This window comes from Ambystoma mexicanum, chromosome 3p (genome assembly GCF_040938575.1).
Source record: "Ambystoma mexicanum isolate Mex_15411 chromosome 3p, UKY_AmexF1_1, whole genome shotgun sequence".
In the NCBI taxonomy this organism is placed as follows: Eukaryota; Metazoa; Chordata; class Amphibia; order Caudata; family Ambystomatidae; genus Ambystoma; species Ambystoma mexicanum.
This window is the reverse complement of record NC_090925.1, coordinates 771,931,229-772,494,013: the sequence shown is the minus strand read 5'-3', so window position 1 is coordinate 772,494,013 and position 562,785 is coordinate 771,931,229. Positions and strand designations below refer to the sequence as shown.

The following is a 562,785-nucleotide window of genomic DNA, read 5'->3' as shown; positions in this document are numbered from 1 at the left end:
GTTAAGTGCAGAAAGATACCACTCTCATGGATCCTAACCAAAGTGCAGTAGTGCTGCAGCAAGTGCAAGGCCCGGAGGCAAGTGCAGGAAGTGCAGGAGACTGGCATGAAAAGCTTGGGACCTGTGAGGCTCTGAAGGTACACCACGCAACCAGTCAGCAAAACTGAGCAGAATTAGAGGAGAGAGAGCGAGAGAGCAGAAAGAGGTGGCTAGCAGGGGAGAGGGAGAGAGAAGGAGGAGGCAAAAAGGAATGTCTTGAGGAGTTTCCGGAACTTAAGGAGATCCAGCTCAAGATGGAGAGGCAGTGAGGCTGTTCCAGAGGGAGGCACCTGCAGTGGATAAAGATCTCCCCAGAAGTCTCTGCTTGGAGAAGCGGCTCACCCACAGAGAGTTGGAGGAAGACGAGTGGAGGGCTCGGGAAGGAGATTATTTAGGAAGAGAGCTTTGCAGATAGAGTGGGCCCAGGCCCCAGAAAGCCTTGTGGACAATGTAAAGGGTCTTGAACGTAATCCTTGCAGCCAAAGAGAGCCAGTGAAGTGATTTCAGCACCTGAGAGATGCGGTCCCTGGGCTTGAGGCCAAGGATAAGTCTTGCGGTTCTGTTCTGGATGAGTTAAAGAGGATGGAGGGTTGAAGAGGGAAGGTTGAGAAAGAGGCTTTTGCAGTAGTCCGGCCTAGAGAAGACCAGGGCTCGGAGACGGTGAGCCTCTGAGGGAAAGTGATAAAAGGTAGAATACATCTGAGAAGGTGCAGTTGGTAGTGGGACTTTTTAGAGATGTGAGCGATGCGAGATGAGAAGGAGAGAGTGGAGTTGAAGATGACCCCCAGATTTTTTGCCTCGTTTGTAGGTGGATGCGCAGGGCCAAGGGAGGCCGGCCAGAGAGAAAGATTGAAAGCGGCAGCAGGGGTCCCGGTGAGGGCAATCTCTGTCTTACTGGCATTGAGGCAGAGGTTGTTTGCAGCACACAACGACTGAATTGCGGACAGACAATCAGGTATGAGTGAGGAAAAGGAAGAGGCTGAGGTTAGCTGAAGGAGAGCTGCGTGTCATCCACATAACACTGAATGTTGGAGATGAAGGTGGCTATCCTAACTGAAAAGCGGCCATCCTTTCGGTCAACCTACAACAATTGGTTGGACAACAAAATTGCCTTTTGAGAGAGGCTGTAACAAACATTCAATTGCGACGGTTGGGCTGAGATATGAAAGCCCAAATATACTACACTTGGAGTACACAGCACTCTGGTCCTTTCAAAAGATCACCCCAGGGACACACCTTTCCTGCACCTTCGACAGCACAAGAATTCTAGTTTTCGTAAGATTTATCAGGAGCCCATTATCTCTAACATACTCCGAAAAGGTAGAGATGAGCCTCTGCAACCCTGTTTGCGCATTGTCGAAGATCACAAAGTCATCAGCGTAGCCATGTAGGGTATTTATATGGAACCCAGTCTACGGTAGATTAACGCACAGGGTGTTAAGTATTCCCTTATATCCGAAACGTAAAGATCAGAGATGTAGGGGGCCAAGGCGCACCCCTATCTCAAACCAGATCAAACCTATCTCAATTCTACGGGATAGGCTGCCATCTTTGTTTAATTGCACCCTAACACCAGAGTCCTCATGGAGACCCACTAGCAGACTTAGCAAACCTCTCAGCAATCCCCAGGAATCAGGTTTCGACCATAGTCTGCCCTGGTCGACTCTATCAAAGCTGCCGGGAGATCTATCAAAGTGGCGTATGTACATCTGGATTTATCTGCCCCTGGACACTCCTGGATTGCCCCCAAGACGAGGCTGTTGATGTTCATACAGTGGCCCTGTCGGAATCCAGTCCGGAACCTATTCAGCCTCCCCATTGAAATGTGATGACTCATAGTTTCATAGTTACTGAGACGGGGGGGGGTGAGCACCTGCCCCCTTAGTTCTTCAGCATTGGGGGTAGAAACCGCACTTTGCCCACATACAAATGTTTACAGTTTTCAGTTTCTGGGTGTACATCCTAAATGGACTGTGTGCAGTGTCAGTGTGGCTGAAGATCAACACTATTGGCTTTAAATGCAAGAACTGCAGTGCGTTTGCGCACAATCAGGGGTCCATATGTGATTTTGAATTCTTTGAAGGTAGAGTGGCACACTCTAAAGTAGGGAGCTACCCAGGTTGCTGAGCAAGGTTGAGTGATTTTGAGCTTTTGAGATGTTATATGTGTAAAGCAGGCAGTACATTGAATGGCTCTTGGTAATTCCTAATAATAAAATAGGTGCTGTAAAATGCACCGTTGGGCCAAAGGATAGGATGGGCTCGACGTTTGCACATACTTAGGGTGGGAGTGGGTGAATTTTTGCCCACATGGTGAAAATTAAACGTTGGCACTCATGACACACGTTGCTGTTTGATTGAGCAGCTTGACAAGCAAATAACATCCTTATGAGTATATCCTTTGATAAAACTCAAAGAAGGAACACAAAACACCAAGGATGTTTGCGGGTAGACCAACAAACAAGAAATAAACACAGTTTAACGAAAAAGTACAATATAAAGAAAACTGGTGGATTTAATTTTAAGGAGGAGCATCTCTTTTGTTGTTTATTTCTATGAAATTGTAAGTTGCAGATTTAGAAAACAATGGTGTGCCCATCACGTGAGAAGGTTATTTTTAACAAGAAGGCTTACACCCCGATGATATTTTTGGCCTACGCCCCATACATGCCGACCCTCTCGATTGAGCGGGAGACTCGATACTCTCGATGTTTTCTTCCGAAATGGTGCTATGTTTTTACCACCAATTCAATCCAATGAGAAAATTACATTCTCCAGATTTCCGTTACAAAATCTCCCTCCAACCTGCGGCAACATGTTGGCATGTGTGCACCCATTCCTGTGTTGTCTTTGCTTCAGGGCAGATAAAAGATCAGCCTTAGCAAACAAATTAGGTGCAAACGCGAGAATAACTGTTGCTCTAAGAGCGCATAAAAATTCTGAAAGTGTTCCTATTGCCACTCTTTGCTGCCCTCTAGATTGCATATGCCACGCATCCCGTACAGAGTGAGAACAGCATACTGCTGGCAAATATTTGCACTGACACTCCTCCGCAGTGGTTTTTCCAACGCGCGTGCCCTGGAGATTAGTGTCTCCCGCTAAGCGTGTAGTGATTAGTGTCCCTCGTTTCCGGCTCATTTACGTGCCCCGCGATCGGAACACTTTATGAAAAGTTAGTGTCGCAAGTTCTGAGCATCTGCAGTGGAGTGAACCATGTATTGCCGTGATTTCTTCTTAACGAGAAGCAGAGCGGTGCTTGTACCCGGGGCCTGATGCACCTAACTCACTGTTGAGTTACACCTCAGATTTGGCAGTTAACATTTCTTTTGGGAAAAAAACCTTCAAAAGAAGAGGGAAAATGTCCTGCCAAGAACAAGATAAAATGAGTAATGCGCTGATTACTTACCGGTAATCTTCATCACTCCTAGTCCTCCTCCTCCTTCGTACTTTTTATTAAAAACAATTCTCCCGACTTTTTTCCTCTTTCACAAAAGGAATGGTCAGCAAATCATAAAAACATCAGCCTCATTTATGGAGCTGAGAAAAGAAGACGACATTGCCATGGAATAGATTAGAGTAAGAAAATTAATTGCGAGGCAACATTCTCGTTTAGTCGTAAGGAATCTGGAAGAGACCACAATAACATTCATTTTGAGGCAACATTCTCATTTAGTTGTAAAGAATCCAAGAAGTCCACTATTGCACAAGTTAATTTAACATTGTGCCCCACAACGGCGTTTAACCACCAGCTCTGATAGTCAGATTCCACGAGTCGGAAACCTCCTAGGTGGCGCATTTTCCGTGAGGTTATCGCAGGACATCCAGTTACTAAATGTTCTAAGGTTTCAGTTTCGACGTTGCAGAAGTGACAAAGATCGTCGTTTACTTCCTTGAAATGCCAGAGAAATTGCATCTCCCTGGTCTTCAGAGCGTTTAGACGTAGCCTCAAAAATTGGTCATGATGATGTCGTGATGTACAGTTTGTTAAATAGCGCCACTGGACATTGAGCTTGTGTTCACTGTGCCAGATTTCAATGTAGTTGGCATCGTCTGTCGCAAATCACAGTTCTGGATCCAGCTCCAGGACTCAAACTTCTTTTTGACATATTGGGGTTGTGAAATCAGATCGGCTAGATTTAAGTCAGCATTAGCTAGAACAGCCTCCAACGATGATCGCCATTCGTCTAGGAGACTTGATCTCCCACGACCTGGAATTTGTTAAAAAATTTGATACGGCGGGGTCAAGGGGTTCAGCTTCATCTTTCGCAGCACCATCAATGATTTCCACATAACACAGTTATGCATGGAATTTAATGAGAGTTCATATCGAAGTGAGGTCATTGAGATGTAAAGTGGCAGCATCAGTACCCGGCGCCAGAATATACCTTCTAGCTTCTGCCAAAACTGGGGTTCAATGTTCCAACCCGATTCAGACCCAAAGGTGATTGCCGGGAGAACCTTTTGGGCATAAAAGATTAAAACTGGATACTGAATTGCGTCATTCGATTGATGAGGTCAAGCTTCCAGTGGTGTTCTCTGAGAGATGTATTGAACTTGATGCGAGATATCTGATGGAATTAACCAAACTTAGAGGAGTACCAGTGATTTTCCACTGGGAGATGTTTAACTTTTTGGTTCCTGCTGCCCCAATGGTCATGATCTTAGTCTTTTCTGTATTTAGTTCAAGATCATTCATGTTAAGGTATTCCTTTAGTTTGGTTAAGAGCCATTGGAGGCCAATCTGCGTAAGGTCCATTAAAACAAGATCATCGGCATAGGTTATGCAATGAATTTCCGTGTTGTTAATTTTTGGCGGAAAGCAACAAACAGATTTTAGCTGTATCTGGAAATCAGAGATGAACCATTTGAAAAGTTCAGCAGCCAATGGGCAACCCTGCTTCACTCCTTTTTCCGTTGGTATTTTCTCTGATAGGTCTCCCTGACTATTTAGGCGTATCCGTATTGGAGTGTAATTTTATTGGTTGCAGCAAGTTTTGAGGGCAATTCCAGTTTGACATTTTCTGCCAAAGCTTACCCCGGTTGACGCTGTCAAAGGCCCCCCGTAAGTCGATGAATGCCAAATATAGTTTTCTTTTTGCCTTCAAGGTTTCAAGTTTCAATGAGTTCAGTGTCAGTAAGTTGACTTCTACTACGACTCCCTTGGTAAATCCAGTTTGGCGGACATCATAGATCAGTTCTTGCCTAGACCATCAGACCAGTTTTTGGCGTAAGAAAGGAACAAAGATCTTCCCGATAGTGTCCAGCAAGGCAATTGGGCGATAGTTGTTGGGATCAGCCCGATTGCCTTTCTTGTACATAGGAACGATGATTGCTTCACGCCAGGACTCAGGAACCAACATTGAAGAGGACAATAAAGAGAACAATGCTTCGATGAAAACTGACCATTGACCAACGTTTTGTTTTAGCATCATATATGATATCATATCAGGGCCAACAGCGTGGAAGCTTTTCAGTGCTCGTATTTCAATCTTGATGTCATCCACAGAGATTTGCAAATCCCACGATGTAAGATTGCTTTGTGGATCAGATATTGGTTCATTCCGGGGAGCACTAAAGATGTTCCTAAAATGAACCTCCAATTTGACTGCTTCAATTTCGTTTGACAAAGACGCAGAGTGTCGTGAATTTCCTGCATTCAGGAATGCCCATATTTCATGTGGTTTCTTTCAAATCAGTTGTTTCATTATTGATTTGGCTTTGTCCTGTTCAATTATCATTTTTTGGGATTTGAACCAATTCCTATAAGTTTGTCGTCGCAGTCGAATTGCAGCATTGAGATCAGAGCCACACATCTTTGTGGAAGAAGACTTTTTCAAGGCTCTTATGTCCCGTCACATTAATCTCTTTTCAGTTGTTATCAACGTAGATGATAGATGTCTGTGAGAGATGCCCATCACCCTGTCGGACACTTTGATGGTGATGAAGTCGACAAGAAGTGGAGCGTAATCAACAGACGAAACTGCATTTTGGTTGAATAATTGTTGGCTCATAGTGTGAATTTGAGAGCCATTAATCCGCAGTCGATTGCCCCCTGCGTTGACCAGTAACGGGGTTGCATAAGTCTTTGTACAACGTGTCCATTCAAGCATGCAGGAGAAACGCAAGAGGTCGTGGTCACTATTTGTCATCTCACATACTACCAAATTCAGATCCTGTCAAAAAAGATTTTCAGATACCCAAAAATAGTCAGTTATCGACAGTGATTTTGAATTTGACCAGGTTGCACGGGGTGGTTGGTCTCCATTCACGTTACCGTTGACCATTTTGCAGTTTCGATTTTGCAATGCAAGACTCCACCTCTGACCTCTTGCATTTACCTCTTCGCTTCATAGTGGAATAAAGCACTCTGTTGAGAGATCAATTTTGAACCATGTGCAGTTCAGATCACCACAGCAAATTACAGAGATGTTTGTGTAAGTCGTCAAAGCCTCATCAATTAACTATGTGTTGGAATTTAGAAAAGCCTTTGTACTAATTTTATCAGGATTCCAATATCCGTTTAGAATTAGTAGATGATTCCTTGAAGCTGTATTTTCGTCTCTGGTCCGCAGCAAGACACCTTGAACAAAAGGGTTAGGACAGCAAGTTTTCACAATTGACCACCAGGGATTAATTTTTATTAGTGTCAGGAGACCCGAAGAAGGTCTCCCTTTTGAACTTTTAATGGCTGGGCTTAATAGGGTGACGTAGCCATCCCTTGATCGAGCTTCACTTAGCCAGGTTTCCTGGAGACAAATTACAAAGACTCTTTCCAAAGAAACATCAAAGCTATTAAATAAATGAGAAAAACCTCTGGGATTCTAGGATAAGAATTCACACAATTGGTCGCTTGCAACCGGTCGTGGCTAATTATGATTCGCTGGATTCGTCGGGTTGTCGTAGGCGTGAGTGAATCGGCTTTGAGAATTTATGTCGCCTTGGCATGGATTAGCAGACATTTTCACAGCTTTACGTATCTCAGCACATCTATCATTATGATGCTCATGGTCCTCAGATCTCGATCTCGTCTTTTCCATGCTTGAGTGAGTGGAGGATGGTTCAAGAGTTATATCAATGCTGAATACAAGCAGTTCCTCGGAAGCCTTCAGAATTATGTTACGAACCGAGGCAGAAACAATGTGAAGAAGAACCTGGTCACAGCATTTCTCAGTCACATACTCGACTATTTTTATATCATCGGACGTGATGGTACGAAGTAGAGGAATGCAATTGAAAAGTTTCATCACGTTGTGACGGTTCAGATTTAGTTCGCCGTCATCTGAGTGGAGGTTTTGTAATCGCAGTTTGCAGTTCACTGAGCTTGAACTTTCAGCCCGATGGACACGGGATGTATAGTGAATTTGTTTGTTTTTTTGAACAGTGGTTTGTTTTGGGTACATTTTTGAGATCACTGTCGATTTACGTACAGGTGGACCTTTGGTTCCTTCCACTTCCTTGTCGCTCATCACGTCCCATTTTGTGGACTTAGCTTGCTTTTGGTTTCCTCTTACAACATCATTAGTCGCCTGTTCGTGGAACGCTGGTTGCTCAGGAAGGTCATTAGAGTAAGTAGATAGGTCACATAGGTCAGTGACAGACCCAGGAGACCCAATCACTGACTCTTCTGTTTCCAATTCAACTCTATCGCATTTACTTGGAGGAGCCCGTGAACAGCGTTGTGTTTGAGACGAGAGATCGTCAATTTCATTACCTGCGGGAATCTGGGAATTGGAATTCTCCTTTCTGCTAAACAACCCAGGTTTTGTCAAAGGCGCCATATTTCTGATGTATTTCCTTTGTTTCATGAGACCTTGGGCTCCTATGGAGCTTTGACTTCTTTTTGTTGATGTTGACTCCTGTGAGTTTTTTTTCGTTGCGGTCATTTTAAGATCAGACTTCAGATTTGGAGCTATTGATTTCGCAGTTCCCTCAAAAATCCCAAACAAGACCAAGGGAATAGCTACGGTAATGCTTGGGTTTTGACAAGACCTTTGTTTGGTTGCCTGGGTGCCTTGATCAGGAAGCTCAATTGTAGTATCATTCACAATTTGTGGAGCATTTTTAAGGTTGTTTTGCGAAGTTTCAGAGTTTAGTACATTTTCATTTGAATGTGGGACTTCTTGTGGAACAGATCCGCCAACAGCTTCGTCCAGAATAAAACTTTGCGTGTCATTATTGGCCTTGGCTTTTTTCTTCACATGCGTCATATTGGGTTGAGGAGCGTGTTGTTGTGAGTAAGTTGGCATGTTAGTTGTGAGATCATCTGATGTTTGATCGTGGGCCAGTGAAGATGCCGCTTGCTGCATCGAGGTGACAGTTGAATGTCGCATCCATTGGACAGCTTTGAGCAGACCTTCAGACAAGGTGTCATTCTGACAATGATGTCGAGCGGCTAAGTCACTCAACCTTTCTTGCCAGTGTGTTGTTTGATCTGCTTCACATAGTAGTTGATTCTGAAGAAACAAGGTCACGGCTTCGAAGTTATCCATTTTTTCTTTTAGAGATGATATAAGTGAAGACTGGTCTTTGAAGGCTTCAAGAAGGGATTCATACATCTTTAAAAAAAACAACGCAGTTGATGAGGCTGCGAGAACGTTGTTATAAATCTGCATAGCTGCTGCCGACGAGAGACTGGGTTTGGAACTCGAACCAGTGTTCTCGTCTGTGTTTGAATGCGTCCTGTTTACCGTATCGGAGTGAGAGTCACTTGTTGAAGATGTATTCACGACTGGAATCCCATGTGAGTCTCTCAATGGATAAATTGAGGTTGGACGTGTGCATACAGTTCGCGGAGTACTTGAGGAGGCCTTTCTATTTCGTGATCCGTGTAAATTTGTATGCACAGCTTGCTGAGAGGCGTCATCAATAGCACATTTTCTGGCAGCCTCAATGTTTGATGTTCTCATCTGAGGCCCATGTACTACAGATGTATTCTGATTTCCTTTCGGTCGTGTTTCATTACCCTGAACGCCGAGGTGCATGCTGAAGTTCAGAGATGGCTCCGAAAAGCAAGATTTATGAATGGTCGATGGCACCTCCAAACAGTCAAGCCAAAAAGGAAGTTACTTTTCCATCGTCACAGTATTAGCCATTTGTTGATTTGCATTTGAGGCAGACTTTTTTAGCAAGGTTGTATCAGGTCTTTGGAGTAGATTGTACTTATTAGGAACCACCTGACTCATGGCCTGATACTTAACCCAAGGCTCATTTTCAGTGGCACAGCCTGCAAAAGAAGAGCTCTCCGGCAGCGTTGAGGCGATCGCATGTGTTGTAGTGGGACAAGCTGCAGGAGAAGAGCTCTCCGACGATGTTACAATGTTCGCATGCATTGCAGAAGCTGTTGGCCCAGGCTGAAGCCCAGGCTGAAGCGAAATAACATCTTCGTCTTGTGAAGCCTCCATTAATTCGGCATCAATACAATCTAAGGGTGAGAAGAAAACATCAGCAGTTTCAGGGGTAAACGAAGACATCTCTTTGTTTGCCATTGCTGGCAGAGGGGATTTGTGTGGAGCAAGCGGTAAGTCTTTCAGAGTAAGAAGCTTGTCATACTGCTTGCTGCTTGGCATGTTGCAGTTCTCAACGTTCTGAACTGCCTCAGCCGAAGTGTTTCCCAAGACGGGCACCTCACTGGGTGCCGTGATCAAACCAGCATCGAGTAGTTCAGTTTCAGTTTCAGACAGGCAAACAGACGGACAGGCGCTCGGATTACATTTCTCCTCCCCCCCATGAGAATCCGACTCTTCCGACTCTTCATCAAACGCGTTAGCCATTGCAGACACCACCGCCATTGCAGAAGTGTTAATGTTAGTCGGAGTGGGAAAGTCGAATAAGGGCTCTGGAGGGTCAGGGGGGTCAGAGGTTGTTGATGGTAAGACGCTTACCTTCAAAGTTTTTATGGTTGCGTTAGCTTTCAACGCAGTCCATGGGTTTTGCATACAGCATTGCTGCAAAGTTTTTCGCCTCAGAGCAGGACCCTCGTGGCCCGTGATCGCTGTCATTAGTGTTGCAGTCCCATAGCAGCCCGGAGCGGACTGGGGCAGACTGGGAACTCAAGCCGGAACTCCGCGCCGCACTCCGCGCCCGCAGTGCGTTTATATATGTCAAACACAAACGCAGGACTCTCCCTCGTAGTGCAGCTCCTCAAGCAAAATGAACGTAGTGACTGGGGCAGACTGGGAACTCAAGCCGGAACTCTGCGCCGCGCTCCGCGCCCACAGTGCGTTTATATATGTCAAACACAAACGCAGGACTCTCCCTCGTAGTGCAGCTCCTCAAGCAAAATAAACGTAGTGACTGGGGCGGACTGGAAACTCAAGTACTTACCTCATGAAGCCCCTGCCTCTGACACAGGACCTTCTTTTATTTCTTTTTATCCCTATAACTCCTCCCCCATAGCCATGTCACTCAGTTTCATATTACCAAGCCGGAGCATGGGACCTTCCTCGCAGGGAGGGTGAGGAGGGTCATCAGTACTGTGACGAGGAAGAGTAGGACTAGGAGTAATGAATATTACTGGTAAGTAATCAGAGTATTCCCTCCACGTCCACTCTTCCTCATCCCAGTACTTACCTCATGAGGTATACCAAAGCAGCAGCGGGGGAAAAAGGTCCCAATGAGACACAGAGCCAAAAACAGTGCAGAACAACACACACCTTTAAGAACTCTAATTTCACATCCCCAAAGACAAAACTCCAACCCCGAAGGAACCATCCCCTGAGTGGGAGACATTCAACCTATAGTGGTTGATGAAAATGTTTTGATCAGCCCAGGTGGCAGCCCTATAAATCTCCTGCAGAGAAACCTGCCCGTGTATCGGCCCAGGAGGCCGCCAAACCCCTGGTGGACCGCCCCTGAATGTGCGCAGGCACAGGCAGACCAGAAGCCACATAGGCCATGGAGACCACAACACAGATCCATCGGCTAACGGACACCACCGTTGCCTCATGCCCAGCATCAGCCAGGCCAAAAGTAATCAGAAGACCATCAGAGTGGCGGAAAGGGGCAGTCTTAGCCAAATACTCCAACACCGCCCGCCGAACATCAATGTTATGCCAAGCCACCTCCTCTGGCATTTGCGAATCCTGAAAAAAGGCAGGAAGAACCAGATCCTGAGAGGTGTGAAACCGAGAAACAACCATAGGGAGAAACTTCGGATCACACCTCAGCACCACCGAGTCCGGCAGCACCCTCAGGAAAGGGGGACTGGGAGGGGGCCCTAACAGAGCCCCAATCTCCCCAAGTCTACGGGCAGAAGTGATGGCAATAAGAAAGGCAGTCTTTAGTGTCCGATGTTTTATATCAATCTCGGAATTGGGCTCAAAGGGAGGCCCATGAAGGAACCGTAAAACAAGAGGGAGAACCCAAGGTGGAAGCCCTTTATAAGTACAAGGACGGGAAGAAGAAAAAACCCCGGAGCAACTTCCCCACCAACACCTCCCCATCCAAGTGACCATCAGAGTCCCTCAAAAGGAATTTAATGGGGGCCCACTGAGAGCGAAGCGTGGAAACCGCCAGGCCCTTGTCAGACCCCTCCTAGAAGAATTGAAGGATAGCGGGAGGGCCAGAACGTAGGGGAAGGATCCCAGACTGCCCATACCAGTCCCGGCAAAGGCTCCAATGCCTGCCGTACGCCTACAGAGTGGAGGGACTAAGAGCATACATTATGGACTCAACTACAGGACCAGAGAACGCCTGAGATATCAGCCTAGCCCTTGCAATAGCCATACTGCCCATTGTATCCAGCGTATCCCCAACCGCAGATCCCCTGAAGGGGACAAGGCCACTTCGGGACCAGCCAAGGCTCCTGGGACCGAAGCACCAACAGAGAGGGGAATCAACTCCGGGGTCGGGGGAGCCAGAACAGAGCCAACAACAATATAGTCACCCTGGACACTCTGATGCGCTGAACCACCCAGGGCAGAAGGGGAATAGGTGGAAAAGCAAAAAGGAGACCCCAAGGCCACTGCAAGAAGATCTTGCTGAACATTGACCACCCCCTGATATGTGAGGCCACCAGGAACACCAAATGCGATTCTCCCCAGGCGCCTATCTGAGCAGCCAAGGCCTTCAAGGAGCGGCCGGAACCCCCTTGGCGGTTGACATATGCCAAGGCTGTCGTATCGTCCGTCTGGAGAAAAAACGACCAGCCTACCAGCAACCTCTTGAAGTACACCAAAACTCGGAGAATGGCACACAACTCACGGCAATGGGATGATTGACGGCTCTCCTCCGGATCCTACAACCCCTGAGCAGAGAGGACCCCTAAAGTAGCACCCCCAACCCCTTCCACAGGAGTTGGTAGTAAGAATGGTCACAGGAGGAAGGACCAGGGACACCCCAGCCCGAAGATTCAGAACCCCAAACCACTACAGCCGCAGCCCCGCAGATCTGGTGACACCGGAATCAAAGCCTCGAAAGCTTGAGAGGTCGAGAGTCAGTGGGAGAGAAGATAAGACACCAGGGGACGTAGATGAAGATGGGCCCAGGGAACTCGAAAAACACACAAGAAGCCGTGTGCCCCTGCAATTTCAGCAATAGGCGAGCTGTGACATACTGCCTCCTGAGAACCCTGCCCAGAACAGCAAGCAAGCGACAGACCCTCTCTAGGGACAGGAACACCCTCCCCATCCTGGTGCCAACCTATGCCCCAATGAGAAGTAGATCCTGAGAAGGCTCCAGGTGAGACTTCTGCCAGTATACCAGGAAACCCCAGTCCTTCAACACCTGGCATACCAATCGGAGCTGAGCCATGACAGCCTGCCAGCAGGACGCTTCCAATCATCCAGGCAGGGAAAAAATCTGAATGCCCTGCAGATGTAAATGCGCCACTAATGGGGCCAGCAGCTTGGTGAATACCCTGGGCGCTGATCACAGTCCGAACGGGAGCACTCTGAACGGAAAAAGTTGGGATCCCACCGCAAAGCAGAAGAACTTCATGTGCCAGGGACGGAGAGCCATGTGGTAATAAGCATCCTGGAGACCCAGAGACGCCATTCAAACCCCCTTGAATAACATCGGAAGAATGTTCTGTAAAGGTTCCATTTTTAAGTGTTCCTTCTGGAACGAAGCAGTTCAGGGCTTTCAGGTCCAAAATTAGGCGATACTTCCCCAAAGGTTTGGGGACCAGGAACACCCGAGAGTAGACAGACACAATGTACCCCATCATAAGCCAGAATGGACAAAAATTCAACCTGTCTCTGCATGTCCGATAGCAAAGGGGCACAATCAGAACCTTCATTGACAGCCCTCTTCAATTTCCTGAAAACTAATTAGCATCGTTTCAGCCGTGTAGGAACCGTAGACATTCGCCCTAAGGGCCAGATGAACTTTCTTAAGGCTGGAATTAACCCGGCGGTCCACTGGATCCCAGACGGCCGCCTCCTCGGCCGACATAGAGGAGCGACCCACCAGGCTGGTGAGGATATTGTCGACTTCAACAGGATCAGACAGCAAAGTCTCGCCCTTCAATGGGTAAAGTATGAAGCGGGGCATTGCAATTTTCTCAAGGTCACGCCATTCCTGAAGGATTTTATCCCGGACATCAGAAACCAATGGCAACCCCAACCTAGGGGTAAGTCTATACTGGCAAATAAAAGGGTTGGCCCTCTCCATCGGTACCAAGGGCTCCGAAAACCCCATGCAATACCCAACATGAGCCATCACCTCCTCCACTCCCTCTCTGTCCATGTACTTCCCTTCTGCATCAGCCGAAGAGGAACAAGAAGAGGAACAAGATTCAGTGCCAGAAGATGAAGAGGAAGACAGGCGCCAGGGCTTGTGTCCATGTGCATGTGCATACCTCATCCCATGATGTATAAGCAGCCTCTTCAACTCCTACCTGGATAGGGAAAAACAAGTAGCCTTCGTCTTTCTCCATCTGCAGACCACAGGAGAAGAGGGAGATGATGAGGAAGAAGACAGGACCAGATGCCTGCTCTTTATAGGAATGGTTACCCATCGTGTATTCACAGAAACAGGTGACCAACGGATGCCCAGGCCTCTCAAATAATGATGCAAAACTAAACTCCAACCAGCCGTTAGAGATGCCTGCTGCCTAAATAAAGGGCAGTCAACCAATAGGAACACACATCACTCCCAATGGCAAACCCACTCACAGCACCAGAGGCGGAGCCCACCCGCCTCCAGAGCAACGTGGAGAGAGAGACCAACACGAGCTGTAAAGCCGCTCGCAGCGTTTAGGAGGAAAACATCACAAACAGAGAGAGGAGCCGGCCGACTCCCACTTCAGCTGCCAGTGTCCCCTCCCCAAAACTCCTTACCTGCACCCAGGCCCGCTTCTCCAGGACCCGGGCCGGAAAACCCTGCGCTGACCATAGCCCCGCTGAAGCCAGGCGAGGCATCCAACTCCACCGGGTCCCAAGCCCCGCAGGGAACCCAGGAGTATCGCTGAACCTGAGGAAGCCGAAGGCCCCGCCACACAGCCCCACCAGGGGGCCAGCAATCGTCGCTCTCCAGCGCCCCGCGCCGGGAAAAAAAAGCCCAACTTGCCATTGGCAGGAAAAATTAAACTGAGTGACATGGCTATGTGGGAGGAGTTATAGGGATAAAAAAAAATAAAAGAAGGTCCTCTGTCGGAGGCAGGGGCCTCATGAGGTAAGTACTGGGATGAGGAAGAGTGGACGTGGAGGTAATGGCCCGTAAAAGGGTTGTGTTTACATAGTAGTATCGCTTAATGCTGGAAATACCGCACACCTGAAAAGAAAACACTATCAGTATTGCACCAATTCAAATCTTACGTCAGAGAGTACAGCAATATCGGGTAAAAGCGCAGGCCTGCTCTGACGTATCACGAATGCGCGAGATGAGAAGTTATTTGCTCGTCCTGATTTTCAGGGTTTACAAATACCAACTGTTGTGTCCTGGCCTGGGTGCCCCCAGGGATGGTGGCACCCAGCCGACATGCTGGGGGCACCCAGCGACACACAGGCTGCTGTCACGCAGCGGTACCATGGACAGGGATCACCCAGTTTATGTCGGGATCACCCGACATGAGATCTCGGCTGTGGGCACCCAGCAGACTGCTCCAGACCAGGGGCACCCAGGCCAGCACTGGACACAGCCGGAATTGCCAAGACAGGGGCACTGGCCTTTCCGAGTAGAGTTGCCCAGCAGGGGCTCTGTCATGACAGCTTAATATGGGAAACAGCATTGCCCAGCAGGGGCACCGTCTCGTGTGGCCATCTGTGGTAGGCCATCTGCCTGCTACGCAGCGTGCCGCGCTGCAAGGACGACACAGCAGGCAGGAGTCTGTTACTTATCAAGACTGAAGAGCGGGAAGCCACTCATTACTTTTTATTAAGACTAGTCACGTGGCTCCTGCCACAAGCTCCTGGGAGATACCATGCTCCCAGGAGGTGTGACCCATTACACCAACTGTAAACTATGTGGAATTTACTATAAACTATGATAATCTAAATGCTATTGCTGTTTTAAAAACCGTTTAGACAATCATATTTAAATACTGCCTCGCTGCCGTGTCATGATAGCAGTCAAAAGTAGAGACAGCCACATAGAAAATCATTCACTTGTGGTCGTACACTGCTGTTACAGCTCTGAAAAGCCAGGTTTAGGTTACGTGTTGTGTCTAAAGGCTTCATAAGGAATCTATACACATAATGCACATTAATACACTTTCTAGTACTCAAGAAAAAAACAGTAACGACCCAGAAGTAATTGGCATCCAGTCAGAAGGTGTTATATTATCTATCTTCTCTCCTTTAAGAAGAGTGTCTAATTACCCAGGCACATACAGACTCAAATATGTTGAGACGCCATTAAATTGTGGTGAGTGAGATATTATCGTCAGTTCAAAGGGAACCTGTTTATTCTTCGTTTCCTCATGTTTAAAGTATTTGGGTAAACCGTGTGCAATCTCATTTAGGGTTAGTAGGTCTCAGACCAGCTCTGACTTGTAATAGAGTATGTTTTATGTGTATGTGTAACTATGTAAGGATGTCATGACCTTCAACAGACAAATCCTAAAAAGGGGTGTGTTGTATACATGAGTTGAAAATGTTGATTAAGATAACTGCAACCAATGGGAATGGGGGAATTGGAGAAAGATTGGATTTCTTTGTATAGGCTTTAACCAATCACATGTGGGGGATGGTTTGTAATAATATATATGGGATTATTTTAACTGTTGCAAAAATGTATATAGTGTGTCAACTTGTGTGGTTCGGAGAGACGACTGTACAATAAACTTGCTTTACATACAAACATGCACTCTCTTCTCAAGGGATGGGCCTGCTTGCTTTAAGGTGATTAAAAGCCCATCCTCCCATTTGGTGACCAGCAAAGGGACCCACAGCTTTCTGAGACATTGGGGGTCTCCTGTGTGCACAACTCATCTGCGGCGCCTCTCTGCGGGGACCAGACTTCCGTGCACAGTGAAAAACATAGGTTCACGGACGCCATATTGGTTAAAGGACTGTCTGTTCCCCGTAGGTGCATTACTGTGGTCCAACTGTGCAGTGTGAATTGAAGGAGCACCACTTCTGAGTGTTTCAGTTTCATGTGAGTGCTCTTTTGGTGGGTAAATCAAGAGGGGAAATAAGGGGTTTGGTAAGGGCAGAATCGAAGTGTGTGCGTGTAGTTAGCCGAGGCTACAGAGATTGAAAGGGGAAATGCCTTGAAGGAGTGAGTGAACTGTTTTACGTTGTAAGTCCTTTTGTATATATTTGTACTAACTTTGTTGTTTTAGAGGTGTGAGGTGGTATCCTGCACCAGCACATCCATTGCAAGGTTTGCCCTGATGCCCTTCAGTTTGATTGTCTGGCTGACTGAAGCCCTCACCGTAGGGGTGAGGTGGCATCTTTATAATAAGTCCACCTGTAGATACCTTCCTGGAGTATACCCTTGGCACCCTTCATTTTATATTGACTGTGCAGTTTGAGCCTTCACCTGGCATTTCTTCGTTAATCGAAGTAGTGAAGAGTATCTTCCTGTAGTCAGTAAAAGATGCTGTTGTAGTATAAAATACCATACTAGTGATGAAGAAAGCAGTGGTGTTGTAGTCGAAAACATTGTGCTCCTTCTATGCACGATTGAAGTAGATATCTCAGCATGTGTTTTTTGGATAAAGGTGCAGTCTTTTGTGTAAGAGTGAGAAGTATAATTAAAGTAAATAGCTAAGCAAGGTGACTGGGGCAAAAGTGAGTAAGGTAAATGATTTTGGGGAAAGGCTAGGAAACTAGGAAGAAGAAAGAAGGGTTTTTTTAGATGGAAATGTTGCGCCGTAGGTTCAGCTTTGGTGTTATTTTTGGTGAAATCATTTGGATAAATTGGCTTGGAATATGGAGACTCCGCTGAATAATTTGTGTTGGGTACTTCCTAGCTATAAAGTGAAGCCTTTAAAGTACCATCGGGAATCGCTGCGGGAAACTTATGGTAAAGTGCTCAATTCTTGGCCTATGATAAGGGGACATTGGAAAATGTGCATACTTTTTAAACTACAAGGCAGAAGGGTTCAAAATTAGAGAAGTGGTTAAACGTCCTAGAGCTATGTACGAGAGGGGTGGGAAGGCCCATAATGTTAAAGGGGTAGTTTGGTCAGAAATGGTATTGGCCCAATCAATCGGGTATGTATTTTAGAGCAAACATCGATTGTTTAAAAAAAATTCAAATGCAACTTACCCACGTTTTTCTCACTTCCACACAAGCGAAACGATGGGTCGGGTACCGCCATCTTGTGCTAATCTTATCCATTGATCCATCGCCCTAATTTGAAGTGCCCTCGTGGTACTAATTCAGATCACCCGCTCCTAACGCTGACATCAGTAGACGCACACGATAAGCTCGACCTATTTTAATGATGCTATTGGGCACCATAGCCAAATGTACCATGTCATCACCAACATCATAACGTTCTCTAATGCAGAACCAGGAACATAAACACACACATCCACAACAGATGCAAAACTTTTGTTTCTTTTCACACAAATGATAAAATCAGTTTATTTTGAAGAAAACAGCAATAGTCGGGAGTATAGCAAGTACTTTTTATTTTGACATAACGTAATTAAGTGTGCAAAAACATGGGTAACTTTTTCCACTAGCTAGTGAACATCGCATGGTTCTCATTTTTTGTTTAACTGTGAACAGTGATCTTATAATGCTGATTCCGTTCATCGATCGATTAATCCCAGTCTTCGAATTCTTCACATAAAGTTATTATCTCCCATCACTGATTTCTGAGTGACACACGTGGCGTTGCATTACAGAGAAGAAATTAGTGGTTTAAATTTCAAATACAACACTTTCACATCTGCACATTTTTTTCTGAACCGTTAGGCTGCCATGTTGCTCCTTATTACTGCAACCGCAAAAGGACAGATTGGTGTCTGGCGATCATCCCAGATAATGGTTCTCACAGATGTGTTGTTGATGATAATTGTGGTTGAAGGAGCCGTCGACCGGTAAACTGTACCAGTGGCAGGCGCACATCGGTATAATATAACTATGTAAAACTGAGAATGCAAAAATATATTTCAGTACCCAATTTATAATTGTATATACACATTACATATTTACGTTAACTATCAAATGAAGTTACAGTTAACACGTACAGTGGGCCTCACGGCAGGCACGACTACCGCCATGCTCGCTACCGGCACAGTCTCCCACGATTGGGCAATAACCGGCCTATTACGAGATGAAGGGGCTGGTAATTGCCCATTCGCGGGAGGCGGTAATGCCAAGCTCCCGATCCCCATTCTGCCCCATAGGACACAATGGGGGTGGGGAGCATGGTTGCACCGGCACTGTTAATAACGGTGCCGGTGCAATCACGAGTTCTGCTTGCGTGTGCCGCTCTACACGCCTGGTCTTACCAGGCGTGCAGAGCGGCACCTGCGAGCAGAACTCGTAATGTGGCGGCCCAGTATGAATAGTGCTGGTGCCTTACCGGCACCGTTCATACCGTGGCTGCCACTATTGTAATGAGGCCCAGTGTCTATTATTTGCGTCAAATTCTACATTCATCCATCACAACTTTAATCATGTAGCATACAGCACAATTGCTATTCCCACTTGCATAAATATAATTAAAAACTTTGCTTACATTTTGTCTTGTGTTTCCATTCTCCCTATGTGATGGATGACCAACCGCTTCAAAAGACAGATCTCAGTAATAGAAATGTAACTTTCCTACGTAAGCTTTCAATAAGGTGAATCTTATCAATTCTTTTTGGATATTTGACACATTTTGTCCTTCAAATTGTTAGTGCAGTGGATTCAAGGACAAATAACATTGCGACCCTTCATTCGGCGTTCACAGCGTGTCTGAAAGAGTTTTGTTTTTGGGGACACATGCCACAAAACAGAACACTATTAATGGCAAGCTGTGCAGTGCAAAACAATTAAATATTTCAAGTATCCGACATATGAAAATATTTGCTTCCACTTGAATGGTATCAATGTGCCTGGTCCCACAACATTTAAGTATTCTTTCAAAGATGACCCTAGGTGAGGCGAGGTGCTGATAGGCTCAGATTCCCCTATACTTCAACAGGGAAATGCCCAAAAAAAGCCAAATGAATAGTGTGGGACAGTTTTTTGGGCAAAAGTGAGCCACCTCTTTTCTGAAATAAACAGAATTCGAATACACATCAGGAAAACAGGCTTTTGCATCTTGAGCCCAATACGACGACTTCGGCAATTCTCTCAATTGGTTAAATAATTTCACTGTTGGGACTATGCAACCTATTTCAACATTACTCTACGCACCTAGTACCCAACACCTGATATGTATTGTTAATAGCTAAATAGCTATTTGCTACCCACCATCAGTGGGGATTAGCAACGTACAAACTCATTTCAGTAATCATACTTGACATATATAGATGGTTACAGCATGAAATACAGATTCATGGATATAGATAAATGAAAAGTGGTGGGTTAATGTATAAAGACAGCACAGATGGACTGCGAAGGGAGGGGCGATTTCACACAAGGCTGGGTGGACTGTTGCACCCAGGGCAACAAGTGCAATGAACAACAATAAAAAGAAAAAAAGTTGACATCAATAAAATTCCAGCATGCCTCGAATGAGTGCAGTTTTGAAAGGCTTACTGGCTTCTGTGTATATCTATTCCAGCAATCCTATTGATTTCTGCATTAATGCAGGCGTGCCTGGTTGTCCTCCACATAAAGGCCTCCACAGTAACATGTAAATATGCAAAGGCCAGAGACTCATGTTCATAGTGCACTTTGGCAAGACATATTCCTTTGCTCGTTACTTCAGTGTTGGCTAACACTGTGGCACATAAACCTTTGGTCTATGGCAATCTGCATCCACTTATCATGATTCCTACTTTCCAGCAAGTTGGACTTCATTAATTTTATTTATTTGTTATTTATAAAGCACCTACACAAAAAATGGGTTTTCAAGGCGCCACAAGACAAAAGAGAGGGGGCCAGTGAAGTAAGAAACAATAACAGTCCTTCTAGGCCTTGTGTCATTTTGATGGTGCAAGAGCAGTAACAAGAAGTGTAGGGAGGAGGGAGTGGGTAGGGGGAGGTGTAGGTCAGGCAGAAGGGAAAATGCCTGGGTGGGAGGGAGGGTTGGGGCCTATGCAAGTGCTAAGGGAAGGCCATGTGAGCAAGTGCCAGGGGAAGTATGGAGTGAGGACCACATACGAAGCGCAAGAATGGGGTGGTGCAGGCTCAGTAGGGATGCACACCCTGCCAGGTTTGTCAGGGGTGAGCGGCCTGGAAGGGCAAGTGCATGTTGGGGGGTCAGGAAGACAGGGTTTTGGGTTATATTGGGCGTGGAGAGCCTGGTGCCCTGTGGAGCTCAGAAGGGACAAGGCAGTCAATCAATGCGACAGAGAGGTGCATTAACAGTTGGGGGAATGAAGAAGAGAAAATGGGTCTTGAGAATCTTCCAGAACTTAAGGAGATCAGGCAGAAGCCTGAGAGGGTTAGGGAGGCCATTACAAAGGGATGCTCCAGCCGAGGAAAGAGATCTACTCCACACTCTGTGCTTGGCATGCCGTCTGATCTCCAGAGAATTGCAGCTAGATGACCGAAGGTCTCTAAGGGGGAGGTATTTAGGGAAAGAGTTGGATATAGTTGAGTCCCTGGCCCCAGAAAGCCTTGTGGATTATGTAGATGGTCTTGAACTTGATCCTCGCAGCCAAAGGGTGCCAGTGTGGTGATATTTTGGGGATTGAGAGATGCGGTCCCTGGGCTTGAGGCCAGGGATAACTTTTGCAGTCCTATTCTGGATTAGTTGAAGGGGGTGAAGGGAGGATTTAGGCAGATTGAGGAAGAGGCTGTTGCAGTAGTCCCACCTGAAGAGCACCAGAGCTAATGAAGAAATTGGGGTTTCTGTATGTCTGCTGCTCCAATTTTCTGCTTAGATTCTTCAACTATTGTGAGTTCATTAAAAACAGGGCTCAAAATTAGGATTGGATAAACAGGAATTACAAGCAGTGCCCTGGTATCCAGCAGTAACCAGTCACCAGCAGCCACGACTAGGGAACAACGAGCTAGTTTATAGTATTACATTAGTTGGCCTAGGGAGCCAAAAGTAGCTCCTGGTATCTGTTGCTTTTAAGCTCACCAGTCTCTTCTACATTTGAGTTGAGTCACATACTTGAAATAATCAGATTGGCATTTATTGTTGTAATCTCAATCAATTATATTGATGATAATAAAAACTCAAATCAAAGAATAATAGAAATTCTAGTGGCATTTCTTCACCAACAGTAATTAATTAAAAATACATTATTTAACAAGTATATCTCAAGTGACATACTAAACAGTTTCCAAACACTGAAAAAGCTTGAAACTGGCTTTGGTAAACATTGTGAAGAGAACCACACACCATTTGAATCTTGAAGTCAACCTTTCAACAAGTTCAAGTTTGGGAGGGCAAACCTCTTTTGCAATGTTCCTTGGCACAGACTGGGCCCTGGAAACAAAATCTGGATCAATTACATGCATTTTCATGGCCAGCACATTCAATCTCAGATCTTTCACAAATTCAAAATCCATCTGCTGGAGGATTGGCTTTGCCACCCACTGTTTGCTTCTTTTGGTAAACTCCTTGTTGTAACGAGGCATCCCATAAAATTCCAGCAGTTTTTGCTTGTCTTTTCCAACATTCTCGTTGTGTGCAAGTACAGCCAGTCTTGTTCTGGCCTCAATACCGTCTATGTCAAAATGCAACCTTTTAGGCCTGTACTTTAGGCACATATTATGGAAAACCTCAAAATCTCCAGTTTGGCAGAACTCTCTTGAAAGCGTTTTTTTGAACATAATCTTATCAAGTGCTATGTGAGGAGGGGAGCCTAGAACCAGCCACCTTTTCTTATGCTCCTGCTCCTTGCTCAATGGTCCATGTGCACATGCATGGAAAGGTTCATTTTCGTCCCAAGAGTCTATGTTAGAACAATGGTGCATTAATGAATGGCATTTTTCAAGCAGAATATCTACATATCAATCACATGTTTTTGTGCTCCACCAAAGATGGTTGCTGATAGACTGTGACCAATTTCAAAATGTTTTCTGTAGTCTTTTTATTCCAGCAGCTGTAATTTATTTCAAAATTGATTTTGTGATGTGCCATACATCATATTGATGCTTTATGTCTGGGAACTTGTCTTGCATAGCCCTGGCTACTGAAACGTACCTGTCAGTGACTATTGGGTCTATTTGCATTCCTCTCTATTGCAGAAGTTGAATGGATTTAATTAAACCATATTTCTCCATGGCACCAGAAGATGTACATTCAGATACTTGCACAACGACTGAACTCACAATTTTTTTTATTTCCATGGGCCTCATTATGAGTTTTCCGGTCTGGTAACCATGATACTGGTAAGCTACCGGCACCGTTGTTAACGGACTGGCAAACTTTGAGTTCTGTGAGCAGGTGCCGGGTGGAACGGCACCCGCTCGCAGACCTTGACGGTAGCACCAGTACCATTATGAATGGTGCCGGTGCTACCGTCCTCCCCATTCCAATTGGAGTCCAATGGAACTCAAATGGGGAGTTTCTTTTTTCGGCACCTGGCCGTAGCGACCGCCGGGGCTATAATGCCCCGGTAATTCCCCATTGCCAGGCGACGGAAAAAAAAGGTCTCCGGGGGCAACCATGCTGTTTTTTCCAGCACGGCTACCGCCGGACTCATAATGGGGCCCCATGTCTTGGAAGTGATAAGTGCAGTATTTAGCAGAAAAATCTGGACTGTTATACTGTCCATCACCAGCAAGCCAGAACCTTTTGTCTGTGAGAGCATTGTCCATTGACATCTGTTCAAGTGTCCATGCCTGGCTGATAGCGGGGAACAAGAAATCCTTGTGATATTTGTAGTACTCGGTTTTTTAAAGGAACTCGAGTCCCACAAACATAGACTTGAAATTGTACTGTGCGTTGGTCCACTAAACAACAAAGCAGATGAACAAAGTACATTTCCAGCAAGCACTTTTCCAAGTATTGGTTGCGCAGACCATGAAAATGAGTTATGGTGATGTACACAACTACTCCTGATCTTCACGTTGGTGCCTTTGACTACATACGTAAACTTCACCAATGTCTCCCCACAAATCCTCCTATGTAATTTATGATCACATTTAATCATTTTCATAATCTCGATCAGGTAGCGGTCAAATACAGTGCATTTTGGTTCCTTTAATAGCCAATCGTCCAGAAGTAATAGTGGTTTGCGATTCCATGGTGGTGGGTAAGTCCTTAACACTAGGAAGCGTGAAGTCCACATCACAAGCACAATCGTGAATCAGTAGCAAAGATTCTCCGTTTATTTCTATGTGTGATATTTCCGATTTGTCCACATGTATTGGGGAAACAAGGAAGATTGTCTGTTTCTTAGATAGCATTTTTTAGAAGGTGTTGATTGTGTGAGCGCTTCTGCGAACAATTCTGAAACATCTTCTGTGTTGTCTGTTTCTTCTGTGTGATTTTGTGTGCTGTAACAATGATCCTGGGTTACTTTTCATGGGTCACTGCTGACATTCAATTCAAATTCCTGCCACTGGACATCTGCATCCTGGCACTGAATCTTGCAAGGACCATGCTGAGCCTCAAAATGAAGCTGCTCCCAAGTGATCATGGTTTGGCAAGCAACATCATTAGTTTGTGTAGTTGTCTGAGTCTTTATGCTCCTCTTCTTCCTAGGCCTCTAATTGAAGAGAAAAAAAACATGCTTAATTTATAGCACACATGCAGAATATATGAATTACAACATGAAAATATAATATCAATGAAATAACTGATAAACAACTTCTTTTTAAAAAAAAAACATTTCTGTTATGTACTCTTGTTTTCAGAATTTTCCTTAAAACAGTGAAATTGGATTTCCCGACCACCAGACCAAGCTGAAAAACAGCATTTTGAAATTGTATCAACCTTGAAATGTGCTCCTCCACTTAAAGAATCATATATACATATATAACAAAATGTCCTTTTGGAAACCATTAGAACATATTAAATATTACATCACAGTTAAAATGGATGATAACTGATATTTTACAATATCTTATGTATACCTCTTGTCCATGAGTCCCTTCAATTTTGACCGCTTCAGAGGAACATTCCTTGTACATAACAAATTCAAAGAACATTGATTAAATTGTTAAAGAATTTAATATTAAAATCTTTGATCTCAAAAAGTACATCTTGCGAAAGTTGATTTAATGAAAGGAGCCGACGTGTGTGATTGCTAAGTTCTTTATGTGACTAATGGGATCAAACCCATGACGAACAACCTTAAGATTTTGTATTGACATCTGAGCAAATATGATTCAGCCCTGATTTAAAAAAGGCTTCTTTGAGCCGAAACACGTGTCATCAGCAGGGGCATTACGTGATATGACAACAATAATAAATTGTGTAACCTAAAAAGTACTGGCGCAGAACTCCGGGAGTTTTCTTTTTGTTCTATTGGATGGGTGGTCTGTGGCATTTCTCCGCCATACTCCAGTGAGGTGCGACACACTGCTCATTCAGAATCTATGATCCACCTATACACATTACTTATTGAATAGGTATTTAAAGAGTCACCAATCAGACCAGCCTCAAGAAAAGCCACACTTTTGGGATTTACTATTGATTCAATGATTGTCGACCTTACAATATCAGTTAAACTATGTAAAAAGATATGGTTAATTGTCTGATTAACATTTTAAAATTAGTATTGACATAATGTCTAACACTGTACTTGTAACATTTTAAAAATACATATTTGAAAACTGTACCTGATAACCTTCAGAAATGTTGCAGGGAGTTGGTGAAAGATGATCTTGCAAAACATATTGATTACATTTTGGCCCTTCAATGTGTTGTAATGTTATTTTGTTTCACTGATTCAATTCAATTTTTCACAAAGCAGCTAACGTTTATGAACTATAACATACACCATTAATATAGTGAAAGGGTCTATGTTATTCAGTGACAAAGTACATTTTTCTACAGGTTTACTTTCACTGTTGCATGTGTTTCTGGGATAAATACATCAAGGTTGTTGATCTAATGCTTTGCGATATGCTGACAGTATTGCAAATTATCAAAAAAATACGTTTTCTTAAATGTAAAAAAGATATTGTTAATCGATAACTATTAGTATAAATCAGTACATTATCACTTCTCATACCCCATCCTCCAGACCGGTTGCAGTAGAAGAATAATACGTTGTCGAAGTTCCAGACTCCGCCTATACAACAGTAATTGTAATAATTAAGATCTAACATCAAAAATAAAATTACATGTAAAAGATGTTAGATAGTGTCAAAGAAGCCTACAAACCAGTTTGTATCAAAAGCTAATATACATAACAATAATCGATATGTTTTAAGTTGAACTTGAACAAATACATATTTTGTATAGTCGCATCTGAATGAATATTCTAAAAAATTACTTGTAAGGTGAGTGAGGTTGCTGTTGACTCCGGAATAATGGTCAATGTAGCATCACAGTCCTTTAATCGATGTATATATTCATACCTTGTTCCATAGAAAATGGACATTAGTATTATAATTTAGACCACATCAAAAATGATTTTAAAAGGTTTGTGTGCAAGTTGCTTAGCCTTACCATTAGGATGTTGGACGTGCCTGTGGTTTCTTCCATTGTAACGGTCTGTAATTCCATCAGTGCGGTCTACGTAAAGGCAGACATGGTAATTCAAGAAAGTGACCTATTTTTAAAGATGGTGATGTGTGTGTGTGTTTGGAAAGGCTCCCATTGCACTGTATTGTTAGAGTATCTCTAAAGTAGGGGCACACAAAGTAATCTAAAGTTCAAAATATACAAACCACAGTACAGCGTGTCACGAAGTGAACTTGTGTAATAAAATATCATTGGAAATATTCCCCAAAAACTGAAAAATGTTCATTATGTTACCTGTTAACAAACTATTTCAATATATTGAGTGGTCATTTATAAGACATTTTAAACAGGCAAATTTAGAAAATGGTAAAATAAATTTAAAAATGTAGCGTCCCCTGCTCACCTGGGTCAGAGTGTGCAGAAATTCAGTTGGAACTGCATTGAGAATTAATGGGACAAAGAGTCTCGGGCAACGCTTTTTAGTGTACTGTGATTATTTGTACATATCTTCTGTGAAGTGCATGCTCCAGACGCGGAATCGTTTGCCCCTCACGTCATCCAAGACATTCTTAGCTCTGCTTTCAATTTCGGACACTGGAAATCCAATGCTCAAGAGCCATTTTCTTATTAAATTTAAATCCTTTGGCAATACATGCAGGTCTGTACTCTGACTTTTAGCATGGCTGTTATTAGTGAAACCCAAAACGATACAAGAAGGCATTGTTGGATTGTCCCTATGATATGTTAAAGAAATATAAATACATTTTACTATTAAAAAAGAATCAAGGTGAGTAAATCAAACATTATATTCCTTTGACAATAATGAAAAGATTTAATTTATAAAAAATGGCACCTAAAGCAAACATGCATTGAAAACATGCACTACGAAAGATTACATTTGGAAACAATACTCTATAATGTTATGTGCTAAATACAGAGATAAAAAAATGCATAGGACGGTTGATAATGGTGTATACTTTTCGAATAAAATAAAATGAGAATAGGGTGTACATTGAGTATAAAGCAACAGAAAGTTGGCTAGCAGAGAATATTGACACTACAGAGAACAATAGTAAATGTTGACTAACAGTTACTTAGAAGAGCAGATGAGCCGACTCAGCAAGCAAGTTAAAAAGTGGAGAGCTGGCGATATCCGTTGTCGATCTTACAGATGTTTTTTTGTTAATTTACACAGTGTTTACAAAGTATTACAGAAGTGGGTGTTTATGTGAATGTCTGACGTGTTCGTTCACACCCACAAGGCAGCTATGACAATGTTTGACCTCCTCAATCCCGCCAGTGCAGCCCTCTTGCGATCGCATGCCCACAGGTTCAAACTGTCATTGATAGCGGAGAGGGATGGATGTGGATGAGGTGAGCGCAATAGGTCCAGAACACAGTCAAAGGACACAGACAGAGACTTATGTTGATTACAGGGAATGGGTTCTTCAAAGCGGAGTCTGGAGACACTGAGTCCAGGGTGGCCATGTAGATAAGGTTCCCATGCCATGCGAAAGAACCCTCGGTGGTGTAAATGGTATTCAACACCTTGAGCATTCCTATCCTCCCAGCCCCCTTGCAACTGCACGTCCACAGGTGCGAACTGTCATTGATAGCGGAGGGGGATGGATGTGGATGAGGCAAGCGCAATAGGCCCAGAACACAGCCAAAAGACACAGACTTATGTTGATTACAGGGACAGGGTCTTCAAAGGGGAGTCTGGAGATACTGGGTCTGGGATGGCCATGCAGATAAGGGTCCGCATGCGAAAGAACCCTTGGTGGTGTAAACGGTATTCAGCACCTTGAGCGTTCCCATCCTCCCAGCCACCTTGCGAGCGCACACCCACAGGTGTGAACTGTCATTGATAGCGGAGGTAGACAATGTGGATGAGGTTAGCACAATAGGCCCGGAACACAGTCAAATGACACAGACAAATGTTGATTGCAGGGACGGGTCTTCAAAGGGGAGTCTGGTGGCACCGGATCTCGGGTGGCCATGTGGATTAGGGTCCCCATGCGAAAGAACCCTTTGTGGTGTACGTGGTATTCGTCACCTTGAGCGTTTCCAGCCCCCTTACAAGCACACGTCCACGCATGCGATCTGTCATTTATAGCGGATGCCGATGTATGTGGATGATGCGAGGGCAATCGGCCCATAACAGAGTCAAAGGACACAGACTTATGTTTATTACAGGGATGGGGTCTTCAAAGGGGAGTCTGGAGACACTGGGTCTGGGGTGGCCATGTGGATGATGTCCCCATGCGAAAAAACACTGACGTGAAACTGAAGGAAATCCAACCTCCGGGCCGTGAGGAGGAAGCTCCTCCTCAAATAGCCAGGGGGTTGGATTTCAAATTTGCAGCGATCGCACAAAGACACGTGTCAAAAAAGACAAGGGGCCTCATTCCAAGTGCAGCGGTAAGGGGTTAACGGCGCCGATAAGGATGCCGGTGCCGTTAACCCCTTACTGCTGCATTCTGAGGTCCTTTAGCGGCTCCCACTAAAGGTGGCTGGTAAAACCAGCCGCCCTTAGCGGGATCCACTAAAGGACCAGGGAGCTAATAATGGGCCCATTGTTAACGGGCCCGTTATTAGCTCATTAACGGGCCCATTATTAACGGGCCCGTTATTAGCTCCCTCCCCATTCCCAGGGGCTCGAATGGGAATGGGGATGGCTTCCTTGAATGGAGAAATACTGGGTCTTCCAAGGTTGGAATAACCCAGTAAGTCCCCATTCAGGGAACCTGGACCTGGTATGCGGTAAGGGGGTAGCCATGGTGCAAATAGCACCATGGCTACCTCCAAACTCAGAATGAGGCCCTTGGTATCTCGTCCTTGGCACTGCAAATGTAGTGCTGAGGACGAGATACCTCATCCATGGCATTTAAGGGGTTAAAGCTATGTGCATCACTCACCGTGCCATCCACAACGCTGGGCCGGAATTCCTCCTAGACATTTGCTACCACCCCTCAAGGACACTCAGATCTGGCACAGCATCTCTCCTAGTTGTCCCACATTACAACTGCACCAGACTGTGCAGATCTTCCTTATCCGTCCAAGTGCTGATCATCTGGTACTCTCTGCCCCTACACATCTGCAACATTGACAATCACTTGGCATTCAGAAAGGCCCTCAAATCCTGGTGCTTTCCTTCCTCCTCTTGAAGGTCTCTCCCACTGTATACGGTTGATATGCACACAGAAACACTGGCCCAACCCAACATCACACCTATCCACCCAAACCTCTGTGGATGCCGGCAGCGTTCGCAGCGGCACACTGTGACAAATTCCCTGCCCCCCCATCCCCTCAACCACAGGCAATCGTACCTCACTTTCCATCCTTCTGGGCCCCTCTCTCATTGTTCAGACTTGACTTTCAATCTAGGAAGACCACAACTTGCGAGACGAGCCAACCGTGTTGGACCATGAAAAGCGACATTGAAGATGAACTCCATCAGAGTTTAAGGTATGTATACCTTACACTACGTCTTTGGACACAGGCAGCAGGCACGCCCGCCCATCCATGCACTCTAGAATGCAGCTATGGCTATGAAATACTGCTCTAGCAGCTTGCATGCCATCCACACTAAAACCCCTGACATACCTCAAATCCTCTACTATCGGTATACAGTGGCAACCTACGGAAAATGTCGGTCTAGCTGGCCGAAGATCGAATCTACGGCACTAGCACTCTATCCTAAACCACAAACAGCACTCAACCATGTGCCTGCTCTCTGGGCTGCTTACTTGAGCTTAGCCAGCCCACCTAAGTCCTAACCTGGCAAATTACGGATTCCAACTTTTTTCATTAGACATTGTCAAGATTACCTGTGCAGTTTGGAAAAAGATTGCAGGGAAAATGGAGGTTTCTATTCTGTACTCGCCTCTCCTCCCGGTACGACATGTGCCCGGGTTGGCCATAACGAGTGAGCGTGTCTATTTGCAGTGGGAGGACAAGCTTGGTATTGTCACCTTTGGGGATCTCTTTGTCGGCAGTGAGTTTCTCTCTGTTCAGCATGCAAGGGAGCGAGGGGGCAACTCAGCGCTGGATGCTTTTCTCTATTTCTGTGTACGGCACACGCTCAAGGCATTATTTTCCTCATTCCCCACGCAACCCTCTGCGTGGCCACTATTACAGGGGGTGATCCAATCCCAAGGGGAGGGCTGCTTGGTCTCACGGATATATAGTAGCATTATGTCAGATATACCTTGCGAGGGGGGAGGCGCCACAGAGAGGGTGGGAGAGAGCACTGGGCAAGACCACAGAAGACAAGGATTGGGCATATGTATTGAGACAAACTCAGAAAGTATCACTAAATTCCAAATTCAAGCTAATACACTTCAATTTCCTACATCAAGTCTATCACACCCCGGCCAAGCTCCACAGACATTCCCTACCCACCAGCTGCCTGTGTCAGATGTGGCTTTGGACTGGCAGGATTTCTCCATCTGGCCTGGGAGTGTTTGCAGGTCTCTGACTTTTGGTCAGGGGTACTGAAGGAAATCCTCTTGATCACTAGAGTGGAATCAGACTCCTTGTATGTTTGTGTTTGGTTGAAAAAAACAAAAATAAAGTATTTAAAAAAAGGTATCACAATCCCTGCATGCACAGGGTTGACAATAATACTGAGATTATAACAAATTTACAAAATGTATATTTAACTCGGATTTCACACACTGAAAACCATCACTAGCCCTCTTTTCACTGCAGGTCTCAGAGGTCTGTCTGCAACCCAAAATCGCAGAGCTACCACATATAAGCTTGGGCCCACCCCACAAGCCTGAGTCATGCTGAGCTGCCCACAAAGAAGATAACCAATCTCAGTCCTCACTAAGTCAACCATCACATGTGCAGACTCACAAAGTAAGACCCACTCTAGTGGAGAGGGAAACCACAGAATAAATGCAGCTAGCTACAGTTGCATGGTGTGAGGGGTTGGAGGAATAAGCTCATGTTTGGCAGAGGCTGGATATGGTAGAGCAGTGGAAGAAGAGGTGACTGGGGAGTGTGACAGATCTGAGGATGTCGTCCCTTCTCCTCTAGGGGGAGACTTTTCCCATGGGGACAGGGTGGTGCGTCCACAGTACGATAGTTCCCCTGGGGGTGGTGTACTGAGGGAGGAGGATCACATGGGGAGGGAAGCACCCTATGGGACTAAGAGGTGACTATTCTCAGGGAACACGGTATAGTATACCTCCCCCTTTATACATCCAATCCCTTCTCCATTACCAAATCCTCCACCCCACTTACAAGTATGGCACATATACCCTGTTGCAATGTTAGTCATCTCAATATTGACTAAGTTAAATCACAAGAGAATACTAAGTATCTTACATCTGAGTGGAAAAGAAGTACTGGGCAGAGTCCAAAGATCACTCGGAAGAAAGAGAGGGAGCGGTCTAGATTTTCCCAAGATGTCATTCACTCAAACTAATGCAGCTGGCCAACGCAGGTGTACAAAAGGAACTCTGTAGGGAAACAAAAGGTGATGCAGGACTCTTATACTGTGCAGACCGAGAGAAACCAAAGGGAAAGAAACCGCAAATTGAGGAGAAGGAGAACCCAAACGCAGTTCAGACTGGAGGGAATGTTTGGGTTGCTGCCGATACATACCCCAGGGCACCACAGGCTCCGGTGAGCCACTTGCAAGGCAGGACATGCAACCGGGTAGAGAGAGATGCCTGCGGAACCGCTGCAGACCACGCCATTCACCAGCGAGCTGCCGGAGTCTCAAAGAGCAATTCAGGAGATGGGGAAATGCTGGTACCTGTCAAGAGAGACAAAACAGGAACACAGGTTTGCCAGGAGGCTTTGGAGGTCTGGGGAAGCTAGACAGTGATTATGAACATTGGGGAAAGAGGGACTGGGACCCTGAAGGGACATTTCGAGCCTGGGACCCAGACCCACAAGAATCATACATTGTAAAAGGGTTGGGGGATGCTGGGAAGCCCCAAAAGCGGAGCATCGTATCTTTGGCAGGAATGTGAACAGAGCGGACATAATACTAAATTACGAGTCTGGGACCCGCACCCGTATAAGAGACCCTAGAGCAACCAAGACAAGAGGATCATGTGTTTGGCAGGATAGTGAACCAAACACCTATTATCTCACAAAAATATGCATAGCAGAGGAATCCTATGTTTGGCAGGAGTGAACCAAACACCTATCATAACAAACAGAGCCTGGGATTTGCACCCATGTGAGAGGCAAAAAGGTTCAAAGACCCCGGATTCGGGAAAAGGGATTCCTATATCCTAGAAAGGTTTAACAGCCCAAAAGGAGGGGAGCTGAGAAGAACTTTTGGCAGAAAGTAGCAGAACCCTAGCCTGGGAATCTTATACTTTTGAACATTGTTTATTTCATCACTTTTTACTACCAGGAAGATTGGAAACTTTTCTGTTGATTGAAACCACAAAGAACACTTGTTACTTTACAAGACTATCCTTGCACAATTCTTGTAGTTTATGAATGTTGGGGTCAGAAGCAGGTATTTGAATGACAATGAGAACTCTTTTGTTTTCTGGCTTTCTGACAAATTCACCACTTTTCTTTGGAGGTAGGGCAACCCCTCTTAGCTTTTGGGATAGAGAGGTATTTCTTCCACCCTTTTCTTATTTAATAAAAGTTCATATCCAGAAACATATCACCCCTGTGTCTGACCCTTACTTTTGCACCCTTACATGTGGGGTCAGCAGTGGGATCTGACCTAGTTGATACAAAGTGGGGGACCCCTACTTTTACCGAATTTAGTGAGCAAGCTAGTAGTCCCACAGTCGCCACTAAGGAATGAATAGAATTTGATCCCTCCAGTAGTAGAGAAGTTGTCTTAAGTCCTGGCAAAAGACAATTGGTACCAACGTATCTAGTCTTGACCCCCTCCGCCTGGAACTTACATCAGGTTGTCCTCAAAATCAGGTCTAGCATGGAAATTCGGCATGATGTAATGGCCGGGCTAATAGATCCAGATTTCAGAGGGGATGTGAACATTTTATTAAAAAATAATGGCAAACAAATCTATCATATTAGAACTGGAGACAAAGTGGAACAAGGTATTTTGGAGAAAAAAAACATATTTCCCAAAATGGTAAAAACACTTACTGAGAGAGGAACTAAAGGTTTCAGGGATGCAGACTTAAAACCTGTAGTTAACCCTGAGCTGAAAAGAACTTCCTCCACTAAAGAGGACACCAAAATCATCCCTGATCTAGCCTTCGCACAGCATAATGATCCAATGTTTGCAGAGGCCCTCCTTACGATTATTCCTAAGAACTAAAGAAGGCACATTTTTCTTCCTCAAACATGGTTTATTATATAGGGGTGATGGGGGCCCAGATGCAACTCCCCATTCCCCAATTGTAGTGCCACGTAGCCATAGAAAATGGTCCTTGAAATTGCACGTGCTCACCTGCCCGCTGGACATTCAGGTGCTGCTAAGACCCAGGAACAGATATTGAATCAATTTGACTAGCCTGGGGATTATGCATAGGTTACAAACTTCGTTCTGACTTGTCCACTGTGTCAGAAAACCAGTACTCATACTCCCCCACCAGTTCCCTTACAACCACTTCAATCAACGTCCCATTTTTAAGAATAGGAATGGATATTTTTGGCCCTCTGGAACCCTCCAAATTAGGAAACGGTTACATCTGAGTAATAGAAGACTATGCTACCCAGTATCCAGAGGCTTTCCCTATGAGGTCTAACACTACCCAAAAGATTCTCAAGCACCTACTTCCTTTCTTTTCCCGAGTAGGTTTTCCTAAAGAAATCCTAACTGACGAGGGGACTACCTTTATGAGCAAGCTTATGGCCGAAGTGAAAGAAGTTCTACAGATCAAAACCCTCGGAACTCCAGTATATGGTATAACGATTTAGTAAAACCGTGAAATTTGTTTTAAAAAAGTTGGTCGAAGCCGATGGGAGAAACCGGAAAACACTATGATAATGTGGGCTCTTTTTGCTGTTAGAAAAACCCTACGTTTCTCACCATTTGAACTTCTATACGGACGAGATGCCAGAGATGTCCTTGATGTGCTTAGAGAGACATTGTAGGAACAAGAAGAGGCCATGTTACCCTTATCGCAGACTGCGCAATGCCTAAAAGAACATATGGTTATGGTTAAATCATTTGTGCACTCACACCTTAGCAGGTCTCAAGAACATCAAAAGGCAAATTATGACCGGCACACTGTCTCTGGTTCCTTTTCTATTGGCCAATATGTGCTGGTACTCCTTCCCACCTCAGAACATAAGATGCTTTCCCGTTGGTATGATCCCTATGCGATTCTGGAACAAACAGGACCCTGCAATTATGAAGTATCACAGCCTGATTGAAGGACAAAAACTAAGATTTATCATGTCAATCTGTTAAAGGAATGGGGGGAGGTCCCAATTGGAACAACTTCTTTAGTAATGACCAGTCTCCTGGCCGAAGTCGTGGACAGGATCAATTTGGTTCTGGACAGTTTGTCGCCTGATGAGAAGCAAGACATACAAAACCTTTTTGCCCAGTTCCCTGATATCTTTGACAATGAGCCTGGAAGAGTGAAAGGTCTCTTTCATTACATACGTACCCCTCCTGACAAAGTTGCCAATTTAAGACCTTATTGAATTCCTGAGGCCTATAGAGATGTAGTCCAACAAGAAGTGGAAAAAATGTTGGCTTCTGATATAATAGAACCATCACAAAGCCCCTGGTCCGCTCCAATAGTCTTAGTAGCGAAACTAGATCCGTTGTGGACATTTTGTATTGACTTTAGAAAATGAAATGCATTATTCAAGTTCGACAACTATCCTATGCCTAGGATAGATGACCTTATTGATCGACTGGGATCTGCACATTTTCTGTCCACGATTGATCTTACTAAAGGCTATTGGCAGGTTCCAGTAAATCCTTCAGACAGACAAAACAGCTTTCTCCGCTCCTATGTGACTATTTCAATCCAAAGTCCTACCCTTTTGTCTCCACGGAGCACCCGCAAACTTCCAAAGGTTAATGAAGCAATTTATCAGACGCTTCTCTGGGTTTTGTGGGGCCTACTTGGATGATATAGTCATTCATAGTAAAACCTGTCAAGAACACTTGACTCAACTCTACAAGGTTACTAGAGCGCTACGGAAAGCTAGCCTTATGGCCAGCCCCAGCAAAATGCCCTTTGGCACAGTCTGCTGTTAGATACCTGTTTTCTTTGTTGGCTATGGGCTTTTACAACCCCAAACCAAAAAGGTTAAAGCCATACAAGAGACACCTATCCCCAAAACAAAACGGGATCTAAGGGCCTAATTTGACTTGGTAGGGTATTACAGGAGACTTATACCAAACTACTCTTCCATCACCTCCTGTCTTACCAATAAGCTAAGAAAAGTAGAACCACTGAAACTCATATGGGATCAAACCAATGAGGCCTGTTTTACCACTTTAACATCAAACGTAAAGAAATGGCAGTAAAAGTCAAAATTATCCACAGCGCTTGTACAGTAGCTTGCAAATAGCAAAGAGGCTGCGGGTGCCAAGGAGGTGTGGGTTTACTACCAGTACACTACCACGTTAAAGAGGAATAGACAGAAGGGTCCCAAAACACACTGCGCCAAAAGTGCAAGAATTTAAATACAATAATGTATTTAGTTGAGTAGATCGGTCAGCCTGACACGTGTTTCGAGCCAAAACCAGCTCTTCATCTGAGGCTGATGGTTCAGAAAACATAAAATTTGTACAATATTATCACATATTGAACCCAAATCAAATGAGAGGGATTGCATTTGTGAAAACCATGACAACATATTCGGAGGCACAGGGGACAGTAAGTCAATCAAAAGGCAATTCAAAAGTAAAATTGAACAGATCACAATAATGAAGTGGCACAAAGCGGTATTCAACATATTAATGCATATGAAATGAAATTAATGGGTGATCACTGAAAAATGTACAAAAGAAAGGACATGGAGGGGGAATAAACAGGGCAAAAACAAGGGAGAGACAAAAACAGACCATTAATAATAAGAATAAGAGTGCAACGCGATCAGTTACATTAAATGCCAAGTAGCAATACATTTTGAAAACCAGTTAGGAAAAAAATGTGTACCTTGATGTAGAGGTTTGAATTGCAAAACGTAGGGGCGTAAATTGCCAATGCAAAACGTAGGGGCATAAATTGCCAATGCAAACTTCACAAAGAACACAAAGGATAGCCAGCTGATTAGTTAAATTAAAGAAAAAAAAGGGGGTGGGGGCAGAAGAATTAGAATAAATGTAACCGAAAGTAGAATAGAAGAACATACCTCTTATGCTTCGCAGATGCAACAGAGGCTGAATATAGGAGAAAAATAGAAGAGCGCTATCAGCAAAATTAATGAACCTCAGGATGCAAAAGCACAATTCCGGGATTCAATGAAGAGTGCAGAGGTTGCGAAGTTAATTCAAATATAACAGTGGGCTGATGAGATTGAGTGTAAATAATCAAAATTGTTCAAGAAAGGAACTATGAAAACCTAAAAAAACAAACAGGGCGCAGAATTAAAGTGACCAAAGTTCTGTATTCTGCAGCCACAGCATGCCAAAATTTAAAGCGGCAGCTGTCAGCCGCGGCGTGTGTGTGAAATCAGGGATCGTGGCCAAATCACCTTACCTGGGCGCTGGATAGAAAACAACAAGATTTGACTCAGGCGCGTTACGCGAGCAAGGGAGTCATTAAAGAACGAGGCCCCAGGTAAAGGAAGGACTAGGTATTTCACTGCTCAAAATTAGAAGCAAAGATGGCTAAAAGGCAGGCACCATCTTGGAGGAGTAAAGCAATACTAATGAGATGGAGTATAAAAAATGAAAGGTCTGCAGCGATAAACCTTGAGTTACAAAATAAAAGGGGCTAATGCTTATTAAAGAAAAAAGCAAAATGCAAGGAAATATAGATGCCAAATTTTGAAATGACAATTATTTAGAATGATCAAAAATAAAGATGATGTATGATAAGAAGTGGGAATGGGTGCTAATAGATCCTGAATGAATGTGTATTAGAGAATTTAAGCCAAGGAATACTGGAACCTCAAATTGACTTTACGTCAAAAATGGCCTGAACTTGGCAGATAAATGTACATAGATCGCGCTGTCCTGTACAATTAAATGCTGCGATTGCACAATTAAGCAACAATAATTACATGCAGTATCAAAAAACAACAACGTAAAGTTTGAACTGCAAATTACTCAGAAGCAAGAAATAATGGTGCATATTTAACGCAGAACTTTCGAAAGACAGTGGGCAATTGCTACCAAGCTGCACACAGACAAGCAGATATTGGTTACAACATAGTACATGTCTACAGAAAGACTGAAAATTCATGGTCAGAATAAAGGCTGTTATATACAGTGCAGTATTTGCAGATAAGTCGAGCCTCTAATTGGCGAAGTTTGAGTTGTAAATTACCTCCACGTTGAGGCAAGGAAACCTTTGCCAACCCCACATAGCGAATGTGATCCTTGCTGTCAAGTTGGTGCTGGGCTTGCCAATGGACAGCCAGAGGGTATTTTGCTTCTTGGCTGCCAATGGTTGGCAGGTGTTCTCTGATACGAATCTTAAGTGGACGTATTGTGATGCCTATGTATTTAAGGCCACACGTGTAAATTATGCAATAGACCAAAGATTTCATGTTGCAATTTATGTAGGAATTCACGGTATGCTCGCCTAATGATCCAAAGGACACAGCTTTAGTTTCAAGTGCACATTTGCACATGTTGCAACAGCCACATTTGCGAAAGCCGTTGGTACGGGCTGATTGTAGCCAAGTAGAAGGCGGACTGAGTGGTCCCATGAACGAAGGGCATAATTTGTTTTTAAGAGTTTTGCCTTTACTAAATGTGATTATAGGTTTAGGATCTAGCCATTTTGCAATATCTGGGTCTAAGTGCAGTAGGTGCCAATGTTTGTTCAATACATTATATACTCTGGAACTATCTGAATTGAATCTAGTAATAAGCCGGATTTTCTGGGCAGCTAATGAAGTGGTCCGTACTTTCGGAATTAGCAGTTCATCTCTCTCAAGCTGGGGTACTGTCTCAGCAGTTTTGTTGAGGCAATTAATGTCATACCCTCTAGCTAGAAATCGGGATTTGATCAAGGTACTTTCGGGGGTAAAGTCAGATAAATGTGAGCAGTTTCTCCTTGCACGAATAAATTCACCTTTCGGGATATTCTTAATAACATGTTTTTTATGACAGCTTTCAGCATGTAAGGTAGCATTAACAGGTGTACTTTTACGAAATGTAGTAGTTGACAAGCCAATGTCAGTCAAATGAATGATGAGATCAAGAAAGTCAATCTTTGTTTGGCTATAAGTAGATTTAAACTGAATCCCCCAATCATTATTGTTCAGAAAAGCAACAAATTGTTGAAGAATGTCAAATGGTCCAATCCAAATCAAAATAACATGATCGATGTAACGTTTCCAGAAACGTATGTAAGGAAAATACATTAGATTAATGAAAATGACAGTTTGCTCGAACTGATGCATGAATGCATTCGCAAGCACCAGAGCAAAGCTAGCACCCATAGCAATGCCAATCACTTGCTTGAAATACACGTTGTTAAAAAGGAACACATTATTTTGCAAGGTAAATAAATGAAATTCTTTGACCATTTCAACATGTTCAAAATAAGATGCTGAGGATTCTCGGAACAGATAGTTAACACATTCTATTGCTTTTAGATGGTCAATTGAAGTATATAGAGCTTTCACATCAAGTGTCACAAGCCAACAGTTATGGTCAAGATCCAATTTATCAAAAATTTCAAGAACATGCATTGTGTCTCTAATGAATGTGGGAGTCAGAAGTACAGCTTGTAGTAGAAACTTGTTAATGTAAATAGAAATCGGTTCAAGGATGCCACCTCCTCCACTTACAATTGGTCTCCTTTCCGGAATATCCACAAAGCTTTTATGAATTTTAGGAAGAAAATAAGCAGTGGGCATCATGGGACCATCCACTGTAAGGAATTGTCTTTCCGCATCAATGAGCATGCTTAGTTTATGCCATTTAAGTATTTGTTGATTGGTCATAATTTGAATTTCATGTAAAGGATTATGATGGAGTACTAGGTAAGAATTACCTCACTCAAGATGATGCATTCCCATGGTGATGTAGTCCGAACTGTCCATCACAACTACATTGCCGCCCTTATCAGCTTCTTTTATAATGAGTGCTGTGTTGGTAGCCAATTGTTGCAATGCCTGGAATTCCGATTTGGATAAGTTGTAAGTGGATGAATTGGAACCGTGAGATCGAATATCGGCTAATTAATGCACATCTTTGACTACTGCCTGGTGAAAAGTATCGATAATATTACCCGAGGGAAAAACAGGTGTAAACTTGGATTTCTTGGTGAGTTCTTTAATGTTAACATTTTGTTGAACAATGTCCAAATCTGACAAAATATCTGTAATACAAGGTCCAGATTGCAGATCAGTGTCTTCCAAAGTCATAAGGACATGTGTACTTAGCAGCATTTGTATAGAGACCTGGGAGGGTGTAGGTGTTGGAGGTGACAGTTTGAAATATTTTACCTGTGTGGCAAAGAATTTTTTGAGCTTGAATTTGCGAACAAATTTAAATAGGTCGGTTTGAATGTCCACATAATCGTTCAAGGCAGAGGGTACAAATGAAAGTCTTTTGTTTAGGACAGCTGTTTCAGCTTGTGAGAGTGTGTAAGTGCTAAGGTTCGTAATAAGGTTCAGCAATTTTGGTTCATTAGCTGTTGCTGGTAAATTGCTCGAGTGAGCCTTCGAGGAGGGGGTGCGATTCCGCTGCCTGGGCCTACCACCGCTTGTGCCCCTGACTGTGTGCCTGGGGTTACGATATTTGTGACTATTGGAGTCTGAAAGCAAACTTTTTCACTTTATACAGAATACGGAACTTTGATCACTTTCATTCTGCGCCGTTTGTTTTTTATGTTTTCATAGTTCCTTCCTTGAACAATTTTGATTATTTACACTCAATCTCATCAGCCCACTGTTATATTTGAATTAACTTCGCAACCTCTGTACTCTTCATTGAATCCCGGAATTGTGCTTTCATTAATTTTGCTGATAGCGCTCTTCTAATTTTCTCCTATATTCAGCCTCTGCCGCATCTGCGAAGTATAAGAGGTATGTTCTTCTATTCTACTTTCGGTTACATGTATTCTAATTCTTCTGCTCCCCCCCCCACTTTTTTTTCCTTTAATTTAACTAATCATCTGGCTATCCTTTGTGTTCTTTTTGAAGTTTGCATTGGCAATTTATGCCCCTACGTTTTGCTTTGGCAATTTACGTCCCTACGTTTTGCAATTCAAACCTCTACATCAAGGTACACAATTCTTTCTTAATTGGTTTTCAAAATGTATTGCTACTTGCCATTTAATGTAACTGATCGCGTTGCACTCTTATTCTTATTATTAATGGTCTGTTTTTGTCTCTCCCTTGTTTTTGCCCTGTTTATTTTCCCTCCCTGTCCTTTCTTTTTGTATATTTTTCATGGATCACCCATTAATTTCATTTCATATGCATTAATATGTTGAATACCGCTTTGTGCCACTTAATTATTGTGATCTTTTCAATTTTACTTTTGAATTGCCTTTTGATTGACTTACTGCCCCCTGTGCCCGAATATGTTGTCATGGTTTTCACAAATGCAATCCCTCTCCTTTGATTTGGGTTCAATATGTGATAATATTGTACAAATGTTATGTTTTCTGAACCATCAGCCTCAGATGAAGAGCCGGTTTTGGCTCGAAACACGTGTCAGGCTGACCGATCTACTCAAATAAATACATTACTGTATTTAAATTCATGCACTTTTGGCGCGGTGTGTTTGGGACACTTTAACATCAATCCTTTGTAGTGCTCCTGTATTGAAAGTCCTTAATTTCACCTAAGAGTTTGTTCTTTAAACAGACGCTTCAGGGGGAGGCCACCAGGGGGCACATAGGCATTGACAGCCTAATCCGCACTGCTCCCGGGGCTGAGGACACAAAGGGGTATTGAGCCCCTCTCTTAACCTCCCCAAACGAATTGAGCCTTGCACCCCCGTGCCCACCCATCAGGACCACTTGGTCCAAATTTGGAGCAGTAAGGTGGGGTACTGGTAGAGTTAGTTGTTGACATAGCCGGGGCGGGAGAGCAAGGAGAAGGGCCTGTGTCCCGAGAACCAGTGCGCTCCTGGGCTGCGCTGCGACTTGTGGGCCGTGCAGCATTGGGGGTCTGCTCCTCCTACCCCTCCCTTCTGTGATCTTGGGACAGGGGGTGTGAAAGGCAGTGCAGGGCTCTGCATTGCCCCCAGTGTGACTGGCTGTGGGGGCTCGGCCGCCCAACCGGCACCCAGAAGAGCTGACCATCGGCGGTGAACGAGGAGGCGTGAGGCAGTGAGTGCCTTCCTTGGAGCATGCCTCCAAGGAGTGAACAGCGGCCTAGAGGAGAGGGGGTTGAGGCAGGACCCTTTTCCTCACAGTTAACCAGCCCTTTGGGATCCTGAGGCGGACACTTTTTGAGATACATTCAGGGCACTGGTGTGGAGACTGGGGGCATGGCGGGACATTCTTGAATCACTAGCAAGGGATCATTGAGGGAGCAGCTGGTGCCCGCCAGACTGGGGTGTGCTGGCTCTGTGGCCCCCTTTGATTGGATGGTCCGCCTGTGCCCAGGAAGAGCAGTGCGGGGGGCACAGAGTGGAGCTTCATGATAGGATAGGATATGATATGGCATTTATAACGCGCCTATACACAAATGTTTCACGAGGTAAGGGAGGTGGAACAGAGGGAAGACAGGCAGCGATCCTACTAGGCCAGGTGTCATTTAGATCGCTCAAGTGCATGCGAAGGGGATCAGGGGTAAAGTGTGGGGTGCAAGGGGGGAGGGGAACAGTGCAGTACATGGGATAATAGAATAAATAACAATAAGTAAAGTACGGCCAGCAGGTGGCAAGTGCAGACATCAGGTGTCTGCTGGTAGTGGCACTGTAGGGATACAGAAAACAGTCCCCAAGTGCAGGGGTTGCCAGGAAGGCAGTGCAGGTGTGTGACTGGCGGGGGAGGGAACCTGGGCCCGAGATCAGAGGGTGGCCAGGTAACCAGTGCAGTTTCAGTTTCAGCCAGGAAGTCATCAGGTGTCACGCTTTCCTCTGGTGCTCTGCAGGAGTGCCTGGTCCGGTCTGTAGTACAAAGTAGCCCCCTTACTGGTGACCTACGCCCAGGCGTTTATCCCAGCTACACCTTCCCCCACAAGCCGACTGTAGGTTAACCTCCAAGGGACCGTGAGGTTGGGAGGGGCCTGGGTGATTTCAGGACTTCTGGGTTGTGGTGCTCTGGGGGTATTAGATAAACTTGGAGATGAATACAGGGTACGTCTACTGTATATTAGCGGAATCTCCCCCCTTCGCTCCCCTCCCCAGGACGTGGCTGACTAGATCGCATGGGCGCAGCTCACCTTATTTGTAGCAATGATGGTCTAGGCGTCTAGGATGTATCGATCTCCAGTTACTTCATTGAAGACGCATGGTCAGATGACTGCAGCGCACAGGATACGGTGGCGAACATGTATGTCTATTTGTAACACAATGAGCTGGAACAGGAGTTTGTTTTCCCACGATTGTTGGCTTGCCTTTAACTGCCTTTTGTCCTTTGCCCCAACCAGGATCAGAGCAGCTAACGGAAGAGCCGAAGTGAAGAAGGAGAACTTGTTTCAAGAACCAGGTGAGTTCTGAAGGAGGCGGGTAGGGCAAGGGTAGAAGCAGGATGCAGAGTCTCACCCAGTTGCTTGCTTTTCCAGGTTCCCGGACACTGCGGGCGAGACAGGCTTCGAAGGCGAGAGGAAGAACCAAAGTCCAAAGCAGAGATGCAGCGAAGAACCAAAAGTCCACAGATGAACTGCTGTAACCGGGTTGCTGAAGGCTGCAGAAGAGCACTGAAGTCCAGAACGGCAACCGAAGGGATACTGAAGGATGCTGCAGGCCAAAATGGTAAGCATAGAGATGCTGAAGGATATTGACTACAGGAGCGGTAAGCAGAACAGTACTCTTGCTAGGAGCACACGAAATGCTAAGCACAGGGTGCAGTCCGGGGCGTGGTTTTATAGCCCTGAGCCACACCGTGTTAGGGCTAGATGCGCAAGGGCATTGGTTTCTCGCACCTGCTAGGTGCTTCTTTGCACGTGCAGGGCTCGCACATGCTCAAAACTCCTTGGCTTGTTCCGGGCGTTGCCTCCTCTGTGGTAGGCCCTTCCTTACAGGCTGCAGCTGTGTTGCGCCCCCCCACATGCTCACTCCAGCCAGCCATCATACCTGCCCACCGTCTCCCTACTTTATTAGAAGAGGGGCCTCCCCTCCTCCTGACCTGCCACCCCAGTGCCCGCAATGGGATCATGACAGCACTCTCCTCCAAGACCCCCAAAGGAGAGCCCTTCCCAGTCCTGGTTTGTGGGGATAGTTATGGTGGAATTGAGCAACCAACTGGGGGGCATGAATTTTTTCCACAGGTTCCCATTTTCTATCCTGAGTACTGTACCCTTTCCAATCTACCAGATAATATAAACGCTGCCTACTGATTTTAGATTCAAGAATTTATTTGACCTCATACTCTTTTTCCCCCTTTTGGACCTCTATTGGTGTAGGATTACTTAAGGAATTCTGTGTCCCGGGGTATACTGGTTTGAGCAGGGATACATGAAAAACTGGGTGAATTTTTAGAGTTGGTGGGAGATCAAGTTTTAGTGCCACGTGGTTAATAATGGCGAGCATAGAGTAGGGGCCGATATATTTAGGGTGGAACCTTTTTGGGCCTTTTAGTCGACTATACTTGGTGGAAAGCCAAACCTTATTGCCAACTTGATACTCAGGGGCTTCCTTTCTTTTTTTTATCAGCGAATAACTTTTGAGTGTTCTTAGTTTCTTGAAGCGTTTCACAGGCCTTTTGTAATATTTCCCTAATATTGGTATGCAATGATGTGACTGTGGGCATTTCCAGTTCTGTGGGTGGATCGAAAGTGGTGGTTTTTGGTTTTGTCAGTAGAGGAAGTAGAAAGGTGAGAATCCAGTGACACTATGGATGCTATTATTGTAAGCGTATTCTGCCACCCAGAGAAGGTCGACCCAACTCTCTTCGGCCTGGGGAAACATACATCACAAGTACTGCTCCAGAGTCTGGTTAGTTCTTTCAGTTTGTCCGTCCGTTTGCGGGTGGTGACTAGTAGACAGCCGGAAAACAATTTGGGCCTTATTGCAGCAGTGCCTCCAGAACTTAGATATAAATTGGCTTCCTCTATCGGAGATGATGACTGATGGAAAACCATGTGTCCGCACAATGTTGTTCAAGAAGGTGTGTGCAAGGTTCCCTGCGTTTGATACGCCCTCTTAGAGCAATGAAGTGTGCCATCTTCGTTAGCAGATCCACCACCATCATGATGGTGTTTTATCTATTACATGGGGGAAACTCTGTAATAAAGTCCAGGGAAATAGTATGCCACGGGACAGGTGGTATCGGTAAAGGGTGGAGTAATCCAGAGGGTCTAGTCTTGGCCGTCTTACTACGAGCGCAGACATCGCAGGTCTTGATATATTGAGTTATGTCCTTTTGCCAGGTGGGCCACCAATAGTGCTGTTGGATCTTTCCTAGGGTTTTGGTAATTCCAGGGTGGCCCGCGAGCAATGTGTTGTGGAAGTTGCATAATATTTAATTTTGCATATGGGGTTCTGACACATAGAGTCGTCCCCGGTAGAACGGAAGTCCATTTTCGATGGAACGTTGCAGATCTTGAGTCACCCATTCTTGCCATTGTTCCGGGGCTAGGGCTTGCTGGATGTCATGATGGAGTTGATCTAGAGGTGGTAGTGGTGGGCTTATCAGCCACAGTAACTTGCTTCCTAGAATGATGGACACCGGTTCGGGGACTGCATAGGCATCTTTCCCTTCGAGACTCCATCCTATGCGCGACAAGGCGTCAACTTTTCCATTCTTAACTCCAGGGCGAAACGTAATGACAAAGTCATATTCGGAGAAGAACTGAGCCCATCTGAGTTGGCAGGGTGACTGGGCATGCGTGGTTCGTAAATACTGTAGGTTTTGATGAGCGGTATAGACCATGTTAGTATGCCGTGGGCCTAGCAGGTGGTGGTGCCATTCCTTAAATGCTGCTTTGATGGCCAGGAGCTTCTTGTCGGTTATAGAGTAATTCATTTCCGCAGGTGAAAACTTTTTGGAGCAAAATGCCACAAGGTGTAGATGAGTGGTTATTGGATCTCTCTGGAACAGCACCGCCCCCATCGCAACACTGGAGGCATCCGTTTCCACCACGAAAGGCAGTTCAGGATTTGGGTGCTTCAAGATGGGGGCTGTGGTGAACTGTGTCTTGAGTTGTCTAAAGGCTCTTTCAGCTTCAGGTGGCCATTTGAAGAGTTTGCGCTTTCGCAGTAGTGAGGTGATGGGGTGAGCTATTGCTGAGAACCCAGCTATAAATCGTCGGTAGAAATTTGCAAAACCTAGGAAACTCTGCACTGTCTTAATTGAAGTGGGCGTGGGCCAGTTAAGAATTGCCTCCACCTTCCTATTAACCATTTGGATACCATGAGGGGTTAATATAAAGCTGAGAAACTCCACTGTTGTCACGTGGAAAAAACACTTCTCTAATTTTGCATACAAATGGTGCTGGCGTTTTTTCAGGACTGCTGTCACATGTTGTACGTGTTCCTCTTCAGCTGCGGAATAGATGAGTATATCGTCAATATACACCATGGCGCAAACATCCAGTAGTTCTCGTAGCACATCCATCATGAAGAACTGGAAGGCCGTCGGGGCGTTGCACAGGCCGATGGGCATTACCGTGTATTAGAACAACCCATATTTGGTACGGAAGGCCGTTTTCCATTCGTCCTCCTCTTTTATGTGGACCAAGTGGTTTGTCCGTCGTAAGTCTAATTTGGTGTATATTTTTGCGTCTTTAACCTGATCCAATAGCGTTGGAATCAGGGGCAGGGGGTATCTGTTTTTCACTGTAATCTTGTTGAGCCCTCCGTAGTCAGTACAGGTCCGGAGGTCCCCTTCCTTCTTCAGTATGAAAAACAGCGCCGAGGATGCACGGGGATGTCCGGATAAACCCATTAGCGAGGTATTGATCTAGATATTCCCGCAGGTGCTGATTTCATTTTTCGGTGAGCGCATAGATACGGCTGCATGGGGGCTGTGTACTAGGTATCAGGTCAATCTGGCAATCGTATGGCCTGTGTAGTGGAAGGGTATCGGCAGATTCTTTTTGGAATACATCTTCAAATTCTTGGTATCTGGGGGGTAGCTGCCCTGAGGTGCTTGGTGACGCCGCCGCCCCCAACTTAAGCGCTCTATGGACTGGAGGCAGGTACGGACAACATGTGTGCAAGCATTCTGATGGGAAGACCACGGTATGGGTCTTCCAATTAATGACAGGGTTATGACGTTCTAACCAGGGCATGCCAAGTATAAGCTGGAATTGCGGAGCAGTGATTAGATCGAAAGTCATACTCTCTGTGTGGCCGTCTTTACACAGCATCTCCACATCTTTGGTGCACAATGATATGGGTCCTGATATCAGTGGCGAGCCATCCAACGAAACAATGTTGTCTATTCTTCCTCTAGGTTGCCCTGTAAGCCAATTCTACGAGCCACGCCCATACCAATATAATTGCTGATGGCTCCACAATCAATGTACGCTTCCAGCTCATGCATTCAGTGAGGTTATCCTGGTTTGATCAGGATGACTGGTACAGTAAGGTGTGAGACAGTAGTTGGTTTACCTTCTCTCGACAAGCCGATCCCTACTCTTGTCGAGTCCAGCAGTTTTCTGACAGCTGTACAGAATTCTTGGCATCGGTCGCTGCCTCCCCAGTGACTCCCATGGCCCGTTTCTTCGGTTTACTAGTACAGTCTTTCAAGAAGTGGCCTGCCTTGCCACAATACAAGCACAACTGTTGTTGCCGTCGTCTTTCTCTTTCCTCCTTTGAGGGGGCCCTCGCGCACTACCCAACTTCATGGGCTGCAGGGACATTCTCTGAGGGGCGCCCTTGTACTTCACATGAGCGCACATAAACTGGCCTTTGCCTTGGTTCGGTCTGCCTTTCGTTCTTGCAGGCAGTGATTCAACTGGATCACTAAATCGATGTAGTCTGTGCAGCGCTCAGGTGGTTTGACCACCTGCACCAGGACATCTTTCAGTTCTCCTCTGAGGCCACGGTAGAACATGATGGTCCTTTTTTCCTCTGGCCAATTTGTTACGGCCACGAGTCGATTAAAGGTCATGACATACACCAACAGGTCTTGTGACCCCTGCCGTAGAGCTAGTAGTTCGCCATCCAAAGCAGCCCCATGATTCTTACGAGCAAACAGTTTGTCCAGTTCTTGCTGGAAGGTGCCAATATTATGCAGGATGTGGTCATCTCTATTCACTAAGGGCACCGACCAATTCGCCGCATGACCCCCCACAATAGGACAAAATAAAGGCCACCTTGGTTTGGTCTGAGGGGAAGGCCCCAGGTCAGCACTAGAAGTGTAGCCTACACTGATTCATAAACATTGCGTACCGCTGGGGGTCCCCTAAGAATCGCTCTGGTGAGGCCAAAGGAACAGAATGTGGTGTGGTAACCCGGATATGGGGCACCCTCTCCGCATCCCTATCAGTGGGACCTGGGAGAGGAACCTGGCCAGCTTGAGAGACTAACAACCGCTTAGCCAAGTCTTCTGTTTTCTCCCTATTAACTACCACCTTTCTTTTAATTGCGTTTGTCTCAGAGCGGGCTGCGTGCACCTCAGTCCGCAATTCCCCCAAAAGGGTGGACAACTGATCCACCCCAGGATCCATGCTACTTTAGCAGGGCTTATGACGTGGGCTTAGCGTTTTGTCACGCTTACCTCTGGTGCTCTGCAGGAGTGCATGGTCCGGTCTGTAGTACAGAGTAGCCCCTTACTGGTGACCTTCACCCAGACAGCTATCCCAGCCACACCTTCCCCCACCGGCCGACTGGGGATTAACCTCCAAGAGACCATGAGGTTGGGAGGGGCCTGGGTGATTTCGGGACTTCTGGGTTGTGGTGTTCTCGGGGTATTAGATGAACCTGGATATGAACACAGGGTAAGTCTACTGTATATTAGTGGAATCTCCCCCCTCCGCTCCCCTCCCCAGTACATGGTAGACCGGAGCGTGTGGGCGCGGCTCACCTTATTTGCAGCGATGATGGTTCCAGGCATCTAGGACGTATCGATCTCCAGTTACTTCACTGAAGACGTGTGGTCAAATGACTGCAGCGCACAGGATACAGTGGCAAACAGGTAAGTCTATTTGTAACACGATGAGCTGGGACAGGAATTTGTTTTCCCATGATTGTTGGCTTGCCTTTAACTGTCTTTTGTCCTTTGCCCCAACCAGGAGCAGAGCAGCTAACGGAGGAGCTGAATTGAAGAGCCGGAGAAGGAGAACTTGTTTCAAGGCACAGGTGAGTTCTCGAGGAGGCGGGTAGGGCGAGGGTAGGAGCAGGATGCAGAGTCTCACCCAGATGCTTGCTTTTCCAGGTTCTCGGACACTGCGGGCGAGACAGGCTTCGAAGGTGAGAGGAAGAACCAAAGTCAAAAGCAGAGATGAGATGAAGAACCAAAAGTCCACAGATGAACTGCTGTAACCGGGTTGCTGAAGGCTGTGGAAGAGCACTGAAGACCAGAACGGCAACCAAAGGGATACTGAAGGATGCTGCAGGCCAAAACGGTAAGCGTAGAGATGCTGAAGGATACTGACAACAGGAGCAGTAAGCGGAACACTACTCTTGCTAGGAGCAGACGAAACGCTAAGCACAGGGCGTGGTCCGGGGTGAGGTTTTACAGCCCTGAGCCATGCCCTGTCAGGGCTAGATGTGCAAGGGTGTTGGTTTCTCGCACATGCTAGGTGTTTCTTTGCACGTGCCGGGCTCGCACGTGCTCAAAACTCCTTGGCATGTGCCGGGCGTTGCCTCCTCTGTGGTAGGCCCTTCCTTACAGGCTGCAGCGGTGTTGCGCCTCCGACACGCTCGAACCAACCAGCCATCATACCTGCCCACCGTCTCCCTCCCTTATTATAAGAAGGGCCTCCCCTCCTCCTGACCTGCCACCCCCGGGCCAGCAATGGGATCATGATAGCAGGGAAGAGGAGGAGAAAAAGCAGAAGCAAAGAGAAAGGTTTTGAGGTGCTTCCGGAACCGGAGATGCATCTCCTCAAGTTTCAGGGAGGCTGTTGAAGAGGGAGGCCCCAGCCGAAGAAAGAGATCTATCACCAACTTGTTGTTTGGAGAAGCGACTGACCCTGAGCGAGTTGGAGGTGGATGAGTGAAGAGCTCAAGAAGGAAGATATTTAGGAAGAGAGAGTTGAAGGTATTGAGACCACAAGCCCAAGAAGGCCTTGTGGACAATGCAGAGGGTTTTGAACAGGGATGTCATTTCACCAAAATGCTAGGGGTAGCAGAAGTGACATCACACGACCCTTGACCCCCCGATGACATCACAGGAAGTGATGTCATTTGACCCCACCCCAAAGTGATATCGCGGGAAGAAATGGGACACAACATTTCACCCGTTGACAAAACAGGAAGTGGCATCACATAGCAGTGTACACTATGAAAAATATGGTTACGATATCACTATAATGTGATGTACATTTCATACAAGAATGGATCAACATATGTATCGTTGGGGGGCGCTGTTGAGGAGCCGACAAAATGGCTGCCTAGCTTTCCAGCTCCGTGTGCTGCCGCTTTATATCTGCTTCCATCTGCGGTTTAACATCTTGCCCCATCTTCAAACCCGGCTCCTGCCTTCCAGACACTTGGAGCTACCTACCTGTGAAATTTCGGCCCGAACCGGTCCTTCTGAGCCTGGGTTGGTCCGTCGGCGCTGCTCTCCGTAGTTGGCCGACTGGGCCGGGCTCGCCGCTGCCTGCGGCCCTGCGGCTCACGTGATCCTACTACCCGCCTCCCTCGCTTGGACGCTGGCCTACCGTCACCTGGGGGCTGAGGCTGATCTGGAGCGCGAGGGCCGCCTTCAACGCCCTGCTACGCGTGGGTGGATCCCACGTCGAACTTCACCAACTGGGATCTCCCGTGGCCGGCTGCCGCTCTGTGCTCTCGTGGCGCCGCTGCCTGGCTCCCTCCCTCCCGCGGCTGTTTCTCTGCGGGACCTCCGAGGACATCTCCCCCGCTGGGCCTGCGGCCGGGGAACTCTGCGGTGCACTGCTGTGCCGCCAGACGCGTGTGACACCCGCGGGCGGCGAGTGGAATTGCTGGGGACCCTGTCATCCAGATTGATCGCTGGCTTGAGGTGAGGAGCCGGGGTGGCTGCCGTGCGCAGGCGTCCCTGTGATCCCTCCGCTCCGCTTGTGGCCCTCGAGCCCTCACCCGTGTTATACACCCCTGGGGCCTCGCGACGCCAGCCCGCTCTCCTTTGACCTATTGAGGCATCTCCCCTGACACGGCCTTCCCTGATAGCTCCGGATGACTCTGTGAGTTACTGCGACACCATTTAGAAGAGAGTGGGTTCCTCCATTTGGCCTTCACTCTACATAGCCCCAGGTCATAAATCACATAATGTCCAACAGATCCAGGAATACCAGCAATACTGGGACTATGGATAAATTTGCAAAAGCCACCTCGAGATCTGAATCAACCCATTCTTCATGCGATCAGACCGACACACCGCTCCCTGCGGAGGGGCCTCAGGCGGACCTGACGGTCATGATGGAAACTATGGCCAGAAACTTCGCTGCATTTCATGAAAAGCTCGACGACATCAATGCGAATGTGGCATCTCTTAGGGCCAAGTTGGATCAACAGGGGACGCGACTCACTGAGGCTGAAAATAGAATTGGTGCCAGCGAAGACACTGTAGCCACACTGCAGAGTACAGTGGCCACCCTTGTCACGGACATGAAGTCAGTGAAGGGTAAGTGTGATGACCTCGAATCCAGATCGAGGAGGAATAATATACGCATTATTGGGGTCCCGGAAAACGCGCTGAAGGGCTGACTCGAACTGGCTGTCGAGAACCTCTTGAAGGATCTATTGGGCAACCCGGTTTTGTCCCCTTTCTTCACGATCGAGAGGGCCCACAGGGCACTGGCCCCACGTCCCAGGCCTGGGGACTTTCCAAGACCCATCATTGCGAAGATCCTGAGTTTTAAAGATCGCGACCAGATCCTCCGCCTCGCACGTAAGAAGGGTGAGCTTAGAATGGACTCGCAGGTGATCCGAATTTTCCCGGACTTCTCGACTGGAGTCCAGCAGGAACGTCGCCAATTCCTTGGAATTTAGAAACTGCTCAGGGAAAGGAACATTCCTTATGCTATACTATTCCCTGCACGTTTGAAATTCACATTCAACAACAAACTTTACTTCTTTACAGTGCCTTCGGAGGCGGTGAAATTCATAGAGGCACACATTCCCCCTCATCCACCCACTGAGGATATGATGCAGAATGACTGAACTCCATCTGAGGCTTGCTCCCTCTGATCGCCCTATGGCCGGGCGTCCTTATGGCTATACAAGTATCTGGTTGTTCTATTTACATTTCCTAAGTAGCCCTGGCTGTACTCACTGCACCTAATCTCTTGAAAACGCAGATAACCATAATACTGAACCTCTCATCTTGTCCATGTTGACTTCCTACTGTTGTTTAGTGTAACGTTCCTCTGTTCTACACGCAGGCCCGGCATAGATGCAGCGACATGCATTTTTATACCGCAAACACTGCTTGTTTTCTCAAGGATCCCACCGGGCTCCAAGCGTGCTAGCGCACGGCAATAGCGCAGCCCACTGTGATTGCACTGTTTGTTATACTGTTGTTATGGGTTAGCCCCTGTTGGGCTCAAGCACCAGCTGGCTCAGGTTGGGGTCGATCCGGCGGTGCACAGGGAGGGTGGGTTGGCGCTTACACTACTAAATTTGGGTTAGTGGTGAGGGAGGTGGGTGGGAATGGGGTGTTATCTAAAAAAGGCACACGAGGTTGCATGGTGCGAGCATTAAAGGCCCATGAATGCATGTTCGACTTCAAACGTTGGGGCACACACCACTGCCGGGTCTGGGATGTCCACTAAAAATGTGTGCAGTATGTTAGGATATTTACTACTGCAATGTCTACCGTCATAATGTCCTGGAATGTCCGTGGGCTAAGCAACCACACCAAGGCCCGTAAAATCATAGCGTATGCTAACAGACACAACTGCAAGTTACTGCTCCTACAGGAGACGCACTCCAATGGCCTCATACCAAGAACCATGGCCCCTGCATGGGGACCGGCGAGAATCTTCACCTCCTATTCCACTCAATCCAGGGGTGTTCTAACGATGATCCACAAATCCATTAAGTTTACACTGCACAAAAACTACACCGACCCCGAAGGTCGTTATGTAATACTGCACTGCACTCTGGCTAACAAAGAATATTTACTTGTTAATACCTACTGCCCTAATGTGGATTCCCCCGAATTTTTCAACAATATCACCACCATACTGCTGGTATTTGTGGGCATACCGATCCTGTGGGGTGGGAACTTCAATCTTATCCTCGACACGGTCCTGGACAGAACTGGAATTGCTCCTCGTTCCTTGTCCGGTGCTGCACGCAGACTGCAAGCCCACATTATGACACTTGACATCTGTGACGCTTGGAGAAAGCTACACCCCCAACGGAGAGACTACACCTACTACTCATCAGTGCACGATAGCTCCTCTAGAATAGACCTATTTCTTGTATCAAAAGGAGTCATGGGTGGGGTGGTGGAAGCCGAGATTTTACCTCGCACACTGTCTGATCATGCCCCAATTACACTCTCGGCGAGGCTGGGGATACCTGTCCCGACGTTCACCACCTGGCGTTTCAAATCCGAGGCCCTTAGCGATGTTGTATTTAGGGCTGAAATACTTGCTGACATTCTGTCTTTCTTTGAACACAACTCTCTTTCGGACACCTCGGCTGCAGTCAGGTGGGACGCCTTCAAAGTGTATATTAGGGGTATGTCCATATCCCGGGAGGCTGGGGTGTTGAAATCGATCAGAGCCGCACTGGATCGATCTGAAACCAAACTGAAGATTTTGGAACTACAATGTGCCACTAGGGCTGACCCTGCCATACTTGCTCAGGTCGCCGATGAACTCCAGGCATACAACAAGCTCGCCGTCAGTGAAACACAATACTTTACCCGCCCGCAGGCAGCCAGGAAATAGGGAGAGGGAGACAGGCCTGGGAGAACATTAGCGACGCTATTAAAATGGGAATCTGGCCGGACGCAGATCACCTCTATTAAAGATAAACATGGCAACGCACAATGGGCCGACCAACAAATCCTAGATACGTTCGCTGAGTTCTACAGGTCCCTCTACTCTCAACCCGCTGAACACACAGAACAACATATGCGTGAACTCCTCGACCAGATCCCCACCACAGAGATCTCCTCCGCTACTCATGACGAATTGGACTCCCCAATCACACTAGATGAAATTGTAACAGCCATTTCTGACCTGCCCAAAGGCAAGGCCCTGGGACCTGACGGCCTAACCGCCGATTTCTACCAAGAGCACGTTGCCATAATCGCCCCCAGGCTGCTTGAGGTCTGGGACGAATCGCTCCGTGCCTCTATCCTGCCACTCTCCATGCGCGAAGCGGCCATTACAGTGCTGCTCAAGCCTGGCAAACCTGACAATGAATGTGGGTCCTATAGACCCCTCTCCCTTATGAATCTCGACACAAAGATTTTTGCAAAAATCATAGCCAACCGATTCCTGCCCATTATGACGTATTTAGTCCATGAAGACCAGGCCGGCTTTGTACCCGGTAGGTCTACCTCCCACAATATCAGGAGACTGTTTAACGTAATGTCCCGCATTGATCAAGATGTACAGGCTGTGGCGGTTACGCTTGATGCCCAGAAGGCCTTTGATATGGTCTCCTGGAAATACACATGGCTTGTGCTGGAGACCATGGGCATAGGCCCAAACATGATTAGGTTCATCAAATTACTGTACACTTCTCCTGTGGCGCGGTTTAGGGCCAATACACTGACATCTGACCTTTTCACACTCTTCAGGGGCACCCGACAGGGATGCCCCTTCTCTCCTATTCTGTTTGCCCTAGCAATAGGACCGATGGCAGACTTTGTCCGTGCTCATCACGCCCGCAAGGGAATAAGACTGAAAGACAGTCCTGAAATTATATCTTTATATGCGGATGATGTTTTACTATACATGAGAGACCCCGCAACACACCTTGACCCCATACTAAGGGATATCACCCGCATTGGCACCCACTCCGGTTTCACTATTAACTACTCCAAATCAGAGATCTTCCCACTCACTAAGTCCACCCGACAACCCACCACTGAATACCCCCTCCGCTGGTCACCGAATGGTATAAGATATCTGGGTGTGCAAATATCGCTACACAAATCCACCCTCATCGCCGACAACTATTCCGCGATATCACAAATAGCTGAGACTAAACTCCTACGGTGGCGTGCCCTCCCACTATCCATTGCTGGACGGGTCTCCCTCATAAAAATGATCCTACTCCCCAAACTGTTATATACGTTTAGCAACGTACCCGTATGGCCCGGGAGGCGATATTTTACTAGACTACACACACTATGTGCACAGTTTCTCTGGCACTCTGGCGCAGTACGCAAAGTGGACGGACATGGCACTCCCATATAAACAAGGGGGATTCACGGCTCCAGATCTGTCACTTTATTGGTCCGCGGCCCAGGCCCAACATGCCACCCACTGGTACCCTGGCACCCCGGTGCGTCCCCATATCAAACTGGAACGAATGGCAGCTGCTGGTATCAATCTAATGTCCCTCATACTACATCGGCACTACACACCAGACTCTCCCATTGACCCAATTAGCACGACCCTTCAAGCCTGGGCTCGCTTGCTATTTCAGACACCTGAAGCCTCTCCATACTACAAGTGGCTTCCTGTATCGGTCTTTCCCGGCTTGGAACCCACTCATGATGCGGCACTGGCCCGACACTGGGGGATGCTGGGATACCAAGCACTGACGATCTTCTACCCCGAGGGCAGGTTCATCGACCCCCAAACTTGGAAACCGGGGCACACCGGGTCCGCCTTGGAGACCCTCCAATACTACAGACTGCGAGCTGCGTTTCGCACCAAATGGCCCACATTCCCCGATGAGCCCCCAGACAACTCAGCCATTGCATATATTGCCAATTCTGGAGGTGCCCATGGAGTAGTCTCATCACTTTACAAGATCCTACAGGAGGCTACCCCTACTCCCACTCTCAAGGCATGTGATGAATGGGCTGGCGAACTAGATCTAGAAATATCAGATAGGGTTTGGGGGGATATGTGCCTACACACTCGGAAAGTCTCCCTCAATTTCCGTTTTCGCGCCATGCAGTACAAACTTCTGAATAGACTTTACTACACTCCACACAGGACTTCGAGGTTCGCCCGTGATACGGCGCATCCCTGCCCCCGCTGCGGAGCGACGGCAGCTGACCACTTACACATGTTCTGGGCTTGTGATAAATTGCTGAGGTTCTGGGAAAGCATCCTAGAAACGCTCACGGCTATCACTGACACAGTGATTGACCCTGATCCTTTAGCCGTCCTCTTTGGAGCCTGAAAACGGAGGACACCAGACGTTTGGCCAAGTTTCTTAATATTTGGTGCATGATAGCCAAAAAATGCATACTTCAGCACTGGAAAAGTCCCATCCCCCCGGTCCACCAGAAATGGCTCCATATGCTTACTTGGGCACGGAACTGTGAGGAGGAATTTATATCCATGCTCCCCGTCACTTCTCGACCCAAGAATATCTGGGTGGAATTCAATTCGTACCTTAACAGTCGTAGTGAAGACACACCCGGCTCTGGATCGTCCCCCACCCCTTCAGTGTCCACTGCCACAACATAAACTCGTACTCATATGTATCTTGTATGATTATTGTCTGACATTATTGTGATTTTGTACAACTGCTCATGCACTGCTCCACCTAATGTTTCTTACTTGTGATTGTTGCCTTGATGTATGTACCACGTAACCTTTGCCGCCAAAAATAAAAGTTTAAAAAAAAAAAAACATATGTATCGTTAAGATCGGTGTGTATAGGCCCATATTACCAAATTACTGTGAATGCAAGCAGACGTCCATGGCCAAATGATAATGATATGTTATTATATAGCACTTACGCTTAAGTGCTTTATATAGAGAAAATATATACCCAATATCACCCAACCTCTGTTGGTACTCATTTATCGAACTCAGAAGGATGAAAGGCTGAGTTGAGGCATTTAAAAACAGACTAAATCAGTGACTCACCCCCTGAAGTGTGCCTGAAATAAACCTTTAATGAGTCTAGCAATTATTGTATAGAATTCCAGAAAGACACATTATTTGGTATTCCTATTGTTTCTTATTAAGGGTCAGTGCTGAAAGTGTTAGAGTTGTGGCACGCCTGTTCTTATTTTTCTTCTTTTTTTTAAGGGGCCTGAACAAGAAAGCCAGCCACTCCAGAAGTAAAGAGCCACATGGTGCTGGCCACAGCCCAGGAGCTTGCATTACAAAAAGAAACAAAAATAAAGTGTTTGATTTTTTCATTTCTTTTTTAGAGGTCGCACGGGAGACCTCAGAGGTCGCAGTTGCGACCTCTGGCAACCCCTAAATGACGTCCCTGGTTTTGAACTTAATCCTTGCAGCCACTGGAAGCCAGTGCAGAGATTTCAGTCCTGGAGAAATATGATCCCTGGGCTTGAGGACAAGGACAAGTCTCGCAGTCCTGTTCTGGATGAGTTGCAGAGGGCGGAGAGTAGAAGTAGGCAGATTTAGAAAGAGGCTGTTGCAATAGTCCAGCCTAGAGAGAACCAGCGCTCTGGACACAGTTAGCTTCTGGGGGAAGGAGAGGAAGGGAAGAATACCTCTGAGGAGGTGCAGCTGGTAATGTGACTTCTTAGAGACGTCGGAGATGTGAGGAGAGAAGGAGAGTGTGAAGTCGAAGATGATCCCAAAGTTTTTAGCCTCACAGGTGGGGGCAGGAAGAGGGCCAAGAGAGGCGTCAGAGTGTGACAGGAAAGGAGGGAGCGGGTGTGCCGATGAGGAGAATCTTGGTCTTACTGGCATTAAGACAGAGATCATTGGTGGCACACCACTCCTGGATGGTGGACAGACAGAGAGAGAGGGAGTAGAGGTGGCTGAGGGTAGCCTGAAAATGAGCTGAGTGTCATCCGCATAGGACTGGAAGTTGGGGCAGAGCGTGGCAATGCGGTGGGCAGGAAGTGCCATGTATTGGTTGAACAGCCAGGGAGAGAGGTTAGACCCCTGGGGAACACCACAGGTAGAGATAGAGATGGATGAGAGGAAGGACCCAAATTGAACCTGGGAGGGTCGATTAGAGAGGAAAGAGGTCAGTCACGACATGGCCTGACCGGTGATCCTCAGGTTATCACAGAGACGGTTGAGCAGGATGGCATGAGGAGAGATCAAGTAAGATGAGGACACAGTCGGTGTTGGAGTCAAGATTGGAGAGCAGGTCTTGACGGATGTTCAGGAGAGCAGTTTCCGTGCTTCTGGAAGCTCTGAAGCTAGACTGATGATCATGGAGACAACCAAAAGATTCAGTATGAAGACTGAGCTGAAAGATGGCCAGCTTTTCCTGGAGTTTGCCCAGGAAAGGAGTGATGGAGATTCGGTGATAGTTAGCTGGGTAGGACGGGTCAGCAGAGGGTTTCTTAAGAAGAGGGTGCACAAGGGAGTGCTTCAGGGGGAGGGGAAGACTCCAGTGGCGAATGAATGGTTGCAGAAGTCGGCCAGGGCAGGAGCCAGGGAGTCCTTGTGGTCGTTGATGGTTTTGGAGGAACAGGGATGAACCTGTTTTGATGAGACTTTCATAGATCAGACTTGTCTAGAAACCTTGTCTGGGGAGAACAGGGGAAAGGTAGAGAAGGAGGGAGGAGAGTTCAGCCGAGTTGCTAGATGCTGCAGAGACGCAGGCTTGGATGTGAGCTCTCTTTTTTAAAAAAAAGATTTTATTGAATTTTACAAACAACCAAACAATACAAACCAAACAAACAGTGCATGTTCCAACAGTTTCATTACACTTTCTTAACTTCTAACCACTACTTGCTCTAACCCACCCCCCTTTATGAGTCTATTGCATTAAACCTTCAGTTTCCGCATGCTGTGGTTCGGTCCCCTCCTCTACAGGCTCCGCCGGGTCAGCTAATGACCCAAACAGTTCAGCTATTAGTGATTTCCAGGCCATCAGGGACTCATTCTCCTCCTCCTCCCCTGTGCTACTCGCTTCTTGCCATGCCATGGTTTCAGCTTCCGCCAATTTTTGCAAATCTTTCCACCACACCTCTATCTTTGGCACATGGCATGACTTCCATCCCATGGCAATCCTTCTTTTTGCAAGCACATAAGCTAGATCCCTCAGCTTACTTACATGCCTGAGCTTCTGTGGTCTGGGGAACCCCCCCAGCAGACAGGCCCACACTGTATCCACTACTATCTTGACCCCTTTTTCTTCCAGTTTCTCTTTCACTCCCCTCCAGAATCGCTCTATGTTCGGGCATGACCAGAACATATGCACCATGCCCGCGTTCTCCTCATCACACTTGGGGCATGCTTGCCGCCCTGCATTTTCAAACCTCGATATCCTCCAAGGCGTCATATAGGCCATGTGTGTTATGTACAGCTGAATCTGTTTCAGCCTTGTGTTTCTAGACACCTTCTTATGATACCCCTGCGCCCGTTCCCACATCCCGTCTCCCATTGGGGCGCCAACCTCCATTTCCCAGTCGAGTCTCAACTGCGTGACCTCCTTCCCCACTTTAGACATCAGCATTTCATACAGTCTGGAAATCTCGTGACCCCCCTCAGCTATGTCATATATCACGTCTATGGTGGCATCTAATTCTTCCTCCAATACAGTTTCAGGCCATGTTCTCTTAATCCTCTGTACCACTCTATGATACGTAATGTACTGGCCCTTGTGCAACCCAGTTTCCCCGCAGCCCCTCAAAAGTAATACTAGAGCCCTTCTGCCAAATATCACCCATTGTTGCCACCCCAGCCGGTTCCCAGTGGTTCCTGAGTATCATTCGTAGCTGAGCGTCTGCCCCGTCAATACAACCAATGGCATCTGCGGTGAGCATGGGGACGGGTCCTCCATCATTTGACATGCCCTGCACCACACCTTCCACCCCAGTAGCATCATTTTAGGGCGCCCCACCATTTCCGCCCTGGGTACCCACATCATCTCTTTCAAATAAAAAGGTGCACAATCACGCCCAAACAACCTAAGTTCAGAGGTCTCTTCATCAGAGATCCATTTGGCAACATACTGCAACTGGCTTACCACATAGTACGCCTCATAGTTGGGCAGCTTTATTCCTCCTTTGTCATGGAAGTTCTGAAGCTTCCATAACGCCACTCTGTTTCGCGTGCCATGCCACAAAAAGCCCCTACACATGCTATTCAATTTGGTGAAGAACTTCTTAGGAATCAGGTACGTTATGTTCCCGAAGTAGTGTAGGAGCCTTGGCAGGACCACCATCTTTAGCATTGCTCCCCGCCCCATCATCGCCAAGGGCAGCTTTGCTCAAAACTGCATGCATTTCTCGATTTTTTTGATGGCTACTTCTGTATTGCACCTATGCTCTTCCTCCACGGTGTGATATATGTCTATCCCCAGGTACCGAAATGTGCTAACCGCCCACGGCACCTGCAATACAGGTAACCGCTCCACTGGAATCCCCATGTACCCCCCTAATGGGAACAAGATAGACTTCTGGGGTTCACCGCTATGCCGGACAGCACAGCGTATCTCCCGAGCACTTCTACAATGTTCTGGAGGTTTTCTTCTGGGAATCGCACGTACAGCAGCATGTCATCTGCATATAGGGAGATCAAATGCCGCTCCCCTTTCACCTCGATGCCTATGGTGTCATATTGCTGTCTCAGATATATTGCTAGAGGTTCCAGGGCCAGTATGTAGAGCACTGGAGACCACAGGCATCCCTGTCTAGTACCCCTGCTGAGCTGCCACCTTTCCGATATCACAGATCCTGTCTTAACTCTAGCCAGCGGTTCGCTATATAACATTTTCGCCCACCTTACATATCCAGGCCCTAACCCGTAGTGCTTCAGGGCCTCCAGCAGCCATGGCCATTTAACGGAGTCGAAGGCCTTGATCGCATCCAAGGACACAATTGCCATTTCCTCATCACTTTCTCTGCCAAACTCAATGATTCTCTGGTGTCGCCTATGATTATTGGTAATTTTTCTATGGGGGACGTAGCCCGTTTAATCCGGATGTATTAATTTGCTAATAACCCTCTTCAGTCTATTTACTAAGACAGCAGTTAATATCTTGCCGTCTTGATTCAGCATTGACAAGGGTCTATAGGAACCACAGCTGTGCCCAGGTTTATTAGGTTTGGTGAGAGGTATTATGACAGCCTCTCTCAGTGACTCCGGTAAGCGTCCCGTCTCGAACGCTTCGTTTATCATCTCTAGCAGTGGGGGGAGGACCTCTTCTATGTATACTTTGTAAAATTCACTTGGGAGCCCATCTGTCCCTGGGGTTTTACTAGTAGGCAGCTGCCTCACCACCTCCCCCAATTCTTCCAAGGTGATCGTGGTGTCTAGTTCCTCTCTCTCCTCCTCGCTTATCTTGGGCAACCCCATATCCTCAAGCGTTTCTTCCATCGTAGCGCGGCTTCTTTCCCCATCATCTCCGTATGATACTTTATAATAATCCACAAACGCTTGATTAACTCCCTCCGTCTTCCCTCTCTATAATTCTGATTGTGACTCTGGGGGTCTCACTCTTATATAACCACACCAAAAGTCTCCCCTGTTTATCACCTCCCGCATGCTGTCTCTCTATGTATTTTTTATAATTAAGGTTACACAATCTCTCCCAATATTCCGCACATTTTTGCTGTAGCCTAAGTATCAATTCTAGCTTCTCCGCTGTATCGTCTCCGCCCTTTAAGGCCTCTTCTAATTTGTCTTCCGTCTCCTGCAGTTCAGCCAAAACCCCACCTTGTAGGCCCTTGGATTTCGCTATGGCCACTCCCCTCATGACAACTTTGAAGGCCTCCCATAGTGTTCCCGCAGAGTCCACGCTCCCAGTATATGTTTCGAAATAATTTACGATCTCTTCCCTCACGTCCTCTCTAAAAAAGGGGTCTTGCAACGCCTCCACTCGTAGGCGCCATGTCGGGATCCTTGCTCTCAGGGGGGCATTATTGCCATGTGAGAATCAGGGGCGAGTGGTCCGAGAGGACCCTGGCCTTATACTCTATATGTGCAATCTCCGCTATCATTTCAGGTGATGCGAAGACATAATCCAGCCTCGTTGATAACTGCTGTGGGGCAGAATAATGTGAATATTGCCTTTCCTGGGGGTGCCACACTCTCCATGCATCTTCCAACCCAAAGTCATCCAGCAATGTCTGTAACGCCCTAGCTGCAGGGGCCGGTCTATCCATCTTCCCATCCGATCTGTCCACCCTCGGTTTCAATACGCAGTTGAAGTCCCCTCCCCAGATCACCGCGCTTCCTATGCATACGCTCAGGTTTGCACTCAATGTCCTAATGTACGCCGCTGTGTTCTGGTTCGGGGCATACGTGTTAACAATGCTTATCTCCCTGTTCTCCACCAGTCCCCTCAGCATAACCGTCCTCCCGTCTGTCTCAACCACCACTTGCAATTGCTGAAAAGGGACATGTGGCGCCACCCATATAAGCACTCCTCTTGCATAGGAAGAGTACGATGCGCCCACCAGCACCCCTTTCCACTTCCCTGCAATCGTGTCCATCCTCTCTCGTGTAAGGTGGGTTTCCTGCAGCAATGCAATATCTATTTTCTGCCTTCGCAGGTACAACATAACTTTGTTCCTTTTTAAGTAGCTATTGAGACCCCGCCCGTTCCATGTAAGTATCTTACGGTCCCCCATGGCCTGTTACAGTTCTGTTCCCTCCCCACAGGTGCAGTTTGACTTTGAATTCCAATCCAATCTGTATAGGCTCGCATCCCATTCTAAATTCCCTTTAACCGAAAACACACCAAACTTCCCGTTCCCCCTCCCTCCCGCCTCCCATCCCTTCCCCATCATCACACCCCCCAACAGCTCCATCCCCTGCATCTGGCTCTCGCCTGTACTTGAAGCTCTGCAGGGTGAGGCCGCCCTAGTGGCCAACCTACTACTACTACAACTATAATTCGGGGGGTAGGGTGCTTTCTCCCTGCCGCTCCTATGGCACATCGGATTGACTACACATTGCTATAGAATTTGAATATATGTACACGCCACTATATTCCAGTCCTTCAAGTCCATTACAATCAGCGGTATTTTATCAAAATATCAGCCTCCTACAGCCGCGCCCATTGTTCTTAGTCTTCGTCTAGGCACCCCTGGGATGCTCACTCGACGCCTTAACAGTATGCCTACCGTATCCCAGTCACTTATCGCGTCCATCTTGGCTCTCTTCCGTGTCTTGTTCCAGGCAGCCCTGCAGATCCAGCCACGTCGTTGCTTCTTCCGGAGTGACAAAAAAATACATTTTGCTCTTGTGCACCACCTTCAATTTCGCAGGGTACAGAAGCATATATTTTATCCCAGCCGCACGCAGCCTCCTTTTGATGGTCACATAGATGTACCGTTGCCTCTGGACCAACATAGTATAGTCCGGATATGCCGTGATGGTGCTCAAGGCCCTTTCGATTGTTCCACCTTTTTCGGAAGTACTCCAGTATTTTCTCGCGGTCTTTGTAGTTCAATATTTTGGTGATTATCGCCCGTGGAGGGGCCCGTGGTCTCGGCTTACTCATAAGGGCTTTATGTGCACACTCCACTTCAAATCCCTGCGAGAGTTTGCCAGCCCCAATTCCTTGTACGAGTAGGTTCTCGATGTAGTCTGTCGGGTCCTGGCCCTCCTCACCCTCCGGCAAGCCCACCACGCGAATATTGTTTCTCCTCGCTCTCCCTTCTGCTTCTTCTGCTCGAGACTCCAAGTTAGCCACCTGTTGTTTAAGGACATGGATCTCCTTTGCATTGTTAGTGCTGGTGTCCGTGTTAGTTTTCAACGCACCTTCCAGGCTGCTTGTTCGTTCCGCCAGCCCCCTGACATCTTGCCTCAGCAGGGAGACTTCAATGCCCACTGCTTCAATTTTAGCCTCCAGGGAAGTACGCAGGTCCAACATCGCAACCCCCCAAGAGTCTTTTAGGTCCGTGATGGCCTCTAGAATCTGATGATTATCAGCTGCTGTGGTGCCCTCCGCTGGCACCATCGGGCCTTTGGGTGCGATAGCCGCAGGTGAATGTTGTGTTTTGGCAAAAAATATCCATTATGGGTTGTTTATTCTTATTCTTGCCCACGGCCCCTCGCGCCGACATTTTGCGGCCTTCGTTGGGCCTCTCTATCGCGATTCAGCATCCGCGTGCCTCCCCGACCGTCTTTACCACCCTTATCGGCTCTTTTAGTGATCTTCAAGCAGTCGCACCATCCGCCGCCTCTCGCCGCAGCTTGCTGCTCATCAATGCCGAGCAAGCGCTTCCCTTGCCTATCGTGATGCGGCCTATCTGTTCGCACCCCTGCTCCTGCCTTCCGGGTCAGCACAGAAGCCATCGCGACACAAGGCTCACCGCCACAGGGGGTTTGCTCCGTCTCCACTTCGCCATCATCATTCTTTCCCCGCGGCTGCCGTCTCTATTCTGCCGCTTCGGGTGCTCCAGTTTCATTTCCTTTGTCGGCCATCTTGTGTGACAATGGACCGACCAGCTGCCGTCGTTCGCCGAGCAATTCCTCCAGAATCCCACTTATGATTCTCTCGGTCTTTATACAGTGAGCAGAACACACGTTCCCATGCATGTGTGGTGAATCCTGGAACCAGTGGCGCGTTTTTAAAGGTAGTTTTCATGGATCATATGTCGGATCCTCCGGAGCTGCTCAGGAAGCACGTCCTACTCCATGGCTGCCCAAGCCACGCCCCTCAGCTCTCTTCTTGGTGAGGAGAGAGATCTGGTAATGCCTTTGGAGCAGGCGGCAGGCCAGTTTGTCAGAAGATGTGCATGACGCAAGCCATTTCCTCTCAGCCACCCTGCATGTGCATTTAAGGGTGACAAGGTCTGAGTCGTACCAGTAGTTGCACTTGGCTTTGGGCTTCAGGCGGATCCTCATGACAGGGGCAAGAACATCAAGAGTATCAGATACAGCAGAGTGGAGCATGGAAAGGGCTGTGTCAGGGTGTGAGTCAGCCAAATGGGGAGGGGGGTGAGAAAGTGGCAGCGAAAGCCTCAAATGACACGCGCTTCATGGGTCGGATGACCGAGAAGGTGGGTGGCCTTGGTGAACTTGGTGTTCTCCTCCGTACGGTTGCTTAAGCTCCCCTGCAACCGGCGAACAGTATAGGAGTCGGGCCCAGACTCGCCCTTTCGTTCATCTTCCCGCATGATCGTGCCCTTAGCAGGGGGTCAGAGTGGTGCATGGTTTTGTTTCAAATATCGGCCAGGAAAAGAATGGGCTCAGGAGTGTTGGGCCAGTGAAGGATCCTATGGATCCCTCACTGAAACCCTGCCTAAAGTATCCTACCGGTTGGCCAAGGGAAGGCAGACGCTTCCTGATCCCAGCCCTGGGGGTGGTGTACTGGTGGAGGATCACTTGGGAGGAGACCGGGCCCAGAGTGGTGAGGAGAGTTTGTGCGATGAGTCACAGTATTTGTCCTCTAACAGGAAGAATAATCCCAATGTACCTAAAAAGGTAATGGCTTATTGTCCGTTTAAGGTCCCTAAACCTCATATTAGATCTAGGGTTGTGAACCCAGAGGTTATACAATCCGAGCAAACTTTACCAAACTAAACACCTTCCTCAATCCCAATGGTACAATGTAAAGGAGTATGGAAATGGTGTCTTCAATAAATTGGCTTCCTCTATAGAGGCTAATCCGCATAGCACCTCTCTTAATAACTTTAAGGGAATTAAACCTACCCTTAACAGTAATTTAAATATGTTAAAACCTAACTTTGTTGAAAGAAACTACAAGTCCCAGAATCCTAGAGGGACTGAGAAGAGGAAGAGGGCTGAGGAAGGCATGCAGTTGTCAAAGTCAGTCAATTAGGCCTAGTAGCCATTGCAGTAGTCAAGCTATTGAGGCTAATAGCACACACCTGAAAATCATCACTGAACCTGGGTAGGTAGCATACAAGGCCCCATCAGGTGCAGGCAAGAGGAAGGAGTGAAAGGAGCTGAAACGTGAGCTGGAGTGCAGACTGTAGCAGTAGAAGCAGAAAGAAAGCAGAAGGCTGGTGAACCACACAGAAGTGGGAGAACAAGAGGGATGCCGGAATATGGAAACAGCAGATTTCGCTTGCAAGTTCTGAGAGAGTCCGGTTCCCCCAAATTCTCAAGTGCAGAGGCTGCACAGCAGAAGACGTGCAGGAGAAACAGTTTTCACCATGTGAGCCTGGTGACCGTGGACACGGAGCTGAGAGTCTCAAGGAGCAAAAGAAACTCCCAAACTGTGTTTCCGGACCAGAGACACTTTTTCAGGAGAAGGGTGTGGGGTCTCAGCGAGCCAGAAGCAGTAGAAGTTGTAGTGAAAGTCGGGAAAGCAGTGCAACCCACAAAGCAAGCGTCTAAGAAGCCGGTGAGGTAACAGTAACCAGCTCCTTAGTGACTCGTGTATGGCTTTATGCGAGTAGAAGTTGTTTGTTACATTCAAAGTATTGTTAACAATGGAGATGTAGCACTCGCGTATAGCGTAAAAGACCAATTACTTGCATGAGAACCTAACGTTACTGAAGTCCATTGTTCCAATATTAAAAGACTGTTTTTGTCTATCAGAGTGGTTGTGTGTCCCTAATTAATAAGCGGGAACGCTGTTAAAACCATTACCGAATACCTAACATTGACAATACATGAGTTACAATCTGTAAAGACTGAATACTACATCAAAGAGAGACAGCGTGTGCCTAATTGTGCTCTCAACTGAAACACTGAATCTTATACTGTATCCAGAAGTGACATACCTTTAATTCCTACTTAATTCCTACGAAGAGAGTATAAACTGTTGAAGAGAAGAGCAAGCATTACCCAAGCCAAGGGGCACCCCCTGTTAATAATGAAACCAGCCTTTCTAAGTTGCACAGTTAAGTTGTTAACAATGAAATGGGCCAAGATACACATGTGCAAGCATTACCTGATGCTAAGAATGTGGCACCAAGGCTTCTGGGCAATTACTTGGGATGATAACTGGCAGAAAGATGCATGTAAAGCTGGGGAAGGGGATCTGGTTGCTTGTAAAGAAAGTAGACAAAACCTGTGGTTCCAAAGACTGTGGAAGCCAGAGAAAAGTGAGCCTTAAAGGGGAATCCATGTTGTCATTGTGGCAGAAGACAAGAAAGGCACAGAGGCTGCCCCTTTTTGAAGAAAGTCATTCAAAAGGAAGAGTGCCTTGCCTGCCTGAAGAGGTTGCAGTTCTTAGAATGTATCTTGTCAAAGCCTGTCTAACAATTACAAAGTACTGAAGCTGTGGTAATAGTCTAAAGTACTGAAGCTGTGGTGGTATATCTGGTTGTCAATGGATCCAACGCTACAGTAGTCTAAACTAAGTAAAGTACTGAGGGACAAAAGAGACCATTCTCATAGTAAAAGCCAATAGAAGTGGGGTTGTTGAAGTGGAAGCAGCAACACTAAGAAGTAATCCTGACAAATATAGCAATATAAATACTAAGGGCCTCATCACGAGTTGGGCTGTAGCCCTTAAATGTGGTGGTAACGGTATTGCTGCCGCATTTAAGGGCTGACCCTATCATGATTTTGGGGCTAAATGGGCTGTTTTACCTCCAGCTTTTTTCTGGAGGTGAAAATCCCATTTAGCGCCCTGTTTTCAGCCGTATTACCGCTGGCTGTATTAGCCTGCAGTATTAGCGCCGAAAATGCCCCATTGGATCCAATGGACCCAATGGGGAATGGGGATTTATCGTTAACGCCCAACCCATGATCCGGCGGTAATCCTGCAGGACCGGTGGATGCTAAGGCTATTACAGTCAGGCAGTATTACAGTCGGCATACAGCCCAACTCGTGATGAGGCCCAAGGCTGTAACTGAAGAAGACCTAACTGTTGATAACGGTGTGCTATTCACAATGGGTATATTTTCTTTTGCACTTTGGACAACTCTGGAAAAAGAGACAAATTATTCTGACCAAGATTACCATTGGTGCTATTTTCTTTTTTGGAAGTTGGAAGGGGATCTTTCATCCAGGAACAATCCAGTGGATTTTGATGAACTTTTTGCTTTGGAATCTAAACTAGCAGGAGTTGGTTCAAAACCTTTCTTTTCGTTGCTGAACATTTAAGATTGACTTTGAATCCTGGGAAAGGGATAATACCAAGGACAGGAGAAGGTCATTCTGACATTGTATTAATATTGTTTGTTATATTTTGTTGCCTTATATTTTTTTTGTGTTTTGTTGTTTAGTGCGAGGGCCAGTTATCCCATGTTAGAGAATGTTCTTTTAACTTTGGTCAGGCAGAGTATGGATAGTGAGACATTTTTAAATATATTTTCTTTAATATAATGGCATATTTTGACAAATCAAGAAGCAGTTGTCTGCCTCGCATTGCTGACCCCTTACAGGCCCCTGAAGAGTAAGCCAGGTCTGGAGTTTTTGGGAGTCTTGATTACAGTGCGATACTCCACTTCAGAGGTGAGAATGAGTTGGGGCACATACGACAAGTGGAAATGGGAAGTTGCTTCTTTTAATATCCACTAATGACCTAGAGGGCTTTGTTGCAAAAGTACCACTATCGACCCAGCAATTTACAGGCACACCCACCCATGGCAAGGGCCGTGCCATGAAAAGGCACATGCACGTTAGACACTTTGGATTTGGGGGTGTGTCGGGAGGGGGAGGTGGTTGTGTGGGGGGCTGAGCGTGTTCTCTGTAGATGGGAGTTTATTTCAATACATTGCATTCAACACTTGCAGCAATAAGTGGACAGTCCTTATTAATGTGTTAGTATTTATTGAGTGAGCCACTCAAATTCAGTAATGTAGCATGGGTAGTGCACAGTGTGGGGACCTCATAAGAAGTTGTCTATGAGTTCTTGTCAGGCTATGCGCCCATCCCTGGCTTGCATGTGCCTGTGACTTGCATGTGCTGCCTCGCATTCATCATCATCTGCGATCCTCTGGTGGTGGTATGCCCAGGTCTGGGGGCAGGGGTATGTTTCGTCTGATGCAGATGGTATGCAACATTGCACAGTCCAGGACTATCTGCCCCACCTTCTCTGGGCTGTACATAGGTGCACCCCCTGACTGGTGAAGCCATCTGAAACGTGCCTTCAATAGTCCAAAGCTCTGCTCAATGGTTGCCCTGGTTTGCACATGGGCACGATTGTATGCAATCTCCTCATACATCTGCGGATCTCTCGGGGGGGTCATCAGCCAGGGCAGTAGCGGATATCTGGAATCTCCTGCAAGGGGTGGAGAGGTACACCAGGTGAGCCATGGCATGCATGTTGCAGGACTGTCGTTCTCATAGCACATCTGTGTATTTTTTGCTTCATCATGCATTTTGGACTGTGGTATGTACGTGCGTCATGCACTGTGCTGCATCCTATGATGGGCTATGTGCATCATCCATACTGTACTGTATTTCCTGGGATGGATTGCTGGGGGTGTGACTACACTGGCCACCGTCAGGCCTTGCATGATTATCACCATGGTCTGCTGTGGCAATCGCCATGCCACTGCCACAACAGTGTCGGCACACACTGCATGTCATCCACACTGTAGTCTGGCCATTCACTGACATGCATCAACACAGCATGACGGCTTACATGCACTGTAGGCCCGGATAACCTTTGACAAGTTTAGCATCACTGAAGCTGGCAATGGCACTACATGGACGTTTTGGCCATCTCCCTTTCAATCACTGACTTATAACCCCTGTGCTTGTCACATTGCAGTCACACTTGAACACTGAACGTTCACACAAGTGGCAATAGTGCACTACATGAAGCCTTTTGACGTTCACATTGACTATGGACATGCATGGAAGATGGTGCACGGCAGTGCTGTTGCATGTGACTGAGGGTTCTACACAGTCGGTGTATGCATGCATGCACCTTGCAAGGACATACCCTCATGGGCCTGGGTAGGACAGTGTACTGCAGAACTTGATTTGTTGGAGTGGCACTTTTGCATTCTGGTATCTGTAGTGTATTACCTTTTTTGTCCTCATTTTTTAGGTATGAATTTGTCATTGACTGACACTACTCCAGTCCAGTCTGGTGATACTCCAGTGTATTGTGGCCTGACCATTGGGCATGCGCTGGTTGGTCCCGCTAATGCATGGTGGTTGTGGGACATGCATTTGTGCCATGCCCTCCTTTAGCCTGTGACCCATGTAGCAATGTGTGTGTACTTGTCCATGTACTCACCCAACATCCAGGTCCTTTGTCCTCTGTGCCACGCCATGAATGGCGGCAGGCTGCTGTTCCGCAGGACCATGGCGTTGTGGGTTGAACCTTGGAACTGGTCACAGCAGTGCGTGATCGTCAAGTCGGCATCTCAGGTCACCTGGACATTGAGGGAATGATACTGCTTCCGGTTCCTGTATACCTCATCAAGCATATTTGGCATGTCCGCAAGCATGTAGAAGCAGCCCTTGGTGGCATTTACCTACGCCTGGGTGGTTGGGAGGGCGATGTGCTGGCCCACATGGCGTAGGAGGGCCTCCAGTACCTGCACCAGCACTCTGGAGAAGGAAGACTGCAATTTGCTATGCATTTGGCTCACAGAGAGCTGGAACATGCCTGTGTCGAGGAGGTGCAGGAGCGACACCAGCTTCAACAGCTGCAGTATGGCTGTCCGGATACCGATCCTGCACCGAATGTCACCCTGGATTAGGTTCAGTAGTTAATGTATTGTCTCCCTGTATGTATCTGGTATGTATCTGGTCATCTGTCAGGGCCCAGGGTGTGGCCCTTGTACGGTGTATGACAGCAAGCCTTCGCCTCACCAGATGCATGCCAGTCACCATCCTCATCCTCCTCCTCCTCTCCCTGGCCTCCTGTCGCCACTGGTGCTGCTCCAGCTCATTCAGCTGCACTGCAGTGTGCAGTGCCTCCATGTCCATTGCAACTACTGAGTGGCAGCATGGTTGTTTTGGGGGAGTGTTCTGGGAGTGGGTGTGGGCCTTTTCTACTGTTCTCGGATGTATTCGGTGCACATGATATGATATGATGTGGCATTTATAACGCACCTATACACAAGTGTTTCAAGGCCTTATTTGCCCCACCTACACCCGCTTACTTTCTGATCCACGGTGCCTGTGTGTCTGGCATGAATTTTCCAGTACTACTGGCATTTCATGCTCGTAAAGTGTCTGTGTTCCCGTAATGCCGGTGTTATGGTACATGCCTAGGGGGTTGCTGCTACTACTGTTGTTTGTGTTACCTGCACCGGTAGCACAGTGTGTGTTGTTAATGGTGCCAGTGTTTCTGGCAACATGACTCTGTATTGGCTGATTTGGTAATTGTGCTGGTGCACGGTGCTACTGGCACTTTATTACGGACCGCCTAACTTGTAATGAGGGTCAGAGTCTCTAACAATATCCCAGCAGGGGGTCTGCTTGGCACAATGATGGAGGCCATCATAGTGATCATCCACAAGGAAGGGAAAGACCCATCGCTCTGTTCGTCCTACCGGCCGATTTCTTTGTTGAATAATGATGTTAAGATTTTGGTGAAATTATTGGGTTACAGGCTAGTTTTGTTGTTCCCGTCTCTTGTCCTAGGTGATCTGGGTTTTATTAAGGGAAGGCAGGGTCCCGATATTAGGAAGAACATCACCTTGATGCACCATGACAAGGTTGCTGATCCGGATGCCTGCCTGATCTCGATAGATTCAGAAAAAGCATTTGATAGTGTGGAGTGGCGCTATATGATGTCAGTCCGGGGCCGTATGGGTTTTGTGGCCTATTTCTTAAAATGGGTCTTGGTACTGTATAGAGCCCCTAGGGTGAGGGTGCAAGTGAATGGCAGATTGATGGGAACTGTTTTGGCTGTCGAGTAGGACAAGGCAGGTTTTGCCCCCGGCATCGCTGTTGTAGTCGTTTAGTTTATTTGTATAGCGCTACAAGACCAAGGTACAAAATCACTATGGAGCCCCTTACTATAGCTATTCGGACAAATCTTACTGTGACAGGGACCAATTGTGGAGGGGTTGACTTTAAGCTATCCCTCTTTGACAATGACATCTTGGCCTATATGAGTAACGTCTGATCATTTCTGCCAGCCTTGCTGTCCCTCATTTCGAGCTTTGGCTGTTTCTCAGGCCTGTAATAAACATTGATAAATCATGCATTATGCTGATAAGGGATGGCCCTTCTGACCTGGATCCCCTGGTTGGGATCCAGGGAATGTGGGTGGAGAAAAAAAATCATTAAATGCCTGGAGGGAGGGGTGCAAGGGGTCTACCTTACAAGGGACCTGGCTTCCCATGTGCAGGCTAACTTTTTCTCTTGGTAGGGCCGTATGATCTCAGTTTAGATCAACAACCTGCCCCATCTACTGTACCTCTTTACCGCTCTTCAGACTATTCTTCAGGATAGTTTTTTCCTGTGAGCTTAATGGTGCGGTGAGTAGATTTATATGGCCGAATAAAAAAAAAATCAAGGTTCAAAAGAACGACTCTCACTTTACTGAGGGACCAGGGAGGATTTGGTCACCCAGTTTTTTATTTGTATTATCAAGCTGCCCAGTTCCATGTTATACTCGAACACATGAGGGAAGACTTGAGAACATATTGGGCCCAATTAAAGGACCTTTCTGCTCACCCCAGGAAGGTGAGGGACTTTCCATGGGCCCCGTATAATGAGATCCCCAAGCGCTTAGGGAACAGACACATTGGGAGTCCTCTGGAAAAGTGTGGAAAAAAACAGCGCAAAGGGTTCTCTCTCATTCTGGCCTTCCCCGCTGTCCTCAGTCTGGGGGTCCACACTTTACCTTGGCTGCCAGGGATTTCAGCACTCCCAACTGTGGTCGGACGCAGGTCCGGAGAGGGTGGGTCAATTGTTTAAGGATGGTGTATTCCTAGATTTTGAGACATTGAAGGAGATCCTGGGCAAGGAGTTGCTTTCCATTTTCGACTACCTCCGCCTCAATGGTTCATTTATGGATGCAAAATGGTATGAAAATCTGCCTAGAGGCCTAACCCCATTTGAAAGCACCCTAGACTTTTTACCATCCAGAAAGGGTATCCTCTACATACTCTATGAAGTATTGATCATAGCCAACATTTTAGGTAGACAAACATTTAAGAGATACTGAGTGGAGCTTGCGGGGGGGGGGGATTTTCGGAGGAGGATTGGGCAAAGATCTTCAAGGTAACCTTTCATAGGAATCTGTACACCTCCACTTTGGAGGATATTTTCAAGATTTTGCAGGGTTGGCACCGGGATCCCCTGAGGATATCTCATATGTTTCTAGGGTCCTCCCCATTATACCCTAGAGAAGGTGGACAGGTGGGCTCGCTTTCCCATATGTGGTGGCAGTGTCCGAACATTCGTACATTTTGGGTTGAACATTTGAGCAGGCTCAACAAAACAATGGGAGAGCAATTACAGTTAGGCCCTCTTCAGATGCTATCCCTTCAATAGACATGGAGGACTATTGGTTCCCCATAATGTGTGAAGTGATGTTTCAGGCGGGGAGTCTGGGGATTGCCCAGAACTGGAAAAGTGGCAGGGTGCCCACGAGTGGGAGAAGAAGTTGAAGGATATTATGGTCATGGAAAAGCTGACTGCAGTGGTGAATGATCACATTAGTTCCTTCCAGGAAGAATGGGGTCCCTTGATGGCAAGGTGGGAGGATGGAGTGAGTGCGCCATTGGCGGTGACACGTAGGGAGCTTGGTTGTGTGGTATGACATGACGATCATTATGGAAATAATACCTTACTCCTCGTTGGGGCAGTTTCCCCAGGAGGCGTAGTGCTATCATTGATTGAAACACGTTAGGGCAGGAATGAAGATTCACTATCTTAATTCACTGGGCCCCATGCACTATTGGCGATGAGAGAGCTCATTCAAATACTTATTAAGGTTCTACCCCATGACAACCCTAGCGCCCTTGTACCTTCTGATTAAGTTACAAAATGTTTAATACCAGATACCGCCTAATACACTTTAAAACATTGAACAGAGTTCATTTCACCGCGGCCCAACTCAAAAACATGTATGCAACGGCCACAGGGAAATGCCCAAGATGTGGGAGTGATGAGGCGGGTATTCTCCACATGTTGTGGTCCTGTGCAAGGCTGACTGAATACTGGACAGACGTGTGTAAGGAACTGGATGAGATGTCTGAAACCCCCCTAAACTGGGATCCAGGGAAGTGTGTATTGGGAGTGGTCTCTAAAATGAAGCCAACATTGGGTACATTCGTAAACTTGGGTCTGTTGTTAGCCAAGCGAGTGAAATTGATGCGATGGAAGAACAGGGACCCTCTGGTACTGGGAGACTGGATGAAAGATATGTTGTGGGCTAATGATAATGAAGAAATATATTCCAGCCTATTCCCGGGTGACATGCCGCCCTATAGATATGTGGGAGAGGTTCAGACAGTATTTTATGGACAAAAATGGAAATGAGAATGATCAAGGGAACTCTAACAACTGAATATGTTATGCTCCGTCAATGTTTTACAGTGCCAACAATGTAACGTTTATGATGCAATGTAATATTGTAATGTGACAAACTGTGCAAGTTAAATCAAGTTTTTTTTTTAAAAGTTACTAAATGTTAACGGAATCTTTGGTATTGTGTGGGGAGGGGGAGGAGACAAGTGAATATTGATCATTGGGAGTGTTGTAAAAGTGATTGTATAAGTGAATAAATGCAAATAAAAATGTAAAGTTTTTTTAAAGACACAGACGCTCCAAAGGTTGGCCTAGGAGCCATATCGGAGGAGTATGAGGGAACAGAGCACCCAGTATTATATATCAGCTGAAAGCTATTCCCAGTGAAAATAAATATGCAACAATTGAACTAGAGGCTCCAGCCATAAAGTGGGGTGTCAGGTACCTGATATATTATTTAACAGGTAGAAAGATTTGGCTACTTACCGACCACTCACCCCTTACGTGGATGAGCCTCCATAAATACATAACCCCCAGGATTATGCACTGGTTTCTTGATCTCCAACCATACTGCTTTTTTTGTGGAACACTGGAAAGGTAAAGAGCAGGGCAATGTGGACCTTTTGTCACGTTTTCCACTTGGAGGTGAGGAAACCATTGGCCTAAGGGAAAAGGTATGTGATGAATCTGAGGATGTCGCCCCTTCTCCCCTACGGGGAGACCTTTCACATGGGGCCAGGGCAGTGCACCCACAGTACAATAGTGCCCCTGGCGGTGGTGTACTGAGGGAGGATCACATGGCGAGGGAAGCCCCCAATGGGACTAGGGACGACTAGTCTCAGGGAACACAGTACCCCCCCTTTATAAACCCATTCCCTTCTCTATTACCAAATCCTCCCTCCCCCTTTATAAGTAGGGCAAATGTACTCTGTTACAAGGTTAGTCATCTCAATATTGAAAAAGTTAAATTACAAGAGAATACCAAGTATCTGGGAAAAGGCCCACTGCACCCACATCCGCAGCTGGAGGCACAGACAGAGAGGCCACACTTGCTGGCAGGGCGACTGAGGAGTCTCAGGGGCCACCAACCCGGTGTCACCGCATAGCCAAAGGACAACAGACCCCGGAGGGCCCTCCACGCGTAAGCGTCCACACTCCCCGGATAGCTCTTCACGCCACCAGGGGCCACACTCGCTGGATAGCCCCCCACGCCGCCAGCGTCCACAGCCCCAAGGCATCCCTGGCTGCTGCCGGCGTGCACAGTCACCTGAGCCGGATGTTGACACTCCCTCATATGGCTCCCCTGAATACAGCCATGGCCCAGTGCACACATGCTGTTGTGGAGGCTTGAGGAAATGGGGCGCAGACAGCGGAATATGGAGGCAATTTGTCACACGCACTCCGAACACCTTCAGGTCATTAGGGAGAGCACCCTGACACTGTACGCCCAGAAGGTCAGGCACTGGCAGAGGCCATCCGGCAGAGCACGAAGGTGCAATGCCAGCAAAACCTGGGGTCATGCTCTGTCCCTTCCACTTCTACCACACCCACAGAGTGGTCACAGCAGGGCATACTGAGGCATCAGTCACAGCACCTTCTGTGCCCAAAATCACCAGAGGCTGGCGGGGGAGGAAAGAGGCCAAGGGTGTGAAGTACTTTGAGACACTGATTGCCATGTGTGGCCATTCTGGGGAGTTGGTGGTGGGAGGAGGATAGTGTGATGGGGATTTGGAGGAGGGAGGATGGATAGTGTGACAGGAAGTTGGTGGTTGGAGGGGGGATAGTTTGGGCACTTAATTCCATTAAAACCACTGCATTACTCTCATAATGCCCCTCTACTCAAAAGCCAGCACCATGCACAGCCCAGAAGCCAGCAGTCTGGATTTTAACCCACTCCACCCTTCGTCATGCCTGAAGAAAGGAAAATAACTATTTACATAAACAGAAGTATATGCATAAATAATGCAAGCATGCACCCCCAAAAGTCATTACCCTAATCCCCTGCTACTAGAACCTATTGCCCCCATAACTCCAACCATTAAACCTGGCACTTGCATTTCCTCAGTTCACAACTGCACTCACACAAATGTGCATTGTGCAATATACACCTAACAATGTAAAATATCTGCCCTTATCATAGTAAAATCTGCTCCTGCTTTAGAAAAACGGTCATAGCAGGACTTGTTTACTTGTTCGTCAAGCAGGTGAGACCGTACTCCATTCAGTTTATCTGCCACAGACAAAGTCTAAAACGAAATCATTCCTCCATCCTCTCAACCCATCAATATAAAGCAGAGTGCGACATCAATACGTCCATTGCTTGGACCAGATTGCATCTATATCCACAAATGAGGATGAAAGTGCTTCTCATTTCCCCCTGCATTTTGTCCACATTACTGTTCAGAATGAATTACGAACGGTACAATATACACAAGGCGTGTGGTATCATGTCTTCCTCCCTTGCCCATGTGTAGCTTCATTTACACTTCAGGAATCAGCATATATTCCCAAAACCATTCAAGTCACCACACCCAGAATACATTTCAGTATGAGAAACCAGAGGGGACTGATGTAGTTATGTTATCCACTTCCTGCATGCTGAACGAGTACAGATAACATAATGAGATTAAAAGAAGAGGAAGAATTGAGCTGGTAAGGGAAGGAGACAGGAAATGTGACGTAGGATGTAGTTTGGAGAACCGATTGGGACTGTTTTGGGTTGTAGTGATTCATTCAATTTATAGCAGTGAGGGTAGTCTTATAGTTGAATATACTCTGGGTTAAAGCTAGGGGTTGTTTAGTTATGGAACTTGGTGTGGACTAGGAGATGGTCATGAAAACTATTACATTGTGGGAAAGAGGAAGATTTGCAATAATAGGTAGTTGGGTAGAGGCTTCTGGGAGTATGGCTAGGAATGGTTTAAGTTGTGTATATAATAATATTTTGGTGAAATCCATGCTATATTGGATTTCAATCAATGTTATTGTTCTGTGTTTGTGTGTTGTCTTTTGTTATCTTTGTGGAGGGGGAAACGACACGTAATGTGCTACCCCATGGTATGGAAACAGGGTTTCTTTCTGGTCGCGGAGTTCAAAGATTATAGAGACTGGAATTGTGGTACGGACGAATGAATGTCAAGTGGATGATTGGAGGTGACCCAAGTGCATGCATGCTGGTAAAGTTTATTTTTTAATTGTGATGGGCCCGTTTTCAGTGTGCACCTGGAATGTGAAAGGGTTAAATTGTCCGTGAAAGAGAAAGAAGGTGTTGTCTAAACTTTGGCCAGAGAAAATTGATGTGGCCTTCCTGCAGGAAACGCCCTTGGTGGATGGTACTGGGGACCTTCTGACTAATGCAAGATATACGAAAGTATTATTGAATTGTTATTCTTCTAATTCTAGGGGGGTGGGGATTCTGTTGAGAAAAGGTTTTGGCGCAAGTATTGATAAAGTGAGTATGGATAATGAGGGGCGTATCATAGTGGGTGACCTTAAGTACGAGGGTAATTTATTAACAATCGGGTCTACATACGGCCCATGTGTGGGAGGAGGGAACTTCTTTGATTCCCTGAAGGAGATATTACGTGATATGGGAGGTGGAATGGTCATTCTAGAGGGTGATTTCAATTGTGTGATAGATCCTAAAATAGATAGATTCTCGACATGTAATTTTACGGGGCAGAAATCAAGAATTCCAGGAGTTATGATATGATATGATATGATATGGTATTTGTAACGCGCCTATACACAAGTGTTTCAAGGCGCGACGAGGCAGGGAGGGAGGGAAACAAGGGGAAGACAGACAAACGATCCTACTAGGCCAGGTGTCATTCAGATCGCGCAAGTGCAGAGGTAGGGGGAAAAAGGGGAAAGTGCAGGGGGAGGAGGTGGGGGGGAAAGTGCAGTACAAGGTAAGTAGCGTAATAAAATAATAAATAATAAATAATAAATAAAAAGGGCCAGCTGGTGGCAAGTGCGAGGTAAGTGCAGAGCAAGTGCTAGGAAGGGGGCTGTAGGGATACAGTGACAGTCCCACAGTGTAGGGGGAGCCAGGGAGGCAGTGCAAGTGGAGAGTGGCTGGGCCCTGGACAGAGGTCGCTGAGAGTGGCCCAGATGCAGGTTTAGTGCAGAATTCAGAGGGGAGTTAAGCAGGTTTAGCAGGGGAGAGGGAGAGAGAAGGCAGAAGCGAAGAGGAAGGTTTTGAGGTGCTTCCGGAACCGGAGATGGTTCTCCTCAAGTTTCAGGGAGGCAGGAAGGCTGTTCCAGAGGGAGGCCCCTGCTGCGGAGAGAGATCTACCCCCAGCTCGTTGCTTCGAGAAGCGGCTGACCATGAGGGAGTTGGAGACGGATGAGCGAAGGGCTCGTGAAGGAAGATATTTAGGAAGAGAGAGTTGAAGGTATTTAGGCCCCAGGCCCCAGAAGGCCTTGTGGACAATGCAGAGGGTTTTGAACTTAATCCTCGCAGCCACTGGGAGCCAGTGAAGAGATTTCAATCCTGGAGAGATACGGTCCCTGGGCTTGAGGCCAAGGATAAGTCTCGCAGTTCTGTTCTGGATAAGTTGCAGAGGGCGGAGAGTGGAGGCAGGGAGATTAAGATAGAGGCTGTTACAGTAGTCCAGCCTTGAGAGAGTTTATGGAGGTATATGATATGGTTGATGTTTGGAGAAATTTGCATTGGAGGGACAGGGAATTTTCATTTTATTCACCAGTGCATAATTCATATTCTAAGCGCCACTATATATTAATGTTGGATAAATTGGTTGGTACTGGGGCGAGCATAGGGGAACGACATCTTTCAGATCATTCAATGGTACTGACTAGGTTGACCCTAACCCCAGAGAGACGAGGAATTTATAGACTGATGCTGAAATCCTTGTGCTTTAAAGCTTCTGTTAGAGGGGAACTGATGAACTGGACTGCTAGGGTGCGATGAGTAGGAGAAACTAGACTAGAGGAACTTGAAAAAGAACTAAGGGATCTACAACGGAAATATGCATTGACTAAAGATGAGAATGTAAGAGTTAAGATGGTTGGTGTTAAAGAAATCTTGAAGTGTGAATTGGATCCGCAGATTGAGAGGGGAATGTATTACGTGAAACAAAAATATTGGAAAGGAGGAGACTGTGGGGCTAAACTGTTGGCAAATAGACTGAGAAGCTATTCAGAAAGGTTGTATGTTCATAAAATTGTTAATGAGTTGGGAAATATGGTAGTTAAGAAGGACGAAATTGGTGAATGCTTCTGTTCATTCTATGCTGATTTGTATACTGAAGATCTTGCTCCACGGACAGATGAATTGGATAGTTTCTTCGAGAAAATTGATATCCCCTTCATCTCTGAGGAAGGCAGACATTTTATGGAAGCCCCAGTTTCCATCCTGGAGGTTATATCAGCAATTGAGAAACTGACAAATGGGAAATCTCTGGGATTGGATGGTTTAACAGTAGAGTTTTATCAAGAGTATGATGAGGTATTAGCACCGGAACTGTGTAGTTTGTCTAATCGTATTTTAAGGGAAGGGTCTTTGTGCACTTCAGTGAAGGAAGCTATCATCACAGTAATTCCCAAACCATGTAAACATGCAACTAGATGCTGTAATTACTGACCTATTTCCCTGCTCAATGTTGACATAAAAATCTTTACTAAGATCCTAACTATAAGATTGGAAATATATATGGGAGGGTTGATAGAGCGATCTCAGACAGGATTTATGAAACAACAATATGGATACGACAATATTAGAACGCTGTTAGATATACTGAGTTTACCGGATTCAGAGATCAAGGATGTTTTGCTGATTTTTTTAGATGCTGAAAAGGCCTTTGAAAGGGTGAACTGGAGATTTCTGAACTACACACTGTTAAAAACGGGATTTGGGCCTTTGTTTATTAAGGCTATCAAGGCGTTGGCCTATGCAGATGATGTAGTTATTTTGAATAACCCTCAAAAGGGAGGTCATCTTTTGAAAAGTATTTTTGAAGAAGTAGGAATGTTATCAGGTTACCGGATTAATTGGGGAAAAACAGTAGTATTTCCAGTAAGAATTTTCCCGCGATGTGAGCAATTGCTAGGTTGGAACTGTAAATGGGAGAATGTGTGCGTAAAGTACTTAGGTATTCACATTGTTTGGGATGCCAAAAAGGTAGTCGATTATAATGTAGATAGAATCATTGAAGTCCTTCAGAAGGATATTAGGAAATTGGGGCGTATCAATTTAACAATTTGGGCTAAAGTTAATGCATTTAAAATGCTTCTATTACCAAAGTTCTTGTATATTATTCAATCGTTGCCCCTACTCTTCACAAAGAGAGCTCTTGAACTTATAGATAGGCTGTTTCAAGATTTTCTTTGGGGAGTGGGGAAGAGGACCAGAATTCCTCAACACATTATGGTCCGGAGCTTTAAAGATGGAGGTTTTGGGTACCCGATACTAAGGAATTATAGCAACGGCTTTCTGTTGAAAAAGGTGAGCAGTTACTCTAGCGGGGATCGGAACCAGATGCCGTGGTGGGTGCAAATTGAGACGCAGAAGTTTTCACCATATGATATTAAGTGTCTGTATTCTTTTGGGATGCTACCCAGGAAGGTGCTGAGTTTAAAAACAGTTGTTGCCACAAAGGATGCATTGACCTCCTTGATGGTGAGACGCAGGTAAGGATTATTTATATTTAAAGAGGCATCACTTTGGCATAATCCTGGACTGCAGATCAATAATAGAATATTGGATTGGAGGAGTTGGATTAGAATGGGCATCTTAATGATTGGTGACGTTTGGAGTGATGGAGGAGTGGTACCCTTTGAGAATATGGTGGAGAAATTTGGACTACATAACAGGGAGTTAAGGAGATATGGTGAATTGGTAGATTTAATTTCGGAGGAGGCAGATGTTGGATGCACCACTCTTGCAGAAACCGGAGGTCGTTAAATTATTAACTAGTGTGTCACAGAAAGTGTTGTTTTTTTAAACTTATGCAACCAGATGTGAAATGGTTGAATTCATGGGAGAAATTACGGTTGTCATGGTCGGAGGAGTTAGGTAGAAAACTAACGGACAAGGAGTGGGAAAAGGTCTGGAAAGTCCCGGTTAATGCTAAAATAGATTTGCAACTACGCTATATTCATCAGAGAATATTGGGTAGAATCTATTGGACCCCGGTGCAAATGTGTGCTTTGGGGATGATTGATGGTGACTGTTGTTGGGGTTGTGGGAAGGTGAGGGGTAGCTTGCTTCATATGTTGTGGAGCTTTGAAAGGGTGGTGAATTTTTGGAGAGATGTTGTAGATAGGATTGACCAAATCTGGAACATTAGATATCCACGCAATCCCTTATCAGTGATTCTGCAGCTACCGAGAAGTGGTCACAATAATAGCTGGGTAGCATCGTGTTGGATTAACAATGTTTTGCTGGTGGCGACTAAACATATATTAAAAGTTTGGAAGACAAGTAAGAAGCCGACAGTTGAGGAGTAGATTTTAGATGTGCAAGTTCTATCAAGATACGCGAAGACTATGGGCTTCATTACACGGATGGCGGTAAGGGTTTACCGGTACCAGTATTTTACCGGTACCGGTAAATCCTTACCGCCTTACTACGAGGTCCCTTTGCGGGTTGGGGAATTTAACGCCTGCTTTTTGCAGGCGTTAAAAACCAACCCGCAAAGGGACCAGGGAGCTAATTACGGTACCGCAGTTTGCGGCACCGTAATTAGCGCCTTCCCCATTCCCATAGAGCCCTATGGGGCAAAAATGGGAATGGGGAAGGGCAATGGGGGAAGGGGGAATTACCGCCCCACCAACCTTGGAATAAAGTGGTAATTCCCCTTTCCACCAAGGCGGTGCCGGTATTTTACCGGCATGGACCAAGGTGCTAATAGCACCTTGGTCCACCACCATTATAGGCAACACAAGGAAGCATTTTATGATGAACTGTGGGGAACTTTCAATGAGCTTTATGGGTGATCATAGAAAGAAACTGAGAAATGGAGTAGGTTTGCTTTCAAGTCTAATGGGAGTGTTGGGATGGGAGGGGGATTGTATCTGTTATGTACTTTGTTCTGTGGTGTCTTAACTGTTTGTGTGTGTCAGGTCATTGCTCATATTTATGTCTTAGGTTAGGTCTGGGTCATTACGTAGACTGTATGGCTACTGTTCAATGTTTGCTTTGACTCTGTTTTAAACTTCGGTGTTGTTTATATTCCAATGGCCTAAACTGTAATTACTGTTGCATTTGATGTTTTTGTTGAAAATAAGAAATAAAGAGTAAAAAAAAAAAATTAATAGAAAGGGTCTTGCATGGTTGTATCAGCCGTATATCAGACCTCACTAAGGGCAAAGATAGTGGTGACGTGTTAATGAGTGTGCCCTTTTCAGGACCAGTAAGAAAAAAAATGATATGTACAAATGTGATTCTCAAGTACAGTAGGTTATATCTTTCATGAAAGAAAAACGTTGTAAGATTTTTAAATGGTGAATACTACACTAGCAGTGACTCAAAGAGGACAGGGAGGTGTTTTGATGTAGCAATCAGCAGCTTTAGATGTAGCCTCTACTTCTAGATGGTGAACTAACACTGGTGCTTCTGAGGAAAATGTGTATACAGTTATTTTTCCAGTAACAGTATACAAGATGCCACCTTGTTGGAGCAAAAATAACATTGAACTCCATTTTATCAGGAATTTAAAAATCTATTGGCTCTAAACGCTGTATAGATTTAGAGAGATTTGGAGTAATGCAACACCACTCCATAGCTTATAGAAGCAGTAATACTTTTCACACCTTCAATTACGTCTGTTCCTCTTAATGCCAAAAACTATTTGAAAAAACTTTGAGCAAAATATGAGTCACCACCGTCCAAACAGTAATAACAAAATCACACAAAGATCAGTCAGGACTTTCTCCAGGCAAAGACGTGGTGGTGACTGGTACCAGTAAGGAGGTTGTGAAATTGCATCTCTGAATGCTAAAAGGTGTATGGTACTCTACAGAGTTGCTTGTTCTTGAATTGTCAACTCAATGATGAAATACCTTGATGCTAAACCAATGAGGAGAATCCGAGCATGCCATTTGATCTCAGGTGGGTAGCTCATGGAACAATATGTCAGGTTAGTTTGTTGGCTCACTCACTCATTCACTCTAGTATTGTTACTCAGCCTCACAGACCATTAGTCTTTCTACTTGGATGTAGTTTACTGACATGGTATTCTGCTGTCAGGAAGACTTCCAGTGGTGTCTCTATATGGCAGTTGATCTAACAAAATGTATGCATCAATGAAATAGAAATGTTTTGGTACTTTCTCCATTGCCCATTTGTGTAGGTGAATAAACACATCCTGTTGCAGCTGAAAAAAAAAACATTGCATTACATCAATGCAAGGACATTCCTGCCTGACATTGTTTTGTTTATTGATTGAGGTGGTGTCGCACAATTGTGCATGGCGTGTGCCATGTGAAGGTGTCAGAAGAAATTGTCTATAAGTCCCTGGCGGGCCAATCTCCCATCCCTCACGTCATCTCTGGCAATGTGTGCATGTGCCTCTGCCACAGAAACTTCATCCTCATCCAGTGCAAAGGTGGAACTGGGGTGCAGAGTGGCGGAGGAGGGGCAAGGGAGCATGCCTACATGGAGTCCCCGCATGCAGGCAGAGGAGACATGCATGACGGAAGCATTGCATTACTTACACATCAGAACCATGTACACGTCACATGTAGCGGCAATCATGCACAACACATCCCACAAGTGAAACACACAGGTCCTCAACAAACACGCATCAACACTCACTGGACTGGGCATCAAAGTCCAGCATCTCTCCCACTCCTTCGACCAATTCAGGTGGTATGAACTCCGCAACGAGTGCCTCATGCGGAGTGAGCTCTTCCTCCTCTGGTGCAGGCCCACCGCCAGTCACCAGAGTCAAGTTGTAATTAGAGGCACGCTTAGCCTTAGTGCTGCGTTTGATGTCATTCCAACGCTTTTTGCACTCTTGCGCCGTGCGCACCTCATGGCCGAATGAACTGACATGTTCCGCAACATGCTTCCAGTGGGTGTCACGTTGGGCAGCCGTAGTCTGACTATTGGCACCCACTACCATGTCACGGCTGTGGCCCCGCACGTAGTCCACGAGGAAGTCCAGTTCCTGCTTACAGAAAGGCTTCTTCCTCGACGTGCAGGAGGTCGTGGCTGTGTGTGGGGTCCCAGCCTGTGCTGCAGGTGCAACCTTCCTCCTCTTGGCCTGTGGCGCAGACCCTGGCTGGCTAATGCCGCCCTGACCAGTATGGCCAGTGGGTTCGGTGGATTGAGCCAAGGGAGGGGCAGGTGGAGGGATGACCAAAGGCCTGACTTGTGTCAGTGGCAGCTGGGTGCCCACTAATGGACCCTGCGCAGCAACATCAGCTGTGGCAGGGTCATTGACCGCAACGGTCCTGGTTGGCAGACTCACAACCGGGGTGCTGTTGGGTGCATCTGCCCCTGCACTTGCCAACACCCGGCTGTTCGGGGCAGCAGATGACATAACTGTAACGCTCACCTGATTCTCGCAGAGGCGCCGGTCTTGACTGGGCGACTACCGTATCTTCAAAGGTGATGTGTAGCACCCGGTTGGCTCTTTGGGCTGGACCTCTGTGCACTGTATGCCTGACTTCAAGAGTAAGATGTCTGCAGACAGAAAATATGGGATTAATGAACTGGGGTTATTGGGGTGTCCCTATCTCTTTCCTTTTTTGCTCTCCTGTAGACCCCCAAAGGTTAACGCTCTCACCTTAGGTAAGTGAATGCCGAGCTCTCCATCTGCCTCGGGGCAGGGTGCTGTAACCAGTTTCTTCACTGGATCGGTAGCGCAGGCCTCTTGACTTCAGAGGACTGCTGTCCGTCGTTTACTGCACGAACGGTAAGTTTCGAGTAATTCTATTGTCTTTAAAGTCTTTAGTAATGATGTCTCTTGTTTTACAGGTTCCGGCGATGGCGGATGACGGGCTGAAGTGAGTTGAAGATGGAGTCCGTGTGATGAATAGAAGCGCCTGGAAGCACGTAAGTAAGCGCTTGTTGCCTGCTTCACGATGCGCTCTAACTGTCTTTTATTTTGCAGGTACGAGTTCGGAGCGGCTGCAGGGTGCCGGAATACCCACTGGGGTTGATGTGGAAAGGAGTAATGGCATGTGAGTATTAAAGTTCCCCAATGTCTTTAAACATACCTTGTTTTGTCTTTCAGATGCAGGATGCAGCGCCGAAGGCCTCCGGAGCGTGCGAAGAGTTGGTAAGCTTTTGTCTTTCAGATGCCGGGATGCAGTGTGAAGACCTCCGGAGCGCACGAAGAGTAGGTAAGCCTTTGTCTTTCAGATGCCGGAATGCTAACCTGTTCTTTCTTGTCTTTATAGGTGTTGCTGAAGACTGGATTCAGGATGGTAAGCCTTTTTCCTTAGGCCCAGGATCCGATGCAGAAGACACGATGAGCGTTCTGCTGCAGAGGATGCAGAATAACGCAAAGCAAGATTCATCCACCGGGTGTGGTTTAAATAGCCTCCTGTAGTGCTTAGGTGTCTCCTTCCAAAGCCACGCCTAGGTAAGAAAAGAGTTCCTGCTTTCCAGAAGAGTTCCAGTGTTCTGAATCTAGGGAGTGGCTCCTGCCCCACCCAACAGGAAAAGTAGTTCCAAACAGAAGAGGATCAGAGGCTCAGCTGGCAGGCAAGTAAGCAGCATGGTCTGCTGCAGGTAAGTCCACCCAAGCATTATGAGCCCGGCGCTTCCAGCGCTGGGACTGGGCATATTTATGAGCCTGGTGCCACTGGCGCCAGGACTGGGTCCAAAAGGTCCCAATTGGGACTGGTTGGCCCTCGGAACCTGGGTTATGGATCTGCTTCCAAGGGAGTTGGGAGAACCCTGACCTTTTGGAAGCAGAGATCATGACAGTACCCCCCCTCAAGGCCCCTCCCAAACCGGGCTTCTCCGGGGGTTTTGGCTTGTCAGGAAATGTTCGGTGAAATCTTTTGATTAGGCGAGGAGCGTGGACATATTCAGCAGGTTCCCAGGATCTCTCTTGGGGGCCGTAGCCTTTCCAGTCAATTAGGTAAAATAGTTTAGATTTGGAGATCTTGGAGTCCAGAATGCTTTTGACTTCAAACTCGAGTTCTCCATCAACTAGGATGGGTTTTGGAGATTTAGTTAGTCGGGTTTGAGGTTGCACAGGTTTTAATAGAGAGACGTGGAAGACCGGATGTATCTTCATGTGAGGGGGCAAGTCCAACTTGACCGCTACTGGGTTTACTATGGTAGTGATGGAATAGGGACCAAGGTATCTTGGGTTGAATGTGCGTGGCCCTTTTAGAGGTAGATATTTGGTGGATAACCAGACTTGGTCCCCTACTTGATATTGAGGGGCTTCCTTCCGATGTTGATCTGCTCCTTTCTTGTATTGTTCTTTAGCCCTTTGAAGGTGAGAAACAGCTTCCTTAAAGGCTTGGGTGATTGTAGAATGCAGGTAGTCTACTGCTGGTGTTTCAAGATCTTGGAGGGGATCCAACTCCGAGGTTCGAGGGTGACTGCCGTACAAAAGAAAAAACGGTGTTTTCCCAGTTCCCGAATGGACAGAGTTATTGTAGGCATATTCGGCTATCCAAAGGATGTCTTTCCAAGTTTTTTCAGTTTGTTGCAGCATGCAGCGTAAATACTGTTCCAGAGTTTGATTGGTCCTCTCGGTTTGTCCGTCGGTCTGAGGGTGGTGACTGGTCGATAGTCTCACATCAATTTGAGCCGACCGACAGCAACTTCGCCAAAAATGAGAAATAAATTGACTACCTCGATCCGAAATTAGAACCGAAGGAAAACCGTGCAGTCGGACGATGTTTTCGAGAAATTCTCGGGCCAGAGTTGCTGCTGTTGGCAAGCCTTTGAGCGGAATGAAATGCGCCATCTTGGAGAATAAGTCCACGATTACTAGAATCGTATTGTATCCGGAGCATGGAGGTAGATCGGTGATGAAGTCCATAGAAAGCGTATGCCAAGGGCGAGGTGGGATGTCAATAGGGCGTAAGAGGCCTGCTGGTCTTTCCTTTTGACTCTTGTTTTGGGCGCATACTCCACAGGACATTATAAAGTCTCTGATATCTTTTTTCCAAGACGGCCACCAGAAGTAGCGCTTGATCTTTTCTGAGGTCTTGGCCATACCGGGATGACCTTCCAATAAAGAATCGTGATAACAGGAGATTACTTTTTTCTGTAAATCTGTGCTGGGTAGGTATAATCGTTCTTGGAAATACAATAAGTTGTCCTTTACTGCAAAGTCCTTTCCCTGCAGATGCCAATTCTGTATGTCTGCTGGAGTTACAAGTTGCCTGGCTTTATCCTTAACTCCCTCTATGAATTCTGTGGCGATTACACCCAGAATTCTTTGTTCGGGAATGATTGGTACAGGTTTAGGGTTGATCAAGTGTTCTTCCACTCCCATCCGAGAAAGGGCATCAGCTTTACCGTTCTTTGTACCAGGTCGATAGGTAATTATGAAGTCAAACTCGGCAAAGAATAATGCCCAACGGAGTTGTCTAGAGGATTGGGCTTTTGCGGTTTTCAAATATTGCAGGTTTCGGTGATCCGTAATCACAGTAACGGTGTGTCGGGCCCCCAGCAGATAATGCCGCCAAGCCTTAAAGGCAGACTTGATAGCCAGAAGTTCCTTGTCAGTAATCGTGTAATTGATTTCAGGAGGCGAGAATTTGCGGGACCAAAATGCCACGGGATGCAACTGATTGGTTACCGGGTCCTTTTGTGATAGAACTGCCCCCATGGCAAGGCTTGAAGCATCAGTTTCCACGATGTAGGGGAGTTCGGGGCGAGGGTGTTTTAAGATTGGTGCAGAGATAAATTTAGTCTTCAAATCCTGGAAAGCTTGTTCCGCCTCGGTAGACCATTCAAAACGTTTTTTTTTCTTTAACAAGGCAGTGATGGGCTGGACTATTCGAGAGAATTCGGGATAAACCTGCGGTAAAAGTTAGCGAAGCCTAACATGCTTTGCACACCTTTTACGGAGGATGGTGATGGCCATTTGAGAACTGCATCGACCTTCTTTGAATCCATACGTACTCCGCCAGGTGATAATATGAATCCCAAGAATTCAACTTCAGTCACGTTGAAAACACATTTTTCCAACTTAGCGAAAAGTTTGTGTTGACGCAATCTTTCGAGGACCATTTTCACGTGTTTCCGATGTTCAGATTCCGATGAAGAATAAACGAGGATGTCGTCAATGTAAACAACAACACACACATCTATGAGCTCTCTGAGGACATCGTTCATAAAATATTGAAAGGCGGCCGGGGCATTGCAAAGTCTGAAGGGCATGACCTGATATTCAAATAGCCCATACTTGGTGCGGAAGGCAGTCTTCCATTCATCGCCCTCTTTTACTCGTACCAAGTGGTAAGCTCCTCTAAGATCCAGCTTTGTATATATGCATGCTTTTCTGACTTGGTCCAGGAGTTCAGGGATCAAAGGTAACGGATATCTATTCTTAACGGTGATCTGGTTCAGGGAGCGATAATCGATACAAGTTCTAAGGTCTCCTTCCTTTTTTGGAACGAAGAACAAAGCTGAAGAAGCAGGGGACTTGGAAGGACGAATAAACCCATTCGCCAGATATTGATCCAGGTATTGTCGAAGGTGAAGGTTCTCAGGCTCGGTGAGGGCATAAATTCTACTACAAGGAGGAGTAGATCCAGGTATCAGGTCTATCTGGCAGTCATAAGACCTATGAGGAGGTAGAGTGTTAGCCTGATCCTTCCGGAAAACATCTTGGTATTCAAGGTATTCGGGAGGTAACTGGGGAGTCTCTGAAGAAATTGCTGCCAGTGCAACACCAGGTGGAGGGTGACAAGTAGAGACACATTCTGGAAACTGGACCGTTCTTGCTCGCCAATCGATAAGAGGATTGTGTTTCTCTAACCAAGGTATTCCTAGAATAATCTGAAACTGAGGGGCCTTGATCACATCGAACACGATCTTCTCATGGTGTCCATCTTGACTTACTAGCGTCACCTCTTGAGTGGTATGCGTTACTGGCCCGGAGGCTATCTCCGTACCATCCACTGTAGTAATGACGTCCTTTACAGCCTTGGGACAAAGAGTTAGATTCATCCTCAAAACCATTTCATGATCCACATAATTGCCGATGGCACCGCTGTCGACGTAAGCTTCAATTGCATGTAATCGATCCGGATTATCAGGGCTAATGAGGACCATAGGTATCACGAAATGCGAGGTCACGGAACTGGTTTTCACGCTCGGCAAGAGGACCTCTATTCTTGTCGGGCGAGGTCGTTTCCCTGCTCAGAGTTTGTAACTTTGGGAACTGCAGCTCCTACTGCCTTCTTGGCAGGTTTCACCGGACAGTCTCGAAGAAAGTGCCCGGAGTTTCCGCAATATAGGCATAATTGCAACTGTTTTCTCCTTTCCCGCTCCTTTTGTGTTAGAGGACCTTTCAGACCCCCTATTTGCATGGGTTCCCCGGAGTCTACTCCTTTGGAAGGAGTTGGCGGTTTGGAAAATACTCGAGCATCAAACTTGGAACGGTCGGCCTTCCTGTTCTGCAGTCTATGATCTATTTGAACGACCAAGTCTATATAATCCGAACAGTCTTGTGGGGGATTCACTACTTGGGCTAAAACGTCTTTGAGCTCTCCACGTAGACCTCTGTAAAACAGCGTAATTCTTTTGTCCTCAGGCCATTGAGTTTCCACTATTAGTCTATTGAAAGATGCAATATAAGCCAAAAGGTCTTGATTACCCTGTCGCAACGAAAGAAGCTCATTGTCCAAGGCCTGCCCCTGTGAATGTCTTGCGAACAGTTTTTCCATACTAAGCTGAAAGGCTTGAAAATCATGGAGAACCGGATCATCTTGATTAACTAGAGGGATCGACCAGTCTGCCGCATTGCCACTAAGGTACGAAAGTACAAAAGCTACTTTAGCTTGATCAGTTGGAAAGGCTGCTGGCCGGCATAAGAAGTGCAACCGGCACTGATTGATAAATACTGCAAACCTCTTTGGGTCACCAGAAAATCGTTCGGGCGGAGCCAGAGGTACATTCCCAGGTAGGTTGATCTGCACTGGATTCATAGAGGGTGTTGAAGGAAGATTTGCCCCTGATGCGGGTAACGGGGTTTGTCCGGCTTGTGACTGTAGCAATTGTCTAGCAAGACCGTCTGTTCTCTCCTTGGAAATAATTAGTTCCCTTCTTAGAGCATTCGTTTCCTGACGAGCTGCATGCACTTCTGCCCTTAGTTCCCCAAGTAACCGGGCTAGGTGGTCAGTTTCTGAGGTTTCCATAGCGCCTGGGCGAGAGTTTTGCGGTAGGCTTTGCGTTCTGTAACGCTCACCTGATTCTCGCAGAGGCGCCGGTCTTGACTGGGCGACTACCGTATCTTCAAAGGTGATGTGTAGCACCCGGTTGGCTCTTTGGGCTGGACCTCTGTGCACTGTATGCCTGACTTCAAGAGTAAGATGTCTGCAGACAGAAAATATGGGATTAATGAACTGGGGTTATTGGGGTGTCCCTATCTCTTTCCTTTTTTGCTCTCTTGTAGACCCCCAAAGGTTAACGCTCTCACCTTAGGTAAGTGAATGCCGAGCTCTCCATCTGCCTCGGGGCAGGGTGCTGTAACCAGTTTCTTCACTGGATCGGTAGCGCAGGCCTCTTGACTTCAGAGGACTGCTGTCCGTCGTTTACTGCACGAACGGTAAGTTTCGAGTAATTCTATTGTCTTTAAAGTCTTTAGTAATGATGTCTCTTGTTTTGCAGGTTCCGGCGATGGCGGATGACGGGCTGAAGTGAGTTGAAGATGGAGTCCGTGTGATGAATAGAAGCGCCTGGAAGCACGTAAGTAAGCGCTTGTTGCCTGCTTCACGATGCGCTCTAACTGTCTTTTATTTTGCAGGTACGAGTTCGGAGCGGCTGCAGGGTGCCGGAATACCCACTGGGGTTGATGTGGAAAGGAGTAATGGCATGTGAGTATTAAAGTTCCCCAATGTCTTTAAACACACCTTGTTTTGTCTTTCAGATGCAGGATGCAGCGCCGAAGGCCTCCGGAGCGTGCAAAGAGTTGGTAAGCTTTTGTCTTTCAGATGCCGGGATGCAGTGTGAAGACCTCCGGAGCGCACGAAGAGTAGGTAAGCCTTTGTCTTTCAGATGCCGGAATGCTAACCTGTTCTTTCTTGTCTTTATAGGTGTTGCTGAAGACTGGATTCAGGATGGTAAGCCTTTTTCCTTAGGCCCAGGATCCGATGCAGAAGACACGATGAGTGTTCTGCTGCAGAGGATGCAGAATAACGCAAAGCAAGATTCATCCACCGGGTGTGGTTTAAATAGCCTCCTGTAGTGCTTAGTGTCTCCTTCCACAGCCACGCCTAGGTAAGAAAAGAGTTCCTGCTTTCCAGAAGAGTTCCAGTGTTCTGAATCTAGGGAGTGGCTCCTGCCCCACCCAACAGGAAAAGTAGTTCCAAACAGAAGAGGATCAGAGGCTCAGCTGGCAGGCAAGTAAGCAGCATGGTCTGCTGCAGGTAAGTCCACCCAAGCATTATGAGCCCGGCGCTTCCAGCGCTGGGACTGGGCATATTTATGAGCCTGGTGCCACTGGCGCCAGGACTGGGTCCAAAAGGTCCCAATTGGGACTGGTTGGCCCTCGGAACCTGGGTTATGGATCTGCTTCCAAGGGAGTTGGGAAAACCCTGACCTTTTGGAAGCAGAGATCATGACAGTAACTGCCCCAGGGACACGTGTCTTGGTCTGAGCAGCCCGGCATGCCCCTATGGTTTCCCTCCTGGCCTGTTGGAGATCTACCAAGGGCTCTTCAAGTGCCAACGCAGCCTGCGCTGGCAGACCCCGAGCCTGGGTGGCGGTGTCCACAGCTGCACCTGCAGCTACCACTACCCTTGGGCCCGTGGCAGTCAATGGAACGGACTGCCGGGTCACACGGGCGCCAGTGCCAGATGCAGAAGCTGCATCCCCCGGAACCACAGGGGGTGGTGGCATGACTGCACCGACACATGGCACAACATTGTGCTCAAGTGGCGCACCTCTGCCTCTTCCCCCTCTGTGGCCGCCCTGGACACCCTGGAGTCCCCCTACTCCCTGGTCACCACGGCCACGTCCCCGACCACGCCCGCCACGAGGAGTACGCCCAGCTGAGGCGCCCCTCACCTTTGGTGTCCTCCCAACCATGGCACAGATGTAGTAGTGCCGGCACAGATGGAGTGGTGCCAATGGGAGGTGTACACCACAATTCACCTGGGCAATTGGGATGAAGGGGGTGGGAAGCAAGATGTTAACAGCCCCCCTGCACCTGCAAGGCTGTATGTGACCCCGGTGATGAAGTGACGGGTCACGCAACGCTCAGGCACCCCAAAACTGCAGTAAAACCGTGCACGCAACCCTGCAGCCTACGTGCGTGGATTCAACCTCCCGCAGTACGCGGTGGCACCCAGTAACACGAATAAAGCGTACGCGTGGGACACGCAGGCTACTATGACATCGAAAATGGGTGCGATACACAGGGGCACCCGCAGTGGGAAAAAGAGCGTGTGTGACTCACCGTCTGACTAGCGCGATGCAGAAAAACACGCGTAGCCAATACCCCCGCCAAAAGAAGAGATACGTCCTTGATAGCTGTGAAGTTGTGATGGCGCGCGAAACAACAGGAAGCAGCAACACACGTCGGTCTCCACGAAAGGCACGTACAGCAAACTGCTGGGCCCGCTCACCTTTAACCCGTGCTGAGGGAAACGCACGCACGCGTCACGTCACTTACACGCATGGGCCCTTTCCTCGTATTACACGCGGACGTGCAGTTTTTCACGCGCGCTGAAATGCCCATGCACGCCTGTGCGCGTCACGTCACAGGGGCGCTTGAGGGGCCTTCTGTCCAATGAAATTGCGTATGCGTGCAGACGCGCTTACGCGCTAAGGGCCTTTCCTCGAATTACACGCTGACGTGCCGAATTTTCACGTGCCAAATCACTCCGTATCAAGCTGGCCACGCGTAAGCACATGGAAGACCATGCTCCTGCCCAGAAGGCCGAACTACTGCCCCCCAGAGCCCCGAGCACGCTCCCACCTGCCATCTGCTGCTGCCTGACTGCCTGCTGCCCACGTGCCCTGCCATTTGCTGCCTGCACATCAGCCAGGGGTGCTGTTGCTGTGACCACCCCTACTGGAACCGAAGACTCCCGACTGGGATTCCATCGCTCCACAGCCCAGCCCCAGGACCCAGTTGCCCACCCACTCCTGCCTCTGGGGTTGTCATGTCGGGTACTGCAACATCTGGCACCACTGACAACCCCCGGCCAGAGAGGCAGAGGGGCACCAGCTTCAGTGCCACCGAAGTTGGTGTCCTGGTGGAGCAAGTCCTGGGGCAGTATGAGGCCCTCTTTGGAAGTTCCCGCGCAAACAAGGAAGGACGGACTCGGATCTGGACTGACATCGTGACTGCCATCAATACGGAGGGGGTGGCAGTCTGCGACTTCCAACATGTCAAGAAGCGCTGGGAGGACTTCAGGTCCAGGACCCTGAACAAGGCCCGGCGCCTCTTGAAGGCAGCAGATGCCAAGGGGCGCCGGGGCCACTAGTCGGAAGATCAGATGAGGGTCCTGGAACGCATATCCCCAGCGCTCCACATCCAGGTCCTTGAGAGGCAGACCCGTCTGGAGTCGAGCGGTAAGTGTACATGCATCCTGATTGTGAGCTGTGCGTGTGGTGATGTTTCAGTAGTGTGCAGGTTGCACATCTTTTTGTATGGGGTCGAGTATGGGTGGGGGTGTACAGGGCCGTGGGGCTAACACATGCGAGGGCTGTAATGTGTGAGACATGGATGGTACTTGTGTGTGTAGGCTTGCATGTCAAATGCAGTTGTGTGGGCACACATGTTTGGATGAATGTGTATGTAATTAGACATGTCCGTGATGTCACGCATGTATGTTGTTTTCAGCTGCATGTATCAGCACTGTGTACATGTGCATTTGTGTGTATTTGACAAGGGTGCAACAGTGATGCAACATGGATGCATGTGACAGCGGTATGTGGAAGCCTGATTGGCAGATGTGACATGGATGCCCATCTGAACACTGCGACACTTGGCAGAGGTGTACACATGCATGCAAGTGTGGTGGTGTGTGTACATGTGTGGTGCACTTCCTGTGTTGCATGTGATGTCTGGCTCAGCTTTGCCTGCTCATGCTGTTGTATGGGTATGGATGGTGCTGGCAGTTGCGATATGGCTGTGGTATGGCTCATGTGTGCGAGTTGAAATGACATGTGTGTTGGGGATTGTGATGGCATGTCTGAGGTTTGCCAATGCCACTCATGTACAACTGTCATGTGTGTATGTGTCCATTGTACAGTGCCCTGATGCCTGTGTTTTATTTCTCCCTGTCTGCAGCGTCAACTGATGAAGAGGGTGGAGAAGGTGCCGCACAGCGGCGGGGATCCCACCGCCAGCCGGAGACGCAAGGCCCGGCTCCCCTCCCATGTTGTCATCTCGTCGGGGAGTGAGGAGTCCGGTGCCGCGTCCCAGGCTGCAGCTGCCGGGGGGAGGTCCAAGAGGCGGAGGTTGGAGTTGGACTCCTCGGCAGCAGAAGGGGCAGCTGGGTCCCCACAGGGCCCAACGGGGGAAGATGGCACAGAGTCATCCAGGTTGGTGGGGGGTTTGGTGGAGGAGGAGGCCGTGCAAGCAACAGAGACGGGGTCTGGAGGTGGGGATCCCACTGGTGCTAGTGATGCAGTGCAGGACCAGGGACAGGAGGCAGCACAGGCCGCCGCGGAGGTGCCTGTGTGCAATCCTGTCCCTGATCCTGTCCCTGCATCATCTTGCACAAGCAGGGATGCCTACGTCCAGACCCGTTTTCAGGCAGGGGATGAGCAAACGACAACTGGCCTTCCTCTGCCTGCGGACGTGGCTATCCGGGTCTGGGTTGAGCCTGTCCTGACTGGTGTGGCGTTGCGTCAACGGGCCATGCGAGGTGACCTGCAGTCTTTTCATGAGGAGACTGCACGTCATCTCGAATGGCTCGTTGACCACGTCAGCCTGCTGGGACAGGTCACCCAGGCCGGATTCCTCCGTTTGATGGGGCTTGCTACAACCCCCTCCTCAACTGAACCCCCTACGCGCCAGTCGTCCTCCGTGCCATCTTCCCACACATCAGTCACCCGGGTGCCCTTTGGAGCTGCTTCTGACGGTGCGGCCAGGCTGGTGGAGGAGGCATCCCTGCCACAGTCGTGAGTCGGACGTCCAGCAGGGGTGGCCACATCAACGACTGCACCCCAGCCGGCGGAGGATGTGCAGGCAGCAGGAGGCAGTGCACGGGCAGAGGCACAGCAGCAGCAGCAACGTGGTGGGAGCCATGAAGGCTCGGGGCCTTCAACATCGGAGGGGCAGGCATCGGCCGGAGGGCAGGAGGACCCAGGACAGAGAGTGTCTTCCGTGTGGCAGCGGTTGGGCCACGCCATAGATGCGGAGCGGCAGCGGGCAGAAGAGGCACGGCTCACAATGGTCAGGGCGGAGAACTCCATGCGGAGGGCCCTGAGGCGGGCCGAGTGCCTCGAGGCAATCCGCAGGGGGTTGGAGGTGGACACGTCGACGGCCCTGCGGACCCTCGGGGCCATGGAGGAGGACCGCCTCCGGGACATTGAGCAGGAGTTCGATGATGCCCTGGCCCGGGACATCCAAAAGTGAGCCGTCAGACTAGCCCGCTGCCCTTGTACATAGTTATGTAGGTAGTGTTAGGTTTCCTTTGTTTTTTGATTTATTTTGGACCTTTTGGACATTGGCCACATTTTTGTATATAGTTTATTTTATTAGTTAGTGTTGTTAGATAGGTTTCATTTCTTTTGTTGGGATAATGGACCCTGGCTTGTTCGTCTGTACATAGTTCACTGTTGGATTTTATTTTTCTTTCACAATTTACCCATGGAGCAATGGCTTTCAATTATTATTTCCCATTGGATTTTCTTTTGTGGACAGTGACTTTGGACACCATTACTTTGGATTATGATTTTTGGTTTTGCTTTTTTTCACGGACATGCTTCTTTTAATTTTTGTACATTCCCATTTCTGTTTCTTTATTTTTGAATCTATTTATGTTTCCTTTAATACATATTTTTTTATCGAACTTCAATGTGTAGTATCATCTCATTGGTTTCATGCATATCATGATATGGGTTTTGAGATTCACTGACACCCATTGGGTGTATGTGAGGGACATGTGTTTGTTTCGAAACTTGCAATTGGTGTTCTGTCATGTAATTGCCAATTATGAGTGGGTGGATGCAATACTCGGGTGGGTGTTTTGCATTTGGAGGCTGACCATAGGGACCAGGGATCTAGATTGTGATGACATGTTGGCTGGGGAACATGAGTTGGGGCCTGCTGGCAGGTGCCCCACAGTGCTGGGGGGTGGGGGTGGTGGGAAACATGGGTGGGGGCCTGCTGGCAGGTGCCCCACAGTGCTGGGGGATGGGGGTGGTGGGGAACATGAGTTGGACATGGGTGGGGGCCTGCTGGCAGGTGCCCCACAGTGCTGGGGGGTGGGGGTGGTGGGGACATGAGTTGGACATGGGTGGGGGCCTGCTGGCAGGTGCCCCACAGTGCTGGGGGATGGGGGTGGTGGGAGACATGGGTGGGGGCCTGGTGGAGGGTGCCCCTGCACTGCTGGGGGGTGGTGGGGAACATGAGTTGGACATGGGTGGGGGCCTGCTGGCAGGTGCCCCACAGTGCTGGGGGACGGGGGTGGTGGGAGACATGGGTGGGGGCCTGGTGGAGGGTGCCCCTGCACTGCTGGGGGGTGGGGGTGGTGGGAGACATGGGTGGGGGCCTGGTGGAGGATGCCCCTGCACTGCTGGGGGGTGGGGGTGGTGGGAGACATGGGTGGGGGCCTGCTGGCAGGTGCCCCACAGTGCTGGGGGTTGGGGGTGGTGGGAGACATGGGTGGGGGCCTGGTGGAGGGTGCCCCTGCACTGCTGGGGGGGTGGGGGTGGTGGGAGACATGGGTGGGGGCCTGGTGGAGGGTGCCCCTGCACTGCTGGGGGTGGGGGTGGTGGGAGACATGGGTGGGGGCCTGGTGGAGGGTGCCCCTGCAAGGCTGGGGGGTGGGGGTGGTGGGGAACATGAGTTGGACATGGGTGGGGGCCTGGTGGAGGGTGCCCCTGCACTGCTGGGGGGGGTGGGGGTGGTGGGAGACATGGGTGGGGGCCTGGTGGAGGGTGCCCCTGCACTGCTGGGGGTGGGGGTGGTGGGAGACATGGGTGGGGGCCTGGTGGAGGGTGCCCCTGCACTGCTGGGGGGTGGGGGTGGTGGGAGACATGGGTGGGGGCCTGGTGGAGGGTGCCCCTGCACTGCTGGGGGGTGGGGGTGGTGGGAGAGATGGGTGGGGGCCTGGTGGAGGGTGCCCCTGAACTGCTGGGGGGTGGGGGTGGTGGGAGACATGGGTGGGGGCCTGGTGGAGGGTGCCCCTGCACTGCTGGGTGGTGGGGGTGGTGGGAGACATGGGTGGGGGCCTGGTGGAGGGTGCCCCTGCACTGCTGGGGGGTGGGGGTGGTTGGAGACATGGGTGGGGGCCTGGTGGAGGGTGCCCCTGCACTGCTGGGCGGTGGGGGTGGTGGGGAGCATGAGTTGGACATGGGTGGGGGCCTGCTGGCAGGTGCCCCACAGTGCTGGGGGATGGGGGTGGTGGGAGACATGGGTGGGGGCCTGGTGGAGGGTGCCCCTGCACTGCTGGGGGGTGGGGGTGGTGGGAGACATGGGTGGGGGCCTGGTGGAGGGTGCCCCTGCACTGCTGGGGGGTGGGGGTGGTGGGGACATGGGTGGGGGCCTGCTGGCAGGTGCCCCACAGTGCTGTGGGGTGGGGATGGTGAGAGACATGGGTGGGGGCCTGGTGGAGGGTGCCCCTGCACTGCTGGGGGGTGGGGGTGGTGGGAGACATGGGTGGGGGCCTGGTGGAGGGTGCCCCTGCACTGCTGGGGGGTGGGGGTGGTGGGAGACATGGGTGGGGGCCTGGTGGAGGGTGCCCCTGCACTGCTGGGGGGTGGGGGTGGTGGGAGACATGGGTGGGGGCCTGGTGGAGGGTGACCCTGCACTGCTGGGGGGTGGGGGTGGTGGGAGACATGGGTGGGGGCCTGGTGGAGGGTGCTCCTGCACTGCTGGGGGTGGGGGTGGTGGGGAACATGAGTTGGACATGGGCGGGGGCCTGCTGGCAGGTGCCCCACAGTGCTGGGGGATGGGGGTGGTGGGAGACATGGGTGGGGGCCTGGTGGAGGGTGCCCCTGCACTGCTGGGGGGTGGGGGTGGTGGGAGACATGGGTGGGGGCCTGGTGGAGGGTGCCCCTGCACTGCTGGGGGGTGGGGGTGGTGGGGACATGGGTGGGGGCCTGCTGGCAGGTGCCCCACAGTGCTGGGGGGTGGGGGAGGTGGGAGACATGGGTGGGGGCCTGGTGGAGGGTGCCCCTGGTGGCTGGGGGTGCAGGGGGACATGCCTTGGTGGGCGGTAGTGCAAGTTGACATGTGGGTTGGCTGGGGGGCATGGCCATGGTGGATGGGGTGCCTGCAGGACATGTGCAGGGTAGGCCCCTGTGGTGTGAGCCACCTGCAGGGGCCGTGGAGGGTGTAGAGGGAACACCTGGGAGGACCCACACGTGCAATTCACGTGTGGTGCTCCCCGCGCACCCCTGTAATACACGTACCCTGATGGAATCGCGTGTGGAACTTGAAGCGCACCCCTGTGATACACGTACCCTGCTGAAATCGCGTGTGGAACTTCCCGCGCACCCCTGTGATACACATACCCTGCTGAAATCGCGTGTGAAACTTCCCGCGCACCCCGAAACACATCTAGCCAGGACATTCGCGTGTGGAACTTCCCGCGCACCCCTGATATGCACGTACCCTGCTGATATCGCGTGTGAAACTTCCCGCACACCCCTGATGTACACGTACCCTGATGGAATCACGTGTGGAACTTCAAGCGCACCCCTGTAATACACGTACCCTGCTGAAATCGCGTGTGGAGCTTCCTGCGCACCCCTGATATACACGTACCCTGCTGAATTCACGTGTGAAAATTCCCGCGCACCCCTGATGTACACGTACCCTGATGGAATCACGTGTGGAACTTCAAGCGCACCCCTGTAATACACGTACCCTGCTGAAATCGCGTGTGGAGCTTCCCGCGCACCCCTGGAATACACGTACCCTGCTGACTTTGCGTGTGTGACTTCCCACGCACCCCTGAAATACACTTACCCTGCTGATATCACGTGTGAAACTTCCCGCGCACCCCGAAATACACGTAGCCAGGACATTCGCGTGTGGAACTTCCCGCGCACCCCTGAAATGCACGTACCCAGCTGAAATGACGTGAGGTACTTCCCGCGCACCCCAGTGATACACGTAGCCCGCTTGCCGTGCTGGTACAGGGTTAGCGCAGCCCTCCTTTGCGCTGGATTGGGGATTTTGATGGCTTTTCCCTGCGCGAGAGGCGTTCTTGGGGGCGTAACTGGCGCTGCTGCAGGGTCGCTGCGCCACTGTGCGCCACGGCTGGTTTTGGTAGCTGGTATCCATCATCCACGCTGTGCGCGGAAATGGGTTTTGGCGCACGCGGCTGGCGCAGGGATTCGCACGCGCACACTGTGCGCTGAATTCTATGAATTACCCCCTAGATGTTTGGAAAGCAGTGATGTATAACCTTGAAAAGACTAAGCTGCTGAGAAAGACTAATCAATTCTTTGTCTCTGTGGCAGCTGGCAGGGAAGGGGACACTGGGCCTCATTATAAGTTTGCCGGTCTGGAAACAAAGGTGCCGGTAAGCTCACCAGCACCCTTGTTTCCGGACCAGCAAACTACAAGTCTGCCTGTCGGTCTGCCATGCCGACAGGTCTGACCCTGTTGGGCGCAGCTGTCATGGTAGGCAGACTTTTCACTGGAACACTGGCACCGTTAGGAACGGTGCCAGTGTTCCCGTGTCCCCACTCCCATAGAGTGCAATAGGACTCTGTGGGAATGGGGATTTACAAATATACCGGCGCCTGACTTTCCGGCTGAGGGTTGCCCCGGGAGGTCAGGCGCGGGTAAATTATTCAGAGTCTGTCGAAAAAAACTGCAGGTATCACCGGCAGGGTTACAGCCGAAACTCGCAATGAGGCCCACTGTCTCTAAATCAGCTATTTCCAAATAGATTGTAAAATGCATCACACTGTGTTACTATCTTGCCAAGAGAGACCTACCCTTTATGCCTAGAGCTCACTCTACTCGGGGCACAGGTACTACCATAGTATTCATTGTAAATGTTCTTTTAGATTCCATTTGCAAAGAAGCAACCTGGAGTTCTGTTCCTGCTTTCATGCAACACTGCTGCTTAGACACACACTATAAGTCTGATTCTCAGGTGGGACAAGCAGTGCCAAGACATCTCTTTGCTACTGTTCCTTCACACATCTCACCACCATCTCCTGCTACTGCTCGCTAGTCTATGCACAGCTTGTGATTCTAAGCAGATTCAAAAGCATCATAAGACATACATTACTCACCGTAATCATATTTCTGGTGATTGTATCTGCTTAGATTCACATGCGCCCCCACTTCCTGCCCTCTTGGAGTAGAAGGAAGATAGACATCTTACACCTTCTTTTCTTCTGTTCTCACTCACAAACTCTGTAAGGCTCCCACATAGAGGAACAAAAACAACCAGTGGGAGCGCATGAAGGATTTTGGGTACACTACACTACATGTCACGTTATGGATGGTGTTACAGTCACGCCCATGCCGGTGTCCCTTTTCGTTCTTCTAAAAAAGGATACAATATTCTGCAATTACCGCTAGATGTCAGACGATATGCACGAAATACGATCACAGTGAGTAATGTATGTTTTTCTCAGTTTTCCCCCTACCTCATGTGAAGAATCCAGTGATAAAATCTCTGGGGAAATTCTCTTCCCATATGGCCAGAGAAGGGCAGTCACTACCTGATCCTGAACCTGGGAGTGGCTGCCCCAGGGAGTATCATATTGGTGGGGGAGGACCCTTATGAGAGGGAGAGTGATTGGTGGCAAGAAACACGACCCCCACCTTTCCATTCTGGGTATAACCCCAAAACCCCAGACTAGTATGGCCTATTGTGATATTAAACCCATCCAACCATCTTATACTGACATTAGGGTTCCTTCTGACAAATTATACTAAAGTACTGAGACGAGAAGGGAAACCGCAGTGATGGCGATTACTAGAACCAAGAAGCCTATGCTGCATTCTAGTGGATGGCGGGAGCTACGTAGTAGCGGGATGTTTACATACCCTTCAGCTGAAAGAATCAAGGCGAGAATCATGGGGAGAAAGATGCCACAGACTGAACCTTGCTGCATGTGAAGCCGGTCATAACCTGGAAAGCAAGCAGAGGGCTGTCTGACGCTGGAAGTCTGCTGGAAATGCTGTCTGGACGAGGCCAGGAAGCCAGAGGTCTGCTGTAGAGACGCCGAGTGAAGTACGAGGCTGTCGGGAGACGCAGGAGACAAGACGCGAAGCGCAGAAGGGGCGGAACTCTGCACCTGAAACGCCAGCAAACTAAAGCTACCGCAGGACACCACGAAGAATGTCAGAGCAGCCAAAACAAACCGGTGAGCGCATAGGGGAAGAGCGGGACACTAGGACATTTCAGGGTGAATGCTGCACACCGTGGGGAAGGTTAAAGGCTCTGTGAAGTGGATAAAAAGCCTTGTGATAAGTAATGAAAATATCGAACAAGAAGGTGGAGGCTCATTAATCAAACTGATAAGAAAAGCCTGGAAAAGACTATTGCCTTGTGAAGTGTACAAGTCTGAAACCTACCTACATTGTAAAGAACAGTTTGAAAAGTCCTGGCAGGTGAATAAACCAGGCACTGTGCGAGTAGTGAACCCGCACCCATACATAAGGGTGGAACGTTGTGAAGCCGAGTGTGAGAACTCGAACCTTTGGTACCCCTTTTTTCCAACTCCTCCTCACCTGAATCTCTGGTGGAGTCCTTCCGTCTAGGCTTCCTAGGTTCCTTGCTCTTCTTTTGATGCAAATACGGACGTGACTCCCCGGAGGCCACCGTGACCGGATGGGAACCAAGCCCCAGGAGCCTCCCGGGAGTCAGCCCCCAATTTCAGGGAAAAGGCCGTGAGGCTAGAAAAAACCCTGTTCAGACGGAGTCCTTCCTTCAGAATCTGGCAGTGAGTTCGTAGGTAAGATAGTTCAATGAAGCTGACACTCTGTTCCGAAATTCCCGGGAAGGGAGTCCATTTAGAAGTTCAGCTCCGTACGCGGGAGGCGGCGGCAATGAAAAGAACAGAGAAGATACAAAACTGCAATCCAAAAGTAACGGTAGACTTTACAGAGGAGCCCGAAGGCGTCCGGTTGGCTTGACAGAGGAGCCTGAAGGTAGGTAGACGGGTATCCTGAGAATTGAGAATAACAAGGGAGTACAGGGAAAAGAAGGGGAGTCGAGAGAGTACTGAGGGGGAAACAGGAATAGAGGACAGAGAAGGGAAGTACAGAGACAGAAAAGGGAATGGAAAGGGAGAAACTGCCAAGGAGGGACAGATACAGAGGAGTTTAAGGCTTACCTCTCGGTGAACTTAACAGGGAAAAAATACCACAAGAAATAAATCCACAAAGACTCGAACCGCGGTGAGTAAAGGGAGTAACTGCAAGGGAATGCAGGAAACGGAAAGATAATTAGAATAGCACGAGAGCTAGGAGACAAGCGTTGGGGACTTTACAAAGTAAACAGATACAACGCACCGAAGCCTCGGTGCGTCAAACGTAAATACGTGCCGGCGGCCATCTTGGAGGAGGTATAGACCGCTGAAGACGTTCCTAGCCGCCATATTAAGTATGTCTCCAGCGACTCCAGATCTTCCACGGGCGATGCATTACAGTATGCCCCCTTCTATGTCCGGACCCACCTGGCTTACTTGGGTTCAATCTGTGGAATCTCTGAACCAGCCTTGGTGCACTGATATGAGCCTTGGGCTCCCAGGTCCTCTCGGAGCTGGGATATCCTTTCCAATGCACCAGGTACTGTAAGGTTCCTCGTTGATAACGAGAATCAACCAGTCTAGCGACCTCGTATTCCTGGGATTCCTCTGGTACAGTTACCTGTGTCTTCCTGATACGCCTCCGGTAAGGATCTTCCACATGGCCCTTTAGAAGGGAAGAATGAAAGACTGGATGTACCCTCTTGAATTGAGAAGGCAACTTCAATTTGTAGGCAACGGGATTGATCCTTGCCTCAACTCTGTATGGTCCTATGTATCTAGGTGAGAACTTGCCCATTCGTGCCCAGCGAGGTAAATACCGGGTGGATAGCCAGACCATTGAACCAGGACCCCATTGAGGATTAGGTCTTCTTTTAGCATCAGCGTACTTCTTGTATGTCTTACGACTTTCCTCCAAAGTCTGCAGTGCTAATTTATGAATACGTTGGATCCTGGAGACAACCTCGTCCACTGCAGGTGCCTTGTTACCGCAAGAGGGCATTGCCGGTAGAGAGTGAGGGTGATAACCATAGGTGCATTGAAACGGACTCATTCCAATAGCAGTGTGAACGGTGTTGTTGTACGTGAATTCCGCCATAGATAACAGAGATGCCCAATTGTCCTGCTACTTATTGCAGAAGCACCGTAGATATTCTTCCAGGGTGGCATTGAGTCTTTCAGTTTGTCCATTAGACTGAGGGTGATATCCCGATGATAATGCCCTGTGAATTCCCAGCTCCTTGCACAAAATGGACCAAAATCTTGAGGTGAATTGTACTCCTCGGTCGGAAACGATGACGCAAGGTAGTCCATGCAGCTTCACGATGTCCCTGAGAAACACAGAAGCAGTCTCAGTAGCAGAGGGTACCCCAACAAGGGGGGAAAAATGGGCCAGTTTGGAAAAGGAGTCAACTGTGACCATTTTAGCGGTCTTTCCCTGGGAAGGAGGTAATTCCACTATAAAGTCCATAGACAGATTCTCCCAAGGGCGAGAAGGCAAGTCTGCCTGTTGTAACAAGCCAAGTGGCATCTGCCTAGAGACCTTGGAACTGACACATACTGAACATGTCCTGACGTATGTGTTCACATCTGTTCGTACAGAAAGCCACCAGAAGCTTCTGGTGAGCAGATCAAAGGTGGCCTTTTGCCCTTTATGACCGGCTAGGGGGAGGTCATGGCAGAGACAAAGGGCGTGTTCTTGGAGGTTCTTAGTGGGAAGAAAGAGGGCTGAAACCATAATCCTTCTCTTTCTTGGAGGCCGATAGACAATAGCCTTTGTCTTGACCAAGTTCTATACTCACACTGCACGCTCTGAAGAAAGCTGTTGATGGCTGTTATGATCTTAGGGTTAGGTAGTATTCTATCCCTTACTGTCGGTGTAGCTCCAGTCTCTTGTTCTGTATCGGTGCCAGCTTCCGGAAAGAGCATCTGCTACCCCGTTCTGTGTACCTGGGATATAGGAGATCAGGAAATCAAAGTTGGAAAAATAATAAGCCCATCTGGCATGACGTGCATTTCGGCATTCCATCTGCTGGAGGACCCGCAGATTCCTGTGGTCTGTGCGTACAAGGAATGGATTAGTGGCTCCCTGTAGCAAGTGTCTCCACTCCTCGCATGCTCGTCGCATAGCTAACAGTTCACGCTCGAGTACGGAATAGTTTCTTTCACTGGCCGTCAGACTACGTGAGTAATAGGCTGTAGGACGTTCTGAGCCTTCGTTATTTTCTTGTAGTAGGACTGCTCCTATGGCTCCGCCTGATGCATCTGTCTCCACTATGAACGGTTTAGACTGGTCCAGTTGTATAAGCACTGGAGCTGTGGTGAACAGTCTTTTTAGTTAGGAAAAGGCGGATTGAGCCGCAGGGTTCCAGTCAAAGGTGCTGTCTTTCTTTAGGAGTGAAGTCAGAGGAAGTACCATCTCAGAAAAGTGTGGAATGAAGCGGCGATAGAAATTTGCCAGACCGAGAAATCGTTGGATCTCTTTTACGGAAGTAGGTTCTGGCCATCTGAGAATGGCCTTTATCTTGTCGGGATCCATCCGGATTCCTTTGGAGGACAGGATAAAACCAAGGTATGGTACCTCGGTGGCCTCAAAGGTACATTTCTCGGCCTTGGCGTACAAATGGTTTTCCTGAAGCCTTTGTAATACCTCCTTCACTTGGTTCCGATGATCCTGAAGAGTAGTTGAATAGATCAAAATGTCATCTAGATATACCACAACTGAAGTACCTAGCATGTCAGAAAATATGTGATCCATGAACCTTTGGAACACCGCTGGGGCGTTGACGAGTCCGAACGGCATCACGCAATATTCGAACAACCCCAACGGTGTTCGAAAAGCAGTGTTCCACTCGTCCCCTGGGTGGATTCGGAGAAGATGATAGGCCCCACGTAGATCGGTCTTAGTGAAGATCTGAGAGTCCTTTACTGCTTCGATGATGTCTCTTATGAGAGGCATGGGATAACGGTCACGTACCGTAATCCTGTTTAATTGCCTGTAGTCAATGCAGGGGCGCAACTCCTTGGTCCCCTTCTTGGCAACTGTCATAATGCCTGCCCCCGGAAGACCAGACCAGGCCCAGCAGCCCCAGAAGCAGGCATCATGCCACTTGGAGCATGCCCAAAAGCCCCAGTTAGGGGCTGTTTGGGTACAGTACTGGCGCCTACGGCGCTAGGCTCATAAAGATAAAGTCAGTCCTGGCGCCATGGGCGCCAGGCTCATTATTGATAACTTACCTGAAACAGACCATGCTGCATACTCACCTGAGGCAGACCATGCTGCATGAAGACTCAAGCCAAATGAGGCTTAGGAGGGACTATTTTACTGAAGGGACTATTTTGTTACTTGGGTGGGGCTGTGGAAGAATAATTACCTGGATCTTCTTCCAAGGCTATTTAAACCACGCCCGGACAGCCACACGTGCTTCGTGTTATTCTGCTTGCTGCAGCGTAACGCTCACCGTGTTTTCAGCAGCTCTAGTCTTCAGCCACGCCCGCTTCAGTCCTGGGACTCCTGAAACAAGAAGACAAAAAGGATAAAGGTTAGAACAGGAGTTTTAACTTTAATCCTTACCTGAATCCTGATCCATTTCGCCACAGAACTGAAAGACAGAAGTCTTTGAAGCATCGCTTTGCATTCCTACGGCGCCGCGCTGAACTCACCTGCTTGGCGGTACTTCAGCATTCCATCACGCTCTCTCCATCTCGCGGCCGCCCTCCAACACCTAAGGAGACAAAGACAGCAAGGTGAGCAAGGGGACTCTCTAAGGCCATACAAGCTACCCCCAAGGACTTACCTGATTTACCACGGGAGGTACTCACCTCATTTCGGGTCGGCGCAGTCAACTCTGCTTCATCGCCGTACCCCGGCCCCTAAGGGGAGAAAGCAAGGACAATACCAGTTATCCCCCACAAAACTTACCTGATTTACCACGGGGGTCTCACCTCATCTCGGGTCGGCACAGTCAACTCTGCTTCATCGCCGTACCCCGGCCCTTAAGGGGAAAACCACAATAGACTTACCTGAATCTTACCGAGTGCCATTTGGAAATCTTCGAGTGGATTAATCGGCAACCTGCAAGGAATTGGACAGAGTGAAGAGCAGACATTTGAACTCTTATGAACAATTGGATTTTAGAGCCAATACTGGAACTCACCAATTCCTCTACGCCAGTGAAGTAACTGGTCATCAACGCGCCCCTGCGGTCGACGCAGGATGGAGAGCTCATCCTTCCAAACCATCAGGTGAGACTAAGGAGGGGACATCAAGAGTGATCAGTGGGAAGACAACGGGAGTGGGGAAGGTGGGTTGACACTCAATTCCACGGGTGGTTAATTCCTCTTCTCCTTTGCAGAAGAATATTCTTGCGAGCCAGACAAACTAGGCTGAGCGGGCCAGTCCAGTCAGTCATCTCGGCGCTACACGTCACGCTGGTGGAAATAACAGTGGCCCAGTTCCGGTCGACGCCCCCGTGGGAACCAGGTGAGCGTAACAGAACGTGAAGCCTACCCACAAATACCCACCTGGGCGTCATGGAGACCTCGGAAACTGATCAGTTGGCCCAATTATTAGGGGAATTAAGGGCCGAAGTGCATTCCGCCTGCCAAGAAACCAATGCCCTCAGGAGGGAACTGATAGTGTCAAAAGAACGAACTGATGAGTTGGCCAGACAACTATTACAGAGCCAGGCTGGACAAACACCTCTACCAGGACTTGGGGCAAGTCCAGCTCCTGTACCATCGAGTAACCCGGTGCAGATAAATGTACCTGGAGCCGTTCCTTTGGCTCCGCCTGAACGCTTTGCCGGAGACCCAAAAGGGTTTGCAACATTCATGAATCAATGCCGCTTGCACTTTTTATGTAGACCTGGAGCTTTCCCAAACGATCAGGCCAAGGTAGCCTTTGTACTGTCATATCTCAGCGGCAGTGCGGCGGATTGGTCCATTCCACTAGTTAACCAGGATGACCCGATTCTTCGAGATTTCCAGGGTTTTCGAACAAGCATGGAAAGACTATTCGCCCGACACTCCCGAGGACAGGCTTTGGACAACAAACTTTTATTCCTACGTCAAGGTAACCAGGATCTTTTATCTTACATTGCAACTTTCAATAGATTAGTAGTGGAAACCGAATGGCCTGAAGCCAAGCGAATCACATTATTCCTTCGAGGACTTCGAGGAGAACTCAAAGATGTTTTGGCCCAAATCGTGAACCCGCCTCAAGACTGTGCTGAATATATAGATCTAGTGATCCAGCTCGATCACAGACTTCAAACCAGGAAGGCTGACCGAACCAAGTTTGAGAACAGGGTGTTGGTTAAAACCCATGTAAGCTCCAAGGGAGTAGATGGGCCTCATTACGACCCAGGCGGTAATCGTCCGTCATTACCGCCATGGCGTAATGAGCGTTTACGCCGTGGGCCGATGGCGTAAAGAGCGCCACATTACGACCCATCGCGCACGAGCATTACGCCATGGCGGTAATGCAATTAACGCCATGGCGGAAAAGGCCCCTACCAGCATCGTAAAGCGAGCAAGGTGCACTTCCGCCACCGTAAGTAGCGGCCACCGTAAGTAGCGGCCACCGTAAGTAGCGGCCACCGTAAGTAGCGGCCACCGTAATTTGCGGCGGCCGTAAAAAGCAGAACCGGAAATAGCGTCATCGCGCCGGAACGGGAAACAGCACGTCGGCCATCTTTAAAAACACAATCCATTGCCATCCTACCGAACAACACCAGACCCAACCCTGACACCTGTCCCAACCAATCACCCACCCATCCAAGTACCCGAAAATGCCTAAAGCTGTGAAAAAGGCATGTGACCGCCAGCGCCAGGAGAGATTCAGCCGGGAGGAACTCTGCATGCTTGCAGAGACCCTGCAAGACAACGCAGGTGTCGTTTTCTCCCCGGAAATGACCAGGACAGCGATAGGGAAAAAGAAGGCCATCTGGGCCCTGGTGGCTGAGCGCGTCAGCGCGGTGGGGACCGTACCCCGCACCCCACAGCAGTGCAGGAAGCGCTGGGATGACCTACGCATACGGGTCAGAGCCGTCATCTCTGCAAACCGCAACCTTGCCCTGGGTACCGGTGGAGGGTCGGAATCCCCCCTAAAACTCCAACCGTGGGAGGAGATCTGTGCAACCACGATTGGCATGGAATCCATTGAAGGTGTCGGAGGGATGGAAAGGGGAGCTCCGACATCAGGCGATGAAGGTAGGTGCCTCAAACAAGACATGCCATAGTCACTGCAGTCCAATCATGTGTAGCACAAGGTTGCCCTAGAGTGTAAATGCAACACATATCAACACTGTCCATAGCCACATGCGAGCACCACCTGTATACACTGCTGGCACCCGCATACCTGCATCCACATTCCACACTAAAAGGAGACAACCTGCATGGCACTGCCTGAAATCTGCCTCATCTACTGACCAGAATAATGTCAATCATTGTCATTCCAAAGTCCGCAGACCCATCAATAACGCCCTCCCTCCTTTGCTCCACCACAGGCACAGATTCACACCCAGAGGACCAGGACACCCCTGCGCCGAAGAGAGCCAAGAAGGCCATCAATAACGTCCCTGCACCCTCAACCTCAGCTGCAGTGAGGCAGACCCCACAACAAGCAGGTCCCACTGCAAGCATACCGGACGTCCCACCGGCAAGCACCCCTGTAGGCAGCAGGCCAGCAGCAGCTGCTCCACCTCCACCGACATTGCCTGCCACAGAGGGCACGGGGTCAGCGGCCAGCAGCAACATCGGTGAGACAGCTGCAACAGCTGCATGTTCAGACTCAGACATGGAGCACGAGGTCAGAAGCCCCACTGACCTACTACATTCCCCCTGTTTCTCAGACGCCAGCCCCCATGAGGATCACACACAGGGGCACACAGAGGTAGAGGAGTGGCCTTCCACCCCATGCCCTGTCCACACTCCACAGGAGGGGAGCAGCCCCTCCATCACTCCACCAGCACTGGCCATGGGCCAGCAGGGCCAGCAGTCCCTCGAGGACATCACAGAACGGCAGCATCAACTGTCCACGATGCTGAATGAGCATGCCGCGGAATGTGTGGGGGCTAGGTCTACCATTGAACAGGCCACGGAGACCCTAAAGGCCGAAGTAGCGCAGAGCACTGCCACCCTGAGGGATGCCATGCAGGCCATGTCCAGGGACATCTGTGCTGAACTTGCCGGCTTGCGTCGTGCGCTCACTGAGCACACCCACACCCTACAGGACGTGCATGCACAGGGGCAGCCAGGGACATCCTCCACTGCCAGTTCTGCACAGAGCAGCCCCGTGCGACGTTCCGGACGTAACCTGCGCTCCACAGCCAGGGGTGCCCCGGGGGCCGGGAGAGGGGGCTTGTAACAGCCTGTGGCCACTGTCACAGGCATCTGTTGACACCTACATGGGGTGTGTTGGGGTGTGCAGGGGGGAGGTGGGAGGGGGTGTGTTGGGGTGTGCAGGGGGGAGGTGGGAGGGGGTGTGACATGACATTTCATAGTTTCAATACACTGTTTTCTTTCAAAAAAAGTAATGTGTGGACATTTTCATTGCGTATGTGTGCTTTATTGGTGTACAGTCCACAGTGTGCATGTCCCAGAGACACACAGTGCCCCAAGTGCAGTCTCCATGTGATAAACACCAGCCGTGTGTGCTAGAAGCAGTGGTCGATGATACTTTGGCGCATTGCACGCCCCTCCTGTGCATCGCCTCCTCCATGGGGTGCCGCCCCATCTGCACCCTCCTCATCCTCATCGTCAGGTGGTTGCAGTTCTGCGTCAGGGGGCAGGGGCACATTCCGTCTGACGCACATATTGTGTAGCATGACACATGCCATGACGATCTTTGCCACCTTCTCATGGCCATACAGGAGTGCCCCACCAGACCTGCTGAGGCTTCGGAACCGTGCCTTCAATAGGCCGAATGTCTGCTCTATGACCACACGAGTACGTGTATGTGCACGGTTGAAGTCCTCCTCGTGCTGGTTCTGCGGGTTCCGGACTGGTGTAAGGAGCCACCTCTTCAGGGGATAGCCTGCATCACCTGTATGTAGGCGAGAATGTATGTGTCAGTCATGTTGTCTGATCAGGAACATGATGTTCCACCATGGCTCGCATCCAACTGTTACTTTGGCTCTCTTCTACATGCACTAATTGATTCATACAATGCAACCAGTATATGCTCATGGCTCCCATGGCCTGTTTTGCATGCCATCACCCAATGTATGCAAAGGGGATGTGTGCATTGTGAGTGCCCATCCTCTGTCTCCGTTCTCTGTGTTACTCACAGCCAGGTGGCGTATGCATCATCCCCCCCCCCTTTCAGCCAGGTGGAGTATGCATCATCCCCCCCCCCTTTCAGCCAGGTGGAGTATGCATCACCCCCCCCCTTTCAGCCAGGTGGAGTATGCATCATCCCCCCCCCTTTCAGCCAGGTGGAGTATGCATCACCCCCCCCCCTTTCTGCCAGGTGGAGTATGCATCGGTACGTCATTCACCTGCCCACTTCCATGACATTGGACTCACCGAGTAGCCAGGATCTTGGGCCTGCATGTCGCTCCATGTAGCGTGGTATTGTGGAGTTCCTCAGGACCATAGAATCATGGGTTGATCCGGGGAATCGGGCACAACAATGTGTGATGATCTTGTTGGAGTCACAGACCATTTGCACGTTGATTGAGTGGAACTGTTTCCGGTTGCGGTACGGTACCTCCATGGCACGTGGAACCACCAATTCCACATGGGTGCAGTCGATGGCACCAATGCAACCGGGTATGCCGGCTAGTGCATGGAAACCCACTTTGGTGTTTGCAATCTCCTGGGCAGTCCGTGGTAATGAGATTTGGTCGTCTGTGTGCTTGAGGAGGGCATCGAGCACTTGGATGAGTGTTCGTGAGAATAATGGTTGTGAAATGCCATGCAGGTGCCCCACTGTGTGCTGGTAGGTGCCTGTGGCCAGGAAGTGGAGTACAGACACTACCTTCAGTAGGGGGGGATGGCGGTTGGACTTTCTATCATGCTGACGATGTCGTTGTGTGTCATGTCTACGATGGCGGTGATGGTGTCCCGGTCCAAACGGTACAGGGTGTGGATCTGCTCAGCAGTGAGGTTGAATGGATTGGCTCTGATGCGTGGGATTGTGGGCTGCCTGCGTGGTGGCACTGGCTGTGCTGGTGGGGCTTGCTGGGCCTGCCTTGCCCTCCTTCTCCTCCTGCGTCTCCTCTGTGCTGCCTGTTGTTGTTGTTGCTGTTGTAGCACATGCATTGCTATCAGGTCCTCCAGCCCCAACATTGCTAGTCGTATTGGTATCATTGTGGAGTGTGACTGGGTGTGGGAAGGGGTGGGGTGTGCTCTTTTTGTACTTCCCTGAGTCTGTATTGCCTTCACCTGTGCTGTTTCTGTGCACCTGTGGCAGCTGCATTCACTTAACATGGCCCTTTACGGTTGGTTCGTGATGGCGTTATTTGCACCATGGCGGTAAGGTACTTAACGGGCTGGGTGATGGCGTTAGGTGCATGTCCGCTTGGGTCGGCATTTGCGTACCTTTCCGCCATGGCGCTAAGTACGGTGTGGGCGGTCGCGTGCGCGCACCCTTAGCGTAGTTAACGGTCACGGGTCATGATCGGACCTGGCGGAAAACGATGGCGGTAACCATTTACCGCCATCGTTTTTCACTTAGCGCCAGGGTCGTAATGAGGCCCGATGTCTCAGAACCAATGCAAATCGGGGGGGGTTAAAGGACCCTTAACCCAAAAGGAGAGAGATAGAAGACGGCAACTGTAATTATGTTTATATTGCGGAACTACTGGTCATTTTCTTCAGAACTGCCCTGTAAAACCACCCAAGAAAATTATAGGAGCAGCAGACGAAAACTATGTGAAATCTGACTCAGGAAACGACCACGCCCGGCAAGCGTAGAGGTCCGCTTGCCGAGCTTAAAGAAGGACACTCTGACCTCGCATTTCACCATACCCATGGTCCTTGTAGATCCAGAGCAGCCATCACGCATGCACGCGGTAAAGGCGTACGTAGACAGTGGAGCCATAGGAAATTACTTGGACTGGGAATTGGCTACCAGGATGAATCTATCTCTCACCCGCAAGAACACGGCCGATGTTGTCACCACTGTAGATGGAACGGAAATTGCCTCTGGACCCGTAACTCATTCCACTGCAGAGATGACATTGCTGAGTCAAGATGGGCATCGAGAGGCTATGATGTTTGACTTAATCAAGGCCCCACAGTTTCAGCTGATACTGGGGATACCTTGGTTGGAAAAACATAATCCCTGTATTGATTGGCGAGAGAAGAGACTAACCTTCCCAGAATGTGCTCACACCTGCTACCCAAGGAAAACTCAAAACTCAGTCCTGGCCCCAGTAATTCCAGTAGCCATGCAATTACCTGTTGAATACCAAGACTTTCAGGATGTCTTCCAAAAGGAACAGGCAAACACCTTACCACCTCACAGATCGTATGATTGTCAAATAGATCTTGTACCTGGAGCACAACCACCTTGCAGCAGAATCTATGCCCTTACGGAACCCGAAAATCTTCATTTGCGCCAGTACCTAGACCAGTACCTTGCTAATGGCTTCATTCGCCCGTCCAAATCCCCTGCATCTTCAGCTTTGTTCTTCGTACCGAAAAAGGAAGGCGACCTTAGAACATGTATAGACTACCGCGCACTGAATCAGATAACCATCAAGAATCGATACCCACTGCCTTTGATCCCAGAACTACTAGACCAGGTGAAGGACGCTTGTATATACACGAAACTAGACCTTCGGGGGGCATATCATCTGGTACGTGTCAAAGAGGGTGACGAATGGAAGACTGCTTTTCGCACCAAGTACGGACTATTTGAGTACCAGGTGATGCCCTTCGGACTATGCAATGCACCAGCAGCCTTCCAGTTCTTCATGAACGATGTCCTCCGAGAGCTTATCGACGTTTGTGTGGTCGTTTACATCGACGACATCTTAGTATACTCTTTATCAGAATCTGAGCATGTAAAACACGTCCGAGCAGTCCTAGAGAAGTTACGCCAGCATAAATTATATGCTAAACTGGAAAAATGCATCTTCCACACTACGGAAGTGGAATTCCTTGGATTTATTCTGACCCCGAGAGGAATCCGGATGGATACACGAAAAGTGGATGCCATTCTTAATTGGCCTTCGCCAAGTTCAATCAAAGGAGTTCAAAGCATGCTTGGCTTTGCCAGTTTCTACCGCAGGTTTATCCCGGACTTCTCGCACATTGTACATCCCATCACAACGCTATTGCGAAAAAACAAACGCTTTGTGTGGACAGAGGAAGCCGAGAACGCCTTCCAAGAGTTAAAAGCTAAATTCACATCTGCTCCCATATTAAGACACCCGCGCCCCGAGCTTCCCTACATAGTGGAAACAGATGCATCCAGTTCAGCCATGGGAGCAGTCCTTTCCCAAAAGGATCCCGAAACTAACCAGCTTCACCCAGTGGCGTTTTGGTCAAGAAAATTTTCAGCCCCCGAATTAAACTATGCCATAACCGACAAGGAGCTGCTGGCCATCAAGTCCGCCTTCAAGGCTTGGCGGCACTATCTACTGGGTGCCAGACATACCATCACGGTCATCACCGATCACCGCAACTTACAATACCTAAAGACAGCCAAATCCCAATCTTCGCGCCAACTCCGTTGGGCATTGTTCTTCGCCGAGTTTGATTTTGTAATAACCTATCGACCAGGTTGTAAGAATGGTAAAGCAGACGCCTTGTCCCGGATTGGAATGGGAGAAGCAGAAATAACTTTAGAACCCGTACCCATAATTCCGGAACAGAGAATCCTTGGCCTGACATCCATACAGACACTGGAGAACATTCAAAACAAGATCCACCAACTCTTTGATTCCGTTGCCCTACAGGACTGGGCAAAGAAAGGTCCAGAGTACTCTGTCATCGATGATTTACCTTATTACCAAGGCTGTCTATTTTTACCGCAAAAGGAACTACAGGAACTTGTCATTTCCCATTACCATGACACCTTAATAGAAGGGCATCCGGGTATTGCAAAAACCAAAGCTAAAATTAGGAAGCAATTTTGGTGGCCCACCTGGCGAAAGGATGTCAAGTCATTTGTCATGTCTTGTGGCATTTGCGCACAAAATAAAGGGCAAAAGAAAAAACCTGCTGGATTATTGCAACCATTAGACATGCCACCTACCCCTTGGCATACCTTGTCATTAGACTTCATCACGGATTTACCCTCGTACCAAGGTTACAATACCATTCTAGTTATTGTAGATCTTTTTTCTAAAATGGCCCACTTTATTCCTTTAAAAGGGATACCTTCAGCTTCAATCCTGGCCAAGGAATTCCTTGAAAATGTTGTCCGCCTGCATGGCTTTCCTTCAGTGTTAATTTCAATTCATTTCACATTTTTGGAGGAAATGCTGCCAACTGGCACAAATTGATGTTAGGCTTTCGACCAGTCACCACCCTCAGACCGACGGTCAAACGGAGAGGACCAACCAGACTCTTGAACAGTACCTCCGTTGTATGCTACATCAGTCTGAGGGGAATTGGAAAGACATTCTGTGGATCGCAGAGTATGCGTACAATAATTCCGTACACTCAGGAACTGGACAAAGTCCTTTTTTTACCAATTATGGGCACCATCCTCGAACCTCGGATTTGGACTCAGCCCAGCATTTAGAGATGCCCGCAGTGGACCATCTCCACACTGTTATTACACAAGCCTTTAAAGAAGCAACCATCCATTTGCAAAAGGCTAAGGAAAAATACAAAAAGGATGCGGATCAGCACAGAAGTGAAGCTCCTCAATACCAAATAGGGGACCAAGTATGGTTAGCCACTAAGCACTTACCACTCAAGGGGACTCGGACCTTTAACCCCAGGTATTTGGGACCTTTTTCTGTCAAGGCAATTATTAACCCAGTGGCCGTCAAGTTGGACCTACCTGCTCATATGCGAATCCATCCCGTTTTCCATGTGTCTCTTTTGAAGCCAGTGCAACCAGGAACAAGGCTAACCACTTCACCTGAACCTATCCTCATAGAGGGGGAGCCCGAGTTCGAAGTCAAGAATATTTTGGACTCAAAAAGAGTGAGATCAAAACTCTTTTACCTAATTGACTGGAAAGGTTATGGTCCACAGGAAAGGTCTTGGGAACCTAGTGACCACGTGCATGCACCTCGTTTAGTGAAGAGGTTCCATCGGGAATTTCCAGACAAACCACGGCCACGGGGGAGAACGACTTTAGGAGGGGCCTTGAGGGGGAGTGCTGTCATGATGCCTGCCCCCGGAAGACCAGACCAGGCCCAGCAGCCCCGGAAGCAGGCATCATGCCACTTGGAGCATGCCCAAAAGCCCCAGTTAGGGGCTGTTTGGATACAGTCCTGGCGCCTATGGCGCCAGGCTCATAAAGATAAAGTCAGGCGCCAGGCTCATTATTGATAACTTACCTGAAGCAGACCATGCTGCATACTCACCTGAGGCAGACCATGCTGCATGAAGACTCAAGCCAAATGAGGCTTAGGAGGGACTATTTTACTGAAGGGACTATTTTGTTACTTGGGTGGGGCTGTGGAAGAATACTTACCTGGATCTTCTTCCAAGGCTATTTAAACCACGCCCAGACAGCCACACGTGCTTCGCGTTATTCTGCTTGCTGCAGCGTAACGCTCACCGTGTTTTCAGCAGCTCCAGTCTTCAGCCACGCCCGCTTCAGTCCTGGGACTCCTGAAACAAGAAGACAAAAAGGATAAAGGTTAGAACAGGAGTTTTAACTTTAATCCTTACCTGAATCCTGATCCATTTCACCACGGAACTGAAAGACAGAAGTCTTCGAAGCATCGCTTCGCATTCCTACGGTGCCGCGCTGAACTCACCTGCTTGGCGGTACTTCAGCATTCCAACACGCTCTCTCCATCTCGCGGCTGCCCTCCGACACCTAAGGAGACAAAGACAGCAAGGTGAGCAAGGGGACTCTCTAAGGCCATACAAGCTACCCCCAAGGACTTACCTGATTTACCACGGGAGGTACTCACCTCATTTCGGGTCGGCGCAGTCAACTCTGCTTCATCGCCGTACCCCGGCCCCTAAGGGGAGAAAGCAAGGACAATACCAGTTATCCCCCACAAAACTTACCTGATTCACCACGGGGGTCTCACCTCATCTCGGGTCGGCACAGTCAACTCTGCTTCATCGCCGTACCCCGGCCCCTAAGGGGAAAACCACAATAGACTTACCTGAATCTTACCGAGTGCCATTTGGAAATCTTCGAGTGGATTAATCGGCAACCTGCAAGGAATCGGACAGAGTGAAGAGCAGACATTTGAACTCTTATGAACAATTGGACTTTAGAGTCAATACTGGAACTCACCAATTCCTCTACGCCAGTGAAGTAACTGGTCATCAACGCGCCCCTGCGGTCGATGCAGGATGGAGAGCTCATCCTTCCAAACCATCAGGTGAGACTAAGGAGGGGACATTAAGAGTGATCAGTGGGAAGACAACGGGAGTGGGGAAGGTGGGTTGACACTCAATTCCACGGGGTGGTTAATTCCTCTTCTCCTTTGCAGAAGAATATTCTTGCGAGCCAGACAAACTAGGCTGAGCGGGCCAGTCCAGTCAGTCATCTCGGCGCTACACGTCACGCTGGTGGAAATAACAGCGGCCCAGTTCCGGTCAACGCCCCCGTGGCAACCAGGTGAGTGTAACAGCAACGAAAAACAAAGATGCCCCTCCGGAAGATCGTGACTTCCTTTTCAAACCGTTCTCGAGATTGGAATCCAAGTATTCCTTCAAGACTGACCGCTCCTGTTGGGATAACGGATACATTCTTCCAAATGGTAAGGGCACTTCCTCTTTGAGATCTATTCTGCAATCTTCGGGACAGTGAAGCGTGACGAGTTTGGGTACCACATCTTTGAAGACTTCTTTGTATTCTTTGTACTGGTTAGGTATAGCAGATATGGAAATGGCCGACTGGGTTGCAGGGAAGCCAGTTACCACTACCTGCTGTTCCTTAATGCAGGTCTTACCACAATATTCCAAATTAAAGCTCAAGCGATTTGCACTCCAGTCAATATCAGGGTTGTGCTGTCTCAACCAGGAGATTCCCAGTATGACAGGGAAGTGTGCCGCCTTAATGACATCAAAGATGATCACTTCTGTGTGGTCTTCCATAGTGACCTGTAGAGGCAAAGTTTCCGTAGTAACTGGTCCTGAAGACAAAGGACATCCGTCTACCCCTTCCACTGGAACCCTTCTCCTCTTGGACTTGAGCGGAATGCCCTTGTTCTGTGCCCATGAAGCGTCAATGAAGTTGCCCGCAGCCCCACAGTCCAGCATGGCCAATACTGGAATAGAGATTCCAGCAGAAGGGCTTAGGGATACCTGGAGTATCCTCAATCGGTTGTCCTCTCCTGTTTTAGTGGTGTTGCAAGGGTTTGTGCCAACTTCCCCGTGGTCTCCCTTGCATAGACTCGGGGCAGTGCGTTTCCCGAACGCCGAGATGGGATCTCTGTGCAGTCCTTCAACTGGTGTTCTGATGAGCCACAATACATACACAGACTAAGTTCCCTTCTGCGTCTTCTTTCGTTTACAGACAAGGGGCCTCTTGTGGCACCTATTTGCATTGGTTCCTCAGGTGAGGTACGATCCTTGGCCTGTGGAGCCGTTTGGTAGTTCCATTGAAGTCCTCGGCCCTTCTTTCTCTCGTTTCGTCTCTCATTCAATCGGAATTCTATCCGGAGGACCAAGGTTGCTAATTCAGAAAAGGTCTCTGGTCTTGCCACTCGTGCCAATTCGTCCTTTATGTCGTCGTGCAACCCTCGACGGAAGATAGTCTGCTGAGCGGTATCAGGCCAACCTGCCAAGGCAGCCAACCCCTGAAAGTGTGAAATATACGACTGGACATCTTGGTTGCCTTGCTTGACGTCCAATAGGGCTTTATATGTTGAGTACTGGACTTCAGGTCTTTCGAACCTAGCCTTGAAGTCACGAACGAATAGATCATAGTCGTTCACGGAAGGGTCATCCGCTGTAACAAGGGGAGTGGCCCATTTCAAGGCACTACCCGTCAGATTAGAAATTAGAAAACCAACCCGAGACCTTCCGGACTCGAAGTTCCTCCTTCTGAATGAGAAGTAGACAGTACAGGCATCAAGGAAATCCTTCATTCCCTTGGGGTTGCCGTCATACTTGTTCATGGAAAAAAGCATCGGGGGTAGTTCACCTCTCCCTTCGTCTCTGGTAGCCACCTGTTGCCGAAGGGTCTGATTCTCTGCCTGTAGATTCTGCATGTCGACCCGCAGAGCTTGGATCGCATTACACATCTCCTGGACCTGTCTTTCTTTTTGGGCGTTGTATACTGTGAGAACTCAAACCTTTGGTACCCCTTTTTTCCAACTCCTCCTCACCTGAATCTCCGGTGGAGTCCTTCCGTCTAGGCTTCCTAGGTTCCTTGCTCTTCTTTTGATGCAAATACGGACGTGACTCCCCGGAGGCCACCGTGACCGGATGGGAACCAAGCCCCAGGAGCCTCCCGGGAGTCAGCCCCCAATTTCAGGGAAAAAGCCGTGAGGCTAGAAAAAACCCTGTTCAGACGGAGTCCTTCCTTCAGAATCTGGCAGTGAGTTCGTAGGTAAGATAGTTCAATGAAGCTGACACTCTGTTCCGAAATTCCCGGGAAGGGAGTCCATTTAGAAGTTCAGCTCCGTACGCCGGAGGCAGCGGCAATGAAAGGAACAGAGAAGATACGAAACTGCAATCCAAAAGTAACGGTAGACTTTACAGAGGAGCCCGAAGGCGTCCGGTTGGCTTGACAGAGGAGCCCGAAGGTAGGTAGATGGGTATCCTGAGAATTGAGAATAACGAGGGAGTACAGGGAAAAGAAGGTGAGTCGAGAGAGTACTGAGGGGGGAAACAGGAATAGAGGACAGAGAAGGGAAGTACAGAGACAGAAAAGGGAACGGAAAGGGAGAAACTGCCAAGGAGGGACAGATACAGAGGAGTTTAAGGCTTACCTCTCGGTGAACTTAACAGGGAAAAAATACCACAAGAAATAAACCCACAAAGACTCGAACCGCGGTGAGAAAAGGGAGTAACTGCAAGGGAATACAGGAAACAGAAAGATAATTAGAATAGCATGAGAGCTAGGAGACAAGCGTTGGGGACTTTACAAAGTAAACAGATACAACGCACCGAAGCCTCGGTGCGTCACACGTTAATACGTGCCGGCGGCCATCTTGGAGGAGGCATAGACCGCTGAAGACGTTCCTAGCCGCCATACTAAGTATGTCTCCAGCGACTCCAGATCTTCCACGGGCGATGCATTACACCAAGACTGGAGACCAGCACATGAACTTTAAGCCCTGACAGGAGAGTAAACCAGGCCAAACTGAATGTGAAGCTGAATGTTGGAAAGTGCTGGAAAGAGAGTAGACCAGGCCACCCTGAATGCATAAATATCATAAAGTCCTGGCAGGAGAGCAAGCCAGGCCAATGTGAATGCAAGTCTGGAGACCTGCATTTTTAAGAGCGTGAAAACTAAGGAAAGGGAACCATACCCCCTGTGGGTCGAAGAACTGTGAAACACTGTGAATTATAAAAGAACTCTGAACCAAGGAATAACTCAAGGGGTGAGGGAGAACCCTTGAGTATGTGATGCTAGGGCAAGGAAAACACCTCCTTCATTGAAAAGTTGCCTTTTGCCAAGGAAAATAACTGTGGTAGAGAGCTGAAGAGAAACTGTAAACTCAAGGGAGGGGAAGACCTTCCCCCACCGTTCTGAGAGCTATGAAACCTTGGGGCACTTTATTCATTTGTTTATTTATGCACCTTTTGGAACTTTATGCTGGTACATTAAAGAAGACTACAGGTGACCAGTTTTAAGACTTTTTCCCTTTGCACTTTTTCTTATGTTTAGCTTGTAAGGGTCAGGCTAGGATTTTGGACCCAGGAGGGAGAACTCTTTATATATTTTTGAACAGTCTTAAACTCACATCGTTTAGTTTTGTTGGGGCAGGGAAACCCCCCATAGTGTTAGGGCGTGATAGGTCTTTCTCAAACCCTACTTTTGCTTTAATAAAAATTTATAACAACCACCACAATGTCTCTGTGTCTGAGTCTTACTACTGATTCATTACACACATTATTCACAGGTCCTTCAGTGGGTGGTTTCCAACGGATCACTCAGTGCTTTGAAGATAATGGCCATGGAGAGCCACTTCAATCTGGCTTTTTGTAGTAAACACTCTGACGTGACAGTACTCCTGCACATCTCCAACTTTCTCGTTAATGTCCACTGCTCTAAACTCACCTTTCTACTCCTACTTTTGTACATCTTTGCTGCTTTTGACACTGTCAACCACTCCTCTCTACTCCTCACTCTCAGGACCTTGGGTTTTGCAAATCTGCTCTAGCCTCTATGCCTTCTTACCTGAAAGATTCAACCTTTAAAATGTCCTGGAACACACAAATCTATGACCCCACCACTCCCCTTGTCATTGCCCTGCAAGGATCAGTCGTAGGACCTGTGCTCTTCACCCTTTATACCACTAACCTAGAAAGCCCTATCTCATCCTTTTGACTTTCCCATCACTCCTTTGCTTATGATACTCAAATCCTATTTTCTCATTCCCCTCCTTGATCCAAGCCATCTCGGAACAGATTACCAACTATTTCACTGCAATCCGTCACTGGCTGGGTCTCCGTTGCCTCATTCTGAACTCCTCAAAAATGGAAGTCATCTTTCTGTGAGCTTTTAATGACATCCCTACCTTATAAGACTCACAATCATGAGGTTTGCTTTTATAGTGACATCCAACTGCAACAATTCATCACTAGCACCTCCACTGCTACTTTTATTACCTTTTTAGCATTCAGAATATCTGTCAATTTCTTACTCGCCACACTACCAAGCCTTTATTATCAACCCTTGTGCTCAGCAAACTGGAATACTGCTTGTGCCTACTCCTTCGCCTTCCCCTGTACCTGTAGACAAAGTTCTCAACTTTGCTGTGCACACAACCTAAGTGTACGTAAGTGTACAACCGCCCCTTTCCAATTGTATTCTCTGTGGGCCTCATTACGACCCTTGAGGTCCCGTAATGAAGGGTGCCTGTACGGGACCGGCACCCTTCATTACGGGAGCGCGCATTATGAGGTTCCCTTTGCGGGACTCGGAACAGACGTCTGGTAAAACCATATGTCCTTTCCGGGTCCCGCGAGGGGAAGAGGGAGGTAATAACGGGCCATTTATAATGTGCCCATTATTACCTCCCTCCCCATTCCAATTGAGCCCTATGGGGGCTCAAATGGGAATGGGGAATGGTTCCTTCAAGGAGGAATTACCGGGTCCTCCAATGTTGGAATGACCCGGTTATTCCTCATTGAAGGACCCGGTAATGGAGCCCGGTTTGGAGGCAGCCATGGTGCTAATAGCACCATGGGTACCTCCAAACTCGTAATGAGGCCCTTAGTCTATAAAGCTATCAATGGTCTTGGGTCCTCAGTACTTGGCTGACTCTACCTCTATCTAATCACCATCTCGTTCTGTCCATTCCTCCTCTGCACTCAACTTCACTGTCCCATGCCCCGCTTGTGCATGCTCTCGCTTCCACTCTTTCTCCCTACCTGCCCTGCTACATTGGAATCTGCTGCCCATTTCAATCAAAACCAGCCCGACTGTGGGTCTCTTTAAAGCTCAGCTGAAACTTCACCTTCTTGCCAAGCTCTCCCACCCTCTCCCCCATATTCCCTACATGAACCCATAACTTACCCCATTGCAATGCAATATAGCTCAATTGTGTTTATCTATACCCAACTCCTCTTTAGTTTGAAGAATTTGCCACCCTAGCTTAATACAACCTTTATAAGTCACCTGCTGTTTTGCTTTTCTCTGCTCTTTGTTCAAATCTATTGACACTCATAAACTGGCTCACCGTTCTCAGGTTTGTGCTAATGTTCAAGCAGCCTTTAGGGCAATGCTTCCACCATCTGTTAATATGTTATTGTAAGCCATTTCAGATCGAAATTAATATCCCTGCTCTCCAAATGAATACAAATAATGGAAAGGGGAAGATATTCCCTCCTGAACTGGCCCTTTTGGACCTGTGTTTTGCAAGCTGCCATCTGTACGGAACTCATGGTGGCAACAGTAAAGAAAGACACAAGTGATCACAGTTAAAGGGTGTTTATTAAACTGTGAAATGCAGGGTGGAAAAACGCTAACCTAAACCTAAATCTAAGATGGGATCAAGCTTCCACCATAAGATGAAAATAAGGCAGTCCTTGTGGCGTCATGTCAAAATAAAAGGGCCTATACTAAGAAAACCTATTGCCAATCCTTACTCTAAATACAAAAAGAAGTGTGGGATAATGTTCTCAATAAAGAAGTGTTCACAAAATAATAAGTCAGCATGTGATTGCCAGGGGTCTCCCTTCCCACGTTTTGAGCACGGGACAAGGTGGATCTCCTGAGCAGAGCACACACTCGACCCTTCCCAGCACGAGTCGACAGTTCCGTACCAGCTATCAGGTTCTTCGATGGTTAAGTCTCTTTCCAATAAAAAGTCTCTTGCCTTCAAGGGCCTGATGCATTCATCAAACAAACACAAAGTTCTGTTCCACATGTACTTTGGATGACGGCTTCACCCCTGGGTCCCCTCTTCCGGGCGCAGACCCCTCACAAGTTGTATTCAACAAATCAATTGAACAGTTACTTTCTCAATGAACTTTGAGTGGTGACTTTCCACCCCTGGATTTCCCTCTTCCGAGTTCGGACTCCTTTTCAAACGCTAGCCTCCCTCCTTCGGGTTCACAATGGCTTTTCTTGCATTCACGAGTCTTGATGTCTTTTCAAACAATTCACTGTGGACATCCCTCCGTCGGGTTCATTCCTGTCAACCCACTGTTCATGTACTAATTTTCACCATGTGGGATTAATTTCCCTTCGCTTTCTCAATCATCTGTCGGCCAAAGACTTTTGACGGTACAGACGATTTTACAAGACCCCTGTAGACCACTTTGACCTCTCTTTGCCTCTTTCCAAGGCCTTCTGGTTACGGTAGTCCCTACCGTTGGGTAATCACCCAGAGATTCCTGCGTGAGCACCCACACGTTGCCGGACGCCTCTGTTGCTGTGGGATTCCCCCTCTTTCATCACGTGTTTATATCTTTCAATGTTCAAATTAGCCGTTTGCTACTTTTCGTTCAACACAGTTCGTTTTTTTATCGACTCTCCCCTCGATCAACCGGCTGTGATGAACCGCTTGGCTTTCTTCTCCTTCGAGTTAAGGTCAGTACCACCGAGACAAGCGTCTCTCCCCGGCTTGGTAATCAGCGGAGGAGGGTCTTGCATACCATTGACATCTGCCAAAGCACACGCTGGCCTTTGTTTGCAGTCTTATGTTTCCGTCTGTGGAGGTTTCACGGGCCTTGATCGGAAAGGGCAAGGTCACTTCTCTCCTTGTCACCCTCTCGGTATTCACCCGTCTTTCACCTCCTCTTGAACTGCTGTGCTGAGTTAGCACTCACATTGTGCGGTCTGCCTTGCTCGTCCTGTGCTCTTGTGCTCCACCTTCTATCACTCTGGGGAAGGGAAAGGGCCGTCAGGTGTGTGTGATTCTGGTCAATTGCCTCATTTCGCCAGACCCTTGTATTGGGACATGTCAGGTAAATGGCTCTGGTGTTAGTCCGTTGTTTTTCGTGTTGTGTGAAAGTGTTTGTGTCTGAAAAGGGCTGGGGGCAGTGTTTTGGAATATCCTACTTGTTAGGATAGGGAAAAGATGTTGATAGATGTGGGATACCGCGTCTCACCCGTTGGTGTCGCACTGCCCAAGGACCACCCCATCCTGGTGATCCTCCCTCACTGGTCCACCCCCAGGAACAGCGATGGCTGTATCCTGGCCACCTGGATGACAGATCTCTGGGGACTAGCTTGAGAGATACCTTCAGGTTTCTCACTCATCTCCTAAACAATCTAGCTCTCAGCCCAGACGATAACGTTTGTTAAACTAGAAGGGCACATTACCATTAACACCTTTCAGAATCAGATACTAAGGCACCAAATGTTTGAAAGGTGCATGGGGTGTGTAGGGAATGTGACTGGAGGGCTGGAGCCACCCTCAGGCCTATGAAGGTGTATAGCTTTGGAGACCATGGGACATTCATTAGATTACTATCTGGAACTGCATCCGCATGGCTGGAAATAGATGATGATGCTAAGGATCCTTGCTGAAAGCTCTGGTGCTGACTCTTGATGCTCCTGAAGGCAAAGTTCTCCTTTCCAATGAGAGGATTACTCTCTTTCGGGTACTCTATTTCATCCTCCTATGCATCCTTTGTGCTCTCCCCTGAAGTTCCTGAACCATGCACATCACAGACACATACATGGGAGCTTGTGCTGTACGGTTGCAGACTGGACAACATTATTGCTGCTGTCCTCCCATACTGGTCCATACCAAGTCTTGTCAGGCAAGATTTCTGCAGCTGTCATCTCCTAGGGAACTTCCTTTGCCCGGCACTACAGTGCTGAGTCCTGTCCGGAGCATCCAATGGCCTATGTGTATTGGTGTAACTAGTTGCTGCTGCCGGTTCACCAAATGTGAACATCGCCTCCTGTGGGCCTCTAACCATCCCTGCATTGTTTGTCTTTTTTTCTGGTCTTTGCCAGGAGCTTCATGTGCAGACCTTGCTGCCTGGAACCAGAACCACAACAGTGGAAAACCTGTCACCAGGACTCGTCATTCGTTGGACATTTCTTCATATTTCAGCAGCCTTCTCCCCACCACTGTGGTCTTCTGACTCCTACTCCATCGCTGGTTCCCTTCCCCATACCATAGGGGTTCTCCTGCCGAACCTTCTGAGTACCGCAACTGCGACTCTTGTCTGTATCACCAGTTGGTAACTTTTGAAAGTTGTATCTGTAGCCTGTTACGATTGCTCTGTATGTTTTAGAGGTCACTTGACTGTTTTAATGCCTTCTATGTTTTAATAATAACTTGTTAGTGTAAATATTTCAAATATAAAGAATATATTTTTCAGTAGTATAATGTGTGTTTTGATGAAGTCCACTGCACAGGGATGTTAAATGGGGGGGTCACAGGGGTCAGATGCCACCACCCACATGTAATGCTGGACCTGGAGGAAGAATCACCTGTACCACCCCACCATGCCCTGCTCTGTGGTAGAGGACTGTCACATGAAGCGTGCCCATGCTAAGCTGGTTTCTACCGGGAGTGCCCCATTGTGTACTTTGCAGCGCTGTTCTGTTGCCTGGTATTTTCACATTACAGTGCAAAGCAATAGCATAAGACTCACATGTGCTAAGGGATTGCTATTTTCTGATTCAGCCTCTTACAAGGCACTGTGGATGCCAGAGCAGCTTCAGTGCTGTACAAGGGCCGACTGACCAGCAGTATGCCAACCGCACATGCCCAAATCAAGGGAGCAGACATGCCGTATGAGAGCTCAGTCTGTGTTCCACCAAGGCTTTGAGGGAATTATCACCAGGTGTGAGTAACCAAGGAAATGTAGTGAACCATTCATGACCTCAAGTTCCATATTATCAGCAGGTGCGCTCTCCTACAATGAGAACAGTGCAGAGAGAGGGGTCAACAGTCAAACCTGTGAACCCCTTAGTTACAGTGTAGACATTAGGAGTTGACGAGAGGGGAGTGGAGGAAGAGAAGAGGTTGTAGTGGAACTGAGAGAGTAGGTGGAAGGACCATGGGAGCGAAATGCTGGCTGAAGCAACGGAACGGAAAGAAGAGAAACTATACAAAGGATGGTTGGAGATGATTATCATTCTTTCTTATTGTTATCTCCAACCCCCTATATGGTTCTCTATCCCTTCTTTTCTTTTAGCACTCTTCCACCAGCCACCTCGCTCTCTTTAATGTTCCTCCCATTCTCTTCACCACTCCTCGCTGCCCTCTTACTCTTTGCTTCCTTCTTACTTTTCACCACCTCCTTGACTTTCAATTCTCTGATCTCTACGTTGTCCTTGAATTTCACAGCACATTTACTCTCCTTTTCTCTCCTCCTTCTTATTCCTTACCACTTACAACCTCCTCTCCTACCCTCTGGCCTACTTTCTCCTTTTCCAGTTCAGCCTCCTTCTCCTACTTTCCTTCCAGCGCTTTCCAAAACCACTATGCCACTATCTCCAAATTCACCCACTTTGCTGGGAGTCACTGCCCCATTGAAAGTACTTAAAGTCCTCCTCTTTGCATGTCTCCCACGTAATTGAAGATGGCTTTGGGACATTATTAGGGCTGTGTGTGGGTTGGTATAGGCAGGCCAGGCGTAATGATTAATCTGTTTCAGTTAATTGGCAGTGTGTTGCATGGCAAGCCGAGCCAATATGTGACTCGGCTTCTGTCTTGGATCTTGGAACTCAGTTCGTTGTGGAGTAGGCCACTCTCACACGGGCTTCCTTCTTCGTGTACTTAGTGCTTGCTTTCTCTCAGCTGTGGTCAGCGCAGCCCCGCCTGATCTCCAGGAAAGGAATCACAGGAAGTGTAACTGAAGGACCCTGATCTTGCTCCTGCATGTTGAAATTCACGTTGCTGAAAGGGCTTTGAAACTAGCAACTGGAGCCTGGTTAATCTCATGCCCTTTGCAGATGACTGTGAAATGTTCTGTACTTAGGGGTGGCCACATTTGATTGCTCTGCTTTCAGTTCATTTAACTGCTTTAGGAGTTCCCCTTGCGTGTCTTTCAGAGTTCTGGTCTTAAACTTGGAATGCCTTTTAGTGGCTTCTGCATACCAGTCAAAGAATGAATCCCAATGATTTGCGAACCTTTGATCCCACCTCTCTAGAGTTTCTGTTAAATATACTACTTTATCAAGATCAAATGTATCTTTCCCTGGAAATTTTGTGACATCACTATGTACAAACTAATGGCATTGGTCCATAAATATCCACGTTTTTTACGAATAGTCTGTGTACGTGAAATGAACTGGACTTCTCTTGGAGGGAAGGTTCACTTACCTTGAGCTAACTGATTCTATTTTCGCAAAGATTTGACAAAGGTTAACATTTAAGTGAATCTCTGCAGCTCTTTTGCTGTGCTGTTCTTTTGCAGTGCAGCGCTATATAGTGCCAAGACATTTCTAGACTCGAAAGGACTCATTGATTGACTGCTAAGGAACCTTCACTCGACACACTAGTGTCGAGGCGCTGTTCAGCCCCATTAACATCAGCTTTGTCAATAACCAGTAACCATGCCCCATGTAGTAGTGTTGAAAAACTGTTTATGCCCCCAGTACATCAACACTGGTAGAAGTCCAGAGATGGGATAGGGAAATGACACGTTTATGCACACAGGGGTAGAAATAAAAACCTGACGGGGCTTCGCTGTTAGGAAAGGAGGAGCAGAAACGAACGTCTTCTCCAAAGTCACACTCGCCGAAGCAACTGCTGCACAGATGTATTGTGGTTGGAACGGGTGGGCAGACAACAAACTCTTACACACTGTCATTTTACGGCACACCACTCATTAGCGCCTCACTACTATCATTAGCGCCTCACTGCTAAAAATGTTCAACGTTATTGTTAAGGTTTTTTATACAACCCTCCAGTGAGGGCTGAACAAGAAAGAACTTTAAAGTCGGGCAGTGCACTGTGCAACCAAAAAGGGAATCCAAATCTCTCTCATGGAATATATTTTTTTTGTTGTTGTATTTATTTGGCATTTATTGAGCGCTTTGCTCCAAAGCGCTGAACATGAAATGGTTACAGTACAATAATAAGAAAATTGGTAGATTACAAAATGTTTCCAGGTAAAGATGTAGGTACAATCAAGTAAGAATTAGTTAGATTAAAGCAACTAGAGGTAGGAAGTTAAGAATTTGTCATGAACCTAAGCAGAGCACCTGGCAAACCTCCATCCGGCCACCAGAGAACTTCAGCTAATGTAGGCAGGCAATGGACACTGAGAGTGGCAGGATGGCGAAGGCACCAGTATGTAGACTGTGCTTGCCCCTGCCAACATGGCTGCCGTGTTGGGGCACATGCTGGAACTCAAGATGGCCCCTAGGTTATCCATACTGCAAAAGTATCCCTGGTGGTCTAGTGGAAAAGTGCAGCACAGGGCTATATAAACCCTACCCAATGCTTAGCATTCTTTTTCCTTCTGAGCAAGCAAGTGGGGTAACGCTTGCCTGTGACTCTTGTCCTCCATGTGCCTGCAAGTTTCCAGATCTCCTGCAGTAGGCCGTGTAGCCTGATCCAAGCTCCACAGCGCTTCGTTGCTTTCCGGCTCCTGTCATCCCGCTTACCTGGGTCGCAGCTGTCACAGCAGGAGCTTCAATCCGCTCAGAGTCCGTCACATCTGTCACCGCCTGAAAGAGAGAATCCCAACAGTAAGTCAGCTGCTGATACTTACACTAGCCCCCCCAGAGCCCTCAGAAACGTACCTTCTATGCTGCTTATGGTCCGCAGCACAAGCAACGTTCTTTTTTCTTCATCGCCGCCGCTGACGGCCCGCTGTAACGCCTTCATCCGCTGCTTCATTGTCCGGCCCGCAGCACAAGCAGCGTTCCTTTTCTTCTTGCTGCCTTCACAGCGGACGGCCCACTGCAACGCCCGCATCAGCTGTCTAAAGACAAGACATTAAAACAAGTCACACATAACACGCGCACCTTGTGTAACATTCAAAGGATACAACAGACACTTCAGAACATTGCTAGAACATTAAAGGACACTCTGCCCTTGTCGGAGCACCTCAAAGAGAGACACATAACTTATCTTCAGGAACTTACCTTGATGACATCTAGTGCGCCGCAGCAGGCCTGGGCCACTAACCTCCAGTGAAGTAACTGGAACCAATGTTACTCTAGCACTACAATACAAAGGTGAGCTCTGATTTCCCCAGCCACTCAGCTCAAGCGTACAGGGTGGGTAGGAGGGCTGGAGAGGAGAGGATACCAGGCGTTAATTCCTTGCACTTGTTTACCCCTAGGCCTCAAAAGAAGCCTCATCAAGCTTCTGCACCAGAGTGGGGTCTCACCAATTTAACTAACCAAATCACTCCCAAACTGCACTGCTCGTTGGGTAATTGCCTTACCAGTGTACCAGTGGGGGAAGGAGTGATTTGGATCTACATTGAGAACCAGCGTTCCTCATCTCACCTAGTGAAGGTCTGGACCAGGCACTCCTGCAGTGCACCAGAGGTAAGCGTTACACAACGCTTAGCCCATGCATACCAACCCTGCCTGAGTGCCATGGCCTTGGAGTTAGACCAGTTGGCAGCCTTACTAGGTGAACTGCGGGCAGAGGAGCACACTGCATGTTCAGAGACTAATGCCATGAGAAAGGAGTTGGTAGTGAATCGGTAGAGGACAGAGGAGTTAGCAAAACACCTAACTAGGACCCAAGCGAGTCAGGTCCCTTTAGCAGGACCGTCAGACGGTGCTGCAGCAGCGCCAGCCCATATCCAAGTCACCACTCCAGTCGCTGCTGTTCCATTAGCACCACCTGATCAGTTTTTGGGGGATCCTCAGAGGTATGCCATCTTTATGAAACGATGTAGGCTCCATTTTCAGTGTCAGCCAGGAGCATTCCCGACAGATCAGACCAAGGTCACTTTCGTTTTGTCATAATTGAGTGGACATGCAGCGAGTTGGTCAGTGCCATTAGTCAATAGGGACGACCCCATTCAGTACAACTTTGCAGGGTTAAAACAAGAGCTTGACAAACTCTTTGCTCGTCAAACACAAGGGCAGGCCTTGGATGGAGAACTACTGACTCTTCGGCAGGGTAATCAAGACCTTTTGGTGTATATCACTACCTTCAACTGCTTAGTGGCTGAAACAAATTGGCCAGAAGAGAAGCGGACCACCCTGTTTTACCGAGGTCTCCGCAGTGAACTTAAGGATGTGTTGGCCCAAGTTGTTAATCCACCAGAGCGCTGTGCTGAGTATATAGACTTGGTGGTGCAGTTGGACCATTGCTTGCAGGAAAGAAAGTCAGATCGGTCTCGGTCCAAAGGGCATCCTTTGTACTTATGCCCACGGGAGACCACCTCACGTCCTACAAAAGTGCCTCCAGAGCTGATGCAACTGGGTAGTGTTAGAGGCCCGCTGACTAAGGAAGAAAGGGAGAGGCGCAGACAACAAAAACTCTGTTTGTACTGTGGCAAAGCTGGACAATTTCTAAAAGACTGCCCGAGCAAGTTACCCAGGAAACCTTTGGGAGCGATCGACTCTGGGTTGGTGGAAACAGGGAAGCCTACGGAAAACTGCATGGCTCGACAAGAGTAGGGATCGGCTTGTCGAGACAGGGAAAGACGTCAGCGATCTCACACCTCAAGACACCAGTTATCCTCATTTGTGCAGATACCCTGCAACGAATGCATGCCCTTGAGGCCTACATACACTGCGGAGCAGTTGGTAATTACATGGACATGGCTGTGGCCCAGCGAGTAGGTGTGCCAATGCAACTAAGAAAAAATATTGATAACCCAGTCTCTGTAGATGGCGCACAATTAACATCTGGACCAGTGACCAAGTGTACAGGTGAAATGGAACTATTGTGCCATGATGGCCATCGAGAGCGCATAGTGTTTGACTTGATAAAGGCACCTCAGTTCCAGCTCATACTGTGTATGCCCTGGTTGGAGAGTCATAATCCAGCGATCGACTGGCGAAGGCACACGTTGACCTTCTCTGCAGAGTATTTGCTGACTTGTTATTCATCTCCACGAAGAACCGACCCATCTACAGATGACCTACACGATAACCGCAAGGCAGTAATTGGTATCATCGGACAGCTGCCTTCAGAATACGAGCAATACCAAGATGTATTTCAGAAGGAACAGGCCAATACCCTAACGCCACATCGGCCCTATGACTGCCAAATCGTTCTGATCCCGGGTTCCCAGGCACCATGCAGTTGCATATATGTGCTTACTTAAAAGGAAAATCAACATCTTTGTAGTCATCTAGAACAGTATTTGGCTAATGGATTCATTCGACCTTCTAACTCTCCGGCCTCTGCTCTGTTTTTCGTCCCAAAGAAGGAGAGTGACCTAAGAAGATGCATAGACTATAGAGGGCTTAACACAATTACGATTAAGAATGGGTACCCCCTATCTCTGATTCCGGTACTGCTGGAGCAAGGAAAAGGACCCAAAATTTACAATACGCTTCACCTCAGGGGAACATACCACTTGGTTTGTGTTAAAGCAGGCGATGAGTGGAAGATGGCCTTCTGTACCAAGTTCAGTTTTTTTTAGTATACTCTCATGCCTTTTGGCTTATGCGACGCGCCAGCAGCCTTCCAATACTTCATGACTGATGTCCTTTGGGAGCTGCTGGACGTTTGTGCAATGATTTATATTGATGACATTTTAATCTATTCGTCAACATGGGAGGAACACATGCGACACGTCAAGTCAGTATTGGAGAAGCTACAACAACACCAGTTGTATGCCAAATTGAAAAAATGTGCTTTCCACGTCACTGAGGTGGAGTTTCTGGGATTTATCCTGACCCCGCAAGGCATTGAAATTGACAAACGGAAAGTTGAAGCAATACTGTTGTGGCTGTCATCAACCTCCATAAAAGCAGTACAGAGTTTCTTGGGATTCGCCAATTTTTTCTGCGTTTAATTTCGGACTTTTCAAACATAGACCATCCCATCATTTTGCTGCTCTGGAAGAACAAAACCTTTACCTGGACCATTGAGGTCGAACAAGCCTTCACTCAACTCAAGCACCAGTTCACCACAGCCCCGATACTTCGACATCCGGATCCTGATGTACCATATCTGGTGGAGACTGACGCATCTAGCGTTGCCATGGGCGCTGTCCTGTCTCATCAGAACCCAGAGACGAACCAATTGCACCGTGTGACATTTTGGTGCAAGAAGTTTACTCCAGCAGAATTGAATTATACAATAACTGATAAGGGGCTACTCGCCATCAAAGCCGCCTTTAAGGAATGGAGGCACCATGGAGCGCACCATACTATCACAGTACTTACAGACCATCGTAATTTACAGTACCTGAAAACAGCCAAGACGATATCCCCTTGTCAGTTAAGATGGGCCCAGTTCTTCACAGAATTTGACTTCACAGTAACCTATCGCCCTGGTGTACGGAATGGAAAGGCAGATGCTCTGTCCCGCATGGGCTGGGACACGGAAGGAGAAGATGTATATGCAAGTCCCACACCGGTTGCTATCATCCCTGAGGACAAGGTGTTGGGAGTTGTTAAGGATTTCAATCAGGCGATACACCCTGGTTTTAGCCTAGTATGCAGCGCACAACTGAAATGCTTATTTTGTTATATATAGGTTCGATATTTGAGAGATACACCACTTATATCACACTTATATCACACCCCCTTTTCAAATACCCTGGACCAGGAACCAGGCTGATAGGTAAAGGTAATATTTATTTATTTATTTATTTATTTGGAAATTTCAAGAAAATCACACACTTTTTAATATATGGGCAGCAATCACCAATGGGGTGATAGGAACAATATGAATGTTAGCAATGCACTTAGTTTAACCTTCTATTGACACCACTACAAAACACCAGGGAATAGGAGCACTTTTGATTTTAGGTAAGATAGCACTGGAGTTAGAATTTCCCCCCGCAACATTCCCTCAACCCACAAATAATCAATTTTAAGTGGATAAACAGAATCAGCAGGTAATCAGGAATGACACATAAGAAACAGAATAGAAAGCCGACTTTCTCACCCCAAACAAGAGAGAAAAACAGATTTAAACCCTGGCAATGCTAAAATGACACTCAGAAATGGATGGATAAACAATGAATGTGTCTAAAACTCTTGAAACAAAAACAATTATTTACTGGAGCAACACTGGAAAGATACTAGCAATCACAAGCAATGGATTGAGCAAAAGTATACAATTCAAAATTGAATGGAAGATTGAAAACGGTTTATAACCAAAATGACACGTTGTAAAATTACACACTTTTGCAAATCCCGTCTGAATTTACCAAAACGGTTTCTAATACAAACGGGTGAAATATTGTAAATATCTGGGTTGGGGTGTAGCTATGGATCCTAGGTACAATATGAAAGTGAAATGAGGTCTCTAGCTGTTAAATTGAGTGAGTTATGCCAGATAGAATGAGGTGCGTTTTTGGAAAAATAAAGGCACGAAAAAGGAACTGAAATCAATTTTGACAAGGACAGTTTACTTTACGCTAGGGCATTCAGGCTAGGCTACCAGCTTGAGACACAGTAAACTCCGGAGTTGATCCGCGGAATCAACCCTAGCACCTCCGCGCCCGCCCTGGCGGACCCAGTCCGATCACCCGAGGGAGGACTAAGGGCTTAGGATTTTACAAAACAGAATTATTTAAGATATTGGCGCCAGCACAAGGAATCAAAGCAGGGTAGCAAGAATGATTAAGGATAAGATGACTTGGAGATTGGGATGGAACAACACAAGGCAAGGTTTACTATGTTTCTATGGTTCCTATTGATACTCACAGTTCACTTTTAGTTTCGGTTTTGGACAGTCAGCGCTCTGGATCACCACACGGATCTGGTCTAACACGGGCGGCCGGACAAACTCAGCGGGGCAGAGTCAGCTGGACAGGGACTGGATACCAAAGGATAGTTCTTCAGGACTGGCAATTCTGGTGACTGGATACTATAGGGCATCAGGATAGCAGCAGCATGCAGTGGGTGGCAGCAAACCAGGTATTTTCAGGATGCTTCCCCAAAACACTACAGTGCTTCCCTTGGTTATGGGGATTATTTTAGAATTGAGGCATAGCTGAAGCAGGATCAGCAATTGCTTGGCCTTGTAGTTGGGATCTGGAGTTTAGATGGATAGATGCAAGATGAACAGGAGAGAACAGCTCAGTGGCACATCCACTGAGCTTTGAAGATGCCTATTTTTGTAGTAAATGCTACTTCAAATGTACTTCTATTTAGAGTTCAGATTTTATAATACTTCCTGTGTAGTCAACCATCCATAGATCAACTCCTATTATTTACTTAGATTTCAATCACTCTTACACTCTTGTTTTTCAAGTTTTTCTTTATTGTGATTCTTATGGCAGAAGTCCTTGCCGATGCATTTCGGACTATGTCCTTCCTCAGGGCGAGTTTCTAAAAAACATGAACAGCTTGGGGTTAACTTCACCCCAAATGTAATCAACTCAAGATAAACAATACAATTTGCAATTATTATCATTCATAATCATTCTTTTAAAGTTGTTTATGCCACTAGAATAACACATACCTGCCAGCTTTTAGTATGCTTTCCTTATTGCTCAATCCCTTCCATTCATAGTTATGCGTGACACACTGTTTGGCTGCAAACCGCTATTATTTTAGCCTCCTATGCCACATCCCATGAGAGTATACAAGGGTTTAATAAGCTTTAAAGATGCCTGCGTTGATACTCATGGTTACTTGTACATGCATGGATGTCCTGTAAAGAAATCAACATTACCCTTCTTAGCATCCATTTTGAGGTATATGTCCTAATTCTCGTGCTTGTCATCTTACTGATTGACACGTGTTATAAAAAAATTAATGAAAAGGCAATTCCATTGCTGGCTTACCTCATCAGACTGCCGATGAAGTGCACTTCCAAACTGATTCCATTTTAGAAACTCAGGGTTGTATATTGCATTTAACCAGTCCTTTCTAAACAAGGACATGAGTATGTTAGAAACCTTGCATGTATTTACCAACTATATATATATATACAGAAACGGGCGTTTTGTAACAATGCTTACTTGTTCGCGCTTCCGTCAAGGGGTGTGTCGAGGGTCCGCAGCGTTGTGGTGTCCGGGGCAACGGAGGTCCCCCCTGGCAACAGAACGCTGTGTGCCGCCCGCCCTCCTTACAAATTATACGTTATCGCGTACGCACACGCGATGACGCAATGTGGTACTCCCTTGATGTTAGGGAATTATAGTTCAATACCAGACGGTATCTAGGTGCTAATCAATTATAACCATGCTCGAGATCAAAATACGAGGACCCATCGGGTACTTTGAATCTGCATCTTACTTTCTGAATTGTGTTTAGACAAAATAGGATCTATCTAATGACTTGTAGTATAACGTGCAATATTTTTTCTCTCTCCAATGTTGTCAGAGGGAGGCAGCACTTTCAATGCACCTTGCATATGGAAATTGCTAGTGAGTGCTTGGCTGAGCCATGACACTCAGCGGATGTTTCCCATCCTATTGGTGATATAAGTGCAATCAATATATCGAGTGTCTATTATTAATGTCTTTAAATAAACAACCACATTAATATGTCATACCTGATTTGCTGTTAGATATAAATGGCTCTATACATGTTATACATATGATTTATATGGCATAGAATGGTTATTCATTAACAATTGTTGTTTCTATATCGCATCATTGCTCATACACGTTCCCGTTCATTATTAGAGATACAAGTAGGCAACATGTTTTTGGTGATTACTTTTGTGGGTAACCTATTTGCATCATACGAAGTTCATAGAAAACAAAATAAGTCCAGTTCTTCATTCAAGCCTGCAGGAGCAACTGTTCCAAGCCTGTCAATCCAAAATGCTTCACGTTGTTCGAGTTTTTTTGTTGTGCTCATACGTAAATCTTTGTTTCTGATTACTTCCAGAATTTGAAACGTCATTTGTGATAGCTGGTGTTTACAATCTTGAAAGTGTCTTGATATGGGTGAATGATGGTTGTTTGTTCTTACATTAGATTTATGTTCATTTCAGCGTATGCGTGCTTTGCGACTGGTTTATCCAACATATGTGAGACCACATGGGCATTTGATTGCATACACTACATTCTGTGTTTCGCATGTAGTGTAATCTTTCAATGGAATTTTTTCACCGGTTCATGAGTGAGTTATAATGATGCCCTTCGTCACATTGTTACAGTTGTTGCATGAAAGACATGGATAAGTTCCTGTATATTTACTGCGTTGTTTTTTAATTCGATTTGGGTTAGAATCCACTAAGAAGTATTTTAAATTGTGGCTTCTTTGGAAAGCAAAGATGGGTTTGTTATTGAAATTGCCTTGTAATCTTGTGTAAAATTCTAGTAATGGCCAATGTTTCAGTATTGTTTTCTGGATCCTATTAGATTGGATGCTGTACTTACTTACACACACAAGTTGTGGGTCTGTTTTGTTGTCTTGATTTTTTGGTACTAACAAATGGGCTTGTTCTTTTTGATCCACTTTTTGTTTAGCCTCCTGGAGTTTTGGTTCTTTGTACCCTCTTGCTCTGAATTTGTTGAGCATTTTGGTTGATTCACATTCCCAGTTTGTGTCGGTATTGACAATTCTTTTAACTGTTAGTAATTGGCTGTATGATGCAAGATGAAGACAGGAACAGGACGCCGGCGTAAGAATCAGGAATTAGTGTGTTTCTTGAGTGCTAGTCAGGGGCCCTTATTTATAATGCCAGATGACATCATTACAGTACATGACAGGGGCAGAATTCACTACACACGCCCCTAACAATAGGATTGGGGAAGGGCATAGTCTCTGCCTTGCTCACAATTGGTTGGATATCAGAAAAGTGATGTGATGTTTATGAAGTGATTTCTACTGTATCTAGAAACTCCCACATTTCCTTTAGTGAAAATCCGATTTTGCCAAAAACATATATTTATGCAGTTGCCACCTCTTAGTAAATCAGATACATAGGTTACATATTTTGTGCAGCACAGATTAGTCCAAACCGCCAGTCTGTGTGACCTTATTTCACCTTTCTGACGTATTCTGGTCATTTTTCACATTAAAGATTTGGCCCACAATTCCCCAATTTTATACAGAGATGTGAATTGTCCCCAGGGATGCATGTACAGAATTTGACATTTGTAACATGGATGCTTTTCTGGTAATACAACATATATCACAATTTATGTACAGAGTGTGTCACAACATTCTACCAAGTTTTCAAACACAGCCCACAATTCCACTTTTTTTTATGCTGTAAAAATTCCACATTTTTACCAATTTTGACAGCTGAGATATAAGTCTTTTTAAAGTTCTCCATAAAATAGTCTTAAGACAAATGGGGGTCATTGTCTGTCATTTAATTTCATCCCAGATAACACCAGCTGGCAGTTTCTTCCAAGCAGGATAGGGGGCCTCTCTCTTAATTGAAGGTTTTAATGCCCTTCACACTTGACAGGTGAGTGTCCCAGGACTGCTATTGTCCCAGCCTGGAGCAAAGACGAATGTCTGATGAGCATGTGAACTGTCATTGTGCTATCCCATTCAATGTTTTTCAAGCTGGTATTTCGCACCTAAGTGTCCTAGATTTAGGGTGTATCTCCCTTCCTAGGAGGAGTTTCATAGCTGGCAACTGGAATTACAGGTTTCTGAGAGCTTGCAACTCCAGCCTATGTGTTTTAAACTGTTTAATTTCTTACTTTAATTAATTCGGTTTGCAGCTCCTCAGATTGCCACTGTCTTGGCAGCTGTAGTCATTTTCCTTGCCGCAGGACTCTTCTCTAAAGAATAGATACAATTCTCCTTGACCTGGCTCAGAGGGTAAAAAGTCTCTTTGAACTGCTGCGCCTGGATACATTTTGTCAAGAAATAACTGTGTGAGTGAAAATGAAGTTGCTTTTGATTTCTCTGAGAGCTGGTTTTAACTGGACCTTTTTACTCACAGTGGTTTCAGAATGACAGATGAAATTGGCATCAAAGCAGCATTTTGAAAGGGTGAAAACGTTTTCCTTTTGAAGGGGATTATGGCTTTTGCAGCAATGGCAGGCTTTCCTTTTCACTTGATTCCATATTTGTTTCAGAACACACTGGCATATTTTTCAGTGTGTCCCCCTGTTCCATTTTGCGCGAAGTGTGTGAGGCAAAATGGTGCAGCCATTTTTCTGTTGTTGGTGCCAAAAGCAGTTTTGAGGTCCTGGTGCACACAGGAGCCAGTGCAGCCAGGTTACTGTTTCTTGTGCACAGGCAGTTCAGTGATGTAAGGCAATGCCGTTGAGTGGGTCAATATATCCCATACATCCCCCTCCCCAACTTCTCCTGGGCTTTCCAAGTCGAGGGGGAGTCGGGCAAGTGGAATTTCTCCATGGGTCACAGCAGGGTCCGGCAGGGCTGAGTCCCTCATCCATCAGCGAACTGTGCATCCTGCTCCTCCTGTTGTCTCTGGATGGAACGTGGAATGACCCCCCTGCTTTCCCTGGGATATTTCTTTCATAATGTAGAGCGACACTCCAGATTTCCTTGGGTTTCTCCTTCCGGGTCCCCGAGGAGGTCCTCCTTGGTAAGGACGGTGCAACCAGTACGAATCTGTAAAACAGAACACAAACCGGTTACAACAATTTCCCACTAACTGTCCTCCAATCAGGATAACATCAGTGGGATACGCATGCATTCAGTGACAATTGAAATATTCCTATGCTTCAGATGTATCCCCCACTGGGTTTTCTATGGACTCCTCTATTTGTTGCAAAGTGTGCCTGGGGTGGCAACTCTTTAGCTGATTGATGTAGACCCACTTCTCTTCTGTCAAGTCACCTTTGGGGATGTGGATTCTGTAGGCGACAGGTGAGATTTTGTCTACAATTTCAAAAGGTCCCCGCCAACATTTGCGCTCTTTGGTCTGGTTCCTTTGGAAATTGTACAAGTAGACCCTGTCTCCTACTTGGTATTCCTTTTTGGTGGTTTTTAGATCATTTAGAGTCTTCATGCCCTCTGCAGATCTTTCTAGATTCCGCTGACCATACGCAAAAGCATGTTGAGGGTGTTTTCTTAGGTTCCAAACATACTCATGAGTTGTGGAGGTGTTAATCAGTGTCTGCTCCTGTGTTGTATAGAGCAGATGCTGAGGTAGCACCATCCTTCGTCCAGTCATCAGCTTAAATGGAGACATTTAGTTGCAGAAGAAGGTGTAGATCTGATGGCCATCAGGACAAGCAGTAATCAGATGTCCCAACTTGGCCCAGAATCTGCCACAAACGTTTTTTAAATGCTCACAATGGTTTTATTGTACCTCTTAACCCCACCACTAGAGTACAGCCGTATGCAATGTGAAGTTTTCTTTTTACCCCAAGTATCTCCCACATCTTCGTCATCACCTCGCTGGTGAAGTGACTACCTCGGTCTGACTCCTTTGGGGTAGGCCAAAACGCGAGAAGATGGGATTGATCATCAGGGCAGCTGCTGTTTCTGCCCTGCAATTTGGGGCCGGGAGACATTCCACCCATTTGGTAAACAAGCATGTTACGGTTAACATGTACTTATTTCCCCTAGAGGAGCGAATCGTGGGCCTGATTAAATCTACTTGTAAATCTGACCAAGGCAGTGTTATCCCCCTCTTCTGGAGGGGAGCTCATTGTGAGGGTGAAGTTGGCTGAAATTGTGCACACACAAGACACCCCTTCAAGTATTGGTCGAGGTCCTGCCCCATGTGTGGCCAGTAAGCAACCTCTCGCAGGATTTCTAAAGTAGTGTGAAACCCCTGATGACTGGCTGTGGCTGCATCATGGGCGTGACTTAGCATCAGGCTTCGGAATGAGGTAGGGGCCACCCACTGGTCACAACCAGATATATGGATCTCCTTACCAACAAACCGTTTAAGATTCTGAATATTTTTGGACATTTCATCAATACCCTGAGGTCCTCTTTCCCAACGTAATCGGTATCCGTCAGGGTAAAGTTCTCAGGGTCCTCAATGATTTGATAAAGCGTACCAATAATCGGATCCCCTTTTTGTGCTGTGATTAAATCAGCATCTGGGGTCTCCTTACTCCATTGGGCAGTTGAGAGTTCATTGTGAGCATTTGTCTGGGACCTATTGATAACAGTGACCTGGATTTCCCCCAACAGAGACTCGATCTCGAGGAGATCCCACTGGATGGCTACGGTTTTAGCCAGCTGATCGGCTAGGTCATTTCCAGTTTTGTCTGGCCCCTCTATTCTGGAATGACCCTTGATCTTCTTCCAATAGATGCTCATCCCACTAGAGGTGACCAGATCATCAATATTTTGGATGAGTTTGCCATGTTTGAGCAGTTTGTTGTTAGCACATAGCATGCCTCTGGTTTTCCAATTTACCAGGTGCTCCACGAGCCCATTCCGGACATAATCTGAATCGGTGAAAATGACCGGTTTGTGGAGTTGGTGTTGGACAGCAGTGAGGATGGCTTTATGAACTACCATCAGCTCTGCCACCTGACTACTACGGGGACCGATGTTGTACCCAGCAGAGGGTTCGGGGCATCATTTACCCAGGCATTCCCAACGCCGGCCACCAGTTCCTTTTCCCCGTTGTTGTCAACATGGTAGGAGCACCCGTCCACATAAACGGTGGGCATTCCCTCGCACGTGTCTTCTTCATAGACTTTGTGCGGGGAATTCTGGTACGCCTCCATGTTGCCCTGGGTTTTAAGACTTTCGTCATCAAGACAGTTTTCTCTGGCACAATCATGCAAGTCAGCCAGACCTTGCGCGAGGGGACTCTTCTTGTTTTGGCCATATCTGACCTCCACAGGAAAGCCTTGCATTGACAAAATCCAGGAAGTAATTCTGGAATTACTCACATTTCCAACCCAGATTCTGTCACTTTGGAGATATTGCAAAGGCTGGTGTGGAGTCTCCACTATGATGTGTTCCCCTGGATGAACGGGTGGTAATTTTTCAATGACCACACTGTTGCCAGGAGTGCCTTCTCACAATCGTTGAATTTTTCCTCCACAGAGGATAAAGTCTTGCTTGCATAGGAGATGACTTTATTGACCTTGTTGTGCTTTTGATATAATACTGCAGTCAAGCATGTATTCGAGAACCCTGTCTCCAAGAAGAACTCCTTGTTTTTGACAGGGTAAGCTAGACAAGGCGCTTGTGAGAGGCTTCTTTTGAGTTGCTTTACTGCCTCGGCTTGTTCTGGACCGCACTCCCACTTGACCCCTGCTTTCAACAGATGGATCAGGGGTCTTGTGATCTCTGCGTAATCCTCAATGAACTTCCTACTGTAGTTAGTTAGTCCAAGGAGGCTCCTTAGCTCACGCAGAGTTGTGGGGTCTTTAAGTTTTAGGAGTGCTTCCACTTTCTTTTCCTGGGGACAGAGACCCTCAGGGGTTATCTCATGCCCCAGGAAGTTGACACGGGTTCTGCACCATTGTGCCTTTTGAAAGGAGAGTTTTGCTCCGGCAACACTCAACTGTGTCAGAACATAACAGATTTCTGCTATATGTTCCTCCACAGTTGAGCTTTTGATCAGGACATCATCTACATAGGACAGGTTACCCCTTTCACCCAGGTCAGGCATGGCCTTATGCAAGAAGATGTTAAATTAGTTGCCGGAGTTTATGTATCCGAAGGGAGTCCGGGTCCATGTTTATTGTGCCCCCTCGAAGGTAAAGGCCAGCTTGTATTGGTCCTCCCTACTAACAGGTACAGTCCAGTACCCATTGGTCAGGTCAATGGCAGTATATACCCTTGACCCCTGGATATGGGCCAGCCCCTGGTCAATGTAGTGGAGAGGCCATCGGGACATGTGGACCCATTTGTTCAGCTCCCTCAGGTCAGCATAGAGTCTCCACTGGCCGTTGCGTTTGGAGTCATACCAGGGTCTGTGGGAATTGGGAGTTGAATGGATTTCGGTGCGACCACAGTCATATGAGTCCACCGCAAAGAGATCTTGAAAATCTAAGAACACCTGCTTCAACTTTTGCTCCAGAGTCTCACAGGCATCAGCTAGGTTGACTCTCTCTTCAACCATCTGCCTGAAACCTGGAAAGACTTCTGGTTTTGCTATTTCAGCAGCCTCCTCCAGCTGGGTGGAGAGGTCCCTGGTTAAAGTATTGACCTGGACAGAGGCTTTCAGGCAAGGGAGGCAGTCCTTGTGGACCTGGAAGATCACCTCATCCCGCCCGATGTCACAGGTCACCTCTTCCTCACCGTAAGGGCAGGAAGAGTACACCAGGAAATTCCCCCCTTGCCGGGTGAAGATCCTGTCTGGTGTTATGTCATTGTCACTATCACTGTCAAAACAGTCATTGGGGATTGGTCCTATCAGTTCATTACCTAAATCCATGGAAAAATGTCAGTCATCAACCGCTATTCCAATAATGATGCCTGCGCCCAGAGTGATACTCCTAAGGTCGCTGTTATCGATCAATATTGGAATGGTGTTGTGTTCTACATTGACTAATAGTGTTGGGTTTAACCCCAACCCTTGCTGTTGAAGATGGGCATTGAGGTGTACATATGCTTCAGGATTTTGCAGTTTCTGTCCTCTTTTAATTTTTAATTCAAGTGGGAATAGTCATGTCCGTCCTGGGATGGTGACCTCCTCTCCAATTTGAACTTCAACTGCATACAGCAGCAATTGGGCTGACCGAAATGCTTTCTCTGCATTATCAAAGTCCATGGGATTGCCCCTTAGTCGGGATCAGGATTTGTAATTGATCAGGTCCAAATTAATGGCAAACCGATTGAGAATGTCACTGCCTAAATAGAATGCGGCAGGGACATCTCGCACGACTCAATAATTATGCACTATGCTTTTGTTTCCGATAGAGATTTTGAGCATACACCGGCTAGGCAGGAGATGTTTGGAGTTGGGAGTTTCGAGGCCCATTTCCCACTTATTTATCAATTTAAATGTGGGAATGGCTGGAACTTTTGGGAGCTGTCGGAACATGGCTTCGCTGATTAAGCTCTTCCCGTCGTTCACGCACACTCGGGTGAGACCAGATTCCTTTCCCTCATTTAACTAAATAGGGATGAATAACTGTTGTCTTATTTTCTGAATGTCAGCTAAACTTTGAGCTGGTTTCTCATCACTCTTGGCTATGGAATTGGGATATTCAGATTGTGAATTGGTATAGAATTTCAAGTATTTCCTTCCAGCGTGGAATGCCACTTGAAACTGGAAGGAAGGTTGATTGTCAGAAATGGAGAGGAGTTCCCATCACCAGTTTGTTGTCCTACAGCAATTACTGTCACGTCAGGTACTTGGTTGTTCTGAAAATGGAACTCAATATGATCTGGTTTTTGTTCAACCATGTGGCATGTGCCATTTAAACTAACATGGTTGACGCTATGTTTTAATTCTATGGTCTGTTAGTCTGGGTCCAGAGGACCTTGTTCACACAGTCTATTAGGGGGGACAACCTATGCAGGATGTCATTCCCCAGTAGACAGGGTGTGCCCTCTGGAGTCACGACTATGACCGGGTGTTTCACCTTGTGTCGCCCAATTTTTATTTCCAAATCCACAGTCCCCTCAACAGAAATTTAATTCCCATCAAAGTTCTGAAGTTGTCCTGGAAGAGGGGTGAGAGGGATCTAGTATCTCTCCCCCTTCCTGTTTTCAACTGATCAAAGGCTTGGGATCCGATGTCCACCAGTGCCGAAAATGTACATTGCCCTTGGACTTGGACTGGGGCATAAAATCTACCCTCCTTCTCCAATGTGCAAAGGTAATGGGCATTCTGGGTAGGTTTGCAGGTCAATTTCCTTATTTTTGACTCTGATACAGGGGTGGTTTGGTCATGATTCAGTGTTGGAGTTTAGGGATCTGAAAAGAGAATTTGACATTGGGATATGTGGGGAGTTTTAGGCTCCCCTTCTTCTGATTCTGGGCCGCCCCCCTTTTTGGTGGCAATCAGCAGACTTGTTTTGGACAGTGTGGTTTCCTTGATGCTCATTCTGGGATTCAATGATGGACGATTCTGACTCAGTCCCCACATTCACCCAGTCTTCGATTGGATCTCTTGGGACCCATTTTTCTTCGGCAGGAGTTCCCCCGTCCCTGAAGGAGAACATTTTTACTCAGAATCCTCTGAGGATTCCTCTCCTTCAAATTAGAGGACACTAACCTCCTCCATAAAATGGGCCTTTATAGATTCTTTATTTCTCCTACTCACCCTCTGTTCCCTGGGTTGCAGACTTTCGGGGGCAGGAGATTGTTGTTCCGGTTCCTGGGTGTCCAGGGGTTTTCCACAGGTGAGGAAGGAAGCTTCCTCTAGGGCTTTGCACCTCCCTCCCCCGTGCCTCCTCCTCTGGAACCGGTGAGTTGTCAGGTTGCTCTCCCCGTCATTGTTCTGGAGTACCAGACCCTTGATTTGTGGGGTTCTGAGGCGCCATGTTCATTTGAGGGTTCTGTTGAGCCCTCAACATGCGACCCAGATCCTGGGACAGGTTCTGGACCTGGTGCTCCAGTTGGGACACCTGTTACGGCTGGTACGGGGGTCTCTGGTCAACCCTAGGTGAGTCACGGGAAGGGTAACTATCCCTTCTCCCATAGTACCCTGGGTATTGAGAATTTTGGTAACCCTCCACCCTTGGTCTCCCCACTTCCGGATTGGGCTCTTGAAAGCGGGGAAAGAAAGGAGGGTTGTCCTGCAGGTTGGGATTTTGTGGGTACCGGGGAAAGAAACTCAACCCAGCATTTGGAGGATTACTGCCCTCCTGGGGAAAGTTAGGAGGGAAGTTTCCCTGGGCAGCACTTACCTGGTTGGACCCCCCCTTGGGCTGGGGGAGTCCATACATACCCCAGGATTGGTCTGTTACCCTTGTATCGAGGGCTGATGTAATCAGGGGAGTTAGGGGTCCCATTTGTGGGATTACCTCCCTGGCTACCAGCTGCTTGGGATTGGCTGAAAGGGCCTTCTGGGTCTCTGATTGGGTTGATTTGGTACAGGTATATTTTTAGGCCCCCCCATCTCCAGATCTAAAATGGGGGCAACCTTCACCTCCACCGCCTTAGCAGCAGCAGGGGTGTTGGCTGGTTTGGCATTTTTGTTTGGATTTTTGTTATCTGCAAGTTTTTGGACCTCATAAATGCGGGTCGCCTGCTCTATGGCCCAGTCCAGCAATCTTTCCTCATGAAAATCCCTCACCAGCTGGGTCATTATGTATTTTGGGAGTGCATGAAAGAAGGTGATGATAAACTCCCGACTATCTGTGCGCACCCTCCTTGTGGTCTGTGCAAATGCGCGTTTGACCTCCTGCACAAATTCTTGTGGGGCCTGATCTTCTCTGCACTGGAGATTATAGGCCGCCTTGCCGGCCTCTTGGGGGTTTCTGTGTGCAGAGAAATGTTTCAAGATGGCCGCCCTGTAGGTGGACCATCTTGAGTGGTTCTGGTCATCCAGTCCCACAAAGAAACTGGAGTATTCAGGGGAGAATGTCCATTTCACATACTCTGCGATTTTGGCTGTCCTTCATATGAAAAGTATCCATCATTTGCTCATATAATTCTAGGTGTTCCCAGACAGAATACTTTGCATTTTATGATATGGAGTTATCACACTTCTAATGGCCTTGATCTGCCTAATGGGATCTTTGTTCATGGCTCTCTTAAGTTTGTTTGCCTTCTTTGTTTTAGTCACCCGAGTCCACTCGTCCTCAGACTCAGAGGCGCTGCTAATGGGGGTGGCTTCTTGATCCTCTAGGCACTCTGTGATTCTGCGAGTTTGAGAAGGGCTCGCAGAATGTTGGGACCTAGTTCCTCTCCTCTTGGGGTGCTCAGAAGAGTCTTCTCCCCGGATTGGCGGAGTATCCCCCCCACTGCCCTAACTGGGTAGAGGTCTTCAGGATACTCTTTTTGGGCTTTATTTCCTTGAGGTCCCCACCAAATTTCAGAAACTGGTCCCTTGGAAGTCAGTATTTTATTGGATGTAATTCCCTGACCCTCCCCTCATAGGAGTCTTCCTTGTCAGAGATATCAGCCCTAACATTTTGGTATCTGTACAGGGACGCCTGCCCATCAATTTCTGGGGGGCGCTGATCCGTCAGTCCCATCTTGCCAAATCTATTGAATTCTGCCAGCCCCATGGCTCCCGGCTCATGTGAGCCAGTAGACATGAAGTCGGCAGTGTTCATGGCATTGAAGGGGTTGGAGTCCCTGAGTACAGGGGTACTTATGCTGTGATCAAGGGTTACCCTGTCCCTCTCTACCTGTTCAGGGTCTCTCCAGTTAGGATTTAGTCTAGCACCTTCTTTCTCCAACCTTGCTGTCTTTTCTTTTTCAGCCCCTATTTCTTGGTAATAAGCAAAAATCTGGGCCTTTTGTTCATCTATCAAGGCCTTACTGGTCTCAATTATTTGCTCTTGCACTGCTACTTGTTGGTGGAGTCCATCAATCTTTTCACAGAGGGCCTCATTGTCCTTCTGCGCTCCCTGCATGTTTTGAGAGTACTGGGAAATTCTCTGTTGCAAATGATTAATCTCCTTTGGGTGTTCTCCTTCAGAGCACCATCTACCCGTCTGGTGTGCTCTAGCAGCTTCCCATGCTCAGTTCTTTGTTCTTTTAACTCCTGGAGGGCCAACTTACTTTCCTGTAACTCGGTTTGTAACTCGCTTATTTCCTGGACTAGGGCGTCTTTCTCTTGATTTAGGGTGCCTGTCTGCTCCACCAGGTCATCCCTTTGTTTTTTGATAATATTGGATTTCTGGCGCTCCTGATCAATTTCCTCTTGAGAGTGGAGGTATTTCACAATTAATGTATTATTTTCCTCTCTCAATTTGTCTATCTGGTCTTGTAGAGTAACCATCTGCTTTGCGCAGGCTCTATTAAAATATATTTGCTGATTTAACTTTTGTTGACTCTCTTGCGGAGAGTCAACCTTTTCCTTACACTCCTCTTTCAATGCTTGTAATTCGGTCTCTTGATCTGCCTTTTCGTGCTGTAGGAGAGCCAAATCCTTTTACTTTTGTGACATAATCCCAAGATTCTACCTCCAATTCTTGGCTCATCTGTAGCCTTTGTTCTGCTGAGTCTAGATCATTCTGGATTTTCTCTAATAATTCAATTTGTTTCTGTGCCAGAACTCTGTTTTCAGCAAGCTTTTCCTGTATCACTCCTATGTGGAGGTATAGGTAGACCGCAATTCTGGCAATTTTGCTTTGCTCCTCTTTGAGTTTTGGAGCCATGTATAATTCACTAAGAGCTTGGTGTAATAGGCCACTGTCCTGCCATGTATCCATGTTCATGGCAGTGACCTGTTGTGTGATTTCCTGTAGCCAGACATGTTCATCCTGTGTTGGCCACTCACCTCTGACAAAAAGCTTGTGCAGGCTGTGCTCCCTAGCCATACTGATTTCTACTGGAACAGCCATTTTGGAGATGATCTTTCTTTATTAATTATTTCGGGGTTGATTTAATTTTACTTTTACAGACAGGCCTGGTTTTGGAGTATTTGTTTTGGGAGGCGCTTGTACAGTTTAACACAGTATTCCAACCGCACAAAGTATTGCTACTTTGCAGGTTAGTCTGCTGTGTTAGACTGTCACGGGTGGTAATCAAACTCAATCCCCGGACTCGAGCCCCCAAATCTGTTAAGGATTTCAATCAGGCGATACACCCTGGACTCAGCCTAATTTGCAGCGCACAACTGAAATGCTTATTTTGTTATATATGGGTTAGATATTTAGGAGATACACCACTCATATCACACCCCCTTTTCAAATACCCCGGGTCACAATGGACCAGGAACCAGGCTGGTAGGTAAAGGTAATATTTATTTATTTAGAAATTTCAAGAAAATAAAACTTTTTAATATATGGGGCAGCAATCACCAATGGGGTGATAAGAACAATATGAATGTAAGCAATGCACTTAGTTTAACCTTCTATTGACACCACTACAAAACACCAGGGAATAGGAGCACTTTTGATTTTAGGTAGGATAGCACTGGAATTAGAATTCCCCCCTGCAACGTTCCCTCAACCCACAAATAATAAATTGTAAGTGGATAAACAGAATCAGCAGGTAATCAGGAATGACAAATAAGAAAAAGAATAGAAATCCGACTTTCCCTCCCCAAACAAGAGAGAAAAACGGATTTAAACCCTGGCAATGCTAAAATGACACTCGGAAATGGATGGATAAACAATGAATGTGTCTAAAACTCTTAACAAAAACAATTCTTTACTGGAGCAACACTGGAAGGATACTAGAAATCAAAAGCAATGGATTGAGCAAAAGCATACAATTCAAAATTGAATGGAAGATTGAAAACGGTTTATAACCAAAATGACATGTTGTAAAATTACACACTTTTGCAAATCCCGTCTGAATTTACCAAAACGGTTTCTAATACAAACGGGTGAAATGTGGATCCTAGGTACAATATGAAAGTGAAATGAGGTCTCTAGCTGTTAAATGGAGTGAGTTATGCCAGATAGAATGAGGTGCATTTTTGGAAAAATAAAGGTGCGAAAAAGGAACAGAAATCAATTTTGACAAGGACAGTTTACTTTACGCTAGGGCATTCAGGCTAGGCTTCCAGCTTGAGACACAGTAAGCTCCGGAGTTGATCTGTGGAATCAACCCTAGTATGTCCGTGCCCGCCCTGGCGGACCCAGTCTGATTACCCGAGGGAGGACTAAGGGCTTAGGATTTCACAAGACAAAATTATTAAAAGATATTGGCGCTAGCACAAGGAATCAAAGCAGGGTAGCAAGAATGATTATGACAATATTAAAAATATCAGGATAAGGATAGGATGACTTAGAGATTGGGATGGGACAATGCAAGGAAAGGTTTACTATGTTTCTATGGTTCCTATTGATACTCACAGTCCACTTTTAGTTTGGGTTTTGGACAGTCAGTGCTCTGGATTTTACTTTTACAGACAGGCCTGGTTTTGGAGTATTTGTTTTGGGAGGCGCTTGTACAGTTTAACACAGTATTCCAACCGCACAAAGTATTGCTACTTTGCAGGTTAGTCTGCTGTGTTAGACTGTCACGGGTGGTAATCAAACTCAATCCCCGGACTCGAGCCCCCAAATCTGTTAAGGATTTCAATCAGGCGATACACCCTGGACTCAGCCTAATTTGCAGCGCACAACTGAAATGCTTATTTTGTTATATATGGGTTAGATATTTAGGAGATACACCACTCATATCACACCCCCTTTTCAAATACCCCGGGTCACAATGGACCAGGAACCAGGCTGGTAGGTAAAGGTAATATTTATTTATTTAGAAATTTCAAGAAAATAAAACTTTTTAATATATGGGGCAGCAATCACCAATGGGGTGATAAGAACAATATGAATGTAAGCAATGCACTTAGTTTAACCTTCTATTGACACCACTACAAAACACCAGGGAATAGGAGCACTTTTGATTTTAGGTAGGATAGCACTGGAATTAGAATTCCCCCCTGCAACGTTCCCTCAACCCACAAATAATAAATTGTAAGTGGATAAACAGAATCAGCAGGTAATCAGGAATGACAAATAAGAAAAAGAATAGAAATCCGACTTTCCCTCCCCAAACAAGAGAGAAAAACGGATTTAAACCCTGGCAATGCTAAAATGACACTCGGAAATGGATGGATAAACAATGAATGTGTCTAAAACTCTTAACAAAAACAATTCTTTACTGGAGCAACACTGGAAGGATACTAGAAATCAAAAGCAATGGATTGAGCAAAAGCATACAATTCAAAATTGAATGGAAGATTGAAAACGGTTTATAACCAAAATGACATGTTGTAAAATTACACACTTTTGCAAATCCCGTCTGAATTTACCAAAACGGTTTCTAATACAAACGGGTGAAATGTGGATCCTAGGTACAATATGAAAGTGAAATGAGGTCTCTAGCTGTTAAATGGAGTGAGTTATGCCAGATAGAATGAGGTGCATTTTTGGAAAAATAAAGGTGCGAAAAAGGAACAGAAATCAATTTTGACAAGGACAGTTTACTTTACGCTAGGGCATTCAGGCTAGGCTTCCAGCTTGAGACACAGTAAGCTCCGGAGTTGATCTGTGGAATCAACCCTAGTATGTCCGTGCCCGCCCTGGCGGACCCAGTCTGATTACCCGAGGGAGGACTAAGGGCTTAGGATTTCACAAGACAAAATTATTAAAAGATATTGGCGCTAGCACAAGGAATCAAAGCAGGGTAGCAAGAATGATTATGACAATATTAAAAATATCAGGATAAGGATAGGATGACTTAGAGATTGGGATGGGACAATGCAAGGAAAGGTTTACTATGTTTCTATGGTTCCTATTGATACTCACAGTCCACTTTTAGTTTGGGTTTTGGACAGTCAGTGCTCTGGATCACCACATAGATCTGGTCTAACACAGGCGGCCGGAGACACTCAGCGGGACAGAGTCAGCTGGGCAGGGACTGGATACCAAAGGATAGTTCTTCTGGACTGGCAAGTCTGGTGACTGGATACTATAGGGCATCAGGATAGCAGCAGCATGCAGTGAGTGGCAGCAGGCAAGGTAAATTTAGGATGCTTCCCCAAAACACCACAGCGCTTCCCTTGGTTATGAGGATTATTTTAGAGTTGAGGCCTAGCTGAAGCAGGATCAGCAATTGCTTGGCCTTGTGGTTGGTATCTGGAGTTTAGATGGATAGATGCAAGATGAAGACAGGAACAGACATGAACAGGACGTCGGCTTAGGAATCAGGAATCAGTGTGTGTCTAGAGTGTCTCCACCTTGCTCACAATTGGTTGGATATCAGAAAAGTGATGTCATGTTTATGAAGTGATTTTTACTGTATCTAGAATCTCCCACATTTCTTTTACTGAAAATCCGATATTGCCAAAAACAGATATTTATGCAGTTGCCACCTCTTAGTAAATCAGATACACAGGTTACATATTTTGTGCAGCACAGATTAGTCGAAAACCTCCAGTCTGTGCGACCTTGTTTCGCCTTTCTGACACATTCTTGTAATTTTACACATTAAAGATTTGGCCCACAATTCCCCAATTTTATACACAGATCCGAATTGTCCCCAGGGATGTATGTACAAAATCTGACATTTGCAACATGGATGCTTTTCTGGTGATACAACATATATCACCATTTCTGTCCAGAGTGTGTCACGACATTCTACCAAGTTTTCAAGCAGAGCCCACAATTCCACTTTTACGCTGTGAATATTCCACATTTTTATCAATTTTGACGGCTGAGATATAAGTCTTTTTAAAGTTCTTTATAAAATAGTCTTAAGACAAATGGGGGTCATTGTCTGTCATTTATTTTCTTCCCAGTTAACACCAACTGGCAGTTTCTTCCAAGCAGGATGGGGGGCCGCTCTCTTAATTGAAGGTTGTATTGCCCTTCACACTTGACAGGTGAGTGTCTCAGGACTGCTATTGTCCCAGCCTGGAGCAAAGACGAATGTCTGATGAGCATGTGAACTGTCATTGTCCTATCCCATTCAAAGTTTGTCAAGCTGGTACTTTGCACCTAAGTGTCCTGGATTTAGGGTGTATCTCTCTTCCTAGGAGGAGTTTCATAGCTGGCAACTGGAATTACAGGGTTCTGAGAGCTTGCAACTCCAGCCTATGTGTTTTAAACTGTTTAATTTCTTACTTTAATTCGGTTTGCAGCTCCTCAAATTGCCACTGTCTTGGCAGCTGTAGTCATTTTCCTTGCAGGAGGACTCTTATCTAAATTATAGATACAATTCTCCTTGACCTGGCTCAAAGGGTAAAAAGTCTCTTTGAACTGCTGCGCCTGGATACATTTTGTCAAGAAATAAACGTGTTTCCCGTACGAGTGAAAATGAAGTTGCTTTTGATTTCTCTGAGAGTTGGTTTAAACTCGGCCTTTTTACTCACAGTGGTTTCAGAATGACAGATGAAATTGGCATCAAAGCAGCATTTTGAAAGGGTGAAAATGGTTTCCTTTTAAAGGGGATTTTGGCTTTTGCAGCAATGGCAGGCTTTCCTTTTCACTTGATTCCATATATGTTTCAGAACACACTGGCATATATTTCAGTGTGTCCCCTTGTTCCATTTTGCCCGAAGTGTGTGAGGCAAAATGGTGCAGCCATTTTTCTGTTGTTGCTGGCAAAAGCAGTTTTGAGGTCCTGGTGCGCACAGGAGCCAGCGCAGCCAAGTTACTGTTTCTTGCGCACAGGCAGCTCAGTGATGTAAGGCAACACCGTTGAGTGGGTCAATATACCCCACAGAGTACTGAGTGCTAGTTTACCCGACGATTCTTTGCAGCAGGAAATCCGACACGTCATGTGTCCAGAGCAAGTGAATTTACAGGTCTCTCAAGATCCGATGCGGACTGAAGACACTGGACTTCCATATCACCAGAACCATTTATATTTGCCAACTTCATCTATACAAGAAACGGTTATTCATGCCTACCATGATACGCTTACAGCAGGACACCCTGGGATCACGAAAATCCTGGCCAAGATTCAACAACACTTCTGGTGACCCACTTGGTGAAAGGACACCATACAGTACATCAAGACCTGTGACACATGTGCGAGAAACAAGACATTGAAGAAGAAGCCACAAGTGTTGCTATGCTCGTTATCAATCCCACGAGCTCCATGGCATACCATATCACTAGACTTCATTACTGATTTCCCTTCATGCAAGGGGTACAATAGCATACTTGTGGTAGTTGATCTGCTAACCAAGATGGCACACTTCATTGCATTGTAACAATTACCGAACACAGGGACATTAGCGCAAATATTTCTGGCCAACATTGTTAAGCTACACGGATTGCCATCAGTGGTGATATCTGACTGTGGAAGCCAGTTTGTCTCCAACTTCTGGAAAAGTTGTTGTGCCAATGCACAAATCGAAATCCGGTTATAAACAAGTCATCACCCACAGACCGATGGCCAAACCGAGAGAACCAATCAGACGCTCTGGAAATATTTGCGCTGTATGTTCATCCAAGCAGACAAGGATTGGGTTGATCTCTTATGGGCAGCAGAGTATGCTTACAACAACTCTATTCATAGTTCCACTGGTTTCTCGCCTCTCTTTTTTCTGCATGAAAGTTACCCTCATACTACAGCTTTTGATCCTCCTGCACCTCTGGAAATGCCAGCCATAACGTCTTTGCACACAAGTATTAAAGAAACCATGACAAAAGCAGTCAAAACCCTCCGTGATTCAAAGCTTTTTCACAAACATTTTGCAGACATAAAAAAAGAGTAGAGGCACCTGCCTATCACATAGGGGATAGGGTTTGGCTTACTACTAAACATATTCGGTTGAAGGGTCCCAAAAGATTTCATCCCAAGTATATTGACCCCTATTCCATTCTATTCATTATTGATCCAGTTGCAGTCAGACTGGAATTACCGCCCTCCTTACGCATCCATCTGGTTTTTCACGTATCCTTATTGAAAAAAGTACATTCTGGTACTAGGGAATCAACAACCAGACCACCACCTGTAGAAGCAAAAGGAGAAGAAATTGAGTATGAAGTCAGAGACATTCTAGACTCAAAGATGATACGAAGAAAGCTTTACTATCTAGTCGACTGGAAAGGGTATGGCATGTTGGATAGATCTTGGGAACCAGCTAGTAATATACATACATCCCGCCTGTTGGCTCGTTACCATCGTAACTACCCGAACAGACATGGACCGGGGATAGCTATCCTTGGGGGGGCTTTGAGGTGGAGTGCTGTCATGAACCTAGGCAGAGCACTTGACAAACCTCCATCCTTCCACCAGAGCACTTCAGCCAATGTAGGCAGGCAATGGACACTGAGAGGTGCAAGATGGCGAAGGCACCAGTATGTAGACTGTGTTTGCCCTTGACAGCATGGCTGCAGTGTTGAGGCACATCCTGGAGCTCAAGATGGCTCCCAGGTTATCCATACTGCAAAAGTATCCCTGGTGGTCTAGTGGAAAAGTGCAGCCCAGGGCTATATAAACCCTGCCCTGGGCTGCATCCAATGCTTAGCATTCTTTTTCCTTCTGAGCAAGCAATTGGGGTAACGCTTGCCTGTGACTCTGGTCCTCCGCGTGCCTGCAAGTTTCCAGATCTCCTGCAGTACACCGTGTAGCCTGATCCAAGGTCCACGACGCTTCGTTGCTTGCCGGCTCCTGCCATCCCGCTTACCTGGGTCGCAGCTGTCACAGCAGGAGCTTCAATCCGCTCAGAGTCCGTCACATCTGTCACTGCCTGAAAGAGAGAAACACAACACTAGGTCAGCTGCTGATACTTACTCTAGCCCACTGGAGCCCTCAGAAACTTACTTTCTACGCTCCTTATGGTCTGCAGCACAAGCAACAACCTTTTTTTTTCATCACCGCCGTCACAGCTGATGGCCCGCTGTAACGCCTTCATCAGCTGCTTTATTGCCCGGCCTGCAGCACAAGCAATGTTCCTTTTCTTCTCGCTGCCTTCACAGTAGACGGCCCGCTGCAATGCCAGCATCAGCTGTTGAAAGACAAAAGACATTAAAACAAGTCGCACATTACACACGCACCGCGTGTAACATTCAAAGAATACAACAGACACTTCAGAACATTTCTACAACATTAAGGAAACTCTGCCGTGCCGAAGCACCTCAAAGAGAGACAAATAACTTATCTTCTGGAATTTACCTTCATGACATCTAGTGCGCCGCAGCAGGCCTGGGCCGCTAACCTACAGTGAAGTAACTGGAACCGATGTTACTCTAGCACTACAATACAAAGGTACAAGACATTAATTTGTTGCAATTGTTTACCACTAGGCCTCAATGGAAGCCTCATCAAGCTTCTTGCACCAGAGTGGGGTCTCACCAATATAACGAACCACATCCCTCCCAAACTGCACTGCTCGTTGGGCAATTGCCTTACCAGCGTACCAGTGGGGGAAGGAGTGGTTTGGATCTACATTGAGAACCAGCGTCCCTCATCTCAACTAGCGAAGGTCCGGACCAGGCACTCCTGCAGGGCACCAGAGGTAAGCGTTACAAGATTGAAGAAGATAGGTCTTTAGAGAAGTACATAATGCAGGGTTATAGGTAGTAGAACGGAGGGGGAAGCAGAGAGAATTCCAATGGTAGGGAGAAAGAAGAGAGAATGAGCAGAAGTGGGATTGGGCACAAGTGGGACGAGGGACTGATAGCAAGAACTGGAAGTGAGAATCAAGGGAACGAGTGGGAACATAGAAGGAGACCAACGATGAGGGATGAGAGAGAGCGAGACCGTGGAGGGATTTGAACACCAGAAACAGAAAATGTTATTTGAGCCAGGAGAAAAAAAGTCAGCCAACCAAGCGAAGATAGAGATTGTGAAATGGAGCCACAAGGTGATAACTGGTAGAGAAGATGTATTGAAGTGTGAATAATTGATTTAAGAGGGGCCAAATGGGAAAGAGGAAGACAGAAGAGATTAGAAGAACAGTAAAAAAGGTGAGAGAAAATTAGAGATGAGAGCAGGAGTTTGGTGGCACCAAAAGTCAGCAAAAAAGCGGGGTTTACGAATATTAAAGAGATGGAAACAACAAGACCGAGAGATAGTACAAATGTGGAGAGAAAAGGATATGTCTGTATCAAAGTAAAGACCGAGATTGAGAGCAGTACTGGAGAGAGGTAAAGAAGAAGGGGGAAAGGAGACAGAGGAGACAGGGCAAGGAGGGGGAATAGTGGTGGCAGGGAAGAAAAGAACTTCTGTTTTTGCGGAGTTTAGAGCAAGAAAATGGTCTGACAGCCATGATTTGATAGCAAGTAGGCAGGAAGATAAGTTACTGTGGATAGCGTGAGTAAAGGTAGGGACGGAGAGAAAAATGTGCATGTCATCAGCTTATAAGTGGTGGGAAATCCCAAAGGACGAGATAATGGCAGCAAGAGAAGAAGTATAGGGGGAAAAAGAAAGGGGCCAAGAACCGAGCCTTGAGGGACACCATGAAGGAGGAGAAATGTATGAGAAGAAGAACCAGCCCAGGAGACAGAATAGGTACGGGTGGAAAGATAGGAGCTAACCAAGCAAGAACAGAGGAAACCCAAAAGAAGCTTGAGAAGCCAAGAGGAGAGTGTGCTCAATAATGTCATAAGCTGCAGGGAGATGTAGAAGTAGAAGCTGAGAGGCATGCTTAGTCTAAGGTGCAGAGAGCAGAGAATTACAAACAGAGAGCAGGGCAGTCTCAGTGAGTGAGAGGGACAGAAGCCAGATTGGAGTGAAGGACGGATAGGGTTGCCATTGACAAAGGTAGAAACCTGAGTATAGACGAGCCTCTCAGTCAGATAGCGAGAACATCATTAGGGTTAGAAGGGTTGAGAGAAGGCTTCTTAATAATAGGGAGAATAGAAGCATGCTTGAAGCAAGAGGGAAAGATCAATGTGACATGATAGGTGTTGAGGAGAGTGGTGACATAGGAGACAAGAGAAGGATAGACTTTGAGAATTAGGGAAGATGGAATGGGATCCAAATGTGAACCAGTGGGATGGGAACAAGTCAGGAGTGAAGAGGTATCTAAGTTGGTTATGGGGATAAAGAGGAGATTGGGGAGGTAGGGGAAGAAGGAGGTGAAGAGGAGGTAGTGGGAATGATGGCAGCACAAAGAGAAGCAACTTTGGTAGAAGAAAATGTTGCCAAGTCGGCAACAGTGAGAGTAGAGTGGAGGGAATGATCAGGAGTAGGCGGTGTAGGGAGGTTAGAACGAGATTGGCAAAGATGCCAGGGGTGAGCAAATAGGGCATGCAGAAGGTCAGAGTAAGAATTGTGCTTAGCTGTAAGAAGGGCCTCATCATAAAGTGGCGGGATGAAAAAGAAGAAGAGTCAGACTCGGAACCAGACTAGCACCAGCGAAGTTCGAGATGGCGCAGAACTCGTCACATTGAGCAGAGATATGAAGAGAGCCAACGTTGAGGGGTTTGCATGAGGGAGAGAAAGAAGAAGCAGGATACAATATTTTTATTTTTTTATTGTGCATTTACTTTAGTTACAAAACTTTAAGCACATTACTGTATAACAAAAACAAAGACAGTTTATTTATTTATTTTTTTAACCTTTATTTGACTTGACAACACACAGGTAAACAGAGATGGTCACAAAGCGACATCAAAATGCACTACACAGAATGCAAACTTCACAGTACAATGTTAAGATTCTGTATAAATCACAATGGTTGAATTTGAGACTCAGTAATGGAATCAGGACTAATAGAGACACAATTCACGGGACAGAACAATTAAGGGGGCCGGGATGAGGAAGAGGAATCAGAATCTGAGTTTGAGGTCAAAACAGACATGCGTGGATGTTGTATTACACTCCAGGCCTCCTCGGTATCATGCGCCCAGGTGACCGTCCTTAGCCATTGTGCATATGTGGGCGCTCTAGGTCGAAGCCAGCACATCAATATCCAGCGTACAGCCAGAACCATGCAAAGTCACGGTAGCCTCTTCGAGTCAAGTCCCAACTGGGGAAAGTCGTGGAAAAGTCAGCGCATTGGACAGGGGTCTATAGTGTGATCCAGTATGGAAGACAGTGTGGAGCATATTTCGGTCCAATATTGAGTAAGATGCAGGCAATACCAGATCATATGAATGTAGGGTGCTTGGTCGGTGCCACATCTGGGGCAGCTGGGAGGAATTATGTGAAACATATGATGTAGTCTGGTTGGCGTGTGATGATATCTGTGCAACACCTTAAATTGTTTTAGTTTGAACCTAGAGTTATAGGACCAGCATTCATCTGTAATCTCAATTCCGAGATCCTCTTCCCACCTGAGTCTCAGTTTGGTGAAGGAGGGGGCAGCTTTAGCCTGTAGTAGGGTGTAGAGCTTTGACACCTTTCCTCTGAAGGAGTCGAGGGAGCAGAGCTCTGCAATTATGGGTTCGCCAGGTGGCAGCGTGGGGAAGTTGGAGTATCTGGCCTTGAGATTCTTCCGAAGGGAAGAGTATTGTAGCCACGCTGAAGGCTTCCGTTTGAGGGAGAGGGGGAGGTCTGTCCATTCAAGGAAGTTGCCCTGTTCATAGGCTTCGCGGAGTGTCAGGAAGCCTGCATCAGCCCAGTGAGATACAATGGATTGTGGGATGTATGGGACATCAGGGAAGAAATTCCAGAGTGGGAGGTCACCATGGAATGGGTGAGGTGTAGCGACCGTTGCCCAGATCTTGGTAAGTGCTAAGGATGTGCTAAAAATGGGGTCTTCCGAATCGGGATCAGGTGGGACAGACTTGAGGATGAGGGAGCCAATTGCTCGGTCGCTGACCTTTAGTTTCTCTAGCCGGACATGAGGGGGGGGATCTATGGTGTTAAACCAATGGGAATCAAATTGGGATTGAGCTACCACTCAGTACCTAATGAAGCCAGGGGCACCAAACCCCCCCAATTCCTTAGGGGTGGTGAAAGTTGTGAGTTTGAGGCAGACTGTGCCGGAGTGCCAAAGAAAGGTGTTGATTATGTGGCGTAGTGACCTGAAGAACCCATCGCCTGGCCATAAAGGAAGATTGGTGAATCGGTAAAGGAGTTGAGGTAGCACTACCATTTTAAGTATTCCGATTCTACCCGCTAGGGAGATGGGGAGTTTAGTCCAGCTAGCAGTTTTTGTGGCCAGGTTTGTGAGGTAATTCTGGTAGTTGTCGTTGCGCAACATCGTTGTATGTCGGGAAACTACCACCCCAAGGTAAGTGATGTTGGATTGAGACCAAGTGAATCCCCTTAGATCAGATGGTGGTTGTGTGGAGTCTGTAAGCGGAAATAGGACAGATTTAGAACAGTTTACTTTCAAACCGGATATGTGTCCAAATCGGGCCACATCACTCAGAAACAGGGCAAGATTGGTTTCTGGGGAGCGGATGTAAAGGAGGCCATCATCGGCGTATAAGGAGACAATATCGGCCTGGCCCGCTGTGCGTAAGCCTCTGTGAGAGTGTGTTTGGCGCATCATGTCAGCAAATGGTTCCATAGCTATGGCGAATATTAGAGGGGAAAAAGGGCATCCCTGTCGTGTCCCTCTGGCTATTTGGAAAGGGGTGCAACACCTGTCCTCCGTGCGGACCCTGGCTGATGGTCCGGTATAGAGCAGCCTAACCCAGGTTCGAAAGTTGAGGCCAAACTTGCATTTTTCAAGGACTCGCCACAAATATTCCCATGACACTCGAGTCGAACGCCTTCTGCATATCTAAGGTGGCTATCACCGCCTGGCCTTTGGATTGATCCTACTGATCACATTGAAGAGTCTTCTCAGGTTCAGGGATGTGGACCTTCCTGGGACAAATCCCGCCTCATCAGGGTGTATGATGTGGGGCATAACTGGAGCCAGCCGATTGGCAAGTAGTTTGGTGTATATTTTGACGTTGCAGTTAATTAGAGAGAGGGGCCGGTATGAGCCGCTTTGGGTGGGGGGTTTGCCAGGTTTGAGAAGGACTGTTATCATTGCCTCTCGGAGAGAGGTGTGGGGGAGTATGCCTTTTTCACACACCTCCTCCCACAGGGCCAGTAAATGTGGAACTAGGTGAGATTTATAATGCCCGGACCAGGGGCTTTACCTGCCGCCAACGACTCAATGGCTTCCGGGAGTTCTTCAGGAGTAAAGGGTCTCTCCAGGGAAATGCTGGCGTCGGTGGACAGGACCGAGAGAGGGAGGTTTTCCAGATACGAGTCAATTTCTGATATATGGGGGCCCTCAATTTTCGAGTACAGGGAGCTATAAAATGATAAAAACTCTGAGTTGATGTCTTGCGGTGATGTGGCTAGTGTTCCATCGGGCATTTCTATCGCCGGTATGTTGGGGGCTCCAAATTCCCGGCGTATCAATCTGGCTAGCATGCGGCCTGGCCGTTCTCCCTCTCCATACTTCCTTTTTGATTGAGGGTTATCCAGGAATTTAACTTCTCGTTCTGCAAGGCCGCGGAACCTGTCTAACTCCAACCCTATTGATGCTAGTGTGTCTGGGGAGTGATCCTGGCCATATTGAGTTTCTAGGTTAGTTAGGGACGATTGGCTGTCAGCGATATCAGCTCGGATACCTTTCAGGATGCCGCACCCTTTGGATATGGTGATAACTCTAGCACATGCTTTAAGGGATTCCCAGAGGGTGGCTTGTGATGACACAGAGTTCGTTTTAATCTCGAAGAATTCTTCGATGGAAGATTCGAGGTCGGAGGCAAAGGTTTGATCAAGGAGGGCATGGGGCCTCATTCTCCACTGTCTTGTTTTATCATAGTCTTGGCCCCAGTTCAATGAGATGATTACTGGTGAATGGTCTGATAGTGTTCTGGGAGGATCGCCAGATGAGACAGGCACCTGATCTATTTGTCTGATATGAGCCATCTGTCTATTCTAGAATGTAAGTCGTGAACTGAGGAATAGTAGGAGTATGTGCGGGAGTCAGGGTACATAAGTCGCCAAGCGTCCACTACTGAAAGTCGAGGTAGAATTGTAAGAATCGTGTGGGCTGCCCTAGATAGCTGGCGAGGTCTAGAGCCCGATCTGTCCAGGTTGACGTCTAGTATCGTATTAAAATCGCCACCCCATATGATCGGGACCAGTGGGTAACTGTCCAGGACAGAGGCAAGGTGCAGGTAAAAGTCGGGGTCATCAATATTCGGGACATATATGTTCATTATGGCTACCTCCTGGTTTTGTAATTTGCCTATAATGAGTACATATCTCCCAAGCAGGTCTATATGTGAATGGTGGCATGAGAACTTAAGATTCCTGTGTATTAGAGTAAGGGCGCCTCGACTTTGGGTGGAGTAATTAGTGTAATACCTCTGGGGTCCCCACTGTTTGGCAAATTTTTCGCATTGTTCAGAGCAGGCATGGGTCTCTTGTAAACATAGGATTTTAACGCCGTGGCGTTCAGCATAGAGTTGTATCTGCCGCATCTTTTTGTAGTTACCTAGGCCCCTTACATTCCAGCTCATGAAGGTTAAGCTACTATCCATTATTTGTGCAGGGGTGTTGACTGGGTTCTTGTCTATGAGTTAATAGTAGCCAATGCCAAATCAGCTTGTGGAAATGTGTCACCCTATCTGAGCGCCTGTAAGTATAGGTGTGGTATGTGTGGCATCTCTGGTGGTTCTCAAGACTTTTTTAACGTAACATCCCCCCCTCCACCCACATCCCTCCCCCAAACAGAGGAATGGTACCCCAACAAAACCATAACAACAAACTTCTCGGCATCAGCGCCTGGCGGCCTGTTAGCTGGCCTGGCGATGGTGCAACGGACTGGGGAGAGTGCAAGGATATTTCCAGTACAGTGGGATTAGTCGGTGTGTTTAGTATAGAGTGTGTGTGCAGAGGGTCAATCGTTAGAGACAAGGGAGTAACAGCAAACTGTTAATGCGTTTCCGTGAGGGATGATGATAACCTGGAATATCTCTAATCATAATCAGGTCCCCGGCATCCACATCCGGGGTTCTGCGAATCGGCCTGACATTACTGTTTAGGCCTGGGGAGATGTTAGGAAATTATTTGTTACTAAACACGAGGAGTCTGTGTGGCAGAAGAGGACCACATGATATAGGATCAATATAACAAGAAGGAACAAAAACTGATAGCTAATGTGCACTTGCGGGGGTATGGTCGCTACCATGAGCAGAGCCGCATGCGGGTCTACTGTTGGTATAGGCATAATCGGCAACAACAAATCAACGTTAAAGTCACTGCAGAGATGGAGGGGTCAGCCGTGGAAATGTTCGTCAATGAATTTTGATGCCTCCTCCGGGATCGTGAAGAAGAACGTTTGATTAGAATGTTCGATCCTTAATTTTGAATGGAATAGCATTGAGTATTTAACCCGTAAGTCTCAGAGTCTCTTTTTTACAGCTAGAAAGGTTTTGCGTTCATGCTGTACAGCAGCGGAGAAGTCCGGGTAAAAATGGATCCTCGCAGACCCAAGGAGCAACTCCCCCTTAATCCTGGCTGTCCGTAGGAGGGCATCGCGGTCACGGAAGTTTAAAATTCTAGCTATGATGGGCCGTGGAGGTGCGCCCGGTCTGGGTTTTGCGGTTAGGGAACGGTGGGCCCTTTCAACTGCGAACTGCGGGGAGAGTTTCGGTGTATCCAGGAGTGTTAGAAGAATGCGTTCCACATAGTCTTCCATGGGTTCCATGATATTGTCCTCGGGTATTCCGACTACGCGCAGGTTATTTAATCTTAAACGGTGTTTAAGTAAACATGTTTAGCAAACTTTGTTTTTTCCCTGCACCTGCGCCTTTCATCATGATGATAAGGGAAGGGGTTCCAGGAGCAAGGGTGAGTGTAAATGATCAGAGGTATTGGAGTTCTTAGATGACAATTGTTGGAATAGGGGTATCTGGGCAGGTGGTTGTGCAGATCTTCTGTTCGCTAGGTCTATATAGAGGCCCCTGGTTTCACTGTTCTCAGGCTTCCTTTTTTATGTAGGTTTGAGCCGCAGCAGTAGCTTCTAATTTCTGCCCCTCTGTCGATTCAGCACAGGCGGCGACGTCACCCGTGCAGCCAAACCATGCCCGCACCAGCAGCAACGGGGGACACCCTAGGAGAAGTCTGGTGGGCTTGCTGATGGTGTATGTCTTTGGAGCCCGCCGTGTGCCGGATAGGTTCTGGTGCCAAGCTGGGCCGTGTCAGCGGTTGGGCCACTTGGAATGTCCAGGGAAACCTGGCGTTGTTTGGAGCTTATAATGCTGATTTAGCAAAAATGTATCCTCCAGCCCAGTCCAATCACAGGAATGACATTGGCTCCTTTGTTCCACCTATATCAATTATTTCTGGTTGTTAGCCTCGGAGGTGGGGCCCCCAGGGGGAACCCAGTTCCAGCTGATCTTGTAGTGGCGGCGCTCAGGGGGGCCCGCGACTTGCTGCCTGGTGCTGGAGGTACGCTGGGGAAGTGCACACGGGCCAGTTTCTCAGCCCAAGGTCCAGGCAATCTCCACAAGGCCCTGGGTCCCTGGAGAGGAATGGGTTGTGCTTAGTGGGGGGCCCCACGCGACGCTGCCCGAGGAGGGCCGCCGTACGCGTTGATTATTGAATTAGGGAGGGGGGAGACTCCCCAGAGTTCAGATAGATGCTATGTTAGGGACACGGGGGACGCCCCCCTCAGGGCGCCCGGGTCCACGGCAACTCGAAGCGGTATGGGCACACACCCCTGCGACCGCCACCGGTCGCCTCCTATGACCGGGGGAGGGGAGTCAGGCAGAGTCAATGGCCGCCGGAGCCGGCACCGCAGCACCGCAGGAGCGGCATGCCTTCACCCCCCGAGCCTCCTACCTTTAAGTGCGATGATCCAAGTCGTATCAGGAGGAGGGTAGCAGGAGGGGGGCCAGCGAGCAGCACACTGGTTCGGGACCGGTGGCCCTGGCGCGGTCCACTCACGCCGTCCGGGTCCAAAAAGCGGGGGACAACGGGTGCGCAGGATCCAGCTCCTAGTCGGCAGGGGCGGAATGCAGCAGTCTTCGGGTAGAGGTGCACCGGGGACCTGGATATGTTGATGGGGCAACGCACAGCGCGGTCACAGGCTTGGCGTGTTCTTTGGGCCGGACACCCCTCCCCCACTCAGGCCTGCGACGCCGGGGCGCCTGGCAATTAGGCGAGCCGCAGCCTCCAGAGCCGCAGCACGGGTCCGGCTAGGTGTCTGCAGCCCAGGCCCCTGCGGCGGTCGCAGCAGCCCTCCCAGAGGAACCTCGTGATTTGGCGGAGATGTGGAGTGTAGCTTCCCACATATGCCATGTCAAGGAGAAATGGTATTGCTGTACCAGAGGGGTGAGATTGGAGAATATGCACTCTCCTAGTCCGGAGCTCGGCACTCAGGCTGCCATCTTGCTTCGGCGCAACAGCGCCCCTAGACAGTTTTAAGAATTTATACAGTATTAACATAAAAATAATTTTAAAAAGGGTTGATTTTACAATAATTAGTTCTGCACAATAGCCATTTGGCAGCTATAAAATTAGCATTATATTAACGACTCAATTTTCTTTCAAACTTGGTTCCATTTTGTGAATGCAGTGGCAGTAATCACTACAGATAGAGCCCAAACAATGTTGACCAGAATTGGTCACCAAGTATACTATCAATGCAGCTGACATACCCTCCATATCCCCTCAGGTAGCATTCATTCGTTGCTGGACAGGCGGTAAGAACATAACGACTTGTTTCAATGTCTGTTTGACAGAGTCTACAAAGTAGGTCTTGTTTTGTAGAAGAGTGCCATGAGTTAACATATTCTTTAGTCGGGAGAATATTAACTCAGAGATACATACTGAAGAACTTCAATTCAACGTTGCACATTTTAGTTAGGTAGCTGCTTGGTTTATTGGCTGCAAAGCCCTTGTGAGAATATTGCCTATACCTTTTATAGTTATGTAATTTCTTAATATTCAAGGCGATATCCCATTGTTGAGTTTTAGATTTAATTATCCTTTCATAGTTAGGACTCACATCAAAGATGTCAGGTTCGATTCCCAGATTTACAAGGTGGTCTATAGTAAATGTTTTTAAGTCCTCTATGAATAAATTGTTTCGTTCATTGTCCAATCTTTCTCCCAAGAGCTGTATCAAGAGATTTGAGCTACGGTCGTGCTTTTGCAATTTAGTATAAAGCAAAACTCTTCGGGTACTAAACGAGTTAAGTGGTGGTAAGCCATATTCAAGCATTAATGCCTCGACTGGAACAGCCTTAGGGAGATTTATTATAGAGAACAACAATTTTGCCTCGAGCTTCCTTAGCCAACCCACTTGCACTACGATCGGAACAATTCATTTTGTATATCTCAACGAACCCCTCAATATTATTGCCCCCTCGATGCTCTGTGTAGTTATTTATAGCGAGCCATTTCTTCCAGATTTTCTCCTTCACGAGAGTCTCGTAATAAGAGGAGGAAGAGGGACAGGTTTTTACCAGAAAGCCCCAATACATAAATTCCTGTGTGTTTTCCAGTACGGTTTTAACAATACTCCATTTAAAGGTGTCTCTAGCTTTTGAGGTCCCACCAAAGCACAATGTCTTCATCTTTAGTTTATTAATCATCATATTGTTTTCCTTAGCATATGTCGCTAGCACTGAGATTGAGCGTTGCAAACAAATCGATGTTTGATCAAAGAGTATTATAGGGGGGTCCCCATATATATTATATGCATACGACAAGCTAACAATCTTTGTGCCGTTAATGTTTGGTGGAAAATTATGGACTAAATGCAAGTTATGCTCTAGATCAGCAGTGTAGGCTTTATACAATATAGGGCCCAACACGCATCCCTGCTTCAGGCCCCGGTTTGTTTAATAATATTCAGAATGGTAACCTTCGGTGCTGAGCTGTATGGAAAGAGGTATTAGAATATAACTGCTGGATGTAATATAGCAGTGTAGGCTCTATTCCCCATTGCTTCAGTTTTGCCCAAAGTTTCGATCTAGAGATGAAGTCGAAGTCCTTAGTAAAGTCTACAAAGCAGCAGAAAAGGTTAGAGCCCTTCTTAAGTTCGTATTCTGTGATGAGGAATTGGAGTGTACTGACATTAGTAATCGTACTAAAGGATTTCCTGAAACCAGTTTGGAAGACACTGAGGAGTCTGCTGTCGTCAAGCCAGGTGGTAAATGTTTCTAGGATAATATTGAAAAATATCTTTTGACTCGAGTCCATCATTGCCAGTAAACGATAATCTGATGGCTCTAGTTTATTGACTTTTTTAAATATTGGGATCAATACTGATTTTCTCGAGTTTTCCGGAATAGTGCCAGTCTGCTCTATATGTATAAAAATAACTTTCAGTATTTTTGCCTGTAGTTCCAGCTGTACCTTCAAGACTATATTGGGCACACCGTCCGGGCAGATGCCCATAAAGCTTTAGTTTTGCATATTGGTCTAACAAGATGTTCCTCTTGAAAATCTAAATTGGAGAAGTACTGTGTCAAATTTACTTTTGCAATACTTCACCATTCTCGGCATTCAAGGCATAAAGTTTTGATTTGTCTGGGGTATAATATAACTCCTGTATATGTTTGGACCATATCTCCTGAGAGATAGGGTTAAGTTCGATAGGCGATAACACTTTGCGGTAATCATTGCATTGCGACCAAAATGTACTTGCATTATGCATTTTTAGCCATTGAAACAGTTTTAGCCAATTTGAACTGCGGATAGACAACTTATGTTGATTGAGGCAATTTATATATTTTGTATTTATTAAGACTTTTTTATTTTTTACCTGGTAATTTAACCCGGGATTGGCTCTAATAGCAGCTCTATCCTTTCAAAGTAAAATCTTCTTTAAATCTATGATAGAATCGAAGGGAGCGCTGTTTTTAAAAATATTATTAGTAATGCTTTTCCGGTTCTTTTTATTGGCAAAAACTGTGTTTTGGTGATGACCATTTTACCAAGCTCGCAGTCTACCAAGCTCAAAGGTTCTACCAAGTTTGGTAGATCATGAGATAAAATCTTGTTTGTAAATTGAATGTTCTTGGCTGACCAATGAAGATGATTGCCTTAAAAGTTGGAGGAAAGGTCCAACTTTCTGAAAATGTGCTGGGACTGGCTTATAGCATCCACTGACCAGCCAAGAACTGCATGGTAACTCAGCCTATTATGTCTTAGCTTGATAGAACTACATCTGGTCTTCAGATTCGAGGTCATTAAGACATAATCAATATGTGATCTGACAATACCATTAGACCAAGTATAATTATTCACTTGTAGGTCAATGGCAGAAAAGTCAAGGAATGTCAAGTCAAAATGGTGCATTAATTTGTGCCACGGGTTTGGAGCAAATGATTCTGTCAAAGTGACTAAATGCAGATCTCTTTTATTAAAGTCCCCAACAATCACCACTCATCCAGCAAGGGACATTTCAAACCATTTGCAGTCAGAACTTTCTAAAGTTTCTTGAATAATTTTTGTCAAAAGGCCCTTGGGGGGGTCATAGAGATTAATGATTAAAGTTCTTTCAGATTCAGTAGTAAATGAGTGCAAAATGCCCATGAGTGAGTTCGAAAAGTATGAAAGGGGGGCACATTTAAATTTGATTTGGCCCCAATTGCCAAACCTCCACTAGCTTACCTTTTTTTTTAGAGGGAATTGCTGTTCGTGAAAGAATATGGAAGCCACCAATAGCAGTAGGTTTGGTGAACCAGGTTTCTTGCAGAACAAAGACGTCCGTCACCTCTAGTAGATATTTGCCCTCTGGATATGCCAGGAAAGAATGGAAACCCTGAGTGTTCCATGAAATCCAATGATGTTGTTTTATGGTTGGAATTGGTCAATTTGCCCCCATTTAAAGGGCGTCCGGCATCCAGTATTCCAAGTCAGGCACCCTCTCACTGAAGGGCTCTAAGTGCCTCTCTCTCTGTAGTTTGGGAGTCCAGGTGGCTGTTAGAATATGTCTCATCCTCCCAATTCTCTTTGATACTAGACTTCTTTATCTTTCTGCATACTATCAGAGAGAGACCCAAATGGATGAATGAGTCTGCGTGGGTTTTCAGAAGGGCAACCGTCAGAGGTGATGCAAATTCAACAAATGCCCAATTTGTGGAGCTATTCCACTCCGGTAATTCGATTTTTAATACGTCAGATGATTGTATTAACTTAAAATATGGCAACTGCTGAAAAACAGCCAGCAGCCAGTAGGCTAGTAGCAGTGGGTTTAGTCTCCTCAAGGATAATCCACTTTCCCAGTTCTTTGAGAGCACATGGAGCAATGATTCGTAGTTCAATGGCTGTGGGGCCCATCAATTTCATTGTTTACGATTTTCCTTGAAATTGTTGTGCATTTGTGGTGTGCTTAGTGTGTATTAAGGCCGTTTTCGAATAGAGCTGGTTTTGCGTCTCTGTAGAAGATTGCTTATCGTCTACTTTCTTGATTTGTGGCCCGGCACTGTGTGACAGACCCTCAGACAGTCTTTTACCACCGATCTTGGTTGGGCCAAGTAGAAATGCCTGCCGAGTTGTACCATCAGGCATATTGTTTTCCACCAAGGTGTATTTAGGAGAGCACTGCGTAGTAGGGAGGTGAAAGCCTGGTTGTTTCGATCTCACGGCTCTCATCTTCTTTTTGGCTCAAGCAATGTGATTGTGGAGCCCGTGGTTGCTCTTTATGTTTGAAAATCAGGGCATTTATTTGTTCAGTGGGGGGGTGGAATATGGATTTCCTCCAAATCCCAAGCCATAGATGTGGCTTTTGTGGATTTGCCCAGAGGGTGCGAAGTAGGTTTGGTCATGTGGCCATCAGCTCCATTTCTGGAAGTGTTTTCATGCTCGCTATGTGTTTTTACCAACTTCTTTCTTAGTTTATGCAATACAGGTAGTGTTGTCTCTTTTGAAGCCAAGACAGAAACAATTTCCAGTACTTGAGCCATGATCGTTTTGGCTTCGCCTTGCTCCTTCACTATAGATGCTAAAAAAGCAGTGTTTGCTTCAATTTTGTAGGCAATTGCGTTGATGCTATTTTTATATTGAGTTGCATTCAAACTATCTGCTTCATTGAAAATGGACGTATCACTTATGCAGCTGGAGTTGTAGCTGTACGATGTCCCAGAGAAGGAGGCAAAAGCTGCCAAGTCAGGCGAGTTAGACAAATCGATGTCAATTACATCATCCTTGCAATTATGTTCAGATAGCACTTGTTTTCCGCCTAAGGAGGCCCGTTTGAATTTTACAACCAACTCCAGCACATAATTATTATTGTCACTTGCATTCAACAGGGACTGATCAAGGGAGTCATTTATTAATGCTGATGAATGACGAGATTTAGGACTGGATTTAGGTGCAAAAAGCGTCTACTCTCGGGCTGTGAGAGGTGTGTACTTTGCTACCTCAGGCTTGCTTGGCTTTTTCCCAACACAAGCCCTAACAATTTTCCTCTTTGAAGTCTGTGGGTTTTTGATAGCAGCGCTACGGAGCGTGGCTTTGTGAGTCATGATGAAACAGTAATAAAATGCAAATACAGGGCAGGCAAATGCTTACCTGGGTTGATAAATAAAGTAGATCCCAGCAGCTCGTAGCCCACACCACAAGACACAGGACACTCTGTTGCACACTCCAACACGTGCGCTGACCTACCCTTTGTGAGATTTTGTAGGCGCAGATTGCCGCTAAGGTGCGAAACTGAGCACAGAGCAGTAGAGTGCCTCCAGGCCAGAGAGGTAGAAAGGCAAAACAAAAGAGGTTATGGTTGGAAGGCTTATAATACATCTTAACCTCTGCCATTGCTCTGGGCAACCCTCCAGACCATTGTACTTCACCTGCCAAGCCATTACAAAAGGGGAAAGACCATATGCAAATCAGTCTTGGTCCCACCCCCAAAGGGGTAGTCCAGCCTGAACTGCGAGGTCACATCCCTTCTGCACGAGACCACACGCATCCCCAGACAAGTTTCACCCTTGTTGGGGGGTCATCAGTGAGGAGTAGCTTGGTTCTCTCGTGCCAGCAGACACGAGAACCACATCTGGGCATACAAGTCCCACTCGGGGTGACAATAGCAAAACAAAAGAGGTGATGGTTGGAAGGTTTAGAATAAATCTTAACCTCTGGCATTGCTCTGGGCAGCCCTCCAGACCATAGTTCTTTGCCTGCCAAGCCATTACAAAAGGGGAAAGACCATATGAAAATCGGGCTTGGTCGCACCCCCAAAGGGGTAGTCCAGCCTGAACTTCTAGGTCACATCCCTTCTGACAAGACCTCAAGCATCCCCAGACATGTTTCAGCATTGTTGGGCGTCATCAGTGAGGAGTAGCTTGGGTCTCTAGGCCCAGCAGACACAGGATCCACGTCTCGGCATACCCGTCCCACTCGGGGTGACAATAGCCAAACAAAAGAGGTGATGGTTGGAAGGTTTAGAATCAATTTTAACCTCTGACATTGCTCTGGGCAACCCTCCAGACCATCGTTATTCGACTGCCGAGCCATTAGATGAGCACAGAGCAGCAAAGTGCCTCCAGGCCAAAGAGGTAGAAAGCCAAATCCACTCAGTCACGTATTTTCTAGCTAGTAAGAATAGCCACGGTACCAGGTACAATGAAGTAAAAACCAGTCACATGACACCACACAGGAACCTGCTGCACACTCCGATGCGCGTGCTGATGCGGACGTTGTGAAATTTTATATAGGCAGAGATTGCCGCTAAGGTGCGAAACTGAGCACAGAGCCGAAGAGGGCCTCCGGGTCAGAGAGATAGAAAGCCAAATCCACTGAGTCACGTATTTGCCAGTTAATAAGAATAGCCACAGTAGCAGGTACCATGGAGTAAAAACCAATCACAGGACGCCACATAGGAAACTCTGTCACACACTACAACGCGCGCGCTGGCGCGCTCATTGTGAGATTTTGTAGGCAGATATTGCCGCTAAGGTGCGAAACTGAGCACAGAGCAGCAGAGTGCCTCCAGGCCAGAGAGGTAAAAAGCCAAATCCACTGAGTCACATGTTTGCCAGTTAGTAAGAATAGCCACGGTAGCAGGTACAATGAAGCAAAATACAGTCACAGGACACCACACAGGAAACTCTGTCGCACACTCTGATGCGCCAGACAAATGGTATCAAGCAACGAGGAAAGGGAGGTAGAAAGATAGGTTTCAGCATCGTCAGCCGAGAGGGCAGAGAATGTGGAGTGAGAGGGAAGAGCAGAAACACAAGCTGAGATAGAAGGGTATTAAAAGCATGGAGATCACAACGGAGACAGGTGGATGTCTCCGAACCAGCTAAGGGAGGTGAAGTAGGCAAAGGAACAATAGAGAAAGAGAGAAAAAGTTGATCAGAAGAGTAGATGGGTCGGTCAGAGACAGGAGAGCACAATACTGAAGAGACAAATATAAGGTCTAGACTGGAGCCCGATAAATAGGCAGGGGGACTGGGAGGAGAGGAGAGATGATAAGAATGAAGGATAGCAAGAAGTGGAAGTGAGGAATGGGTAGAGGAGGGATGAAGATTGAAATTGCCCAGCAGTATGAGCAGGGTTGAAGAAGGTAGAACAGCAGAGAGTAAGTGTTACGCTCACCTGGCTCCCACAGGGGCGTCGATTGGAACTGGACAGCAGCGGTCTCTACCCACGTGACGCGTAGTGCAGAGATGACAGACTGGACTGGCCCACCTAATCTCGTCTGCTTGACCCGAAGAAGTATTCTCTTGAAAGTGGAGAAAGGGAATTAGCCACCCGTGGATTTGAGTGATAATCCCCCCCCTCCACTGTTCTACCCTCTAATCACCTCCGATGTCTCTTTTTATATTCTCACCTTAGGTTTTTAAAGGATGAGCTCTCCATCCTGCGTAGAATGCAGGGGCGCGTGGATAACCAGCTACTTCACTGGTCCGAAGGAATTGGAGAGTTCCAGAACAATATTGACTCTTAGGTTCCTGGCAAGGAGCCGTAAGTATATTGTTCGTAAGAGTTCAAAATGTCTGACTTTCACTCTGTCCGATTCCTTGCAGCTTGCAGCTTGACCCTAGAGGAGATTGCCTCGTGCGGCTGGTAAAGTTCAGGTAAGAGTCTGTAGTATCCAACACTGTCCTGTCATGATGCCCGCTCCCGGGGAGCCGGTTCAAGCCCTGCGTCCCCGAAAGCGGACATCCAGTCCCCAAGGAAGGACCCAGCACCCCCATATAGGGGCCCTTTGGACAGTGTCCTGCCGCCTATGGCGCCAGGCTCATAAAAGACATCAGTCCTGGCGCCATAGGCGCCAGGCTCATTATGGAAGTGCTTGGGTGCACTTACCTGATGCAGACCATGCTGCAGGATCCCGGCCTCCTTGAGGCCTGAAAGGAACTACTTTACCTGTGGGACTAATTTACCATCCGGGCGTGGTCGGGGAAGGATACATACCTGATTGGAGGAAGGATACATACCTGGAACTTCTTCCAAGGCTATTTAAACCCCACCCGAACAGCCACACGTGCTTCGCGTTGTTCTGCATCTAGCAGCTGGACGCTCACCGTGTCTGCTCCTGCATCCTGACTTCTGCCACGCCTGCCAGCATCCTGGATCACCTGCAAAGGAAGAGAAGAAGAGAACAGAAGAAGGAAAAGTCCTTATCTGCTAAATCCGCATCCCGGAGACATCTCGCCGACAATCCTGAAAAGGAAGACTTTTATTTAAAAGCTCATCGCGTCGATCGCTGCAGCGCCGCATTCCACTCACCTTAACAGGGCGCCTCCATGTTCAGCAGCGATCATCCGGATTCGCAGTCACGCCCCAGCGCTTAGGGAGAAAAAGACCAGAACAAAAGGTGAGAGCGAGTAGGGAATAAGGAAAGCTAAATCTCCATGTTAAGACTTACCTGATGATTCATTCCCTCTTCATTTCGGGTCCGTGCCGCATCCTGGCATTTCCGGACCCCGGCCCCTAAGGGGAAAAAGAGACATCAGCGTTAATGAGCGAATGAAAAGACATTACCAAAAAAACGCTCATTAAAGACTTACCTGATTTCTACAAGGATTTCACCTCTCATCTCGGGTCGGTGCCTGTTCCCCGGCATTCCGTACCCCGGCCCCTATGGGGAAAAAGACACTAGCATTAGTACATTAATGCATGGACACAAGGGGAACCTCTTATCAAAAAACTTACCTGGAAGCCAAGCAAGTTTGGTTCTCACCAATCCGAAAATCCAGTGAAGTAACTGGATACCAACGCGCCCCTGCATCAGAAGCAGGATGGAGAGCTCATCCTTCCAGACCCTAAGGTGAGACGCTACGAGGAATCACAGAAGGGTTTCGAGGAGGGTGAGAGGGGAAAGTGGGAGGCTGATTGCATTACCCCGCAGACAGTTAATCCCCTATTTTCCCCTACAGAAGGATACTTCTGCGAGCCAGAAAAGCCAGATTTGGGGGCCCGGTCCAGTCTGTCTTCCGAATCCTGCGCATCACCTTAGAAGAGGTCACAGCAGCACGAACCTGGCCAGCGCCTCCGTGGGAGTCAGGTGAGCGTTACAGAACGCGAAGCCTTCCTACAAATTCCCACCCAGGCGCTATGGAAAGTTCTGAGACTGATCAGTTGGCCCAATTACTGGGGGAATTACGGGCCGAAGTGCATGCCGCTCGTCAAGAGACTAATGCCCTCAGGAGGGAATTAATAATATCAAAGGAAAGAACTGATGACCTGGCCAGACAGCTTTTGCAAGGTCCAATTGGATCACAGACTTCAAAACAGAAAAGCAGATCGGTCCAGGTTTGAGACCCGGGTGTTGGTCAAGACCCATGCTAATCCCAAGGGAGTTGATGTCTCTGAGCCTATGCAAATTGGAGGGGTTAAAGGACCCTTAACTCAAAAGGAACGTGAAAGGAGGCGGCAGTTAAAATTATGTCTTTATTGTGGGAATTCTGGACACTTTCTACGAGATTGCCCGGCAAAACCGCCCCGAAAGGTGGTAGGAGCCGCTGATAAAAACCATGAAGACTCTGTTTCGGGAAACGACTCCGCCCGACAAGTGTAGGGGTCCGCTTACCGAGCTTGAAAACTAACTCTCAGACCTCACATTTCATTGTGCCAATGGTTCTCGTACATCCAGAACAGCCTAAGCGGTTGCATGCAATAAAGGCATACATCGATAGTGGGGCTATTGGAAACTATGTGGATCGTGAATTGGTCTCTAGGATTAACCTCCCTCTCTGTCCTAAAACCAGCAAAGATGTCATCACCACAGTCGATGGAACTGAAATTGCCTCTGGACCGGTAACACATTCCACTACTGAGGTGACTCTTATTGGTCCCGACGGCCATCGGGAGTGTGTTGTGTTTGATGTAATCAAGGCTCCACAGTTTCAGGTTACTCTTGGAATCCCTTGATTAGAGACACATAATCCTCGAATTGATTGGCGAGATAAGAGAATAACTTTCCCGGATTGTACACAAACCTGCTACCCAGAAAACCTGAAGATTAATCTAGCATCTGTAACCTCTGCCTCCATGCAACTACCTCCGGAATACCAAGACTTTCAGGACGTCTTCCAAAAGGAACAGGCCAACACGTTACCTCCTCACAGATCGTACGATTGCCAAATCGATCTGGTGCCCGGTGCACAACCCCCTTGTAGCAGGATTTATGCCCTTACCGAACCTGAGAATCTGCATTTGAGACAATATTTGGATCAATACCTAGCTAATGGTTTTATTCGCCCGTCAAAGTCCCCGGCATCCTCGGCTTTGTTCTTCGTGCCCAAAAAAGAAGGCGACCTTAGAACTTGTATCGATTACCGCGCATTGAATCAGATAACGGTTAAAAACCGTTATCCTCTGCCTCTGATCCCTGAACTCCTTGACCAGGTGAAGGACGCTTGCATATACACCAAGTTAGATCTCCGGGGGGCTTATCATCTGGTACGACTTAAAGAAGACGACGAATGGAAAACTGCCTTCCGTACTAAATACGGATTATTCGAGTACCAGGTGATGCCTTTCGGATTGTGTAACGCGCCGGCTGCCTTCCAATACTTCATGAATGATGTCCTTCGGGAACTCATCGATGTTTGTGTTGTCGTATATATCGATGACATTCTGGTGTACTCCTCTTCGGAATCTGATCACAGAAAACACGTCAGGGCAGTACTTGAAAAACTGCGCCAACACAAACTATTTGCTAAATTGGAGAAATGTGTTTTCCATACCACAGAAGTCGAGTTTCTAGGTTTCATCCTGACACCCAAAGGAGTCCGAATGGACTCAAGAAAAGTGGATGGCATCCTCAAATGGCCATCACCTAGCTCTGTAAAAGGGGTTCAAAGCATGCTCAGCTTTGCCAATTTCTATTGCAGGTTTATCCCGGAATTTTCACGCGTGGTACAACCCATTACTGCACTCTTGAGGAAAAATAAACGTTTTGAATGGTCTGAAGAAGCCGAGCAGGCCTTTCAGGATTTAAAAGCTAAGTTTACCTCCGCACCTATATTGAAACACCTGCGTCCAGATCTCCCTTATGTCGTCGAGACTGACGCATCCAGCCTAGCCATGGGAGCTGTCCTGTCCCAAAGAGATCCCGAAACCAACCAACTGCATCCCGTAGCATTTTGGTCCAGCAAATTCTCGGCACCCGAGGTTAATTATGCAATCACAGACAAAGAACTGTTAGCCATTAAGTCCGCTTTTAAAGACTGGCGGCATTATCTGCTTGGCGCTCGACATACCATCACAGTGATCACTGATCACCGGAATTTACAGTATTTGAAAACCGCCAAGGCTCAGTCATCACGGCAGCTCCGATGGGCTTTGTTTTTCGCTGAATTTGATTTTGTGATTACCTATCGACCTGGCTGCAAGAATGGCAAAGCAGACGCCTTATCCCGAATTGGAATGGGAGAATCTGATACAAACTCAGAACCAGTACCAATAATTCCCGAACAGAGGATTCTAGGCATGACTTCGTTACAGACGCTTGAAGACATTCAAGCCAGAGTGAAACAACTCCTGGACCCTACAACCTTACAGGATTGGATACAAAAGGGATCAGACTTTACCATAGATAATGGTTTACCTTATTTCCAAGGACGCTTATTCCTGCCACATAAGGAATTACACAAACTAGTTATTTCCGGTTATCATGATGCATTAATAGAGGGACACCCCGCTATTGCCAAGACAGAGGAAAAGGTGAAACGACAATTTTGGTGGCCCTCTTGGCGAAAAGATGTTAAATCTTTTGTGATGTCCTGTGGTGTTTGCGCCCAAAAGAAAAGTCAAAAGAAAAGACCAGCCGGTCTCCTTCAACCTCTAGACATACCGCCAGCACCCTGGCACACCCTATCAATGGATTTTATTACGGACCTGCCTCCTTGTTCGGGGTACAATACTATTCTGGTAATTGTGGATTTGTTTTCCAAAATGGCCCACTTTCTTCCTTTGAAAGGTTTACCTTCAGCTTCTGTCCTAGCCAAAGAATTCCTCGAAAATATTGTTCGGCTACATGGATTCCCATCTATACTAATCTCTGACCGGGGAAGCCAATTCATTTCCCACTTCTGGCGCAAATGTTGTCAAATGGCGCAGATCGACGTAAGATTATCGACCAGTCACCACCCTCAGACCGATGATCAGACCGAGAGGACAAATCAGACCCTTGAGCAATACTTACGGTGTATGTTACAGCAATCTGAAAGCAACTGGAAAGACATTCTTTGGATAGCCGAATACGCATATAATAATTTGGTACACTCTGGAACTGGCCACAGTCCTTTTTATACTTTGTTTGGGCATCACCCTCGAACCTCAAACCTTGACTCACCTCAGAACCTCGGAATGCCTGCAGTAGAACATCTGCATTCTACAATTACCCAAGCCTTCAAAGAGGCAACTACGCATTTACAACAAGCCAAGAGAAAATACAAGGAGAATGCTGATCTACATCGGAGTGAAGCACCTCCGTATCAGATTGGGGATCAAGTGTGGTTAGCTACCAGACATTTACCACTCAAAGGGCCTTGAACTTTTAACCCAAAATATCTGGGACCTTATTCTATTACGGCAAAAATTAACCCAGTGGCTATTAAACTTGATTTACCAGCTAGTATGCGAATTCACCCTGTTTTTCATGTGTCACTTCTGAAACCAGTGGTACCCGGAACCCGACTACTCAAACCTCCAGAACCTATTGTAATAGATGGGGAGCCCGAATTCGAAGTGAAGAACATTTTAGACTCAAAAATGTTTAGGTCAAAACTGTTCTACCTAATTGATTGGAAGGGATACGGACCTCAGGAGAGGTCGCGGGAACCCAGCGACCATGTGCATGCACCTCGATTAGTCAGGAAATTCCACCGACTCTTCCCAGACAAACCAAAACCCCCAGAGGGAACAACCTTGGGACGGGCCTTGGGGGGGGAGTGCTGTCATGATGCCCGCTCCCGGGGAGCCGGTTCAAGCCCTGCGTCCCCGAAAGCGGACATCCAGTCCCCAAGGAAGGACCCAGCAACCCCATATAGGGGCCCTTTGGACAGTGTCCTGGTGCCTATGGCGCCAGGCTCATAAAAGACATCAGTCCTGGCGCCATAGGCGCCAGGCTCATTATGGAAGTGCTTGGGTGCACTTACCTGATGCAGACCATGCTGCAGGTTCCCGGCCTCCTTGAGGCCTGAAAGGAACTACTTTACCTGTGGGACTAATTTACCATCCGGGCGTGGTCGGGGAAGGATACATACCTGATTGGAGGAAGGATACATACCTGGAACTTCTTCCAAGGCTATTTAAACCCCACCCGAACAGCCACACGTGCTTCGCGTTGTTCTGCATCTAGCAGCTGGACGCTCACCGTGTCTGCTCCTGCATCCTGACTTCTGCCACGTCTGCCAGCATCCTGGATCACCTGCAAAGGAAGAGAAGAAGAGAACAGAAGAAGGAAAAGTCTGTACCTGCTAAATCCGCATCCTGGAGACATCTCGCCGACAATCCTGAAAAGGAAGACTTTTATTTAAAAGCTCATCGCGTCGATAGCTGCAGCGCCGCATTCCACTCACCTTAACAGGGCGTCTCCATGTTCAGCAGCGATCTTCCGGATTCGCAGTCACGCCCCAGCGCTTAGGTAGAAAAAGACCAGAACAAAAGGTGAGAGAGAGAAGGGAATAAGGAAAGCTAAATCTCCATGTTAAGACTTACCTGATGATTCATTCCCTCTTCATTTCGGGTCCGCGCCGCATCCTGGCATTTCCGGACCCCGGCCCCTAAGGGGAAAAAGAGACATCAGCGTTACAAGCTTGTCCTTCCAGATCCTAAGGTGAGACGCTACGAGGAATCACAGAAGGTTTTCGAGGAGGGTGAGAGGGGAAAGTGGGAGGCTGATTGCATTACCCCGCAGACAGTTAATCCCCTATTTTCGCCTACAGAAGGATACTTCTGCGAGCCAGACAATCCAGATTTGGGGGCCCGGTCCAGTCCGTCTTCCGAACCCTGCGCATCACCTTAGAAGAGGTCACAGCAGCGCGAACCTGGCCAGCGCCTCCGTGGGAGTCAGGTGAGCGTTACAGTCCGGTAAATGACACCTGTATGTAATCTGTTGCTTTCTCCCTTATTAGAGGTGCTGAGTGAGAATTATGGTGTTTTGAGGAATAATACCGCCGGCGGTAAAATCAGGTAAGTCTATTATGGTGAAGGAGATTCCCTTGGTTTGTTCTGTCGGCTCACCTGGCTGTCCTTTTGTTCCCCTTAGATGCCGGAGTTCGGCGAAGATGAAAGGAGACTGTGCCAGCCCGTGGAGATGAAGAATGCCTCCGGCGGTAAAATCAGGTAAGTCTATTGTGGTGCCTAATATTGCCTTATTATTCCCTCGGCTCACCTTGCTGTTCTTTATTCCTCTTAGGTGCCGGAGTTTGGCGAAGAAATGAAGAAGACAGAGGTGGATCGTGGAGGTGCTGCGAAGGCTGGTGAGTATAGCGCGGCGCTGCAGCAGGTGATGCGACGCGCATCAAATAATGTCTTTCTTCCTATTCGAAGGCGCGATGGATCCAGAATCAGGTGAGGAAAAAGTATTGTTCTTGTTCTAACCTTTTTCCTTCTTTCTCCCTTTTCTCTAGGAGCTCCAGACTCGAGGCGGGCGTGGCAGAAGACTGGATGCTGGCTTGCAGGCACGGTGAGCGTTACGCTGCAGGATGCAGAAGAACGCGAAGCGCGAGCTGCTCTTCGGGCGTGGTTTAAATAGCCTTCAAAGTAGTCCCAGGTAAGAAGTTCCCAAGACCACACCCGAGTAAGAAAATAGTCCCTGACATAAAGTAGTCCCCCTTCAGACTTCACATTGGCTTGAATGCTAAGCAGCATGTTCTGCATGAGGTAAGTGAAAGCGCCAGGACTGACCCCTTCTATGAGCCTGGCGCCTACGCCGCCAGGACTGTACCCAGATAGCCCCTAGCCGGGGCTGCTGGGTTTTTCCCAAGTATCTGGATGCCTGCTCCCGGGACAGATGGACCTGGTCCGGATGCCCGGGGGTAGGAATCATGACAGTAAGGCATCAATATCCTCACAGAATGTCAAGGTCACTGAAGAACTAACACAACTTCATGCTGACTCCGGAAGCCAAATGGAAGTCGACCCTCCACCCTAGGTTGGCACGAGTTCCTGGTTATAGTTAACAGGTCATCACGTGGCAGCCAGCGGGGGGAAGAGGGTTAGGGAGAAATTGTGGGATAGGTAGGGGAAGTTAGGAACACCGGGAAGAGGGTTAGGAAACGTAAATGGATGGGAAGGGGGAGTAAGGGAAACCCTTAGCATTTGTAATCAAGTAACATGTATCACACCTAAGCACCTTCAGTAGTAGATGACCAGATATCTCTTGTCCCTTCTGCCGGATGTGAGAACAGAATGCCCTTCCTTGCTCAAGAGCTCCTATTCTGAAAACCTACAGTCTCCTGTCCTCCCGTCTAACATACTTGTACATTCCCTGCATGGCTAGAAGCATGGTTTCCAGGCAATAGAACAAACATATACATAAGCACATATAATGGGCCTATTGAAACCCCAAAGCAAGCAAGACAAGTACATATGGCACTGAAAACAACATGGAAGCGTGAAATGAGTTTTGCGGTAACCAGAACCTGCCCAATCAACCGTCCACTGGACCCTCTCCCTCCCACACTTGTCTCTTAAGCATTCTGTGCTTGGCGTGTGCCTTATTCCAATGTGACATCGCTGTCTGGCCCATGCACCTCCCAAACAGCAACAGATGTCACAAATTTATATTCTACTTCAGAGTGCCAACAGTTACTTATCTTTGGCCAGAGGGACTGTCCACGGTACCTTCAGGGAAGCTTTGTCGAGCGTTGAAACTGGCCACCAGCCTGTGAAACCCCCATGGTCGCGATGGGGGAGCGGAACGCAACAACACAGCAATATGTACGGGGTGTGAATCGCACCAACACCAGTCATGTAGTGGAGCGGGAGCAAAGAAAAGGGCAAGCCCTTCTCAGCACGCACCCGCTTAGCCCCCTCTCCTCTTCCTCTTTGTGCACCACGCTTCCCCAAACCTGCATCCTCAGCTGCTCCAGCCCTCAGCCCGTGCCTGCATACATCCGCAATCACCAGCAAGCAGCACGGGCCGAGGCGAAGCTTAAGAAGCCGACCAGGCAGCCTCTCTCTCATGTGTCCTGTCACGTGGCCACTGCCAGCCTTGATGGGAAGTGTAGTTTCCCTGGCAGAAGCCCGCTCCTACTACGTGACAACGCCAAAGCTTGGCAGCCTGGATATTATGGCTCCTGCCACAGCACACCAAACCAACAACCCCATTCCCAGTCCTTACACAGGAAGTAGAAGCCGAGCCAGCGGGCGATAAACCAGTAAGAAAGTAAGGGAATATGGTTTGATAAAGGAGGTTAAAACATTTTCAAATGAGGGAAAGGTGGGGAGAGCAGGTGAGGAAGAAGTAACAAAAGATGAAGAAAAAAGAATGCCTGTGCCACCTCCACGCGCCGCAGGACGAGGAGTGTGCACGAAGGCATTAGCAGATGTAGAAGCGAAAGCAGGAATTGAGGTAGTGGAAGGGGAGAGACAAGTTTCGGTAATACACATAAAATGAAGATTTAGACAAAGAAAAATATCAAGTGAACGAGCGTACCAAGGAGATTAATGGGCATGGAGTAGGGGAAGGAAGCTAGATAGGTAAGGTTATTTAGATTTTGGGTAGATGAACAAAAAGTAGAAGAGTGAGATGTGCAGCGAGAAGGAATGGGAAAAGCAGCATTAGACATGATAAGAAGAAAAGGAAAAACTGTTTCATTTTCAGGAGTAAAAATGTAGCCAGCGCAAACATGGAATAAGCTCCAAAACCAGTCACTGGACGGGCTGGGTGTGTGGCATTCAGGGAAGTCCGAGAGTCAAAGTGTCCACACATATGAAAAGCATTTGGCTGTCCACACAGATTAAAAGGATTTGGCTGCCACACAGAACGGAGCTCTGCTTTCACAGATTTGATGGAATTTTTGGGGAGGCATTCTATAAAATTAATGTGGGATTCGTTAGGAGGTGAGTTTCGGGAGAATATTTTCAAATCTTTACGACGTTCTACTTTTTTATGTAAAGCCCTTAGCTGTTTGGAGGCTTCAGCATGAGCCTGGGCGGTCTCAATGGCAATGCTCATAGTGGGTTTACTTAGTTGTAACACTGTCCTTTGTAAGGAGGATGGCAACCTATTAATCAGTTGCTTGAGGGCTAACGCCTCCATAACCTCCTGCAAAACCATTGAGACAGTGTTATGTATCCAAGCGCCTAATTCTAAAGGTGTTTCATTAGGATTCAGCTTAATCTCTCAGAGTTTATGCCAGTGAAAGCTTTGTGTCTGTCCCACTTGATGTAGCAACCCCTGTTTAATTTCTGTAAAGGGAGTGGTCCCAAGGCGATTTAGACTTTGATATGAGGTCTGAAGCTGACCTTGCAACAAAGGAGCGAGATAGCAAGTTTTAATTTCTTCACTCCAATTAAATTGCTGGGTGAGCCTCATGAAATGTAGGAAAAATGGTGCAGATGGAGTAGTCTGACACACAGGTGGCATGCCTGTTGGCATAAACCTTTATTGTCTTAAAAATCAAGAAGAAAAAACCTATCTTGCCCTAACTCTGAGGGATTTCCCTGCCTCAACTTAATTTTAAGGATTCCGTCAGGATGTCTGCGTAACTCAAAGTCCTCCATCATGTGCCAAAACCATGCACCTGTCCCTTACACTTATAACTAAACCAAAAAGGTAGTGGATCCTCTTGGTCCAGAAAAATGACTCCCTTCTTCTGCACAATGGATCACAGTTTGAACTGTGGGCAAAACCTTGGCCAAAGGGGTTTGGCTTCTTTCCCCAGGTTTCAATCCCTTCCCAAGGTATAAAGTACAATTGCAGTTTAACAGTTAATAAGTAGCAACATTCTCATTTCAAATTAAAAGGCTAAAGTTCCAGCTCCAACTCAAACATCATTCTTTATTGTCCATGGTTTTCTTCACTATTGGGTTCCTGGAGAATGCCTCCCTTCTCAAGGTATCTTGATCTCAGTACTTCACAGTACCAATGAATGGCTCCCTTCCCCTGGACTCTCCTTTCACGTGGCTTCATGTTTTCACAAGACCAGGCAAATGACTCCCTTCCCCTAGCCTTTCTCAGGATTCTTGTTCCAGTTCACAACTCACAGGGCCAGATGGAATCTCTCCCTCTGGCATTTCTCGTCATCTCTCAGGACAGTGGAGTATTTTCCTTCTCCCCAAACGTTAAAGGCATGGTCTAGTAATAATTTTTATTGTCCCTACGGGTCAGCCATGTTTTTTTAAGCCTAAGTGGCTCGATTTTAGAAAACTTTCCTATGGACCTTACCCGAGTTTTCGTCCATTAAACGCACGCGAAAACAAGCACCAGGGAGCCGTCATTTTCTGATAATCCTATCATTTCCCCCATCGCCCTGGCTGACCTGCTTTTGCGGCACTAAATCAAATCCCCCGCCCCTGAGCCTGTCATCAGCAGACTCGTACCGCCCATTTCCCAACGCCAAAGCACGTCTTGTGTCAACATTCGCTGCGCTTCAGCTAATGACGTGTCGCCATGGAAATGGCAGGACGCCTCTTTCCTCAATAATTATAAACAGACCGTTTCACAACACACAGCAGCAGATTTTCGATTCCATTCCTCTCTCTGTGTTACTTTGAGTATTCTGTGACTCGTTTCAGTGCTCTGGTCAGCTACCTTCGCCGCTTGTAGCCCGTGTGAACAGATACCAGTACCACCGCTATAAATTATTTTAGTTTGTTTAACACACAATGGCTACAATAATGCCCTACATGTACGAGCCCAAGTATACCGAGGAGGAACTACTGGAAAGGGAAGCACGCGAAAACGATGGGGATTCGGACAGCAGTTGGCAGGACGAATCAACAGATGAAGAGCCTGGGCCTAGTCGCATGGACGGCGTCTCCACCTGGTGCACATGCAATCGGTGCGAGCTAATGCCAACTGAGGACGAGAACTGCTGCTGCCGAGAAAACTCGGGATGCCTGGCCTACATTTTGGAAGGCGAGCCACGGCCGCAATGCATCACCGAGCTGCCAGACTTCAGGGCAGCCTGCCTCACACGGGCCGTGTTGAGAATAATGATGGTGCTTATGCACGAACTTCGCGCAACTGTTCGTCCTCGTAATCCGAGTAACGAGTAAGTATACTCTGCTTGTCATGCCACTCCTATTTCATGTTCTTCTACTATATCCAAAATTACATCTACATATCATTGTAACACATGTAAGTCGTTCAATAGTGTGCATTGTCTAGATAGCATTTGTCCGTGCAGAATGCCATTAGTTACAAGAATTGTCATTGACAACAAACGTTTATTAAACTTATCTTGGTCATTTAAAAACAGTTTGTTTCATTCCTTATCACAGGTGGTACAGACTAGTGGCCTATCGTTCCTTTACATGGTGGCTCTACGGGAGGCTTGGACACCGCGTTCGAAGAGTGATACCCGCCTGTGCCGTTCGTGCCATTAGAGAAACGTTCCCGAGTGACAGCTGTCAGTACAGGGGATTTTCTCTCGCTGTGCTGCAACCTGACCTGTATAATCTTTAAAGTCTTGTATTTTTGTGTCATGAAAATAAGATACAAAATAAAACACCACATATATTTTAACAACGGTTGTTTCGATTTTTTAAATGAATCAAGTGTGTCTCCATTTAAGGATGGACGTCAGACATCTGTGCTCCGAATGGGTGAAGGTCTGGTCGCTGTGAAGCAGGGTGGTCACTATCTATCTAAGCTAACATAACATATTCTCGATAATGCATGCACTAAATAACACTTGTTCAAAGTCTTTCAGTAGGTTATGTCTCTATAAAAGTCACACATATATCTATACTAACAATTCCCATTGGATTATACAGGCCTTAGGGTCTTGACCACTATAATACACCGGTTGAAGTGTGGGTCTGTGCTCACAAGAATCTCCGGTATGTGGCATTTGTTATTGATAAGCAACGATATACTATCATTGATATAAAGGCGATATACTATATATTGATATAAAGGCGGTTCGCGCCAGTGGATGAGCGCTGGCATGGGGGGCTGTCAGGGGCGCAAAAGGCCAAGGTGCCAAACTACATGTACACTTCGAAAGGTATCCCACGCCAAGGGGCCATCGGTCACATGGCCTCCTCAGACCCCGTGTCTCCAGCCAGGCCTCCCCTTAAAGCAGGCCGCCCCCTGCAATCCACATAAGTGTGTCTCCATTCAGCAGTCTTCCTGTGCCTTATCTGCACGCCCCAGGCCCATCCATCCCACCCCCCTGTATCAAAGGCGGTTCGCGCCGGTGGATGCGCGCTGGCATGGGGGGCTGTCAGGGGCGCGAAAGGCCAAGGTGCCAAACTACATGTACACTTCGAAAGGTATCCCACGCCAAGGGGCCATCGGTCACATGGCCTCCTCAGACCCCGTGTCTCCAGCCAGGCCTCCCCTTGAAGCAGGCCGCCCCCCTGCAATCCACATAAGTGTGTCTCCATTCAGCAGTCTTCCTGTGCCTTATCTGCACGCCCCAGGCCCATCCATCCCACCCCCCTGTATCAAAGGCGTTTCGCGCCGGTGGATGCGCGCTGGCATGGGGGGCTGTCAGGGGCGTGAAAGGCCAAGGTGCCAAACTACATGTACACTTCAAAAGGTATCCCACGCCAAGGGGCCATCGGTCACATGGCCTCCTCAGACCCCGTGTCTCCAGCCAGGCCTCCCCTTGAAGCAGGCCGCCCCCCTAAAACCACGACATCGGTCATTCATTCACAAACACACCCCTGTTTCTAATACTTTATAAACCACTTGATATGTCTCATGAGAACATCTTTGTGCTTTGCAAGTCTACTCCTGAACGTGTTACCTGGCAACCACTGAGATCCACGCTAATCTGCTCCTCGTCGTGCTATCCGTTAACTTCTGTGACCGCTTAGAGCAAACCCAACAGTGTGCTACCTGTGGCCACCCACCTATTCTCCTGCAACATACTGCTCTGCTTGCTGAATCCAACTGTTTGTTGGTCAAGGTAAGGCCATGTATCCTAGTCATATTTCGCAGATTTTTAAATTTCTATCTATTTGCGAGTTGAGTACACAATAGTGCTAGGTTCATTGGTCTCATTGCTATTGACTTGAGTTTCCATTGCTATGCTATCAATAGATCTATTTATTTTCATCTGTGTCTATTGTCATCGAATTGCACCCTTCGGGGGTCCAGTCTATAATGTAAGCATGTTTCCTTCACGTGCAATACAGAACATCCAAGGGATGAGTCACATGTTCAGTTTTTAGTCACATCATTTATACATTTCTGCAACTTATGCAAATACTAAGCCGCACATAATGAACTGGTATAGTTCCTGCGACCAAAACAAACCTTGCATTGATCATTGTATGATTCATTTACTTTTGTATCAAATCTTTATTCTTGAAGATTGTATAATAATGTCGATATTTACTTTTCAGATTTATCAACAATGCCTGCCTGTTCGATTAGCGGTTGCCCTTCGAAGACCCATGCGAAATCTGAAGGAACTACAATGCATGTATTCCCGAAAACTGTTGATCGAATAAGAGAATGGGTCAGACATTGCGGATATCCACTGGATGAGCTGGAAAGTAGAGTCCAACAAGTCTTACAGGACAAGAGGGGTGATCGATACCGCATCTGCAGCCGGCACTTTTCCTTGGACATGTACACAACATCTTGGGTAACAAAGAAGAATAAACGGCGAACGACGCGGAAATTGCTCGAAAACGCTATTCCCACTCTATTCGTCCACATTCCGCCACCGGTGAGTCAAGTGTCCGGATTTAGCTTTAGGCCTTGCGGTAGTGTGTAGGTATCCGAATGGATTAATTGATATTTTAGGTGTTCTATCCCTTGTAATAATTTCGATATTGATATGAGTGTATAGTTTTTTGAATAATGACATTTACCAATATATTCTTTTTCGATTTCATAACCCACAAACGCAATGTATATATATGGGAACACGGAACTGTGCTGTATTGAGCATTTTACAAGTATTCTGTCGCCTTACATGGCTATTTTTAATATTGGCATTTCATTATCAATCATTAATTTACCTTTACAACTTCTTGACTATCCCTTGAATCTGAAGCAAGAACATTCTACATCCTTGACGTGGTCGCAGTTATCAACCACTTCTAGTGCGTATCAGGTAATCTTACTAGGCTAATCCGCTACAGACTTGTTTTATGCATGTCAAGTAATATTTTTATTTTAACGTGTAATCATTTTACCGAATGTTTGGTTAGTGCTTTCCAATTGGTATACACCTTAGTTATCGTCCACTGGTGTTTGTTTTCAGTTATAATTAGTGTTATCCATACTAATGCAAGTACTGTCTTTCAGGGAGATGCTGAAGCGTCCGCCACATCTACAACATTTCTAGATGTTCTTCAACAGCAGGAGGTATGGATATTGACAGCTCCATCGAGCGTCATCATCAGAGCTGGAATTCTTGTCGTTTGATTGTTCTACACAATGTTTCATTCGTGGTTAGCTGTTGATATGTACCTGTGCTGTCGACCCCAGGTGTGTGTTATGTTTTCACTATTGTAATCCTCATTAATGCAAGTACTATGTTTCAGGCAGTTGATGGAGCGTCAACCCCTGCACTTGATGAAGAGCCTGACATTCAAGTAATTCCAGGGGAAGTGGAAGCGGGACCATGCGTATACGAATCGGCGCAACAGCTTTCGGAAGTGCGCACTACATTTGCAACATCCATAGATATTCTTCAGCAGCACGAGGTATGGATAATGACAGCTCCATCATGCGTGATCATATAACGTGATTCCATTTGCTATACTTTCTTCCCTATTAACGTAAGTGCTGTTTCAGGGAGACGACGAAGCTTCCACTACAATCACAACATCCAATTTAGATGATGCAGATGTAAATAAATCGGAGAAATAAGTCGATGAAATGTGATCATATTTAGATTTTCCTTGATTCTTTTGGACAATGCATCATTTGCGGTTATCTCTTTATATGTACCTGTGCGTTCGACCCCAAGAGTGTGTTATGTTTCCAATATTGAAAACCATACTAATCCAAGTACTGTGTTTCAGGGAGACGACAGAGCTTCCACCACAATCACAACATCTCATTTAGATGATGCAGATGTAAAGGAATCGTTGAAATAAGTCGATGAAATGTGATCATATTTGGATTTTCCTTGATTCTTTTGGACAATGCATCATTTGTGGTTATCTCTTTATATGTACCTGTGCCGTCGACCCCAAGTGTGTGTTGTGTTTTCAATATTGAAAAGCATACTAATGCAAGTACTGTGTTTCAGGGAGATGCGGATGCCTCCTCTCCAATACAACCATTCATGGCAGTCCATGCAGAGCCAGAGGTATGGATACTGACAGTTCCATCGAAATAGATCATCACTGGTCGAATACTTGTCGTTTGATTGTTGCACACAATGTTTAAATCGTGTTTGTCTATTGAGATGTACCTGTGTGTTCGTCCTCACGTGTGTTTTATGCTAACAATATTTTGATACATAGTAATGAAAGTACTATGTTTCAGTGAGACGATGGAGCCTCATTCCGTGCTGTCTATGCGGATACAGAAAATATAGTCGTTGCAGCGTAAGAGGAAGGGAGGACATGCGGAAACGAATCGGAGCTACAGCGTGCAGATGTTGAAGGTCGAGTCAAAAAAGTTGCAAAGAAAAAAAAACAAAAAAAAGGTTAGTTACAAACAGTTCATAACTTTAAAAAAATGTTTGTGCTGGGGACTATTTTATGTTTTTTTTCCAGTCAATTCTACTACACTCCATCTTGTGTTTAAACTGAACATCCCTTTTCCAATCTCTCCTCCAGTTACCCGTGGGTGTCAGAACTATACACACACACAGACAGTGAAGAGAATGAGAGATGTGGCTTGCCAGACCGTGTACACTATGGAGGAACTATTAATTGAGGCGAGGTGTGTTCAGGCTCGAGATGCTCATGTCCAATGGCCAGAACATGAATTAACTATGTTTGGAGACTACAGCAAAGTTGCATTGGACCATAGCTACAGTGCGACCGCACCACCATAAGAAGATGTTATTGAATGTATTGAAGATAGCTCTGAAGTAGTTGCAGATCAATTTACACAATCTACACCCGCCAAAAATGTGCCACCAAAAAACCTGTCGACATTGTTGTGTTCTCCCATCAATGTTGAAGTAATAGATGTCTAAATGACAGAGAATGAACCAGCCGCAGCATCCATAGACGCATCAGAACTTGATATCAGCGATATTACTTTCCAATGTGTTGAAATCTCCACAACGTCACAGGCCGAAACAACGTTGACGCAGGATGACAGTCTAATGAAAGAGAGCAAATACATTGTATTCGACAGTTGTTTGATGGAAATTATAAGTATGCTGAAATGTGTGCATTCCATTAGAGGGAAAGTATGTGGGAAGCCATTGATTAATGTGACTCGTCAAATAAAAGGCAGTAACGTCAAAATAAATGCTGCCTGTAGATTAAATCATAGGTTCTCATGGTCTGCACAACCGATGCTGGGGAAACTGCCAGCAGGCAATCTACTGTGTGCAGCTGCATCACTTTTTAGTGGCTCCAGTTTTAGAAAGTTAGAGGCTTTCTTTCAGTTTGTGGGACTCCATTTCATTTCTAAAGCGCTGTACTACATATACCAACGTGATTATCTGTTTCCGGCCATTAGTGATGCTTGGAAAATTGAACAATTGTCTCTAGCAAGTACATTCGAAGGCAAACGATTCAGGCTAGTCGGCGATGGACAGTGCGACAGCCCTGGATTTTATGCCAAGTTCTGCACCTACCACTTTCAGGACATGGATAGTAAGAAAATTGTGAGTTCGGTGGTCGTGCAGGTAACACAATGTACATCGTCAGTGGCCATGGAGAAACTAGGATTTATAAAATCAGTGGAATATCTACAATCAAGGGGAATGCACATCGACCTCATAGCCACGGATAGACACGTTTCAATTGCCAAGACAATGAGAGAGCAGTTCCCACATATTAAATATCAATTTGACGTATGGCATCTTGCTAAATCAATCAATAAGAAAATCTCGGCTGCAGGGAAAAAAAAAGGTTTTGAAAGTATTTTGCAGTGGTCACATTCTATCACCAACCATCTTTGGTGGAGCTCAAAAACTTGTGAGGGGTCAGTGGAAATACTACTTGAAAAATGGCAGTCACTGATGCACCACTGTACCAACGTTCACCGCTGGACAGCAAATCAACATTTCCACCAATGTGAACATGGCCCTTTGTCCCCAGAGGAGGCACGGAAGAAGAAGTGGTTGATTCCATCTTCACCGACACACAAAGCCATTGAGAAGATTGTTTTCGACAAAACTCTATCAAGAGATTAGAGAGGACTGACAGAATTCTGTCACACAGGAGATTTGGAGGTGTTCCACAATATGTGCCTAAAGTACAGGCCAAAGCGCTTGCATTTTAGCTTTCGGGACATGAAACATCGCACTCTACTAGCGGTCTTGGCCCATAACAGCAATGTCGGACGTGAACAATCTAGGACTAGGGGTAAAGTAAGGATGCCTCGCTACACTAAGGTGTTTTCAAAACGAAGTAAGCAATGGGTGATCAAACCAGTCTATGATGAAATGCAGTTCGACTTTGTGAAAGGCCTTATTGTTGCTGTGTTAGAGAAGCACAGATATGGAATTTTGGACGTTTCTGTGCAGAGCAGTGATCCATTGCCACCGAACATTGCGACTGTGCCATGCCCACCCCAAGCACAGCTGATTGTGAAGTACAAATCCCGGTTTAAATAATTGCAATACGATTGTCTTTTTGTAAATAAATGTTATTGTACAGTGTACCTGTAAACCTAACCCCTACCTTCACCATCATGGGTGGCGAACAAGCTGGGTGTCATCTTTGAATTCTCTCTATTCACCTCACATATGTGTATGTATATATTTTTCTCATGTCTCATCTCATGTAAATGTAAATGCTGCGCACTGTTAACGGAGGGGAGGCTTGCGTATTGCAAATAATAAAACAAACAAACAAACAATAAATCTCACTTTTAACTCAACTCCTGTGGTACTTTATACTTTCCCTGACCTTCCGCCAAAAATTAAATGTCTCAATTTGGGCTGCAAAGCTCGCAGACAACGGGGACAAAATTGGGCACTTAGAACGCGCCAGCAAAGCGGGCCGTGGCATTTGGGAGAGAAGCCAGTTCGCATTTGCACATTGAGGCGCACTACATAGACGGATTCTAAACTTCAAGTTCTCACAGATGCCTATACTACGTGATGTTGCAAATAAAGAATGCGAAGGACAGCGCCCAGATGAGGCCCACAAGTCGCACTGGAAGTATAAGGGTCTATTGTTTTTTTACCTTGAGACAGGGACCATGCCGAAAGAACTACATTTGAAGGGGGTGCGCAATAACGTAAGAGACGATAAGGCAGAAAATTCAGAAACTAGACCGAGTTTCATTTTAGTTCAGTATACGGAAAATCGTTGTCAAGAGCACGGTCCGTTTTACAGACTGCATTACGAAGAGACACAATGGAAATTTCAAATATAATGTAAGTAAATCTTTACACGCTTTTATACCGGAATGAAGATTTAATGGATGGATGCATGAATAAATGAATGAATGAAGAGCTAGGAAAAGCAAGTAAAACGTGTTCGTAGTGGGCACATGAGCATGCAGGTCCACTGGTCTCACCGATCTCGGTCCTTGGCCCAGCCACTTTTCCCTGCACTGCCTACCTGCACTAAGGGACTGTCTCTGTATCCTTCAGCCCTTTCTCCCGGCATTTACCTTGCACTTGCCACCAGCTGGTCCTATTATTTAATTTGTATTCAACTAACCATGTACAGCACTTTTACCCCCCTTCCCGCCCTCCCCATGCGCGATCAGAAAGACACTTGGCCTAGTAGGATCGTTGTCTGTCTGCCCTTGTTCCCCACCTGCTTCGTCGCGCCTAGAAACACTTGAGTATAGGAGCGTTACAAATGCCATATCATATATCATATCATTCCTCACGCATGTAGACTAACTGTCGTTTATCATTGTGTGTTGGCCTCGATTTATTTCGTTACTTTTCGCATTGATTTTAGAGCCGAACATACTCCATTGAACTATCCTTGCAAGCAAATAGTTTCTGATCGGCTGTAATAAATAAAATAAGTAATATTAATGAAGATCGGCTGGCGAGACTAATTATATTTTTTTGTTTTCATAACAGGTATTTGCTCCCCTTCTGCTATTGCCATCGGTTTGAGACACCAGCAGATGGCTTTTACAGTAGACACCTGCAGCTTCATGTGAACAACTGGAGGACACTAACAATTTTATGGGACGATCGCCAAGGGCCCACATGCCCTTACGCTGTACTAGTGGCTAGAAGCAGCATATCAACCTTTACGATGGACTAGTGCCTAGTTGATGGAACAGCCTTGCAGTTCACCGTGCTTCCAAAGTGCTTCTTTTAACGAAAAGCAACACCCTGTGTACCATGGCGGATACAGATAAAAGAAAATAAATGGCTTTCGGAGTTCATATGGTAATTGCTGAATATTCTCTAAACATTTAATGTAAAATAAATGTACTTTACCAAATGTACCGTGTTGCTGTTTGATTTTAAAGTACAGTTTCATATTCCGAATTGTGGCGCGCTGCGTTGTGAGATGGTCTGTGTTGGTTTCTGGGTTCTGTGTGGAGTCGCGTAGAAGACGACTGGGCGCGTTTGCCTCCGCAGCACAGTAACGTCACGGAGAGAGGCGGGGAATATGAATGTTTTGATAATGTCAGGCTCAGGGGCGGGGGAATTGATTTAGTGCCGCAAAAGCAGGTCAGCCAGGGCGATCGGGGAAAAGATAGGATTATCAGAAAATGGCGGCTCCCTGGTGCTCGTTTTCGCGTGCGTTTAATGGATGAAAACTCGGGTAAGGTCCATAGGAACGTTTTCTAAAATCGAGCCACTTAGGCTTAAAAAAACATGGCCGACCCGTAGGGACAATAAACATTTTTACTAGACCATGCCTTTAACTTGGTTTACTTGCCTGCGAAGTATAGTTAGTCCTGAATGAATATTTTTCTCCCCGTTATCAGGGCTATCTTCATATGCCACAGTTTGCATAATCCAATTGAATCGTTACTTCCTTCTAACTTCCCTTTTCCCCTCACAATGTTGGAGCATTTCTCCTTCTCCAAATTCCAACTTGGTTTACACTCCTGCCAAGTATGGTTGGTTAGTTTCAGTAGCTTTTTACTGGGATGACCTTTCACCCAGTATCTTTCGTTCTTCAGGATTTGGTTTGTCCCACTGGGAAGAGGAAGATCTCTCCACTCTTCCTCCCTCGGTAGACAATAGCCCTCAGGGTTCCCCAGCGCCTTCCTGTGCACCCTCTGTGTACCTTGTTGCTTGGTCTGCAGGGTTTCCGGTCTTCTATGGCATCTCTGGTTTGCCTCGGCTTCTCTTTGGCTCTTGCGGTCAGTTCTCATGCTGCGGCGGCATTGCCATGTTGGTCTCTCCTCGGACGGCGGGTCTCCCGCAGCCCACTCGGTTCCCAGCTCCTCTGGAACAGGACGTCAGGTTCTCCAACCCTCAGGTAAGTCTTTCTTTCTTCCTTTGTCTTTGGATACCGAGTGCCTGCCATATGCATCCTGGTCTACTATGTCTCCTGTCAGCACTGCTATGCTCCCCTGCTCAAAGCTCCTCCAGGGCCAGACCGACACTAGGGGTTGTGCATTCTTGCTTTTTCCCTTCTGATTTGCGTGTGTTTTCTCTGAGCGACTAGACCACTCGCTGTAGTTGCTTCCCACTTTGAACTTCAGAGCGCTGTGCTTCTCCCTCATCTCAGTATTACCATTGTTCTCCACTGGGTCACATGGATTCTTCTTTGTCCCTGTCCTTGAGTCAATGTCTAATGGTTAGTCCCTATTCTTCCTCATATCAGTATTTCTCAGGAAGGAGGTTGAATTTCCTATCTTACACACATACATGGAAGTGTGGAGTGCTGAAGTTAACTGTGCATGATAGGAGGTCGAGGGAGGATGTGATAGAGTATGGGAATACCGTATCTCCCTTGGATGATCGTCCCTGTGCCCAGAGGGGGAGTCTCTCCCCCATGAGATTCTCCCACTGAGTACCACCCCCAGGGGGATTGTCAGGTGGCAGCCTCACCTCCCTGATCTCATGGAAAGGGGCTCCTCCTCGAGAAGTGATGAAATCCAAGTATTCGTCACAGAATCCAAGGTCCAAGAGGTATGATATGATATGGAATTTATAACGCGCCTGTACACAAGTGTTTCTAGGAGCGATATGGGTACCTGTTGTGAAACTCGAGAGAGCCCCAGTTGCAGGAGGAAGCTGTTTTGAACGCTCGAGAGAAAACACAATCCAGGAAAGATTTCTTGCAAATTGTGAGGGTGCAGAAGTAAGGCTAGGACACAAAGGTGGCATTGTTTGGGCAGAAACCTTTATTATATGAAAAAGGGATGGGAAAATGCCTCTCTGTCCCTAAAACTAAGAGGGGTTTCCCTGTCTCTAAGAAAACTAATGTACCTCTCAGAAGGCCCAAATTATAAAGTCTGTCCATATTGTGTCCTCAAAGGCCTACTTCTGTCACAAACACCAATAACATACATTCACTGTGCAAGGACGATCTCTTCCCTAAGTAAAAATGTTCTTTGTGAATCCAACAAACATAAAAGTTCCAAGACTCTTGGGTAAAAAGTGGCAGAAATATAGAAATGTTCAACACTGAGGGCTGCCAAGGTTAGGGTTGTAAATCTTTCCCCTATATTCCTTATTGACGCGTTCTTCTCCGTTTGGGGCCTCTCAGACCTGTAGTTGCTTAACCAAATGTCAATAGGTATTTCACAATAATAGATCCTTATGCTTTGCTTATTTAGCCTAACAACTTAGCATACTCCTTTTGCCAAGTTTAGGATTTGTTGTACTGTATTTTCTTCTGGGTGAAAATTCCTGACTCGCAATATAACTGCTTGGTTTACTCTCCTGCCAAGCAGTTATGCTTTAATGGAACTTCTCATTTTGCTGAGGGTCCAAGACTCGCTACATTCAATTTGCCTCGGTATACTCTCCTGCCAAGCCAAACTTCTCCTTTGGGTGCAGGTCCCCGACTCGCAACATTCAAATTGGCTTGACATACTCTCCTGCCAAGCCTTTGTCCTCTCGAGGACTGCCTCTTGATAACTGTGAGTCCCAGACTTGCCCTCTTGAAGAAAGACACCCCCTTTATCTGGTCTACACCACAAGATAAGGCATTCCAACGTTTAAAGACAGAGTTCACGCAAGCCCCCATCTTGGCCCAACCCGACATAAATCGGCCATTCCTAGTGGAAACGGATGCCTCTAACTACGCCATAGGAGCGGTCTTGAAGCAGGAACTTGAGGATAAACTGGAACACCCCATTGCTTACCTCTCACGAACCCTGACTCCCAGTGAGACACATTACTCCGTCCTGGAAAAGGAACTGTTAGCCATCCGCCATGCCTTCACTGAATGGCGACATCTACTTCTGGGTGCTAGATATCCAGTTCAGGTCCGCATGGACCATCGGAATCTTCAAATTCTACAGTCGTTGGAGTGCAGGAACAGTCGTCAGGTGCGTTGGGCCTACTTCTTTGCCCAGTACCAATTCCAAATCACTCATGTTCCCGGATCACAAAACATGATTGCTGACGCCTTATCTCGACGTCCTGACTATGTAACTACTGAAGACAGGGCCTATCCTAAGATGTTTCCCCACACAATCTTTGTAGCTCAAGCAGTCAACCTCCTGGAAGAAATTCGAGTGCAAACCCAATCCTCTGACCTCTGGAAGGATATTTCAAGGAAGAATCCATGGAACCTAAGAGTTAAAGAAGGATATTTGTTCAAGGACAATGCACTGGTCATTCCTACACAGAAATTACAACAAAGAATAATAAACCTCTGTCATGATACCCTTCACTCCGGACATCGTGGCATAACCAACACCATCCGTCTCATACAAAGACAGTTTTGGTGGCCTGGAATGAAGACCAACGTACAGCAGTACATCAAAGCTTGTACTATCTGCAGTCAAAATAAACATGATAACAAGAGACCGGCGGGTCTTCTACTGCAACCTACACTTCCAACAAGGCCATGGGAATTCATTGCTACAGACTTAATTGTGGAATTACCACCTTCCCGAGGATACACGACCATCATGGTTACCATAGACTTGTTCACTCATATGGCTCATTTTACACCCCTGTGTAAGCTACCATCCTCGTCCGATCTTGCTGATATCTTCCTGGAACACATATTCCGTTTACATGGACTTCCTTCCAAGATCATATCTGATCGAGGACCTCAATACGTCTCTCAATTCTGGAAACATCTGTGTCGCATTTTGGGTATCCAACGCGCCCTCTCATCTGGTTATCATCCCCAAACCAACGGGGCCACAGAACATGCAAGTCAGACCCTGGAGCAGTATCTTCGATGTTTTGCCACCAAGGTTCAGGATGACTGGTGGCTCCTGATACCCGTGGCTGAATTCGCCTACAACAATTCCGATCATTCAGCACTTAAGACCAGTCCCTTTTATTGAAGCCAAGGTTTCCATCCATTGTTCTACCCTCTGTTCTCCCTCATCCTACACCAGTACCTACTGTCGACTCCTGGATAGAAACCCTCATCAACGTACACCAGGAGGCCAAAGAAACTTAGAGAGGGCCAGAACACAGACTAAGAGGTATGCGGCTTCCAAAAGAAGACCAGGTCCTTCTTATGCAATTGGTGATCAAGTCTGGCTGTCCTCGAAATTACTACCCCGACATCTACGGCCAAACAAGTTGGCCCCTCGGTACTATGGTCCATTTCCCATCAAGGAAATTATCAATCCAGTTTCATACCGGACCAGACTAGCAGACTCCTGGAAGAAAATTCACCCAGTGTTTCACACATCCTTATTAAAACCCTACACCCAATCCTCCCGGAAATCCTGCCGACCTCCTCCTCTGCTGGTCGACAACCAATTGGAATATGAAGTATCCCGAATATGTGACTGCAGGTATAAACGGGGTCAGCTTCAATACCTGGTTGAATGGAAAGGATATCCTCCTAGTGAAAGAACCAGGGAACCACTTTCTAATCTCAAGGCCCCTCGACTGCTCAGAAGATTTCACCTTATACACCCGGGCAAACCCGGAGGAATGGGTCTTCGGAGGAGGCATGCTGTCATGAACTACAGAACACGCCCCTTTTGGACTTCCTGGTCCTTGTCTCAACGGGGCTTACACTCCCTTGTACTTCCAACATGGCCGTCCACTGTGAAACACCTTCCTCGCTCTACACCTTGGACGTAGCGTGATCTATTAATAGACCACGCCTCCCGCGGCTCTGCGCATCTCAATGCTATTGCAAAGTAGCGACCAGACGACTGCTCCGCAGCTCGCGGTATTGTTTTCCTTGCTTCTTCCAGCCAACCCCATTCCTAGTCCCTTTCCTTCCTTTCTTGATTCCTGGACTCGTGTGCTAGTAGCGCACTCTGTAAATTTCCCGGATTCCTGGATCCTTGCATCCCGGAACTTTGAACGCATGCTGGAGTCGGAAGAGACTCGTGCAGCCTTATTCAAGACTTTTTTCCGTCCGCAAGAAGGCATCGATCAAGAAATCCAGCAAAGATCGAACTCAGGTGAGAAGGGGGGAACTCCTTGACATCCTTGACGTCTGCCTCCTTCTCCCAGTGCATCTTCTCTGCTGAGTGCTTCGCCGGTCCTCAGGGGTCGCAGGGGGTCCACACAGCAACAACGTGAGCGGTCCTGGCTATAGGGACCTTGCTTGCATTCTCCTCTGATTTCGGCTTCCCTCGAGCTGGTTATCAGCCTACTCGCGGCTTCCTGCTTTGCCGGTTTCCTCCTCGGAAGATCGATCGCGCTTTCCAACTCCAATATCTGATGTTTAAACTCCCGCGTTGGGAAAGGTAGTTGCTTTGGACAAATCATGTTTGCTGGAAAACTAGAGTGGTCATTCTGTTTCATGATAGTGATCTTTGGACTCCTGATCATCTTCCACTTTTCAGTCCTTAAGAAGCTTGAATGTTCGTTTTGTTTCTCCATTATTTTGGACTCCTGATCATCTTCTTCTTCCCAATATATGTCAGATGTGAGATATTCTGTATTTTCTAAAGTTTGAACCCTGTCTAGTATATTAGATTGACTAGCTTGACAAGAGATCATACCAAAATAAAGGATGTAAACATGTCAAAGCCCAAAATACCGAATTATAATATATATATATATATATATATATATATATATATATATATATATATATATATATATATATATATATATATATATATATGTGCTGGGGGGTAGGTTAAGTTACTAAAAAATGTGGAGGGGCCTGCGAGGAGGCCACGGCGGTTCACTGGGATAAACAGGCGGGGATATTTGTCCAAGGGGAGAAATGCGGTAGACTGCTTGCATGGCTAGAAAAAAGGGATGATGGGTCCAGTTGCATGAGGGAAATTACATGGGCTGAGGGGGACATGAGGTATAAAAGTGATTAAATTGCGAAGGCATTCAGGGAGTATTACAGAGAGCTCCTCTGGGATTGACCACAGGGAACAACGCCACGGTAACTAGTTATTTTGGAGACACAGAGCTACTTGTTGCGCTCACCTGGTCTCTGCGGGGACGTTGGGGCACGGTTGCAGCCCTCCTAGGAAGTAGGACCCCCCGATCTGCTTCCTCCCGCTGCTGCTGCAATGAATTGGAACCCTGCTCCTGCATAAATATGAGGGGACGTAAGTTTACTGGCCTACGAGTGAATTCCCTCTCAAAACCTTCCTCCCATAGTGTGGTGAGCATGCATCGTCCCATTAAGGCTCACCTGTAGATTATTAAGGGCAAACTCTCTGTCCTGCTACTTCTGGCAGGGGCGCATGTAGAATGAGGACCGAGTTCCTTCACTGGTCCTTTATACGTGGTGTCCAGTCCAGCTGCGACGATCCCACGTCTTTCTGGTAAGTGTCTTTCTGTTTGTCGTACAGTATTGGTATTGTCTTGTTCTCAGCCGTTGACAGCTCTGTAACAATGTCCATTTTCTTCCCCACATAGGTGTGATTGGTCCAGTAGAGCAACTGAGCCCGAAGTGGCTCCTGAGGAGGAGCATAGGATTCTGCGGCGGTCCGGCAGCAGGTAAGTGTGCTTTTAAGGACAAGCGCGAAGAATTTTGCAAGCGTGATCTTAAACTGCACTTTCGTATGTCTAACTTTGTCTTTTCTCCTTTTACAGGGTCCGCCTTCGTGGAAGAAGGAGATGTCTTGCTGCGGATTCCAGAGCTGGAGTTCTGCTTGAAGGAGATGAAGAAGATGTCGTGCTGTGGTGCCGGGAGCTGGAGTTCTGCGTGCCGAAGGCGAAGAAGATGTCGTGCCCAGAGCTGAAGTCCTGCGATCCATAAGATGAAGAATGGATGCCAGCCTCAGCAGTGATGGATGCAGGTGTAAACTGACTCTAAGAGATAAGTGTGGGGACAGGAGACTGGATTCCCAAGGTAAGTGCTAGTTAACCCAGGCGGCTGTGAGCGTTACGCTGCATGTGAATGCAGATTAACGCGAAGCGTGTGCCTTGGGGTTGGGCTGGCTTTTATAGCTGGGCTCTTAAGGCCACGCCCACTAGCTCAGTCCTGCTTGCCACACCCTGCCACTCCTTTATGTTGCACGTGCAGCTGAAGATAGATAGAAGGCCACACCCGGACTGGTTACACACAAGTGGAACGTTCTTAAAAGCACTTCTGCCCATAATAAAAGAGTCTTGCTTCTGTTTCAAGCACTCCTGCCATAATAAAGAGAGTCTTGCTTATGCTTTTCCATGAGCCTAGCGCCAAATGCGCCAGGACTGAGTCCAACCCGGCCCCCAATGTATAAATGTCCCAAAACGACGTGTGTGAACCATGGTGTCTCTTGCTCCCTCCACCTGATGGTGCCGCTCCTGTGATCTTGGCCAAGTGGCCATGACACTACTGCAAGTGGGTCAGGCGCAGTGGGACAGGCTGGAATTAGGCCCGACTTTGGAGGAAATTCAGCTAGCCATAACCGAACTCCAGTCTGTAAAATCTCCAGGGCCCAATGGGTTGCCAGCTAAAGTTTGGAAATTGGTGGGTCAGGGGCGGCGAAGGAGATGAGGGCAATGTTTTGGAATGCATTTTGTCGGAAGATCTTATACAATCAACGGCAGTGGTGATACATAAAAAAGGGAAGCCCCAGATCGCATACCGTCCAATCTCTTTAATCAACAGGGAGGCCAATATATTAGCAAAGGTTTTGTTAAAAAAACTTTTACCATTGATTCGCCATTAAATCTATCCCGGTCAGTGCGCATTCGTGCCAGGTAGAGCACCAGAATTAACATCAGACTTCATAACGCTCTGAGCGCAGTTTCCTCCCTAGAGGGCCCACAAGCGGTAATGGCAAAAGACTAAGAGAAAGCTTTAGACTCTGTGGGGTGGGACTACCTCTGGACTGTTATGGCAAGGTTTGGCTTTGGGCCTTGATTCCTGAGCTGGGTGAAGCTATTATACACCAATCTGGTGGCAAGAGTACATGTTAATGGGTGTACCTCGGGTGCCTTCCCAATTCAGAGGAGTACCAGGCAGTGTTGCCCCCTCTCCCCACTCCTGCTTTTGTTAGCGATGAAGCCCCTGGGTGTACGGGTGTAAAGACCGGAGGGGGGGGTCTGCACTTCCGCTCTCTATATGGTAGAGGGGAGGCACAGGGACCCCTGCCAAGATTCTCTATTATGGTAACGTAGTCGAGCAATCAAGGCCTAGCTTCTCGGGAGGTGATGCAGCTGGTTAAGTACAGTGTAGTCCCCAAGCACCCACGAAGGAATGTCCACACACTGCATCGGTTAAAATATAGTCTTTATATAATTAATATTTGAAGTCATATACACGATCACGATAACTCACTTTGTGCTCCGAAAATCAACAATGGTAAATATGTACAGTTCTAAAGTGGTACCACTAACGTTATTCGATCTTATTAAAGTGCATACGGTCAGAATGACACACAGATCAAAATAAAGAGGAAACCAGCAGTAGAGAGAGGAAGGAAAGCAGGATGGTTGAGCAATAGGCAGAGTACTGGTAACTACCGTTAAACACAGCTCTATGTGGAGATCCCCCCACCTGGGCAACCTGTAGAAGAAAGATACAAGCCCAGTCCATATATTGTTCACCCTTAGACTTCCCAATAGTTCTGCAACCCCAAAGTACCTTGGTGTTGTAGCGTTCCGCGTCGGGGAAATCGAAAACCCTTCTTGAGTGTCCGCCCTTTCAGGCAGGAGTCACGGGTCGTCGAAACGTCCGACAGAGAACAGGTCGAGGTACGACGGTGAAGTGGCCGCGTCGTTCCTAGCGGTCCTTGTTGACGGGGAAGCGTAAACGTCCTGCAAGGAAGAGGCGTGCGGGGCACCTCGGTGTCGATAGTTCTGGATCGCAAAGAGTTGAAGAACTGTGGCCCAGCAAGGGCGTTGAGTCGTCGGCGTCTCTGCGGCCTTTGGGTGGCGGGAAACCCACCGGTGGATGCTCCTCGGCGCGTCGATGGTCAGGCCTTCTCCAGCAGATACAGAGGCGATGATGCGGACGAGAGCGTCCTTGGATCAATGAAGTTCTTAGGCAACGGGAGCACAGCGACTCCGGTTGGCGACAGTGGCGGACAACAGTCCGGGTGCTTCTCCTTGGAGTTCCGCAGCAGTCCCCGTATCGGGTCGGCAGCCTGTCGAAGGTCTGTCTGCCAGGGAGCTTAGGCAAAGATCAGCTGTGCACGATGGTCCCTCGTAGCTCGGGAAGAGGGCTCCTTACCAGGTCCTCTCTGGGTCAGTTCTTGAAGCACAGCAGCTTTCAGATTGCGAAGGAGAGCAACAGCAATTCTTCTTGTCCAGCAGGGCTCAAGGTTAAGCTTCACTCCAGTTACTCGTCGTAGTGGACTTCAGCTTCTGAACACGAGTCCTAGCAGTGAGAGGTCCCCAGATATACTGTTGATCTCCCATTCATTCCGCTGGGTCGCACTCAAGCATCCAATCACGACTACGGGCATTCATGCCGGCAGGCAACCAATCAGGTACACGAGGTATTCAGACCATTCACTTCTCTCCAGACACTCACAACAAGTTATGTGTACTGGGACAAGTACTGAGCCATTCAACACTCCAAACTGCATTCATACCGGTTTCCGGCAGGGCTGTTTCAACCATTGTGTCAAACACCAGATACTAGACAGTCACAACATCGAATGTATATTCGTCACACACTCCATTCACCCAGGTCCCACCCACAGGCGTACCCACAAAATACGGTCGTTGAGAAGGCTCCAGCCAGTCTGGTCTGCACTTCCCCACACTACCATATACGGAACTTCCACCCAACAGCCAGTCAGGGGGAAGGGACACAGGCAGGGCTTCCCGGGACTTCGGAAAGATCAGGGTAACAGGTGATGGAAGGCTAGAGGCCCTGGGGGGCATTTTGTCTCTATTAGGAATCTACCGATTCCAATGACAGGGCCTGGGCATCCCAAAATGGAGGACGCCCAGGGCACCAGTCATTTCAGCACAGAGCTGCCACCAGCCCGTACCCTGCTCTGTGGGTCACACACAGGTGCCCAAAAACATACACTAGGGGCACAGGGTTGTACCCCTACCCATGGGTGTCATAAGGGTATCCCACGGGTCCATTCACCAAAGCAAAAGGAGAGAGAGCTGCACTGCCAGGAGTCCCACATGAACTCCTACGTGGAAAACACAACAGAACACACGATAAGAGCAGTAAAGGACAAGGATACGGAGGCCCTGACCCTCCGATGCATTTCCAGCATCACAACGGGTGCAATCATATCCCCAGCTGAAGGGCTTCTTGTGGCCGGAGAGGGGAAGGGAGATTGCATATCGCTGTATGCCGACGACGTCCTTATTTATTCATGGCACCCCAAGCACACCGGCCTGAGGGTCATGGTATTCAAGTTTGGGGAGGTTAGCAGTCTCAGTATAAACAGGGATAAATCTGAGTTTATGCGGATAAAAGAAAGGAAGGAGGTGATAGCTGAGGGTTGTCCTCTCACGGTAGAGAGGGACTCTGTTAAATAACTGGGCATCAGAGTGGGCATGGAGGAATCAATGTTTCCTCAGAATAATTTGGATCTGGTTCTGGATAGGCTAAAGGGACGCCAAACACTGGGTAACTCTTACCATATCCTTGGTGGGGAGGGCAAACCTATTTAAAATGTTGTCACTGCCACGTCTCCTCTACGTACTCCAGATCACCCCAGTCAAGATTCCACAGAGGGTATTTCGGTCTATTGAGAAATTGCAGAGGGAAATTTAAGGGGGGGGGGGATAAAGTTCAAAGGATAGCGCTAAAGATGTTGGTCAGATCTGTCTGGGATGGTGGGTTGGGTGTCCTGAATGTGCAGCACTACTATTGCGCCTACCAGTTGATGGCAGTGAACGAATGGCTGTTTTATGGGAAGGAGTATGCCACACATCGTGCTGGAAGTGAGTAAGATGGGCACTCGGCCACCCCTGCGGGTACTATACAGGAGTGTGCCGACACACGTACTAACCCAACCCCCCCCCAGGTGATCCTCCCTCTGTGCACCACCCCCAGGGGGACTATTGTACTGTGGACGCACTGCCCTGGCCCCATGGCGGAGAAGGGATGATAGCCTCAGATTCATCACATAGTCCTGAGAGAATCCAAGGTTCAGGAGTGACCTGCTCTGAATCCTCAGAGAATTCAAGATCTGGCAGTACTCTGTTGGGAATCCTGAGAGAACCCCAGTTCAGGAGGGACCTGTTGTGAATCCTGAGAGAACACAAGACCCAGGAAGGAACTGTTGTGAATCCTCAGAGAAATCAAAGTCCAGGAGGGACCGGTTGTGAATCCTGAGAGAACCCAAGGTCCAGGAGAGACCTGTTGTGAATCCTGAGTGAACCCAATGTCCAGGAGTAGGGGGGCCTGTTGTGAATCCTGAGTGAACCCAAGGTCCAGAATGGACCAGTTGTGAATCTTGAGTGAAATCAAGGTCCAGGAGGGATCTATTGTGAATGATGAGGGCTCAAGCTCTGTTAGGGAGAATTCTCATTTATGGCTAATCTCCCTTACCTAGTGAGTCCCTCAGCAGCTTTGCTGGATTGCTGGGGTTTATTTTTTTCCACCTGGTAAGAGTGTGAACCTTTTTCTCACTCTTACATGTGTTTTGTCATGTGTATTTCTACTGTTTGTGTGATCCTGGGCTCTTGAGCCACACCACTCCATGAGCCCAACTTTTTGTGTGTGTTACACAGCACCTTCAGTGCAGTGACACAGGGTTGTCTCTACGACTTCCCACGACTCCATTTTTCTGGGGCTGACTACTGTCCCCCAGAAACAGGTAAAGTTGCCATTTACTTTATGTAGTCATTTAAACTGCAGACCTAGTACACCCCATTTTACATGGAGTATTGGAAAAGGTTAATTCCTACTCCTTTTTGTCTGCGCCTCTTGGAGCTTTGTTTCGCTCCCTTAAAGGAATGGTCGGTCAGAAAATATTATTGTCCCTATGGGTCGGCCATGTGGTTTTAACCATAATTCGATCGATCGTACAAACATTTCCTATGCACCTTGTCCGAGTTTTCGTCTCTTGAACACAAGCAAAATCAGACAGCAGGGCGCGGCCATCTTGTGATAATATTATCACTTTCTGCATCGCCCTGGGTGACCTGCGTTTGCAGCACTAAATCATATCCCCCGCCCCTGAGCCTGACATCACTAGATGCGTACCGCCCATTTCACAATGCCAAAACACGTCTCCTGTCAACATTCTCTGTGCCTCAGCTAATGACGTGTTGCCATGGAAATGGCAGGAAGCCTCTTTCCTCGACAAGTATAAACAGAGCGTTTCACAACACACAACAGCAGATTTTCTTTTCCATTCCTCTCGCTGTATTTCTTTGAGTATTCTGTGACTCGTTTCTGTGCTCTGGTCAGCTACCTTCATTGCTTGTAGCCCGTGTGAACAGATACCAGTACGACCGCTATACATTTTTTTCATTTCTTTACCACACAATGGCAACAATAATGCCCTACCTGTATGAGCCCGAGTATTCCGAGAAGGAATTACAGGATAGAGCAAGCTCTATAGACGATGGGGATTTGGACAACAGTTGGGCGGACGTTTCAACAGATGAAGAGCCTGGGCCTAGTCGCATGGATGGTGTTTCCACCTGGTGTACCTGCAATCGGTGCGCGCTAATGCCAACTGTGGTGGAGAACTGCTGCTGCCGAGAAAACTCTGGATGCTTGTCCTACATATCGCAAGACGATCCACAGCCGCAATGCATTACCGAGCTGCCAGACTTCAAGGCAGTCTGTCTCACACGGTCCGTGTTGAGGATTTTGATGGTGCTAATGCATGAACTTCGCGCAACAGTTTGCCCTCGTAATGCAAGTAACGAGTAAGTGTAGTCTGGTTGTGATGTCAGTTAGTCCACTACTATTTCTTGTTTGTCCCCTATATTCTCGTAACTTCAAGATATCATTGTCATATCCGTTCAGTCTTGCAATTCTCTAGTAATAGTCGCATAAAAGTCGTTCAATATTGTGCAGTGTCTAGTTAGCATTTGTCCTGGCAAAAATGCCATTGCATACAAGAATTATCATTGACAACTAAGGTTTAATACACTTATCTTGGTCATTTAAAAACAGATTGTATCTTTCTCTTTCATAGGTGTACCGGCTGGTGGCCTATCGTTCGTACACATGGTGGCTTCATGGGAGGCTTGGACACCGCGTTCGACGAGTAATACCCGCCTGTGTCGTTGGCGCCATTAGATAAACTTTCCCCAGTGACAGTGGTCAGTACAGGGGATTTTCCCTCGCCAAGGTGCAACCAGACCTTTACAATGTGTAGTATTTTTCTGCCATCAAAATAAGAAACCAAATAAAACACAACATATTTTTTATCAATGGTTGTTTCAGTTTTTAGACCTTTATTTTGCAGAATTTACAACAATGCCTGCATGTTCTATTTTCAGTTGCCCTTCGAAGACCCATGACAAATCCGAAGGCATTACAATGCATGTATTCCCTAAGACTGTAGATCGAATAAGAGAATGGGTCAGACGTTGCGGATATCCACCGGAAGACCTTGAAAGTAGAGTCAACCAAGTCTTGGAGGACAAGAGGGGTCATTGATACCGCATCTGCAGCCTGCACTTCTCACCGGATATGTACGACACATCCTTGTACACAAAGAGGAATCAACCGAGAACAACTCGGAAATTGCTCCCAAACGCTATTCCGACTTTACTTGTGAAAATGCCGCCACAGGTGAGTCACGCTTCCGGATTTATCTTTACGCCTGTATTTTCGGTGTAAATGCCACTTATAGTACTTTCCATATTTATGTGATTGAATAGCTGTTGAAATAATGACTTTTTTGCTAAACATCAGTCCTTGTTTTGTAGAACCCACATAGAAAAATTATTTATGGGGACGGATAACTATGCTATATTATGCGTTTCAATAAGTGTCATTTTCTCGTATTCAGTCTCCTTACATGCCATTTTGTAATGTTGGAATTTCTAAATCGAATAATACTTTCCCTTTACCACTCCATGACTATCCACCGAATATGAAGGAACAAGATTCAACATCCATGTCTTGCCTGGAGTCATCAATCACTTCGAGCGCGTATCAGGTAATGTTACCTAGCTATTCTGTTCCAGACTGGTTTTATGTACGGAATTCTAGATAATGTGATCATATTTTTGCAACGTATCATTGCATTACACAATGTTTCTTTACCACTTTACTGTTGATAAGTACCTTTGTCGTCTTTCCAAATTGTGTGTCCCGTTTCCAATCTTTTCGACCTTACTAAAGCAAGTACTGTGTTTCAGGGAGATGCTGAAGCGTCCACTACAATCCGAACACCCCTCGTAGTAGATCCGGTGTCAGGGGTATGGGTCTTCATAGCTCAATAGGACGAGATAATGTGATCATGTTTCACAACGTATCATTGCATTGCACAATGTTTCTTTACCACTTTACTATTGATATGTACCTTTGTCGTCTTTCCAAATTGTGTGTCCCGTTTCCAATCTTTTCGACCTTACTAATGCAAGTACTGTGTTTCAGGGAGATGCTGCAGCGTCCTCTACACTTACATTATCCGTTGTGGTTGTTCAGGAACCAGACCTTACAGTTGATCCGGAGCCAGAGGTATGCGCAGTGACTGTACCATCGAATAAAAGAAAGTCGGTCTAATTAGATGTGTAATGCCAATTACTTATTTTAAATGGATACTATTTTTTGTAGGGATGTATACAAGATCCGTATATTGAACCGGAGGAACGTGTATCTGAGTCGGTCCACCAGTATGCTGATGTTAGAGTAAAGAAGGTTTCAAAGAAAAGAAATAAAAATAAGGTTAGTTATAAACACTTTCTATTGTTGGCAAAAGTTGTGTGCTAAGGCCTTCATTATAAGCTTTTTTTTAATGTCAATTGTCCAACACTGTATGTTGGATTTACACTGAACATCCCTTTTCCTATCTGTCCTGTAGTTGCCCGATGGAGTACGGACTATGCAGACACAGACAGTGATACAAATGACAGATGCTGCTTGCCAAACTGTTTTCACCATGGAGGAACCATTGAGGCGCGTCGTGTTCACACTCGAGATGCCTATGTCCAATGGCCAGAAAATGAATTTAATAAGACCGGCGATTCCAGCAAAGTGTTCTTGGACCATTGCTACAATGCGCCCGCTCCGCCAGAGGAAGGAGAATTGCATTTATAGATGATAGTTTAACATTACTAGATGAGCACTTGACACAATCGACACCCGCCAAAAAAATGCCCCCCATAAAACAGTCCACATTGATGTTTTCTCCTATCCATCGTCAAGTAACAGATGTTGAAATGACAGAAAATAAAGCATCAACACTATTGACCGACGAAACAGACAAAGATATCGCCTATAGTATGTCCGGTTTTGCTGATATGTCCACCACGGGTCAGTCTGAAACAACAATGTTGCCAGATGACAGTATTATAAAAGAGGCCAAATACATAGTATTCGACAGCAGCTTGATGGAGATTATAAAGATGCTGAAATGTGTGCATTCAGTGGGAGGCGAAGTATGTGGAAAGCCATTGGTGAGCGTGACTCGTCTAACACAAGGCAGTAACCTGAGAATACATGCCACCTGTGAAAAGTCACATAAAGCATTTTCATGGTCCGCTCAACCGATGCTGGGGAAACTGCCAGCTGGCAATCTACTGTGTGCAGCAGCTTTACTTTTCAGTGGCTCGAGTTTCACGAAGTTATCCAGTTTCTTTCAGTTTGTGGGACTCCATTTCATTTCTAAAACGCAATACTACAAATACCAACGTGATTATCTATTCCCTGCCATTAGTGACGCTTGGAAAATTGAACAATTGGCTATTGAAAGTACATTCCCCGACAAACGGTTCAGGCTAGCCGGCGATGGACAGTGTGACAGCCCCAGATTTTCTGCTAAGTACTGCACCTACCATCTCCAGGACATGGAAAGTAAGAAAATTGTGAGTTTGGTGGTCGTGCAGGTGTCCCAATGTAAATCCTCGGTGGCCATGGAGAAACTTGGTTTTATAAAATCACTGGAAGATCTACAATCGAGGGGAATGCAAATCGAACTCATAGCCATGGACAGACACATTTCAATAGCCAAGACAATGAGAGAGCAGTATCCAAATATTAAACATCAATTTGATGTATGGCATGTTGCCAAATCAATTAATAAAAAAATCTCGACTGCAGGGAAAAAAAAAGGTTTTGAAAGTATTTCGCAATGGTCCCAGTCTTTCAGCAACCATCTTTGGTGGAGCTCCAAAACATGTGATGGGTCTGTGGAAATTCTACTGGAAAAATGGCGCTCACTGATGGACAGAAAACCAACATTTCCACCAATGTGAACATGGCCCTTTGTCCCCAGAGCAGGCACGGAAGAAGAAGTGGTTGATACCATATTCACCTCCACACAAAGCCTTTGAGAAGATTGTGTTTGATAAAACTCTATCAAGAGATCTTAAGGGACTCACAGAATTCTGTCACACAGGAGATTTGGAGGTGTTCCACAATATGTGCCTAAAGTACAGGCCAAAGAGATTGCATTTTGGCATCCAGGGGATGAAATGTAGGACTTTACTTGCGGTATTAGCGCATAACGAGAATGTGGGCCAGGAACAATCTAGGACTGCAGGAAACTTAGGGATGCTTCGTTACACTATGGCCTTTACGAAAAGAAGCAAAAAATGGGTCGTGAAACCAGTATATGAGAAAATGGAATTCGATTTTGTGAAAGATATCATTGTTAATGTCGTCGAGATGCATACTCATGGAATTGCGCACAAATCTGTTCAGAGCACACATGCATTGCCAGCGTGCCATGTCCACCCAAAGCAGAGCTTGTTAAATCGTTCGAATCCCGGTTGAAATGATTACCAGCTGTTTTTATTTTTGCTATTTTTTTTTCTATAATCTGTATAAATAAAGTATGCATTGTGTCTTTTGAAATCTATCCTCTCAGTCCTTTTCTTAAAAATATATTACAATTATTATGATTGCTTTCACATTCAACAGTTTAGTTGAGATACTGTGGGACCTTCATTTTTCGTGTTAATGACCAATGGGTAATAATAGTGTGTAAGAATATTTGGGTTTTGGCAGTTGACTTGCAATAAAGTTCCGCAAAAAGCTGAATAACTGCTGGACCTACAAAAGGGATTAGACCTAGGCCACAAAACATTCTAGGCACGCAAGAAGTACTGACTGTGAAAACATGCCATGGGGTAGGAGGCCATGGGATAAGCAGAGGTGGCCCTATTGGCAAATTTCACCTACAGCTGAGCAGCACCACGAACAACGAGCGGCACCCGATTTCCTGTGCCCGTCCTTCAAAATTAATGTTCTCATGGATGCGTTGACACAGGATGTTTTAAAGTAAGAATCTACGTTCATTTTGAGTGAAGGTCACCAGCTTTGAATTTTAGCTTGGGAGCTGTGAGGCCCCACGCATCCCTCGCACAGTATAAGGTTCTATTGTTTTTTGACCTTGAGAGGCAGGGACCATTCCGAAAGGGATTGAATTGAAGGGGGGTGTAATAACGTATGATATGATATGGTTGCCCATTCCGAAACTGCATCTACTTACATATAAGTTCAGTTTATGAGAAAACATTGACACGAACGGAGGAGTCTGCATCACGGTCTGCATTCCGCCTAGAGAATGGCAATTGCGAATATAATGTAAGTTTCTCTTTAGACGATTTCATACCAGAACTAATCGAAATATGAATAACTGACCGTTACTGATGGGTGACATTGTATTTGTTCTTTCTGTTTGGCATATTGCAATGAAGTGCTAGTACTTCTATCTACCGGGCAACAGGGGCAGGCCAGCATCGAGACGCATGTAGACCACCACTCGTTTCTCCCTGGCTCTAAGCTAATAAATCATTCCATTGTTTTTGCACCTCAAATTCTTGCCCCAGTTTATGCATTATGTTTAGAGCTCACCATTCTCATTCGCACTATCCTCGTAAGCAAATAGCAGAGTACTTTGATATTCCATGTTGTATTCTCTCAGTTCACATTGTGTCACCTCTGCGCTAATAAAGGAAATGAATAATTGTAATAAAGATCGGCTACTGAGACACTTTTATCTTTTGCAAACATGTACATCTTGCCGTTCTGCGATTGTCATCTATTCCAGACCCTGACCGATGGCTTCTTCAACCGCCAGCTGCAGCTACATGTCAATCGCTGGATCTACTTGACCGTACTTTGGGACGACAGACAAGGTCCAATCTGTCCGTACGCGGTACCGGCGATTAGGAGCAACATAACAACCTTTACGGTGGTCTAGTGCCAAGTTGAAGCACCAGCCTTGCAATTCACTGTGCGACTGAAGTGCTTCGTTTACCCAAAATGAACACCCTGTGTACCCAGGAGGAACAGCGCGTGACTCACGATAAACATTTGCGGATTTATGAAACGAGAGCAAAGAAAAAAAGTTCTATTTTAATTGATTAGGTCACACGCCGATTGTTATCGAAACATTTAATGTGAAATAAATGTACTTTACCAATTGTACAGTCTTGTTGTTTCCTTTTAAAGTACAGTTTCATATTCCTAATTGTGACGTGCCACGCTGTGAGACGATGTGTGTTGTTTTCCAGGTTCCACGTCTAGTCGCTTAGGTGACGAATGGGCGCGTTTGGCCACGCTGCCCAGCAACATCACGGAGAGAGGCAGAGAATATAAATGATTTGGTGATGTCAGGCTCAGGGGTGGGGGATATGATTTAGTGCCGCAAACGCAGGTCACCCAGGGCGATGCGGCAAGTGATAAGATTATCACACGATGGCCGCGCCCTGCTGCCTGATTTTGCTTGTGTTCAAGAGACGAAAACTCGGGTAAGGTGCATAGGAAATGTTTGTACAATCGATCGAATTATGGTTAAAAGCAAATGGCCGAACCATAGGGACAATAATATTTCAGACCGAACCATTCCTTTAACAGTAAGACTTGGCTGGTGGCAGTGGTACCTACCCTATCTTTTCTACCGCGATTATAGTATATAAACGTGGTACTGTTTTAGACTATTGTATTAGCCTCGAACTTAAACCCGCTTGACCAATACTTTTTATTTTGGCTCCGATTGGGTTTTATTGCCATTTCTTTTTGTTAAAGTCCTTCTTGTGTTTTACTTTTCGTGCCAAACCAGGTTTGCCTTCTTTGTTCGCCGACCTTTGGCGGGCTTCTGTCCAGAAGCCCTCTTTTGGCGTCCGGGTGTCTAGGTGTGGTGAATGTGAGGGAGGGGTTTAGTCACCCCCTGCACAGGGTCTCCTTGGAGACCCAAGTCGCACTTTGTGTCCATTGGCTGAGGTGGTTGTCCGGGCTGGACAACCCCCCTGCTGTGTGATTGACAGAGAGGCTGTGTGAATGGGGGATTTTGGCATAAAAGGCAGGACTCTTGGGCTAGAAGTCAGAGTCGCCACTGGAACTGCAAGAACCGAAGAGAAGCGGAGAAGAAGACGGCCGCTGCAACTCCCGAGTCCCGGTGAAGCCCTGCTGCAGTCCTGAGCTATCTACCCTTCAACGACAGAGAAGATCCAGTACGGAGTCTTTTTCCCTTGAGCCTGGTGGGATCAACCAGCTCACCTTCCACAGCCAGAGGATCCTCTTCTTGGTTGAAATCGCTGCACACAGCTGTAGTGGTCCGGATAGCCATCTGAAATGCAACTCCTGTTTTAAAGTAGCTAAAGTAGCGCACCTTTTATTCACCGTTGCTTCGCTGCTGCTGGCCTCATCCCCGGGTAGTGCAGATCGCTCCAGACGTCCTCCTTCTTGTCCCCACCACTGAAGCTCCAGGAACCGTGAGTCTGTAGGAACTACCAGGAAAAACTGCCGTAGCACCAGCTTTTCTTCAAACGAATAAGGTACTATGTCCAACTTTGAGGAATTGGGGTGAACCCTTCTTCCTCACCAAAGGCTCATCCTTGTCTTCCTTCCCTCTTATAACTTTTGCTTCCCCTTTTGACAATATCCAAGTACTCCTGGCAATCTCGAATCGTGAACTGTTCTAACCTTATGATCCTTGACAACAGGACCCCTGTTCCATTTGACACTGGTGCAGGCCTATTGACTTTTATCTACGTTTTAGAAAGTATCCTCTGATTCTATTTGCCTTGACAAAAGTATTGCCTATGATTTTTATCCCCAATTCTCTTGTGTTAATTCATGTGCTAAGTGTTTTTGTCTTTGGTAACATTTCTTCTCGTGGGTACGCCTTTCTTTCGTAAGACCGAACTGTCATTACTGTCAAAAAGGGATTGCGTATAAACCCAAGGTAACATTGTTGTTTCACAACACGGGTCTGTCAAATCCCAATGTACTTACCTTGAATTGATCTGCACCATTGGTTGTGTGTAGTATATTTGGAGTGTGGTTTTAATTTAATAGAAGTGAAGTGTTTTGTGAACAGATGGTTTAAAAATAAATGTACTTATACTTTTTAACCAGAAACCTTGAGTCAGTGTTTGCTTGAGTCACAGTAATTGTAGTCCTTTGTGTAATCTCTACTACTGCTCATTTGCTCTTGAGATAAGTCTGGCTGCTCAGCCATTGCTACCACTTTTTCTGTGTAGTACAGGCTTGTACCAAAAGGTGAAATTGTACTACCACTTGTAGTCTTAATTGTGTGTAGTGGTCCCTAAGGGCACTGCACAGGATTCTGCCTAACAAGCTCGAGGAGGGATCTGTTGTGAACCCAGGATCCAGCAGAGGACTTCTGTGACTCCTGAGAGAATCTATCTTCCACGAAGGACCTGTTGGGGAACTGTGATGAAAATTGGGCAACCTAGGGTTCGTAGTCAGACCTTCTAAAGAGTCTTAAAACCTAGGGTCAGAAGATTACTGCTGAAGAGTATGAAGCCTGATGAGACATGAAAGAGAAAGCTGTGGAAGACCTTGGAGAGGTCATGGAAGGAACAAGTTACTTACCTGTAACTGTTGTTCTCCAGCATGGGTCTGGCATGGTGTGCGTCAACCTCCACGTAGCAGCCCTGCAGATGTTCTGCAGGGGCATGCCAGACAGGAACGCAGTAGCAGCAGCAATCGCTCTGGTTGAATGGGTACTCGGACGGCCGGGCAACGGTCAGTTAGCCAACCGGTGACAGTGCATGATGCAGCCAGAGACCCATCTAGAAATGGAAGCCTTCGAGAGGGCCTTCCCTTGGTTCACAGGTCCAAAGTTCAAAAACAGTTGTGGTGGCTTCGGAAAACTCTTAGTGCGGCCCATGTAGAACTTCAGCGCTCTAGCCACATCCAGCGAGTGCAAAGTCCTCTCAGCCGGCGACGAAGGCGATGGGAAGAAAACAGGTAACACCAAGGGCTCGTTGAGACGGACGTCCAACGGCACCTTGGGCATGAAGGAGAGGTGTGTCCTCAGCACCACCCTCGTCTCGTGTAATGTCAGATATGGAGGCTTACAGGAGAGGGCCTGGATCCCTCCCACTCGTCGTGCGGAGGTGATGGCCACAAGAAACGCTGTCTTCCACGACAGGAACTTCAGCGGTGCCGAATGCAAGGGCTCGAATGGCGGACCCATGAGCCTGGTCAGCACCACATTGAGCTCCCACTTCACCAGTGGGAACGAGCGGAACAGTCCTTTCATGAACTCCTTCACCAGGCAATGAGAACACAGCGATGATCGCTCCGGAGTTCTGGTGTAGCGGGAGATAGCCGCCAGATGGATTTTGATGGAGGCATGTCCCAGCCCCGCCTTGGCCAGCGACAGCAAGTACGGTAGCACTTGAGGGTCAGTAATCCATAGAGGGTTGATCTTCTGTACGCAGCACCAGTCTGAGAACCTCTTCCACTTATGTCCATAGCACTTAAAGAGTCGAGGACGCCCTGGCCTTTGCAAGTACCTTCTTGCAGTCTGCCGGGATATCGTAGCCCCGAACTCTGGTCCTGCAGGAGCCAAGCCTGCAGGTTCAGAGATCCCGGGTCGTGATGTAGGATGGCGCCTCCTTCCCTGGCGAGAAGATCCGTGTCCGTCAGCAGTTTGACTGGGGGAGACGCTGACATGTCCAGAAGGTCCGGGAACCATATCTGCCTCGGCCACACCGGTGCGACGACGATCATCCTGCACCGGGACCATCTGAGTTGACTGATGAGTCGCAAAAGCAACGGCAATGGTGGGAATGCATACAGGAACAGGCCGTCCCAGGGGAAAGAGAATGTATCACCCATGCTCCCCGGTTGGGGAAACCTGCTGGTGAACCTCCAGCACTTGGTGTTCATCGCTGTTGCGAACAGATCGATCTGGGGATTGCCCCACCATCGGAATAGGAATTCCACTTGATCCTGCCGCAGCTCTCAATCGTGGCAAGAGCGCAGCTCCCTGCTAAGTGAGTCGGTGACAGTGTTCTTTACTCCTGCCTGATGAAAAGGTACCAGGAACATCCCCTGGCCGACGGTCCAGTGCCACAGGTCCTGCGCTTCCTTGCATAGGGCTGGGGATCTGGTGCCCCCTGTTTCCGGATGTAGAACATCGTGGTGGTGTTGTCAGTGAAGACCCGTACCACTTTTCCCTTGAGGGATGGAAGGAAAGACCTGAGGGCCCAGAACACGGCCCGGAGCTCCAGGACATTGATGTGCAGGGACCTCTCTTCCGGGAGCCAAAGGCCTCTTGCGTGGAGATCTCCGGTGTGCGCTCACCATCCCTCCAGTGAGGCGTCCGTCGTCACCGTTTCCTGGTGCGCTGGGGTCTGGAAGTCCATGCCCGCCGGGAGATGTGCACGGGTGCCCCACCACCGGATCACTTGACGGAAAGTCTCGTTGAGGGAGATCTTGTCTTCGAAGCTTACCACCACTTACATCCAACGGGCGTCGAGGAACTCCTGCAGGGGCCGCATCCGCAACCTGCACAGACGCACGAGGTAGATACACGATGACATCATGCCGAGCAGAGGCTGGATGGACCTCACCCTGGCCACTTCCATGGTCAACAGCTATTGTACCTTGCCCAGGATGACCTTTGTCCTTTCCTCCGACGGGGAGGCCAACCACGCTACTGCGTCGAGTCTGGCCCCCAGGAACAGGGCGTCCTGCAACAGTACCAAGTGGGACTTCGCAAAGTTGATCGAGAATCCCAGTTCTGTGTGCAGGCAGACGGTCTTCGCTGTGTGGTCGACGGCGAGTTCTCTTGACTTTGCTCGGATGAGCCAATAGTCCAGGTAGGATCCCCTGCAGGCGCAGCCGCGCCGCCACCGGTGCCAGGCACTTGGTGAAGACCTTTGGCGCTGACTTCAACCCGAAGGGCAGGGCCTTGAACTGGTAGTGCCGCCCTTGGACCACGAAACGTAGGAACGTTCGATGTCCTTTGTGTATGGGGATGTGGAAGTAGGCATCCTCCAAGTCCGGCGATGATAGGAAGTCACCTTCCTCCAGCTGTCCCAGCACGTGCTGAAGGGTAACAATCCGGAACTACTGGGATGTGATGTATTTGTTGAGGCGGCGAAGGTCTAGGATGGGCCGCCAACCTTCTTTCAGACGAGGAAGTACTGCGAGTATACTCCGGAGCCTCTTTGGGACGAGTTATATTGCGCCCTTTCTCAGCATGGCTCGTACCTCCAGAAGCAGCTGTGGAACATGGTTTTCTTTCCTGGCCACAGGTGGGAAATGGGGGCACTTCCTTTGAAACTCCAGAGTGTGCCCATGGGCCAGGGCATCCAGAACCCAACAGTCGGTGGAGATGGACTCCCACATGCTGACGAAGTTCGCCAGCTGGCCTCCCACCGGGGTGCTCAGGTGGGGGCCCGATGTCACGACCGGTTCAGTCCTGTTTCGCAGAGGCCTTGCCACCCTGGGCTCCTTGGCAACAACGACGGTATCCACCGGTCTTGCTGCAGCCTCTGTAAGCTTCCTGCGACGAGGAACGGGCCGCTTGGCGGTACGACGAGGAACTGCCACCAAATCCTTTGGAGGCACCTTCAGATTTGCCTACGGAGGTCTGAAAGGACGGCCGTCGCTGATGGAGAGTGCGCAAAGCCGGGCCGTCTCGGTGTCCGCCTTGATGGCCTACAGTGACTCGTCCACTGTTTTGCCGAACAGGTTATTTCCGTCAAAGGGCATGTCCATTACCCTGGTCTGCACGTCCTGACAGAAGTCGGTATGCCTGAGCCAACCGCGCAGGCGCAGGCAAACGCGTTGCCCATCTGACGAAATCCGGTATGGGCGATTTCCGTAGCTACCGTGATGGCGTGATCTGAAGCCACCTCGCCCTCTTGCAGGATTTCCAGGGCTTCTGCCCTCTTGTCGTCCGGGAGGAAGTCCAGGATAGGAGCAATCTTGAACCACAGCTCCCTATCATAGCGGGTCACGATCGCGAGGGCGTTGGCCGCCTTGATGGTCGTCACTACCGACGAGATGACCCAACGTCCCATGGTATCTAGCTTCTTCCCCTAGCCATCCGTCGGGGAAGTGGAAGATGACATCGTCGCCCCGCTGCTTTCTTCTTGGCTGCCGCGGAGAGCACTGAATCCGGGGTCGGTTGCGCCCTAAGGCACATAGGAGTGGAGTCCAGGACCCGGTACTTCTTCTCGTACCGATCTCTCTTCACAGGGGCCATGGACGGGTTCTTCAAAAGGGACAGCCCTTCATCCCACAGCGGGACTGAGAGTACGGTTTTCCTCTTGGATTCCCGTTGTTGGTAAAGAAATCCCTCTTTCTTCTGTTCCTCGGGGCACAGCTGAAAAGCTCTGAGGCCCTGGCGATCATGGCGTGGAAGGAGCCAATTTTGTCGGGAGGGAACGCCCGGGCGGGAGGTGGCGGGAGATCCATTCCGTCGTCGCCACCGTCGTCAGTCCCCGTCATCGCCGTCTCGTCCCTCGGCGGAGGCGAAGGATGGAAGGGAGGTGGAGGATGGACTCGCCTGCGCTTGTTCGGCGGGCTCCCCGACGGTCCAGGCGCCCCTGGATCGTCCGCTGGAGGTAAGAGCAACCTTGTCCTTATCTCTGTACACAGGGTCTGCAAAGCCATCAAGATTGCTCCTGAGTTGTCCTGTGGTGTGGGCATCGGTTGCGACGGGAGTGTCGACTGGGGAGTGGTGACCTCCATTTCCTCCACGGCCCGCCGCTCCTCGTCGGCTCCACCATCGCTCTCTACGTCCGCCTCATCGGGATCCTTCCCGTAGGTCCTGACCTCCTCGAACTTCTTGTCCAGGATAGCTTTAACGCCAGACAGCTCATCCTCGGAGGAGGTATCTTAGTCCGTTAGGGCTACCGTGCCCCCCACTACTCCTTTTCATCCCAGGGTTTCACGGGGTCTTTTCGATAGGCTGGAAAGACTATTCCCTCTGGGGTGGCAGGGAAACTCTAGGCCCGGAAGTCGTCTCCACTGGGGTCGCCCCTGCAGGTTTTGCCAGGGCCGCCAAGACTCCCTCAATCGAGGCCTTAGCCGGGTGAATCAGGGCCTTCACGACCTTGGACGCGTCTGAGGCCTTCACCGTGGGGGGAGGGTCACCGCCTCGCCCCCCTTGGCTTTCTCCGTCAGGATCGACCGGGGCTTCTTTCGAAGCTTACCCGGGTTCTCCAACTTCCTTTTCACCGAGCCGGAGCGTTGGGTCGTGGTTGACTGCGTCGGTGACATCGCGTCCTGCCTGGCAGCCCAGGAGCCCGAACCAACGGTGCTCCTGGTGCCCGTAGACTTGCAGTGCTTTGCCTTTTGTTGGGCCCCCGTCGACGGAGCGCCCTCAAACGTCTTAGAAGACCGCTCTGACTTCTTCTTCTCACCTGCTGCTGGGATCTTCGCCTCCAGCCAGTCAGCGAGTCGTTTACGACGGCCCTTCATGGTCCAGACGGACATGTTCTTGCAGAACGCACAGTCCGCCTTCACGTGTGACTTATCGGCGTGCAGTAAAGGCACCTGGAGTGTTCCTCCTCCTTAAAGACGTTCTGCAGTCCACATCCTGGGCAGTTCCTAAACAGCTTGGATCCAGTGGGCGTCGAATCTCCTTTGTCCTGGGCCATGACCAACGCGGGGTAGGCCTCAAAGATCTTCCAGAATCCTCCAAGAAGTGGAATTCGACGAAAATTCACCCTTGAGGGGCGTAGAAATTTCCGAAACGGGTCCCCGTTAATCAGAAGAATTGGTGTAGCTTGAGGCTCGAACTCACCGAAAAAATAAGGGTAAAATCTTTGAAAAAACGCAATACGCAGTAAAAGCTCGAGAGCGAAGCACGAGGACTCCCAACACTTGAACATGCGGTAAAAATCTGAAGATGGCTGCCAGATGAGGGGCTTAGGTAGAGGGAAGTCATTGGCTGGGGGCAGTATGACCCAGAGACAAGTGATTGGTTACTAGTAGAAAGACAGTTCAGAAACGAAACTGAAACTGATTTTTTATTTACTGAGGATTCCCAGCCTGACGACCTGGAATATTCAGGAGCATGTGAATCCATGCCAGACCCCATGCTGGAGAATATGTGGTGAAAGCAGAGAGGCAAAGCCAAGGCCGGACTGAGAGTAACTCCTGAAGGAGCCTGCCCAGGAACTGTTGTTTGTTTTGGTTGTGATTACCATAGGGATGAACACTTATGACTAGGTTTTGGGGGGCATGGCCTGGCAGACAAACAAGATGGGCACACTTTTTCTGGAGCACTGCACAGGAGTGGGCTAAGAAACACTATTAGACCCCCTTATATGGGGCCATAATCGACCCAGCGAAAGAGCCATAGTACAGCAACTGACCTAACACTGTTAGGGAGAACGGGGTAGGCCTGAGCCACAGAGTGGAACACAGTTTCTGGAGGAGCAACACCCCTCAGAGCATGGACTGCGGCACGGATGGAGGCGCTGGCTGGGATTCCTACCGGAACTCTCCCAAGGAACGTAGGTTCAAAGCGCTCAAGATCTGGGCTGTACGGATGGTGTGGAAGAAATGGTGATTGCAGGAAACTGTGCAGCCACAGAGGAACAGGGGATGCTGGTGAGTACTCCGGCTTGGGCGGTGGGAGGCTGTAATCCTTTTGCAGCAGTGTGCTTTCGGGTTTTCTGATGTGACTGCCTTGGTACAGTCCTCCCTACACAGCAGTGTTAAGAAGTCCATGCCAGTGGCGAGAACGGTTGAGGGTTGAATGAAGTATGCACGGGTGGCCATTTATCTGTGGGAAAAGACACTTAACATCACAATACCATACTCTATAAGCGAATGTCGGATCCCCACTAAATACGGATGGCTGAGGATTCCCCATGAAGGCCACAACATGCACTTAGACTAATTGCCCAACAGAGAAGATAATGTAGGGATAGTGATACTTTTTAGCATCATTGTTTTCGATCTACAATTATGGACCTTCGTCGGTGCACGAAAGCCTTCAAAATATTCCAAGCTCCTCTGCTGGTGGAGTACCAACATTCTGTTTCCCATTTAACCCCTGGCAACCAATCCACTGCTGATCCCCACACTTAGTAAAGAGGTCTTAAATTATTGCACAAAAATGGTGTCTGGGAAGATAAAAAATGAAAAGGTGGTGGAATCGGATTTCTTTGCTCCCCACTGATGTCTGCATTGGGATGGATTGAAAAATCAATGACATGCCTAGAGGGCAAATTTGATAAACTGACTGTGAAAGTTGCCCAGCTGGAGTCCAGAACCGTCACTTTGGAACAAAGAACCACTGAGCTGGATCATCAGTGCACCCAGACAGCCCCTATGGTGAAGGGGTGAGGGAAGGAAATGGAAGCAGTTATTGGGGGGTCAGAGGGTCATGGAGAGCAGGCTTCAATACATGGAAAATGTGGTACAGTCTAAACAAATTAGAGTTATAGGCCTTCCCTATATTGAAAAATGTTACAGGATCAAGGTTTGTTCTCCAGAGAAGGTATGAGACACAAGGTTGGGACCAACTCTTATCATCAAAGTTTCGGATGCACGAGACAGAGATCGAATTTTAAAAGCTGTTTGGGCAAATGGGACTTTGGCGTACCAACTGCAAAGGATCCTGCTCTTCCTGGATCTGGCACCGGTGTCCGAGAAAAGAAGAAGAAAACTGGACTCTATTGACAAATCCTTTCTTGTATGAGGTGTTAAAGCAGGGCTGTTACGCCCGGCTAAACTATGAGTTATTCGGAAGGGGAAGGAGTACATCTACTGTGATGCTGAGAGGGCAGAGGAATTGCTAAGGTCTGTTCCTGAAAAGGCTAATGCTGAAGCAGACAAAGGTAGATGGGAATCTGCACTGGTCTGATGGATTGTTACAGTGGTTTTTAGCGACATGTTCCATCACACATATTAAGCCATCTAAACATGTAATTTTTAATACAAGGTGCAGGAATAGTTGAGAGATGATCACTGGAAAAGTATCTTACCCTATAAAACTACCCATGTTCATAGTGAAGAGTTTATTGGTATCTTTTTAAAGATATAAAGCACCCCGATAATAGGAGTGGAACATCTCCTGTTCTTTGAGTACACCTCTTTATCTAGCGGGGCGATGTGAAGCTTCATGCATCATGGTTCATTTGAATTGTTACTTATGAGGACTGACTTGTCATAACCTTTCTTTTTGGGCACTCAGGCTATGTGATTTAGGAATAGCCTTTACTCCCTGAGTTTTCGGTTCTGCTACGCCCATTAGGATTAGGAAGATTACCAGTTAGGCCCCAATATTGGTTTCGTATCATCATTGCATAATTCTGTATTCATGTTGTAAAGGGGTTTCTCAAGTTAAGGGTTCTGCTGTTATGGATTATAAGGAAAATTTAAACAAAACAAATAAATATGGAAAATAGGCTTGGAGAACTCTTTGGTTGGCCACACTTTGGAAAATGTTACTGTTAGTAGAGTAGAAGAGTAGAGTAGCCTTATCTGTAGGCCACGTCCTTTTGAAATATTATTTGGAGATGCAGGGCAGAGACTCAAAAGAAAAGGTTTGCACGTTATGATTAAATAATGTAGCAAATTAAGGTTATAAACACCAAGAGAAACCCCACTATTCGTTTAGCTATAATTGACAATGTTTTGTTTTTGAGAAGTCCTATTTGTTCTAGAGGAAACCCATAGTCACTCCAGGCATTTGATCCTACCTTCCCCCAACGCAACTGAGAATAAAGGCCATTGGGTTCAAACGCTGTAAGCCTTGTGTCAAGTGTGCCATCACTTGTCCTACCACAGGAGATGCTAGATGGCTCATGGATGCCTACTGATACTTGCATTATTTTGTGTTTTGAGAGATTAATTACAGGTTTCGATGGTGGTCCTGACTGCGTGCCAGCTTGTTTTCTGCACTAGGCCACTGTCAGAGCCCCCACTAGTATATCTATGCACATTTCCCAACACTGTAGACGCAATTTGAGGCTTGGTCTGGCAAGGATACTGCCTTTGGTAGCTCTGAGGGCTTTCCAGTTTTTGAGCTTTGTTAGTGTTCTATTTCTGCAGTGAGTTTCTTTCTCTTTGTCTTCTGTTTCCATTCAGTTGGTTAATGTTTTAGTTCCTGTTCAGGTGGGAGATTGGCATGGCGGTAGCGCTAAAAACTGATGGGAGGTCTTTTTATCAACCTGGTGTAGAAGGAGGTACTATGCAAGGTGGTCCAGGCGTTTATTGCACCTTTAGTTGCTGTAATCTATTGTCAACAATAGTTGCTACCAGGTGTATGCGACCGCTACAATGGACAGGTGTAATTGAATATTATTTCCTGATTGTTACAGATGGGTAAATGACTTAATAGAGTCTTCTGTAAAGGTAAGGGTTTCATTTCAATAACTACATGAAACAATATAATGTGGGGGCTTATCTGAAAATGACACAAGATCCATGTTGTATCCCCACAGGAAACACACCCGACATCAATGAAGCATGACAACAACCCAGCCAAATGGAGTGGTAAGATGTTTGGTTTGCACTACTTCATGTATTGCAGGTTGGTCTGGACCTGGATGGTGGTACAAAGAATAATGAAGTAGTAACGATAGGTAGTAAAGATGGTACGTAGAATGAGTGCAGACCTATAGAAAAGGAAATCAGAGGGAGAAGCAGACAAATGGATCAGAAAGGAATGAGGAGGCCAGTCCTGCCCTGGCAGGTAGAAGAGGTGGGTGGAGGAACGAGTTCTAGGCAAGATGGCCAAACGAGGTATAGTCAGGAAGATAGAAGTACAAAGGACAGCAAGGGAATAGAAGAGTATACGTTAGATCCCAGGTGGAGAATGAGACAACAGTAGTAAAGGGGACTCCTGCCTCCAACTTAACCCAGCGGAGAAGCTACAGTTGCACCTGATACTGGTGGAGATGAGGAGGACCACTGAGAGACTATCATTGAGCAACGAACACAGACAGGGTTTGGGGATCCGTCAGAAAATTTAAACAGACTGGACTAGAGTATCAGGGTCCACGGACCCTACAGACATCTTGTGGGACAATTGGGTGACGTCTAGGGCACAGGAACCCCTGGAAAAACTGCAAAGCTCATGGGAGATGTGACATTGGGCCTCATGACACGGTAGGCGGTAAGGGATTACAGGCACCGGTAAGGGCACCGGTGCCGGTAATCCCTTACCGCCCTACTACGAGGTCTCTTAGCGGGTCCCTCCCCTAACGCCTGGTTTTACCAGGCGTTATTGAAGGGACCCGCTAAGGGACTTCAGAGCTAATAACGGTACCGCAAATTGCGGTACCGTTATTAGCTGCTTCCCCATTCCCATTGAGCCCTATGTGGGCTCAAATGGGAATGGGGAATGGTTCCCGGAATGGGGCCTTACCGGGTCGTCCAGGGTCGGAATGACCCTGTAACTCCCTATTCGGGGAACACGGACCCGGAATGCGGTAAGGGGGTAGCCATGGCGCTAATAGCGCCATGGCTACTGCTTACTGTGTAATGAGGCCCATTATCTTTCCCGCTGTGAGAGACTACTTTTGGTAGGCTTTGTGAATTGACCATTTGTTTGTTTTGATAATTGTTGATGTGAATAAAAGAATACTTTATCCACACTTCATGTGTTTACCGGTTTGAGCATTCCAGAAGGCCTATATGACAGTGTATATTGCTAGTGGATTATTGTTCTTGTGAAAGAGGCCCAAAAGGATGGTATTTTGATCACATATGATACCCAGGGCTCAAGATGTTTTTGGACAGTACATGTTGTACCTGTACATTTGAGGGGATGAGTTTGATGTTTTAATTGTATGCCAAGTTGGATAATTCCAACATAATGGAGGCAAGACTCAGGTGACTGGCAAGTTCCTGAGACTCAGTGACTGGCAAGTTCCTGATTATGGGCATGGATGACCTAGATTTGGATGAGGCACATGGCAGGTGAAAAATTGAAACAGGAATGGCTACTCTAGGGCACATGATCTACACACTAGAATTGATGTTGTCTTGACTGGTGCATAGAATCTCCAATGCTTCAATTGTAGAGCATATCTACGGAAGATGTTCTCGGATCATGCCCCCATATCCAGTGAAAATGCTGCCAACTAAATTGTAGTCTGTGAAATACTTTAACTGAAAATACCTTTGCAGTGAAGAATTCGCCTAGCAAAAAGTAAATAAAAATATAGCTGAAAAGTAGCCAAAATGAAGGGTATGCATAAGGGTTAAGGAAGGTGTGGAGGATTTGTGATGACCTGGTTTAGGCTTAGGAGAGAGATTAGGGTAATTCTAGGGGTTTGGGTTAGAGTAAAGATTTTAGTAAGAATTAGGTAAGGGTTGTTGTGGAAGGCTGGTGATGTTGGGGTTTGGTTGGGGTAGAGAAAGTGTTCGGGTAGGTGTTATGGTAAGGTTCAGGTTAACAGAGTAGGGATTTGGGTTACAGTTAATGAAAGGAATACAGAGGTTGGGGTGAGTTGGTGATGTTGCGGTAGGATGGGGTTAGAATGAACCTAGGGGTTAGGGTACTGTGAAAGCTATGGTTAGTTTTAGAGTTGGAGATGGAGTTAGGGTTAGAGTAAGAATAAGGCTAGCATTGGAGCAAGGTCTTGGATTAGATTGAGGACTATGGCATTTGTGGAAGTCTGGTGTTTGAGTTGGAGTTAGGGTCACTGCTCATTTTCTATTTATTGATGGATTAGGAATAGCCTAAGGGTTATACTACATGTTGTTATTAGAATTAGGGTAAAGGTTAGTGATAGGGGTAGGGTAACTGTGGAGGGATGGCACTTCGCTGGTTTTATGTGGCGTTTAGGTAATTGCTAGGGTTGCAGCCTTGTAATTTTGTGTGTTTAAGAATAGCTTTTTATTGGCAACCGTATCACTGGCAACATTTTCACAGTTACATTGCTTGTATAGAATGAGTATATTTTGAAACCTACTTTCTGCTGTCTACTTTTTCACATGACTACATTGGTCTGGCAACATTTTCACATAGAACTATGACCCTTTGCTTACCACATTTATGTAGGCTGGGCCCGCCCTATGATCCTGACCGGGACACTGGGCATCATTACAAGTCCGGCAGTAACCCTGCCGGACTTGCAATACTTACCAGTGCCTTGCTTGCCGGAAATACCAGGGGATTACGTCCCCAGAATTCCAGGAAGGCAGGTGCCGGTAAATTGTTAATCCCCATTCCCATTTGAGTCCCATAGGAATGGGGATCACGCTGCTGGTGCTTCCGTGAAACTCTGCGAGTGGTTGCCGTTCCGCCCACCAGATCTGAACATGGCGGGCGGAACGGGTCCTGCCCGCATAGTAGAACTATGCAGGTATGGTTACAACGGTGCCTGTAAGCTTACCGGCACCTTTGTTACCGGACCGGCTTGGTCATAATGAGGCTCAGTGTGCTGAGGCGCTGCAGGAACAGGTGTTTAAGAATAATGTTGGGGAAGATATAGCTCGCTACTTTTTGGATAATGCAGGGCTGGTATCTGATATTGGTATTCTGTGGGAAGCATTTAAGGTCTTAGTGTATGGTAGCACACAAACAGGAGAATGCTAGAGCTATGTTCGCACATGTCTCCCGGGACCCTTGCATGCACTTAAGAAGACATAAATGAGGTTTTAGCACATTATTACAAAATGTTACCAGCACAGTCTATTGAATTTCACAGGTCAGAGTGGTGCCACACTTTAGAATAGGTTAAACCTCAATTGCTGACAGAAGAATGGGAGGCACTAGATTAACCTACCATGAAACAAAAATTAAGGGCAATAATTGGCAGAATGAGTACCGGCAAGACTACTGCTGGAAATGAACTCCACTCAGAGTTATATAAGAAATATTCCCATCAAATTGCACTTTGACTATTAAAAACGTTCCAAGAGGCCGGATAGTCACCCTACCTATAACTAATAAAGACTCGAAATATTGTTCTTTATATTGGCCTCTGTCGCTTAACACAGACATGAAAGTTCTCAGCAAGCCAGTACAATACAACAGGTACTTCCTAATTTCATACATGTGGACCGTCAGGGTCTTGTCCCAGGCCTTAAAACCTCCTACTATTTGAGGACATTCCATCATCTGTTGAATGTAGTTGTGGGTTCAGAGAAGGAGTTAATGGTGGCGTTGCCAGGCTCTGAAATATTTTTAATGCAATCAAATGGGACTGGGACTTTATGGTGTTTTGGCACAATCCTAACTAAGTGGACCTGCTTACTTCACACATCCCCCTGAAAGGGGTCAACCCATATAAAGTCAATTATAGATTACCGTAACATTAATGTATATGATCCATAGTGTTAATAATGGCACTAACAACATACACCATAACCAAATAGTTTAATTTGGTTTTCTCCTGAAACAAACCAAACATCATCTTTATAAACCTTCCTCTGGAACTCTGACATTTCTATGTGTGAACCCAAATCTTGTTCTGAATCTGCTATTTGTGCCACTGTTCACATGCCAGAGGGCCAGTGTTTTACTTTGGACGCAGTTTACACTGAACTCCATTCTCAAAATATTTGGTATATTTTCAAGCACTTTAACATCCTGCTTCAGCTGATGCTACCACCAGCAGGTATATAATAGTTCATTGATTCTTAGCAGACTCTCTCCTGCATCCTTTTGCTCTCTTAAATCAGTGATTTGTAATTAGGAAACCGTGAAAGTTGTTAAAAGGACTGCTTGTCACGCTATCAATCCAAAGAAGAAATGCAGTATTAATCACAAAAAGGCGGCATGTTACATTATCTTTCAAGACCACACTGCCACCATTTAGGAAAACAAATGCAGAAAGTAATTTTAATGAACATTTTAAAAGCAACAAGTATTGTGTCCTCCAGCTAACTGCAGCTCACAGATAGAAAACATTTTTTTCTTGTCTTGTGTCAGGGAGAACATAATTGTTCAATAAAACTTGGTGGGGTTCTAACAGAATAACACCCCAAAACACTAACCCAGAGTTGAAAATAGAAATTAATCAAGGTACTTGGGTGCATATTCTGAATCATTTGGAACACATGAGTCTTGGCTGAAATCAGAAGAATGGATTCTTAGGCAGATGTACAACACCACAATAATGACTGCAGAATTACGTTATTCCACAAAATAGCATCTTCATGTTCTACAATCTGGGCTTTGTATTATGGCTATATGTTCCATCTAGAAAAGAACAACTGCAGTACTTATACAATTTCTTGCAGCTTATTGTTGGCTTAGTTATGCTGATTATTGCATACATATTTCATTGTAAGAATCACACATCTGAAAAAGGAAGTATGGGGAAGAATTTGTTATAACTTATTTTTCTTGCCCAAGAATTAATTATCTTGATTGGTGCACACTGTGCTGCCAAGGATGATCTATTATACAGGTTTCAACAGTATTTTCTACAATCGTACATCATAGTTTATGAGTAATGTGGGAAAGCTGGTCTTAGATTTGTGACCATGTTCCACCATTTCAGTTGTCAGTTTCTTTGCAACTTTCCTCAATTGATGTTTTGCTATGTGTTCTTAAATGTCTAATATATCCACTTTTCCAGTTGAATCCTTTCTCACATTCAGTGCATTTGTATGGTTTCTCTCCAGTATGTGTTCTTAAGTGTCCATCCAGATTATATTTGCGATTGAAACTTTTGTAACAGTAAGAACATGAAAATATTTTTTGCTCTGAATGTGATCTCTGGTGTGATATAAGATGGCTTTTCTCAAAAAACTGCATATCACATTCCGTACATGCATATGCTCTATCATCCGAATGTGTCCTTGTGTGTCCACCAGGGCCTCCATCAGGACTGCAGCTTTGTTCATGTTCAGGTAATGTGTACGTTTGGTTGTGCTGCGTTTCTGGAAGAGAATTTATATACTGTGAATTCCCTATATAACCCTCACTTTCACTGTAAGTATGTGGTCTCGTAAAGCTGGGGCTTTGCACACATGCATTGATATGCTCCGGATTGCTGGAACTACTACCACATTGAGCAGTATCCTGTTCTACGAGTGACCAATACTGAGTTCTGGAGTTTCGTTCCATGTGACTTTGCGGTGTCATCTTTTTGGTAGGTTCTAATGAAAAGGCTTTTCCAGAAAATGTTGATGAATCACCAAATGCTTTATCTCTGGCCATGTTTTCTTCCCCTGGAGAATTCAAATAAGAGAGTCATTAGATTTCTACAGATTAGTAACAGTGGATAGAGGCAATATTTTCTTTGAGATTGTTAATCTGTGGCAATAGTAACACCCACAACTAATGCAATACATATACTTAGACGTAAGGCAGATGCAGTTGGAATTATGGGTAACTACAGAAATACTTATGGATAATAAAGGACACACACAGGGTTTTCATTTTATGAACCAAATCTGCACAACACAAACAATAGCTAATATCCATATTGAATGGGTGGTTTCCCACACCCTTCCTCATTGCCTAGGCAACTTTACAGCCCTCACAATCTGGTATTGGATTAATAACCCACATTTCTCTGAGGCTATGCACCCATTCTTTTCAAGAAGAAATTCCATTAATCACCAATGAGTATTCCTAAAGGAAAATCAGGACCACATTTATGAGTGTGGCATAAATGGTAAAAACAGAAAGTATTGGGTGCTATGAAGGCTCAGAAATGAGAGCCGGACACTAGGTTGTCATGTTTTTACCAAAATATATTTTATTTACACAAAAGGGGTGGAAAAAGGCCTCTCTGACCCCATGCTAAAAATGAGTTTCCCTGCCTATGAACCAAAACTAAGGATCTGTCTGTGTCAGCATGTCAATAATTGAAAAACCGTCCTTGTGTCCAAAACGCCCTATCCTGACCCTCACATTACAAACAAAGGACAATGTGTAAGGAACATATCTTCAACTGGCCAAAAAGTGCTCACAACTGAAATAAGTATAATTCCAACAAAAATATTCTCCAAGGTGGAAGCCCTTGATTCCAGCGGGTGGATCCCTTCCCCTGGATTCTTAATTATAAGAAGAATAGTCCCTTTTGTAAACCGTTCCATGGTGTCTTGTTTAGACTCACAAGATTCTTGTTTAGGCAACCAAGTCTTTAACAGTATTTCTTTAATTCTACTTTCTCCTCGGTCTGGATAGCAATGTCTTTAACATCCAACTTTCCAGGGTTCAATAAAAAAACACCAATCTTTCCTTTAACATTTCATGGGACTTGCAGATTGCCTGGTTTCCTCCCCTGCTAGGTTCCTTTATGCAATGCCAACTGCCTGGTGTACTCTCCTGCCAGGTCTTCACTTGCGAGTTTCACTTGCCTGGTATACTTTCTTGCCACGACTTTTATATATATCAATTGCTTGATGACTTGCCTGTCAGGAGTTCTCATATATTTAACTAATCTGGTGTCTTTCGTTTACCAACACCTCTCATATGCTTTATTCGCCTGGTGTCTTTGGTTTACCAGGACTTCTCATAGGCTTTCTCTGTATCATTAATATTGTAGCTATAGCTCTCGGGTTGCGATATAAACTCTTGGTAAGGGTTCTTTAAGTTTGACCCCACATTTACATTTCGAATATTCACAGTTCGTTGGGGTTTACCTTTTAGCTTTTTGGTATTTAAACAAGCCTTTAGTCGTATTCACAAGGCTATAATGTTCACAGTGCTGTTGGCGCTGTCGCCGAAACGCCCCGATGTCCCAACTGGCTTCGGGCAGACTCACCAGCTTTCTACAGCATCTCCGGTTGGGTATTGCTTCTGCAGCGTGTTGCTTTCACCCGCTTTCCAATCTGAAGGCTGTAGATGTTCTTTCAGCCTCCCTCGCAGCTCTGCAATTGCATGTCTGCTTCCTTTCAGGATCCGGAATGGAGAATGGCAACTTCTCGATTCGCTGAGCACCCAGGACCTTTCTCGTGGCTCCCAGCGTCTTCACGGCACTTCAGTCTCGGACTATGCGTCCCTCCCGTGGTGGCCTTTTTTGCTCTGCCACACTGGTACGTGACCTTCGTGTTTGTGAGCTCTTGAATAGGAGCCATGGTCTTATCCTGCAGTGCCACTCCGAATATTGCGCTCGCCAGGTTTAAATGTTCCGCACACAAAAGGTCTTATCCTGCAGTGCCACTCCGAATATTGCGCTCGCCAGGTTTAAATGTTCTGCACACGGGTGCTTTGGAAAAAACAAGTAGACTGCACATTGTAGTTAAAGTTCCTGGTACACGATTGAAACTCCTGCAACAGAGACGTCATTTAGGGGTCACCAGGGGTTGCACTTGCGACCCCTGAGGTCTCCCTTGCTACCCGGGTGGTCTCCCTTGCCACCCCTAAAATAAAATCTTTTTTTTTTTTTTACAAATTGATGCTCCCAGGCTGTGGCCAATGCCATGTGCGTCTTTGTTTCTAGAGTGGCTGACATTCATGTTCAGGCTTCTTTAAAAAAAAAAAACAGGGGGTTCCACAAGTGTAACACTTTGAGCAGTGACCCTATATAAGAAAGAATAGGAATAACAAATAATTTGTCTTTCTGGAATTCTATACAATAATTGCTAGACTCATTAAAGGTTTATTTCAGGCACACTTCAGAGGGTTAGTCACTGATTTAGTCTGTTCTTAAACACCTCAAATTCACAATGCAGACAAAATCCTCCAAAAAGCCTTTAGAGTAGAATTAGCATCCATTTCGGACTATGTATTTTGCTTTTCGCAAGTTGCAGTTATAGCATGTTTTTTTCTGCCGATGTACATGGTGATCCATTCTTGTATGAAATGTATATCATGTTACAGTGATACTGTAACCATATTTTTCATAGTGTACTTAGAAACAATGCTATGTGATGCCACCTTCTGTTTTGTCAAGGGGTAAACGGTTGTGTTCAATCGCTTCCCGTGATATCACTTCAGGGTGGGGTCAAATGTCCTGCATACTCCTTGTCTCTGTGCTTGGGGAATTCTGGGAGTTGAAATTCATAGACGTTGTTATGGCATTTGAAAAGTTCCTTTTACTGGTTTTACATAAGGGAACGTAAGGGAACTTTAGAAGAAAAAAGGGGTTATGTGTTAGTAGTGTGAGTTGGTGTTATGGTTGTGCGTTTGGGTAACAATATATGAAGTAGAGGGTTCACTTCTCCTACCAGTGGGAACACTTATCTGACAGTATGCCATGAGGGTCTGGTCCATCAGAGAGTCTTCCTCATAGAAAATGGTCTTGGGTATAGGGGGTTCACCTCATGGGAAAGGGGGAGATACTGCATCTAATCCAGTGAAGTCAGGACATCTCCCTGATAGCTGTCTCCTCCCATGTGTTCCTCCCTCATAAAGCCACCCCCAGGGTTAGGATCAGGTAGCGGCTGCCTTCCCCTGGCCATACCGGAGGAGGTCACTGCTGGGGATTCTGTGATGACTCTCCTGGATTCATCACAGTGCGTGAACCAATAAGCTTGCTTGGTTCATGGGATAAAACTCATGATCAAAGCCAGCATTCCGAAGACGCTGAGCACTTCAAGCACTGGCATATCAATACACTCCCTGGCCTACCCCTGCCTAGCCTCCGACCACCCACCACCCCTAGCCTCATCAGCCTATGCCTCTTTGCCTCCAATAAGAGGTGTTCCTTCAGCTGTTGCCCCAACCCCCCCCCCAACAGCTCTCAACCACCTTCTCTGAGCCCCATCTTGCACTTCCATGACATCAACTGACAGCAGTATCCTCATGCTTTTGGCACTTTATTTTAGGTCTACGCAATATCAGTATCTCGATGTTGGACATGTAGTGCTAATAGCAATAAAACCCACAACAGTAACTATGATTGGCCAGTTATTTTACCAGGGTCTAGTGTTAACGCCCTCAAGTGAAACGTGGCCCATTGCCATTACTGGCCAATCAAATCCGCTGGTGTGGGTTCTATTGATTGAATGCTTTGAAAAGAGGCCTGTTATTTCAAAACTTTCTTTCATGAAGTGCTACCCTCCAGTGCAGGAAACAAAACTTACTGTATGGGTACAAGCAAAGGTGGCGAAAAAGTGTGCATTTCTGATGGCCACCTTTTCACTCCCACCGCTATGTAATGCAGAGACTAGTAAGCAAGCACTGCCAGAACCAATATTTTTTATAATTATAAGAAAGAATGCAGTAAATACTTGGGCTCTACTTGCCCAGTAATTCTAATCATGTCTGCAAATTAGTGCCAACAGACAAATAAAATAATTAATATTCTTAGTAGAAAGACTTCTCTGCACGGCATTCTACGTAAGTCTTTTAACGTGTAATAGTAACGGTACACGTCAACAAACACTAATAGTAACGGTACACGTCAACAAACACTAATTTAAAGACATTTTTGGAACTTTTAAGGTAAGCATGGTGATTTTAAGGGTGGGCTAGGGTGGCAGGTGTAAGCATAGGTGGAAAGTAGAAGGGATGACCTGAGGTGGGAGGCAGTAGGCAGGGGGGAGCACATTAGGAACAGATGAGCGAGGATGAGCGGGACTAGGCAAAGGTGAACAAAGGTGGTAAGGTTGATGCGCATAGGTAGGGGTGAGGCAGGGTGGGTGGGGGTATATGGTACGTGGTCATAGCTGAGCTAGGGAAGGTGGGGTAGAGTGGAGAGAGGTAGTGTGGGGATGGGCTAGGATGAATAAGACAGGCACAGCTGAGCTAGGGTGGATGGGTTGGAAGGAGAGGCATGAGTGAGTTAGGGTGGGTAAACAGTGTGGTTAGTGTAGGATGGCATAGTGTGGGGTATAGTAGGGTGAGGTGCAAGGTGGGGTGGGTGAGAGTAGAGAGAGGTCTGGTATAGAGGTGTGTTGTATGGGTGGAAGGTTTAGAGTTTAGAGGAAGAGTGCAGTGGGCCAGAGAGGGGTAAGGAAGAATGCAGTAGGAAAAGAGAGGGTTGAGGGGGGGTGGGCGGTAATAGAGAGGAGTGGAGCTGGCTGGGTGTGGACAGAGAGGGGGGTGATGGTGGGTGCCTAGAGTACTGAGCGTGGGTGGGGTAAGAGGGGTGAGGGTGGGGTCAGAGATGGCTCAGGGTGGGCATGTGGTTGGGGGCAGAGACAAGTGATTGGAGCTAGAGATGAGTGAGGGTTTGCTGGTAGCTGGCGCAGAGATGAGTGAATGTGGGTGGCAAAGTGGGGGGTTCCTGGGGGCAGAGCGCGGTGAGGGTGGGTGGGTCGGTGGCTAATGGTTGCACAGGGTGATTGGGGCAGAGTGGGCAAGCGGGTGAGGGCAGAGCTGGATTAGGGGGCATGTGGGTGGGTGTGGGCAGAGAGGGATGAAGCAGAGTGTGGCAGTTGGTGGGAGCAGCATGATGGGCAAGGGCAGCAGCGCATAAACAGAGGGGGTGGTAGAGCAGTGTCTATGAGTTGAAGGCAGAGTGGGTTGAGGGAGGTCTGCAGAGCAGGGTGAATGAGGCCGGATGGCTGGGGTCTGAGTGGGATATTGGGTGGGGCCAGAGCAAGTTGCGGGCTGAGGACAGAGTGGGGTGAGGGATTGGTGGCCGAGCGGGGTCAGAAAGTGGGGGCACGCTGTATACAAAGATTTTGATTCTAATTTTTGTGATATAAAGAAATATGGTCAACTTCCAATGTATCTGATAAAAAATCTCCCAGTTTAATTTATAGAATGAGTATCATGAGATTCAGATTGAACCTTTGTAACACCAATTAATTAAAAGCAAGACGCAAGATCATTCAACATCAAGAGAATGTATGTCGATATTGTAAATCTCCCAATGAATCAATGAAACATTTAATGACTGAGTGTAAAACGCTATCTGGAATCAGGGCACATTGTTTCAAAGGTCTATTTGAAGACATGCTTATCTTTAATAAGGAAGACTTATGGCGAAGATTGATACAAGTGGACAACAGAAAGCTGGGTTATGCCATAGTAAACTTTTTAAATAACATGGACTTAACTAAGGACAGAGAATCAGCTAAATCATTATATCAACTTCACTCCTTGATTTGATGAAAACTTTGTTGCTATTTTAGCTTAATTTTTTCTCTTTCTCTTTCTTTTTATATGTTTATATGTTCTATTGAAAAGTTGATTGTAATCAGCTATATCAATAAAAATAACATTTAAAAAAGGGGGCACGCTGTGATGAAGCAGAGCAGGTTGAAGGCGGGAGGGCATGTGGGTGTGGGGAGATGAGGTGAGGCTGTGGAGGTGGGTGGGGGCAAAGCGGAGTGATGGCGGATGATTTGGTTGGTGCAGAGAAGGGTGAGGGTGGGTAGGTGGAGGCAGAGTGGGGTGATGGGGCAGAGTGAGGGAGGGCAGTTGGTGGCTGAGCAGAGTGAGGGAGACTGGGTGGGACAGAGCAGGGTGAGGGAGAGCGGGTGGTTGGGAGCCCAAAGGTATGTAGGGGGTTGGTAGGTGTCTGCCGAGAGGGATGAGGGAGGGTGAGGGTGGTTGGGGGCAGAGAGGGATGAAAGAGCGCTGGTGGGTGGGGACACATGGAAGAGGCTTGGCTGGGATAAAGAGGGATGGGGCAGGGCAGGCCGGGCGAGGTTATGATGGTGTATCAATTTGGAGTGGGGTGTACTGTGGGGTGGTGTGTAGTGGTGGCCAGTGGTGGTGTGGAATGGTGGAGAGTGGTGGTATGGAGTAGTGGGGGTGTGGAGTAGGGGTGCAGTGGTATGGAGGTATAGCTGCATGGAGTGATGGTATATGGTAGGGTTGTGGTGTGGAGTGCTGGTGTTGTGTTATAGTGTGTGGAAGTGTGGTAGTGTGAAATGGGGTGTGCAGTGGTAGTGTGGAGTCTTGGTGAGGAGTGGAATGGCGATACTGAGTTGTGTGAAATGCGGTGTGTAGTGATGGTGTATGGAGTGGTGATGTGAGTTGCTGCAGTGGAGGTGTGGAGTGGGGTTGCAGAGTGTGGTGAGGTGGTGTGGTTCGTTCGAGTGGTGGTGTCGGAAAGTGGTGTCATAATTGCTGCCAATCTCATGAAATTTCTTGGATACGGCATTTTGTGTTTGTGAGGCTTCCATTTCAGGAATACCTCACCAAGTGTCTTTGCTTGCCTGCCATCACCTCACTTTGAGAAAATGCCACTGGCGACAATCAGACACAACCCTGCTGCATCAAATGAGGGACACAGCTCATGGTGCATTTACCAGATCCCTGGTGCCACCAGAGTTTCAGTCTCCTCCTGGAGGTCATAGAAAATGGCAGCTCTGGTTCATCTCAGTAGCAATAGAGAAGCTGAGTCCTATAGTGGATCTCTGCACTTATTACTGTATCTACAAATGTGGCCTCTGTGGAAACATGAGGGGCAACCTCTCTGTAAAGCGGTTTGGATTAAGGCGCTATATTAATAACACATCAGAATCAGTAACATCAGTATGTCTAATACTTCTGGAACACTGGCCCAAGACCCCTGGCTGCCCTGTGAGTGATCTACAAGATACTGTCAATCCAAAATGTAGACAACAAAGATGGCTCTGCAGTTCATGTGCTTTTCAGTTCTGAAGATGTTCAACAAACTGTCAGAAAAATATTTCACCTGTTTTATGTCTTGCTCATAAAAATATTTTTTGCACATATATAAAAACTCTCAGGAGGATCAGGACGCCAGTGAAGCAAAAACTAACACAGAGTCCACAAGAACAGGGTCAAGCCTTGACAGGTTACAGTCCCTATGCAACAGACTATAGTTCGTGGCTATCTTTACCATATGTAATAATTAATATTAAAGGTGTATTGTCTGTTCTGTTGGATCCCTCCATGGGTTCAAGAAATGGGATGCAATCTATGTTGGCTACATTCTACCGGGCCAGTGGAGTGGTACCAAACTGTCACTCTTACTCTGTATCTCTGAATTGCTTAGTTGGCTTCAAACAAAAACGTGTGCTTGTCCTGGCTGTAAATTCGCATAATGCAAAGCAGTTCCCAAATTAGCTATTGTAAATCAGATTTTGCAGTGAGCTTGTGCCATGGAGCACTACATTGCTTGCTCTTTACCTTCTACGTAGGGGGATACTAAGGAGCACATTTTCTATAAACTCATTTATGTCCAAAAATCAGATGGAGATGCGACTCATACTAATGCTGAATATCAAATGGTACTCATTATCAGGAAATGAAATAAAGATTTAATGAGCAGAAGCTAAAAGCAGCTCCCTATTTGGAACAACCAGCTAGGAAATATTATTCTGCAAATCTAACTTTCACTCGTGATGCAAAGTATAACGTTTTGCCCACTGCATATGACCCAATATGCATTAAATGTCTTCAATAACATAGTATTCTGTATAAAAGTAATAGTTTGTCCAAACAATTTCTAAAATTACCAACAGATAAAACAAAATGAAATGATGGCTATTTACCATGTATTGTGCTTTTAACCCCTCACCAGAGCTTTTAATAGAGTGCTTGGAGACTATGCAAATGGCTGCAGAGTGCTGTTTAAATTCCAGTAACATAACATAATGTCCTGATTTTTAGATCTGGCAAATGCCAAAGCAGACTAGATAGATTCCCAGATTTAAAATGCTGAAATCATACATGAGCTCAAATATGATTTAGATGCACCTTACCCAAACACACAGTTTTAATGTCACATAGATATGTTTGTACGGCTCTAGTTGGCCTGAGAATTCAAAATTAACATTTTGGTAACAGCTGGTATCAAGCTAGCCACGCTCTTCAAGGAGATAAGTAGGAGCCTCGTAGAGCCTACCTCCTAGCTATTTGCCATCCACCAATGGTAATGAAGTATTCTACACATTCTTTCAATAGTGAATCTGGAGACACCCAAATCAGAAGAATTGTCAGTATCAGGCTCACAATTAGATATATCGGACCATTTCAGACATTGTTCCGCTCCAGGCATGCTCCCTCTCACACCAACTCAGGGGGTTGGATGAAGCAGGAGCAAACTTTGCACCCATGGCACTGCCCTGTTTTTGTTTATAGAGAGCATTGGTCAATAGAAAACTATTATTGGTGAGGGTAAATTGAATTGTATGTAATGGCATTAGAGGGTATGTAATAAACCTACTGAGAATGTGTATTAAAAGGATATGATAGCGTAGTAGAGCACAGACATGCTATCTGATATGTCAATGAGAAATATACTTTTGCAGCTTATTATGTGTAGGCACAAATAAATGCAATGGAGAAATATAAAATGAAATGACCCAATAAAGACATTTTGAGATACATAGATATTTGACTTCTGCCTGTGGCGGGAAAGGTGATTCTAAGTCAAGACCAGAGGCTCACATTATGCTTCTCTTTCTTTTATTAAACATATGAAAAGAAGCCAGCAGCAGGTATTTTATGCACCTGAGCAAGAAAAGGTAAACATAACAAGAGGTGCAGTAAAATATGGATAAAACCACAATAAACCAGTACTTGTAGTCCATATAACAGTCTCTGAAGAAGAAAACTCAATTTTCCAGGAGCCCTAGTCAAAGTTCAAGTAGGTCACCAAAACATGTGACCTCAGTTCACCAGTAGTTATGTAGTTTTCCCTCCAAATAGACATAAGCATGATGTAAATTCCTCTTTCTTTGCTGCTCACATGCCTTAATGTCTTTTATGATTAAAAGCATATAATGTTGATATTTAACTGAATGTCATTATAATATATTAGCTTCATTGTTGTTTGACATCTGTTTAGCATGCTACGTTTTTATTGGGTAGCTACTGTTAACATGACTTATTGCATTTTTGTTTTCAACGCGAAGAACGCGTAATACACGTACCTTTTCATTACGCGTTCTCTGGCGTCGGCTGTTTCACTGTCGTCGGAGGACCCCTCTGCTAGAGTGGAGCCCTCGCGCTCGCGAGTGACCCCATTGCTGGCTTTTTCTTTCGCCCGCCTTTCGGACGTTCGCGCTCGCCTCCCCGGCCGGATTCTTACTTCCTGAGGCTCAGAGTGGCCGCCCGAACCTTCTCCCTGGCTGCGGTTGCTCTCGCGGCACTAGAGGGAGCTCCTGCGCCTTAAGTCCTTTCCTCAGCTGATTGCGCTCGTATTTCCAATACTTTTTCATAACGGATTTCGAACGCGAGCACTAGCAGCAACTTCCACAGTCCCTTTGAGACACAGATTTTACTAGTTGCTTTCATCTTTATAAAAAAATAAAAATAAAAAAATAATAAAAGGGAGTAAGAAGAAGTGAGGAGAAAAAGAAAGTGTCTCCAAAGCGCACCCCTTTTAATAGACTGCAGTGGGCTGGAGAGAAGGCGGTCTGTTTGCCCACAGGATATAATAAAAAAAAATAAAAAAAAGGTGAGAGAAAGGTGCATCAAAGTTTATCTACATTAGCATTATGGCAGCTCAGTACTCCCCTCAGGCAGACCAAGATTGGTCAGAATATGAGGAGGTTGCTTACCAGATTGATGAAGTGGCCATGGCAGACAGCTTCAAGAAGGTACTGGGATCTTCTGTGGAGACCAGCATCAAGAAAGCTGTTGCAGGGGGGCGTGGCCAGCGAGCGCGCGATGAAGACGTGAATCTACGGCGCTTCCGTGGCCACCTGAAACATCCTGCAAAATCCTGCCATATGGACCATGTAAAAGCAAAATAAAGATAACTCCAGGCGGCGGAACCTCGAAGCAATACCCGGCGGAGAACAGAGCTATGTTCGCAAAGGGAAACACGAGATATCGGCGTTGGAAGTTTCGCCCGGGAACTTCCCGAGCCCGAACAAGATGGCCGTCTCCAAGACCAGCTGAAACGTGAAAGGGATTAGCGAATGCAGCTCTCGAGCCCCGACTGCTGAATGCAGCAGCCGCGCCATGATCCCCGGGGCGATCTGAGGGTGCGCCGCCACCGAATCCTGTCATCTGTCCCCGGTACGGCCGGGGCGGGGAAGACCAGAGTGGGCGAGCCCCCGGCCTGTGACATCGGCTAGAACTGCTGCCGGAGCCGTGTGGCGCGGCCAGGGGACGGGGTGTGGACGACTCGGTCCACCCCCGGAGACGGAGAGCAGATCCCCCCAGAGGGGGAACCCGACACAGGCGGCGACAGCTCGGAATCCACCCCGCCACCCCCGGACCCTGGAACTAAGTGAACGGCCACGGGTAAGCCGCCACACGGGACCTGCCAACCCGAATCTGATGTGCCCATAGGGAGTGCCCCTGGGGGAAACAGCAACTTACGCCCGTACACGCAATAAGGGCAGAAGCATACCGACACCTCCAGTGCGCAAAAGAAGCCAATCCCGTCGAACGGGGCCTCCTCCACTGGCACTGACAGATATACGGGGCCCTACACAAAGCAACACCATGGGCAAAGATAAAAGCAGAAAGACCTTGACACAAAGTACCATGGTCCAATACGCCACAAGCACATCCACCGTACAGGGCACTGAGGACCCAGGGGGGACCCCCCCTCCGCCAGACGAGACCCTCTTGCTCAAGGATGTGATGGCCGCCATCGCCAGCTCGCGTTCCTCGGTGGAGCAAAAAATGGACGCCATCCCTACCGCGGTCTCATTCCTCCGCCATGACCTCCAAAAACTGTCATCCCGAACTGGGGAGGCGGAACAACGTATCTCCGGTGTGGAGGATGGCCTTGTGGGGTACACCAACAACTGGCGCAAGCACTAACCAGATAGAAAACCCTGGAGGCCCGAGTGGATGAGGGAGAAGGCAGGTCCCGCCGCAACAATATTCGCATCCTGGGACTGCCGGAATGTGAAGAGGGACCCAGCATGGAGCTCTTTCTGGAGGAATGGTTGGCAGACCTGTATGCGCCAAAGACTCTCTCAAACTTTTTCTCGGTGGAACGCGCACACCGCATACCCGCAGGCCGCCCGGGCGCACCCCCAAGGACAATCATCGCAAGGCTCCTCAATTATCGAGACAGGGACGCCATTTTACAAATGGCCCGAACCAAAGGGACAATGACATATAACGGAGCCAGAACTGCTTTCTATCCAGACTATACCCGTGAGGTCCAGAAAGCCAGACAATCCTTCGAGCACCTTAAAAGGAAGCTCCACTCTATGAACGTGAGATACGGGCTGGGAACCAGCCCAGTTAAAAATCCAGCATGAAGGTAAAACCGTCCACTTCACCGATCCTCAGGAAGCCTGGAAATGGGCCAAGACCCATATCGTACGGGACTGGACTGCACCCGTTGAAAACCGCAGAGGTAGATCAAGACCCCCGCCCAACGACCCATATCGGAGATCCCAGCGGACCCGGACGAAGACCGCTATCCCTGATAAGGTTCCTGGAACAGTCATGTTGGCCAGAGATGGGAACTCACGGTAACATCAGTACCCTCAACGATCGATCCTTTCTTGCAACCATTTGCAATGCAACGCTCCTCCCGGGACGACACCAGTGATGGGATGCCGTCGCTCTCACACAATTGAACAGAGAGTCACGCGCTGCCATCGCTAACACACCATGCCATCGGCGGACACCACGCCCCTGACCCGAGTTACCAGACCCGCAAACGAGTAGTAAATTGGTGGGAAGGTGACCACAGTTCACATTAAGTTAATCTGGCGACACAGTTTTGAGGGCCAGTAAAGTTTGGGTGACAGATACTTCATGTTGGGGAGGAGTATGGGGAGGGGGGAAGGGATACAGTTCTATGTTAGTTACTTTCCGGGAAATCACACTATATGCACATTGATCAAGATGCCACCGAACACACCATGTCTGATGCCAACGCCTCCACCTCACACATACGCCACATCTCCACGGCCAAACGCACCATGCACCCATCTGGCACAACCTTCCAGATCTCTAGGAAGCAATGACCACACAGCACCAAGATGACCCCACTTATGGAAACGCATTAGCCCCAATGACACCCAACGAACGCCACAGGTCGCTCAAAATCATTACTTGGAACGTAAACGGCATGGGCTCAAGTATAAAACGATGATTAGTCACGCAATTCCTTAACAGACGCTCTCCCGACATAGCCCTCCTAACCGAGACCCAATTAGCGGGTTCAACCTGCCAGTTCTTTCGCAGAACTAATTACCGACTAGCATACCATGCAGGGTACACGATGGGCTCCCGGGGCGCCCTGATCCTTTCACATAAGCGACTCCCGTTTGATCTATCTGCTGTGGTACAGGACACCTCGGGCCGTTTTGTGATGATCCGGGGTGTGCAGAGGGGAGAGACAATGGCCATCCTAGCGATATATTCCCCGCCGGGGTTGGGGGAGGGTCTCCTGAGGGAGGTGATGGCCCTGATGGCAGAACAGCAAGCAGAGGTGTGGATCGTGGGGGGGGATTTTAACAATGTTATGTGCAACACACTTGACCGGACACACATCCGCAGCCGGAACCCAGACTGTCCCACGCGGCTGGCGACCTTCACATCAGCGCTTGGTCTGAGCGACGTGTGGAGAGAACTCCACCCTACAGACCAAGGATTTTCCTTCCACTCGGGGGTCCATGCATCCTTATCCAGGTTTGATTACCTGTTCCTCCCGGCCCCAGAAGCATATAGGGTTATATCAGCAAATTTCCTTCACTGGGGTATATCAGACCACTCTCCCCTGGAGGTGACGCTCCGTACGGATCGTCCCCTGCCGCCCAAAACATGGCAGCTAAATGGCTACTACCTGGGCCTCCCCGAGTTCGTGGAGCACATCACAGACAAATCCAATTAATTCTCTGAGATCAATACGGGCTCGGTAGAGGACCCTGTGATATTATGGGAGGCACATAAAACAGTGCTCAGGGGGGAAATGACAGCCTGGATCTGTAACCAAAAGAGAGCACATCACAGGAAGGTGAAGGAGGCAGAGGAGGAAGTAAAGAAATGGGAAACCAGATATATATCTAACGCTTCCCCGGAAATACACCACTCCCTCCTGAAGGCTAGAGCATCACTCCATAACACAGCGCTTGATAAAGCACGGCAGGCGCATTGGGAATCAAAGACCAGAATTTATGAGCAAGGGGACAAAGCCAGCAAACTATTGGCATTTCTGGAAAGACGGGAGGAGGGGCACAGACATGTCAGACAGATCACCGACGGCCCGAACGGGCCGGCCCTGAACAGACCCAGAAATAGCGGAGGCCTTTGCCAAATTCTATACTACGCTTTACGCCGCCCCAACGGTCCCCACAGACGCTTCCCTCCTGGATGAGATTGTGCTTCCGCAGTTATCGGAATTGCAGAGGACTCACTTAGACAGGGGATTAGACGAAACCAAAATAGCAGAAGCCATGACCCAGCTACAATCTGGGAAGACACCTGGCCCGAACGGCTTCCCGGCCGAGACCTGGAAGAAATTGGGCAGCAATAAGATGGCCGCCCCCCTCCGTGACCTATTCCTCGCTGCCAAAGAACAGGGCACCCTCCCACGTGATCTACGAACGGCCAACATAGTGGTCATTCCCAAAAAAGGCAAACCCCCCGATCAGTGCACATCGTATAGACCGATATCGTTTCTCAACAGTGAAACTAAAATCCTGGCCAAAGTACTGGCCAACAGGCGCCAAGGGGTAATATCCTCACTGGTCCATCAAGATCAATGCGGCTTCATGCCGCAAAGATCGACCAGAATGAACCTACGCCGATTACACCTGCTATTGGAAGAGGCCCCAACCCTTAACACTCCACTCGCATCCTCGCAATTGATTTCGAGAAAGCGTTCGATTCGGTGGTGTGGGCTAGCCTCTGGGCAACAATGAGGCGCATGGGCATCGGCGAAACTTTCCTTAGCTGGATTCAACTCCTATATGAAACCCCACTAGCTACAGTTAGGGTGAACGGCTGGACCTCCGGGACCTTCCCGCTGGGCAGAGGCACCCGGCAGGGCTGTCCTCTATCTCCCCTCCTCTTCGCCCTAGCAATCGAGCCACTGGCCCGATGGCTCTGACAGGTCGCCACGTGGTCCGGATTCCGTTGGCCAAATGGATGGGAGGACAAGCTTTCCCTTTATGCGGACGACCTATTACTCTACCTGAGTAATCCAGACCAAGCCATGCCCAATCATAAACCAAATGTTAAAGACCTATGGAGACTTCAGTGGCCTTAGAGTAAACTGGGGGGAATCAGTTCTCTTCCCAGTAAAAGGGGATGATCTGGCAATCCCCCGGGACTCCCCATACCGAATAGAAAGAGAAGGCTTCCGCTATCTGGGCATATGGGTTTCCGGGGTTCTCTCAGAGTATGTGCATCACAACCTGCACCCACTACGACATTGGATGCACCTCCCCCTCACATTCATGGGAAGGGCGGCCCTCTTCAAAATGATGGCACTTCCACGGTTTCTCTATGTACTGCAGAACGCCCCACTGGCCATACCAAACTCGGAATTTGTCCGGGTGGAACGACTCCTCAGGGAATCGATATGGAAGGGGGCAACCTCGAATTGCGCTGACCACGCTGCAGCGATCGATCTGGGAGGGGGGTATTGGAGTCCCACACTTGAAGTCCTACTACTGGGCCAGTCAACTAAACACAGTCAATGACCTCCTCCATGGGGACCGCGATCTACCACACATCAGAGCAGAACTACCCTTCAGGCAAGATTCCCCACCACTCCCAACAATGTATCAACGCCTATCCAGACCCCCCGCACAGACAACGTCCTCTCACATCGCGATCGACTGGAGGCAGGCACACAAGCACATAGGCGGGGGAACAAGATTACCATGGCCCAACCACTATGGAATAACCACATGATGACGGAGGTGTGGAAGCTGCCTGCCTGGACCCGGCGGGTGAGGGCCGGAATAACCATGATAGGAAATATCTTAACAAAGGGCTCTATTCTTTCGTTTGAAATGCTCCAGCAGGAATATGGTATTTCGGCAGCAGAACACTACCACTACACACAATTATCACACGCACTTAGTGGCCACAGGCAAGCACTTGCTGACGCCCCAGATTACACGCCCCTGGAACGCAACTTACTTCCACAACACATCCCCACCAAGGTAACTACCACTCTATATAAAGCTATTAATGCATTCGCCACCCCAGAGCTGACCAGCCTCAAAGCCAGATGGGACTGGGATGTCGGGGACATTGAGCCTGAGGACTGGATCCAGGTTCTCATGCATCCACGTGAAATCTCTATAGACTCCAGAATAAGACTGGTACAGCTAAAGATACTTCACAGGGTATACTACCCCCGAGTAGCCCTTTTTGGTTGGGGAAGGGCAACGGATCCAAACTGTTTGAAATGCCGGGGGGAAGAGGGCACCTTCATCCATCTCCTCTGGGACTGCCCTAAAATCAAGACCTTCCGGACACAATGCTTACAAATTTTGGCAAAAGCACTGGGTCGCACGATAGATTTGCGACGCGCAATAATGTTACTGGGGGTCCCAGATGAGAACATCTCGAACAAATGGGAGGGCATTCTTCTCTCTGTTAGGCAGAAACCTGTGCAGTTCCCTCTGGGACCACTGCAAAAGATTTAGGACTACAGGTGTTTGGCAGTAAACCACTTGGTAGCAGTCTGTACCACACAGATTCACTTGGTAGCTATGGTTGAGCAGTCAGTCTTCCCTCAAGAAGAGTTAGGCAGTATACAGAGTATTCACAATAGGTCAAAAGAACACAATAGAACAAGTAAACACTGACCAGAGCCAGGTGTAAAAGAGATATAATTATTTATTTAAAACCACATCTAGAAAAACACACAGGCACTAATAGTAAGCAATCCAAAAAAACACGGTCACTAAAAGATATACACTCCCTTAAAAGAATACAACACAACTCTTAAGCCGGTCAAGTGGCACAGCGAGTAGAGCGCCCGCTTTGACACCCGTGCAGAGCCTGTTAACGCAGGTTCGAATCCCGGCGGGGCCAAACTCAGCCTTTCATCCTTCCGAGGTCGATAAATGAGCACCACACACCGTGGGTAATAATAAGCAGCGCTCAGATACCTGAGGGTTTGTAGCGCTATATAAAAGCCTAATTATTATTATTATTATTATTATTATTATTATTATTATTAAGTAAAGCCCCACTTATTTTCAGACAGCGGTGAGCGCTTAACGTAGATGGCACTCTAATAATTCGTTTTAAAAAGGGAGAGAAAAGCAGAGAATAAATTGAAACAGATCCCAACACTTTTTCACAAACACAACAAGAGAGAAAGGCAAAGTAACACTGTGAGTTTAGAGTCAGTAGGCCGGATCCGCTTTAAGAGGATCAAAACGAAATGTGTCCAAGGTCACACGGTTGTAGTGCACAAAAGTCTTGAAAAGGTTCAAAAAGAGTTGGACCAAAGAAAGAGACCAGTTAGAGGGTCAAGGCGGCCAGCCCAGAACAGAAGGTTAAGGGATTATTATTACCTTGTAGCAATCTTTAGAAAGGGAGGCCTGGTGGACACGGTACCTTAAAGTGGTGAGAATACTCCAGCGGGGGCAGTTGTTGCTGGCAGCGGATGCAAGTCGGTGCTTCGTCCGGGGGAAAAGAAGATCTCGTCAGGGAGGAAGACAGGAGTCCGTTGCACTGCCAGGGAAGAAACCAGCCGCAGAGTTTCTCAGATAAAAGGAGCAGTCCTGTAATTCGCGGTCCAGTGGTAAGTGGCTATCCGGTTGCTGGGGTGCTTGGCACGGGCAATTCGACCAGAAGCCGGTCTGGGGTGCGAAGAGAAGAAGGTAAACTGGTTGTGCCCACCAGTCAGGGGAAGAAACCTCTCCAGCCGGGAGATCTTCTCTGTCGTCGGGAAGTGGTGAGTCGGTTCCGCAGGGATCCACCGGTGGTGTCGTCGTGGTAGGTCGGCTCAGATTCTCCCTCGTCGGATTCTCAGGTCCTGTGTCGACTTCTGAAGTTCCAGTCCCCAAAGCCCTGCTTTTATGCAGCATACTCCCATTCACTCAGCCTAGCTGTCAATCAAACATGCTAAGTGGTGAGCCGGCCGGCTCACCACTTGGGCCAATCACACAAGAGTGCGACTTGAGTTACCAAGGTAACTCAGTCCAGGGTGCCTAAACCCCCTCGCACACACCCTGTGGTACCCAGACAGAGTGGCACCACTTTTGGAGGCTTCTGTGGAGAAGCCCGCCAAAAAGTGGAACAAAGGGCTCGACTTGGGTTGGAGTCACAGAAGAGAACACAAACGCCATTTTAGAATCGAGTCCTAGCGAAAAATACCAAATGGCGAATTAATATTAATTAAATAAACCGGTGTTATGTTCGAGGCTATGAGAATTAAATAATTAAAGTTGGTAGCCTCGAACAATGGGAAAATCCCATAGGGATATATTCGCGGTCGAATATAAAAAGTAGTATCCACTGCCACCAGCCAAAACTCGATCAGGGGGGACGGAGACGTGCCCCCTCGACTAACAGACCCCGGGGCAATCGAATTGCGCCGACCAGTACCAATATGATGGTTTGTACTGGTTTCTGTTAATAATTTGGGACTAGTAAAGCCAATGGTGACTTTACATGCCCTGGGAGACAGTAGTCAGTCCCAGGGTATGGAGTCTATGGTGGGGTGGGGTGTCACTATGACACCCCTGTGTCACTGCACGGAGGGTGCTGTGTAACACACATAGTAAAAACACATGAGACCCTATGGAGTAAAGGACCCCATAGCCCATAAAACACATTAACAGTCAAAGGAACACCATAAATCATGTCCAAGAGTGGGAGAAAAAGAGTCTCACTCTTGGTAGGAGAAAGAAACAAACTCCAGAAATCCAGCAAAGCTGCTGGGGGACTCACTAGGTTAGGAAATTCAGCCTAAAGAGAGAATTCTCCCTAACACTCTCCACAGCAATGGGCCTGATAAAACGTGAGATTGCACAGAAATGGGGAGCCCCGGAGTGCCCGACAGCGGCTCAGTGGTCCAACGAAATGGACATCTGCGTGGCGAAAGAACTCTGAATTTATACAGCACGGGGATGCCCGGCAAAGGCCACAAAAATCTGGGGAAAGTGGGAAGAACGTGTGACCTGAGATCGGTCTGAGGGGTGGGAGAGCAGGAAGCGCAGGAGCACAACATGGACACGTCAAAGAACATATTACTGGAAAGGTGATGTACAGAGTGGCAAGAGACGAACAGATCGACGATCGACCCGGCAAAGGGAGAGGGAGGGTGGGGGGAAACAGTTGGTATGTTGTATGAATGTTCAAAAACCTTCAATAAAATATGTTATTAAAAAAAAAAAGAAAGCTGTTGCAGAAATGCTTTTGCCCAACCAGCAACGCCTAGACAGCATGGAAGGGCACTTGCAAGATACTCCTGCGCAAAAATAGTGGACCTGGCCGAAACAGCCATTGACACAGGCAACTCAATTGATCCAGTAATTCTTTCAAGTTGGGCCCAGCGAGCACTCTGTTTACTGGGGAACGCCAATTGTGCCATATCCGCGGAGCGCAGGAAAGGCATCCTGCTAAAAATTGATTCCAAGCTAGGAGAGCTAGCAGACACCGAATCCGGAGCAGCAGCCACGGGTCTCCTATTCGGAGACCCATTTATGAAAGAAATGTCCAAATTTGTTGGCACCTTCACCGCCTTGGACAAGGCCCAAGCATCCATTAAAAGGGTTTTCACCTCCAAGATTGTTTCCCAGGCCGGACGAGGAAGGGGTCGCTCCTTCGGCCGATATTCATTCGATAGAAGATCTCACCATTCCAGAGACCAACACAATGCCTGACATGACCACTCAGACACCTTCTTCCAATCAAGGGGGCGAGGAAGAGGTTGTAGCCGGAGAAAAGCCTCAAGATATCCAGCCCAACAACAGCCAACAGGTCAGTGTACCCATAGCAGCGCCAGCCACAGCCACCCATAGGAGGGAGATTAGCTCTCGTTGCGCGAGCGTGGGATTCCTTATCGGGGGACGCCTGGGTCAGGGACACAGCTTGAGATTTGCGCCTAGGATTCTTTGCTCAGGCAAGTCGTCCCGCCCTAATAGTAGGAAGTATGCATCCTACACCAGAAACAGGCAATTCGTCCCTGCTCAAACCAGGGCGGCTTCTTCAGTCCCATATTTTTGGTTCACAGGAAAAAAAAGGTACGCCCGGTGATAAATCTCAGGGCTCTGAACGATTTCATAGTCTATCGCCACTTCAATATGGAGGGTGTACACATGCTGAGAGACATCCTGAGACCAGGCGACTGGCTCATCCACCTAGACCTCAAGGACACTTACCTAGCAGTGCCCATACACCCATCCCACATAAGTTACCTGAGGTTGTCCTGGAAGAACCGGGACTGGGAGTGTACAAGCTTCACTTTCGGGCTTTCCTCAGCACCATGGGTATTCACCAAACTCCTAAGGCCAGTAGTAGCTCATCTAAGAGAGCAGGGCATCAGATTAATAATTTACCTAGACAACATAATCGTTATGGCTCAGTCTCGAAATTCTGGTACAACAACAGGCCAAATTCACCATAGATCTGCTACGCAGTCTCGGTTTCCTCATAAATTGGGAGAAATCAATTTTCTGCCCATATAGGAACCTAGAATTCCTAGGATTCGTAGTGGATACACAGAGCTCGCAGCTCTGCCTCCCCATAGCCAAGATACACTCAACTCGTCGGGAAATTGGCAGGCTCCTTCAGAGGAATGTCATATCTCTCTGAGAACTAGCGAGAGTAATAGGTCTCCGCTCCTCATCCATCCAAGCCATATTTCTGGGTCCTCTTCACTACCAAGAGTTACAGAGACTGAAAGGACAGCACTTGCGGTGCAGTCTCTCCTACTTTCAACGTCTGACACTATCACCCCAGGCAAGAACGGAACTCATCTGGTGGCTAACGCACATGGATGCCTGGAATGGCAGAGCCATCTTCGGGTCCACTCCGGACATAGTCATCGAGTCAGACACCAGCCGCTCCGGTTGGGGAGCAAGATGCGGCACTGTGGCCACAGGAGAGACTTGGTCTCCCCAGGAGCTGGAAATGCACATCAACTGCCTGGAGCTCCTAACGGGTTCTTTCGCGGTGCAGTCATTTGCCAGAGACAGAGTGAGTTGTTGTATTTTACTGAAAATGGACAACATTTCGGCAGTAAGATACACCAATCACCTGGATGGCACCAATTCCAGACCTCTAGCGGAGTTAGCCAAAGACGTTTGGCATTTCTGCCTGGAACACCGCATCTCCGTCATGGCGGAGTATCTCCCAGGACTGAGGAAGGTAGTAGCGGACTGGCACTCCCGTCATTCCACCAACTACAGCGATTGGAGGCTCAACAGAGATATCTTCCTCTGCCTCCAAAGCATATGGGGTCCCTTGTCCAGGGACCTCTTTGCCTCATGCCTCAACACTCAGCTCCCAGTGTTTTACAGCTGGAGACCGGATCCGGCGACGGCCACCACAGATGCATGTCTGCAGGATTGGACAGAAGGGATCCTTTACGCCTTTCCCCCTTCACCATGATAGCGAGTACCCTGGTGAAGACCCGTCAGGAGCGAACAGAGCTGGTCCTCATAGCCCCGGTCTGGACAGCTCAGACCTGGTATCCAGTTCTTCTGGAACTTTCTACGGATTCTCCAATCCTTCTACCCCAGTTTCCAGATCTGCTATTGATCCAACGGGGCAATGTCACCCCCTTCTCCTCAGCGGGTCACTGAGCCTGGCAGCGCGGAGGATTTCAGGGCAAGATAGAGACTTCCAGGAATGTCGCTCAAGGCCATCAGTCTCATCGATGACAGCTGGGCTCCTGCAACCCTCAAGAGATACTCCAACTCTTGGAACGCCTGGACAGGCTGGTGCCTGGACTGAGGGCTTCATCCAGTTTCGGCACCTGTAGGGGAAATTCTGAATTTCCTAGCCTCATTAGTTGAGAAAGGCCTCGCCTACAGGATGGTAAATGCTTACCGCTCTGCAATTTCAGCCGGCCACGACCTCGTACAAGGGGTCCCTGCAGGAGAACATGACCTTGTTTACAGACTACTCAAGGGTATCCGCCTTTCGGTACCGCCTCCGTCTCGTTATGACAAACCTTGGGACGTGAATAAGGTGCTCAACCTTTTTCTTTCTTGGCCTCACAATGAGGAGCTATCCCGTACTGCACTTTCCGGCAAACTTACTACTCAGCCATGCCTGGTCTCCTGCTGAAGGGTCTCTGATGTTAGAGCCCTCGACTTAGCATGCAGGGCCTTTTCTCCTGATGGCGTAGGTTTCCACATATACAGGAGGACAAATGCAATTCCAGGGTAATTTCTTATCCTGCCTTTAGAGAACAGCCCAAGCTTTGTCTGGTCAAGTGCTTAAAAGCCTACGAGGAAGTAATGGCTCCTCTTAGGACCTCCCCTAACGGACAGCTATTGATAGCACTGCACAAACCACACAGAGCGGTTTCCGCCCCGACTTTGGCACACTGAGTGTGTTGGACTCTATCCCAAGTTGGGATAGATAGTAATCGCTTCTGCGCTCACTCCGTGTGAGGTGCCATGGCCTGCAAAGCCTTTCAGGTCAGAGTACGTTTGGAGGACATCATGAGGATGGCAGATTGGGCAGGTGAGTCAATTTTAAAGCAATTCTACCTGAAATCGGTAGAGCAGCCTGCATCCATTGTGGTAAGTATGCTTTAAACAAGCATAATGTGAGCCTCCGGTCTTGACATAGAATAAAGATTTTCCATAATAACTTACTAGAAAGTCTTAATTCTATTGAAGACACAGAGGCGAGCATTATCCAGCCGGTTAGAGAAATACAGGCACAAGATACGCTTGAGTACTTTTGTTCAATGTCATTGCATTTGGTGAAACTGCCTTTCTACAAGCTATCCCGCCGGTTAGAGAAATAGAGGCACAAGATACGCTTGAGTACTTTTGTTCAATGTCATTGCATTTGGTGAAACTGCCTTTCCACAAGCTATCTGACCTTGCACGATAACACACTGATTTCTCTCCCACCCTCGCAAGAGGAATATGTGTTAGGGAGAATTCTCCAGAATGGCTAATTTCCCTTACCTACTGAGTCCCCCAGCAGCTTTGCTGGATTTCTAGGATTTATTTTTTTCACCTGGTAAGAGTGTGAGCCTTTTTTTCCCACTCTTACATGTGTTTTGCTGTGTGTTTTACATGTTTGTGTTTATAGACTGTGGAGTCTCACCTACTCCATAGGCATCATCTTTTTACTGTGTGTCACACAGCACCTTTACTTCAGTGACACAGGGTTGTCTTTTTCAGACTTCCCACTTTAAACTCCATTTTCTGGGACTGACTACTGTCTCCCAGAACATGTAAAGTTGCCATTGACTTTATTAGTCTTTTTAAATCCACAGACCCAGTACAAACTATCTTCAATAGAGTACTGGAAAGGGTTAATAGTTACCCCTTTTTGTCTGTCTCTCATGGAACATTATTTCGTTCCCCTTTCTTTAAGATTTGTCTGGTGGCAGTGGCATCTACCATTTTTTCCCTACCGCGAACTATGAAAATAGCCTTCGTACTGTGTTAGGCTATGTTAGTAGCCTCAACATTTAATCCGCTGGACCCCATTTAGTTTTATTTGGTTCTGGCTGGGTTTATTCGCCATTTCTTTTTGTAAAGGTCTTTCTCGTGTTTTACTCTGCGCGCCAAATCAGGTTTAGTTCCTTTGTTTGCCGTCCTTTGGCGGGTTTCCGCACAGAAACCCTCCTTAGGCACCTGAGTATCTGGGTGGACAGGATGTGAGGTAGGGGTTTTAGGCCCCCTGCACAGGTTCTCCTTGGAGACCCAAGTCGCGCTCTTGTTTGATTGGCTAGGTGACTGTCCTGCCAGGACAGCCACCCTGTTGTGTGATTGACAGCCAGGCTGTGTGAATGGGGGAAAACTGCATAAAAAGCAGGTCTCTGGGACTTGGAAGGCAGAGTCGCCACTGGATCGAGAGAACCGAAGAGAAGCTGAAGGAAGAGGACTACTGCAACTACTGAACCTCCCGGTAAAGCCCTGCTCCGAAACTCCTACACTTTGACGACAGAGAAGATCTGCAAGGAATCTTCTTCCCTTGAGCTGGTGGGACCAATCAGTTCGTCAAACACCAAGCAAGGCCTCCCTCCCTTGGTCGAATTTGCTGTGCACCGCTGGAGTGAACCGGATAGCGAGGAGGACCGGACCCTGTTTGGGTTTTAAGGAGCGCACCTTTTATTCGTTGCTTTGCTCTGCTGCTGGTTTCTTCCCTGGGCAGTGCAGGACCCTCCAGTCTTCCTCCTTCTTGTCAGTCCGACAATCGCTTCAGGAACCGTGAGCCTGCAGGACCTGGCAGGAACTTCTGCCTCAGCCACAGCATTCTTCTTCTACTAAGGTTTCGAACTCTTGGCAAAGACTTAACCGCAAACTACTCTGAACTGTGTCATCCTCTGCAAAGACTGAACCATTAACATTGGCCCAGGCCTATTGATTTGAATCCTAGTTGTAGTAAGCCTTTTCTAGATTGCCCTGCCTACTTACTTGTTGGTGCTGCTTGATTTTGAATAACCTTGTCTTTCCCTCCCTTTTTAAATTGCTGGAGTGCCATTATGCTCACACTTCGTTTCATTGGGTGGAGTGTAGTGTATTAAGATTGTGATTTTCTGTTGCTTTACATTAGTGAACTGTTTTACAAATGATGGTAAACCCAGCTATTTCTGTCTTTTTTCGACAGTGTCTACAGACAAGTCTGCCTGATCTCCGGATCTACTCTGGTCACAATTCTCTAGACGCCTCAAGTTACGGCTTTCTTTCCATGGATTGGACGGCCAAGTTCGCAGCCTCGAAAGTGGAAGTTATATCATGCTTATGTCTATTTGGAGGGACAACTACACTACTATTGGTGAACTGAGGTCCCATGTTTTGGTGACCTACTTGAACTTTGACTAAGGCTCCTGGGAAATTGAGTTTTCTTCTTCAGAGACTGTTATATGGACTAAATGTTCTGGTTTATTGTGGTTGTATTGATATTTTACTGCACCTTTTGTTATGTTTACCTTTCCTTGCTCAGGTACAGAAAATACTTGCTGCTGAGCTTCTTTTCATATGTTTAATAAAAGAAAGAGAAGCATAATGCTCGCCTGCGTGTCTTTAGTAGAATTAAGACTTTCTAGTAAGTTATTATGGAAAATCTTTATTGTGCAGCTCAGTGAAATGGGTGGCTGACAAATGACAGACTGCTGATTCAAAACTGCATGTGTTTCTTCGCTAACCTTTCCAATGACAAAGATTTGGTTAACTTTTCTTTACTTTTATAATCTACATAATTATCTTGCTGATAGTTTATCATTCATTTTGTTATTATTTATATGACATACTTTTTTGTTTGCCCACACTCAAAGAAAACATTCATTTAGCACTTAAAGTTATTGTAATATAATTTTCCTTGGGACACAATTGCCCCTGCCCTCTGGCGTCAAACTGTTGCCAAACGACTTGGCATTCTACATGTTACTCTTCTGGACATACATGCTACTTTGGTTTATGATTTATTTTTTTCCACTGCCACTTTGGTTTATCATTTATTTCTTGAACTGCAGGGTGCTTTTTTGATATTACAGCATACCCTTCCTTTTCCTTGTTTCTATGCCCTTCTTTTAGTCAGAACCATTTGTGTGTTTTTGTTTTATCTTTCCTTACAATTATTATTATTATTAAAATGGTATTTATTGAGCGTGGACCTAGCTTCGGGAAGCAATGGAGCCCTTTACAGAGGTATACACAAATACAGATACATAATGGAGCGCTTTTCAGAGGTAACAACAGAACAGATATACAATGGGGTAAGATACAGAGGAGGGGTGCAGCTGTACAATGTGGCAGGGAGGAGAGGGGTGGATGGCGTGGGAGGCGACGTGATGGGCTAGGTATTAAAGGGGTTATTAAAAGGTTGGCTGTGCGGTAAAAGTGCCAGTAAAAATGCTGGTCAATCTGTTACCGGCACTTTTACCACACTGCCAAACTACAGGTTTGCCATTGGGGGTTACCTGATTTAACTCCAGCCAAGAGCTGGAGGTAAATCAGACCCCCACCGGCAAAGAACTGCTGTATTACTGGCACCGGTAATAACAGTGTTGGTAATACCGGCATTCCCCTACATGGAGTACTATGGGACTGCGTGCAATGCGGAAAGAATGGCTGTTCCGCAACCTGCAATATTCTGGAAATTCCGGGATATCAGGCGGCAGAAACAGTAGGTCAGTTTGCAGGTGTCCCGCCCGTATTACCAGCGGGATACCGGCGAACTTGTAATGTGGGCCTAAATGTTTTCTTTCTGTTTCCATTAAAAATGTGATGGTGATACTTGATTTTTAAACTATTTTGGTTTAAACACAAACCAGGTGGTACCTTAGCGGCTCTGTTTAGTATCAGAATTGGAGAAGTACTAGAGCATGAAGAAATGTTTTGCCCTTTTCTTTGTATATGAAGACATATCCACACTGATACTGTTTTAAGAGGGTTTGTAGCTTGCGTTTTCATCTCCAGCATCAAATAAAATCTAGACTATTTATACTCATTCGTGATTTATCCAGGTTAACATGGTCTGCTTAATGGTATGTGCACTTCTTAAAAAGAGCAACATTTTAGTTTGTTGTGCTTTAAATTGCAATTGAGCAGCCTTCCTGTATCCTTTTCAAATCAAGCAATGTGAAGGGTCAGAAATGAGAGGCGGACACAAATCTGCAATGTTTTTCAAAATTCGCCATATTTATTAAAATAAAAAGGGGTTTGGATAAAGGCCTATCTGTCCCTATCCTAATGAGTGTGCCCCTGCCTATTAAACGAAAACTAAAGCAAGCTGACCTTGTGTCCAAAATATACCTGACCCTCACACTAACATACACAATCGAAAGGTGAAGGTAAATGTCTCTGTTTACAACTCAACAAAAGGATGTAAAGGTTCAAATGTGTAATTCCAACAAAGCAAATCCTTGTATTCAGGGGTTGATTCCCTTCCCCTGAATTAACTCAGTAAAACTGTTGAAAGTGTTTTGTTCCAACAATGTTCTATTCAAGTCAATGGAAATGTCTCTTTCACAAAATATTTATCTCAGGATGGTAAAACAAATGCATTTTCCATAGAACACTTTTCTCAGTATGGCAAAAAGAATGTATTTTCTATAGAACACTTTTCTCAACTGAATCTCTAGATATCCTGGTGTACTCTCCTGCCAGGCATCTTTCAATTTCTCTTATCCTTTCTTCTACTTTATGGATTCCTGGTGTACGCTCCTGCCAGGAATTGCACCCTTCTGGTTCTCCCAGATCCCCTGGTGTACTCCCCTGCCAGGTATCTCTTTCCAAAAAAGGGCTCACTGCCTGATGCGTATCTTTCACCAGGTATTTTCTACAATGTTTACTTTCCTTTAAAGTATAATACAGTTGCACTTCTTCATTGAATATACCTTGTTGACTCCAGGTATCACTTGCTCCAACTTCCCCCTTATTGATATCCCACATATGGGGGTTTGTTCAAGTTCTGTCTGTCAATTTTGTTCTTAGAGTCTTTTGGCTTTTGGCAATGCCTGTACCAAGTTTCCCCAAATTGACACCTCAGATAAGCAGATTTGTACAATCCTTGGTCGATATTCAAAATAATTCCCCAAGTGTTCATCAACTTGTTGGCACGTCCTGGGTTAACTCACTGGTGTAACGTGCAGCTGCGGCAAAGGGTTTTCGTTGGGTAGGCGTCCCCTGTTAGGAGTCATAACTTTCCCCCCATTCATCCCCTCTGCATGATCCACCCCCCTGACACCATCCCCAGGGTCAGGATAAGGTAGCAGCTGCCTATCTCTGGCCATGTGGGAGGAGACTACCACCAGGGAATCAGTGATGACTGCAGGATTCATCACAGTAACCATAATCAATGCAGCTTTGTTTCTCACATTATACCCTATCTACTTGCATCTGATCAAATGTATGATGCTCTCTACATCTGCATCAGAGAAGGTTCCATGAGGCAACAGCAATAGAAAGCTAAGCATTCCTCCTGATTGGATCACGATTATACTGAGAAGTATACAGCAATGTCATTTAGATGCCTGAACCCTTTATATGCAGTATGTACAGGTAAAAAAAAAACAGGTAAGTTTGGTTCACTTACCAGTCTGAATACTAATGTCATTGATTGTTTCACTCTCCTGAATTTCCATTGGACAGTTCTCTTCGTCTTCTTCGTCTATCGAAATAATTTCTATGAAAATCACATGTTCAAAATTATTATGTACAGCAATAAAAACACATACCATTCAAAATAAGGCACCCTCCCCCACCCTGTGCACAGATATTCAAAATGTTGCCCAGGATCTGGTAGTGCCCTAAAACCCTCATGTTCCGACATAATTTTATTAAAGAGACCTGAGATAAAATAAATGAGAATGTACACTGTATCACAACTCTAGTAGGGTCTATGAGGAAAAGAGAATAAAGAAAACATAGGTTTTGAAGTGAACATGGTTGGTGTATTTGCAGAGAGAAAGAGGGGCACATTTCAATGCAAGATCCCTGCAAAGGTTCTACGTTATTTCACCGACGGATTTTTCATCGTGGGACTTTTCATCGCTACTTTTCATCGCTGATTTTTTCATCGCCAAAAACCCCGTTTTTTATTTTTATTTTTGGGGGGGTTCCACCCAAACAACCCCCCTACTTATATAATCATACTCCAACCCCTATAAAACCCCCCCAATTTTTTTTTTTTAAAACAAAGGGTTTTTGGCGATGAAAAAATCGGCGACGAAAAGTCCCACGATGAAAAATCCGTCTATGAAAGGCGTGTATACCCCTGCAAAATACAATAAACAACCTCTGGTCAAACTGAAATGTGTTCAGGCGTTCCGGGGTATGCTCTTGCTAAATGAGTGCAAGTAATGAGTGTCTGGAGACCTGGTGTTGCACCTTGGTGGCAAGGTACTTTAAGGCAGGGTGCAAAGTTTGCACATGCCACAGGCTAATGATAATTGACCCTTAGTAGGAAATAGTGTGCTTTGTGTATATGTAGAGATGAGGTAGCAAGTAGCTTTCTATGGCTGACTGTAAGCTTGAAAACCATTGCAGTCACATATCAGTGACCTGCATTTGTGCGCTTGGTTTTTTCTGACTTCCAGTTGGTCTATTAGTAAAGACCACTGAATTCTCTTAGATTTTATTTCGTTATTTTCTTTTTTACTTTCAGTTCAGCTCACTTGGCACTTGACCATCTGCTCACTTCAATGTCATCTATAATGGTCCTATTTTATGGCAATGAGGTACGTAGCATTGTCCCCATTATGGTGTGCCATCATTACCAGATGGGCTCCCATGCATTACTGGTGCTGTCGGTCTGTATATTAGTCTTCTCAGAGTAGTTCATTCCTGGATTTAGCACTAAACAAAACATATCTTACAGATGGAAATGGGTACTATTGTATGCCCATCTTTGCCCTCCCACAGTGTCACCTTCCTCCACCCCTCCTTTCAGAACACAAGTTATTTCCATACAGTATCTTACTGTACAGTATGCTGAAATGGTCCCCAAAATACCAATACAAATCTGTACTGTCTGCAGGGCCCTATGCTTGGCCCTTACTGTGTATTTCAAAGCATATCCCAATTTCACAAACAGGATACACTTTGAAAAGCACAGAAAACAAAAACATTACCCTGCACCTGTTTGGAACAGGCAGAAGGTGATTTGCAATGTATGGAATAGGGTGATATGCAATGTATGGCATAAGGTGATATGCAATATATGGCACAGGGTGATATGCAATGTATAGTACAAAGGTAGCGGGCGCCCCTCTCTCGCAAGAACAGACATGATAACCTGTTCAGTGGTTATTAACCACTTGAGAGTTCGCAGCCACTGCTTTTACTCACTGTGCCTTTCACAGATGGGAAATATCCATTTGCATATCAGTCTTTGTCCTGCCCAGGGGCAGTCCAGCACCGAAATACAATGGCAATTCCAATCTGAACGAGAGTACCACCAGCAACCCCATACACGTGTTTCACCCTTGTTGGGGATCATCAGTGAGGTGAAGCTGATGCCTCTCTAAGCACAGTGAGAGGGAGACCACGTCTGGTTGCCCCCAGGAGACCTAGGGTTACCAATCCCAGGTTCCTTAACAAATAGTACAAAGGTAGCGGGCGCCCCTCTCTCGCAAGAACAGACATGATAACCTGTTCAGTGGTTATTAACCACTTGAGAGTTCGCAGCCACTGCTTTTACTCACTGTGCCTTTCACAGATGGGAAATATCCATTTGCATATCAGTCTTTGTCCTGCCCAGGGGCAGTCCAGCACCGAAATACAATGGCAATTCCAATCTGAACGAGAGTACCACCAGCAACCCCATACACGTGTTTCACCCTTGTTGGGGATCATCAGTGAGGTGAAGCTGATGCCTCTCTAAGCACAGTGAGAGGGAGACCACGTCTGGTTGCCCCCAGGAGACCTAGGGTTACCAATCCCAGGTTCCTTAACAAATAGTACAAAGGTAGCGGGCGCCCCTCTCTCGCAAGAACAGACATGATAACCTGTTCAGTGGTTATTAACCACTTGAGAGTTCGCAGCCACTGCTTTTACTCACTGTGCCTTTCACAGATGGGAAATATCCATTTGCATATCAGTCTTTGTACTGCCCAGGGGCAGCCCAGCACCGAAATACAATGGCAATTCCAATCTGAACGAGAGTACCACCAGCAACCCCATACACGTGTTTCACCCTTGTTGGGGATCATCAGTGAGGTGAAGCTGATGCCTCTCTAAGCACAGTGAGAGGGAGACCACGTCTGGTTGCCCCCAGGAGACCTAGGGTTACCAATCCCAGGTTCCTTAACAAATAGTACAAAGGTAGCGGGCGCCCCTCTCTCGCAAGAACAGACATGATAACCTGTTCAGTGGTTATTAACCACTTGAGAGTTCGCAGCCACTGCTTTTACTCACTGTGCCTTTCACAGATGGGAAATATCCATTTGCATATCAGTCTTTGTCCTGCCCAGGGGCAGTCCAGCACCGAAATACAATGGCAATTCCAATCTGAACTCAGCTTCACCTCACTGATGATGCCCAACAAGGCTGAAACACGTGTATGGGGTTGCTGATGGTACTCTTGTTCAGAAAGGAATTGCCATAGCATTTCGGTGCTGGACTGCCCTTGTGGGCGGGACAAAGACTGATATGCAAATGGATATTTCCCATCTGTGAAGGTACAGTGAGCAAAAAGCAATGGCTGCGAACTCTCAATGTGGTTAATAACCACTGAACAGGTTATCATGCCTTGTTCTTTCCAGAGAGGGGCGCCTGCTACCTTTTTTGTATTTTTGAAAGGAACTTGGGGTTGGTCGCCCTAGGTTACCTGGGGGCAACCAGACGTGGACTCCCTGCTCACTGTGCTTAGAGAGGCTCAGCTTCACCTCACTGATGATGCCCAACAAGGCTGAAACACGTGTATGGGGTTGCTGATGGTACTCTTGTTCAGAAAGGAATTGCCATAGCATTTCGGTGCTGGACTGCCCTTGTGGGCGGGACAAAGACTGATATGCAAATGGATATTTCCCATCTGTGAAGGTACAGTGAGCAAAAAGCAATGGCTGCGAACTCTCAATGTGGTTAATAACCACTGAACAGGTTATCATGCCTTGTTCTTTCCAGAGAGGGGCGCCTGCTACCTTTTTTGTATTTTTGAAAGGAACTTGGGGTTGGTCGCCCTAGGTTACCTGGGGGCAACCAGACATGGACTCCCTGCTCACTGTGCTTAGAGAGGCTCAGCTTCACCTCACTGATGATGCCCAACAAGGCTGAAACACGTGTATGGGGTTGCTGATGGTACTCTTGTTCAGAAAGGAATTGCCATAGCATTTCGGTGCTGGACTGCCCTTGTGGGCGGGACAAAGACTGATATGCAAATGGATATTTCCCATCTGTGAAGGTACAGTGAGCAAAAAGCAATGGCTGCGAACTCTCAATGTGGTTAATAACCACTGAACAGGTTATCATGCCTTGTTCTTTCCAGAGAGGGGCGCCTGCTACCTTTTTTGTATTTTTGAAAGGAACTTGGGGTTGGTCGCCCTAGGTTACCTGGGGGCAACCAGACGTGGACTCCCTGCTCACTGTGCTTAGAGAGGCTCAGCTTCACCTCACTGATGATGCCCAACAAGGCTGAAACACGTGTATGGGGTTGCTGATGGTACTCTTGTTCAGAAAGGAATTGCCATAGCATTTCGGTGCTGGACTGCCCTTGTGGGTGGGACAAAGACTGATATGCAAATGGATATTTCCCATCTGTGAAGGTACAGTGAGCAAAAAGCAATGGCTGCGAACTCTCAATGTGGTTAATAACCACTGAACAGGTTATCATGCCTTGTTCTTTCCAGAGAGGGGCGCCTGCTACCTTTTTTGTATTTTTGAAAGGAACTTGGGGTTGGTCGCCCTAGGTTACCTGGGGGCAACCAGACGTGGACTCCCTGCTCACTGTGCTTAGAGAGGCTCAGCTTCACCTCACTGATGATGCCCAACAAGGCTGAAACACGTGTATGGGGTTGCTGATGGTACTCTTGTTCAGAAAGGAATTGCCATAGCATTTCGGTGCTGGACTGCTCTTGTGGGCGGGACAAAGACTGATATGCAAATGGATATTTCCCATCTGTGAAGGTACAGTGAGCAAAAAGCAATGGCTGCGAACTCTCAATGTGGTTAATAACCACTGAACAGGTTATCATGCCTTGTTCTTTCCAGAGAGGGGCGCCTGCTACCTTTTTTGTATTTTTGAAAGGAACTTGGGGTTGGTCGCCCTAGGTTACCTGGGGGCAACCAGACGTGGACTCCCTGCTCACTGTGCTTAGAGAGGCTCAGCTTCACCTCACTGATGATGCCCAACAAGGCTGAAACACGTGTATGGGGTTGCTGATGGTACTCTTGTTCAGAAAGGAATTGCCATAGCATTTCGGTGCTGGACTGCCCTTGTGGGCGGGACAAAGACTGATATGCAAATGGATATTTCCCATCTGTGAAGGTACAGTGAGCAAAAAGCAATGGCTGCGAACTCTCAATGTGGTTAATAACCACTGAACAGGTTATCATGCCTTGTTCTTTCCAGAGAGGGGCGCCTGCTACCTTTTTTGTATTTTTGAAAGGAACTTGGGGTTGGTCGCCCTAGGTTACCTGGGGGCAACCAGACGTGGACTCCCTGCTCACTGTGCTTAGAGAGGCTCAGCTTCACCTCACTGATGATGCCCAACAAGGCTGAAACACGTGTATGGGGTTGCTGATGGTACTCTTGTTCAGAAAGGAATTGCCATAGCATTTCGGTGCTGGACTGCCCTTGTGGGCGGGACAAAGACTGATATGCAAATGGATATTTCCCATCTGTGAAGGTACAGTGAGCAAAAAGCAATGGCTGCGAACTCTCAATGTGGTTAATAACCACTGAACAGGTTATCATGCCTTGTTCTTTCCAGAGAGGGGCGCCTGCTACCTTTTTTGTATTTTTGAAAGGAACTTGGGGTTGGTCGCCCTAGGTTACCTGGGGGCAACCAGACGTGGACTCCCTGCTCACTGTGCTTAGAGAGGCTCAGCTTCACCTCACTGATGATGCCCAACAAGGCTGAAACACGTGTATGGGGTTGCTGATGGTACTCTTGTTCAGAAAGGAATTGCCATAGCATTTCGGTGCTGGACTGCCCTTGTGGGCGGGACAAAGACTGATATGCAAATGGATATTTCCCATCTGTGAAGGTACAGTGAGCAAAAAGCAATGGCTGCGAACTCTCAATGTGGTTAATAACCACTGAACAGGTTATCATGCCTTGTTCTTTCCAGAGAGGGGCGCCTGCTACCTTTTTTGTATTTTTGAAAGGAACTTGGGGTTGGTCGCCCTAGGTTACCTGGGGGCAACCAGACGTGGACTCCCTGCTCACTGTGCTTAGAGAGGCTCAGCTTCACCTCACTGATGATGCCCAACAAGGCTGAAACACGTGTATGGGGTTGCTGATGGTACTCTTGTTCAGAAAGGAATTGCCATAGCATTTCGGTGCTGGACTGCCCTTGTGGGCGGGACAAAGACTGATATGCAAATGGATATTTCCCATCTGTGAAGGTACAGTGAGCAAAAAGCAATGGCTGCGAACTCTCAATGTGGTTAATAACCACTGAACAGGTTATCATGCCTTGTTCTTTCCAGAGAGGGGCGCCTGCTACCTTTTTTGTATTTTTGAAAGGAACTTGGGGTTGGTCGCCCTAGGTTACCTGGGGGCAACCAGACGTGGACTCCCTGCTCACTGTGCTTAGAGAGGCTCAGCTTCACCTCACTGATGATGCCCAACAAGGCTGAAACACGTGTATGGGGTTGCTGATGGTACTCTTGTTCAGAAAGGAATTGCCATAGCATTTCGGTGCTGGACTGCCCTTGTGGGCGGGACAAAGACTGATATGCAAATGGATATTTCCCATCTGTGAAGGTACAGTGAGCAAAAAGCAATGGCTGCGAACTCTCAATGTGGTTAATAACCACTGAACAGGTTATCATGCCTTGTTCTTTCCAGAGAGGGGCGCCTGCTACCTTTTTTGATATGCAATGTATGCAAGGGGATTTCTGGACCTTTTTATGCATTTTGTTTTAAGTGAAACAACAGCGATATGAACCTATCCCTCAAACAGACACAAAAGAGCGAATTTCTTTTTTCCGCATTTCACACAATGATAGGCTCTTTAGGGGGCTTGCCACTGTGAAATGCACTCCCTACACCCCCATGAGTGTAGGGAGCCATCCATACACCAGTGTTGGGTGCACCACTTTCGCCGTCTTTCCAAAAGAGCTTTTCAGTGTGCTCATATGTTTTCTGAGACCATAACCGTTTTTTAAATGTACCCTGTGAAACGATGATGCAAACACGATAATTATGTTTTCATTGTCAAAGCAGAGCACACCAATCTCCTGTTTGCAACTTAGCCGCAAGTCGCGTGCCCTGCCATCAAACAGATAGCCGAGTAGATGGCACTGGGAGACTGCAGATTGCTTTAAAAAAAGGGGACTTAACCAGGATTAATGGATAACCCACCAAACCACGTGATCATGAAATAAACACAGAAAACATCTGCACATGACAAATCAGCATGCCCAAGGGACTCGATATGCATTGAGCTCATGTCTTCTGATGAAAAGCATGAACCATAAGCTTCAGTCTATGAGTTATTCCCGCTCAAGGCTATGGCCTACAAAGAAGTGTGGTCAGGAAATGTCACGTTCTTTCCATTTTAATTTGAGGTTGCCTTTTTTTGGATGGTGGGGATTAATTTCCCAAACCTGGACACAGAGTTGGGCCACTTGATGATTTGCCTGTTTGTAATGTCGGACTAGCATAGCTTTGATGTTCTGAATCCAGATGTCTGCTTTATGGTCTATGATACATTCCTACGCCGTCCTTTTGGTTTCACCCAAATGCTGTAGGCCAGATCGTATGGCTATTTAGAATATAAACAACAGGAGTTGATATGATGTGGCAACATGTATAAAAATTGATCATCTTGCCGGATTGCGGAATTAGTTTCCTTCGACAACACTGCAACAAACGGAACATTTCAGGCAAGAATGTACTGTCTTCAGATGGGACTGAGGACCTCTCCATGTTAAAAAGTCTGCTCTAATTATATTGCAGCGAGAGGATTAGCTATAATACTGCGTGCTCACATGACGCCTCGTACAAACTGCGTCCCGCGGCACAGACTTTTATTTTCTCTGCTCTGACCACTTCTGCACTGTTTCTCCCCATGTTTATGTCTGGACAATACACGTATCACACACACTGACCTTTTCTTCACCATTATGTATTGCAGTGTGTTTGTTTGCTGGGAAACAGAGAGGCCATGACAAAGGATCACCAGATCTCCGAAATGCATTTGCCACTTATGTTCTGTTTTCCTCTGTCTTTTTGCAATACTGCTTTAACTATTAAAGTGGTTATCTATGTAATAGTTTCATACATTTGTCATTTTGTGTTTACAAATCTGCTTGAATGTTTGTGGTAGTGTGCTCATGCGCAGATGCTATGTGAGCACACAGTATTATAACTAGCTCACTATAATCATCTCACTGCCTTTGTTTACCCGGAAGCTACTGGGTTACTGCATGGTATTTGCTCAGTTGTTCGACTGAAGTATTGTTATTAGAATTTGGTGGTGCCCACTGTTAGGACAGTTTTTCTAAAGTCCTACCAAGTCTTCATAAATAACCATATCTGAGGCATTAGAAAAACTCCACTCTTAATATAAGGCTGTACCACCTGAGAATGTTTGGTAGCATGGACAAAGCAGTCATGCCTATTTTAGGAGGCAACGAGGGCTGTAGGTCAGTACCAAGAAATTGTAGCATACATATGGTTCAAAACACCACTGACACACTAAGCATTGTAAAAATAATGGTTTCTTTTAAATACAGTAGGCCAAGATAAATCTCAGGGAAGTAAGAACTATTCACATAAGTTCTAAAGACATTTATAAAACCAACAGGATGGTAGGATGGTTTAATTAAATTGCCCTGTAGATTACACGTGTTTCGGCAAGGTGCCTTTCTCAAATCAGGGCATATCTAGGTGCAATAAATCATAAGTGAAAATGTTACGTATGCATTCAACAAACACCATATTCCATGTCACATTTGCAAAGATCAAAAATGGGAAAGTCAAGAGAAAAGTGCAGTCAGCCATAACATAGAAAAGAAAAGTTCAGCAATTGACATATTACCTAAATGCATTTCCATTAAAGTTCAAAAATGACAGAGAGAAAGGGTGGGGGATAGGGGAGGATACATAGGGGTAGAGAAAATCAGAGATATACAAAAAATTGAAAATTAGTGAGTGGTTGTGATGAATCCATTTTGTGCTAAATGTGCAGTAAGGTAAAGGGTCCTTTCTTACCCAGCATTGTTTCTTGTAACCATTACTGATGTAATAACTGGGATCAATCCCAACTGCGAGGTAGAAGGATGGGGGAGGGAGGAAAAACAGTGGCGGTTTTTATCGTTAGTTATACCAAGTCTGCTCATTACGTTCAGTTTCAGTTCACACCTAAAGATACTGATCTTGTTGTGTCAGGGGGCAAAGCTTGCGCTGCCCTTGGCTCTATATAAGTAAAAATGCATTTTTAATTGCATTTTTAAATCCATTCAGGGTTCTTGTTGAGATACACCATTACTGTGCAAGCTACATTGCACTTAGGTATCAAAGAGCCATTGTTTAGTACTCATGCATATGAATATTTTAAGCACTTCTTTGAATGTTAAAAGCCATGAGCTGGCAAGTGCATTACTAATTACTGCCTTTGTCTCCATGTAAATGAAAATGCATTTTTTAATCCATTCGAAGTTCTTATTGAGGTGCACAGTTTCAGAGCATGCTAAATTGCACTTAGGTATCTAAACAAGTCATTAATTGGCACTCATGTGTGTAAACAATGTTTTAAACACTTATTTCAATGTGAACTGCCATAAGTGGCAAGAGCGCTACTGTATTAACACAACTGTGCGTCCGTATATTGCAATTAATGCATCTAGATGCGATTAGATATGAGGGTGGGTGGTCTACCATAAACCCCAGGGTTTACCTGAAAATGTCGTTTCCGCGTCCCGCGTTGTGGCAAAGTAGAGCTGTGATCCCTGCTTGTTGTCATGTAATGAATGGTTTTCCTGGTAACTTGGTCCCTTGTTTGTGTCAGTTGGACTGTCTGTAAGTGTATGCGTTAGTGTCGGCCATGTTGGAAGGTGTTCGGGCATTGTTTTAGAATAGGAAAAGAGAAATAAAAGGCGTTGTACGTCCTGATAGTGGACAGTCACTAGAAAGGAATGAATGTGCGTAACAGATCGTCTATTACCTGGAAATGTAAGGAAATTGGTAGGGGCAAAGTTTGCTCAAATTCCGTTTTGGCTGCTATCTGAGATTTCAAAAAAGGTTTCTAATTGTCCTTAAGTCAAAAATGGTTAACATTTAAAGCCTCATTGTAATAGAAGGGCTAAAGATGGGGTCTGATAATAAAAGTGCCAGTTCGTCTCATGTGATTCCAAAACAGTGTATTGTGGGAATTGTGGTCCTGCGTAGGTAGCGTTTCTAAGGAGGCTCGGAATTGCCTAAAAGTCATATGTGGTAACCCTGGCAAGGTGCATAACTTATTCATATTGTTAGATGAGGGAGTTCATGTCATTTGTGCAATTATTGTATATGTATACAAGTTCGTCTTATGTGATTCCAAAACAGTGTATTGTGGGAATCGTGGTCCTGCGTAGGTAGCGTTTCTAAGGATGCTTGGAATTGCCTAAAAATCATATGTAGTAACCCTGGCAAGGTGCATACATTATTCATATTGTTAGATGAGGGAGTTCATGTCATTTGTGCAATTATTGTATATGTATAGCATTATGTGCTAGTCCCTGACTGTATCTCATGTGTAGAGGATAGGAATGTTGGTTAACATATTAATCCTAGTTATAGTAGGAAGATTAAACATGGGGTCTGGTAATAATGATGCCCATTCATATCATGTAATTCCAAAGCAGTGTATTGTGGGAATCGTAGTCATGTAAAGGTAACATTTCTAAGGATGCTTGGAATCACCCGAAACTCATATGTAATAGACCTTGTAAGATACATAACATTTACATATTGTTTGATAAAGGGGTCCATGTCATTGTACTACATGTATGGCATTATGTGCTGGTCCCTAACTATATTTCTTGTGTAGATGGCCTAATCATTACAGTAAATATTACAGAAAGTATGCCATCTCATTGTCCGTGTTAAGACCAGAGTCTACACTTCTGAAACAACAGATATATTTGGCCTCTTCACGGCATAGGAGCAGTTCTTGGTTGCCGCCCCTCGGTCCCAATGATACTCTCTTTAAACCTATGAATCTGATGTCTCTTTTGTCTTGCAATTGATGAGCTTTCTGCCAATGGTCTGCCAGAGGTAGGTTCTTATCTTGACTGCCGATTGTTGAGAGGTGCTCTGTAATCCTTGTCCGTAGCTCTCTGATTGTGCTACCAATGTAAGTTTCTTTACAAATACATATAATTGCATAGACGACGTACTTGGTCTGGCAATTAATTTGTTCCTTTATTTTTATTTGAATACCATTTAAGTCTCTGTAGGTGTCTGTGCTGGTTGTTGCATATCTGCACATGCTGCAAGTGCCACATTTTCTAAAACCTGGCTTGGGTCATCTAGCCAGGTCTGAACTTTTTGTTTTGTCTTCTCAGGTAGTAATGATGGGCTTAGGCTTGTGCGGAGTGTTCTCGCTCTTCTGTAAATTATAGAAGGATGATCATGAATAAAGATCCCTACGTGCGGATCAAGTTTGAGCAGATACCAACTTTTTTAACGAATTTTTCTGATCTCATGGTTGTTGGCACAATATGTTGTGATGAATTGTACTTTGTTATCTTTCCTAGGTTTGGCCTTTTTTATCAGAGTTTGTGATCTTGGTATTAGTTGTGCTTTGTCTTGGGCGACTCGTACTCTTTTCGGTGAATAACCTCTGGCTTTAAATCTATTGGTTAGGAGATTGCATCCTTCCTTGAAGTGTGCTGGGTCCGCGCAATTCCTTGTCGCTCTTATGAATTCCCCTTTTGGGATGTTTCTGATCACCGGTTCATGATGGCAACTGGTGGCAAACAGTGTAGAGTTAACTTCTGTCTCTTTTCAATAAGTTCTGGTTATGAGTCGGTTGTTTTGTGTTCAAATTGTTAGGTCCAAAAAGTTAATATCCGATTGGCTGCTTGTGCCTGTGAATTCAATAGCCCAACTGTTGTTGTTGATCTGGAGTCTGAAGTCTTCCAAGTCTTGTAAGGTACCATTCCAAATGAAAAAGACATCATCAATATAACGTGTCCATTTGATGACCTTAGTTTTGTATGTGTCTGTTGTAAAGATCAGGAGGTCCGCGAACATTCCCAGGACCAGGTTGGCCAATGCTGGGGCGTAGTTGACCCCCATTGCAATGCCTCTTCTCTGTTTATAGAATTGATTTTCAAATATGAAGATGTTATTTTCTAATGTCGCCATAAGTATTTCTTTTATCATGCACACATAGGGGAAATGAGATGCTGATTCCTTCATGAATGTGTAGGTTATTGTGTCCAATGCCAAATTGTGACCAATAGATGTATATAGGGCTTTGACATCCCAGGTGGCAAGGTGGTATGTTGGGAGCCATTCAATTTCTTCTGCCATTTGGATTGCTGATGTAGTATCCTTCAAATATGCTTGAATTGCTTGTGCTCTAGGTCGCAGTATGTGGTCAAGATATTCTGCTAAAGGCTCGGTTGCCCAGCCTATTCCGCTGAGAATGGGTCTCCCCTCTGGAATGTTGGTGAATGGATTGTGTACCTTCGGGAGAAAGTATATTGTTGGAATGGTCGGTTTGGGAACGAGTAGGAAACTTTTTTCTTCATCCGAAATGAGCCCTTGACGGTGCCACCCTTGAATTAAGTTGCTCAGGTCTGTAATGATAGCATTCCTTGGATTGGAGGGCAGTACCTCGTAACAGTTCGGTGTCTCTAAATGTTGCTGTGCCATTTTGATATAATCTTGTCTGTTCATCACAATGATGTTCCCGCCCTTATCGGCTTCCTTAATGACTAATTCCTTGTTGGTTCTTAGAAGTAGAAGTGCTTCTTTTTCTTGTATTGTTAAATTTTCTCGTTTCCCTTTCTTGTTAGTTCTTCCCTGTGTGTCATGAGACTTGTGTAGATCTTGTGCCACTGCTTTGTAGAAAGCGTCTATCATGTTGTCAGGTGCCAGTTGTGGGAGGAATTTGGACTGTGGTCTAAGCTCTTTTTGTATTAAACCGATTGGGTGAATGTCCAATTCTCGCAAAGTTTGATGTATTGGAAAAGTGTCTGGTTCTTGGAGTGATCTCAGTAGGTGTATGTTTTCCAAGTCTTCGATGGTGACTTCACTGATGGGAACTTTTTCTTTTTGCTTGTACTGTTTGCCAGCTTGTGTTGCAACATTTTTTGAGTTTCAATTTTCTCACAAATTTAAACAGGTCAATGGCCCTCATTACGACCTTGGCGGAGGACCATGGTGCAATTTGCACCATGGTCCATGGCGCTAAGCTGCCAACTCCGCCATGGGGGTTGGCGGACTTACCGCCCCATTCCGAGGTTGGCGGGGCGGTAAGTCCCCAATCCCCATTTACCCTTCCCCATTCCCATTCCTGGCCCCATAGGGCATAATGGGAGTGGGGAAGGCGTTAATTACGCCACCGTAAATTACGGTGGCGTAATTAACAACAAGGTCCCTTAGCGCCATGGATTTTAACGCCTGCTAAAAGCAGGCGTTAAAATCACCATGGCGCTAAGGGAACTCGTACTCAGGCGGGAAGGTACGCCATGGTTTACGCCGGCGTAAACCCCTTACCGCCTGGGTCCTAATGAGGGCCAATGTGTACTTGTACAGGTTCAAGATACGATGTCGGTGCAAATGATAGGCCCCTATTAAGCTATCTTATTTGATCTTCCGTAAGTTCCACTCTTGATAAATTCATCACCAAATTATTTATTTGGTCTTTTTCGCTGCTTCCCTGGCCGCCACTCTCGTTAATCTGCGATAATCGTCTAATGCGTCAGGGTTGCCGGAGTCTACCTGCCCCCCTCCTTCCTCTCCTCCTAGTAAAGGCTGCGTCTTGTCTGGTCAGTTCTGTATCTGAAAACGGACTTGCTTTTGAATTTGTGTCCTGTTGCCTTTCTTATATCTCCTAATCTGGTTAAGGAAACCATGTGCTGTTTTGGGTATATTATCTGCAGTAAGTCCATCGCCTTCTGAGGACTCCTCTGTCTCTGAGCTGACAGGGGAGGTATTGGGCGTACTTTCCCTAGAAGTTGGTTTATCTAATTTGTTATATTTCTCCTGGAAAGTATACACTCTGTCTTTGTTGTAATCTCTTACATCTCTGAAGAATTTTCTGAGTTTCCGTAACCTGATGTCATCTTGGTACTCCTTTAGTATCTCGTACATCTTGAGATAATTCTTTTCTTTGGTTACTTGTAATGCTTTTGCATCTGAGATTTCCTTTTTAATATTTTCAATTTGTTCAGATGCTCTTTTCTGTTCTCGGGTTGCGTGTTCTATCAGCATTTCAAGCATTTGTTTGGAGCATGTGTTCAAGTTTGTTTCCCAATCTTCCGCTAGATCCTTATCCTCGTCTTTGTTAAAATCCGGAAAGATCAAAATTCGTAGTCCTCTTGGTATTTGTTGTTTGCTTAGATAATTTTTTAGAGAAATGATTTCCCAACATTTGTCTATTTCTTTACGTGATGCCCGTTCCAATTTTATGAATTTATATCATAAGTCTTCACGTTTTTGATTCCCGCTTCCAAATGCATCAACATTGCTACCTTTAGGAGTGAATAGGTTTTTGGCTTCCTCTTCCCGATTCTCAAGGTATTCCGCCATTGGGCATGAAGTTGATATGGTCTGCGCGGTATGTGTTATCTGTGAATCAGACTAATGTGAAGGAACTTTTGGGTTGATATCACTTTATGCCTCCGCGACCTGGTTAATTGCAAAAATTTGCGCTGTCGCATTGGTGTGTCATAGAACGGAGACTTTGAGTTCCTCTACTCCGTTTGTTAAACTCAAAAAACAAGCTGCTGTGACTGCACCATATTACTGCGCCAGAAGAAAATAAGGCTGAATCCGGGTAGGGTTATGTGATAGGATGGTTTAATTAAATTGCCCTATAGATTACACGTGTTTCGGCAAGGTGCCTTTCTCAAATCAGGGCATATCTAGATGCAATAAATCACAAGTGAAAATGGTACGTATCCATTCAACAAACACCATATTCCATGTCACATTGCAAAGATCAAAAATGGGAAAGTCAAGAGAAAAGTGCAGTCAGCCATAACATAGAAAAGAAAAGTTCAGCAATCGACATATTACCCAAATGCATTTCCATTAACGTTCAAAAATGACAGAGAGAAAGGGTGGGGGGAAAGGGGAGGATAAATAGGGGTAGAGAAAATCAGAGATATACAAAAAATTGAAAATTAGTGAGTGGTTGTGATGAATCCATTTTGTGCTAAATGTGCAGTAAGGTAAAGAGTCCTTACTTACCCAGCATTGTTTCTTGTAACCATTACTGATTAATAACTGGGATCAATCCCAACTGCGAGGTAGAAGGATGGGCGAGGGAGGAAAAACAGTGGTGGTTTTTATCATTAGTTATACCAAGTCTGCTCATTACGTTCAGTTTCAGTTCACACCTAAAGATCCTGATCTTGTGTCAGGGGGCAAAGCTTGCGCTGCCCTGGGCTCTATATAAGTGAAAATGCATTTTTTGAACCATTCAGGGTTCTTGTTGCTCGTGCTGCCCTTGGCTCTGTATAAGTGAAAATGCATTTTTAATTGCATTTTTAAATCCATTCAGGGTTCTTGTTGAGATACACCATAACTCTGCAAGCTGTATTGCATTTAGGTATCAAAGAGTCATTGTTTAGTAATCATGCATATGAATATTTTAAGCACTTCTTTGAATGTTAAAAGCCATGAGCTGGCAAGTGCATTACTAATTACTGCCTTTGTCTCCATGTAAATGAAAATGCATTTTTTAATCCATTCAAAGTTATTCTTGAGGTGCACAGTTTCTGAGCATGCTAAATTGCACTTAGGTATCTAAACAAGTCATTAATTGGCACTCGTGTGTAAACAATGTTTTAAACACTTATTTCAATGTGAACTGCCATAAGTGGCAAGAGCGCTATGTTAGGCAGAAACCTGTGCAGTTCCCTCTGGGACCGCTGCAAAAGATTTAAGACTACAGGTGTTTGGCAGTAAACCCACGTGGTAGCAGTCTGTACCACACAGATTCACTTGGTAGCTGTGGCTGAGCAGTCAGACTTCCCTCAAGAAGAGTTAGGCAGTATACAGAGTATTCACAATAGGTCAAGAGCACACAATAGAACAAGTAAACACTGACCAGGGCTTGGTGTAAAAGAGATATAATTATTTATTTAAAACCACATATAGAAAAACACACAGGCACTAGTAGTAAGCAATTCAAAAACATGGTCACTAAAAGATATACACTCCCTAAAAAGAATATTAGACAAGTCTTAAGTAAAGCCCGACTTATTTTCAGACAGCGGTGAGCGCTTAACGTAGATGGCACTCCAATAACTCGTTTTAAAAGGGAGAGAAAAGCAGAGAACAAGTTGAAACAGATCCCAACACTTTTACAAGAACATAACAAGAGAGGAAGGCAAGGTAAAACCGTGAATTCAGAGTCAATAGGCTGGATCCGCTTTAAGGGGATCGAAACGAAATGTGTCCAAGGTCACACGGTTGCAGTGCACAAAAAGTCTTGTAATGGTTCAAAAAGGAGTTGGACCAAGGAAAGGGACCAGTTAGAGGGTCAAGGCGGCCAGCCAGGCCAGAAGGTTAAGGAGTTATTATTACTTTGTAGCAATCTTTAGAAAGGGAGGCCTGGCAGACACCGTACCTTAAAGTGGTGAGAACACTCCAGCGGGGGCTGTTGTTCATGGCAGCGGGTGCAAGTCGGTGCTTCGTCCGGGGGAAGAGAAGATCTCGTCGGGGAGGAAGACAGGAGTCCGTTGCACTGCCAGGGAAGAAACCAGCCGCGGAGTTTCTCAGGTACAAGGAGCGGTCCGTTGATTCGCGGTTCAGTGGTGAGTGGCTATCCGGCTGCCGGGGTGCTTGGCACGGGCAGTTCGACCACAAACCGGTCTGGGGTGCGAAGAAAAGAAGGTAAACTGGTTGTTCCCACCAGTCAGGGGAAGAAGCCTCTCCACCCGGGAGATCTTCTCTGTTGTCGGGAAGTGGTGAGTCGGTTCTGCAGGGCTCCGCCGGTGGTGTTGTCGTGGTAGGTCGGCTCAGATTCTCCCTCGTCGGATTCTCAGGTCCTGTGGCGACTTCTGAAGTTCCAGGCCCCAAAGCCCTGCTTTTATGCAGCATACCCCCATTCACTCAGCCTAGCTGTCAATCACCGGCTCACCACTTGGGCCAATCACACAAGAGTGCGACTTGAGTTACCAAGGTAACTCAGTCCAGGGTGCCTTAACCCCCTCCCACACCCCCTGTGGTACCCAGACAGAGTGGCACCACTGTTGGAGGCTTCTGTGGATAAGCCCGCCAAAAAGTGGAACAAAGGGCTCGACTTGGGTTGGAGTCACAGACGAGAACACAAACGCCATTTTAGAATCGAGTCCTGGCAAAAAATACCAACCGGCGAATTAATATTAATTAAATAAACCAGCGGTATGTTCGAGGCTATGAGAATTAAATAATTAAAGTTGGTAGCCTCGAACAATGGGAAAATCCCATAGAGAAATATTCGCGGTCGAATATAACAAGTAGTTTCCACTGCCACCAGCCAAAACTCGATCAGGGGGGACGGAGACGTGCCCCCTCGACTAACAGACCCCGGGGCAATCAAATATGATGGTTTGTACTGGTTTCTGTTAATAATTTGGGACTAGTAAAGCCAATGGTGACTTTACATGCCCTGGGAGACAGTAGTCAGTCCCAGGGTATGGAGTCTATGGTGGGGTGTCACTATGACACCCCTGTTTTACTGCACGGAGGGTGCTGTGTAACACACATAGTAAAAACACGAGACCCTATGGAGTAAAGGACCCCATAGCCCATAAAACACATTAACAGTCAAAGGAACACCATAAATCATGTCCAAGAGTGGGAAAAAAGAGTCTCACTCTTGGCAGGAGAAAATAAACAAACTCCAGAAATCCAGCAAAGCTGCTGGGGGACTCACTAGGTTAGGAAATTCAGCCTAAAGAGAGAATTCTCCCTAACACGCTACTGTATTAACACGACCGTGCGTCCGTATATTGCAATTAATGCATCTAGATGCGATTGAATATGAGGGTGGGTGGGCTACCATAAACCCCAGTAAACCCTAATCCTAGTTATAGTAGGAAGATTAAACATGGAGTCTGGTAATAATGATGCCCATTCATATCATTTAATCATTTAATTCCAAGGCAGTGTATTGTGGGAATCGTAGTCATGTAAAGGTAACATTTCTAAGGATGCTTGGAATCACCCGACCCCATGTTTAATCTTCCTACTATAACTAGGATTAATACGTTAACCAACATTCCTATCCTCTACACATGAGATACAGTCAGTGACTAGCACATAATGCTATACATATACAATAATTGCACAAACAACATGAACTCCCTCATCTAACAATATGAATAAGTTATGCACCTTGCCAGGGTTACTACATATGATTTTTATGCAATTCCAAGCATCCTTAGAAACGCTACCTACACAGGACCACGATTCCCACAATACACGGTTTTGGAATCACATGAGATGAACTGGCACTTTTATTATCAGACCCCATCTTTAGCCCTTCTATTACAATGAGGCTTTATATGTTAACCAACATTTCCTTTTCCAAAAATATTTGGAAACATTTTTGACTTAAGGACAATTAGAAACCTTTTTTGAAATCTCAGATAGCAGCCAAAACGGAATTTGAGCAAACTTTGCCCCTACCATTTTCCTTACATGTCCAGGTAATAGACGATCTGTTACGCACATTTATTCCTTTCTAGTGACTGTCCACTATCAGGACGTACAACGCCTAGGCCTTTATTATTTCTCTTTTCCTATTCTAAAACAATGTCTGAACACCTTGCAACATGGCCGGCACTAACGCATACACTTACAGACAGTCCCAATTGACACAAACAAGGGACCAAGTTACCAGGAAAACCATTCATTACATGACAACAAGCAGGGATCACAGCTCTACTTTGCCATGACGCGGGACGCGGAAACAACATTTTCAGGTAAACCCTGGGGTTTATGGTAGCCCACCCACCCTCATATCCAATCGCATCTAGATGCATTAATTGCAATATATGGACGCACTGTCGTGTTAATACAGTAGCGCTCTTGCCACTTATGGCAGTTCACATTGAAATAAGTGTTTAAAACATTGTTTACACACATGAGTGCCAATTAATGACTTGTTTAGATACCTAAGTGCAATTTAGCATGCTCAGAAACTGTGCACCTCAATAAGAACTTCAAATGGATTAAAAAATGCATTTTCATTTACATGGAGACAAAGGCAGTAATTAGTAATGCACTTGCCAGCTCATGGCTTTTAACATTCAAAGAAGTGCTTAAAATATTCATATGAATGAGTTCTAAACAATGACTCTTTGATACCTAAGTGCAATGTAGCTTGCACAGTAATGGTGTATCTCAACAAGAACCCTGAATGGATTTAAAAATGCAATTAAAAATGCATTTTCACTTATATAGAGCCAAGGGCAGCACGAGCAACAAGAACACTGAATGGTTCAAAAAATGCATTTTCACTTAAATAGAGCCCACGGCAGCGCAAGATCTGCCCCCTGACACAACAAGATCAGGATCTTTAGGTGTGAACTGAAACTGAACGTAATGAGCAGACTTGGTATAACTAACAATAAAAACCGCCACTGTTTTTCCTCCCTCCCCCATCCTTCTACCTCGCAGTTGGGATTGATCCCAGTTATTACATCAGTAATGGTTACAAGAAACAATGCTGGGTAAGAAAGGACCCTTTACCTTACTGCACATTTAGCACAAAATGGATTCATCACAACCACTCATTAATTTTCCATTTTTAGTATATCTCTGATTTTCTCTACCCCTATTTATCCTCCCCTATCCCCCACCCTTTCTCTCTGTCATTTTTGAACTTTAATGGAAATGCATTTGGGTAATATGGCAATTGCTGAACTTTTCTTTTCTATGTTATGGCTGACTGCACTTTTCTCTTGACTTTCCCATTTTTGATCTTTGCAATGTGACATGGAATATGGTGTTTTTTGAATGCATACGTAGCATTTTCACTTATGATTTATTGCATCTAGATATGCCCTGATTTGAGAAAGGCACCTTGCCGAAACACGTGTAATCTATAGGGCAATTTAATTAAACCATCCTATCACATAACCCTACCCAGATTCAGCCTTATTTTCTTCTGGCGCAGTAATATGGTGCAGTCACTTTTGCTATATAAACCTATTACACTATTTCTATTACAGGAATAGATAGTTTAACCAATGATACTTTTCAGAAGTATAATATACAGTTCCAAGGTAAGTAGCAAAGTTATAACTATTTTATAAGTGCTCTAAAGAAGTACGGGGAAAGCATAACCCATTTATACACATTTAGAAAGACACAATGGGCCTCATCACGAGTTGGGCGGTATATACTGCCCAACCTAATAACGTTACCACCACCCGGTCCGGCGCTATTAGCGCCGGATCAAGGGTTGGGCGGTAATGAGTATTCCCCTCGGGGGCATTTACGGCGCAATTAGCGCACGCTAATAGCGTTGAGCTAATTGCGCCCAGAAATGGGCGTAAAAGTGGCGCATTTACCCCCTGCTCAGAGCGCGGGGTAAATGCTGCTAGACTCGTGCTTGGACGGAGCCTTAAATGCGAAGGTAATAGCATTACCGCCGCATTTAAGGGCTAACGCCCAACTCGTGATGAGGCCCAATGTATTTCAAGGTAAATAAGGAACCGATTATACTTTTAAGAATGACATTCAGCAATTCACAGGTAAGATCTTGTATAATTTTAAGAGGGGCTACAAACAACTCAAAGGCAAGTATTAACTCCAAGACTGTTTTAGAAATGCACTAAAGCAGATCAGGAAAAGCAAAATCTAATAGCACACATTTAGAAGAGCACATAACTAATCAAGGTGGGTAAATCCTACTGGAAGGCTTTTACACTAATTCCCTTTAGAAATGATAAAAAACTACCAACTCTATTACTTTTTGGAAGAGTGAACCACAATTCAAAGCTAGTAAAATAATGTTTATCCTTTTCAAAGAAGCAACAAGCATCTTAAAGGTAAGTATTAACTTGTAGACACTTTGTAACTTATTCTATTACAGAACCAAAGTTACTTAGCAACTCATTTACAAGTAGGTACTTTCAACACTTGTTACAGATTTCAAGACAAAAGCCTTATCATCAAAGTCCTTCCCTATTTATAGAGCATGAGTTTTCTCAGTGGCAGAGGTGGGACCCTGGTGGTCTAGGGGGCAGCTGTAGGCAGGTCAGGCTAGGTTTCAGTTGCAGGAAAGTCAGAGTTCCAGAGGCTATTGCTTCAGGCAAGTATCACTTTAGAGTTAGTTGAAAAGTGCTTAGGGACTTCACAGAAGGCTCTCTATGTGCGGTTCAGCATTAGGCCTGGGCGAAGGGTATGGGCAAACTCCCAAACACTAGAATCACCCACTCAGCCTCATAGGATACATACAAGACTAAAGGTAAGCCAATACAGTACCTCAGCAGAAAAGAAGAGCTTCTGGATGGATGCCTTCAAGATGCAGCAGCACAGAACCCAGTCCTTGGGTTCTTGGTCTCGATACTGAAGAAATGGACACTGAAGGGAAACTGGTGGCAGCGAGCAATGAGGGAGGCTTCCAACAAAGGATTCTTCACAGCTCTCTGATCTGGTGCCCTTTTACAGGTACCTGATGAAGAACGAATATTGCAGGCCAGATTCTCTTCACTAATCTGGTCCTGCAATCCGGTGAAGGGACTTCAAGGATTTGAATCGTAACTCTGGAGGACCAGCAGGAGGCCACCAAAGTTTTGGATGGAATCGGACTTCAGAAGACCTTGCACTGCACTTAGGCTCGAGGTCCCCTTGTATTGGCAGTTTGCAGCCCAGTAAGTTCACAGCACATCGATGGATGACTTGTTTTGCAGGTCTTCTCTAGAGTAGTGGATCTCACCAGCCTCTCGGTGGGGGTTGTCGCATTCGAGACCCCCAGGTCGAGTGGAAGGAAGGGTTACTTCAGGCTCCAGTAGCACAGCAGGTTCTCCGGTTGCTGGAAATGGTTACAGCCATCGTTTCTTCATCTTCCTCTTCGGATTTGGTTCCAGTGGTCGGGTTGCCAGCAGCTTCAAGGATCAGAGTATTTATCAGAAACTACAGCTTAACTTCTGCAAACTTTCCCTGCAGTTTACAGAAAGGGGGGGTATGGCTGTCCAATCAGGACAGCCAACTCCCCAGTAGGAACTGCTTCATTTCAGGCAAGGTGAAAGACAAAGGGCTGCAGAATTTTGGATTCCTTTCTCGCTTCGTGCCTTCTCAGACACTCTGGAGCCTCTGTGGGGAATACAAAATGTTCCTGCCGAAGAGAAAACTTCAACCAGGATCATTCCCACCTAGGATAGCAGAAGAAAACCTCAGAAACACCAAGCAAACGAGAAATGGCAAAAAAGAAGCCCACCATGCTAGCAGAATGGTGACCCTCTTGTGCTTTACCGCAACTGATTTGACAGCCTGGTAGTAATAATGACTAAAAGACATAAAAGTAGTTTCAATGCCACCAGCCATTCAAGTTAACTCACAATTGTAACATAAATGTTACCACCCATCCTAAGCCCAAAGGATATTTTCTTCTGCTTTCCTTTCCTTTAAAGTCAACGTGGCTTATTTTTGTGAGAGCGTTATTACTTTTTCTAGCACTGTTTTCAGGACGGTGTTTGAGTAAATGCTTCCATTGAACTTTGCCAGAGTTGTGTCTAGCAGGTTTTATAAACACAGTTGTCCGATATTTATTCAGCAAATTCTAAATAGTTGAGAAAACAGCAAAGAACACTTCATGGCTGCAGGATGTATCGACATGGCATGCTGCACTGTACTGTGGTCTGTTGGTTTGGAATATGCCCCAAATGCAGGTGAGTGTCATAGTCTCCAATCTGCCAGATTACTTTCCTGTTTTATACCTGGTTATAATATAGTTATTTCACTACCCAAATCGATCACGAAGGGGACTTTAAAGACCCGTGGAATGTTCTTGGAAGCCACTGCCTCCCACGGGTTCATCGTACAAGCTGTGATGAAGTGCCCTGCTTCTAAGGGATAGCGATCCGGTGACCAAGAGGCCGGGTACCGATGCCTGGCTACGTGAGGTAAGTCAGGCGGATTGGGGAGAATCCCCTGGTTCATCCCAACATCTCCCTGGAGTGTGGCAGGAATTGTTACATAGGCCAAACTAACAACATAGCCCTTTAAGAGACCCACATCATCCTCTGAAGCTGCAGGGAGATGTGGAAGCAATGCCTGCAGAAAGACTGGCCCTGCAGGGAAGAGATATTCAAATGCTCACTTATCCAACTAAGTTTGTGGGCTATGCCCCGGAAAAGCCATTTCTTGAGTGTTGGGACTTGGGAACACAAAAACCCTGCAAAAGTGCGCTGCTCCTCTTAGCAGAGTACACAGTGCACGGCACAGGCATGATGGTACCTGGCAATGATATGGGGTTGCTCCATGGAGCCACGTAATAAGGGGGGGTTGTCTTGTGACCAGGCTGAGTACCACCCGCACATTCAAACACACTAATCCAATATGACCACTAATCATTTAACACACATGTTAGCAATAGGAAATGGCCCAAGGGAGAGGATAGGCACCATGAAAGAGGCCTGCTTAGGTAGATAATAATTGGTAGTTTGGAGAGAGCCGCGGTAAAGAGAAGGATCGTCCTGGAGGTGAGACAGAATTTGTTTTGGGGGTGGCTGGAGGAACAGAAGTAACTGACAGCAAGAATAAGGAGGTGACTTGGAGGAGTGCAATGAGGTTGGATGGAAAGAGATGCCCAGGAGGCTGGATAGAGAGACCCAGGAGGTTTCAGAAAGAAGGGAGCCAGGAAGCTGGGAAGAGAGAGACTTATGTGGCTGTGAAGAGACAGACCCAGGGGGTTGGGATGAGAGAGAACTACGAAGTTGAGAGAAGGAGGATCCAGGAGGGTGGGAAAAGAGAGACCCAGGAGAGTGGGCAGAGAGAGAACCAGGAGGTTGGGAAGCGGGACACCCAGGACACTGGAGAGATCAACACCTACGAAGAGGCAGAGAGAGGTATTTGGAAGGTTGGGAAGAGTGAAACCCAAAGGGCTGTGGAGGGAGACAAAAGCGGTGAACAGCAGGACAAAGAAATGTTGCAAATAAATGGGAAGGAGGGTGAGGAAAGACCAAGTGGTGAGGAGCAGCGAAGAACACCAGTAGAATGATGATGTAGTGAGAACAGAGAAGAAGGTGGTAAAATTAACAGAGAAGGTGTTAAAAGAGCAGACTCATCCTGGCAAGTGGCTATAAAGGTGGCAGAGAAAAGAGTAGACAAAGAACTGAAGGAAGAAACCATAGCACAGTTTGCATGAGGAGGAGACAAGAAGGAGGAGAGCCTGAACAGGCAGAAACAGAGAGGGAAGTAGTCCCAGATACACCCTACATCTAGCAGATCAGTGGGGGGTGCAAAAGGTAAGAGCACGTGGCAAAGCAATGAGGAGCTGATAGGAACTGAGACTGAGGAAGGAGTGAGTAGTGGTGACAGAGAGGGTAGACAAAACCCCAAGGAATGAGACTATTACAGAGAAGGACAGGAAAGGGGGGGATTGAGGATAAGTCGAGGGAACCCATAAGCTAGAATTAGAAGTCCCTCCCTCCAAAACCATGGCCTACATCATTCCATTTTAAAGAACCCGGGGATGCTTCTTCTGGCCCCAGGTTTTACAAGTTATGTTTTTGGGCTGATAACCAGCTCACAATGCCTGTGGTCTGAAATGTGATGGTTCATTTTTGTGAGGCTGTCATTTCCGATTTCTGTTAACCCAAATTTGGTTTGTTTTTAAAATTAACTGTGGCCATGAATTTTACAGTGAATTTTGTTCATGGTCATGGGCATCGTGCCTGCTAAGGATTTTGTCCGTTTATGTTTTTTATGCTGTGCAATTCTTCAATTCTGTCATATTTTGTTTTATTCTTTGAACTTTTTTCACTTTTGTTCTGTGTCTTTGAGTCACTTTCTGCACCTTTGTTTTAATTTAGGGATGGAATTGATATGTTTTATCATTACCATTTTGCTATACTTCATGTTTTTTTTGTTAACTTGGTGGGAAGTCTGGCTCTTGTTGTTGTAAATTTAATCTTATTGGGGTGTTGCGTTGGTAGGTATTTTTCTCTGTCATTTACTAGAGATTTGGACTTTTGAGGTTGCATTTTTTGCTTTTAATACATTTCATCTATTTCAATGTTCGTTGAAACGAGCTTGTTTATTACTTTTATGCTTCAGTGATTTTATTCTTTTAGATTTTTTTTAGATTTTTGGGAGAGGTCCTAGAGACTCTCCTTTTGATGTTTTTTCTTAGATTCCCTAGGCTCAATAGTCTTTATGGCCCTGACCGTTCTGTTAATGGTTTTACTTCTTTGTATTGTCTTTATTTTCTTTTTTTTTTGTTTCTGTTTCCCACTTTGTTTTTGACATAATGCCCCTGGAACCGAATTGTAGAACTACTGGGGACTTTACTGTTGTGTCTTGGAATGTTACTGGGGTTAATAATACCCTTAAAAGGAAGAAAGTGTTTGCAATTTTGAATGATTTGAAAACTGATATTTGCTTTATGCAAGAAAACCATATTCTATCTGGTGAGCTCTTGAATTAAGAGAAAGAATGGGTGGGTTTGGCCTATGGCTCTTCTTTCACGTCGAGATCTAGGGCAGCGGCTATTTTAATTCGCAAAAAGTTCCCAATTAAAATCTTGAGAAAGTGTACTGACAAGGAGGGAGAATGATTGTTTTATTGGTGGAGATTCAGGGTGAACAGATGATTCTTTGTAATATTTATGCTCCCACGATTGACAACGGTTGCTTTTTTAGGATGGTTGCCCAGACTCTCCTGGATTTCAACTCTCCTAACATCCTTCTCGGAGGGGACTTTAATACTATTAGTGACCCATTGATGGATAGGAGTAAAGTCAGGAGAGTGAATCGGAGTGATTTCCATCATCGGGCACTCATGGCATTGTTGGAGGAGCACAATTTGAAGGATAATTGGCGCCTTATGCATCCAGATGTTCGGGAATATAGTTTTTTCTCAGGTGCACATCATATGTATTCTCGCCTAGATATGCTTTTGACAGGTGGGGCTGTGACAGAGTTTTGTCTCCTGTGACATAGGGAACATTTCTGTGAGTGACCACAGCCCTGTGTCCATGCAATTGAGATTTAAGCACTATTTTCATAGGACTTTTTGCTGGAAATTGAATACTTCCATTCTAATGGTTGATGATATTTTGGAGAGGATAGTCTCTGAGGCAAATTTTTTTGTGGAAGAAAACCGTTCTGAGGCGGTTAGTGCACAAACTACATGGGAGGCTTTCATATGTTGTATGCGTGGGGTTTGTTTGGGGTTATCGAGTGAAAAAAAGAAGAGGGATGAGAGATCTACAGGTCTCCAAAGAATTGATGATTGACCCGTCCAATTCAGTTAAGCTTACTGTATTGAAGAAACTTAAAAAGCAAATGAATGATGTTTTGCCTTTGAGAGTGGAGCGCAGTTTATTCAATTTGCATTGTACTTATTTTGAGAAATGCGAGCGATGTGATAAATGGATCGCATATAGATTGAGACAAAAGATGTCGGAGGCCGCAATTGCTTCCGTCATTGATTCTGATGGCAGGACTGCATTCGATTTGCGTAAGATCAATTTGGCTTTTCGTGACTTTTACATGAAATTATATCGTAACGAGGCAAGAATTACTGGGGATGGGACAGTTTTTTTTGGTAACCTTGAGATACCCAAGGTTTCGGATGTTGATTGTCGACTTCTTGCAGCAGACCTTACAGTCAATGAGGTAAAAACTGCGATTTCCAAATTGAACGTGGGTAAATCGCCTGGCCCAGATGGGCTCCCATGTGAATTCTATAAAATTCTTCCGGATTCTGCTCTTGGCTTGCTAAGGGATATGTACATTGCTAGTAAATCGGCTAAGGTGCTTCCGGTCAGTACTTGTCATGCCTCTATTTCTGTGTTTTTGAAGAAAGGAAAAGATGGCAACTTCCCGGCGAATTACCGCCCTATCAGTCTTATCAACACTGACAATAACATTTTGGCTAAGATTTTGGCTTTAAGATTGGAAAAACTTCTTCCCAAATTGGTTGGTACTGAACAGTCGGGTTTTACGAAGAATAGAAGCACTTCCAAGTAACATCAGACAACTGTTTCACACTATGGAGAGGGCTAGTGAGATGGATTGTGATACCGCTGTCTTTTCCCTAGATGCGGAGAAAGCGTTTGATCGGCTTAATTGGAACTACTTGTTTTCAGTTTTGAGGGAGATGAATCTTGGGGCAGAATTTATTGCCTGGATTGAGCTTTTATACTCGGATCCGACTGCTGATGTAAATACAAATGGGATAAGGTCGGAAAAATTTGGTTTGGAACGGGGAACCCGTCAGGGCTGTCCCCTGTCGCCGCTTTTGCTCATTCTGGCGATTAAGCCGTTAGCTATTTCACTGAAGCAGGAACGTGGTTTGGATGGTGTTTGTTGCTGGGGCATTTCGCAGAAAATATGGTTGTATGCGGATGATCTTTTGTTGGTTCTTACGAACTTGGATGAATCCCTCCCGTGTTTGATGAGAATTCTGCTGAATTTTTACACATCTTCTGGTTACAAGGTGAACTGGTTGAAATCGGAAGTTTTACCTCTTTCCTCTTGCTGTAATAAACCTTTCATGACTGGATTGGGATTTAAATGGTGCGATTTGCGACTACGGTATTTTGGTGCGTGGTTGACGCCCTCAATTCTGAATATTGTTGATGAGAATATGTGTGAGATTGTACGGGAATGCAGGCTAGTTCTTTATAGGTGGTCATTTCTCAATTTATCGGTGTGGGGGAAAGTCAACACCCTTAAGATGAATTTAGCTCCCAAGATTAATTTTGTGACAAGTATGCTACCATTAACAATCCGTGACAGATATTGGAAGGATTTGGACCGTCTCATTCAGGAATTCTTGTGGGATAAGAAACCCCCGAGATTAAGCATTTGGAAACTGCAACTTCCAGTTCATGAGGGTGGGCTGGGGGTTCCGAATTTCAGGGTTTACCATTTGACCTTTTTTTCACATAATTTCATTTCCTTTCTAAGTGAAATTCAGGATCGTTGGGCTTTGACAGAATCAAATGCATTTGGTCTGCTTGGCATGGTAGCCTTGTTGACCACTAACACTAAAGTCCATGGATGCAGATCTTTAGTGACAACGTCTTTACGCGCTGCTTGGTGTGGGTTGTTGGTGCTTCTGGGTGTGGATGCTTTCAGATGCTCTAGAGCTTCTATTTGGCTGAATCCTAAGATCCGGGATGATTCTAAAACCATTTTTTGGCCTGACTGGTTTCTTGCTGGCATTAGACAACTTGGTGATCTTGGTGTAGATGGTCAATGGATGACTGCAAATGAATCTCTGCTCTTCCAACAAAAAATGTCTTTTTAGAGGTGCCATTGTGGCCAAACGTTTGATACTTCGGGGTTGGAAAAGCAGGACTCCACCTTTATTTGAGGATTGGGCGGAGGAAATGCAAAAGTTGTCAAGGGTTGAAAAATTAATTTATAAACTGAAATGCAAACTGTCTTTTTATGAAAGGATATGGGGGAAATGTAATGATCTTTACTGAAAGGTTTTTTTTGTTTTTTTTTCTCTTATATATACTGTTCTGGTTTGATATAGTTTTCCGTTTCTGTTGTAAATACTTGTCAATGCCTATAAATAAATAAATAAAAAAAACAAAAACACAGGAAACCTTCCTAAAACCGGACAGAGAGTTTGGGGACTGCACTTCGAGACCCTTACCCTCCTTCCATTGTTTGTTCATATTTGGGCAGCAACTGTGCATGACCCCTGTACGAAGAAGAGGACAACACCTACTGGACATTTGGAAAGAAGTGCTTAGGGCACTTACAACATCTCAGACTGAGTGCCTATCATCTCCCATGGATTCCCGGAAAGGGGGACATCGATGCTGAGAATATTGAACCCAGAAAATGACTTTGGTTAACTTGTTTCAACCCAAACAAAAGCAATCCATTTGTTTGTGTGAGTTGATGATGCCCTTAACTTGTGTTACTTCCAAATAAATACCACTGAAAGTGACACTTTCTGTGATCTTCACGAGTTTTGTGACAAGGCACACCCTTTAACGGCTCCAAATACCATTGGCTCTTAAGTTTCTGAAAGACAGTTTCTGAAAAGTGACACGTAGTCTAGCATAGTAAGGATTGGGGAGATGAGCCTTTATGCAAGTTATATATTGTTATGCTGCTGATTTCACTCTGCGTACATTTTTATGGTGCTCAGAATACGCTACTTAACAAATGCCGCTTTCCCTCTTTTCTTGCTGACGTTTCCCTTTCATGCTTCCCTCTTCTGTGCCTTCCTACTTCCATTTGGCAATTTGCCTGTGCAAAGGGAACAACACGTGACAATGCGGATCAAAATGAAAGCCAGTTAGTCCTCAAGGTCTTCCAACAGTGGTAGAGACAGGCTGTGTTGAGGGAAAAGAAGGATTATGTTGCTTACAAGGTTAACACAACAAAGACTTCTCGTGCTGAGCTCTTTGTGATGATTACCATTCTGGTTTATGCAGGCCACTACAGTTTGTCTAACTAGTGAATTAATCTTTCCAGAAAACGTCATAGTTTTATTATTTCAGTCTCCAGTCGCTATCTGGCCCAAAATACATCCAAAAGGGGGACCCGCATATAGTGAGACCTCCACAAGTCATACCTAAATGTATACTTCCATGATTTTTTAAATTGAAATACGACTAAGAAAGTCGTACACAAAATTTGAGGCCCGAATAGGGGTACATTTTATTTGAGAAACAGACCACAATTCTTATTCATCCTTTTTTAAAAGGCATGCATTTAAGTACATTATTTACACAATACTATAGTGTTGGTAAACTGTTGTAAAATCACTGATAACTTTACTTATTTTAAACAAGTGCACTTCAATAATAACTATTGTTTTGAAAACCTTTTAATGAATTATGTTATCAGATACCACCATTTTAGGAAAATTGTCAAAGATGAGATCATTCTTAAATACCACATTTTTTACACCTCAAAAGGCATTAAAAATGAGCTTGTATTCCTAAAAAAACTAACAAAATAAAAGGGTGATTAAAAAGCTATAAACACAAAATAAAATAAATGAGTGTGTTTTTTAGCACTCAGACAGTTTTGGGGCTGACAGAGAGGAGCCCTCGAAGATGGAGTGAGGTATGAAGGGAAGGCAGGCAAGAAAGACGCAAATGCGAGAACGGTGCAATCGAAAACATGGGCGCGGGAGTATGCAATGAGAAAAGTAGTTGGTAGAGGGCGGGTGGTTTGAACCCATTAGAATCCTGTGAGGCGAGACAAGGGTGAGAGGCAGAAGACAGGAAGGAGGGGTTCAGTTCCAAATACTTTGTGCCCTGATATTAGCGGCAAACCAATTACATGAATAGGAGGTCGACTTTTAAGTCAGATGTTTGCTGTCTTGTTTCAGGTTGTCTCGTTTGAAAGAATCGAATTTCGCCCGTGGACCCCTCTGTTCCAACAGTATTCCTCCACCTTCCATCTCTCATAGTTCTTGATGCATCTCTTATTTATTTTTTTAAAATGTATATATAGTATCATACAGTGACATGAGCCAACTTTTGATACTCATCAATACAAAAAACATTGACATTCATTAACTAACACTCACTAAATCACAGTAATCCATAAAACATTATAGCATCACATTTCATCAGACATCCATATAAAAAATCCATAAACATTAATTAAATGACAATCACATCACAATAATCCATAAAAAAACTTTATAGATTCCAAGATGGCGGCCGAGCCGGGCAGACGTGCGTGAGCGTAGCTCCGTCCTCCAGCTCGGGCCGCGATAATAAAGAAACAACATATGCAGGCTGCGAGCCCATCAAGGCGACTCCTCTATCCCCCCTCTCACGGATAAAGAAAAGGGACCAAGCATCCGCCGAACCGGGCAACACAGAGGAGGTCGGGCCGAAGCCGTGGCCCAGATCCAGCCCAGCTTCCCGCCAGGGCGAAACCTCGGACAGTGACCGGACGCCACGCACCCCAGCCGAGCGAGGCGCCTCATCCCGGGACAAGCAAAATCTCCGGAAGCAGCGGAGAGAGCCCCGCAGGAAAGCTCCCGGCCCTCGACGGAGGGAAACACAGAGGCAAGCAGCGACACTAGGCTCGGGACCCCGCCCAGCGGAGGCGCCGCCGAAGAGGACCGGCGAGTTCTGGGTCCGCCACGGCCCCGAAGAGGAGAGCATCCGTTGATAAGAAGCAGACCGAGAGAGGGAGGCAGCCAAGAGGGAGAATCGGAGCCCACGCTCGATCGAGAGGAGTAGACACCGGAGAGATCAGCGTGAGCAGCTGACGGAGCCCTGCGGATACGGGGACAGACGTCGGAGCCCAGCAGAACCCAGAGACGGGGGCCCAAAAAGCAGGTACGAGGCGAGGTGCAGCCCCCGGGACAAGCGAGAAAAGTCCCCCTCCCATGTGCAGCCCTCCACGCAGCCCCACAACGCAGAATAGGGGGCTCCACGACAGAGAGTAAGTGGAGGGTGGCGTTGCCCCCCCCCACGGTCACATAAGGGATCGGAAGGGAGACTCCAATATCGCCCATATAAACAAGCAGAGTCTCGGCCCCCTCCCCCACGAGGCGGTCCAGAATCGGAACAGTCACGCCACGAGTCTGGTCCGGGGCTATAGCATACGGCCCCCAGAACCTCGAGTGCCAACGCGGTGAAATCCCGCATTCCAACACCAGATACTCGTACCCCCTGAGTGATAACAGGGTCAGGAAGACCCGGAGAGAAGTCCCCACAGAAAAAGCGCCCAGGGCTAAGGATACACCCACATGTCCAAGGCTAGGACGAGGCAGGGGTCGCAGGCACTAGCGAAAATTAAAGGTGACTCCAATCAGACACATGATCTGACCCACATTTGGGGAATTGGAAACACAGGAACGAAGCAATCTAACAAACAGAAAAGCGCAGAGAAAGACCCCATAGTACAAGACGAAAATTCGGACATGGCGGCCTCACGAGACGACATGAAAATGTGGTTCAAAGAGATGCAAGATCAATTTATCGCCTCAACACAGACACAATTTGACAATATGAAGGGGGAACTGAAACAAGCAGTACAGGATCTAAAAAAAGACAGAATCCCTAGAGGAGAGGACGGACAACATAGAAAGAACGATCCAGAACATGGACGAAGAGGCGACCTTACAAGCCGAGGCCCAAGAACGCCTCTCACGTCTGGCGTTGGAACTCGAAACACAATGTGAAGACTTAGAAAATAGATCTAGGAGATCAAACATACAAATTAAAAACATGCCGGAAACAGTAGAAGACAAAGATCTCCGTACAGCAATACAACAAGTATTCCAAGAAATATTGAAAGACGTATCAGGGAAAGACATCCATATCGACAGAGTACATAGAGTCGGCCCACGGCAAGCTGGGGACCCCGGGTCCCGCCCCAGAGACGTCTTAGTGGCCGTGACAAAATACGCACAAAAGGAAAGAATTTTGCGAGAGGCCAGGACATTGGAACAAATTAGAATGAATGGCAAAGACATTTTACTATTCCAGGACCTTGCATAATCTACGCTCAGAAAGAGAAGAGAAATGAGCCAACTGACCAAAACCTTGTCAGACAAACAAATTCGATACAAATGGACATTCCCATTTGGCCTCCTATTCTCATGGGAAGAGAGACAACACCGAATTACTACATGCGAAGAGGGCCTAAGGATAATAGGACACCAGGAACACGAGCCAGACCCCACAAAAACAAGGGAGCCTCCCAGACAACGAAGACAGCCGAGGGGGTGGCAAACGGAGAAAAGAAGATCGAGACTCCAACCATGAATCCCAGATTGAAGTTAACGCCCCAGGATAAGACATCCAAGGCAGGCGAGGAGGGGGAGACAACAGAACCATGAGCACCTCACCAAGGGCAAGAGCCGTATAGTGGCGCGGTGGAGTCACGGGAACATCGTGGAAAATGAGCCACAAGCAGGGTTTAGGATTCCCTGCGAATAATCACCCTGAGTTGTTAGAGGGCATGGAGCGAAGGCGCAACGCCAGAGCAACCATAGGGCCCAGGGCCCTCCTCAGGGACAATGTTGGGGGGAATGGAAGGGAGGGGGGTGGGGAGGGAGTTAATGGGGAAGTTTGGGGGAGAAATGACTCAATCACCGGCTCGAACGCTCACAGTTGCGAATCTCTGGATGATCCCAGCAAGGAACCACCAATACACAAGGTAGAATGGGGCTGAAAATCTTAACATTTAACATCAGAGGGCTGAATACGCCAGTGAAGAGGAAAAAAACTGAACACTTCCTACATAGAGAAAAGTTCGATATAATATCGCTCCAAGAAACCCACATACAGAAGAAGAGGAAGAACCTACTCCAGATAAGAGGATACAAACAGATAATTCAATCCAATGACGAGGGGAAAAAAAAGGTGTACTCATAGCATTTGCCAACCACCTGCAGGTCCAAATCAGGGAAACCTTAGCCGACAAAAATGGACGCTACGTCTTTGCGAAAATACAGATTGACAACCGCAAGGTGACCATTGCAACCCTTTACGCCCCCAATACGGGCCAGGAAGGATTTATCAAAGCCACGGTCAGTAAACTTGAAAACTTCACGGAAGGAGAGGTGATCCTGACAGGCGACTTCAATTTGGCGTGGAACCGGAGAGAAGATCGCTCAAACCCAAAAGCATCCCAACAAGGGGCCCGACACCAACGCTCAGATTGGCGATGCAGAATCTGGCATTAGAAGACGTGTGGAGAAGGCTCAGAGGATCAACCGAAGGATTCACCTATCATTCACAGGTGCACGACTCAAGCTCCAGGATAGATTATATATGGGCTTCAGGAGCCATAATCGGAGAAATACAGGAGATCGAAAAAGGCACAATATCACTATCAGACCATGCCCCACTTTGGATAACCCTTCCCAAACTGCGACATCAATCAGGGCTTTGGCGATGGACACTCCCGGGAGAAATGTTACAAGATATAGCGACAAGAAAAACTATAAGGGAATAAATTGATGAATATTTCGAGTTCAACAACACCCAGGATGTCTCCCCGAGCACCACCTGGCAAGCCTTCAAAGCAGTGATAAGGGGGCATTTAATAGCCATGAAAGCGCGAAAAGATAAGCTCATACACAAATGGGAAGATGAGCTGGGGGAAAAACTGAAAGAAATAAGGGAAGAATTGACCAACAACTCCTCCAGGCAATTGAAGAGAGCATACCGACACGTTCAGAGCCAGATAGACCTGATCAGGACCAAAAAAGCCAAAACACAATTACTCCATTCAAAACATTGGTACGCGATGAAATCAAATAAAGCAGACAAACTACTTGCAAGACAACTAAAAGGTAGACGGCAAGACCAAGCAGTGAAAACCCTGACAGACGGACAAGGGGAAAAGAAAACACAAACGAAAGACATAAAATAACTTTTTCGAGAATATTACCAGAACCTATACACGTCGCAGAGGCCGGGTAAGGAGGCACAAATGGCATTCCTGGCCAGGGTCACACTCCCAACAGTATCCCCAACAGAAAAAGAATCCCTCGACCAACCTATCACGACAGAGGAGGTAGGGAAGGCAATAAGAGAACTACCCAAGAATAAAGCCCTGGGACCAGATGGCTTTACAGCCACATATTATAAAACTTACGCTGACATATTAATACCCCACCTAACCACCCTATACAATACCTTCAAGAATACGCGCAACCTCGCCACATCAATGAATGACGCTAAAATTCTAGTCTTCCACAAGAAAGGGAAGGACCCAGAAAAACCTGGCTCGTATCGCCCAATTGCCCTAATCAATGTAGATGCCAAACTCTATACAAAAGTCCTGGCCAATAGATTAGCCCCGCTGCTCCCCAAATGAATCCATCAAGAACAATCAGGCTTCATCCCCAAAAGAAAAACCCACGACAACATAAGGAGAATAGTCCACCTAATAGAGAAGACCGGAATCATGAAAATCCCCTCGGCAATAATAGCATTGGATGCGGAAAAAGCATTCGACCGGGTCGAGTGGTCAATGCTGTTTGCTACATTACGGAAAATGGGCATGGGAAAGGACTTCATCGAAATGATCCGGGCGATCCAGTCAACGGCGAACTCTCAGACCCTATCAAAATAAGCAGGGGAACGAAACAGGGATGCCCCCTATCACCTCTACTCTATGCAATCTTCGTAGAACCTCTCCTAGCCAAGATCAGAGCGGCAACAAACATAAAGGGCATAGAAATGGGGGGTCACACGCATAAGACGGCGGCATATGCAGACGATATGCTGCTGACAATAGCAGATCCAAACAATACGCTCCGCCTTCTCATCCAGCAAATAGACGACTTAGGAGCAATCTCGGGGTTGAAGATAAATAAGCAGAGATCATCAGTAATGGCCCTTGCGGGAGACAAAGAAGAGATATACAAGACAACTACAGACCTCCAACTTCTAAAAGCCGAAGAAGGAGTGAAGTACTTGGGAGTTACCCTGACACCACAGGTCCAGAATCTCTATAAAGGAAATTACCCCAAACTCATGGAAGACATTAAAAAAGATCTACTCAGATCGAACCCTCTGTCAATTTCATGGTGGGGCAGAATAATGGTCATTAAGATGACAATATTACCCAGACTGCTTTACTACTTCCAGGCCCTCCCCATCCGAGTCCCGCCAGAATTCTTTAAATCCCTCTTCAAAATTATCACGAAATACATTTGGCAAAACAAAAGCCCGAGATTGTCACAACAAGTGCTTACAGCACAAGGCATGGCGCTCCCCCATATGAAGAAATACTACGAGGCGGCGCAATTGTGGGTTTTACATGAATGGATCACTGATAACGCAGAAAAAATGTGGGAGGCACAGGACAGGGCTGTCGCAAACACTAATCTGCGCCACCTCCTATGGAGAAAACCCGAACACAGACACCAAAATATCAAAATCAGCGAAGTCATGAACTTCACCTTGGAAATCTGGAACAGAGCAACCAAAAAAGGAACTCTAACGATAGACCCTGCCCCTTTCATACCACTTCTAGACAATCCAGACTTCCCCCGGTCAAGAAAAAGGATCCTTTAAGAAATGGAGGGAAGTGCAATGTACAAAAGTGGGGGATATGATCGAGGAACGCCAGATCAGATCCTTCCAAGATTGCCAGGAACTGCTGGGCCTCACGGAAAGGGGCAGATACCAGTATGAGCAACTCCACCACTGGCTCACAACCCCAGGAATAACAAAGGCTTGGACAAGGGACCTCACCCCATTCGAGACCTACATATTGACCCAAACGGGGGAAACAAAATTTGTATCCACTCTCTACAAATTCATTAACGCACAAGATGAAAAGATCACCTGGCAGTACATGAAAAAGTGGGAAGCAACCCTAGGGAAACAAATCACGAGGGACCAATGGCTATACCTTTGGCAAATAATTCCGAAATGGACACGAGCAGTACAAACAAGGGAAGCCTGGACAAAAGTGATGATACAATGGCATTACACGCCGGAGAGGATCCACAAAATGTTCCCCACAACGCAAGGGACATGCTGGAGGAGATGTGACACACTCGGAACCTGGAGACACATCTGGTGGGACTGCAAAGAAATTCAACAATTTTGGGAGGAAGTGAAAGCACAAATGCAGGTAATCTTCAAGGGAGCTGCCAGCCTAGGAGAAGAAATTTGGATGTGCGGCATGTGGCCCCCCGAGATAAGTCCTTTACTAAGACACAAAAACGGAATTTTATGGGCCTCCTCATAGCAGCTTGGTAGGCAATTGCGCAAAAATGGAAACAAAAGGCCCCTTCAACCTCTCAAGAATGGCTTAGAAGAATTTGGACATACGTAGCGATGGAGAAGATCACGTATAACCTCCAAGGGGACAGACAGAAGTTTACCACGGATTGGGGAGAAACCATAGATATCCTGCAAAGCGATTACATACAGCAATGGTGCCCCCACAACATCCGCATACTGGATATGTTCACAGCCTAAAATCACTATGGCCTCATGGTTGCCACCCATAAACGAGGTCCACAGTTCATCCTCAAAATACTGACCCGTTAGTCCTGCTGCTAACATTGCATCCCCCATAACTTCCCCATCGATTCACAGATAAACAATAGGTGATGAACCGTCTCCATTTTCAATTCTCCACACAACCTGCAGTTCCTGTTAGCTCTCGGGATTTTTAGCCATGCACCATGAATCTCCAGAGTCTTCACTGCGTTGAATTTTAATTTCAGATAATCCATACCAAACTATTACCTACAATGTGGACTATATAGTTAGGCCTCACTTCCCGTTCCATTTTGTATTTTACAAACACACTAGCATTATTTTTCGTTGAGAGGTTCACAAGTAGCTGCTCCCTACTGATATTGTGCAAAACAGATTTCATAGTTTTTTAAAATATGTTATAAGAAGCCTCAATAACACCCCTTTGCTCCAGTGGCAAATATTGTTTTGCTATAGTGGAAAGCTTCACCAAATAACTAGAAGGCATCATGGGTGAACGTGTAAGGAGTACTTCCTGCAATATCCCTTTCAGGGTATTTGCTGGGGCATTACTTATCTTCCAATAGTTTATAGGCCTCTGCCCATTCCTCTAACTCACTGAGCAAAACTCTGGCAAACATCATATATGTCACTTACCTGCAGATCGTCCTGTAGGCTCTTTTGCCATATTTGGTTCTTTCTGAAGAGCAAGCCTTGGTGAAAATGCTGTATTACTAGCTGGATTTGCTACATTTAGAAAAGAATGAATGAGAGGATTAGCCTACCAATAAATGGTCATAAAATTCAAATATGTTACAAAAGCCATAACAAAAATACGTAATCAGAATGGATGACCAAAGGATTATTGTATACAGACTCTCATGAAATTCAGAACATGTGGGTACAAGGGCATTCAAAAGATTAGCCCACAGTGAAAGGCAGGTACTTTCTCTTTTAGCTTGCTAATTAAACCTAAATCCAGTCATCAGTGACTATAAATCTATTGCAAACATGTATCAATAGAGGGGCCTATATAACCGAGGTTGATGGCCCTTTGAGATTTTGCTACAGTGTGTCTTTATGCTTAGTAAGAGAGATCAAACTTGCATGAATCCGGCTTGGACTATTAAAAGGTGTGAGATAATGGATGTGCATGAGGAGTACACTGACCTCTCTTGCACTTAAGATAATTCCAGAAAACTAAGCTTCGGTGAAGTATAGTCTGGCGAAACAATCTCTACCTGTATTGTGTCAGTCTGGTTTCAGGGTTGTTATGGCTGTGTCCATGTCCAAGAACAGCTTGTGTACTGAACACAAACACCTTCTAAAAGAGACCTCAGGACTTGGCTGCATGCCGGGAAGGTCTTTCAATAATCATTATCATTTGAAATTAGGTAAGAAAAGAAGCAGAGGGAAATAAACTTGTTCAGACCGGAGTTGTGACGGAAATATCTTAGGCAATTCAAACATTTCTCAGTGTCCTGGTGCCCACCCTGGCTTACCTCCCAGCTAACTAGAAATCTTGCATTTTCTTCTGATGATGCACTACCTCTCAAACACAAGGATTATCAATCCTTAATGACTTGATGGCTATGACTTGCTAGGATCAGGCACCACTTCCGTTTTGAATATTTCTAAACATATGTCAGAAACACCTAATGCTCTGTGCTTGTACGAGGAAATTGACATGGAAATCTGGCACACATTTACAAGCAGGTGGGGGGCCTAAGATTGAGTGTCCTATTGTACTCAAAGCTTGCCACCTCCTGGACGGGGAAGCAGGAGATTATTTCTGTAAACACTTTAGGTCATCCTTATATTCTTCAGTGCTTTCAGAGTCTTCTTATTTTCATCCCAGAACCTTGTTGATCTGGCTTGTAAAGAGAACTCTGTCTTTTGATGATGCAATTTCTGTACTCAGATTACTCTAAAGTATAAATAATCAGTAGCTGCCATTTTGAAATCCACTTTTTTGACTACTGTCACAAGAAGAGAGCAACAGAACACTAAAAAGTGAGATAACTGAGGTATAACCAGTTGTATTTTGAAGACACTGTTACAGGGGAAATGAAGTAGTCACAAAGGGTTTGGCGTAAAAAGAATAGCCTTCTCGGCACTGGTGTATTCCTATCAGAGAAACTCTCTCTTAACCACAAAGGCTCCATCTTGTGGAATCTGGTGGCGCTGAATAGGTGTCAATATCTCCATGCCCCAATAGGGAAGGTCTCCCATCTTGCTATCCTGGAGAAGTCTGGTATTCCTAGCTTGAAAGTTCCCAGAATCTCGTATTCCCTCCTCATGAGGTTTGGGGTTAGCACAGGATGCAATAAACTCCCAGAGGACCTAGGAGACAACCTCAACAACCAAACAGGAGGTTTCCATAGGGAAAGGCGTGAGAATAGGAAGTTGACTAAATCACGTGAGGTCATAAAACTCCAGGGTCCGTCCACACCAGGACTGTACCCTGCAGATTACTCGAAGTCTCGGGGTAGCTTTATATGCCCTGCGTTGCCTAGCTATGGGGTTCTTCAGTGTACAGATTCTCCCTCTTACATTAGCAATTCTCCCCTTACCTTCTGGGTAGGATTTCTCTCCACCATCTCAGTATTCTTAAAGGTAGCAAACTTATTTAGCTGGGCTAGCGGCGTTGTAGTTACCACCAGTATCTGAGGTAAAGCCTTCAGCAGGCTACTCTCCAACTTCTCCTCTCATGATCTGGCTACTGCCAACCTTTGGGCCTTGGTTCCTAGCAGACTCTCTAGTCTATCCTTCCCTTTCAAATTGCCCGTTCCATAGTGCTGCTCAATTGACTTAACCACTTCCATATCTTTCCGTCAACTTGGCCTATTTTGCTTGGCCAATGCAGGTCCTGACTCCCTAGCTCTTATCTTCGTACTGCAACAGAACTCACTCTCTGGAACAGCATCCAAACAGACTTAAAGTGAGGAGGCTTCTGAATATTTTAATTGGGAGCACCAACCAGTAATGGTCCCAGTTAATGCCCTGGTTGGTGGGTCTGTTTCCTCATTAGCAGGTGTGTTCATGAGAACCTCTTTCCTAATGGTTCCACCTCCTTCCCATGTATTTGGCCGGTGGTTCACTTGATCTCGGGTGTTGTGTGTCTCTTTCCGACTGGAATCGGCACGTGTTCCAGCTCCCAGGGTCCAAGATTACAAAATGCCTGTTTGTAATGCTGGGATCTCCTAAGCCTACCCAATAGTCGCTCTTCTGTGCCTTTGCTGTTTCTCTCTCCACGTTCTACCTCCAACCTTCGATATTACTCCCTTCTTCTCCTCAACTCTTACCACACTAATATGACTCCCCTCTCTACTATTATGACTCCTCTCTCTAATACTACTACTTTCCTTTCCACTCTCCAACTACTCCCCTCTCCACACACACACACTTCCTCAAACACTGGAACCACTACATCCCGCCAACCAATACCTTACCATGCACGCTTATCAATAAGTATTGTCCATGCTCCTCTGCTCTGTCCTTCCTCCGCTTGATCTTTTGGTCCTCCTGCTCCTCCCTTGACCTCATCCAAACAACTCAGACCTTCCTGTTTTCTGTACCCTTTTTATCCCCCACTCCATTGGCCCTCTGCCTGAGCTGGACCCCCAAGCCAAACTCTGTCTTTACTTTCCCAAACATCATTTTAAAAGAGGTCTCAAGCCCACTCTTTTTTTGTATGCAGGTCCGCCAGTGTCTGGAAATGGCAGCTTACAATAGTCAAATGTCCCAGTTCAAGTGAGTCCTTCCCGGCCAGTGGGAAATTCCAGTTTTATGCGGGTTTCTCTCTGTGGCTCCCACACAGGTGAGAGCGATGTCCAATGAAGTGCGAGTCTCGCTGGGCATTCCACACCCGACTCGAACTGGTGTGATGCCATTGCTGGTTGTTCTGCCAGGGTAGGTGGAACCCTCTGACCTGCTCCATCCATGCACTGATGTTTCTTCTGCGTGGTTGTGTAGTGGCCTGCTGTGTTTGGGCTGCTACGTGGTCATCTCTGCTTTTCACTCCCTAGCCTCTCTCTCTCTGCCCAGGTACAACGGCTGCTGGCATTATGGGTTGTCCATGAGACACAGAAACACTGGCCAGAAGGGTGCTGTGCAGGTATTTGGTGAAAGATGGGTACAAGGAAGAAGGAGTAGGGACTCGGCCCTCTCAACTCACATACCCGTCCTCTGGGGTAGACTGCCTCTGGCGTATTCTCTTACAGGCCTCCCACGCCACGCTTAGAGGGGTCCCTACCGCCATCGGAAAAGGGTAGACAGATGACCCTGTCACAAAGCCTTTAGTTAGAAAATTTATTTTTTTAAAACAGTGTATTCAAACTTTCGAAAACAGACATTCCACTACTATTGGCACCAAAAGCACCTTGGAGTAAGGCCCATGTTTGGGCATCGGATGGGAGAATCCTCTCATTCCTTGCATCTACAGCAAGAAGGAACACAAAGGAAGGGCAGCAGCATGGACTTACATCCTTAGCATTTGCCTCTGACAGAAAAGGAGAAAATCATGTATGTGTTATGACTAGAAGTCACATAGGTGTCCTTTCTATTCCAGACATCTATTCATTTAGTCTCCACCAATTTTTAGTGTCCTAAAGGTTTCCATTTCTTTTCCAGGCAATTTAATTTTTCTTGTCGATTGGCAGCATGTTCTTTTGATTCTTCTCCCTAACCCTTTACTCTCTTTTTCTATTCCTTCTTTGGCCTATTCTTGCCTGTGCCCCTATTCTTTCGCCTTGAATCCTTTTACTTTTCCCTGATCCTTTTTTAGGTTTTGTTTATTAGGTGGCACTAGCCACCTATAAAGCCGAAACTATTTAAATGGGAATAGCAGATACAGGGGAGATGGCATGTGAGGAGAGACACAAAGCCTGCAGATATTGGGCCTCATTACGAGTTTGGTTTGGAGGTATGTCGGTATATACTGCGGAATACAGACAAATGGATTTACTGTTAAAACCCTGGTCTGGCGGAATTGCAGCCGGATTACAAGTGGTGATATGTCAATGTAAGTACCTATTTATGTAGTCAATAGGATTCCATGGGCACTTTGGCAGAATTACAGCCAGCAAAATTTGAGTTTTGACAGTAAAGTGGAGGATTTACCTCCAATTTTTTGCTTGAGGTTATTCCTACGCCTTACCTCCAAAATCATAGTTCGGCGGTGGTGTAATGCGGTGGTAATGGAATTACTGCCGTATTACTGCCAATTTTTCCCGAACTCATAATGAAGCCCATCATTTGGTTATTTGTCTTCCCTGGCCATGATAAGTCATATGCGACTTCCCATGACATATCTGCCCCTCTCTTCCCAAACCACAACTTATTGCAGACCATGTTGCCAATCAGATGCATGTCTCGTCTCACAGGCTCATCAGCAAGCCTGTGATGTGCAGCTGATTGACACTAGGGGAAAATGGAAACCTACATATGACCTAACAAGGGTCAATCGACCCTCTTTAAGGTCCCTGTACATCAACACGCATACCTGGAAGCGGCACTGGCAGGTGAATCCCTATTAAATCTTTATTTTATTTATCTTTTTATTTCTTAGCCTGTTTGCCGCCTTTGTTTGCGCATCCGCTCACACTCGATTGCCCTCACACACACACACTGACCCCACTCACTGCCGCCCTCACACAGACTTCCCCACATTGCCCCTACATATATTGCCACATACACTCTATAAACTGCCCTGCACACATACCACCCCCACACACTGACCTCACACCACATACTGCCCCTCACACTTTCCAACACAAACACTGCCTACAAACACTGCGCAACCACTCAAAACCTCCCCCACAAACACATGCCTGCCACATACACACACTTCCTTCACATACACTGCCACTCCCCCAAATACTGCAGACTATACCAACACACACAAACATACTGTCCGCACACATGCACACCCTTCCCCGTTCATACACAAACCCGCACACACACCCACTGCTCACACACAGAGTCCTCCTCACAAAGAGCCCAAATAATGCCCCACCAAACATGCACATTGCCACCACACACATTGCCCCATGGAGGTTCCCCTCACACACATTGGCCAGCATCACACATGCAGATTGCCACACACACACACTAACCGCGCTCCATCACATACACATAGCCCAATCACACTGCGCCTACACAGTAACACTGCCCCCACACACACACACACAAAACACTCTGTCCCTACAAAGTAACACTGTCCCACACACCCTACAAATGCACATACACACTGCACAATGCACACACTGCCCACAAACACACTGCTGGCACACACACACTCCCCCACACATACTTCACCCACACATATACTTTCCCCCACATGTACACACACTGCCCAACACCAGGCCTACTGACACCCACACATACATGGTCATGCCCCACACACAGTACCCTCATACCCATGGACCACTACACTCTTCCCCCCCACACACACACACATGCACTATCACCACATATTCCACACGCAAACTAACACTACCACCACAATTTACACCCCCCTACACACTCACAATGTGCTCACCCCACAACACACACCACTGGCCACACCCACACACACTACACCCATACACACATTCCACCCTCCTTGCATACACAAACTGCCCCACTCTAGGTTTTGCACCCCCCATAGACACATTGAACCACAAAAACAATGCGCCCCACACACTCTACAATCCCATACACAAACACAATGTACCCACACTTTACTGCACCACCTGCACACACTACAACCGCAGTCTCTGACACAGTTGTTTCAAAACATACTTCCCTCACCCACACATAGAGACACATTGGTGACACACTGACCCACCACAGGCACACTTCTCACATACAGCACCTGCGCACCACACACACTAACACTACCAAAATACGCACACTGCTCCCCCCACACACAAAATGCACACACCAACACAGTACACACATGCACACACACACACGCACACCAATGTTGTGAGTGCCTGGGCATTTCAGGGAAATTGATGCGCTGATCTGCAGATTAAGTAGGTAAAGCACAGTCGGGTAGACAGCAGGCTCCTCCACAAAGTGGGACAGTAGAAAAGATAGCACGTTTCGGGCAGCAACCAGCAGGGACCACAAGAGACCACTTTCCTCCGCACTCGCTTCCCACGCAGCGCTCTGCTCTGATCTGCAGATTAAGTAGGGAAAGCACAGACAGGTAGGCAGCAGGCTCCTCCTCACAGTGGGGCAGTGGAAACGGTAAAAAGACTCTGGCCGCAATACCACTATGAACCTACGCAGACTCCAACATATTATAGCCCAAATTGATTCAAAATGAATACTCTTATGCACTACTATCTTTGGATGCCATTAAGGCATTTGATTCCATATACTGAGAATGGTTGATGGCTGTCCTTGAAGGTTTGGCTTTGGGCAGAGGTTCATTAGATGGGTCAAAATACTTTATACCAAACCAAGAGCACGGGTGAAATCTGGGAAATGTGTTTCAACAGCATGGGACATACGCAGGGGCACCAGGCAGGGTTGCCCGTTATCCCCCATGCTATACATACTGGGATTAGAACCCATCTCCATTTATTTCAGGAAACAATTCTTCCATGCGGGCATAAGGTTGGGAGGAGTAAACCACATCATCTCCCTCTACGCAGACGATGTTCTCCTATATGTCAGGGACCCACACCTCAATGTACTGACTATGCTGGAAGTTCTAGACAATTATGCCAACGTTTCAGGAATACAATTTAGCAAGTCAAAATCCTGCTTGTTCCCCCTGGCAGGCCTGAGGGGCAAGGGCAAGGAGGAACTCCCTACAGTGGGGATACAATGGCTAACTACCTCATTCCGATAACTTGGGATCAATATAATGCATACCCCCAAATTAATGCACAAACACAACACTAAGGCAGCGCTTCCCATACTGCGTACATCGATAGGCTTTTGGGCTAAACTACCCCTGTCAATGATGGGCAGAGCTTCAATCATCAAAATGATTGTTCTCCCCAGATTTCTATATGGGTGCCAAAACGTACACTACTTCATCAATGCCACCTTCTTTCACCTACTTGAGATAATAATCCAAGATTTACTGTGGGGAAAATGCAGGCATAGAGTGGCACTGTCCACACTGGTCCTACCATACCGACAGGGTGGAATCCAGCTCCCAAACCTAGAGAAATATTACTTGGCGGCCCAACTCAGCTTTGTGACTAAGTGGCTAGCGGACGAAATCACATCTGAGACTGCCCTTCTACAACACATGATTTCCCCGATACAACTAAAGGAGCTTATCTGGGTGCCAGAACACCTCCTGAGTGAAGCACCTTTCTTAGTTACCCTGGGAAGGAAGATATGGCACAGATCTTAGACGCTTTTGCGCTTAAAACACCCATACTCCCCAGAAGTCCCAATGATCTCAGACCTATGCAAAACTGGCGCAGACCTGAAGAACATTAGACTCTGGGAAAGAAAGGGAGTTTACACCTGGGGAGACCTATACACTGAGGGCGTCTTCTGGGACTTTGCCTCGCTGCAGGCAGAGGACGGCATTCACAGTGGCCAATTCTTATGGTACCAAAAGATCCATAGAATAGCGTGGAACAAATGGAAACTTGGCCTGAGGAACCCGACACAGATCCCTTTACGACATTACTATACAACCTTGGGGAAGGTTGGAAACCAGTGTCCCAAATATACAGCCTCCTAAGTGATATCCATAATCCCCGTAGAGCTGAATTGAAATCCAGGTGGGAGGCAGATCTCGGGCAAGAGATGACCAATAAGGAATGGGACAGGGCTCTAACATTTCCTAAAGAAGTGTCCAGGAATCCCAGGTTCCGACTAATCCAACTGAACGTACTATATTGCACATATCTACCACCATGCAGAATAGCGAAATTTAATAAACAAACGCAACCTAACTGCATTTGGTGCAATACAGACAAGGCAGATCTACTCCATATGCTGTGGGAATGCACAAAGGTACAGTGCCTCTGGGCCAGAATAAGACAGACCTGCGAAAAAGCGGGCATTACAAGGTATAAATGGTCCCCCGGCGAATGCCTCCTAGGAACTTACCCCAGGCTAGCCAAAATCAAACATGTAGTGAAACACTTGGACATAACATGTATACTGGCTAAAAGGACCATCGCGATAGCCTGGAAAAAACCTGCTGGACCACAATACAGCATATGGTACAAAGAGCTAGAGCGGTGGGTGGGCGCTGAAACCAAGGCTTAGGAGGACAGTTTCGCCAGATCCACCGAAGACAGATGATAAGCCCCCATGAACATGTCAACCCAGATATCACTAGAACTTATCCACCACGGCGACGCCTGTGATGAGATGCACATGAAACCCGGGCTGGGCCCCCCCCGCTAGCCATACCCCCTCGCCACCCACGCTTCCCCCCACGTTGAAACTATTTGCGCTAATCTATTTGGACAAAACATGGAGACAGTTAATGTTGTTTTATTTGAAATGTTAATGTTTTATTACAGGTTGCCAGCAGATTTACAAACAGCAGTATACTAAATATGTCACGGTAAGGGTGTTACCATAACAAAAATGCCAATAAAGAAATTTTTCAAAAAATGGTAACAAGACTCTGGCAGCAACCAGCAGGGACCACAAGAGACCACTTTCCTCCCCACTTGTTCCCCCCACCTCTTATTGTGGAATCCATCAGCCTTAGTACACCCAATAGTACCCCCTTATAAATAGGATGTTAACAAGTTCAAAATTAAAACGCCGGAAATACAGCTTCTCTGCAAGGCCATGAGCCATTCATCTAAAACAAATACTAGATCAGACTATGTTCTGGTGTGTACAGAACACTTCTTTGTGTTGTTTTCTTCTTTTACAGCAGTTGTGACTTTTGATTGCCTGACTTTAATAATCCTATTATTTATTTATTAAAAACAACAAGACTTTGTACTCAGCTTTAATATGAAATCTATAAATTCATTAGTGTGCTTTTCAGATGTTAAACTCCTTCTGTGTATTCCAGAATAGCAGTAGCCAAGATATTACGGTACAGCAACAGGGGAACATTATTGCTGGAACATAAACACAGTGGGCCTGGTTCACTAAGATTTGCAGTGGAGCAAATTAGGAGATACCGGAGCCTCTCTTGCCACGTTATACCTTATTTACAAAGCCTAAACAGGGAGCATATCTTGAGCTGCGTGGAGCATCTTTGAGATGCTCATGTGCAAATGCAATTCGCAAAGAGTTGTATGTGTGCATCTCAGAGATGCTCGAGGCACCGCCGGGTTTTGCAGTTTTAGGCAATGCCTCTCAAGTATCAGGAGCAAATCTGAGATTTTAAGGGCACTTTGCTGATTTTTTCCAATGCAAATCTTAGTGAAGTAGACCAGCGAGTATAAGATTCCTTCTACTTTGCCGCATAGTACTTTGATTTCTATATGTTGTGAAAAAGACACACTGTATGTAGAAAGTCATGCACACATGCTACTGCAAGGTGTGTGTCATGTGTGATTCATTGCATCATTTAAATGTCAGTGGGGCCATTATATTTGTCACTTACCTGCACATCGTCCTGTAGGCTCTTTCATCATATTTGATTCTTTCTCAAGAGCAAGCCTTGGTGAAAATGCTGTATTGCTAGATGGATTTGCTACATTTAGAAAACAATAATATGAATGAGAGGATTAGGCACCTACCAATAAATGGTCATAACATTCAAATATGTTTAAAAATCCATAACAAAAATACTTAACCAGAATGGATGACCAAAGGATTATTGTATACAGACTCACGAAATTCAGAGCATGTTGGCACACAGAAGGCCACCAGGGTGCGCGCTGATGAAACCAGCCTCAGCGTAACTCTCCCGCCCTGGGGGCTATCAAAGTGGATCGAGCCCCCAGCCTTGCCCTCCCTCCCCCCAGTGTCCCACGGGCCTCGCCGACTGAAAGATGAACCCCAGCGGCTCCCGTGGGTGAAAAATGAGTAAAATCGGCCCATATTTGATGAAGAAATGAGCGCCGGTGTCACAGCCGAAAACTCTGCGAGGAGGGACACGCACTGGAGGGATACGCAGCATGTGAAGAAACAGAGGTAGAAGACTGGGAGGTAAGCGCTTGCCCCTCCCCTCCTGACATACTCACTGAGAGTGCCACCAAGGGAGTGAGCCCCCCACCCCCACGGTCAGCTGGGCCCTCAGAAATGGGTGAACTGCCTGGGGGAGGGGAGACCGGCAAAAAAGTCAGCAGAAGGAGACATGCTCCGCCAAACACTCCGGAGGAGAAGGCTCGAAGACCTGGGGTTGGCCCGCGGGTGGAAATCCCAGTGCCGCTGAGGTAGGAGGAAGACAGGCTGGCCTCCAGGTGAGCCCCGCGAGCGACCCACCATGAGTCACATGGAGCGGGCGCGAGACCCTTAAATAATACATTAACTGAGTGGAGGGTTTAAAGACCTAGGGGAACCGGAGCCTGCAAGTGGGACCAATAGAAGGGACCTCCAAGAGTGCATCACGGCCTGGTTACAGGCGGGACCCAGCAGTGACTGGTGCGGGCCACCCCACAGAAAAGAAGGGGGCCTGCCCAGGGAGTTGGGAGGCCCCAGAAACAGAAAAACAAAACAGACATAAAAAAGGACCCAAGGGCACATGGAGAGGAGAAGCCCCTCTTCTCATACAGGTCCCTCTGCGCCTGTAGTTGCACCCCGCCAGAGATAAAGAAGACATCCCACAGTCCAGGGGGAGAGCCCTATCAGTTGACCAGAGGGGATGTGCTCACCGCCTCGCAAGGGGAAGCACCCACAAGGGATACCCGCAACAACCACCCACCAAAGTCTGGTGGGAGTGGGCCGGGGGGTACTCGCACCCCTTGCAGATGAAGAAACTGAGGAGGCCCCGGTGGGAGAGGAGGGAGACACAGAGCAAGTGCGCGAAGGAGGAAATAAACCCGAGTTGAGCCATGACAAGAGGTGGATTGATCCTGAGAGCCCGCTCCACTTGGGGAGACCCTGCGAAGGTGTGGGCCCCCAGGTCCATTCCTGGGGTGTTTGCCCGGCTCGTAGAGGACCCCTCCCATAGCCCTAGTCAGGTGAGGGTGCCATCCATACGGTGCAGGAAAAAAGAAAAGAGGCCACGAAGGGGGAGGGCCGGATTGGAATCCAGACCCACCTGCCGCGTGGGTCCTCAGCAGCATCAAGTTAATCCAGTAAGGTGAGTGCCCCCAGGAATACCACCTGGGGCGTGTGCCCGCCTTAGCGAGGAGCCAAGCCACTTGGTGACCCACACCTAGGAGGGGAGTGCAGAGACAGCCAAGAGCCTTCACGCCTGAAAGAGGGGAAGGCAGGAGGTGGCCCCATCGCCTGACCACCCCCACAAAAAGCATCTAAGGGACCCAGACTGTGGGGGCAAAGACAGCAGTGAAAGTCGGCAAAAGAGTGTGGGCCCTCAGAAATGGGTGAACAAGACCTTACCTACGAGCGAGACAAACAGCGGGGGAACTGGGGCTGAGACACGACCCAACCACATAAAGCAGTGCCCCACCCCACCCATGGACTGGAGGGCAAAACTGGGACACCTTGAATACCAGAAACCAGAATCGGGCAGTGAAATATCCAATCCCAACATGTCGGAGGCAGGGAGCGGCACCATGTCCACCAAGAGTGATATCGCCTCCCTTCGGGAAGAGATAAGAGGAATGAGGGCGGACATCGGCGGCAAAGTTAACAGAATAAATGTTCGAATTGACAGCATGGACGAGAGGCTACAGGTGGTATACAGCCAGACCTCCCTTGAAACATTGAAAACACAGATGGATATGAGGCTGGCAGAGTTGAAGAAAAGGAAGGCGAGGTAGCCCCAAGGATGGATGACTTCGAAAATCGGTAGAGGAGAAATAATCTGTGATTCTTTGGAATTCTGGAGGAGGAAGGTGAAATGGAAGGTGACCTCTGGAGAATCATCCAAAGGGGCTGAGCTCTGTGTCCCTAGGAAACGCGTAGGTGGCGATCTACCAAGATTTATCGGCACCTACACTAGCGAAGAGGCGACTTTGTGCCCCCTCACGAAGTGGCTCAGCGAGAAGGGGATGAGGTACCGTTGGGGGTTCGCCTTCTCTATATCCTTTGAAGTTGAGGGATACAGTTACAAATTGGTGACCGAGGAAGATATAAGGAGGGTCACAGAGGAGTTACTGGGAGGAGATGGGCAAAAAATGGCTGCCGGTGGAAAGGGTTTGGAAGACAGATGATGGCGTATAAAGGGTCCAAATAGACGTTAAGTCCCAGGCTCCAGAAAATTTAGGAAGATTGGATCGCCCCATGCGGGCCCCTCCTGATCCATGAGACTTTTATGAGGAAGAGGAGGGGGGGATTTAGGGGTGAACTGTACATAGTTACTAGCGGAAACAGGGTGGGCTCGAATTAGAGTGCTTGGTTGTGCCGGTCCACAAAGGGGAGGAACACTGGTGATTAAATCTCATCAGCAGAGATGGCTCTGGGCGGGGTTGGATGCCGAGGGGTTTGGGGGGTGGCTGAGGAGGGGTTAAAGGGCGATCAATGTTCAAGATGTGAAGGTTCTAAATCAATGGTGTGGTGTAGGGACCCGGTTAAGAGGGTCCCGAAAGTGGACGTGTCTTGGGGAGGGGGGAGTAGAGTGTCCCTTCGGGGAAAATGAGATGTCTGGCCAGGGTGATATGAGGATAGGCTCCCTAAATGTCTGGGGCCTTAACTCACCTTCCAAAGGATCTATGGTGCTACGTGAGTTCAAGAGGTCCAATCTCGATTGGATGTGCCTACAGGAAACACATTGGAAGAAGGGGGAGGAACCCAGACTGCGCTCCCGGGAGGCAGGGAAGGTGATTATGGCTTTCGACGTAAAGAAGAGGCATGGGATTGCGGTCCTGGTCTCATCCGGGATGAGCTTTATGATAGATGCGGTTCTGACAGACCCCAACGGGAGATATGTGTTCGCAAAGAGTCAATTACATGGGGTTAAGCTCATGATTGGTTCAATATACACGCCTAATATGCAGAAACGTGAATTCTGGGAGAAGGGCAGAGATAAACTAATTCAATTCGTTGAAGGTCAATTGGTGGTGGATGGGGATTTTAAAATGGTCCTGGGACCCCAAGACGATGGCGGAACGAATGAGCAAGGTCAATCCGGGTGATTTGGAGCGGTTCAAAGTGGTTAATGAGGTACTAGGTTTATTTGACTCCCTCCACTTGGTTCCAGAAGGGGACATGCCATTCACTTTCTACTCCGCGGTCCATGACTCCTTCTCGTGCATCGACTTGATCTTCGTGGACGCGACCCTAAAAAAACAGGTTTTACAATCTCGAGTAAAACCGATTCCATGGTCAGACCATGATTTGGTAGCTATTCAGGTTGAGATGGGGGGGTATGAAGAGGCCCCAGGGGAATTGGAAATGTAATGACTTCCTGCTAAAAGATAAAGCGGCGCAACAGGAACTGCTTAGGGGAATCAAGGAGTACTTTCTTTTCAATGATACAGGGGAGGTGGGGATCCTATCGGTCTGGGACGGTTTCAAGGCAACCATATGAGGGATCCTGATGAGAATAGGCTCCAAGAAAAAGAGAGAAAGGGAGGAGAAGGAGGTTAAGCTCCATAGGAAAATAGAAGAGATATAACCGGGATCACCCGCCAAAGCGAAAGAGCTTAGGTGAAACAAGGTGCAGAAACAGAAATACCACAAGAGGGGGGACCGAGCAGACTGGATCCTGGCATGGAAATTGAGGGAGGAGAAAAAGAGGAGGGCTATTAGGGCGGAGGATACCAGGTACCTACACGACGTCCAGAGTATAGAGAGTGCATTTGCAGAATACTACAGAACCCTCTATTCGTCGGAATGGGTGGGGATGAGACCCAAATTGATGAACTTTTGGAAGGGCTACTAATCCCAGGGCTCTCCAAAGAGATAGCAGAAACCCTAGAGAATCCCATTACCGTAGAGGAAGTCACGCGGGCCATTGCGGGAATGAAATCAGGGACTGCTCTGGGGGAGGACGGGTTTAAGATAAAATTTTATAAATTATACAAATTCCTGTTAGCTCTGCGTTTAGTCAAGGTATTAGATGCGTGCTTGGACGGCGAACCCCTCCCCCCCACGATGATGCCAGCAATTACTGTTGCAATCCCAAAGGAAGGGAAAGACCCCACCAGATGCTCCTCCTATAGGCCCATTTCCCTACTGAATGGTGATGTGAAGATACTAGCAAAAGTCCTAGGAACGAGACTGGAGGGAAGTATGCCACTCCTAGTGCAAGGAGACCAGGTGGGATTTATTAGGTGAAGGTAAGGAGCAGACAACCTCAGGAAGACTAATGGATGAGGTGAAGGAAGGAGCAAGAGGACCAAAGAATCAAGCGGAGGAAGGACAAATCAGAGGAGCATGGAAAATACTTATTGATAAGTGTGCAAGGTAAGGTATTGGTTGGTGGGATGTAGTGGTTCTAGTGTTTGAGTAAGCATGGACTGTGTGTGTGTGAGAGAGAGAGAGACTGATTTGTATTTGTATTTTATTGATATTTATATAGCGCTTTTTACCAAAGCGCTTCACAAAGAGAACATCAACAGTACATTCAAATCAGTATAATCAATTGTGTTCACAATTAGCCAATAGGAATCAGACAGGAGACTGTAGTAGGTAACATTTTAGGGAGGAGCGAAACAGAGAGTAAGAGGTGATGGATCGGAGGGATAATGAAAGAAGGTTCCAGTGAGAGGGGCCAACAGCTGAAAAGATCGAAAATGAGACTGTGCACAGGGGGCACGTGGAACAGTAAGTAAGAAGAGTCCAGCAGAGCGGAGAGGATGAGACGGAGAGCAAAAGGAAAGAAGAGATGCAAGATAATCAGGGGCAAGGCCATATAAAGATTTGAATACTAGACAAAGGAAATAGAATTTCAACTGAGAGTGAAAGGAAAGCCATCCAAGGGAGTCGAGAGAAGAGGAGATCGAGTCACAATAGGATAATAAGCAAAGCAAGCGGATGGAAGAATGATCAATTGATTTGAGTGTCGCTAGACGAGAGCGAGGGAGGCCAAAGAGTAGAACAGAGCAGTAGAAAAGTCGAGAGATGGAGGGAGAGTAGGGAGCAATTGATAAGGTGACTGGAAAGTGAAAGGATGGTGATAGTGGGAGAAGGTATGAGTGGAGAGGGGGGCGTAGTTGGAGAGTGGAAAGAAGAGTAGTAGTCGAGTGGAGGGGAGAGTAGTATTAGAGAGAGAAGTCATAATAGTAGAGAGAGGAGTCATAGTAGAGTGGTAAGAGTTGAGGAGAAGAGGGGAGTAATATGAAAGGTTGGAGGTAGAATGTGGAGAGGGAAACAGCAGAGGCACAGAAGAGCGACTATTGAGGAGGGTTAGAAGATCCCAGCATTACAAACAGGCATTTTGTAAACTTGGACCCTGGGAGCTGGAACACATGCCGATTCCAATCACAAGGGACATACAACACCCGAGATCAAGTGAACCATAGGTCAAATACATGGGAAGGAGGTGGAACCATTAGGAAAGAGGTTCTCATGAACACACCTACTAATGAGGAAACAGACCCACCAACCAGGGCATTAATTGGGACAATTACTGGTAGGTGCTCCCATTTAAAATATTCAGAAGCCTCCTGACTTTAAGGCTGTTAGTATGCTGTTCCAGAGAGTAAGTTCTGTTGCAGTACGAAGATAAGAGCTAGGGAGTCAGGACCTGCATTGGCCAAGCAAAACAGGCCAAATGGAAGGAAAGAGATGGAAGTGGTTAAGTCAATTGAGCAGCATTATGGAGCGGGCAGTTTGAAAGGGAAGGATAAACTAGAGCATCTGCTAGGAACCTAAGCCCAAAGGCTGGCAGTAGCCAGGTCATGAGAGAAGTTGGCGAGTAGCCTGCTGAAGGCTTTACCTCAGATACTCATGGCAGCTACGACACCGCTAGCCCAGCTAAATAAGTTTGCAACCTATAAGAATACCGAGATGGTGGAGAGAATTCCTACCCATAAGGTAAGGGGAGAATTACTAATGTAAGAGGTAGAATCTGTACACTGAAGAACCCCACAGCCAGGCAAAGCAGGGCATATAAAACTACCCCAAGACTTTGAGTAATCTGCAGGGCACAGTCCTGGGTGTGGACAGACCCTGGAGTTTATGGTTTTATGAGAAATTTGACTATGACCAGTAAATCCTACTAGACTACGACCTCACGTGATTTTGTCAACTTCCTATTCTCATTCCTTCCCCTATGGAAATCTCCTGTTTGGTTGTTGGGAGTTTATCTCATCCTATGCTAACCCCATACCTCATGAGGAGGGAATACAAGATTCTGGGAATTTTCAAGCTAGGACTACTAGACTTTTCCAGGATAGCAAGATGGGAGACCTTCCCTACTGGGGCATGCGGATATTGACACCTGTTCACAGCCACCAGATTTCACAAGGCCTTTGTGGTTAAGAGAGAGTTTCTCTGATAGGAATACACCAGTGCCGAGAAGGCTATTCTTTTTACGTCAAACCCCTCGTGCCTACTTCATTTCCCCTGTAACAGTGTCTTCAAAATACAACTGGTTATACATCAGTTATCTCACTTTTAAGTGTTATGTTGCTCTCTTCTTGTGACAGTAGTCAAAAAAGTGGATTTCAGAATGGCAGATACCGATTATTTTATACTTTAAAGTAATCAGAGTACACCAATTGCATCATCAAAAGACAGAGTTCTCTTTACAAGCCAGTTCAACAAGGTTCTGGGATGAAAGTAAGAAGACTCCGAAAGCACTGAAGAAAATAAGGATGACCTTAAGTGTTTACAGCAATAATCTCCTGCTTCCCTGTACAGGAGGTGGCGAGCTTTGAGTATAATAGGACACTCAATCTTAGGCCTTCCACCCGCTTGTAAATGTGTGCCAGATTTCCATGTCAATTTCCTTGTACAAGCACAGAGCATTAGGTGTTTGTGACATACGTTTAGAAATATATAAAAATTAAAGTGGTGCCTGATCCTAGTTAGTCATAGTCATCAAGTCATGAAGGATTGATAATCCTTATGTTTGAGAGGTAGTGCATCATCAGAAGAAAATGTAAGATTTCTGGTTAGCTGGGATGTAAGCCAGGGTAGGGACCAGGACACTTAGAAATGTTTGATTTACCTAAGACATTTCAGTCACAACTTCATTCTGAACAGGTATATTTCCCTCTGCTTCGTTTCTTACCTAATTTCAAATTATGATAATGATTATTGAAAGACCTTCCCTGCATGCAGCCAAGTCCTGAGGTCTCCTTTAGAAGGTGTTTGTGTTCAGTACACAAGCTGTTCTTGGACATGGACACAGCTAAAATAACCCTGAGACCAGACTGACACAATACACATAGTGATGGCTTCCCCAGACTACACTTCACTGATGCCCAGTTTTCTGGAGTTATCTCAGGTGCAAGAGAAGTCAGTGTACTGCTCATGCACATCCATTCTCCAGCATGGGGTCTGGCATGGATTCACATGCTCATGAATATTCCCCATCGTCAGGCTGGGAATCCTCGGTACAGAAAAAGTCAGTATCAGTATCAGTTTCGTTTCTGATCTGTCTGTAACCAATCACTGATCTCTGGGTCATACTGCCCATAGCCAATGACTGCCCTCTCCCTAAGCCACGCCTCTGGCAGGCATCCTCAGATTTTTACTGCACGTTCAAGTGTTGGGAGTCCTCGTGCTATAGCTCTCGAGCTTTTGCTGCGTTTTCGTGCTTTTTCAAAGAGACTTTATCATTTTTCAGTTAAATTGAGCCTCAAGCTCCACTGTTTCTACATCCGATCAACGGGGATCCGTTTCGGAAGTTTCTACGCCCCTCAAGGGTGAAGATTTCATCGAGCGATGCTTTTGGAGGATTCCAGAAGTTTCTGAGACCTACCCCGGACATGGCCCAGTAGAAAGGGAGCTCGACGCCCGGGAAGCTGTTCAGGGCCTGCCCTGGATGCCAGCTGCAGAACGTGTTCAAGGAAGACGAGCATTTCTTATGCCTCTACTGTCTTCATGAGGACAAAACGCACGTGGAGAAGGACTGTGCGTTTTGCGGGAAGATGTCTGAGCGGACCATGAGGGATCGCCATCTTCGTCTCACCAACTGGCTGGAGGGAAAAAGCCTGTCAGGTGAGAAGAAAAAGAAAAAATCCGAGCGGTCTTCTAAGTCCTGTGAGGGTGCCCTGGCGACGGGGGCTCAACAGAAGGCTAAGCACCGCGAGTGCCGAACGGTCGGGCTCCTTGGCTGCCAGGCAGGGCGCATCCTCCCCGGCGCCATCGACCACGAGCCAACCCTCTGGCTCGGGTAAGAGGAAATCCGAGAATCTGGAGAGGCCCCGGTCGATCTTGAAGATTTCGGCAGAGGGGGAACGAGGTGAGGAGCCCTCCCCCAAGGTGAAGGCCTCAGGCACACAGTCAATGACGAAGGCCTTGATTCACCCAGCCAAGGCCTCTATCGAGAAAGTTGCAGCAATCCTAGCGCAGCCTGTGGGGGTTGCACCAGTGGTAGCGACCTCGGGGCCCAGAGTCTCCCTGCCGCCTCGGAGGGAGGCATCTTTTAAGCCCATCGAAAGAACCCCCACGAAGTCCCCGGCGGGGGCAGTGGCCGTCGTGGATACAGAGACAGCCTCCGAGGAGGAGCAGGTCGAAGTCCTTAAGAGCCACGACGCGGGCATGGAGGAGGACCAGCCCGTCGAGAGGCATCCCGACGACGGGGACGACAAAAGTGACAGCGGCGCTGACGAGACCCCAGATCAACCGTCGCGCCCGTCGCAGCCAGTGCCGCAGGACAACTCAGCGGCCATTTTGATGGCAATACAATCCTTATGTACTGAAATAAGGACGAGATTGCCTCTACCCCCGACGGAGGAACCGGAGCCAGGCCCGATGGAGGAGCCAGGGGCAGGCCCGTCGGGAAGTCCACCACCTAAGAAGAGAAGGACATGTCCTCCTACACCTTTCCAGCCCTCGAGGCCTGCTCAGCCCTCATCCCCGTCCACGGTCCGCGGGGATGACACGGGCACGGACACGGCCACGACGGGCACGGACGACGATGGTGGCGATGATGGGGTGGACCTCCCGTCGCCCCCCCCCCCTTCGGACTTCCCCGCCCGATGAGATTGGATCCTTCCATGCGATGATCTCCAGGGTATCCGAGCTCTTCCAGCTCTGCCCCGAAGAGAAGAAGAAGGAGGGGTTCCTCTATCAACGTCAGGAGGCCAAGAGGAAGATGGTCCTCGCGGTGCCTCTACTGGATGACATCTGGGATGAGGGACTCTCCCTCCTCAAGAACCTGTCCACGACGCCGGCAAAAAGGGACCGATACGAAAAGAAGAACCGGGTCCCCGACGCAGCCCCTCTATGCCTTAGAGCTCAGCCGACCCCGGATTCAGTCGTCTCGGCGGCGGCCAGGAAGAAGGCAGGGGGGGGCATCGGCCTCGACATCGACTTCCCCACCGGACGGCGAGGAAAAGAAGCTCAACGCGATTGGGATGACTAGTCATCACGTCGGCGGCGACGACGATTAAGACGGCAAACGCCTTGGCTATTGTTGCCCGGTACGACAGGGAGCTATGGTATAAGCTATGGTCCTTTGCTGGACTTCCTGCCGGACGACAAGAGGGCAGAAGCCCTGGAAATCTTGCAAGAAGGCGAGGTGGCTTCGGACCACGCCATAAAGGTGGCGACGGATATCGCTGACACCGGTTTCCGCCAGTTAGGCAACAGCGTTTGCCTCAGACGTCGCGGATGGCTTAAGGCGACGGATTTCCGCCAGGACGTAGAAGCCCTTCGACGGGAACAACCTGTTTGGGAAAACAGTCGATGAGTCCCTGCAAGCCATCAAAACGGACACGGAGACAGCCGGGCCCTGGGAGTTCTCCAGCAATGACGGCCGTCCTTTCGGAACACCGGAGGCAAGCAAGGGGCCTCCAAAGGTCCTGGCAGCGGCTCCTCTACCTACCTTCAAGCGTCCCGGGAAGACTATAGAGGACGGGGCAAGTCGGGTGGTTCCTGCCATCGTCACCAGGGAGGTCAAGGCGGCAAGGCAGCCTCAAAACAGGACTGAACCGACTGTGGTGTCGGGCCCCCACCGAAGCACCCCGGTGGGAGGCCGGCTGGCGAAGTTCGTCAGCGTGTGGGAGTCCAGCTCCACCGACCGTTGGGTGCTGAAAACCTTGGCCCTGGGGCACGTCCTCGGATTTCTGAAGAAGTGCCCTCGCGTGCCATCCGTGGCCAGGAAGGAAAACCACGTACCCTAGCTGCTGCTGGAGGTAAGGGCGATGCTCTAGAAAGGTGCCATCGAGCTCGCCCCAAAGAGGCTTCGGGGCTCCGGAGTCTACTCAAGGTACTTCCTCGTAAAGAAGAAGACAGGAGGTTGGCGTCCCATGCTGGACCTGCGGCGACTGAACAAGTACATCGAGGCTCAGAAGTTCCGGATGGTCACCCTCCAGCACGTGCTGGGGCAGCTGGAGGACGACGATTTCCTGTCGTCGTTGGACTTGGAGGATGCCTACTTCCACATCCCCATTCTAAAAGGACACCGAAAGTTCCTCAGGTTCGTGGTCCAAGGACGGCACTACCAGTTCAAGGCCCTCCTGTTCGGATTAAAGTCGGCACCCAAGGTGTTCACCAAATGCCTAGCACCAGTGGCGGCGTGGTTGCACCTGCAAGGGATCCACGTCTATCCCTACCTGGACGACTGGCTCATCCGAGCAAGGACAAGGGAGCTCGCCGTAGAACACACAGCGAAGACCGTCCAACTACTCACGGACCTGGGGTTCTCCATCAACTTCCCCAAATCCCACCTGGTCCCTTCGCAGGTCGCCCTGTTTCTGGGAGCCAAGCTCGACACAGTGGCACGACTGGCCTCGCCGTCGGACGAGAGGACGAAGGCCATCCTGGGCAACGATCAACGCCTGCTGGCCACGGACGTAGCTAGGGTAAGATCCATCAAATCCCTTCTCGGGATGATGTCCTCCTGCATCTATTTGGTACGCCTGTGCAGGCTTCGAATGCACCCACTGCAAGAGTTCCTCGACGCACTATGGATCCAAGCGTCGGGCAGCTTCGAGGATAGGATCCTGCTCAATGAGACCTTCCGACAAGCGATCCGGTGGTGGGGCACCCGCACTCATCTGACGGCGGGCGCAGACTTTCAGACCCCAGCTCACCAGGTAACAGTGACGATGGATGGCTCCCTGGAAAGGTGGGGAGCGCATACCTGAGTTCTTCACGCGAGAGGTCTTTGGCTACCGGAGGAAAAACCGCTTCATATCAACATTCTGGAGCTCCGCGCAGTGTTTTGGGCCCTCAGGAACCACGATGTTCTACATCAGGAAGCAGGGCGGAACCAGATCCCCAGCCCTATCCAAGGAAGCCCTGGATCTGTGGTACTGGGCCATCGGCCAGGGGATGTTTTTGGTACACTTTCATCTGGCAGGGATAAAGAACACCATTGCCGACTCACTCAGCAGGGAGCTGCGCTCATGCCACGAGTGGGAACTACGCCAGGATCAAGTGGATCGACTGTTCTGACTATGGGGCAGACCCCAGGTTGATCTTTTCGCGACGGCGACAAACTCCAAGTGCCAGAGGTTCGCCAGCAGGTTCCCCCAACCGAGGAGCATGGGCGATGCTTTCTCGTTCCCCTGGGACAACCTGTTCCTCTATGCGTTCCCTCCGTTGCCACTGCTACTCCGGCTCGTCAACCAGCTCAAGAGGTCCCGGTGCAGGATGATCCTCGTTGCACCGGCGTGGCCGAGACAGATCTGATTCCCGGACCTTCTGGACTTATCAGCGTTCCCGCCAGTCAAACTGCCCGCGGATGCGGATCTTCTCTCCAGAGAAGGAGGCGCCATTCTTCACCACGACCCGAAGTCTCTGAACTTGCAGGCCTGGCTCCTGCAGCACTAGAGTTTGGAGGATACGATATCCCGGCTGACTGCAGAGAGGTTCTTGCAAAGGCCAGGGCGTCCTCAACTCTCAAGTGTTACGGACACAAGTGGAAGAGGTTCTCTGTCTGGTGCCGTGCACAGAAGATTAACCCTCTGCGGATTACGGCCCCTCAAGTACTGCCGTACCTACTGTCGTTGGCCAAGGCTGGACTAGCTCATGCCTCCATCAAAATACATCTGGCTGCTATCTCCAGATACACCAGGACAACAGGACGGGCGTCCTTGTGGTCTCATCGCCTGGTAAAGGAATTTATGAAGGGACTATTCCGATCGTTCCCGCCGGTGAAGGCTCCTGCCCTGGAGTGGGAGCTCAACGTGGTGCTGACTAGACTCATGGGGGCCCCATTCGAGCCTATGCATACGGAGCCGTTGAAGTTCCTGTCGTGGAAAACAGCTTTTCTTGTGGCCATTACCTCTGCACAACGCGTGGGAGAGATTCAGGCTCTATCCTGCAAGCCTCCATACTTCGATACAAGGGTGGTGCTCAGGACGCATCCCTCCTTCATGCCCAAGGTGCCGTCGGACTTCCATCTCAACGAGCCCTTGGTGTTACCAGTATTTTTCCCGTCGCCTTCGTCGCCGGCCGAGAGGACTTTGCACTCGCTGGATGTAGCTAGAGCGCTGAAGTTCTACGTGGACCGCACGAAGAGTTTTCGGAAGACGTCACAGATTTTTGTGAACTTTGGACCTGTGAATCAAGGGAAGGCTCTCTCGAAGGCTTTAATTTCCAGATGGCTCTCCGGCTGTATCATGCACTGTCACCGGTTGGCAAACCGACCGCTGCCCGGCCGTCCGAGAGCCCATTCGACCAGAGCGATCGCTGCTACCACGATGTTCTTGTCTGGTGTGCCCCTGCTGGACATCTGCAGGGCTGCTACGTGGAGGTCGATGCACACCTTCACGAGATTCTACTGTGTCGACGGGGATTCCAGGGAGGAGTCCAGGGTCGGCCAAGCAGTGCTGCGCAACCTGTTTGCCTGAAGGTGGGCCTGGTGAGGAGGTAAGAGTTGCTTAATGTTGAGTTTATGTAATGCTTAATGTTGAGCCTTTTTGCCACCTCACGTGGTTGTGCATGTGTGTACTGCTATGTATTCTTATTTTCATGAGCATGTAAATCCATGCCAGACCCCATGCTGGAGAAGGAACAAGTTACTTACCTGTAACTGTTGTTCTCCAGCATGGGTCTGGCATGGATTCACATGCGAACCCTCCCTCCTACTCCTCTGGGGCTCTTCACTTGGTCATACTGCCACTTTACGTGCTACCAAATCTGAGGATGAGATCAGTGATTGGTTACTACTAGGAAAGACAGATCAGAAACAAAACTGATACTGATTTTTTCTGCACTGAGGATTCCCAGCCTGACGACAGGGAATATTCATGAGCATGTGAATCCATGCCAGACCCATACTGGAGAACAGTTACAGGTAAGTAACTTGTTCCTCCTCTCACACCTTTTAATAGTCCAAGCCAGCTTCATTCAGGTTTGATCTCTCTTACTAAGCATAAAGACACACTGCCGTGGAATCTCAAAGGGCCATCAACCTCGGTTATAAACGCCCCTCTATCGACACATGTTTGCGATAGATTTAGAGTCACTAATGACTGGATTTAGGTGTAATTAGCAAGCTAAAAGAGAAGTGCCTGCCTTTAACTGTGTGCCAATTTCTTTTTTTTGTATAACTGATTTTATTTTGCATTTATAAAGAGAACCAGACATTTTCATTATAACAAAAAAAACATGTGTAACCCACTTTGGCAAAAATAGTCTAGATCTCCCAACCCCCAAATCCCAACCCCACATCCAAATCAACTTTTGTTCAATGGTGCAAGTTTCTTCTGTCATTGTATCAGATCTAAAGGTTCTCGTATTATCTGTATATATCTCTAGTTGGCTCCCCTCCGGGTCCCTCTTCCCCTCCTCCCCATTCCACCCTTACACTCCACACACACACTGGATTAGTCTACGTGGCTTTCTTCCTCCAGTCCCCATTTGAGCAGTAGGGCAGACCACTCAGTATGAAATCCCTCAATTCTATCATTCACCACCGGCGTGAGCTTCTCCATTACCATGATGTTTTGCACTTTTCTTTCCCATACTACTTTCGTGGGGAGCGTTTCATTTTTCCAACTTTGGGCTATGGCCAGTCACCCCGCTAATAGCATGGCTTCCCACATCTTCGGAAGTCTATGTTCTTCCCTATCTTTTTGCGGGAGCCGTAGTAGTAGCAGCAGTGAATCTAGGTCCAACCCTATGCCTGCCACCTCTTGCATCCAGCTAAGCACCTCTTTCCAAACCACCTGTATCTTGGGGTATCGCCACGTTATATGGGCCAGGGTCCCCCAATTGCCGCAGCCCCTAGGGCACAGCAGAGATGCTCCCGGGAAACATCTTAGACAGTTTCACCAGGTCTCTGCGCAATCCCATTAGCAACTTAAAGTTGTGTTCTATTGTGGAGGTGAACAACCCTCTTTGGAAAACCACTTTATGTATACGTGCCCACTCCTCCTCAGAGATGTCTTCACCCACTAACTCCACCCCATATCCCTGGAAGGTTTGCCTCCCCTGTAGACAGGTTGCATTCATAACCTTGTATAGTTTGGACGATATACCCTTCCTTGTTACAGCTTGGTCGAAGACTTTAACCACTGATGTTAGATCTCTAGCCGCCCCTTCCCCCCCACCATGGGTCAGTCAGGATACCTTTAATGCGAAGATATTCAAATATAGAAATTGAGTCCCCTCCCAGTATATCTCGCACCTTACCCCATTCATAGAAGCTCCCATCCTCAAAGAATTGTCCCACTCTCTCAAGCCCCGCATCCTACCACCTCTGTGAATTTGCGAAACCCTGTCGTCCCAACTCGAACAGTGGCCCCCATATTGAAGACATAGGGGAGGGCGACGAAGTATAACCCCATAACCCCATGCGTCTCTAGACTCCCGCCAGACTGACCAAAAGACTCCCGGTGTAGGGTGGGACTGGATACTTTCTGGTATTGATCTGATCGGGGACCAGAAGTAGTCCCTTCAGGCAGGGGTGTTGCTAGGTCTGGAAAAGACCCGGGGCTACGCTAATGTCAGAACTGTCGGGACTGGGGGCTAGCTAACCTTTTGATTGTAGCTGATGAGATTCTATCTAGGGCTACAACCAAAAGACCAGGGGCTATAGCCCCCTAAGCCCCCCCCCCTCGCAACGCCTCTGCCTTCAGGGGGTGTTCTACAAGATTTTCCAAGTAGGTCCAATAAGTCTTCAGATCTTCCCTCATATGTTCCAGCATTCCCCTGATTTGTGCCGCCTTATACTACAGGCGAATGTCGGGGAACCCAAATCCCCTCTTTTCCCTTGGAAGAGTAAGGGTTGCCATTTTCACCCTTGGGGTCTTGTTCTCCCATATGAATCTATGGAGCTCTCTGTAACTTTTAAGAAAAACTTATCCGGGAGCTGGCTCAGGATGGATGCAAACAAATATAGCAGTCTGGGGAGGAAGTTCATTTTTATCGACATCATACTTCTATACCAAGTCAGTATTAAAGGGGGACGCCTCTTCAGGTCAGCCGTGAGTTGCGCACAAAAGGGATTATAATTAGCTGCTACCATCTCTTCTAAATTCCTTGTCACCCATATGCCCAGGTACTTAATGCTACTCTGGTTAACCGTCATGCCCTGGTAGCTCTTTTTCATACCTAGGAGGGGACTCCCTGCCAATAGCGGCAGGATCGCACGTTAATTTTGAGTCCCGAGAGGTGGCCATATTCCACAATCTGGGCCATTAGTGCTGGGAGGGAGACCTGTACATTCATAAGGTAAGCCAGTATATGGTCGGCAAACAGTGACATTTTGCATTCAAGCTCTCCCCCCACTATACCCTTGATCCGTTCATTCATGCGAATTACAATCGCTAGCAGCTCCATGGCGCTGGCGTACAGGAGCAGGGATAAGGGGCATCCCTGCCTGGTCCCTCTTGTGAGTTTGAATGTCTCTGTAAGTCCCCCATTTAACCAATCCCTTGGCCTGGACCTATTTTATAACTCAGCCACCCATTTCAGAAAGTTTGCTCCCAGCCCCCTACTTCCTAGAACCTTCATCATGAAAGGCCACTCAATCCTGTCAAAGGCCTTTTCTGAGTCCAATGTCACTAAACACGCATTCAGCCCTCCCACTTGTGCCCCGTGAATCAGGTTGATAGTCTTCCTGAGGTTGTCTGCTCCTTACCTTCACCTAATAAATCCCACCTGGTCTCCATGCACTAGGAGTGGCATACTTCCCTCCAGTCTCGTTCCTAGGACCTTTGCTAGTATCTTCACATCACCATTCAGTAGGGAAATGGGCCTATAGGAGGAGCATCTGGTGGGGTCTTTGCCTTCCTTTGGGATCGCAACAGTAATTGCTGGCATCATCGTGGGGGGGAGGGGTTCACCGTCCAAGCACGCATCTAATACCTTGACTAAACGCAGAGCTAACAGACCTTCCTGTTTTCTGTACCCTTTTTATCCACCACTCCATTGGCCCTCTGCCTGAGCTGGACCCCCAAGCCAACCTATGCCTTTACTTTCCCAAACATCATTTTAAAAGGGGTCTCAAGCCCACCCCTTTTTTGTATGCGGGTCCGCTAGTGTCCGGAAAAGGCAGCCTACAATAGTCAATGTCCCAGTTCAAGTGAGTCCTACCCGGCCGGTGGGAAATTCCAGTTTTATTGCGGGTTTCTCTCTGTGGCTCCCACACAGGTGAAAGTAATGGCCAACAAAGTGCGAGTCTTGCTGGGCATTCCACACCTGGCTCGGACTGGCTGATGGCACTGCTGGTTGTTCTGCCTGGGTAGGTGGAAGCCTCTAACCTGCCACATCCATGCACTGATGTTTCTTTTGCATGGCCATGTAGTGGCCTGCTACATTTGGGCTGCTATGTGGTCATCTCTGCTTTTCACTCACTCGCCTCACTGTCTCTCTGGTCATGCGCTGGATGTCCAGGTACAACGGCTGCTGGCATTATGGGTACTCCATGATACACAAAAACACTGGGCAGAATGGTGCTGTGCAGGTATGTGGTGAAAGATAGGTACAAGGGAGAAGGAGTAGGGACTGGGGCCCTCTCAACTCACATGCCCGTCCTCTGGGGTAGACTACCTCTGGCGTATATCCTTAAAGGTCTCCCACCACAGGCTTAGAGGGGTCCCTACCGCCATCTGAAAGGGGTAAACATATGACCCTGTCACAAAGCCTTTAGTTAGAAAATGAATTTTTTTAAAACAGCGTATTCAAACTTTCAAAAACAGACATTCCACTACTATTGGCACCACATGTACCTTGGAGTAAGGCCCATGTTTGGGCATAGGATGGGAGAATCCTCTCATTCCTTGCATCTACAGCAAGAAGGAACACAAAGGAAGGGCAGCAGCATGGACTTACATCCTTAGCATTTGCCTCCGACAGAAAAGGAGAAAATCATGTTTGTGTTATGACTAGAAGTCACATAGGTGTCCTTTGTATTCCAGACATCTATTAATTTAGCCTCCACCAATTTTTAGTGTCCTAAAGGTTTCCATTTCTTTTCTAGGCAATTTTATTTTTCTTGTTGTTTGGCAGCATGTTCTTTTGATTCTTCTCCCTAACACTTTACTCTCTTTTTCTATTCCTTCTTTGGCCTATTCTTGTCTGTGCCCCTATTCTATTGCCTTGAATCCTTTTACTTTTCCCTGATCCTTTTTTAGGTTTTGTTTATCAGGTGGCACTAGTCACCTATAAAGCCAAAACTATTTAAATGGCAATAGCAGATACAGTGGAGATGGCATGTGAGGAGAGACACAAAGCCTGCAGATATTGGGTCTCATTACCAGTTTGGAGGTATCCTGTCAGTAAATACACTGGAATACAGCCAAATGGATTTACTGTTACAACCACTTGGTCTGGCGGAATTGCAGCCGGATTACAAGTGGTGATATGGCATTGTAAGTACCTATTTATGTAGTCAATAGGATTCCATGGGAATTTTGGCAGAATTACAGCCAGCAAAATTTGAGTTTTGACAGTAAGGTGGAGGATTTACCTCCAATTTCTTGCTGGAGGTTATTCCTCCACCTTACCTCCAAACTCATAGTTCGGCCGTGGTGTAATGCGGTAGTAATGGAATTTTCGCCGTATTACTGCCAATTTTATCCAAACTCATAATGAAGCCTTTGTCTTGCCTGGCCATGATAAGTCATATGTGACTTTCCTTGACATATCTGGCCCTCTCTTCGCAAACCACAACTTATTGCAGACCATGTTGTCAATCAGATGCATGTCTCGTCTCACAGGCTCATCAGCAAGCCTGTGATGTGCAGCTGATTGACACTAGGGGAAAATGGAAACCTAAATATGATCTAACAACGGTCAATCAACCCTCTTTAAGGTCTCTGCACATCAACACCCATACCTGGAAGCGGCACTGGCAGGTGAATTCACATTCATTTTTTATTTTATTTTTTATCTTTTTATTTCTTAGCCTGTTTGCTTCCTTTGTTTGCACTTCCGCTCACACACGATTGCCCACACACACACACACACACACACACACACACACACACTGACCCGACTCACTGCCGCCCTCACACAGACTTCTCCACATTGCCCCAAGATACATTGCCATATACATGCTGTAAACTGCCCCACGAACATACCACCCCCACACACTGACCTCACACCACATACTGCCCCTCACACTTTCCAACACACACACACACTGTCTACAGAAACAGTGCCACCACTCACAACCTCCCCCCACAAACACATGCCTGCCACATACACACACTGCCACTTCCTTCACGTACACTGCCACTCCCCCAAATACACTCCCACTCCCCCACACATACATTCCACACACATGCACTGCCCACTACATACTGACCTCCCCACCCACTGCCCCCAGACATACACATTGCCCGCACACGCCTCCATACACCCATTGCTCAACACACGCACGCATACTGCCCAAATTCACATTCACCCACTCACAAACACTGCCCATGCAACACATACAGGTTCCCACTCATGCACACACTGCTCTTCCTCACACACTGCCCCGAACATACTGACCTCACACCACATTGCCCTACCACACACTCCATACTGTCCCCACTCAGACTTCCCAATGCAGCCTATACCAACACACACAAACATACTGTCCCCACACATGCACACCCTTGACTCGTTCATACACAAACCCGCACACACACCCACTGCCCACACACAGAGTCCTCCTCACCCAGAGCCCAAATAATGCCCCACCAAACATGCACATTGCCCCCACACACATTACTGCATGGAGCTTCCCCTCACACACATAGGCCAGTATCACCCATGCACAGATTGCCACACACACATTAACTGTGCCCCACCACATACACATAGCCCAATCACACTGCGCCCACACATCAACACCGTCCCCACACACACAAAACACACTCTGTCCCTACAAACTAACACTGTGTCACACACCCTACAAATGCCCATACACACTGAACAATGCACACACTGCCTGCAAACATACACTGCTGGCACACACAGAGACACTCCCCCACACATATACTTTCCCCCACATGTACACACTGCCTCACACCAGGCCTACTGACACCCAAACATATATGGACATGCCCCACACACAGTACCCTCGCACCCATGGACCACTACAGTCTTCCCCCACACACACATGCACTACCCATACATACTCCACACTAAAATCTAACACTACCACCACAAACAACACCCCCCTATACACTGACAATATGCTCACCCCACAACACACACAACTGGCCCCACCCACACACAGTGCACCCATACACACATTCCACCCCTCCTTGCACACACAAACTGCATCACTCTAGGTTATGCAACCCCCACAGACACAGTGCACCACAAAAACACTCACAATGTCCCCACACTTGTACTACACCACCTGCACACACTACAACCGCACAGTCTCTGACACAGTTGTTCCCAAAACATACTTCCCTCGCCCACACATAGAGACACATTGGTGACACAGTGACCCACCACACGCACACTTCTCACATACAGCACCTACGCACCCATACACACTAACACTAACAAAATATGCACACTGTCCCCCCACACACAAAATGCACACACACACACACACACACACATTTCAGGGAAATTGATGCACTGATCTGCAGATTAAGTAAGTAAAGTAAAATCAGGTAGGCAGCAGGCTCCTCCACAAAGTGGGACAGTAGAAATAGTAGCAAGTTTCGGGCAGCAACCAACAGGGACCACAAGAGACCACTTTCCTCCCTACTCGCTTCCCCCGCAGTGCATTGGACTGATCTGCAGATTAAGTAGAGAAAGCACAGACAGGTAGGCAGCAGGCTCCTCCTCAAAGTGGGGCAGTGGAAATGGTAAAAAAGACTCTGGCAGCAACCAGCAGGGACCACAAGAGACCACTTTCCTCCCCACTTGCTTCCCGCACTTCTTATTGTGGAATACATCAGCCTTAGAAGACCTAATAGTATCCCCTATAAATATTAGAAAGTTAACAATTTCAAAAATAAAATGCCGGAAATACAGCTTCTGTGCAAGGCCATGAGCCATTCATCTAAAACAAATACTAGATCAGACTATGTTCTGGTGTGCACTGAACAATTCTTTGTGTTGTTTTCTTCTTTTTCTGCAGTTGTGACTTTTGATTGCCTGACTTTAACAATCCTATTATTTATTTGTTAAAACATTAGAATCAAGAATTTGTACTAAGCTTTAATATGAAATCTACAAAATCATCAGTGCGCTTTTCAGATGTTAACCTCCTTCTGTGTATTCCAGAATAGCAGGAGCCAAGATATCACGGTACAGCAACAGGAGAATATTATTGTTGGAACATAAACACAGTGGGCCTGGTTCACTAAGATTTGCAGTGGAGCAAATAAGGCGATACCCGGAGACTCTCTTACCAAGTTATAACTTATTTACAAACCCTACACAGGGAGCAAATTCTGAGCTGCGTGGAGCATCTTTGATATTCTCATGTGCAAATGCAATTCGCAAAGAGTTGTATGTGTGCGTCTCAGAGATGCTCGAGGCGCCGCCGGGTTTTGACTTTTAGGCGATGCCTCTCAAGTATCAGGAGCAAATCTGAGATTTTAAGGGCACTTTCCTGATTTGTTCCAATGCAAATCTTAGTGAAGCAGACCAGCGAGTATAAGATTTCTTCTACTTTGCCGTATAGTACTTTGTTTTCTCTATGTTGCGAAAAAGGAACACTGCATGTTGAAAGTCATGCACACATGCTACTGCAAGGTGTGTGTCCTGGGTGATTCATCGCATTATTTAAATGTCAGTGGGGCCATTCTATTTGTCACTTACCTGCAGATCGTCCTGTAGGCTCTTTCATCATATTTGATTCTTTCTCACGAGCAAGCCTTGGTGAAAATGCTGTATTGCTAGATGGATTTGCTACATTTGGAAAACAATAATAAGAATGAGAGGATTAGGAACCAACCAATAAATGGTCATAACATTCAAATATGTTAAAAAAAGCCATAACAAAAATACGTAACCAGAATGGATGACCAAAGGATTATTGTATACAGACTCTCATGAAATTCAGAGCATGTTGATACAAGAGCATTCAATAAATTGGCACACAGAGAAAGGCAGGTACTTTCTATTTCAGCTTGCTAATTAAACCTAAATCCAGTCATCAGTGACTAAAAATCTATTGCAAACATGTGTCCATAGAGGGGCCTTTATAATTGAGGTTGATGGCCCTTTGAGATTCCATAGCAGTGTGTCTTTAGGCTTACTAAGAGAGATAAAACCTGCATGAAGCTGGCTTAGACTATTAAAAAGTCTGAGAGGATGGATGTGCACTGACCTCTCTTGCACTTAAGATAACTCCAGAAAATAAGCTTCTGTGAAGTGTAGTCTGGGGAAGCCATCACTACCTGTATTGTGTCAGTCTGGTCTCGGGTTTTTACGGCTGTTTCCATGTCCAAGAACAGCTTGTGTACTGAACACGAACACCTTCTAAAAGTGACCTCAGAACTTGGCTGCATGCCGGGAAGGTCTTTCCTTAATCATTAATATCATTATTTGAGATTAGGTAAGAAAAGAAGCAGAGGGAAACATACCTGTTCCGACTGGAGTTGTCACTGGAATATCTTGGGTAAATCGAACATTTCTCAGTGTCCTGGACCACACCCTGGCTTACCTCCCAGCTAACTAGAAATCTTTCATTTTCTTCTGATGATGCACTACCACTCAAACCTGCCATTTTGGCAGGATTACAGGAAGCAAAATTTGAGTTTTGACAGTAAGGTGGAGGATTAACTTATTGCAGACCACGTTGTCAATCAGCTGCATGTCTGACAGGCTCATCAGCAAGCCTGTGATGTGCAGCTGATTGACACTAGGGGAAAATGGAAACCTAAATATGACCTAACAAGGGTCAATTGACCCTCTTTAAGGTCCCTGCACATCAACACCCATTCCTGGAAGTGGCACTGGCAGGTGAATTCCCATTCATTTTTTATTTGATTTTTTATCTATTTATTTCTTAGCCTGTTTGCTTCCTTTGTTTGCACTGCCGCTCACACACGATTATCCTCAGACACACACTGACCCCACTCACTGCCGCCCTCACACAGACTTCCTCACCTTGCCCCTACATACATTGCCACATACACTCTGTAAACTGCCCCACGCACATACCACCCCAACCCACTGCCCTCACACCACATACAGCCCCTCACTCTTTCCCCCGCATACTTCGAACACACATTGCCTACAGGCACAGTGTCACCACCCACAACCTCCCCCCACAAACACATGCCTGCCAAATAAACACACTGCCACTTCCTTCACATTCACTGCCACTCCCCCAAATACACTTCCACTCTGGACTTCTTCTACACCTCCGCAGAGCATACATCTGATTTGTACCCCTCCCCGGAAGTCTTTCAAGGACGGCAACTTTCTCCATGTTGCCACTCTAAACTCTTGCTAAGCTGTTACACACTCCTCCGACATTTGCCGCCTTCTGGAGGAACTTGACCTCGATGTCCTCGGTCTCACATGGTTCACGGCCAGCTCTGTCACGAGCTTTGACACTCTCCTCCCTGACGGCTACAAGATCCTCTCTGGGCCCGGGTCCTACTGCTCTGGAGGGGGTGTAGCCCTGATCTTCCCCGAGTAGATTCCTGCCTCTGTCATTCCTAGGCAGGCCTACTCCTCTTTCGAATGCCTCGTCTACAGGCTCTCTCTCTCTCTCTCTCTCTCCTAGCCATTCCCTTACTGTGGCTACTATCTATCGGCCACCTGGTCAGATCTCCTCCTTCCCCCCGAGTGGGCGGACCTCTCTTCTTCCTTCCTGTTCTCGACCATTCAACTCTTCCTTCTTGGAGACTTCAACATCTACCTGGATGCTTCCTGTGCTTCCTCTGGACTCTTTCGCGACCTTTGCGACTCTCTCTCACTCTCTATTAGCCTCTCTGGCCCGACTCACTCTGCAGGGCACAGCCTGGATGTTCTGATCTCCTCAGACCTTCCCCTTTCTATCCCTCTCACCAATCCTCTCTCCTGGAGTGATCACTTTCTCCTTTCCTCCCAGCTCACCTTCTCTACCCCCCCAGGCCAAGCCAACTCCAGCACTGCCACCCACCTTCTTGGTCATCCGACTCATGAAGACCGTGCCAGTTGAGGCTTTCGCTGCCACTTTCTCACCCTCCCACCTCCCCCTTTGGCTGACTCACACCCTGACACAGCCCTTTCCATGCTCCACTCTGCTATATCTGATACTCTCGATGTTCGATGTTCTTGCCCCTGTCATGAGGATACGCCTGAAGCCCAAAGCCAAGTGCAACTCTTGGTACGACTCAGACCTCGTCACCCTCAAACGCAAGTGTAGGGTGGCCGAGAGGAAATGGCGTGCTTCCAGTACATCCTCTGACAAACTGGGCCTCATTACGACCCAGGCGGTAAATGACCGCCTGGGTCGTACCCTTACCACCATGGCGTAAACTACGTTTACGCCATGGTGGTTGGCGGATTTACCGCCCCATTCCAAGGTGAGTGGGGCGGTAAATCCCCATTTCCCATTTTACCCTTCCCCATTCCCATTTTCGCCCCATAGGGCATAATGGGAATGGGGAAAGGCGATAATTACGGCACCGTAAATTACGGCGCCGTAATTATCGCCGAGGTCCCTTTGCGGCATGGATTTTAACGGCTGCAAAAAGCAGCCGTTAAAAGCCATCCCGCAAAGGGAACCTTGTAATCAGGCGTTAAGGGTCGGCGCCGTTTACGGCGCCGTAAACCCCTTAACGCCTGAGTCAGAATGAGGGCCACTGACCTGCCTCCTGCTCCAAAAGCAAAACTCTTTAAAATCTGCAAGGAACTGGCCAATCATGCCGCAGTCTCTACCTCTCCAGTCCCTTCTCCGGCCCTCTGCACGGCTCTGGCTTCTCAATTCATCTCTAAAAGTCAGGACATCCTGTCTTCTCTCTCCTCCTCTCCCCTTCCTCCCTCTACTCCCTGCTCCTCCTCTGGCCCTTCTTCGGCTACCTCTACTCCCTCCTTCTCTGCCTTTCCCATGTTCTCCCCAGACAAGGTTTCTAGAATAGTCTGATCTATGAAAGTCTAGTCAAAACAGGTTCATCCCTGCTCCTGCAAAACCATAAAGGAACACATTGACTCCCTGGGTCCTGCTCTGGCCAACTTCTGCAACCACTCCTTCACCACTGGAATCTATACTTGCGCCCTGAAGCACTCCCTTGTGTACCCTTTTCTTAAGAAATCCTCTGCTGACTTGTCTTGCTGGCTAATTATCGCCCAATCTCCATCACTCCTTTCCTGGGCAAACTCCTGGAAAAGCTGGCCATCTCCCAGCTCAATCTTCACACTGAATCTGTTGGTTGTCTCCATGATCATCAGTCTGGCTTCAGAGCTGCCAGAAGCACAGAAACTGCTCTCCTGAATATCTGTGAAGACTTGCTCTCCAACCTTGATTCCAACACCCCCTGTGTCCTCATCTTACTTGATCTCTCTTCTGCCTTTGACACGGTCAACCATGCCATCATGCTCAATCGTCTCCGTGATAACCTGGGTATCACCGGTCAAGCCCTGGTGTGGCTGACTACTTTCCTCTCTTGATCGACCCTCTCAGGTTCAACTTGGGTCCTTCCTCTACTCTATCTCTATCTCTACCTGTGGTGTTCCCCAGGGGTTTAAACTCTCTCCCTGGCTGTTCAACCAATACCTGGCACTTCTTGCCCACCGCATTGCCGCGCTCTGCCCCAACTTCCAGTGCTATGCGGATGACACTCAGCTCATTTTCAGGCTACCTTCAGCCACCTATTCTCCCTCACTCATCTCTGACTGTCTGTCCACCATCCAGGAGTGTATCTGCCTTAATGCCAGTAAGACTGAGATTCTTCTCATCGGCACACCCACTCACTCCTTTCCTGTCACTCTCTGGCCGGCCCCTCTTGACCCTCTTTCTGCTCCCACCTGTGGGGCTAAAAACCTCAGGGTCATCTTCGACTCCACACTTTCCTTCTCTCCGCACATCTCTGACATCTCTAAGAAGTCACACTACCAGCCACACCTCCTAAGAGGTATTCTTCCTTTCCTCTCCTTCCCCCAGAAGCTCACTGTCTCCAGAGCTCTGGTTCTCTCTAGGGTGGACTATTGCAACAGCCTCTTTCTAAATCTGCCTGCTTCTACTCTCTGCCCTCTGCAAATCATCCACAACAGGACTGCAAGACTTGTCCTTGGCCTCAAACACAGGGATCATATCTGTCCAGGACTGAAATCTCTGCACTGGCTCCCAGTTGCTGCCCCCTCACACAAAATGCACACACCAACACAGTACACGCATGCACACACACACACACACACACACACACACACACACACGCACACCAATGTTGATACCAATGGTTTGTGTAGCTGGATATTAGAAGTCAATCCCTGGTGATGATGCAAGTTCTAGGATATATGTGGCCAAGAGCTGCGAAAGTGAAAATGTAGCTATGCATAAAAGGGTAATATCTGACTAATGCTCATACAGTGCCTAATCGAAAGCCATAGCTGTTGGCTTTGAAAATGGTTGTCTCATTGGCTTCTGCTTCACCTTTTGCCCTTTATAATACCCATAGCCATTCCTTAACCATAACTTGTACGATCACAGACTGGAGACCTGATGAAGCTATGTGCATGGTGGCCATCATTACTATAAATCCCTATGGATCTGCCTGCTTTTTCAGGTTTAAAAGCAGGCAGTATTCGGAGCGGTTTCAAGCCTCCCCACCCCAAATCAAAATGAGATATGGATAGAGACGATGTGGTGCTCATTTTGCTATATAACGTAATTTGAAAGCTGGGAGCCGGTACGTGTAGACATACACATAGTTGGCTCTGTGCCTCCAAATTTTGGTAATTTGCATGGGCAAGTGCAAATGTGTAGGAGAAAATGCGCTGTACACACTTGTACGCCACCTTTTGCCTGTGCATTTGCACTCCGCCATGCAAATTTGTAAATGTTGGCAGCGTTTACAATTGCAACTAAATGCTGCATGTCATGCGCGGATGGTAGACAGTGTTTACAATGGATCCCTGTGGAGACTGCCTGCTTTATGCAGGTGTATAAAGCCGTCTGTCTCCATAGGGATCCCCAACATTTGCACCAGAATGAAATTGCATGCAGGTGCAAACGCTGGGGTATTTGTATGGCAGAAAGCAAGGGAGGTGGCAGAAAAGCAAGTTGCATTCCGCCCCTCCTCACCACTATACAAATCAATGAAAGTGAGTGTGCTGTTAATGGAAGGCTTTTACGCCTTCCATTAACATTACGCCCCATGTGAAATGAGCTGCTGTTTGTTTTCCCTCGCATGGTGGGGAAATACGCGGAGCATATATCCCCTACATGCCTGACTTTGTCAAGGCAATCCCGTTTGCCTCCGCCTGTTTTACCTGATCCGGACAATTTTAATGCCCTATGAAAATTTAGCTGTCAATGTTCACCTATTCCTCATGTTTTCCCTACCCAAAGTCTTTTTCTTTTTTTTTGCATCATTTTAGCTATAGTTATAACAGTTATTGTTATGAAAGGTGTGTTCCATTGGAAGACAGTAAGAGTTATCTTTGGTACATTTTACATTAAGCATATCGATTTTTAAGTTAAAGAAAAATGCCCAAATCCAGCATATCAGTATTTAGGCATACAATATTAGGCACCACGACTGCAAACCCTTTTTCACTTACCTGTGGATCTTCCAGCAGGGTCTTCTCTGATATGTGATTTTCCACTATTGTTAGCACTTAATGAAAATACAGCAGTGACAACTGGATAGGCTGCATGAGAACAAAATACCACAATACCTCAGTTAAAGAAATAGTAAAAATGTGATTATGTCACCAGAGTTTAATCAAAAGTTCAAATATAGACTAACAGAAAACTGGATGACTTAAGGTATCACTGTAAACATAACGAGGCAGAGTCTCAAAACCGTGTCCACCTAAATGATATGCGCATTGTGACACATGAATCCACAAAGAAATGACCAAAAGATGCCCTTTGCGCATGACAGCGCACAATAGTCTGTGGAAGTAGTGTAAAAAATAGGGCATATATCAGCGCATCAGATAGTGTGCATATGTATTCTAAGTTCTATGTTCTTACATCAGCAGTTTTTTTCCAATCCGTTTTTTCCTACTGTCTTTTGGCAAAATAACTTGTCAAAGATTGTTTATTTTTATTTGAGTTCCCTGTTCCCCCGCAAGCTCCCTCTCCCCTATTATTTACTACCTATTCCCCGCCCCTCACCCTATATTTTTTTCTTTTGTTCTTTTGTTAGTGCTCTCAGATCCCAACCCTGGGGGTGGACGAGGGTGGGAGAAACCGGGGTTGTGCTTGAGAAAAGAACCTAGGGGAGATGCAGTATTTTACCAGGTGAGGAGGGTGATACCCCTGAAGCTTTTGTAGGGACTCCAGGTCTACTCCGCTTCCTCTTAACGAATTTCCCTTAGCAAAAGACAACAAACCATCTGTCTACAGTAAACTCTTTAAGAACTCAAACTCCAGTGAATCAGAAACTACACCTCACAGAATGCCTGTCTTTCTGTTACATACTGAAATACTCCCCCAGTTATTCTCTTTCCCGTCCCTCTGATTATCATTTTCTGCATTCCCAACCTACTCAGATAAAACACTACCGTTCCCACAAACACCCTTGTTTATTTCATAATTACTTTCCTGTTACTCTTTAGCCAGCCTCTCTTGGCCCTCCTCCTGCTCCCACATGTGAAGCTAAAAACCTAGGGGTCATCTTCGACTCCACACTTTCCTTCTCTCCTCACATCTCTGACGTCTCTAATAAGTCACACTACCAGCTGCACCTCCTCTGAGGTATTCTCCCTTTCCTCTCCTTCCCCCAGAAGCTCACTGTCTCCAGAGCTCTGGTTCTCTCTAGGCTGGACTACTGCTACAGCCTCTTTCTAAATCTGCCTGCCTCTACTCTCCGCCCTCTGCAACTGACCCAAAACAGAACTGCGAGACTTGTCCTTGGCCTCAAGCCCAGAGATCGTTTCTCTCCAGCACTGAAATCTCTGCACTGGCTCCCAGTGACGGAGGGGATTAAGTTCAAAACCCTCTGCATTGTCCACAAGGCCTTCTGGGGCCTGGGACTTCAATACCTTCAACTCTCTATTCCTAAATATCTTCCCTCTCGAGCTCTTCGCTCATCCACCTCCAGCTCCCTCAGGGTCAGTCGCTTCTCAAAACAGCAAGTTGGTGGTAGATCTATTTCTTCTGCTGGGGGCTCTCTCTGGAACAGCCTCCCTGCCTCTCTGAAACTTGAGGAGAACCATCTCCGGTTCCGGAAGCACCTCAAGACCTTCCTCTTTGCTTCTGCTTTGTCTCCTCTTCTCACCTGCTGATCTCCTAGCTGAAACTGCACTGGTAAACTGGCTACCTTCAGATTTTGGGCCCAGGTCCCCTCCCCGCCAGTTGCACATCTGCACTGCCCCCCCTGGCAACCCTTGCACTCAGGGACTATTTCTGTATCCCCCTCAGCCCCTCCTAGCACTTGACCCCCGTTGTCTGCACTTACCTGTGCACTTGCCACCAGCTGGCTGCACTCTTATTTATTGTCTTTATTTATCTTACTGTTATCCTATGTACTGAACTGTCCCCTCCCCTCTCCCCCTTCACTTTTCCCCTTCTCCCCTCCCCTGCACGTGCGTGATCTCAGTGTCACCTGGCCTAGTAGGATCGCTGTCTCTGTCCTCCTTCTGTTTCCCCTCTCTTGCCTGGTTGCACCTTGAAACACTTGTGTATAGGCGGGTTATAAATGCCATGTCATATCATATCATGATAATTATCCCGATCGTTCCCGTTAACTTTACAAACCGCACCAATCTTACCCTCCTGAATTTACCAATCCGCCTTTTGAGACTAACGCCAGAGCTGTTTACCTGACATGTCCCAATACAAGGGTCAGGCAAAGTCAGGCAATTGACCAGAATTACACACACCTGATGGCCCTTTCGCTTCCACACAGGGACAAAAGGTGGAGCACAAGAGCACAAGACGAGCAAGGCAGACCGCACGTGAAAGCTAACTCAGCATGGCAGTTCAAGAGGAGGCAAAAGACGGCAAATACCGAGAGGGTAACAAGGAGAGAAGTGACTTTGCCCTTTCCGATCAAGGCCCGTGAAACCTCTGCAGGCGGAAACATAAGACCGCAAACAAAGGCCAACGTGCGTGGCAGTATATGTCAATGGTACACTAGACTCGCCTCTGCTGATTACCAAGCTGGGGAGAGATGCTTGTCTCGGTGGTACCAATTTTGACTCGAAGGACAAGACAACCAAGCAGTACATCACAGCCAGTGAGTCGAGGGGAGAGTCGATAAGAGACCGAACTATGTTGAACTAAAAGTAGCAAGCAGCTAAATTGAACATTTGAAAGGATTAAAGGAACTATTGAGAAAGAGGGGGAAAACCTGTGACAGAGGCGTCTGACACCACATGGGTGCTCAGGCAGGAAACTCTTGGCGATTACCTGATGATAAGAGACGACTGTGACCAGAAGGCCTTGGGAAGAGGCGAAGAGAGGTCAAAGTGGTCATACAGGGGTTTTGTACAATCCTCTGTACCGACGAAAGTCTTTGATCGTCAGATGATTGTGAAGGAAAGGGAAATGAATCCCGCTTAGTGAACTGTTTGGTAAAAGTTGGCAAGAGTGAACACGAAGGAGGGATGCTAACGAGACGGGCGAAGTCTAAAGTCCCATAATGAACTGTCTGTAGAAGTTGGCAAGAGTGAACCCGGCAGAGGGAAGACGACAACCAGAACAGTGTGGTGATCGAAGTGAACCGACCAAGGGGTGTCCACAGTGAACTGTCTGTAAAAGTTGGCGAGAGTGAACCCGGCAGAGGGAAGCCGACAATCAGGAGCAGAGCCTGAAAAAACTGTTTAAAAACACATTGAGACTTGTGAATGCAGAAAGTGCCATTGTTTGTTTTGTTTGTTTGTTTGTTTCTTTATTTGTAATGCGCTCCATACCCAGAGAGAGCAGGCCGCAGCATGAAAGAAGATGCAAAGCTTACAATGTTACAGAAATATACACTTATGCATAAATATGCATGTACAAAAATTACAAGTACAAGTACAAAATTACCGAAAATTTACAATATGCAGCATCCTATACACTATGATAGTTGATGCAGTGGCAAAATACAATGATATATATATATATACAACAAAGATCTATGTGTGTCAATGTATGCAGATGTGTGGATTACTATGAATAGATAGGGTGTCAAGTAAAGTAATTGTTCATTGTCCTATACTTAAGTAGGAGGGCTAGGGGTTATTGGCATTCAGGTGTTTGATGAGGTTCCTTCTAAAGTGTGAGTAGGGTTGGTCAGCTCTCGGATTATGTGGTAAGGAATGCCAAAGGGTAGCAGCTTTCACGGGGAAGCTGTTGCCTCCAATAGTGGAGAGTTTAAATCTTGGAATTATCAGGCAGTTAGAATTCACGGTTCTAGTCTGTCTGATGGATAGTTTCCTCTTGAGTTTGTCCATCAAATAGCTGGGTGCAGCATTATTGAGGGCTTTGTGTGTTAGGGAGACCATTTTTAGTTGGATTTTGTTCTCAGTGGAGAGCCATTTGTGTTGGCGTCTGGTGGCAGTGATGTGTTCTCTTTTATTTATGCCGAGCGCGGCTCTGAGGGCATTGTTTTGTAGGATTTACAGCCTTTGGGTAATTGATTTGTTAGCGCCGCTATAGAGAGCATTGCAGTAATCGAGTCTGGAGAGTATGAGGGCTCTCACTATGATCAGGCAGCTATCATTGGATAGGAATGGCCTGCCTGCTCTGATTAGTTTGCAGGTGTATGCGGTAGTGGTAGCTAGTGAGTTGACCTGTTTATTGAATGACATAGTGGAGTCCAGATAGAAGCCGAGAGTTTTTACCTCTCTTGAAACTTTGATGATGTTGCCATCTATGTTGAACGAGGTGTATTCAGAACCTAGTTTGTTAATATTGGCATGCGTACCCAGGATGATTAGCTCCGTCTTATCATCATTCAGGCATAGGCCATGGGATGCCATCCATGCCTGAATGATGAGATACACCCTGTTCACCAACTCTCTGTCCTTGCTATGATCCCCTGAAAGTGGGAGGAGAATCTGAGTATGATCTGCATAGTTGGTGTAGGTGATACCCAGAAGGTCCAGATCGTCGAACAGAGGTTTGGTGAAGATGTTGTATAGAGTTGGGGAGACGCAGCAACCCTGAGGGACTCCACAGGTGATAGGAGAGGGGTCAGCTGCTGCTGAGGGGGAGAAGACTCTCATCGTTCTCTCACTCAAGAAGGATTCAATCCATCTGATTGCTTCGCTTGAGAAATGTGCTGCTGAATCCAAGTGTCTGCATAAGACCTTGTGATCCACAAGGTTGAATGCTGCGGAGAGGTCGAGTAAGAGGAGGAGAGCTGTCTTTCCCTTATCCCTCAATTCATCTATTTGGGTCTTTAGATCGATATGGGCTGTTTCCGTCCCGTGTAGGGGGCAGAAACCTGATTGTCTAGATCCTAGTAGTTTATGGAATTCTAGGTGTTTTTGGATCTGGACGTATGCCATTTTGTCCAAGATCTTCAGTAGAAAAGGTACCGTGGTGATGGGTCGATAGTTGGTGGGGATGAGAGGTTTAATGTCTGCTTCTTGAGGAGGGGGAGCACCCAAGATTGTTTTAGGTTGGACGGGATATTGCCTGAGGAGAAAGAAGCGCTTATAAGTTTGGCGATAAATGGTGATAAATCTCTGGCTGCGTCTTTGATTATGTGTGCAGGGCAGATGTCACCTTTACAGTTAGAAGGTTTGAGTGATAGTATAATTTTCTCAACTTCCAGGGTGGTGGTTTTCGCGAAGGAGAATTTGTTGGTATGTGCGCTAGGTATAGCGTCAGGGAGGGGTTTAGGTGGACTGGGAAGATTCAAGGAATCTTTTTTTTTGTTGGATTTTGTTTTGTAGGGTGTTTATTTTATTTGCTAGTGCCTGTTGGATATCTGCACACCAAGTTTGATCCTTAGAGCAGGTATCAGGTATGTCAATGGGAGACTCAAGTTCCTTCAATATGGAGAAGAGTTCCTTCATGCTTTAGTTGGAATTGGCAATGCGGTCATTGTAGGAATTCCGTTTAGCTAGGCAGATTTCATTTTTATACTGTCGTGAGCTGATGGTGAGAGTAGCTTTCTTATCCATCTTTTCATTGGGTGGGCATGATTTCCAGGCGGATTCACATTTTCTCTTTTTTAAGCGGAGGGCCTTAAGTTCGGGTGTAAACCATTTGTTTAGATGGGTTTTGGGTTTACTAGTGCAGAGTTTTAGTGGAGCTATTTTGTCCATGGTGTCCAACATGATTTTGTTATATTCATGAACCAGGGTGTTAGGGTCTAGATTGTCTGGCAGTGCATTAAGAGTTGGGAGGATGGCTGGAATAATCTTTTCCACTGTTATATTTTTCTTATTTCTTGTTAGGCAAGGTGGTGCTAGTGTCACGGCTATAGTGGGTGGTCTGGAGGTCAATATATTAAAGGAGATCAGAGAGTGGTCAGTCCAAGGTAGAGGAGAGATGGACGAGATGACCGCCGAGCAGTTAGCATTGGCAACCCAGTCTAAGGTTCTTCCCTTCAAGTGGGTGGGAGAGTTAACTTGTTGGGATAGTCCTAAGGAGGTAATAGTATTAGCTATTGTTAGTGCATGTGAGTCTGTAGGGTCATTAAGACCGAGGTTAAAATCGCCTAGTAAAAGCATTTGTGATGTGGTTTTGGCATTATTGGTTAATAAGATATGCAGATCCTCTTTGAAGGTCCCAAGAGGGCCAGGAGGTCTGTAGACTAAGTGGATGGTGAGTGATTGGGTGTTATTTATGGGGAGTTTGGCTGTGAGGGAATCACACGATTGCAGAGTTTGGGTGGTAACTAACCGTAGGAGGGAGGCTAGCTTTGGAAAAAATGGTCCAAACCCAAAAGAGGGAGATCCAGGGGTGGAAAGTCATCACCCAAAGTTCATTGCGAAAGGAACTGTTTAATGTTGAATACGACTTGTGAGGGGTCAGCGCCCGGAAGAAGGGGACTCACGGGTGAAGTATATGTGGAACCAAACTTTGTGTTTCTTTGTTGAATGCATCAGGCCATCGAAGGCAAGAGACTTTTATTGAAAAGTGTTACGCTCACCTGGTCTCTGCAGAGGCATTGGGGCACGGTTGCAGCCCTCCTGGGGGTGAGGTCGCTCGGGTCCGACTTCGCCCTCTGCGCTTATGTGGTGACTGGTGGTAATAGGTGATGCTGCTCGGGACTGCTCCTGTTGATTAGTTTTGACGAGCACTCCGTCGCGCTGCTTCTGGCAGGGGCGCTTGTATGATCTGGACCGAGTTCCTTCACTGGTCCCTTGCACGTGGTAGTCCAGTCCTGCTGCGACTGAGCCACTATAGTTCAGGTAAGTGCTCCTGTTTGCATTTGTCTTTCTTCGTCTGTTTTTGTTGTATTCCAAAGGTAAGTAAACTGGTCCAAGCGGCGGTGAGCTTCACGTTGCACGTGAGTGCACAGTAACGCGAAGCACCAACCTTATAGATGGAGCAGCTTATATAGCTGAGCTTCTGAAGCCACGCCCACCAAGTTCAGCCTGCCTGCCACACCCGATGAGTCGGCACATGAAGACCAGGCCTAGGGAGCCACATGTGATGCGGCAGCACATGAAGATGTTCTCTGCAATAAAGGCTTTCAGCTCCTGGAAATTTCTTGTAAAATAAAAGCACTCCTGCATGGAAATAAAGTGTTTCAGCTCACATCTCTATATGAGCCTGGTGCCAAAGGCGCCAGGACTGAGTCCAGCCAGGACCCCTGTGTTTAAAGGTCCCAAAAGGACATAAATGAGTCAAGTGACCCATTGCCCCCATCACTAGATGGTGTGGTTTTTGTGTTCTGGGGCCTGTGGCCATGACAAAAAGAGACTTAACCATTGAAGAACCAAGCGTGTGCTGCTCTCCAAGGCCCCACCCTGTCCCGTGCTGTAAACGTGGGTAAGGGAGACCCCTGGCAATCACATCCAGACTTATGATTTGGAACACTTCTTTCTTTATTGAAACACCATCCCACACTCTTACTGTAATTAGTTGTATGAATTGGCAATATGTTTTTCTTTAGTATAGGCCCTTTTTATTTTGACACAACGCCACAAGGACTGTCTTATTTTTCGTTTGATGGTCGAAGCTTGCTCCCATCTTAGATTTAGGTTTAGATTAGGCATTTTTCTACCCTGCATTTTCAGTTTAATAAACACCCTTGAACTGTGATCACTTGTGTCTGTCTTTACTGTTGCCACCATGAGTTCCTTACATTAGTAGCATGGAGTATTACGTTTGCAGGCATCATGCCGTTTGGGATTTTGGTAGTGCATGGGATCATATTGTGATCGCTCCATATGATTGGTACCAGTGCGGCAGTGGCTGAGAGTCAATTTCTGCAGAAAATTGCGTCTAGGGTGTGTCCGGCATTGTGGGTGGGTCAGTTTACTATTTGTTTGTAATTGAGTGTTTCAAGTAGAGCGGTGAGGGAGTTTGCTGTGGTTTTGTGTTTTTCTTTCGAACCAGATGCTGAAATCTCACAGAACAATTATGTTATCATGATAAGTGGAGAGGTCGGCAATGGCATCAGTGAGATTCGTTGCAAAGTTGGGGTTGTAGAATGGCAGTCGGTAGATCAGGAGAAACAGTAGGTTGGATTGGTCGTTGAGCTTGATGCTAATTATAAATGATTTGCAATCTTCTATGTCAGTTGGGGGCAGTGGTGTGGCGCAGATGTGGTCTTTGTGCACTATTGCGATTTCTCCCCCTGAGTTTTCTGTGTTAGAATGTATTTGTTTGAAGTTGTCTGGTATGGCTTCATGGGTGATTGACCTGTACTTACTGGGTTATTGGTTCTGTTGGTGCTTATTCTCGATATTCACTCTTAGGGGTCCATCTGTTCTGGGTTCAAGTCTTTTTTGGAAGCAAGACTTTACTGCATTTCTCTTTGGATCCCATTGGGGATCTTCTTGCTTTGATGCATCCCACTCCTAGGGCTCATGGTTCTCGAACCAACCTTTGCATCGCTACACTGGGGTCTCCTCTGATCCTCCCTGGGGTTATTAGATGCAAAATTACACGCATCTAGTCTACTGATTTTATCCTATTTAGCTCTACAGTACTTTCTGCTCAATTTGAATCTGAGTTCTAACCCAAGAATTCGATTTTTAGCTCTTACCTGGGTGGTGTAGCTTATTTATTTATTCATATACAGAGAGGAACAGTGCTCTTTTGAACACAAAAATTGTGCAATAGATAAGAAATTATAATGGGGTGAGCTTGGGGGACATTCTGACCAGGTTGTGGAGTGGAGTAAGTGGAACAGTCACCGGGGACAGTCATAGATTAACAGTCACCGTGGACAGACATAGATTAAAGACAACCAACATTGGACATTTTTAAGTGCAGGTAGGCGGTACAGTCAGCTGTGCTCTGGATGTGACCATGATGGGTGAAGTGCTAGAGTAGAGGCAGAGAAAGTGAGGGATAAAGGCAGGTTAGAGGCGAGGGAAAATTGTTAACTAGAAGGCATGTGAGAGATAGGCTGAGAGGGTAATTTGGAGGCAAAGAGGCAGGCTTTTAGTTTGGTTTTGAACACATCTGTGTGGACTGTTTCTCGGATGTCTGGAGGAAGAGAATTCCATGCAAATGGAGCAAGAAGAGAGAAAGAGCAGAAGCGAGAGGAAGCACAGGGAGGGAGAAGACCCATTAGGGTAGTCGGGAAGGCATATCGGAGATTACGAGAAGGCTTGTAGAGTTGGATAGAGGAGGATAGATCCTTTGGTGCTTTACCGTGGATAGATTTGTGAACAAGGATTAGAAATCTGGCCCTGTTTCCCATCATCAGCCATCAAGCCTGGTGACGGTACTAGGCAGTAGGTCAAAAAGAGTCCTGGTAGTGAAGTTAATGATCTCGTCGAGAGGAGAGAAAGCATAATTGGAGATACCTAATAGGATGCTGACACAGTAGTCCAGCTTAGAGAAGGCAGGAGTGGTTAGGAGATGATTGGCAGTGTTGAATAGAAGGAGGTGTCTGATTTTCATAATATTTAGGAGGTTGAGGCAAGCTGCTGTTCTAGTTTTGAAGATTAAAGTAGAGAAGGTGTGAGAAGCGTCATAGATGAAGCCGAGGTTTCTAGCCAAAGAAGAGTAGGTGGGAGTGTCAAGTGAGAACGGGATAGGCAGAGGAAGAGATGAGATAGAGCATTTGGCAGGGAAGAAAAACACCTCTGTTTTGGCAGAGTTTAACATGAGGGACTGCAAAGCCATCCAATATCTAGTGGCAGAGAGACATTTGGAGATCAGAGGAGAGTTCAGGAAAAGATAAGAAGATTTGTGTCATCCTCAAAGAGTTTGTAGGAGAACCCAAAGGAGTAGATTAGAGCCCTAAGAGCAGAGGTGTAGAGTGTAAAGAGGAGAGGACCCAACACCTGTAGAACACCAATAGTTAAAAGAGTGAGTTGAGAGGTTTTGTCGGTCCAGGAGACAGTGAATTGGCTAGGTGCCAGGTGGGATTCAATCCAGGCAAGGGCTTGATCGTGAATTCCACGAAGATAGAGTATTAAGGAGGTCAGAGTGATCGACAGTGTCAAATGCAGCCCAAAGATCAAAGAGAGAATTAGGATAGAGGACAGTTTGGAGTGCTTAACAGAGGCGATGAAGTTGGACACATTCAGAGAGCAGTTTCTGTGGAGTGACAGGAGCGGAAACCTCTGTTAGGGAGGCATGGTATCACAAGTAGACACCGACACAAGAGTTGCAAGTTTCAAAACCTTTATTGTTAGATTCAAGGGGGTTGGAAAAACTCCAGTCTGAACCTATAACTAAGATGAGCGTAATGTTGATCATCAAATAATAAAGAAACAGTCCTAGTCAGTCTTAATCAAAGGGCCTGATAACAAGTTGGGCATTATCCCGGCTGGAATATCGCCCAACTTTATTAGCGTTAGCGTCCAGCCGTCCAGCGGTATTACAGCTGGATCACGGGTTGGGCGTTAACTGTTAGTCCCCATTCCCCATTGGGTCATGGACCCAATGGGGCATTTCTGGCAGAATTACCACGCCAGAAAGGGGCATTATTCTGACGTGTTTGCCCCAAGCTCTGAGCTGGGGATAAACACGCCAGACTCAAGATTGGGCGGACCCTTCGTTGCGGCGGTTTGTTTGTTTTATTATTTATAATGCGCAATTATACCCAAAGGTATCAGGGCGCAGCAGTTACATGAAAGCTTAGTTACAGGTATAGAGGTAGACATTGACAGTAAGCAGTATATACAAAGTGGTAGGGAGGGCAGACAATGTAAGCAGTAACAACATAATTACAAGGGTGGGCACACATGTTACACGGTGTGCGGAAGGCATGAAAGAAGCCATAGCATTAGCTATCTAGGTGGTCATTCAGTTTCACCCATGATGTTACCTTAGCGCGGAAGTGCAGATAAGGCATGTCTATTCTCAGGTTAGGAGGCAGGGAGTTCCATAGTTTTGCTGCTTTTACCATGAAGCTGTTGCCTCCGATAGCAGCAAGTTTGAAATGTGGGATGGAAAGGCAGTCTTTGTACGCAGTTCTGAGGGGTCTCGAGGAGGCTTGTCTGTGGAATCTGTTGATCAGGTAGATCGGGGCAGCACTGTTGAGAGATTTATAGGTAAGTGATGCCGTTTTTAGGAGTATTTTGTTTCTAGTTGATAGCCAGTTGTTCTGTTGGCTGAGTCCTGAAATGTGTTCTCTTCTGGGGATGCCTAGGGCTGCTCTCAGGGCATTGTTTTGAAGGGTTTGTAACTTGTTGGTAGTAGCCTTGGAGGTTCCCAGGTAAAGGGCGTTACAGTAGTCAAGGCGGGAAAGTATAAGGGCTCTGGCGAGTGTGACACAGCGAGTGTCTGAAAGGAATGGTTTAGCTGAACGGATCAATTTGCATGTGTATGCCGATGATGATGCCAGGGAACTCAGTTGTCTTTTGAAGGAAAGGTTGGAGTCCAAGTAGAATCCCTGAGTTTTGACCTCCTGTCCAACTTTGATATTGTTCCCATCTATCATGAAGGAGTTGTAGGCCGGGCTAAGTTTCTTTAGGCTAGGCGTGGTACCCAAGATGATAAGCTCAGTTTTCTCATCATTCAGGCATAGTCCATGAGTGGCCATCCATGCCTGGATGATGGTGTACACCCTATTTAGCAAGCCCAAATCCTTTTAATAATCTCCTGAAAGCGGAAGGAGGATCTGGGTATCATCTGCGTAGTTTGTGTAGGTGATACCGAGATGATCCAAATCATCGAAAAGAGGCTTGGTAAATATGTTGTAAAGTGTCGGGGAGACACAGGAGCCCTGTGGGACACCGCAGGTAATGGGTATCGGGTTTGCTGCTGCAGTGGGAGAGAAGACCCTCATAGTTCTTCCGTTAAGAAAAGAGGTAATCCATGTGATGGCCTCGGAGGCGAAGTGTGCTGCTGTATGGAGGTGTGAGCATAGGACAGAGCGGTCAACCAGGTCGAAAGCTGCAGATAGGTCGAGGAGGAGGAGTAGGGCAACTTGCCCTTTGTCCCCGAGTGTGTCTATTTGAGCTTTCAAATCAATAAGTGCAGTTTCAGTCCCGTGTTGCGGGCGGAACCCTGATTGTCTGGATCCTAAAAGGTGGTGTTCTTCCAAGTGCCTCTGTATTTGTACATAAGCGACCTTGCCTAGGATTTTTAGTAAGAAAGGAACGGTCGTTATGGGTCAGTAATTTGTAGGTGTGGCTGGATCAAGGGTAGGTTTTTTAATAAAGGCAGTACCCATGATTGTTTTAGATTTGTGGGGATGGAGCCGGTGGTAAAGGAAGAATTGATTAGTTTAGTGATGAAAGGTGACAGATCACGGGCGGCATCTTTGATAAGTTGAGCTAGGCACAGATTTCCCTGGCAGTTGGAGGGTTTCAGAGACAGGATGATTTTTTCCACTTCAAGAGTGTTGACTTTAGAGAACTTCAAGCGGGAGGGATCTATGGTCGTGTTCTTATCTGGACTTTTCGATGGGAGCATGTCTTTTAGGGCCGCTTTTTTACTGGAAATTTTATTTTGAAGGGTCTTGATCTTATTGGCCAGGGCATTTTGAATTTCTGAACACCAATTTTTATCTTTAGTGCAGGTATCAGGGGTTAGTATAGGGGTTTCGACTTCTTTAAGAATAGAGAAGAGTTCTTTCATGTTGGATTTAGCTAAGGATATGCAGGAGTCAAAGGAGGTTTGTTTGGCCATGTAGATTTCTTTTTTATAGAGTGCGGCTATTTTGGATAGTTTGAGTTTGTTTTCAGCTGAGGGAGATTTTTTCCAGGTAGCTTTGCAGTTTCTCTTTTGTTGCCTTAAGTTTTTGAGGAATGGTGTGTACCATTTGTTGAGGTGCGTTTTCGGTTTACTCGGTCTGACTTTGAGTGGGGCGATGAGGTCCAATGCTGTGGCCATAGCCTTGTTATATTCTTCAACTAGGATTTCTGGATCCAAGTTGTCTGAGAGTGTGTCGAGTTTGGGGAGTAAATTTGGGATGAGTATTTCTAGTGTAATGTTCTTCTTGTTTCTGGTAAGAGTAGGGGGGGGCCATTGAGATGGGCTGAGGTGTGGGTCTGTCGATGGATAACCAGAACGAAACTAGGTGATGGTCAGTCCAGATTAGAGGTGAGATATTGGTGATGTTCGCTAGGCAATTGTGGTCGGCCACCGAATCAAGTATTCTGCCCTTTGAGTGGGTGGGTACCATGCTTCTTTGCGCAAAGCCTAGTTCGGCAAGAGTGGTGACAATGGTACTAGCTGTCGAGTCTGCTGGGTCGTTATATCCTATGTTAAAGTCCCCCAAGGTGAGGATTTGAGACAAGCTTTTGAGATTTCTGGCTAGAATGGCGTTAGGGTCTTCATCGAAGGTGCCGATGGGGCCTGGCAGGCGGTAGATCAGATGGATAGTAAGGGTTTGGGTATTGCTGAGTGGGACTTTGGCTGACAGAATTCCGCAGGATCTGACGTTGGCGGGAGTTACTAATCTCATGGATAGACTACATTTGTGTATAATGGCGACACCCCCTCCTCTGGAGTTAGGGCGATCTTGCCTCAGGATAGAGTAGTTGTCTGGGACTGCTAGCATGAGCATGGGGCCTGCTGCAGGGTGTAACCAAGTCTCGGTAATGGCGAGGAAGTCAAGATCGTCTTTGAGGATCAAGTCTGCAATGTCTATGGCATGCGCTACTAAGGATCTGGCATTGATCAGGGCTCACTTGATTTTAGAGCTAGCTGTGTTTTCGATGGTAGTTGTGTTTTTAGTGGAGGTTGCGTGACGTTTTTCTTGAGTTAGATCAAGTATGCTCTGACTGGGGTGGTTGTGCAAGGGTCTAGAGGTGATGTTGTAGGGTAGATTAGAGGTTTTATTGTTAGGGCTGTCATGATGCCTACCTCCGGGCATCAGGACACAGCCCTTCAGCTCCGGGAGCAGGCATCCAGATGCTTATTAAAACCCCAACAGCCCCAGCTGGGGGCTGTTTGGGTACAGTCCTGGCGCCTTAGGCGCCAGCCTCATCATAGAAATCAGTCTCATAGACTTTACTTACCTGATGCAGACCATGCTGCTACTGAATCCAAGCCAACGTGAGGCCTGGATGGGACTATTTTATTACAGGGACTATTTTTTACTCGGGTGTGGTTCTGGGGAACTTCTTACCTGGAACTACTTTGGAGGCTATTTAAACCACGCCCGAACAGCAGCACACGCTTCGCGTTATTCTGCATCCAGCAGCGTAACGGTCACCGTGCCTGCAGTCAGCATCCAGTCTTCTGCCACGCCCGCCTCAAATCTGGAGCTCCTAAAACAAAGAGGAAAGAAAGGAACAAGGTTAGAAAACCAACTTATTTCGAATTCCTCACCTGATTCCGGATCCATCTCGCCTCCGGACCTGGAAAGAACATCCTTTATGTACGCGTCGCATCTCCAGCTGCAGCGCCGCGCCATACTCACCGGTCCTCACAGCATCTTTCGATTCGGCGCTGCCTCCATCACTTCTTCGCCGAACTCCGGCTCCTGGGGGACAAAAGAAAACAACAAGGTGAGCCGAGAAAACCAACAAATATAACTCTTACCACCATAGACTTACCTGATTTACCACCGGAGGCATTATACTGTAACTCTCCACATCTTCATGTGCCGCACCTGCAAAGAGAGAGAAAACAACACGTTAAACATGTGCAACATTTATTGGATAGCGTAGGGTAATACAGACTCTTACCTGAGCGCCACCAGCTGCCACAAGAGCATCTTCTCACAAATTCAGCTACAAGACAAGGAAGGAAGGGGCGAACAAGAGTGAACATCGGACATATTGAACTCTATGAACTTGATACTTACTGGTCCTCGCCAGAAGCCTCAGAGTGAATACTCTCCGGAACTCTCCCACTCCTTCAAACCAGTGAAGTAACTGGCATCAACGCGCCCCTGCAATACACGCAGGATGGAGATCTCATCTTTCAAGAATATAAGGTGAGATTTCTGAGAGGGTACTTCGGAGGTGATTAGTGGGGAGGACAGTGGGGGTGCCATCACTATAATCCACGGGTGGCTAAATCCATCACTCCACTTGCAGGAGAATATTTCTACGGGTCAAGCCGACAAGATTAGGAGGGCCAGTCCAGTCAGTCATCTCTGCGCTACGCATCACATTGGCAGAGACCGCAGCCGTCCGGGTCCGACCAATGCCCCTGTGGGAGCCAGGTGAGCGTAACAAGGGCTTAGTTGAGGCGACAACTCTATGGACTTCTGTGGAGTGGGCAATAAGCGGGCGAGAGGCTCGTAGATTTTAGCTAGTCTAGCTCTGAGTCCTAGGTTCCTATCTGTGGTAGTGCAAGGAAGACTGGGTAATAACTGTAGGTTGACTGTGTCTGGGTAGGAAGGTGCCTGGTTGTTAAGCATGGTAGGAGGAGGCATGTTTAGTAAATGTGGTGCCATCTTAAACTAAATAGCAGTGTTCAGGAGGATGAGGACAAAGGCAAATACACTGGTAGTAGGTAGGCACATTCTAAGTAGAGGTGAGAGTATAGGTAGGTATAAGTCTTGGCTAAACTGGCGCCAGTTAGGCCGATGTGTACTTATACTCTGGGCCTGGGAAGGAGGTTCCACAATGTGAATAGAAGCACTGGGTTGCTATCTAAATTTAAACAAGGCAGCGGCCAAATGCATCTAAATTTGAAACAAGACAGCAAGGCTAAATGCATCTAAATTTGATACAAGGCAGCAGGCCAAGTGCATCTAAATTTGATACAAGGCAGCAGGCCAAGTGCATCTAAGTTTAAACAAGGCAGCAGGCCAAATGCATCTAAATTTGAAACAAGGCAGCAAGGCTAAATACATCTGAATTTGAAACAAGACAGCAAGGCTAAATGCAACTAAATTTGATACAAGGCAGCAAGGCTAAATGCATATAAATTTGAAACAAGGCAGCAAGGCTAAATGCAACTAAATTTGAAACAAGACAGCAAGGCTAAATGAATCTAAATTTGATACAAGGCAGCAGGGTTAAACAGGGCTAAATGCATCTAGAATTTGAAAAAGCCAGAAAGGCTAAATGCATAGTGCGACAATTGGTTTAAATGTGGCAAGACGGCTAGGGAGCATGGGGCGCCTCTAATGCAGAGTAGTAGTCAGGATTAGATACAACCCAACAGGCAAGCCTTAGTCTAGAGAGCATGTGAAACACGTGAGATAGGCTGAGTAAATAATATACAGAGGTTCAAAGCGTGCTTAGGCAGGGTCTTAGTGTTCATAGACAATAATGGTCGCCAGGGGTGTGGGAGTAGCGTTAGTGATCAAAGTTACCTTATTGGTAGTGGAACGTGGCACTAACATGCTCGTAGGCAGGAAGGCAGAGCCACCCGTAACAGACCAGGGGAGCTCCTAATCTGCTCCATGGTGCGAACAGGGGCTTTTGTATGGGCCTTCGTGAGCGGCCGCCAGCGTTTCCGCCTGACGGCGGATATGGCCACTGCTAAATGCCGCTAGTAACTTAGCAACGAGGCACCAGCCTCGTTATGGTGCCGCGCCACGCCCGACATCACGGGTCAGGCAAAGAAGGTCAGGTGGGGCGATTTTGACGGTGCCTGCTCTGTGGGGAGTGCAGGATCAGGTGCCTTTGTGTAGGCCGAGGTGGATGAGGGCAAAAGGGGCCTTACCAAGGCGGAGGACTCTGATGAGGGATATGGTGCAGCTGAGAGCCGTGCGTCCGCATGGCTCGATCCACGCTCCGGCTTCTGAGGCGTGGGGGAGGAGGGGCTCCTGCCCTCTCCTCAGGTAGTTGTTGTAGATGCAGACTGGGGTACCACCATTACCACCGCATTTAAGGGCTTCCGCCCATCTCGTGATCAGGCCCAAACAATAAAGGCCTATACTAACAAAACCTAATGCCTGCCCTCACTCTAATACAAACTAATGTGACATAGGGATATTTATCCAAAAAAGGAAAAATCAGTGGTGAAACGAAATGTCCGAATTGCAATATAAATCAGTATTAATTCTCGTCCCCACGTTGTATAGCACAGAGTTAGATCGAACACTTGATAGATGAACACACTATGGCTTGCGAACACAGTTTGGCGGCTGGCTATGCCCTCCAGAGCCTTCTTGGCTGCTCAAGTCTGAGTCACAAGTTCACAGGTTTAACCTCTCGGGTTCCCCATCACCCAAGTCCAGGTGACCCTTCAAGCTTCTACACAGTTTCAACAAAAAGTTTTTAAGTATAGTATTTGGTTGCAGTTCACTATAAGTTCCCCTCAATCAGGCTCAAACCTTTTCTTCTTGGTGGGGTTCCCTTGCCCAAGCTTTCTTCATATTCTACACATGGGCATCCCTCCGTCGGGTTTGAGACACCATTTGTGTTTTGACTTTGCTGTCGAAGACTTTCGAAACTGGAAGGATTTTTGCTCTCAGTGCCACATGACCACTTCGACCCTCCTTTTCTTCTTTACTTCCACTTTACATATTTTCCTTCAGTTCAAATGTCTCTTGGAAAATGTACTTGATACGTATCACTTGCTTCCATATCATTTGCTCCTTAAAACATTTCACAGAGACTTTCGCTCTGCTACTTTGTATTTCATATTCACAGTTCTTAGCAATGGATTCACTTTCTATCACAGGTTATCGGCGCTTGTGTAACCTTCATCTCTCGGATACTGTAGCAAGCATTTCAATTAAATGCAGACCGGGCTTTCTTTGCTTCCCTCAACTCACTGGTCTTGTTAAGATGCTTTCCGTCTTTCCCGCAGAGTCGAAGGACAGGTTGAAGAGTTCAGCGAGGTGAGAGGCCACTAAAGTGGCAATTGGCTTGACTAGCTGAGGAGCAAGAGGGTCTGATGGGGCACTTGAGGGGTTAGCTGTCATCAGTAGAGATAGGACTTCTTCAGTAGGAGATAGAGGCAGAGGATGAATTCTAGAATAGGTAGAGTGTAGAATGTAGGACGAGGAAGTGTGATGAAGGTCAGGAAAGAGTCTCTAATTCTGGAAAGTTTTGCAGTGAAATATTCAGCTAGGTCATTAGCTGTGAGAGTTTTGATGAATCCAATTGAGTCATCACTGATACCCTGGCGGTGACCTCCTCCCATGTGGCCAGGGGACGGCAGCCGCTATCTGATCCTGATACAGGGGGCGGCTATATGAGGGAAGATGACATGGGAGAAGACAACCTCCGGGGAGATGTCATTGGATGAGACATGGTATCCTCTGTTTGCCCTTGAAGATAATCCTCTCATACCCAATACCTCATGGCCTATTGCCATGCCCCTACACCTCCCCCTTGGAAGAATAGAAAAGATTCTTAACCAAAGCATACAAACCAAACTCCCAACTTTGGTCTACCATGTGGAAGTAATGGGAATGCCGGTGTCCAAGTTTCGAAACATTTGTTTCGAATGTCAAAGGTTCCGACACAAAAGTGTAGAAAAAAAGTTTAGAATTTATTTATTTAATATTAAAGGGTTTATTTTAATTTAGTATAGGTAAATAAGTGTTTAAAAAAGAAAAAAAAATTGAAATTTTTGTGTCTGAACTTTTGGCATTCAAAACTTTGACTGTCGAAAGAGTCACTAGGAACCGGGAATGCCTTTATCAGTTCTATCTATTCATCACCCAGAACTGCTTTACCATCCAGGCAGGTTGAAAGTGATTATCCAAACTCTTTTTTATCAAACATGAATAATGGACTCCTTGGGCCTCATTATGAGTTTGGAGGTAGCCATGGTGCTATTAGCACCATGGCTACCTCCAAACCGGGCTCCATTATCGGGGTTCCTGCAATGAGGACTTACCGGGTCATTCCGACATAGGAGGACCCGGTAATTCCTCCTTGCAGGAACCATTCGCCGTTCCCATTTGAGCCCCCATAGGGCTCAATGGGAAGGGGGAGGGAGATAATAAGGGCCACATTATAAATGGCCTGTTATTACCTCCCTCTTCCCCTCGCGGGCCCCGGAAAGGAAGTCTGGTTTTACCAGATGTCTGTTCCGAGTCCCGCAAAGGGAACCTCGTAATCAGCGCTCCCGTAATAAAGGGGGCGGGTCCCGTACCGGCCCCCTTCATTACGGGAGCGAAAGGGTTATAATGAGGCCCCTCGTCTCAGAATCCTCTGAATGCTGGGACGAGGTAGAGCAGAAGAGCAGTGCAAAGCGAAACAGGCTTTTAGCCCAACAAGTGTTCTAGCTGTTGGCGGAAAACACCTATGCCCGGGAAATTTAAAGACCGACAGCCCAGAGTCAGGGGTTGCTGTTGTTGGAGAGAGAATGGTCTGCCTCTGCAAGGCTAGAGGTCCTGAACAGGTGTGGCAGAGCCGCGCAGCTCAAGGCAGAAGTAGAAGTGAACCGCTGCGAGAAGGGGAGGTGCTGAAGAGATGCCAGGAGAGCGGATGAGAGTCGTGGGCGTTCTTCGACCCCAGAAAGCAGACCCTGGCCTGCAAGAGCCCAATCCAAAACCAGCGTGCTGAAGGGAAGCCGCGGGAAACGGAAAGACGCTGAGAAAGCAGTCGCAAAGGGAAAACAGGAAGAGAACCTTCACCCAGTGACTGTGCAAGAGCCTGAGAACCTTCACAAGAGCAGGTGAATCAACCCAAGGATAGTGGGGACCCCGGGGCGTAATGGTGGGCGTATCAAATGCAAATAACACTAAAACAGACTAAAGAACAAGAGAAAACAGAGAGACTATTTATAAAAAGGGAAAGGGAATTTTTAAAATGTTTGTTATTAGTGTTTGGTTTATGTAAAACCTTTCACTTAAAATACAAAGTAACCAGATTAAAACACAATCAATAATCCACAAATCCACCTTTCACTTAAGTACAAAAAGTAAAACCAAGTTGTTAGGCAGAAACCTGTGCAGTTCCCTCTGGGACCACTGCAAAAGATTTAAGACTACAGGTGTTTGGCAGTAAACCCACTTGGTAGCAGTCTGTAACACAGATTCACTTGGTAGTTGTGGCTGAGCAGTCAGACTTCCCTCAAGAAGAGTTAGGCAGTATACAGAGTATTCACAATAGGTCAAAAAGAACACAGTAGAACAAGTAAACACTGATCAGAGCTTGGTGTAAAAGAGATATAATTATTTATTTAAATCCACATCTAGAAAAACACACAGGCACTATTAGTAAGCAATTCAAAAACACGGTCACTAAAAGATATACACTCCCTCAAAAGAATATTAGACAATTCTTTAGTAAAGCCCCACTTATTTTCAGACAGCGGTGAGCGCTTAACACAGATGGCACTCTAATGATTCGTTTAAAAAAGGGAGAGAAAAGCAGAGTATAAATTGAAACAGATCCCAACACTTTTCTTAAGAACACGACAAGAGAGTAAGGCAAAGTAAAACCGTGAGTTTAGAGTTCAGCAGGCCGGATCCACTTTAAGAGGATCAAAACGAAATGTGTCCAAGGTCACACGGTTGCAGTGCACAAGAGTCTTGCAAAGGTTCAAAAAGAGTTGGACCAAAAGAAAGGGACCAGTTAGAGGGTCAAGGCGGCCAGCCCAGTCCAGAAGGTTAAGGGGTTATTATTACCTTGTAGCAATCTTTAGAAAGGGAGGCCTGGCGGACACGGTACCTTGAAGTGGTGAGAATACTCCAGCGGGGGCAGTTGTTCCTGGCAGCGGATGCAAGTCGGTGCTTCGTCCGAGGGAAGAGAGGATCTCGTCGGGGAGGAAGACAGGAGTCCGTTGCACTGCCAGGGAAGAAACCAGCCGCGGAGTTCTCAGGTAAAAGGAGTAGTCCTTTTATTTGCGGTCAAGTGGTAAGTGGCTATCCGGTTGCCGGGGTGCTTGGCACGGGCAATTCGACCACAAGACGGCCTGGGATGCGAAGAGAAGAAGGTAAACTGGTTGTGCCCACCAGTCAGGGGAAGAAGCCTCTCCAGTCGGGAGATCTTCTCTGTCGTCGGGAAGTGGTGAGTCGGTTCCGCAGGGCTCCACCGGTGGTGTTGTCGTGGTAGGTCGGCTCAGCTTCTCCCTCGTCGGATTCTCAGGTCCTGTGGCGACTTCTGAAGTTCCAGTCCCCAAAGCCCTGCTTTTATGCAGCACACCTCCATTCACTCAGCCTAGCTGTCAGTCAAACATGCTAAGTGGTGAGCCGGCCGGCTCACCACTTGGGCCAATCACACGAGAGTGCGACTTGAGTTACCAAGGCAACTCAGTCCAGGGTGCCTAAACCCCCTCCCACATCCCCTGTGGTACCCAGACAGAGTGGCACCACTTTTGGAGGCTTCTGTGGAGAAGCCCGCCAAAAAGTGGAACAAAGGGCTCGACTTGGGTTGGAGTCCCAGAAGAGAACACAAATGCCATTTTAGAATCGAGTCCTGGCAAAAAATACCAACCGGCAAATTAATATTAAATAAATAAACCGGCGGTATGTTTGAGGCTATGAGAATTAAATAATTAAAGTTGGTAGCCTCGAACAATGGGAAAATCCCATAGGGATATATTTGCGGTCGAATATAAAAAGTAGTATCCACTGCCACCAGCCAAAACTCGATCAGGGGGGATGGAGACGTGCCCCCTCGACTAACAGACCCCGGGGCAATCGAATTGCCCCGACCAGTACGTCCACAATATGATGGTTTGTACTGGTTTCCATTGATAATTTGGGACTAGTAAAGCCAATGGTGACTTTACATGCCCTGAGAGACAGTAGTCAGTCCCAGGGTATGGAGTCTATGGTGGGGTGTCACTATGACACCCCTGCGTTACTGCACGGAGGGTGCTGTGTAACACATAGTAAAAACACATGAGACCCTATGGAGTAAAGGACCCCATAGCCCATAAAACACATGGCCCTCATTACGACCCTGGCGGAAATCGAAAAACGATGGCGGAAATGCAATACCGCCATCGAATAGCGCTCGGTGCGATTATGACCCGTCACCGTAAAGTACGATGCCATTAGCGACACCGTAGTGAACGCCAACGCTAACTGCACCAAGTACGCGCACGCGCGCCATGCGAAACCGTAATTACCACCATGGCGCAACGGTACGCGAATTCTGACCCTAGCGGACATTTACCTAACGCCATCAAGCATGGCGGAAAGTACCATTCCGCCATGGTGAGAAGAACGGCAACGCGAACCAACCGTAAATGGCCCTACTGAGTGCCTGTACACCACTCCCTGGCCACATTGCACAACTCCTCGTAGGTGCAATGAAGTCACACAATGCAACCAGTGAAATGTACAAGTCACCCATGCATGCCAACGAACAAATGAATGTAGGGGCTCCAAGTGCCTTGTGAGTGGCCATCCATATTTGCCATGTCACCATTGCCGTACTGATGCAGCACAGGCACGTGAAGGGTCAAGTACAGCAATATGAACTGAAATATGAGACAAAACAACAACAGGCCCCCATCGCTTGACACCAGTGTATGGCAACATTCAAAGCAGTAACCTGAGGGAGACTGCACCAGCCCTGTACTCTTGCCAGTAAACAAACCAACCATCAGCATAAGCATGTACCACACAAGTTGGCAGAGTGACTGAGCAGCCAGGCCCATCTCAAGAGGGGCCAATGGGAGCTGCAGGGCACAGATGGCACGAATACAGAAGCTATTCCAATGGACATGACCTCAGTCTCCCTCCAAGAAACGCACGCAAACACAGGCACCTGTGACCAGCCATTTTCTGATAATCACATCATTCCACCAATCCACCTGGCTGACCGGCATCTGTTACACAAAAGCTAATCCCCCGCCCCTGAGCATGACATCATTAAAACAGTCATAATGGCAGCCCCTATCCCTGACCTCACTGGGCTACGTAGGCAAACGCGCCAAGTACAGTACCACGCAACTATAACCAGAAGCCGGAACCCAATGCAGATCTACTCACAATACATCGCTCCACAAATAGGAATATGCTACATTACTTGCAAAGAATAACGCTACACGGTTAATATCATAATAGAAATTTAATGCACTACAAAATCACCAAGCCCATACAGCCATTAGGTCATGAACTCCAAAATACATTTCAGTATTGTGGGCTGCATCCGCAATAAATGACCAGCTTCTGCTTGTGTGACGCCCTGTTCCTTCATGGTACACAGGGGCTACATACACGTTCAAAAAGGCAACATGGAAGCGCCTACAACCGCAGGGCCGTCCCATTAGGTAGGCACTAGTCCAGCTGAAAGGTCGATATGTTGCTCCTAGCCACTAGTACTGCGTAAGGCCATGTGGCCCATTGGCGATCGTCCCATAAGATCGTAATGGTGCTCCACTGATTAACACGAAGCAGCAGGTGTCGGGAGTAAAAGCCATCTGCAGGAGTGGCATACAGATGGCAGCGGCAAAAGGGGAGGAGATACCTGTCACCCAAATGAAATGAAAAAGAATGGTATGGGCATCAGAACTTAATTTGAATTACTCACTTCAATGATCACACTAAATCTACAGCCATATGCATGTTAGCCCACTCAAAAGGATTATTCCCACCCAAAAATCACTTGCGAATCATAACTATATAAATCGAGGTGAATACACTATTACAAACGAGTGTTTGTGTGCATGCGTCTGTTAAAACAGAATCCATTAGATGGGATTAGTAACGTGCATAGACACAAGTGTTTGAAGGCGCGTCGAGACAGGGAGGGTTCAACAAGGGCAGATAGACGATGGTCCCACTATGGCAGCTCTGCATCACATAGCGCAGGGGAAGTGGATAGATTCCAAAAAGCCATGTACATGGTAAACTCTCAATTAAATCATCTGTCCATGCATCCATACATCATACCCTCATCCCGGTATGAAAACGCCTGATTATTTACTCACATAACATGTGAAATTTCCATTGAGTCTGTGCGTAATGCAGTCTGCAAAATCCACTGTGCTCCAGCCCGGAATTCTAGTGTTGTGAAGTAACATGTATTTGGGAACGTCCTGCCTTATCGTCCACTACGCTATTGCGCATCCCATACTATTCATATCAATCATTGCATTCTCGCCATGGCCCCTGTCCCAAGGACATTAAACAATAGAACTTAATATCTGCAGTCAGACCTGTGGGCGTCTCCTCGCCGCTAGCTGAAAACTGAAAGCGCTGTCCTTCGAATTCCACATTTGCAACATCACGTCGAAAAGGCATCTTTGACCGCTTGAAATCACAAATTCATCCATGTAGTGCGGCAGTGTGTGAAAATGGCAACTGGCTTCACTCACAAATGGGACGCCCCGCCCGTCGGTGAACCTCGGTACAGTGCTGCATGAGGGTCCAGCGTTAAACGAGTGCTACATTCCACTGACCCTTCACAAGTTTGTTCGCGACTGTAAAGATAGTATGTGAAACAATGGGCCCATAGCAGAATGAACATATGAACCAATATTCCACTGCCATCGGGATTAAATACATGATTGTAATAGCAAGATGCCATGCGTCGAATTGCAGCGTTGTGTGCGGGACGTGCTCGCCCAAAGGGGATTGCAGCTTGCACAGGTGGAATGAATCACCACAGGTGGGGGCTATACTGCCTGAAAACACATAAATTGCACACCCAAACTCCTCCCACAACCACACCCACTCCAAAATGCTACCGGCAGGACTAGCGATGTTGGCCCTGGGGGACCTGATAGCACTGCAAGTACTCCAACTTCAAGAAGAAGACGAACACCAACTACTACAACAACCGGCCGCACAGAGGAGACGGAGGAGGAGGAGGAGGGCAAGGCAGGGCCAGCAAGGCCCACCAGCACAGCCACTACCACCACGCAGGCAGCCCGCAATCCCACGCCTCCGAGCTCATCCGTTCAACCTCACTGATGAGCAGATCCACACCCTCTACCGTTTGGACCGGGACACCATAACCGCCATTGTGGACATGACACACGCTGACCTTGCCAGCATGATAGATAGCCCAACCGCCATCCCACCCCTACTGAAGGTGGTGTCTGTACTACACTTCCTGGCCACAGGCACCTACCAGCACACAGTCGGACAGTTGCATGGCATTTCACAGCCACTGTTGTCACGGACACTATCGCAAGTGCTCGATGCCCTCCTGAAGCACGCAGACGACTACATCTCTCTACCACGCTCGGAGCAGGAAATTACGAACACAAAAGTGGGATTCCATGCACTTGCCGGCATACCGGGTTGCATTGGTGCCATCGACTGCACCCATGTGGAATTGGTTGTGCCACATGCCATGGAGGCCCAGTACCGCAACCGAAAACAATATCATTCTCTTAATGTACAAATGGTGTGTGACTCCAACAGGATCATTACACCTTGTTGTGCCCGATTTCCTGGATCAACCCATGATTCTATGGTCTTGAGGAACTCTACAATACCACGCTGCATGGAGCGACACGCAGGGAACAGATCCTGGCTACTCGGTGAGTGTCATTTCATGCATGATAATGTGGGGTATGTGATGCGCCAATGACCTGGCAGGAAGGGGGGGGGATGCGTACGTAGCTATGTCATTCCACAAACATCCTTTATTGTCCACATACAGGTGATGCCGGGTATCCACTGAAGAGATGGCTCCTTACACCACTCCGGAACCCACAGAACCAGCATGAGGAGGACTACAACCATGCCCACTCACGTACCCGTGTAGTCATAGAACAGGCATTCGGCCTACTGAAGACTCGTTTCCGCTGCCTCAGCAGGTCTGGCGGGGCACTCCTGTACCGCCATGAGAAGGTTGCAAAGATGGTCATGGCATGTGTCATGCTACACAACATGTGCGTACATAGAAATGTGCCCATGCCCCCTGACGCAGGACTGCAAGCACCTGAAGATGGTCATGATGAGGGTGGGGATGTGGCAGCACCTCAAGGAGTCCGTGAGGCACAGGAGGGCCGTGAAATTCGTCAGATTCTCATAGATTCATGCTTCTAGCACTCACGCCTGGTGGCTGATACATGGACACGGGACTTGTGGCACTGTGTGTGTCTGGAACATGCACAATATGGACTGTACGCCTATAAAGGCCTCGTACACAAAGATCAATGTCCACACATCTCATTGGATGATTGTGAAATGTTTATAGCATATGTGAAATTATGTTACACACCCCATCGACCCGCCACCCAAGAAAGCCCAACACACCCCCTCCACCCTCCTACCTCCCCCCCGAACACCAGTGTCCAAAGATGCTCATTGTCAGTGGGCAGACGCTATTGCAAGCCCCCTCTCCGGGTATCAGGGGCACCCCTGCCTGTGGAGCGCAGGTTCCTCCCAGATCTACGTTGGGGGCTGCCCTGGACGGAACTTGCAACGGATGATGTCTCTGCCTGCTCACGTCCATGCATGTCCCTAAGGGTTTGTGAGAGCTCAGTGAGCACACGGCGCACAGCGGCAAGTTCACCACATACGTCTTTGGACGTCGCATGCAGTTCCCCCCTCAGGCTCTCGGTGCTTCTCTCCATTTCTACCCTCAGGCTCTAGGTGCTTCTCTCCATTTGTGCCCTTAGTGTCTCTGTGCTTCTCTCCATTTGTGCCCTTTGTGTCTCTGTGCTTCTCTCCATTTCTGACCTAAGTGTCTCAGTTGATGTTTCTATGGCTGCCTTAGTACCCTCACATTCATCAGCATGCTCCTTGAGGAGCGTGGCCAGTTGCTGCTGTTGCACGATCACCTGGTCGAGGGACTGTTGCCTCTGCTGGGCCATGGCCATTTGCGGTGGTGTCACAGAGGGTCTGATCACCTCATGTTGCCTTGCCACAGGGCTTGTGGGGGATGGCCAGTCGTCGTCTTGTGGGTGCCCCTGCGTGGTATCCTCATGGTGTACGGGATGAAACAAACGGGGATTGAGACAGGTCATGGATGGATCCTACATCGACAGCACCATTTTCTGTGTCGGAGCATGCTGCCATTAATGCAGTGTCACCTATGGTGCTGCTGCCACCAGAACCAGTGCCTTCTGTGGCATCCATTGGGGGGACCTGTGGTGCTGCTGTTGTGGGCATGCTGGCTGCTGGGGTGCCTGTTGAAGTCCCCTCCTGTGTGCTGCCACTTGATTTGTGCTGCTGCCGTGTCTTGATCCGTGCAGCTGAGGTGGAGGGTCTTTGGCCGTTGGTCTTGGCCCTCTTTGCAGGTGTGCTGGTAGGGGTGTCCTGAAGCTCGTCGTTTGAATCGGACCCTGTGGTGGAGTAAAGGAGGGCGAGCGTTATTTATGGGTCTGTGGAAATTGGAATGGCAATGTATCACATGCATTGGGGTGGTACCTGAGGGTGATTTGGGTCAGGGCCTTGGAGGTGGTTTCATTTTTGTGTGGATTGAGGATGCAGTTGTTTTGCAGCCTGCAGTTAGGGTGTGCATGCTGCACGTGTAGAGGGTGTTTTTAGGATTTTTAATTATTTATGTATTTAATGTGAGTTTTAAAGTGTGCTATCAGGCCAATGTATGTGGACGTTCTCCTGGACATGTGTTTCTGTTGCACTATGTGGACACATGGTACTTCACATGATTGGATATTGTGGATTTAGCATTGTTTTATTTGGCCCACCTACCTGATTCTTCGGATGTCTGCACTCCTTTCTCCATCCCTCCGACTCCCTCTATACTCTCCATTCCAATGGTGGAGGCACAGATTTCTTCCCAGGGGGTCAACTTGATGGGTGATTCCGATCCTCCCCCGGTAGCTGTGGCAATGCTACGGTTGGCTGATAGTATGCTCCGTACGCGTATCCGCAAGTCGTCCCATCGCTTTCTGCATTGCTGTGGGTTGCGGTCCCCACCGCACTTACCCGCTGTGCCACCAGGGCCCATATGGCCTTCTTGTTCGCAAGTGCCGTCCTGGTCATTTGCGTCGAGAAGACGACGGCAGCATTCTCCTGGAGGGTCTCTGTGAGCACGGTGAGTTCCTCATGGGAGAAGTGGACCTGCCGCTTGCGGTCGCACGCTTTTTTCGCAACTTTTCCCATTTTTATTGTTTTCACTAGGGTGGCTAACGGGTTGGGATGTGTCTCAGGGTAGGATTTTTGATGCTTGTGTTGGGATTCTGATTTTATAGGTGTACGGCGTGCTGTTTCCCGTTCCGGGACCATGTTTTTACTTCCGTTTCCGTATATTTACGGTCACCGTATTTTGCGATTACCGCTCATTACGGTGACCGCTATGATGGGTGGCGGAATTGCACCTAGGGCGCCGTACGACGGCGGTGAGGGGCGTTTTGGGGACATTTCCGCCATCGCGGACTTTGCACTTCCGCCATGGCGTAGTGCTCGTGCCCGATGGGTCAGAATTAGCCGCACTTTACTCCGTCGTGCAATGGCGGAAACGCTATTTACGCTATGGCGGTCAGGTCAGTTACTTCTGCCAGGGTCGTAATGAGGGCCATTAACAGTTAAAGGAACACCATACCATGCACTGTATTGTCAGTATGTACCTGCTGGGCGCTGTTCGCCTGTTGTTTTGCTGCCACGCTGCCTAATAAAAAAAGAATTAAAAAAAAAAAAAAAAGGAACACCATAAATCATGTCCAAGAGTGGGAGAAAAATAGTCTCACTCTTGGCAGGAGAAAAAAACAAACTCCAGAAATCCAGCAAAGCTGCTGGGGTCTCACTAGGTTAGGAAATTCAGCCTAAAGAGAGAATTCTCCCTAACACAAGTTAAAACAAAATCAACAATCCACAAATCAACAATTGTTTAACACACAGAAAAAAGGGCCTTGGTAGGGCCCCCAACATTCCTATGGTGCATACGATTTTAATTCTGTCCCACATTACGTGACTAACAAAAAGTGAATTGAAGCCAAAGCCCTTACCAATATGCAAGCGCATGGAATGCAAATACATGGAAGCACAGACGCGAATGGTCTATGTGAGGGGTCAGTATTGCGAAGAGGGCAACTGCTTGTAGATTTCTCAAAATATGCCATTTTATTAAAGAAAAAATAGTGAGAAAATACCTTGCTTGCCCTACTCCACAGAGGAATTCCCTACCTAGTTTAAAGGCTAAGGGAACACTCTCTAGCATGGGTAAACTGGCCCTCACACTAAACAACCAATATACAACAAAGATTATATAGCAACACAATATAATAACTAATATTAACACAGTATCAGAATGGCTTTCTCCTCACCTGGGAAAGGTGCCTTCCCCAGGCTTCAAAGTCACTTCAACATGTTGAACAAAAGAAAAGAAAGGTTTTTAACCAGTTCTTGAAAGTTCAAAGTCAGAACAAAGTTCACCAAACAAACAATCCACTGGTAACAATTCTTTGTTCCGGGGTGAAAAGATCCTCTTTCGACTTCCAGAAAGAAAATAGCACCAATGGTAATCCTGGTTATGATTATTAATTGTCTCTGCTTCTGGATCTTCTGGATAAATTGCCACAGCTCAAAAGAAAGTGCGATATTCCACAAATGTCAATAACATACACTTCTGTACAGCTTCCTCTGTTACGACTTTACATTTGGTATATTTAGCAGGATGTTTTCCCTGTGCTGCTGCTTCTAGTTTCAACAACCACACTTCCACTGTTGGTACTATGAGAACAGTCACCTTTATCCCATAGGATGTTATTGTTTCAACCACTTCAATGTGACATCTGCTGACACTTTTACCACCACAGTTCAAGTGTAACTACTACTGGTTCAGTAATTGTGAATTATTAGGTAGATTTCAACCATACATTCAACCTCTTCAGGTAGGCAAGGCACTCTTCCTTTTAATGGCTTTCTTAAAAGGGGCAGCCTCTTTGCCTCTTCAATCTGTCTAACTACCACAAAACCAACCTGCTTCTGCTCACAAGACTCTTTCCCTTCTCGTTTAGCAGTCTGCTACACCACAGGTTGTCTTCTACTTCAGGGTTTTCTTTACAAGCATTTGGCTCCCTTGCCCAGTTTTGTTCCCACTTTTCTGCCAGTTGTCAACCTAAGTTATTACCCAGAAGCTTATGTGCCACTCTCTCGGCTTCAGGTAACAATGGGGTACTCGCTCCTTATGCCACTTGTCTGTTATCAACTTCACTAGACAGTTGGTTCTTTAACGCTTGTCAATTCAGGTTTCCCTCTAAACAGGGGAGACCTACTGGCTAGGGTAATGCTTGTTTTTCTCTTAAAGGCTTTTAGTCTTTTCTTCTTGAAATAGAATAAGTGTCAATTTTGGCTATAGTATAGAGTTGAGTCTTCAAGGTGAAAACACAAAAAAGGTACACACAACCTTTCTGAGGTTTAAATTGGAATAAAACGTGTTCCTGTATACTGGTAAAGAATGAAGTTCAGACTTCTTTCGGGAATTGTAAATGGGCACACACAAATAGTTTTCACTCTGTTACTTGTAACTCGTATACAAGTAGCAATGCTTCCTAAACATTCAGTATTCAGTAATGTTTAGGAAGCATTCTCTCAGCTTAATTAGAGACATGTGACCGCTTCGTTATACAGCAAACAGTCTTAGATACCCCAACAATGTGTTTCAAGTGCTTTAGCTTCTTACGCGAATAGCGATTTTCAACGTTACACACTAGTGCTACAATTTTGATGGGAAGACTTCTATGACAACAAACAGTTTTTTCTTTTCCTTAACTCTAACACGAGTCAATTAGGAGCTGATGACAGTTACCGGCAAGGCTCACGCAGTGCACCTGAACGCAGTGCTTCACTCACCGGCTTCAGTGACACTGATCCTGCGGGTTGCACTGTTTCCCTGACTTTCTCTGCTTCTTCTAATACTTTGGCTTACTGGATACCCACATCCTTCTCCGGCATGGGTGTCTTTGGTCTGGCCACTTCATGTCACAGTTTCCTTTTTCTCCCGAGACCCTCGGCTTGCCTTCTGCTTCTGGCCTTAGTCTATCACACTTCCACGGCTTTGTAATCACTGCAACGCGGCTCCCCTCTGAAGCACTCCCTTGTGCATCCTCTTCTTAAGAAAGTCTGTCTGCTATCCAGGAGTGTTGTTCTGCCAATGATCTCTGCCTTAATGCCAGTAAGACCGAGATTCTCCTCATCTGCACACCTGCTCCCTACTTTCCTGTCACTCTCTGGCCAGCCTCTCTTGGCCCTCTTTCTGCTCCCACCTGTGAGGCTAAAAACCTTGGGGTCATCTTCGACTCCACACTCTTCTTTTCTCTCCTCACATCGCCAACGTCTCTCAGAAGTCACATTACCAGCAGCACCTCCTCAGAGGTATTCTTCCTTTCCTCTCCTTCCCCCAGAAGGTCACTGTCTCCAGAGCGCTGGTTCTCTCTAGGCTGGACTACTGCAACAGCCTCTTTCTAAATCTTCCTGCCTCTACTCTCCGCCCTCTGCAACTCATCCAAAACAGCACTGCAAGACTTGTCCTTGGCTTCAAGCCCAGGGATCGTATCTCTCCAGGACTGAAATCTCTCACTGGCTCCCAGTGGCCGCGAGGATTAAGTTCAAAACCCCCTGCATTATCCATAAGGCTTTCTGGGGCCTGGGGCCTCAATACCTTCAAATCTCTCTTCCTAAATATCTTTCTTCTTGAGCTCTTCGCTCATCCGCCTCCAACTCCCTTAGGGTCAGTCACTTCTCCAAGCAACGAGTTGGTGGTAGATCTCTTTCTTCTGCTGGGGCCTCCCTCTGGAACAGCCTCCCTGCCTCTCTGAAATTTGAGGAGAACGATCTCCGGTTCCAGAAGCACCTCAAGACCTTCCTCTTTGCTTCTGCTTTCTCTCCTCTGCTCCCCTGCTGATCTCCTGGTTGAAACTGCACTGGTTTACCTGGCTGCCCTCTGATCTTAGGCCCAGGTCCCCTCCCAGCCAGTTGCATACCTGCACTGCCCCCCTGGCAACCCTTGCACTCAGGGATTGTTTCTGTACCCCTACAGCCCCCTATCAGCACTTGACACCTGATGTCTGCCCTTATCCTTGTACTTACCACCAGCTGGCCGCACTTCTTATTTATTGTCTTTATTCATCCTATTTATTTATTTATCTTATTTATTTTACGGTTATCTTTTGTACTGCACTCCCCCGTCCCCCCGCACTTCTCCCCTCCCCCCTCACCTGCACTTGCGCGATCTCAATGTCACCTGGCCTAGAAAGGTCTCTGTCTTCCCTCTGTTACCCCTCCTGTGCCTTGTCGCGCCTTAACACACTTGTTTATAGACGCGTTATAAATGCCATATCATATCATATCATATCACATGGAGAAGACACAGCCTCCTGCACGTCTTCCGCTGTGCAGCCTCTGCAACTGAGAATTTGACAGAAAAGGACTCTCTCGGAGCCTGCAGGTGAAATCTGCAGTCTCCACGCTCCAGTATCATTTCTATTCTGCCACTTTCTAGTGATTTGCCAGCCTCGTGCTTCTCTTCTGATACTGCTACTACAGCCAGCCTTCCATTCTGTATTTCAGCACCTTCTATTCCTGCTTTCTTGCTGTGGCCTTGTGCACCTCATAGTCTTGTGCCTGACTTCTGCAATGGCTGCTAGGCTTAATTGCCTGACTATTACATCTGCATGCCTCTTCAGCCCTCTTCTTCGTCTCAGACCCTCTAGGATTGTGGAACTTGTAGTTTGTTCTACAAAAGTTAGGTTTTTCAACTTCTACATTCTTTTTAGAGGTAGATGTTATTCCCTTAATGTGTGTAACAGAGGGGCTGTAAGATTTAACTTTTACAGAGGAAGTTAGTGTAGAGAAGACAACTTCTCCATAATCCTTTACCTTGCACCTTTAGGATTGAGGAGAGTATTTATGTTTATCTTCACACATATTATTCCAAGTAATACAAATGACATTCTTTAGTTTCTTCAGTTTCTCCCTGCTTTGATTTTGCATCTGCATCGCCTCCTCTTTTACTGATGCATAGCCATTCCATCATGGCCGCACGCACTGCATGCACTGGAGTGCCTGGTACCTTTGTTGTTACTCTTGTTGGTGCTCCTGATTGGCCAGGCTTTTAGTCATTTCGGCCTATGGGAGAGCCGGCTGGCTTTGCCGGCGCTCCTCTCGAGGCCCACTTCTAAGACCCCTGTCTGCTACCAGGACGATCCAGGACGAGTACCCTTGCTCTAATACCGATTTTGCCCTCTGAATTGACTCTTGCATCTGTGTGTGCTGCTGCCCTGCAACATGGGGTAAGGCTCCATGTTTATGCCCACTGAATTGACTCTTGCATCTGTGTGTGCTGCTGCCCTGCAACATGGGGTAAGGCTCCATGTTTATGCCCACTGAATTGACTCTTGCATTTGTGTGTGCTGCCGCTCTGCAACATGAGGTAAGGCTCTAAGAATGTACTCACCTTGAATTCACTTTTGCACTTTGCGTGTATTGTATTACTGCTATAGGTTCCCTCATGATGAAATCACCATATGTGCTTCCTTTCTGTAACCTGAACCACGGCAACTGTTTTCTTAAGTAAAAGCGCCCAGATACCCCTGGGTTTTGTGCGATTTATAAATAAAAAAAAATCAAATCAAAATCAAATCCTTGTCAATGTGCATCACGATTTGGAGCACAATAGGATATTCAGTTCTTTCATTCAAAAATAGATGTTGGCCTTATTCAGTCATTGAGTTGCACAATTATTTTGTTCATATAGTCTTAGATCCATAATTATTTTGTTCATTATAGTCTTCATCCTCAACACGTGTTTCACCACAGTAACTTGTGTGGGTCGTCAAGAGGTTGTAGAATGTATTTGACTTATATCATTGTAAATGCCCATCTTTGTCCCTGCGAATCCGGAAAGCCGGCCTGTGCGCGAATACCACACGCAGACTGGCGCTTCGAACTCAGAAGGACAATTGTGTCCTGTGTCCACTAATAAACAAGATACTGTGCAGAACCTAAAATATGAACAAGGCAAACATAAGCCATCCACCTATTTAGAGACAAGAAGGATCCATAAACGTCCACAACAACATAAGTACCTACATTTTCTTGTTAACAGTATCGATCTGCACTTCTTTGTAACTACAAGCAACTATCTGTTAATCACTATTGGCACCCATCTAAACAGCCTGTAGCCCTACCTGACAATCAGTTCAGGCTTGATTTAAAACGGTCTGCTAGCTTTTTCTGAAAATCATCCCTGCCTTCATCCTTTTTTAAAAACTTTATTTATGTATGTTCGGCAAGCACAGTCCGAATCATATCATTAGAACATCAATCGCAAATACAACCATTGCAATATTAACCGTATAGATCAGGTACAGCTTTTACTCATCGTTATCTTGGTCTTTAGCAGGGAATGACCAGAGTTCACTCCATGTGTCTTTCGGTCGGGAAGCAATCAGCTGCAGCATTCAGTATGTGTCCTCACAGTCAGTAACCCATGTCAGCTCTTTCAGCCAGCCTTTTACATTGGCAGGATACAAGTCTTTCCATTCATGCAAAATGCAGCTCTTGGCTACCATACATCCAATGTTCCAAAAGGAGCGTAATCGCTACTCAGGGAGCTCGCTCCACACCCCAAATACCAATCATCGGCAACAGTTCCAGCCGTCTAACAACTATGGCAGATAATACACCATAGACGTTTTCCCAGAATCTTCCCAGTTCCGGGCAGGACCACAACATATGTATATACCCAGCACCCCCAGTCCCACATCTCGGGCAGCAACCCCCATGCTCAGCATACAGTTTCCCCAGCGTGCGTGGGGTATATTGTCACATGTGCAATATTTTATAGTGGATTAGTTTCAGTCTCATATTCATGGATATGCCCTTAGTCAACACACACATGGACCTCCAGCGTCCATCAGTCACATCCATCTCTAGTTCCGCCACCCACCTTGCTCGGGCCTTGTCTACTATTGTTGGGGCCTCGTCGATAATTCCCTTGTATAGGGCTGCAAGTATCCTGCGGTAGCCATACGAGTTGGATATTAGGGTGACCAGCATGTTCTGGGGGGCCGCGGGGGGTTTCAATCGGATAACATTCCCACCTTTTTTGCACAGCAGTCCGCATTCTATAGTGCTGCAGTAGCTCCATGGGCGTACCCCTATGCTCAGCCCACCAGGTGTGAGGTGTCAAGAACTGAACCTCTGGAAACAGGTCCCCTATTGTATGAAAGCCCATCTTAATCCAGTTTAATCTCAGTGTAGCATTCCACGTAGGGGAAAGGGCAGGGAAGTTCCATAGTGGCAGCCAATGATAATACGGTCTGCATGCTGCAGTTCTCTCAATACATGGCTCTCCAGGCGACTAGTGTTATCTGAACAGGATCATAAGGACAGTCATCTGTATAGTTAGTATCTAGTATCAGGGATTTCATGTCTACATTCCCTGCCACCGCCCACTCCAGTTTAGCATATGGCGGGTAACCGTCTGTACCGTACAAATAAGTGGCAAACTGCACCTGGGCAGTCAGCCAGTATATTTCCATGTGCAGGGTTGGTGAACGCCCCCCCCCCTTGGCTTTAGGGTCTCGCCATGCCCTCCCATTTCTTCCCGACTGCCCCAGAGTGCCATATGAATCTAGACAAGTCCTTGTGTAGGTCTCCAAAGTACTGCTTCCGTGGCCACAATGGCACATTAACAAACATGTACAGTAGTTTGGGCATCAAGACCCTTTTAATCAGCGCCAGTAGTCCAGCCAATGACAGCGGCTGTTTGGACCAGAGCTCCATTTTTGTATGCGCATACCTAGCACAAGATACAAAATTATCCGCTATCAGTGTGCCTCTGTCTCTGGAAATTATAACACCTATGTTCTTGATTCGGTCTGGTGACCATTTCTTATGGGAAAGCCTCCCCCAAGGCGAGATGTGCTATCCGTTAGGGGGAACGCCTCAGACTTCCGATAATTCACAGTGAATCATGAATATTGACCAACCCGGGTGACATCCTCCATGATAGGGTCTAAATTGTCTTGAGGATCTCTGACATACAAAAGCACATCATCTGCGTATAACAAGATGATTTTGGGTTGGCCCAATATTCGAATCCCTCGATTCCTGTGTAGGTGCCGCATTAGGTGTGTCATTGGCTCAATTGCCAGAGCAAAAAGTATGGGCGATAGTGGGCAGCCTTGGCGCGTCCCACTGCCCAGCATAAGTTGCCTAGAGTGTATCCCATTGACCTGTACGGTGGCTGTCGGGAACATATAGAGCAGTTTGATATAGTGAATCGCCCAGATTACACTTACGTAGCTCCTCAAACAGGAACGACCAGGGCACCATATCAAACGCTTTTGGGCATCTAGAGCGACCGCCACTGCTTGAGCCGTAGGTGTGATGCTGGACATAACATTAAATAACTGCCTGAAGTTCAGAGGCATGGTTCATGGTGTATCAGTGCTGGCATCAATGGTAGCAGCTTATTCGTAATTACTTTAGCATAGATTTTAATGTCCACACTTATGGGAGACAGCCGCCTATAAGAGTCCCATTCCTCCCTGGGCTTGCCGGTTTTCAGTAGCACTATAATTGTAGCATTACGGAGCGTATCCAGAAGGTGTCCCACTCTGACTGATTCCTCCCATACTTTCAATAGGTATGGGGCTAGAAGAGCCCTGTATTCCATATACAATTCAGCGGTCAACCCATCCAGGCCTGGGGATTTATTTCTCGGCAAGTCCCCCGCTACTTGTAAGATTTCCTCCACCATGAAGGGAGTTTTATCTGCCCTTTGGCACTATCCGAGAGAAGCGACATTGGAATGGAATCCAACAGGACCGCTAGACTATCATCATCTTTTCAGTCTTGTGCTATGTATAGGGATTCATAGAATTGCAAAAAGACACCATTAACACCCTGGTCACAGTACTGTATTTGCCTGGATTCATCCGCACTTCCACTATATAATTTGGCCCTCTTTCTGCCCAGATCGCATCGGCCAACATTCTGCCCTGTCACTCCCCATCTCCATATTTCCTAGCCGAGGTAGGTTTAGCAAGGTATTTAACCTTGCGGTCCGCATGCCGTTTGAAATCCTCGAGCTGGGTTTTGATGTCGGCCAAAGTGGCTTGGGCGGGTGTCGTCACATATTGTCTCTCCAAGGATTTGAGCATATTCTTGCTATGGGCTATATCCGTATGAATAGTTTTGGGCACGCCAAATTCTCTAGACATGGCCATACCCCTTATAAATACCTTGAACGCCTGCCAAAGTATACCTTGCGTCACTGCATTATCATCATTGGTTTGAAAGAAATCACAGATATTGTCCTCTATACTACTCCTAAATACTAGATCTTGCAGGGCCAGGGACTTGAATCGCCACGTTGTACGATCCCGGTGGGCCACCCCCCCAGTTTAAGGAGTACTATAGGGGAGTGATCCGAGTATCTATGGGGGAGTATGTTGGCCAGCATCATCTGCCCCACCGTAGTCCGAGATTAAAAAGAAATCATCCTGGAGGACATGTCGTGTACCCATGAGTAATAGGTATAACCCTGAGCAGTTGGGTGTAAGGTGCACCATACATCACACAAATTAAGGTCTATCATTCAATGCATTCAGTGCGATCCATGTCCAAGTTCAAGATGGTGTTTATGCCTCCCCCCAGATAATTGGCGTGAATGGGTAAGTCATGAGAACCTTCGCTAACCCTGTATAGTATGCTGAGTCATCTATGTTGGGCCCATATGAGTTCACCAATAGCACTTCCTTACCCATCAGCTTACAATGAACTATTACGTAGCAACCATCCGGATCTATTTGTGAGTGTAGGCACTCAAACCTGGATTGCGTTGAGTAATCACCATAGAATCTGTTCCCCTAACTCTTGGCAAAGGTAGTATTCCTGCTTCCTCAAGCATCTGTTTCTTGCAAAAACAGAACCTGGACCCGGTGTCGGGTAACATAAGATGCTAGCTTCCATGCCTTGGAGTAATTCCTGAGCCCCCTCACATTCCAATTTAGAATTTTAATGGTCTCCATTGAGGCCTAGGGTGGGTTGCATGGTATTACATCCCCATACCTGCAGTGTCTCAGTCGGATAAACAAAATGTTAACTGCAGTGACCTGTATTGCATGCTTGCCAAAGCACATTTTAAACCGTTCCACTTCAACAGTCCCCCAACCTCCCCCCTCCCTCATCGCCCCACCACAACTAGGGTCAATGCAAACCTCCCCCTCCCCCCATCCTAACCCCAACCACAACACCGGCATACCAGCAGCCTTGCATAGGTGGACAACCACTTCTACTATCATCAGCCTCTGTTACTATCCCGCCCACCCATATTATAGATATATGCACAGTGGGCATGTTTGCCCGCTCCACATTGGCGCACAGAGTTATATCTCTGCCTGTGTATCTCGTAAGGAGTATATAAAATCTGAAAAGAATGAACCCCCAGTATCGGGCACACCAGACACAGCAGTTTCAGTTCCATCGCCTAGGTTCATTCGCGACATTCAAGAGGCTACCGTTTCCGACTCCTCGTGAGCATCGTGCAAGGGCCGGACAGGTATGTTGGCTTCAATGAAGCCCACCGCTTCCTCAGGTACCACAAAGAAAAGGGCCTTGCCCTCGTTTTGTATTTGCAGTCGTGCCGGGGAGAGCATTGCATACAGGACCGCTCTTTCCTGCAGCAGCTTCTTGGCTCCCAAAAAGGATCTATGCTCCAGTTGCACATCAGTGGAAAAGTCTGGGTAAATGTGGATCGTGGTGTCCTCAAACCTCAGAGGGCCTTTTTTCCCTTGCCAGCCGCAATATAGTGTCTCGGTCACAGCAATTAAGGACCCGCAGGATGACGAGTCTAGGGGGAGTCCCCGGCTTAGGTCTCAGCGGTGGCGTTCTATGTGCCTTCTCAACCATAACGCTGATGAGAAGGCCTGTCTCCCCAGCAACTCTCTAAGCAAAGCTTCCATCGCCTCTTCCATAGGACCACGTTCCAAAACCCTCGGGGAGACCCACTATGCAGACATTGTCCCTCCTAGATCTGGACTCCAGGTCATCGCATTTGAGTAGGGCTTTCTTCAAATCTCTGGCCATACATGCCACCAGGCCCTTGAGGGTCCTGATATCATCTTCCGCCACTCCGATGCCAGTCTCTGCTTCTCTAACTCTTGAGCATGCTCGCTCCATTTTTCCATTAAGGGTGCTGATATTTGTGGTTATGCCATCCAACTTGTCTGTCATTGTAGCAAACCCAGCTTGCATGCTCTCCATGATTTCTTTAAGGTTTGGTACGTCCTGATTCACACTCCCAGTTGTCTCATCCATGTTAGGGGGTGGGTTCACACGGTGCCTGCTGGCCTGGCATGCAAATGCCTCCAAGTTACTCTGTTTTTTCTGATTCCCTTTCATCATGGTGAGTACAGGGAGTAAATTGCACTAAATGTCCTCGTTTGGAAGAGACTGCTTGACCGCACAGCAAAAGATATGTCGCTTGAGCCGCAGGGTCGCCAGGGCAGTCCGCCGTGACCTCACAAAATACACAGAAGAAGCACCCCTTCTAGTTGTGGCTCAGTCCCATTATAATAGCAGACCCCTTCTGTTAGTTCCGCTCAGACAGAGCACTCAGTTAGTGCCCTCCAGTGTGCACCTTTGCGTGTCCTTTCCTCTTCCAGGGCATCTCCTGGACAGGTTGCTGCATAAAGGTAGACGGGCCAGGTGCAGGGGTGCAGCACACCAGGTGTCAGCAGCCCCTCCTGGAGCACCTTCACAGACTCCACCACCAGCACAGGCGTCCAGGCTCCTCTCACGGCCTTGGTGTGGTCTTAACGTAGGGTACGCTGGTTGGCTCAGATTGCAGCACAGTGCAGTCTCTTTGCAGTCGGGTGCAGTAGCAACCTCTCCTCACACCGCTGGCTCGTGCAGCCCCGCTCAGCCTGGGCCTATGTATCCCAGCAAGCAGGCTGGGTAGGCCAGCCAACGTACATCCGCGCAGGTAGCAGGGCTTCTGGCACCTGAGTGTATACTTCCAGACCTTAGGAGCGCTCTGTGGCCTAAAAACAGGTCGATATTGCAGCAGTGCCCACAGAGGTTGGGGGTAGTGCAGCCATCCAATGTGGCGGTCCTCCACCACTTATCAGCCGTCACCATACAGTTCGGCCGTCTTGCACAGGTCCCCAGTCTCCCGCACTAAGCTCTAATGTATAGGGCTCAGTGCCCTGCTTAGCGACTCACTGCTGCCGTACCCTCCTCCCCCAGCTCTGCGCGGCCTCACTGGCTTAGATTTGCTGCTTTAGCACGGCACCAGATATGAGCGGCAGCCTGCCCCTTCACCATACAGTTCGGCCACCTGCATGTGTTCGCGCTGGTTTTCGCTCCTGGCGTCGTAGCAGCGCTCTCCCCCTGGACCCCAGCTGCGCACCACCTTGCACGGTGTGCCGTGAATCTGCGGTTCGCCTCCGCCAATTGGTATCAAATTCACTCAGCGGGCTCATGGGACAATGTGACATCATTGACAATGAAGACCGTCTATACTCTTTTTCTATCCTTTAGTGGGTAAGGAGCGCTCCACCGGCTCCTAGGACTTTTTGCACAATCCTTCCCTTTGCGATTAATAGTCCTGGTGCAGTATATGAGTGAAGAATGTATTGAGTCTGTGTAACTATTGAATGTTATGAAGATTGATCTGTCCCTATTGGGTGTTATATGATGCATATATGATGCATATTTGACAGACACTACAATACGTAGAACGAGGTCCCCCTTGGTATTCCTTACTCATTCATATTTACCCAGCACTTGGCCCAAGAAACCTGCATCGCAAGGTAATACACTCTCCAAGAGGGGAGGGCGAGAACTCCATCCGCCTTGGAAGCATGTAGGGTATCTTTATTCAGCCATGCTTCTTTGGAGCACCAGATACATTTCATAATGTGCAAAACGAAGGGGGTTCTGGGAGTCTGGGCTGTGTTCGTGCTAGTAGATAGACTCCCAGACCCCTCTTTGATTTACATTTCATAATGTGCCTATCCAAATCATCAAACATAGATTTTGATGGTGACATCAGTATCATGGTGGCCATTTAGATCAGCTTAGGAAGCACATTCATTTTAAATGCATTAACCCTACTAGTGAGCGAAAGGGGCGATATGCTTAATTTCTCCATATTCTGTTTGATCTTGTCAAGCATAAGGCCATAGTTTAACTCCATTAGTTCCCCCAGGTCGGGGGCTATTGAAACACCCACATATTTTATATAATGGCATTGTAATCGAAAAGGGGCTGCTCCACCTGGGTTACAGGGGATGTCCAGTCGTAAGAGCATTACCTGAGATTTGTCCCAATTTATGCTATATCCAGCTATGGGGCCATATTGCTGCAATAGTTTGCGCACAAGAGGAAGGGAGCGCGCACACTGAGCGATATAAACAGAATGTCCTCGGCGTATAATTAAATTCTGTGTTCCTGAGTGCCCTTACTAATGCCGGACCACTCAGTGTCCATCTGTAGTTTCGCCACTAAGGGTTCAATAGCTAGGGCGTGTAAAAGCGCGATAATGGGCCCCCTTGTCTTGTGCCGGTAAAAAGAGGGAATGATGCGGACGTGTCTGGCCACAGATCTTTGAAGTGAATAGAACTACAGAACTGTATGTGAGTAACAGTGCCACTGAAGGAATTGTTGTATAAGGAACTGTTTGTGATAAAGAGGAATCCAAGGGGACGGAGTCACCCTCTAGAGCAAGAATTCTTCATCCTTGAAGAACTTTTTGAATTGAAGTTACTTATTCTTGTTTTAAAATCACTTCTAGGCCGAATCACCAGAATTGTTTATATAAAAGACCAATCCAGGGAAAGGGAGTGACCCTCTGGAATAAGGATTCTTTGTCTCTGAAGAACATTTGAGTTGGAACTACTTATATTTTCTTTCTAAACACTTTTCTTCAAAAGGCATCAAAGGTTAAAGACATGTCCCTTTCCACCTTTTTGTTCAGTTTATTGTGTGAGGGTCAGAGTAGAACTTTTGGACACAATGACAGCTTGATGTTGACTTCCTGACAGAGACCAAGCCTTAGTTTTGGTTAAGGTAGGGAAAATCCTCTTAGAGCAGGGTCAGAGAGGCCTTTTCCAACCCTTTCTTTTGTTTAATAAAAGTCTTTAACAAGAAAAATTACCAACTTGTGTCCGAGTTTCATTCCTGACTCCTCACATATGGTGTCAGCGGTGGAATTCTGATCCAGTTGACACAAACTACCCATTAGAATTCCTTGTTAATACCCCTTGTATCTTAAATGAGAATCACCATCCAACAATTACAAGACAAGGACTTTACATTTGAAATAGCTTCACATGAAACAGTCTTGAGTATTAAACAAAGAATATTAACCAAGGTTGCTTTTCCCATTGGACACCAGCGGCTCCTTTTTCAGTGTCGCCCTTTGTTAGACACTTTTAATATATCGGACTTGGATGTAAAACCAAATAGTAAATTGAAGCTAATAGTCAAGGCCAATATAGATCTTCCACTAGCACCTGTTTTTGGTATAACACCTAGCCTTAGGAGACTCCCTCAGGCCCCTATTGAAAAGAAAGAACTAGGGGAGCCCGTCCGCCAAGCATACCCCTTTGAACAAATTGAAATAGGTCAACCTCAAGAAGCAGAAGAAGAGATGTTTTCCTTGTCAGCTAAACAAACAGATGAGCTAGTACAACATCCTGATCTATATAGTTTTGGACAGGATATTGACTTTGTTTGGGAAGAGGATTCCAACAAAAATCTTAAGATGCCTACCATAGAAGACCTGTTAACTCAGTTGACCGGCCACCAAATCCAAGCCAAACAATGGTTTCAAACCGGCCTTGCTAGAATATTTGCCTTTCAGCACAGACCTATATTACCACATGGGATACTGCAACCTTAGAAAAAAGGGGAAGATCTGGGAAATGTTTTTTTTTTAACTTTGAAAGGTTGGCCCATCAATTCCATTGTTAAGAGGACTTAAAAACCTGTTATCTGGCTCCTCTGTTGGAAGGGGACCTACACAATTGATTTCAGTTGTTGAATCCCTTGCGTATGGCCAGTTTTGATGAAGTAAAACAAGGGCTAATGAAAAGAGGGGGCCAAACGGATCATTTCTATAAGTAGAAATTGAGGAACATCAAGTTAAACCCAGAAGAAACCCCAGTAGAATTAGGAGCCAAAGTACAAAATACTTTGATGTTATGGCTGGGAATAAAATCATTACCCGAGGTATTAGAAGCTCTTACAATTGAACAATTTGTCAACTCCTTGCCCCACTATCTACAAAGGGCTGTCCTTCAGTTAAACAGACTTAGTTTAATACTGGCCACCGAAACAGCCCAAAACCATGCCGAAGCTAATAGACATTTGAAAGGTTTACACCATAATGAATAATACAAGAAAGGTCAGAAGGGAGTTTCCTGTCCGCCTATCCCTGAAAAGAAAACAAGCTAATCCCCATGAACCATTACCAAAAGACCTAGCGACAAACAGAAAACCCATAGTAAAAACAGAGGAGGGACGAACTCTCAGGCCCATCTCCACAATATGTTTTTCCTGTGGGCAGTCAGGGCATTTGGCCAAGCAATGTCCCTCTAACAAAAAAGAGGAGCCAATGGAGACTGCCTACATGATGCGGTGGGGCTGGGAGGAAAAAAACTTGCCAGAGGTAGAAAATATTGAAAGTGGCAGTAATTTCTTTTGTAATGTTTCCCCATTTAAAACTCATGACTCTCCTACGGTAAACTGGGTATTGGTTAAGGCCTTGATTGACTAAGAAAGCAAGCAGGCACCTATGAGAGCTGACTTTATATTGAACAGAGATTTTGGAAGGGGAACCCCAATAAAAATCACCCGTGTTCATGGAGATGAGGCGGTATATCATACAACCTCGGTTAACATTTCAGACCAAGGGGAGTATAAAAAGATATGCCATTATCCCTGGATTACCGGACAAAACAATCAATGGTACAGACTTTCACAGCTTTGAAACAATACAAATAAATGCTAGTCAAACTTCCCTTCCCTATTCCCCTTTTAATTCCTGGGAGAAAGAGGTTTTTGTTTAGACGGCCCCATTTGGGAGCGGGAAACCCAAACTAGAGAAAACCCTCCTCATGTAGAGGGGACCATGAATCAATATTAAAATAAGAACCCTTGAGCAGGAAGCCCCTTCTTAAGGGGAAGGGTATGTGATGAATTCAATGGAGTCATCATTGACCTCTGGTGACCTCCTCCCATGTGGCCAGGGGATGGTAGCCGCTACTTGATCCTGATCCTGGGGGCAGCCATATGAGGGAGGATCACATGGGAGGCGGCAACCTCTGGGGAGATGTCATGGCTTCATTGGATGAGACATGGTATCCTCTGTTTGCCCGTGAAGATAATCCTTTCATACCCAATACCCTCATGGCCAATTGCCATACACCTGCACCTCCCCCCTTGGAAGAATAGAAAAGATTCTTCACCAAAGCACACAAACTAAACTCCGAACTTTGGTTTACCGTGTGGAAGTAGTGGGAATGCCTTTATCAGTTCTATCTATTCACCAACCAGAACTGCTTCACCATCCAGGCATGTTGAAAGTGATTATCCAATCTCTTTTTTATCAAACATCAATAATGGACTCTGTGTCCCAAAATCCTCTGAAAACTGGGACAAGGAAGCGGAGAAGAGCAATGTAGAGTGAAAGAGGCTGTCAGCCCAACAAGTGTTCTAGCTGTTGGACGAAAACACCTATGCCCGGGAAATTTAAAGACCGACAGCCCAGTGTCAAGGGTTGCTGTTGTTGGGGAGAGAATAGTTCTCCTCTCAGCGAGGCTCGAGGTCCCGAACAGATGTGGTGGAGCTGCACAGCTCAAGGCAGAAGAAGGGAAACATTGCAAGAAGGGGAGGCGCCACAGAGACGCCGGGACAGCGGAAGAGACTTGTGGGAGTTTGCTGACCCCAAATAACAGGCCCTTACCTGCGAGAGCCCAATCTGAAACCAGCGTGCTGAGGGAAGCCGCAGGAAATGGAAAGACGCAGAGAAAGCAGTCGTGAAAGGGAAAACAGGAAGAGTACCTTCACCGAGTGACCGTGCAAGAGCCCAAGAACGCCAACGAGAGCCGGTGAGTCAACCCAAGGATAGTGGGGAGGCCGGGTTGTATCAGAAGGCGCAGAAAATGCAAATAACAGTAAAACAAGATACAACAGAGAGACTATTTATAAAAAGGGAAAGGGAATTGAAACCAAACTCTTACCAGTATTTGAGTGCATGGAATGCAAATACATGGAAGCACAGAAACTAATGGTCCATCACAAGGATATATTGCTTCAAGGCAAGGGAGGGAACAAGGGAAAATACAATGACATTCTTACAGGCCATGAACAGTAAGGATGTGAAATTAATATCGTACTCAACATGACAACATTTCAGATAGTGCAAGAGCTAAGACATAGATAAGGAAGGGAGGGGGAGAGTTGGAAGGAAATGGAAACAGACAGGCGACTACCGTACTAGGCCTAACGACATTTCTGGTAGAGCCGGAGAAAACAAAAGGTGAGGGAGAAGGGTGCAGAAAGGGAGGGGAGGAACAAAACAAGCAACTATCGTACTAGGCCTGACATTTCAGATAGTGCTGGAGGGAGGTGGGGGCGGGGGACAAGGAAGGGAAAGGGAGAGGAGACAGATACGTTTGCTATCATACTGGGTCCAAGGACAATTCTGATATAGTAAGTGCACAGAAGAAAGTAAGGGGAGGAGGGGAGAAGATAGGAAAAAAGGGAGAAAGGGAGAGGAAGAGAGAACAGAGAGTAAGCAGTTAAAAAGAGTGGAGAAGCAAGAAGGGAGAGCAAATACAATTGCAGAGGTCAGTAGCAACATATAATGTTGCAAGTCTGGATACAAGATGAAGATGGGAACAGCATGATTCAGGGCCACTATGAGAAAGGGTGATGCACTGTGAATCAATGAAGTCCATAAAAGTCAAATCCAGCATTGGCCACAAGACAGTGATGGTGAAACCAGACTGTATCAGGACAGACTCCTGCAGAAGTAGGAGCAGGGTAGAAGAATCAAGCAAAACAGGCAACACCTGTGTGCGAGATGGGGGGAACAGTGGAACATCACAGGGGGACCAGAGGGGTGGGGATGGCCTGTGGGGACAGAGGGAGTAAACACATGTTGGTGCATGCTTACCTGCTGTCTGAGCAGGGGTTCGGGCTCTGGATCCTCCTGGTCCGAACAGGTCCAAACAGGAATTGCCCTTTTCTTTGTCTGCCCTTCGCGTCGGACGCCCGGGCGAGAGACGCCCTCGATCTAAGAGTTATGAGCAGGAAGGAAGAGGCAGGGCTAAGAAGGTGGGTGGTGCTTAGGCCGCAATGCCACTGTGGGCACAACAAAACAAGTAATTGTTGTATAAGGAACTGTTTGTGATAAAGAGGAACCCAGGGGAAGGGAGTCACCCTCTGGAGAAAGGTTTCTTTATCCCTGAAGAACTTTTTGAGTTGAAGTTACTTATTCTTGTTTCACAGACACTTCTATGCCAGAGCACCAGAATTGTTTATATTAAAGATCAATCCAGTGGAAGGGAGACAACCTCTGGAATAAAGATTCTTTGTCTCTGAGGAACTTTTGAGTTGGAACTACTCATATTTTCTTTCTGAACACTTTTTTTCAAAAGCCATCAAAGGTTAAAGACATTTCCCTTTTCAACTTTTAGTTTAGTTTATATTGTGATGGTCAGAGTAGAACTTTAGGACACAGGGACAGCATGATTTTGCCATCCTGACACAGACTGATCCTTAGTTTTGGTTTACGTAGGGAAAATCCTCTTAGAGCAGGGTCAGAGAGGCCTTTTCCCAACCCTTTCTTTTGTTTAATAAGTGTCTTTAACCAGAAACATTACCGACTTGTATCGTATCCAAGATTCATTCCTGACTCCTCACAGAGTGCAGTTGAAAGTTATAGGTTTAGGGTGCCCTGTAGCTGGCAAGTTTGGTTGAGTAAGAGTCAATGAGGGTGATGTAGAATGATCTTTTCGCTCTATGAAGAGAGGACTTGAGAGAGCTCAGGGCAGAGAGGTAGAGTTGCAGGTACTCATGCGAGTGCGGGCGCTTTGATTTGCACAGCAGCCAACGCATGTCTGTGCAGAGAGACGGTATGAATGGGGTGACTCATGGTTGTGGATGCCGAGACTTAGGGGGTGAAAGTTAGCAGTGAGAAGTGAGAGGAGAATGAGTCATACAGTAGGGATTGGAAACTGGTAGAACTGTAGGTCAGAGAGGAGGGAGGAATGGCAGAATGTTTACATTTCCTTTTAGTAATAGGTGAGGCATGTGGTGAGGAGAGCTCAGAGGGTAGAAAAGAGATGGTGGTGGAAACAACTGAGTGATCAGATAGGGATGGTGTGACATAGCATTAGTGGCTGCGAGAGAGGGCAAAATGAATAAGAGATCCAAAGAGTTACCCCTGTGTGGGTAGGTAGGTTATGGACAGAGTGGAGAGTGTGGTCACTACGAAAAGACTAAAGTTCATATTTCTGAGAAGTGGTTGAAGATGGAAGGTTAAAATCACCAAAGAGTGGGGCGTGACATGGCTGGAGCATAATGGAGGAGTAAACTCAACGCAATTTACCGACCAGCTGAATGCTGAAATGAGAATTATTTAGCTCTCTTTTTGATAAATTCCGAGATCGGAAGGTGTCGAGCAGCGGAATACGATGTTTGGGGGGACCAGAACCACTTACAATCACCTGAAATTTGCTCCTGCAGTCGTTGGAGTCGGGCCGCCGTCCGAAAACAAAGATGGCCATGAATCCACATAACAGTGTTATGGAGGAAGTGCCGCCGACCTGGGAATGAGACCAGCTGGTGAGGATGTCGGAAAAGCCCTTGCTGAAGCGGGCCCTGCACTGGAGTGCAACCGACCCCTCTCCCCCTGTCCCATCCCTCCTCCTACAAAGATTAGATCCACGGTGTGGCTGTTGAGTGCAGGCGAGCTGTGTCCATCTGACCTTGTGTGTCCGGCATATAGTGAGGCACAGAGACGCTAGCAGGATCCCGTGGCGACTATTGCGGCGGAGGCCGGCTTTCGGGGCCCGGCGCTGCGGAGACCAGTGAATCGGCCACACCACCCAGCACCCATGCAAAGGCTGCAGGTAGGAACCGGAAAAGGCCAACATCGGGCGGGTTATCCCTCATCCCCCGACCGGCGCGTTGGAAAGGAGCGTGCGGCTCGAAAAGCAGAGAAAGCCCAGTGAGCATAATGGAAGGGGGGAGTAGGAATAGGCAAAGGCGCAGAGCGGCTCACACCACCTGACACTTACCCCTCAGTTACAGGGGACATTAGGGATCGCGGATGCAGACTATTACGGCGGCCACTGGAGCCCCAAGTATAACGGAAGCGACACATAACATCTGATGGCTGTGAGGCACCCATAAGCTCATACCAGTACGGATTGCAGAGGTAAAGCCAGTTTTGTCATTGAACTACTCCAGGTATTCTTGAGAGCTTCCCAGGAGCTGGTTCGAGTCAAGTGGCTCCACAATCACGGGAGAGTGGCAACAAAAGAGGCTAAGCTGTACAGATGATTGGCTGAGCAGGTATATATTCCCCACAAAAGCACAATACATAGCGAGTGGTGTGGAGTGCAGTGTGCGCTCGCATTGCACGTCTGCCTCAGTGGAAGAGGATGGAATAAGAGGATCCTGTGGAATTCACACAAAGAAAAAAACACGCCCCACTCTACGCCACCCCAGCGTTTGATCCAGAAGGGGGAATGTGAGTAGAATCCAGTGAACCTGCAATAGGTGTGATATATTGTGGCTCCCCTGACAAGCACAATCCCAAGTGATAAGCCACCCATGGTGCCCTCTGTGGAAAGGTATCTGAGAGGCAGTTTGAATTAAGGGGCAACAGTGACTGAAGAGCCCTCTCCACCCGGCCTCAGCTGAAACAGCTTGGACACATATCCTGTTCAGTGGCCTTGTGTATGGGCAAAATGAAATCAGGTAAAGCCAAAGAAAAGTCAGGAGCGTCGATCAGGGACATGCTCCAGCACCCAAAGCCGGCCTTCGAGATACCATCAATACAAGAGGAGGAGGCCCAGCCCGCCACTAAGGGAGACATCCAGCACTTGTTCCAGTATCTGCAGAAAGAAATGGTGGTGATGGCGAAAGATCTTCCAGGAACTGTCACATAGGGTTCAACAAAAATGATGACCTGGAAACAATTGTGAGCAGACACAATTCTATGATTGACTCGAGCAGAGGGTGATGGCACTCAAATCTCACAGGCGAATGGCAGAAGAAAAGCTGGAGGATGTTGAAAATCGTTCCTGCAGGAACAATGTAAGGATAAGGGGAGTCCCGAGAGACATCCTAGACTAAGATCTGGAGGGGTATATTCATGACTTATTCTGTGAAGTGCTGGGGGAAGACACAGCAGATTTTACTCTGGACCGTACACATAGTATTCTCCAATTATTAGATGAGGCAGAATCTCATCCCGGATATATTGACACAAGTCAATTTCTTTAAAACCAAGGATCTCTCTTTCAAAAGTCCAGGGCATTGGGCGAAATACTATTGCGGGGATCGACTGTCATGATGCCTACCCCCGGGCATCCGGACCAGGTCCATCAGTCCCGGGAGCAGGCATCCAGATACTTGGAAAAAGCCCAGCAGCTCCGGCTAAGGGCTATCTGGGTACAGTCCTGGCGCCGCAGGCGCCAGGCTCATAGAAGGGGTCAGTCCTGGCGCCATAGGCGCCAGGCTCATTTGCTTTCACTTACCTCATGCAGACCATGCTGCTCAGCATTCAAGCCAATGTGAAGTCTGAAGGGGGACTACTTTACTTCAGGGACTATTTTCTTACTCGGGTGTGGTCTTGGGAACTTCTTACCTGGGACTACTTTGAAGGCTATTTAAACCACGCCCGAAGAGCAGCTCACGCTTTGCGTTATTCTGCATCCTGCAGCATAACGCTCACCGTGCCTGCAAGTCAGCATCCAGTCTTATGCCACGCCCGCCTCGAGTCTGGAGCTCCTAGAAAAAAGGGGAAATAAGGAGAAAAGGTTAGAACAAGAACAATACTTTTATTCCTCACCTGATTCCGGATGCATCGAGCCTTCGAACAGGAAGAAAGACGTTATTTGATGCGCGTTGCATCGCCTGCTGCAGCGCTGCGCTATACTCACCAGCCTTCGCAGCACCTCCACGATCCAACTCAGTCTTCATCACTTCTTCGCCCAACTCCGGCACCTAAGGGGAAAAAAAAGAACAGCAAGGTGAGCCGAGAGAATAAACAAAGGCAATATTAGTTACCACCATAGACTTACCTGATTTTACCGCCGGAGGCATTATTCATCTCCACGGGCCGGCGCAGACTTCATCTCATATTGGCCGAACTCCGGCACCTAAAGGGAACAAAAGGACGGCAAGGTGAGCCGAAAGGACAAACAAAGGGAACCTCTTTCACCATAATAGACTTACCTGATATTACCGCCGGAGGCATTATTCCTCAAGACGTCATAATTTCTCATTCTGCACCTGTAACAAGGGAGAAAGCAACAGATTACATACAGGTATCATTTACCGGACAGTGTTGGGTAATACCTGAACGTTACCAGCTGCCACGAGGCAATCTTCTCTTGGGTCAAGCTGCAAGCTGCAAGGAATCGGACAAGAGTGAAAGTGAGACATTTTGAACTCTTACGAACTATATACTTACGGCTCCTAGCCAGGAACCTCAGAGTCAATATTGTTTTGGAACTCCCCAATTCCTTCGGACCAGTGAAGTAACTGGTTAACCACGAGCCCCTGCATTCCACGCAGGGTGGAGAGCTCATCTTTTAAAAACATAAGGTGAGACGATAAAAGGAGACATCAGAGGTGATTAGTGGGGAGAACACTGGGGTGTTATCACTTAAATCCACGGGTGGCTAATTCCCTTTCTCCACTTTCAGGAGAATACTTCTACGGGTCAAGCAGACGAAATTAGGTGGGCCGGTCCAGTCTGTCATCTCTGCACTATGCGTCACGTTGGTGGAAACCGCAGCTGTCTAGTTCCGATCGATGCCCCTGAGGGAGCCAGGTGAGCGTAACATCGACAATCCAGCTATTCCACGATATACTTCGCATGGATCAATACAACGCTGCAGACAAATGAAGCCGCCAACCACATGGCTCTCCGAAAAAGGTGATCCGCTATAAATGGGGCTACCCATTTTGAATTCTGTTTCAAATGCACGGAACTCAACATCAGTTTGTTTCGCTCAAGGTGGTGGTGGAATCTTTGGAAATTCCGGAAGCGGAGATACATGTACCAGATAAGCAGGCATCGGGAGCGACAGCACCTCCATTGTCACAGACAAAGTCGAGGAAAAGCAGACGACGAGACCGTAGAAGGCTGTCAATGGACAAGAGAGAGAGAGGAGCAGGGACGAAGCAGCTGCGGACTGAAGTGGCAAAATGGGCGAGTTGATTGAAGGTTGCTCCTAAAGGGGCGGTATTCGTTATTTGGGGATCCAGGTTACAGTGTAACTGGGGTACCAAAGAAGCTGAGCACCAATGATATTAATTGGACGGCAGAAAAAGGTTGGTTATTTAGCAATGTTCATATTTAGAAAGGCGATAGGAACACAAGCCCTTATTCAAGCAAAGTGCTTGATGTTGACCCTGATTAGGGTTGCTTTAGTTTTTGTCGTTTTTGCCATCCTTTTTTATTTAATTTTTACTGTGTGGTCATGCGATCAGAAAAACAACAGAAAGATTCACTTCATTGAGAGGAGGAACATAGGTCAACACCCTGAGAGGAGGAGTTGGACTCATAATTGGCCCCACATGCAAGAACAGCCTCTGGTTATCCGAATAATTTGCCAATTAGGCACTATGAGACGCTAGACTATGGCTGATGTGAAAAAAGTGTTTATAAATGTTCAGGGGCTTAACTCATTGAGGAAGAGAAAGGGAGTCCCCACGAAATTAATAGAGCTCAAATCGGATATAGCTCTTCCTCAAGAGACCCACTTACTGAGTAGAGATTAAAAAATAATGCAATAACGCTGGTTCCCACATTAATACTTTTCTTCCTCAGGCACTAAGAAAGCTGGGGTGGCTATTCTAATAGCGAAATCTTCAAAGTTTGAGCGGGTTAGGCTGGTAAAAGATACCAGGGGGAGATATATTTGGGCTGTACTACGCATAGGGGGAAAAGACCTTACAGTGATATCAGTGTACGGCCTTAACCAACAACAAGCACAGTTTGACACAGATCTATTCCCTCGAATTACACAACTTCAGCAGGGAGAATTGGTGCTTGGGGGTGATTTTCATTTGGTAGTGGAGGGCAGCATAGATAGATCGGGCCCGGAATCCTCGGCTGAATAAGCAAAGCAATCCCTTTCAAGAGAGCAATAGCTGACCTAAACCTGGTAGATGCTTGGCGGAGCCTTCATCCCCAAAGCCGAGACTACTCCAATTTCTCACACGTGTATCACACTTATTCTAGAATCGACTATTTCTTGGTGTCCCATTCCCTGTTGCCAGTGGTCTCAGCAGCCCCCATAGAAGTGGCCTAGTATCTGATCACCCCCCCCCCAATCACATTGCAGTTAGATGAATTTGGTTTGGGTGGGAGGAAATCCATGGGATTGAGATTAAATGATTCACTTCTCACTGACCCAGCCATATGTTCAAATATCACTGAACGGATTACACAATATTTTCAGGAAAATCTTAAAGGGGAGATTCCTATTTCAGGGTGGGGGAGGCCCTTAAGCCTACATTTAGAGGAGAGTTAATCAATATAGCGGCAGCCCGGAAAAAGCTGGTGTCCGCTCAGAGGGAACAGGCCGAGGGAAAAGTGGCTGAATGGGAATCCCGGTACAAGATAGATGGGGCCAGGAAAACGTATCGACAACCGCAAGTAGCCAGAGCGAATTGAAGGCATTATGGGCAGGGGACATTTCACATAAATTGCGCTGCACTAAGCACTTTTATTTTAGCACTTCCAATAAGGCGACTCGCTTACTAGCATACAAGCTGCAGTCAAAGCGGAGTAGTGAAGCGGTAGAATCCCTGCAAGATAATAGCGGCCAGTTACAAACTGCGTAGAACGGGTGAGTGCTTAGAGCGGGTGAGTGAGTAGAGCGGGCGAATGCGTAGAGCATGCAAGGGCATAAAGCGGATGAGTGCCTAGAGCAACAAATCTATAGAAAAGACGAGTGCGTAGGGCACATGAATGCATAATGCAGATGACTGCGTAGAGCGGATGAGTTGCGCAGGGCGGATGAGTTGCGTACAGCGGATGAGTTGCGTACAGCGGATGAGTTGCATAGAGCGGATGGAACGGGTGAAGTATGTGGATGGAACGAGTGATGTATGTGAATAGAATGGGTGACGTATGTGGATAGAACGGGTAACGTATGTAGATGGAACTGGTAACATATGTAGATGGAACGGGTGACGTATGTGGATGGAATGGGGACGTAAATGGTTGGAAAGGTGGACGTAAATGGATGGAATGGGGACATAAGTGGATGGAATGGGAACGTAGGTGAATGGAATTGAGACGTATGTTGATTGACCAGATGAATGAAGTGGAAGGTACTGATGTAACATGTGAATGATACGGGTGAAATATGTGGAAGGTACAGATGAAAATGTGGACGGGGTGCATAAAACAACATAGAATTCACGGAAATGATCGAAACACATGAACAGATCCGAGGGCATGGAATGGTCCGGAGTGCGTGGAATGTTTTGGAGTGCGTGGAATGTTTCGGACTGTGTAGAATGTTTCGGAGTGCGTGGAATGTTTCGGAGTGCGTGGAATGTTTCGGAGTGCGTGGAATGTTTCGCAGTGCGTGGAATATTACGGAGTGCATGGAATGTTTTGGAATGCGTGGAATGTTTCGGACTGTTTGGAATGTTTCGGAGTACGTGGAATGGACTAGACTGCGTGGAAGTGCACGGCATACATGAATGGTTTGGAATACATGTAATGTTTGAAAGAGCATGTAAACCATCTTACCACATCACCATGCTTATTCGTCTCTTTACACCACCATTCAACTAGAACACAGAGATACTATGACACCATTCGGTATAGCTGTTCTCATACCAACATCCGCCTCATACTCCACATCACTCTAACTAATCACAACTGGTTTCACCCCCCCCAGCCAGGCATTCTCCTCAGGCCTAACGCGGCCAGAACCGGTCTGGATAAAACATGCCAGAACAAACACATACCCCTGATCTCTCAACCACCACACCTACCGCTATGAAGCAGCTATTACACGAATGCCACACCAGCTGCACACATATCCGGTGCTCACAAGCACCTTTGACCCTCTCTACACTCTGTACTGACTTGAACTTCGGTTCCCGAGGGCGTTCAACCTACCAGCGCCTTCAGACCATACCAATGGTACATAAGGCACTATATAAATGCAAAGTAACATAACATAGGGAAAGCACAGGTCCTGTTGCAGTGCTGCTCTGAGTTGTTTACTGCAGAACCCTCTGCGAGTCCACAACAGGAAGCCTTTATTCGGGGGGCCCAACTTCCCCAGATCAAGGAGGAGCAGAAGCAAGCTTTAGACTAGCCAATCACAACAGAGGAAATCATAAATGCTATATGTTCCCTTCCAGGCAATAAAGCGCCAGGGCCCGATAAATTCACAGCCACCATTTAAAAAAAAATGTTGACAGTACTTTCCCCTCACATGGCAACTTTATTTAATTTCTTTGCAGATACAGCAACGATCACGCCAACAATGGGGGAATCAAACTTAACGCTGCTCGCTAAACCAGATAGGGACCCCACCCTTTGTTCATCTTATCGACCAATTGCAGTCCTCAATTGTGACTCCAGAATGTATTCAAAGGTGTTAGCCATAAGACTAGCCCGGTTTCTGCCAGAACTAGTAATGCCGGACCAAACAGGGTTTATACCCAGGCGCCAATCACATGACAATATCCGGCGAACAATAAACATCTCAGCCTGGGCCCATAGACACAAACAAGCACTGGCCATACTCTCAATCAACGTAGAGAAAGCGGTTGATCGAGTTGACTGGTCTTATCTATCGAAAGTCCTAGAAGGGTTCGGGTTTGGCCAGAGCTTTCGTAAATTGCTTATGGCCAACTTTGTGTTGCTGACTACAAGGATCAAAGTAAATGGGATCCTCCCTAACCCAGTGCATCTGCATAGGGGAACCCGCCAGGGATGCCCATTGCCCTGCTTAATATTCGCCTTATCTATGGAACAATTAGCGGGTCAGGTACGCTCATCCGCAGACATTACTGGGATTGAAATAGCAGGCTACCATCATAAGCTAGCATTGTATGCGGATGACCTTCTTTTCTATACACATAACTTCAGAGCCACGATGCCGCACATTATTACATTACATATTAGAACAATTCTGCAAGGTTTTAGGTTTCAAGATCAATCTGACAAAGTCAACTATACTTAACATTACGGAGCTGCCAGACACAGTAACAAAACTAAAGAGAGATCTCCCTTTCTCATGGGTCCCCCAAACTTTGAAGTATCTCGGGATGAATCTGACGGCAAAATACTGGGACCTGTACAAAGCTAACATCATCCCATTACTTAGTAGATTCAAGCAGGATCTGATAAGATGGAGGGGGGCGGAAATATCCTGGTTTGGGAAAATAACAGCAGTCAAGATGACACTATTGCCACGCGTTATATATCTTCCAGGCGTTACCTATTTGGATAGCAAAAGCACCCTTGAAAGATTTGCAATTGCAGATATTTAATTATATATGATCCCAGAAGAGGCCGAGGGTAGTCAGGCACACATTGATGGCGTCCAAAAGAGCAGGAGGTTTAGCGGTACCAGATATAGAGAGTTACGTGCATGCAGCTCAGTTGGCGCCAGTCTTAGAGAGCAACGAGGGGTTTCGGGTACGGGTAAGCAAACCTTGGGTGAACAAAGAACGGGAAGCCATAGGGGCCCCACTACATGAGGTATGCTGGATCTCCCCCAAAATTCATAGGATCGGAAAACACATGGGGCCTCATTACGACCCAGGCGGTAAGGGGTTTACGGCAGCGTAAACAGCGCCGACCCTTACCGCCTGAGTACGAGGTCCCTTAGCGCCATGGCGGATTTAACACCTGCTTTTAGCAGGTGTTAAAATCCATGGCGCTAAGGGACCATGGAGTTAATTACGCCACCGTAATTTACGGTGGCGTAATTAACGCCTTCCCCACTCCCATTATGCCCTATGGGGCAAAAATGGGAATGGGGAAGGGTAAATGGGGATTGGGGACTTACCGCCCCGCCAAGGTCGGAATGGGGCGGTAAATCCGCCAACCACCATGGCGTAAACATAGTTTACGCCATGGTGGTAAAGTCACGGCCCAGGCGGTAACTTACCGCCTGGGTCGTAATGAGGCCCATGGTCTTCCGATTTCCGGTGCCACGTTAGAATACTGGGATAGAGCAGCACGCAAATATAAAATAATTACATACCCCTCGACCAGAACGGGGCTGTGGGGAAATAAGGAATTCCCCCCAGGGTTGGACATGGGTAGGTTTGCACATTGGAAAGAAGGAGGTTTAGAAGTCTTAGGCCAACTATATAAAGACAATCTTCCTCTCACATTTGAGGAATGCAGGCAAGCCTATGGGGTGGAGGATAGAGACAGATTTGATTATTTGCAGCTACATCACTGGGCTGTTCAACCGAGGGTAGCAGCACTGGGGAAACGTGAGACAACCATATTTGAGGACCTGTTTTGTGACGATCCCCCCAAAGCCAAGCTAGTGACTTTATATTAGGTGCTCAGTAAAATTAGATGTAAACTCCCACACACGTACATGGCCAGATGGGAGGCGGATATAGGTAGGCCACTGGATGACCTGACATGGTTCAACATATGGACTATGGCTAATAAGACATCGCAAGCGGTTCATCTTAGAGAAAACTGCTTTAAACCTATATTCCAATGGTATAGCAGTCCCGAACGCATAAACAAAATTACCCCAACATCCACCCCGCCAATTGCTGGCGACGCAACGGATCTATTGGTTCCTTCTTCCACATGGGGTGGGAATGCCCCCAAGTGCAAACATTTTGGAGAGAGGTAATTGGGCAGATTAAAGATATTTGTGGCTTCGAGTTGGGAATGGATACATTGGTTTTACTGTTAGGGAACGAAAATACACAAGGGAATTACAAGCTCACAGCTAGGAGCGCCAGATTGGTTACCTTCTTCCTAGTGGCATCGCGTTTAAATATAGCGCAACATTGGAAATCACAAAATGTACTGGGCATTAAGGAATGGTGGGCCAAGGTTTGGTATGTGGCAGCAATGTCCAAAATCGAGGCAGCAATGTGGGGAACAATGACAACGTTTCTAGCAGATTGGGCACCGTTAATAACATTTGTGAATGTATAGGACAACCCTGGTATCCACCACAAACCCCATGAGATGGCCTCCTTTTCACTACTGTAGAGAGTGACTCTAATGGTTTGGCCTATGCCGGTAATAAGGTCCAAAAGTACGAAGTACTAATCTCTAATGGAGGGAAATTAGAGTGTTGAATACCCACAAAGATCGTATTGTTTTGATTGTATGATGTTGTTTTGCGTTATGCCTTATTATTTATTTTTATTTTTAATTTTAAATTTTTTGAAACTATTGCAGGATAAGTCACTAAAATTAGATACAATGTATGTCTGCATTCACAGTTAAAGAAATGTTGGAGAGCAGGACTTTAAAATGTATCTAAATTCATAGTCAAAGATTCCATGTCTTTACTCCCCATGTATTTATTGCGAAGGGTTTTTTCCATGCAGTCAGGGTCAGCCCAAGGCATGGGCAGTCTGTGAGGCTGCCCAGGGCCCTGTAGTTATAGGTACCCCGCAGGCAACAGCTGCCTGCTTCCAGCCGATGAAACATTATTGTTTTCAAGAGGGGCTTTGCTGCCTTCATGTACGAGGATCTCTTTTTTGGTTGTCCTAGAGAGGCAGCCCATCAGACTCTGCGGGCCCGTAAGTACTGCTTATCACTTTCTTTCCAGAGCATTTAAAGTGGGAGCGATATACAAGTGATTGCCTATTTAAGCGGGCCTATGACTGTGCCCTAGAAGGGCAGAATTATTGTGGATTATTGGTACTAGACTATGTACTACACATTGTGAAAGGACTACGGATTTTTAACTGTTGTTAGAAAGTCTGGCTCCCTTTTTCTCCCTCCCCTTGTCACTGTATGTTGTGTGCCCAGCTGTGTTAACCCACATTAAAGTACAGGGGCAAAGAGGGTCCTCAAAGACATTTACCATTTTTATAAAATATTTTCTATTATGTGCTCGAGTATTTATTTGAACTGATAGAGATGTATGTGTGTGACATAATGAGTGTATATATTTTATTCAGTACTAATGTTAAAAGCCGAAGGATTTAGAAGGATTTACGTTTTCCATTTTAAAAACCTACCCATACACATAAAGACAATCGGCCTACACCAAACTACGTTCAATCCTCTACTTCAAACAAATCTAATAGGAGAGTATGGTTTAGCAATACCTCATTTAGTTCGAATAGGGACCATACTGATGAACAACTTGATTCACAAGCAGGTCCCTCAAATCTAAAGAACTGGCTAGAAGTAAGGGGTCAAAACAAAAGAGGCAACTTTCATCGTGGTCAGTGCAACCGCAAGAGTCGTAATTTTGGTACACGTCAGGATTCTCACACATCTGACTATTTATTAGGAGAAGAACAAGGTCCCACACCGGAATGGGATGATCAGATGATAGCTTGCAGGGGACAACACTGGTAGTTAACCTATTGTCACGTATATTGACACTATACAAGAGAAACCTACTTGAAAGAGGTCTCATTTGTCACCGGATTGAAGGCACTGCAATGGGACCACAACCTTTATGTTGAGCACTTTGAGAAAAACCCCATCTACTGTCTCTAAAATAGTTACATTCACAATTTGATGATAATTACTATGTTTTTATGAATTATTGATATATGTATGCAACATCGAAGCGATGTTACAGGAATTAGTTTTTTAGTTGCTTAATAGTTTTTTTTCTTAGTTGCATATTTATAACATGCTTAAATACCCAGAGGTTTTTAAGCGCAGACCTGGGGATCGAACCTGTGTTGTCTCGTGTCGTCTTGCTTCCAAGACGAACACGTTGCTGCTGACCTATCCTCGCGGGACACGATGCATTGATGATACCATCCTCGTGTGGTCTGGCACATATAACCTTAGACTTTGTAAAGAGCCAAAACGGACTTGATCCACATTAAAACTTCACCAGCCGGTTCCATGTCATTTCATCGCGGGATGTTTTTTCGCTGGGGTTTTTACTGTGGATTTTATAACGAAAAAACTCATCGCATTTGATTTTATTCGGGGGTGCCTCTCCCAAACCTCTGATCCCCTTTCATTTTTTTGCTATTCTCAAACACCCACACCCCATATATATATTTTTCTACACCCCCCTATAAAATTCGATTAGTTTTTTTCATTAATAAATCTGCAGTAAAAACCCCAGCGAAAAAACATCCCACAATCAAATGACGCTGTACCCACCAGCCAGGTTTATCCCACGGACATTGATGTTCTGGAACTAACAATCTACTCTAAAGATGATGGGTGAGCCTGTATACAAAACCTACTGCTAGTAAATCTTTGTTAAGATACAACATTTTTCATCCACAACCCTTGCAAAACCCTGCCTTTTGGACAGTTTCTACGTCTCCACCACTCCAGTACTGGCATAACTGACGTTGAGAGAGAAGCTAATCTGCTCTCCTGTAAACTTACCAACAAATACTATCCCAATGAAATAATAAAACAATCAAAATGTTGTGCTTGTAACAACAATCACACAGCCTTGTTAGACCAAAACAAGACAAAAGATGAGACTGACCACCTATTCAAAGCTATCTTTTAAATTAAAATGGATTATTCCAAAATAGGGACACATTTTGAAAAACAGCACCTCAAAATTGGACACTCCTTTCTTGCCTTTAAAAGAAGCAATCATTTAAAGGACTCCTTAGTACACTCAAACACCACCAAAAGAAAGCACCATTCAAAAACCCTTTCAGATAGTTGGGGTTTGCTACCAATTAGGGACCATCCACCATGTGGGTCATATATCATGTGCTGTAACACCAACACCAGCATTAGTGTGGACGTAGGTTTAAAGAACCCATGGAGTCAATTGAACGGCAAACCTGACCATACTTGTAAATAACTGTTCATCTTCCTGTATATAGTCTCTTTGTATATTCTCCACCAATGTATATTTTCTACCACTGCTTACGGTATGTAGCTATACCTATTGACTTTTGATCTTATGTTTATTGATACTGTGCAACCAATGTAACCTGTGCACTAAGCTGTATGACTTCCTACTTTTCTCGGGTCTGGCGCGCATAATAAATATTAAACAAACAAACAAACATTATTTTACTAATCATAGCACAAGCAGTATTGTGTATCTTGTTAAGTGTGCTTGTCACAAATTGTACAAAGGAATATCCATTGGTAGTGCAAATACCAGACTTATTGAACACCGAAGCTGTAGTTGCACAAAACATACCCGCACACCTATCGTGGAACATTTCTTAAACCATGGACACAATGAAGAGGGCATTAGATGGACCATCCTGATTACTGTGCCACCTCAACCACATGCAGAAACACATTTGTTTACCTTGCAAAATAACAACTTCTCTTCAAGATAAAAATCCACATATTTGAGCTAAATGACAACTTTATTAGCAAAATAACATAGTTTTCTGCAAACATACTGCAAATGTATGTATCTCATGCATACCTTCTTGGGGTCTAATTCACACAATACATTGATTGAAATTGCCTAGAATTTTCAATTCTTTTTGTTTTTTTGTCCCCGTTTCATTTTGTCTGTTTACTAAACTCAATTACTTTATCAAAATAAGGAATTATACTGCTTTTGGATCTATCTATTTACAGGCCGGTATTCTATGCAATGTTCTTGTGTTCCCTCCTCTTTAATATGGGTGCTGGAGTTTTTAATGTGTCCTTCTGAGTCTTTTTTTTAGTTTTGTTGCCTCGACAAGACTTGTTTACCAAATGGAACACTATCCATAATACTGGTGTTTGTCGGCAGACTAAACACTGCTCCATGCAGCAACCTGCTGCGCCCGATGTAGCACCCTGTTGCACGCACTGTTGCCACTAATATTTGGTCAGCACACTAGCTCTGTATGAAGTAATTTGATGGCGCATGTAGTTTGGCACAACCGTTGAAGCAGGACATTTTAGCTCATTTGGATCAGTTCCCGTCTTCTATTTTTATCACTGTAAAAAATGTATTTTCTCATTATGAATAAAGCTATCTTGAAGGTGATCTGCAACTAAGGCTGCTCCAAATTCTATTTATTTTTTTACAGTATCCGCGGGCCTAAACTATGTACGATCTTTAGTGGTTTGCCCTCTCTGTTAATTCTGGGTTTGATTGACCGTAACTATTCCTATCCTAAAGCACTGGTTTATTTCTGGGTAAGTTTCCTTTCAATATAATCATTCCTGCTTTCCCCACCTTCTCCCCTTTTTTTGAGCATGTTAAACATTCTGTGCACGTACATTTTGCGTTTGATACCAACCATTTTTGCCTTCACAGACATGCCAGCCTGTATTAAAATTACTGATGATAAACGACTGTTTGAACAAAGGATTTGTCACCATTGGCAAATCTCACTGTGTTTTTTTTTAACCTCTATTGTCAAAATTGGTTGTTTTCCTCAAAATTATCAATCATTTTCACACCTTGGTATTTTCATTTTTTTCACAGGTTTTTTTTTAGAACACCCACAATTCTGCTGCCCCAGACGAAAATCCCACAATAGATGAGTGGATTGAAACATGTAGGGCAGTTTGTCTGCATCAACACCGGTTTCCTTCTATATGGAATTCCAAATGTGTTTTTCTAAAGGTCTTTCACAAATGGTATGTTTGATTCATGCATGTAACAGAATATCATTTAATTATGTGTATATTTTTGGATTGACATTTATGTTTGGATAGGGTGTTTTTCTTGTGGTTTTTCCTTGTTGTCCACACAAACATTATTTGTTACATTAAAACTACTTCAGCTCTGCAAGGTGTGTTTTCTGTAGAGTTGTTCTACTTTTGATACTGAATTTGCTGCACTACATTGAATTATAGAGATTGATCTGGGTGGTGAGGGCTCTCCATGTCTATATTCCCACATTTCCGGGATGGCCTCCCATCCGTATAAACTCCCTGTATTACCCTTGTATGTTTATTGGTATGTTTTCCAGTATATCAACATGGTCATTTTCCTGTTGATACGTTTGTTGATTAATTGTATCTTTGTGTCAGCCTGTTAACCCTCCCTGAGATTTAAGCCTGATTGCTATGCCTACATTTAAGAGAGGCTTGGCTATTTTTGGCTGAGAGCTTTTGCCCTACGCCGGGGTTAGTGGTTGTACAGTCCTCAACAGGTTTTTATTTACAAAAACTGTCTTAACAAAAAACGAAAATACATCAGAAACATATGAAGCCAAAATACCAATCCGAAAGAACTAGATGCCAAATCCAAAGGGAACATAGTGCAAACAGATATGTGTACTTCCTAGTCATAGGTTTCGGAACCAAGTTAGCCTAGAGAAGCCATAGGGCGCCACTGCATAAAGTGAGACACTAAATCATAGAACACTACTAAATTGAAACATGGTTGAAGTATGATCCCTGAATGTGTGTGGTCTTAATTATCCCCATAGGAGAACCTGACTATACAGAGAACTTATCAAAGACATTATTCTCGTGCAGGAGATACAGCTCATTGATAGTGATAAACATCAAGTATTGTCTAGTCTATACTGCACCAATGTTTTGAATGCGCTAGATCTAAAAAATTCTGAGATTGCCTGGCTGTTTAGAGATAAAGTAGTAACTGTCTCTTATATATGGCAATAACGTTGGCACCCAAAACATAAAAGGGACAAAAGTAATTATATTAATCCAATCACTAAGCTAACATGATGTGGGACGAAGCATGCAAAGGCCAGAAGCTTAATGCCTCCCTGCACACCTCTTCACACGAGGGCTAGAGTCACATAATTGTCAATGATGGAAATTAGGAGGGGGCTAGAAACAGGGTGATCTTTTTTGAAATGCTACAATTAAACACTTCTAAGAGAATGAAGACGATTTTAGAGTCACTGAACAGGACAGACAACAATTCCTACAACTCAGATATTGTGCGCTTCACCAGAAAAATAGTGAGGGGTGCTCTCATCAAGCAATTAATTTTGAAATGGGGCTACAGGGGGGGCAACTCGACTAAAGCGCTGATACACCTCTATGAAGGGTACAGGTTTTGTCAAAAGCAAGCCATTGGGGCAAAGAGATCTGGGTATTGAACAAACGGCAGAAGACTCGAAGAGTTAATATGGGTGTGAAAATCCAAAAGACAACTCTATCAGTCAAGGCCCTAGATGTACAATATAAATTAACAAATAGGTGGTAGAGTTCACATTCTTAGCTTCACAGGATATACTCCAATTAATCAGACCTTTTCTGGAGAGAATGTGTATTTAAAGGATCTGTTTATCATATTTGGTGGGTCTGAGTAGTTTTAGAGAACCTTTGGTTGGAGGTCAGTTCAAACATAATTGAAATGTTGGGGTATCCCAATACGAAGGGTACAGCTTTCATGTTGCTCAATTATGCTCCTAATGGTGATACAAGATTATAATTCAGATTCTAAAATGGTTCTCAAACTTCCTTCTGCAGTTTGATTGTGCATTCATCAACTCTGGGGTAAGAGAGAACCCCCAACTAACCTAATATGGATGGTGACGATCTGGAAACTCCTTGTGCTTGAAAACAGTACCTACAAAGCATTTTTGTGCAATTTGGTCCCTTTTTTGGGAATTTGCTTTCAAAGACTAAATTTGACTTATTTACCCTGGAAAACGAAGGGCTTTGCGATGGTTGAGTTTGGTTGAGATAAAAACTTCCCTGTGCACCATGTCTGAAGAACAATACATTGTTTTGGGAACTCGTAATGTGGATTTGCAAATGAATGGGGAAAATGGGCAGGATAAGAGGCAGAACAGGGAATTACATCAGATGATTTTTTTGTTTATTCATGCATTGTTTAAAGTCACAATTTATCAATAAAAAATGGATGAACAAAACAAAAAAAATACCTCACTTATCTTGCCCATCACAATCACTCACTTCACACTCCCTCTAGTCCTGGCATCTTCTTCTTCTGGGCTGTAATGGGAATTAAGGTTGGCCCCTATTTGAGTCCAGAACCGCCATTTCGATGGAGCCCATTAAATATATATATAAGGGTTTGTTATTGAAAAACTGGTCACTAGCTCCCCTGGCCTCTATGTTTCATCAAAGAAATGGCTGTTAGCACCTGGGCATTACTACAGGTTGCTTATGGCAAAAATACCGTAAGCACGAGACGCTGGTAAATGCCCTGAGTAATGACCTTCGCTTTGCTCTTGCCATTCCCTCCGGCTGGCAGACTATTACCAGGCATCACACCCCCAAGCTTTCTCTTCAAAATCTCAATGAAAACCAGCCATTCCCTCAATCAGTGGTTAGTAGCAGTAGTCAGGGCCCTCAAACGTCATTTACTAAAGGTCCACCAAATTGAAGTTCAGATGATATTGTTGCATTGTAGTACTTTAGGATATGATCATTTGCTATGTAATTGTGCATTTATTTGAGATTATTGGAGGTTTTAGTTAGATGTTAGAAACACATTATAGAGCTGTATGAAAAATCTTTAGGACTAAACCTGATCCAATGTGTTATTAACCTTTTATTATGGATTTTTAAGTATATGAAATACTTGTATAAATACCTGTGACTAAATTCATGTTAATGAATTAGGCATGCAATTTAGTCGAATGGTAAAATGAATAGGTATTGATGATTTTATAAGTGAGTGATGAAAAGCTCTATGTATATATAACCTTTCACATATTGATGTTTCTTTTATGGATATTGTATATGTGCTAATGAAATTAAGTGACTGATGAATTGTTTTATGAATTTATTCTGAAATATATTTGTATGCAATAAAATATAAGTATTGCCACGGCCATGGTATCAGCAGGCCATTTGGGATCAATTAAAGGATAAGAATTAGATTTATGTTCACACAACAAAGTTATTAGGTTTGACTGATCCCCTTGGAGATGGAGTTAGGGGGGCGTACAATCAGCATACCACAGGCACTGTCTGTCTTCCACAGGCACTTCAACTCTCTTAACCCTAATCCTCAGTCTTTCTTCCCTCCCTCTCTTAGATCAGATCCACCTCCTTGGCGGGCCAAACAGTGATTCACAGTCTCTCAGATTGTATAGGGTTGCCATCACTTCTTTCTTACTCTGTGTCTTTCTTGGGCACTGCCGAAGTCATCAGGGTTATGAGTTTCGTTATCCTAGACTCTCCTACCAGGGACCCCCACAAGGAGCCTTTAGGTCTCATGACAGGTGTCAGGCGTATGGCTATGCTCAGGTAATTGGACTGTGGTGTATTTTCCACTTCCCATCGCTCCTCTTTAACCTTAAACAATAAGTCTTGGATTGGCTTTAGGGCTAAGGTCTCTGGTTCTTATCTCTGCCGCAGTTCTCAGGTCCTGGGGCTGTACCTCCTCCACCAACCTAGGGAAGCATTTCTAAACCAGGTTGCTAAGGACTTCAGTTCCTTAGGCCTCCTCCCACGGTATAGCCTTCCTCCCTCTTCCTTAAGGTATTGCCTACTGCTCCTATTGCTCCAGCTACTTTTCTTCATTTCTACCTCCCACTCTTGTTCCATGACCTTTCCTTTCTATTCTTTGTCGCTCCTCCGCTCCCCTTCTTCTTTATATGGATATACTTCCTCTACCTCCTTCTTGCACTCTTGTTCTAGAAATTTCACCGTCTCTTTCCCTCCCTCTCCCTTTTGATGTTGTTTCATCTTCACATCTACACCTGTTGCTTTTTCCACTCCTCTTTCTCACCTTCTCCTTTCCCCTTCTCCTCTTTCTTATTTTCTTCTCCTGTCTACTTTCTCTCATTTCCTCCTTCTCTCCATTCTCTACTCTTCTATATTCTACTCTGTACTCTCTACCTCCCCTAAGCCTCTGCCATCTGACTCCTAACTCCTACACCTTTTGATGATTTGCCCACTTTTGTGTCCTATTTAGGTTGTGAATGATTGCCTCAAATGTGAGAGGCTTGGCAGCTGTACACTGACTGTGAGTGGGCTAAATTACTGTGGCAGACTACAACTCCTTAGGAGAGCTTGGTTGTGCAGAGGTCCGCTACACAGTTCAAAGCGCCAAGACCATATCAGGACCGGCCGTCATCTTGGAATTATTTTACATTCTCTCTCACACTGGGTTCTTGATGCCAGTGTGGCTGCCTGATGATTGCTGATGTATGAAGTACGATACCTTTAATATGACCACAACCACTCGCAGTACGAAGCAGACAAGGTTTGCTACCACACTCATGATAGGCAGTGTAAGGAAGGCATGGTATTGACGTAAGCAGACACAAGTGACCACAGTTCAAGTGTGTTTATTGAAACTCATCAAGGGTGTGATAAACACCAACCTAAACCTAAATCTAAGATGGGAGCAAGCTATGACCATCAAATAATAATAACGCAGTACTAGTGGAGTCTCGTCAAAGTAAAAGGGCCTATACTAAATAAACCTATTGCCAATCCTTACCACTAATTTACAAATAGTGTGAGGTAATGGTCATGAAAAAGAAAGAAGTGTTCACAAAATGATAAGTCAGGATGTTCAGGCCGTTAGCCTCCCTTCCCCATGTTTTCATCACGGGACAAGGTGGTTCACTTGAGCATAGCATACTCTTGGGCTTCTTTGGCACGAGGACACAGTTCCTTTACAAGCATCAGGGCCATCTACGCCCAAGTCTCTTAAGTTATTAAAAGTCTCTGGCTTCAGTGGGCCTGATGAATCATACAAACAAAAAGTTCCTTTCCAAGTAATCAAGTAGGGTGATTCACGCTTCAGCCTGGATCTCCCTCAGCCGGGTTCAGATCCCTTTTCCTTCCACAATTCCTTCTCGGGTGACTCACGGTTCACCCCGGATCTCCCTCAGTCGGGCTCAGATCCCCCTTGTTGATTTGGCTTGACCCATTGCAGGACCACTTTGATGTTACAGTTCACAATGTTACACTCTCAGTTGGATACCTAACAGAGACCTTTGAGTGAGCACCCGCGTGGTGCCGGACCACTATGTTTATGGTATCTTGGGTTACCTGCCAAAGTTCAATCACAAAGTTCAATTACTTCTTCAGTTCCTGATTATACTTGTGTCGCTCATTGCCAACACTTCACACATGATTCTCTTCATACAGTGTTGCCATTTGCAGCCTTGGTTCTAACAAAGCTGGTCTGCTATCAGTCTCTCCGACTCACCAGCTGTGCTGACTCTACTGGTGCTGCTTTGTTGTGGGAGACAAGGACAGTAGCATGGAGGCAATCGCGCCTCCCCGCCTCGGCTATCGATGCAGGAGAGCCCCGGCATCTTCGACACACAATACAACTTCCTTCAGCTTTAATTCCTGATCTTATGTTTCTTATTCTCGAGGGCTCTTGAAAGTAGCGGTTTACTCCGAAAAGGCCACAGCCAACTTCCTCCTTGCAACTCTTTCTGGTCTTGCCGTCTTTCAACTGCCATCTCTGAACTGCTGCTTCCTCATGTGTTTTGCCTTGCTCAGAGTGTGCTCTCGTGCTCCACCTTTTATCCGTGTGGGGAAGTGTGATGGCAGTCAGGTGTGTTTAATTATCAGTAATTGCCTGACTCTGCCCGAACCTTGTGTTGGGACATGTCAGGTATACATCTCAGTTGTCGCTCACGGTAAACTGTTCATGAAACAATGTTCGTGTTGGGAAAAGGGGGGTTAAGTTCCAAGGTATCCTACCTGGTAGGTTGGGGAAAAGGTGCTACAAGGAAGGGGATACCGTGTCTCACTGTCTGGTGTCCCACTTCCACTCTCCGAGGATCCCTCATCCAGGTGATCCTCCCGCACTGGTCCACCCCCAGGAGCTGGATCCAAAAGCGATGGCCGTGTACTGGCCACACAGATGACAGATCCCCAGGGACTGGCAGGTGAGGCGCCTTCAGGTTTCTCACAGCAGCTGCAAATATGTCCATCTCTTTTTAAATATCCTTCTTCTCGTGATCATATGGTACGCAGAGCCCTGCAATTGTGGAAGCTCTAACTTCTGCCAATTTTGTTTTTCATAATTCTGGTCACATATTCCGGGCCCTAGTAGTGGCCTTGGGGATTGGCAGGAGTTTGTATGTGCTATCCATTGTGGCGTTCCGGAGAAGGACAGAGCACCTTTTCATAGAAGGCTAGGGATGGGTTGAAGAACATGTGGGGATTCTCATACACCGTCTCCAGGACTAGCACTGTTGAGCGGGTGATGGTCCCGGCCCTCAGGGTTCCCTAATTCTCAACCACTGACCACACACGTGACCTTGCCACAGAAGAAATGTGCCTATTTTTCATAAATCAGATACAATTTTATTGAAAGGGGTCAGAGGCCGTAAAAAGCGTTTTTTCTGTTTCAAATGCGGGGGGAGACCCCTTGCAGCCAAAACCATACCCCCCCACCATAATGTATTCTCTTATCCCACGCCCCACCTATTTGTTTGGGAAAAAGGTGCAAAAAATCGAAACATTTGATGAAATAAATTGGCCCTTTTTGGCCTTGCTGTTTTCAAATTTGGGTTTTTGGGCATTGCCTACAAGAAGACTACTGTACAGACCTTTATCAGTCCAGCACATAGCCTAATCACAAGCTGTCTGATACTGAGAGCGATGGTCAGCATGTATAGGGCATATCAAACAATGTATAAAGGATACGGCAGGCCAGGAGGGAAGACCACAGAACCCACAGGTTTCAAAATGGCTAAATAACAACTGCTAAACATGGTAAGAAGATCTAATCAGCACATAATTTATTTTTCAAAACCTCTGGTTTCTGAGTTATTCTCATGTATCTCTTTGCCAACGATCATCGTAAAGTGTGAAAGAAAACAAATGAGGGGACAGTTTCATGTGTCAAGGCACCTAACTGAATAATAATTTGTAATGTATCTGAAACATCAATTGGGGGAACTTGCTCAGAAATCCAAGAAAAGCAAAAAACTCCAGAGTACAAATAGCTTGCCAACTGAGAATAGCTTGCCAACTGAGAAGTCTACTTACCTAAACTGGGGTTGGCGCTGCGCTGTTCAGCTTCCGGCCCAACAGGATCAATGTAAATTACACTTGACTCTTCTGGCCTCACACACTTGTCTTTATTGAGAATTGGATTTCCTAGTGTGCGTGTCAAAAAGCAAATAATACGAGTATTAAGCAATGCGAAAATGGTGTCCACCAAGGTTTTAAAATGCTATCACATTGATGGGGAAAAGACTGTCTCTCTCATGCTAAGCCATTGGGAGACATTTAGCCTTTTTAGGAGAGGGTAATGTTTTATGGGGATTTATACCATACACTGGTGTCAATTTCTTGGTCTCCAGGCATGCACATGGATCTGAAAAGGAAATGTGTAGGGGGAGGATAGGGAAGCAAAGGGAAAAGTCAAGGGGTCTCATTATTAGTTTGCTGTTATCCCGCCGGTAAATCTGGCAGGATACCACCAAACGGTATTACTGTTACCAGCACTTGATCTGCCGAATTACTGGCAGATTACAAGTGCCAGTAAGTGTATGTAATTCCCCATTCAATGGAGTCCATACGACTCCATGGGGTGATTGCTGGTAATAACGGCACCTACCGGCATTTTTTAGTGGTGGGGTGCCGGCTGCAGGTACAACCGACACCCCGGTCTGGGAAAAGTGACGGTAATGGAATTACCATTGAGGCAGATTCTACCATTTCAGAATACATCTTGCAAAAAAGGGCACGCCTCACTAACATCCCCACATGCAACTCTACACCTCTCAGTTCAACTGGAAACTCACACCAACTGGCATAACATCATGATAAGTCAGATTTGGCCGGTTATACGTAGCTCTAAGCTGCCGGTATAACCGCCCACCCCACCACCAAACGTGTAGTTTGGCAGTGCAGGAAAAGTGGAGGTAATGAATTACTGCCACCTTTTCCCCGCTCCACCAACCTTGTAATGAGGCCCCAGTGTTGTGCTTAAGTGTTGGTATATGTAGAACCAGGTACAGCTGCCCTTTGTGTGGGTCTGTTTATTTCCATATGTGTTTCTATAGTATCTGACTTATCATGGATTTGTCTAGCCATTTTCTGTTGGCATGATTGGTCAACATGTGGCGAGTAGGGTGTTTGCATGTGAGGTTGTTATTGAGGTGTGTCCTTTTTTTGCAAGATGTATTCTGAAATGTCAGGATCTGCCTAACTGGTCTTGGCTACAGGGAGGTTTTCTATAGCGAGAGACATTTTAAAAACATTATTCCTTGTACATTCCAAATAGAAATATAAGACTTGTAGCTTCTCTGAATCATCAGAGCCCTGTTGCTCTCCTGCACATTCATGTAAATTGGACTACCCCATAAACATTTCAGAGGATACAAAACAAAAGGATTAAAGTACTTCTCTGGCTGTTGGGCTGTGGCAAGTACCTGCTGAAAAGATATTACTGCGGTTTCTACTGGAGCCTGGAGCATATCTCTACACCTGAGGTGCGTGTGCCTTTAACATTTGTAGCAGCTGAGGGTCAGCTGACTACTTAAGGCCGCCTCAAGCGCCCTTGTGGCGTTAAGCCCGGTGAAGTGAAGGGCGGTGAACTTCTCTGGCTTTTGGGCTGCGGCAAGTACCTGCTGAAAAGATATTACTGCGGTTTCTACTGGAGCCTGGAGCATATCTCTACACCTGAGGTGCGTGTGCCTTTAACATTTGTAGCAGCTGAGGGTCAGCTGACTACTTAAGGCCGCCTCAAGCACCCTTGTGGCGTTAAGCCCGGTGAAGTGAAGGGCGATGAACTTCTCTGGTTGTTGGGCTGTTTGGCGAGTTGGTGAGATCTTAAAATTCCGCGGACAGAGATGTCGGATTTTACATCACTATCACCAGTCTTAAGGACCGGCGCTCAAAAGAAGCGTGAAGGTGCTGCAGTCAGCAATGCTGGGACTGATGTACTCATCCAGCGCGGACCGGCTAACAAAGTAAGTCGTTACTTTTCGTGTGTATCAACTACATCAACTACAGATGAACCTGTGCCCCCTTCCCCATTCCCGTGTCCCCCTGTTTGCAGTCAAGCCAGTAAAGCCAGAAACGCACAAATTGTAATGGTTATGGATGACTCGCTTAACACGTATAGAGGGGCAGTTTCATCAATGCCCGACTGTGTCTTAACTGATGAGACGAGGACTGGCGATGTTGTTTACATGCCGTCTACATTGCAACACAAGGCTCAAACTGCATTGCACGAAGCATCACACGAAAATGTCTCCAACAATGACAAAACTGCAGTGATTCATTCTGAGGACTTACAGTGTGGCGGGCCCGCTTCCTCCGCGGCTGCTGTGGGAGTCTGGGGGGCCGGCTGCATCGCGATGGCGGCGAGACTTGTACTCGCGTCGTGCTTGGCGAGAGTGGATGTGCTCGATCTCGCGTTGCTGATGTTGTCGAGACTCGACTCGCCGAGCGGGGTGGGGAGAAGGGCGGGCTGGTGCTGGTGTCAGCGGAGGAACGCTTGTGCCCCGGGGACTTTGGCCTCGGATCTGGCGGCGACCTCAACGTCGGGATGTGTGCGGAGGTCGGCGCCGGGGCACCGTTGGGGCTTCTGGGTGTCGGGGAGCCTGTCGGCGTTGCTGAGTGGCCTCGCGCGTTTTCCTTGGACTCTTGCTCGCCGGTAGCGGCTTTCGGCAGCCTCCAGTGTGAGGCGCTGCAGGACGATGTGTTTGTTCATTCAAGCCCTACTACAGTCACTTACGAGCAAAACACCAACACAAACTTACAGGAAATCGTGTTACTTAAGGACGACTTCACACAAAAGGACAACAGAAGGGGTTCCTTGGAAATTGCAAATAAAGTGTTGGCAAACTTATTAGCAATGAACAAAACATGCAATGAGAACGCCCGCAGAGGGTGTGTGCACTCACCAATCAAAATGGTCAGACATCCAGCTAAAAGATCAAATTGCCAACTAACAGGAGCGAATGAGGACATTTGGAACAAAGTGTGCTATAAAAGAACAAAAACAGATAACCTTATTGAGAACAACTTCAATCTGGATGATGTATCTAGCCAGTTGCTGTTATCTCAAAAGAGGTTAATATCGAGACAACATAATTCATCTGTTGATAATGATTTGCTGACACAGTCTCCTGGAATGAATGAAGCATGTTTAGAGGACTCTCAGGATTCCTCTCTCATGGAACGTCCTTTCCCAAAAATTTGCCAAGGTAGGGAAACTCTCACTGCAATCATTCAGGCACATGAGTCCTCTCCTAATAAAATCATCCCTGCTTTACCTCATGACCTCCAAACAATATTGATATCTTCAACAGCAATTTCCCTGGCACCGTTCATGAAATTATATGAAAGCATGCATGAAGCAACCAGGGACTTATCAACAACGGTGGCCTTAGTACTATCGAAACTAATCCATCTTGAACAACTATGTGACCGATCTCATCATGAACAATATGAAGGTATAAAACGGCTTGACGCATCATACAGCCTTTTACACGATCAGAGGAAAAGTGATACCCTTGACAAAAAACTGTTGGCAGAAGTTGCAAAAGAGGCTTTGGCGCTATCTAAATCTGAGAGCCATCGACCAAATAAAGAACGCCACCTTCAAACATCTGCAACTGACACTACTTTATCTAATCAAAAAGCTGATCAACGAGGCACACAGGCCCTTCATTCAACTTCTGTGGAAAAGGTGAACTCCACGGCCATTGATCTTAGACCACTGCCAAGATTGAGTGAAGTGCCTCCGTTACAATCTACAACTTCTTTTGCCTTACGTGAGTCGTGTACTATACACTCGACAGGAACAAATGAAAAAACATCTGATCCGAAAACTGCTGACTTATCAACTGCTGCAGATGGCGAAATTGCCCCAATTGCAGACATCTCTTTTAACAATGCATTTGAACAAGCGCATAGCAGCGCAAATCAGGCGCAGACGGACTTACAGGCGGCCTCTTCCTCACACTTGGAGCAGGCTGTGGCCATGGCCGACAACAGGCTCTCAATGGATCCTAAGGCGCCGCAACAGGTGGTGTATTCAATATTCAATGGAGGTCTTCAAATTCCGACAATTCCTGCTTTACCAAAACGGGTCAGCTCACAACCTCTAAAGGAAACGAAAAAAACAAAAAATCAAATAAGTGGGAAAAATAAGTCTCTACAAGGAGCCAGAAAATTCTTGCGGAACATAAACGTAGCACAGAATGCGTCTAGTAGTACAAAGAATTCCATTACGGTGTCTGCTCAAACCAATAATATACGGCAACAAGTACCTGCAGTGCAGGCTGTCTCGACAGACAACATCGAAGCGGCCTTATTGGTCACAGCAGCGGACATAACAGGGGAGTTGTTAAATTTGTCAACTTACGAAGACAGCGTTATCATAGACCTGGAAAAGGATCCCGAAATGTCTGTGAACCCTGAGTCTACCAGTACTAAGAGCGTGACGAATCAAAATGTACAAAGCTGCCTAAAGGAGAATCAGGTATCCAGTATGGCCTCAAGAGTAGACACCAATGCCTATAGCTCGAAAGGAGCCCTTGCAAGTATCTCCAGAGGCCTTAATTCCAAATGGCAGAATTTGGCGTATCATCAGTAAGGATGACAGCTTACCGCTAAAATCAAGATGTTTGGTCAGTCCGGTCTTTCTAACTTTAAACGAAAAAAGGATGAGGACTTTAGAGTCCCAACATCTTGAGAGTGCCAATGCTCAAGGACCTAACTCTTGCGTGTCCCCTTGTTTGGTGCCGTGGGAGAAAAAAAGGAACCAAAAATACTCACCCGGAACTCGTGAAATCGGACAAAGTTTCATTAGACCTGAGGAGTCACAAGGCCCGAAAAAACGTGTCCAATTCACTAAAGGCACATCATCCAGAAGCACCGTTTTGTCAATCCCGGTTCAAAAATTGATAATTGAGAGGCTGGAACCCTCTGACAACTTAATATTGAACCGAGAGAACACTATCAGGCTCCTCCACTTGGTGCCATCACTGCGAGCTATTAGGTCCAATGATTTGAAGATTGTGGAATTCTTTGACGAGAACAGAAACGACAAAGTCATCTTACATGTTTTATCCTCCTTGATTGCGTCCTCAATCTTGGATGCCAATGTAGCATTGTTCTCTTTGGGCTTTGATGTCTACATGTTTGGGGAGAAGTATCAATCACTGGACTCTAAAGAGGACGAAACTGTCTTTTGTACGCCTTCAGCGGGAGCGGTTCCCACTAAAACATTGCCAACCAACAACCTGACTAAAAGTACAATAAAATCAAGCTCTCACTTTGGAATCAACAAGGTCATAACGATAGACAATAATCAAATAGCCTCAAAGTATTTAGGTCAAGATCTATCCGTGCCACTCATGGAAACACCTCAGCAAAAAGACAAGATAACAATAACAATAAATGGAACGACACGCCTGTCCTCAACTGAAGGCTCGAGAATCCCTCTCGAGAACCTAACTATGGAAATTAATGAGTGGTCTTGGTTGTCTGAAGCTTTGAACAGCAAATCCCAGCAATAATGCCAAAAAATAATAGCACAGGACGTATGCAGTCTTGCATCTTGGAACACCCGTGGTTTCCTGCATCTATTCAATTCAAACTGGCTTAAACAATTACAGATTGTCTGTTTACAGGAAATATGGCTAATGGAAGCCCCGGTCTCCAATGATTTCGAGGTGGCATTAAATCCGGCAATTAAACCTTTAAAGGGTCGTCCTATGGCAGGCTTGCTCACAATGATTAGAAGATCTTCAGGATGGAGGATTGTTAACTCAACCAATCATACTCCATTTATTCAGACTATCTCTATAGAATTTCTGGGAGGCTCAGGCATGTGTACCGACTTAATAACGTTGGTAAACACGTATTGGCATCATAAAAGGGCCGGAAAACAGGATTTTATGGATAAAGTAATGGAAATATTGGACTCTCTCATAGAGGATTCAGCATGGTCGAATAGTATAATTTGTGGTGATCTGAATATTGATTTGTTTCAACCAGCGGGTACAGAAAAAAGGGTTTTAATCCAATCATGGACAGAAGAGATGGCTGTACGTAACTTTCAGATGTTAAACGGGAACACACGTAATGACATGCCACCAGCTAAAACTTGGCATCGGGCTAACCTAGCCTCAACAAATGATTACATATTTGTTTCCGAATCCTTACATCTGCGAATAAGCTCACTGACTGTCACAAAGAAAAATGAGAGCGACCATGACTATGGTAGTAGAATTTCTAACAAGGCTGAAAGCCTTGAAACCAATGTGGCAGCATAAAGTCCAGGCTGAATCAAACAGGGTACGCCTGAGACTAGATTATCTTGAAATTGAAAATCTTACAAGTGAGTACTGTAATGTCAGTAAAGCTCTGGAATATGAACAGCTATTGATGCAATTTAAACCCAAAAAGACAGGCTTTTAAAACAAGTCCTACGTACGCACTCATTGTTTCGACTTGGAGCTCTTGAAACAAAAGCAATTGCTATGTAGTGAATTAAGACATGCTAAGACGCTAGAAGAACATGCCTGTCTGCAAGTAGCTAAGAATGCGAAACAAAGGTACAAAAATTGGGTAAAATCACATAAGGTCATCATGTTGCAAAACAACGCTGAACGAATGTTGAGGATCCTGCAAAATAAAAACACAAAGGACTTCTGGTGCCTTATTAATAACTTGCATGCTCCCCAAAACGCGATTCAAGCATGCATGGTGTCAGAAGCTGATTGGATAGCGCATTTTGGAGTTTTGTACTATTCATCTGAGTCCTCGTAAACTCCAGTAAAAGAAATGCCTAAACCGTGGGACTTAGAATTTCCAGTAGATGTCATCAAAAAAGCAAAAAATTCCCGAGCCCCTGGCCCTGATGGGCTCACAAATTTTACAATCAAACAGTTCCCAGATATATGGGCTGGGTTTTGTGATACTCTTTTTAAAAGGATAGTCCAAAACTGTGAGACGCCTAAATCGTGGAAGTGTGCGATCATCGTACCTATCTTTAAAAAGGGCGATAGATCCAACCCGAAGAACTACCGGCCTGTCGCATTGTTGGACGTGTTATTGTTGGACGTGTTAGGTAAAATCTATGCCACAATGTTACAGAAAAAAATACTAGCCTGGTCGATAACATCCCATACGCCAGTCAGGTTTTGTAAAGAAGGTGGGATGTTCGCTGAATCTATTATTGCCAAATATAATCAAAATGGAGGCCATTAAATTAAATACAAAGGTGTATTTAGCATTCATAGATTTCTCGTATGCATTTGACACCATTGAAAGAGCGCTGCTGTGGGCTAAACTGAGGAAGTGGGGGTGTCCGCTGGGTTTAGCTGCGGCAATCAGAGAACTCCACACAAAGACCTCTATTCGAGTGTGCTTGGATCAATCTGGCCTTCTATCTGCCTCCATCAACACTTTTAAAGGAGTAAAACAGGGTTGTCCCTTGGCCGCAACAATATTCAGTGTCTTCATTTCTGACATAGGCGACGCAATCAACGAGGTCAAGTCCTTCCCGCCAAAAGTCGCAAATACACACTTAAGCTGACTGCTTTATGCAGATGATTTGATTGTCATGGATGTGACTCCGATTGGGTTGCAAAGAAAATTAAATGCGGTGCAATGATACGTCACATCCAACAAGCTAGCGATTAACACAAAGAAATGCGAAATATTGGTCCTACAGAATCTGAATGGTGGTGGCGTGTCAAACAGAAAAAACATAAAATGGTCCTTAGGACAAGAAACGATTCAAATCTCTCAAACTGTCAAATATCTTGGGATGACAATAAGTTCTACTATAAATGACGGGCCCTGGCTTGCGGAAACCAAACGGAAATGTAACCAACTAGCAAGCCAGGCATTAATAATTCATAAGAGGTTTGGTCAATTTTCTTTACGCCCCGTCTTGTCTTTTTATCACCAGAAGGTCATCCTGGTCGTGACTTACGGGGCAGAAAACGCCCTTGGTTGTCCACATGAAACCTGGGCCACTTTAGAAAATTGTTTCTGGACCAAGGTACTATCCCTTCCTAGGGGTGTGAAGATGTCATGTATAAGGTATGAGCTTGCATTAATATCGATACAGGCAAGAATATGTCGGAGTCTGTTGAATCTTTATAGAAAGACCTGTACTCGTGCGCAGATTCCACAATTCGAGATCTTTGATGACGTCTTACCCGCTAACTCCAAAATTGTTAATATGTGCTTAAACAGATGTGAGGCAATTTAAAAAAAATATGACATCAAAGCCGACATGCTCCAGGAGAACCCAGAAGCAGCCAAGCTCAAAATATGGCGTAAAGACTGGGATGAAACCTGTGTGGAGAGATCGGCCGCCAGTCGAATGAGCGACGCACCACTAGAGGCACGTGCGTTTAATACTCTCCAGAACTATGTCGCACTATTTCCTGATCCGCAGGCACGTCGACTTTTTATGTTGTTCAGACTGAACATGTTTAAAACCGCTGATCGGCTTCGGCTGTGGAAAGGTTATGATCATTTGACACCTGAATGTAGGCTGTGCTTTTGTACAAAGGAATCACTTAAACATTTAGTGCTATTTTGTACTAAATTAAGATCTGAGAGGACAATTCATCTGGGTCCCTGTAGCCTAAAACATCCATCCTTGTGTGCAGACGAATGGTGGAAGCTGATGTTTCAAGGAACTGATGTGAAACTAATATTCCCGTTAACACGGCTGTTGAAAATAATTGAAACACGTTTGACATCAACAGAAGGAATTCTCCTCCCAAACCGTAATGTTGACTGAAATAACATATGTTGATGTTAGACTTGTGAGATATTGATATAGATGGCCCATTGGAATTTGTTTGTTGGAGTTTGTGATATGACATATGCTAATACGTGGGTGTTTATGTTGTACATATTTTAAAGGTTTGTAAAAAACAATAAAATTAAAAAAATTTAAAAAAAGGATTAAAGTGTGTTTTAGCCTAAACAAATATTATCACTTGACCTTATCCCTAAAGTTTGCATGCTAGCTTTCAAGCTCTAGGTTGATATAAGGACTGAAGTCAAAGTTGTGTGCACCATCCATAGTGGTTTTTGGTAAAAAAGATTCTAACAATCTGCTAAAACTGCCTGCTGCATACCAAACCTACCAAAGTCCTGATTCACCAACAGAAATTGAGATGAAAGCAAAATGGAGGAAAGAGATTAAAGGCACCAGGTGCCCAGCTCTGGAACAATTTGGCCCAATCGCTCAAAGACTCAACCAACTACCTGAAATTAATGAACAATGTAAAATCTGAACTTTTCAAACAAGTATTTAGCCATTCTTCCTGTGCATGTGTGCTTAAATAAAATATAAATCACTTAAATGAGATAGGAATCCATTTACTCATTGATTTTAATTAAAATGTTATTCCATATATAACAAAACATATGACACATAATCACAAAAACGTATCACAAATTCAATACTCGTAACCTACCTAGTAGATCACATCCACATTGAAATTCAAGGCCTAATGTGTACACTGTACATTACAGTGACACAACACTAACAAATCTTGTTTACCCAGCACACCAACAGATTATATGCACAACTGATCGTGTTTTCAGGGCCAAGGCTTTATATCAACTTCTACACTTATTTACACTGAATGACTTGAATGAGTTTGGAGATGAATGGAGCTGAGAAAAAATAAGATCAGGAAACATCCAAAATTGGGACAGAAAGTGCCTTCAGACCTCTACCAAGCAAGAGACTTTAGGTCTGGTGCCTTGTAAGGGTTTAACATAAATATTTGATAAACAAGAGCTAAAAGCAGCTCCTGGGTATCAGTAAGCAGGAGCTGCCTCTGAGGAATGAGGAGCTATATACAGCGTGCTACAAATCTAACTTCCAAAAAGAGATCCAAACTATCACTTTTTGGATACTATATACTACTCATTATGCTGCAAATCTCTTTTAGATGTGTTCTAGAACTCATCCATGTACACTGCCAACACACAGACCTAATGTCACACAGGCCTTTTGTATGACACCAGGAATCACAATTAGCTCATGATTGTTGATGATGTCAAGCTAAGCAGAGTCTTCTAGGTACAACCAGGAGCTAAATAACTCTGTGCTCCCAGCAGTTTATAATTCTGCTTTCTACAACTGATTCCCCATACTCTAGGTGTTGGCCCATTGCAAGGCTTCATGCATGACTTTGGAGGCTGTGTCTAAACTCACCAAAACAGCGATAGTGTCAGTGCCCTGGTACTGAGCACAGTTGGTACACTCACATAGGGGGAGGGACCCAGAGGACTACTGGACAGACAACATGTCCGATAGGCGCGAATTGTCTGTACAGGTTCTGCCAGTGGGACTGTGTAGTATAGTCTGGTAACTATGGCTCAGACTGGATCCAAGAGCTAACTAAGACTTGGCAGGGGTTCAATATGGAAGCTCAGATTACTGATGGTAACAAAGAGTTGAAGGTTGCCCTGCTTTCATGAAGAGGCTCTCCATGGATTGCAGAACATATGCTCTCTAGTGAAAAAGGGAGCTAAGCAAGAGGCTGGTTTTCATAGGCATCATTTTGGAGCCAACTTTAAAAAAGTGTCTGTGAATTCCTGAAATAGGAATGTTTACCTATATATAGTGAAAATAAATTATTGGCGTAGTGTTAGTACAGTTTAAAAATCGCACATAACACAGGTATTGATACCTCTTATTGGGCTAGCTGTGAAAATGTTAAGGAGAGATGGAACTATGCATCAGATGGTTCAGAACAAAATAATTAAAAAAGAAACACCCACATTACCATTCATTCTCAAAGCATAGAGAAAAAAAGAGCATTCTTAATTTAAACTTTATTGGTCGTATTGGTAGATGGAAAATTATGCATGGGACTTAGGCCTCTTGTGGCGGTTTTATCTAAAGGACCATACCACTCCTGGAAGTAGAGAACGCAAAAATGTTCACTGAAAATCTGTTCACATTTGTAGATGACAGTTTCATTTTAAGAAAACCAAAACGTATTTCATATCTGACTGTTGAATGTGATATGTTATGAAGGTTATGCACAGACAGTCTTAAAATGTTCTCTTAAAAATATATTGAAATAAAAAATTTAAAACCACATAATTATAAAGTAGGGTGTGTCTAAAAGTGTGTTTTGTAGCATCTCTGTAGTGTCAGAACCATATAGAGATTTCAATACAGCTCCTAAGGCTTACTGGCTGGTATACAATGTCACACTACAAAATATGTTCACCAGGTTTAACTTGTGTGGTCTTCAATGTTACATCAGTGCACCTCAAACTTCACAATAGCTTCCTGGATTGCACACAATGTGGCAAATACAAAAAATGCTACCCAATAGTGCAATTTCCGCTATAATCTCTGGGTGGCTCATGCTTGATAATGGGTGCCTAATATTTGAGCTTAGACACCAAAGATCTCTGTTGTTGATGTCCTGTGTCCTGTGAGGGGTCAACAATGTGAGGAGGACAACTGTTTGATATTTTTTTTAAATATGCCTTTTTTAATTTCTTTATTTTATTTATTTTTTTATTGCTTGGCTGCAGAATCAACCTTTCAATCTTAAAAAAGGAACCATCATTTAAATTATTTACATTTACATACATAAGAACATAACATCAGAATTTGGAATATATATCTCTAATATTCAATTTAGAGTCTTAAATTAAAAAAAAAATATACAATATATTTAAAAACCAAAAATAACACATCATAATTAACCTCCCACGCTAATTTGCAGATATTAGGAAAGCAGAATATAAAATGATTAGTAACCTCCATGACACCTGTAAGCTAGCAAGGTGTAGTGTCTTCTTCCATGTCATTCAATCCCAACTCCAATAAAAATCCAATAGTGGCAATTTGAATAGACATCAATCTTGCTCCTGATATTAATATCCAAAAGTCATCATTGCCTATACATCTCATAGTTTCAAAATACTGACCAAAGTATTTACAACGTTGGGCATTAACTCCTGTACAAAATGCTACAACATGTCTTAAGAGTTTCCGGATATTCACTCAGTTTGCAAAATCGACAGACATTCTCTGCACTAGCTGTCACGCCCCTCCGGGGGCGTTGGTCACTGTTGCATCGATGGTCCCATAGACGGATTTCGTCCATTTTTCCTTCCAAGATGGCGGCCAGATCGGAAGGCGTGGGACTAGTGGATGCCCGATCGAGTATGGCGCAGATTCCGCCCTCCTGTTTGGATTTCGGTACATCAGTTCCTGTCAACAAAGCGCGGATGCGTTGCTACTCCTCATTGACAACGCTTCGTAAATTCGACTCTAAAACACCTTTTCCACAACCTTTCCTGTGTATCTTACCTTCTCTAACCCTGTTCTCCATTCATTCCGAATTCCAGAATCTACCTACCAAACCGTCTCCTTCCCTCAGACGGAGACGCGTCCCCTGCCACAGACACACGCTCCCACTGACTCCGGTCGGGAATCCAGCGAATAGACTTCCCAGCTATTTCAACTCTCTAAGTTTGGTACGAGGGATAATATACTCAGGGATTCCATAACAATAGATCGCTTAAACAAGACTGACCGTATTCTCTCCTTGTGTATTCCATTTTTAGAGAAACCGCGTTCTAACGATGGTCCTTCTTACTCTGTGCACAAATCTGGCGTAGTTCCCGGGGTCCTTCCATTCATTTGGCCAGGTAAATATTCAGTTTATATCCCCCATCTGTTTTCTAATTTCTTAACACTGCTCTAACAAGATTCCCCACGTGATAGGAAATTGCCGGAAGCCCGCTCTGTCAACATCCTAAAACCTCTTAGTCCTTATTAAGGGTAACTCAGAACGTTATTACCTTCTCGTTGTATTCCCCATTCCTTACTCAGTACTTACCTCTCTCTTCTGCTTTTTTGAATAGACGCGTTATTATCAGCACACACCTGACTGTTCGCTGCACTGACGACATCAATCCAGCAGACGACGACGCAGGGTTTTTTCCCCGAGAGGGTTTCCCTGGGGCCTTTCTTCTCCTCAGAGCTTTGCACCGAGAGGTGGAGGAAGGGACTCAGGGAGGCTTTCATATTCGACTCCCCTGCCTTGTAGCATCCTGGGACCAGGACGAAAGGAGAGGAAGAATACTGTTGGTGAGTACTCGGGGTTACCTATCAGTCACTCCTATCATTGTTTAAAGGTTATATTTGTTACAGTTAGCAACGCCTTTTAAAGAGAAACTGAAATTGTTTCTGGAGAGACTGGGAGGTCACCTCAAGTATCTACGATAGGGGGCTTCTATAACAGACATGGATCTGGCTCAACAGCAACAGCTGTTAACGGCAGTTCAATCTCTAACTGCAGAAGTACAGTCATTAAAACAGGAGAATGCATTCCTGCGACAACAAGTGGGAAGAGTCCCTAGTTGTTCCGAATTACCTCCTGGCCCTATACCGGGGGGTTTGTACGATGGGAATCCTCACAATCTTAAAGCCTTCATTGAGGCATGTACAGTCCAATTCACATTCAAAACAGCCTTTTTTCAGAGTGACCGCGATAAAGTAGGGCACATGATAGCTCACTTAATGGGACCTGCCTTGGCATGGGCGACACCATTAGTTATTACAAACAATGCTCTTCTGGATTCTTACCCGGCCTTCTTGAAAAGCCTTAGAGCCTTAGAACAATGTTTAGCAGACAAGAGATCACTGTGTCAGCCCAGGAACAATTGTTGGACTTTAGACAAGGATCACAAGATCTACTGTCATATATAACCAACTTTAAACAACTAGCAGCCGGTACCTCCTGGGCAGATGACGCCCTGATAACGTTATTCCATCGAGGATTAAACGAGGAGCTAAAGGACGAGGTGTCCAGGGTACCCCGACCTCCGAACCTAGCAGAATTAATTACCATGGTTATGTAGATGGACTATTGGTTACAGGAAAGACTTCGAGAACGATGTCGAACTCGTCCCATGAGACATCCGACTTCTTATTCTCCAGCCCAGTAAAGGCCCAGACAGATGAGCCAATGCAGATAGGCGCGACAAAAGGAAGACTCACTCCAGAAGAGCGCAACAGACGTTGAGTACAGGGGCTGTGCATGTATTGCGGATCTAAAGATCATGCGGTCCAAAATTGTCCGATCACACCTACAAGGAGACAGGGAAACTCTCCCTCCCTACCGCTCGGGGAATCGCGGCTAGGGAATCAGTAACAGGTTCCTCAACTGTACCTTTGTCCTCTCAAGTTACAGATATACCGGAACTCCCAATGATTGTCTTACAGGTCATGTTAAAGTGGGGTTCTTCGGACCCTATACTAGTTCCCGCCTTGATTGATTGCTGGGCCGCAGGCAATTTTATCGATACCCACTGGAAGACCAATCATGGAATACCATGTTCCACCAAACCAATGGCAATTCCAGTGGAGTCAGTAGACGGAAGTCCCTTAGTTTCCGGTCCCATCAAGGAACAGAACAGGTTCATTTAGTTGAAGATCTTATCTCATCAAGAGACAATCGTTTTTTATGTTATCCGTCCCACCCATTACCCCTTGCTCCGAGCCCATAATCCCTATATCAATTGGACAGCTGAAACCATATTTCTGGGATCAGAACATTGTTTGTCGCATTGTCTTTCTGACGGAGCCCTCGGTTTCCATTCTAAGGTTTCAGTTCAAGAACACATCTCTACAATAGCAGTACTCAATAATGTTCAAGAAATCCCCTCAGAATATCGGGATTTTGAGGCCGTGTTTTCTGATTCAGAATATGCTGAGTTACCTCCGCATCAGAGGGATGATTGTGCCTTGGAACTACTTCCCGATTCGCCTATTCCTTTTGGTCGCATGTACATATTATCCTCACGAGAAGTACTTAAAGAATATCTCCAAAAGAACTTACGAAATGGTCTCATCACGGAATCCACATCTCCAGCAGGGGCTTCATTGTTCTTCATCCCCAAGAAGGGTACTACGGAACTTCGACCGGGTATCGATTACGGTGGGCTCAATAAAATAACGACCCCTGATCGGTATCTGATGCCCTTGATACCTGACATCCTTGAGGCTGTTAAGGGAGCTACTATCTTCACTAAATTGGATCTCCGCGGGGCATACCATCTGATCCGTATCCGAGCTGGAGACGAGTGGAAGACGGCCTTTCCTACTCCCTTAGGGCATTACGAATAGAGTGATGCCCATTGGACTGTCCAATGCCCCTGCCGTTTTCCAGAGTTTTATGGACCACATCTTCTCCGATATTCTCCTTCACACAGTCATCGTCTATTTAGATGATATCTTGGTCTTTTCCACTTCACCTACTGACCATATTCATCACGTCAAAGAAGTACTGCAAAGATTGTTAGATAATCATCTCTTTTGCAAATTAGACAAATGTGAATTTCACAAGAGCAAGGTGGCTTATTTGGGGTACATATTATCAGCCCAGGGCATCGCTATGGATCCAAGAAAGGCCTCGGCAATTACAGAATGGCCTGCTCCTCTGTGCATAAAAGATCTGCAGCGATTTTTAGGATTCGCCAATTTCTATAGACGATTAATTCCCCGTTATTCAGAAGAGATTCTTCCAATGACTGTGCTCCTCAAGAATGAAGCCAGATTCCATTGGTCAGAGGAGGTCCATCAGGCTTTCGAGAGACTAAAAAAACGCTTCATTACTGGACCCATATTGCTTACTCCCGATCAGACAAGAAGGTTCATTGTGGAAACTGACGCGTCACATCAAGCATTAGGGGCCGTCCTGCTTCAGGAAAATGGGCAGGGAATAGAATGTCCTGTGGCTTATCTATCAAAGACGCTCTCACCTTTTGAGATTAATTACTCAGTTCTCGAAAAAGAACTTCTTGCAATCAAAAGAGCATTTGAAGAATGGAGGCATCTCTTATTGGGGGCCAGACATGCGATTGAGGTCCGAACAGACCACAGTAATCTTCGAGCCTTACATCACTCGCAAACCCAGAATAGCAGACAAGCACGTTGGGCTCATTTTTTTTTCCCTTATGAGATTGTCTTCACCTTTATACCAGGAAGGGCTAATCTTAAAGAAGATGCACTGTCAAGAAAGGATTATGGTAATGTTACCCCTTTTTGTTCCGAACCTTTATTTCCAAGAGCAAAGTTCTTAGAAGTAGTTACAACCTTTCTTCAATTGGTGGCAGAATCCACCGCTCAATTCCTACGGCTGAATCCAAGGTTTATTGCCATCTGGAAACTTACCTCCTCTCAAGGATGCGTATAGAGAAATCAACAAATGTTCACTCCGTCGGAAGAGTTACGAAAATCAGTCCTGCAGTTCTGCCATGATTCTTTAATGGCTGGTCATCGAGGCATCGCAAATACCAAGGAGTTGGTCCAACGTCATTTTTGGTGGCCGGAGATGACTCGTGACATCCAAGACTTTGTCTCAGCATGTGCCATATGCTTACAAACTAAGCCTCCTCGTTCGGCCCCATTGGGTCTTCTGTCTACAATGCCTGTCCCAGACCGCCCTTGGCAGATAATTTCGACAGATTTCATCGTGGAACTACCCATTTCCGAGGGTTGTAAAGTGATCATGGTTACCGTAGACTACTTTACGAAGATGACCCATTTTGCTCCTCTTCCACAAATTCCCACAGCGGCCCAGATGGCGAGGATCTTCCTTGCACGGATATTTACTCTTCATGGCCTTCCGGAAACAATTGTCTCGGATCGTGGATCTCAATATACTTCGCGGTATTGGCAACAAGTCTGCAAGAGCTTGAATATCTCTCATGCTTTGAGTTCTGGTTTCCATCCACAAACAAATGGGCAGACTGAACGTCTCAATCAGACCTTGGAAGGTTACCTGCGCTGTTACATCTCCGCATCCCAGGACAATTGGTGTTCTTTACTACCATTGGCGGAATTTGCTTATAATAACTCTCACCATTCCGCCCTAGGTTCCAGCCCTTTTTTTTGCTCCTACGGATATCATCCTATCCGTTTCCCTACCGGACAGGCTTCACCTTCACGTTTTCCAAATGTGGACGGTCTGCTCAGTACAATTCAAGCGGGACATCGTACAGCCAAGGCGTCTCTCCTAAATGCACAAAGACGCGTCAAATGCTTTGCTGACAGATGCCGTACTCAAGCGCCTCAATTGGCACCTGGTGACCTGGTATGGTTGGCTTCCCGATTTTTGCCCTGTCATCTAGTCCCTTCCAAATTGTCTCCTAAATATTTAGGCCCTTTCCCTATTCTACAACGCTTGGGTTTGTCTGCTTTCAAGCTCAAGCTTCCCCCTTCATGGTCCAGAATACACCCGGTATTTCACATCTCTCAACTCAAAAAGGATGTGTTGGACCGATTTTTGAGACTACGGAATACTCGCCCTCCTCTGGTCTCTACGCCATCGGGACCGGAATATGAAGTGGCTGACATATGCGACTCCCGTTTTTATCGGGGTCGTCTCCAGGTCTTGATCGATTGGCGTGGTAACTCGCCGGTTGAACGCTCTTGGGAGCTTGCCTCAGCGGTACATGCTCCGGCATTGGTTCGCCGTTTCTTTCAGAACCATCCTGGTAAACCAGGCGCTCCTACCCTCTGGAGGGGGCATACTGTCACGCCCCTCCAGAGGCGTTGGTCACTGTGGCAATGTTGGTCCCATAGACGGGTTTCGTCCATTTTTCCTTCCGAGATGGTGGCCAGATCGGAAGGCGTGGGACTAGTGGATGCGCGATCGAGTATGGAGCAGACTCTGCCCTCCTGTTTGGATTTTGGTACATCAGTCCTGTCAACAACGCGCGGATGCGTTGGTACTCCTCATTGACAACGCTTCGTAAGTTCGACTCTAAAACGCCTTTTCCACAACCTTTCCTGTGTACCTTACCTTCTCTAACCCTGTTCTCCATTCATTCCGAATTCCAGAATCTACCTACCAAACCGTCTCCTTCCCTTAACGGAGACGCGTCCCCTGCCACAGACACACGCTCCCACTGACTCCGGTCGGGAATCCAGCGAACAGACTTCCCGGCTATTTCAACTCTCTAAGTTTGGTATGAGGGATAATATACTCATGGATTCCATAACAATAGATCGCTTAAACAAGACTGACCGTATTCTCTCCTTGTGTATTCCATTTTTAGAGAAACCGTGTTCTAACGATGGTCCTTCTTACCCTGTGCACAAATCTGCCGTAGTTCCCGGGGTCCTTCCATTCATTTGGCCAGCTAAATATTCAGTTTATATCCCCCATCTGTTTTCTAATTTCTTAACACTGCTCTAACAAGATTCCCCACGTAATAGGAAATTGCCGGAAGCCCGCTCTGTCAACATCCTAAAACCTCCTAGTCCTTATTAAGGGTAACTCAGAACGTTATTACCTTCTAGTTCTATTCCACATTCCTTACTCAGTACTTACCTCTCTCTTCGGCTTTCTTCGGTGTGCTTATAATAAGGCGTCTGCCTTATTATAAGCACACACCTGACCGTTTGCTGCACTGACGACATCAATGCAGCAGACGACGATGCAGGGTTTTTCCCCCAGAGGGTTTCCCTGGGGCCTTTCTTCTCCTCAGAGCTTTGCCCCGAGAGGTGGAGGAAGGTACTCAGGGAGGCTTTCATATTCGACTCCCCTGACTTGTATCATCCTGGGACCAGGACGAAAGGAGAGGAAGAATACTGTTGGTGAGTACTCAGGGTTACCTATCAGTCACTCCTATCATTGTTTAAAGGTTATATTTGTTACACTAGCACATATGTCAATTCAACTATTCAATAATGGCATTCAAAAGATATTGGTAACCTTTTAGTAACCTGGGTAATTGCTTAACAATGATTATTCGTCTCTTCAGGTTAGAAATCACACTAGGTATATTTGTCAGAATGACTTTTCAGTTCTGCTGCTTCTACTTCAACAACTTCATTTCTACCACAGTTTACCATGAGTACACTCTCCTTGAACCCCATTGCATTCTACTTCATTTGAACTACTGCCGTCTTGTATCCACTGACAACCAAAAATATACCACCACAGCTTCAGTGCTTTGTATTGTAAAAACAGGCTTAACTTCACTTCTAAAGACAGGTTTTGCTTCAGTACTTTATATTGTAAAGACAGGTTTGGCTTCAGTTGTTAAGACAGGTTTGACTTCAGTACTTTATATTTTAAAGACACGTTTGGACAAGATTCACTTTTAGGTATTCCAACACCTTGAAGTAGGCAAGGCACTCTTCCTCTGAATATCTCTTAAAAAGGGGCAGCCTCTTTGCCTATCTTGTCTGTCTACAACCACGACAACTTCAGTATTTAATTTGAGCAGCAAGGTTCCCCTTCCCCAACTTTGCCTTCACCTCTTTACCAATGCCAGCCACACAATTACCCAGAAGCTTTAGTGCCACCCTCTTGACTTTAGGTAATGCTTGCACACTTATATCTTGGGCAAGTTTGATCTTCTATGGGATCACAGTATTTGTTAGAACAGTTTCTGGCTTTGATAAAGGCTGCTTTACTCTCAATAGGGGAATACTCTTGGCTTGGGCAATGCTTGCGCTCTCTCCAACTTTAAATATAGAATTAAACACTTAACTTCTTTTAGGAACAATGGGCCTCATTACACGGACGGCGGTAAGGGTTAACGGTCACCGTTAATGGCAACGGTGACCGTTAACCCTTACCGCCGTACTACGAGGTCCCTTTGCGGTTTGGAGGAATCAACGCCTGCTTCTTGCAGGCGTTAAGTACCAACCCGCTAAGGGACCTCGGAGCTAATTACGGCACCGCAATATTGCGGTGCCGTAATTAGCGCCTTCCCCATTCCCATAGAGCCCTATGGGGCAGAAATGGGAATGGGGAAGGGCAATGGCGGAAGGGGGATTTACCGCCCCTCCAACCTTGGAATGGGGCGGTAAATCCCCTTTCCGCCAAGGCGGTGCCGGTAATTTACCGGCATGGTCACCGCCTTCCGTGTAATGAGGCCCAATGATTGTTTCTTTCAGTAAAGAGGTAAACTTCACTATTCACTTTGAAAATGAAATTAGGAACACACAACCACGTCTTCATGAGGTTTAGAGGCTTTGGGCCTCATTACGACCCAGGCGCTAAGTGTGTAACGGCGCCGTAAAAGGCTGCGGCGCTAGCGCCTAATTACGAGGTCCCTTTGCGGGACCCGACCTTAACGGCTGGTCTAGACCAGCCGTTAAAGTAGGGACCCGCAAAGGGACCTTGATGGCAATTACGGTACCGCAAATTGCAGTACCGTAATTGCCGCCTTCCCCATTCCCATTGAGCCCTATGGGGCAAAAATGGGAATGGGGAAGGGCCATGGCGGCATGGGGAATTACCGCCCCGCCAACCTCGGAATGGGGTGGTAATTCCCCATTCCGCCATGGCGGACTCCGGCATGGACCATGGTGCTAAAAGCACCATGGTTTAGCGCCGGAGTCCCAATGAGGCCCTTTAAGTGTTAAACAAGGGTGTTTCACAAAGATCGTTCTGCTTAATGAGAAACACTCGACCTATAATGTTCACTCTTCGTTTGGAAAACAAAATTAGGTACACACAACCACTCTTTCATGAAGTTTAAAGATTTGAAATGCTTAACAATGGTGTTTTGTTAGCATTCAGCTTCTATGCGAGTAAAGGAAACCTTTCCATTCAAAGGCGAGTGCTACTTTTCATTGTTTCTTCGTTAAGAAATGCATCAAACAACTTTAGCTCGCTTCTGAAGGATAGACTGAATACTGTTGCCGGCAGTGCTCGCGCAAGGAATCCGAAAGCCAGGTTTAACTCACTGGCGTCTGTAATCCTTGTTCTGCAGGTTGCTCGACTTCCACGATTTCGGGCACAACTTCTACTACTTCTCGCTTCACAAATCTGCTCAGGTGTCTTCAGCCCTGCCACTCGATCAAGGAGCCCCTCTTGCTCCTGAAACCCGCAACTCGCCCATAGCTCCTTGCTTCAGTCTCCGGCATGTTTCCTTCCCAGCAACCACAGCAATCAGGCTCACATGGGGAAAGACAGTCTCTCTGTGCGTCTTCCGCTGTGCAGCCTCTGCACTTCAGAGTTTGAGAAAACAGGACCCTCTCAGAACAAGCAGGTGAAATCTGCTGTATCAATGGTCCAGAGTCCTTTTGGTTCTCCCACTTCTGCTTGGTTTGCCAGCTATGTGCCTTCTTCTTTCTACTTCTAATGCTGCAGCAAGCACTCCAGTCACAGTTCCACCTCCCTTTTGCATGCACCTGAGGGGGCCTTTTATGACTCCCAGGTTCCATCAGGTGTGGGCTGTTAGGCCTAATTGCCTGACTCTTACTGCAACATGCCTCTTCAGCCTTCTTCCTCGTCCCAGTACTCATGGGATTATCGAACATGTAGCCCCCAACAACCAAGTCAGTTTTTTTGAGGTGTTTGCTTAACTTTAAGAGATTGACTTCCCTTAAGGTTATTTAAAATGAACCCTTTAGAATTGAATTGGCTGGTACAGGGGAAGATGATCCATTTAAGGTAACATTCCCAGATTTCTTTACACTATACCTTTGGGAGTAAGGAAGGTATTTATCCTGAATAACCTTAAAGGATCTTTCCATTGGTAAGGCTTTCTCAGATTGTATGATACTTGTGTCCAGAACCCCAGATTCTATATGTAGGTCAGGGACACCAAAATGACAATAAGTAATTACCTATTTTGGAAACCTGTAAAGGTTTCCCTGGTCACAGGACAAATATTGGGCCTCATCCCACAGGATCTCCTCAGCAGCCCGGACTTTGTCTCCTCCCAGGTGATCCTCCCGCAGAACACCACCTATAAGGTCAGGATCAGGAAGCGTCTGCCTTTCCCTAGCCACCCGGGAGGAGTCTTTAGGTTTCAGTGAGGGATCCATAGAATTATTCACCCATTAGGGGTGCTGATCAGTAGTGTTCAACAGCTATAGTAGACATATGGCACAGGAGGGTTGTTGTCTGGTTTTGTTGATGTGATTGCTTTGCTTGCACTGAGCTCATAGTTGACCATAGTGTGTCAAAAAGCCTATATTTACGTTGAAACCTCTTTCTTTCAGGTTAAGCATCTTCAGTTAGTTGTGCTCCTATATTCTTCTGTGTGTGGTATTCCAGAGGTCACTTTCAAAACAATAACTGATAGATCCAGCAATGTGTGCCCATACTGTGTGAAGTGGTGACCCACTGGTGTTTATGGTTTGCATTTATGTAGGTTCATTCTTTTTTTGGCAGGTCTCACCTACGTACTTTCCTTGCAGGAATTTCCTGCATTGGATGAGTTATACAACATGATGATCTGTTGTTGTATTTTCCTTATATCCGTATTGTCCAATAATATCTGGTTGTTATGGAAGATCCAGGGAAGATGTTTTGCCATGTTTTGCATCTCCTGACATTGCATGTGAACATTACATGTGTTCCTTGTATTTGAGCTGATCGAAGGAATGAACGGACATGGATATACCATCTCGAACTACAAAACAGAAACATCAGTGAGTCACCATATCACACAGTATGGGCACACATTGGCGAATCAGTGATGCTTAACCTTAAAGGCAGAGGTCTGAACATAGATATAGGTTTTATGACACACTATGTTCAACTTTGAGCACAGTCATAGGAAGGCAATCACATAAACGAGACGACAACCCATATTGGCCACTGCTGTTCAGAAACCTCAATGGGCGAGGACCCAGGACATTAACAACAGCAATCGTGTGTGTTTAGGCTGAAATGGTTGGTACATATTATTGAGCAGGAAACACGCTGAGATAACCGTAGAAACTGCACAAAGAATTTTGTATTTGCCACATTGTATACAAGCCAGAGAGCCATTATTGAGCTTGAACTTGAGTCATAGGGAGGCAACAATGGAGACCAAAACAGTGAAACCGTGTGAAAATATTTTCTAGTGTCACGTTGTATTTGAGCCAGTTAGCCTTACAGTTGTATTGAAATCGCCATATGGTCCTGGCACTACAGGCTGGAAACCACATTGTTAGACGCCCTGAGGCCATTGCAATACACTCCCTGCTTTCCAACTATGTGGTGCAAAATATTTCACTTTAGTTTGTTTTTAAAAGAACATCAGGAGTTTTAGGTAATTGCTGGGCCTATTTTAAGTCTGCCTGACCTTGAGAAAATATTTGATTTGATTTTATTTTATTTATAAAGCGCAAAAAACCAGGCCCAGGGGCAACCGGGCGCATACTCTTAAACATGTTACAAAAAGCAGTAGTTACAGAAGTTACAAAAAATATACAGCATATTACATTCAGATGTCCAAAAAAAGGTGTTCTTAAAATGCAACTCTAATATGCATATGTAGACTATTTTTTGAACTGTTGTGTTCTCCGTTTCCCGGAGTTTGAGTCCTTTAGGTAAGACCAGAGCAGACCTACATTCCATGCATACCTTTCATTAAACCAATGAACTTTACATTGAAAATGCTTTTTTCTTCTCTCTTTGCTTTGTGAAAGAACTGTATGGGGGTGTTGATTTTCAAATCATTTCACTCTGCACCATCTAATGAAGAACACTATGTGACATCTAAAGCTAATGCATTTTACCATCTCTGCATAACATTTCCAGTTAGTCAAACCTATTTGTGTGACTAGGTTTAAAGAGAGAAACAAAGAAGAATGAGCAAAAAGTACAACATTGCTGTAAACCAATTGACTTCAGATATAATTAACTTTCTCAGTGCACTGAACTTCTTCAATACCAATTCAAGATATGATTAAAATTGTTCTGTTGGTTGCGCACAATGTTTGGACATCAGTTTTTCATGGACATTCCTGGAAAAATTAGATATGGGTGGAGGCTCGGCATCTTAGTTTCACATGGTTTCATTATACGCCTGCTGGAAAGGACTATAAATGGGTAGCATACAGGCAAGGCAAAACTAGGATTTAAGCCTCTGTTTTTACCCTAACTGAATGGTGTTCCCTGAGTTGTTTCCAATCTGCTGCTTCAAAAGGGGCTGAGAACGCTGACAAAGTGTGTCACCCTAATGCCCTTCTCTTTGCATGAAACCATTGTCAGAGGATGGGGGAGATAGAGGGATTGAGGGACAAGCTTTAGAAGGTATGGGGCTTGGTGCTCAAAGATATACGCAAACGTTCCCCAATGCCACTGTGCTACCTCCGAAATATGGCAGCTTTATAGATATGCAGAGTGGCCCAGGAGTGAGATCTATTTGTGTGGGAAAATGCACCAAACCCTCAATGTGAAGACTACTTTTGGGTCGGACTTCTCATACTATTCCAGAGAGGAAGGAGTCAAGCAGCGGCTCATGAGGCCACCAGGGGGCACATGGAGGAAAGCTAACCTTTCAGTGTGCTCTGAGTCAGCAGGAAGTAAAGAGGCTCTGAGACCCTGCCGTCCCCCTTTACCTCCCCAGAAACCGATTTCTGCAGTGGCCCCTGCAAGATGAGTGTCAGGGGTGCACACGCTCCAGGTTTGGGGCATATCGAAGTGGATACGGCTGAGCTGGCCATGGGGAGAGCAGATGCGGGAGAGACAGAGAACCCCGGCCCACAGCGGTAATCAAAGAAAGGGCACGCAAGGTCCGGTCTTCTGTGGACTCTATGTGCAGGGGGCTGGAGGCTCCAGGGGTCTGTGTGGGGCAGTGCAGCCTGCCCGCCTTTGGGCCACGGAGCTTGGTGTTCGCACCTCCACAACACTAAATGCAGCAGCAGCAGGCGACCTGATGAGCGTGGCGAGGAAATCTGCTTCGCCACATCAAAGGCACAAGAGTGCCAGGGAAAAAGTAGCCCCTGTGGAGGAGACGGCCCCATGGCCTTTGGTGTCTCTTGTGTGGGGGGCTAGGAGGCTCCCTATAGAGAGGTCCCACAGAGTGGGGAGACGTGCCGCCCCATGGGTGAGTGATTACAGTGCCCCCACAGGATGAGAGACTTTTGATTGTGGGCCCTGGAGTTCCCCCCTACCCTGTAGCCCTGGGGTGCTGAAGGGGTCTCCCCACTGGAGGCCTGAAGAGAGGGCTGGATGCAGGGGCCAGACACGAGTGCAGTGCAACTGGCCCCCAGGGGAGGGCAGCTGGTGCTCTGGCTGCGGGGTGCCAGTGAGGAGGTGCAGGGGACACCTCTGGCCTGTAGGAGGTGGGAGGACTTACGTGATTGACTCTAACCCCATCAAGTGCCTCGGGTGCCGGCCCTAGGAGCTTGATGGGCCACACTACATTGACGTGAGAGCGAGCCACTCTGACCAAATTGGCTGGCCCCGCCACAGAGGGAGAAGAGATGGAGGAATCTCCCCCACCGCACATGGGGAGTGGGCCCCTGAAAGGAGCCTGGTAGGTGACACAGGGGGTCGGCCCTGACTGGTTTTGGGAATCCCTACCAGATGACGGTGAAAAATAAGAAGGGGAGACATGTTGACATCAGGGCAGCCAGAGCCCCCTGGAAAGAGGGGGAGACCCAACCGGAGGCACCAGTGCAACAGCCTAGAGGGAGAACAGCATGGACCCGCGAAGTGTTGGCCACCAGGGCGCTGGAGAGTTTTATTGCAGAGGTTCCAGTTTGCGGACAGAGAGCAGGCCAGAGTGGGCCCTACCCCCCTGGGGCCTAACATGGAGGGTGACCTGGCAGTCACAGAGTCCGCCATGGCAGCCCTCATGGAGGAGATCAGGGGAATCAGATCAGCCCTTGACCAGAGGTTGGGCAATATGGAACAGGGACTCCTCTTGGTGGCAGATAAGATCCAAGTGCAGGAGGCTTCTCAGAACTCAGTGGACACCTTGGAGCTCCAGATGGGGGTGAGGTTGGTGGACCTACAGAGAAGGGAAGCAGAGACCACGCTCAAACTGGACGACCAAGAGAATAGGGAACGCGGTAACAACCTACGTTTCTTTGGCTTCCCAGAAAGATAGGGGGAAACGGGGGGCGACATCAAAAGATCCATCCGGGAGGTGCTCTGCACGCTTTTCGGTGACTATGAAATGAATGAACATACGATTTATCAGGCTCATCGATTCGGTTCCAGGGGGCCCCGCTTGGTGCTGGCACGCTTCCATTATTATGAACAGAGGACCAAGATCCTGGAGCGGGCTAGGAAAGTGGGCCCAACTAACTACAGTGAAGCCCAGATCAGCATTTTCCAGGATCTTTCGTCTCTCAACCTTGCAAGGAGAAGAATGTTCGGCCCACTTGCCAAGTGGCTGACGGACAAGGGGGTGCGATACAAATGGGGGTTCCCTTTCTCCCTGAACTTTGAATATGATGGCCAGAATTACCGGCTGGCGGTGGAGGGCGACATAAGTCGAGTGTCTGAAGAACTCATGGGAGACTCACGGCTCCGGGCAGCAGGCTCAGGAGAGATTGCTGGACCACTTGCTCAGCCTGCAATAGACGCTAGATCGCAGGGATCTGCAAATACAAAAAGCTAAATACCCCACTGAGAGGGCCTTCAGGCCCTTGACCTGGTAACATGAGATGGGGGGCAAGTGAGTATCTCCGCGGAGAGCGGGGGTTGGAGGAGATGCCGTTTTGAGGTTTCTTGTGAGTGGGGGCTCAAGAAGAGTGAGGTGTTTTTGAAGTGAGTCCTTTTTCGTGATCCTATCCTGGAAGGTGGTGGGGAATAGGCCAGGATCGGATGCCGGGCGTCGGGAGAGAGCGGGAAGGGGTGGATTGGGATGGCACAGGCCACTACAGAGGGGGAGGGCATGTTGGGTTACTTGTTTAGAACTCAGGGGAACATCCCTTTGATGGACTCAACGCGTTCATCAGCATGGTTCAGCGTGTCTCAGGAAGATGGTCAATCAGCCTACAGGGGTTTGATTCTACCATTGAACACAGGTCAGTGTGTAATCACCAAAATGCTGATGGTCTCTCCAGAACGTATTACCGACTGGAGTAAGGAGATTCATCCAGGGGTGGATTAAGTCCCTTAGTCTGGGGGGGGACAAGTGGAAGGGAGAATTCTCAGAAATGTGCTAATTCCCTCCACGTTAGAGACCCTCAGCAACTTTGCTGGATTTTGAGGACTTGATTTTTTTAACCTGGAGAGAGTGAGTCCCTTTTTCCCACTCTCTCATGTAATTTAATGTGATTTTGAACTCTGTGTTTCTTTTGGTTGTGGAGTCTGACAAACTCCACAACCAAAAGAATTGTGTCATTGTGTCACACAGCACATTCAGTGCAGTGGCACAGGGAAGTCTTTCAGATTTCCCAAAGGTTTAAATACCTTCACTGGGATAAACTACTGTTTCCCAGAGCAGTAAACTGAAATTGACTTTACTTACATTTGTAACTTTCTAGACCAAGCACACACTATTTTACAATAGGGTGCTGGAGGGGTTACCTAGTATCCCCTTTTGTCTAGCTTCTCATGTAACATTTTTATGTTACCCTTTCCTCACTGAATGGCTGGTGGCAGTGGTTTCGTTTTAACTACCGTGGTATGCATTTACCGCGGGCTGTGTTCGCAGCTGCAATAAAGCACCCAAGGCTGCCAGTTTTGTCAAAATGGCCCGGTCTTCTTTTTTCGCCATTTCTTTGTGGAAAGGTCCTTCTTTTAATTTTTTACATTTTTTTTATACTAAGAAAATATGATGAATTTATTAGCAATATTTTTGGAAGTTTGATTTTCCTCCGTCCTCTGTGTACAATAACGTAGCAGTCTGCAGTTGGCCTCGTCTACTTCCCCAGATGGTTCTGCGTTGTCTCACCTACCCAGGCCTGGCCTAGAGATGCTTTCTTCTGCCGCTCATGTAGTAGCTTGTTCCTTCGCTCACCTGCTCCTTCCACATCTCGTTCCAGATCTCTGACAAATCGACAAGGTACTCTTTGATTACTTCGAGCTGCCGGGCCGTGTCCTCCACGTTTACGTCAACCTGTTCCTTCACTTCTTTGCTTATGCTCTGAAAGAGGTTCAGCATTGCCATCTTGATGGTCCCGAGCAGCAGGGTCTTCTTGGCCTCTCTGTTCTGGATGTGTGCCCAACGAGACTCCCAGACAATGGCCTCACTCTGCGCATGGTCAAGCTGTGTATGTAGCACAGACAGTTTGTTGTTGTACTGCAGAATGGTGTCGCTCTTCTCCGCTACAAAGTGGGTAAGGTGCGCCCACGCACGTTCAATCACCTCCTGCGCCTCCTGCTCAATCTCCAGCAGGTCATGATAGGTGGCCACCAGAGTGAAGTAGCGGCTGATCACATCCCAAACTTCTTGGAAATCATCCGAGACCTCCACCACCTGTGTCTTCTCCTGTGTATAGATCACTCCTCCTTTTGGGGTGGCCCCATCTAAGTGAGTGGCCTTTTCCACTCCTCCCAGCATCAATACACAAAGGTCCTTCTTGAGATTTACTCTGCGTGCCAAACCAGGTTTGGTCCCATTGTTCGGTTTGCCTTTGGCGGTATTAACGAGTGAAGCCCGCCTCTGGCTCCAGGGTGTCTGGGGTGGGCAGCAAGTGAGGGAGGTGCCCAAAACTCCCTGTGCTTAGTCTCCTAGGAGACCCAAATGCCCTCTGTAGTGATTGGCCGGCTGACTGTCCAGCAAGGACAGCCACCCTGCTGGGTGACTGACAGCTGAGCTGTAATCAATGGGAGAGAACTGAATAAAAGGCGGGGCTTTTGGCTTGGAAGGCAGAGTCAACCACTGGACGAAGGAACGAAGAAGAACTTGAAGAGGACGCCTGCTGCAACACCTGGACCGTTGGTTTGCCCAGTGAAGCCCTGCTGCTGTGCTGAAACTCCAAATTCGTATCGACAGAGAAGCCCCTGCAAGGACGACTTCTTCCCTTGAGTTGGTGGGACCAATAAACTCCAAAGTAGGTCACCGGGACATCCTTCTCAGAGCTAGTTGAATTTCCACAGAGTTGCTGCTGGAAACGTATAGCCAGGGAGAGGAACACCAGATTGTGTGCGTTGCTTTTAAGTTGGCCAAGAGCTCTAGGAAGATCCTCTGGACTCCCAGGAAGCAGGATGACCGAGCCTGAGACCCCTCAACAGAGTGGGGGACCCCAGAAGCAAGGAAAGTCCATCTCGACAGCCAGAAACCGCAGTGTTGCTATTTGCGGTAGTCCCGAGGAGCTGAAACACTGAAGTGCCACTTGTTGGAAAGATTGCTGGTTGCGAGCGGTGACCGTCCCATTGCAGAGCAAGAGTCCCCAGAAGTCCTCCTTCTTGTCCCCACGACTGAGGCCCAGGAACAGTGAGATCTGCAGAGCTGCACAGGAACAGACATCATCTGCTGCACTTTTTCTTCAATACAAAGGTACTGTAAAGTCTGAGAGAACTTACCGCTCATTGTAGAGCTGCTTGCATCTTCTACTACTCACAAGTCTAATCAGCTTGTGGCCTTACATTTGATTCTTTTTTTCTTCAAAGACTTCTAAAACATTGTGCAAAGACTTTTCTACTTACCTACTAAAAGTGCTTCATACTATATAAGAGTTTTGGCCATTGACTTTGGCTTAGTCTGTTATACCGAATGACTCTGCTTAGGGGATCCAAAAGTATTTGCCTGCTTAAGAATATTTGTGGTCTCTTGTTGTTCTAACAACCTTTACCTTTTGCCAAACATCTAACAGTATTCTGAATGCAAATAGTAAGACATTAATGTCCCCAGCACGCTAGCTATTGAAGTCACCTGAGAGTGCAGGTTGTGTCTGTGGGCGATCCCAAAAGGGTCTTTACTGATTTAGAAACGAAGAGTGTACAGTACTGAGGTGTATTTGTGCGTTACTTTTTATATTGCTCCCTTCTGAAGGTTTATTCTAACTGACTGATAAATAAATTAATAATGGTTTATTCAAGAAACCTTGTGTGTAAGAGTTTATTTGAATACTTGTCACTGTGAATCTATGTGTAACTCCCCTACAGCTCACATTGACCCCTCTTGAGATAGGCCTGGCTGCTCAATGCGCTACCAAAACTGAGTAGTACAAACTTATACCAAAGGTTGGGTTTCCTATACCTGTAGTCAGAGTTGTGTGTAGTGCATCCTAAGGGTACTGAATACAAACTTTGCCTAACATCGCGCGAGGAGAAAAAGGGAGGAGTGGGGATTGTACTCTCTGCCCGGCTAGGACTGGTGGTGGAAGGGATAAAGAGGGACCCGGGGTGTGGGGGGGTTTGATTCCTATTCTTTAAGGGATCCCTGCATGGCGAAAGGATGACCGTGTGTTCCCTCTATGCCCCCAATGTGGGAGAGGTTTAATTTTGGGAGGGTGTTAAAAACGAACTGAGACTCTTTGTGGGGGGCCGATTGGTGGTGGGGGGGGACTTTAACATGGTCTTAGACCCGGTCAGAGATCACAAGAGGATGGGTGATGGGAGGGGCGACAACCCCGAGGCGGAGGCCTTGCCATAATTGCTAAAACTAGCTTTCAGTGAGACTCACACCCCCATTAAATGTAGACTCCTGCGTATCCCTCACCGCCAAGCTGATCATCTCTGATTCCCAGACTCTATCCGTTCACCTCATATACAGACCTCCAGGCCCACTAGGCTCCTTTGAAGAAGATCTTACTAATATCCTGTCTGACAACCTTAAAACCTCCTCACGGTGCTTTCTCTTAGGAGACCTTAATTAACCTTGGCTTCAAAGACCCATCAGATCATAACGCTACGCAGATCAATGATTCCCTTGAGGAATTAGGGTTCACCCAAAAGGTAACAGGTGCAACCTCGACTGGTTAGCAGAGTACAACTGCCAGACCTCCATTACCTCCTCAACACTGTTGCCCTGGACCGACCACCACCTGATCTCCTTCTCCCTAGAGGTGACAGCCCCCCTACAAACCGATAGCATAGCTCCTGCCATTCCCACTAGTAACAAAAAAAATATTAAAACCGACAAACTCATCCCCCTGATTCTACCCACCTTGAACTCTCTTCCTGCCCTCACAGACCCATTCATCTTAGTAGAAGAGTACAACAAAGCAATGCTATATTCCCTAGACACCATAGCACCATTGAAAGTCAGAAAGAGTAAACTGAAAAAACATGTGAATACTTGGTTATCTCCCCACCTGAAAGCAATCAGACTGGAGAAATGCAAATGCGAACAAATCTGGGGACTAGAGCCATCTGACACCAACAAAAACAACCTTAGCAAACTAGCTTCCCTTTACAAAAAAGAGATTATCCTTGCCAACCAAGAATCATACAACCTGCGCATCACTCAAGCCAACTCTAATACTAAGGAATTGTTCAGTATCCTCAAAGAGATAGAAATGCCTATCCAAGCCCCGGATACTTGCATTAAAGACAAAAGTTGGTGCACCAGTATTCAGAACGCCCTATCTAGCAAAATATTGACCCTCCAAGCCAAGATCAATAATACAAAAGAAACCTTCCTCCTCGCCCCTAATCCAAACAAAATCTCTGCACCCGTGCCCCTGACCACCCCGCCTACCATTCCTCCTACCCTACTTACACCCCATTTCCACTTCAAGAAAGTATCCATCCTTGAAGTTGAAAAAGTCATCCTTACCCTCAAACCATCTAATTGCCACAGCGACCCCTGCCCAGCACAAATCATAAAAGATGCTGCACGTGACCTCTCCCCATTTATTACCAAACTTATAAATGCTTCCTTCTCCACTGGCACCATTGCCCACAACCTGAAACAGCCATGGGTCCTCCCACTCTTCAAAAAACAAACACTTGACCCCTCCATACCCACAAACTATCGGCCCATCCCCACAGTTCCGTTCCTGCTTACAATTTTAGACAAGGTGGCGTACCTCCAAATCCAACAATATATGGAATGCAACCATCTCCTAGGAGTGCGTCAGTCAGGTTTTAGACCACAACATGGAACGGAAACTGCGCTCATCGACCTCAAAGCACAAATAGACGCCTTGAGAGACAATGGTAAAACAGCGCTGTTACTGCTACTTGATCTCTCGGCGACTTTTGATTTGGTCGACCATAACATTCTCTGTAACCATTTGGACTCTACCGCTCACTTCTCACAAGAAGCTATAGGATGGATTCAATCCTTCCTTAACAATAGAACAATGCGGGTCTTCTCACCCTCAGCAGCCGGTGACCCCATACCCATCACCTGTGGTGTGCCCCAGGGCTCCTGCGTTTCTCCTACTCTGTACAACATCTTTACAAAGCCCCTTTTTGATGATCTAGATGGCCTGAGTATCAACTACACTAACTATGCAGATGATACACAGATCCTCATCCCGTTGATGGGAGATTACAACAAGGATTTGGCCTTCGTGAATAGAGTGTACCTCATCATCCAGGCATGGATGGCCTCTCATGGTCTATGCCTGAATGATGACAAAACGGAACTCCTCATTCTCGGCACCCCTGCTAACCTCCACAAACTAGGCCATCTCTACTCGAATTTTAAAATAGACAACAATGACATCACAGTAGCCAAGGAAGTCAAAACCCTTGGATTCTATCTAGACTCTACTTTAAACTTCAAAAAACAAGTCAACTCCATGGCCTCAGCTACAGCTTACACCTGCAAGCTAATCAGAGCAGCCAAGCCCTTCCTTTCCCTAATAACTGCATTACCTTAGCAAGAGCCCTTGTCTTGTCCAAACTGGATTATTGTAATGCTTTATATGTGGGGAGTAATTAATACATTACCAATAAGATCCAGATTCTTCATAATAATGCCCTGAGTGCAGCCCTAAGCATCCCCAAGAAAGCCCACATATCTGACTTCAGAGGATCCAACAACTGGCTCTCTACAAAAGATAAAATTCTTCTCAAAACAGCATCCCTGACACATAAATGCCTACACCATGCTGCCCCACAATACCTCATTGCCAGATTCTCCAGACAATCCTCCAATCGCCCTTCAAGAGCAGCCAACGCCAAACTCCTACTAGTGCATAGATTTAATCGCATAAAGACTGGTGGAAGCAGTTTTCCAGTCAAAGCTGCCCAATACTGGAACTCGCTCCCACCGACACTAACAGAAGACCTACTCTATCTTCGCTTTAGATCCAACCTTATCCACTGGATCAAGGAAAATGACATTTGACACCTTACTACATTCAGACAACACTACTTGCCCTATCTGTATACACTGTATATATTTTTTCTCTTGATGTAACCTGCCTAATTTTGTATATAATGTATGTTACTCTACAGCAATGTAACCGAAGCTGAACAACCCTTAATGCCTTAATGTGTATATAATGTATGTTACTGTACAGCAATGTAACCGAAGCTGAACAACCCTCTTTTGCCTTCTGCGCCCTGATACCCCCGGGTCTGGCGCGCATTATAAATATTAAACCAAACAGACCAACAAACCCGGGAAAAGCGACCTCCAGAAAGTTTAGGAAAATTAACCAGGATATGGGCCTTACAGACGCCCTAGTGGAGGGCAGGGTGGGGGAAAGACCCTTTACCCTCTTCTCAGTGATCCACAACTCCTTCTCTAGGTTCGATTTAATACTGGTGGATACTGAGGTGAAGGCCCAAGTTAGAGACTCTTGCGTCATACGGATCCCATGGTCGGACCATGATATGGTCAAAGTGGTGGTGGGGAACGACCTTAGTCAGAGGCCCTCAGGAGGGTGGCGCTTCAATTACTTTTTACTAAAGGATAGGCATCTCTCCCAGACGATGTTGTCGGAAATCACAGACTACTTTGCCTTTAATAACAATGGAGAGTTGGGGGTGCAGACTCTCTGGGTAGGCTTTAAGTCACTTTGAGGGGGGTCCTCATCAGGATAGGATCCCATAAAAAGAAAAAACGCAGAGCACAAAAATAGGAGCTAATTCGGAAGATCAGGGAACTGAGCCAGGGGGATCGGGGGATGCCTACCTTATACCGTGTAGGACGGCTAAATTGCGCATTTATAGGGTGAGACTCAAGGCCATTCTAGTTCAGGACATGGAAAAGCAGACACTATACCTAAAGCAGAAATACCATGAGTGAGGGGAAAAGGCGGGCAAAATCCTGGCTTGAAAGCTAAATAAGGAAAGGAAAACAAAGGCGATAGTGGTTATCAGGAGAGTGGGGGACTGGGAGATGCACGGTCTGGTGGGAATAGGGAAGGAATTTGCCAATTTCTTTGAAAATTTCTACTCATCTAAATTTACTGGCAAGGATGAATAGATAGCCGCATTCCTGGACCCTCTGTCCCTTTCGGGCTTACCGAGAGGAGAGTAAGAACAGCTAGGGGCGCCCATTTCTGAGGAGGAGATTGTGTGGACAAATAAGGGGATGAAGCGAGGGACCGCGCCTGGGAGTGGTAGGTTCTCTGTTCTGTTTTACAAAAGGTTCAGATCCACACTAGCCCCATACTTGGCCAGAGTGTTCAATGAGGTATTATTCGGGAGCCCCCTGCCAAGCTCAATGCTGGAGGCCACGATAGTCACAATACACAAAGAGGGCAGGGACCCGACGCAATGTGCCTCCTACCGCCCTATCGCACTGCTAAATAATTTATACGTAAAAATCCTGGCCAAAATCTTGGGCTCCAGATTGGAAACCCTGCTACCGTCCCTGGCTTATAGGGAACAGGTGGGCTTCATACGAGGGAGACAGAGTTCAGACAATATCAGAAAGACTATGCACCTGATGTACGAGGTTCACACCCAAGGGAACAATGCCTGCCTGAAAGGAGCAAATCGAGAGCTACGGACGCATTTCAGGCCTGGAAATAAACATAGACAAATCCAGCACTATGCCCAGGGGCCCAGAAGGCTCCGGCCTGACCGCCGATTCTCGATACTTAGGGATGAGGGTCGAACAAACGCAGAGGAAGGACTTAGAGGTGATCTTGCTGAGAGATCTTACAGGGCTAGGCAAGGTCAGTGTTGACCCAATTCTGGCAAAGATCAAAGAGGACCTTAAAAGGTGGAAGCCCCTCACCCTTTCCTGGTAAGAACACATGACTTCTGTAAAAATGAACACCCTCCCCCGTTTTCTCTATCTGTTTTCCGCCCTTCCAACGAGGCTCCCAGCGGCATTCTTCTGTGACTTGAAAGGTGCGCTCTTGAAATTTGTATGGCAGAACAAAAAGCCGAGAGTGAAATGGGCCACCCTCACGCTCCAGCGTGACCAGGGGGTTTATGGCTTTCCAGACCCCTATCTATACTATAAGGCCGCTGAGTTAAGGGTTTTGCTGGAGTACTCGATGGAGAACCTGAGAATGTACTGGACCTACCTGGAAGACTTAGTAGTTCATCCTCTGAAGGTTGGGCCCCCTTTGGGCGAATTCCGGGTGTGACGAGGGAACACCCTACGTTGGGAGCTCTGTGGAACCTTCGGAGGGATAGTTGAGCTAATAGAGCTTTTTTCGTCCTGGCCCTCTCCCCTGCCGTCAGTTTGGGGTCCTCCATTCAATCTGGCGAGGCAAGGGATGAAGTTTGCACAACAATGGTCTGATGGGGGTCTTGAGAGGGTGGACCAATTGTTTGAGCAGGGGCGATTCAGGAGCTTCGAGGAGGTGCAGGAGGGCCTGGGGCAGGACAGGATCACGATCTTTGAGTACCTAAGGTTAAAAGGGATATTTACTGATTTGAAGTGGCTTGCCCTGGTCTCCCGGGATCTCACCCCATTTGAGAGATGGTTGGTTGGCTCTGCTGCCTGCAAGGATTCCCTTTCGAGCATATACAAATTCTTGGTCTCTACCCCGGAGGTTGGGCAATACACATTCAAAAGGTTTTGGGTAGAGGTTACAGACAAGGCCTGGGCTAAGATTTTCCGGATCACGTTCCATGGCAACCTCTTCGCCTTTACCATGGAACACAATTTTAAGATGCTACAAGGGTGGCACAGGGACCCATTGAATGTCTTACATATGTTTCCAGGGGGCCTCCCCCTTTTGTCCCAGGGGCTGTGGCCGGGTGGGTTCCCTCTCCCACATGTGCTGCCACTGTCCTAACATACCCATCTTCTGGCAGAAACTTCTTAGCTGGATTAAGGAAAACACAGAGGTGCAGCTGAGCATGAACCCTCTCCAGATGTTGTTGAGCATCCCAGACACGTATTGGGAAGAATACAGGTTGCCGAAGGTATGCAAGGCAATGCCTAGGGGTGGGAGACTGGCTATAATGCAAAAGTGGAGGGCAGGGGGGGCCCACACAATACGGGAGTGGGAACAGAAACTATGTAATATTATGGTGATGGAGAAGTTGACTGCCATTGTTAACGATCATTTGGGGTCCTACTTGGAGAAATGGAGCCTGCTGATGGCTAGGGTGGAGGGTGTCAGTGCCTAGCCAGTGGGGAGAGGGAGTCTACCATGGCTCACTGCCCAGATGAAGGAGCCAATCCAAATCTAAATCTATGTGAAGTCAGACGATTGTTGTTGTTTTTTCGACTGATTCATGTTTCACTACCCCTGAGACTGTGTAATGTACAATTATTCAATGCTGCCCGAACACGCTGATAATGGGAATGTGGGGAGGAGGGGGTACATCGTATTATGAGGTATTCAAACAGTGTTTATGGTTCACTATGTCTGTTTAAATGCCAATAAAAACTAAAGTTTAAACAAAACAGCAGCTCATATTGAGACAACAAATAGGGACAAGTCGTGATGGACCTTCCCTTCTACCAGGCACTTCTTTTATAGCGAAGGGGACCCCATGGCAGGAAGGAAGCCCATAGCCACTATGATGATTTGGGAAACTCCCAATCATCCAATATCTGATTCAAGAAAAGGTTCAAAGTAGCTGTGGACAACTTTGAAGGTGCAAGCATATGACGTCAGCCCCTACGGTGCAAGTAAGCAACGAGCGCTGAATACAGACGCTAGGGACTGGAAATCCAGCCCTGAAGCCTGTGACATGAACTCAACACTCACCGCATCCAGGTTGTGCAGATGCTTCTGGAAGCATGATGAACGTAATGCAATGCCTAATACACACTTAGACACAATGGGCCTCAAATACAAGTCTGGCAGTAACCGTGCCGGTAAAACCGGCAGGTTGCCACCGGACTTGCAATATTTACCGCCGACTGGCTTGTTGGAAACACTGGGGGATTACGACCTCGGCGTTCCGGGAAGTCAGGCGCCGGTAAATGTTAATCCCATTCCCATTTCAGTCCCATAGGACTCAATGGGAATGGGGACCACAAAGGCATTGGCACCGTTATTAACGGTGCCGGTGCTTCTGTGAAAGTCTGCCTACCGTGGCCGCTGTGCCCGGCAGGGTAAGACCTGCCAGGCACAGCAACTCCGGCAGGCAGACACATAGTGTGCTGGTGGGTAACAACAGTGCAAGTAGGCTTACCGTTACCATTGTTACCAGACCGGCACACTTGTAATGAGGCCCAATGACTTTGATGACAGTGCTTGTATGGATCTACAGTGTACTCAACTAACACAGTGAGACTTAAACAAATACAATAAATAAAAAAGTAAAAGAGTTTCTGTGCTGTTTGCCATTTCAGAGCTCATTATTTGGCAGACACTTCCTTCCTTGACGTGGATCTCTGAAGTTTGAAGCATTAAACAAGCAGTGGTTCTGTAGATACCCTATTGCTTGAGAAATCTTGCTTGGAGTATCAGAGGGGGAGGAGGGTAGCACAAATGATAAAATATGACAGACCGCTCATGTCTTCTTTACCTGTGCTCTGATTGGTCAGGTCTTCTCCCACTGCGTCCTCAGGATTGGCGAGACGCTGGTTTTCCCCTCTATTTAGGGCACGCGCTGGGAAAATATGTAAATCCATAATTTACACAATCAAATGAATGTGCCTTTTGGTGAATATGTTAAAAACATTGTTTATTCAGAATGCAACAATGAGGAAAACCGTCCTTTAAAAGATACTTTTGACAATTTGTACAAGTCATTACAATTGTTAATTGCATTAATGGCACTCAATTCCAAAATTGTAATCCAACTTTCCAAATGCTAAAACATATGGTGCATAAATGCAAATCTCTCACAAGATAGTCAAGGACAGCAGATCAGACTGCCCAGTCTTCTGTGGCCTTTATATACTCTAGGGCCTGCTGTCAACAACAAAAAAAGGATACAATAAGAATTGTTTTGAGCAACAATGTATATTGACTTAGACATATTATATGAGGCACTGCTTCTAGACACTCAGAACCACCAGCCAATGTACATTCAATGAAAAGGTTTCTTGAGAGATGTTTCCCAAAATTAAAGAGAGAAACCCATACTAATTATCCAGCAGACGAGATACTAGAAGGTATTTTATTGACAGGATACAGTTTTTGATTCCAATGACATTTTAATGGACAGCTAACAACCTATTGTTTGTTTTGTAGATCACTAGAACTGAGCAATATCACACTGATAAGAAAGGATACATGTCTGTTAAATGTTTTTACCATTTCAAAACTCTGTGTAGGTGAAGGTACTTTTGAGTAGGCCAACCCAAAGAACATACCCAGGTTACAAATACAGGAACACACTTTCATGGTGGATCAGCTTAGTTAGCAGATATGTGAAGCTTTTAGAGCGTGCACAATGTGACCCAAGGTGTGGCCTGCAGTGGTGATTGCCGGATAATGATAGGGAAATATTGCTCTGATTCTGTGATGATGGACAAACATAGATGGAATTTGCCTCGCTCTTGATCGAGAGAGTAACAGATTACATATTTTGATCTGTTTTCCCATTAATTGTTATGTGAAAGACTGTAAGTTCGATTAAGAGACACGTCCTAGGCTTTCTTGTGGCCCTGGGGGTATTTTCTGACACGCGGGCAGCCCTGTTTGAAATTGAGTGATCAATGTGGGCATCTCAAGTGTATAAGCAGCGATAATGCTTGCATCACCACAATCTGAGTACATCTCTAGCTATCCAGCACAACTCTCACTATTACTAGCACCACAAAAGGTTTAAGTTACTTACCTGTAACTATTGTTCTCCAGCATGGGTCTGGCGTCGATTCACATGCTCATGAATATTCCCTGTCGTCAGGCTGGGAATGCTCAGTAAAAGAAAAAACAGCTTCATTTTCACTTTAAAACTGTACTTCTCGATTTTTTTTGGCCACCAGGGGGCGCACGGATGAATAACTCCTCCGTGTGAGCTCTGTCCCACGGTCCCTCAAAAGTGGGTTGAGCACCCACTACAGACCCCCCCGGAAGCCATCGGAATATAACATGGGAATGTGCCCAGCATGAGAGGGAAAAAACCCGAACAAAATCGCATGCAGACTCCCTGAGAAAACAGTCCTGCTCGGTGAAGGATACAGCTGCGCAGTTAGCTTTGGCATCGAGGAAACTCCAGCCGGACCGGAGAGGTGCTGCGCCCGGTGACACGTGTAAGAGGGCCCAGATTACGCAAGGAGGGGAGCAAACAGCGAGTATCCCTCTACGCTGCTAACAGCCCCAGAGACGCGGAGAACAGAGGAGACGTGCCCCGCGGTTGTGCGGGCAAAAGGACCATGGCGCCACCGCTCGTGAAGCTAACTTAATCAAAGAGCGACCTGGCATCACGTATACCGACCCTGCCCCCTGACCCCATAGGGAAGGTGCTCAGCGACATCAGGTATCTCGAAGGACGGAGGTTGCTGACTCTGGGAAACTGAACCGTGGAGTGGGGGAGCACTTGATGTGTGCGGTCAAACGGTGCCCCACCACACCGCGCTGAAGTGGCGCACCCCGCTCCCCGCCCGCGACTTGCTGGGGACACCTTCTCCTCCCGCACAGGGATCGGACAATTTTCGGCCCGTGTCGAGGACCCAGAAGGCAGCGGCACCGCAGCGACGCTGGTGACACTGCCCCTCCACGGAACTCATTGTACAACGCAGTGGTCTGAGTCTGGACCCGGACCACGTGTGAGGGACGCACCCGGAGGTGCCCATCTATTGAGGCCCGGCAGCGCCGTTCTGAACCTCTGTGTTCTCCCAAAGGATACTAAAGATTCTCCGTTGGACGCCCCTCCTCATCCACTATAAATATGTTATAAGGGGCTCCATTGCTGCCCACCGGACCCCGCACATAAACACAGTGCATCGGCTCCATTCACCTAGAGCCCCGGGTCACACTATATGGTGAGACTGTATCAACTACATCAGTGACTCTCTGCCCACACCAACAGACATAATGGGGGGGGGTGTGATAGAAACTCATTGCTGGATTATGTGCACGGTGTTGAAGGGGAACTCCATTTTCAACGCCTGGAATCATTCTAAACCCATCCTCACTAAGAACTATACTTGTCCTGCAGCACAGTCGTAACCCAATCAGAGTCACCATGCGCTGGGGCAGGGCAGGGGCCCACAGGACAGAGGACTTACCCGAAAGTGGATCCTTGAAACTTAATACATCAGACAAGATCTCCCCTGCAGCTCGACACCTACCCCGACAGGCGGCGGTTGACAACATAAGTGTGGCCCTGGAGGCCGCAGAGCGACACCTCATCCCCCCTGGAGTTTAGCAGAGCCCACCCCATCTCACTGGTGTCTGCAAAGTGAAGAAATACAGCGGAAGAGCAAGAAGCGGTAGCCAGAAGAAAATGGGTGCTCTCCACACACTGTTCACACCACGGGAGGCCCATAGCTGAAGGTAGACAACAGAGGGCAGAGCCCCTATACAAAGCAAGCTCCCAAGAAAACCGAAGGCTTGCTCTTATCCTTGCAGTTATCCACTCCTGGTGAGACATAGCCACGTAGGCTTACCCATACACGGAAACGGCCCACGCTAGGGGGCTACTGAGATACTGCATCACTTCAGACAACTCCTTTGTAAGAGTGAGCCTAGACTGCAGAGTCCTGTGGCCATTACAGACCCATTATAAGCAGCAGAGAAGGTTGGGCCCCCACTCAAGGGCCGTGTGCCCTCTTCTCTACTTCCAGAAGTCGAGTACCCTCCTCAACCCTGTGCAAGACACTGGAGAAAGGCCAAGTCAAAATGGACGCACCTAGCTGAACGATCCTGAGTCATAAACATATGAACATCAAAGAAAGACTTGCACGGTGTAGATTTTCTCCTGGAGCTCCGCACGCTGAACCTCACCCAGAATTCGCAATGGCGACCTCAGGAGCACAGACGGCCGTGACAAAAGCCGATGTGGAGGACCTGCTGAACGAAATTAAAGGTATGAGAGTGGACATAGGTGCCAAGGTGGATAAAATAACACATAGGATAGACAAGATGGAAGAGAGGATAGAGGACGTGGAGCATAACCAGACCTCTCAACACATTGGTAGCCCAAATGGACCAGAGATTAGCAGACGTCGAAGCCAGAGAGGAGGAAACTCACATGAAAATGGATGATTTAGAAAACCGAGAAAGGCGCAACAATATTCGCATCTTTGGCATCCCGGAGAGAGAAGGCAAGACTGAACAGGATCTAAAGAGAGCCCTCCATGCACTCATGAAACTACTTTTCGAAGATGACTCCACCGATGTACCGAAACTCGACCGCATACATAGAGCGGGTGGCACTGCAGGGGAACCAACGTCGGTTTTGGCACGGTTCCATAATTTCGCAGACAATACGAGGGTGCTTGAAAAGGCCAAACGCAGCGCACAGATCCCGCTAGACAGATACAGGACCTGTCGTCTCTCAAATTAGCCATGAGAAGGAAGTGTATCCCACTCACTAAGTGGCTGAAAGACAAGGGCGTGAGATATAGGTTGGGCTATCCCTTCTCCCTCACCTTTGAGTGGGAGGGAAACACGCTTAAATTGAGAACCGAGAAGGACATTCGGAACTGCATAGCCGATCTGCTAGGAGACCAAGAACAGGAACCGAACCAAGGAGAGGTAGACGAAGAAAATAGACAACGGCGCATCAAAGGCCTAAGGCGGAGACAAATCCCGGGCTCCAGGAAGTTCAGGCGAATGAACACATCTCCCGAAGCTGAAGTGTGATTCTTGGGTGGGTCCCTGTAAGGTGCCAAATATTTCCTGACTATATACTGACAGCTCGATAGCTGTGGCGAAGGACGCCTGACCCATCACCGGTGACCAGCAGGTACTCAGAGATGGATCAGAGTAAAACTAATATACTAGAATTATGCAGGGATGAGGAGAATCAAAGAGGTGAAGGGGTGGGCAGAACAAAAAGGGGCTCAATGGTTAAACAATGTTTTGTGATGGGACCGGGGCACTCTCGGTCCTCACTGGTGGTCCGACTCCAGCCAGGAGGAACCAACTAGGGCTAAGGGGGAGGGAGGGCAGATATACAGTGCTGTGCAAATAAGTGAAATTTGGTCTTTATAGTCATGATAGGAAATCAGATCTGTTGAGGTCCCATAAATGCATGAGACAATTTTCTGATAGGTGATGGCAGCGGCTTCAGATATGTCAGGGGGTGCTCTCGCGAGAGCCTGCACACTCAACGTCAAGGGGCTTAACTCCCCGAAGAAAAGGTTCATAGTACAGAGGGAATTCTGAAGGTCTGGAATAGATGTGCTCTTCCTACAAGAGACCAAATATGCCCGGGGTGAGGAACGGAAGGTGCTACACCCCAGGTTGGGGACAGAGTATTGGGGTTCTGGCCCTCTGAAGAAAGCAGGCGTAGGGATACTGGTTAGGAAAGGGATGGAATTTGAAGTTTCTAAGGTTTGGTTAGATGTGGAAGGGAGGGTCCTGATGCTGGTGGGGGTTTATAGTCATAAGGTTGAAAAAAAAATGTTGAAAGTCATAATCTCAAAAACAAAAAGTTGGAGAAAAAAAAGTCGAATGTTAATTTTTGTACGTTTTTTGTTCGAAATGGGGGGTTCCCCCAAACCCCTTTTTTGTATTTTTTTTTATTTTACCCATTTTTTTTACTTACCAAACCCAAAAAATACATATAAATAAAAAAAATTAAACATTCGACTTTTTTTTCGACGTTTTCTTTTCGACATTTTTGTTATTCAACCTTTTTTTTTTACTTTTTGACTGACCACCGCTGGTGGGCACCATGAGAGGTCTTAAGATCACACTGGCAACATTGTATGCTCCAAATGTGAGGCAGACTGGGTTCATCCAGCGCACGGTATTGAAAATAATGCTAGAGGCTGAAGGTCATGTGATAATGGGAGGCGATTTCAACCTATGGGCTGACACCAGTAGGGACAGACAAAAGGCGGCTCCTGCCCCATCGGAACCACCCAACGCTGGCAGAACAGCGGTAGCATGGATGATGCAGACATATAGACTAAAAGAAATATGGCGGGCTCTACATCCAGACACCACGGGTTACACCTTCTACTCTGCACCTCATGGTACATACACAAGAATTGACTATGTTTATATCATGGAGGAATTGATGGGGGTGGCGGATGGCTCAGAAATTGAGCCCATCACCTAGTCGGACCATGATATGGTCTCTGTGGGCCTAGACTTGGGAGCACTACCACGCAGGGGGAAAAAATGGCACTGCAAGGAGTCATTGTGGAAAGACCCCGTCTTCCAAGCAGAAATGATAACTGAAATAGAGGAATATCTCAAGACGAATGACACGGGCGAGGTACCCATAAAAACAGTTTGGGAGGCAGGGAAGGCGACCTGGCGGGGGATATTAATTAGAGAGGGTGCCATTAAGAAAATAGAGAGGACCCTGATAGAGAACAAGCTGAGAGCTGAAATAACACACTTGGACTGGGCTGCTCGGATAGCCACTGAAGGGAGGGTGGAGAAGATTGCTATGGCCAGGCAGAAAAGGGACAAACTTTGCCTCCTCGAGGAAGCTCAAGTAGCGAGAAAGCTTCAACTCCTCAAACAAAAACATTACGAGAAAGGGGATAAAGCAGGCGCATTTTTGGCAGCCAGGCTACGCGGGCAGAGGGAGGAAAGGTGGGTTGCATCTATTGATGGAGGGGTAGGAGTTCTGCAGGATTCACAAAGAAATAACATCCCAGAGGCATTTGCGCGGTTTTATTAATCCCTGTATCGATCTGAAATGAAACAAGATTAAATAGAAATCGATAATTATTTGGCCGGGATAGAGATGCCTGGGTTAACAAGTCTAGAGACGGACATAATGGATGCCCCGATCACGGCAAAGGAGGTTGAGGCTGCGGTAAAGAGGCTAATATTGGGGAAAGCGCCTGGGAACGATGACTACACGGCCGGTTTTTACAAAACTTTCCTAGCCCCCCTCCTCCTCTTTTTAATGAAATGGTTTAATGATATCCTGGAGACAGGTGTAGCACCGGACTCCTTTTCTGAGACTCTCATTTCGGTTATACCAAAGGAAGAAAGGGATCCCAAACAGTGTGGATCGTACCGCCCTATATCCTTGCTCAACATAGACGCAAAGATCTATGCAAGGATATTAGCAGCGCGCCTAGAGATTTATATGCCCCGACTAATACACCCGGATCAGGTGGGATTTATCTTGGGAAGGCAAGGGTCAGACACCATGCGCAAGACCCTGCACTTGATACACAAATTAAAAACGATGATAGGAGACCCGGTCCTCCTGTCAAACGATGCAGAGAAGGCATTTGATAGGGTTGAGTGGAGATTCCTGGAAGCAGTCTTGACCAAAGTATGACTTGGGGAGAGATTTAGGAGAGGGGTAAAAGCGATTTACACATCTCCTATGGCCTTGGTGTCGGTGAACTCCGACTACTCGAGATGGTTCTCCCTGGGCAGGGGAACGAGACAGGGCTGTCCCCTGTTGGCCATACTGTTTGCCTTGTCACTTGAACCGCTGGCACAGGAAATCAGAGCTGATCGGTTGGTCGAAGGGATCTCAGTGCGAGTAAAAGTATTCAAAATATCGTTATACGCTCATGACCTTTTGTTGCACATCACAAACCCGCTAACATCTATCCCCAGAATGATAGAATTGATAGAACGTTACGGTCTTCTCTCTGGCTTTAAGATTAACAAGAGTAAATCCATCCTGTTCCCTCTTCATGAACCCACCGAGAGTGATAGGGTGAAATATGCCGCCCTAGGATTAACTATCAGGGGAGCCATTTTGCGATACCTGGGGATCAACCTGGTAAGACACTTAGACGCCCTTTATGAAGCTAACTTCCCCCACCTGCTTGAAAAATTCCAGTCCGATCTATCTAAATGGCAGAAACTCACAGTCTCATGGATGGGGAGGGTGAATGCAATAAAGATGGTATGCCTCCCTCAATTCCTATACCCTTTCCAGATGCTCCCGATTAAGATGCCGAAAACTTTTTTTGGGGAAGTGAAAAAGGCTGTACTAAAATTCCTTTGCCAGGGGAAAATAATATAGAATTACATACAGTGTATTAACGCTGCCCAAAGAAAAGGAGGGGTTGGCCTACCGGACCTCGAAAAATACTATTTAGCGTCACAACTAAAAATACCACATTTGAGGAATCAAACACATTTACAATGGCTAGGCTTTGATAACCTCTATTTCACCGCCGCCACCCTCTCAGAATGGCTCTGGGTCCCAAAGGACAAACTGACCCGCAGGATACGAGAGCATCCCATTATGAGCACTATCTGGGAAATTTGGAGGGAGAGCCCGGACATGCAAGGTATCACGACGTGGCCGTCCCATTGAGCCACATCTGGGCACTGGGAATCAGGGAAGAAATCCCGGACCATGCAAGGTTCCAAACATAGTTTGAAGCAGGCCTAGAGAGGGTTGGTCAAATCTGGAAGGGGGGGAACTTTATCACAATCACTAACCTTGAAGGTTCACTGGGCATAGGGAGACTCCCGGTTTTCCACTTCCTCCAGTTTAAGGGTACATTAATGAGAGAACCATATAAAGAGAAGATACAAAGAGATCTCGCCCCCTTCGAAAGGCTTCTTGATACTCTCACTGACACAAAGGGCTTAATCTCTGCCATTTATAAAACTCTGATAGAGGCAGGAAAGGTCTCCACAACCAAGCTTAAAGAGAGATGAGAAACGGATATGAGCATGGAAATTACTTCTGAGCTATGGTCCAAGATGTGTATGGGGACCACAAGGGTATCAATCGCCTCCCAGTATAAGTTACACGCCACAAAGCTAGGTGGCAGTATGACCCCCATAGGCTGTCCAAGATGTTCCAGACAGTGAGTCCTTTGTGTTGGTGGGATTGTGGTCAAAGCACAAATTATTGGCATATGTGGTGGGGATGCCCCAGAGTGAAAGTGTTTTGGGCCGAAGTGCTCGGCTGGATAAAGGATATAGAAGGGATCCAACGTGAGCAAACACCCCTTCTGGTATTGTTTGGGCTGGAGAGATGTGAAGATGTATATGTGAGAGCGACAGGGTTGGTCGCCCCCTTATTACTAGCCGCCCGAGCATGTTTAGTTATAAAATGGAAGGCGGATGTCACCCCGAGCAAGAAGGAGTGGGAACAGGTGGCTACTAGCATTTGTGTGATGGAAAGGATCACTGCTGGTCTTCACGGGAGATCTGCACAATATGAGACATTATGAAAGGACTTTGTTGACATGTATGTTCCCAACAACTAAACACTGCAACATAGATAAATGTGGTTGTATAGACACTACGGGGCAAGACCCTAAGCATGCCCACCAAATGAAGGAGAGCACTCTTGAAAGAACTTTGGAACTCCCCTTGGTCGCTGGACACCAATTTACGCCATGGGCACAAATCTGAAAGCATGAAAGTTTTTTGTGGACAAAGATGTATAGAGTGAATTATGTTAGCAACACTGTATTCAGGGGGCAGGGTGAGGGAGGCATTTGCATTGGGGCACGGTTCTATAATTCAGAGGGGGGAGGGTATACTGAATGTTATTTCAATCTGTGACAATGCTCCGTTTAAAGGCACCGTTGTGCTGTTAATACATGTTATGCCAAAACTTAATGAAATTACATTTGAAAAAAAAAAAAAAAACTGTACTTCTCCTCTAAACCAATCACTGTCCTCTGGGTCATACTGCCCCCATCCAATGACAGACCTCTCCCTAAGCCCCGCCTCTGGCAGCCATCTTCAGATTTGGCAAGCACGTAAAGTGGCAGTATGACGAGAAGAGCTGCATAGGGGCCGGAGGGAGGGTTTGCATGTGCATTCATGCCAGACCTATGCTGGATAGTTACAGGTAACTTAAACATTCTGCAGCGCCCTGGAAGCAAGACGACACGGAGCAACACAGGTTCAATCCCCGGGTCCGCGCTTAGAAACCTCTCGGTATTAAGCGTGTTATAAATAACCTATCATATCATATCATATCAGCATGCTGTATGGCATGGATTTACATGCTCATGAATAACGAAAACACAGCAGTAAACATTACAAAACCATGGGGGGTGGCAAGGCTCAACAGAAGCAATTAACACTTATCCCTGGAACAGACTCACCTTCAATGAACAGGTTGCGTAGCACTGCTTGGCCGACTCTAGACTCCCTGGAATCCCTGTCGACGCAGTAGAACTTTGGGAAGGTATGTGTGGACCTCCACGATGCAGCCCTGCAGATGTCGAGCAGGGGCACACCAGAAAGGAACACCGTCTTCGCAGCGATCGCTTTGGTAGAGTGGGCTCTCGGACGGCCTGGCAGAGGCCAGTTAGCCAGCCGATGACAGTGCATGATACAGCCAGAGAGTCATCTTGAGATGGAAGCCTTGGACAAAGCCTACAGTGATTCACAGGTCCAAAGTTCACAAACAATTGAGAAGTGTTCCAAAAACACTTTGTGCGTGCCATGTAGAACTTCAAGGCATGAGCAACGTCCAGCGAATGTAAGGTCCTCTCCGCCGGAGACCAAGGGTTTGGGAAGAAAAAAGGCAACACCAAAGGCTCGTTGAGGTGGAATTCCGACATGACCTTCGGCTTGAATGTGGGGTGCATATGCAGCACCACCCTTGATTCGTGGAAAGTCAGATACGGCTGCTTGCAGGACAGGGCCGGGATCTCACCCACCCGTCTGGCTGAGGTGATGGCCACAACAAACGCTGTCTTCCACGAGAGAAACTTGAGTGGGGCCTGATGCATAGGTTCGAAGGGTGCACAAATGCGTCTTGTCAGGACTACGTTGAGTTCCCATGTCAGGGCAGATGCCTTCACTGGCAGGAAAGTTCGAAAAAGCCCCTTGAGAAACTCCTTGATGAGTGTGTATCGACCACAATGAGGATCTTCCCGGGGATCTGGTGTGGCGGGAGATGGCCGCCAGGTGTACCTTGATGGATGCGTGAGCCATCCTTTTGCCAAAGAAAGCACGTATGGAAGAAGCTGTGCTCCCCTGACCCTCAGAGGGGTAATATTCTGCGATTGGCACCATGTAGAGAAACGCTTACACTTATGGCCGTAGCACTTAAGTGTCGACGACGCCCTGGCAGCTCAACCTCCAAACGCCAAGGTTGCAGGAGCAATGCTTTCAGGTTCAGAGATCATGGGTCTTGAGGAAGGATTGGTGAGCAGATCCGGAATTACCGGCAACTTGACTGGAGGCGACACTGACAGGCTGAGTAGGTCCGGATAAAAAATGCTGCCACGCCAGGGCGAGGAGTATCATCTTGCACCGACACTGTCTGAGTTTGTTGATCACACGTAACAGGAGAGGAAACTGAGGAAAAGCGTACAGTAATAGACCTTCCCACGGAAAGGAGAACACGTCCCCCAAGCTCCATGGTTGGTGGAATCTGCTGGCAAACTTCTGCCACTTTCAGTTTGCCGCCATGGCAAACAGATCGATCAGGAGTCTGCCCCATTTGACGAACAGACCATTAACCTGATCGTGACAAAGTTCACACTCGTGGCAGGAGCACAGTTCCCTGTTGAGGGAGTTGGCGATGATGTTCTTTATGCCTGCCATGTGGAACGGGACGAGGAACATCCCCTGTCCAATGGCCCAATGCCACAAGCCCTGAGCTTCCTTGGAGAGCGCTAGGGATCGAGTACCCCCTTGCTTCCTGATGTAGAACATGTTGGCAGTGTTGTCCATGAAGATTCTCACCACCTTGCCTTTCAGAGATGGTAGGAAAGACTTGAGGGTCAAGAATACTGCACATAGGTCCAGGATGTTGATGTGCAGATCCTTCTCCTCCAGAAGCCACAGAACTCTGGCTTGTAGATGTCCGGTGTGAGCTCCCCAACCTTCCAGAGCGGCGTCTGTGTCGACCTTTTCCTGGTAAGGCGGGGTTTGAAATCCATTTCCCTGAGCGATGTAGGAGGTTACCCCCCACCACTCTATCGCCCACCGGAAATCCTTGTTGAGGGGGATCTTGTTCGCAAAACTCCCGGACACTTGCATCCAACGTGCATCCAAGAATTCCTGCAGGGGTTGCATTTCCAACCTTCAGAGATGGACGAGGTAGTTGCAGGATGACATCATGCCCAGTAATGACTTGATGGACCAAACCGTGGAACTTCCCTTGAATGACCGCTAGTCTCTCCTCCAAGGGGATTCCAGGCAAGCCACTGTGTTGCATCTGCGATGGCATTAAGAAGGACTTTGGATAGTTTATTGAGAACCCCAGCTCCGCCAGTAGCCGGACGCTCTCTTTTGTGTGCTTGTCAGCCTGGTCCAGGGAGCCGTTTATGCTTTTCAGACGCAGGTGGGCTGCCACAGGGGCCAGGAATTGTGTGAACACCTTTGGGGCCAACTTTAAGCCGAACAGTAGGGCCTTGTACTGGTACTGTTGGCCTTGTACCACGAACTGTAGGAACTTCTGATGTTTCCTGTGGATGGGGACATGGAAGTACGCATCCTCTCGGTCCAACAACGTCAAGAAATCATCTTGCTCCAGTTGCTGAAATGTGACCATCCTGAAATGATGGGACTTCAGATACTTGTTCAGGCGGCGTAGGTCTAGGATGGGTCGCCAACCCTGTATCTTCTTTCTGACCAGAAAGTATCTGGAATAGACTCCGGAGCCCCAGAGTCGTTGGGGAACAAGCTCTATCGCCCCTTTCCATAACATGGCTTGCACTTCTCCTAGGATCTGAGGGATGTGCTGCTCCTGACGGGGAACCGGTGGAATACGAGGACACCTGCGTTGGAACTCCAAGGTGTGTCCCTGGGCGAGAGCGTCCAGCACCCATCTGCCAGTGGTGATTTTTGGCACTCGCTGACGGACCTCATCAGCCGGCCTCCCACCGTGGTGCACGAGTGGGGGCCCAACGTCTTGGCCGGTTCAGGCTTGCTTGGGCGCCGGCACCCTGCCCTGTGGGGGACGGTGACGCTGACATATGCTACCGTAGGCCTGGGAAAGACCCTTGTAGGCTTCCTGCGTAGAGGATTGGGGAGGTTGCCTGTACGATGTGGAGTTTTTCCCTTGGATGATCTGCTCGATTTTCCACTGGAGGAATGAAAAGACGATGAGCGATGCTGCTGCAGCGTGCCAAGGGAATGTGCCATCTCTGTTTCCGTCCTTATGGCTTGAAGGGATTCGTCAACCGCCTTCCAAAACAGATTCTCGCCGTCGAAAGCCATGTCCAGCACCTTTGCAAGGACATCCTGCCGAAAGTTAGTGGCCTTCAACCATCCCTGCCGACGAAGGCAAACACTGTTCCCCGTGTGTCGGTGATGTCAGCTGCCACCGTAATGGTATGGTCGACGCCACCTCCCCTTCCTGGAAGAGAGCAAGGGCCTCGGTTTTCTTCTCATCGGGAAGGAATTCCAGGATAGGGCCCAGCTTGTACCAAAGCTCCCGGTCGCACAAGATAGCCAGAGCATTAGCCACTTTGATCGTGGATTCCGCCGTGTAGATGACTCTCTTCCGCATGGCGTCCATCTTCTTCCCCTTGTTGTCCGGGGGACTGATGATTCAGAGGCCGTGTTGGCTGAACGTATTCTTGCGGCAGCCAACTCTACCGAGTCCAGCAACAGTTGTGACCTCAAGCACTTGGGTGCGGAGTCCGGCACTCTGTACTTCTTCTCCAACCTGTCTCATTTAGGTGGAGCTGTGCATGAGTTTTTCATGAGAGCCAGGCTTCCCTCCCAAATGTCATCCAAAAAGGGTACTGACATGATCGTGTTCCTCTTGGACTCCCGTCGCTGGTATAGGAACCCCTCCTTTTTGGTTTCCTCAGGCACCAGCTGGAATAGCTCAGACACCCTGGAGATCATCGAGTGGAGTGATCCTACCTTGTCTGGTGGAGAGCCTCTATGAGGGACGAAGTCGTCATCTATGTCGGTTCCCGTGGCCGTTGAGGCCGTGTCCGTAACAGTGTCTGTGTGTGTATCCGGGTCCGCTGGTGGAGTCGGGTCCCGACGCGGTGGAGGAGGGTGATGTGGCTGCAGCGGATGAGGCTTCCTCTTTTTATGTGGCCGCTGGACAGGGGCCTGCGGTGCAACATGTGCCGTATTGGAGACAACCTTTGCTGGATCTCCGTCAACAGGGTGTGGAGGGTTGACAGGATGTCCATGGATATGTCCTTTGGCTGTAGAGAGATGATGGAGTGCTAAGCCCTGCGCCGCCGTCCTCCTCATGGACTGGATGCCATGGATGGATGCTTGGTCGTCATCGTCCGTGGAGGAGATGTCCATTGGCTGATCGTAAATCTTGGAGGGCTACTTTGGGGCCCCCCTCCCTTTTTCCCTCCTGAGGGCCGTGTACTGGGACATGAACCAGTGCCCCCCCCCAGGGGTGCCCGCAGCCTTCGCTGCTACATCAGCAGCCGTGTCGTGCCTGGGAGGCAGGGATACTCTCTGCGCTGTAGGGACCACCCTTGTTGGGTCGGTACCACCCGCTTTTGGGCTCGAGGATGTCGACAAAGCAGTCAATGGCATCTTTAGTTGCGCCTGGTGAGCCTGCTGTGAGGCCACCTTCTCTTCCTCTGGCCTTTGTTTCTCCGATTCGTCCCGCGGTGGAGAACTTCATATTTGCGGAGAAACTCAATGGCAGACTGGCTGAGGAGGCAGACAGCGATGGCGATCGCGACCTATCCGACCTGGGACCCGCATCAGCGGCGGAATCGGCTTTGCGGTTCTTGGCCTTATCTTGGACCCCCATGGAAGAGGCGTGCTCAAAGGACTTCGACATCCTCCCGGAGGGAGACCGCTCCTCGACCTCTGAGGCATGACCCTGCTTGGAAGACTGGTCAGAGGCCTTGCTCAAGTTGAACCATGCCGCCAGCCTGCTATATCGGTCTTTATTTGTTTTCTTCGAGAAGCCCAGGCATATCTCGCACCCATCCTCATTGTGGTCCAGGTACAAGCAGTACAGACACTTTTGATGTTTGTCCTCCACGAAGATGTTCCTTAGCCCGCATTGGATGCAGGGCCTAAAACGGGTCCTTCCCTCCTTTTTCTCCTCCGTCATGTTCGGAGGGCGCATAGTAGGCCCACGGCATTCCAGAAACGTTGATGAACAACCGCCCTTAAGGGGCACGCAACTTCACCGACAACGGATCCCCATTGCCGGTCGATGAAGATAAGAGCAAAAGGGCTTTGATGGAACAAAAATAGAACTTATCAGTGAAAAACTTGGAAAAAAGTACAAAATAGCTCGGAAGGCAACTCGAGGACCCCTAACACTGAAGTGTGCAATAGAAATCTAAAGATGGCTGCCAAAGGCAGGGCTTAGGGAGAGGACTGTCAATTGGATGGGGGCAGTATGACCCAGAGGACAGTGATTGGTTTAGAGGAGAAATACAGTTTTAAAGTGAAAGTGAAACTGTTTTTTCTTTTACTGAGGAATCCCAGCCTAACAACGGGGAATATTCATGAGAATGTGAATCATGCCAGACCCCATACTGGAGAAGAGGTGCTTCTACCTCATACCGTGGACCAAGGCTTCCATCACAGGATCCTTCTGGCTGGTCTGATGCAGCATGTTTTTATCATGCATCTAGCATCTTTCACATCTTCACTGGTATGCATGAGACAGCGACAAGAACGCAGTGCCAGTATCAACTGTACTTCTATGGCCCCCACTTACAACATCCAACATGATCCACATAGGATGCATTCCAACCATGTATCCTTCTATTCATGCACACAGCTCTGTTTTCCCACAGCAGACTAAAGTCACATAAGTGGCAGACGTGCGCCAAAGAAACACCTGTCAACATTAAGATTAATCTTATTTGAGTATCAAATATTTATGTGACCTTTATCCGTTTACCTCAGAACAGTCTCCTCTTTACCTGAGGTATATCAGGCATTAATACCCATTCTTGAAAGTTTTAACAATGAAAAATACATACTTAATCGAAAACTATTTGGAAATGTATTAGCAGCGCTTGTCACCTTCTTTACAAGACATTGCAATTCCATACAGAAGATAAATCTTCCCCAACATGGATAGCATGATCATGAATATATAGAGCTACTAAACCAAAATTACTAGAGACTCAAATCAAAAGAAGGTAGAGATTGCCAGCAAATAAGGGCTATATTAAACAAATATACCTTTTTAGGGAAAAGAAAGAAAAAAAGGAATTGCCAAGTGGAACAAATTAAAGGAAAAAAATATGCTAGGGCCTTTTTGAAAATCCTGTCCTCGACACAATTAATGATTAAATCACACCAGAGATGCATATAAGTTCTGATATGTGGACAACACATTTCAGTAAACGATATGACCATCTGCCCGTCAATCTACCTAATATTGTTCACAATACAATCAGGAATTCTATTCTGGTTACTTATATGCTAAATTTGACACCAAAAGAGGAAACGACCATAGCTCTCCAGAAGAGTAACAGAGCTCCAGGTTTAGACTCATTATGGTCTGACCTATTTAAATCAGAAATTAACATATGGGTTTGTTTTCTCCATTAACTAATTAATAACATAACAACTAAGAAACACGTTCCCACCACCTGGACCACCTGGAAGCGTGCAGTGATTCTTCCCATATATAACAAAGTGACCCTTATAATTACCACCCAATTTTGCATATCGATGTTAGTGCTAACATTTATGGCTAAATATTGCTGTCAAGATTAGAGGACGGGATAATAGAAAATTATGTTTTATCTTACCTCCAAGCAGGCTTTAGGAGGGGCATACGTCCTCTCGGCCAGGTTTTTCAATGATATCTTTTATTTGAGAAGTTTGCAAGACTTCATAATCAAAATCTCTATTTAATTTTTGTAGGCGTGCCTACCACTTTTGAAACGGTTCCAAGAGAACAACTATGGAATCAGCTATCGATGCTAGGTGGTCCATTAAATTTGCTGGTGGCCTTCTCAATTTTGTATTCTGAAAATTATGCACATGTCCGTTTTGGCCTGGGAGGGGAAATAACAGACAGACCCCTTTCTGAGAAATAGAGGAGCCAGAAAGGGCTGTGCCCTTGCCCCAACATTCTTCAATTTATACATCAATAAACCTGCAAAAGCAACAGAGAATCTTGATACTGATGCGCCTGTTCTGGGGGGTAGTGGAACAAGCTTTCTACTATTTGCAGATGATGCAGCCCTAATTAGTAAAACCCGAACAGGCATACAGAAATCTCCGAATTCTTTTGTGAGTAACTATAACGAAAAGGGTCTGAAAAGGCACTTTTAAAAAATAAAATGTTTTATTTTGTCAAAAGGAAAAAGCCTATTCCCTCCATATTCATAGGGAATTACAGAACTGAAAGAGTAGATTTCTACAACTATCTAGGCATCCATTTGCATGACAGTGGCTCTTTGGAAAAACAAGTAAGTAAATCTATCCTCTCTTTTTTGAGACGGGGGTCTGTAGAGACGTTTTACAGACGATATGGTCGGAAAACAGTTTCGCAACCTTTGGAGGTTTTGAGCGCCTGTGCCAATTCATCCGCACTTTACGGAGCGGAGATCTGGGGTTGCGTAAACTCAAACTCCCTTGAGACCAGAGAGATGAATATTTTTAAAAGAATGATTGCTTTACCAAAAAGCACACCAACACTACCTCTTCGATTAGAATTGGGAATAACTTGTGTAGTTTTTGAAGTTAAAGCAAAACTAATGCTTTATTGGCACAAGTTATGGTCATCAAAACATCTAGTGTAGTATCAGAAAGCACTAGAGGACGTCTTAGCACAAAATGGAGCTAATGATCTCCCTGTAGGCCCGCTATGTAAGGGAGCTAGCTGTTAAATGAAATGTAAGCATCACTCATACATCCCGGAATGATCGAAAGATCAAAGATCAATTGTTCAAGAGCTATGAGGATTGGCACGACCAAACTATAATATCAAATACAAAGAATACCGGCTTTGATTGCGAGTTACCTAGAAGTGAAAACCCACTTCAGTTTCAAAAGTTATTTAGACTCTATAGAAGACAGAGAAGCCAATATCTTGTATTTGAAACTTTGTTTGGGCACCCTACCATTGGCAACATTGACTTAGAAATTGAAAATATGGAACCCAGACAAGGAACAAGTTACTTACCTGTAACTGTTGTTCTCCAGCATGGGTCTGGCATGGATTCACATGCTCATTCCCCGTCGTCAGGCTGGGAATCCTCGGTAAAGAAAAAATCAGTATCAGTTTCGTTTCTGATCTGTCTTTCGTAGTAGTAACCAATCACTGATCTCTGCGTCATACTGACCACAGCCAATGACTGCCCTCTACCTAAGCCCCGCCTCTGGCAGCCATCTTCAGATTTGGTAGCACGTGAAGTGGCAGTATGACCAAGTGAAGAGCCGCAGAGGGGTAGGCGGGAGGGTTCGCATGTGAATCCATGCCAGACCCATGCTGGAGAACAACAGTTACAGGTAAGTAACTTGTTCCTTCTCCAGCATGGGGTCTGGCATGGATTCACATGCTCATGAATAAAGAATACATAGCAGTACACACATGCACAACCACAGGAGGTGGCAAAGGCTCAACATTAAGCATTACATCAAACTCAACATTAAGCAATTCTTACCTCCTCACCAGGCTCACCTTAGGCGAACAGATTGCGCAGCACTGCTTGGCCGACCCTGGACTCCTCCCTGGAATCCCGATCGACGCAGTAGAATTTCGTGAAGGTGTGCGTCGACCTCCACGTAGCAGCCCTGCAGATGTCCAGCAAGGGCACACCAGATAGGAACGCCGTGGTAGCTGCGATCGCTCTGGTGGAATGGGCTCTCGGACGGCCAGGCAGCGGTCGGTTTGCCAACCGATGACAGTACATGATACAGCTGGAGAGCCATCTGGAAATGGAGGCCTTTGAGAGAGCCTTCCCCTGATTGACAGGTCCAAAGTTCACAAAAAGTTGTGACGTCTTCCGAAAACACTTTGTGCGGTCCACGTAAAACTTCAGCGCTCTAGCCACATCCAGCGAGTGCAAAGTCCTTTCGGCCGGCGACGAAGGCGACGGGAAGAAAACAGGCAACACCAAGGGTTCGTTGAGGTGGAAGTCCGACGGCACCTTGGGCATGAAGGAGGGGTGCGTCCTGAGCACTACCCTTGTGTCGTGAAAAGTCAAGTACGGGGGCTTGCAGGAAAGGGCCCGGATCTCTCCCACTCTTCGTACGGAGGTGATGGCCACAAGAAACGCTGTTTTCCACGACAAGAACTTCAACGGAGCTGAGTGCAGAGGCTCGAACGGAGGTCCCATGAGCTTGGTCAGCACCACGTTGAGCTCCCACGCCGGGGCCGGAGCCTTCACCGGCGGGAACGATCTGAACAGTCCCTTCATGAATTCTTTCACCAGACGATGAGACCACAAAGACGTCCGCCCCGTGGTTCTGGTGTATCGGGAGATCGCAGCAAGATGAATCTTGATGGACGCGTGCGCCAGTCCAGCCTTGGCCAGTGTCAGAAGGTACGGCAGTACCTGGGGAGCCGTAATCCGTAGAGGGTTAATCTTCTGTGCGTGGCACCAGACAGAGAACCTCTTCCATTTGTGTCCATAGCATTTAAGAGTTGAGGACGCCCTGGCCTTTGCAAGAACCTCTCTGCAGTCGGCCGGTATGTCGTATCCTCCAAACTCTAACGCTGCAGGAGCCAGGCCTGCAAGTTCAGCGACTTTGGGTCGTGATGGAGGATGGCGCCTCTTTCCCTGGAGAGAAGATCCGCGTCCACCGGCAGCTTGATTGACGGGGACGCTGACAAGTCCAGAAGGTCCGGGAACCATATCTGCCTCGGCCACGCAGGTGCGACGAGGATCATCCTGCACCGTGACCTCTTGAGCTAGTTGATGAGCCGGATCAGCAATGGCAATGGAGGGAACGCGTATAGAAACAGGCCCTCCCAGGGGAACGAGAAAGCATCGCCCATGCTCCTCGGCTGGGGAAACCTGCTGGCGAACCTCCGGCACTTGGAGTTCGTCGCCGTCGCGAACAGATCGATCTGGGGTGTGCCCCACCGTCGGAAGAGGCGGTCCACTAGATCCTGACGTAGTTCCCACTCGTGGCACGAGCGCAGCTCTCTGCTGAGCGAGTCGGCGATGGTGTTTTTTATCCCTGCCAGATGAAACGGCACCAGAAACATCCCTTGGGCGACGGCCCAATGCCACAGATCCTGCACCTCCTTGGACAGGGCTGGGGACCTGGTTCCGCCCTGCTTCCTGATGTAGAACATGGTGGTGGTGTTGTCGGTGAAGATCCTCACCACCTTGCCCTTGAGGGACGGAAGAAAGGACCTGAGGGCCCAAAACACTGCACGGAGCTCCAGGACGTTGATATGGAGGGACTTCTCCGTCGGAAGCCAAAGGCCTCTCGCGTGCAGATTTTCGGTGTGCGCTCCCCACCCTTCCAGGGAGGCATCCGTGGTCACTGTCTCCTGGTGGCCGGGGGTCTGGAAGTCCAAGCCCGCCGTCAGATGCGCGTGGGTGCCCCACCACCGGATCGCTCGTCGGAAACTCTCGTCGAGTGTGATCCTCTCCTCGAAGCTGCCCGTCGTCTGGATCCAGCGCACGTCCAGGAACTCCTGCAACGGGCGCATCCGGAGCCTGCACAGGAGGATGAGATAAATGCAAGAAGACATCATTCCGAGGAGGGACTTGATGTTACGCTCACCTGACTCCCACGGAGGCGCTGGCCTGGTTCGCGCTGCTGTGACCTCTTCTAAGGTGATGCGCAGGGTTCGGAAGATGGACTGGACCCGGCCCCCAAATCTGGCTTGTCTGGCTCGCAGAAGTATCCTTCTGTAGGCGAAAATAGGGGATTAACTGTCTGCGGGGTAATGCAATCGGCCTCCCACTTTCCCCTCTCACCCTCCTTGAAACCCTTCTGTGATTTCTCGTAGCGTCTCACCTTAGGGTCTGGAAGGACGAGCTCTCCATCCTGCTTCTGATGCAGGGGCGCGTTGGTATCCAGTTACTTCACTGGATTTTCGGATTGGTGAGAACCAAACTTGCTTGGCTTCCAGGTAAGTTTTCTGATAAGAGGTTCCCCTTGTGTCCATGCATTAATGTACTAATGCTAGTGTCTTTTTCCGCATAGGGGCCGGGGTACGGAATGCCGGGGAACAGGCACCGACCCGAGATGAGAGGTGAAATCCTTGTAGAAATCAGGTAAGTCTTTAATGAGCGTTTTTTTGGTAATGTCTTTTCATTCGCTCATTAACGCTGATGTCTCTTTTTCCCCTTAGGGGCCGGGGTCCGGAAATGCCAGGATGCGGCGTGGACCCGAAATGAAGAGGGAATGAATCAACAGGTAAGTCTTAACATGGAGATTTAGCTTTCCTTATTCCCTTCTCTCTCTCACCTTTTGTTCTGGTGTTTTTCTCCCTAGACGCTGGGGCGTGACTGCGAATCCGGATGATCGCTGCTGAACATGGAGGCGCCCTGTGAAGGTGAGTGGAATGCGGCGCTGCAGCGATCGACGCGATGAGCTTTTTAAATTAAAGTCTTCCTTTTCAGGATTGTCGGCGAGATGTCTCCGGAAGCGGATTTAGCAGGTAAGGACTTTTCCTTCTTCTGTTCTCTTCTTCTCTTCCTTTGCAGGTGATCCAGGATGCTGGCAGGCGTGGCAGAAGTCAGGATGCAGGAGCAGACACGGTGAGCGTCCAGCTGCAAGATGCAGAACAACGCGAAGCACGTGTGGCTGTTCGGGTGGGGTTTAAATAGCCTTGGAAGAAGTTCCAGGTATGTATCCTTCCTCCAATCAGGTATGTATCCTTCCCCGACCACGCACGGATGGTAAATTAGTCCCACAGGTAAAGTAGTTCCTTTCAGGCCTCAAGGAGGCCGGGATCCTGCAGCATGGTCTGCATCAGGTAAGTGCACCCAAGCATTCCCATAATGAGCCTGGCGCCTATGGCGCCAGTACTGATGTCTTTTATGAGCCTGGTGCCATAGGCGCCAGGACACTGTCCAAAGGGCCCCTATATGGGGTTGCTGGGTCCTTCCTTGGGGACTGGATGTCCGCTTTCGGGGACGTTGTGCTTGAACCGGCTCCCCGGGAGCGGGCATCATGACACTTGATGGACCTCACCCTGGCCACGTCCGCAACCAGCATCCGCTGCACCTTGCCCAAGATGGCCCTCGTCCTTTCCTCTGACGTAGAGGCCAGAAGCGACACTGTGTCGAGCTTCGCTCCCAGAAACAGTGCGTCTTGCGCGGGCACCAGGTGGGACTTGGCGTAGTTTATGGAGAATCCCAGGTCCGTGAGTAGTTGGATGGTTCTTGCTGTGTGCTCCACGGCGAGCTCCTTCGTCTTTGCTTGGATGAGCCAGTCGTCCAGGTAGGGGTAGACGTGGATCCCCTCTCGGCGCAGCTGCGCCGCCACCGGTGCGAGGCACTTGGTGAACACCCTGGGTGCCGACCTCAATCCGAAGGGAAGGGCTCTGAACTGGTAGTGACGCCCTTGGACCACGAACCTGAGAAACTTTCGGTGTCCCTTTAGGATGGGAAAATGGAAGTAGGCATCCTCCAAATCCAACGACGACAGGAAATCGTCCTCCTCCACTTGACCCAGGACGTGTTGGAGGGTGACCATCCGGAACTTCTGTGCCTTGATGAATTTGTTCAGTCGTTGTAGGTCCAGGATGGGACGCCATCCTCCCGTCTTCTTCTTCACGAGGAAGTATCTTGAGTAAACTCCGGAGCCCCGAAGCCTCTTTGGAACGAGCTCGATGGCGCCCTTCTTGAGCATCGCCTTTACCTCCAAGAGAAGTTGAGGGACGTGATGTTCTTTCCTGGCCACAGGAGGGACGCGCAGGCACCTCTTTAGAAACTCGAGCGCGTGACCCTGAGCTAGGGCGTCCAGCACCCAACGGTCGGTGGAGATGGACTCCCACATGCTGACGAAGCTCGCCAGCCGGCCTCCCACCGGGGTGCTTCGGTGGGGGCCCGACCCCACGGCCGGTTCAGTCCTGCTTCGACGAGGCTTTGCCGCCTTGTCCTCCTTGGCGACGACGGCGGGGTCCGCCTGACTTGCCTCGTCCCCTGTAAGCTTCCTGTGACGACGAACGGGCCGCTTGACGGTAGGTGGAAAATCCGGCGCTGGAACCTTTGGAGGCACCCTGTTTGCCTCTGCCGCTCCGAAAGGGCGGCCGCCGTTGCTGGAGAACCCCAAGAGCCCGGGCCGTCTCCGTGTCCGCCTTGATGGCTTGAAGGGAATCGTCCACTGTTTTCCCAAACAGGTTCTTTCCGTCGAACGGCATGTCCAAGACTCTGGTCTGCACGTCCTGACGGAAGTCAGTAGCCTTAAGCCATCCACGCCGCCTAAGGCACACGCCGTTGCCCAACTGGCGAAATCCAGTGTCAGCGATGTCCGTCGCAATCGTAATGGCGTGGTCCGACGCCACCTCTCCTTCCTGCAAGATCTCTAGGGCTTCCGCCCTCTTGTCGTCTGGTAGGAAGTCCAGCAGGGGGGCCAGTTTGTACCACAACTCCCTGTCGTAGCGTGCTACGATAGCCAAGGCGTTGGCCGCCTTAATCGTCGTCGCTGCCGACGAGATGACTCTGCGTCCCATCGTGTCTAATTTCTTTCCCTCGCCGTCCGGCGGGGAGGTTGACGTAGAGGCCGCGCCCCCCCCTGCTTTCTTCCTGGCCGCCGCAGAGACGACCGAGTCCGGGGTCGGCTGTGCCCGAAGGCACAAGGGGGCCGCGTCCGGGACCCGGTACTTCTTCTCGTACTGATCCCTTCTAGCCGGCGTCGTGGATGGGTTCTTGAGGAGGGCGAGGCCCTCATCCCAAATATCGTCTAGTAGAGGTACAGCGAGGACCGTCTTCCTCTTGGCCTCGCGCCGTTGATAAAGGAAACCTTCCTTCTTCTTCTCTTCCGGGCAGAGCTGGAAAAGCTTGGATGCCCTGGCGATCATGGAGTGAAACGATCCAATCTCGTTGGGCGGGGAAGCCCGGGTGGGAGGTGACGACGGGAGATCCTCGTCGTAAACCTCGTCGTCTGTACCCGTCGCAGCCGTGTCAGTCCCTGTATCATCCCCATGTGTCGTGGACGGGGAGGAGGGCTGAGCAGGGCGCGATGGCTGAAAAGGAGGTGGAGGATGAATCCTTCTTCTCTTAGGGGGAGGGCTCCCAGAAGGGCCTGGCTCCGGGTTCCCCGTCGGGAGCGGTTCCTCCGTTGGTGGTAACGGCAGTCTCGTCCTTATCTCCGAGCATAAGGACTGTATAGCCAACAAAATGTTGTCTTGCGGCACTGGTTGAGGGGAGTCCGACGGGCGGTCAGGAGCCCCGTCGGCACCCTCGACGTTCTCGTCGTCTCCTACGTCGGGGTCCCTCCCGACGGGCTGGTCTTCTTCCACGCCAACGCCGTGGCTTAAGACTTCGATCAGCTCCTCCTCAGAGGTTGAGGCCGAATCCACGACGACCTCCTGCCCCCCCTTTTTCTTCTCCATCGGAGGTTTCACGGGGGTCCTGTCGATGGGCATGAAAGAGGACTCCCTCCACGGTGGCAGGGAGACTCTGGGCCCCGAGGTCGCCACCACTGGTGTAGCCTCCACAGGCTGAGCCAGGGCCGCCGCGACTGTCTCGATAGAGGCCTTGGCCGGATGGATTAAGGCTTTCACCACCTTAGGTGCGTTCACCGCCTTTTCCTTGGGGGGAGGGTCACCGCCTCGCTCCCCCTCCGATGGGGCCTTCGAGCTCGACCGGGGTCTCTCCAGGAGCTTTGCCGGGTGCTCGGCCTTCCTCTTACCCGAGCCAGAGCGTTGGCTCATGGTTGATGACGCCGGGGAGGATGCGCCCTGTCTGGCGACCGTAGAGCCCGACTGTTCGGCGCTCCCGGTGCCAGCGGACTCGCATTGCTTGGCCTTCTGTTGGACCCCCGTCGCCGGGGCGCCCTCAAAGGTCTTAGAAGACCGCTCGGACTTCTTCTTCTTCTTCATCTCGCCTGACGGGCTCTTTCCTTCCAGCCAGTTGGCGAGGCGTTGATGGCGGTCCTTCATGGTCCGCTCCGACATATTGCCGCAAAACGCACAGTCCTTCTCCACGTGCGTCTTGTCCTCATGTAGGCAGTAAAGGCAAAGGGAGTTTTCGTCCTCCTTAAAGACATTCTGAAGCTGGCATCCAGGGCAGACCCTGAACAGCTTTCCGGGCGTCGAGCTTCCCTTCTCCTGGGCCATGTCCGAGATGGGCCTGAGAAACTTCTGGAGTCCTCCAAAAGCGTGGCTCGACGAAATCTTCACCCTTGAGGGGCGTAGACGAATCCGACACGGGTCCCCATTAATCGGATGAAAGAACGGTGGAGCCTGAGGCTCTAGGATCCCAACACTTGAACGTGCGGTAAAAATCTGAAGATGGCTGCCAGAGGCGGGGCTTAGGTAGAGGGCAGTCATTGGCTGTGGTCAGTATGACGCAGAGATCAGTGATTGGTTACTACTACGAAAGACAGATCAGAAACGAAACTGATACTGATTTTTTCTTTACCGAGGATTCCCAGCCTGACGACGGGGAATGAGCATGTGAATCCATGCCAGACCCCATGCTGGAGAAATGTAACTATTGCCAAAACATGAAGGAACATGTGCTCCACTTCCTATCACTCTGCCCCCTGTGTTTATACGAAAAAAGGCCTATTCCCAATCTTTAGGAATTTGAATATGACTACTGCTCGACAGGCTGTTTACTGTTTCATACAGTAAACGGCCTACCCAACATCATTCTGTACTGTGCGCTTTGGGCCAATTTATTAGGAGAGCCTGGTGGGCTAGAAACAAACATTTGTCTAAAGATAGGTTTCCTACAAATACATAACTCATTTCACTCCATCTATCACGATGAATGAGATCTTTGCTGCTATTTAATGTACTGTTATTTCAAGAAATGTGATTGTTTTCTATTCTGGCAAAATTGTATGGATGGCATGGTATTTTTTATGGTTCTACTGTATTTTGTAACATTATGGATTTTATGTTTTTTTGCCAAAATACATTATACTACTACTACTACTTTACCAGACCAAATGACTTTAATATTTTGAATCTCATTATGAGTATTCTAGTAAATACCATGGAAATACTGCCATACTGGTCTACTGTAACAACCACTTGGTATGGCGTAAAATTCACCAGATTTCAAGTGCTGGTATGGCAGTGTTATTCCCCATTCATTGAGTCCCGTAAAACACCATTAGGGGACTGTAGGATTTACAGCGGGTGAAAATTCAGCCCAAAATAAATCCTGTATTTGTTGGGGATAATGTGGAGGAAAATCGTTCAGCAGAGTGGTGGAGGTTTTCCCTTCACATCACCTCCAAATTGGTTACGGTGTGGTAAATACGGCAGTAATTCTGTTGCTGCCACTTTTTTGTACCACACCACCCTACTCATAATTAGGACCATTATCTTCAAGGAGAATCACAGCTCTTTTGAGTAACCCTCGGGAGTAGTTTTTATCTGTTGTCCCCTTACTCCCAAACCCACCACTTGGTTGCAGCAGCTGTCAGCAGGCAGATGGTGGATATGATGTGTAGTTCTGCTATGTGGCCTGACAGCCTCCTGTCCCTTACAGTGCTCCCGTGTATTGAGGCTGCTATGTGCTGGGCTGTACTGGGAGTCAGGGACTGGGGTATCTCTCAACTCCCTCTCACCACCTCTGGGGTAGGACAACCTCTTCAATGCCCTAGTAGGCCACCTGTTCCAGGTTGAGGGGGTCCCTTCTCCCTTATTTCAGGGTCATGGCCCTGATCCTGTGTAAAGGAATGGCTGAGGTCTCTTCCCACTTTACATATCAGTCCTTGTTTTCAGGTGCTGCCACACACGTGTACTCACCATCTCAATATAACAGAATAATGTTCTGTGTGCACCACTGTCTTTGGAAGCAGCCGCCATCTGCTGCCGTCTTTTCCTCTGTACCAAAGATTGTAGTCACCCGAGGTGCTTTCTTTGTATCAATAGGGGGTGGGTCCACAGCCAATTCAACAAAATGCCAAAAATGTTTCTCTTGCCATCGCTGCTGCCGTCTAATTTCATTTTGCATGGTAAAAGAAAGCCACCAATATACCTACGGGTGACAAAAGTATGTATGGCTTGTGAGAGTGTTGTTATGTCACAGCCTGTCCGCTCCCTGGGGTTACCATGGGTACCACTGATGCAGGCTAAGTCTTGACTGCCATCTTGAGATCCGGCATGCAAGAAATAAGAAGCTTCCCAAACTCTGTGCAGTGCCTCTGAGCCCGTCTTTGACAACTGCACTGGTATCTTGGGTGCCCTCACTTACAAGGATTGGTGCCGCAATTACCCTCAGGCTTTTATTCCTGGTCAGGAGTTACAGTAAAAACAGGCACTATTTTTCGTACCGCCTCTTGTCATCGTCTTCTTAATTAGATTGGATTTTATGCAGTATTTTAAAGGAATACCACATGCAATAAATTCTGCATTATTATGAGGTCAAATACGTCATGAAAAATAGAGTTGTTGCTTCCACTCAAAAGGAGAAAATACAACTATTTACCCCTACACCCCAGTGTGTTAAGATCTTTTTGCCCCATAAAAAAAGGAATGTTTTAGTGCATCCCTTCACCCAAAGTGGGTTATAAGCCTTGGGCATCTCGGATTACTCAGCTGAACCCCTGTGCTTGTGCTTATCACTGGCTGCATGTCACAAACAGAATTATTGCACAGAACAGGGCCTCCCGAGTGCCTTTTGCATCCTCCCTTACGAACCCTCCTCATCGTCACCTGATTTCATTTTAAGGAAAGTACACTGTGCCTACACTTGCCCCATTTACTGGACGCATGTTTTCATTTCCACACAACTGTCTCTTGCAGCTCATCTTTTGGCATTTCTGTATCTGAAAACCGCTCAACCAGTGAGGATCGCCACTTGTGAGTCTGGGCCCAGTGGTCAAGCACCTATGCATCAAAAACAAGAACGAAACCCGGGAAGGAATGTTCTAGACTGTATTCTTCACTATATAAATATCTAATAGACATGTGCATACAGGGAGGATAAGTATGATTAGTTCTCCAGCATGTGGCCCTGCCTCGGATCCATGTGCACAGAACCCTTTCCTGCATTTGAGTAAGGTGGCTCCAACACAATAATAACAAAAAGAGTTAGACATATGCATCCAGGGACTATACAATGTTAGAGAACAGCTTTCATAGGTAAGTAATTGTTTACATTTTTATTCAGAATGTGATTGCCAAAAAAGTGATAGACAGTACAGGTTGTAAATGGAATGCGGAACTAAAAGCAGAGGGGAAACAAGAGAAAGGAAGACACCTGGCCTTGCATAAGTACTACAGCAGACTGGTCTCCCATCACTGATTGCAGCTGGGAACGGAGGCTTTGAGGCCCAAATTTGCGCTGGAGGTTTGAAGGGGACAATGACAGCAAAGCGGGACAACCTGTTCCATCCACCTCTTGTTTGACCGCAGGGAACCTGTCTCCTGCCCACGATTCAGCTTTCGAAAAGAATACTATGAAAATGGCGATACCACTGTCCCATCCACAATGTGTATCAGCCTATGTGCTGGCCAGGTGTCTTGTGTTTGTCTCACGGAAATATGTTCCCCAGGAGCAGACCAGAGCTTGCAGAAGAACTGGCCATCACAGAGCGCACAGTTCAGAAGCTATCCTCAACCAAGTACAGGACCCAAAACCCTCATTACCAATCAGACCGCTAGTGTACAAAAACAAAGAACCTCACCTGGCCTGAGGAGCAACCGCAGCAAAGGCGAGCGATCTCCCCAAGCCACTACGGAGAGAACGCCAGAGACCAAAAATGGGGCTGGGGTAACTGCAACTTTTATGCACTTCCCAAAGCGAGCTGGACCCCGTGGGGAAATGGCGAGGACCACTGGCCCATGATCGAGAGAAGCCAGAAAAGGCCAATGGGAGCGGAGCAGTAGAGACAAAGCAGGGGATTACAGACAAAGGTGAAAGGTGTTTGGATGAGGTCAGGAGGAGAGTTAGAGGACAGAGGGACCAGATAGTGGCAAGCAGATGGTGGATCGAAGTGCTGCGGAGACTGTGGCAGTGGAGTGAGGGAGCATTGTATGAGAGAGCGTGGTACAAATTGAGTGCAGTGTTGGGAAGGTGGTGAAAGGTGAGTGAGAGAGAGTGAAGTATAGAGAGATGGGCGCGAAAGCGTACAGGGATAGAGTGAGGACGAGTGTATGTGATAGAGAGAGTGTGTGATAGGATGGTGGTGGGAGAAAGAATGTAGTGGTAGAGAGGATGGAGAATAGAAGGAGGATGCTGGTTGCGGGGACAGAAGGAAAGTCTGGTAAAATCAGGACACAGAGGGACTAGATAGGATATTGTGGGAGAGAAGTGAAAGGAGAGAGTGGAGTGTAGGGAGAGAGGATACAGGGAGAGGTGTGGAGGCAGACAGAGAAGGAGGGGAATGAGACGAGAAGTGGAGTTAGATGATGAGAGGGAGACTAGGAAGATTGAGGAGAGAGAAGGTAGCGAAAAAGGGAACGAGAGTGATGAATGGAGAGAGGGCGAGAGAGATAAACAGAGAGTGAGAGAAGGAGAGGCTGGAGACTCTCTCTCTCTCGATATATATATATATATATAGAGAGAGAGAGAAGGAACAAATATTTGAAAACCCCCTGATCTGGGTTTTTTCGATCTGTAAGATCATAAGGTCATCCGTGACACATTACAGTTAGTCAGTCAGTCAGTCAGTCAGTCAAATAACTTTATTCGGCCAAAAAGGCCATCAAAGTACATCCTACAAATACAGTTATAAGACTAAAATTAAATACTAATACATGATAACAGAAACACAGCAAAGGAAGGACAACAGAACATTGCAAAAGACCGCCCCTTTATGAGGGCCCCCAAATGGATCAGTAAGCCAGTGGTCGGGTCCTGCCCGCCCCTACCCCCTGGTAGTTCCCCAACCGCCTCAGACCCAAGGTGGTCAGGTTTGCCCCTGAAAGGGGACTGTTGCCAGGGGTGTCCACAGGGTGCCACACAATGGTGTGAATGGGAGATGAACCGGCTGTAATGCCACTTTTCCATGACTGCCCGTGGCCATTACATTTTTCCAAGACGGCCCTTGCCATTTGGCTGTCCCCAAAGACTAATTTAACAGTATCCATCTTGCCTGAGGAGTGGGGCAGTCTGATACACTCCAACAAAGAGCCCCTGGACACAACCCACATTCCCCCACTGTCCGCAACCAATGAAGACATTTGTTCCGAAGGGCATCCCTTGGTTCTCTTGAATTGATGGATAGTTTTAGGACACCATGAAGGAACACCCTGGAGCTACTACAACCTTCACGTAAATGGTGCCCAGACAGAGGCTTACACAGGCCAGGGATTAGGGCACCGACCTCCCTCCCCACTGGGCACGAAGTGCCCTGGGCACTCCTAACGGGATGGTGAGGGCTCGATCCCCGAGACTTTACATCCGGTGATCTTGCTGGTCTCCCTTCGTTCGAGAGATGCTGGGGGGAAGGGCGCCTCTGGTCGGCTCCTCAAGGAAGGGGGAGGCCTAGCCACAGAGGCATGGGACAGTCCAGGGTACGAGGGGTGTGTTCCTTTAGCAGAGCCAAGAGTCGGTCGCCCTGGGCCGACCCCTGAAGGACCCATTCTTCCCCTCCCCGCACCTCCTTCCCACTTATCCCCCAACAACCCCTTGATAAGGACAAGAAGAAGGTTTTTGATCTCAGCCAGCTCAGGGAGCAGGAGGTGACAGGGGCATCTTGACGGATTGGTGGAATCGATGGAAGGTGGAGCTGAAGGGCTGTGTTCTCCTTTATTGGGGGGTTTAGAAGTCAGAAGAGGGCTGAGACAGAGCAAAGAGCTAGCCCCGGGCAAATGCTGGCTCCCAAGGCTGGGTGGAAAGCTGGTCTTCAACCCCACGCCCGGGCCCAAACCATCAGCACCCACACCTCCGACATCCAGAGTCATGGGCACAGGAGGTGAGAATGAGTTTGCTTCGAGAAAAACCAGTGTCGGGTGCAGAACTTGGGTATCAGGACCTGGGCCAGGAGTTGGATGAAGGGGGGCCAGTTCCAGAGAGGGAGTACTGAGTGAGGCCATGGGTGTGACCAGCAGGTTCAGCGGCACAAGAGCAGGAACAGGACCACCAGCAGAACTACCGGTCAACTTCGATATGCCCATTGAGATTCTCTCACAGCCATTAGCCAAGTTATTCAGAAGATCAGCAGAGGCCACACAGTCAAACCCCCCACCGGGAGTAAGCAAGTTTGTAGGAAATGCAGATCCCTCCCGGGCAGGACATGCCAAGCTGATGGTTGGGAGAGGAAACAGCATGGTGCCGCAAGTCCCAGGGGGCCGAGATAAAGGGCCTGCCAACAGGCTGTAGATGGGGGAGAGTAAAGGTATGGGCACCCCAGAGGCTCCCTCTATGTCACTCTTTATCTCACGGGCAGTGGCCAAAGGCGCTCCACTCCCACAGAGGCTCCCGTTAAACACTCCGTTTCCCTGCACAACCCCCGGAGCCATGCACAACAAGCCCCTCTTCATTCTTATTCCCACAATGGGTTTGCGATCTGCCTGTGGGACCGGGGGTCGTGGAGTTTCGAGAGAAGGGTGGATTGCAGCAGATGGTGGGGGGAGAAAGGGGAAGAGATTTCTCCTTCATCCGAAGCTCCTAGTATGGGGTCCCTAGGAGGGCCAACCATCATGTACTTTAGGTTGTGAAATGCCCTGGCGGACCGCTCCGAGGAGACAAAAAGGTTCCAAGAGTTCCAGGGCACTCAAAGCTTGCTTGTTTGATGCGCAACTCCCCCAACACTGGCGCTCACCACAACGGCTGACTCACCTCGAGGTCCAGTCCAGGCCAATCCAGCGGGTCAGGCCCCCCCGCGGGGCCGCAAACACCCCCAGCGGGCCACCAACACCCCGTGCCTTTAACCCTGCAGGCTTCACCCGTTCGGGCCGGGGACTGCAGCAAATGAAGGCGGGGGGGCGTGGCTTAAGGTATGGTGTCCCTCCAGGGACCAGAAAGCAAAACAGCGGGCCACCAACACCCCGCGCCCTTAACCCCGCGGGCTTCACCCGTTCGGGCCGGGGACTGCAGCAGATGAAGGCGGGGGCGTGGCTTAAGGTATGGTGTCCCTCCAGGGACCCAGAAAGCAAAACAGCGGGCCGCCAACACCCCGCGCCCTTAACCCCGCGGGCTTCACCCGTTCGGGCCGGGGACTGCCGCAGATGAAGGCGGGGGGTGGCTTAAGTTATGGTGGCCCTCCAGGGACCAGAAAGCAAAACAGCGGGCCGCCAACACCCCGCGCCCTTAACCCCATGGGCTTCACCCATTCGGGCCAGGGACTGCAGCAGATGAAGGCGGGGGCATGGATTGAAGTATGGTTTCCCTCGAGGGACCAGAAAGCAAAACAGCGGGCCACCAACACCCCGTGCCCTTAACCCCGCGGGCTTCACCCATTCGGGCCAGGGACTGCAGCAGATGAAGGTGGGGGGCGTGGCTTAAGGTATGGTGTCCCTCCAGGGACCAGAAAGCAAAACAACGGGCCGCCAACACCCCGAGCCCTTAACCCCGCAGGCTTCACCCGTTCGGGCCGGGGACTGCAGCAGATGAAGGCGAGGGGGCCTGGCTTAAGGTATGGTGTCCCTCCAGGGACCAGAAAGCAAAACAGAGGGCCGCCAACACCCCGTGCCCTTAACCCCGCGGGCTTCATTACAAAGAACTTCAATAACTCTGTCACGGTCTAAAAAGCTGGTGAGGAGGACCTGTTTGACAAGTATGATATGTGCTAGTTAAGCAATGGAGGGATGTGAACAGGCTAGTCCTTCCACCAATTGTTCTAAAAATATGCCTGAGAGGGTTTGAAAGCTAAATTCCCATCAGTAGTCAAGGTGGAATCTCTGTTGTGTAATCGGTTGGCAGAGGTGTCAATCCTCTCTGAGAATCTCTCTCCTCAGGGCCCAGCTGATATAAAGATTGAGAAATGGGCCAAACTAGGATTTTCAACAATGAAACTCTCCATACTTGGACGTTCATACACAGCATTGCAAAATCTATACGAGACTGCTGAATGGAAGGGAGACAGTGCTCTGTTACTGTTTGCTATGAAGCATCACACTTGCTTTTTATCAGACATGACCTTTGATGGCCTATGATCCTCTGCAGCCGCCTCGAAATCCACTGTAGCTGCTAGAAGGAAGATTTTGATGCATTTTTATATTGACTCGCTCAAAAAGCGTCCGCACCCCACCTTCCCTTTCTTTGTTCTCAGCTTTTTGAACATCAGATAAGGCAGCTACTGAAAACGCCAACCGATGATCAGAAGATCATGTCGCAGTTGCGAGAAATGGGGTAGGCAAAGGGCTTAACTTTCATTGAAGGGGTGTTATTACCTCCATAGATGTGGTGCCATATAGAAATCCCTCTCATGTTAAGGCATGTGGTGGGGGGGCCTCTATATCTGCAAACCCCCAAACCAGCCACAGGATCAAAAGGCCCTGTGTATGGCATCAGAAGGGGTCTTCAATATCTTGCTCCCCCCATCACTGCCTGTGAGGGACGTCTACAGTGTTTTTCTTCCACCCATGAGACGGCTCCATATGAGACAAACGGGTTCTCCAGATCATCAAGAAGGCGTACGGTTGATGATGATTCATCCTCTGATGGGGTGCAATCTCACTCCAGATCTGAAATGACTCATTAAAAGAGATGATCCAGCTAGAGGGATCCATGCCCTAGTAAACAAGGTGCCCTGTGCACAGGATGGTACCATCGCATTTATTCAATACTCACATGATATAGACAGGTGACTTTTTCTAGCACCGCTGGGTGTCCAGTATACTTATTGGCACATCCAAATACACAAGGAGTACCCAGAATAGAGGTCAATTTTAGATGAGAGTTCTTCCACTTGTACAGGCATAAGGATCCAGAGCATTAACCAGCAAGCTGGCACCATTGGTATTAGTGTCACATATAAAGGGGATATTGGTTTTTCATTGTTTAGAGGATTGGTTAATTTTTGGCCAGGTATGTGATCTACTACAAAGACAAGGTTTCCTCATAAATTGGGACATGTCACATGAATACAGCTGGAACGCTAAAATTAATTCCTGTGCTCTTCAACAAATCAGTCAGAAGAGCGTTCTTCCCAGAGGATCATATCAAAAAGGTTGCATGCAGAGTCCAATCCCTACTGAAGCACAAAGAGGCCACTGTGCGACAGCTTTTTCAGATCCAGGGGCCTGCTGATGTCAACTCAAGTGGTGTTGTAGGAGCATCGTCACCAGAAGCCCATAGTCTACCATCTTCTGCATTAGTTGCCCCCTGCGACTCAACTATTTGATTCGTATCCCTTGGCCCACAGGATTCAGGTTGGCCTAAACTGGCTGCTGATAGGGCCAATCTTTCAGGATACGGTTTCATGAGATCTCCCTCAGCCTTTGGTACTCATAACAATTATCCTTGCCAGTACGAAAGGTTTGGGTGTAACCATAGGAGGGAAAGGTCCAGAATGAATATCAGGATATCCTCCAGTTTGAGAGAATTGGCCATTCCTTACCCAGTTGGAGGGCCAGACTATCAGGCAGCGAAAAGCTATGCAAACCGACAGGAGAGCACCAGGTTCCTTTATTGGTAGTCTTGGAACACAGATACGATTATCGACCGAGGGTTATCTCTTTCTGATGAGATCCTATTTTCCACTGAGTGAGAATGGTGGTTTGGCCCTGTTGGCAGAATAGTTCCTTCCTCAGAAAATGTTTGCCCGAAGGCAAAGGTTTCCTAACAGCTGCCCAATCAATAAGGCCTTGCTACAGGGGATCTGTTAACCGACATCTGCAAACACTTCTCCTGACTTTCTGCTCAGAGCTTCAGTTACCCAAGATCTTGTAGGTGGCTGCTATGCCCTTTTCATGACCCCAAAATCCTCTTTGGAGCATTCGAACTGTGGTACTGTGAAAAAATAACAAAGGCCTGGCTGGTGCTGCTCCTGGTAGTTCCATTTTGGACCAGGCAACAATGGTTTCTCCCAAGGAAGGTGTTAGCTGTGGGAAGTGCTTGGTATATAATGATAGAACCATTTTGCCTACATGTCTGGCACCCTCAGTCATCCAAACATTGATTCTTGTGGTTTTGAAACTGAAAGCATAGCATAGAAGTGTAGCGGTTGTTGACTCGATGCAGCCTTGGATATTTAGGAATCAAGGATGCTAGTGACAAGATAAGCCAATGATATCATTGGAAACATATTTTGCAGCCTAGTGTACTAAAGGATGTTTGTTGCCAGAGGTCTGTGGCCCTTGCGCTATTCTCAATTTTCTAATGGATGGACTTCATGTGAACCTTTTAGTTTCCAATCTCAGGCGCCAATGGGAATTGAGAGAAGGGGCTAGAACATTCCAACATCTGAGCTTGTATACAAAAAGATTGTTTGATTTTGATTTAGACATTTGTAATGCCCTGATAACACGCGAAGGACAAGCAAACTGAATTGCCCATTGCCAAACAGATGTTGTCAGGAACAGAAAATGGCTCAGGCTTTGATAAAGAGGCAAGTCTTAAGTGTCCTCCGAAAGGTACAGGCAGAGTCAAAGTGGAAGAGCATTTGCTAACTAAGAACCCTGCAGCGAACATCCTGACTCCTCTAGTTTTGCATTCAGACAAAGTTACCCCCCCACCAGATGTACTGCTGCAGAATGTAAAGTTCTGTCAGACACAGAGGGAAAGAGTTCACCCCAAACCTTCTGTTCCACCCACACCTTGACATAATCTACACTATTATATAGTCTTGCTACTTTAATTAGAGGCCTGCCATTTACTACCCTGGGCCTCCTTGGGATTCACCATTAATCCCCCAACATATGAATATGCCTGATTTTGAGCCTATTCAGAAGATGTCTTTGTCCCTTTTGTCTGCCAGGGTTATTTTTTGCGGGCCATTAATACTAGGTAGAACATATGGGGAAATGGGTGCATGTTTAACTGATTATACTTATTTGCATGCTCTATCAGGTAGGATAGTGTTTAGAGTAATTTGTCTCCCTTTCCATTTTCCCCTGTATTGTTTTACCTTTACTGTAGGCCACTTTCATCATATCTTCTACAGTTTCCTCCCTGGTTATTATTTGCCTGACAGTCAACTCTTACTCTGTTATTCTCTCGTTCACTCCCTCTTACCAGTATCAATTATTTATTATCCCATTAGATATCATTGTGTCTATCTGTATTACATCTGCCACAGGCATCTCCCTCATCCAATCTAAGTCCCTCTGTATTTATTTATCATTATGGTGCCTCCCGCATCCTTTCTCACCAGGGTGGCCCCCTCATTCTTTGTCTACTGAGTGTCTTACTATTGACTTCTCTCACAGGTGTCTGCAGTTGGTGTCACTCTTTCGTTTCTCCTTTTTTGTTTCTCTCCTAGTTGCCTCCTTGTTTACTTTATTAGTAGTATGGGCCTCATTGTCTATTTCCTCTGTGACCAACTCTTCCTTCTCTCCTAGGTTTCTCACTCATCCTGTGTTCTTTCTTGGGGGTCTTCCTCATGCTCTCTTTTCTGGGTTGCCTACTTATGCATCTTCATGCTGGGGGTCTTCCTCATTCTTCCCTCAATGGTTTCTCAGTCATACATTTTGTCTTGAGAGTATGTTTTGTTCTTTCCCTCCTGAGTTTCTCACTCATACTTTATCGCTTGGGTATGTCACAAATTACCTTCCCCTTTAGTCGCAGACCCATTCTCTTTCCCTGGGGTGTTTATTTTGCAATAAGGTATCTAACTCTCACCTCTTAGCTCTTCTTATTTGTCTCTCCCCAGGTCTGCCATTTCACTTTGTGAGCTAAATATACTTTTTAAAGTTTGCCCGTGCTTCCAGCATCAGGCGTCAGGCCCAAAGGATGATGCAAGTTGCTTCAAGGGTTTGTGCTCCCTTGATGTATCCGCTACTTATTCCCACAGCATTGATGCAACTGCACATCCCAGGTAACTAGGGAATTCTGCGAGGATGAGTGCGCATGTCTGTGTGTCCCTGGGTGAATGCAGGTGCCCCTATATGTTTGAGTTGGTGACTTACTTGGAGAATTATACATACTCTCTCTTCTTCTGGAATCCGACCTGCCCACGGGGCACAGCTCTTGCTTTTCTTTAGCTCTTAATGAAGAGACCGTTGTGGCAATAAGAGGACCTGCATTAAAGAAACAGTAAAGTTACGGGTTAATTTAAAAGTACCTTGTAATGGCGAGACATATTTAAAAGTAGGGGGGAATAGCATTTTTGCAAGGTAAAAGGTACGGCTTGTTTATTTATTTAAAAAAGGCAACAATATCTACAAGAAGTGGTGATCTTAAATAGAAAGGAGTCGACATTTCTGGGAGCTATTTAGCACCTGCTTGGGGCCTAGAAGCAAATGGTTAGTTTGACATCAACAGTTAGTGGAAGCCATTTCTGATTCTTAGCCCAACTTGTACCATACAAACATATCTAGGTGACATTCACTGTGTCTTACGGAGCATCCTAAAAAATCCAGAAGACATTTAAAGTAAACAAGGGTTATATAATAGTTGGCATCTGGTGTAGAAGGTAGATTTGTGGTAGGCCATGCACTGCCTCCTCGTTCCGCAGAGGAAGCCCCTGCTCCCTGGGTAAAGCCTGATACCCAGGAGCTGCTCTTAACTCATGCTCATCAATCTTCATCAATACTTGATACATGATATAAAATAATTTAAACCAGCTCTCAAGGACACACATGTTCCTTCCTCAGGCAATCATCATATCACATGTCAGACGTGCCTCTTAATTTCTCTTTGAAGCCTATTGTTTAAACAGTTCTAGAATTAAGTCATCAACCTCCTGTTCCCAGATCCCTGACTATTCCCCTCACTCCCTTGAAATGCACATGCCATACACCTAGATGCTCACTCTATTTCTGTCCTTGTCCTGAACTGACTCAGCTATTGTTCTAGCCTCCAGAGGAGTCTTCTTCTCTTCTCTTCTCTCATCTCCTTCTTACCAAATACTAAACTCTGCAACTTGCACTCTCTATAACCTCCAATGTACCTCTGCCACCTCAACCCATCTACTGTACATGGGTTTGCCCCCCATGCCACAGCATCTTTAAATGACTCCTTGTATACAAATCCTTTCATTGGCTGCATACACCCTGGAAGGAGGCCAATATGAGATGCAGAGAGGACTGGCTTAAGGAAGTACGGTTCACCGGGTTTATTTGCACAAAATAAAAGGAGAAAAGAACAGAACACTGAAGGAATCAAACCAAGTCTCTCCCATTGGGTGTGATACTGGCTCACCACCACAGTTGTTTTGCAGGTTCCCTTGAACACTTGAATGTCTAACAGTATTCTGCTGCGGGTTTCTCAGGGTTTCTCGAATCATATCACCAGTTCTTGTTCCACAAATGTCTTGGGTTAGTTGGTCATTTCCTGGACCAACTGTTGGTATATAGTTTCTCCGCTGGGGTGAGAAGGTGTGAGGGGTTGTTATTGTTGCCTCCTATCACGCCGCTCGTCCCTACGACTCTTCTCACTCTGACCATCAAACACAGGGCCCCTCGCCCTTGGTAGCCCTGACTATTCCTTCTCTAGCCTTCTTGCCTGGGTCTCATGCCTCATCCCACATACCCTCCGGACTTGCCTAGGACTGACCTGGCCCATTGGACCCTTCCTGTTCTGTCTAACTGCAGGACTGCCCTACTCCTCCTCCTCAATCTCCATCTCACCATCTCTGTTACCTCCTCGTCCTCTTTACTGCATTTCCCTCCTGACGTTACCCTCTCCTCCTTGTCTGTTCCACCTTCACCTCCAGATTTTACCATCTCCTCCTCCTCTGTAACCCCTTCACCTCCTAATTCTGCCATCTTGCCCTCCTATGTACCTTCAGATATGACCACCCCTCCTCCTCCTCTGTGCCTTATATTACCTCCCCCGCCTCGACCTCTGCACCTCCTTCACTCCCTGACGTTACTCCATCCTCCTATCCATTCTCTGACTATTGCCTCCAACCCCTCCAAGTCCTCCTCAACAGTCCTCTTAACTCTCTCCAATGCTCTCGAACCGCATGCCACAATGGCCTTCTCCATCAACACACATCAACTGACTGAAGCCTCCGAGTTTCAAAGTGCTCTCCATGAATTGGACTCTTAGTGAGTAGCAGCACCTGTGACTTGTAAGTGGGCAGGGCTGGGATTGGCTCTTGTACCAGGTGTACCTGGCATCAGTTTGGGCCTGCGAGTTGGACCAAGCCTTCATTTGTCCTGTCCGCTTTCTTTGATCCCAGTTTCTGCTCTCCAATCTCTAGTGCTGCCAGTGTAGGGACAGTGGGCCGCATTACGGGTTTGGTGGTATTTCGGTGGTAAATCCACCAAAATAATGCCAAACAGAATTACTGTTACCACCACTTGGTGTACGGATTTACCACGGGATTGCAAGTGGTGGTAGGACGGTGTATGTCCCCTTTTTTGGAGTCCATAAAACTCCATGGGGGATTTCTGCAGAAATTACCACAGACAGCAATTCTGATGATTTTTGGTGGTAAAGTGGCAGATTCACCTCCACCTTTTTGCTGTGGAATACTCCACTTCACCACCAAACTTGGAGTATGGCCGCGTGGTAATGCAGTGGTAACAGAATTACCACTGCATTACCATCATTCTTTTCCGCACTGCCGTACTTGTAATGAGGTCCAATGTCTCCAGTTGCCACAGCATGTGATTTGGGGAAAGTCTTTATAAGCTTTTGAATTCCCCTGAATATATAGAAATTGCTGGGTCTCAGTGGATTCGCAACATTGTTTTCATGCGAGGGAGAGCTCTGACAGGAGACAAGGAATTGGTAACCCCATAATACATGGCCAAATCGGAGGTGTAAAAACCACACGTTTAAACATGGTATCAAGCATGATTCTCTGAAGCTCACACATGGAGAAACACGCAGTCAGGGTGCTGTGAACTTGCAGCACTGTGTCGAGCATGGATCTTCGGAGGTCACACACAAACACCCAGTCTGAAGACCAGTGCTTTAAGTGACCTGCACACTTGAGCCGGGGCTCTTAGGGGCCGTGGCTCGATTTTATAAAAGGGCTGGGGCTGTGGCCTAACAGGCACCATTCAGCTCAGGTAAGTGTTTCCTTGTCGTTGAATTGCGGTGCTGGCCCCCTGCCAGGCACCCCTTTCAATGAAGATGCAGGGATCATCACCCCCTCACCGAGGGTGATGATCCCTGCATCTCTAATGAAAGGGGTGCCTGGCAGGGGGTTGGAGAGGTTATGAAACGCTAGGCTTTTTTGTTGTAAAGTCTGAAGTTATCGCTTGCATGCGACAGCTTCAGGCTTTACCAAAAAAAAGCCAGGCCTTGTCATTGTGTCGCTCACCTGCCTGCATCTCTAATGAAAGGGGAGTCTGGCAGGGGGTTGGAGATGCAAGGAAAAGCTAGGCTTTTTTGTTATAAAGCCTGAAGTTTTCGCTTGCATGCGACAGCTTCAGGCTTTACCAAAATAAAAAACACGCCTTGTATATTGGCATTTCAAATCGGAGAGCTGGCAGGATTTGGTGAGTCTGATTCTGAGGAAACACCTAGCTCCCTCCTTGCCGCTAGTTCTGTGCTGCATCGAATACTTTAAACACAAAATAGGTGTTGTGCTGCCTTTGAACTGAGGAACAAATGCAAGCAGGAATTAAACAAATGTGAAACGTTAGTTTGCAACTTGGTGAAGATGATGGCAGGAGCTGGGAATCTGGCTCGCAAGGGAAGGGGCTTCTTGCTCACCGGCCCGTGTCCAGGGACAGACCTAAGGAAGATGCCCAGTGCATGGTGTAATCACAGTCTGCACTGTGCTGGGTTGGGGTGCTTTACAAACCCCTATGTTTAATAAATGGTATGTACAGAAAACTGGTGCTGTTGACTTTGCCTTCATTTGCGTAATGATGAGGCGCATAAGGGAAGTAGGATCTGCAGACACTGACTGGCTAAGTGCAAGGAGGCAAACAACTTTTATTGCCAGCGCTAACGGGGTTCTGGCACTGTTTTAAATTAACAAAAAAATATCGGTTTCCTTTCCTGATGTGAAATGAGCTCATATGCGCCGACTCTTTACATTTACTTAATACAAAGGTTGAACAAAATACGCTTCTAAACATGTCTAAATGTACATTTTTTCACCATGTTTCATTTTTGCTGTCACGCGTCATTTCTTTTTTTTATTTTTTTTATCAGAAACTGTTATAAACTTAAACAAAGATTATTTTGCATGATGGCGGGTACATGTCTCCAGTTTTGCCCCATCTAAATAATGGTGTAAACAAATTGACTATATTTTCGCCAGAATTGCTGTAAAAAATCGGCGGCCGGACTCCCAGACCGGCACTTCACTATCTGCCAAAGAAATAATTAAAACATAATTAGGGAAGTGTCATCAGCGAGTACAACAGGTGTGTGCTGTTGACGCACTGACGCTAGGTCAATTACTGCAAATAAGCACACATGTTCCTGATCTTTACATTTTCCAAATGCCTCTATGGTGGTTTGCGCTGGAGCAAATAAAGGGCACCCTCCCATCTGCTGGAGTGCACTGTTTATTAAATGGGACCTCTGGTCAAACCACAATTCCCCATACTCCGACATCTCGGGTTCGGCTTGCAACTCGAACCTCAAATACCAGTGGCACCCCCACATGAGCGGCCCAGACATCAAGTACCCTTGTGGCGCCCCCACACTGCAAAGATGTGAATATGTGTCCGATTACTTGCAGCTCATCTGTGCCCTCTAGCCATCTGCAACAATTCTAAAAACACAATTTGCCCAGATGTCTTGAAATTGAGGTGCTCGGCCCATGACCCCTCTTTACAGCTGTCTTCCACCGCCAGAGTGATGGCCCGCAATGCTCCCCTGTATTGCCAACTTCTCGTAAGACTTGCAGTACAGAAGCAGTGGGACATATGGTGGGTGGTACCCCGTGGTTGGCAACCGCCACTTTGTAGAACAAAATTGGAAATGTGGAATGCCCCTGCATTAACTGGCCAATACATAGCTGCCTCTGGCGTTCCTTTACCCAGTTCAACATTTTGGGGTCTTTGGGGTGTAGGGCCCTACCAAGGCACGTGCTGCAGGCACTACCACTCAAATGCTATCCCACAAAGGCGGGGCCAGCGCAGGTGATCACCTACTTCATCACCCACTACTTACAAAATCCTGTCCTACCTGACAACAAGCAACTGTGCACCCCTGCTTCTAAGATATCACCAAGAAAGAGCAGAGGCACACTTCTACTTCTGTATTCCACACAACCACCAATCACACATAGCTGCATTGCAGGCCAGACACTATGCAACGAGTATAATACATGTCAAGTCTTCCTGGTAGGCCAATCAACAATCCAGACATTGTATAGGCGAGCCTTCATGGCGACCATGATAGTGGTAACATTACCCAGTGAGATCAAGGCTTGGTGAATTTCCTTCATCACATTCCTGTAAAGGTCCTTCTGCCAATCACGTAACAGATTCCACTCCTCATCGGAGAAACAAGCGGCGGCGTCACGGAAGGAGCTCTGTTTCTGGAACAGAAAACGGTGCATCACTCACTGACAGACTGCATACAGCACAATATAACATATAATGAATACATATATATTACAGCATTCTTCTTTGCAGTATTGCCCTCCTCCCCTCCCCACGGCTCTGCGCATCAAAAGCTGAGAATTGAAAAGGACGTGAAAAGCCGTTTCCAGAGCAGGGCATTCGGGGATGAGATTCTGACCCACATTACAGACACTTTGCACCGGTGAAGGTGCACATTTGTAGTTCTATCACCAAGTATATATGGTGCCAAGGCAATTTATGCTCCACCATTGAAAATGCTGTGCAAAATAGCGCTGCACCGGAGTAAGGTTTTTGCAGTACAGGCCGAAATTGGCAGCTAAAACGCATCATCCACACCCAGAGCAGGATTTAAAATAAGCAACGATGCTTTTCAGTTTCAGAAGCAGTGCCAGAATCTCGATCATGAATTACTGTGACACTTGCTTAAGTCCCCTTTGAAGTGAATGCAGGGCCCCCTTGCATATTCCCACTACACACATCAGCATTTCAGTTAAATATGTTTTAGAGGAAATGATACGAAAATCCATGGCAAATAAATGTGATAGTCGTTTTTCTTTTGCCTGTGTAAATATGTCCAGGCTCGATGTCTTGCAAACAACATACGTCTAGTTGGATTAAAGAGCCACCTCCACCTTCCCTGTCCCAGCCATCAGTAAATGATGACTACCCAGGCAGAAGGGGCAGCACTGGAAGGTGCAAGAACTCGTAGAGGCAGCCATCGCTGGCGTTTATTGAGGTACTAGAAAAAAAGACACACCAAACACCAACATTGGCTCATTTTGGAGTCCTCTAATGGTGGTGCTGAGAGGCGTAAACATGTTGAGCCCATTTTAGCACCTTTTTATGCTCTGGTGTGGCGCAGTGAGGGCATGGAACGGGATAATTTTTGCTGTGCATTCCCACGCCAGCTGCAAAAACTGAAAGCATTTAGGCCAGCATGTTACTTTCATGGCCGTGCAAATACATTTAATAACTGTGGAATCTGCCTGCTTTTAGACCCGCTCAAAAGACAAGTGTTATGTCCATTTTGACTGTGTTAACACTTCTGAAGACAGTTCGAAATACAAATGCTGGCAATTGAGGGGGCATGGAAATGGAAATGTAGGCATTCTCCACTCTGAGATTTACACTTTTTCAAAAATGATTGCCACGGCGTTCAGTAGCCCTCTATCGCACTTTCAGTCCTCAGCGCCGAGAAGGTCAATGCAGTAGTGGGCCATGAATGTGAGTACTAGCGCCCATGTCGTAGCCCTGCAAATATCGGTGAGGGGAACCCCCTGAAATCCAGGGCAAGAGGCTACCATAGGCCGAGTGGATCACCCGCTACTGATCATGGAGGGGAATGGCGGCATTGGCACATGCACTGAGTGAAGAGGACGCTGTCTTCCTGTCCTGACAGGAAGTCCCAACGGTGACAAATAGGTTACTTTACCTTCTTCCATCTTCTGTCCTTTTACAGGCAAATCATCACGGCTCTTCCCACGTTTAGAAGATGAAGCAATCAGTCATCCTCACTTGAAGGGGAGGGGTACACGAGGGGAATCAGACCTCCCCAAACCGGTGAAAGGAAAACATCTTTGGTCTAAAACATGGGTCGAGTCTGAAAATCAGGATTCTGGTTCAATTATGAGGAAAGGCTCCCAATCCTGCAAGCCAATGTAATGGTGAGCAGGAAAAACATTTTAAATTAGAGGTATATGACAGGATCAGACCAACCTGGGACAGCGGTCTACCTGCACATAAGACAGGGACAGCACTGCCCCAGAGGTTTAGGAATGGGGATCTGTTTTTAACCCCGCCTCCCCCATGTGCATGAATGACATTAACCACAAGACCTTCTGTCACCTGATGCCTCCCAGTACTTTTTCTGGCCAGTGTTCTCCCTTCTCTCTTTCACAACAGCATTTCCCAGAATGCACCTGCGAACAACAAAGAAAACCCAGACTGGACCCAGGAAAATTGGATCAAGGACAGACAGGGAGTGAACTGGAATTCCCCTTGTCAAACAGGGATGAGACACCGAACGCCTGACCTATCAATCCCAGATGGCCCTCCAGCAAATAATGGGGTCGGCAACAAACAAACTGGGTGTGAGAAGAGACTGCAGAGGGAAAGATGAGACACAGAAGACCCTAAGAGGGATTTTAAAGCCCTGCACTTGTTTAACCCCAGCCCCTGGGGAAAAGACAGCTTTAGATTCGCTAAAAGAGGCAGGGGAGTACTGGAACCAATAGAAGGGTGGAGGGGGAGAACTAGGAAGAGAACAGTACAAAAAAAGGAGCGATTGGAAGGAGGAGTGTGGGTTAGATGGATGAGGTCAGAGGGAGTGAAGGTGGACCGAGAGACCAGAGGGTGGGCAGATGGCGGTGCTGAAGACTCAGTGGCAGTTTTGGAGCAGGGTGCAGGTGAGGCATTAGTTGTGAGGAAGAGTGGAACCAGTTTGGTTAGAAGAATGAAGAAGTGAATGGGAGAGTGTTTGTGAGAGTGGGAGTAGTCGTGAGGGGAGAGTGGGAGGTAGAAGTGGGCAAGCGAGGATAATAGGTGGAATGAAAGGGCATGGGTGTAGGGAGAGAGTGAGATCATTAGAGATGGGTGAGAAGGCCACCAATATTCCTGACTGACAAGGAGGGCTGAGAGGCGAGAGTAGTAGAGTGAGGAGGGGTGAAAGTAGCAGAGTGAGGAGGGGGAGAGTTGCGGGGTGAGGAGGGCGAGAGTAGCAGAGTGAGGAGGGGTGTGAGTAGCAGGGTGAGATGGGGTATGGGTAGAAGAGTGAGGAGCTGTGAGAGTAGTGGAGTTATGAAGAGTGAGAAGCTGTGAGAGCATCTAACATAAAAACGATAGGAGAGAGGAACAGATAGAAGGAGAGACGTAGTGGGTACTGGAGTAGAGACAGAGAGGGTGGAAAGAGGAGTAGTAAGATAAGTAAAAGGAAAGAACCGGAGTGAGAGAATCGCCCAGGGTGTCTGTTACCAGTACAATCCCGAAAGCATCCTTTCACATCTAGGGAAAGGTTAGGGTACCCTTGGGAAGTCCCAGAGTGACAAAGATGGCCCCTTTAGGTCTCCATCCATAGCCAGCAAGCTTTTAGATAGTAGAGGTTACAGATCCAGATGACCATCGTCCTGGGGATTAGGTAAGCCTGGGGTAGAGTGGAGGGAGCCCAAGAGAAGATGAGCGAGAGGGACGCCCATTACCTGGACGCCCTTCCAGAAAAACAGCCGGAAGCCAAATTATTTGAAAAACCTAATAAAAAATCTTGAACTATCTTTGGCACTTCGTGAATTAAGGACACCTGTGGCACGTGATTTCATTATAGGACCATCCAGGTCTGGTAAAGAGGCCAACTGCTATTCAGGAAGATGCTTAAAGTGGTACGCATCAACCACACCACAATATTGCCGACAAGGGTGACACAGACACAAGCAGGCTGCAGCCTATATGGGAATGAGGAGATGGTGGTCCCGCCAAGGGGGAAGGCAATGGTCAGGACCAGACTCTGTGTGGAGGTCCCCGAAGGAACCTATGGGAGAATCACCCCAAAATCCTGCCTGGCACACAGGCATTTACAGTACATCATAACAGGAGCCATAGTGAGGAATTATTGCAGAGAGGTCATCCTATTCAAGTTAGGAAACAAGGCCTACCTCATGAGACCCGCCAACATTTTCACCCAGCTAATATCTGAGAGGATCCTTGTCCCAAAGCTACAGAGTCGAGGATCTGGGATACACAGCTACGTCCAAAGCCAGGTTTAAAGAGAAGAGGGCCAAGCCAAGAAGTCCCCTGGGGTGGTTAGACCACGCAGAAATGGAATCGGAAAAAAGCCAACAAGAAGTACTCCAGAATAAACCCATTTGAAGAGTATCCAAGAAAAAATAAACAAGCCCTGAAGTTCCAGCCCTTCACCGAAAGCAGAGGACTTCGGTCCCAAGGAGATGACAAGCCGATTCAGACCATCATGGGTGCCCCTTCCTGAATGCTGTGAGGGAGTTGTTGCCTCCAAATACGGCACAGTCCAGCCTTGCTGCCGGATGTGGGGGACTAGGCAAGGATGTGTTTTGCCTCCATGAAGAACGAATTCTATCACGCTTTGTCCACAGCAGGTGGAAGAGGAAAGTCGTTGTTATGTCAGGAGAAAACCCAGACATACCTAGTAACTACATCCAGGACCGGACCTCGGAATGGGACTAACCGACTCAAAGGACATCCCAAACTCGAGATGTGATTAAGAGGAGACTGAGAAGGCAAAAGTCAGGTTTTAACGAGATGGCAGTGGCTCCTAAAGATCAAATGCCATTGGGGTTATCAGATCCTGCACCGCTGAGATTGAAAGAGACACAATGAATGTACTGCTTAAAGTAGCAGATCAGGAAAGCCCTGATGCCCAAGGAGGTAAGTCTGAAACTGGACACCCGAGAGGGCAAGTCACGAGGTGCAAAAACCATTGTGAAGGGAAACCTCTGGCCCAAGAAACAGCGGGGGGTTCTGCAGAGCCAAGATTTAAGTCAGAGCGACCAGTCGCAATCAAGAAGATGGAATTCACCATCCCAGACAAGGGGGTTAGATTACGACCACGCCATCGGCCGAAAGGAGGGAAGTCGGTGCTACATCTGTGGAAAACAGGGCCACCTTACTCATTCCTGTCCAGATCTGGACCTATGGAGGGAACAAGCATGCTTAGAAAACCTTTCACACCAGGCTTCTGAAGAAGAAGTGAAGGCCCCAGAATCCCTGTGTTGGACGGTGTGCCCCAAAGGAGAGACAGACCAAAGACTGCACCTTCCGCTGGCCGTTCGTGGAGATGCGGTGACAGGAAGCAAGAGGCTTGCTATCTAGCCAGATCTAAGCTTCCCAAAGAAACTCAGCATAAGGCCCATGTCCCAAGTCATCTTTTTCCATGGGGATACAGAGCTAGATCTCCAGCAAAGGTGGATATCCTGGTGCTGGAACAACATCATTCAGTGCCCATGCTGGTAAAGCTTGGGCTGCCCGAAGAGGTGCTTCTCTGGACCAATTTTCCTTCATTCCATCAATGATCCATGCCTAAAGACCCTTCAGCACCAACAGGGAAAAGATGCCAACATTTCCTAACCTCAGTCAGCTAGAGAACCTGGGGACGAGAAGGGGGGCTCAGAAGAAGTGGTGCAGGTATGTGACAGGGGGAGCCTGGGATCCCTCCCAACCTGGGACAGCAGAGGGTACATGGACATAAGACAAGAGAGGGCCAGCCCTACCCAGAAGTGGGGATGGGGAGTTGGGGGAGCGCGCTCAGTTCTTAACCCCCATGTCATGGTGTAATTGTGAATTTCATTAACAGTACCCTCCTTCGTCATTCAAGGCCTCAAAAGACTTTTTCTGGCCAGTGTTCTCTCTTTTCTTCTTCAGGACAGAAACCACCAGAATGCACCTGAGAGCACCCAAGATAACCCTGACCGGAGCCAGGAAAACGGAATCAAGAACAGATAAGTAATGGACGGGAATCTTGTTGCCAAACAGAGATGAGACACACAACAACTGATCTACCAACCCAAGATAGACCCCAGACAAATGGCGAGGCAGCAGCAAACAAACTGAGACTGACAAGGGACTGCATGAGGACAGGAGCGACACAGAAACCTTTCCTAAACTGAATTGGCAACAAAACTCACCAGCACCTGAGGAAAGCCACATGGAAAACGAGCAGCCTGAGCACCTGGCTGCTACCATGCAAACAGAGACGGGGATAAGAGGTTTTTTAAAGGCCCTACATCTGTATAACCAGTGGAAGGGGAGGGTGAGTCACAACCAGGAAGAGAACACTATAAAAAGGGAGTTACTGGATTCCAAGATGGCCGTCGGGGGTAGAGCACCGTGACTGATGCTCTTCTAAACCTCGGGGCTCCCAGAACAATAAAATAAGTAGATTGCCTTCCCCAGGCAGAAGAGCGTGTCAGCAGGAAGCCTGTGAGGAAAGGGGCCCACATTTCCATAGAACGGGCTGAGTCAGAACGGCCCCTGGAGGAAGGAAACCTGAAGCAAAGTGAAAGCGGAATCCAGGAGATGGTTTCCCCGAGTCTGGAGAAGCAGCTTGCTGCAAGAAAGCAGCCGAGGGCAATCGAACCTCCAGAGCTAATAGGAGGAGTTAGTGTCCAGGCAAAGTGCTCAGGCACTAATTAATCAGACCAGGAAAGAGGCCCAGGGACAGCTGAGGGACGTAAGAAGAAGGACAGGACGGTGCTGCGACAGCAGCACGGGAGACCCGGAGAGCAGAGGAGGAGACACCCTCGCAGGAGCCAAGACCAGCCTGCCCCAACCCATAGCCGCATATCGGAGTGCCGGACGGTGAGCGGGAAGGGGGAGGAGGAGCCGACCTTCACCCTGAAGCGAGAAGGAAGTAGGCACAGAGCAAGCCCCCTAGAGGTAACCAGGGAAGCAAACACAGAGGCTCAGACGGGAAGGCCAGGCAGACGGAGAGAGCAGAGAGGCTCAGTCCCAGATGTAAAGGGCGAGACGAGCCCGAGAGAGGATTGTGGAGGATCAGCCTAGCCAACGTAAGGGCTGAGGGAAGGCCCTGGGTCTGGGAGGGCCTGGAAGGTCCAATCCCACCAGGAGAAGGCAGCCTTTTGGATGGAAGGGGGCAGCAAGGTCTCTGTCTGGGTGGGTGATAATATAGAAGCTGTGAGGGAGACCCAGAGGCAAGGTAGCAACAGGAGGCCCCCGGAGCAAGGGGGAAGCCCCTCATGAGTAGAGAACACTGATATAGGGGACAACAGTTGGACACACAGAGATCGATCAGTATAGAACAAAGACTGAGAAAAGAGATAATGTCTAAAGCTATGGGAAAAGACTTGTCAATAACCATGAAGGCTCCCAAGAAACACCCCGAGAGCAGCCTCCAGAAAATGTGGGGTAAAACAGGGTCTTCTCAGCAAGTAACATTAGCCGGACAAGAGCAAATGGACCTTGGTGAACCCCAGACGGAGGAAAGTCAGGAGCAAATTGTGACTCAATCACTTCTTGAGTAATATTTTATGGACTTTGGTGAAAAGATATCAGAAATGGTCCAGAAGCAAATGACCATCATGAGGGAAGACCTGGCACCAGCTCTACAGAAGATAAAACAAGACGTCAATAAAATGGAGGAAAGATTGGATACAAATGAGAATGCAATACAGGAGCTGACAGAGGACTCAAGACGATTGGAGACCTTGGAAGAGCAACTGGCCACGGCAACCCACAACCTAGAACTTCAGACAGAGGACCTAGAGAACAGGTCAAGGAGATCCAACATACGGATCAAAAATATGCCCGAAGAGGTAGAAGACAAAGACCTAGTAACAGTAATGAAAGGCATATTCAAAGACTTACTGGACTGGGCATAGAAGTAAAGCCTGATGTAAGAATAGACAGAATCCACAGAGTAGGCACCCGCAGACTGGAGTCAGGGGCTCGGCCCAGAGATCTGTTTGCAGCTATACAAATTAAAACTATAAAACGAAGGAGCAGATTTTGAAGCAATCATGAAAGGCCAAACAAATATCATATAATAGAGCCGATTTGCTGCTCTTTCAAGACCTATCTCAGATAACCCTGGCCAAAAGGAGGAAGATGGGCCCCGTCGTGAGGGCGCTTAAATACATGGACATTAGATATAGGTGGACCTTTCCATTTGGTCTAGTGTTCGAATGGCAGGGGAAGCAAGTCCGGATCACCTGCTACGAAGAAGGACTGAGGATCATGGGGATCGAGGAAGATGAGCAGGCCAGGGAGTGCTGATAGCCTTACAGAAAAACATTGACCTAATAGTGACGTAGATGGACAGGGACTCCCAGGGGAGATATCTAGCCTTAGACATAAAAGGCAGGATGGGAGGGCTATACGCTAGAGACCCTCTATGCCCCAAACGCAGGCCAAGATGCCTTTCTCCAACAGGCTCTGGTCAGAATAGAGACATTCGCAAAGGGCCCCATAACCCTGACTGGGGATTTTAACATGGCTCGGGACCCAGAAAAGGATAGATCCATGAAAACCAAAGGGGGTCAAGGGAAACCCTCGAGAGAATTAAGGGAGAAAACAGAAAGGCTGACCCTGGTGGACATCTGGAGGGAAAGGGACGGGGGTAGGTCGGGTAGAGAGGGATATACATTCTTTTCTCACGCACATCCGTCTTCATTGCGGATTGACTAGGTGTGGACATCTCCAAAGCTTTTGGGACGGGTGAGGGCATTAGAGGTGGGAGCAATAACCCAATCGGATCACGCAACCCTGGCACTGAAACTAGGTAGAAGTCTGGGTTCCCCAGGCCTCTGGAAATTGAGGTATCCAGGATATCTGTTTAAGGACGACATCCTGAGGAACGAGTTGAGTGAGGGGATTAAAAGTTTCTTGAAGACAATAGTACAGAGGAAACAACGGAGCACATGAGGTGGGATGCTTTTAAGGCCACAATCCGGGGGAAATCATTGCAATAAAAGCCCGCCGAGATAGAGAATTGAGATTGGCAGAGAAGGACCTGGAGGAAAAGTTAAAGAACATAATGTCCAAGATGAGAGTGGGCGCGAGTGGGAAAATTAGAAAGGAATACAGAGCCATGAAAGGCCAATTGGAATTAATACAGACAAAGGCAGCAGAAAAAAACATTAATGTTCTTAAACAGAAGTACTACATTAAGGCCAATAAATTGGATAAAATACTAGCCAGGATGTTGAGAAAGGAAGAGAAGGCCAAAATGAGGACCAAAATAAGGGTTGAGCGGGGAACCAGTGTGGAAACTAAGGACATTACCCGGGAGTTTTCAAAGTTTTACAAGGCGCTATACAGCACCGCAGATCCTAGTGAACAGAGCGAACAAGAGTGTATAGGAGAGAGACGATTGGGCCAAATATCTGATCAAGAGAGGGAAATTACCGGTATCCTGTCATTTTAACGAACGTAAAAGTTTCGAATGGCAAACTTTCGCATTTTTTTGTCGAAATGCCATTTTTTTGAATGACAATTTCTTAGAAAAAAATTTGAAAGTGCCGTCGACATGGGTAAGGGTTGGGGCTTGGGTTAGGGTTGGGGGTGGGAGGGTGGCCTGGGGGATGGGGCATTGGGGGGAACCCCCCCCAATATACACAAAAACCTTGAAATGTTACATGGAGCTGTCCAGTGCTGAAATTACAGCACTGGACAGCTCCATGTAACGTTTGAAAGTTACAAAAAAAAAGCATTGAAATGCCACAATACACAAAAACTTTGAAAAGTTGCATGGAGCTGTCCAGTGCTGAAATTACAGCACTGGACAGCTCCATCTAACGTTTCAAAGTTACACACAAAAAAAGCATTGAAATGCTACTTTTAACATGTGAAAGTGCATTTCAATTGAAACCAGTCCATGACTATTTTCGACGGATTGGTTTTGAAAGAAATGCACTTTGCATGTTAAATATAGGCTGTCGCAGCTTTTTTTTCGAAACTTTGTTTTCGAAACTAGTTTGTCGAAACTTTTTTTTCGAAATTATTACTATAATTATCAGACGAGGTAAGAAGGATCATCATGACCTTACCCATCAATAAATCACCTGGCCAGGATGGTTTTGGTGCAGAATTTTACAAGTCCTATAGGGAGATCTTGATCCCGTACATGGTTCCTCTTCTTAATGATATGGGCAAAAAGGGGAAAATTACAGCTACTGTGAAGAGGCTAAAGTGGTCCTAATTCCGAAAGAGGGCAAAGACCACACAGCATGTGGCTCTTATAGGCCGATAGCCCTAATCAATGTGGACACGAATATATTTACAAAGATCCTGGTGAACCGGTTGGACCAAATACTACCAAACATAATAGGCCCGGATCAGTCGGGATTCATCAGGGGCAGGCAGACGAATTATTACACGAGGAGGATAGCTCACCTAATCGAAAAGGCCAATAAAAAGAAAATTGCAGCAATCTTAGTAGCCTTGGAAGCAGAAAAGGCTTTCGACAATGTGGGGTGGGGGTTCTTGTTTAAAACAATTAAACAAATGTGTTTCAGGGGGAAATTTATAACAAGGCTCAAAACAAATTATCACAACCCATCCATAAGATTGGCTATAAATGGCCAGCTATCGGAGCCCATTAAGTTTCAGAGGGGTACCATACAGGGATGTCTCCTCTTTCCCCTGCTCTATGTAATCTACTTGGAACCACTCTTAGTGACAATAAGATCAAGCAGGGAGATGCAGGCGATTCCATTTGGGGGTAAAGAGTATAAGATAGCAGTGTTCGCAAATGACATTCTGATGACCTTGACGCATCCGGAGGGCTCGTTACGGGCATTTGAGAGGGAAATTCAACAGTTTGGATTGGTAGCAGGTCCGAAAATAAACCCCCTAAAGATGGAAATTCTGAACCTCATGGTCACAAGAGAGATAGAGGAAGGGCTTAAAACCATGCTCCCGTACAAATGGGTAGAGAAATCCATGACTTACTTTTGAATAAAACTAATTAGATCTTTGCAGGGACTGTATGGGGCCAACTACACGCCCTGGTAGGAAATACTAAAGTCTAAACTAATAGACTGGGGACCATTAATGATAATCTGGATGGGCAGAATCGACATAGTAAAGATGGTTATTCTCCTGCAGCTGCTCTATTACTTTAGGACCCTCCGCATTCAGGTTCCCACCTCTTATTTTTGAGCGGTCCAAAAGTGGGGGGGGGAGATTTATTTGGAATAACAGAAGACCAAGGGTAGCCAGAAGGGTGATGATGATGCCTAGAAGTAGAGGAGGTATGGGGGAACCGGATCTAAAATCATTCTTGATGGCTACACAAATCTGAATAATGAGGGATTGGCTCAAAGATGATCAGGGGAAGATATGGAGAGCAATAGACAAGGCAGTAATAGGGGGAAATATAGAGGAGGTTCCTTGTAAACCAAGATGGGATAGGTCAGAAAAGATGTATCTCAGTGAGATCCTGATGGTGGGAGGGGATTCCTGGGATGAAGCGATAAGGCGGGCCCAACACTACGTTTCCCTCTCCATTCACACGGATTTTAGGTAATACAAATTTCGCCCCAGCGTGTGGAGACAAAGGTTTCGAGGTGTGGAGGGAAAGTGGGTTTCAAAAGATTTGGGACATGTTTGAGAGCCCAGATATTAAATCAGACCTTCCAGGATTTTGCGGCATGAATGGCAAATTTTGCGGCACAAACCTTTATTTATTGCAGCATTTTTGCGAGACATTTTGTATTAACTGGAGGGTGTAAGATTGCCACATTGCAGTAAATAGGCAGAGTGCAAGGCTACAAGAGAGCCAGGGTATCATTATCATGTATCTTTTGTATTAATTTAATAGGAAGAGTCCCAGATGTCTCTGGCTTGGTAGAACAGTGTTTGATTTGGCTACATTTCTGTTTTAATGTTCATGCCTATTTAACAGTATTAACTAAATTGATCATGATCAATTGTAATGCTGAAAATATGCCCCTTCTATGTTCTCCAATCCCCCAAACACCCACACACCTCTCTCACCAACACACATCTCACCAACTCTCCATCAAAACTTAACCTCTCACTCTGTCATACAAATACTCACGTGCTATGTCACGCTGTCAAGTCACAATTTGCACTGCCCAGCCCCTGCCACACTCCAAATCATATTCCCAACTCACACCTTACACTCTACAATTCCTCCCGCAATATACAGCCTTCATTCTTTTGTGCTGCTTCTGCATCTTGCATCCTTTCACCCATTCTATCGCACTCTTTCCTCATCCTTTTTCCCAATCTGCAGCTCACTGCCTCTTTCTGGCCAACCGCTTCCTCTCTGCTTTCTGGCTCACTGACCACACGCTCCCTCTACTTTCTGTACCTTTGCTCGCTCTCAGATTTCTGGCCTCCGCATCACTGCTTCCTCTGCTCTCTTGTGCAGTGCTTCCTCCTCTGACCCACAGCTCTCCCTCTGCTTTCTTGCCTATCACTTCACATCTCACCCATCACTCTCCCTCTCTTTCATAGTGTAACCGTTTTTTTATTTTTTTTAAATGTAGATTTTGACCCAGTTCCTCAAATAATCGGGCATTTAAAAAAAGAATAGAGGATATGCTATTTTTAGACAACCCATTTTTGGAAATGAGCAGGTCACCTTATGCTCAGAGGTGACTGGCGCATTTCCACAGGCTTGAGCTGTAGCGCAAATTGTGCGCTAGCCATCTGCCTTGAATGGTGTTCTGGGTTGTTTGACCGAAGTGTAATTATTTGCGGTGGAATTGACCGTAGTCAATTTCACTGCGAATTGATTTGCACTTCAGCCAAACAACCCAAAATGTACCTTTCACCACCACCCCACCCCCTCCCCTACTTAACGGCTTGGTCGCTGCCGCTTCCCCTGCAACCCTGCGGTGACAGATCAGTCCCGCTAACGCGGGTCCGATCCGACTCCGCAGGGTTCCTTTTTCGTTATTTTCTTTTTTTTTCTATCCCTGCCTCCAATTTTGAGGAAAAAGGAGAAAACACTTCTGCAACCACCCTAGACCAAAAATACTGAACATGGGGAGCGGGTGACACCCCCGCAACACATGTTCAGTATTTATAAAAATCGATCGAATAGTACTGGACGAAATAGGTCAAATTGTAACATTCGATAGATTTTTGTCATCAAAATGGGCAGTACTTATAGAATCGCTCTCCCGACAGTATTCTGCAAGCTCCCAGCGCCTTTCACAGGGACAGACCCTCCAGGTCCCTGCCGCTGTAAAATGCGACCCAAAAAATGCATTTTTATCCTGTTTGAGGAACAGAAATGCAAGCGACACAGCAGCTGTTCATACCTTAAAAGAAATGCAAGACAGGGTCAGGGATGCACATAGGGATGCCTACAATTTCTGCACATTTAAAAGTGCATCTTGCTTGGAAATGAGGGACGCGCTTTTAAATTGACAGAAACGCCACTTTATTTGATCAAGGAGGTGAAAAAGGCCATCTGAATGGGCGCGCATATAAAATGTGCCCATTCATGTGTCCCTTGTGGATTGGGCTGCACTTTTTTGGGACGCAAGTGATGAGATGTGTTAGCGCATTTCATTTCTTGTGTAAAAAAAAGTTGAGAACCTGGCACCCTGAGTATTATTTTTTTTAAACAGTAATTTTTGCAGATTACTTAAAAAATAAATGTTAAAAAAAATCTTTTTCAAAGGTGCTGTTTTTGCACAAAACGGCTGTTTTTGCAGCATTTTGTGCAAAACGGCCTTTTTCACAGCATTTTGCGGGATTCCAAAATCGCTATAAGCTGGAGGGTCTGTTAAATCATTCCTCCAATGCAAGGTGGATTTTGGAATAGAAGAGAAGGAGAATAGAAGAGAAGGAGAAGTATAGATACTTTCAATTCAGGCACTGGCTAATGCAACCAGGCACGAGGGAAGCAGTCTAACCCCCTTTGAGAAATACTTAGTGACGGAAGAGGGAGATAAACACCTAGTGGGGGCAATATACACCATCATCAAACAAGGAGAGGTACCAGCGGATAGGACATATATGACATACTGGCATGGGGTAGTGGGCCATGAGTACGAGGAAACAGCTTGGATACAACTTTGGGGGAATATACCCCAGTTAGCAAGATCGGTACAGATCCAGGAAATATGGGTCAAATTTATGATGCAATGGCGGCTCCCACAGAGGCAGCTCCTGAGGGTGTCTGCAGGTGTCAGCAGGGGAGGCCAGTGGCCAGCCATCAACCAGCAGCTACAGCCAGGTAGGAGTGGCCAGGGTGGGAGTAGAGCAATTACTCTACCCTGGAACCCTTACCACTTTGCAAACTATCCTAGCACTATGAATGTTAGCCTGCATCGCACCAAAGGGAACTGTTCAGATTGAATTGAATCACATCGGTTCTCGCTGCATTGATTCACACCTAGAGAGTGCCTACTGTGGTAGTACTCTGGCTTATTTGCCTGCACTGCTCACTTAGAAATTGTTCTTATTAGACTGATTCACATAGAGAAAGTTACATTGATTCACATCTGGTGGGCGCCTACTGGGACAGTGCTGCAACTTATTGGCCCCCGCCACTCACTTACAAATTGTTCTTGTTGACTTGATTCACATCTATGAAGTTCCAACTATGATGTTGCTGTGATTTACTTGCCTGTGCCGCTCACTAAGAAACTGTTCTTGCTGCACTGTTTCACCTCTAGAAAGTACACACAGTGATTTACCTGCCTAGACTACTCACTTAGAATTTGTCCCTGTTACATTGACTCATATCTAGAACGTGCCCACTGTGATAGTAGTGTAATCTACCTGCCCACTCACTTAGAAAATTGTTGATGTTAGATTGAGTCACATATAGAAAGTTACACTGTTTCACATCTAGAAAGTGCCCACCGAGATAGTACTGTGATTTATTTACTTAGACATTGTTCCTGTTAGCTTATTTTGCATCTAGAAAGTTCCCACTGAGATAATACTGTAATTTTAGTTTGCCTGTCCCACACACTTAGAAAGTGTTCTTGTTTGCTTGATTTACATCCAGAAGGTGCTCACTGTGATTTCTGTGATTTAGTTGCTTCTGCCGCTCACTTAGAATGTGTTCCTGTTAAATCGATTGTGCTAGAATCGTCCCTGTTACATCCACTGTCACTTAGAAATTGTTCTTGTCAGACTGACTCACACCTAGAAAGTTACATTTATTCTCACCTAGAAAGTGCCCACTGAGATAGTACTGTGATATACTTAGCTGTGTCCACTGAGCTAGTACTGTGATTTACTTGCCTGTGCTGCTCACTTAGAATTTGTCTTGTTACATTGATTCAAATCTAGAAGGTGCTCGGTGTCATGTTACTGTGATTTACTTACCTGTCCCACACTCTGAGGAATTGTTCTTGATAGATTGATTCACACCTAGAAAGCTACATGTATTCAAATCTTGAAGTACCCCCTTAGATGGCACTGTCATTTACTTGCACAATTAGAATTGCTCTCACTGGTTCGAAAAAAAACAACAAAAAATTGACGTATGAGAATGTACTGTGATTTATTTGTACCGCACACCTCAGAAAATTGTTCTTGTTGCATTAATTCACATCTAGAAAGTGCCCACTGTAATATTCTGTGATTTAGTTGTCTCTGCCGATCACTTATCATTTGTTCCTGTTTCATCGAATCTGGTAGAAATAGTTTCTGTTACATCCACTGTGACCTAGAAATTGTTCTTGTTAAGACTCACTCACTCCTAGAAAGTTACATTGATTCTCACCTAGAAAGGGCCCACTGAGATAGTACTGTGACTTACTTGCCTGCACCACACACCTGGAATTGCTCTTGCTGGTCTGATTCACTTCTGGAAGGTGCCCACCGAGCTAGTACTGTAATTTGTTTACCTGTACCGCTCACCTAGAAATTGTTCTTGTTTGATTGATTCAGATCTAGAGGCTGCCCACTGTGATAGTACTGTGGTTTGCCTGCCTGTGCCGCTCACTTAAAATGTGTCTAGTCACACTGATTCAAATCTAGAGGGTGCCCGCTATGATGGTACTGTGATTTATTTGCCTGTCCCACACTCTTAGGAATTGTTCTTGTTAGACTGATTCACATCTAGAAAGCTAGTAGAAAACTACTTTGACTTACATCTTGAAAGTACCCCCTGAGATGGCACTGCAATTCACTTGCCTACGCTGCACAATTAGAATCGCTCTCACTCGTTCCATTCACAACTAGAAAGTGCCGCCTGAGATAGTACTGTAATTTACTTGCCTATGTTTTAGGTGCCGCTACCTCCACCCTACAGCTACCCTCTTTGGCCCTCTCCTACTGCCCTGGTGTCCAGAATCTAGACACAGGTTGTACATCTAGGGCCACTACATCTACTGTTAATACTTCATCAATCTCTAGGTACTGCCCTGACCTCCCCCCAGGATGGAGATCCCAGCTCATCATATACCCCCTCTCCGACCTGTCTGGATCCCTAGCTTCCCTGCAGCCCCCACCCCCCCTCGATCACCCCTCGCAGCGCATGGCCCACGCTCTAGCAACCAACTTCACAACCCCCCATTTAGTCCCCACCTGATCGCAAACCACAACCCCTCCCCCGTACATTAATACAATCAGACGCTGCCCGCCCTCTCTCCTAACATCATCCCTTGTCCAATTCTAAGATCAGAGGAGCACTCTAGCGCACCAAACACCTGCCTCCTCAAGCGCTTATCCCTCATCTCACCCTAATACATCGACTTCCACTCTCCCCCTGACATCTATTGAGAACACCCCGATACCCCCTGCCCATACACCACGCCCTTTATTGAACTCCCAAGCCAGGGGAGCCCTCTGGCGCTCCAAACAGCGCAACTCCACCTCCACTTCCTATCCATCCGTATGCCGTCTGAGGAACTCCCCTCCCTCTCTTCCGACCTCCCATGTCACCCACTACCTCCCCCTTAGCCCACTGGGGAACTCTTCTCCCTCTCAACCAACCTCCCATGCCACCCACTCCCTCCCCCTTAAACCCTACTCGACCCCCACCAACAAACCGCCCCCTTCATATCCCTTCCCCTCTCTGAAAGTAGCGCGCCTTGCCCTTGCTGGAACTGAAGCCTCATCTCCCACCCCCTCTCATACCTCCATGGCACCAAAACCCACAAAATGCAGAAAACATGACTAATCCTCTCCCTCGACCCTCCACTCCTCTCCTCTTCTGCTGCAGCCCAACCTCCCATCCTCTCCCTTCCCTACCCCCATACACTCCCCTCTCCCCTCCCCCAGTTTCCACCCCCTTTCTCTTGAATTCTCACCCTGTACACCTAAAGCCCCAACGCCTTCCAGACCCATTCCAAAATCTACCTGCTTAAACCCCCACACACCGACTGACCCATTCACCACCCTCCCAACCCCCTTGACTGACCACTGATCTCTCACATACCTACCTCCACCCGCCTACTCTTTCCGCCCCATCCAAATAACCCTCTCACCCGACACTCAAAGTCCACAGGCACCCAGCCCCTCCTGTACCCCACCTCAACCTGTCTCAACCATCCTGAATGTTCCTACCACACCCACCACCCTACCGGGCCCCCATGTCCCTCAATCTCCCACTCTGACGACCACCACGAAAACCACATCCCCTCACAAAGTCACTTGCATCCTTTTTAATGACCGCTCCGTATCAAGAAACAGACACAGCATCTTTGACCTCCTATGCTCTGACAAGCCCAACCTCATTTTCATCACTGAAACCTGGTTCTCCGACGACTTTGCCCCTGTACCACATGAAGTCTTCCCCCATGGCTACTCGCTCATCGCCAACAATAGACCCTCCAGAGGTGGCGGAGTGGCAGTCCTCTTCAATCCTAATTTCTCTGTCTCACTCGTCGAATCCCAGACATGCATTGCCTCCTGTGAACCCCTTCTAGTAAAACTCTCGCCACCACCTACTTTCTCCCACAGCTTCCTACTCATCTACAGTCCCCCTGGATACAACAGACATTTGCCAACAACCTCTGTGATTCAATTCCTACCATTCAAGTAAATCACCCTTCTCTTACACTCCTATGAGACTTCAATATCTGGTTCGATATGGTTCCTAGTGATTTTTTCAAATGCCAAAGTTTCGTATGGCAAAGTTTTAAAAAGAAATCCATCGAAAAAATGCATTTTAAAAAAAATGTTATGGGGGGGGGCCCAACCTGTTTTTTTACCCTTTAACACCCATTTTCCGAAACTTTGGCATTCAAAACTATGTTTTCGAAACAATGCCTGGATACCGTTCGATATCCCCAACAACCCCATGACTTATCACTGGTTGACAGTCTTGATGCACTCAACCAGCTCCCATGACCTGGTTTATATTTCCCGTCCCAAACCACTCATCTGGACGGACACTATGCCATCCCTTTCTCCATCCACACTCCTGCCCCTCCTCCTACAGCTCTCCTGCCCCTGGGGATCTCAAATGTTGGAATAAAGTCAAGATCCTTCCCGACCTACCCGAAGCCTTGCTTCTTTGTCCCCCTGCAGCGCTCCCCCCGATAAGACCCTTAACCATCGACTCCTGGCTTAAAGACTCACTAATTCCTCTCACCCCCTTGTGCGCTGCTTCCTCACGCAATGGACCGCCCCCCAAATGGTTCACGCCCCACCTGAGGAATGCCAAAAAACAAAACAACTCTCTTGAACGCAAATGGCGAGCTTCTAAAACCGATCTCAGCAGATCCATGTTTGCCCTGCACCACCGTAACTACAAAGCTAAAATCCGAAAGGCCAAAAATGCCTATTACAATAATCGAATTCTCAACTGTGGCAACTGCAGCAAAGAACTCCACATGATCATATCAGAATTCATCAAACCCACTTGCACCTCTACCCAATCCACCTCCACAGAATCTCTCTCTGACTTCTTGCCCCTACACTTCTACTACACCGCACTTCACAGGACGACATCCCTTAACACCAAACTGTCCTTCCTCTACCCCCTCCCATCACCGACCCCTCCTGATCCCATTGCCCAACGCCCAATTTCCCTACGTTCGACTCCTTCAAACCCATCTCCAGAGACAAGTTCCTTGACCTACTATCAGCCAGCAAACCCTGCGGGTCGCCCCTCGTCCCCTCCCCCGCCTCTGTCCTGAAATAAATATTCTCATCTACCTGCGCAGGAGAACATGCAAGAGCCATACTAAATAACTCCCTCACCTCTGGCAACTTACCTGATGCCTCCTCACAATAGCGCACGTCAAGCCACTTCTAAAAAAGGCATCCCTTGATCCGCTTGACCCCAAGAATTACAGACCGATCTCCAACACCTGATTTCTCGCAAAACTCATTGGGCCTCATTACGACCCAGGCGGTAAGGGGTTTACGCCAGCGTTAACAGCGCCGACCCTTACCGCCTGATTACGAGGTCCCTTAGCGCCATGGTGATTTTAACGCCTGCTTTTTGCAGGCGTTAAAATCCATGGCGCTAAGGGACCATGGAGTTAATTACGCCACCGTAATTTACGGTGGCGTAATTAACGCCTTCCCCACTCCCATTATGCCCTATGGGGTAAGAATGGGAATGGGGAAGGGTAAAATGGGGATTGGGGACTTACCGCCCCGCCAAGGTCGGAATGGGGCGGTAAGTCCGCCAACCACCATGGCGGAGTTGGCACCTTAGCGCCATGGACCATGGTGCTTATAGCGCCATGGTCCTCCGCCAAGGTCGTAATGAGGCCCATTGACTGGACAGCATACTCCCAGCTCCTCTCCTTTGTAGAATCCAACTATGTCCTCGACCCCGCACAATCAGGCTTCAGACCGCGACATGGAACAGAAACCACTCTGATCTCGATCTGGGATGATCTCAAGGTGACTGCAGACTCTGAAGGCTGCGCAGCACTGATTCTCCTCGATCTCTCTGCTGCATTTGACACGGTCAACCACTCAATTCTCCTTGACCACTTCACTCCCTAGGAATCTGTGGCACTGCTCTCAAATGGATCGTCTCCTTCTGCAGCAACAGGAAACAAATAACCCTCCTCTCGCCTTTTGTCTCAACTGCTCGCTTGGTGAACACTGGAGTACCCCAAGGCGCATGCCCATCTGCTCTCCTGTTCAATCTCTATATGATCACTCTACCAGGAATCATCTGCATGCACAACATCTCCTGTTACAACTACGCTGACGATACCCAAATTATCCTAAGAATTCCCAAGTCAAGCCCCAACCACCCTCCCGACCTTGAAGCCTGTCTCTGTGATATTGACAGATGGATAACAATAAACCGCCTCCTTTTAAACCCTGATAAAAGTGAAATCATGGTGTCCAGCAATACTGCCCTTCTACTGCATCTGCTACCATGGCCCCCGTCCCTCGGCCCCCCTCCCCGCCCCTCCGATATAATGAACAACCTAGGCTGCACTATGCACTCAGGCCTAACCCTCTACTGTCAGATCAACAACGTGTCAAAATGCTGTCACTACCGCCTCAAACTTCTCAGACGCATTTTTCCCTACCTCTCCTACCCGAACAGACTTGCCGCAGTTATGTCTATTGTGATGTCAAGACTGGACTATGCTAACTCCATATACCTAGGAGCTCCAGCATACCAACTCAACAAACTCCAAAGAGCCCAAAACGCTGCTGCAAAACTGCTCCTTGCCCTGGGTCAAAGGGACCACATCTCACCAGCTCTTCGAACCCTCCACTGGCTCCCAGTGAGACGAAGGGCCACCTTCAAGACCCTATGCACCACTCACCGAACAGTGCACAAGACCGATCCATTGTACCTACAGGAAAAAATAAAACCATACCTCCCACATGGCACTCTAAGATCAAGCACTGCCCTCCTTTCAGTTATTCCAACCTCTAACTCTGTTAGGATCGGAGGATCCGCCTTCTCAACCTTGGCCCCAACTCTGTGGAACTCGCTCCCCCCACATATTCGACACACCCAAGACTATTTGACGTTCTACAAAGCTCTAAAAACGTGGCTCTTTCCGTAAAGCCGACCATGACCATCTGAAGCGATTGGACCCTTGCAACTCGGTGACTAATGCTCAATGAGATACCGAGCAATGACGCCACTGAATATGCTTATTAAGTCACTACTAAGCAAACGCACGCTTGAAATCGGGAATAGCGAACTCCTTAGATCATACCTCCACCCAAACACTCACCTCCCATATCACTATGCTTATGCTCTACTCTACATCATCACACAATTAGAGTGCAGCTACACCCCTCGATCAATAATGGCCTAGCTGCTCACATACAAACATTACCCCATGAACACCTCATCATTCTAGTAAAACACAGCTACATCCCATGACAAACTGGCCTAGCTGCACACATAAGCGTCCTACACAGGCCTAACACAGCCAGAACCCAGTCTTGGTGTCCACCCTCCAGACTGCATACATTCAACTGATGTCAATACTACTAGATCTATTGCTAGGATGCAGCTACCATCAGGCAATTGCAACAGCTGCACACATAACTGGTGCACCCTATGACACCTTACTCTCTCAACTGACCTGGACTACGGTCCCGAGGGCGTTCCATCTACCAGCGCTTTGAGGTCATACCAATGATATATAGAGCACTATATAAATGCCAAATAACATAACATACCAGATAAAAAACACCATTTCTATCCGGCAGTGTCTAATTTATGCTGGAGACAATGTGGATTGGTGGGGACTTGGAACCATATCTGGTGGGAATGCCCAGCTATTCAGGAATACTGGGAGGTAGTATGGGAAGCACTGGGAGAAGCAATGGGTCGAAGGAAGGAGGTAATAGAGGGCCGGCAATCCTATGGTTAGAGGGACAACCGGAGGAATTGCCTTCCAAAGCGGAGCTTAAAATCTATGTGATTTTAATGATGGCGGGTGCACTGGGGGTGGCGCAAAATTGGAAGTCAAAGGACCCTCCAAGGGAGCATGAATGGGTGGGAAATGTTTGGAACTTTGCAGGACTATAATGGGCTACCTACTCTTTACAAAGGGACCAAAGAAGATTCATGGAGGACTGGTCCCAGACATTGGAATTTCTTCAAAAAGGGGCAAGGATGGCCTGGTGCCCAAGGAGGATGAGACTGCTGGTCCTGGTGGAGTAAAACTGGGTGATGGGCATGGTTGAAGTTAAGACCCAGAGGATAATGACGGGAAATAAAGTAAAGGCGGTTCGGACTAGCGGGGGTGGGGGGTGTATTTTGTGTTGGAAAGTGTTGAAATTGTCAATAAAAAGTTATATGGTAAAAAAAAGGGGAGTTACTGCAAGACAAAGTGTGGGTTGGATAGGTGAGGTTAGAAGGAGTGAGGGTGGACTGAGAGACCAGGGGGAGGATGGATGTCAGAGCACAGTGCTGAAGAGCTGATAGCATGGTGCAGGTGAGGTATTGCTTGTGAGTTGAGTGTTACCAGTTAGGTAAGAGTAAGTGAAAGAGTGTTTGTGAGAGTGAGGGTAGTATTGAGCAGAGAGTGGGAGGTAGGAATGGGTGAGTGAGGGTAGTACATGGAACGGATGAAGTGACCTTGGCAGCACAGGCACCGGCAGGCTCAGGTTCTTATGCACCATTACATACACTTCAGGCAAATCATCCTTTACCGAATATTTTCTTTTGGGGTCAGTCACAGACTCTATGTTGTCTCCAGATCTGGCTAAACCCCCTCACCCCCCGCCCCGAACACTGCGTTGCAAATTCCTCCATTGTCTACTACACCATGGATTTGATTCACACCTCCAGTCTCTTGCTGCGCACAGTGACCTTGCCCTGTGGGACCTGCACTTGCGCATAAAGGAATGATGCAAGGCGGAAGAAGAGGTGGAGGGAAAGGGGATGGAGACTTTCCATCCATTTCCTTTTCTCTGTTTGCTCAATTGTGTCGCAACTCTGTGTGCATAGGGAAAATTCCCCTTGAACGCAATTCCTTGGGCGAGTAATTGTATTCTACAATAGTATTAAAATGCCACCACACAGATTGCGCCAGTTAGAAATGGATTTATTCACTAGTAGTAGCTTCCAGTTGGAAGTGTATTCATTCACTAGCAGTGTCTGTTACACGACACGTGTTTCGGCCTTTGGCCTTCTTCAAAGCCGGACAAATACTTCATAACAAAGTCAAAAGAATCATGTAATGGATAATATTGTCATATGTGTTTACATACAAGGAAAACAAAATGTCCACCAAACTTTCAGGTTATATTTACCAAAATAGAGACACAGATTAAGGGGGTTGGACCAAGGTTAGATAAATTAGGTGAAAGAGAAAAAAATCTAAAAAATGCAAAACAATAAAGAGAAAGGGACAAAATAAAACCAAAATTAGGATCTAGATTCACTAGAGTCATTACCAAAGCACATCATGCACAATAAATGTCTAATTCATTGATATTCCCACATTTAATCAAGAGTCATCTACCGACTTATTAATCAGAGATGCCCATGTATCTATTTCCATTCAGAAGACAGCAATTGCTGTCCATCACCTTATCACTTGTAAAATGTCTATTTCTTAAATAATTGTTCCTCTTTGTGTACATAGCAACAAGAATTTTAGAATTTAACATATAACTTACCCAATTAGTCAGTTATAGAGATTCTCTTCATAGTTCATTCAAATTTCAATAATTGGGTATAAGCCCCATGCCTACAAACATTGTAAGGAAAAAGCATAACATTCGTATTTTGTAATCTCATTTCATTGTGTACCCAGTATACGCAGAGCTTGTGCTCTTCTTCATGTTAATATCTGATTAGAGATGTAGAGCTTCCTCTTATTTACCTCTTGATATTTTATGCACTTGCTTTGTTAGGCTATACATGTAGTCTCCTCATTTCTTGCGCCATATATTGGCATTGATACCTCCTAATTCCATCCGGCCTAGTCAACATTGTTTTGATTCCTAAAATCTTTATTAGCTGCGCATTCGTTCTAAACCTTGGAATGCGGCTTACTCAAAAAGTTACGTTTTGTGAGTTTATTACCAACACATTAGCTCTAAATTGTAAGATAAATGCTACAGCATGAGCTTATTAGAACACCTCGAAAGTTCTATTCTGCATCACATTAACCTCATCAAATCGCTAGGGTTCCATTCTTGCGTTCGCATGCACCTAAAGTAAACGCGGTTGCCGAAGCATGTAATATTTTAGCCTCCCTGTTCATGTGGTACATACAAGTTAACTAGGAAGCGTATTAAACATCTTTTTGCACTTACCCATTTCATGGAGTTCCCCTCTCCTCGCGTCCGCGTGAGATAGTAACAACCGCAGCCGCCATTATTTTTCCCTTTAAATATGGTTCACTTTGGCGTGATTGGTTACGCCCTCTTCTAGGGCTAGCTGCCCAATAGCGGCTACTGCAGTTGGCTAGTGTTTGCTATGGCACCTGCCGCAGGAAGCGTACAGATGCAAGTTACGTTTGCATTTACTCGTCGAGAGTGTTACCTATAATATGTGTATTTGACAAGCTTTGCAAACTTTACTTTTAACTAGATTGGTTTGTGTCCCTTGTTCCAAGCGACATATAGTTTCTTCATGCAAAAAAGCCACACTAATTGTCCTGCAAAAAATATAAGAACAAACTTACAATCTAACGACTAACCACATAAATGGACTTATCTTATGTGTGCACCTGTACTAACCCTTAATCATGTGACCCGTATGGTCATACTTTTTAAAAACATTTCCAAATAAAAAAATACCCAACTGTTTAGTCCTCCTTGCTGCTGCATGTGCGATGCAAATTACATCACTATCTAACTATAATTGATCTAACCAAGGTTATTTAGTGCCCTTTAAAGTCATTATGCATATAGAGAGCATTTCCAACTCAACAAAGAACACATTGTGAGGTATCTCTGTTGCTACATTGCAATTGTACGTAATTAGTCTACCCAAAGTTATATGAAATTATAAGAAAGAGCCCATCTCGCAAAAATGGCAGATTAGTTTGGCTTCTATTTGTCTTAAATTACGTTCCATGTTGCTACCTCTAACATTTCGTTGTATCTTCTTAAGCCCACTAAATCTTAGGTGATCTTTATTAGGTAATTGATTTTCTTGTTGCCAGCGCACGGCACAGGGCAGTCTTTGATCCTGACTGGCAATAGAGGAAATGGGCACCCATGGGTGTCTTACTGCAGCTGCAATTGCAGCCCGCGGTAAAAACACTCAATGGTAGTAAAAAGAAAACCACTGCCAACAGCCATTATTTGTAGAAAGGGTAACATAAAAATGTTACATGAGAAACTAGACAAAGGGGATACTAAGTAACCCCTCTAGCACCCTATTTTAACATAGTGTTTGCTGGGTCTACAAAGTTACAAAATGTAAGTAAAGTCAATTTCACTTCACTGCTCTTGGAAACAGTAGTTTCACCAAGAGAAGGTATTTAAACCTTTGGAAAATCTAAGAGACTTCCCTGTGCCATTGAAAAATTGATGCCTATGAAGTTTGTCAGACTCTAAAGTCAAAACAAACACACAGTCCAAATCACAGAAAAATACATACGAGAGTGGGAAAAAGGTCTCACTCTCTCCAGGTTAGAAATGAAAAGTCCTAAAGTCCAGCAGAAAGAACTGGGAGTCTCTAAGGTAGAAGGGAATTAGCACATTTCTGAGAATTCTCCCTAACACTCCCCCCCCAGACTAAGGGACAGGAGGATTTAATCCACTCCTGGATGAATCTCCTTACTCCAGTAAATCGTACTTTCTGGAGAGACCATCAGCATTTTGGTGATTACAACCTGACCTGTGTTCTATGGTGAAATCAAACCGATGAAGGCTGATTGACCAACTTAGCAGTTTAGGATTCTCCCCCGTCATCTGCATAAACAATCTCATGGGTTGGTGGTCTGTTTGAATTACAAAAGTAGATCCATACAAGTATGGTCTAAACCTCTTCAAAGAACACACAATGGCAAAACTTTCACGTTCTATGGTTGCCCACCTTGTTTCTTGGTCCTTCAGTTTCCTACTAATGAAGCAGATAGGGTGTTCCCTGCCTTTCTCGTCCAGCTGACTCAGAACTGCACCTATTTCTGTATTTGAGGCATCCGTTTGTATAAAAAAGGAAGGGTTGTAGTCAGGAGCGCTCAATAGTGGAGCTTGACAAAGGGCTTTCTTAAGTCTTTCAAATGCCTTAGTGCACTCCTCATTCCACCGGACCTTCTTGGGGAATTTGAGTGAGGGGATCACATTCAAGGGAGAAGCTATGGCCCCATAGTTCTCAATGAAGTTCCTATAGTGACCAGTGGGACCTAAAAAGGCTCTCACCTGGGCTTGAGTAGTGGGGGTGGCCCAGTACTGTACAGCCTGTATTGTGCTAGGCAATGGCCTTATTTCACCTGCTCCTACCTCATATACAAGGTAGACCACTTTACTCTGGCCTATTTGACATTTGCTTGCCTTATGGTCAGATGAGCCCGCTGAAGAATCTGCAATACATATCCTAGGTGGTCAATATGCTCGTCCCAAGTGGGGCTGAACACTGCACTGTCATTCAAGTATGCATTGCAGAAGTCCTCCATCCCATTCAGAACATGATTCACCATTCTTTGGAATGTGCCAGGTGCATTTGTTAGTCCAAACGGCATAACCTTAAACTGGTAGAGGCCTCCTGGGGTGGAAAATGCAGTTTTCTCCTTGGCATGGTTTGTCAGAGCTATTTGCCAATAGCCTGAGGTTAGGTCAAATGTACTGAGGTATTTGGCTGAACCAAATTTATCAACCAGTTCATCTGTCCTAGGTAAAGGATGGGCATCAGCCGTGGTGACTGCATTAAGAGCTCTATAGTCCACACAGAATCTCAACTCCTTGGATCCTGCCTTTGGCACTAGTACAACTGGACTAGCCAATGGACTGGTAGATGGCTCTATTATTCCAAGATCAAACATCTTCTCAACCTCTTCCCTTATGTGGGTTCTTACATGGTCTGACATTCTGTTACCCCTGCTTTTGACAGGGAGACAGTCACCAATGAGAATATCATGCTGGCCCCAAGGGGTCAATCCTAGTGTCGGCGAAAACAGGGAAGCAAACTAATTTAACAGAACTTTGCACTCCTCCTGTTGTTTCAGAGTCAGATCAGACGAGAGATTAACTGCTATTTTTCCGTCTTAAGGCTGGCACCTGAGAAGGTCAGGTAGAGGTTCACTCTCATCCTCCTCTTGATCAGATGCTAAGAGCAAAGCTCCCAGTTCTGGTCTGGATACATATGCCTTTAGGCGGTTGGTGTGAAAGACCTGGGGGCTTCCTTGGGATTGCCCAAGTCCACAAAGTAACTGACCTCTCCAAGTATGCACACAACCTTGAAGGGTCCAATCCATTTGTCCTGTAAGGCCCTCAGCCTTGTAGTTAGCATAACTAGAACGAGTTGGTCTTGAGTAAACTCAACCATGTTGGACCTCTGGTCATGCCAATGTTTAACCAGAGCCTGACCTGCTTCCAAGTTATCAGAAGCTTCTGTCATCATGTGTGTCATTCTCCTTTGGAGAGCTAACACATAGGCCCTCATTACGACCCCGGCGGTAAGTGAAAAACGATGCCGGTAAATGATTACCGGCATCGTTTTCCGCTAGGTCCGATCATGACCCGTGAAAGTGCTATTAGCGGCATCGTAGTTAACGGTGCCGCTAACTGCACCAAGGTCGCGCGCACGCGACCTTCCACGCCGTAAATACCGGCATCGCGCAAAGGTACGCGAATCACGAACCAAGCAGACATGCTCTTAATGCCATCACAAAGGCCGTTAAGTACCTTACCGCCATGGTGCTAATTCCGCCATCGCGAACCAACCGTAAATGGCCATGTGCAGTGTATCCAGCTGCCACAGGTGCACAGAATCAGCACAGGTGGAGGCAATACAGACTCACCAAGTACAAAAAGAGCACACCCCACCCCTTCCCACACCCAGTCACACTCCACAATGATTCCAATACGACTAGCAATGTTGGGGCTGGAGGACCTGATTGCAATGCAAGTGCTACAACTACAACTACAACAACAACAACAGGCAGCACAGAGGAGACGCAGGAGGAGAAGGAGGGCAAGGCAGGGCCAGCAAGCCCCACCAGCACAGCCAGTGCCACCACACAGGCAGCCCACAATCCCACGCATCAGAGCCAGTCCATTCAACCTCACCGCTGAGCAGATCCACACCCTGTACCGTTTGGACCGGGACACCATCACCACCATCGTGGACATGATACACAACGACATCGTCAGCATGATAGAAACACCCACCGCCATCCCACCCCTACTGAAGGTAGTGTCCGTGCTCCACTTCCTGGCCACAGACACCTACCAGCACACAGTGGGGCACTTGCATGGCATTTCACAACCATTATTCTCACGTACACTGATCCAAGTGCTCGATGCCCTACTCAAGCACACAGACGACCACATCTCATTACCACGGTCTGCCCAGGAGATTGCAAACACCAAAGTGGGTTTCCATGCACTAGCCGGCATACCTGGTTGCATTGGTGCCATCGACTGCACCCATGTAGAATTGGTGGTCCCACATGCCATGGAGGTACCGTACCGCAACCGTAAACTATTTCACTCAATCAACGTGCAAATGGTCTGTGACTCCAACAGGGTCTTCACCCATTGTTGTGCCCGATTCCCCGGATCAACCCATGATTCAATGGTCCTGAGGAACTCCACAATACCACGCTACATGGAGCGACATGCAGGGCCAAGATCCTGACTACTCGGTGAGTCTCATGTCATGGCCATAGAAATGTGAAGTGGGTAGGTGATCGACGTACCAATGCATACTTTACCTGGCTGAAAGGGGGGGGAATGATGCATACTTTACCTGGCTGAAAAGGGGGGGGGGGATGATGCATACTTTACCTGGCTGAAAGGGGGGGGAATGATGCATACTTTACCTGGCTGAAAGGGGGGGGGGAATGATGCATACTTTACCTGGCTGCGAGTAGCAGAGGCAATGGAGCCAGCTCATACCCTAAAGCAGCACAAACGTCAGCTGACACCTGTACACATAATGCCCGATGTAAGTAGCCCTACCTGTGAATGAATTTGTGTCCCAACCATGACACAACCATCTGCAAGTGCATTGTACCGATTCGGACCACATTGACTTCAACGAAATGCACCTACATGCACGGCACCAAACACCATCAACTGAAAGGCCTGTCCCCCATAACTGCGCACAAAGGAGGCACATGACGGACAGAAACATCAATACACCACTACACAGACACCAAGGCCCCAAAAATGTCCCTATCAACATCAGTACTGCTCAGTGGGGCATCATGAGGCTGACAGCAATGTTACCATGATGTGAGCGTTGATATCACAGGACACGTGCCAGGTCACCAAAACAAACGCCATGAACGAACACAGTGGATGGGCACTCACAAGGCACTTGACCTCCCTGCATACATTGGTTGTTGGCATGCAAAACAGTCCATGAGAGGAATACACATATACCGGTCACATAGTGTGAATCCATTTGTGCATGTTAAATTGGTACGAAGTAACAGTCAAATGCATGCCATGGTGGCACATCATGTTTGGTATTTGATGTCATGACTGACACATACATTGTTGCCCACATACAGGTGATGCAGGCTATCCCCTGAAGAGGTGGCTCCTTACACCAGTCCGGAACCCACAGAACCAGCACGAGGAGGACTTCAACCGTGCACATACACGTACCCGTGTGGTGATTGAGCAGGCATTCGGTCTACTGAAGGCACGTTTTCGCTGCCTCAGCAGGTCTGGTGGGGCACTCCTGTACCGCCATGAGAAGGTTGCAAAGATTGTCATGGCATGTGTCATGCTACACAATATGTGCATCAGACGAAATGTGGCCCTGCCCCCTGACGTTGAACTGCAATCACCTGACGATGAGGATGGTGGGGATTGGGCAGCACCTCAGGGAGGCAGCGATGCACAGGAGGGGCGTGAAATGCGTCGGACTCTGATAAACCAATGTTTCTAGCACACACGAATGGGGGGTGTCACATGGAGATGGCAAGTGGGGCACTGTGTGTGTCTGGGATATGGACACTGTGGACTCTTCACCAATAAAGCACACATACGCAATGAGCAATGTCCACACATGTGACTTGTGATAAAGAGAAACTTGTATTATAAATGTGAATTCAATTAACACACCCACTCCCGCCTCCCCCCTCAACTCCTCAACACACCCACTCCCGCCTCCCCCCTCAACTCCCCAACACACCCACTCCCGCCTCCCTCCTCAACTCCCCACAAAAGTGCATGGATTCCTGTGTCAAAGTACCTAATGTGGAATTGATCCACTGGGTGGACCCTACTGGCAGCCCCCTCTGCCGGCCCCCGGGTCACCCCTGCCTGTACTCCGTAGGTTCCTGGCTGACCTGCGGACGGGGCTGCTTGGGGCAGCACTGGCAGCGGAGGAGATACTGGGCTGTTCGCTACGATGCATGTCCCTCATTGTCTGTACGAGCTCATTGAGCACGTTCCGCACCGCGGCTAGTTCAGCACAGATGTCTTTGCTGGAGGATTGGATGGCTGCCTTGACAGTTTCGGCACATCTTTGCATTTCTGCACTGGCACCTCCACAATCGGCCACATGCTGCGTGAGGAGTGTGGACAGTTGTTGTTGCCTCGTCAATATTTGGTCCAGTGACTGTTGGTAATTTGGGGCATTGGATGATGCAATTGCTGGGGTCATTGGGCTACTCCCCTCCTCCACACCTCCCACTGGGCAGGGAGTGGCTGGCCAGGAGTTATCAGGGGATAGCCCCTGTGTGTTGTCATCGTGCAGGCTACTTAGGGACAGGTGGGGGGATTGAAGGTGGGCAGTGGGGGGACATTCTGTGTCATCCTCATCAATCCCCACATCACTGTCAGAGCAGGCTGCAATGGCAGCAGTCTCCTCAATTGTACTGCTTCCTGCAGACACATTCCCCTCAGTGGCCACCAGTTGTTGCATGTCCTCTGCTGGTGGTACCATGCTGCTTGCCTTGGGGATCGTCGCTGCCCTGGGCTGTGTTGTGGCAGGCAATTTTGGCTGCTGTGGTTTTTTAGTGGGTCCAGCCGAGGTGGAGGGTTGGTGTGCTGTTGCCTCTGGCCTGACCTTCTTGGCAGGTGTGGTGACAGTCTCGTCCTTGCCGGTGTCCGATTGGGAGCCTGTGGTGGAGCAGAGGAGGGAAAGTGTTATTGATGGGTCAGCGGACATTGAGCAGGCATTGTGATGACTGCCATGAATTTGATGGATAGATGGTGCACTTTGTAGGATGTGACATACAGGTTGTCTCCCTTTTGGGTGGGTTGAGCATGCAGGAATGTGGGTGCCTACTGTGGAGTGTGCATACTGCATGTGTACAGGGTGTAGGTCAATGATGCCTGTTGGCAGTCTTCTGCTGATGTGTTGCGTTAACCCTATAGGGCAAGATTGTGATTCCCATGTATGTGGACTTCAGGGGGTTTCGCATGGCTTAATTTGAGGCACCTACCTGTGTCACCTTATGTCAGGGCTCCTCTCTCCATTCCACCGACCCCCTCGATGATCTCAATGCCGATCGTTGTGGCACATATCTCCTCCCACGGCTGCATTATAATTGGATAGTCTGCTCCTCCGCCAGTTGCCATGCCCATGTTGCGGTTGGCCGACAGTATGCTCCTTACCCGGAGCCGGAGGTCGTCCCACCTTTTACGACACTGTTTGGTGGTGCGGGGTGTAGTTCCTACGGCACTGACCCATTGTGCAACTAGTTCCCATATCGCCTTTTTCCGTGCTATTGCCGGTCTGCTCATTTCGGTGGAGAATACAATGTCCGCCTTTTCCTGGAGCGTTTCCGCCAACATTGTTAGCTCTTCCCTACTGAAGCGGTCCTGCCGCTGCCGATCGCAGGCTTTTTTGACAACTTTTGGCATTGTGGGGTTGTGTGGATGTGGGTGTAGTTTTCTGCAAGGTCTCGGGGTCAGATGTGCAGTGGTTGTGGAGGATGGCAATGGATTGTGTTTTTAAAGATGGCCGCAGTGCTCTTTCCCGTTCCGGTGCAATGGTGTAATTTCCGGGTCCGGTTTTTTACAGTCACCGCTAATAGCGGTGGTCGCTAACATCAGTGGGTAGGGTGGCGGTGGTGCATTTTACACGGAATACGATGGCGGTAGCTGATGTTTTTGGGAGGTTACCGGCATGGCGCTGATTACATTAACGGCATGGCGCAATGCTCGTGCCCGAGAGGTCGTAATTTACCGCTTTTAACGTTTCATGACCAGCATGGACACGTTAGTTGCGCCATGCCGGTAATGTCCATTACTTACCGCCGGGGTCGTAATGAGGGCCATAGTCAGTAACTCTCACTGGCTTGAGGGAAGGAGTACTCTCCAACCCTTCCTTGATTCGGACCAATGGGCCTCTAACTAGATGACCATAAAGGAGCTCAAAGGGGCTGAAGCCAACCCCTTCCTAAGGGACTTCTCTATAAGCAAAGAGAAGGCATGGCAGTAGAAGGTCCCACTTTCTTCTAAGGGGTTCATAGTTCTATTAAACCTCTCCACCAACCCATTGGTTCGGAGGTGGTAGGCTGCTGAGAACTTGTAGGTCACTCCACAGTTTTTCCACATGGCTTGCATGTAGGGGGGCATAAAATTGGTCCCCCTGTCTCAGATAACCTCCTTAAGAAAACCAATCCTGGTAAAAATACCAAGGAGGGCCTTAGCCACTGCCTGAGCAGTAACAGTTTTCAAAGGTATAGCTTCAGGATACCTGGTAGCATGGTTTGCCACAACCAATATAAATCGGTTGTCTGAAGATGTGGGAGGGTATGGGGGACCAACAATGTCAATCCCTACCCTCTCAAAAGGAACTCCCACCACTGGGAGGGGCAGCAAGGGTGCCGTGTTCTTGTATCCACTCTTGCCAGATGTCTGACAAGTTTGACAGCTTCTAGAGAATGTATCTACGTCAGAACCCATCTTGGGCCAGTAGAAATAGAGACAAATCCTTTCCTTGGACTTCTTAAAGCTTAAGTGACCAGCTAAAGGAATCTCATGGGCTAACTGTAGAAACTGGGGTCTCACCTCCCGAGGCACTACAAGTCATCTGTAGTCCCGTGGGGTAGACCCTATAGGCTCACTGTAAAGGAGGCCACCCTCCCAGTACAGCCTGTGCTTCCCTGTCTCTTGCCCTTCCATCTGGGAAACTGCTTGTTGGCAAAGTCCTTTAAGAGTAGGACAATCTCTTTGACCTCTGCTGAAGTCTGCCCTACAGGAGCCACCTTCTGCAAGCAAAGTCTGCAACCCAGGATGGGCTTTAGGATCCAGATCTCCAACAGGGGTAAGGGCTTCTTCCAGCTCTGTTTCACCAGTAGCTGGTTCACCATCCTCTGGTTGGTCCTCCCACTCAGCCTCAGCCAGTGGAGGGGTCACAGGTGTGACCTTCGACTGTCCTCTCGGCGATGTCCTTGTCCTATATACCGGTGTGATACCTTTCTTCTTTCCTGAGACCTTAGGTTTCCCCTTTGTCTTTTTCTTTGTCCTGAAATTAGAAGGGTGTCCTTCCTGTGGACTGGGAGTTATAGGTACTTCTGTAACTATACACAGAGAGTCATCTAAAGTTGCTTCTCTGGCCAATCTAGTCTGCTCCTGCTTCCTTTTACTGGGAGGCCTGGGAGTGCTTGATACAACTCCAAGAGCTTTTAAGTCATTCCCCAACATGACTCTCCCAGGCACCTCATTTTGTACACTGACAGATATTCTTACAGTCATTTTGTTGTCACTGAATGAGGGCTGGTAGTATTGGAACCACCTGGACAGGGCCTCCAGCAAGCTAAGCGGGGCCTTCGGGTGCCTTAGCAACATCCTCAGGTTTGAAAAAGGTTTCATCCACCACTATAATGCTGGCCCCAGTGTCTCTAATGGCACAGGTTTCCTTACTATTCACAAGTACACAGTCCTTGTAATATTCTTTGGTGTTATCTGGAATAGAGTTCTACAGATCTACATTTTGCTGTTCCCACAGACGCAGGGACACTAAAGAAACACTGGCTGAGACTCCAATGGGGACTTCAGCCAATAAATGTAAGTTTCCACTTGCCGTATGAACTTCTTCCTCAGGGATGGAGGCTAAGGAGGTAGTGTGGACCCCTGAAGGTCTACCCTTGCATCTGGGATCCCCTTTCGCATGGTCAGTTGACCCACAAGCAAAACATTTACCAAATATTTTCTGGAATGGGGTTTCTGCTGACCTCCCTTTGGTTTAGCACCAGAGGTTTCACTAGGCTGACCTGGTTTCCCAACTGGATTACCCTTCTTATGTTTGTGGCCCTCTTTTGGGTGGTTGGATTTAGAATTCTCTGAGTAATCTTTCTCGTGCTGCTTCCCCTCATCCTTTTTGTGAGTGGCCCCAGAATCCTTGTGAGTGGCCCTGTTGGCAACACAAAAGTGAGTAGCTTTTGCTAGCTTCTTGGGATCAATCTCTTTTGAGTCAGCCAAGTGCTGTATCAGCTCAGGAGAGCAGGCGTCAAAAGTAGATTCCAACAAAAATAGATTTCTCATTCCTTCAAAGGAGTTCACTCTGTAACCCTTAACCCATCCATCTAGGTTTTTCAAACATTCACACCCCGGTAGCCCAAGGGGTGCCATCCATCTTTTTGAGGGTCCTAAACCTCTTAAGGTACTGGGAAGGAGTTTTCCCAAATCTGGCTATCAAAGCCAGCTTCACATTCTCATACGCCTGTCTTTCAAGTTCACCCACCTCCATTACAGCATCAGTTGCAACCTGGGGGAGCCTAGACAAAAGCCAAGGAATCAACTGATTCCCCGTGAGACCCTGAATCCCATGATTGTATTCAAAAGCACCCAAACAATCCAAAATATCAAGTTTCACATCATACATACTCACTGCTTCTTTGGGCAGGTGAGGCCTCTTGGCACTGGAAGACCTGGAGGACTCTGGGAGGGAAACATTTTCAAGAGACAATCTTTTCATTTCAAGAGCATGTTGCATTTCCAATTCCCTGAGTTTGATGACCTGATGCTTGGCTTCAGCTTGAGCTTGCAACCTTTTAAATTCCAATTCAAGTCTCATTTTCTCATATTCTGGACTCAGTGATGGACCTTGTGGGGGTCCCAGTGGATATAGGTTGAGGCAAAAGGGCCTGCTGAGGCAAAGAGGGGCTCCTATGCTGGGACTCCTCTCCCTCCTCTGACTCTTCTAAGACATTAGAGTTAGACTCTGAGTTATCGTCCTCATTATCAATTTCCACATTTCTTTGGTTAGTAGGTGTTACAGGCATACTACCCAAACTCTGGTGATTCAACAACCTTGCAATCAATTCATTTTTCTTTAACACGGAGATTCCTAATCTTACACATTTGTTTCAGTGTATCTTCTGTTAAAATGATCAGGGCTTTGCCAGGAAATGTAAGGAGATCAGGTATCCGGTCAAGTCCGGAGCCCGGTGCCAAGTAGGGAGACCTGTTCCACCCTCTGTTTCCACACAAACCTGTCTTGCACCTCATGGAGTTAGAGCATTTACCTACAGTGATCGTACCTGTAATCCACAGGTACGCTGTTATTCTTTACGAAAGCGCTGGGGGTTGCCTTGGCAACGCAGACGCTCTGCGTTACTGGGATCACGTGTCTTTTCACGTTGAGCCCCGTTTTGCGGATCACATGACCGGCGTTCATAGTATTTATGCTCCAGTTCAAACTTGGCGCTTCGCTTCTAAATTTGTATTCTACAGCCTGTGCTTTTTGTGCCTTTCTTGACTCTTGGGAATTTCATGACCTCGGCTTGCTTTTTGGATTCTTTTGGATTGCCCTTCTTGTCTTCTTGTTTCCAGACTTCTATGACCCCAGACCGACCGCTAAACTACCTTCCTTTGCTTCGTGGATTGATTCGTTTGCTCTCCCGGTTCTGACCCTCGGACTACTCCTTGACCTGCTACTGCCTAACCCTTTGTCTCATCCTTACCTGCATTGTTGCCGACCCAGACCGCTTCCTCGACTCTCCTTGGATCTGTGACCCATCTATTGGACATCAGATCCCTTCTCACCGTGGACTCCTCTTATGCCCTATTCCTCCTGGCGTATTGAACTAGAGACGCTTTGTGTTGCTAATTAGACGTCCTTGTGCCGGCAGTGGGTAGGTGGATCATTGAACATTTTCCTCCCCGACACTGGGATTTTGGGACTAATAGGCGTCCTCGTGCCGGCAGGTGATAGGGTGTTTTCCGGAACATGTTGAATTCCCGGATTCCTCTTCTTCATGGACCTGCAAGAATAATACATATGGTAAAAGCGTTCTACGTTGACTCTTCATTCTGTAATCTACTTAAATCCTTGATTAGTGTCTAATAGCTTTGGTGTTCTTCTAGGTTAGACGTCTCGAGTTCTTACTTTACGACTTCCTGCTAGTCATTCAGGTATTACCTTCTTATGGTTTTCTATATTGGGTGATTACTGTCCATTGACTGGTATTAATTGTGACTTCCTTTGCAGGATGGCGGTTCCTGTGGCGTCCATCCATCTTTTGTTAATAGATCCTTCAGGGGGTATTTCTTGGTCCCTCTGAAGGGTATATTGGCAGAAAGAACTTGTCGGCTACATGACGGGTTCAACTGCCAAGACGGAACTACGTTTATTTGGCAAGGATCATCAAGCTTGTGATAACATATTTAGAAGCCTTATAATGGATGCTACTAGTGACCCCTTGACTGCACTCGCCCAATTTGTTGCTGATTTATGAGCTGATGTAACGGTAGCCCATGAGGCCACCCAACGGAATATCCTTGAAATACGGGCTGGCATGCAGTCCGCTGGGGCGAGTGCCTCTGGCAGTATTCCTGATCCAACGGCCACGTCTGGGGCATCTTCTGCGAGACAGGAGAACGCGCCTGTGGTTCTCGCAGCTCAGTTCCCATTGGCTCCGCCAGAGAGCTTTCATGGTGACCCTAAGACATACACAACCTTCATCAACCAATGTCGTTTGCATTTGTTGTGTCGTCCTTCTTCATTTCCGGATTCGAAGACAAAAGCGGCTTTTGTATTGTCCTATTTGGGTGGAACTGCAGCCGTTTGGGCTAATTCGTTACTAGAGCAAGGAAGTAACCTCCTTCATGATAGTGACGCATTGATAGAGGCTTTGGGCCTCATTCCGAGTAGGGCGCAAAGGGATACCGGGCACCGGTGCCGGTAATCCCTTTGCGCCCTACTACGAGTTCCGTTAGCGGGTCCATTCCTTAACGCCTGGTTTTACCAGGCGTTAAGGAATGGACCCGCTAAGGGAAATCAGAGCCAATAACGGTACCGCAAATTGCGGTACCGTTATTCGCTACTTCCCCCTTCCCATTGAGCCCTATGGGGGCTCAAATGGGAGTGGGGAATGGTTTGGTGAATGGGGACTTACCGGTCCTGCCAAGGTCAGACTGGACCGGTAAGTCCCCATCTCACCAAACCGGACACAGTACCGGTATGGGAGGTAGTCATGGCGCAAATAGCACCATGACTACCTCCATACTCGGAATGCGGCCCTATGTCACGAATATTTGATACCAGGTACAAGACTCAGGCCACTGATTTGGAACTTTTGTCCTTGCAACAAGGGGATGCCTCTTTGTTGAGTTATTTGCCCATGTTTAACCAGTTGGTGGCTGAGACAGGTTGGCCTGACGAGAAGAAGGCTGCCTTGTTCTATAAAGGTCTGTCTGATACCCTGAAAGATGTGCTGGCTACCGTACCAGTGGTACCATCCACGTTCCCAGAACTGCTGGACCTTATTTTGCAAATCAACGCTCAGAGAGCCGAAAGAAAAGGGGAGAAGCAAGGCCCCGTTCCAGTTTCAGTCATAACTTATGCTCAGATTTCGAGCAGTGAAGAACCCATGCAAATGGGGGCAGTTCGGGGTCCTTTGTCCTCTGAGGAAAGGGAGCACCGTAGGAAAAGCAACCTGTGCTTTTATTGCGGGTCCTCGGAGCACTTCTTAAGGCAAAATGTCCAAAGAAACCTCAGAAAGCGGGAAAAGCCAGAGCTCGGCAATAGAGGGAGCACCGTTGTCGAGCAATTCAATTCAGGGTTCCTGTTGTCCTGTTCCTTTTGTTTTACAAACCACTTTAGCTTACCCGTCCAGTGAGCCATGGCTTGTTCATGCAGTCTTAGACTCAGGGGCCACGGGGAACTACATTGACGTACAATATCTGCATCAGTGGAAAATCCCTGTTGTTCCAAAGGAACACCCAGAGGTGGTCAATGCGGTAGATGGCACCACCTTAATATCAGGACTGGTCACCGAACGTACTATTGATATTACCATGACTATGAGTTTGGGACATACTGATACATTTCGATGTTATTGCAGCACCTCAATTCAAGCTCATTTTGGGTTTACCATGGTTGGTAAGACACAATCCTCTTGTGGATTGGCAAACTGGTTTGGTTACGTTTTCTTCAGAATATTGTAAACACCATTGTCTATATGTACAGGAAGAGCCCTCCAGTTCATGTTCCTCCTTGTTGGACTCAGTTGCAGTAGTCGGGGCTATCACTTCGTCTCTACCTAAGGAGTACGAGTCCTTCAGGGATGTATTCGACAAAGTAGGGGCCGAGGTGCTTCCACCGCACCGCCCATACGATTGTCCTATTGATTTGGTAGAGGGGGCTAGAATACCCTCAGGGCGCGTTTACTCCCTTACCCAAAGAGAAAACATTGTTTGAAGGAATACATCGACAAGGCCTTAGAGAACGGCTTTATTCACCCGTCTCGCTCCCCAGCCGCTTCTCCACTTTTCTTCATGCCTAAGAAGGAGGGGGACCTGCAGCCTTGTATCGATTACCGTGAATTGAACGCGGTCACCATATGAAATCAATACCCGATTCCTCTTATCTCTGTGCTATTGGATCAGTTTGGTACCTCGGAGTACTTTACCAAGCTTGACCTACGTGGGACATATAACCTGGTGAGGATGAGGAAAGGCGACGAGTGGAAAACGGCTTTTAAAACCAAATACAGCCTTTTTGAGTACCGCATTATACCATTCGGGTTGTGTAACGCTCCTGCTACATTCCAAAGATTCATCAATGATGTTTTGAGTGACATGTTGGATCGCTATGTTGTCGTTTATTTGGACAATATACTGGTGTATTCCTCATCTTATGAAGAGCATGTGATTCGTGTATCCGCTGTCCTTCAACGATTAAGGGAAAATCGACTATATGCCAAACTGGAAAAATGTTGATTTCACGTTCAAGAAGTGGAATTCCTTGGGTATGACATAACCAATGCTGGCATCAAGATGAGCAATGCCACAGTCAATGCTGTTTTGGATTGGCCCGTTCCCACTACCGTCAAGGCCTTACAATCCTTCCTTGGTTTTGCTAACTTCTACCGTCGATTTATCCGCTCCTTCTCAGAGACAGCGGCTCCATTGACTGCCCTGACTATCAACAAGCGGCCTTTCGCCTGGAGTCTGGAGGCCCAAAAGGCTTTTGATGCCTTGAAACAAACCTTCACCACAGCAACGGTGCTAACACCCGGATCCAGGACAACCATATTTTGTAGAGGCCGATGCCTCTGAGGTTGCAGTAGGGGCTATTCTGTCATAATTATGCAAAGACACTGGACTACTGCATCCGGTAGCCTATCATTTGCGAAAACATACTTCCTATGAGCAGAACTATACAGTTACGGAGCGGGAGTTGTTAGCCGTCAGAGATGCATTTACTGTTTGGAGACATCACTTAATGAGTACCGCACCTCCAGTGCAAGTATACACTGATCATAGGAATTGGTAGCACTACAGTCTTTTCAATGTACTACTGCTCGTCATGCCAGGTGGCATGAATTATTTTCTATGTACAATTTCAAGCTTACCTATCGACTTGGTACTATGAATTCGAGAGCTGATGCCCTTTCAAGATTACACAGTAATCCCCACGAACGAGACGACTTATTACAGTAAGTCGTCTTGTTTGTGGGGATGTACGATACTTCATGCTAATCAAGTGGTCTGCGTTTGTACATTATAACCCTCATTGGTGTCTTCCATTCAGGAATGGGTAGCGAAGGGACCCAACGAAATACTGGATTATGGGCCTCATTACGACTGAGGTGGAACGGGTTAACGGGCTCCGCTAAAGGAGGCAAACCCGTTAAACCCGTTCCGCCTCATTACGAGGTTCCCTGCGGGACCTGGTAACGCCTGGTCAAACCAGGCGTCCTTACCGGGTCCTGCGAGGGGACCAGGGAGCTAACAACGGACCGCTCGTAATCGGCCCGTTGTTAGCTCCCTCTCCTATTCCCATTGAGCCCTATGGGGGCTCAAATGGGAATGGGGAAGGTCCGGGCCTGGGTTCCTGGAGGGAGGAATTACCGGGCCCTCCAAACTCGGAATGGCCCGGTAATTCCCCATTCAGGGAACCCGGACCCGATTTTGGCGGCAGCCATGCCGCCAATAGCAGCATGGCTACCGCCAAAGTCGTAATGAGGCCCTATAACATGGATGTTATCCGTTCTATGCCTTACCTACAAGGTCGCCTGTTTCTGCCTGATTTGGCCATTCGGCGTACTGCCATGCAGTGGTGTCATGACTCTCTTCTAGCTGCCCATCCAGTAAGGAAAAGGACCTTGGAGTTGTTGAGACGCTGGTGTTGGTGGCCTGCCATGACTCAGGATGTATGGTCTTATGTTGCTTCATGCTCAATATGTGTCCAATGTAAGGGTTCCAATACGAAACCTCTAGGTCTCTTGCAACCTTTGCCAGTTCCTGATCGTACTTGGTCAATAGTTTCAATTGACTTCATTGTGGAGCTACCTCCCGTGAAGGGATTCAACACCATATGGGTGGTTTTGGATTACTTTTCTAAACTAGCCTTGTTCATTCCTTGTCAGGGTTTACCTACAGCACCTGCTCTTGCAGAGTTGTTGCTACACAATTTGTTTCGCTTTTTTGGTCTTCCCGATATCATTGTGTCAGACCGTGGTGCCCAATTCACCTCCAGATTCTGGAAACATCTCACAAGTTCTATTGGCATCGACGACCATTATTCCAGCACATACCATTGGCAGACAGATGGTCAGACTGAGTGCCTTAACGCCACACTTGAGCAATACCTGCGTTGTCTAACCCTGTTTTTCTGTTCTTATACATGCAGAATTTGCTTACAACAATTCTATCCATGCATCTACCGGTACCACCCCGTTCCACGCCTTATACTGCCAGAATACTCGTACCCTGTCCTTGGACACTGCTCTGGATACTATGAACCCCGCGGTGCAGGGTTGCCTGCGTGATCTTTCATCCATTCACAAGGATGTCATGCTCCATTTGACTGAAGCAAAAGATCAGGCCAAGCGGTTTGCCAATCATCATCGGGGCGAGGCCCCTCAGTATCAACCCGGTACCAAAGTGTGGTTATCCATGAAGACCCTACATATGCCTGGATGTAGGTGTCTCCTGCCACGTTTTGTTGGTCCTTTTACGGTCCAGGGTTTGGTCAATCCGGTGGCTGTTCGTTTGGAGTTGCCTTTATCTTGGAGGACGCATTCGGTGTTCCATGTCTCATTATTAACACCTTGTGCTCAAGGTACCAGATTGCCTGTCCGTCCTCCGCCTCTCATGGTTCATGGTTCTGATGAATATGATGTCAATGCTATTCTTGATGCTAAGATGGTTAGGGGTAAGAGGTTTTTTCTGGTGGACTGGAAAGGTAAAGGTCCGGTGGATTGGACTTAGGAACTGGCTGCGAATATACATGCTCATCGTCTTTTCTCGCGTTTTTTGGCTTCCAGGAAGGGGGTTCTTTCATTGGGGGGGGACACTGTCAGGAAACATAAGGAGATCAGGTATCCGGTCAAGCCCGGAGCCCAGTGCCAAGTAGGGAGACCTGTTCCACCCTCTGTTTCCACACGAACCTGTGTTGCACCTCATGGAGTTAGAGCATTTACCTACAGTGATCATACCCATAATCCACAGGTACACTGTCAGTCTTTCCGAAAGCGCTGGGGGTTGCCTTGGCAACGCGGACTCTCCGCATTACTGTGACCACATGTCTTTTCACGTTGAGCCCCGTTTTGCAGATCACATGACCGGCGTTCATAGTATTTATGTCCCGTTGAAACTTGGCGCTTCACTTCTGAATTTGTATTCTACAGTCTGTGCTTTTTGTGCCTTTTTTGACTCTTTGGAATTTCGTGACCTCGGCTTGCTTTTTGGATTCCTTTGGATTGTCCTTCTTATCTTCTTGTTTCCGGACTTCTATAACCCCAAACCGTTAAACTACCTTCCTTTGCTTCATGGATTGATTCCCGTTTGCTCTCCCAGTTCTGACCCTCGGATTACTCCTTGACCTGCTACTGCCTGACCCTTTGTCTCATCTTTACCTGCATTGTTGCCGACACGGACCGCTTCCTTGACTCTCCTTGGATCTGTGACCCATCTATCGGACATCAGAGCCCTTCTCACTGTGGACTCCTCCTACGCCCTATTCCTCCTGGCGTATTGAACTAGAGATGCTTTGTGTTGCTAATTAGGCGTCCTCGTGCCGGCGGTGGGTAGATGGCTCATTGAACATTTTCCTCACTGACACTGGGCTTTTGGGACTAATAGGCGTCCTTGTGCCGGCGGGTGATAGGGTGTTTTCCGGAACACGTTGGATTCCCGGATTCCTCTTCTTCATGGACCTGCAAGAATAATACATATGGTAAGAGCATTCTATGTTGACTCTTCATTCTGTAATCTACTTAATTCTATGTTGACTCTTCATTCTGTAATCTACTTAAATCCTTGATTAGTGTCTAATAGCCTTGGTGTTCTTCTAGGTTAGACGTCTCGAGTTCTTACTTTACGACTTCCTGGTAGTCATTCAGGTATTACCTTCTTATGGTTTTCTATATTGGGTGATTACTGTCCATTGACTGGTATTAATTGTGACTTCCTTTGCAGGATAGCGGTTCCTGTGGCATCTATCCATCTTTTGTTCATAAATCCTTCAGGGGGTATTTCTTGGTCCCTCTGAAGGGTATATTGGCAGAAAGAACTTGTCGGCTACACGACGGGTTCAACTACCAAGACGGAACTATGTTTATTAGGCAAGGATTATCAAGCTTGTGCTAACAGGCTTCCTGACTTAAGTTATCCATATTTGGCACATTACAATTGCTGTTCTAGTGGAGCTTAGCCTTGTGAAGTAGAACAAAAGCAAAGCAAATACTGAATGTAACAACTCTACTATCGGTCCTTACCACTGCCACCAGTGTTACGCAAGATTATGTGCAGTACCCTTTCAGAGACTACAGCAGCCTTGACCTCCTGGCAATAAGAACCCAACCTTTGGTATGAATCTGTACTACACAGGTTGGTAGTGTGGCTGAAAAGCCAGGCTTATCTCAAGAGGGGTCAATGAGAGCAGTAGGGTTTTTACACAGAGATTCACAGTGAAAAGTATTCAAATAAACTCTTACACTCAAGGTTTCTTGAATAAACAATTATTAATTTAACAGTCAGTTCAATAAGCCTTCTTCAGAAGGGAACAATATAAAAGCAACACACAAATACACTTCAAAATACCCACTCTTAGTTTCTCTAAATCAGCAAGTAGCCAATTGGGATGGCACACAGATGGTTCCTACACCCTGAGGTGACTTAAATAATTAGAACACTGTGGACATTAATATATCACTGGTACATTTAGAGCAATAGTGAGTTGGTGTCAAAGAAAAGGGTTTGGGAATCAACGAAAGGTTAAACAAATATTCTGAAACAGGTAAGTACTTTTTAACCCTCCACTGCAAAGTAAATTAACCCTTTCCTGGAGGAAAGGTAAAACAAAAAGTCAGAGGTAAGAAGAGTCTTTCAGGGAGCCAGGCCAGCCAATGTCAATCGAGCAAATGTCTAGGTGAACTGAAACACTTCTTGCAGTTAAGTAAAAGTCTTGCACAATGTTTTAGAAGTCTTTGTAGAAAAATAGAATCACTGTAGGTCCACAAGCTGGGAGGCTTGTTAGGGACAAAGCTGCAAGCAACTAACCTCTCACCCTGGCTTTTCACCCAATACCTGGCTACTCTCGCCCACTGCATTGCCATGTTCTGCTCCAATTTCCTAGTAAAATAGTTGGATTTTGTTCTCCCTTGTTCCCCTCCCTTGCCTTGTCGCGCTCTGAAACACGTGTGTACAAGCGTGATACAAATAAAATATCATATCATATCATAAATCTGCAAAAGCAACCAAGACAGGTCTCAACTGAGAATAAGCAAGGTTACACAACAAGAGGTAAATCCCCTTAGTTTTACAGTACCTTTGGTTAGAAGAAATGGTTCCATTTGTCTTCTGTTCCTGTGTAGGTCTGCAGATCCTGTTGTTCCTTGGCCTCAGTCGTGGGGACAAGAGGGAGGATGTCTGGGGACTCCTGCATTACAACTTGAAGGTCAGCGGTAGCAATGGGCAAACTTCAATTCAGCGGCACTTTGCGATTTCAGCTCCTCGCATCTCTAGTAAATAGCAACACCGCGGTTCTCGGATACCACTTCAGACTTTCCTCGCATCTGTGGTCCAGCACTGTGTTGAGGTTGCACAGGCTTGGTCAGTCTTGCTTCCTGCAAGTCCGGAGGATCTTCCTGGAGCTCGGGTCCGAATTAAAGACACTCACTTAATTCTGGTGTTGCTTTCCCTTGCACTTCGGTTCCTGCAGCAGCAATGGAAGTACAGCCAGCTCCGAGAGGGTTTCCAGATGAGCTCATCTTGGGGTCGATTGGTCCCACCAACCCAAGGGGAGAAGTTGTCCTTTGCAGGTTTTCTCAAGTCGAGGCGAATTCGGAGCTTAAGCACAGCAACAGTGCTTCACCGGGCAAACCAACAGTCCAGGAGTTGCAGCAGGTGTCTCTTCCAGGTTCTTCTTCGGCTTCCTTCGTCCAGTGGTCGACTCTGCCTTCCAAGCAAAAAGCCTCCCCTTTTATGCAGGTTTCTCCCATTCATCCGTAGCCTAGCTGCCACTCACAGAGCAGGGTGCCTGTCCTCCAAGGACAGCCACCAGCCAATCACCCTTGGGTGCATTCCTATAACCAAGGAGACTAAGCACAGAGAGTTTCGGGCACCTCCCTCACTTCCTGCCCCTGCCAGATATACTGGAGCCAGAGGCGGCTTTCACTTGTGAATCCCGCCATAGACAAAACAAACAAAGGCACCAAACCTTGTTTGGCGCCCAGAGTAAATCTCAAGAAGGATCTTTCCAACAAGAAATGGCAAAAAAAGAAGACCTGGCCATTTTGACAAAATGGGCACCCATGGGTGTCTTACTGCAGCTGCAATTGCAGCCTGGGGTAAAAACACTCAATGGTAGTAAAAAGTAAAGCACTGCCACCAGCCATTATTTGTATAAAGGGTAAAATAAAAACACCCTATTGTAAAATAGTGTGTGCTGGGTCTAGAAAGTTACAAAATATAAGTAAAGTGAATTTCACTTCACTGCTCTTGGAAACAGTAGTTTTTACCAAGAGAAGGTATTTAAACCTTTGGGAAATCTAAGAGACTTCCCTGTGCCACTGCACTGCAGGTGCTGTGTGTCAAAATGTAAAGATGATGCCTATGGAGTTTGTCAGACTCAAAAGTCAAAAGAAACACAAAAAATACAAATCACAGAAAAATACATGAGAGAGTGCAAAAAAAGGTCTCACTCTCTCCAGGTTAGAAATTAAAAGTCCTAAAGTCCAGCAAAAAGAGCTGGGTGTCTCTAAGGTAGAGGGGAATAAGCACATTTCTGAGAATTCTCCCTAACAGGAGGCAAAGGATGAGTTCTCTCCTTGCCGTAACTGGCTAACTGGTACAGCTGACCCGGCAAGGGGGAATTGGTGCCTCTGGGGGAAAAATATCCTTGCCCTCGAAAAATCCAGCGCAGCTAACGTTTTTGCACTTTCACAGAGAGCTGTTACACACTCACTCCCAGTTATGAAGGTGATACAGGTGTTGGGCATCATTTAGGAATTGCAGTGTCGCTTCGAGTAGGCGGACAAGGGTAGGGTTTTGTGACAGGCATATGGCGTTGGTGGAAAGTATGTCTGTTGATGGTTTCTCGCTGGCATGGCAGGGAAGCCTGGTTTTGGTGATTCCTGAAGGAATTAGGAGTTGGGTTTCTCTGGTGAAGGGGTGGGAGGCATGCAGGTTGGGGGTAAGGCTGCAGCGGAATTTCAGTTAGCAGTGCAGAAAACAGCTTTGGTCGTTTGGGTTAGCAAGGGCTTAATTGATCCTGTACAGATGGACAGGCTAGCCCGGGAACAGTGAAGGGGGAAGGGTGACAGTGAAGTGGTTGGAGTAGGCGAGAATGGGATCTCTGAAGGTATGGCTTGGAATGGCGGATGCATGGGAAAAGCATGTAGGGGTTAATACTTGTCGAAGGACATTAAAGCAATGAGAGAGTTGCAAGAGGGAGGATGTAGAGAAGGGGGCAAAAGTTTAAGTTAGAAGCTGTGTACGTTTAGTCCGTAAAGCAATCTGAGCCATGGTTGCAAAGAAATAAGTATGACCGTAGGCCAGTCACAGCAAAAGAAGAGCGTGTGCATATTTTTGCCAAAAATCCTACACGGTGTGAATTGGCTACTCATGTACCCACTGTGAAAATCAGCAGTGTTAGCAATAGGTGTCATTGCGCCAAGACCCCACCAAAACAGATCTCACCTCATGCGACGGCTGGGACATCTCTCTGCGGTGGTCCTTCATGAAGCTCTCTCTAATAACCTCGAACGGCTTTATTCTGATTAAGTTGAATGGCTTTATTTACGATAATATTGAATTGCCTTGTTCCCAATAATTTGCGATTGCTATTTTTCTAATTATATTGAAGGGTTTTCCCAACAGGAAACTTGAAAGTGTATCTCTTAATCTCGAAAGGTCTCTGCAGAAATCTCTACTTTGTAGCTCTATAATGGCCGCCAATGCCGTTCTCGTGAGTTTCAAGTTAACACCGTGCTCTCCCCCAGCGATGCTTTTTAAGGTTCCGAACAACTATCAGAGAAAAGAAGATCATTAATCAACATATCCGAGGCACACGGAAACATGCTTCCCTCTCTAATAACCGATGCGCCATGGGTGACGCTGGTGTCTACTGCGCATGACCAGAATGGGAGGTACTTATCGCCGGTGCATGTGCAGAGACGGCATTGACACGTTAACTCCGAGACACTAGTCTATTAGATAGTTTCAAACGGGAGAGAGAACTCAGAAATGAGACACTAGTCACCGGACATGCTGAAAGAGAGACTTTAGCAATAGAGCGCGGGTGAAGCTACGGGAAGGAGAACATGGAAACGGGCCTGTCAGTTTCAGCTGGTGTGACTAGAGCAATAATTCGTATTTTCTGCTCCTGTGCCGTGATTCTGAATTGGACAACCAGCTCTGGTTTTTAAATATGGAAGCGATAAGCGCTCCATGGACTTGTCGCCCACCCTTTTTCCCTCTCCCAGCCGGGCTATTAATGATAACCGTAATACCTCAGCTCGCCTGCTTTTCCCCTGCCCTTCACTAAGCATGGCCCCTAGTGTGGGTTTATTCCACCCAGCCCCCAGTTCCATCTACAGTGCGAGGGGTTCCAGTGCTGGGCTTTGGGACCTCTATGCTAAATGTCAAAACACGCTCTGGCAAAGCCAACAGTTTTGCTTTTATCTAGGCTTGGCCAAGTTATTTTCAGTCACTGCCATAATGGTACTATCTGACCATACGTTTGCAACGGAATTGTACCAAAATGTCGCCCTCACAATTACGACGGCCGAAAATGACGACTTTTTTTTATTAAGGACCCCCCTTAAACCACATATATATGTAGGGGGGTATAGAATATAATATTAATATGGGGGAGGATGCGGGGGGACCATCCCCCACAAATATTTGTGGTGTAAAGCGGTTTAAAAAGTCGGCATTTTCGGCCGTCGCAATAATCACATAGATCCATCCGTTTGCAACACCCGGCAAATGCCTATATAATAGCTAAAAGGTTTGTATTAACAAGAATTCAGTGCAAGGACACACATAGGAGCTGAATTTAATCAAAATCATAATTTGGCAGCGGGGAGCCGTTACATCTGTGCATACACGTAGGTGCCTCCCACCGCCAAATTTTCATCATTTGCATGGTGGAGTACAAAAGTGTAGGGCAAAAGGCTTTTTCCCTGCACTTTTTCACTCCTTCGTGCAAAGTAAACGTTGCATGCCAGCAATGTGTGCAATTACAATTGCATGTCATGAAGGTGTTAATTTCAGTTGTTCACACTCGTTACCATGTGCACATGTTATAAATCTAGTGCTTTGCTGAGACATTTTTATTATGCCAGGAGCTGATTTATAGTTACAAAAACGTCATTATCTTACAGAAGACTGGTTAGAAATAATGTAGGCTTCCCTTAAAAGCACAGAGCTAGCTCAAAAATATCGTGTGGGAAGGGTATTTTAGATGGGCATAATAGTGGATCAGAATGGTCCTAAGGACTAGCATTGCCATGGGTGATCTGTGGGTGGATAAAAAATCCAAACAATGCGCACAGCGAGTGTGACCCCTCAAAACCCAACTCTCTCCTAGCTTCACTCTCCATGCTAATAGTTTTGACATATAGGTAGTGCTTAAAGAACCACTTAATTGCCAAAACTTAAAAAACGTTTGGACGCTCATACCCTAAGTCCTTTATATCATTATTGTGCTACTTTTTAGACTTGTGTTTCCAGAGCTCATAAGTTTCAAGTGGACATGCGTGAGAAGGCTATCCGGTCCTGTTGTTCCCTTTGGAGCCTGCACTTGAAGTTCTTTCTTTCCCATTTCAAATTTAGGAAACCTACAATTCCTAGAATTCTGGTCTTCTCACGCATGTCCATGGCAACCTTGAGATCCCTGGGATTCCTGCCTCCCTTCCCTGATAGGAGAGTTAAACATTTGAGCTTGGCCTGTAATGTTATTTGTGAGCTCAAATGTACTTCAAGAAAGCTTTTTGATTTGCCCGCAACTGCAAATCAATGGTTAGGGTGGTCAATTGTGATTAGCCCCTAGCCACTCTTTACCCTCCGCCCCTCACAACAGTCTCTAAAACAAGGTAAACTGAAAATACCATGAATTGCTGTACATATTTCAGGAAAGTTTATGGGTAAAGCTTGAACTAATAGTTACCAAAAATAGTCATGTAATGGAGGTCAGGCGTGACTAAGATATTTTGATATTTCCTTGAATACAGCATATTTATTGAGAAACAAAGTGGTGGCCATCTAATAAATCGTTGGATGCAAAGAATACATTCACTCAATAAAATGTAATGATGGTGTGCAACGGGCACCGCCGGTTTAAAGCTGCTCATGGGCATGGCCAATCACAAATCAAAATATATTCTGGTACCTGGAAAACATGTCTTGGTCAGCACATTTTAAAATGGAACATATGCCTTATATAAAAGACAAACAAAATCACAATACTTTACAGCTCTCATACTATCCCATGTCAGAAGTGAGTAGTCTACAAAGTCACCAAAATGTTGCCTTTATCAGTGCTTGATGATTTTAACAGGACTTCAGTGCACAGAACAGTTACAAATCAAGGGGCTTGAAGCAGACTCAGTGCAGGCATCTGTATTACACCAGTAGTGCATTTTACCGTTCTAAGTGAAAAGATCTTTCTAAAAAGATCTTTTCACTAAAAGACAGATCTAATAAGATTGCTCCATGACCGCAAGGAGCGGTCTTTCTAAATCGAACTGTCACGCCCCTGCCGCACACGAGTGCACGCAGGGGCTTACAGCCAGGTCGGGACCCGGAAGCACAGGACCAGGACAACGGGTAAGTGTGAGGGTGTGTGTCTGTTGGTGTGTGTGTTTTGTTTGTATGTATGTGTTTTGGTTTGGGTGGGTGGGGTTTGGGGGAGGGGGCTGGGGCTGAGAGATGGGGGTCGGGCAGCAAAATGCCCGAGGGTGAGGGGCAGGGAGGAACAATGGGAGTTTGGGGGGGGGGTGAAATTCCCCGAATATATAAAAAACACATTTTAAAGATCTCAAGAGAAAAAGACCTTTACAATGCCGGCTTTTCAATCAAAAGAAAATCGGTCAATGTAAATCAGTCTTTTTTTCTTGAGACCTTTAAAATCAGGTCTTTTGACATAGAACCCATTTTACAGCTGCAATTAAGCCATTGACTCTCATCAGACAGCTTAGAAATAACCACGGCAGACCAAACTTTGATCTTACTGCTTGAAAGGAATAGCTCAAAGAGATCCCAGGAGGATGGTTGTTTTTGGCAAGGACGGGCAGGTACTATGCAGAAATGGCTATAGGAATTAGTATGACCATGGGCTGTCAATGGATAGGTAAATAACCAATCAACATATACAACCACTGTGTCTATCATCACAAGCCACCTTCCTCCTACCTCTACTCTATTGCAATAGTTTCAGCTTGAAGGTAGTCCTGAAGTGTCAACTGATAGCCAAAACTAAAAAGCCTATACTCCCGCACTAAGCATGCGTCCTGTGTCTGTGCATGTTCACTTATTAATTATGTAGGTAGGATTTAACTAAAGACACTCTACCTGTACTGTTTCATATCTATCACCTGCCAACTACCTGTAATGTTTCATATGTATCTTGTACCTCACTTTGTAACTAAGCTTTTAAGTATCCATGTTTTTCTGCTCTCTGTTTCCCCCAGTTATCCTCGGGTTTGGCGCGCCATACAAATCAATATACAAACAAATAAACAAACACTCCAGCACTCTCAAATTTCTTAAAACTATCTTGCAAGAGTATGTGCCTGGGATATTTCTACAGCACCAGGTAATGTGAGTAAATCCGACCACCCTCTGGGGTACTGAAATACTTGCTGATGCACTCGTTTACTATTGCAGCTTCTGAGCGACCCCTGGTTGCCACTTAGAGCACTGCTGCTCTTTTGTCCAGAAGTGCACTGAGCTCTGATCGCTTAACTAACTGAACGTGGCCTCAGCTGAACCGAGGGAAGATTCATACGCAATAATTGAGGCAGGCAGTAGTCAGGGTCTCTCTGACTGCAGCTCGACTGCACTAAGGACTCGGAGGGAAACAATGTAGAACAGCCAATGCAAAGTGACAGTTCTCCTGCCATACCCACAAGTCCAATTTAAATTAATGGATCACTAGCCCCTTCTCTGAGGTATGGTAAAACAGACTGAGGAGCTCCTCTCCAGCCCTTCCATACAGGTGCGTGATACTCACTATGTCTCATTGATGTCAGACTGAATGCCAGCAAACCGTCTTCTTCCTTCTCGTTGGAAATTCATATATAGATCGCTCCCACATGGGGAGAACTTAAATGGAAAGGTACTTTACTCCAATGCCCTTTGCTAATGGCACTGTTTAAGGGAATATCAAGAACCCGTAAAGGAACTGGAGTGCAAAATGAAACGTAAAAGCATTAAATTAACAAACGTGTGAGAGCCCCTCTACTGGGACCGAACAAGATTCAAATAAGCTTTTCTAGTGAATTTCCTTTGGAGGGTCTATAACCATCTTTTAGCTCATTGCACAATTGACAGTCCAGCACCAAAATGCTAGGCAATGCTCCTCTAACAAAAGTACCATCAGCAACCACAGACACGTGTTTCGGCCTTGTTGAACCACCTCAATGCGGTGAAGATCAGCCTCTCTAAGTGTGAAACCCTAAGTTTGACAAAATTAACAAAGTGTGGAAGCCCCTCTACTGGGAACGAACATGGTTCAAATAACATGTTCTATGGAATTCCTTCCACTCAGGAGGGTCTACAACCGCATTTTAGCCCACTGCACCCTTCACGGAGGAGAAAATATCTATTTGCATATCAGTCTTTGTCCCACTGTTGGAAAGGGGGCAGTCCCATCCCCTTCCCCTCAGCCGATTTAAAGTAAGGCAAGATGCATTCGAGGCACTGTGATGAGCCTGGGAGGAGGTGTCAGTGAAAAGGATGCCTTCCCGTCCAGCAGGACCCCATTCTAATATAACCAATTATTGTGTAACAATATGGTGTGGCCGAAGGCTCGGGCGGCATCGCTATTTCACGTAGATATTAACAATTGTAGGTAGAAGAGAAGGCATGTGCGGTAAAGGTGGCATTGCATGCACTAGGGATGTAACAGTATTACGGTATACCGTTAAAGATACCGTGAACCACTTAATTGAACAATAATAACCGTCACATTGTTTATACCGGTATACCGTTCATACCGTTTAAGTGTGCTTTTCAATCTGATTTGAAAAGGCTGCAGTAAGCAAGTGCTGCGCAGTCTTGGTCTTGCACCGTTGGATGTGCTGTCTGCCGAGTAGTTTCAGCTGGAGCAGTTTTTAATGCCATTCCATAAACCACACGTGCCTGACACAAAATCAATATGTTCGCAATAGGAAGAATAAATACAGTGCCAAGAAGGAAAAGGGTTTACTTTGGGTTGGCGGCTTTGGGGTTTATATATTTATAATGGATAATGTTTTCTAAACACATGACAATGGGGTATTTCCCTGATTCTATCATTGAATTTACATATAATAAGTCACACTGCAAAATGTACTCATCTCTGAGGGTATTCCCTGCTGCCATACCAAAGGGTAACATGTCCATGATTACTGAACACCTTTTGGCCCGCAAGTAAACTAAAGGCTGTAACGTAAAGAGAGAGTGTGTGTGTGTGTGTGTGTGTGTGTCTGTGTGTGTGTATGCGCACAAGCGTATACTACCATCAGGCTCCAATGATCTCTGGCATGCAGGTTATCAAGATGGCAACATGTTCATCTTCACCAGTAGCCAGTGGGGGAGCTAAAAGCCTAAAGGACCACTTAAGAAAAGCTATTCAGTTTGGTTTGCCAGTCGCAGCAGGGCTGCCCCCCCCCCTCCTCTCCACATGTGTGTTTGTGCTTGGTGGAAGCAAGGGGTGGCATTTCAGTGGAAAGTATGTTGAAAAGCCCAATTCTGACCCTGGGTGCCTGGTTTTGTTTGTGATGATAAATCTGACAATTTATGACTTTTAAGAAAATATTTGTTAAGATTAGTTAACTCCACCTGCTATACCGCGATAACCATGATATACCGTCATTTGGCAATAAGGTTATTGTACCATCATAAAACTAATACCGTGACACCCCTAGCATGCACTATGCCCAAATCCATGAGGCCACAGAAATCTCCAGTCATGCCCGAGCTCCCATGAGGACAGTTTGCACCCTCACCCGCCACACTGTTTGTTCATTGTTCTTGAAAGTGTTGCAAAGAAGTGTCTTTCACCCAAGAGGAATGTGCCCCACAAGACCGCGATCAGCGGCCGGCGCCTGGTGTGCATGTTAGCTCAATTTGGCCAAAGCATAACTCGGCCCATCCCTGAGTGACCACGAGTTATAGCCCATATAACTGACTAAACCCTAAGATTCCTGAATTCCATGACACCAGGTGCCCTTTGACCACCAACCCCAAAGTAACATGACCTGAAATGTTCACAGAGGATGGACAGGGTGTATTGTTGAATCGACAATCATGTGATTTGTTTTGTGAGGTGCTTGGAGGGATAAATTATAGTTCAAAACAAGGGCGTAGTCCTTGGAGCCTGATGGCGCAGAGGGGGTGAGTGAAATGTGTGGGTGAATGTTAGGGTGCCCTGGAACCTCCTGTATGTCTGTCGTAAGGTCTGCCAAGTGCACAGTATGAGTGATAAGCTGTATACAGGAGTATAATTAATTTGTTTTCTGACCTTCGATGCGAGAAGAAGATGAGCTTCGCGCCACCTACGTGATGGAAGATGGACAGACTCTGCTGGGACCAATAAACTGCCATCCCATATGCATAATGTCAGCACCTGTATAGAGTCCATCCAATCAGCCGCGCAGGTTTTCACTGTATGTATTGCGCCACTTATGACAATGTTTTGCTTTAAAAGTTTCTGCTTGTACCTCGCCTTGCCAAAACGTTCTTAGCAGCAGAGTTCTTTGCTGTTGCTCTCATCTGCGCATGAGATTAAACTTGTCATCCTTACAAGATCGACTTGGGCCTTTCTTCTCTAGCGGGTTGTATTCTCTCTGGTGTGAGAGTGCAGGGGCTTGCTTTCACCACCCACAAAGGCAGTCGAGCACCGAAATGCGAGGCAATACTTCTCTGAATAAGAGTACTATCAGCAACCCCAGATATGTGTTTTTCGGCCGTGTTGAGCCTCCTCACTGAGGTGAAGCTGATCCTCGGTAAGGCGCAGTAAGCAACAGGTCCATGTCTGATTTACCCTTGGTTCCTTAGGGTGAAACTTCAAGTTCAACAAAATGAACAAAAGTGCCTTACACAAAAGCTGTGTAGTCGAATGTGAGACAGGAAGCTTGTTATGGGATATGTATAGTGTGATGGGTGTGGAAGCAAGATGCCAAATAGGGAATTTGTGTAGTGTATTTGCAGGAATCTGGGTTGGGTACTTGTGTAGCGTGCTGGCAAGGGCACAGGTAGGGTATTTGTGTAGGGAGGTTGTTGGGCTTGCAATGCGCCTGGTGGTGGATTTGTGTTGTTGGACTGGTTGGAAGGGATTTGGGGTGGGTGGGGAGACCAAATGTTTCTTTCTCCCACTCTTTCTCTCTCTCTCTCCGACCACTCTGCCAGCGAGAGTTGGATTGTCAGGTGCATGATTGCTAAAGCCAACTCTACCATTGCTTGCAGCAGCACAACCTTGGAAAAATAATACATGGATAGTTTGATGGGAGTGTGCAGTGTTTTTATGGTTAAATGAATACGCAAGCAGCTACAGGGGTATCCTCTGAGGTGGGAACTAGCCTGGTAGTTAGGGACATACATTGTTCTCGTGTTTGTCCAGCAGGAATGTTGGTATCACACTGAGGACACATTGGGCCTCATTACAAGTCCGGCAGTATCCATGCCGGTAAAACTTGCGCATTACAGCCCGGCAGTCTGTGAAGTCAGGCGCCGGAAAATGTAAATCCCCATTCCCAGTTGAGTCCCATAGGACTCAATGGGAAGGGGGAGCATGGAAGCACCTGCACTGTGTGCAACAGTGCCAGTGCTTCGGTGGAAGTCTGCGGGCGGGTGCCGTTCCACCCACCCGGTCTGACCCTGGTGGGTGGGACGGCACCCACTGGCAGACTCGTAGTGTGCTGGTCCGGTAACAACGGGGCTGGTAGGCTTACCAGCACCGTTGTTTGTCTGTACGGGGGAGATAAGCAGGACGCACAAAGGCTGTGCGGGGTGCTGAAATTGACAGTCCTTGCATGGGACCAGATGACCAGGTTGCAGGGTCTACGATTGTTTTGCTATTTTCTATTTATTTGTTAAATATGACTGTTGGTGCATACTGTAACACACATGTTGAGCTACCAACCAATCTGTGGCCATCACACACAATCAAACATTGGCTTGGTGCTCACAAAAGAAACAGATCATTGGTTTAAATCTGATTGTGACCTTTTACAACAAGGAAGGACATTTTGAGAGACAAAACTGTATTCTCAATTAAAAAAAGATATTGTCAACTCTTAAAAAGAAAAAATGTATGTGAATTTGGAATGATCACTTCCAGTGTGTATATTGTATGCAACACTTGCCTTAATGGGTGATTTGCTTTTGCTTGGCCATGTGGGGAGAACCCTTATACTTACGTTTTCCCTGGCCTCTTGCAAAACAAGTTATTGGACTCAGACAGGCAAAAAATCACACTTAGACTTATCGTTATAATAAAAATGGAAATTGCTCGTTATAGGACCTTTATTCATTCAATATATATATATATATATATATGAACTCAGCATGCAAAAACAAACATATATTCAGATATATAAAAACATATAGAAAAATGGCATCACTGTTAGCAAGGAAGCAGAAGACACCTTCATCTTAGCCACTACGACACTGCTTAGTCCCAGAGAAGGTAGGCAAAGAGCTCACTCGTACTAACGGGGTCTAAGGCGGAGCGTCCTAACTCTCAGCGAGACTGCATCACCGGGGGTCCAAGTTCTAACTGCCTTCCACAGAATACCCTCTTCTCTTTATGGGGGCATGTCCCCACCCTTCTCAGTTGTGACTAACCTCGGCCAAAGAGCAGATCACAAGTGAAAGTGGCAGAGAGTGGAATAAACCAGCCAGGAGTGGAAAACCCAGCGCCACTCTCCTTGCGTTCATTCCCAGAACTCCTTATAGTGCACCTGCAGAAAGCTCGGACTCCCTTCCCCTATTCGTCCTTCAGTGGACAATACAATAACTATTCTCCACAGTTCGTCTACTCAGCAACAATATTTATGTAGTTATGTGACCTTGCTCTGCTTTCGCTACTGAAATACTTTTTAATTTTGCCAGGCCCGCAGAGATGCAGGCTTTTATTGCGGTGATGGGAAATGAGTGCCAAAATGGCTGTGCACCGATGCCATGTTGTTTCAGCTTGTATTTTGCATAAGCATTACACTTGGCAAATCTTATAATCAAAACCTATGCCATATTTTCTGATAAAGTTTATCATTTGAAGATGGCAGTCCGCTACTGCTGTTTGCATAAAATCAAGGAGGAATTTTGTAGCACTGTTTGCCCAATGTGCCTGTGATGAAGGGGTTTTAAGGTTAAATCATTAAGTACATAATTAACACTGGGATTAGTGCTCATTTCATTTTTCAAATCACTCATCCTAACATTAAAGTGTTTGAAACCATCAACCAAATATATTTAGAGAAGTGGAGCAGAAGTAGTCTGCTGGGTGAGCTGTGCTGGGCAAGGAGTATTTCCTCAGTGGCTAGTGACTGGAGGTGTGGCTACTAACAGTGACTTGCCGATAAATGATTTTGAATCCCCATAACCTGCGGAACGGTGAAGTGGAGCAGAAGTGGCCTGCTGTGTGAGCTGTGCTAGGCAAGGAGTATTTCCTCAGTGACTGCTGACTGGAGAAGTGGCTACGAACAGCGACTTGACGACAAAGGATTTCTAATGCCCATAACCCGCGGAGTGCGAAGCGTAGAAGTGGAGCAGAAGTGGTGTGCTGTGGTCTTCTGGAGGTCACCGAGGGGAAGGCATTCTCTACATGGAGATCGGAGCTACTTGAAGAGGTATGCACTGGTCTTGGCGCATAACTTACCCTGCACTAAGCTGTTGAATTTATTTCGTACTTGCTGTGTGTGTTGGTACTTCTTAGACCCCCCTCCTAATGTTGAGTTATCCACAAGTTTTGACCACTCAAATCATGCCAGGCAAGATTGTGAGTCAGTTTAAAGTGTACAATATGCGCAAGGACAAGCCATACAAAAAGGTGAGCACATGTTCACGTGCTACTAGCACGACGCTGTTAGGTTCACATTAGTCTACCCGAAGTTGTAACATGGCCGTTGCCGGAAAAACCTGTGAGGTGTCACATTACGGCATAGTATGGCCCTGAAACTGCACAAAGTACTAAGAGGCTGCAAAAAAGTGAGCAGCATTGATTTACTAACTACTTTGATTGACGAAGAACTGTCCGGGAGTGAGAATCAATCAATGCTTGGGATTGACAATAACCATTCCCTGCTTGCTCTTTGTTATTCACTACAAGGGGCCATTCCAAACCCTTGTGATTTTCATGATTCAGTACTAACAAATGAGGGAGCTCTACCTGTAACACGGCCTCTCTCACCCTCGGCAGTCTCTCAGGCAGGAAAGTCACTGAGGATGTCACTGACCCCTGACCTATACCCTGTTACTGAAGCAGATTTGCCAGTAAGGGATATAGAAGAGCCTGATCACGTGAGTGTAGCAAACAAATGCATTGGGAACAACTCAGCAGGCCTCAGCGTTGGTGCAAAGCATTTTGTTGTGAAAATTCTCCTCAAACCTTGTGGCCGTATACATAATTCAAGCAACCTCAGTCTGGTTTTCCCACGAACACTGGAATAAATGTCGATCCCAATGACATTGAGGTTGTAGAGGTTGTGCATGGGCCTGCGGTTGATGACAATGAAGGTGGCCTCATCCCTCCATTGATAGGTTGTACTGCAGAGGCTTCTCCCCTCACCTCTAAATCTCATAAGGAACAGCGCTGAGCAAAGCGAGTAATACAGCCCACGGTAAATAATGTTTCCGTGTTGCAAACAGTTGAGGCTGAGCCTAGTGACAGCCCACTAAACCCTACTACAGTGGGGCATATACAAAAATTCCCAGAAGAGAAGAGAATCAGGTTGGACGGCTAGACAACAGAAAAGTGTGGTTACCTTGACCAGATGGCTTGTAAAGGAGTTGACGGCAGCACCAGTGGTGGGGACGGATGTACCATCTACCAGAAACTCACTACCCTTGACTACAGTTGCTAACCCGCAGCCTGGCCTGGTCGAGCAAGTGATAATTACTGTGCCCCCCATTGCTGAACTAACTGTCAAGGAGGTCTTTGATCAAAACCTGTCTCTATCACAAAATCCACCTGAAATGGACTCATTAATCTTAAAAATCTCATTGGCAAAATCAACTTGGGACTACAAATACCTGAATCGTAATGCTGTACTGAAGCTACTGGCTAAGATACCATCTTTGAGGATTCTCAACTCTACAGACTTTGAATTCAATTCAAGGCTGGGAATGGTTAAGGAGCTTTCTTCCCCAGCAATGTTTGGCCTCTATATGAGGCTTAAAGCTGCTGAGCTGGAGTACTAGAGGCGATCGTCATTTATTTTCTGAAGAGGGCTCTTTACCATTAATGTTGGAGCACGACATTATCATGTGTCAGGATATACATGGTTAACTGACAATGTTTATATTGAAGGATATGTTATACATCAAGTCATGGCAAAGAAAGGTGCTTTGGGGAGACCATATGGGGGTCTGATCATTGGGGTGCGGCAATCTATGGGATTGCAGATACTAAGTACTAGAACCTATGAAGATAATGTTATTGAAATCAATCTAAAAGGTGAGCAAGAATCCTAAGGTTTGCTCTTGATAAATGTGTACGATCCCCCGGGGGGAAATACTACTGAAGCCATTTTTGGATTTATCGATGATGTTGTGTGGGCTGGGGTGAAAGTGGAAACAAGTTGATTCTAGTAGGAGGAGAGTTACAATTTCCTCTGTTCTTCGTTTGAGAATATCAGCCCAAAGTCCCTGCTGCTGCAACAGAGAGAGAATGGTCCTGGCTGTGAATGGGTACATTTCCTTAGGGAATGGGAACTGGTACTCTTGAACGGCCGAGCTAGAGGCAATGTCCGTGGCAGAGGGTCGTGGAGTAGTAGCCACAGTTGGGCAACCCTGGACTACCTATTCAGTAGTAATGACATCTTAGAATGTGTACAATCTCTCGAAATATCTCCCCACGTTCACAGTGATCACTCACCCTTGAGGTTAACTTTGCTCCTCCCCATTAAAGATGTTACTGACTCCATTCTCAAAGCCTGGCGTTGGTCATTCTGGAAATTGTATTCGATGGTCTGGTGTTAGTATTGACAGAGACTTGCGGTGGGTAAACAACTTGGGTAGGCCCTTTTGGCAGACCTATACATCCTTAAGTGCAGAGGAGATGGATGTCATGCGCCCAAGCGCCTGGCGCTTTTGGCGAAGGTGAAGGCTGGGCGGCCATTAACTGTTCCATCACATTCCCATACGGCTCTGTGTAGCGGTCCAGTTTCTTTTCCATCATGGCGGCTGCTGGGAGGTACTTAGCCCCTGTACTCCCAGCAGCTGGTGCGTTGCAACCGCTAGGTCGTGTTTCCCCTGTTCGGTTAAAGCGTTAGTGTTTTCCCTTTCTTTCCATTCCGGTGTGTTCTCGCTTTCCGGAACTCTTTTCTGCCTCCTTGCCGGTCCTGCTCTGGCGTTCTGTCCTCACAGGTCTCTCCTCCCGCGTACGTTTTTCCTCGTTTCCTTCTGAGGTAAGCCAGTGCCTACCAAAAGAGAGAAAGATTACAGCTACAGACGTCGGTTGGACATATACCCTTCGGATACCAGCGAATCAGGTGAGGAGGAAGCAGAGGGCATTTGGTCAGAGGAAGGAGTTTGCAACGCCAAAACATGGCTACGGTGAAGCAAGTCCAAGAACTTCTGGGAGCAGTCCAGGGACTGCCACAAGAAGTGCAATCTCCAAAGTCCAAAAACACAGTTCTTCGACAGTTGATAACTAGGCAGGAACATCACCCTCCGGAATTGCCCCCGATGGCACTACCTTTGGGCAAGTATGATGGCACTCCTAAGAAGGTAAAGGAATTCCTAGATGCCTGCACGGTATACTTCACGTTCAGGCCCACAACCTTCTCTACCAACCAGGCCCGTGTCGGTTTTCTCATATCTAATATGACTGGCAATGCCTTGGCCTGGGCGACGCTGCTGGTTACCAATGCCAACCCGATCCTGCAAGACTTTGACGGCTTCCGCACCCTTCTCAAACAGACGTTCGAACGCCCTGAGATTACTTGCACAGCTTGCGAGAACCTGCTTGACACTGGCCAGGATTCGTTAGACATGCTCTCCTACATCTCTATGTTCAAGACCCTGGCAGCTGAGGCCGGTTGGCCCGAACAGGCTCAGTATGCTATCTTCAGACGCCGGTCAAGAGAAGAGATCAAAGACAAGCTTGCGTGCTCTTCTCGGCCTCAATCCTTCTCGACCTATTGTCCTCAGTACTTTAAATTAAATTGAGTATTGACTCCAGGAGAGAAGAAGCGAAAGAAGAAAGCATCGAGGTGTTCCCCCACTCAGCGACTCCTTCCCCACTCCTGCTTCCTCTCCCCCACTCCTCGAGACGAACCTATGCAGATCGGAGCGGCCAGAGCTCCACTCATGGCTGAAGAAAGAAGACGACGAAGAGACAGAGGTCTTTGTGCTTACTGTGGATCTGAGAAACACCTCCTCAGCGACTGCCCTGAAGTCCCTCCGCGCAGATCGGGAAACGGTCGCCCTCGGCCCTAGAAGGGACGGGTCACCGGGGGTTTTGTTTGTCTACTAGTATCTATGTTTCCTTGTCTGTCTCCTCTTCCGGGGTTCCTGATGACTCTCGCCTGATGGTGGTGGCGATCCAGGTCTGCATCAACTCTCAGCAAATAGCAAATAGAGGCCCTGGCACTGCTGGACTGTGGAGCGGCAGGGAACTTCGTTGATACCATCTGGGCTGACAAGGTGGGTCTGCAAAGGAACATCCACAAGGAAGGACAGAAAGTGGAAGGTGTGGATGGTACTCCATTGTCTTCAGGTCCCATCACACACACCACCGAAGAGCTACAGGTTACGATTAATCAACACACAGAGCACATAAGATTTGACATCATCCGGGTCGCCCACTTCCCAATTTTACTGGTAATTACCTGGTTGAGGAAACATAACCTTCATATCGACTGGACCAGGCTAGGTCATGTTTCCCCTGCTCGGATAAAGCGCTAGTGTTTTCCCTTTCTTTCCATTCCGGTGTGTTTTCGCTTTCCGGAACTCTTTTCTGCCTCCTTTCCAGCCCCGCTCCGGCGTCCTGTTCTCGCATGTCTCTCCTCCCGCATACGCTTTTCCTTGCTCTATTTTCTCCCTTCTGTTTCCTTTTTCTTCCGCTCTATATTTTTACCGGTTATCTGGCTGTCTGTCTTCTTCCCTCAACTCGCTCCCGCTTTGCAGTGGCATTTTTCTCCTTTCTGGTGGCGCTTTGTCCTTGCGCTGCTTCCCCCTTGGGCCATCCGCTTGCAGCCACAGACTTCATCACCTGTTAACGGTATCCATCCTCTCTGGGATTCAGTCCTGCATTTGAAGAACTATTGTGGAGGCGCTCTGTCTCGGATTAGACAACATCTTTTGGATTACAAGGCCGGACTCTAACTAACCACAGCTTTACAAGCGAACATCACTACTACCTGAATCCTTTGTTTTTTTTTCTGCCGTTGGCTTTTTCCCCATTTCTGGTCTGCTTATGAAGAGGGGCCACAGGGCTGACGCTCACCAGCAGCCACTGTGGCTTCCTTCCGAAGGAAGCCAGTGCCTACCAAAAGAGAGAAGGATTACAGCTACAGACGTCAGTTGCATGTATACCCTTCAGATACCAGCAAATCATGTGAGGAGGAAGCAGAGGGCAGTGGGTCAGAGGAAGGAGTTCTATGTTTCGACAATGGAGCACTGGATACATGTTTTGTTTCTGATGTGGCCTATGTCAAACCAGTCAGACCCTTCACTGTGGTTAGGGATCACAGAAACCCATTCAACGTCCAGATCCACAACTCTAAACATGCTATGCGTGGAGAATTGTGTGATTTGAGGAAGAGAGTTGCGCCTGGTACAGAACTTCACCATCAAACAACCGTAATTAAAAATCACTATCGTAGATGGCTAAAGGACTGGAGCACTCAGTACAAAACACACAATGGCAGCGATTGATAGGTGTTTTAAGGAGCAGAAACACAAGGACCATATGGCAGCTATTAACTGCTGCCAAAGGTCCTAAGGAACAACATATTTTATACCCTATTAGGGAGCAGGTATCGTTGGATTAAATCGGTGGGAAGATGAGGCCCCTACCAACCATCCCTATCCTAGGCGATACCATGTACAGTGAGCTTTGGCCAATCGATACTTCGATTGACACTTTACTGGAAGCTATTAAAGATTTAAAATCTTCCAGGGCCTCTGGTGCTAATGGTCTCGCAAACGTGGTTCTCAGAAGGGAACCACTTGTTTCGGCTCCCTTTTTGGAAGCACTATTTGACAGAGTATGTTGTGAGCATATCATTCCATCCCCGTTCAAGATTGATCAAACAGTGTCTCTAGCACACTTTCACTTGCGGGCAGGTGAACTGCATTTCTGCTAATGTGACACTCTGAACTGAGCTGCTCTTCCAATGTATTATGTGCTGTGCCCCATGGTCATTGACAGACCACATTTGACCCATGTTGTGCCCTTTGTTGTGCCCTATGGTCGCCATTAGACCATATGTGACCCATGTTGTGCCCTGTGTTGTGCCCTATGGTCGCCATTAGACCACATTTGACCCATGTTGTGCCCTGTGTTGTGCCCTATGGTCGCTATTAGACCACACGACCTATGTTGTGCCTTATGGTCGCCAATAGACCACACTTGACCTATGTTGCGCCCTTTGTTGTGCCCTATGGTCGCTAGTAGACCACACTTGACCCATGTTGTGCCTTATGGTCGCCACTAGACCACACCCAACCTATGTTGTGCCCTTTGCTGTGCCCTATGGTCACCAATAGACCACACTTGACCTATGTTATGCCCTATGGTCGCCATTAGACCACAATTGACCTATGTTGCGCCCTTTGTTGTGCCCTATGGTCGCCAATAGACCACACTTGACCGATGCTGTGCCCTTATTGTGCCCTATGATCGCTAGTAGACCACATTTGACCCATGTTGTATACCTTTTGGTCGCTAGTCAACATTAATGTGCCTCTTGCTATGTCTTACCTAGTGCTGCTATTCACATTACGTTAGACAATCCCTAGTCCTACCTTTTCATCTGCTTTATTAGCGGGAACGGTAGCCCCACCTCTGATACTGATACTACACTATCCTGTTACTGGAATTGGAAGGATGCTGTACCTAGCATTAGTCCTCTGTATCATGGCTATAGCCATACAGGTTGTCCCTAGCAGTCAAGATCATATTGATCAGTCACCAATACCTACCTCAAACCTCAGCCTACTTACCATTAACACTATGCAACCAAATCTTTCCATATTCTGCAAGGCCCAAGAAACAATATCTTACGCTTCCCTACCTTGTGCCACGTCCAATAGAAATAGCAGACTTCGCCAAACTATACTAACCACTGAGAAGAGCCTTTCCGGCCTCCAACCTCAAAACTAACTACAAACCTAACCCACGACTGCCCAGCCAGTCCGAATGGCCATCTCCAACATCCACCTTGAATGTGACTACCCTTCAGCTTAATAACCTCCAACCTAAAGCTTGCCCTATTGCTGACAAACCCATCCGAGCCAACAAACCACCTGAGGCCCCCCCTCTCAAAGGAGCGCTCCTTAATGCTAGATCACTAGTCGCACACGCCACGGACATTGCCGACTTAATTACTGAAGGGAACCTGGATTACCTCGCAATTACGGAAACTTGGCTCCATAATGCAGCAGGACCGGCCCTCATGCTAGCTGTCCCCGATGGCTACACCATAATCAGACAAGACCGTGATAATGCACGAGGCGGTGGTATTGCTATTATCTGTAAAATGGCTCTTGGTCTCAGACTAGTCCCTACCCAGCCTCCACAATCATGCGAAACTCTAACTGCCAAAATTCAGATAAATAATTCGCAATCCCTCACTATACACCTTATATATAGACCACCTGGCCCTCTTGGTACCTTTGAGGAAGACTTGCATAATATAATTATGAACAACCTTAAACCTACCACGCAACTACTCATATTAGGCGACTTCAATCTAGGATTTAACGACCAAATGGACAAAAATGCAACGGAAATAGCCAATACGATCAAAGCACTAGGCCTTACCCAAAAAATGTATAAACCCACTCACCTTAAAGGGAGAATATTGGACTGGATAGCGGACCTTAACTGCTCTGCCACTATTACATCTATCCTGCCTTTAGCATGGACAGACCACTCTCTGATCTCCTTTCACTTATCTACTATCAGACCCACTCCATTGGCACAACCACTAGCGCCACCATGTCCAACCAGAAGTAAAAAAAGTATTACGGTAGAGAAAATCATCCCCGCCATACTGCCTACTCTCAACGTACTGCCTGAAAATCTTGACCCTAGCAGCCTAGTTCAGGATTTTAACAACATTATGCTCACAACATTGGATAAAATTGCTCCTATCAAACTCAGACCGAGCAAACCTACAGCCCACCTAAACAAATGGTTCACCCCACAACTCAAAGACCTCCGCACCTTAAAGAACAAAAGTGAAACTAACTGGAGGCCCTGAGAACAAGGCTAAATTAACTGCACTTTCCTCACACTATAAAAAGGAAATCTGCCAAGCAAAACGTAACTCCTACGATGAACGTATCGCTAACTCAAACTCAAGTATGAAAGAACTCTTCTGCATACTGAAAGAACTAGAGTCCCCTATTGCTATCCCTGACGTCTGCACCAAGGACAAATCCTGGTGCATAGACATCCAACAGACCTTAGCGCATAAAATTGACACACTTCAGAACAAAATCCAACAAAAGAAAAGGCTCTAAACCTACAGTATTCGCCTAACACTCTCCTGCCCAACGAGACACCATCGGCACATAATACCACCTTCCACTTCTCCAAAATGTCCATCCTAGAGGTAGAAAAAATTATCCTATCTTTGAAGCCCTCAAACTGTAAAGGCGATATCTGCCCTGCACAGCTAATAAAAGATGCTGCCAGAGAACTCTCCCCATTCATAACCAAACTAATAAACGCCTAATTTGCCACAGGTACTATACCAGCCAACCTCAAACAATCTTGGGTGCTACCACTCCTCAAGAAACAGACACTTGATCCCCTTATTCCCACCAATTACCGGCCCATTACCACAGTCCCATTTTTACTAAAAATATTGGATAAGGCCGCCTACACTCAAATTCAGAAGCATTTAGAATTGCACAAACTCCTGGGCAACAGACAATCTGGCTTCCGTCCACTGCACGGAACAGAGACTGCCCTAATTTACCTAAAGTCCCAAATAGACGAGTTGAGAGACAAAGGAAGGACAGTATTCTTGCTCCTACTTGACCTCTCTGCCGCATTCGACTTGGTCAACCACAAGGTCTTATGCCGGCACCATAACTCTGCAGCTCACTTCTGCACGGACGCCATCAAATGGATTGAGTCCTTCCTGAGTGAGAGGACCATGAGAGTCTTTTCCCCCTCAGCATCTGCCGATCCTACACCCATCCTATGCGGTGTTCCCCAAGGGTCTTGCGTCTCGCCTACCCTCTACAACATCTTCACTAAGCCACTGTTCGACGATCTGGACCAGCTGGGTATCACCTACACTAACTATGCAGATGATACTCAGATTCTCCTACCACTTTCTGGGGATTACGGTCCGGACATGGGCCTAGTGAACAAAGTTTACCTTATCATCCAAGCATGGATGGCCACTCATGGCCTATGCTTGAACGATGATAAGACTGAACTAATAATTTTGGGTTTGCAGGCCAATATTAAAAAATTAGGCCAAGAATATTCATCATTTAATATTGACGGCAATACCATTAAAGTTTCCAAGGAAGTAAAAACCTTGGGATTCTACTTGGACTCTACACTATCCTTTGACAAGCAGGTCAAATCCCTTACCTCGGCCACAGCTTACACATGCAAACTACTTAGAGCTGGTAAACCGTTCCTCTCTGAAAATAGTTGTCTGATCTTGGCCAGAGCTCTAATACTCTCTAGAATCGACTATTGCAATGCCCTCTACACTGGGGCCAACAAATCCACTATTCAAAAGCTCCAAATGCTACAGAATAACGCCTTAAGAGCAGCCCTTGGCATAAATAAGAAAACCCACATCTCTGCCTTGAGACGTCAACACAAATGGCTCTCCACATCGAATGAGATACTCCTAAAAACACTCTCTTTGACACACAAAGCCCTTTTACAATGCTGCCCCTAGCTACCTTATAGACAAACTTCAGAGAAGAATTTCTCTCAGACCCACCAGAAGTGGGAACACCAACTGCCTGACTATCCCCAAATACAAGCTTACTATCATTGGGGGTAATGGCTTCATTGTTAAGGCAGCCAAAAGCTGGAATTCACTGCCTCAGGAGTTGAGAGTAGACCAACCCTTTCCACTCTTCAGGAAAAATTTAATAAAACACATCACTGCTACGAATCCTTAGTCTCCCATCTCTATCTCCTCTGAGGACAATATCCTGTAGTCATGTAAAAATAGTATATTTTGCTATATTTTGCTATATGTAAATATTGAAGCCTGTGTATATGTAACTATATAAGTTTTATATCTCAAGTACCTGGTCACCCCTTTGCTTCAGCCCTATTTTGCATATTGTATATATCCTGTAGTCATGTAAAAATTGTTTATCTTGCTATATGTACATTTTGTAACCTGTGTATACGTAACTATGTAAGCCTTGCACTTCCTTACCGATGCGCCCTTTTACTTACGAGTCTGGTGCGCTTAACAAATGAATAAACAAACAAACAAACAAACAAACTTGGCGGCAGTCTGTGCTTGTCCCTGTTTACAAAAAGGGTAACAGGAATAAGCCAGAAAATTAAAGACTGTTGTCCATGTTGGACGTGACTGGAAAATAGTTTTCTGGTCTGGTATTGAAGGAGCTACAGGCCTGGGTAAAATCTGAAAACATCTTGCCCAATCTTCAGACAGGATTTCGTCCTGGCTCCTCCACTACACACAATATACGGATGCTTGACCGTCTGATCCTGGAGGCCTCACAGAGAGACGCCCCGGTGCTATACATAATGGCATGGCACTGAAGATGAAAGACCTGAGATGATTAAACTGTTTTGAGGGAGCCTTCTGGGGGAAATTATAGAAACTTAGACCATCAGTCCCTATGGAACTGTTGCACCTGGAGCTGGGTCTGATTTCATTGGGTGGCCCGGTGGAAAGAAAAAGAGGTGAGTTATATTTGAAGGCCAAGATGACCCCACTGTGTCCTGTCTTAAACATTTTGGGGGCTAATTGCGGGAGAAGTAGTAATACCAATCTTTTGATGACCTCTTTTCAGGCAATACATTTGTACCCAAATTGCGAAACTAGGGGAGGGTACTTGACCTCGAAATCATTGTTTTAAAGCTAAATTTGATTTGGTGGACTGGAATAAAAACAGTGAATATTTCTAATGCAACTACACTGCTGTTAGGCACAGGGGACACACAACCACCTTAGCCCACTAGCCTTAGATACGTGATACCTAAATGGCACATTTAGAATAACTAGGTGTGGTTAATACTTCCGAGTCCGATGTTCCTAGCATCTGTAATGTGGCAACACTGTTGCTCACTGCACACTTTGATACGAATCCAGTTACCATATTATTAACTTGAAAAATCTCTCAAACGCTACATGCTCCAATGACTTGATTTACCTCCATTACAGCATTATCTTTGTACATTCCTGTTGTTTCAGGATATATATATTTCTAACTAACTGTCATCATTGCAGTTGACACCAGGTAAGCTTATATATTGGAATACATACATATCACACAGGAGAACGACACAGTCAATGGATTGCATTTTCACAATTTTTTCAAAAATGAATTCTTTTTCAAATGTCTTTATATTAATGTTGGTGCATAACGAGGATATAGTTGTCACAAAGTCACAACATCTTGGACCAACAGCAATCACAGAGCATTTGTGATTGCTGTCACTGAGTCACAATATCTTAGACACACAGTTTGAATGGATACTTTAAGTATGAATAACATAACTGATCACCGAATAACCATTATTAGTCACTTTCAGAATATGGTATGGTATGATATGATCGGTTATTTATAATGCGCTTAATACCCAGAGGTTTCTAAGCGCAGACCCAGGGATCGAACCTGTGGTGCTCTGTGTTGTCTTGCTTCAAAGACAAGCACGTTACCCCTGAGCTATCCTCCAGGGCCTAATTTTCTGGTATGAGTTACTAGAGGCAGCACGAAGCGGTCACCATATATCCAATAATCAAGTACCACTCAATAACAAGACACAGGTCTTGTATTGAATACATTAGTGATTTATGAATCATTTACTCATACAATCTCTGTTTTCCACCCTGTTATCCCTTGTAATCCTCCCTTGTCCCCATTCCATTTTGCTGTCCATATGTTGAATATACATGTATTCATGATGGGCCTCACTGTTGTTTGTATTTTGATTGCTTTCATAAATTGCGACCACACTAACACTTAGTTTTGCTTTCGGCATCTTAATATTATTTGATATTATTTTTATATTATCTTGAGCCCAAAGCCGGAAGAACGTAGGCTAATTTTGTGTCTTCGTACCAATCAGGTGCCATTGTTATCCGTTTTGGGCACACAAATGAAACTAGCGCCGGAAGATCGAATGTACTGGGTGTGTAAAAGTACCTTCCCTAAGTACCTTCTATATGTGCACGTATGAGACCCTTGTCCACCATTATGATTTCATCAAATCTGATGACTTTTGGACATATTGTTTGAATTCACCCTCACTTTCAGACCATCTTGCACTTTACAGGGTTTGGAATTTGATATCGAAGAGACTTGCTATTGGCATAAAATCATTTTAATCTCTGAGGGTGCTTTCAAATTCCCATATTGACTGTCACTTTCTTCTGTTCAATACTGGTGATCTAGTCTTGAAGAATGTGTATGACTTGCATATAGCTGTTATTCAATCCTAGATATCAAATGCTTTTCTACTGCGTGTTTGTCATATACATGTATTTTGAGTGCTGTTATTTGCTGGTATTGTCAAATCTACTCCATCTTAGTGATAGCTATTTGTCTAGCTCCTAAAGTATGATGCTCCTTTGCACTTTGCAGATTTGCACATTTCTGCCTTGATATTTGAACAGACATTGTGATACTGTATTCCATTGATTGTATGGTATTGTGATTATGGAAACTGATGCATGTATTCAAATCCTAATCATTCTATCTTACATTGCTGTTTTGTCTAATATGTGTAAACGTTTTGTAAAAAGTCATTGACTAATTACAATAAATATAATGATAATAAATATATTTATTCGAGCAGCCTCAAGATTTTGATTTGAAGATAAAATGGCTGAGACATCTGTCCTCCATTGGGGGGTAAAGGGCTTCCTGCTTCTTGTTTCAGCTTGCAGAAGTTTTGAAGAGGAGGGGCTAAGTCTGAGGCTAAGGATGACTGTGCACAAGCTCAGTCCACAATGCACACACATCTTTACAGAAATATATATAGGATGTTTGGGTGCTTGATTAGATGAGAAGAAGTTATGTGCATACGAACGCCCCCAGAGAGCTCCAGGTACCAAACCAAATGTGAAGTTCCCCTGTGCTCAAGTACCTCCAGAGAGGTACCCAAGCAAAACCAAACTGCAGCCCTATTTTTAACATAGAGCTTGTACTTACCATTATGCATACCACAACCCTATGACCAGTACCTCACTCAACTAATCTGAAGTCGGTTGATCTCTCCCATAGACTTTTATGAGAGACTAACTCCCAGTCACCTAATACAGTTCCTAAATTGCCAACTGGTTACTATCCGCCAAACCTAGAACCTGAAGGGACTGGTTTGACATTGAACACAGCTACTGGGAGGGACCATCTTGCGAAACTCTTTCTAGTGAGTCTGGTTATCTGTTAACTGTAACTTTCATATAATTTTACTTATCTTCACAGAAGATAAAGTATTACAATTCATGACTGCTTTGCATGGACATTCCCTTATTAATTATGTGTATTAATCTGAACCTGCCTGCTCCTCTCGTAAGAGTTGATCTTGACTGCTAGCACTATTTGAGCCAGAGAAAGTTTAATGGAAAACCTGTTGCCTAGGTATGGTATAGTTCCTCTCGTCTCCTGGACACAAGGTTGAGAGAAACTATCTAAACAATGGCAGGCATGGGTTACTATGTATTGTTGGCACAGAATAGGGTCTTGTGATGGGATGACAGCACCAGAACCTATCATGGATGGTGCAGGGGTGGCCCATTCCCCAAAGGCTATTGTAAGGGAGGCATGGTATCACAAGTATGACACTGACACAATGGGTACACGTTGTAAAACCTTTATTGAAACAGTTAGGTTTGGAGAAACTCCTACTTTGCCCTTTAACTAAGATGGGAGGAGTCTCGACCATCAAATAATAAACAATGTAGTCCTAGTGGAGTCCGTCAAATCAAAATTGCCTATGCTAACAAAACCTAATGCCTGCCCTATATCTTGTACAAAAAAGTCTAAAAAGGAGAAATGTATGGAAAAGGAAAAATCAGTGTTCAAATGAATAAATGTGGTTGAACCACCTCTCCTCCCCACGTTAGACCTCACAGCGTTAGGGTGACCCTGTAGGCAGGATGACACACTCTGGCTAGGTTTCCAACACAATAAATAGTTCCAAAACGTGGATCGAGGCCTGTCGGGCCTTCCATGTTAAAGTCTCTTTTCTTGACTTCCGAAATAATGTTTCAACCAAAATGTTCACACAGTTCTCGTAGGTCCCCCTCTGTCGGGCTCAGACCGCTCATGATACATTTCAATACAACTCTCGTAGGTCCCACTCTGTCAGGCTCAGACCTCTCACAATAAAGTTCAATGCAAACTTGCAAGGGGGCTCCCTCCCCCAAGCTTATTTCCCTTTGGGTCTCCCTCTGTCGGGCTCGGACCACTTTCGAATGTCGAAGACTTTTGAATGTGCATGGCTTTCTTTAGTGACCACTGCAGGACCACTTTGACTCAAAGTTTACAGTTCAACTTTCACTCTCCCCTTCTCTAGGAGTTAAACTTCTTTATTTCACTTTTGCTGTTCATTCGCTTTATCGCTTCAGACAATATACTTTTTAAGGAGACTTTTGAGTGGGCTACTTCCTTTCGCTGGACCACTCCGTTACTTGATATCGCTGGCTTCGCAGCTGTCTTTTACTTCAAAGTTCATTCACAGATCTGCCTTTCCTCGAGTCTAACCCACACAAGTGCAACCTCCACTTGTGATATGATGTTGCTTCTTCAAACTTCAACACACAACGGTCTTTCAGGTTGCTTGCCAACTCACTGGCTGTGTACGTCTCTTTCTTGGCTTTGTGATTCCCAATTCACGAGTCAAGGTTAGTACCACAGGCTCTGCCGTTCACCCGGGAGGGTCGCTGGTGTCCTTGAAACACAATGCAATCTTCACTTGTGGGATCAGGCCTTCTCCACATGTCTTTCGCGGCCTGTCGGAAGGCAACAACCTCCAGTAAGGAACTCTTGGGGTTTTCGGCCCACTGCTCTCGTCTATTGGTCTGTCGCTCTGCTCCAGTAGGTTTGTCTTTGTCCCAGAAGCCCTGCTCGTACTTGTGTCCCGCCTTGCTCAGAGTGTGTCTTTGGGTTCTGCCTTTTATTCATGTGAGGAGAGCTAATTGGTATCAGGTGTATGCACTTAGACTCAAGTGCCAGACTTTACCTTACCCGATTAGGGGGACATGTCTAGTACGATCTGTGAAAGTTAATGTTGTTACTCTCAGTCACCCTCTTCCTCTGCCTAGTGTTTGTGGAAAAAGGGGGGCGGGGGGAGTTGGGACCTCAGAGCATCCTGAAACGTAGGAGGGGTTGGATAAACAAAATATGGGGGAATACCGCATCTTACCATCAGCTGCCCCACCTCCACTCCCCGAAGACCCCTCACCCAGGTGATCCTCCCGCACTGGTCCACTCCCAGGAACTGGATCCAAAAGCGATGGCCGTGTCCTGGCCACCTGGATGACAAGTCCCTGTGGACTAACGGGTGAGACACCCTTTGGTTTCTCACAATATGCATAGGACAATCAGGGGTACTATGCATGGGAAAAATCAGGAGTACTATGCATGGGTTCCCCTTTGCAATACACACTACAGAGTGATCCTGAAAGGCATTAAATAATATATGTTACTGCTCTATATATGCATACTAACTGTATATTTCATGGGAGCACTATAGGTTAGTTCAGTCTTGGTTATACTATTACCTGGAAATGTATGCCAAACTCAATGGGATCTTACCAGTTACGGTGAGAAACTGTCTACGCCCTGTACACTGGGATGCAATTGCAGCACAGGGGCCATATGCAGCCAACCTCCAATACTTACATGGCTCTCAATGGCATCCATCAATCTAGTGCATGCTTCACAGCAGAATCACTAGTAGCTTTAGTTCTGAGGACAGATGGAGGATCGATGAATCGAAGTATGTCATGGAGGAGGTAGTATACTGCTCCCATAATACCAACAGCATGTTTATGGATCTTTGGTGCACTTCACGCCCCTATCAGCTGACTGTGGCAAGGGTAAACATGGACAGTGATACACTATTCTCTGCATTCACCACTGAGTCGCTGTTCTCTCTACTCGACATTCCTTCATGTCTTTCTGTCTAGAAAATGTTAGCACACCCAGATTAATAGGGATCAGTGTTTTCTTCCCTTTGGTATATTTCCTGGTTCATTGGGTGATCCCCATGAGTGTCCTGCCTCTACACACTTCTGAGCATTTTCCACTTTCATAATCAGCCTGGTCCAAGCCTAGCTATTCAGAGGAAATATTCCTGGTTTGTGTCATTCAACAATACCTGATATGTTGAAGGAATGTTTCCTTTCGTTTGATTCCTCACAGCCTGATTGGTTAGATGTTTTCTCATTCCCTGCAGCCTGATGGGCTGGGAAAATACTTTGTGGCTATCAAACTTCTTGCAATCCAATTGGTCTGGGCCTGTTCAAGGTTTAATGCCTTGATTACTTGCAAGGGCGAGCACTCCTTATGGAGAGGGAGTGGTGTGTGTAATAACTTTGTTTGGAAACAGCAATTAAATATATATATATATATATAAGTGGTTTTATTTGTAACCACAAATTATGGGAAAGTTCACATGGAAATTCACTCAAGTACCTATTACCTGAATGGGAGAGATGAGTTGTTGCCTACCTGGAGTCGGTAGTGTTGCACAAAGGTAGAAGGGAATTGCTGTGGTACTGGTTGAGCGAGCTAACATGACTGACAGCACTGGGGGACCCTGAACCATGTAGGCTAGACATATGGTGTCTCCAAACCAAAGACTGAGTGAAGCTGCACATATAATTTCCCATATTAGACACTGAAAGCGATGAACTGGGCCTGGGACTCCCTGAAAGCATTATACCTGTTTAAATACGTAGAGGGCTCCTTTTCCATTCAAAGGATGCCAGGTCTCTTCTTTGGGGTATGAAAAGGAGGGACAGGCAACACTAGGTATTGATTCGTGTGAAATTTAGAAATGACTGTATGTCTGATAGAGGGATCAGAGCATAATCACAAACACCTCAGGGAAAACCAGAAAGGGGGCCACACAAAGCCAGGGGCCAGGTTTGCACAGTCTACTGGCCAATGTCAGGACACCCAGGAAAAATGTCTTCAAGGTCAGGAACTTGATATTGCAAATTGTGATTGGTTTGAAAGGCAGGTTTTGTAATGCGTTTAGGACTAAGGGAAGATCCCATAGAGGGATAATCAGCCTGTGCACCACAATACCACCTTCCAACTCCTTAACCTAGGGTTCTCCAAATCCCTTAATGACCCTCCACTGTGCTCTAAGGGAGAATGATGCCATACCCAATGAACACCCCTCTTGAAATATTGGAGACTGGGTATATCTGTCTAAGGGATTGCCTGATGCAAAGGATTCCTAGTGCCTGGATTAAGACTTCTGGGTGATGACCTTCAACATGGTTGAATGGAAATAGCCAGGACCCTGCGAACGCCCATTTCTCAGGAGTCCTAACTTTTCAACCTTGGCATTATCCAATTCCCATTCTTTTGCTGAGGGGGAGGCCAGAAGCCTCAGTACTCGGAATAAGGAACCGGTAATGCCCAATGTGGAGCCTGGGAAAGCTGAAGAACGACTGGGAACCATGATCTCCTTCACCGACAAAGAGTTTCAGATTCAGGTTTGTCCTTTCCCATCTATTGCAAAAGCACCTTTGGGATCAAGGGAAAGGAGGGGGATAGAGTAGGCCCGGGGACCACATCAAAGATAGGGAGCTCCCCCTCAAGCATCTGGATTAGTAACTCACACGCAGAAGATGTAGAAACTTGCTTTCCAAAGAGTCAAATAAATCAACCCTATCTTCTGAGATCTTGGAAATATGTTTCTCAATTTGTGTGCTTGAATGTTGCGGATTTCCTTGATATGCATGGCTATTAAAGACAGCAGGCGAACGTATGCCCTTTGGCTATCCTCGCTGCAGTGTCCCACAGCAGTGACAACTGCTGTCTGTTGATTTAAGAGAGGGCTGTGGTATTGCCTGTCTATATCAAAGCTGTCCTTCCCCGCAGTGAGAGCCCAAGGACTTCCAGAGCTCTCCAAAGAGCAGTTAACTCCCTCCAGTTTGAGGAGGTTGCTGCTTTGGATGGGAGAAAGTTACCCTGCAAGGATTGATCCTTCAAAAAGGCACCCATCCCAAATGACAGGCATCTGTCGTAAGACTGATGCGACGAGGAGAGTTCAGAGGGAACCCTCTTGATGGTAGGGAACAAGCCCCCAATGAAGATCAAGAGGAAATAATGGGGCAACCTTAGTAAAAAGCTGTAATCCTTACTCTCCCATTACGAGTTCCTGTTGATATACAAGGCTAGAGGAGGGTCGATGGAAACAGGAACACACATGAAGCCATGGATCCCTGTATACAAAACAACTGTCTCAACCGTGCCTGTTGGAGTTAGTGAAGGGAAGATCCGCTGATGGAGCATGTCCGCTCACGCCTCAGGGAGGAGGGCCAGGCCCTTGCTGGCAAAACATCTCATTGGGGGCGTTCGGTCCATATGAGGTGGAGGATAGCGAGGTCTTCCGTGAGGGCTACCACCGGAAAGTTCTTGAAGGATATGAGTTTTTGTCTGATGGATGTCTACTGGGAGAGCTTGACTTGCATGGAAGAAGTTTAACTCCTAGAGAAGGGGAGAGTGAAAGTTGAACTGTAAACTTTGAGTCAAAGTGGTCCTGCAGTGGTCACTAAAGAAAGCCATGCACATTCAAAAGTCTTCGACATTCGAAAGTGGTCCGAGCCCGACAGAGGGAGACCCAAAGGGAAATAAGCTTGGGGGAGGGAGCCCCCTTGCAAGTTTGCATTGAACTTTATTGTGAGAGGTCTGAGTCTGACAGAGTGGGACCTACGAGAGTTGTATTGAAATGTATCATGAGCGGTCTGAGCCTGACAGAGGGGGACCTGCGAGAACTGTGTGAACATTTTGGTTGAAACATTGACTTGCATTGCCATGGTGCAGGATGGTGAAAGGTATAGCCAGCTGCTCAGACCAGTCAAGTGCGAGAGGAGAGCTGTAGTAGAGGGAAGGCAGTGCAGTGATAATTAGGTCAATGATGTTCCCTTTCTCGTGCATTGGGTCTTTCGTGTGCTGTGTGAGGCCGATGGTGTAGAGAAGGCAGAGGAGAGCTTCCTTCATCGGTTTGGTGGCCTTGTTGCCTGGGAGGTTGAAGTCGGCTAGGAAGATGTTGTTGGTGTGTGTGAAGGACTTGGTGGTGAGCAGGCCAGTGAAGTCTCTGATGAAGGCAGTGTTAGGTTTGGGTGTTCTGTAGATGAGATGGAAGGTGACTGTGTCAGTTGGGGAGAGCGGGAAATGGCAGGAAAGTATTTTGAAGGAGCCAATGTTGTTGACGTCAAGTTTGGTGCAGGGCCACAAGGACTTGTGGATGACTGTGAGGCCTACGCCTGGCCTGTGTTTGATAATAAGCAGAGTTGCAGCCCTTCCTTTCACTGCACACACAGCAGATGCCATTTACTTTGAAGGGAGAGGCAGAGGGAGGGGCAGCTGTGTACACGGTGAGAAGAGAATATGCAACTCAGCCTTGTCAGAGCATGCCTGGCTGTTTATTTTCTGGAGCAACTGCATAGCCTCAGGCGAACTACTAGCGGCTTGCGATCGACCTGTTGGAGATACTGGGTCTACAAGAAGCTCATAAGAAATGAAAAAGTCTTTGTAGTGTCCTGGTCCTCTTACCAACATCTGAAATCAACTTCTAACCAAGTGGCATGGCCCTTAAAGATTATGTAAGTGTTGGGGGATCTCAATGATTTGGTCTGACAAGAAGATTGTCAGAAGCCAACAAAGGTTTACCATGTGTGACAGGGCCACAGCTCTGTCCTTGTCAGGTGGGGGTACGGACCCCCTTAGCCTGGAGTGGGAGGCCTGCCAGGGTTACTGCTAGAGGCAGTACGTCCCCACAGGCAGGGAGTGGGAGTCGAGAGGGTCAGGTTCCTCCCCTTCCCCTCGTGCCTGGTTGCATGACAGCAGTACCCCCTGTCTATCACCCCATGCCCGTACAGCCCTATTCTGCCTAGGGTCTTTCTTTCTTTTTGTCTTGTAGGCTCTGTTACCTCAACAGCAGAAAGCAAATAGTCAGCGAGAATTGTCCAAGATGAGCAGACAAGAGGCCTCAATGAACCGTAGAGCAGCATGGGCAAAGCACGCTATGCATAACTGCAAGGATGGGGGCATGGAGTGGCTTTACTCCCGATCTGACATGCTAGAGTTTCCGGGGGCATTTAACGTTGCCACGCACCGTTGCTGAAGCACGGCGGTCCCATGGATTGAAAGGGGGTGGGGCTTGAGACTACCTTTGAATTCTTGCCTGTTTGTAATGAATTTTCGGGGACAAAGACAGCCAGGGGTTGGCCTGGTGAATCAGCAAAGGGAGTGAGCCTTTGGAGGGGAAGGAAGGAGGATAAAAGGGAGTTTAAGTAGCAGGAATGTGTGGGTTATTCGGGTGAGGTCCATGGAGGTGTAGGAGGACCAAGAGGCCAGGAGGAGGAAGGACACAGCAGAGGAGCATGGAGGAGACTTATTAAAGGAGTGTGCAAGGTGAGGTAATGGTTGGTGGGAGTAGTGGTACTGGAGTTTTAGTGTGCGTGAAAGGTGAGTGGGAGACAGTAGTAGAGGGAGAGTGGAGAGTGAAAGGAGAGAAGGGTGACTGAGGGAGAAGTGGGTGGAATGAGTTGTATTGTGGTGCGGGGAGTAGTTATTGTGTGGAGAGGGGCCTAGGTGTACTGTGAAGAGGGGTGTAGTAGAGAGAAGAGGGGATTAGTTGTGTGGAAAGGGGATAGAAGTATTGTGGAGAAGTGAGAGTGGTAGAGGTAGTAGAGAAAGAGCAGCATGAAATACAATTGTAGGGTAGAGGAAGGCAGTATACAGAGGGGCAGAAGAGAACGTTTTAGAAAGAGAGAAACTACTGTGGGTGGAGAAGGAGGAATGAGTAGGAGGTAAGGGAGAGTGGCAGCTACACTTAAGAAGAGGAAAAGTCTGGCATGTAATGATAAGACTGCGGAGTGCCCGAGATTCTGAAAGGCACCAAAAATCCAACTTAAGTCATCCCAGAGATCTTAGAGCAGGTACCACCTAGATTGTTTCCGGAGGAATACTTATACATGTAAGAAGTTTGCCTTTAGGACATCAACTTTTGTTTGAGAGGGTTTCGACGTTAGGGGTTGCCGATAACTAGTGACCAAACTTGGGTTGAGGGACACCTAGGTTAGGGAGGGAATGCCCATCTCTAGATTAAATAAAGAGGGTTATCCCTTCGAGAGCCCCTTGACTACCCATAAAATAAAAACCCATAAACTGTCTTAGAGAGCTGGTGTGTTCTTGAGGCAGGAGGACCAAAGGACCAGTTGGAGGAAGGTAATGGAAATGGAAGAGAAGCAATTGTGTGGAGAGGGTAGAGTAGTACTGGTGTCTAGAGGGGGGAGCAGTAGTATTGTGGAGAGGGGAGAGAAGTAGCAGTTGTGGAGAGGGGAGAGTAGTAGTGGTGTAGAGAGGCTGGTATAAATAGTGTGGATGAGTGGGAGTAATAGTGAGTAATAGCGAAGGGTGGAGGTAGTTTGTAGAGAGAGAAACATCAAAGGGACAGAGGAGGAAGCATCAGGGAGAGCGGGAAGAGAGACAGGGTGGAGTAGAAAGGAGGAGAGTAGGAGGAGATAAGAGAGAGTCACAGCTAGATTTAGGAAGAGGAATAGACGAGCAAGTAAGGATAGGACTCAGTGGGGCCTGAGCATTTGAAAGAAACAGAAATCAAACCTAAGTCATCCCGGGGATCTTAGAGCGGACATTACCTAGATTGTTCTCTTGAGGAGACATAGACCAATAAGGTGCTTGCTTTCCTAAAATCACTTTTATTTAGACAGGCATTGGACAATAGGACAATAGGGGTTACACATCTCAAGGGGCCCCTGGGTTAGGGGGGGGGGGGTTGCTCATATCTAGATCACATTGTCATGACTCATAGTATGCGCCCCTTCTGGACTTCCTGGTCCTTATCGCGGCAGGGTTTGTATTCATTGATACTCCCAACATGGCCGTGTCACATGGCTCGCTTCGCATCAGCCTTTACGTGGGACATGGCACGTTCCTTAAATAGGCCACACCCCTGCGGCCCCGCGCGTCTCAACGCTATCAACAGGTAGTGACTAGACGTGTGTGTGCTGCTCGGCGAATCCTCTTCTCCTGGTTCCTGGTCCCTTCTTCTTTCTTTACCTCCTTTCCCAATTGCTCCTGGAATCCCCAAATTTAGCGACCGCTGTTTCTTTCCCGGACTTCTTGTGACCGCAAGTATACTGGAACTCTGAACGCACGCTGGAGTCGGGTGAGGCTCACGCGAGCTTATACAAGACCCGATCGGCCCGCAAGAGGAATCGTCCCGCGAAACAGAGCAAGAAGCGATCGCAGGTGAGATGGGGGGAGATTTACAACAGTTTGAGACGCCAAACGACCAACACTGATACTGCTATGGAGAAAGCAGTCCAGGATCTCATGCGTGGCATGCAAGAACTAACAACTCAAGTGCAAAACTTAAAAGCTGAGAACGCCGCATTAAAGCAACTTGTTTTGTCTCGCGACTCCGTTAACAAGGAGAGTGTGTTACTGGGTGGAGTGGTAGACAAATATGATGGCTCAGCAAAATTCCTTCGTGGATTCCTGGATTCCTGCTTGGTGCATTTTAACTTTAAGCCCTATTATTTTTCGACTTCCAGGGCAAAGGTGGGCTTCTTAATCTTGCACCTTACAGAGAACGCACTGACCTGGGCTACTCCCCTAGTCAACTCTGGAGTTGCCCTCCTGGATGATTATGATGGATTTATACAGGCACTTAAAACTATGTTCAACCACCCAGAAGAGGTTTACAGTGCTCAGGAACGACTACTTGATTTCCGACAAGGATCCCAGGATATGCTAACGTATGTTACCAGATTCAAACAATTGGCCAAGGAAGCTGACTGGTCTCCGGAGGCAAGTTTCACTCTCTTCCGCAGGGGTCTGAACGAGGATATAAAGGATGAATTAGCCAAAGTGGCTCGTCCTAGATCATTACAGGCTCTTATGGATCTAGCTATGCAAATAGACTTCCGAATCCAGGAAAGAAAGGCCGAGAGAAAGAAGACCAGACATCTTTCCAAAGGAGTTCCTTTGAGGCCTCAGAAAAGACTGATCCTGCCCAAAACCCTGACACTGATCCGGAACCTATGCAGATAGGAGCCTTCCGTGGACCTATTTCCCCACAAGAAAGCATGAGAAGGATCCACACATGCTTGTGCATGTACTGTGCCTCGGATAAACATCTTGTTAGAGAATGCCCTATAGCCCCTCCACGGCGTTCGGGAAACGCCAGCTCCCGATCCTAGATGGAGCGAGGTGTCGGGAGAGAGATGTTTGCTCCGCATCAATTCCATCCTTGAACTCTCCTGGACAGAACAGTCTAGTGGTTCTCCAAGCCTTCATATCGTTACCAAAGAAGGAGACCTACCCCATTCTGGCCCTGGTAGATTGTGGGGCTATGGGAGTATTCATCGATCAGGATCGAGTCTTTAAGTACCATATTCCTTATGAAGCCCGGGATACAATGCAACCTGTGGAAGCGATTGATGGTAGACCCCTCAGTTCAGGACCCATATCTTTACAGACCAAGGATATACGACTTTCAATAAATCAGCATCAAGAATTGATCAAGTTTGATATCATCAAATCGGCCCATTACCCCATGGTATTAGGCATGCCCTGGTTACAGAAGCACAATCCATACATCAATTGGACAGCAGGATCCTTGTTTTTTGGGTTCAGAATACTGCCTATCTCATTGTTTGTCTTCAAGCCCTTCCTTGATGTCACCCAGTGCTACTCCAACAGATCAACCAGAGGCACTCATGGTTTCCAACATCGTTCAGGTTCCAAAGGCCTATCAGGATTATGCTGATGTCTTTTCAAACGCCGTAGTACAGGCCTTACCCCCTCATAGACCCGAAGACTGCGCCATATTAACAGAGCCTGGAGCAGTGATTCCCTTTGGGAGGATGTTCATCCTATCCGAACCGGAGAAAAAAGCCCTCCGAGAATACTTGGATACCAACCTTGAAAACGGCACTTCCAGCAATCGCCAGCAATCTCCAGCAGGCACCTCGCTGTTCTTTGTTCCCAAGAAGGACACCAAGGAACTCAGACCATGCCTCAATTACCGTGGATTAAATCAATGTACCCTCAAGGACCGTTACCCTTTACCCTTGATCTCGGATATCCTGGAGGCAGTGAGAGGAGCTGTTATTTTCACGAAACTGGATCACAGAGGTGCCTATCACCCGATTCGTATTAGGGAAGGAGACGAATGGAAGACAGCCTTTAGAACACCCTTTGGACATTACGAATACCTGGTCATGCCTTTCGGACTTGCTAATGCCCCTGCAGTCTTCCAACGCTTCATGGATAGGGTGTCCTCTGATATGATGTTTCTTTTCGTCATCGTCTACCTGGACATTATCTTAATTTTCTCCAAGGATACATCAAAGCATGAAGAACACGTGAAGGCAGTCTTATAACGACTGCGAGAACATAGACTCCTAGCCAAATCTGAGAAATGCCTCTTTCACGTTACTTCTGTTCATTACCTAGGATTTGTCCTTAGTCCAGAAGGGATTGGGATGGATCACTCGAAAGTAAAGGCCATACTATCCTGGCCGAATCCCACTTCTGTGAAGCAAGTTCAATCCTTCCTGGGGCTTGCCAACTTCTATCGGAGATTCATACCCACTTTTTCAGAAATTGTGCAACCGATCACCGCTCTCTTAAAGAAAGACACTCCCTTCCTCTGGTCTACACCTCAAGACAAGGCTTTCCAGCGCTTAAAGACGGAATTTACCCAAGCCCCCATCCTAGCTCAACCCGACATCAATCGGCCATTCCTAGTAGAAAAGGATGCCTCTAACTACACCATAGGAGCGGTCTTAAAACAAGAGTTTGATGACAAGTTGGAACACCCCATCGCTTATCTTTCACGAACTCTGACCCCCAGTGAGACACGTTATTCCGTCTTGGAAAAAGAACTATTAGCTATCTGCCAAGCCTTCACAGAATGGCAACATCTTCTCCTGGGAGCTACACATCCGGTCCAGGTTCGTACGGACCATTGAAACCATCAAATTCTACAGTCCCTAGAGTGTAGGAATAGTCGACAAGCCCGTTGGGCCTTCTTCTTTGCCCAATACCAGTTTCATATCAGCCATGTTCCTGGGACACAAAATGTAATCGCTGATGCCTTGTCTCAGCGTCCGGATTACGAAACCATTGAAGATCGGGCTTATCCCAAAATGTTTCCTCAAACGATTTTTGTAGCTCAAGCAGTCAGTCTTTGGAGGAAGTGCAGATGCAAACCCAATCCTCAGAGCTCTGGAAGGACCCCACTAAGAAAGAGCAGTGGAAACTGAGACCGAAAGACAGATATTTGTTCAAGGATAACGCCCTGGTCATCCCTACACAAAAATTACAACAAAGGATAATAAACCTCTGCCACGACACCCTTCACTCCGGACATTGTGGTGTTACCAATACCCTCCGCATTATACAAAGACAATTTTGGCGGCCAAAAATGAAGACAGACGTTCGGTTGTACGTTCAAGCCTGCTCTATCTGCAGCCAGAACAAGCATGATAATAAAAGACTGGCGGGCCTCTTGTTGCAACCTCCAGTACCGACAAGACCATGGGAAGACATCGCTACAGACTTTATTGTGGAACTGCCACCTTCCAGGGGTTTTACGACAATCATAGTCACCATTGACTTGTTCACTCACATGGCTCATTTTAGGCCTCTGTATAAACTACCTTCTTCCTCAGAACTTGCTGGGATCTTCCTGGAACACATTTTCCGTCTTCATGGCCTTCCCTCCAAGATCATCTCGGACCGAGGACCTCAATACGTTTCCCAATTCTGGAAACATCTGTGTCGTATTCTAGGGATCCAACAGGCTCTCTCATCAGGTTATCACCCACAGACCAACGGAGCCACAGAACGTGTAAATCAGACTCTAGAACAATATCTTCGCTGTTTCGCCACCAAGGTTCAGGATGATTGGTCTCTGCTTATACCCGTGGCTGAGTTTGCCTACAACAATTCCGATCATACAGCAGTGAAGATCAGCCCTTTCTATTGCAGTCAAGGGTTTCACCCGTCCGTTTTACCTTCTGTTCTTCCACATCCCATGCCAGTACCTACTCTCGACTCCTGGATTGAAACTCTCATCAACATACACAAGGAAGCCAAGGAACATTTGGAAAAGGCCCAGACACGCACTAAGCATTATGCGGACTCCAAAAGAAGACCAGCGCCACCTTATTCCGTTGGTGATCAAGTCTGGTTGTCCTCGAAACTACTACCACGACATCTTCGGCCAAACAAATTAGCCCCACGATACTATGGGCCGTTTTCCATAAAGGAAATCATCAATCCTGTCTCCTACCGGCTCAAGCTGCCAGACTCCTGGAAGAAGATTCACCCAGTCTTTCACACTTCTTTATTAAAACCCTACATCCGATCCTCCCGGAAAAAATGTAGACCCAGTCCTGTGATTGTGGACAATCAACTGGAATATGAAGTATCCAGAATATGCGATTCCAGATATAAACGAGGTCGACTCCAATACCTGGTTGAATGGAAAGGATATCCTCCTAGCGAAAGAACCTGGGAAACAGTTACTAATCTAAACACCCCTCGATTGCTCAGGAGATTCCATCGTATACACCCGGGCAAACCTGGTGGAACTGGCCCTCGGAGGAGGCATGCTGTCATGACCCATAGTACGCGCCCCTTCTGGACTTCCTGGTCTTTATTGCGGCAGGGTTTGTATTCATTGATAATCCCAACATGGCCGTGTCACATGGCTCGCCTCGCATCAGCCTTTACGTCAGATACGGCACTTTCCTTAAATAGGCCACACCCCCACGGCCCCGTACGTCTCAACGCTATCAACAGGTAGTGACTAGACATGTGTGCGCTGCTTGGTGAATCCTCTTCTCCTGGTTCCTGGTCCCTTCTTCTTACCTTACCGCCTTTCCCAATTGCTCCTGGAATCCCCAAACTTAGCGACCGCTGTTTCCTTCCAGGACTTCCTGTGACCACAAGTATCCTGGAACTCTGAACGCACGCTGGAGTCGGGCGAGGCTCACGCGAGCTTATACAAGACCCGATCGGCCCGCAAGAGGAATCCTCCCGCGGAACAGAGCAAGAAGCGATCGCAGGTGAGACGGGGGGAGATTTACGACACACATAGGAAGGGACAGCCCTTAACCAGACCCTTGAATACTGAACAAATAAAAATCTTTGAACTGTCTTCGAGAGTTGGTGTGTTCTGGAGGCCATCTATGACATATATGAGCTGGTTTAAAGCATCAGTGGGGCCCAGAGATGTACTATCCAAGTCTACACAAGACGTACTTTGTACTGTGATTTACCCATACAAAGATGAGTCCATCTCAAGAGGGTGATCTATGTGACTTTGTACATCACTTCAGAGAGATTTCCACACATGGCTTAAGATTTCATACACCAGATCATGACTTCTCTATGCAGTTTGGTGAGACTGCGACCCTATTGATTATCAGGCGCACAGCGCATAGCTGTCCAGGAGGAAGTCAAGAAGATGGTAGAACTGGGGGTAATTAAACCTTTGCAGAGCTGATGAACCCTCAAAGATTGCTCTTGTGGGAGTTAGACAGAAGATGGAGGTTCTGCATAAACTTTCAAAATGTGAACGATAGCTCAAAGTTTGATGCATATCCTGTTATCCAAGTCAATGAAATGACTGAACGTGTCGGTCCAGCTCACTACATATTACCAATAACCAGAAAAGAAAAATAATACCACCCTTTCTACATCTATGGGATTCGACCAGTTTACTGTACTCCCTTATGGACTCGATCCTGCAGTCTCACCGTGAGTTTGCAGAAACCTAGTTAGAGGATATTTTCATATACAATTAGACTTGAGGTGCACATGTGCGTCATATTTACCAAGTTGTCCACAGCCTACAATGGTCTGGCCTGCAAGTCAATCGCAACAAGTGCCATCTGGCCATGTGTTTGGTGAGGTACCTTGACTTTAAAGTCGACAAAGGTACCATTTAGCCCAATGTACAGAAGGTGGACGCTGTGCAGCACATCCCATACCCCAAGACCAAGAAAGATATGCGAGCATTACTGGGGCTAGACAGCTATTACAGCAGGTTTATCGTAATCTTCTTGATGCTGGCGGACTGTTTGATTGATGAACGGAAGGGAGAAAAAGCTGAACCAACTCAAGCGAATGACAGAAGCAGAAGAGGCTTTTGGCAGTTTGGAGTGATCTCTTTGCCATCCATAACTCCATAACAGGACAGATTTGAAAGAAACCTTTATCTTGCAGACTGGCACCTCTTGCAAAGGCTTGT

The 562,785-nt window shown here is 46.9% G+C and overlaps 1 protein-coding gene across 3 annotated transcripts; it reads right to left on the bottom strand.

Annotated features, from left to right (window-relative positions):
- Positions 1–225,612: 225,612 nt before the first annotated feature.
- LOC138580850 (zinc finger protein 232-like) lies at positions 225,613–524,571 on the bottom strand. 3 transcript variants are annotated; one of them, XM_069651722.1, is made up of 11 exons: positions 524,160–524,571; positions 477,928–478,054; positions 472,563–472,673; positions 436,080–436,163; positions 398,641–398,751; positions 329,758–329,847; positions 323,860–323,949; positions 302,099–302,188; positions 292,213–292,302; positions 254,702–254,791; positions 225,613–226,977 (listed from the first exon to the last, which is right to left on the bottom strand). In XM_069651722.1, exons 1-11 carry the CDS (start codon positions 524,199–524,201, stop codon positions 226,301–226,303), a joined length of 1,602 nt encoding a protein of 533 aa, XP_069507823.1. In that variant the 5' UTR covers positions 524,202–524,571; the 3' UTR covers positions 225,613–226,300. The 3 variants fall into 3 exon arrangements, with proteins under 3 accessions (XP_069507823.1, XP_069507824.1, XP_069507825.1); XM_069651723.1 differs by having other exon boundaries at positions 477,928–478,048; XM_069651724.1 differs by lacking the exon at positions 302,099–302,188.
- Between the last annotated feature and the right edge of the window lie 38,214 nt (positions 524,572–562,785).

Excerpts from the sequence above, each read along its gene's own strand:
- LOC138580850 (XM_069651722.1), bottom strand. The coding sequence starts at position 524,201 with ATGAAGGACCACCGCAGAGAGATGTCCCAGCCGTCGCATGAG. Across the intron at positions 302,189-323,859 it reads GCCTACAGGACGATCTGCAG|CAAATCCATCTAGCAATACA; the intron begins GTAAGTGACAAA and ends TTCTAAATGTAG. Across the intron at positions 226,978-254,701 it reads TGACATTAGTATTCAGACTG|GGGAAGAAAACATGGCCAGA; the intron begins GTAAGTGAACCA and ends TGAATTCTCCAG.